At 39.9% G+C, this 461,633-nt stretch overlaps 1 protein-coding gene across 1 annotated transcript; it reads right to left on the bottom strand.

Annotated features, from left to right (window-relative positions):
• Positions 1-45,840: 45,840 nt before the first annotated feature.
• Positions 45,841-448,778, bottom strand: dnah6 (dynein, axonemal, heavy chain 6). The gene is made up of 78 exons (XM_063047640.1): positions 448,721-448,778; positions 442,369-442,617; positions 431,577-431,762; positions 429,850-430,100; positions 424,149-424,416; positions 414,646-414,780; positions 409,918-410,059; positions 400,092-400,099; positions 396,676-396,752; positions 396,447-396,586; positions 395,763-395,908; positions 394,827-395,027; positions 382,388-382,508; positions 373,984-374,135; positions 370,459-370,611; positions 364,947-365,198; positions 361,834-361,962; positions 355,116-355,229; positions 354,696-354,839; positions 353,465-353,677; positions 346,770-346,862; positions 344,477-344,596; positions 340,265-340,445; positions 336,747-336,843; positions 334,930-335,140; positions 334,038-334,202; positions 314,142-314,255; positions 307,115-307,240; positions 299,516-299,671; positions 297,635-297,796; positions 295,738-295,875; positions 289,542-289,709; positions 285,507-285,655; positions 279,222-279,329; positions 268,304-268,859; positions 267,004-267,126; positions 266,213-266,395; positions 258,456-258,599; positions 255,546-255,767; positions 249,077-249,224; positions 238,735-238,892; positions 228,801-228,932; positions 228,221-228,392; positions 226,596-226,742; positions 225,019-225,092; positions 221,602-221,756; positions 215,700-215,931; positions 213,752-213,904; positions 212,148-212,288; positions 201,775-202,017; positions 199,318-199,485; positions 198,501-198,736; positions 179,578-179,839; positions 177,811-177,934; positions 172,236-172,432; positions 161,684-161,887; positions 157,328-157,453; positions 144,876-145,040; positions 144,446-144,513; positions 137,305-137,485; positions 126,861-127,040; positions 125,405-125,638; positions 122,108-122,243; positions 121,504-121,679; positions 117,235-117,425; positions 101,052-101,212; positions 94,013-94,101; positions 86,050-86,196; positions 80,088-80,226; positions 79,439-79,558; positions 76,377-76,498; positions 73,568-73,697; positions 72,168-72,295; positions 67,844-68,029; positions 57,026-57,098; positions 49,741-49,892; positions 47,569-47,791; positions 45,841-46,207 (listed from the first exon to the last, which is right to left on the bottom strand). Exons 2-78 carry the CDS (start codon positions 442,609-442,611, stop codon positions 46,104-46,106), a joined length of 12,468 nt encoding a protein of 4,155 aa, XP_062903710.1. The 5' UTR covers positions 442,612-442,617; positions 448,721-448,778; the 3' UTR covers positions 45,841-46,103.
• Positions 448,779-461,633: the final 12,855 nt, after the last annotated feature.

Raw genomic sequence — 461,633 nt, 5'->3', positions numbered from 1 at the left:
CTATTGGCAGGTCAATGTGACTGATAATCTGTCACTAGTGAGTTGTGTGACTGAAATAACACAATCTGACAGAAGGAAAAATCTATAGATGCTACAGAATCCATGACAGGCCAAATAAACTGGTGTTTGAATGTGGAATGCCACTTCTACATCCATTCAATTCATGTACATATCCCAAGGTATTCATCGCAGACTCCATTATAAAAGATAATATGCAGTTCTCAAAGAGGAACTTGGAGACTAAGGCAATGTACAGTCGACATACCATAGATCAGAAAAACATTATATGACAATTGATTTTAAACCTGTTCATATGTACACATTTCCAATGAAGCAGGAGTGACTGTATTTAAAACAAAAACATCACTGACTATAACATATGTTAATAACTACTTAAATAAGACCAGAAAATACTGGGGATATTCACTAGGCCAGGCAGCATCATTTAAGTGAATAACCTTTCATCAGGTGACCCTTCTCTGCACTGAATGTCCACAGCATTTTCTGCTTTTATTTAAGATTTCCAGCATTGATGGCATTGTTTAGCTTTATTGTTAATAATTCCTGAGCCCTGAAGCCCCCTATAATTTTTTGTTCCCTTCAGTTTCTATTAGCACGTAGAATATATAGCATAGAAACATAACACTTACCTGCTCTCTATTGGTTTGTCTTTACTTCATTTATCCCAAAATGCGTATCTCACTGCTCCATTTTCCTCATGCTCAGTCTCCATGCTATTAACTTCAATTTGAATTTGTCCACATGTAGAAAGCTCCACATACTAAATAGCTTCCGCATAAAATATTGCACTACTTTATTTGAACCATTATGTGCACCTGAATTCAACACTGCCTGATACTTCCTCTTCCATTTCTGCACTGTGACGATTAAATGACTTACCTCTTCAAGAGTCATAGTATCATACAGCAAAGTACTGGGCCCTTAGTCCCAAATGGTCCATGCTAACCAAGATGCCAGCCAGGCAGCTTTTATCATTTGCTGATGCTTGTGCTATAACCTTCTAAACCTTTTCTGTCAGTGTACAGTACCTGGTCTTTACAGTAATGGTCTTTTGAAAGTTTGTTTTAATGCCTGCCTCAACCATTTCTTCTGGCAGCTCATTCAGCTTCTCTTGCCCCTCAACTCCCAATTAAATCTTTCCCCTAACCTTAAACTTGTGCCCTTAAGTCTTGATTTCCCGACCCCGGGGAAAAACTGAGCACATTCGCACATTCTATACCCCTCAGGATCTTATATACATTTAGGATCACTTGCAGTCTCTTATGTTCCAAGAGAACAAGGTTCTAAACTGATCAGCCTCTCCCTATAACTCTGTACCTTCAACTCTATTCCTTCAGACCTAACAATAGCATTGTAAATCTTTTCTGCATTATTTACAATTTTAATAAAGTCTTTTCTATAGCAGGGTGACCAAAACTAACCACAATATTCCAAGGGCAGTCTCACCAGTGTCTTATACAACCACAGGATAACATCCCAACTTCTGTACTTAGTGACGAAGGCCAGCATATTATAACTCACCTTTCACAGCAGCTTACTCTGAGGAACCTACCAAAAGCCTCATTGAAGTCCATATAGATCATATCTATTACCCTGCTCTCATTGACCTTCTTTGTTATTTCATCAAACACTTAATCAAGTTTGTAAGATTATGACCGCCCATGCTGCCTACCCCTAATCAATGCCTGACTTTCATGATGCATGTGTATCTTCTCCCTCAGAATCCTCTCCAGTGACTAACTTACCACAGATGTTAGGCTTACTGGTCTATACTTCCCCAACTCTGCAACTTATTTTAAGAAAAAAAAGAATATGCCTCTCTTACAGTGAATGAACTGAAACTGGAATATGACACGAGGGGCCATAAAGACACCATTAGTTATAACACCTAGCCATTTGCAAGTTGTAGAGGGATATTTTTTAGTCCTAACCTGTAGTAACATACCTTGAAGCTAGTTTGAGGTGCAATGACACCAGTAAGGTGTGTTATTGGAAGTTTGATTGTTTCTGTAAAAAAAAGTAGATTATTATTTGATGTTTCTATTAAAAACGCAGAAAATAAGGTGTGTACAAATAAATGTTTTGAAGAGGGCCAAATAGGCACTTAAAATGTTGATCACTGTTTCTTGTTCAGGCCACTGATCAATAAACCTATTAGTATGCCATAATTCATCTAGCTTAGCCTGATGCCTGTCAGAAGCCATACTGTTACAGGTATTAAAATGGGTTTTTCCTGCAATGTGCATTGATTCCATCAAATGACTAAATCAAACAATACCCTTGGTGTTCATTCATTTTGTAGTAAGTCTTGTTCTAGTGCTAACTAGACTTTAGCCATACAGAAGTGTCTGGAATTACATAGTCATCCACTTTTACTTACCTTTAGGTATATTTGCTCAAAACGTACATAAACCTAGCCTGATATGTTTGGTGTTGTTTAAATTTCTGGTTAACTTACTGGATTTTACATGTATTTGGAGATTCCCTTCTGTCCACCTTTTCAATAAATGTGACAGTATGTGCAAAGGAAACATTTGATATATAGCTGACTATAAATATATGCATAATTAATGCTTGTTGATCTCTGTTTACATCGGTGTTCATGCATTGTACTGGTATTAAAATAAAATAAAAGTTAAACTGTAGTCTCAGGTAGACTCAGGTAGATAAGACTGGTTGCTTTATACAATATCTGGCAAAACATTTCCAATATTTAATGAGTGCCTCATCTATTATGTAAGAAAGCATTAGAAGTAGCTGAAGATTTCATTTATATCTAGCATATCATTTTTCCTACCCTTGATTAAAATTTAGATGAGTATACATTTATGCTTGTCTGGAATTTTTCTGTAAATAAAAGTCAAGAATTAATCCACTTCAATTGTTTAGTTTTTAATTATAGGCAATTTCAACAAATAGTGCATAATAGGGAAATTTCATGGTGATTTTCATGATTAGCAGCCCAAAATCCACAAGATACACCTAAAAGTATTCAGAAAGCAAAATCTTTGCTGCCAGTGTGTTATCCATGAAAAATTTAGAATGCAGGTCAGAGTCATTGGGGATCTCATGGGACATCAATTCGGAGAGATTCAGGAAACTGTTCCATGATAAATTAGTTCATCAGTGCACAAAATACATTTCAGCTTTTCAATTCACTGTATAATGGAGCATTATGCTTCATTAACCTAACAAACAAAGACGAGTTACCCCATCGAGCCAATCCTCTAAGGCGGATTAGGTGACTCTAGCTTAATCTGAGGCTGTATGCAATTCACTTGATTTCCTGGAATAATTGATTGTCAATAGCTTATTATTTGACAGGAGAGTGATGGTAAAATGAAATATGAAGGAAAGCTACCCTACAATATCAAAAAAGAAACAAAAGGTTTTTTCAGATATATAAAGATAAAAGAAAGGCAAGAGTGGACATGAGACGGCTGGAAAATTATGCCATTACTAAAGAGAACGAGCTTGGGAAACTGAAAGGTCTGAAAGTGGGCAAGTCTCCTGCAATGGAAGGACTACACACCAGGGTTCTGAAAGTGGTTGCTGAACAGATTAGTAGTGATCATTCAAGAATTACTAGAGACAGGACTGGAAAATCACAAATATCACTCTATTCTTTATAAGAAAGAAAGGCAAAAGACAAGAAATTACAGACCAGTTGGCTTGACTTCAGTGGTTGGTAAGATTTTGGAGTCCATTATGAAGGATGAGGTTTCAGGATACTTGGAGGTGCATGATAAAATAGTCTAATGTCAACATTGTTTCCTTAAAGGGACATCTTGCCTAACAAATCTGTTGGTATTCTTTGAGGAAGTAACAAGCAGGGTAGATAGATAAAGAGAGTAGAAGACACTGTTTATTTGTATTTTCAGTAGGTCTTTGACAAGGTGCCACACACAAGGCTGCTAAACAAGATAAGAGTCCATAGGATTATAGGAAAGATACTAGCAAGGATAGAAGTTTGACTGATTAGCAGAAGGCAAAGAGTGAAAATAAAGTGGTCCTTTTCTGGTTGGCTGCTGGTGACTAAAGGTGTTCTCCACAGGTTGGTAATGGGTCTGCTATTTTTCACATTATACATTAATGACCTGGGTGACAGAATTGATAGCTTTCTGGCCAAGTTTACAGATGATACAATAGGTGAAAGTGCAGGTAGTTTTGAGTAAGTAGGGAGTCTGCAGAAAAAGACTTTAGCAGATGAGGAGAATGGCAAAGAATTAGCAGATATAGTGTAGGGAAGTGCATGGTCATGTAATTTGGTAGGAAAAAAAAAAGAGTAAACTATTTTCTAAATAGGCAGAGAATTCAGAAGTCAAAGGTGCAAAGGGACTTGGGAGCCCTAGTGGAGGATTTCCCACAGGTTAACTTGCAAATTGAATCTGTGTTAAGGAAGGCAAATAAATTAGCATTCATTTTGAGAGGACTAGAATGTAAAAGCAAGGATGTAATGCTGAGGATTTATAAGTTGTTGGTCATGATTGAAATGGGTCCAAAGGAGGTTCCTGAGAATGATCCTGGGAATGAAAGGGTTAAGATATGAAGACCGTTTGATGGCTCTGGGCCTGTACTCACTGCAGTTTAGAAGAATGAGGGGGGATCTTATTGAAACCTGCAGAATGTGGAAAGAAAGAATGGACTTGCAGAGGTTGTTTCCGGTAGTGTGGGAGTGCAGGATGATAGGGCATATACTCAGAATAAAAAATAGTCTGTCTAGAACAGAGATGAGGAGGAATTCCTTTAGCCAGTGGGTGGTGAATCTATGGAATTCATTGCCACAGATGGTTGTGGAGGACAAGACAGTGGGTGAAGTTAACATGGGAGCTGATAGGTTTTTGATTAGTAAGGGCATCAAAGGTTAGAGATAAAAGGCAGGAGAACAGGAAGTTAGGATTGAGAGGGATTAATAAATCAGCCATGATCGAATGGGGGAGCAGACCTGATGGGATGACTGGCATAATTCTGCTCCTATACCTCATGGTAGTAAAAGAAATATGATTTCACAAACATCAGAATAATGTTACATCAGGTATAAAACAAATTACAGACATAAATTTGGATTTGAGCAATGCAAACCATAGCAAAGAAACTAAAATTCCTCTGTGGATTCTTTTCCTGATTTTATAAATGTAATTGTGAAAAATGTCTATAATTTCTATACTATACTCTCTTGGAAAAACAACCAATAAAAATCAAAGAGTTCTTCCACTCTGGATATTCTGTCTTCTCCCTCCTTCTACTAGGATGAAGATCCTAAAGCCTGAAAGCACATACCTCTAGGCTCAAGGACAGTTTCCGTCCCACTCTTATAAGACTAGCGAATAGGTCTCTTTGATGATAAGATAGTTTCTTACCTTACAGCCTTAGACAAGACATCTTGCACTTTATGTCTGTTTGGGCTTTCTCTGTAACCATAACACTTTATTCTATATTTCATTCATGCCTGTTCCTTGCCCTACCTCGATGTACTGTTGTCATGAAATGATCTTTACAGAAGGCATGCAAAACAAAGTTTATCACTGTATCTCAGCCAACAATAAACCAATTACCAATACTTGAAATTGAAAATAGAGTGAAAATCAAATAAACTGCAGATGCTGGAAATCCAAAATAAAAACAGAAAATGCTGGAAATATTCAATAAGTCAGACCACATCAGATCTCCATGTTCACAATGTCTAACTGTATCCATTCACCAAATGACCAGATAACCTGGTCACTATCAAAGACATCTGCCCTTCATCCACCTTCTCTGCAGCTTAACAAGCTGCTTTTGTCTCCTACCCTGGTCTTCAACCTGAAACATTAACCCTATTTTCTTCCCACAGATACTGCTTGACATATACATCTGATTCTAGAGTATTTGAACATTCCTTTCTATTTTTTGAATATTATTAAACTTTAATAATGTCTCCATTTCTTGATGTTCCTATTTTCCTCTTCCTGGCTTTTGTGTTACAGTCAATCAGAATATCATTAAAAAAGGAACAGTCCCAACACACTTCCATCCCCCATCAGGAACCCCTTAAGGTTATCCTTTCTTCCGAGAAAACAGATCTCCTCTACTACCACCTACTTTATACTTACGAATAGCACTCTTTCTTTTGACTTCTCCTACTTTCTCCAAATCAAAGGTGAGTTCTGGGCTCCAGTTACACCTGCTGTTTTGTTGGCTAGTAGAACAGATCTCATTCCCAACTCTTCATCCACTACATGGATAACAACAATGGTGCTACCTTGTACATTTCACTACCAACTTAAGATGGCGCTGGTGCCTAATGACAACACTTTGCAGGCTGCTCACAACATTTCTAGATATACAGTACCTCTTCTGAACTACTATCACTGCAATCTGTAGCCTGTATTTTCCTTTTTAAGTAACACACTTTTAAAACATCCTAACAAACTAGTGATTCCATGATTCCTGAAGTACTCAGCAGACTTAACTCACAGGAATGCAGGTACGGCAGCTTTAAGCGGATGAAGGTACATCACCATGGCTGGAAGAGAGATCAGCAGGGCGGACTCCAAGCCAGACTAAGCTTCCTCTACCCAGTATTTTATTAGCAAATGTACATTTTCTGGAGAACAAGATAGAGGACCTAAGGGCAAGATTGCTGTATTGGAAATGAGGAAATGATGCATTCTCTGTTTGATGGAGACATGGCTCACCTCAGACATGCCAGATTCAGTGATCAGATTCGAGGGTTTCTCAATCTACCAGATAGAACGGACTGCTGGTTCGAAGAGGGAAAAAGATGGGGGTCTGTATTTCATGATAAACTCTTTGTGGTGCTTGGACTAGCAGTCTTGTCATACTCTTGTATCCCTAAACTGGAACATCTAATGATTAAGTCTTAGTTCCATTTCTAAGCCACATTTCAGGAAATCTGATCATCTGGCTATCCTTCTCCTATCTGCATACAGGAAGATGCTAAAGAGTGAAGAACCTGAGATAAGGACAATGAAGAGATGGTCACGGGATGCAAAGGAACCACTATTGCACTGCTATGAGTCAATGGACTGTATGAAGTTTTAGGACTCTGATGAGGAGTCCTAAAAGATACTCCATTGTTGTCATAAATTTATAAAGTCAGTTATGGATGAGTGTGTCCCTAAAATTCATTTTGAGTGTTTCCCAACCAGAAGCCCTGGATGAACTAAGAGATCCGCAGTCTGCTGAGGACCAGATCGGGTAACCAAGTAAGATGCAATGGGTCCAAGAACAACCTCTGGAAACCCATCTCACATGCAAAGTGCCCATCCAGGAACAAAATGGAATCACAGAAGGATGCTTGACACTGTGACAGAGCTTGAATGCCATCATCCCCTACAAGGAAAAAAATACGAGCAGCATACGTGACAACAAAGTTTCATTCCCAGATGAGCTCAATGCCTTTTATACTTATTTTGACCAACAAAACATGGAGGCACCTTCTCGAACTCCCACAGCCCCCAACAAACCTGTAGTTTCAGTCTCTGAGGTTGACGTGAGCACATCCTCCAGGAGGGTGAACCCACAGAAAGCATCTGGACCAAAAGGGGTACTTGGCCAAGTACTGAAAACTTGCTGATCAATTGGCTGAAGTGTTCATTGATATTTTATAACTCTAACTTCAGCAGTCTGAGGTAGTCACTTGTTTCAAGCAGGCTTTAAATATCCAGGTGTCCAAGGACAATGTGTGAATCTGCCTCAGTGACAATTGTCCAGAAGCATTTACATCCACAGCGATGAAGTGCTTTGAGAGGTTGGTGATGAAACTTATCAACTCCTGCCTGAGGAATGACTTGGATCTGTTCCAAGTTTCCAACTGTCACAAGAGGTTAACAGCAGATTCCATTTCACTGGCTCTCCACTTAACCCTGGAACATCTAGACAGTGAAGCTGCATACAACAGGATGTTGTTTGTTGACTACAGCTCACCATGCAATCCCGTCAAAACTAATCAAGACCCAGGCCACAATACTTCTTTATGCAACTAGATCCTCAATTTCCTCACTTGCAGGCGACATTCAGTTTGGATTGGCAACAACATCACCTCCACAGTCACGATCAACACAAGTGTACCACAAAGTTTGCTGATGACACCACTGTTATTGGCCAAATCAAAGGTAGTGATGAATCAGTATATTCTGTAGGAGGGAAATTGAAAATCTGGCTGAATGGTACCACAACAACAAATTCTCACCCAATCTCAGCAATAGAAAAGAGCTGATTATTGACTCCAGGAGGAGGAAACTGAAGAGTCATGTGCCAGTCCTCATTATGGGATTGGAGGAGGAGAGGATCAGTAAGTTTGAATTCCTTGGTGTTATCATATCAGATGATCAGTCCCAGGATCAACACTTAAGTCCCATTACAAAGACAGCATGGCAGCACATATCTTCCTTTGGAAGTTTGTGGAGATTCATCGTCTCATCTAAAATTTTGAGAAACTTCTATAGATGCAAGTGGAGAGTGGACTGGTTGCATCATAGCCTGGTATAGAAACAACAGTGCTCTGGAACGGAAAACCCTACTGGATACTGCTCAGTCCATCACGGTGCCCCACCTTTGAGCACATCTACGTACATGGAGCACTGCCACGGGAAAGCTGCATCTATCTTCAAGGAAGCCCCACTATCCAGGACATGCTCTGTTCTCACTGCTGCCATCAGGAAGGAGGTACGAGAGCCTCATGACCCACACCACCTGATTCAGGAATAATTACTGCCCCTCAACCAACAGGACCTTGAATCAGAGAGGATAACTTTACTCAACTTCATTCACCCCATCACTGAACAGTTCCTACAACCTATAGACTCACTCTCAAGGACTCTTCATCCCATTTTCTTAATATTTATTGCTTTTTTTTTCTTTTTGTATTTACACAGTTTGTTATTATTTGCACATTGGTTGTTCATCAATCTTGTCTGTGTTTTTTCATTGACTTTTTTGTGTTTCTTTGTATTTACTATGAATGCCCACAAGATAAAGTAACATATATGTACTTCAAACTTCCACCTTGCTCTCAAATTCATTTGGTCCATCTCTGACACCTCTCTTGCCTTTCTTGACTTCTCTGCCTGTCAAGAAACAGACTATCCACTTATGCTTATTACATATCTGGTTCCTACAGCTACCTAGACTACACATCCTCCCACCATGTCTCTTGCAAGGACCTATTTCTTTATTCTCAGTTTCTCCATCTCCAATGTGTTTGTTCTCAAAATGAGGCCTTACACTCCAGAATATCATGCAATGTCTTCCTTTTTCAGGAAATGGGGCTTCACCCCTACTGTATTTGACGGAGCTCTCAACTGCATCTCCTCTATTTTCAGTCTATGCAGCCAGCACATTATTCCTCAAAATAACTACAGGTATGTTACCAGCCACACCTTCCCCTCCTTACTACTTTCAGCTTTCTGCAGGGACCACTCCTTGACTCCCTACTCTATTCATTTCTCCTCCGCTCCTTTCCCCCTCCCCAGGCACTTTCCCCTGTCCCTACACCTTCTCCCTCACTGCCATAAAGGGCCCTAAACAGCTCTTCAAAGTGAGCCAAACATTCACCAGCATCCTCACTGCATTCAGTATGGCTGTTGTGGACTCCTCTGTAACAGTGAGAGCGAGCACAGACTAGGCAACCACTTTGCCGAGCACCTGCACTCCACCCACCATACATTTCTGAAGCTCCCAGATACTAGCCATTTAAATACCCCTGCCAAAGGGTTTTGGCCCGAAACATTGACTGTACTTTTTTCCATAGATGCTGCCTGGCCTGCTGAGTTCCTTCAGCATTTTGTGTGTGTTGGTCAGATTTCCAGCATCTGCAGATTTTCTCTTGTTTGTCATTCAAGTACTACCCTCCCCATTCCTACACCATGATGTCTGTCCTTGGCCTCCATTGCCAGAGTGAGGCCAAAGGTAATCCAGAGGAACTTGACCTCATATTCTACCTATAGCCCAATAGCAAGACACTTCCAATTTCAGGTAAACTGTTGTTTCTCTGTTCCTTTTCTCTCACTTCCTAATCTACCTATTTCATCCTACAACCATCTCAGACCCTTCACGCTGCTTCTTCCACTACTCCACCTTATTGTTCCTACATAGAACATAGAATAGTACAGCACAGTACAGACCCTTCGGCCCACAATGTTGTGCCGACCCTCAAACCCTGCCTTCCATATAATCACCCACCTTAAATTCCTCCACATACCTGTCTAGTAGTCTCTTAAATTTTGCTAGTGTATCTGCTTCCACCACTGACTCAGGCAGTGCATTCCATGCATCAACCACTCTCTGAGTAAAAAACCTTCCTCTAATATCCCCCCACCCCTTACCTTAAAGCCATGTCCTCTTGTATTGAGCAGTGGTGTCCTGGGGAAGAGGCGCTGGCTATCCACTCTATCTATTCCTCTGATTATCTTGTACACCTCTATCATGTCTCCATCCTCCTTCTCTCCAAAGAGTAAAGCCCTAGCTCCTTTAATCTCTGATCGTAACGCATACTTTCTAAACCAGGCAGCATCCTGGTAAATCTCCTCTGTACCCTTTCCAATGCTTCCACATCCTTCCTATAGTGAGGGGACCAGAAATGGACACAGTACTCCCAAGTGTGGCCTAACCAGAGTTTTATAGAGCTACATCATTACATCGTGACTCTTAAACTCTATCCCACGACTTATGAAAGCTAACACCCGATAAGCTTTCTTAACTACCCTATCCACCTGTGAGGCAACTTTCAGGGATCTGTGGACATGTACCCCCAGACCCTCTGCTCCTCCACACTACCAAGTATCCTGCCATTTACTTTGTACTCTGCCTTGGAGTTTGTCCTTCCAAAGTGTACCACCTCACACTTCTCCGGGTTGAACTCCATCTGCCACTTCTCAGCCCACTTCTACATCCTATCAATGTCTCTCTGCAATCTTTGACAATCCTCTACACTATCTACAACAACACCAACCTTTGTGTTGTCTGCAAACTTGCCAACCCACCCTTCTACCCCCACATCCAGGTCGTTCCTATTTCCCCCTATGCTCTACCTATCAGATTCCATTATCTGCATAACATTGTCACCTGCAACTATCATCTTCAAACCACTGTCACTATTCCTACTCTTCCCTCACATCCATCTGCCTATCGTCCCTCCTCAATTGGATCCACCTATGCTAGCTAGCTCTTGATCCACAACTTTCCCTTCCCTCTTTCTACTGACTGCCTCCCCTCTATCTTTCAGTCCAGGTGAAGAACCTTGAACTAAATGTCAACTGTCCATTTCCTTTCATAAATGCTGCCTAGTCTGCTGAGTCCCTTCAGAATCTTATTGCTTTTACTACAAATTCCAGCACCTGCATTCTCTTGTGTCTCTATTCATAAACCCCGACTCTTACACAAAAGTTTGCTCCAGTGTCTACAAGCTAACATTAAATAGTCAAGTATACTCATTCCTATTTAGCTTGTTAATTGGTCCAACAGATTGCTGATGTTATCATTGTTGGTCAAATAGCTCTTAAGATTAGAAAATCATTTTGAGAGAATTATTTTGGTTAACTATTTTTCATTTGATGTATGAAGCAACCCATGTCCCGACAGGGTATCTTTTTTCCTCCATTGCTGATATATCACATTGGCATTGATTACACTGACTACTTTGTTACCAACAGGTTGTTCTACCAGCTTTAAACCAATGGATGGAAATGTATTTGATGTTTCCATGCTAATTAAATATCATCAACTGAGGTATTCAATGACATAGACCATGCAAATTAAGGTCTCATGCTTTATCTGAATCCAGTTTGAATTAGTGTTGAACGCACATTAAATCTGTGATGTCAATTTTCAGCACATTTTGCACATTAGCTAATAGGCAATTTAGTATTTAAAACCATAACACATATACCACATAATCAAATCTAACTAAGAGCATTTGTCATTGAGTTTGCAGTGCTGGTATTGATCTTTCCATTTACACATGAAAAATAGGGCAATAACAGTGACAGCAGTATAAATGAAGACACAAACACAAAATTAAACGAACTGCAAAAGGAACTCTCATTTTCAGGTACCTCCCAACCACTGTAGGTAGGTGATCTAAATATTTCAGTGGGACACAAATGGTTATCAGACTGGAAACATGGATTGAAAATTAAGAAAAAAAAACTGGATATACTGGAAATTGGTCTTTGGGATTTAGCATCAATTTCAATTCCAGGGAACTACTTCCATGTTTGTATCAGAACTGGTTAAGTCTGTATTGGCAATATATTTTTTTCCTCTCTGTTTGAAGCTGACTGATTTGCTGGAAATTTCCAGCATTCTCCTTTTGAGTTCATCTCTCTCCACAGATCCGACTTAGATATCACAGCTTTTTACTGTTACTATATTTGGTTTCTCTCTAATCTATCAACCAATGGATCCATAAACAGTGGAATTATCACTGCAATCATGGCCTCACTGAATGAAAGGTATACTTTATCCCACCCATCCCTCATTCTCTCTGCAACTTAAAAGTAACTATTTTTTACTTTCCTAGTTATACTGAAAGATGTTTGAATTGAAAATATTAACTTCATTTCTTTACCCTGACCTGGAATGTGTTCCAAATATATTCTATTTTTATTTCAGATTCGATTCCCATCTTCTTTAGTTTATTGATTTTCTCTAAACTTAATTCTCCGGCTGGTTAAAGTAGTGACATGATTTATGTGACAAGTCACCAGACAGTAATTTAGTTTAACATTTCATCAACAGGACAACATTTCTCATCACTGCACTTCAAACTTCACTTGGATATGTTGTACTCAACACTCTGGATAAGGATGTAAATTCTCTTGACTGAAGGATTCCAATTGGTAACAACTCCTTGAAGAGAAAGGCCTTGAAGTACCAGCCCTTAGTGCAGGAGTGTAAAGACAAGGGATGGCAGACATGGTTGTTCCTTGTGGAGATCAGCTGCAGAGGTTTCCCAGCCAAATCAGCATGGTGGCTGTTGTCAGCTCAGGGCCTGGACGAAAGGAGAAAAAAACAAGCAGCTCATAGGATGGGGGAAGAGGCAGAATGAGCCTCTTGTTGGATTTGGAGTAGGCGAGAGGAGGGAAGCTGGAGGCCAGGAGCAGGTGGGCAATGATTGGCCACCACTGCCGGCCCACCAACTGGAGGGTGTCGTGGTTAAGGGTCGAAACATTCTGTGAAGGTTGGGAACCACCTGATGACATCTGCTCCTGGCTGAAGGCTATGGTTACTTTATAAGGTATCTGGAGAACGCACCCTAACAGGTGTATGTAACACGCCTGAATTCTAAAACTCCAGATGTTTTTTCCCCCTTCACTTTCCACGAGTCCCATCTCTCCTTAGTATTTTTCTCGCTGTTTTTTAATTTACCAGTTTGTCCTTAACAGAAGTCTTAGCTTTATTCTTTATGTCCCCATGACTATGAAATCCCTCTGAAAAATTTACTTCCTTGAGATGGTGATCTCGTGTAGCACAGCTCAATGGATACGATTAAATATTCCATTTCAGCCTGATACAACTGAGAATCACAACAGCTTCCACAGTTAATAGAGATATCTTAATGCGACTGAATAATTTATCGCTGCTTAAAACTGATGGAAACAATGCTGATTGTGGCCATACTTCACACCGGTCTTCTTGTAGGAAACGTAGCTGCCAGTCAGAGATATAGGTATGTTTAAGAAAATGGGTTTTCAACTCTCAATACCAACCATTTTGCTGGCAAAGTACAGTCTCTAGCAAATAAAATTGAAGATCTCAGAGCTAGGACTCTGTATCAGAGGGACAGTAGGGCCACTTGCATTCTTTGTTTCACGGAATCCGGGTTAACCTCTTCCATACCAGACGCAGTGATTCAGATTGATGGGCTCACTATACATCATCAGGATAGGACAGCCGAGTCCCTCTAAAGCAGAGATTGGATTAGATTAGATTCAACTTCATTGTCATTGTGCCAAGTACAGATACAAAACCAATGAAATGCAATTAGCATCTGACCAGAAATGCAAAGAATAGTGTTATTTACAAAATAACTGCGAATAAAAAGTAAGTGCTACAGCACACAAATATAAAAGTACTGAGACAGTACAATATGGGTGCAATATTGCTTAGCGCTGTGATGTGAGGTTCAGCAGGGTCACAGCCTCAGGGAAGAAGCTCTTCCTGTGTCTGCTGGTGCAGGAGCGGAGGCTCCTGTAGAGCCTCCTGATGGGAGGAGAGTAAAAAGTCCATGGGTTAGGGTGAGATGCATCCTTGATAATGCCTTTCGCCCTACCCAGGCAGCGTTTATGGTAGATGTTCTCAATGGTGGGCAATTGGGTGCTGATAATCCGCTGGACAGTTTTCACAACATGCTGGAGTGCTTTGCGGTCCGATACAGGACAATTGCCATACCACACTGAGATGCGGTTGGTGAGTATGCTCTGAATGGTACAGCGGTAAAAGTCTGTCAGTATCCTGGGACAGAGGTGAGCTTTCTTGATGCTCTGCATGAAATAAAGGCGCTGTTGCGTCTTTTTGATCAGGATGGAGGAGTTCAGGGACCAGGTGAGATCCTCATAAATGTGGACACCAAGGAATTTGAAGCTTGATACGTGCTCCACTACAGCTCCGTTGATGTAGATGGGGATGTGAGTGTGGCTCTTAGCATGCCTGAAGTCCACAATGATCTCCTTGGTCTTCTGGGTGTTAAAGGCCAGGTTGTTGTCGGCACACCACGCAGCCAGGTGCTGGACCTCATCCATGTAGGCCGTCTCGTTATCCCCTCTGATCAGGCCAACCACCGTGGTGTCGTCTGCGAACCTGATTATGGAGTTAGAACCATGACAGGAACACAGTCATTGGTGAAAGGGGAGTACAGAAGAGGGCTCAGCACACAGCCTTGAGGCACGCCGGTGTTCAGGGTGAGAGTGGAGGAGGCGAGGTTGTCTAACTTAACTGATTGGGGTCTGTTAGTCAGAAAGGTGGAGGTGTATGCACAAATGTGCCAGTGATATCACAATTGTGGTCAGCAGACCTGGAATATCTCACAATTAAGTTCCATCCATTTTACCTGACGAGGGAGATTTCAGCGATCATTTTGGTAGCAGAGTATATTCCACCTCAGGCCAATGTCAACCAGGCTCTAGGTGATCTGAGCAATGGGATCAACATGCACAAAACAGCACACTTTGAGCCTTCAATATCATCTTGAGTAATTTTAACCAGGCAAGCTTGAAAAAGTCACTAAATAATTACCATCAACAGATCACTTGTAGAACCAGAGGAAACAACACACTAGATCACTGTTACACCACCATCAAGAATGCCTATGGTGCTATTCCACGTCCTCACTTCGGAAAGTCTGATCACCTGGCTGTACCTTTACTCCCTGAGTATAGGCAGAGACTGAAGTCCGCAGTTCCAGTAGTGAGGACCAAAAAGGTATGGACAAGGGAGGCACAGGAGCGCTTACAGGACTGCTTTGAATTGGTGGACTGGACTGTATTCAGGGATTCATCTTCGAATCTGGATGAGTTGTTACCGACTTCATTAAAGCCTGTGTGGATGAGTGTGTGCCTATGAAAAGTTGCTGTTTATTCCCAGACCAAAAGCTGTGGATGAAACAAGAGATTTGTCATATGCTGAGGGTCAGATCTGTGGCATTTAAATCTGGTGACCCAGGTCCATACAAGAAAACCAGGTATGGCTTTCAGAGGGCTATCTCAAGGGCAAAGAAACAATTCCGAACAAGGTTAGAGGCAATATCAGATGCACATCAACTCTGACAGGGTTTGGAAGACATTACTTCCTACAAAGCAAAACCGAATAGCATGAATGGCAGTGATGTTTCACCACCAGATGAGCTCAAATCCTTCTATGCCTGCTTTGAAAGGGAGAATATAATGACAGCTGCATCCAGTAACCCTGTGATCTCTATCTCAGAGGTCGATGTAAGGCAGTCATGAAGGAGGGTGAACCCTCACAAGGCAGCAGACCCCGATACAGTACCTGGTGAGGCTGTGAAAACTTGTGCCAAACAGCTGGTGGGAGTTTTCAGCTCCACCTTGGGTACTACCCTCTGTAATACCCAAGACATGTTCAAGGAGCGGTGCTTCAGAAAGACGATGCCTGTTATTAAGGAGCCCCATCAGCCAGGATATGCCCTCTTTCCATTGTTACCATAAGATATAGGAGCAGAAGTAGGCCATTCAGCCTATTGAGTCTGCTCTACCATCCAATCATGAGCTGATCCAATTCTTCCCGTCATCCCCACTCCCCTGCCTTCTCCCCGTACTCTTTGATGCCCTGGCTAATCAAGAACCTATCTCTGCCTTAAATGCAACCAATTACTTGGCCTCCACGGCCGCTTGTGGCAACAAATTCCACAGATTTACCACCCTCCGTCAAAAGTAATTTCTGTGCATCCCTGTTCTAAATGGACATCCTTCAATCCTGAAGTCATGCCCTCTTGTCCTATATTCCCCTACCATGGGAAATAACTTTGCCATATCTAATCTGTTCAAGCCTTTTAACATTTAGAATGTTTCTATGAGATCCCCCCTCATTCTCCTGAACTCCAGGGAATACAGCCCAAGAGCTGCCAGACACTCCTCATACGGAAACCCTTTCATTACCCTCAGGTAAGAGGTACAGAAGCCTGAAGGCACACATTCGATGATTTAGGAACAGCTTCTTCCCCTTTGCCATCCGATCTCTGAATGGACATCGAACCCATGAACATTACCTCACTACTTTTCAATATATATTTCTTTTTTTATGCTATTTTTAATCTATGTAATATACACATATATAGTCACTGTAATTAATTTACTTTTTTTTCTTTCTATATTACCACGTATTGCATTGAACTGCTGCTAAGTTAACAAATTTCACGACACATGCCGGTGCTAATAAACCTGATTCTGACTCTGATCTGAACCAGACCTGTTACTGGGCATTTGTCCTGTTACATCTTTTACTGCCTTCTGGTGCAATAAACCTATATGCCTGACTGTGGACCTTTTGTCCCATCCTCTTGGTCTACCTGCAGCCCTTCCTCTGTCCTTAATCTTCACTTGATTTGTTATCTCTAAGTACTGTTGACCATCTATTTTTTTTCTCATACAATTATTATCCAAACAAGCAGCACTCACTTCTATGGCAGCACTTCCATTTGGCAAGCTAATCTTTATTGCAGATCTATCTGATATGCCCTCATTTCTTTGGGAGATCTTTCCTCCTAAATCTTCAGCCAAAATGTCTCACAATTGCATGTTGTTCATCACATCTTCCTACAAGCTACCCAAACTGACTGATAGATGACGCAATAGCCTCTGCTCTACACACCGTCCTTACACATCTGTAGAAGAAGGATGTTCACGTGAGCATGCTGTTCTTGGACTACAGTAGACTTAATGTTCCAGCCTGCCAACTTTCTCCTCTTATCCAGTATCTCCCCACTTACATTGAATTGAATTGAATTGACTTTATTTCTTACGTCCTTCACATACATGAGTAAAAATCTTTATGTTACATCTCCATCTAAGTGTGCATTGTACAATCATAGTAATTTATAATAAGTAGAACAGTCAATGTAACATAGAAATACACTCAAATCAGCATGAGTTAATCAGTCTGATGGCCTAGTGGAAGAAGCTGTCCTGTAGCCTGTTGAATCTGGCTTTTATGCTGCGGTACTGTTTCTCAGAAGGTAGCAGCTGGAAGAGATTGTGGTTGGGGTGACTCGGATCACCAATGATCCTTCGGGCCCTTTTTTCACACCTGTCTTTGTAACTGTCCTGAATCATGGGAAGTTCACAACTACAGCTACGCAGGGCTGTCTGCACCACTCTGCAGAGTCCTGCAATTAAGGGACATACAGTTCCCATACCTGGCAGTGATGCAGCCAGTCAGGATGCTCTCAATTGTTCCCCTGTAGAAAGTTCTTAGGATTTGGGGGCCCATACTAAACTTCCTCAACCATCTGAGGTGAAAGAAGTGCCGTTATGCCTTCTTCACCACACAGCTGGTGTGTACAGACCACATGAGGTCCTTGGTGATGTGGCTGCCGAGGAACTTAAAGCTGTTCACCCTCTCAACCCCAGATCCATTGATGTCAATAGGGGTTAAGCCCATCTCCTTTCCTCCTGTAATCCACAACCAGCTCATTTGTTTTTGCAACATTGAGGGAAAGGTTGTTTTCTTGACACCACTGGGTCAGAGAGATGATCTCTTCCCTATAGGATCCAGGATCCTGCACAAGGCAGGGTGAAGGCCGAGGTCTCTGAGCTTCCTGTCGAGCCTGGATGGAATTATGGTGTTGAATGCTGAACTGTAGTCCAAGAACAGCATGCTCACGTGAGCATCCCTCTTCTCCAGATGTGTAAGGACGATGTGCAGAGCAGAGGCTATTACATCATCTATCAGTCAGTTGTGTCAGTAGGCGAATTGTAGGGGGTCCGGTCTGGGTGGCAGCAAGCTGCAGATGTAGTCCTTGACCAGCCTCTCAAAGCATTTGCTTATAATTGAGGTGAGTGCCACAGGATGCCAAGTCATTCAGACAGGTTACTTGGTGTTTTTTGGTACAGGGACAATGGTGGATAATTTAAAGCAGGAGGGCACTCTACACTGGGAGAGGGAGAGATTAAAAGTGTCCGTAAACACACCTGCCAGTTGTGCTGCTCACATCCTGAGTACTTGCCCTGGGATGCTGTCCGGTCCTGCAGCCTTGTGACTGTCCACTCATTGGAAACATCTGCGTACCTCAGTCTCAGACATGACCAGGTTGCAGGTTGTAGCGGTGGATCCATGCTCACTGTGATCATCTATGGAGAAGATATAACCTGTACAAAAAGGACAGGTTACATCTGAACCCAAGTGAGACCAATATCTTTGTAGGCAGGTTTGTTAGAGCTTTTGGGGTGGGTTTAAGCTAATTTGGCAGGGGGTTGGCAACGGGAGTGTTAGGACTGAGGATGGAGCAATTGGTTTGCAAGTCAATGCATCGTGTAGTGAGACTGTGAGGAAGGGCAGGCAGGTGCTAGGGCGAAATTGCCGTCAGTTGGATGCACTGAAATGTAACATGGGCAAAAAATCGAAAAGGTTGATAAATAAAGGACCAGTGTTCTATTTGAATGCACACAGTACATGGAATAACGTAGATGATCTTGTAGCACATTTGGAGATTGACAGGAATGACATTGTGGACGTTGGCCTTGAGTTCTTTAAGTGTTCTCTTGAATTTCCTGTACTTCATAAGTACCTCATGTGTTCCCACCTGTCTATACCTGTTTAGCGCCTCCTATTTTTTCTTATCTAGGGCCTCAATATCTCTTGAAAACAAGGTTCCCTCAACCTGTTATCTTTACCTTTTATTCTGATAGGAAGAAATAAGCTTTGTACTCTCAAAATTTCACTTTTGAAGGCCTCCCACTTACCAAGTGCACCTTTGCCAGAAAACAGCCTGTTCCAATCCACACTTGCCAGATCCTTTCTGGTACAATCAAAATTGGCCTCTTTTCAATTTAGAACCTGATCCGATGGAAGTGACCTATCTTTTTCCATATTTACTTTGAAACTAATAGCATTATGATCACTAGATGCAAAACATTCCCTGATACAAACTTCTGTCACCTGGCCTGTCTCATTCCCTAATAGCAGATTAAGTATTGCACACCCTCTCTTTGAGACTTCTATGTACTGATTAAGGAAACTTTCCTGAACACATTTGACAAAGTCTATCCCATCTAATCCTTTTACAGTATGGGAGTCCCAGTCAATATGTGGAAAGTTAAAATCACTTTATGTTTCTTGCAACAGTCTGCGATCTCACAGGGTACCCCTCAATAACAAGTATAGCATTTTGGATACTGTTGGGGGTTGGGGGTTGAAATGAGCTACCGGGGGAGCTGCAGCAAACAGAATTCTGGCACTGCATCCGACACTGTGGTTCAGAATGGAAGAGGACAAGGAAGGAATGCAGTGGTGATAGGAGATTCCATAGTTGCAGGAGTAGACAGAAGAATCTGTGTACATGATAGAGGAACCCCGATGGTATGTTGCCTCCCAGGTGCCAGGTCAGGGACATCCTGGATAGTGTTCACAACATTCAAAAGCAGGAAGGTGAGCAGCTAGGCATTTTGGTATATATTGGCACCAATGACAGAAGAGGGAAAAGAAAGGAGGACCTAAAGAGAGAATTTACAGAGCTAGGTAGAACACTGAATGAAAGGACTTCCAGAGTAATAATCTTTGGTCTGCTGCCCGTGCCACGCACTTTTGAAGGCAAGAATAGGATAAATGTGTGGCTGAGGAACTAGTGCAGGGTGAAGGGGGTTCCGATCTATGGATCATTGGAACCTCTTTTGGGGAAGATATGACCTGCACAAAAGGGATAGGTAACACTTGAACCCGAGGGGGACAATATCTTCGCGGGCAGGTTTGCTTGAGCTGCGAGGAGGGAGGGGGAGTGGAATTTAAACTAATTTGGCTGGGGGATGGGAACCAGAGTGATAGGGCTGGGGATAGGGGCATTAGTTTACAAGCAGAGGTAGTGTAAAGTAAGACTATCAGGAAGGACAGGTGAATGACATGGCAAAATTCCTGTCAGTGGAATGGGTTGCAGTGTATAATGCGGGCAAAATTGAAAAGGGTGACAAATACAGGACTGAAGGTGTATTATTTGAATGTATTATTTTGAAGGTATATTAAAATAAGGAGATGATTTTGAACCACAGTTAGAGATTGGCAGGTATGGCATGTGGGTATTACAGAGTAATGGCTGGGAGCTTAATATCCAAGAGTATCCTATTGAAAGGACAAGGCCAGTAGGCAGAGGAGGAGTGGCTCTGTTGATAAAAAATTAAATCAAATAATTAAAAAGAGGTGACATAGGATCGGAAGATAAAGAATCCCTTTGGGTAGAGTTAAGAAACTGCAAGGGTAAGAAGACCCTGATGGGAATTATTTACAGACCTCCAAACTGTATCCAAGATGTGGTCTACAAATTACAGCAGAAGATGGAAAAGACATGTTAAAACGGTAGTGTTACATTAGTCACGGGGATTTCAATATATGGATAAATTGGGTAAGAAGGAATTTGTGGAAAAGCTCTGAAATGCCTTTTTGGAGCAGCTTGTAGTTAAGGCCACTAGGGTATCAGCCTTTAGGAGAAAATGATCATAATATGATAGAATTCACCTTAAATTTGAGAGGGAGAAGCTAAAGTCTGATGTATCACTACTACAGAGGAGTAAGAGGAATTATAGAGGCATGATTGGAAGGGGACACTATCAGGGATGACAGTAGAGCAGCAATCACTGGAATTTCTGGGAGCAATTCAGAGATGCAGGATAGATATATCCCAAAGAAGAGGAAGTATTCTCAAGGCAGGATGACACAACTGTCGCTGACAAGGAAGTCAAAGCCAACATAAAAGCAAAAGCAAGGGCATATAGTTGAACAAAAATTAGTATGAAGTTAGGGGACTTGGAAATATTTAAAAACCAACAGAAGGCAACAAAAAACTCAAAGAAGGAAAAGATGGAAGTTGAGAGTAAACTAGCCAATAATATAAAAAATAATACTAAATGTTTTTCAGATATATAAAGAGTGAAAGAGAGGTGAGAGTAGACATTGCACTATCAGAAAATGATGTCAGAGAGATAATAGTGGAGACATATATAGTGGACAAACTGAATAAGTATTCTGCATCAATATTCACTGTGGAAGACACCAGAAGCATGCCAGAGTTCAAGAGTGTCAAGTAGCAAAAGTGAGCGTAGTTGCTATAAAAAGGGAGATGGTGCTTGGGAAACTGAAAGCTTTGAAGGTAAATAAGTCGCTTGGACCTGACAAATATACCCAGGGTTCTAAAAGAGGTCAGAATCAGAATCAGAATCGGGTGTATTATCACCAGCATGTGACATGAGGTTTGTTAACTGAGCAGCAGCAGTTCAATGCTATACATAATATAGAAGAAAAAAAAGCACAAAAGAAAATAATAAATAAATAAATAAATAACAGTATACGTATATTGAATACATTAAAAATTGTGCAAAAAACAGAAATATTATATATTAAAAAAGTGAGATAGTATCCAAGAGTTCAATGTCCATTTAGGAATTCGGATAGCAAAGGGGAAGAAGCTGTTCCCAAATTGCTGACTGTGTGCCTTAGGCTTCTGTACCTCCTACCTAATGTAACAGTGAGAAAAGGGCATGCCCTGGGTGCTGCAGGTCCTTAATAATGGACGCTGCCTTTCTGAGACACCACTCCTTGAAGATGTCCTGGGTACTTTATGAGCCAGTACCCAAGATGGAGCCGACTAAATTTACAACTCTCTACAGCTTCTTTCGTTCCTGTGCAGTAGCCACCACCACTCCCCTCCCCATACCAGATAGTAATGCAGCCTGTCAGAAAGTTTTTGGGTATATTTGTTGACATACCAAACCTCTTCAAACTCCTAGTTAAGTATAGACACTATCTTGCCTTCTTTATAACTGCATCGATATGTTGGGACCAGGTTAGATCCTCAGAGATCTTGACACCCAGCAACCTGAAACTACTCACTCTCTCCACTTCTGATCCCTCTATGAAGATTGGTATGTGTTCCTTCACCTTACCTTTCTGGAAGTCCACAATCAGCTCTTTCGTCTTACTAATGCTAAGTGCCAGGTTGTTGCTGCGACACCACTCCTCTAGTTGTCATATCTCACTCCCGTACACCCTCTTGTCACCACTTGAGATTCTACCAACAATGTTTATATCATCAGCAAATTTATAGATGGTATTTGAGCTATGCCTACCCACACAGTCATGGGTGTATAGAGAGTAGAGCAGTGGGCTAAGCACACACCTTTGAGGTGCACCAGTGTTGAGCGTCAGCAAGGAGGAGATGTTATCACCAGTCCCCACAGACCATGATGTTCCAGTTAGGAAGTCAAGGATCCAATTGCAGAGGGAGGTACAGAGGACGAGGTTCTGCAACTTCTCAATCAGGATTGTGGGAATGATGGCATTAAATGCTGAGCTGTAGTCTGCTCCTATACCTTATGATCTTATGAAGTGAACAACATCCTGACATAGGTGTTTGTGTTGTCCAGATGGTCTAAAGCTGTGTGGAGAGCCATTGAGATTGTATCTGCTGTTGACATATTGTGGCAATAGGCAGATTGCAATGGATCCAGGTCCTTATTGAGGCAGGAGTTCATTCTAGTCATGACCAACCTCTCAAAGCATTTCATCACTGTAGATGTGAGTGCTACGGGGCAATAGTCATTAAAGCAACTCACATTCTTCTTAGGCACTGGTATAATTGTTGTCTTTTTGAAGCAAGTGGGAACTTCCGCTCATAGCAGTAAGAGGTTGAAAATGTCCTTGAATGCTTTTGCCAGTTGGTTGGCACAGGTTTTCAGAGCCTTACCAGGTACTCCATCAGAACTTTCCACCTTGCGAGGGTTCACTCTCTTTAAAGACAGCTTAACATTGGCCTCTGAGATGGAGATCACAGGGTCATCAGGTGCAGCAGGGATCTTCACAGCTGTAGTTGTGTTCTCTCTTTCAAAGTGAGCATGGAAGTCATTGAGTGAAGTATCGCTGCTGTTCATGCTAGTGGGTTTCACTTTGTAGGAAGTAATGACTTGCAAACACTTCCAGAGTTGTCGTGCATCTGATGTCCCCTCCAACCTCATTCGAAATTGTCTCTTTGCCCTTGAAGTAGCCCTCTGCAAATCATACCTGGTTTTCTGCTACAGGCCTGGGTCGCCAGACTTGAATGCCACAGATCTAGCTTACAGCAGACAACATACCTCTTGGTTCATCCACAGCTTTTAGTTTGGGAATGTAGTCTTTGTAGGCACACACTCATCCACACAGGTTTTAATAAGGTACCTGAAGGCATTAGTAATAATCAAGAATGGAGGGAAGCAGAAGGAAGGAAATTTTAGGCCAGTTACTCTGCCCTCACTGGTTGGAAAGATGTTGAGTCGATTGTTAAGGATGTGGTTTCGGAGTACTTGGAGGCACATAACAAAATCAACCAAAATTAGCATGGTTTCCTTAACAGAACTTCTTGTCTGACAAATCTGTTGGAATTCTTTGAAGAAATAAGAAGCAGCATAGACAAAGGAGAATCGGTGGATGCTGTGTACTTGGATTTGCAAAAAAACTTTGACAAGATGCCGCACATGAGGCTGCTAAACGAGGTAATACCCCAGGGCATTTCAGGAAAGATATTAGCATAGATAGAATATTGGCTGATTGGTAGGAGGTAAAGAGTGCGAATAAAAGTATTAGATTAGATTAGATTATGAGGACACTCGGTCCTCGTTTATTGTCATTTAGAAATGCATGCATGCATTAAGAAATGATACAATTTTTTTTGATATTTTTTCGTATTGGCTGGAATACAGTGTCAAGAAGTGTATGGTCATGCACTTTGTCAGAAGAAATAAAAGCATAGAGTGCTTCTACATGGGGGAGAAAATTCAAAAATCTGAGGTGCAAAGGGATTTGGGAGGCCTCCTACAGGATTCCCTGAAGGTTAATTTGCAGGTTAAATCAATGGTGAGGAAGGTGAGTGCAAATTTAGCTTTCATTTCAGGGGAACTAGAATATAGAGGCAAGGATAGAATGCTGAGGCAGTATAAGGCACAGGTAAGGCCTCACTTGGAGTATTATGAGCAGTTTTAGCCCCCTTATTTAAGAAAGGATGTGCTGAAGTTGGAGAGAGTTCAGAGGAGGCTCACAAGAATGATTCTGGGAATGAAACAGATATTGTATAAGCAGCAATTAGAGCTATGGGCATATACTCACCGGAATTCAGAAGAATAAGAGGGGAATCTCTTTGAAGCTGATTGAATGTTGAAAGGCCTAAGTAGAGTGGATGTGAAGAGGTGGGGGAGTCTAGGACCAGAGGGAACAGCTTCAAAATAAAGGGATGTCAATTTAGTATAAAGATGAGGAGGGATTTCTTCAGATAGTGGGTGGTGAATCTGTGGAATTCGTTGCCACAGGCAGCTGTGGAGGACAGGTCACTGGGTGCATTTAAGGCAGAAGTTGATATATTTTTGATTAGTCAGGGCATCAAAGGCTACAGGGAGAAGGGAGGAGAATGGGGTTGAGAGGGATATGGATCAGCCATGATGAAATGGTGGGGAAGATTTGATGGGCTGAATGGCCTAATTCTGCTCCTATATCGTATGGTTTTTTGGTCTCTCTATAGGTTTGTTCCTCTAAATCCCATGGATTGTTGGGCTATCTATAATATAGACACATTAATGTTGTCATACATTTCTTATTCCTCAATTTCACCCATAAAGCCTCACTAAATGAGTTCTTTCGCCTGTCCAGACTGAGCACTGCTTTGACATTTTCACTGACTAGAAATACCACCCTCCCCTTTCATCCCCCTACAAATACAAAATTGTCGTAAAAGTAACCTTTGCTCATTCCTTTGTGGCGACCTTCTTTTCAGTCCAATTGAGGCCCCTTCCTCACCCCCTTTTTCCAGTCCATTGATGCAGTGTACTGCTTTCTGCTCTCAAACACAACTCACAAGTTTTATTACCTGTGCTGTTAATTTCCACCCTTCTCTCTCTTTTTCCTGGTCAATCTTTGATCTTTCCTATCCTTTCCTTGACATCTTTAACTCTATATAGAGAGTTAAGTTAATGGTAAGTCTTCAGATCAAGCCCCCAGACTTCCACAGCTAACTCGCTTGGTCCTCTCACCCTGCTAGGGGCTCTTCTCTCTTTCCCAGTCTCTCTAGATTATGAATATTTTAAATATTTTTTTTAATCTTTTTATTGAGTAAGTATACAAAAAAGGTAAGCCATATAAACATTAATACAATGTTAAAGTATAATAAAATTCCAAAAGGTATCAATACCAAAAAAAAATACTACAAACAATGTAATTTAAACATAAGAAACCAAGATAACATAATAGTATACTAAATTTTATATATATCAATGGAAAAAAAGAAAAAAAAAACCCCAAAAAAAAACCCACCGTGCAACTAACTAAAAGCAAGGCAAAGCAATGGGCTAACTTGAAACCAAACAGAGTTAAACTTAAAATCACGTCCTCAATCCCGACCTCCATTAAAAACAGTGAAAAAAAAACAAGAAGGGTAAATATTACATTAAATGAAAATATCGAATAAAAGGTCCCCAAATCTGTTCAAATTTAAATGAAGAATCATAAAGGTTACTTCTAATTTTCTCCAAATTCAAACATAAAATCGTCTGAGAAAACCAAAAAAAGGTAGTTGGAGCATTAAGCTCTTTCCAATGTTGTAAAATACATCTTTTCGCCATTAAAGTAAGAAATGCAATCATTCTACGGGCTGAAGGGGAAAGATTACTAGAAATTTTAGGTAGTCCAAAGATAGCAGTAATAGGGTGAGGAGAGATATCTATATTTAATACCTTAGAAATAATATTAAAAATATCTCTCCAAAAAGTTTCCAAAGTAGGGCAAGACCAAAACATATGAGTTAAAGAGGCTATCTGCCCCAAACATCTATCACAGAAAGGATTAATATGGGAGTAAAAACGCGCTAACTTATCTTTGGACATATGTGCTCTATGAACCACTTTAAATTGAATTAGGGAATGTTTAGCACAAATAGAGGAAGTATTAACTAATTGTAAAATCTGCCCCCAATCATCCACAGAAATGGTAAGCCCCAATTCCTGTTCCCAATCTACCCTAATCTTATCAAATGGAGCTTTCCTAAGTTTCATAATAATATTATAAATCATAGCCGATGCACCTTTCTGACATGGATTGAGGTTAATTATCGAATCTAAAATATATGTAGGAGGAAGCATTGGAAAGGAAGAAAGTATAGTACTTAGGAAATTTCTAACTTGTAAATATCTAAAAAAATGTATTCTTGATAAGTTATATTTATTAGATAATTGTTCAAAAGACATAAGGGAACCATCTAAAAATAAATCCAAAAACCGTAAAATACCCTTAGTCTTCCAAGTTTGAAAAGCACGATCCGTAAAAGAGGGAGGAAAAAATATGTTACCTAAAATAGGAATCGCTAACCCGAATTGATTAAGATCAAAAAATTTTCTGAATTGAAACCAAATGCGCAAAGCATATTTAACTATCGGGTTAGAGACTTGCTTAAGGCGTTTCGAATCAAAAGGGAGAGAGGAGCCTAAAATAGAGCCAAGTGTATAACCCTGAACAGATTGTAATTCCAATGCTACCCATTTAGGAATAGATAGTATGTCCTGGTCAAGTAACCAAAATTTCATATGTCGAATATTAATAGCCCAATAATAGAATCTAAAGTTAGGTAATGCTAAACCTCCATCTCTCTTAGCTTTCTGTAAATGTATTTTACCCAGTCTCGGATTCTTATTCTGCCAAATAAATGAAGAAATTTTAGAGTCAACTTTATCAAAGAAAGATTTTGGAACGAAAATTGGTAATGCCTGAAACACATATAAAAATTTTGGCAAAAAAAACATCTTAACTGCATTAATACGACCAATCAAAGTTAAGTATAAGGGAAACCATTTAGATGAAAGTTGAGTAATATGGTCTATTAATGGTAAAAAGTTAGTCTTAAATAAATCTTTGTATTTACAAGTAATTTTAATCCCAAGATATGAAAAATAATTATTAATCAATTTAAATGGAAATTTATAATATAAGGGAAGATGTTTATTAATCGGAAAAAGTTCACTCTTACTAAGATTTAATTTATAACCTGAGAAAAAACCAAATTGTGCTAATAACTCTAAAACAGCAGGAATGGATTTCTCAGGATTAGAAATATATAAAAGTAAATCATCAGCATAGAGTGATAATTTATGGGACTTTAATCCCCGAGTTATCCCAGTAATATTTGAAGATTCTCGAATAGCAATTGCAAGAGGTTCTAATGCAATATCAAATAATAGGGGACTAAGAGGACAGCCTTGTCGAGTACCACGAAAGAGAGGAAAAAAAGGTGAGTTTAAAGAGTTAGTACGAACCGAGGCTACAGGGGAATGATATAACAGTTTAATCCAGGATATAAATTTCAAGCTAAAATTAAACATTTCAAGCACCTTAAATAAATAAGGCCATTCTACTCTATCAAAAGCTTTCTCGGCATCTAAAGAAATAACACACTCAGGAACATTTTGTGAGGGAGTATAAACGATATTTAACAATGTACGAATATTATAAAAAGAGTAACGACCTTTAATAAAACCCGTTTGGTCTTCCGAAATAATAGAAGGAAGTACTTTTTCTAGTCTATTTGCTAATAACTTAGAAAAAACTTTAGAATCAACATTAATAAAGATATTGGTCTATAAGATGCACATTGAGCAGGGTCTTTATCCTTCTTTAGTATTAGAGAAATTGATGCTCTATTAAAAGATTCAGGAAGTTTACCAAGTTTCAGAGAAGCCTCAAAAACCCTACAGAGCCAAGGAATCAATAAAGAAGCAAAACATTTATAAAATTCAACGGTAAACCCATCCGGGCCAGGAGCTTTCCCCAGATTCATAGAAAAAAATAACATTCTTAATCTCATCCATTGTAATGGAAGTATCTAATAAAGAAGACATATCCTGTGAAATCTGAGGGAAGTCTAACTTATCTAAAAAATCATTCATATATTTAGAATCTCGAGGAGACTCTGATTGATATAAAGAAGAATAAAAATCACAAAAGGTTTGATTAATCCCCACATGATCCAGTATCAATCGATCATTTTGGTTATCAATCTGATTGATTTGAGATTTAACATAATTAGATTTCAATTGATTAGCCAGCAGCTTGCCAATTTTGTCACTGTGAACATAAAAGTCACTTCTTGTTTTCTTTAATTGGTTTACAATCGAGGACGAGAGTAGTAAACTGTGTTCCATTTGAAGTTCAGTTCTTTGTTTGTATAACTCCTCAGAAGGAGCCATAACATATTTCTTATCAATTTCTTTAATCTTGTCCACAATTGCCATCTCCTCCTGCTTCTGTTTCTTCCTCAAAGCAGCAGAATACGAAATAATCTGACCCCGAATATAGGCTTTAAAAGTGTCCCAAAGAGTGTTAACCGAAATATCTTCTGTATGGTTAATTGTAAAAAAAAGCTCAATCTGTTCATTCATAAAATTAACAAAGTCCGAGTCCTGAAGCAACAGCGAATTAAAACGCCATTGTCTATTATTTGGTATATTGGCCATAATTTTAATAGAAAGCTTAAGTGGAGCATGATCCAAAATGGTTATAGAATCATAATCACATTTAATCACTGAAGGAATAAGACGGGAATCAATAAAAAAAATAATCAATTCTTGAATAGGAATGATGAACATGTGAAAAGAAGGAAAAATCTTTTTCCTGAGAATGCAGAAAACGCCAAATGTCCGTCGACCCAGAATCAGAAAGGAAAAAATTAATCAAATTTGCAGATTTATTAGGTAAAGTCCGTAAAGGAGCCGAACGGTCCAAAGCTGGAGACAAACAGGTATTAAGATCTCCGCCCCAGATCAATGAAAACTCGTTCAAATTCGGAAACTGATTAAACAATGATTTATAAAATTCCGGACAGTCCATATTAGGAGCATAAACATTAACCAAAACTACTTTTTTATTAAATAGTAAACCACTAACCAATAAAAATCTACCATTCAGATCAGAAATAATATCCTGTTGTATAAAAGTAACTGAGGAATCAATAAAAATAGAGACGCCTCGAATCTTAGCATTGGAGTTCGAATGGAATTGTTGTCCCTTCCAGAATTTGAAAAAACGTAGTCTGTCCCCCCTCCGTACATGGGTCTCTTGTAAAAATAAAATTTGTGCTTTAAGTCTCCGGAACACTTTAAAAACTTTTTTCCTTTTAATAGGATCATTAAGACCGTTAGTATTCCAGGAGACAAAATTAATAATAGACTCCATAAATCCTAAAGTCAACTCACAACAAGGAGGATTGACGATAGGCGCGACCCACAAACCCGGAGAGGAGACAGAACATACAAGAGATACCGGGAAAAAGGACGCAACCAGTACTTCAATAATGTATATAGCCCAAAGAGAAACAAACTAAAACGTGAAGCCCCTCCCACCACCCCCCACCCCAAGACCGCAAGGCAAAATCTAAAGCAGACCCGCCCGAAAGAAGCAAGCGCTAAAACTACCCCCATGACTTCCGGTATACGCTCCCTAAAAAAAAAGGTATAAATATGAAAAAGATCAGCTAATTGTAAAACAGTAAAAAAGTAAAATAAAGGTAGCTCAATTAAAATACACACACAACAGAACAAAAGCCAGAAAATATATATTAAAAAAAAACCACAATAAACCCCAAACTCATGAGTAAACACAGCAACAAGAAAAAATAAGATTATTAACATAAAGTGGTTATAAAAAGCAAAACAGAATAAAATTTTTTAAAAAACTACAAAATTTAAGGCCACACAGGAAATACGTAAGATGAGAAAAAGGAAGTAACCACCCAGAATCCCCTGGGAAAAGAAAGAAATGACACAGTTAAAAAGAAAGTTTAGCAACCATATTAAGAAATCAAAAATAAACTTTTCTGCCCAAATAGGGCACGAAAAAGTTAAAACCAACCAATTCACAGCCTCTGATCAACGGAGATAATTAAAAAAAATAGCAATTAAGATGTTGAAGATGAAAGTTGATCCAGATAACTCTGGGCATCCGATGGAGAATCAAAAAAACGAAGGACTCCATCTGACATACGAATCCTTAGACGTGCAGGGTACAGCAACGCTGGTCTTAAATCCATCTTATAGAATTCCGACATCACAGATCTGTAGCGAACCCGTTGGTCCCAGATTGGTTTACTGAAATCTTCCACGAATCGGAACCTAAGATCCGAAAAATCGATGAAACCCTTAGATCGAGCAAATCGAAACAGTCTCTCCTTGTCTTGAAAGTAATGAAAACGTAAGATAACATGCCTAGGTCTATCTGACCTAGACGAGTATGATGGGATTCTGTGAACACGATCCAGTAGCGGTAGTTGGTCAGGAAATACAGTAGGGAATGCATCTTTTAAAAGTTGAGAAAAATACTTCATGGGGTTGTTAGATTCTACAGCTTCCCGCACCCCAATCATTCGTAAATTCTGCCGTCGCATTCTAGATTCCAAGTCAGAGTTTTTAAAAGTCAGAAAGTCAAGTTTCTTCTTCATTACATTAATTGTTTCCTCGATTTTCCCCATCTTAAGCTCACTTTGTTGTGCGGATTTTTGAAGATCAGTTATAGCCGACTGATGTTCCGCAATAAATGTTTGCATCTTATCAATTGAATCGGCAATTTTCTGGAGATTAGTTGAGATTTCCGTATGAATCAGGTCTTTAACAGAGTCTGCAATTTCCGTACGAATCATCTCCCTAACAGAGGTTGAAATTTCCCTCTGAATTAACTCCGATATAGCCTTCAAAGTCACCGGTGATTCAGTCGGGGGGAGATCCGTAGCTTTCGGTTTAACCGGAGGTTTACCATCCTTGCCGTTTTTCCCGTTCTTAGACATAGCAGATCTAAGTATCATCCAGTTGTCGGAGAATTCAGTTTAATTCAAAGTATTGTAAGAGTTGATGCCTTAATAGTTAATTAAAGTATAGCTGACCATAGAGAAAAAAAACTCAGAGGTAATGGAGCGAGTCAAGAACGCGACTTCACTCCATGAGCGCTACCGGAAGTCCTTAAATATTTTGAAATAATTTAAATTCCTACAAAATGAACCTTGTGATTAAATCAGAAAATGCAATATCACTCTGCTCAACTGTATTCCTGTCCATTTATTGCCACTCAGGCTAGATCTTTCTTATATCTTGCCCTTAATTTGCACCCTACAGGCCTCATTGCCAACCCCACCAACTTCTTTGAAATGCTCCCTCAAATTATAGCCCAGGTAATATCTTCTGTTAAACTGGTAATGCTACACTTCTAGAAAAATGGCCTTGGTCTGCACAATATGTATGAGGCCTATTTTACTCTTTGGGTCTCCTGTGGAGTGGAATTTCATGGCTTTTGGAGGCGAAGCACAGTGCATGGAGTTAGTGTGAGTCAATCAAGCTGAGCAAGAACTGTCATTGATCATTTCAATGCATGTGCTCTGCCTCTTATTTAGACACAGGCATTCTATGTGCAAATGAAAATGTAGTCTGGGATCATCAGTAACACAAGAAAGGTTGACACAACAGTATAACGATAGTTGTATTTACTATATTAAGCAGTTAAGAGCTGTAATCTCTTGTTACAAGTTGCAAGTTCTATAAAAATAGAAATTGATATAAATCCTTCAGCAGAGAAGCTATATCAAATGACAGCACAGAAATAGACAATTCATTCCAAAGAGTCTTTGGCAGTAAACATGCTCTAAAATCAATCAAATCAAGTTTAACTATCATTCAACCATACATAGATACAGCAGAATGTATATCCAGGGCCAAGCTGCAAAACCTACACAGTACATTCTAAATAGCAAGCAAACAAAAACATAGTCATGCAAATAAAACACATACGTAGTCCAATACCCCAAGTGACATGTCCGGCATATTGATGGTACAAACTTCCAGCAGTGTGCAGACACTCACAATCCAGCCCATCATTCCTTCTGGAGGGCAGCAACGATGGGAGAGGCCAGCCATCAGCTGAGCAAAGCTGCACTGACACTGGCATCTCCTCACCTGGACTGCAGCAGAAGGCACGACTATGGCTTGAGACCTGGTCCACGCTACAACCCAGGCTATGCAGCTCCCACATCACCTGACTCACCACGAAACAAGGAGAACAGGCTTGCAGCATCTTACATTATCAATGTCCAACTGGGTCTTGTAATCACAAGAGAACCACCCAAGGCAATCACCCATGGTTATACTGCACACCACCTTCATGCACCAGCTCTGATGCCTTTAAGTAGTAGACAGCTCCTCCAAATCCAATCCATCTTCTCCACCAATATGCTAGCTGGCTACTCCAATCAATGAGCAGCTCACCAATGCAGTACACCTGCTATACCCAAAGTTCTTGGATTCCAGTACAGTCTTGCAATCATAAAAAAAACACATTTAACAAAGAAAAAGACATCGTTGGATAGCTCCAAGAGGCTGCTACATCTGTATGTATTGCTATCCTACTGGAGATCTCTAGATAATTTTCCTGTTATTTGTTTCTTAATGGTATTCTCAGTAATGGATGTAAATGCATGCTGCAGGGTGAGAGGAAACAAGATTAGATGAAAAGGATCAACAAATTGGAAGGGGAGAAAAAGATGTTGGGATATGAAGGCAGAGAAAAAGAAGTTAGTTGTTCTTACTCTTTTCACAAAACATAACCGATTGCAAGTGGTGTGGCAAAAGGGAGGTGCCTGGATTTAGGTGGCAGAACTATAACTTTTTTCAGCTGTGTAATAATAGTGCTGAAAAGCAGAAGACTAGCAACTTAGCAAAGGTATCTAAGGGTGGCGTGGTAGCATAGTGGTTAATGTAACGCTATTATAGTGCAGAGACCCGAGTCCAATTCCCATCACTGTCTTTAAAGAGTTTGCACGTTCTCCCCATGAGTGTGAGTTTCTCCAAATATTCTGGTTTCCATAGGCGGCCTTAGCGATGTTTCACACGTTTCAACTGAAACAGGCCCCGCCCTCCCAGGAGCCCCCGACTGACATGCAAAAATTTAATGCACAGCTCCCTGACGCCACAATATTCTTCTGCTATTGCCAGCCAAACCACCAGTGGGCACTTGCTGACTGATATCTGAGAAAATACATTAAAATATTTACTTCACTTGTAAACATTGCTCCTAGCAAAGAAGGCTACTTTTCAATGAGAGGAAAATGAAAGGCTCATATCCTAGTGGTGCTGAAAAACGGAAAATATTAGACAACAAAGCAAAACGTCTAAATAGTCTCCCAAAAGTTACAACTTTCTTTGGTCCAGCATCTGTAAAAGGCCCGCCAACTGCAGTTGCTGCTGCACCATCATCACAGCATGGGGCTGCAGTGCCAAGTGACAGTGTAAGCGGTACAGGAGATGTTGATAATCAGAGAAATGAAAATGAGAAGAACAATTCTACTCAAACAGATGGTGATAATGATGACCAAACTCTGTTTGATGAACAAGCACCACAGCATGATGACAGTCCTACAACTGAGACAGGGGAGAGAGATGCCGCCACCAGCACACCAGACAGAGAAAAAGCCCCACTAACATTCACAGAGACTGATCTGGCACGTTGGCCAACGCATATTACCAGTGACCAACGGATCGACATTGTTAGGAGAGGTCCCATTCAGTTAGAGGACATTAACTTCCCATGGAGCCAACCACGCCATCGTTTTACCAAGGACAGATACCTTATGAAGATGAAAAGAGGAGAAACCATTTGTAGGTCATGGTTAGTGTACTCAGAATCATCTGATTCAATCTTCTGTTTCTGCTGTACCCTACTTGGCAAGTGAAATCACAGTCTCACTTGCTGAGGTTTCAGAGTGTGGGAGCGACTCACTCTCATACTCCAGGATCATGAGCAGTCAAATGCACACCATGCCAACATGGATAGCTGGCGCGAGCTGGAAACACGCTTATGAACGCACAGTGTTGTTGACAGCACATACCAAGAAATGCAAATGCTGGAAAAAAAACACTGGAATGATGTCATGAAGAGGTTCATTGCCATAGTCTGTCACCTTGCAGAATGAAACCTTGCTTTCCATGGCCACAATTCCATCCTGCATGAACCAAATAATGGGAACTTCCTTGGTCTGGTGGAGCTGCTTGCCAAATTCAACCCAGTGATGAGCGAACATGTCAGACGAGCAGAGGAAAAAGAGATTGCTGACCACTACATGGGGAAAACCATACAAAATGAGTTAATCACACTCACTGGAGACAAGACACTGGAAGCGATAACAGAGAGAGTAAAACAATCACGTTACTACTCGGTGATAATGGACTGCACCACTGACGCTGCACACATAGAGCAGCTCTCTGTGACACTGCGCATTGTCACATGCCAAGTAAATGTCGGAGCTACTGTTAGTGAGCATTTTGTCGGTTTCCTACCAGTGCTTGACACCACAGGTGCAGGTGTAACTGACGTTTTCTTATCGCATATGGAGAAGTTAGGATTAGATATCTCAAAATGCAGGGGGCAGGCATATGATAACGGGAGCAATATGCGGGGGAAAAATAGCGTGATGCAGAAGAGGGTGCTAGATATTAACAAAAAAGCACTGTTCATGCCATGCGCCAGCCACAGCCTAAACTTGGTCATTAACGATGCTGCAAAATCAACGGTGGAGTCTGTGAGCTTCTTTGGGGTGCTGCAATGTCTATACACACTATTCAGCTCATCGACACAGAGATGGGAGCTTTTCAAGGAGAATGGGTCACAGATGACCCTCAAGGCCGTATCCAACACGCGATGGGAGTGCCGTGTGGAAAGTGTGAAAGTCCTGTGCTACCAGCTTCCCGATGTTGACAATGCGCTCCTGTCACTGATTGAACATGCCACACAGAAAGGTGACAGTGAAACCACATCTGCAGCCAGAGGCCTAGAACAGGAGATCATGTCATGGAAATTCCTGCTGACTGTTATCATCTGGTACAACGTATTACATGAGGTGAATCGTGTCAGCAAGCTGCTCCGGAGCCCACAAGTGGGAATCGATGTGCTACAGCGCGAGGTGGAATAGGTTCTGAAATTCCTCAAGGAATACAGAGAGAACGGCCTTTCATCCGCCCAAACAGATGTCAGAGACATAGCTGAAGAGATAGGGATGCCAATGGTCTTTCCTTCTGCACAAATCAGAAAACCAAAACACCAGTTCCAGTGCGAGTCCCAAAGTGCAGATCCTTCCCTAACAGTGGCACCCGAGGAACGATACAAGAGAGAAGTTTTCCTTCCACGAATGGACTCTGCCATCACAGGCATTAGTGAGCGCTTCAAGCTGATGGAGTCATTTTACAGTCTGTTTGGCTTCATTTATGGAAGAGAGGAAATGAAAAAGCCACCCAATGTCGCACACTGAAAAACAGCTGTGTAAACATGGAGAGGACACTTGGTGATGTGGATGCTGAGGACCTTTTGTGCGAGGTGTCCACTGCTGTCAGTGCCGTGCCTGCAAAAGAAATCACTGGCCTGCAGGTTCTGAGCTACATTTACAGCAACAATCTGGTTGAACTGTATCCTAAACAGCATGAATTCTGCAGATCCTGGAAATTCAAGCAACACACATCAAAGTTGCTGGTGAACGCAGCAGGCCAGGCAGCATCTCTAGGAAGAGGTACATTCTTTCTCTCACTCTCCTTTTTCTCCCTCTGTCCCTCTGACTATACCCCTTGCCCATTCTCTGGGTTCCCCCCCCCTTGTCTTTCTCCCCGGACCTCCTGTCCCATGATCCTCTCGTATCCCTTTTGCCTGTCACCTGTCCAGCTCTTGGCTCCATCCCTCCCCCTCCTGTCTTCTCCTATCATTTTTGATCTCCCCCTCCCCCCTCCAAATTTCAAATCTCTTACTAACTCTTCCTTCAATTAGTCCTGACGAAGGGTCTCGGCCTGAAACGTCGAATGTACCTCTTCCCAGAGTTGCTGCCTGGCCTGCTGCGTTCACCAGCAACTTTGAACTGTATCCTAACCTCACCATTGCTCTAAGACTCATGCTGACAGTGTCTGTGACTGTAGCGAGTGGAGAGAGTAGTTTTTCGAGGCTAAAGCTCACCAAAACGCATCTGAGGACAACCATGCTCCAGAAGCACCTGTCAGCTCTTGCTCAGATATCAATTGAGCATGAAATAACAAGATCGCTGGACAAAGATGCGCTCATTAAAGCATTCTCAGCACTCAAGCGCAGGAGGGTGGTGAAGTTCTAGTGGTAAGTCTTTTAACACATTTTTAGCAGAAATAAAGTTTATAATTAAGATAATAAAATAAACCATGTATTTCACTCAAAGTTGGTATAGGCGATTAGGTGGCGTTTCCACAAATCGTAATTTCTCTCTACCGCTTGCGGGCGGTCTCTCTCTCTCACTCTCCTTCTGTTCGCTCTCCAAGCCTTACGTGAGCTGTCCGTGGTGCTGAAAGAGCACGCGACGCAGTTTGTTGTAAACTTCCAGTAGTTAACTTTCAAACACTGTTCATTGAATAAATAAAGTGTGATTTTTCGTTAAATATGACATTGCTTTTGTTATTAATTTAATTAGAGGGAAATTGTTTACGCTGTTCTTATGTCAGCTGATACCTAACACATCGTGCCATTCAATGCAGACTAGTTGCTGAAAAGAGTGAGGCTTCTCACTCCAAACCAAAAAATGTCACTGTTTCAGTTTTTAACTAAGGGAATTGTTTGGATTATGTTGAGCTGTCTGTCCATTATGCTGAAAGTGCATATAATGCATCAACATTTAAATCCCAAATTATACCATTATTGATGCAAACCAAATTGAATATTCGCTTTTTTTCTTTCTTTTTCTTTGGAAAGCAAAGGTAGGGCCCCATATTAACTCTTGAAATGGGCCCCCAGATGCTTAAGGCTGCCTGTGCTGGTTTCCTCTCATATTTCAAAGACATATGGGTTAGTAGCTTAACTGGTCACTTGGGTGTAATTGGGCAGTGCAGGCTCACAAGGATGGAAGGGCTAGTTACTGTGCCCTACCTCTAAAGGTCCACAGTTACCTCAAAGGAAATATCTCATCTCTTACCAAATAGCTCTACCCAAAATGATTGGTACAACTATGATAGAAAGAAGTTTGCTTCCACAAAACCATCATCAGTAAGAAATATCCAGTTAGGTAATTTCTAAAACACTTTATCACCACTCACCTCAAGTCATATCAAGTCATATCAATGGCTTAACATGAAAATTCAATTTCAATTCTAATTATTCTGTTCACCTCCAGTTCATTATTTTCAGATCTGAGATAACTCTATGCACTTGCATGCTGTTCCTAACTGATCTGTCAGTAGATCTGAAAATCAGGGAGTGCATCAAAAGAATCCCAACTTTGATCACAATAGGAGTGTAATAATCTTGCACGAAAGTGACTAAAGTACACTTACATCACTATCCTTCTTGCCTTTTCTTTTGTTTTAGCATTAGTTTCCTCCACTTGTCCTTTTTCAGATCAGAAGACTCTGCCATTTACTCGGTGCTCTTTATATCTCAAAGATATCTCAAATATTTCACATTAAATAAATTATTTTGAACTGCAAAAACTGTGGCAGGAGAAAAGCTATTTTGCAGATAGTAATACCTAGGAAGAGCAATGGAATGACACAAAGAGTTCATCTAGTTTTGCTGCAGCAGATTGATAGAAGAATAATACTAAAACAATAACCCAGCTAAGATTGCACAGAGCTGCGATGTCCATTGATGTTATGGCTCAGACTTCAAGTTTGTAGTGATAATTTTGGGGACAGCATGGTAAGTTAGGTGTCAGGGATTACCATGAGATTTAGGGACAGGAATGAGGGTGAGTAGAGGGTGGGGCAGAGGAGTAAATGAAGAGTCTGGGCAGGAGTTTGAGTCTGGGTCAGAGCACTTCAGACTGAATATCAGCGATCCCAAAGGTCACGACAGCAGGCACTAAGGAGATCAGCAAACTACAGGTCAGCGAGTCCCGGTCCTGGATTGGAGGTGCACTGAGTGCTGAGTATGGGCAGGAGTCACAAGGGTCGGTGAAACGCAGGTCACTGGAGTTGGAGGTCTGTGTGAGTTTGAAAGTCAAGGCCTGAAGATCAAGGTCATCTTCAGCGAGTTCTGGTGTGAAGTCTGAAGTTAACGGTGAGTCTAAGAGATGGGGCCAAGGATTTGAAGCCCAGAGGTAGTCTGACCTGGGGTGAAAGCCTATCTGTGTGTGAGTGGGTGGCTGGGTGGGATGGTGAGAAAGGGGCTGGTTTTGCTATTGTTGTCTTGCTTTGTTGTTGTTTCTCCTTGTGTTGTTCTGCTGAACATTGTGGTCATACTATGTTGGCACTGGAATGTGTGGCACCCTTGTGGGCTGTTGCCCAGCAAATCATTTGGTGTATTGGTTGATAACGCAAATAACACATTTCACTGTATGTTTCGATGTTTCAATGTACGTGATTAATAAATCTGAATCTTACTGTAAAGATATCAACAATATTTCTTATACTTACTTTACAAATTTTAGAACATTCTATCAGATCCATACCCTGCATTTTACTTACATTCCAGGTATATGCTACCTGTTGACATTTCTGTAGCTTTTATTACTTTAAATGAACCATAGAAAAGTATCCAAATGTCCATTCTTATTGCAAAGTGAAAGTGATTCAGATGACTACTTCATTTTAAATGCTCATTCTTTCAGTCTTGTTTGCCCGTGTTTGAGTAGATGCTGAAGGCCAGTCCATTTACCCCATTCTATCAGGCTGCTATGTCTGTAAGTGAAGATGCATGCAAATACCAAAAGATTGAACCCAGCTCACATTAATGGACCTGAAGTGAATTCAACTATTTGTGTAAATGGATAATATCAAGCTGCTCAGCGTGAGGTAATCTGTCCAGAAGGAAGCCACTTAAACTAAAATTGACTGAAGCTACATTCCATTGCATAAAGCTGAACAAATATTGATCAGTAGAATATATATTGAAAATATAATAACAATAATAGTGGATCCTGGACAATTTGAATTTAAATTGAATTGAGTTAACTGCAAATTAGATATTGATTTCTACAGGAATCATGCTCTCATTAACAGTTATTTGCATAAAATAAATGTCTCCAGTTATATTTTACCTAGTACTCTAGCTCTGAACTTTAGTGAACAAAAATCATTTTTATTCAATGTAAGCTGGTAAAGACTCATACAAAAACATAATCAGTATGATAGCACCTATCCTTTTGGTGCCAGACAACTCCTTAAAGTTGCAAAATGACATCGAATGATGTATGTTCATGCTTAACATGAAGCAGCCTGAACATCATCCGATTAAAGAGATATTGATGTGTGTAATTAACATTTGCCAGAAGAATTGAGACTGAAACATGGCTAGTGCAATATGACATATAGCAAGGAATCTCATTCCTAGATTTGTTATTCTCCTTCTTGTATAATTTTTAGACGGTTCATTTCAGTGAGCTGAAATATGCCACAAGCTGAAGTGACAGTCCAACAAAACTAATGAAAGTGTTGACAAGAGCTACTAACCAACTTAATATTGCATTGAGAAATAGCAATGAGATACCAGCATGTGAAATCTCCAATTATTTTTGTCCATTAACAGTACATCAGAATAAAAAAATATATATCGTATCAGATTTTCTATGAAATATTCAACTTGGGCAACAATTATCCGGGATGCCAATTTCCTCTGAAATGAAGAAATGTGAAGTGGTACATTAAAATGTCATGCTCCTGGTCGAATTATACTCAGTTGAGTAAAATGCACATCTAACTGGGTTCCAGAATGATGTCTCAACAGAAATGTATGTTTCATGGTTGGTGAATATCATATGTGATTATAATTGCTTCTGTTGCTGCTTAAGCGCACTGAACTGTTGATCTCCAGTGTATCTCCTGGTGCTTTGACAGATAACAGAGGCCACATCAAAGATAGCCAACATATCTGCACAAATAAGTAAGATAGTGAGAATCAAAAACACTTCTCTAGTCAATTTCACTGGCTAATTCTGGGAGCTGTCAGTATTGATTGAGAACATATGAAGTCTCGTGCATCAGGTCAAAAATTTCCCAGAAAATCTCCCATTGGTTACACTTCCTACATGTAATGGAATCAGTTTTCTTTCCTTTTGGATAACATTAGAAAAAGAAAAAGCATCAGGAGTAATAATGGCACAAAATGTCCTCTGGGTGAGGAAATGCCCATCACCAAATATGTCTTGGTTGAAACTCACTTTTGGCTCAGCTGGCCATTTCCTGAGGAATAAAGCTGCAAGACTGGGTCTGTAACATGGGTAGAATGAACCAACAGAGATGTTTACCAAACTGACTTCATTTGTCCAAATCTATCCATCTACACATCTGTCCATGACAATATTATAGGAGTGGCCAATTCACAAACTTGAAAGACAGTCTCCATCGTGTTTCATGACACTAAAATTGTGCTAAAGAGGATAGATTCAGAACAGATCGGGCAACTAAAACTGGGAATTCTTCATTTTGTGTGTGCGTGTGTGTCATCATCAGCAGCATAGTTGTATTGCACCACAATCTGTAGCATCGTTGCTTAGCATATGCTTCACTCTACATTTCAATCTGGATTCAATAATTGGTATGGAGCGGCATGTTGGGAGCTGTATGAGGCAAGTCCAAAGGTGAGATGCCACCCTTGTGAAGCTGTAATGCAAGATTACGTAGCATCATGTGTTGCAGTCTTAAGTGACCACAACACCTCCAGAACAGCTCAACGCTCTTCAATCTTACCATTTTGAGGTGCAAGCAATGGTAGACAACTAAACAGCTAAGGAAGAAGGATATTCTAATAATAACCCAATCTCCAATCTGTGTGCAGAAGTCAAGGCTGAAGTATTGCAATCTCCTTCAGCCAAAACCGAATTTTTCACTTCCTCTTCAGGTCTCCACAAAAGTCAGACTTCAACCTATTGTAATATAATGAATATTGTATTATAATGAATAAAATTACTGGATGCATACTTGCATTTCTGTGCACTTCAATTCTAATTGTGCCTCTAGCCATGCAGTTCTCGCCATTCAAAACACAGACATTAATGTAACAATGAAGAAATTTCCTCAAATATGTTATGTATTAAATTTTGTAAATCATAGAATGAATGTCTGAACAATTCAAATAGGTTTTCAAAGATCGCAGCATGCAGAGTGTCTGAACATGGTAAACATTCTAGGTCTGTTAATTTCTCATGTTTATTGATAGCAGCTGGATTCTTCCTTAGTTTCAGGTGCCACTAACATGAGAATGTCTATTAATGACTGAATGTCTGTTGGTCACTTTGAGAACTAGGTTGATGGATTCTTTTATAGTGTCTGTCAGATCGGCTTGAAGATTTTTTTCCATTCAGGCTTATCATTTATATGTAAGATTAATGCCCTTCTGTAAGTCCAAGAAATGTTATGTCCAGAACAATGGTGGACTGATGGATAAGGAATGAAGACCATTAAAATGTCTAATTAATTTAAAAGGGTTTGATCAACATTGTGTTAATGAAACATTGTAGTGTTTGAATGAAAGAAACCAGGCTGAGTTAATGGCATGAGAACAACAGATCAAAGAAGTTTGTTGGTCTCTGTGTGTCTCTCTATGACAATTGGAACTTATACTTATTGGGATACCATTCCCTGGGTGATTTGGACTTCACCTAGACTGGAAATTGCAATTGGTGCCTAGGACCCAAGGTGGTTTCACGAGTGGGGCGGAATTCGGAGTTCTCCCAACAACAGCAGCAATCAAGTTGTGACTAAGAATCATGAGACTTGAATTCTTTGTGACTTGCTATGTAGTATTTTGTGTGGTTAATTTGTGCTTTCTATTTTATGATAATAAATTAAGTTTTACTTTGTTGTGCTTGTATGTTTATTACCATATCTCTTGGACACTCAGATTGTTTGGGTCTGATCAACCCAGCCCATTCCAATTGCCCACTCAATCAAATCCAGTTAATTTACACCCCAGAGATAGAAGGTGCTGTCAACTGCATGACTTGGTGAGATTTACTCCCCAGTGATCTGCTCACATATGCTCAATCTGTTTTTTTTTCTAGATCTGCTGGGCCTTATTTCATCTTTCTTCACAAAAAAATAATAGACCAAGGAGATGAATTCAAGAGATGAAGGGAGAGTGATTGCCCTTGGCATTGGAACAACATCGATTAAATATGACACTAAGGAACTCTGGTTAAACTGAAGTCAATGGCCTTCAAGGGAAAATAAAGTGCCCAATGGCTGTAGTCATTCTGTGCACATTGAAAGATGATTATGGTTGTTGAATTGCAGTCATGCCAGCCCAAGTATATTGCTCCAGGAGTTCTTCAGGTTTTGAGTCCAACTCCTTTAGCAAATTTATTAATGACCTTCCATTGTTTCTCCATCTGCTGCAATAGTAGAGCTCTAACAACAACAGGCAAGAAGCTCAACACTTGCTCAGAGAAAGTCGCCCAGTTGATAAGTACCCTATCCATGATACTAAACTTGTCATTGTAGTACACTGTGTACTATCTAGCAAATACACACCTGTTATTTGTAAGGGCTATTCGAACAGCACCTCCAAAATTTATTACTGTTACTACCAGCAGGTGGTCAGCAAATGCATAGGAATACAATCTTCAGAAGACTTACCAAATAGAACTCATCAGCATATCTTGTAAATTTCAGTTTTCTCCCACTTAACAAAGACATATGTTTGCTAGTTCAACTGTCTTCTGCTAATTAATTCCAACTGTATTGTATTAAATTTTGTAAAACATTGAATGAATGTCTAAACAATTCAAATGACAATTTAACTTTTTATGAGCTCGCAGCATGTAGAGATTTTGTACAAGGTAAACACCAAGTTTGTTAATGTCTAATGTTTGTTGATAGCAGCTGGATTCTTTCTTAGTCTCAGGCACCATTAGCATGAGAATGTCTGAGAATGACTAAACATCTGTTGGTCTCTTTGAGATCTGGCAAAAGGGACCAAAGTATTCGGGCTCTCACGACCAGACTATGTAACAGTTTCTTCCCCAAAGTCATCAGACTCCTCAATACCCAGAGCCTGGACTGACACCTCTATTTATTTATAATTATAAACCTACTGCCCTCTACTGTGCATATTGTCTTGTTTATTAATTATTGTAATGCCTGCACCGTTTTGTGCACTTTATGCAGTTCTGGGTAGGTCTGTAGTCTAGTGTAGTTTTGTGTTGTTTTTTACTTAGTTCAGTGTAGTTTTTGTATTGTTCATGTAGCACCATGGTCTTGAAAAACATTGCCTTGTTTTTACTGTGTACTGTACCAACAGTTATGGTCGAAGTGACAATAAAAAGTGACTTGACTTGACTTGACTTGGTTGATGGATGCTCTCTTAGTGTCTGTCAAATTGGCTTGACAGATCCTTTTTTGCATTTGGGCTTATCACTTGTATGTAATATTAATGTTCTTTATAAATCAAAGGAATGTTCTGTCCAAAACATTGGTGGACTGATGGATTAGGAATGACCATCAAAGTGTTAAAGTCTCTGATTGATCTATAAGGGTATAGGGAACACTGTGTTAATGAACACATATTTTGCTTGAATGAAAGAATCCAGATATAATTAATGTAAGAACAGAGTTTGTCAGTCTCTGTTTGTCTGTCTATGCTTGTGGAACTCGTATATATTGGGGTACCTTCTCTGGTTCATTGGACTTCAACTAAGAACCAGAAATTGTGACCGGTGTCTGGGATTCACGAGTGTGTTGAAATTCGGAGTTGCCCTGACAATTATGACAATCGAGTGGTGACTAAGAATCATGAGCCCTGAAATCATTGTGTTACATTTTGTGTGGTTTATTTGTGCTTTCTATTTTATGATAATAAATTAAGGTTCAGTTACTTTGTTGTGCTTGTACACTTACTACCACATCTCCTGGACATTTGAATAATTTGGGTCTGATTAACCCATCCCATTACACCAATATAGGTGAGTGACAGGAGAGTGAAAGAAGAGTTGATGGCCATGAGAGAAAGAAAATCTTACAGAGAAAATAAATAAGGATTTCTAGGACTGTTCTTACTGTTCTCAAAGACTCAAAGGACCAAATTGCTTCTTCCAAATGAATATAAAATATGAGCAGTAATGTAATATTGAGTCAATTCACAACCTTCAGCTTTCTCAAAGTCAATTAGAAAAATTTAAGCAACACACATCAAAGTTCACCAGCAACTTTGATGTGTGTTGCTTGAATTTCCAGCATCTGCAGATTTCCTCATGTTTGCGTAGAAAAAGTGAATAAATGTTGGTCTTGCTAATACTGTGAATATGCTTAAAATGAGAAAAGTCAGAACTAATCTAGGAGAAGGTTAGAATCACAGAATTTCACAACACTAGAAACACAAAAACTGTATGAGTTTTTGAGTTCTCTACTCAACATCCTAAATAGATACTCAGCACTTATGTCCAGAAAATGCTATCATGTTCTAAGGATATTTTCTCATTGTCTAGCATGAGAAATATTAAATTTCCAGCTGTGATCATGCTGTATGGGTTCAAGAACTGCTCCTTTACAATACACTGGTAATGGGGTCATAGTGACTTGCTATGGGGTCATAATGCACTAAAGTGGCTTGAAAATGATAGTTTGACGTTGGTTTCCATTTGTACTGAGTGTTGCCTCAATTACACTCAATTTGTTTCTGGAAGCTATACATTAAAGATTGATTTTTGTTTCTGATATCCCAATTGTTCAGATTTATTGTTCATATTATTTATGAATAATAGCAGGAAGATGAGTGAAGAGTCTTTAGAAATACTATGATAACTGAGCTTACAAGTTACAATCTGCAGAGACTGATTAAAAACCATACGAGATAGCTTGCAAATTGGGAAAATCTTAGCAATAATCCAACAGCTCCCCAGAAGGGAAGTATCATGAGGAGCTAGTTATGAGGAAGGGTCTTGACCTGAAACAGGAACTGTCTATTTCCCTCCATGGATGCTGCCTGACTGGCTGAGTTCCTTTAGCACTTTGTGTGTTGCTATCAATTTCAAATAGTTATATACTTAACAAATTGCTTCAGAATATCAAATTTATTTGATTAAAAGAAATATATTGAAATTTCTCTACAGAGTTTCTCAATATTTTACTCAATACTTCTAAGCATCAAAATACATATCAAGAAACATGACTTGTCTTCATCTCAATGTAATTGAAAAATTTAGACAGGTTGGTCCTTAAATACATGGGTACTATGATATAACAAAAAATTAAAATATGAAAACTCCACTACGCACAAAGTAAAAGCTTAAGTGTAAAATAAGAGCTGAAAGTCATTTAAGATCTATCCAAATTCTCATGCGGTTGAAATCTCAGTGGAAGACTTTATCCTATCAGATTATAACATTTTCCAAACTTATTTCCATGGAAATAAATACTTAAATATATGCTCTAGTTTGCACAAATGTCAAAGATTTAGTCACTCAGCTGACAAAGTAATGCAGATCCTTTTGAAATCCAATAGTCGCTGTCTTTTTTTGATGGCAATAGCACAGTTACAACAAAGTTTGTAGAATGACCTGCAATCAGAGAAGAAGAATGTATCCTTTCTTATGATGATTATCAATCACCAAAATCCTAAAATATGACACTGCATTTTTTCCACTGATTTCAAGAATGTCAGGCGCAATCAACAAGACAGGCTTGTTGAATACCGTTTCAAGCTATCAACTGCTATTGGACTATAACTTTGAAATTATTTATGGAGAAGGGTGTGAAAACTCAATCATTTGAAGCAATTGCTGAAGATGCTCAAAAATCTAAAAAAAAAAGATAGTACTGCAAACACTCATCAAATCTGTGATGAAAGTATGTTTGGATTGGTGCTTGAAGAATTTTATCATCAACTATTTCAAAGAAAAGTAGATGGCTATGGAAATACTCAAGAGGGGTAAGTCACTGGGGCTGGCCAGGCTAATAACCTTCAATCAGACTTGGTTGATGTATATGGTTAAACAGATTAGAAGACCTAAAGGTCAGAAGGAGAAAAAGAAGTGGGAAACATTGGCCTGATGATGATTAAGTGAGAGAAGTGATAATACTGCAAGTCGCTAAAGCATTAATCCCTGCGATATGAGGATAAAATATATAACGAATTAACAGAGGTTATTATTTGCTAATTCAAACAAAATAGCAGACTAGGGAAGCCATGAACAATCCAGAAAAATAAGGATCCTAGTAGAGGAAAAGGCAGACTTTCAATCACTCTGCCTTTCTCTTTTATCCCACATCTGCAATGCATCTTACCCAAATACTAATCCACAAGTCCCTCTAGTTTCCTAAGCATTGGATTAAAAGTTATTCCAAAGAAATGTGATCATAAAGTATTAAAATTGATTAAGCTACTTGGGCTGACCAGCTAATGAATTAAAAGCTGGTAGTACATTGGGTGGGAATTGCAATGAGATATCTCTCAAATGCACCAGCCGCTGGATGAAGCAAGTAAATGTGAATTTGAGAAGAACCCACAGTGATCCAATTCAATCTCAGCTGTTCCTGTCATTCATTTTTTCTTCTCAATGGCATATAATGAGTGTAGTTGATGGGGTAAGGAAGTAAAGAGGAACAACATCCAATAGTCAGTACTTGCTTGCTGCTTTTTGCCAGTGTTGGCTGTAACAAAGCTACCGTATCATCTGTCTCCTTAACAGTACAGTCAGAAATTCTTAACCTGCTATTAACTGCTTGGTCACTCGACTAACTCCACCCTACTGACTTCTCCCCTCTACCAGAAGACAAATAGTAATTGAGATTCTCTCAAAATAAATTCCTCCGGAAAACCATTGGATTGGGTTTGAATGTGTCTTGGAGGTGACCTTGGAGTTAGGTTTGAAACATCAACTGATACTAGATTCTATTTGCAGGAACAGGAGGAGATTACCTGTTGTTGAAAGAGTTCCTGCTCTGGCAGCTGTCTTGTAGAGTGGTGCCTGATACAGCGATGGACTTGGTTCATAATTCTGTGAAGGCTCAAAGTGTAAAACCGGCAAAACAGAATGCATCACTTTAGGTAAGGAATCTTCTATCACCATTTGTTTATCATCCCAACGAAAAGCATCCATGTACATTCCATGAACTAGAACTCCATCTTTAGGGGAAGGCAACTTGTGGAAAGAGAAATCATAGATGTAGAGTAGATACCAGAATGAATATAATTAAATATATCATTATACATATTTAACTGATTTGTACTTATTTTACAAATTATATTTATAGATCTGGGGAAACCTTTCCTGTGGACCATTTGCCAATCAATAAATTTATTCCCTCTTTAGTCCTTTTAGCAGTCCACCTCTGACACCCACTTGTCAAATATTTGCATATCCATTTCCCTTCACATAGCACCTTCCTTTGCAACCACAGGAGATGCAATACCTGCCATTATACTTCCTTCCTTCCTACGATTCATGTTCCCAACTGAAATAGTGAGCTGCATGTTGTTCAACCTAACTGTACAATGCAGCTTTCTTCCTTTTGAGAAACTTTCTTTCTTTCTTTTTAAATCTTTTTATTGAGTAAGTATACAAAAAAGGTAAGCCATATAAACATTAATACAATGTTAAAGTACAATAAAATTCCAAAAGATAACAATACCAAAAAGAAAATACTACAAACAATGTAATTTAAGCATAAGAAACCAAGATAACATAATAGTATACTTGAGAAACTTAATGTAGATCAGACTGCAGAATGCTTCTCTTCAGTTTGCAAATGTCAGTCAGTCCATCATCCTGCCACTAATGATTTTAATTCTCTGTTTTTCAACAGGTCAGACACTTCTCTGCCAAATCTCCAATGCTGTTCTATTGAAGCTAAATGCCCTTTTTCAAATTGACACTTCTACACTCAGCAGTGAATTTGACAATTTCAGACCACATTTCAGGAAATCTGATCTTTTGGCTGTCCTCCTCCTACCTGCATACAGGCAGAGGCTAAAAAGGTACCGGAGGTAAGGACAACAAAGTGGTCACGGGAGGCAGAGGAGTGGCTCACTTTCAAGGACTGTACAGCTCATGCTCTCAGTATCGTTTTTTCCCTATCTATCTATCTATCTATCTATCTATCTATTTATTTATTTATTTTTGCTTCATTTTTGTATTTGTATAGTTTGTCTTCTTTCGCACATTAGTTTTGCTTGTCAGTCTTTATTTTGTTCATGTCTTTTTGATTAACTACTGTATTTTGTTCTACTGTGAATGGCTGCAAGAAAATGAATCTCAGGGTAGTATTTGTTGATGTACATACGTTGATAATAAATTAACTTTGAATTTACCATTGAACATATTACTGATGATTTCATCTACTGCTAATAATTCTACCACTCACATTCGCCCCTTCTTTAGACCTACATTTGTTATTTTTACATATTCCATTACCATCCTCTTTTCCCCTGATATATCATTATGTTTATTATTTAATTAATCCTTCCTTCTACTTTTAAACCCTTTTTTTTAAGTTGAGAAGCAAATGTGTCTTCATGTCAGGAATAAGGCTACAGATATATGTTCCAAAAACAAAGACATCTGAAAAAATTTTTAAGACCTTCCAATATATAGAATTTTGCAAAAATACTTTTGCTGCGGGGTGTGCTTATAAGCAAATATTTATTATCCACAGACGACAGAAAATCAGATAATGAGCTGAAGTTGGATTCCTTCATGCAAAAGTAATTTAGAGAAAACATTGAGAAGAGTCATCATGAGAGCGTCCCAAGAGATTATGAATATCCAGGTGCACAACTTGATTTTCTTCTCTGTAGAATACAGAACAGCACAGCATACGAATGGACCAAATGACACACCATCCTGATTTGAAAATATAATGTTGTTCTTCCATTTTTACCTGATCAAGGTCCTGGAGCACCCTTCCCAATAGTTTTGAGGGAGCACCTTCACCAGTAAGTCTGCAATGGTTCAAGGAGGGGTCTCACCACGACCTTCTCAGATATATAATTATGAATGGGCACCAAATGCCAGGTCCCAAAAGGTAAATAAATATTATCAAATGAAAATTACAATATTGTAACCTTTTTCAAATGAAATTTTGAAATTACCAAGTCATCCATTGAGAGAGTGTCTCCATATTTCAAAGCTCTGACAGCTTCAGCAACTTCTATTGCATCTCGGTAGGCAGGAAGGATGTTGTAACGAAAGCTAAGTCCATCAATCGGTAGGTTGTATTTCCTGGCGTGGTTCTGAAGTGTGCCTGAAACAGAAGAAAGGTAAATTTGTACAGGGTTGAGGGTGGGGGATGGAATTTGCTAAGACCAACACTTCTTTGAAGATTTGAAGATCTTAGAAGATTAGAGCACTTGTTACAGTTCTCTGATGGACGTAGAGACTTAATTTGTATGAGTGAAAGAAGTATTTGTGAGGCATGAGGAGAATGATGAAACACAAGGGTTCTGTTTTATTTTGGTTTAATTACTGCCAGGAATAGCAGTAGAGTTCCTGTAGTTATGACTTGTCCATGAAATGTTATGGCTACCATCATTTTGAAAGGGATTTTATTTTTCCTGTCACCCTATTTAATGATGCCAATATATTTTATTCTTATGGAAGAAATTGAATTTCCACATCCTGAAATTCTGATATACCCTGTTATTGCACTCAATAATTTGCTGACATTTGATTTATTCCCAATGAAATGCCTGAAAGTCTAAAGATGTAAAAATAAAGATTAGCTTTATTTGTTACATGTATATGAAAACATCAAAACATGCAGTGAAATGCATTGTTCTCTGACAACAATCAACACAGTCCAAGGATTGTGCTGGGGGTGCCTGAAAGTGTTGCCACACTTCTGACGCCAACATAGTATGCCCACAGTTCACTAACCCTAACAGTATGTCTTTGGAATGTGGAGGAAACCAAGGCACCTGGAAGAATCTCACCTGGCTACGGGAAGAATGTACAAATGCCTTACAGATAGCGGCAGGAATCAAACCCCAATCAGTGATCACTGGCACTGTAAAGCAACTGCACAAACTGATAGTCTACCGAGTCACCATGAGAATCAGAGAGCTTCAGATGGTTCATTATAGGAGGTGAGAGAGAAACTTCTCTCAGACTCTGTTTTACTTTAAAGGTCTCCAGTTGTAAAATATATTTTTTCACATCACACCAAAAGGGCAAGGGCTCGTGAAAGAGAAAAAACATTTGCTGAAGAAAGATTTTCCCATCTCAATACTGGCAGTCGATAGCCTATGGGAAAGTAGAATAGGGAAGATGATTAGAGAGCAATACTCTAAAATGATGAAAGTTGATACAGAGGTATTTTAATTACTTTGCAGTGGAAACTTTTAGTATGGTAGACCAGAACAAATTACAAGACATTTAAAACAAAAATTTCAGAACATATAATTGACAAACAAATTTAACACAGAAGACAATGATGCATTATATTTTTAGAAGGAAAATATGTGATGCTGAGGCTTTATAAGACACTGGTGAGGACTTGAGTATTGTGAACAGTTTTGGGCCCTTCATCTTAGAAAAGATATGCTGGCATTGGAGAAGGTCTAGTGGAGGTTCACAAGGATGATTCCAGGAATGAAAGGGTTATCATACAAAGAACGTTTGATGGCTCCAGGTCTGTACTCGCTGGAATTCAGAAGGATGAGGGGTGATCTCATTGAAACCTTTTGAATGTTGAAAGTTCTAGACAGAGTAGATGTGGAAAGGATGTTTCCCATGGTGGGAGAGTCTAGGACAAGAGGGCTCAACCTCAAGATAGAGGGGCATCCTTTCAAAACAGATGTGGAGGAATTTCTTTAGCCAAAGGGTGGTGAATTTGTGGAATTTATTGCCACATGCAGCTGTGGAGGCCAGGTCATTGGGTGTATTTAAGGCAGAGATTGATAGGTTCTTGATTGGACATGGCATCAAAGGTTACGGGGAGAAGGCTGGGAACTGGGGTTGAGGAGGAGAAAAAAAAGGATCAGCCATGATTGAGTGGTGGAGCAGACTCGATGCGCCAGATGGCCTAATTCTAATCCTGCGTCTTATGGTCTAAAATAATTAATATTTGTAAAGAGCTCAAAAAAGGAGCAGTAATAATAGCAACAATGGGATCTTGGGAGAAGTAAACTGACATTCTAAAAAAGTGTGGTGAATATTTCCAACATTGTTTGGTGATGCAGGTTAAAAGGGTAACTAAAAAATGCAAACCAAACACTGGAATTTACTTTCACAGGAGTAACAATGAAAAGCAGAAAAGCTATTATAAGCAACACACACAAAATGCTGGGACAAGTCAAGCAGTATCTAGTGAGAAGAATAAAAAATTGACACTTTGGTCAAAGATTCTCTATCGATAATGCTATAATAAAACAAAAATTGCAGAACAGTTTTTGACCAGATTAGAAATGCTTGATTTATGCATAGTCCGTCCATATGAATGAGCATTAGGGAGAAAGGTGCCAGCTGTTATAGGACTGCCGGCATCTTCAGTCATGTAGAAACTCAGTTCAGCAACATTCCTGACTTGTAAACTGTTCAGATCACCAGCATTCCCCAGGAACAGAACCCTGTTGTAACCAGGGGAGGACCTGTATTGAACTTTGATGAGAACAAAGTTCTGACATTACAAAACAAGATGGTGGAGATGGTGTTGGGAAGGAATTAAAAGGGCAGAACCAGGAAAATGAGATTCTGGTGTTTAAATCCAAGATTCTTTTGGAGGTCAGGAACAAGGCATACACTAAAACTTATTGCTTCATGATAGTTTTATTAAGAGTTGACAGAATGAGGAGAAAAGGAATAGGGCAGTGACAGCGGGCCTCACTACTTGAAGAAGAGAGACACTGATGATGGTGCCTCGCATAAAACAGCTACTTTTACCCCCAAAGATAAGATTGCATTAAAGTCAGAGGAGGACGTTAATAAGCTTGTCGACTATACAATTGTCAAATAAAGTTTAATACAGATAAATGAGTCACTAATACCAGTCACCAATCCCACTCTACAGAACTGTTCAGACCATCTCTGGCACACAGGAGGTATAGATTCATTAGACCAAATTACCTCCGGCCAGTACTAATTTACTTTTTAACTAATAAGGTTTGCAATGCATTTTAGATATATTTTCATTAATATTATATGTAGCCCCCTAGTAAGCCTCAGGCTCGCTCAGCTCACTTTCGTCCGGGGTAGCAGCCTTCAGCCCCGCCAAACTGGGTAATCAAGTTTGTGTGGATACTGTGTGATGTACCCCACCCCGCCAAATAACAGATAAAACACCATATGCGATTAAATTATTACACTTTATAGATCTTACTGGAACTACATAATTAATAGAGATAAAATATAAAAGGAAAGTAAAAGGTGCCAAACTTATCAAAGTTCAAACACTTCATGCACAACAATTGGAGCTCAATTAACGGAGTCTTCTTTCCACCATTCAATCCCCTCTGACCTCCTCGACCCGCCACCTGGGACTAACCACGGTGGTCAAGCAGAAGCTCCACATGAGCCTCTCTTCATCTCCTCTCCCTGTCGAAGACCCTGGGCCTCGGACTACCGCTCGGGGTCCGTTCCACTGCCCATCTTACAGCATCACGTCTCCTCTCTCTGTCCCCATCGTGCCTTCTGCCTCAAAGCCCGTGCAAAAAATAGCATATAGTAACACAAGGAAGAATAACATCTATCCCAATTGGTTAGCAAATGAATACAATTCTCTTATCAGTAATTATAACCCAAACAAGCTGTGAGAGAGAAGCACTTTCTCAGCAGTTAACATAACAAAGAAGCTATTTTATTCTAACATGACAAGGAAGCCATTTTTATTAGCCTTAGCAGTAACATAAAAAAAGAAACCCCTTACACTCTCCCCCCACCAATTTTAGGCATGGCCTTATGACTTCTAAATAACTCGCCAACCATTCCTGCAGACACAAAAACCCAATCCAGGTACAAACAGTCACATTGCTCCCCAAACAGTAGACCTTACGCCCTGTTCCACGAGCGCTACATAGGCCAACCTATCTGGGAGTTTCCTAATCCTCCGAGATCTCCGTACCCCCTCACCTAAACCCTTCAGGCTCGGACACTACTGGGGATACCTCGTGACTGTTTGCCAAATCCTCTCTCAATCTCTCACTCATGCCCCACTGCAACTCGGAGCCCCCTGTCCTGTGTCCAGGGCCCCGCTTCTTTTCCTTCAGGGTCCTGCTGTAACCCAGGCTGCCCACAGATAGCCCTCCCCACTAAACCTGACTCAGTGGGAGAAGGGCCAAAAATCTCTTCCTCAATGAAGGGAAGTTAGCGAAAGGCAGCATGTACCACACATTCTGCACATCATCCTTCATATATAATTATTGAATGCTTCTGCACAAAGTGTATCTAAGTATGCAAACTCAGAAAGTGACATCAATAAACACTGATGTCACAAGCTTCCTAATTATCATGTAGATTGAAGTGAATCTCTTGTAAATGAACTGCTGTTCAGATTTTTTTTTAGCATGAACAAATTCAGAAAGAAAACATGCAGATCGTTTTAAGTCAAAACGTCTGGCTAAGTATTGCATTTCATGCTCTCATAAGCACAAGTTATATATAAATTGGCAAAGCAATTGTTATCTCTGAATTGGAAATGTTAGAAAAATCTTTTTGAAATGATTGTTTAATCAGAATTAATGCCAAAAGGTTCATTAGAACTAATGGCCTAGAATGTAATTAGAATCGGAAGAACCATCTGTGGCAAGTGCATTAAAAATTGAATACAAGTGGCCCCCGTTTTTTGAATGTTTGCTTTACAACAGCTCGCTGTTACGAAAGACTTACATTAGTACCTGTTTTCACTAACCAAAGAGGATTTTTGCTTTTACAAAAAAAAAGCTGCCCGCTTTATACGTGTGTTTACCCTGAGAAAGACTACCGTGACCATGAAGCCTTGTGTGGGCAGTTGTGTGCGCATGCATGTACGTGCCGATTTTTTTTCTCCAAATTGACTTTGGCTCACTGTCTTCCCAATTTTGATAAGTGAAACTACACCGTACATACATTATTTCTACTTTATATAGGCTGTGTATTTATCATATCATTCCTGCTTTTACTACATGTTCATGTTATTTTAGGTTTTATGTATTATTTGTAATGATTTGGTAGGTTATTTTCTGGGTCTGGGAACGCTCAAAAATTTTTCCCATATAAATTAATGGTAATTGCTTCTTTGCTTTACAACATTTTGGCTTACAAACAGTTTCATAGGAACGCTCTACCTTCGATAGCGGGGGAAACCTGTATCACCTCTATTGATTAGTTGCACGTGAAGTTAGAGAAGTCATATCAGACTCTGCCCTATTAGCAGTGCACCTATACATAGAATTTTACAACATCAGTAAAAATTATTTAAATATGCACAAATTCTGTGTAAATTAAGTGATCATGTTAAACTTCTGGTGTTTACCACCATATGGGTGAATGTACATTTAAATGTATACCTTCTTAGGAGAGGCATGCACTTAAGTACCCAAAATGTGCTGTTCCGTGAAACATTTCCTTCTATCAATGGATTGGCCGGACAAAATTTAAACTGTGCTATCAGTGGATTATAACTTAGAGTTCCAAAAAGCTGAAAAGCTTTTAAAAAATATATACATCTTCATAAGGCTCTACTTGGTGGAGAGGCTGGAAAGTAACAACAGCAGAAGTAAAGCTTGGATGATAAACATGAACTTTATGAATTGTAGGCCTTCACCCTCGAAGACAAAACTAATGGAAGTTTGACCCTTTTTCGATTAAAATTTAAAATATTTATCATAATACAATACATCTGGTATTTTTACTTCGGTCAATTCATCTCCCTGAATGCATTGAACTATGAGTTTAAAACTTTGATGCACTTCTGACAATATAATTTGGCTCTGAAAAACTTCACAGTGTTGAAGTAACTACTGGGTGATATCATTTACTTAAACACAAGAGATTTTGAAGATGCTGGAAATCTTGAGCAATATGTACAAAATGCTAGAAGAATTCAGCAAGTCAGGCAGCATCCATGGAGGGAGAAATTGATATCCATGCAGTCAGGTTGAAGGCTACCCAGATAGAATATGAGATATTGTTCCTCCAATCTGAACGTGGCCTCGTCATAGCAGTAGAGGAGACTAAGGACAGACAGGTTAGAATGGAATTGGAAAGTCGAAGTGAAATGGGTGACCTGCCTTTTGTGACAGATGGAGCAAAGATGTTTGATGAAACAGTTCCCCAATCTACATAGGTATCACTAATGTGGAGGAAGTGCACTGGGAGTACTGGATAAGACATATCACCTCACAGGTGAAATGTCACCTCACCTGGAAGGACAATTTGGAGCCCTGAATAGTGGTGAGGGAGGAGGTGTAGGGGCAGGTGTAGCACTTGTAAAGCTTGCAGGAATAAGTGCCAGGAGCGAGATTAGTGGTGAGGATGAGTGAGCAAGGGAGTCATGTAGATTAGATTATGAGGACACGCAGTCCTCGTTTATTGTCATTTAGTAATGCATGCATTAAGAAATGATACAATGTCTTTCTAGAATGCTATCACAGAAACACATGACAAACCAAGACTGAAAAACTGACAAAAACCACATAATTATAACATATAGTTACAACAGTGCAAAGCAATACTGTAATTTGATAAGAACAAACCATGGGCACGGTAAAAGTCTCAAAGTCTCTCGAAAGTCCCATTATCTTACGCAGACAGTAAACCTCCAGCGCCACAAACTTGCCGATGCAGCATCCCAGAAGCATCTGACCACAGTCCGACTCCAAGTCCGTCCGAAAACTCCGAGCCTCCGATCAGCTCTCCGACACCGAGCACCGAGCACCATCTCTGCCGAGCTCTTCAACCCTGGCCCTGGCAACAGGCAATAGGCAAGGCCAAGGATTTGGGGCCTTCCCCTCCGGAGATTCTCGATCACACAAGTAGTAGCAGCAGCGAAGCAGGCATTTCAGAAGTTACTGCAGATTTTCCTCCGTGCTTCTCACGTCTATCTCCATCAAATCAGGATTGTGCATGGCATCCTACTTCACAGATACGATATCATTCGGAACGGCCACGCGCGCTGTTTAATTTAATTAGTCTTTGTCTTGTGTATTTCAAGATAGGCTATCTTTATACTTTCTTAAAGAATCAAAATTCCTGGAGTGTGAATTTTGGAATAAATCATCCCTCCTTATTTAATTCTAAATACAAATAATTCCTCTTAATTTATTCCTTGATTCAAATCTCCCCTTACTTTAAACAAGAGCTGGATCAAGTAACAACCAATGCATGCTTACAGAAAAATAAATATCCAAACTAATGAAAAATAAATTAATGAATATGTTTGCAGAAAGCTTTATCTGATCATACCTGTCAGAAATCCCTGCGGGAAGAAGAATCCTGAAATCCAGAAAGACTTTGGTTGACCATGTTTGATCCAAGTCTATGAGTAAAACAAAGATTGTTAATTTTTATTTATTTTGAGATGCAGCATAGAATAGGCCCTTCCTGTCCAAAGAGCTGCACCTAGCCTAATCACAGGGTAACTTACAATGACCAATTAACCTACTAGCCAGTACATCTTTAGACTGTGAGATGAAACCGGAGCACCCAGAGGAAACCCACATGTTCAAAGAGAGGAGGTACAAACTCTTTACAGAGGGCGTTGGAACTGAACTCCAACATTCCAGGTTGTGATAGCGTCAAGCTAACTGCTACGCTGTGACGCCCCAATGAGGAAATCACTTCTATATAATAAAGGATATTATGATTCACATTACATTATTAAATTATATATATATATATATATATATATATATATATATATAAACAAACAATACTCTGCATTTAATAGCGTCAATTAGTTTTCCAACTTTAAATTTAACTTTTTTTATTTAATTTAACATAAAAGACATTTATGTCAAAAGAGAAGATAAAATCAACTTCACAGCATTTGAATATAAATTGTTTTTTTTTCATTTTAAGCACTTTGGTTCATATATTCTTTCCAATCAAGCAAACAGTTTTGTGAGCTATACTCAGATATTTTGAGCTAGCTATTTCAATCTTACCAAAATCAATCTGGGTGTCTCCCTCGTAATATTTTAATTCTACCTTTTAAATGAAACAAAATGGTTTCAAATGTTACAGTTTGCTGCCCACAAATAGTTTATTCAGAGAAATACTTGATTTTGCAACACACAATCATACTTGTGGTAACTAAGCCTAAATAATAGGATAGTTCTGATGAAGAGCCCCAGTCATGAAATGTTGACTATTTCTCCGTCACAAATTCTGCCCAACACGATTAACCTTTTCCAGCATTTTCAACCAAGAAAGCAGTCAGAGGTAACAACTCCTTTTTTCTGTCATCAATAGTAAATTAAAACTTAAACAGATAATCGTATGCTTGAAATCTGGAATTAAAGCTGAAAATGCTGGAAAAACTCAGCAGGTCAGGCAGCATCCGTGGAAAGAGTAGTTCATGTTTATCAGTAAACAAGAGAAAATCTGCAGATGTAGAAAATCTAAGCAACACACACAAAATGCTAAAGGAACTCAGCAGGCCAGGCAGCATCTATGGAAAACAGTGAACAGTCGTTGATTCATCAGAACTGGAGAAAAAAGATGAGAAGTCAAAGTAAGAAGGTGGGGGGAGGGGAGTGTGAGGGGATCCAGGAGTGCCCCTATTAACTGTTTGAAGAGAGACAGAGAGAGAGTTATTTATCATCGATGGTTTATTTTAAGAAGAGAGAGAGAGAGAGAGAGAGAGAGAGAGAGAGAGAGAGAGAGAGAGGATGATTGATGGTTGGACTGTCACTTTAAGGCACAGGGAGTAACTTTGGATTTCTACTGAGTTGGGTTTGGAGACAGCACTGAGCAGCTCGAAAGTTTCTGTGGTGACCAACAGCACATTATTGATGTTACTTCCAAGGACTTGTTGCCTGCTCGCATTCCTTTACAGACAAAGGAAGGAGGGACTCTTTGAATGACAGGTGATGCTCAGCCTGGTGAGATAAATAGGAGGTCAGATGATACAGACCTCAGACACATGATCGGGACACTGAATGAGCATTGTTGTGCCCGCAGAGAAAGTGGGTTTTGGAGGATCGATCAGGCCGATTGATCCAAGTGCTCTGCCAATGAAAATTCAAAGGCAAGACCGGTGGGGAGTTGTCCATGTGTCCGACCCTGGCCTGGGTAGACAGCTCAACCACACCGAAATACAGTCCCCTTTGTTGTTAAGTCACAGTCAGTGACTTGTGAAGGATTTCGGAGGACGACGAGAAAATCGACTGCAACAGCTCGCCTGAAGACTCAACTCACTCTCTCTCTCTCTCTCTCTCCATTGCTATTCAACTAAATTCCATGAACTGAACTGAACTGAACTAAACTTTGCTCAACATCGTAAGACTGTATCTTTTTACCCCTAGACTTAAAGAAGCTTGGTTTTCATACATATTTTTCCACACTTACTGATTTACTTACTTATATATATAATTCTTGCTAACCTGTTTGATTTATCTTCACTTGGTTTACTGTATTGTGCAGTTATTAATAAATATTATTAGTTATTAGCAATACTAGACTCCAAAGTGGTTTCTATTTCTGCTGGTTCCTTTATTCCTGTCACGGGGTACATGACAGGAGGAAGAAATACAAGGTAGTGATAGGTGAAATTGGGAGTCAGAGGGGTGATGTAAAGAGCTGGGAAGTGAATTAGTGAAAGAGTTAAAGGACTGCAGAAGGGGTAATATGATATAGCAAAGTTATTTCCCATGGTAGGGGATTCTAGGACAAGAGGGCATGACTTCAGAATAGAAGGATGTCCTTTTAGAACTGAGATGCAGAGAAATTACTTTAGTTAGAAGATGGTAAATCTGTGGAATTTGTGTTGCCACGAGCAGCTGTGGAGGACAAGTCATTTGGTGTATTTAGGGCAGAGATAGATAAGTTCTTGATTAGCCAGGGCATCAAAGGGTGTGGGGTGAAAGCAGGGGAGTGGGGATGGTGAATCTGTGGAGTTCATTGTCATGGACAGCTGTGGAGGCCAAATGATTGGGTATATTTAATAACAAAGTTAATAGGTTCTTGGTTAGTCAAGGTGTCAAAGGTCATAGGGAGAAGATAGGGGAATGGGATTGCGAGGGATAATAAATCAGCCATGATGGAGAGGCAGAGAAGACTCGATGGGCCAAGTGGCCTAACTCTGCTCCTATGTCTTATGATCTTATGGTTTTATATCCACCTGAGATGTCAAATGAGGCTCTGCTTAAGGTCTCTGCTGAAGCTGGTGAGATGAAAGGAGCAAGCTGTGTGAAATTTCTCCAATCTTTGGAGACAATAAGTAAAAGGATTTTGAATATTAATTTTGTATTCCCAACATAAATAATTCCATCTTAATTGACTTTTTCAGGAAATGAGATGTGTAACATCACAGTAGGGTGAAAGCCATAGTTCTGTGGGGTGGAATTTAACATTAACTTCACCTCTTGATAGTTGACAACATCAAAGACTGCTGATAAGATTTCAATCTTACAGTAGGTTTGCATCCGCAGGAAATGAGGACAGAATCCTGTTTCAACATGTACTGTAATAATTTCCATGCTTTCTTGATAGCTGGAGCTTAATGCATGCACACCAATACTTCAGCAATCTTTAACCCTGTTCCCATTTTCATTAATCACCATGAAGAAACCCATGCAGCAATTTTATAAGTCGTCAGTTATGTTTCGTCAATTCAAAGACATAATTCAGAAATATTTTAGGTATATTTGACTGAAGCAAAGTTATTTATCAATTTTTTTTTCACAAATTAACTAGTCACTTTTGGGGGTAAAATACCACAAAAATATGGAACCAAATTGTGGGGCTAATAGTGGAGAATTGAATTAATCTAAACTGCACAAGACTTGTCAAAATGTGCTGAGTGGTGTCTAAAGCATGTCCAAAGCAAATGATACTACATGCATTGTGGTATCAGTATAGTAATGGGAAATGGGTTTGTGCTTCTGCAATTCTCTAATGTTATCATTAGTGAGATAGCAAAGAGCAATCAGACAGGAATGGTAAATGGGTAAATTGCTGTATTGTTGTCACATGCACTGAGGGAAAGTAAAAAGCTTTATTTTGCAGGCCATTCGTATAGACCATTTCATCACTTCAGTGTATTTTAGTAGTATAAGGGAAAATCAATAAGAGAACGCCAAGTAAAATGTTGTAGTTACAGTGCAGGTAGACAGTAAAGTGCAAAGCCATGGTCAAGATAGATTATGAGACCAAGAGGTAATTTTATCATACTATGGGACCTCTCAATCTCCATAGAATCATAGTCATTGAACATAGAACATAGAAATCTACAGCACGTTACAGGCCCTTTGGCCCACAATGTTGTGCTGACCATGCAATCTACTCTAGAAACTGCCTAGAATTTCCCAACCACATTTTTCTAAGCTCCATGTACCTATCTAAGACTCTCTTAAAAGACCTTATTTTATCTGCCTCCACCACCGTTGCTGGTAGTGCATTCCACGCACCCACCACTCTGTGTGTGAAAAGCTTACCTCTAACATCTGCTCTGTACCTACTTCTCAACACCTTAAAACTATACGCCCTCATGTTAGCCATTTCAGCCCTGAGAAAAAACCTCTGGCTATCTACATGGTCAATGCCTCTCATCACCTTATACATCCCTATCAAGTCACTTCTCATCCTCCGTTGCTCGAAGCAGAAAAAGCCAAGTTCACTCAAACTATTTTCATAAGTTATGCTCTCCAATCCAGGCAACGTCCTTGTAAATCTCCTCTTCGCTCTTTCCATAGTATCCATATCCTTCCTGTAGTGAGGTAACCAAACCAGAACTGAACACAATATCTCACAGCTTTTGAACTCAATCCCATAGCTGGTGATGGCCAACACATCATTTGCTTTCTTAACAACACTGTCAACTTGCACAGCAGCTTTGAGTGTCCTTTGGACACGAACCCCAAGATCTCTCTGATCCTCTACACTGCCAAAAGTCTTACTATTAATATTATATTCTGTCTTCAAATTTGACTTACCAAAATGAAGCACTTCAGAAGTATCTGGGTTGAACTTCATCTGCCACTTCTCAGCCCAGTTCTGCATCCTGTTGATGTCCCACTGTAACCTCTGACAACCCTCCAGACTATCCACAACAACCTCAACTTTTGTGACATCAGCAAACTTACTAACCCACCCTTCTACTTCCTCCTCCAGGTCATTTATAAAAATCACAAAGTTGAGGGGTCCCAAAACAGATCCTTGTGAAATACAACTGGTCACCAACCTCCATGCAGAATACAAGCCACTTACAATCACTCTTTGCCTTCTGTGGGCAAGCCATTTCTGGTTCCACAAAGCAAGGTTTCCTTGGATCCCATGCGTCCTTACTTTCTGAATGAGCCTTGCATGGCGAACCTTATCAAAAGCCTTAATGGAATCTATATACACTATATCCACTGCTCTACCTTCATCAATCTGTTTTGTTATATCCTCAAAGAATTCAATCAGGTTTGTAAGGCACAACCTGTCCTTGACAAAGCCATGCTGACTATCCTTAATCAGATTATGTCTCTCCAGATGCTTATAAATCCTGCATCTCAGGATTTTCTCCAACAACTTGCCCACTACTGAAGTAAGGCTCACTGGTCTATAATTTCCTGGGTTATTTCTACTCCCTTTTTTGAACAAGGGAGCAACATTTGCAACCCTCCAATCCTCTGGAACCTCTCCCGTCCCCATTGATGATGCAAAGATCATCGCCAGAAGCTCAGTAATTTCATCCCTCGCTCCCCACAGTAGCCTGGGGTATATCTCATCTGGACCTGGCAATTTATCTAACTAAATGCTTTTCAAAAGCTCTAGCACATCTTCTTTCCTATGTCTATATGTTCAAGCATTTCAGTCCACTGTAAGTCATCCCCACAATTGTCGAAGTCCTTTTCCCTGGTGAGTGCTGAAGCAAAATATTCATTAAGTACCTCCGCTACCTCCGCACTTAATTGGTCCTATTCTGACACAGCTCATTCTCCTGCTCTTCACATACTTGTAGAATGCCTTGGGGATTTCCTTAATCCTGCTCACCAAGGCCTTCAGTGGCCCCTTCTAGCTCTCCTAATTTCATTCTTAAACTCCTTCCTGGCAATCTTGTAATTTTCTAGAGCTCTAACAGTACCTACTTTCTTGAACCTTTTGTAAGCTTTTCTTTTCTTCTTAACTAGATTTTCTACATTCTTTGTTCACCATGTTTCTCTTACCCTACCATCCTATCCTTGCCTCAAAAGAACATACCTATGTGAAACACCATGCAAATGTTCCCTGAACATTTCCCTTATTTCTGCTGTGCATTTCCCTGAGAACATCTGCTCCCAAGTTCCTGCCTAATAGCATCATATTTCCCCCTACCCCAATTAAATGTTTTCCCAAATGATCTGTTCCTATCTCTCTCCAGTGCTCATAGAGTAATACAGCACAGAAACATGTCGTTCAGCCCTATTGGTTCATGCTGATCATAGCATCTTCCGTGCAAGTTTCTGTTTCCTGTGTTTGGCCCATATCCCTCCAAACCCTTCGCCTTCATTTATCTATCGAATTGCTTCTTAAGTATTGCAATTGTCCCTGCCTTGATCACTTCCTCTAGCAACTCATTCCAAGCATCCATTATCCTCTGTGTAAAGAAATTCTCTCTCAAGTATTGTTCAAACCTCTCCTCTATTACCTTGTTTTTATGCCGTCCAGTTTTATATTCCCCAGCATTGGAGAAAAGGCTATTATCAGCCACCTTACCATATACTGTACATCTATGAGATCACCCCTTAAACTCCTATCCTCCAAGGTAGAAAGACCTAGTGTGACCAAACTCTCCCTATAACTCAGGTTTTCTAGTCCTAGCCGCATCTCCATAAGTCTCTTCTGCACCGTGCACAGCTTGACAATGTCTGTCCTATAACAGGATGACCAAAATGTACACATTACTCTAAGTGCAGTCTCACCAACAACTTAGAAACTCCAATATAATATCCCTACTCCTAACCTGCCCTGACTGAAGAAGGCCAGCACGCTAAACACTTTCTTCACCATCCTGTCTACTTGCTCAGCCACTTTCAGCAACTGTGTGTTTGTACTCTCAGCTCCCTCTGTTCCACAAAACTAGTTAGTGCTCTGCCATTCACTGCATAGAGATATCCCGCTTTGAATGTTCAAAATGAATTACCTAACACACTTATCCATTTGCTATTCCTCAGCCTATCTCCCTAACTTCTCAAGATTTCTTTGAAAATCGGTGTAATCTGATTCACCATCAACAAGACCCGCTAATTTAGTAGCATCAGCAAACTTCTTAATCATGCAAGGTACAATCACATTCAAAACATTTTATAAATAATTAATAGTAGAAGTCCAATACTGACTCCTGAGGCATCCCACTAGTCACAGGCCTCCAGTGAGAGAATTGACCTTCAACCATCACCCTCCGCTACCTATCATCAAGCAATTCTGAAACCACTTCTTTCACCTGAATTCCATATGAGTTAACCTTCCTGATCATCTGCCAAATGGGATATTGACCATATAAGCAACATCCATTGCCCTACTTTTATCTATCCTCTTCGAAAACTCCATAGTTTTCATCAGACATGACCTCCTAGCATAAAACCGTACTGACTGTTCCTTGACTAACCAAGTGGTGGTAGATTTTGTCCCTCAGAATTCCAAATTCCCTCTAGTAATTTCCCCACACATTAAGTTAGATTCACTGCCCTGTATCCACGTTCTAGTATTCTGGACCTTCGCTAGTAGCTAACAACAAAGCAAATATCTCTATATGGACCTCCGTAATTCCTTCCCTAGCTTCTGCAATGTCTAGTGGTGTATTTGGTTCGGCTAGGAAACTTGCCCACCCCAAGGTGCTTTAAAGCTGTAAATAACACCTTCCTTACAATATGCGCCTGGTCTAGGACCTCACCACTTATTACTCTCACTACTTTGGCATCTATGATATTCTTGTTAGTAAATGCCAAGGAGAAACAGACATTAAAAATCTCAGCCATCTCCTGTGTCTCCACATACAGGCAGCTCTGGTGGTTTTTATGAAGAACTAACAGCAAGATAGAAGCTGTCCTTGAACCTAGTAATATGAGCTTACAGGCTTTTGCACCTTCCACATAATTTGAAGGTTCAAAAGAGAGAATATCAGGGGTAAGAGAGGCCTTTTTATTATGTTTTCTATTTTACCAGGCTGCAAAAAGTATAGTCAGAGTTGATGGAGGGAAGACTTGTCTTCATCATGTGCTCAGCTGTGTCCATTCTCTCTGGAGTTCTTAAGATCTCAGCCAGAGCAGTTGTCATAGCAACCTATGATGCCTCCAGACAGCAAAGTGTTCCATGGAGAAATTAGTAAATAGATGCATTACATTGAGAAGAAGTCATGCATCTCTACTGCTAGCCCACATTACTATGAAGTGTATCTGAAGAAGAGAGATCAAGGAGACTAATCCCTTTCCCTATTTACTATCCAGTGAGTCTTACTGGCAAATGTAAATCTTCTCCATAAATACTCATAGTTAAATGGCCTACCAACATTCTCTTAAAAGATTCCAAAATGAAGTCACTGTTCAGCTACAATCTTGGGAGATGACTGATACTGTGAAACAGGAACAGTAAGTCTACTTTCAAAGAAGACTAAAAGAATATTGGCAGAAAATTAACCTACAAGGCTTTATTGTAGAGGAATGTCTGGTCAAGATGACCTCTGCATACAATGCTCCTTCAGTCAACATCTTCTGGATAGATCCTGAAACAACATACTTCACTTCTTTTATGTCTTTTACATTTTTTTTTGTCTTGGATGTGATTCTGGAGCTGTTGGATCCTGTGATTTACTGTTTGAGGATCATCTTGGTGTTCCAAAGCTCTGCAGTCTCCAAGAGGATTCTGGAAGGCAGAGGCAGTGTGCACAAACCTCATGGCAGGCAGGCCATGGGACAGGGTGTGAGCCGATGTTTGACTCCATTTCACCGATTAAAACAAGATTGAAACGTTGAGGTGAATACAAAAGTTTGGTGTTCGTTTGGGTGCTTCAGTGCCCTTCAGTCTCCAAGGGGATTCTGGGAGACAGAGGCAGAGTGCATGAACCTTGTTGTGGGCAGGCTGTGGGATGGGACATAAACCAATGTTTGACTCTATTTCACTGATTAAAGCTTCCATTGCACGCCAATTAAGGTGACAAGGCAGATTGAACCATTGAGGCAAATGCAAAAGGTGAGCGCTAGCTGTCTGTCTTTTGAGGGGAGAGCCTGCTGCTGTACCTGAAAATGTTACCTAGGTTTTCTGCGTTCTGGATATAGACTTGGACTATAGATTTTTTTCAGTCTTATAGTTTTTTATATTCTGTGTTTTTCACCCAATCTTTCTTTTTTTTGTGAGTGGAGGGGGAAATTGGGGGTTGATGTGCCTGCCCTGAGTTTTTTGTGCGGGGAGGAGGAATTTGGGGAGGGGGAGTTGATGATCGTGCTGTCTTTCTTTTCTTTCTTGGTTTCATAGCTACCCGGAGAAGAATTTCAGAGTTGTATACATTGATAATAAATGAACCTTTGAACCTTTGCTCCTAAAGAGAATCCCAAATTTTTAATGCAGATTAAAAGTCCTAGAAGAGTCCTCAAAACATCCTGAATTACTGATCACAACCAAAATGATCACCAAAGCTTTACACATGCGTTTGTTGAACTTTAAACAATCCTTTTTTGGACAAAGGGAAAAAGTGGTTTATTAAATCTTATCTTTGGTGTAAACAAAGTACCTACACAACTTCATCTGTCTAATACAGATAAATGTAATACCATGCAATAGAAATATGGATTCAGACTCTTAACTCTACCCAAGGGCAAAATGTTAGCATCAATAGATCCACATTATTTTCAATGGCAGCTAATTTACAAATCAGTTTATCTACAACATTTAAACCTAAAACTAAGTGTGAGTTATTGATCAATGCTTTACGACATTATGTAAAACTAACTTTTTACTGCCTCTTTCTAGACCATCTAAAATGCTTACTAGTCCTCTCACATGTATGTTATTTATAGATAAGGACTTCTAAATTCAGGAGGACAGGTCAGGCAGCATCTGTGGAAAGAGAAACAGTTAACATTTGAAGTCAAAGACATCCTTCATCGGACTGAGAAATAGAGAAATCAAGTTAGTCTAAGTAGCAGAGAAGGTCAAAGCGGAAAAATGGGTGGAACAAAGGATATGTTTGTAACAGAGGAAAATGAAGAAGCCATTGAATGGATGGTTAAGCTCCTTTCTCTGTGTAATATATTGGTAATCTTGTAAAGGCTGGGTGGTGTTATACAGTTTGGTCTACAATGAAAGGCAGAGAAGAATGGCAAGCATGAAAAGCCAATCCTCATACAAACAGATAGAAAGAAACTGAAGTGAAAAAGTCAATACTGAATCCTGCAGGCAACAATATTCCAGTTGATGCTTCCCCAGAGAGAGAAGTCAGAGTGGAAGTAAGATCTGAAGTAAAATAGCATCTATCCTGGAAATTCAGTGAGAACTTCTAGGGACTGCACATAGGTACTCCACAAATCTAATTCTCCAATCCAGAGGAGACCACACATGAATATCAAATGAAATACACTAGATTGGAGAAAGAGCAAGTGAACGCTGATTAACTGCAAAGATTTTTTTATCGAAAAGATAGGTAAATTAACAATGCAGTACACCCATAATGCTCTGGAGTAGGTTTTGAACCCACCTTTTTACTTAAAAACAAATATACTGAATTAAGGCTCTTATACAATTATTTTCTAGACCAGATAAAATATGACAATGGAACTATTCACTGGCCCATCTATCTCATCTGGATACTACAATAGAATAACCAAAGTATTACTATGAAATGATTTCAATCCAGAATTTTAAAGAGTTATTTAATAATTTAATGCACAGAAAGTTATAATTGATTCTTAGTTGAAACAAGTGCTTAATTATCACAAAAAAATCACAAAGTATAACGTATTACACATTGGTTCTACAAGTCTTACCTAATCCTTGAAATGCCATAACATCAGTCATTTCTTATGTACAAAAACAAACTATAAATGGAATCAGTTTTTCACAATCACAACTAAAAAGAATTTAGTATATTACATTGTGTCTCACCGCTATAAACTCTGTTCTCAATATAAAGTCCTTCACCCACGATCCCAAGGCTTTGAGCGATGGATAAGCTGCATTAGCCCACAAGGATGGAACTTGATTGTTCAGGAAGCTGGTGTACACCTTTTCTACCTCTTCAGACATTACCACAAATCCAGCAATAGCCTTATTTAATATAACCAAAGAGTCCTGGATAGATAGGGAAAAGCAATCATCAAAGAATGCAGTGGATATTTTTAATCTGGTTTCAACAATCTAGCTAAAATGGCAATAATTCAAGACTTGCAGGAGGTACACTTTGCCTGTCCAGCATGATATATGCCAGCATCTAGTGCAGCAGGCAATAACATGCTTCAGCTGTGCTCTTGTCACCGCTTCTGGCGTAGCTTTAAGGATGCAACAAGGAGTCCCAATGTCCAGTGCGAACTTATTTGGCTACCACTGGAAGAAATATGAGCTTAGGGATATCCCATCCATTTCATTTAATCTAGGAATGCCTTTCTGTATCCATGGCATTTAACAAAGCAACATAAATCCTGAGCAGGATAAATTGGGCACAAAGCAAAAGTGAGAAACAATACAATACATGAGAAATCTCAAAAGATTGGAAAATAGCTGGCTTTACCATGTAAAGAGGTATAACATCAGTACCTCAACATCACTAATTAAAACCAGATACTTCATAGAAGGGTCATCTAATAGATAACCCCAATGGACCACACAAGGATACATCAGGAGAGAGGACATGAAACCTGGTTAATGAAGTACGTTTGCAGAAGTATCTTTAAGGATGACGGGTGGGTAGAAAATCAGGTTATTAAGAGAACCACCCAGAAATTTAAATTCAGGGGAGGTCAAGAAGAAAGATTTGAAGGAGTAACACAACATTTTAGGGTTATTAGACATTAGAGGGTAATGGGCAAGACAGTGAAAGGATTTTTTTTGTGAGAATTTTAAAACGGAGACATTACTTAACCGAAAGTTGAAGTAGAACAACAAGGTGGTGAAAATCAAGAAATCTGGGTCTTAATGCAACCTAACCAACCATTGTTAAAACAATTATGCTGCAATAAAAAGGAAAGTTTCAAAAAACAATGGAACATTGTAACTATCTGCCCATCTCTCAATTGCTTGCCCTCTTCATGACACTAGCCCTTCCGTTTTCGTCCTCTCATTTTCTGCTCCTTTTGGTTGCAAAACTCCTAGTTTTGCAACCAATTTTGGCTCAAAATTTGAAACTTCTTTACCGTCTTTTTGTTAGGGACGTTGAACAGCTATCTGTAGCTTGCCAAAAATATGACAATAACGGCTAAGAATAATGGCAACAAAGGCTCGGCAAAGTGTAAGATTGCCCAGCATCTTATACTTCCATTTCACCTTTTTAGCATTGACTTTTGTTTTGAAATTTTCAGCTAAATATAGGATTTGTAACAGATATTAAGTAACATTGTTAACTGCACTGGTAGTAGTTAGAAAGCATGTGACCAAGCTATTTGACTATAGGAACATAATCATCTGCCCTGTGTAAATCACAAAGCTGAACTTCTTTAAGGGGCAAGGGAGTTTAAGGCAAGGTTGATCCCGCACATGTAAACGTATCAATGCCTACCTATGGCTTCCTTTGTTTTTCTCTCTATAGAGCTGCTACTGATATTCAAAACAGAGTCATAGAATGACAGAGGATACAGCACAGAAATGGGCCCTTTGGTCCAATGAATCCATACCAAACATCAAATGATTTTTAAACTAATCCTACCCAAGCTTGTTTTGTTCTACCCACATGTGTAACTACATCTCAGATTCTACCATTCATTATACTTTAAGGACAATTTACAGAGATCAGGTAATCAACTTACACAATTTTGGGATGTGGAAGGAAACGACAACATTGAAGAATGTCAAGAGAACACAAGCTCCACCCTTTGATTCAGCATTGAAATTATTTTAGACATGTTATCAGCAATAATCATCTCATTTTCATCATATAACATGCAAACTAATAGTGACCTAGAAGATTCCAATCATTCAAAAAGAAAGGAATATTGCAGCATAAAATATTAATCAACAACATTCATAGGCTAAAATGAAGATTGTATCTCATAGATTATGAATGGTTACCCAGTGAGTTATAGTATTGACTTTACAAAGATGATACCTAATTTTATAAATCAATGAGTAAAATCTATTTCAATTTTGATTGGTTACATCTGAATTGTATCTTTTATTTTACAAAGTTGTGTTCTATGTAGATGACAAAAACATCCAAAACAAATATTTGGAAGGAAGAAATTTAAAGTTTTTGAAATAAAAATAGACATCATTGTACCAATGATATTTAATAATACCCTGAGGAACAGTGCCCTATTCTTCAGTTTTTGATGGTGAATTTAAATGTTTAGCAAGTCTGTATTCCCTCTCTTACTTTCCTATCTAAGTTTTTATTTATTTGTATTTAAACAATGTAATTTGAGCTACCTTCCCCACCTCCTTTAACAGCTTATTCCCAATAACTACCACCCACCCTTCAGATCTCCAGAATTTCTCTTCTCTCAACTTAAACCTGTGTCCTTTTGTTCTAGGCTCCCCCGCTTCAAGAAAGAGAGTCTAATCATCCATCCCATTAATGTCCCTCATAATTTTATAAACCCTGTAGGGTCATTCCTCAGCCTTCTAAGTTCCAAAGTTGGAAAGCCCAGCCTATCATATCTCAGAGTATAACTATAACTCTCCATTCTGGAAAAATCATGGTGAAACTTTTCTGCACTTTTTCTATTGCTTACCCATTTTAAGGTAACCTGAACTGCACACAATACTCCAAGTGTAGTCTAACCATTGTTTTATACAGCAGCAATAGGACATCCCAACTGTTACTTCCAGTGCTTAGCCTAGGAAGGTCAACAGACTAAATGTTTTCTTCATGACCATATCCACCTCAAGCATACCCACACAGACTTTTGTGGTGTGGTTTTGTGGAGTCCACATCCTTCCAATATAAAATGGGCATCATATCCATCAGCAGATGTTTATTGGAGTCAATAGTAATAAACTAGTAAAAGTAATAAATAGGAATAAATAGTCAATAGTAATAAATAGTAATAATAATTCTTAGATGCACTGCAGCAAAGCAGCATCTTTGAAAGTATAGGTGCAACAGTGAAAGCCCAGACTGTAATCATGAAGTCTCAGCTTACTGTTACGGAAGCTCATACAGCTACCATCATGGTTCTGGACACTACTACTTCAAGGGAATTCCAGAGTATCTGATAGATATTCTGACATTATCCTTGGAGAATACTAGCAGCTCTACGAAGTGTGAATAGGCTCCTACTGTTCTGTGAATAGACTCTTTCTGATCAAGGTAGCAACATCCGTACCTCTATCTTTAGCATGAATGAACTGGCATTTGCCTATCATCAGTTAGCATGGAAAATAAGTTCATCAATTTTAGATGAGCATAGTGTTTGTTGAAAGGAATCTCTTATTTCAAATGCTGATCGACCCATTCTCTGGCATACAACATTATAATCCAGTTCCCAATGCCTAAGTGATGTGTGTGAGTTTCCACACATAAGGACGTACCTAACCACTTAATGTTCCTCTCAAACAACTTTGAGTTGTGAATAAAGCAGTAAACGGCATCAATGATTGGCTGAGGTTACTTTGCTGTTCTATGTCTTTCACTATGCTTTCATACTCCGTTATAACTTCCTAAATGCCATAACTGTCAGGAAGTGTAGAGAAGACTTGACCCAAAAGCAGAGCAGCAAAAATGATTTAGCAGTAAACAATACTTTACTAATAAACTGCAACATAATAAGGCATGAGAGACCACAAAACAAGAGAGAACAGATACTTTACGCAAGGCAACAAGGTAACTGAAGGCTAAGAGCAACTGGTTGAGGCTAGCTGATTGAATGGGTATTCAAAGGACTGTGGATGAGAGCTGGGTTTAAATAGGCTGCAGGTGATGAGTTGGAAATGAGTGGTAGGTGATGCCTGTAAGCTGGGTAGAGGCTGGGAGGTTCCTGCCTGTGCAGACCTGACAGTAACTGAAATATTAGAATTAGCAAAAATACTGCTTTTATGCGTTCTTCATATTAAATAAGCATTTTTCTTTCAGTGTTAGCAATATTTGATGCTGCCCGTTTGACAATATACATAGCCATAACAAATTTCGTAAAATTAATGAAGACTCCAACAACTAATTTAAGGTAAGGATACTAAGTCAAATTTAATTCAGTCATCATGTCCATAGCAAAAAGCTGCAAGCCAATTTCACACTATAATTTGCAAGTGAGAAAGTGACAGTACTGAAAGCATTACTCACTTTTAGTACGGCCAGGAGACTATTAAAGCGATCAACTTCTTGTCCTAGTACGGTGGTTAATGAATTCAAGCGTCCTTTCTGATCTCTAACAAATAGTAATTCAGTTGCACCTTCAAGGTCAAGATTAACTGAAATAAACATTTGGAGAAAAAGCAGTATAAATTTGTCATTAGACTTGGAGACAATTTTGAATTTCTTTGTGAAATCTTGAATTTCACAAATTGACATTATCTTTCTCCCCTCTCCTCTATTTGCACTTATCTCCTTCAGGTTAAACACTCAACATTTTAGGAACAGTTTCTTCCCCTTTTATTGTATGATAATTTGTTATTTGTTACCACTAACAACAAATCTCATGACCAATGTCAGTGTAAATAAATCTAATTCTGATGAACAAGTCTCCACTAACCTCTCTCCTGATACCACTACGGTCACTTGTGTTATGCATTCATTGTTGGTCTCTACCTAATGCAGGACAATCCCTTTGTTCTTCCTACACCACCTCCACACCTGTCTTTTCCTCTGCTATTTAAAATCTGTTTGATCTCTAATTTTTACTGGCTCTTTTGAAAGCTCTGTTTATCTGAGATGTTACCTTTCTTTCCCTCTTTAGATGCTGCTTAACCTGCCTAATATTTCAAGAATTTTCTGTTTTTATCTTGAATTTATTCTTATTTGGGTCCATCCACCAAATCTGCGTATAGTAGTCCAAACACACTCTCACAAAGGCAATGTACAGTCTCAATAAAACTTTATTTTGTAGCCAATCTCATCATTTTGGTCAATTTGCCTCTTAATTGCTTACTGTACCTCAGATTATTCTGGTAGATCTACATTACATTTGGCATTTCACAAAAGAGTACATCTAAATCCATTATTACACCACTGTTTTCTAGCTTCTCACTTTTTAAACAAAAAATATTCTGTTATTCTTTTATTCACACCGAAATGCTTAATGTCACATTTTCCTATGATATACATTACCTGACACTTCTGCCCACACATAATTTTAATCTTCCTATATAATGTTAAAGGCTCACGAATCCTCCTCACAGCTCGGTTTCCCACTGGCTTTGTATTATCACTGTTCTTAAATACATTACACTATGTTTTCTTTTTAGTCAGTAATAAGGATTGTGAGTGATTAAATGCCAATGACTGATACCGGTGACGTCTACTGTTAATTATCTACCAATCTAAAAATGACCCATTCAGACCTACTCTCAATTTTATGTTCTGCTAGTCTTCCATCCTTGCTGATATGTTACCCTTGAACCAATAAACAGGTAAATAGGATTACAGCAGATTTGTACAACAGGTGGCATTAGTATTGTGGAGTGAACAGCCTGTTTCGAATAGCTAACAGGTTAGCTGGGATATAAAATATTAAATGAGTTTACCTGGAAGTTTTGAGAGAATAGAATCTGCTAATTCATTGACAACTTCATCACTGCTTTTGCCAGCTCCACGTGCAATGACATTGGGCTGTACTTCAAGAACTGTCAGTATCATCTTGTTGGTTTCCTTGCGCTGGAATAAGTGGTGAACAGACATTAAAATAATTTTTGAACACTTCCACTCAAAACTGCTTTAAGTTCTAGAAAAGAAAGCTTAACATAACTTTAATGAATTGTTTCACAGAAAAAAATCAATAACACAATTTATTTGAAGATAGTAAATTTAAACAATTAAAAATTCTACTATACAATTATTTAGTATTTATTCCAGTGCTACCATCTCTCTCGCTATCCATCCCATAGGATGATAATGGTTCCTTTCAGTCAGCTACCCCACTCCTCAGAAAGGAACAGCATTTGCGTGAATGGATTTTAGGTGAGTAGGGGGTTGCACAGGTCCAGACCCACCCTCTCGACATCTCCTCCTGGATCCAGTGGCATGGTGGGGTCCAAGACGGCTGGGAGAAATTCTGTTGCAGTGAATGGCCAGACCAAGCTTCAATGCAAGGGATGTCCTTTCCGCACTTCACAGCATGTGTTTGCTAGATGGTCGTTGACCTTACAAGAGGGTCCATCCACCCTTTGAAAGGTCTTGTTTTTCATCCTGCAGGGTGTCTAGCCACCCTTACCAGGCAAGCCTGGTAGGGGAGCCAGTTTAGTCACCAACCCACCCGACCATGCGACAGGTAGTACTGGGTTACATGGTACCAGTAGACTCAGACGATACATCAGAACTAAATAACCTAATCCAATTTAAATAATATTTGACTTTTCATTTTCATATTTTTCTTTATTTGTGTATTATATTTCTTTTTCACCAGAAATTGCTTGATGTTCAAAAGCTACTTATCCTAGTATAGTCCATTTTCGAGCAAACTATTGTCTGTCACAGGTTTTGTAATCATTCTTCATTTTAACACCACCTGTTACCAATTCATTGACTGAAGACTATCACTTATAATTATGAATCCTTAGAAAATATATCAAAACTTTATATATTTTACACACATTTCTACAAATATAGTGTATTCTGTTTCACCTCATGCATTAAAGCCTCACATCATACCATGTTATACCACCACCAGAAGGACTATAGTCATTCAAGATTGTCTAATGTCATCTCCAGTATACATGTGTAAAGGAGAATAAAATAATTGCTACTGTGGATCCGATGCAACACAAAAAATAACAATAAACATATATCTGTAAGATGGATTACATACATAGATATATAGGCATAGGAATGTCTATACATAAGGCAACTCTGACAGGAAGTGATAAAGTAGTGGTGGTAGGAAGTATCAGGAGGGTGTGGGGTTAGTGGATAAAGGTACTGATCAGCCTCACTACTTGGGAAAAGTAACTGTTTTTGAGCCTGGTGCTCCTGGTGTGGATGCTACATAGCCTCTTCCCTGATGGAAGTGGGATAAGCAGTCCATGAGCAGGGTGAGTGGGGTCCTTCATGATGTGACTACCCTTTCCCGGCACCTTTCTGTATTTATGTTCTTGATGGCTCCCAATTAAAGTGACACTATGCAATAGTGGATAGAATAACTACCTTATGAATGGGTATCAGCACGTTACTTTGACTGGTGCAGTCCTTTTATCATTGCATATTCATTTTACATTATGAAATAATACTGAGATTATTTCATTGCATAGAAGTTTGGCTAACTAGCAGAAGGCAAAAAGTGGGAATAAAGGGGGCCTTTTCTGGTTGGCTGGCAGTGACTAGTGGCATTCCACGGTGGTGGGTGTTGGGTCCGCTATGTTATATGTTAAGGATCTGGATGATGGAATTGATGGATTGTGGCCAAGTTTGTGGCTGGTAGAAGCATAAATGGAGGGACAGGAAGTGTTGAGTAAGCAGGGAGTCTGCAGAAGGACTTGGACAGATTAGGAAATGGGCAAAGAAGTGGCAGATGGAATACAATGTCTGAAAATGTATGGCTATGCACTTTGGTAGAAGGAATAAAGGCATAGACTATTTTCTAAATGGGGAGAAGATTCAAATATCAAAGGTGCAAAGGTAGTCCTAGTACAAGATATTGTAAAGGCTAACTTACTATTTGAGTCAGTAGTAAGTTAGACAAATAAAATATTAGCATTAATTTAGAGAAGACTAGAATATAAAAGCTAGAATGTAATGCTTTGTTTTATAAGGCATTGGTCAGACCACATGTGGAGTACTGTGAGCAGTTTTGAGCTGCTTACTTAAAAGATGTGCTTGTATTGAAGAGGATTCAGAAGAGGTTCATGAGAATGATACTGCATATGAAAGGGTTAACATATGAGGAGTATTTGATGGTTCTGGGTCTTTACTCACTGGAATTTCGAACAATGAGGGGGGCATCTCATTGAAATCTATTGAATATTGAAAGACATAGATAGAGTGGACATGGAGAGGACATTTCCTATAGTGGGAGAGTCTAGGACTAGATGGTATGGCCTCAGAATGGAAGGACATCTCTTTAGAACAGAGATGAGGAATTCCCTTAGCCAGAGGCTAGTGAATCTGTGGAATTCATTGCCACAGATGGTTGTGGAAGACAAGTCATTGGGTATATCTAAAACGGAGGTTGATGGGTTCTTGATTAGTAAGTGTGTCAAAAATTACAGGGAGTAGGCAGGAGAATGGGGTTGAGATAGAATATAAACCAGCCATGACCGAATGGTGAAGCAGACACGATGGGCCAAATGGCCTAATTCTGCTCCTATGTCTTATGGTCTTATTGTTTTATTTGATACTAACCTGGAAAGCTAAATTAGCATTTTCATGCATTCCAAATATTTCTGGGTCATCAATAAAGGGAAGGCCTTCAATGTACTCTTTTAGTGCCAGCAAGCTGTCTACATCAGGACTGTAGTAAATTCCTGAAAGACAGAAATTTGAAGAATTGTATTCTGTCAAAATAGATAGTTCTACAGCTACAAGTAACTAAGATTGTCATTGTATACCAGTAAAATACTGAGATGCTTCAGAATTTCTTCAATGATGAAGCAATGTAAACACTATTCAGGAGTTTGCACAGCAGTGATATGTGCCTACAAAGATATAGATAAAATCTGATCTGGATTTCTCCTATTTTCACCTTAAATTCAAAACCTCCAGTATAATCAAGTGGCATAATCAAGATGACACAATCTATAATTAAGTTTTTAATGTGAAATGAAAAAAATAATAAGAACATTTCATGAAATTTGGATAGGAAGTTAATTATTATGAACAAGAATGTAAAAAGGCAAGCAAAACAGTTTCAATATCCCTCATGTTTTGAAATAACTGAAGAATCACAGACTATATGGAAAAGTGGTCAAACAATTATTAAGTAATTATGGCCTTGTAAGCTATGAAAACTCACTTAGACTTCATAAAATACATAATAACCTTTATTCTGTCACAGTTTCTACATTCACCAGGCAACAGAATATTTTGAAAAAGATGTTCAGTCCACTCCTTTCACCTGATGACTTGTATTGTTATTATGTACTATGGACTGTCATAAAAACCCACCATCTTTAGTAATATCCTTTAGAAAAGGAAATCCACCATGTTTAACTAGTATGATATTTGTGCTAAATGTAAAAGTTATTGTCAACAACCATAGCTATATGAGGTCTCTATGAGGTAAGATTAGTGACCAAATGCATTCTCTGTTGTTACAATGTTTAAGATGTAACTTCTCTGAAGGTAATTGCCTCTGTGGAAGTAAGGTGCGGGAAGAATACTATCCTTCAGCATACAAGGATATTTTATTAAATAAAGGAGTATGTTTGTATTGCTGATTATTTTCAAGCTTCTTAGGGTTGAAAAGTACTGTGATATACTGTAGTGCCAGAACTGCTAAATGACACATTGCTAAATTGCTAAGTGCCAGAACTGCTTAGAAAAATAGAGGACTATGCGGCAGGGAAATTCTAGGCATCTCTAGAGTAGGTTACATAGTCAGCACAACATTGTGGGCTGAAGGGCCTGTAATGTGCTGCAAATTTCTAGGGTCTATGTTCTGTGATACTGTGATTTTGAATACTGAATGCTTGGCGTAATATGGTGACACATAGATATGTGCCAAGAGACACCAAGCAAAACAGTTCAAATACACATTGGAGTGGGTGACCCTGTCAGAGCAATTGGATTTCCAGGCAGGTAACTTTTTAAAGCATGCTGATTATGCAAGAAATTAGTCAACAAATAAATTAGGTCTCATGAAAGTAAAGATGTTATTGCACTTTATTAGTCACAAGGGAAGAGACTTGTACTGTTTTGTAAAGCATTCAAATGAAATCCTGGAAAATCTATTAGATGCCACACATGCACACTGCAACGTGGCTAGAAATAAAAAAGAAGATTGATGCTGGTTTGCTACACATAACAAAGTGAAGAAAGAATCATTTTATATTTCTTAGCGATCTGTTAAACCATAATCAATTTTCTGTAGATTTCAAGGGTTTTTGGGGTCCAAAATGAATGTTGGATTCCTTTTGAAGAATGGTTTTTCCCCTTCTTTAGACCCAGTTGTTCAGCTTTGATAATAGATCATGCTGAATTCTGGGTTCTTTCACTACATTCCTGCTGCTAGATCCACAGGATCAGAATTTATGCTCCATTATATTGAAGGAAAATGTTTAAGAGGAACAATTATAATGTGAATTCAGCATTCAGTTATTTTCTTATGCACTACCACTGTTGAAATCTAAAGAGAAACAGTTCAGTTTTAAAATTAACATATTTATGATATCAAAAATGCACAACTATGATCAAGTTGGTAACAAAACAATTTTTTATTCACTTAAGGGACATAGACATTGCAGATTGAATCTACATTTCAATTGCCCATTCCTAATCATCCTTGAGAAGGTGGTGGTAAGCTGCCTTTCTGAATTGCAATAGTCAAATTACTGCAGGAAGGGAATTCTAGAATGTTAATCCAGTGACAATAAAGGAAAAATGATATATTTCCAAGTCAGGATAGTGTGTGGCTTGAAGGGCATTTCCAGCTGATTGTATTCCCATGCAAATGCTGCCCTGTGTCCTTCTAGGCACTAGAGGTTGTGTGTTTGGCAGATGCTGACTAGGAAGTGTTATTAGTTACTACAGTGTATTCTATAAATGCAACAAACAGCTGCCACTGTGTGTCGGTGGCTGAGTGAGTGAAAGGTTTCAGATGGGGTGCCTACCAAGCGGCTGCTATGTCCTGCATCGTGTCAAGCTTCTTGAGTGTTGTTAAAGATGAAGTCATTCAGGCAAGTGGAGAGCATTCCACTCCTGACTTGAGCCTTGTAGATAGTGGACAGGCTTTGGAGAGCTAGTTAAACCCAGTTAAATTTCTAGTCAATGGTAACCCCTCCAAGATATTGATAATGGAAATTTGGTGTCGGTAATGTTATTGAATATCAAAGGCTAGATTTTCTGTTTTTGGATATTGCCATTTCATGACAGTTGGCATCAATATTACTTGATACAAGCCAACTTAAGCTTGGAGATTGTCCAAGTTATGCTGCAACTGGTTGTGGTTGCTTCATTATCAGAGGATTCATAAACTGTGCTGAGCATTGTGGAATCATCAGCGAATATTCCTACTTCTGACCTTTCAATTGAAGTAATTAATGAGGCAGCTGATGATAGACAGCCATAGGACATTACCCTGAAGAACTCTTGCAAAGATGTCCTGTGGCTGACATGATTGGTATCCATCACCACACTAATCAGCCAACAAGTCAAAATAATTTAATCTGAAGTAAAATAAAATAAATAATAACAAAAAGTTATTATAATTTCTATAGATACATTATTAGTTCTAAATGTTCACTTACCTGATAATGAATACTTATAGTCAGCTACTAAAATATTGGGTGAGAAGAATCGCTTTAAGATGGTACGCAGGCAGCGTTGGTCCCAAGCATCTGTAACTCGACCTCCATAAGTGATCTCACCTAAATAGGGGAATTAAAGCAATTAGACATTCGATGTTAGAACTTTCATGCAAATTAAAAAACAAAATAACTCCTCATGGTAGAAGATCAATTATCTTCTACCATGCATGAATATTCTGGATGCAAAAAAAACACATCTTATTGTATAATTCATGTGGTCATGCAAATTAATGTAAAATTCTAAATCAAAATAGCATACTGGAACAGATGTTGGAAATCTAAAATAAAAACAGAAAATCTGGAAAACATTAAGGTCAAGAGGCATCTCTGAAGTGTGAAACAGAATTAACATCAAGTTGAAGCCTTCTCATCAGAACCTTAAACAAGCTCTGATGATGGGCTACTTTGTAATGCAACAATAATTGATTTCTCCCTCCATATTTGTTACTAGATATTTTTAAACAATTTTTTGTTTGTTTATCTATCACAGAAGACAATTGACAAACTCTATATGAATGAAAATACTTAATCTCATATTCATAAACTATTGATGAAATTAGAATGATAACAGAAACGTTCAATGGCTTACCAGTAATATAAACAACAGCATCCCATGGTACTCTTCCTCCTTGACAATAGAGGTTTAAATTGAGGAGAGCACATTCACGGTCACTATCGCTGAACTCATAACAGATGTTCCAACCCAATGGACCAAATTTCTTCCTTTCCTACAATACATCAGACTTTCATGTCAGGTAGTCTATCTAATAATGAAAGTCTAAAACAAACTACAGATGATGAAAATTTAAATAAAAGCAGAAAATGCTGGAAATATTCAGCAGGCCAGGCAGCATCTGTAGAAACAGAAACACTTCAGGTCAAAGATCTTTCATCAGAACTGAGAAGGAGAGAGAACAAGTTTATCTAGGTGCCAGAGAAAATGGAGCACCTGGACATAGCAAGCTGCTATGACCCCCACCTTGAGTCTGGCTGCATAGCTTTCCCCCTCCTGGAGAGGGAAACACTGCAACTTACTTTACATCCAACAGGAGATGCAGAAAGGGCCTGCTGGATGCAGGTTACCTCTCAGCACATAAAGTTGGTACTGGCAACACTTACTGTACCATCCAGGGTAAGTACATATCAACACTAAATGTCTGGAACACTTGCTGTACTTGGCTACCAGTTGTCTGACAAACAGCTTCTTAACATCATGCTGAAGGGGATTAGTTTCTGCATGAATTCCAGTGGAGGGAAATGTTTGCTCCAGGTTTAAAGTACAGCAACATACAGTCAAGCAGATTTCTCTTCTAAAGCACAATGGATATGCACCTGTTACTTCTTGGACTGAAGGGCTAAGAGTGCTATATTAAAGCAGTACTCTTCAGGGCAGTGCTAAGCAGGGTATTTGGGTAACTGCAAACAACTGAGGCTTTATTATTAAATAACTTCAATGCCAAATTTTTCTGTATTTATTGTGATTGATTGCATCTTAATTTTAAATTTAAACAAATCTATGGTACAGTTGTGGCCATTGTTTGTTTTGTAACTCCAAAACATAAAACTAATTGAAAGAAAACATGGAGTTGGGAATGAGAGTCTTAGTTTTGTTTTTACTTTTAGCACACATGTGATGTGGTGGCATGATGATGTATACCATTCATGTATTTTGACTTGTAACTCGTGATTCAGGCCGTAAGATTTAAACACTGTGGAGGATTTCTTACTCTTGTGCAATAATGTCTTTCCTGACAAGGGGGGGGGGTCATTCTGATTGGCAGGTGAGAGTTGTTGCTGTGAAACAATCTCAGGTTCTGGGGCCTTCTGCATAGTGGTTGTGAGAGTAGACTCTAGTTCTTCAAGAAGTGGTTTTGACAGCTCTGGACACCCTTCTTCTGCAACATGTTACTCTGCTTTCCTCAATTGATCAATGTGTCATCTCCAAATTACATCAGACACAATCTCCACTTTGTAGAAGAGTGATCCAGTTTTGTCCTTAATCTTGCCAAGTAACCACTTTTGATCTTCTCTGTAGTGCATTGTCCAGGAAGAAAACATGGAATTTCCTTTCTAAGGAGCCTTAAATCGTCTCATCTGTTTGTCCTGCATACTTCTCTGAGATTGGGTTTAAGGAGATCCAAGTGTCAGCACAAGGGACGACCCTTGTCTGGTGAGTTTTTGGTTGTAGTGCCTAACCCCGGTTAATTAAACCCAAAGTTGTAATGTTAGAAAGTTCAACCTGCAGAGCAATGTAAACAAGGTTTACCAATTAAAAAAAGAATCTGAAAAAAAAATGCTATGCAAGGGCAGGGTAGGGCTGGACACAGGACAGACAAGGAGAGAAACGTAGCAACAATTAGAAGCTGAAGACATGAACTGTTAAGAGTGGAATTAGTAGTGAGTATCTTTACCCTACTAACTTGACACCCTCAGGGTGAAACCCCTGGAGGAAAGACAACAGCAATAAAAGATTTATTGAAGCTACAGCTATAACATGCATCAGCATTAATGAGACAATATCAGCAGAGACAGGTGTCCAAAATCCCGACCGTGCATTCAGGAATTAGTTCTACAAAATCATACCAAGACACTTGGTCAAGTTTTGGTACAAGTTTGTGAATTGACTTACTGTGGATGATAAACTATTTCATTCCAACGGATCCAAGAAACAAGATGGCAAGCCACCCAAGATGAAGAACCAGCGCAGGAATGAAATGTGTAATAACGCAGAGGATTTAATATGGTTCAATGTATAAGTTTATTTTCATTTGAAGAATTTGAATTTCGTTCTCTGCAAGAACTGATTATTTTTGCAAAGACTTTATAGTCATAGTCATACTTTATTGATCCCGGGGGAAATTGGTTTTCGTTACAGTTGCACCATAAATAATAAATAGTAATAGAACCATAAATAGTTAAATAGTAGTATGTAAATTATGCCAGTAAATTATGAAATAAATCTAGGACCAGCCCATTGGCTCAGGGTGTCTGACCCTCCAAGGGAGGAGTTGTAAAGTTTGATGGCCACAGGCAGGAATGTCTTCCTGTGATGCTCTGTGCTGCATCTCGGTGGAATGAGTCTTTGGCTGAATGTACTCCTGTGCCCACCCAGTACATTATGTAGTGGATGGGAGACATTGACCAAGATGGCATGCAACTTAGACAGCATCCTCTTTTCAGACACCACCGTGAGAGAGCCCAGTTCCATCCCCACAACATCACTGGCCTTACGAATGAGTTTGTTGATTCTGTTGGTGTCTGCCACCCTCAGCCCGCTGTCCCAGCACACAACAGCAAACATGATAGCACTGGCCACCACAGACTCGTAGAACATCCTCAGCATCGTCTGGCAGATGTTAAAGGACCTCAGTCTCCTCAGGAAATAGAGACGGCTCTGACCCTTCTTGTAGACAGCCTCAGTGTTCTTTGACCAGTAAAATAAGTAACTGAATGAGATTTTCTTTGTTTAAGAATTGTGATGTTGGAGAATTGTCGTGAAAGGAGTTAAACCGTGTATATATAACTTTTGAATTTGAATTTAAACTTGCAGATATATTGCCTGGAACTGAAACTGAAGTTAACTATAATACTTAAGAACAGGAATTATATTTGGTTTTCTAACTAACTTGGTATAAATAAAAAGGAAAGTTTAGTCTGTAAACTTTTAAATGGGGAATAATACTAGATATAATTAGTTAAAGAAATTGGAGTAACAATGGTTATTCTTGTGGATATCATTGATTCTAACTAAACAGAAACTTGGCTTTTGTTGATATTTAAAATTTGGAACCTAAACGGAATGTTTGAATTTTGAATTGTTCTTGCTCATGTAAATATTTTATTCTGATAAAAAAAACCTTATCTCCAGAAGTGTGTGGTTCCTATCCACTGCTTCCTTTGAATACCTAGAACCTTCTGATAGCCCATTAGCACGTAGTGTAATTTGATCTTCCCAAAAGAGTGTGACTAGTCAAACACGATAAGAGTGGTGCTACACAGGTGTTACAAGTGCACTGCATTGCAAAATACAAGGAGGAAATTGGTGAGCTTCAGATTCAGTGTTACTGTGGTGTGTCCTGCTGACAATGCTCGCAGTGCATTCTTTAGATTCTGGACAAAACTATTCATCAAGCCATTTGTAGCTGGGTGGTATAGTGCAGATGTAATACAAGGGGTGATTGATGAGTTTGTGGCCTAAGGTAGAAGGAGTCAATTTTAGAAAACCTAGCACATTTATTTTTCTTACATTTACACACTTAGTCCAGCAGTTGTGGAGCATACAGATCCCTTCTTTGTAGAAGTCGGCATCTTGTACCTCCAGAAAGTGGTCCACAGCAGGGGTTTAGTTAGAATCAGTGATATTCAGCAGAATAACCATTGGTACTCCAATTTCTCCAACTAATTATATCTAGTGTTACTCCCCATTTAAAGTTCGTGGCCTAAGGTAGAAGGAGATGAGTTACTAACTTCAAACTTTCTACAGTTTCTTCTCCTTCTACCCAAGGCCACAACCTTATCAATCACCCCTGCTGTGGACCACCTGGAGGTCCAAGACGCTCTTGTTACATGCACGTGCAGTTCAACTCTTTGAGTGATAATGCAGAAAGTTTGAAGTTAATAACTCATCTCCTTCTATCTCAGACCACGAACTTATCAATCACCCCTGTGGACCACTTCTGCAAAGAAGGGATCCGTATACTCCACGACCGCTGGACTAAGTGTGTACATGTAGGAGGGGACTATGTTGAAAAATAAATGTGCTAAGTTTTCTAAAATTGACTCCTTCTACTTTAGGCCACAAACTTATCAATCACCCCTCTTATGTCTTATTCCATTCACTTTCAGGAATGACTGAAACTGTTCCACAACAAACTGCAATTCATTGACACTGACTAAGTGTTCAGGAACACCAGCCCTTGAGAAAAGGCATCTCAACACATCAACAATGTGTGAGACTATAGTGGAGACTATTGGGAATACATCTGGCCGCTTTGTAACTGCATCCACTACTCCCAAGAAATTTTGTGCACATGAATGATCTGGAAAAAATCACATGAATCCTCTGCCAGGGTAATGCAGGTCATTCCCAGGGATGGAGTGGTGCTTCTCTTGACATCTTCTGGACGTGTTGGCATCCTGAAGAGTGCATGATGAGCTGTTTGATCTGCTGATCTATTCCAGGGCACCAGACAAAGCTTCAAGGTAACACTTTCATTTTGACCATGCCTAGATGACTGGCATGTAGCTCCTCCAACACTTCAGCTCTTAGCTCAGGTGGTACAACAACTCTCAATCCCCACATAAGGCAACCTCTGTCAAGGGCAAGTTCATCCCATCACTAGTAAAAATGGGTGAACTAGAGTTTCTACTGCACATTCCAGCTATTTTGTGCTGCCATGTCAACCTGAGACAATGTGGGGTCTTTTCTGGTTTCCCTTTGGATTATCTCTTCTGTAATAGGGAGACTTAGGATTTGCATTAGGGAGAATATGTGAACAGAAGTGCCACCTTTTGTAAGTTTTTAAGGTACTTCCTTTTCCATGATTAGCCATCCTCTTGAATTCATCTTGTAATTGTATCCTCCAAGAAACAGCCTATCTCTGCATTCATGCTGCTGCTGTTAGTGGAACACTCTTCTGTGGATTGAAAATGGACATTAGTGGTTGATGATGAGGGTAAAATCTCTCTTATGCAAGTGCTAGTTGAAACATTTTACGCCCCAAACCAGATCCAAGACCTGTATGTCAATCTGTGCATATTTTTTCTCTGCAATGATAAGGGAATGTGATGCAAAGGTTATGGGCTGTTCACTTTCTTCACTCATAACATGTTACATAACTGCACCTGTACTATAAGGCAAGGCATCACAGGCAAGCTTTACTGGACAATGTAGATCATAATGTGTGAGTACAGTGTCTGATGTCACCTTTTAAAACCACCTGACACTGCTTTGTCCATTGCAATTTCTTTCAGATCTGTAGTAATGAGTTCAAGGGGTGAAGCCCAGATTTGGCAGGGGTAAGTACTTGGGGATCAATGGAGAGGTACAAGTGTAAAAGAGTCACATGCCCACAACTATATCTTGGATTTTTTTAATATTTAAATTTAATATGCAATCAGCCATAATCAACAAGTGTATTTGATACAAAGGTTATTTAATAATACAGCTTTGATTGCTTGAAATTACCCATATACTGCCTTTCACTGCATTAGCACTGCCCTTCAGAGTATTGATTCACTATATGTACTTCCTCACTGTACTTTAGGAGAGGCATCTGCTTGGGCGCATGTTGCTGTGCTTGAAATGTTGTGCAAATGCATGACGTCCACTGGAACTCTTGCAGAAATGAATCAGCTATGATGCTTTATACAAGAAGAGAGATGCCATGGTCAGCAGCTTATCCAGCTGGAATTCACCTTGCAGCTTCCATATGATTTCACAAGTGTAGAACAAATAAAATGCAGGTTGAGGCCCATATACCCAACAGCATATTAACATATTTCTTCCCTGAAGGCAAGTATAAGCTGGCAATCAATTAAACTGGACTTACCTGAATCACAGCATGGAAGAAACAAATACCGACAATAAGTCTCCTCCACTTTCTTCCCAATACATGCTCCTCAAAGAAAGTAGAAGTAATCTCTGTGAAAGCTCGCCGGATGTTCGCACGAAGTCCTTTTGGTGGTTCATTGGTGACCTGAAGAATCCAGCAATTTAAGTTACTCACCCTCTTTAACTTAGCCACCAATTTGTTAGTTAACTATCCCAAAATCATTAGAACCTGCTGAAAGTTAAGCTTTAAACTGAATAAACTAAGAAACTAATAAATAATTTTAATATATTAAAATTAATTAATATTACAAGAGAGGTTTTTCTTGTCAGTGAGGCACAGCTTAAAACACATGTTGATGATTCTTTAACTCAAGCAGAAAACAGTCAAAGGTAAAACTAGAATAATGACCCAATTTTTTTCCTCAAAAATAGCTAGCTACATATTACAATTATGCCACTTGCCTATTTTCCTTGAGATTTTGTTTTACAATGTATTTTTCTTGAAAATGGTATTCACTTTTGGAGTGCTAAACACTGCATCTCTCTAAAAAAGATTGTGATATTGGCTACAGTAAAGTCGTGGTTTGCTGCTAACACCCACTGAACAGATATATCCCTTCAATGTACGTTCACCATGGCAGACAAATAACAGCAAGGCGAATGATGGTTGCAATAGAGGAGTTTGGGGCTGCGGTGGTGAGGAAGGTAGAAGCACACATGCTACTCGTACATAGCTCTGTAAATACTAGCTCTAAGGGAATTTGATAAAAAGAGAGCCAATGGAGTTCAGATTCGTAATTCCCTTCAAGTGGTAGATAAGCTGGATCTCCCCCTACCCCACCCACTTTCAAATCTCTTACTATCTCTTCTTTCAGTTCGTCCTGACGAAGGGTCTTGGCCCGAAACGTCAACTGTACTTCTTCCTATAGATGCTGCCTGGCCTGCTGCATTCCACCAGCATTTTGTGTGTGTCACTTAACAATGTTACCTCTGATTCTCACATTTCTTCTGTCAGCCTTCTCTTTCCAGACAGTGTTGGGACAAGATATTCCATGTTGTCATCTTCAAACCCAACCACCTAACTCAATGGTTACTCTCCATAACTTCCACCCATTCAATAGGTTTCCACCACCAAATATATCCTCACCATATCTTCTGTAGAGATCACTTTCTCCATGACTCCTTTATTTGTTCCTCATCTCCACCAACCACTTTCTGATAGTTCTTTCCCATTCAATTGCAGGATTTGCAACATTCTGATTATGGAATCCCAACCAGCTCAGCCTAATATTAATTCCCCACCCTCCATCCTGTGCTGAGCTGTAGGATCTAGCTCCTGATATTATTGGGAATCTATTATGTTATTAAGTAGCTGTACCATCTGCTTGCATGCATCTTCATCCTCTTTCTTCTGCTGGTCCTCTCTCCTCCCTTTGAGACTCCTGACTCTTTAGCAGCTCATCTGCAACTGGGTTTTCTGTGGACAGAGACTGCACCCTTCTGTGCTGAGGGTATGGGGCATACAGGGTGATAACTACAAATTTTCCATTCTTATTGATGTTAACTGTATCATGTTCCCAGGTGAAATAAACAACAGAATCTCATTCTGAGCAGGCAATAAGCCATGTACAGTATTTGTCCTGGTATTGCTGTGGTTCTTAATGAAGTGATGTACCATGGGAAGGGGACATGAACTGGGGAGTCAGCCACAATGTTAATGGTAGCCCTTGTCTCTCTTTGGGCAATACTACCCACTGAATATATCTGCCACAGTGGACTCCTGAAGGCTGCAGAAATCCTTAGGAAATTTGCATACGACTGTGAGAATATTCTTATAATGATCAATAACTCTTTGGCCAGTTGCGAGCCAAAGCCCATTTCATCCATGAAGGAATTCTGAATTTCAGTAAAGTACTTGACGCATTTAGTGCACCCTGGACTGTGGATAAAAAAAATCACACTGCTGGCATGTTCCTGCAATGCCTTATCTCAAAAACTCAAATTTCTTGTATTTTCCTCGTGACAAAGGAGTCCTTTAGGCCAGTTGGTCCATGATAGCTCTCCCACCAGTCACATAACCAAACTACCCAGTGCTCAAAATAGTGACTGACAGCTAAACCCCTTCAGAAAAGAGACTGAATCAACTAAGTAAATTAATATTTAATTGTAGATTGTGATAGTATAATTTTTCTAAAGTGAAGGTATTTATAGATAGCTAATACCACAAGGTTTTGGACTCTAGAATGGATACACTTAATATCATTATACTGTATGAAGCAGCAAACTGAGATGTGTATCAGAGATTGACTGCAGCTAGTAGTCATAGTCATACTTTATTGATCCCGGGGGAAATTGGTTTTCGTCACAGTTGCACCATAAATAATAAATAGTAGTAGTAATACTACTATTAGTAAATAGTAAATAGTAATAGTCATGGAAATAATAAGTAGTAATAGAAAAATAGTAATAAATAGTTAAATAGTAATATGTAAATTATGCCAGTAAATTATGAAATAAGTCCAGGACCAGCCTATCGGCTCAGGGTGTCTGACCCTCTAAGGGAGGAGTTGTAAAGTTTGATGACCACAGGCAGGAATGACTTCCTATGACGCTCTGTGCTGCATCTCTGGCTGAATGTACTCCTGTGCCCACCCAGTACATTATGTAGTGGATGGGAGACATTGACCAAGATGGCATGCAACTTAGACAGCATCCTCTTTTCAGACACCACCATGAGAGAGTCCAGTTCCATCCCCACAACATCACTGGCCTCACGAATGAGTTTGTTGATTCTGTTGGTGTCTGCTACCCTCAGCCTGCTGCCCCAGCACACAACAGCAAACATGATCGCACTGGCCACCACAGCCTCATAGAACATCCTCAGCATCGTCTGGCAGATGTTAAAGGACCTCAGTCTCCTCAGGAAATAGAGACAGCTCTGACCTTTCTTGTAGACAGCCTCAGTGTTCTTAGACCAGTCCAGTTTATTGTCAACTCATATCCCCAGGTATTTGTAATCCTGCACCATGTCCACACTGACCCTCTGGATGGAAACAGGGGTCACCGGTACCTTAGCTCTCCTCAGGTCCACCATCAGCTCCTTAATCTTTTTCAGATTAACCTGCAGATAATTCTGCTCACCCCATGTGACAAAGTTTCCTACCGTAGCCCTGTACTCAACCTCATCTCCCTTGCTGATGCATCCAACTGTGGCAGAGTCATCCGAAAACTTCTGATGATGACAAGACTCTGTGCAGTAGTTGAAGTCCAAGGTGTAAATGGTGAAGAGAAAGGGAGACAAGACAGTTCCCTGTGGAGCCCCAGTGCTGCTGATCACTCTGTCAGACACACAGTGTTGCAAGCACACGGACTGTGGTCTGCCAGTCAGGTAATCAAGAATCCATGATACCAGGGAAGCATCCACCTGCATCGCTATCAGCTACTCCCCCAGCAGAGCAGGGCGGATGGTGTTGAACGCACTGGAGAAGTCAAAAAACATGACCCTCACAGTGATCCTCCCATGAGCAGCCAAGAAGTTGACAGTGAAGAAAAACAGAAAAAACATAGAAAAACTCAGCAGGCAAGGCAATATCTGTGACAAGACAAAAAGGGTGGACAGTGACTTTGATCTCCACAGTGAGAGCAGTCCAAGCCTAGTGCATATCATCATGCAGAATTTCACATCACTCAGTGATGTCTGCTTTGTAAAACCTAAGCCTCAAAGCACTCAAGATAGGATATAATATCTACGAAACCTCCTTCGAGATAGGCTCGTCATAATCGTACATTCTGAGCCTCCAGCCCTAAGTGATTATTGACTACAAGAGGAGGAAATCAGAGATCCATGAGCCAGTCCTCATCAGGGGATCAGAGGTAGAAAGGATCATTAACTTTAAATTCCTTGGGGTTATCATTTCAGAGAATATGTCTTGGGTTTAGCACATAAGTGCCATTATAAATAAAGCATGGCAGCAGCTCTACTTTCTTAGAAGCATGTGAAGATTTGGCATCTCATCTAAAACGTTAACAAACTTCTATAGATGCATGATGGAGTGTATATTGACTGGTTGCATCACACCTGCAATGGAAACACCAATGTCCTTAAATGGAAAATCCAACAAAATTAGTTGATGCAGTCCAGTCCATCACAGGTAAAGCCCTCCCCACCAATAAGCACATCCCCAAGGAGTGCGGTCACAGGAAAGCAGCATCCATCATCAAAGACCCCCACTATCCACACAATGCTCTCCTCTCACTGCTGCCATCAGGAAGGAGGTACAGGAGCGTCAGGACCCACACTGAACTGTTCCCATAACCAATGGACTCACTTCAAGGACTCTCTAATCATGTTTTGATATTTATTGTTTTTTTAATTTATCATTATTATTTTGTTTTTCTTTCATTTTGTATTTGCACAATTTGTTCTTTTGCACATTGGCTGTTTGTCCATCTTGTTGTGTGCCATTTTTCATTGATTTTATTGTGGTTCTTTGTATTTACTGTGAATGCCTGCAGGGTAGTATGTGGTGACATATGTACTTTAATAATAAATTTACTTTGAACTTTGAAGTCCATGGTCCTCTCTGTGACAACTAGCCTGAACTCACACTTCTAGCAACATGACTACTGAGACAGTCATTAAACTAATCCCCAAAATTAGCAAAAACACTAATTGTTTTTGTTTCAATACCATTGGAGTACCTTAGAAAGTAAGTCAGCAATCTATTATGAAGCTTAGAGCTGCTATGTGTAGTTTCCTATGACAAAAAGATCTTCTCTTTAAATGGAGATCACAGCAGACTGTTAAATGGTGGCTGTTTCCTGCATTTGAGACCTCCACAGCCTGCAATACGATAACTAATTTCATATGAGAAGCTCCTAACTCTAGACCAGCAACCACCATTTTGCTCGAAGGCATGGAGGAGTTTGTGAGTTGGGTTTGATGAGGGAAGCCAAAGTTTCTCAGTGGTTTGTCAATATATGGAGTAGATGCTACCAGTACCCAATCATGGCACAGAGTCATCATGCTGCCCAGGTAGCAACGAGTGGTTGCACCTTTTGCCCCAACTCATCCAATATCAGTCCACCCAGGTGGTCATTGCATATGGCTTTAGTGGCACATTCTACAATGGCCATGTGGTACTGAAATCACCTTAACTGTTTCATTGCTGCAGGAGATCTTGCAGAAGGTTCATCCCTCGGTTAGGTCCCGAGACGAGCAATGTTCAGCAGGAGGGAGGAACTGAGCCAGCTTACTGCTACAACAATAATTTGTTACGCTTTAGTGCTGATTCCACCAGCACCTTTGTTCCTGAGCACTAGACAAGGCCTTTTTGTCTTGTCTCTGCTCAATCCACTGTAGAGTCTGAAATAAAGAGTTAAAATGGCTAGAACTTCCATTTCAGATTCCAATGAACCTAAATATCATTCAGATCCTTTAGCCTGTCTCATCAGTTCCAGCTCACAGTTTGCTATAGTGGTCACTGCAAGCAAAATATCGATCACTGGCCCAGAGTTCGAAGCTTCTCTAATAACACTGGGCACTGTCAGTTCTGATCATTTTAGGCATAAATTAGAGCTTTCATTTGCAGAAAATAGACAAATTCAACTGAAATACACACTTACTAAGTTTCAAAATACAACATTTAGAAAATAAAGCAGCACACACAAAATGCTGGAGGAGCTCAGCAGGCCAGGCAGCCTAAACCGTCAACTGTACTCTTTTCCATAGCTGCTGCCTGGTCTTCTGAATTCTTCCAGCATTTTGTGTGTGTTACATGGATTTCCAGATGTTCTCTTGTTTGTGATTTAGAAAATACATTGTTTTAAATGTATTAATTGTACATAACTGTCATAATTTTTTTGCAGTGTTGAATTATTATTCCCACAATCTAATTGCACTATCTAAGATTAACGATACAAAGATTGGTAGAAGGAGAGAGCTTGGAATGATGTGAAATTAATGCTGGGTTACAGGTAGCTGAACATCATAGCACATATACTCCAGGGTCATCTGGCAGAGAAAAGAAAGCTCAGCACTGCAGCTTAGACATCCGCAGATGAGGTCCATCCATGGAAATAATTTTGTCTTCTCAGTGGGCCAGAGAACAGATGGTGCTAACCACATGCCAGACTTATAGAAGGTTCGGAAAGAGTGCCTAAAACATACATGATGATTCACTATATTTTATATTTGAACTGTGGTGAAATGCACCATCTAGTGGACCTAAAGACTATTTGTGAATTTTCAAGCAGATGCTGCTTAACTCAATACTTGGCATACCAGAAGACAAAAAATATCTTTTACTATTATCACAGGAAATAAACCAACATAAAATCTGTCCCAGTAATATTGATTATGTATTTCATTTTTAGTCACGGTTGTGATATGTTAGAAGTATTCAACATCACTTACAATCTTTACAAACTATAGATGGGGACTATGGTCAAAGATTTATGAGGATAGGACAGCACTGCCAAGGTCATGCTAACACTCAAGTCATATTGCTGGAGTTCTGCATGTCAAGATCCAGCAAGACTGGTCCTCCATATCTGGATCAAGTAAACATGCTGCTGGCATTCCAGCATAGAATCAACAATTCTGGTCCATTATCTGATCTAATAGCTAATGTTTAATCTTAAGATTGTGGTTCTAGAGACTAGTAGACAAATGTTAAATAACTACCCTGTTATGTCACCCCTGATTTGGTTTGCTACTTCATTTCTAACTACTAGATCTCATTGCTTAATTGTAAGTTTACAGCTGTTGTTGATTACTTATTATTGCATTATTAAGTAATTAACCTTCAACATTAGTCAGCAATCATATAATTGCTTGTATATTCATTCATTCTTTGACAAGTCAACCTTTCATGAGAACACTGAGAAATATTGTCTTTTTACTCAGCTCCTTGAGTGCTGCAACACATTGGTGAATAATAAATCCACCTTCAAACTACAACTACATCAGGACTGGAGTTTATCTACCTGCCCAGCTTAGGAAAATGAGGAAACTCTTGTGTAAGTGCAGAATATTCTCCTTAAACCACCATCATGACAATATAATTTTCACTGAAATCTGCACATTTATCCTGTCATCTTACTTCACACAGAGGACAATTAGGTTGGGTAGGAGCAACCGTACCCTCAGTGAAATCGATAATATATTCATGAGCAGCCATTAAAGATAATTTACTGAAACATTCCAGAGCAGAAGTTCACTGTTGATCACACCTGCTAAATATACATATATTGTATAGTTTGCTTGCATTTGACACTCCGCTTTTGAAATGTTGTTTCATTACCATCAATGGAACCAATTTTTAAAAGTAGAGCACAAAGAACAGTTGCTATGATATATATGCATGTTGTACACTTGGCCAAGTACAAAACCTACTCCATAGTATTCTCACTGCTCAATTGCCCTGAGCATTGACAGACCAACAGGGTGTAGCAGCATACTGACTGAAAACCTGCACTGTCAACCCAAGTTCCGAGCCATTAAGCCAGAGTCACGTATTGGAATTCCACCAAGATAGCTGAGAATATAAAGTCAAGTTATAAAAATTAGCATCTGTGAAAGTACAGAATGCTGGAAACATCAATATAGTTCAATAATGTACACTTAAGGGAAGGAATTTTTCCATCTTCACCCAGTCTGGCCCTACTTGTGTCTCTAGACCCACCAACATGGTTGCATCATGAGTGTTCCCTCAGTAGAGATGGGCAATAACTGCTGACATTGTCAGCAATATCCACATCCTGAGAACAAACAGAAAAGAATAGAATGCCAAACTTAAGCTGCATGCATTCTGTGAATTAACGGAATTAGCCAGAATTATTAGAAAATATACAGTATAAAATAACACATTTGTCATTGAATATCTTCATAAAGAATGTGGCTCTACCCTGGAAATTTAGTTTTATAACAATATTTATCTGAAATCTTCAGAATGTATTACCTTGACTGAGTTCTGTAAAACTGTTACAGGAAAGGTATTAGTTGGCATGGAGCTCAGGAACAGTCTGAAATTCTCATGAATAACAGCATCTAGAATAAATCAAGCAGTTTTTTTATCAGTTTTTTAAAATATTGGTGCAAATAATGAGAGATTACGGAATATGTTAACCCCCTACAAGCACTGTAAACCAGTGGGGAATGCATTTACCTTTCTGGACATCTTCCATTGTTACAAAGTTCTGACTGCTAAGTATTATTATAAAATAACTAAGAACTTAAGACATTGCAAACTCTTGAATATCCAGTAGAGATGGGTTGGTCCAGTTGTCTATCATAATTTTCAGTAATAACTATACACCAGTGACCATGGAGTCGACTGGATCAAATCATTCAGACAGACAGACTGTGTTTAAGAAAGTATCATGGCTTCAGGAAGCAAGGTTCTATAGAAAACTCTCCTACTGGCTCAAATCAAACATTCAATTGAGTGGGTAGATTTGAAAGATACCTAAAGATCTTTAATTAGCTGACACCAACAAACCAAGGTTAGAGACTGCAACTCGAATGTGAATAATTGCAGAAAATAGTAGTTTAAAGACAGCTATACAACTACCTTGGATAAGAAGAGAAAGTAAGTTCAAAATGAGAATCCACTAATAGAGACACCTTAACTGTGGGAGCAGGTGTACCAAGCAAGGATCAGGCAATGATCCACAGGCCAACATAGATGGCCTCAAGGATACTGCTTAGCCCACTGCTCTATTCTCTCTACACTTATGACTGTGTTGCTAGGTACAATTCAAATGCCATCTATATATTTACCAATTACACCATTGTTATTGGCAGAATCTCAGATGGTGACGAGGAAGCTAACAGGAGCAAATTAGTTTGGTCGAGTGATGTCACAATAATGATGTTGCACTCAACATCAGCAACACCAAGGAACTGATTGTTGACTTCAGGAAGGGGAAATCAGGAGAACACACACCAGTCCTCATTGAGGGGTTAGTGGTGGAAAGGTTGAGTAGTTTCAAGTCCCTGCGCATCAACGTCTCAGAGGATCTGTCTTGGGCCCACCATATTGATGCAATCATTACAAAGATACACCAGTATTTATACTTCATTAGGAATTTGAGGAAATTTGGTAGGTCACCAAGGCTCTGGCAAATTTCTACAGATATACTGTAGAGAACATTCTAATTGGTGGCAGCCCCAACTAGTATGGAGGTTCCCAATGCACAGGATCATAGGAGGCTTCAGAGGGTTGTAGACTCAGTCAGCTACAAGCCCCTCCACCGTTGAGGAAAATCTCAAAAGGCAGAGTCTCAAGAAGGTGGCATCTATCATTAAGGATTCCCACTATCTGGGACATGCTCTCTTCTCACTACCACCTAGGAGGAGGAATGGAATTCTGAAGACCCACTCTATGGGAACAGCTTCTTCCTCTCCATCATTAAACTGAAGCCATTAACATTACCACTATTTCTCTTTAGCACTATTTATTTACATATTTCATTGTAACTCATAGTAATTTGTTAGGCCTGCAGTGTACTGCAGCCTTAAAGCAACAAATTTCACAACTAATATCAGTGACAATAAACCTCATTGTGATCCTAATTCTATATTTGACAATAATTTACCCAGTGGGGAAATGTAAAGCTTGGGTTGGAAAGAAAGCCAAGTTGTTAATGTAGTTGACAGATGTCTATACTCCACGTTAAAAAAATAGCTCAAAGAATGTTGTGTACCACAGAGCTGAGGAATGTGGTGAAGCAGCAAGACAGTGTATAGGAACACAGTATCTCTAGATGTAAGTTTGGAGAGTAGATTCCAGTAGGAAAGGATGAAGGCATTCTTAGAGAGTCATGGATTCTTTGAGAGTCCGGCTACACCTGTTACCTGACCTGCTCAGATTATCCAGAATTTTTTTAAGCATGTAGTACATGAGGATATCAATGAAAGTAATGATTACAGAAGCACCTGTGGAGACAAGCAAGGTTGAAAAACAGACAAACAGAGCAGAGCAGTGATTTGGTCAGAGGTGACAAGCATGAAGTTTCCCGAAAAAAAAGGCTGTGCTGAAGTCAATGCTTATGTCAAAGTCATAGTAGTCAACTATGAATTCAACAAATTCAAGTCAACTCACATATGTCAGAGGCAGGCAGTTCAACGGAAAATTCAATGATCCACCTGAACGTTTTAGAAACCATAGAAACCACAGAAAAACTACAGCACAGAAACAGGCCTTTTGGCCCTTCTTGGCTGTGCCAAACTATTTTCTGCCTAGTCCCACTGACCTGCACACGGACCATATCCCTCCATACACCTCCCATCCATGTATCTGTCCAATTTATTCTTAAATGTTTAAAAAGAACCCGCATTTACCACCTCGTCTGGCAGCTCATTCCATACTCCCACCACTCTCTGTGTGAAGAAGCCCCCGCTAATGTTCCCTTTAAACTTTTCCCCCCTCATCCTTAACCCATGTCCTCTGTTTTTTTTTCTCCCCTTGCCTCAGTGGAAAAAGCCTGCTTGCATTCACTCTATCTGTACGCATCATAATTTTATACCCTCTATCAAATCTCCCCTCATTCTTCTACGCTCCACGGAATAAAGTCCTAACCTATTCAACCTTTCTCTGGAACTGAGTTTCTCAAGTCCTGGCAACATCCTTGTAAACCTTCTCTGCACTCGTTGAACCTTATTAATATCCTTCCTGTAATTTGGTGACCAAAACTGAACACAATACTCCAGATTCGGCCTCACCAATGCCTTATACAACCTCATCATAACATTCCAGCTCTTATACTCAATACTTTGATTGATAAAGGCCATTGTACCAAAAGCTCTCTTTACGACCCTATCTACCTGTGACGCCACTTTTAGAGAATTTTGTATCTGTATTCCCAGATCCCTCTGTTCTACTGCACTCCTCAGTGCCTTACCATTTATCCTGTATGTTCTACCTTGGTTTGTCCTTCCAAAGTGCAATACCTCACACTTGTCTGTATTAAACTCCATCTGCCATTTTTCAGCCCATTTTTCCAGCTAGTCCCAGTCCCTCTTCAGGCTCTGAAAACCTTCCTCACTGCCTACGACACCTCCAATCTTTGTATCATCAGCAAATTTGCTGATCCACTTTACCACATTATCATCCAGAACATTGATATAGATGACAAATAACAATGGACCCAGCACTGATCCCTGTGGCACACCACTAGTCACAGGCCTCCACTCGGAGAAGCAATTCTCTACTACCACTCTTTGGCTTCTTCCATTGAGACAATGTCTAATCCAATTTACCACCTCTCCATGTACCCCTAGCAACTGAATTTTCCTAACTAACCCCCCATGCGAGAGCTTGTCAAAGGCCTTACTGAAGTCCATGTAGACAACATCCACTGCCTTCCCTTCATCCACTTTCCTGGTAACCTCCTCGAAAAACTCCAATAGATTGGTCAAACATGACCTACCACGCACAAAGCCATGTTGACTCTCCCTAATAAGTCCCAGTCTATCCAAATGCTTGTAGATTCTGTCTCTTAGTACTCCCTCCAATAACTTACCCACTACCAACGTCAAATTTACTGGTCTATAATTTCCCGGATTACTTTTCGATCCTTTTTTAAACAACGGAACAACATGAGCCACTCTCCAATCCTCCAGCACCTCATCCGTAGACACCGACATTTTAAATGCAGCTGCCAGGGCCCCTGCAATTTCAACACTAGTCTCCTTCAAGGTCCAACGGAATACCCTGTCAGGTCTTGTGGATTTATCCACTTTAATTTGCCTCAAGATAGCAAGCACCTCCTCCTTTTCAATCTGTACAATTTCCATGATCTCGCAAACAACAGGAATACTGCAGATGCTGGAAATTCAAGCAACACACATCAAAGTTGCTGGTGAACACAACAGGCCAGGCAGCATCTCTAGGAAGAGGTACAGTCGACGTTTCAGGCCGAGACCCTTCGTCAGGATTAACTGAAGGAAGAGTTAGTAAGAGATTTGAAAGTGGGAGGAGGAGGGGGAGATCCAAAATGATAGAAGAAGACAGGAGGGGGAGGGATGGAGCCAAGAGCTGGACAGGTGATTGGCAAAGGGGATATGAGAGGATCATGCGACAGGAGGTCCGGGGAGAAAGACAAGGGTGGGGGGGGAACCAGAGGATGGGCAAGGGGTATAGTCAGAGGGACAGAGGGAGGAAAAGGAGAGTGAGAGAAAGAATGTGTGTATAAAAATAATAACAGATGGGGTACGAGGGGGAGGTGGGGCATTAGCGGAAGTTAGAGAAGTCAATGTTCATGCCATCAGGTTGGAGGCTACCCAGACGGAATATAAGGTGTTGTTCCTCCAACCTGAGTGTGGCTTCATCTTGACAGTAGAGGAGGCCGTGGATAGACATGTCAGAATGGGAATGGGATGTGGAATTAAAATGTGTGGCCACTGGAAGATCCTGCATTCTCTGTCCGCCAGATAGATTGCCAAAGAACAACCTGTCCCAATCCACGCTTTTTAGATCCTGTCTCATTTCTTCAAATTTGGCCTTCTTCCAGTTCAGAACCTCAACCCTAGGACCAGATCTATCCTTGTCCATCATCAAGTTGAAACTAATGGTATTATGATCACTGGAACCAAAGTGCTCCCCAACACACACTTCTGTCACTTGTCCTAACTCGTTTCCTAACAGGAGATCCAATATTGTATCCCCTCTAGTTGGTACCTCTATATATTGATTTAGAAAACTTTCCTGAACACATTTTACAAACTCTAAACCATCTAGACCCCTAACAGTATGGGAGTCCCAATCAATATAGGGAAAATTAAAATCCCCCACCACCACAACTTTATGTTTCCTGCAGTTGCCTGCTATCTCTATACAGATTTGCTCCTCCTGTCTGCAGATTTTGACAGAACTAGTTTACAGATATTCTAGAGAAACAGTTAAATTATTATAAAAACCCTCAAACAAGGTGAAAAGCAATTGGTTCAGTCAGATGTGTTACACTGAGAAGATATCTATTGGGTATGGAAAAGCCAATGCAGATAAGAAGATGATCTGGCATGAGTCAATAGAAGATCTCATGGTCTGCAAGACCCATGCAAAAAATCAGAATTGCTGAACAACCTAGATCAAGTGCATATTAGGCTGCATATTTTTCAAGGAAACCATACCACCCAGAGGAAACCCATGGAGATACAGAAATGATATAACCATATAACCATATAACAATTACAGCACGGAAACAGGCCATCTCGGCTGAACTCTTACTCTCACCTAGTCCCACCGGCCTGCACTCAGCCCATAACCCTCCATTCCTTTCCTGTCCATATATCTATCCAATTTAACTTTAAACGACAGCATTGAACCTGCTTCAACCACTTCTGCTGGAAGCTCACAGCTACTACTCTCTGAGTAAAGAAGTTCCCCCTCATGTTACCCCTAAACTTTTGGCCTTTAACTCTCAACTCATGTCCTCTTGTTTGAATCTCCCCCACTCTCAATGGAAAAAGCCTATCCACGTCAACTCTATCAATCCCCTTCATAATTTTAAACACCTCTATCAAGTCCCCCTTCAACCTTCTACGCTCCAAAGAATAAAGACCTAACTTGTTCAACCTTTCTCTGTAACTTAGGAGATGAAACCCAGATAACATCTTAATAAACCTCCTCTGTACTCTCTCAATTTTATTGACACCTTTCCTATAATTCAGTGACCAGAACTGTACACAATACTCCAAATTTGGCCTTACCAATGCCCTATATGATTTCAACATTACATCCCAACTCCTATACTCAATGCTCTCATTAATAAAGGTCAGCATACCAAAAGCTTTCTTCACCACCCTATCCACATGAGATTCCACCTTCAGGGAACTATGCACCATTATTCCTAGATCCCTCTGTTCTACAGCATTCTTCAATGCCCGACCATTTACCATGTATGTCCTATTTTGATTAGTCCTACCAAAATGTAGCACGTCACATTTTTCAGCATTAAACTCCATCTGCCATCTTTCAGCCCACTTTTCTAACTGTCCTAAATCTCTCTGCAAGTTTTGAAAACCTACCTCATCATCCACAACGCCACCTATCTTATTATCATTTGCATACTTACTAATCCAATTTACCACCCCATCATCCAGATCATTAATATATATGACAAACAACACTGGACCCAGTACAGATCCCTGAGGCACACCGCTACACACCACCCTCCATTCTGACACACAGTTATCCACCACTACTCTCTGGCGTCTCCCATCTAGCCATTGCTGAATCCATTTTACTACTTCCATATTAATGCCTAACGATTGAACCTTCCTAACTAACCTTCCCTGTGGAACCTTTTCAAAGGCCTTACTGAAGTCCACATAGACAACATCCACCGCTTTACCCTCATCAACTTTCTCAGTAACCTCATCAAAAAATTCAATAAGATTTGTTAAACATGACCTTCCACGCACAAATCCATGTTGACTGTTCCTAATCAGACTCTGTCTATCCAGATAATTATATATACCATCTCTAAGAATACTTTACATCAATTTACCCACCACTGACGTCAAACTCACAGTCTGATAATTGCCAGGTTTACTCTTAGAACCCTTTTTCAAGGGTTATCCAGAGGTCAGGATTGAATATGGGTCACTGAAGCTACACAGCTACACCACTGTACTAAATTGAACATATTTCTTTCTCCTTTTATAATTAACCTTGCTGCTTCTTCTTAAATCCTTTAAAGAACAGTTAGTAAAAATAAAGCTTTTTAACAATGGAAATCTTGCTGAAAAAATCATTCCAATCAAAATCTAAGTATCTATGAACGGGTTCTTGAATGGTAATTGTTAACACAACTTTTGTTAGTCATGCACTTTATGGAAAATTATCCTGTTTGAAACAAAAAATACCTTTAAAATACAACAGCAAAAATTCAACAGTGTCAAAGACTTAGAAAAAAATGAACAAATATCCACAGATTTGTTTTAAACTGGGATATATGCCCTGTGTTTTCTCAATGCAATTCATGTATACTCACTTGGTTCTGTGAATGACTTAACTATTTCCTCCATAGCTAACATCCAAGAGACTGCAAGATGACAATTTTGAAGAAAAACCCAGTTTCCTGTCTTTAGTGCTTCTTTAATCAGTTTTTCGGCAATAGGTCCTTGTCCTTGTCCAAGGGAAATAGAGTCCACCCTGCATCAGAAAAGAAAGCAAGAACCCACATATTCTTGTCATGCATAAGCAACAGACTTATTGTAAGATGATATGTATAATTGATATACTACTAAAACTCTCATGCTCTGTCTGTCTGTTTGTGACCTCCAATTAGCGCAAACGGTGCATTACAGCGGCACTTTTTTTGGCTAAATCAAATTAAAATGCGCTAACTTACAAAATGCAAGCAAAGTTCATGGTTATATATTTGTAGAAAATTGCTCATTCGCCAAAAATCAACAGGCTCGCTTTCACCTGAGAGCCTATCCGCCATTATGGAAATCGGGACGTGACAGCCCGACGCATGTGCACGGCCAGTCTCAGCAGCAACACCTATCAGAGCAAAAGGGCAGGGCAGCTCTATTTTGAGGGGTCACAGTCTGCTAATCACCATCAGCATGTGCAGGATTGGGACAGATCTAACTGTCAGCCATCAATAAGAGATAATTAAATCTTACTGTAATGACGTACTTTCAGACACCCATAAAACCTGCTGCAGTCAAAGGACAGTGGTGACTATATCACATCCACTTAGGAGAGTGCCAACCACATCATCAAGAATAATCAGCATCCTTTGGTGTTACTGCTTCGTATCTTCTATCCAACATTAGGATAAAAAAAAATGGTCAGCTTAATTATGCCGTGTGGAAAGGGAAGGGGGACATTATGGGCAAGGGACGACGCCAAACGTCGTCGGGAAGCAGCAAGGAGAGGGAGAGAACAAAAATCGGATGAGGCCAGGGCCGCATGACTCCAGGATCAAAGAGTCAGGACAGAAAAAGATGAGAGAAGAAGAGAGAGGATGAGAGGCATGCACGTCTCCAGGATCAGAGACAAACAACAAACAGCAGAAGAGATAAAGAGATGGGGGATGAAAGGACTGCACATCTCCAGAATGACAACAAGAGGCACAAGGGTGGCAGATAAACCAGAAATGATGCCATCAAAGGTGTTCTCCATTTAATGAGGAGGGACCATATTTGCTTTGCTATGCATCCTTCTTCTTTAATAAACTGAGGTTTTCCACTTCGGTTTCCAAAGCAAAGCAATACCAATAGCATTCAAGAAAATTTAATGTTCATTCTGGTCACATCAGACTGCACTACCCTTCTCTCAAAGGGTGCCCCAACAGGTCACCCCATTGTCTAGTTCATATATAATGATGACAGGATTGTTATAGGATGGTCAAGATTGGGAGGTTAGAAAAATAAATAGTTTGAGGGACTTTATATTTCCAGCATTCTGGTTCTAAACTTCTCAGTTTCATCATCAGCACAAGATAAAACTGAGGACTGTTTCTAGTTTTATGTTGCTGGTCTCCATCACTTTCCACTAGCTCACTAAATTCACAAAATCATCAAAAGGTTTCAGCATGGAAGCAGGATATTTAGTTCAGCGGTCCCCAACCACTGAGCCACGGATCGGTACCGGGCCTCAAAGCATGTGCTACCGGGCCGCGAGGAAGCAATATGATTTAGCGATATGAGTTAGCTGCACCTTTCCTCATTCCCTGTCACCCACTGTTGAGCCATCACGCATGCGAGGTCATCACCCGCACGTCATCCATGTCAGTGCGGGAAGGAGATCAACTCCTCGAGCTTGCAAATGACGACGGGCTGGGAAGTATGTTTGACATAACATCTCTGCCGGCATTCTGGATCAAAGTCAAGGCTGAATATCCTGAGATAGCCACGAAAGCACTGAAAACGTTGCTTCCATTTCCAACATATCTATGCAATGAAAACCAAATTGCGGAATAGACTGGACATAAGGAACCTCCTTCGAGTATCACTGTCTCCCATCACCCCTCGATAGGACCGTGTTGTTGCAGGAAAACAAGCCCAGGGCTCCCACTGATTCAGCGATATTGGTGTGTTGCAATGATTTTATATGTTCATATGGGAAAAATGTGCTGCGTGTTTAATATCTAAACGTTACTTAAAATGTTATGATGCTATTGACTTATATAACGATATAACAATTACAGCACGGAAGCAGGCCATCTCTCCCCTTCTTGTCCGTGCCGAACGCTACTCTCACCTACTCTAATTTTAACGCTACTCTAATTTTCCTTTGAATGATAATATCGAACCTGCCTCTACCACTTCTACTGGAAGTTCATTCAACACTTACTTCAAGCTCCCCTGATAATTGACTTATCACTATATTCATGCGAGGAAAATATGCGCTGTGCGTTTAATATTAAATTCGTTAGGTAAACCCTTTTAGAAAGGAAATTGAGTGTAGTAGCCACTTATCACCGATATCTGGTCGTGAATAAGACCCCCCCCCAAACATAATCGCCAAAAACGATTTGTAGAAAAAAAATCGCATACGCATGCCAAATTACGCATGCGCACTGGTTCCCGCGCAAGGCTTCATGGTCATTGTAGTCTTTCCTGGGGAAAACCCAGCGTATTTGACTGCTACTCTTGTCCGTTGGCAACCCTACCACCACCCACCACCCACCCCCCACCCCCGGTCAGCTGGTCGGCAAGAATTTTCTCAATATGAAACCGGTCCGCAGTGCGAAAAAGGTTGGGGACCCCTGATTTAGTTCATCAAGCCTGTGCTGGCTCTATGCAAAAGCAAACAAGGTAGTCCTCTTCACCTACTCACTCTCTATAGCCCTGCAAAGCGGAAACAAATCTTGTTCTGACACTGAACACATCTCTGACCCCAACTCATCCCTCCAGATAAACGTTTTTTGTTATTAGAACCATTATAGATCAGAACTGTGCTGAAGATAACAGGGAAATAATTTCTTTCCGTGGTACAGTCATGATTGTGTTGTTTCCTGCTCTTCTGCTGAAGTAAAACAGATACATCTCTCTTCTTATTTCCATTTCCTTTCATTATCTGTTTTGCTTTCATTTGTTCAAAGTTCAAAGTAAATTTATTATCAAAGCACTTAAGTGTCACCATATATTACCATGAGATTCATCTTTGGAGTTGGATGTGACCAATATTCATTATAAGCCCAGTAACTCTCATAGAGTCAAAGTCAGAGTCAATTGGTCCATGCTGACTAAGATTAACATCTACCCATATTTGGCCCATATCCCCCTAAACCTTTCCTATGCATATACCTGCCCAAGTACCTTTTAAATATTGTTAATGCTCCTGCCTCAACTTCTTTCTCTGCTTGTTCATTCCATATACTGGCTACCCTATGGGTGAAAAAGATCCCCCTCTCCCCAGTTCCTATTAAATCTCTCCCTTCTCACCTTAAACCTATCCCTCTAAATCCTGATTCCCCAATTCTGGGGGGAAAGAAAACTATGTGCATTGACACTATCTATGCCCTCTCATGATGTTAAACACTGCTATAAGATCACTATCATTCTCCTACTCTCCACTGCAAAATGTCCTATTCTGCTTAACATCTCTCCACAACTCAATTTCTTGAGTCCCAACAACATCCTCATAAACCACTTCACTCTGTCCAGCTTAATAACATTTTTCCTAGGGTGACAAAAACTGACTACAATATACCAAAGTCTTCTACAAGTGCAATGTAACATCTCAACTTCTGTACACAGTGCCATAGACCATAAGATATAGGAACAGAATAGGCCATTTGGCCCATCGAGTCTTGACTGCCATTTCATCATGGCTGATCCAATTTTCCTCTCAGCCCCAGTCTTCTGCCTTCTCCCCGTATCCTTCATGCCCCGACCATTCAAGAATCTATCAACCTCTGCCTTAAATATACATAAAGACTTGGCCTCCACAGTTGCCTGGCAAAGAATTCCACAGATTCATCACTCCCTGACTATAGAAATTCCTCCTCATCTCCATTCTAAAAGGATACTCCTCTGTTCTGAAGCTGTGTTCTCTGGTCTTAGACTCTCCCACCATAGGAAATATCCTCTCCACATCCACTTTATCGAGGCCATTCAATATTCGATAGATTTCAATGAGGTCATTCCTCATTCTTCTAAATTCTAGAGAATACAGACTCAGAGCCATCAAATGCTTTTCATATGACAAGCTATTCAATCCTGGAATAATTTTTGTGAACCTCCCTTGAACTCTCTCCAATTTCAGCACATCCATTCTAATATAAGGGGCCCAAAACTGCTCACAATACTACAAGTGAGGCCTCAAGAGTGCTTTATAAAGTTTCAACATTACATCTTTGTTTTTATACTCTAGTCCTCTTGAAATGAGTGCTAACATTATATTTGCCTTCCTCACTGCAACCTGCAAATTAACCTTTAGGGAATCCTACGCAATGATTTTCAAGTCCCTTTGCACTTCTTATATTGTATTTTCTCTCCATTTAGAAAATAGCCAACTTACTCATTTCCTTTTCCAAAGTGCATGACCATACACTTTCTCACATCACATTATATTCCATCCGCCACTTATTTGCCTATTCTCCTAATCTGTCTAAGTCCTTTTGGAGCCTCTCTACTTTCTCCATCTATCTTCATATCATCTGCAAACTTTGCATCAAAGCCATCAATTCCATCATCCAAATCATTCACATATAACTTAAAAAGAATCGGTCCCAACTTAGACCACTAGTCACCGGCAACCAACCAGAAAAGGCTCCAAACATGAGGAATTCTGCAGATGCTGGAAATTCAAGCAACACACATCAAAGTTGCTGGTGAACACAGCAGGCCAGGCAGCATCTCTAGGAAGAGGTACAGTCAACGTTTCAGGCCGACTCTTTGAGAAGGGTCTTGGCCTGAAATGTCGACTGTGCCTCTTCCTAGAGATGCTGCCTGGCCTGCTGCGTTCAGCAGCAACTTTGATGTGTGTTGCAGAAAAGACTCCCCTCATTTCCACTCTTTGCCTGCTGCCAGTCAGCCAATGTTCTATCCATGCTAGAATCTTTCCTGTAATACCATGGGCTCATAGCTTGTTAAGCAGTCTCATGGGTAACACCTTAACAAAGGTCTTCTAAAAATCCAAATACATACCATCAACCAATTCTCCTTTGTCTATCCTGCTTGTTATTTCTTCAAACAATTCCAAGAGATATGTCAGGCGCCATCTTTCCTTGAGGATACTATGCTGACTATGGCCTATTTTATCATGTGCCTCCAACTACCCTGATAAAACATTTTTAATGATCAACTCCAACATCTTCCCAATCACTGAGCCCTTTAACTGGCCTATAGTTTCCTTTCTTCTGCCTCTCTCCTTTCTTAAATAGCGGAGTGACATTTGCAATTTTCCAGTCTTCTGGAACCATTCCAGAATTTAGTGATTCTTGAAAGATCATTACTAATGCCTGCACAATCTCTTCACCCACCTCTTTCAGAACTTTGGGGTGTATGCCATCTTGTCCAGGTGACTTATCTACCTTCAGACATTTCAGTTTCCCAAGATCCTTCTCTATCCTTCTCTCTAGAAATGGCAACTTCACACATCTCATGACCCCCTTCTCCCCGTGAAAACTTATGAAAGATCTATCTCATTGTGACCTTGCACTCGCTGTCTACCTGCAATGCACTTTCTCTGTGCTGCAACACTTTGTGCTGCAACACTTTATCCTGCACTCTGTTGCTGTTTTATCCTGTATTACCTTAATGTGCTGTTGTAGTGAATTGATAAATACAAGATATTCCACAGATGGTGGAAATCCAGGGTAACAAGTATTAAATTCTGGAGTTCCTCCAGCAACTTTGTGTGTATAGTCAATTGATCTGCATGGATAATATGCAAGACAACGTTTTCACTGTATCTTTGCAGACATGACAATAATAAACCAATTTATTTACCAACTTCTTCCATTACGCCTTGACACCACTGATACTTTTTAGAATTTCAATGACACTTCACAAAAAGTGCAATCTCTGCCCAAAACCTCAAAGATCTTAGGTGAAATACTGATTTACTCACCTTTCGATTTCATATGCTGTAAATGCTATTGACAGTGTGATCTCATCTATTATAAAAGGAAAACTAAGAGGGAGCAATAATTTTGTGAAATTGGCCCCTTAATTTTGAAATTTGTTCTTAATTATCCGATTGTCCATTAGTTTAAATTTCCAACCCACACACAATTCTGGCCTTTATGTCTTGGTTTGTACAATGTTTTAGTGAAGCTCAGTGTAAGAAAAAGGAACCAGCTTTTGATTAGACAGCCATCTAGAGTCAAAAATGAGTTCAACAACTTTTGAAAATGACCATCTATTTGTTAGGGAAGAGCAGCCTTAATTGGAAAGCATAGTTAATTACCCTACAGACTTCAAACTATTTTCAAATGTAACTATAAGCAGTAATCAGATTTAAATTACAAAGCAGCTACACAAGCAAACACTGCAAAGACTAATAGCTCATAGCAGAAGGCCAATTAATGTTTCTGCAACAGACAAAACAACCTTGTATCTCTTTTCACTCGTATAAAGATACTCAGATAAATAATATGACATTTATCAATACAATAGCGCATCAGAATCAGTCTTTAAAAGAAAGACATTCTGAGTATTATATTATTGTAAGACTAGAGGACACAATGGAGAAATAGAACTGTAACTGGACTACATTGAAACCCCAAGACAAGATCAAAGAAGGTTCCAGACTCACTATTATGCCATTCAGTATGTTAAAACAGTCATGGTATACAGACCAAAAGACCATAAAACATAGGAGCAGAATTAAGCTATTCGGCCCATCGAGGCTCTACCATCATTTCATCAAGGCTGATTAATTGTCCCTCTTAACCCCATTGTCCTGCCTTCTCCCCATAACCTTTGATGTTCTGATTAATCAGGAATTTATCAACCTCCACTTTAAGTATAGCCAATGTCTTAGCCTCCGCAGCCATTTGTGGTGATGAATTCTACAGATTTAGCATCCTCTGGCTAAAGAAATTCCTCCCCATCTCGGTTCTAAATGGATATACCTCTATTCTGAGGCTGTGCCCTCTAGTCCTAGACTCACCTACTGTCTGAAAAATCCTCTTTACCATCCACTAAACATCCACTTTATCTAGACATTTCAATATTTGATAGGTTTCAATGAGATCCCCCTCATTCTTCTATACTCCAGTAAGTACAGGTCCAGAGACATCAAACACTGCTCATACGTTAACTCTTTCACTCCTGGAGCCATTCTCATGAACCTCCTCTGGCAACACTCCAATGCTAGCATATCTTTTCTCAGATTAAAAGAAACTGCTCATAATACTCTAAGTACAGTCTGACCAATGCCTTATAAAGCCTCAGTATCTCATCTTTAATCTTTAGGGAATCCTGTAGAAGGACCTTCAAGTCCTTCTGCAACTCTGATTTCTGAATTTCCTCCCACTTTAAAAGTTAGTCTATGCCTTTATAGCTTCTACCAAAATGCATAATCATATACTTCCCTACATTATATTTCATCTGCCATTTGTTTGCCCATTCTCCCAATTTGCCTAAGTCCTTCTTTAAACTCCCTTCCTCCTCAACACTGCCTGTCTCTTCACCACCTTTGTATCATCTGTAAATTTGGCCACAAAGCTATCAATTACATCTTCCAAATCATTGACATTTACATGAAAAGAAGTGGTCCCTATACTGACCTCTGTCGAACACCACTAGTCACCAGCAGCCAACCAGAATAGGCCTCTTTTATTCCCACTCTTTTCTCCCTCCATGCTAATATCTTTTCCTGTAACAATGTGAGCTCTTGTTAAGCAGCCTTGTCAAAGGTCTCCTGAAAATCCAAGTAAACAATATCCACTGACACTCCTTTCTCTATCTTGTCTGCTATTTCCTCAAAGAATTCCAACAGGTTTGTCAGGCAAGATTTCCCCAAAGGGAAACATGCTGACTTTGGCCTACTTTATCATGCACATCCAAGTACCCTGAAACCTCATCCTCAGTAATGAACTCCAACATCTTTCCAACACTAAAGTTAGGCTAACTAGCCTTTACTTTCCTTCCTCGCTCCCTTCTTAAATAGTGGATGTAACATTTGCAATTTTCCAGTCCTGCGAAACCATTCTGAAATCTAATGCTTCCACAATCTCTTCAGCAACCTCTTTCAGAACCCCAGGGTGTAGTCCATCGGGTCTAGGTGACTTATCTACCTCCAGACCTCTCAGTTTCCCAAGGACCATCTCCCCTTATATTTTATTTATTTTTATTATTAGAGCTCTATTGTCATTGCTGAGGACAACAGATTTGCAGTGATACTCCATTCAGTGCAAAACAGCATACTGTCAGTTCAATTACTAAAACCACAATGACTACATTTAAAATAACATCTAAGTTAAAACTGAATTTAAAACAAATAACGCTAAAATTAAAAGAAACAGTTACTGCTCCATTCAGGTTTTGCCCATGCCCATGTTAAAAATACATTGATTCAATATAAAATAGCATCAAGAATTAAAGCTGAAATTTAAAAAAAGGGAGTTCTGAAATCAAAAGAAGGTAGCTTCCCCATTTAAACCTAAATATTGCACTTAGAGATTGTCCATAGTATCTATAGACTATGGGTGGGTGTGGGGGCAATATTCAGATGCAAGCAGCCCTGGGGAAAATGCTGTTTTTCATTCTGGATGTCTATGCAAAGATGTTTCTGTATTTCCTACTGGATGGTAGGAGATTGAACAGGCGATTACTGGGGTGGGATGAGTCCCTCACCATGTTACAAGTGTGCTATAAACAGTGTTCATTGTAGATGGCTTCCATATCTGGTAGCTGTGCCATGATGTTCTGTGCAGTCCCTATCATTCATGGAAGTGTTTTCTAGTCTATCCTGATGCAGTTAGTGCACCATACTTTCATGGAGTGGATCCGTATTCTCTTAATGGCACATTGGTAAAAGTTTACCAAGAGCTTTTGGGACAGATTTGCTCTCTTTGAACTCCTAAGATAGTCCAGGTGCTTCTGAGCCTTCCCCATTATCAGAGAGGTGCCGTTGGTCCAGGAGAGCTCCTCTGTGATGTTCACTCTCAAGAATTTAAAACTAGAGACCTTTTCCACTGCTTCACAGCTTGTAGGCAGAGGAGCTTGTTCATACTTTCTTGATTTCCTGGTTGATAATCATTTCATTGTTTTTTATATTGAGTGAAAAATTATGGGTATTGCACCATTCAGAATTTCTGCACATCCTCTCTGTATGCTGTTTCATTGTTATTTGCAATTATTCCAATCACTGTGATGCCATCTGTACATTTGATGATCAAGTTGGTGGTATAGGTAGGGGCACAGTCACGGGTAAAAAGAGCATAAAGGAGTGGGCTCAGTACACATGCCTGCAGTACGCTGGTGCTCAGGGTCAGGGAGGTTGATGCGCACCTGTCTAGTCTGACTGTCCGGGTGCAATTGGTAAGAAAATCCAGAATTCAGTTGCGAATTGATGTTACTGAGTCCCAGATTGTGTAGTTTAATGGTCAACTCATTGCGGACTATGGTGTTGAGGGCAGAACTGTAATCAATAAAAAGCATTCTGGCTTGGGTAGAAACATAGGAACATAGAAAACCTACAGCACATCACAGGCCCTTCGGCCCACAAAGTTGTGCCAAACATGTCCCTACCTTAGAAATTACTGGGGTTACCCATAGCCCTCTATTTTTCTAAGCTCCATGTACCTATCAAAAAGTCTCTTAAAAGACCCTATCGTATCCGCCTCCATCACTATTACCAGCAGCCCATTCCACGCACTCACCACTCCTGTGTAAAAAACTTACCCCTGACATCTCCACTGTACCTACTCCCCAGCACCTTAAACCTATGCCCTCTTGTAGCAGCCATTTCAGCCCTGCGAAAAGGCCCCTGACTATCCACACGATCAATGCCTCTCATCATCTTATACACCTCTATCGGGACACCCCTCATCCTCTGTCATTCCAAGGAGAAAAGGCCGAGTTCACTCAACCTGTTTTCATGAGGCATGTTCCCCAATCCAGGCAACATCCTTGAAAATCTCCTCTGCACCCTCTCTATGGTTTCCACATCCTTTCTGTAATGAAGTGACCAGAACTGAGCACAGTACTCCAAGTTGGGTCTGACCAGGGTGCTATATAGCTGGACCATTACCTCTTGGTTCCTAAATTCAATTTCACAATTGATGAAGGCCAATACACCGTATGGCTTCTTAACTACAGAGTCAACCTGCACAGCAGCTTTGAGTGTCCTATGGACTCGGACCTCAAGGTCCCTCTGATCCTCCACACTGCCAAGAGTCTTACCATTAATACTATATTCTGCCATCGTATTTGACCTACCAAAATGAACCATCTCACACTCATCTGGGTTGAACTCCATCTGCCACTTCTCAGCCCAGTTTTGCATCCTATCAATGTCCCGCGGTAACCTCTGACAGCCCTCCACACTATCCACAACACCCCCAACCTTTGTGTCATCAGCAGACTTACTAACCCATCCCTCCACTTCTTCATCCAGGTCATTTATAAAAATCACGAAGAGTAGGGGTCCTAGAACAGATCCTTGAGGCACACCACTGGTAACCGACCTCCATGCAGAATATGACCCGTCTACAACCACTCTTTGCCTTCTGTGGCCAAGCCAGTTCTGGATCCACAAGGCAACGTCCCCTCAGATCCCATGCCTCCTTACTTTATCAATAAGCCTTGCATGGGATACCTTAACAAGTGCCTTGCTGAAATCCATATACACTACATCTACTGCTCTTCCTTCATCAATGTGTTTAGTCACATACTCAAGAAATTCAATCAGGCTCGTGAGGCATAGCCTGCCCTTGACGACACCATGCTGACTATTCCTAATCATATTATACCTCTCCAAATGTTCATAAATCCTGCCTGTCAGGATCTTCTCCATCAACTTACCAACCACTGAAGTAAGACTCCCTGGTCTATAATTTTCTGGGCTATCTCTACTCCCTTTCTTGAATAAGGGAACATCCGCAACCCTTCAATCCTCCAGAACCTCTCTTGTCCCCATTGATGATACAAAGATCATCGCCAGAGGCTCAGTAATCTCCTCCCTTGCTTCCCACAGTAGCCTGGGGTACATCTCGTCCAGTCCCGGCGACTTACCCAACTTGATGCTTTCCAAAATCTCCAGAACATCCTCTTTCTTAATATCTACATGCTCAAGCTTTTCAGTCCACTGAAAGTTATCACTACAATCACCAATATCCTTTTCCATAGTGAATACTTAAGTAAAGTATTCATTAAGGACCTCTGCTATTTCCTTTGGTTCCATACACACTTTCCCACTGTCACACTTGATAGGTCCTATTCTTTCATGTCTTATCCCCTTGTTCTTCACATACTTGTAGAATGCCTTGGGGTTTTCCTTAATCCTGCTCGCCAAGGCCTTCTCATGGCCCTTTCTGGCTCTCCAAATTTCATTCTTAAGCTCCTTCCTGTTAGCCTTATAATCTTCTGGATCTCTAACATTACCTAGCTTTTTGAACCTTTCATAAGCTTTTCTTTTCTTCCTGACTAGATTTACTACAGCCTTTGTACACGACAGTTCCTGTACCCTACCATAACTTTCCTGTCTCATTCGAACATACCTATGCAGAACTCCATACAAATATCCCCTGAACAATTGCCACATTTCTTCCATACCTTTCCCTGAGAACATCTGTTCCCAATTTAAGCTTCCACATTCCTGCCTGATAGCCTCATAATTCTCCTTATTCCAATTAAATGCTTGTCTAACTTGTCTGTTCCTATCTCTCTCCAACGCTATTGTAAAGGAGATAGAATTATGATCACCATCTCCAAAATGCTCTCCCACTGAGAGATCTAACACCTGACCAGGTTCATTTCCCAATACCAATTCAAGTACATTCTCTCCTCTTGTAGGCTTATCTACATATTGTGTCAAGAAAGCTTCCTGAACACACCTAACAAACTCCACCCCATCTAAACCCCTTGCTCTAGGGAGATGCCAAACAATATTTGGGAAAATAAAATCTCCCACTATGACAACTCTGCTATTATTATTACACCTTTCCAGGACCTGTTTCCTTATCTGCTCCTCGATATCCCTGTTACTATTGGGTGGCCTATAAAAAACAGCCAGTAGAGTTATTTTCCCCTTCCTGTTCCTAATCTCCACCCACAGAAACTCCGTAGACAATCCCTCCATGACACCCACCTTTTCTGCAGCTGTGACCCTATCTCTGATCAGCAGTGCCATTCCCCCATCTCTTTTGCCTCCCTCCCTGTCCTTTCTGAAACATCTAAAGCCCGGCACTTGAAGTAACCATTCCTGTCCCTGAGCCATTCAAGTCTCTGTAATGGCCACCACATCATAGCTCCAAGTACTGATCCACGCTCTATGCTCATCCGCTTTGTTCACAATACTCCTTGCGTTAAAATAGACACACCTCAAACCGTCGGTTTGAGCGCATCCCTGCTCTATCACCTGCCTATCCTCCCTCACACATTGTCTCCAAGCTTTCTCTATTTGTGAGCCAACCTCCTCTTCCCCAGTCTCTTCAGTTCGGTTCCCACTCCCTAACAACTCTAGTTTAAACTCTCCCCAGTAACCTTAGCAAAGCTCCCCGCCAGGATATTGGTCGCCCTGGGATTCAAGTGCAACCCGTCCTTTTTGTACAGGTCACACCTGCCCCAAAAGAGGTCCCAGTGATCCAGAAATCTGAATCCCTGCCCCCTGCTCCAATCCCTCAGCCACGCATTTATCCTCCACCTCATTCTATTACTATACTCACTGTCACGTGGTACAGGCAGCAATCCCAAGATTACCACCTTTGCAGTCCTGCTTCTCAACTTCCTTCCTAACTCCCTGTAGTCTGTTTTCAGGACCTCTTCCCTTTTCTTACCTATGTCATTGGTACCAATATGTACCACGACCTCTGGCTGTTCTCCATCCCACTGCAGGATATCGTAAACGTGATCTAAAACATCCTGGACCCTGGAACCTGGGAGGCAAACTACCATCCGAGTTTCTTTCCTGTATCCATGGATTCGCCTGTCTAACACCCGAACTACAGAGTCCCCTATCACTACGGCCTTTCTCTTCCTTTCCCTACCCTTCTGAGCCACAGGGCCGGACTCTGTGCCAGAGGCACGGCCACTGTTGCAAACCCCAGGTAGGCTATCCCCCCTAACAGTACTCAAACAAGAGTACTTATTGTTCAGGGGGACAGCCACAGGGGTACTCTCTAGTACCTGACTCGTCCCCTTCCCTCTCCTGACTGTTACACACTTGTCTGTCTCCCATGGCCCCGGTGTGACCACCTGCCTATAACTCCTTTCTATCACCCCCTCGCTCTCCCTGACCAGACGAAGGTCATCGAGCTGCAACTCCAGTTCCCTAACATGATCGCTTAGGAGCTGCAACTCAACACACCGGGTGCAGATATGGCCATCCGGGAGGCTGGGAGACTCCAGGACTTCCCACATCTGACACCGAGCACAGAACACCAGAACACATTAGGGTGTCCTAATGCTCCAGGTATCCCAGTACGACATTGAGACTGATGGTGATGGCGTCCGCAGTTGATCTGTTTTCCTTTTACAGCAAACTAGTGCTGGTCCAGAGTAGCAGAGATTGCATTCTTAATGTGGGACATAACCAGTCTCTCCAGGTACTTGGCAGCTATGGGGGTGAGTGCATCCGGTCTGTAGTCATTGAGACATGTTACTGCTGACTGCTTTGGGATTGGTATGATGTTTGATGTTTTGAAGCATGCAGGGACCACAGCAAGGGACAGGGGGTGATTATAGAATTCGGTAAAAACCTCTGACAGCTGGTCAGTGCAGTCCTTTAGAATTCACTCAGGCACGTCGTCTGGTCCAGCTGCTCTGCGTGTGTTAAATCTGTGGGGAGTAGGTCTCCCTTCATGTGTGATCAGTGTCAGTGCTGTGTCCTCAGGTGTCAAGGCCTTCAACACTGGTTCATTGTTGCTCCTGTCAAACCGAGCAAAGTTGTTGTTTGGCTCCTCAGCGGGTGTGGTGTTGCTCTTTGCAGGGCAGGAGATCGTTCCTTTACAGTCGGTGATGGACCTGATGCCTTTCCACATGCATTGGGGTTTGGCGGCATTCTTGAAGTGTGCGTCTATCGTTTGTATTTGTATTTGGTGGACTTAATGACTCTTTTAAGGTTTGACCTGGTTTCACTGTATGCTGCAGTATTACTGGATCAGTCAGCAGCATCCCAAGCCCTGAGCAGGTTCTGGACTTTGTTGTTCATCCACGACTTCTGATTTGGGAATATACAGATGTTTTTATTGTTGGTGATATTGTCCACACTGTATATGATATAGATCATGATGTGGTGCTGTATTCCTTTAAGTCAATTCCAGAATTAATCATTGCTTGGCATGCAAACAGATTCCAATCTGAGCACTCACAGTAGCCCTGAACCCATGAGACAGCCCTCTCAGGCCATACTGTCACTAACTTGGTAATTGATGCCATATCACTGGTCATTAAGGCTGGGGTTAGGAATAAAGACAGGTGGTCGGATAGTCCCATGTAAGGTCATGGATGAACCCTATATGCGCCGGCAAAATTAGTGTAAATCTGGTACCTCATGGAGCAATTCACGTTGTGGCAAAATTTAGGCAATACTGTCTTAAGGATAGCTCGATTGAATTTACCAGCCACGATGAAGGCATCATCACGATAGGCAAGCACTGCCTATCATGCCAACATTTTACAGTTGTGCTAATATTAACTAAGTGTTGGTTTGTGGTGGAATGTACACTGCTGTAATGCAAACAATTGTCAATGCTCTCAGCAGATGGAAAAGCATGAGATATTCCAGGTTGGGACAGTGTTCATACACCAGGCATTGTTGACATAAATGCATAAGCCATCACCTGATTTCTTGTTGGAATCTTGTGTTCTGTTGGATCAATAGCTGCATCGGGTATGTTTTGATCCAGCTAGATTTCAGTGAAAGTTATTATGCAGCATTCGAATAAAGTCCTTTGCATGGTAAGTCTCAGTCTGATTTCATCCATTTTATTAGCGATTGATTGAGTTCCAAAATGCAACGTTTCAATTTTTCAGCTTAACTCTGATATAAACTCCAAAATATTGAAGTAAACAGTACAGCTGTAACTATTGAAATGGAATTTAATCACTTGAGTGTTCATAGGTAATGAACTCAATGTACTTCGTGTTTAGCAAGATTCTTCAATCATATTCTCCTGCCTCATATCTGTACCCAATAAAGGATTGTAACATCCATAACTCCATTAAACTCATTCAAAATCACAGGACTATTTCCATTTTTTATTTTCTCTTGATCAAACTGTTATTCAACTTGGCCATCCTCAATCACTTTGTATTATTACCCCATTTATCTTCTAATCTCTCCTTCCTTTCAGACCTTTCCTTTAATTATTTTACCTCTGTTTATTCCCCTTGTTTAATCCCAGAATTCACATAATTTCAATAACATGTCATTGGTGTGAAACTGCTTCTCTTTCCTAGAATTTTATGTTTTTTCTTCAGTTATCTTGACTTATTTGCATTCAGTGGTGCATCATTTGGACCATCTGAAAGCATGGTATGATTGGTTGAGATGTGATCTGAAGAAGTGTTGGATGAAAACCTTAAATGATCTAGTAACACTACACTATGGATCATCATCTTGTGGTATCTCAGTCATGAAGTATATTACCAGATTGTCTAGCAGAAGCTGCTATTAACTTTATTTTAGCTCCAAACTTTAATATTTGACATTAGCTGAATATCACATTGGTCTTCAGCTAAGTGTAATTCTGGATGAAGCACTAAGCCACAAAATCACTTGCAGTTCCTGAAGATAGGGATATTGGTATTCCCAGTCTGGTCTGTCGTCTAAGAGTGAGAGCTGAAGAGACAAGTTTTGGGGCAATACTAGGCATCAGGTGGAGAGATTTGATTGCACTGGTATCAAATGAAATGATTGACAGTACATTCATGCTGAGTGCCCTAACACTGACCATTCAAATTCTGTACTTGTTTTCAATAGAGACCTCCGATAAAACAAAAAGGACCATTTTTTCTGCTTTATTACTTCCACCAACTGACAATGGTTAACCATTAAAAACTATAGACATTAAACATAGGCCAAAAAAATATGGAACTCACCTGTCAGCATAGCCCTTTTCATTTGCAAATCTCAGAAATGCTCCCATAGGATCTGAACCAGTACTTAATATAAATATGAGTGGAGTGTTGTTGGACATATTCTGATAAAGAGTAGCTAAATCAACAGGAGGATTTTCTACAAACTCCTGCCCAAGAGTTTCTATGACAAAATCTGTGATTGCAAAGACTACCTAGAAAAAATGAAAAACAATATACTTAATAGCAATTCTTACAGATTTTCTGATTTCAGGTTCAATTTTCTAGCTAAGATGCTATTTTATAACATTGGGATAGAATATGTTTCAGTACATCCTGGTAATGTGTATATGAAGTTGCAAAAGTTATTTGATAAATTATTACATCGTACATTTGAATTATAGAATCAAAAATGAAATTCACATCTGAATGCAAAGCTGAGAGAGAAAGCAGAGAGCATGGTTTGCTGGACTGAAGGAAAGTATTCTCAGGTATGAGAATTACTGTTTTGTTTGACATACGTTAATGAACTGGATTTGGATACATGGGACATTATTTCAAAGTTCACTAATGATACATAATTATCTTTGTGCACTTGAAAGTGTGGAGAATAACAATAGAACTCAAGAAAACAGAGCCAATGTAATGAAGTAGACAAACATAATGCAGATAACATTTAACATGGAGAATTGTGAAGTGATTCATCTAGGTAAGCGTTTATGAAATGCCTAATACATTCCTTTTGCGTACCCAAATGTATTTTCATAACAAGGAGGTACTGAGGAACCGTAGTCTGTCATAATACAGGAAAGATGACAGTAAATTTGGACACATCGAAGCCCTACAACCTGTGAATTAATGAGTACTATTGTTGTTGTTATGACTACCTAAGAGAAGATCTAACTTTGATTTAGCTTCTTAACTGAAGGAATACAGTGTTGGGAAATGTACAATAATGCATTTCAGTAAAGGAAGCAATAGTACAGACTATTATCTAAGTGGGGAGAAGGTTCTAACCTCAGAGGTCCAGAGGGAGTTAGGAGTCCTTGTGCAAGACTCCAAGAAGGTTAATTTACAGGTCGAGTTTGTGGTAAAGAAGGCAAATGCAATGTTGGCATTTATTTCAAAAGGAATAGAATATAAAAGCAAGGAGATAATGCTGTGCCTTTATAAGACACTAGTCAGGCCACACTTAGAGTATTGTCAACAGTTTTGGACTCTGTATCTCAGAAAGAATGTGTTGTCATTGGAGAAAGTCCAGAGGAGGTTCACGAAGATGATTCCAGGAATGAAGGAGTTAATATATGAGGAGCCTTTGGCAGCTTTGGGCCTGTACTCACGGGAATTTTGAAGAATGCAGGGGGATCTCATTGAAACCTACCAAATGTTGAAAGGGTGGATATGGAGAGGATGTTTCCTATAGTAAGGGTATCCAGAACTAGAGGACACAGCCTCAAAATTGAAGGGCAATCTTTTAGAACGGAGGCAAAGAGGAAATTCTTTAGCCAGAAAGTAGTGAATCTGTGGAACGCTCTGCCACAGACTGCAGTGGAGGCCAAGTCCGTGGGTGTATTTAAGGTGGAAGTTGATCATTATCTGATCGGTCGGGGCATCAAAGAATGGGGCGAGAAGGCAAGTGTATGGGGCTGAGTAGGATCCGTGATCAGCCATGATGGAATGGTGGAGCAGACTTGATTGGCTGAATGGCCTAATTCTGCTCCTATGTCTTATGGTCTTATGAAGGAGGTAACTTCAATAGTGCAGTAGTTCTTTAATTCATGACATGAAGTGTCAATCTAGAACTGTGTGTTCACATCTTTGAAGTGGGACTTGAATTCAGAACTATTTGGCTCAGAGATACCCATGCTATTAATTGAGTTACAGCTTTCACTGCAGTCCCTCCAATGCAAATATATCCTTCCTAAAATAAGAAGACTACCAGGTCCATACACAATACTCTAGCCATGTCACTAAATCAGGCAAGGATACCTTTGCCCTTCTGAACACCAATGCTTTTCAATCCTTCTCCATTAAAACAAATGTTTTAATGTTTTAAGACAGGTTAGGCAACATCCATGGAAGGTGAAACAGAATTAAACTTTCAGGTCAAAGACCCTTAAACAGAACTAATCTGAGTGTTTCCAGAAACTTCTGTGTTTATGTGATGCTTTTCATGTTGCCAGAACATTCCACAGAGTGTTCTGGCCAGTAAGCTGCAACTGGGAAGCATAGCAGTCAAGTTACATAAAGAACTGTAGTAAACGTGATTTTCATTGCGGTAAAAGCATTGACCAGGAAAATACCATTACTTTCATTTGAATACTGTACTCAGGAGATCTTTACATTCATCCCAAAGGGAAACTGGGATGTGTTTTATTATTCACATGGGGAAAGACATTTCTGGGTTTATGCCACTTCCTTAATATAGTGCTGAGATCTCAGCCTAGTCTATATGCTCAATTCTAACATATGGTGTTTGAACCGACCACATTACTCTAGTTCTAATACCAAAGAAAGACAAAGGCCTCATAGGATATAAAATATTGCTACAGCATATTGAGATCTTCAAAATAGTCCTTAATTATACTTTTTCAGGTCCCTTTCAATTGAATCTGCCTCCACCACTACCGCTGGCAGAATCTAACCTCCTGTTGCATAAAATTATTTGCCCATGTTATTTTTAATCGTTTTCTAATCACCATTCTTCTAGGTCTTCTAGAAAACCAATTTCCCCCTGGATTAATAAAGTACGACTACTAGGTCACCTAGTTATTTAGCCTTATGTTAGTGGGAACAGCTCCAATTGAAGAAAAACAGTTGGAGTAGAGTCAGAGTATAAATGAGAGTGCAGAAAATCAAGGGGGATCCAAAAATACCAGAGTTTTTTCTGGAAAGGATGCTGTAGAAAATTTCATCCAGAACCTGTACAACATAACAACTCCATCCACTCAGTACGAACATAGAAACATAGAAATCTACAGCACTTCACAGGCCCTTTGGCCCACAATGTTATACTGACCATGTAACCTGCTCCTGAAACTGCCTAGAATTTCCCTAGTGCATAGCCCTCTATTTTTCTAGGCTCCATGTACCTACCTAAGAGGCTCTTAAAAGACCCTATTGTATCCACTCCCACCACCACTGCTGGCAGTGCATTCCAGGCACCCACCACGCTCTGTGTGAAAAACTTACCACTGACAACCCCTCAGTACCTAGTTCCAAGCTCCTTAAAACTATGCCCCCTCATGTTAGCAATTTCAGCCCTGGGAAAAAGCCTCTGACTATCTACACAATCAATGCCTCTCATCATCTTATACACCTCTATCAGGTCACCTCTCATCTTCCATTGCTCCAAGAAGAAAAGGCCAAGTTCACTCAACCATAGGTTAATTATAAGGAGGAGAAGTCCATGGAGTATGATTCGCTCACTGGATTTACTTATTGCTGCAAAGCCTAGATGCTGGCAAGTTACCTATTCCAGAGGTACAAATGGACAAAAAAAGCATCCACCAGAATTTCTTCATTGCTTCTGAGGATGAGGTAAGTAGGCCCTCTCAGATTATCATGATTACGAATCCCAGATGCAGAGGTTACTGCATTTATTTCCGTCAGCTTTCCATTTTAACATCTGTGTTGCAAACCCACTGACAAAAATTGCAGAAAATACAGTATCCTTTCTTCCAATTACTCAAATATAATTGTCAGGTTTCTGCTTAGTTAAAGTTCCATCAGTGTTTTGGGAAAGCAGCTTTAAAAATACACAGACTACATACTTATCCTGATGTTTGCACTTTGGGACAATTAGACAAAATTCATTAGAAGCAGCCCATATATTTGAAAGAGATGCTTATTAGTGGAGTAAGTAATCAGTATCTCTTACAATGTTTTGAATCACATTTAAACTAAGACAGCCCTTAGCAATTGAACAAAATGTGCATTTAAACTGTAGCATTACATTTTTTTGTTTTAGATCAATTCTGTACATATATATAAATAAAAGGAAACATTAGCAAAATGTTGACATTTAAAAATATAGTCTGAGAAGCTTTGGCACTTCTTTGCTCATCACCTTCCAGATCAGGAATCTTATAGACAGATACAGAATAAAGAGATCTTATTTTCAATCATGTGCCACGTGAATTAGTGGCAACTTAACAATAATAATACCTACTGAATACCATGGACTGTAGAAGGTGATGCAAAGACCCTGATTTGTCTTTTATTTTGTATTAATTGCATAACAAAGGCCTTACTTGGCTATGTTGAGCATTATCAGTCACATTAGTAGCATACCTTTTCTTCCATAAAACATTTAACTAAAATAAGCTTCTGAAACATTGTCAGTCTTTCATTCCAATATCCCGTGACAACATACTCATCATTTTCTTTCTGAGAATCTGACGGATAGGGTGGTAATCTTGACACATATCCTCCCCAAGATGAAGGATTGATACTAAGATCAAGACGTCCTAGAAAAATAATTTATAAATGTAATTGAATATCTGGCTTGATCAGATTTTGAAAATGAGCCATTATATATTCATGATTAAGTTAAAAAAATGTACGTTAGAATAGAATAAATATTTTCTAAAGATTTAAAACAGGTACTCCTGCAAATCACTCCAATCCTGATGGCTGAATTGGTTTACCATGTAAAGACAGAGGAACATATCCACAGTCTGAAAACTGTGATACAGCAACAGTGTATAATGAACAAGTGAAGGAGAAACTACAGTGATCTTGTATACACACAATCATGGCTTCAGTCCACGTGTAAACTGAAATTCAACTTCAACAATGATTGGCTGACGAGGATGATGATGATGTTTATAGTTAATAATATTTTCAAATCTTGCAATTATTTTGCAGAGTAGAAAATAAAATATTTATGATTTACCTAATTTGATGGTTATGGGAGTTGCAACTATTTCTATTGTGATTCCTTTAAAACCAGGTAAAGTCTCTTCAAGGTCACAACATATATGCCATGTTGCAGTTGTCAGCCAATGTTCTGATGGTTTTTGGGGATATTCCTAAAAAAAATAGAAAAATAAAGTTCAAAAATTCAAAGTTCAAAGTACATTTTTTTATCAAAGCGTGTATACCATATACAGCCTTGAGGTTCATCTTTTTACAGGCAGCTACAAAAACAAGCAACACAATAGAATCCACAAAAAATACCCCATACAAAAGCCGTTACACATCCAAAGTGCAAAAAAATGAACAAATCGTGTAAATAAAAAAATAAACAAATAATATGCAGAACATGAACCACAGAGTCACTGAAACTAGAATTCAATATCGCATTGGTAATTTTAATGAAACAGTGTTTTGTTAACATCCGCAGGGCTTATACATTCTGCCGCTTTTCTTCTGAGTACTGGGGATGCATAGCATGAAAGATGCTACAACATGGAGAAGTAATAGGGAACATTTCTCTGTTGGCACACACTGTGACACAGCACACAGCTGGTGGAGGGATTGAATACTTACTGTGTAGAGAAAAGGCCAATCAAGAAGATTTCTTTGACTTGGAGAATCTTGAATGTTATTTGAGGGCATTCAACCAAGCCAATTACAGAATATCTTATCACTCCCCTGGGCTGTATGACCTATAATATAAAAAGGCTCCAGAGCATCACAGTGGGTGATGCAGTATATCCGAACTCTAATCTGCTTTTGCAGCCTCAGTATGTCTATGGTTAATCTATTTGTGTTTACCAGGAATGTTGTTGAATGAAAGGCAGTGGACTTTAACAAGACCTTTGACAAAGTCCCATGTGGAAAGCTGATCCTGGAGGTTCAGTCGCTTGGCATTCAGGATTGAGAAGTAAATTGAATTCGCTATTGGCTTGCTGAGTGAAGCCAGAGAATGGCAGTAGATAGTTGCCTCTCTGACTGGATGCCTGTGAGTAGTGGTGTGCTACAGGGATAGGTGCTGGGTCCTTTACCCAATTTCCCTTGGGATCAATAAAGTATGTCTATCTATCTATCTATCTATCTTTGTTGTTTGTCATCCATATCAATGATCTGAATGATAATGTGGTAAACTAGATTAGAAAGTTTATGGATGACACCAAGATTGAGAGTGTAGTGCACAGTGAAGAAGGCTACCAACGCTTGCAGCTTGATCTGGACCAGCTGGAAAAAGGGGCTGTAAAATGGTGTATGGAATCTAATGCAGACAAGCATGAAGTTTGGAGTTTGGGAGGACAGGCCAGGGTAGGACTTACACAGTGAATACTTGGGCACCGGGGAATATGGTAGAACAGAGGGAACTGGGAATACAGATCCATAATTTTCTGAAAGTAGCATCATAAGTAGATAGGGTTGTAAAGAGAGCTTTTGGTACATTGACCTTCATAAATGAAAGCATTGAGTGCAGGAATTGGTATGTTACGTTGAAGTTGTATAAGACATTGGCGTTTCCTAATTTGGAGAACTATGTTCAGTTCTGGTCACCTACTTACAGGAAAGATATCAATAAGGTTGAAAGAGTGCAGTGAAAATTGACAAGGCTGTTACCGGGACTTGAGGACATGAGTTATAGCTGAATAGGTTAGAAATTTATTTCCTGAAGAAGAATGAGGGGAGATTTGATAGTGGCATACAAAACTAGGGGGGGGGGTATAGATAGGGTTAATGCAAGCAGGCCTTTTCCATCGAGGTTGTTGAAACTAGAACTAGAGGTCATAGTTTAAGGGTGGAAGGTGAAATGCTTAAGGGCAACCTAAGGGGGATCTTCTTCTTCAGAGGATGGTGTGAGTACAGAACAAGATGCCAGAAAAATGGTGGAAGTGGGTTCAATTTCAACTTCTAAGAGAAGTTTGGAGAAGTACATGCATAGAAGGGGTATGAAGGGCTATAGTCCAGTTGTGGCTTGATAGGACTAGACAGATTAACATTTCATAATGGACTAGATGGGCTAAAGGGCCTGTTACTGCACTGTAGTGCTCTATGACTCTATGACATGGTGACAAAACCCATGGAATGTTGACCCACCATCAACGTTTCAGAAAATATTGTTGATTAGAATTTGTGTGAGAAGAATGTTACTCTCCAGCTGTCAGCCTTTATTTACTTTTTTCTCTGTACAGGTATGGCACGTTTCACATTATGATGAATTGCAAGTAGAACTGGACATAGTACAATCATCAGACAACCTCCTCACTTCTCACTTACTGAGGCATAGAAAATCTCTGATGAAGCTGCTGATGATGGTCAGGCCCAGAAGACTGCGCTAAGAAACACTTGCAATGCTGTCCAGAGACTGGGATGATTGAACTTCAACAACCACAACCGTCATCATTTGTGTGAAGAATGAGTGAAATGTTTTTGTCCCGATGCCCATGGACATCTGCTTTACCATAAGTTCTTGATTGCACATTCAAATAAAAGCTGCCTTGATGTCAAGGGCAAACAGTTTCACCTCACCTCTGGGATTTAACTTTGTAGTCCATTTTTGCATCAAGGCTGGAATAAAGTCAGAAGCCAGGGATCCTATAGAAAGTTGTTATGAAGTGCCATTTAGTATTCCGCCTGACTGGCGATTGGTCTGATGATCCTTCATACACTGTTTGGGTGCTAATTAGTTGAATAGAATGTGTCCTGGTTTTGTTTTGAACAAGACATGGCAGAGTAATATTCTACATCAGAATGTAGATGCTAGTATAGTAACTCCACAAGAATAAGTTAGCTAGAGACAAAACTAGTTCAGGAGAACATCATTCATAATAAAGGTTCTTTGTTTCTTGCAGTATTGCTCAACCGTTTGTCTCAATATCTCTAAGAGTGAATCAAATAGGCTGAAGTCTAGCTCCCTTGCCGATGGTAATCTCAAGAGGAACAAAGATACATTCCTGTCTAACTAATAACCAAAAGTAAGAAAAATGATTTTAAAAACCCATAGTCAAAGTGCTACAAATACAGGAAACTAAAGTAGTGGCTCATTGATGTAGGCATGTAATCCTCATATTGGGTTGCCTTTTCATAAATAGTCCATTATTAGCATTATCTGGATATACTTATAGATGGCAATTAAAAACAGTTGCACATACAACACAAGCATAACATTACAGTTAGTCAAGTTTAGAAACCAAGAGTAATGTATTGAACAAAATTCATCTAAGTCAGTATTTCAAACTATATAATTATTTCTTGCTCAAATTAATCAAGCTTTATTTCTAGACCGTACCTTTTCCAAGCTTCCGACTCCTCTGAGGAAAAAGTTCCATTCAAAATCTGAAATTTCATTATCCTGCCGAAGGATCTCAGTACAGAGTAGGAAACTATAGACAAGTTTGTGTTGTTCAAATAAGCCTCTGGAAACATTGGTATATATGGCAAATAATGTTCTGTTTAATAGAATCTTCAAACGTTTCTTCAGGTTGTAGGTTTTGTCAGATGATTCAATGGTCATATTAAATAACTATCAACAGAAAAATAAGAATATAATAATCATTCATTACTACTGAATTCAATCTGAATATTCGAATCACATCTGAGGAATCAAAACAATCTCTTTCTGTTCTGCCAGATGCATATAGTGGTACATGCACACAATCATATAGTTTTATCTACTAGTATCTGTTGAATTAGTCAATCTCTTCCAGAGTGAAGAGTAAATGATCCACAACTGGCAAGTTTTCCACATGGTGTTTGGTAAATACACTCATGACTTTGAATTACAAAAATGAAACAAAAACTCAAACATCTAGGTTTTACATCTACTAAATAAAATTCAGTATTACTCTGGACAGCAAAATATTTCAAGGAGTGTGAAATAACTTATCCCCAATTTCTCTACGAATGTTATATTGGAAGGGTTGGCATCTGAGATAAGCCATTAAAATTTTTGGAACAAAATGATACTATTCAATATTTTTTCAATATGATGTTTATAATGAATTGGGTAATAAAAGTTGTTCATTTCCAATAGATTTTTGTAATTATTTTTATATCTCTTCTGCTTTTAATAATCCATGAGACAGTTTACAAAGTAGTCAAGAGGGCAAACAAGGAAGTATCCCAGTTCTTTAGTATCTGAAGTTATAACAGTGTGAAATATTTAAAGAGTAGTCTTGGTTGATCTTACCTACTTTGTTCCTTCCATTTCCTTGGGAAACTACTCAATCTACTTAGCATTTCCAGAGGGATAAAAATTTTAGTCAAAGAAACAACATACACAAAACTAGTCAGTGCAACCACTTAATTTCAGAAATCATTGTAAGAAATTGGTTTTGTAAACAATTGGTTTTATAAGTTTCATTGTCACCTGACTCCGCTGCAGAATAGCCACAAGTAAATGAAATACATCTCTGAAATATAATTTACGTGTGACCTTATGCAGCAAACAACTGAACGATACCAATAAACTAATCATAGTCAAACTATTCCCATTCCCCGTCAATGGTCTCTCAAGCAATGGAATCGCTGTATGCAGTCAGGCATGGGAAATTTTATCTTGACTCAGCCAACTGTACAAAGAGCATTCTTGCTCTTGTGAAAGACTGCTATCTGATTTATTTTGAACAAGGAAACATCTAAAAAATTTTCTCAAGTACTTTCCATGTCAAAACTAAAATCTGCAATGAATCCATAAATGAATCTCAAAACATATTTTGCAAACATTACCAAATAAAAATGCAAACCTGTTTGAAGTATTTTAAAGAAAACTGGTACATTGGATCTATTTCAGACAAACTGGCAACAACAAAATACATAACAGATCCACGAGCAGCCACAGGACGATATTTCTCACGAGCAGAATTAATTTTCTGTTCAGTGGCCTCAGCTTCTTCCAATCGGACTTTAATAGCACCTGAAGTAACCTGTATAAAGGCACAATTAAGTCAATTCCTTGAAATAAAATTACATCCTAATTTCAATTACTGTATATCAATGTTTCTTTTGTTGTCCCCTAAGTTGTAGCAATTTTCTGAGTTCATGCCTTAAGGAACTGAACCGTCTGCTTTCATGTTAATATGGGGGAGGGGGGAGAGAATGCGGATAAGCTCCCACTACCTATTAACTACTCCCAAAGGAGTGCATCTCCAATAGCCTCTGACAACCAAATCAAGCTCCTGGCCTTCGTGTGTTGCTCAGGCACTAAACCCAGCAGAAATGTTTCAACTGACAAGAGAAGGAGCAAAGCTGAGTTACTAGTGCCTTAAAACTAGTCACTTTGTGTAGATGGGCTCATCAGTCATGATTGGCAGCTCATCTAGGAGAAGAAACACTCTGATCTCCAACCTCTGCTGCCTTGTGGTTATACCAACTCATGGTGCAAGAGTAAATTTTGAGGAAAAATCCAGAACTGGAATCCCTAGGGCAGTACTATGTTGAGTTTAATGCTGACTGGCAATGCCTGTAGCACCACTGATGCTAAACTGATTTGGTTTCTGCCATTCATTTGGATTCATCTGCTATGTGGTGAGGAGCAGCCTGCTGCATGGGCGACAGATTGCACTCCATATAGTACTGTCCTGGCTGTGTTCTGGCTTGCATAGTGACTGTATATAGACAGCTAGGATGCAATTTTTTTTTAGATTAGATTATGAGGACACTCAGTTCTCATTTATTGTCATTTAGAAATGCATGCATTAAAAAATGATACAACATTCCTCCAGAATGATATCACAAGAAAACACAGGACAAACCAAGACTAAAACTTACAAAACCACATAACTATGACATATAGTTGCAAAAGTGCAAAACAATACATAATTTGATAAAGAGCAGACTATGGGCACAGTAAAAAAAAGTCTCAAAGTCCTCATCATCTCACGCAGGCGGCAGAAGGGAGAAACTCTCCCTGCCATGAACCTCCAAGCACCTCAAACTTGCCAATGCAGCACCATTGGAAGCACCCGACCACAGCGGACTCTGAGTCTGTCTGAAAACTTCAAGCCTCCGACCAGCCCCTCCGACACAGCCTCTCCGAGCACCATCCTCTGCCGACCGCTTTGCCCCGCCCCGGCCGCCGAGCAACAAGCAAAGCCGAGGACTCGGGCCCTTTCTCTCTGGAGATTCTGGACCACACAGTAGCAGCATCGGCGAAGTAGGCATTCCAGAAGTTTCACCAGCTGTTCCTCCGTGCTCTCATGTCTGTCTCCATCAAATCAGGATTGTGCACGGCACCCTACTTGACAAATAACAGACATCACCACCGGAGTGGCCTCTGCGAGCTGTGTCGCGCCACCATCTTCTCCTCCCGACAAGTTCCATGGTCCAATGGAGGACTCATCTCTCTTTCTTTCTCTCTCTCCATGGCTATGTTCCTAATGGAAAATATTATTTGCTAACTTTATTCTGTCAAGAAATTAGCCCATAGGTTTCAGGCATTAAAATTACTGCTATTGCCATTTCAACAGTTTCTGATTTAAGATTCCAATGGATATCGTACACACATGCTAACACACATGCTTTCTCACTTTCTGAAGGCCAATAACCTTATTATCAATCATGTGATTTTCTCACAATTGCAGGAACTTCCTCTTGAATTTAACTTCAGGCAATATATTTAAGTGCATTACCCTTGATTATCAATTTTTCCTTCAATTCCCGACCCTCTCAATCCTACAATCTCTTCCCCATATCACAAATTTGCCTTTTCCCTTGTTGATTTCCTATCCTGTCACGAGTAAGCAAAGATGGAAGCAATTTTTCTGTCTGTGCTTGTAAGTATGAGATGGTAGGTAACGTTAAGGAAGATCTAAGCAGTTCAGTAACTATATTAAGAGAAAAAAGGTAGCTCAGGAGCAAGTAGGTCCCCTTAGAAACTAGCAGGCCACTTATTCCTTGAGTCGCAGGAGATGGGTCAGAATTTTAATGAATATTTCTCATTGTTATTTACTGAAGAGAAAATTGTGGTTGCTCAAGAGATAAGGAAAACCAGTGGAGGTATTGTTGTATTGTTTTGTCATAATCCCACTTTAAAAGGAAGTCTCCTTGCACACCATGATTTTGCAACAGAAACACGCCTGGAAATTAATTTGTACCTATTTAGACATGGTAGAGGGTTAAATCTCTAAAGTCGATCAGTAGAGAAATTATGGAGAAAACTCATGAAGCACATTTCTCTCACAAGCAAACTTTATAAGTGTAAGTGCTAGTCTTGCTTATGGACTGCCATTATTCAACTTGATCCTCAAACTTCAATGTAATGTCTTATGTCTAACAAATAGTGGGATTGCAGCTAAGTTATAGTATGTGCGGTGTTACATTAGAATCAGAATCAGGTTTATTATTACTGACGTATGTCATGAAATTTGTTGTTTTGCAGCAGCAGTACAGTGCAACACATAAATTAATTTCTATAAGTTACAAAAATAGTGAGATAGTGTTCATGAGATCATGAGCTGTCAGAAATCAGATAGTGAAGGGGGAAAACCTATTCCTAAAATGTTGATTGTGTGCTTTCAAGCACTTGTACCTACTTTCTGATTGTGGAAATGATAGAAGGCATGTCCTGGATGCTGAAGTTCCTTTATGATGGATGCTGCCTTCTTGAGACATTGTCCTGTGAAAATGTCCTCAATGGTGGGGAAACTGGTGCCCATGATAGAGCTGGCTGAATCTACAATTCTCTGCAGCTTTTTCTGATTATGTGCATTGGCACCTCCATACCAGATGGAGATGCAACCAGTCAGAATGCTCTCCGTAGTGTATCTGTAGAAATTTGGTGACGTACCAAATGTCCTCAAACTTTCAATGAAATGTAACCACTGGCAGCCTTTCTTCAAAATTGCAAAAATATGTTGGGTCCAGGATAGATCTTCAGAGATGCTGACACCCAGGAGCTTGAAGCTGCTCACCCTTTTCCATTGATAATCCCTTGATGAGGACTGGTGTGTGTTCCCCAACTTCCCCTTCCAGAAGTCCACAACCAATTCCTTGGTCTTACTGATGTAGAATGCAAGATTGTTGTTGCTGAACCAGCCAACCTGTCCCACTTCGGTATGACTCTGTGTCACAATTTGAGATTCTGCAGACAACAGTTGAGTCATTGGTGAATTTACAGATGGTGTCTGAGCTGTGTCTAGTTGCACAAATATGAAGTGTACAGAGGGTACAGCAGCGGGCTAAGCACACATCCCTGAGGTGCGCCTATGCTGATTTTCAGTGAGGAGGAGATTTTATTTCCAAAATGCACTGACTCTGGTCTCCCAATGAGGAAGTCAAAGATCCATTTGCAGAGGGAGGTATTGATGCCCAGTTTTGAAGTTTGTCGATTAGTACTGAGAGGAAGATGGTGTTGAATGCTGAGTTGTAATCACTAAATAGCAGCCTGACTTTGGTATTGCTGTTGTCCAGGTGGTCCAAGTCCAAGTGAAGAGCCAGTGAGATTGCATGCATTGTAGACCTATTATGGTGGTAGGCAAATTGCAGTGGGTCTAGGCCCATGCTTAGGCAGGAGTTGATTCCTGCTATGCTCATCCTCTCAGAGCACTTCAGCCCAGTCTGGTGGCTGTATTTTTTTTAGAGGGAAACTGAACTCACTATCTGGGTAGTCTACAGTCTGGAGTTTTCCAATTTTGAAGATCAATAGATTATGACAATATGTAGCAATTCGATTGATTATATATTTCACTCTTAAAATGTCCCCTATTGTTACAGCCTTGTCTCATTAATTTAGGATTCGAAAATTAAAAAGGGATTTTTTTTGAATGGCAAGGGATTGATGAATATTGATCTTCAAAATGATCTCAGTTTGATTGTACACAAATTACTAAAAGGCACCATGCAGGCAACAGAAGTAATTAGAAAGCCAAATGCTATATTGCCTTATTATAAGAGGATTATATATATTATTAGATAGAGCTTAGAAAAATAGAGGGCTATAGGTAAGCCTAGCAATTTCCAAGGTAGGGACATGTTCAGAATAACTTTGTGGGCTGAAGGGCCTGTATTGTGCTGTAGGTTTTCTATGTTTCTATGTTTCTATGATTCAAGTACAGAAACAAAGATGTCTAACTGTAAATATACATGGCCTTATTGTTTACTTTCTATAAGATCATAAGATGTAGAAGCAAAAGTAGATCATTCAGCCCATCGAGTCTACTCTGCTATTCCATCATGGATGATAAATTACCCCTCTCAACCCCATTCTCCTGCCCTCTCCCCGTAATCTTTGATGCCTTCATTAATCAAGAACCTATCAACCTCTGCTTTAAATATATCCAAGTCCTAGACTCATCCATTACAGGAACCACCCTCTCCATGTCCATTCTATCAAGGATTTTCAATATTCCACAGATTTCAGTGAGATCCCTCTCTCATTCTTCTAAACTCCAGTGAGTGCAGGCCTAGAGCCATCAAACATTCCTTATAAATTAACCCTTTCATTTTTGTGAAAATCCTCTGGAGCCTCTCCAATGTCAGTACTTCTTTCCCCAAACTACTCACCATATACTAAGCAACACACATCAAAGTTGCTGGTGAACGCAGCAGGCCAGGCAGCATCTCAAGGAAGAGGTACAGTCAACGTTTCAGGTCGAGACCTTTCATCAGGACTAACTGAAGGAAGAGTGAGTAAGAGATTTGAAAGTGGGAGGGGGAGGGGGAGATCCAAATTGATAGGAGAAGACAGGAGGGGGAGGGATGGAGCCAAGAACTGAACAGGTGATTGGCAAAGGGGATATGGGAGGATCATGGGACAGGAGGCCTAGGGAGAAAGACAAGGCGGGGGGGCCCAGAGGAGGGGCAAGGGGTGTAGTCAGAGGGACAGAGGGAGAAAAAGGAGAGTGAGAAAAGAATGTGTGTATAAAAATAAATAATGGATGGGGTACGAGGGGGAGGTGGGGCATTAGCGGAAGTTTGAGAAGTCAATGTTCATGCCATCAGGTTGGAGGCTACCCAGACGGAATATAAGGTGTTGTTCCTCCAACCTGAGTGTGGCTTCATCTTTACAGTAGAGGAGGCCGTGGATAGACATGTCAGAATGGGAATGGGATGTGGAATTAAAATGTGTGGCCACTGGGAGATCCTGCTTTCTCTGGCGGACAGAGCGTAGGTGTTTTAGCAAAGCGGTCTCCCAATCTGTGTCGGGTCTCGCCAATGTATAGAAGGCCATGTTGGGAGCACCAGACGCAGTATATCACCCCAGCCGACTCACAGGTGAAGTGTCGTCTCACCTGGAAGGACTGTCTGGGGCCCTGAATGGTGATAAGGGAGGAAGTGTAAGGGCATGTGTAGCACTTGTTCCACTTACACGGATAAGTGCCAGGAGGGAGATCAGTGGGGAGGGATGGGGAGGACGAATGGACAAGGGAGTCGCGTAGGGAGCGATCCCATGCGGAAAGCGGGGGGGGGGGGAGGAAAAGATGTGCTTAGTGGTGGGATCCCATTGGAGGTGGCGGAAGTTACGGAGAATAATATGTTGGACCCGGAGGCTGGTGGGGTGGTAGGTGCGGACCAGGGAAACCCTATTCCTAGTGGGGTGGCGGGAGGATGGAGTGAGAGCAGATGTGCGTGAAATGGGGGAGATGTGTTTGAGAGCAGTGTTGATGGTGGAGAAAGGGAAGCCCCTTTCTTTAAAAAAGGAGGACATCTCCCTTGTCCTGATATGAAAAGCCTCATCCTGAGAGCAGATGCAGCGGAGACGGAGGAATTGCGAGAAGGGGATTGCATTTTTGCAAGAGACAGGGTGAGAAGAGGAATAGTCCAGATAGCTGTGAGAGTCAGTAGGCTTATAGTAGACATCAGTGGATAAGCTGTCTCCAGAGATAGAGATAGAAAGATCTAGAAAGTGGAGGGAGGTGTCGGAAATGGACCAGGTAAACTTGATGGCAGGGTGAAAGTTGGAGGCAAAGTTAATAAAGTCAACGAGCTCAGCATGCGTGCAGGAAGCAGCGCCAATGCAGTCGTCGATGTAGCGAAGGAAAAGTGGGGGACAGATACCAGAATAGGTATGGAACATAGATTGTTCCACAAAGCCAACAAAAAGGCAGGCATAGCTAGGACCCATACGGGTGCCCATAGCTACACCTTTAGTTTGGAGGAAGTGGGAGGAGCCAAAGGAGAAATTATTAAGATTAAGGACTAATTCCGCACTCCATCCTCCCGCCTCCCCACTAGGAATAGGGTTCCCCTGGTCCTCACCTACCACCCCACCAGCCTCCGGGTCCAACATATTATTCTCCGTAACTTCCGCCTCCTCCAACGGGATCCCACAACTAAGCACATCTTTCCCTCCCTGCTCTCTCTGCTTTCTGCAGGGATCGCTCCCTACGCGACTCCCTTGTCCATTCGTCCTCCCCATCCCTCCCCACTGATCTCCCTCCTGGCACTTATCCGTGTAAGTGGAACAAGTGCTACACATGCCCTTACACTTCCTCCCTTATCACCATTCAGGGCCCCAGACAGTCCTTCCAGGTGAGACGACACTTCACCTGTGAGTTGGCTGGGGTGATATACTGCATCCGGTGCTCCCGATGTGGCCTTCTATACATTGGCGAGACCCGACGCAGACTGGGAGACCGCTTTGCTGAACACCTACGCTCTGTCTGCCAGAGAAAGCAGGATCTCCCAGTGGCCACACATTTTAATTCCACATCCCATTCCCATTCTGACATGTCTATCCACGGCCTCCTCTACTGTACAGATGAAGCCACACTCAGGTTGGAGGAACAAAACCTTATATTCCGTCTGGGTAGACTCCAACCTGATGACATGAACATTGACTTCTCAAACTTCCGCTAATGCCCCACCTCCCCCTCGTACCCCATCCATTATTTATTTTTATACACACATTCTTTCTCTCACTCTCCTTTTTCTCCCTCTGTCCCTCTGACTATACCCCTTGCCCATCCTCTGGGTTCCCCCCTACTTGTCTTTCTCCCTGGGCCTCCTGTCCCATGATCCTCTCATATCCCCTTTGCCAATCACCTGTCCAGCTCTTGGCTCCATCCCTCCCCCTCCTGTCTTTTCCTATCATTTTGGATCTCCCTCTCCCCCTCCCACTTTCAAATCTCTTACTAACTCTTCTTTCAGTTAGTCCTGACGAAGGGTCTCGGCCTGAAACATCGACTGTACCTCTTCCTAGAGATGCTGCCTGACCTGCTGCGTTCACCAGCAACTTTGATGTGTGTTGCTAGAATTTCCAGCATCTGCAGAATTCCTGTTGTTTGCACCATATACTAAGTGAGGCCTGACCATTGCTTTATAAAGTCTCAGCATTACATCTTTGCTTTTATATTCTAGTCCTCTCGAAATGACTACTAGCATTTGAAATGGATTTACCTTCCTTACACCCAACTCAACCTGCAAATCAAACTTTAGGGAATCCTGCACTAGGACCCCAAGTCCAAGTATTGAGTACAAGAGATGGGATGTTATATTGAAGCTGTAAGCACATTGGTGATGTGTAAATGGTATTGTGTGCATTTTTGGTCACCTAACTACAGAAAAGGTGTACATAAGATTGAAAGAGTATAGAGAACATTTACAAGGATGCTGCCAGGATTAGATGACCTGAGTTATTAGGAAAGATTGAATAGGTTACGATTTTATTCCTTGGAATGTAGAAGACTGATGAGAGATTTAGATAGACAGATAGATTTTGAGGGGTATAGATTAGGTAAATGCAAGCAGGCTTTATGCACTGAGGTTGGGTGGGTCTACGACTAGAGGTCATGGGTCAAGGGTGAAATGTGAAATGTTTAAGAGGAACATGAAGGGAAACTTCTTCACTCAGAGGGTTACGAGAGTGTGGAACCAGCTGCCAGTGCAAGTGGTGCATGCGAGCTCGATTTCAATGTTTTAGGGAAGTTTGGATAGGTACATGGATGGAAGGGAAAGAGGTCAAACATCAAATAATCAAACATACAAACTGTATCCAAGGTGGTATACCTGTTGTAAGGGGATGGCCACAGGGGTACTCTGCACTAGATGTTTGACCTCTTTCTCTTTCCTGAACTCTTGAGTTTCAACTGATTCCATGTGCCTTAATCTTCTTGATCAGTTTACCATGAGGGACCGTATCAACTGCTCTAGTAAATCCCATTTATTCAACATCCACTGCCCTTCTCTCATCAATCAACTTTGTTACCTCCTTAAAATCTCCGTCAAGTTTATAAGATATGACCTGTCTGCTCAAAACCATGCTGACTATCTCTTGTAAATCTATGCTTTTCCAGATCCTATCCCTAATAATCTTCTGCAATAACCCCCTTACCACAGAGGTGGAGATTCACAGCCTAGAATTTACTTGCTAGTCCCTACTGCTGTTTTAAAACAGAAGTCGTAGAGGATTAGCTATTCTTCAGTCCACTGGGACTATACCTGTGTCTGAAGAGGAAATGAAGATCTCTGTAAAGGTCCCAGCAATCTCTTCTCTTGTCCATCTCAATAACCTGGAATGGATCTCACCAACTCTGGGGACTTACTTATCCACCTTAATATTCCTCAAGAAAGCCAGCATCTCTTCCTTGATATCAGCATGTCTTAGAATATCAGAATACTCCTCTGTGATCTCACTATCCTCCACATCCTTCTCCTTGGTGCAAAATACTCATTAGAAATAGTAAGAAAGAGCTTATTAGGAGGGACAAAGTATCAGAAAAACTGATAAAGGAGACGTTAATAAAGTTCAATGACCTGCAATCAGGAGCTTTAAACAAAATGGCAGCAGAGAAAGAAGAGCTGTTCTTGAAGTTTTTTCAACAAATTCAGTTAGTATTGGAAAATAGTATGGGATTGGAAAAATTCCGATATAATTTGCTTGTTTAAAATGATAGGAAGACAAAAATCAGGAAGCTATAATTTACTTCAACATTTTTATTACATCTAACCAAGGAAGCAATTACTTGTATTTAGAAACATTGATTGTAATCAAACAACACAAACATGATTTTATAAAAGAAAAATCGTGTTTAACAAATGTACAAGAACTGTTCTATGTCGAGTTATTCAAGGACATAACAAGCAGAGTCAATGGAAAATAATCTACACATGTCTAATATTTGAATTTCCTGAAGGCACTTGATAAAGTGTCACATATAAAATACTGGTGCAGAAAATAAGACCTCATGAATTAAGGAAAGTGTATTTACATGGGCTGAATTTTAGTTCTCTCATTGAATACACAGTCAGTAATAGCAGGTTTTTTTTTCAAATGGAGAGATGTAATTAGTGTTAATTACCCTTAATTATTTTCTATCTAATGATTTGAAGGACAGAGCAGAATGTAAGCTTGCTGATGACAAAAATGTAAATGGGATTGCATGCTACAAAAGCTTGACAAATGGAGTTTAATGTAGAAAAAGTAAGTTCATGTACTTCTGTAGGAAGAATAAAGGCTAAGATATAACAAATAGCACCAGCTAAAAATCTGAGATTGGGGAACTCACAATAGTATACCAATTATTGTCTTAATGCAGGCATTATTAAATGACAATAAAAGAGGACTGCGCGTCCTCATAATCTAATCTAATTTGTCGGGGCTGGTGGAAGGGAGGTTGTATTCTTTGCAATGCATAAAACTGTCTATTTATATAAAATAAGCAAACAAGAATACATCACAGGGACTAATAATGGCCACTCACAAAACAGTCAAGTTGTTTCATGTCTCATTGCTTCAAAAATGGACAGCCTCCACCTATATATTTGTTGACCTTTGGTCTTTGAAAACTAATAAACATGATTAAAATATATAATGTGTTAATAAATTAACCAGCTGTTTACACATGTCTATGCTTTGAGTGAAACTCGTAAAATTAAGGGAAATTAGTCCTGCTATCAATTTGATTAGCCTTGTGAAACACAACATTGGGCACAAATCAATGTGAAAAAACTCCATTTAGCAAAGAAAATTAAGTAATGAGCGTGTATATAAAAATAATAGGCATGTTGGGAATGGCAATGTGTACTCCTACTGAGAAAATTAATTACATGATTAAATATGAAACACATGAAGCTATTAGTAAAACAAATCTGGAATTTGATTAATTTAGCAAAATTTCCAAACCTTTTTCAAATCAGAACCTTAAGTTGTAAGAAGATCCTCAAAGATTTTTCAGTAGAAGGCAAATTAATACTTCAAGTTTCAATAATAGTGCCCTCTGCATTGATAAAACATTTCATAAAATAAATTACCTTTGACTCTTGAAGCGTGCTTATTAATTCTTCATTATCCAGAATGTTACCTTCTGAAGTAAAAAGCATCTTCAAGATTCTATCTTCAATAGCTTTCAACTGATTTTTATCAGAGTTGATTTGAACAATTAACTGATTCCTCTGCTCTTCAAGTTCAGGTTTCTCAATTCTTACAACATCACTATAAAAGGGCACACCAGTAGAATCATATAATGACAGGTCATACAAAGCAACAAAAAGTTAAGTTTTGGAAGAATACAATGGGTTAACAGCATCTGGCAGTCTTGCTTGACATTTCTACTCAAGAACCTGTCTCAGGGCTTAGCACAGAGCAATCTGATTTTAATATAAATTACTTGGCAGGCTGTAAGAAGTCAATCATATCAAATGGGGCCAAATTCATCATAAGCTATTTATTACAATGATTTGCGAAATGATGATTACTTGTCACTTTTACATAGAAAAATGACGCAGTTCCCAAGAACTAATGAATAATATTAAAGAGTTTTCTACCAACAATTTTTGTTCACATTTTTTTCACATCTCAACTGCAGGGTGCTCTGAAGTGTGAGGGTGGCAGATGTCACTATATAGAATAGGGGAAGAAAACTGATGAGGTCTTGCAGCATGTATTTAGGGTGATAGATGGAAAATTAAAAACCTCTGAGATTATAATCTTTGGATTACTCCCAGTGCCATTTGGATCCTCGTTATAGTAACTGGAAGATAGGTCATTTTGCTGTATTCCTCCAACCTGAATACAGACGGAGCTTAAAGAGCAAGGCTCCAGAGATCAAGACAGCTAAGAAGTGGTTGCAGGAGCAGAGAAAGGGTTACAGGATTGCCTTGAGTCAGTGGACTAGGCCATGTTCAAGAACTCATCTGTGGACCTGAATGACTACCCCAGGGTCATTACAGAATTTATTAAAATAGCTTTGGATGAGTGTGTCCCCAAAAAATCATTTAGGGTTTTCCCCAATCAGAAGACCTGGATGAACAATGAAATTCAGAATCTGCTGAGAGCCAGAGCAGAGTCATTCAAGTCTGGAGATCAAGAATGCTACAAGAGGTGCAAGGAGAAACACCAGAGGGAGGCAGTGGGCAGGCAAGGACATAAGGTGAGAGAGAAAAAAGGGAATGGAGAATGGTGAAGGTGGCGGGGGTGGGGGAGGGGGGGCATTACCAGAAGTTTGAGAAATTGTTGCTCATGCCATCAGGTTGGAAGCTACCCAGATAGAATATAAGGTGTTGCTCCTCCAACCTGAGTGTGGCCTTATCGCAACAGTAGAGGAGGCCATGGATAGACATATCAGAATGGGAATGGAAGGTGGAATTCAAATGGGCAGCCACTGGGAGGTCCACTATTTTTGGTGGACGGAGCATAGGTGTTCGGCGAAGCGGTCTCCCAATAAAGTGTCACCTAAAGTAAAAGACAGAGACATGTCTGTGAAGATCTTTGCAGAACGTTCAGTGAGGAAAAAAACTAACTGCTAATGGAATGCAGTTGAACAGCAACTGTGGGCTGTACATATATCCCGAAGAAGGGTCTTGGCCTGAAATGTTTACTGTTTATTCCTTTCCATAGATGCTGCCTGATCTGCTGAGTTTCTCCAGCATTTCGTGTGTGTTATTGTGACATCCAACATCTGCAGAATTTGTCATCTGTAGATTGTGTTTCCTTCTAGTGGGTGCTGATTGTCTCCCTGGCCTTCATCCATATCTTTTGTTTATTTATTAATTGAGATACAGTGCAGAATAGGCTCTTCCAGCCGCGATACTCAGCAATCCCCGATTTAACCCTCGTCTAATCATGGGACAATTAACCTACTAACCGGTAGGTCTTTAGACTGTGGTACTAAACCAAAGTGCCTGGAGAAAACCCATGCATTCCACAAGAAATTCATAAAACTCCTTACAAATGATGTCAGAATTGAACTTTGAACTCCAACACCCTGATCTGTAATAACATCACACTAACTGCTATGGCACTGTGGTGCTATCCGTGTAAGTGATGTGCCTGGTTGATCTGCAGTTCACACACCAATCAGGAACACCACTGAGACAGACTGTCCACACATAGTTATACAATTTTTCACTTTTGCAAGACATGGACTGTAAGCAGTGGAAGCTAAATGGCAAAAATAAGCCACCATCTTCTTTCATATAGTAATGATGCTTGCTATTATTAAAGTGGCTGTTACCAAGTCTGAGGTCAATAATCATAGAAAATGATGACTGATACCTCAGTTTCTGTTATGGGAAGTAAAGGTCACTTAGCCTGTGGATGCTGTAACGTGGGTGCAACTGTCTTGTGCAAAGACTTGAAATGAACCATTCATTATAGAGTCTGCATTCATCCTGTAGGATCTGAACAACAACAACAATAGAAAACAGTAACCACACCCATAGTATTTTCCAAAAACCAGAATATCTACCACCAAAAAGAACAAGGGCTGCTGGAGCATGAGAACACCCGGCACCTACAAGTCCCACTCCAAGTCAAGCAGAATACTGACTTGGATGTATATTGCCATTACTTTATTGCTACTGGGTTTAAATCGGAATCAGGTTTATTATCATTGGCACATTTGATGTGAAAGTTGTTGTTTTGCAACAGCAGTATGTGTAAAAACATGAAAATACTATAAACTATAAAACATAAATATTGCAAAAAAAAACAATAATAAGATAGTGTGTGTGCTTTCATTGACTGTTTAGAAATCTCATCCCAGAGGGAAGCTGTTTCTGAATCATTATGTATGGGTCGTCAGGCCCTTGTTGCTCCTGCCTGATTGTTTATTTGTTTGTTTATTTATTTATTTATCTGGAGATACGGCACAGAAAAGGCCCTTCTGGCCCACTGAGCAGTGCCACCCAACTACCGATTTAACACTAGCCTAATCAAAGGACAATTTACTATGACTAATTAACCTCCTAACCGGTACGTCTTTGGAATCTGGGAGGAAACTGGGCCAGTCAAAGGAAACCTGCCCAGTGCAAACTCCTTACAGACAGTGCCAGAATTGAACTCCAAACTCCAGAATGCCCTAAACGATAATAGTGTTGCACTAACCATTACACTACCATGGTGTCCTACTGGTGCTTTAAGATTGTAGTAATGAAAAGAAGGGATGTCCCAGATGGTAAGGGTTCTTAGCAATGCTTCTTGAAGATATTGTTGATAGTGGTGAGTGTTATGTTGTGATGGAACTGACTGAGTCCACAACCTTTTGAAGCCTCTTGTGATCTCTTCATTGGAGCCACTTTAGCTGGCTGTGATACAATCAGTCAGAATTCTTTCCACTGCACATCTATAGAAATTTTCAAAAGCGTTTGGAGACATAACAAACATCCTCAAACTTCTAATGAAGTAGTTTCTGTTGTGCCTTTTTTGTGATCGCATCATCGTGTTGGGTCCAGGTTAGATCCTCTAAGATGTTGACACCCAGGAACTTGAAACTGCCCACCCTTTCCACTGTTGACCTGCGATGATGAATGGTGCACATTTTCCCAACTTTCCCCTCCTAAAGTCCACAATCAATTCCTCGGTCTTGCTAACGTTAAGTCAGAGATCGTTGTTACAACACCATTCAACTGACCCATCTATCTTACTCAATGCCATCTGATGATTTACCAACAATAGTGCTGTCATCTGCAAATTTATAGATGGTGTTTACGTTGCACTTTGCCATATTTGTGAATGTAGAGAGAGTAGCACAGGTGTGTCAGCTCATTGTTTGCATTGCTAAGGATTGTCAGCAAGGAGAATTATCATCACCAATCTGTACTGACTATGGTCTCTCAATCCTAATATCCCTCACCCTGGAGCACTGTGGAAGTAATTTCAACAAAACAAAAACAAGTGACTCACTTGCAATATATCAAAGGTAACTACAAATGGGCCTTACCAACAATACCTATGGCCTAAAAATGAATAAATTCTAAAGAAAAGATAGTTAAAGCTTTAAAATCACAGCAATGGGAACAACTTGAAGTGAACTTATATCTCAGGTTGTTGAAAATGAGAGAGTATTAACTAGAGTACTGATGGTGTAATTTAGCACTGAAGGTTTGGATCAATATTGCAAATTGACTGACTTCATGCTCTGCACTTGTCCAAACAGTCTCAGTTGCACATGAACAAAGCAATGCAAGACTAGTGTAGCCCATGCCAGGAATATGTCTTGCCTGTTAGTTGCTTCCTTAAAATCAATTTGGTATTTGAAGCACCAAGCAATGGATGCTGCAGAGCCAAATTTTACAGACTGGATTTTCAGTGAAATACTCCTGTAGTCTCAGCACTTGGCAATGCAGAGAAAAACCTAAGGAAATGATGTGCCTTGGGTGTTTAATGAAATTCTTGAGAATTCAGAAGAGTTTATTTATGACCTTATCAACTGGAAAATTCATGAAGAGATTTTCCACATAGCCACAACATCTTCAGTAGGATAGCACAGAGCAAATTAGCAGATCCATGGAATTGGATAGCATGGTGCCTTTAATTGAGTATTTCACAGTTCAGTTTTGATTTTAACTGGAGCAGATACGGCCTGAGATTATTTCCGTTTGAAAATGTGCCAAGTGAAATTAGCCTCTCTGCTAATCAAGCTGGTGCACTTGATGTTAATCCCAGCATCAGGTTGTCACCAACTAATAACGTGATTCAATTATACACTGCCAACAAAATTGGAGGAAATTGGTGCAGTCTCAGTAGAATGAGCAGCACACTGCAATGGTTTGCTGCCTCTTCAAAACTTTAAACAAACATTATGCTGTCTTGGTAGCTTAATGTATAACACTAGGCTGTTCAAACACCTTTTATAGTTCACAGATCGTGGTAAAAATCATGATGGAAGCTAATTCTATGGCTAGTTCAATTGTGACTCCACTATTTGCACTTCATTACTGGAGGAAGCTTTTGTCAGTCACTGCTGCATCAGAGGCAACCTGGCCACGCCACCTGGGAAGAAATTACTTCATTAGCCTTGAATTCAGGGAACGAAGAGTTTGTATTTTAAACTCTGGGATTTTCTAGCATGTCCCACGATCCAGCCAAAAACTCCTTCAGGATCTCCCTTGATAACCTGCAAAACCACAATATGCACCCGACTATGAATCCCATGAAGAATTTCCTCATTGTGGATGCCATCTCTTGGGAATTATATAATCTTCATGCTGTCAGCTATATGCAGCATCTGGCAATTAGAGGGATGGATCCTGAGAATAAGGATTGCCATCTGCTTCCTGGTGACTCACATCAGTGCACATTCCAACTATAGCAACCGAGCAAAGACAACATGAAAACTATGTAAGATTCTGATTGTATTAGAAAACCCCTTAGGTTCTTGCCTGCAATAGTCCAAGATGGCATGAAAGATGGTTAACTCAAGCAGATGCAAAGACATAACCATTGTATACTTGCAACATACATCAAAGTTGCTGGTGAACGCAGCAGGCCAAGCAGCATCTATAGGAAGAGGCGCAGTCGACGTTTCAGGCCGAGACCCTTCGTCAGGACTAACTTCGTCAGGACCATTGTATACTTTATGTGTTCTAACTTTGCCTTTCAAAGACAGCAGGTGCTGTTGAAGAAGAGAAGAAAGGAGATTCAAAGACTGAGAGTATGAGGTGGAGCTTGAATATAAGTATTAGAGCAGCAACAGGAAAGAAAAAGCCACTAATGGAACCGATGTCCATGTTTAACATCTGGAGCTGCATCTCCCAACTGAAAGAGAAGTTGGGCAATGGCCACGAGAGGTACACAGTACCTATACAGGGAAGAGTGCAAAACCAAAATCTACAATGTAAACCAAGTGACTATCTCCACAATACAACTGGTAACATCCACTCATCACACCAATAATTATGTCAGTGAGCACAGATGGCACATAAAGCCCCTGAATTTCCACATGAAATGAAAGAATGAATTTCTGACAAATGTATTTAAATTGTGTATTTAGTAATGAATGCCCTTCCATTTAAAGGACTCAAACCTCTAAAAACAATGCATTTTTGTGACTTCTATTCTGCATATCCTGAGATCCAATGTTTCTTTTAGCATTGCTTCAGTAATCAGAGACTCTCAGCTCTGGAGGAGATCATTATAATGGACTTGCTTGTTTCTGGCCATTCTGGAAGCAGAGGACCTTTCTCTCTGGCAAAGATTTGTACATCTTCATTGAATGAACATAGGAGCAGACCTTCTCCTCTGTTGCAGCAAAATGTATATTACACCATTGTTTCAGAGGAGGTTTATTGGAATGATCCCAGGAATGAAAGGGCTCATCTATGAGTGTTTGATAGCTCTGGTCCAGTATTCATTGGAGATTAGAATAATGATAGGGAATCTCATTGAAATCTACTGAAAGACCTAGATAGAGTGGACGTGGAGAGGTGGTTTCCAACAACGGGAGAGTCTTACACCAAAGGGTCCCTTTAGAAAAGAGATGGGGAGGATTTCTTTAGTCAGAGAGTGATGAATCTGTGGGATTTATTGCCACAGATGTCTGTGGAAGGCAAATCATTAGGTATCTTTAAAATGGAGGATGACAGATTCTTAGTTAATAAGGATGTCAAGGGTATGGGCAGAAGGCAGGAGAATGGAGATAAAAGGGAAAATAAATCAGCCACAATCGAATGGCAGAACAGCCTCAACAGGCCAAACAGCCTAATAGCCTAATTCTGCTTCTATGAGCATTATGTCTTCAAAGGTAAAATCCTTATTACTATGGAATGAAAAGTTGAAAATTGCACAAAATTGAGGGAGCTCCTACTTTAGTAATTGTTTTTTGGCATAAGCCATACTAACACCGTCTCTAACACTACCTGGATTTTTGGTCAAATTTGTCATTTTTGCGTACAAAGGACATGATTGGCTGCTAACGCATATTTTAGTACATCAATAATTGCATATCAGAACTTTGCATAACAGTATGACTGAATTAGTTCACACTCAACTAGATAAGCAACTCCAAGTAACTGTATACAATTGTACTTTCGTTGTTCAACTTCTAATAATCACTTTTTGTTCTCATGGCATGGTGAAATCTATAAAATTACTGAGTCTACATGATAGAAAATAGATTCAGAGAATGTTTTAATAATGGAAAAGTATTACATCATATAAAGCAAGGAATCGTACCTCAGCAGCTGATCTTCTAAACCAGATTTGGTCACAGTGAAATTGATGATCGTCACCTTTATACATACCTGAAGCAATAAAAAGGATAACCATGTTAAATATATAATGACAGATTTCATTTCCATTATTTCTTAAATTTGTTGCTCAGGTATCATTTTTTTTAAGTTATGAAACATAATAATGTCTGAACGATAATTATGTAGAATGAATACATGATTCTGTATAGTACATGTATAGATACAGCAAGTATCTTTACTTGCTTAAGTCATCATCTTGCTCACCTGAGAAGTTTAGCACAAATAAGAAACAAAAGCCTATAAATGCTTAAAACAATACTGAAAATCATCATCTTTAATTATATATATTTAATCATTGTCCAGCAGAGGTCACTGCCCATAGCAAAAATAGTCAAAGAAAAAAAAATAAATACCTCTGGCAGATAGTGTGGATTGGACATTTTAGTTGTCATATAAAATTTGAAGTTTTTGTCATATTCAATGTCTGTATCTCCCAAACGCATAAGTAGCCTACCACCTGACATAAATGTTTGATTTAGAAGAATAGGTTCCAAGGCTGGGTCCAAACTTTCTTTCAGCTGTGATATAAAAACAAAACATGGAGTTAACAAACAAATAAATGATAGCTGTTATAATCTAATGATAGAGAAACACAGATACCAGCTGATATCCAAAGGTGTAACTCAGAAGAAGTTAGACCCAGACTTGCAAAGCCAAATCAGTTAGTTCCTCCACACTGAACCCAGTAGTGGTCAGAACATGCTGGGATTTTCCAGCGTGATGCTGGGATTTTCCAGCGTGATGCTGGGAAAATGTCTCCGGGGTCCCATGCTGAGTCAAAATTCAGGAGAGGATTCATGACTACATTGATTAAATGGGGATTGTCAGGAAAAAGACTTAGAAGAAAAACTAGAAGTCAGCTTTTATTTTTATTTCAGTTTAATGCTACTAAGTACACATGTTTGTGTGTACCTCATCAACTATTTTATTTTAGAAATAATTAATTACTTATTTCTCAACTTTAACAGTTTCTAATGTCTGAATGTCAAAGGTACTTAGAGATGACTAAAAATAATAGATTTTATTATCAGCTTAGATATGGGCAGGGCTTCACCAACTTCAAATGGTCTGAGTGGCACAGCTTCTTTAGTGCATTGCTATTGGCCCTATTACCACTCAAGCTACAGGGCCTGCTAGATCTAGATGAGGTAAGTAAGGGCACAGTATGTCAGATTACAGATGGGGCTAATGACAGACGGGGAATTGAGTGGAAGATGATAAGGGGAAGGGAAAATTTGGAGTTGGGCTTTGCGAGACAACCAAGAGCTGTCCTTACGGGATGAGGCTGAAGAGCACAGCACCAGAGGTAAGAACAACAAAGAGATGGTTATGGGTGGCAGAAGAGCGGGTATGAGATTGCTGGTACCGGACCATGTTCAAGGACTCAACAGAAGATCTGAATGAATATGCCACATTCGTCACAGACGTTATGAAGAAAGTTGTAAATGAGTGTGTCCCCACAAAATAATTCAGAGTCTTTCCCAACCAGAAGTCCTACAAGAGTTCAGCAATCTACTGAGGGCTAGATTGGTGGCGTTCAGGATGAGTGACCAGGAGTGTACAAGAGATCTTGATATGACTTTTGAAAAGCGACCTCACATGCAAAGTGGCAATTTTAGACCAAATTTGAATCACAAAAGGATGCTCAACAGCTCTGGCAGCTATTTGAAAGTCATCACCTTCTTCAAAACAAAATCAAGCCGCATAAATGACAACAACATGCCGCTCTCAAATGAGTTCAATGCCTTTATGCTCGCAGAACCAACAGAACATGGAGGCATCTCACAAACCGACAAAGCCCCCGAAGACCCCGTGATTTCAGTCTTTGAGGCCGACATAAGTGCATACTTCGGGAGGGTGAACCTACAGAAATCATTTGGCCTGATGGTGTACCTGGCTGAGTATTGAAGACCTGTGCTAACCAGCTGGTGGGCATGTTTACTGATATATTTTCAACCTCTTACTTAAGCAGGCTGAGTTAGTTACCTGCTTCAAGCAAACTTTTTCATACCAGTGCCCAAAAAGAACATGGTAACCTGCCTCAGTGACTAACATCCAGTAGCACTTACGTCCATTGTGATGAAGTGCTTTGAGAAATTAGTTATCAACTCCTGCCTGAGGGGTAACATGGATCTACTCCAGTTTGCCTGCTGTCACAACAGGTCAACAGCAGAAGCAATATGGCTTTTCATCTCGCTCCAGACCATCTGGACAATGTAGATGCAGACATAAGGATGCTCTTCATTGACTACAGCTTAGCATTCAACACCATCATCACCTCAAAACTAATCTATAAGCTCCAAGACCTAGGCTTCAATACCTCCATGTGCAAATGGATCCTTGATTTTCTCACTTGCAGATCAAGTTTGTTCAGATTGGCAACAACAACTCCTCCACAATCACCACGAGCACAGGTACACCACAAGACTGTGTGCTTAGCCCCCTGTTCTACTTGCTTTATACCTATGGCTGTGTAGATAAGTACAACTCCAATGCCATATCTAAGTTTGCTGATGACACCACTGGTTGTTGGCCAAGGTGGTGACAAATCGGCAGGTGGTGACAAATCGGCAGGTAGGAGGGAGATTAGAAATCTGGTTGAATAGTGTCTCAACAGCAACCTCTCACTCAATGTCAGCAAAACTAAAGAGCTGAGAAAGAAATTTGAGGTCCATGAGCCAGTCCTCATTGGGGAAATAAGAGGTGGAGAGGGTCAGTAAATTTGAATTCCTTGGTGTCATTATATCAGATAATCTGTCCAGGGACAAGCTTGTAAGTGCCCACACAAAGAATGCATAACAACACTGCTACTTTCTTCGAAGTTTGTGCAGATTTGGAATGTCTTCTTAAACTTTTACAAACTTTTATAAATGCACAGAAGAAATTGTCCTGACTTGTTGCATCATGGCTTGGTATGGAAACACGAATGCCCAAGAATGGAAAAGCCTACAAAGAGGGGTCAGTGGTCGATACAGGCAGCCCAGTCCATCACAGACAAATCCCTCCCCACCTTTGTGTACACGTACAAGGAACACTACTACAAGAAAGCAGCATCCATTATCAATAAACCACAACATCCAGGCATGCCCTCTTCTTGCTGCTGCCATCAGAAAGGAGGTACAGGAGCCTTAGGTCTCACACCACTGAGTTCAAGAACACTTATTACCCTTCAACCAGAAAGCTCCTAAACCAGCATGGATAACTTTATTTACCCCAACTCTGAACTGATTCCACAACCAATGGACTAACTTTCAAGTACTCTACAATTTTTGTTCCCAGTATTTTCTTTAATCTGCAGAGTCTGTCAGACTTTGCGTGTAGTTTTTCAGTGACTATTGTATTTCTTTGCTTTATTGTGATTACCTGCAAGAAAATTAGTTCAGGGAATTAGGTATTAAGTTGAAGGACAGGACCTTCAGGATTGCGATTTCAGGATTGCTAACCATGCCATCTGCTAGTGATACCAAAAATAGGAAGATAATACAGTTTAGCATGTGGCTAAGGAGATGTTGCAGGAGGGAGAGCTTCAGATTTTTTGGATCATTGGGCTCTCTTCCAGGGAAGATGGGACCTGTACAGACAAAATAGTTTGCACATGAACTGAAGGAAAACTGATGTCCTTGTGAGAAGGTGTGTTGGTGCTGCATGGGGTTTGGGGAGCAGCGGGGTTTAAAGTAGGGTGTCAGCAGAGATGGGAACCAGAGCGCTAGTGCAGATATAGAATGGCTGAAGGAGAAAATGTTGTTAAGCCTACATACAAAGTTAGCAATCAAAAGGTTGAGTGTGGTGATCCTAATATTCTGAGTTGAGCATATTTTAATGCAAGGCATATTGTAGAAAAGGCAGATGAGCTGAGGACATGGATCAACACCTGGAATTATGACATTGTAGCCAATAGTGAGACTTTGTTGCAGGAGGGGCAGGACTGGCAGCTCAATGTTCCAGGGTTCCATTGTTTTAGACATGATAGAGTGGGAGGGATTAAATGGTGAGGGATGGCATAAGAGTCAAGGAAAATGTCACAGCTCTGTTTAGACAGAACAGACTAGAGGGCTCGATTCCTGAGCTACATGGATGGAACTGAGGAATAAGAAAGGGATGACCACATCACAGGGATTAAATTATAGGTAAGACAATGGTCCGCAGGATTTAGAAGAGCAAATTTGTAGAGCTCGCAGACTGGTGCAAGGAACATGGGGTTATGACAGCTGGTGATTTTAACTTTCCACATATTGACTGGGACTCCCATACCGTAAAAGGGCTGGATGGGATAAGATTTGTCAATTGTATTCAGGAAAATTTCCTATATCAGTATATAGAGGTCTCAACCAGAGAGAGAGTAGGGAACAAGCAGGGCAGATGGCAGAAGCTTGTGTAGGAGAACACTTTGCACCCAGTGATGATAATGCCATTAGTTTCAAGAAAATTATGGAGAAGGATAGGTCTGGTCTTCCAGTTGAGTTTCTAAATTGGAGAAAGGCCAATTTTTATGGTATCAGAAATGACCTGGCAAGTGTGGATTGGAAAAGGCGTGCACTTAGTAAGTGAGAGCCTTCAAAAGTGAAATTTTGAGAGTACTCAGTTTATACATTCCTGTCAGAATAAAAGGTAAGGATAACAGGTTTAGGAAACTTTAGTTTTCAAGAGATTTTGAGGCCCTGGTTAAGAAAAAGAAGGAAGTGCATAGCAGGTATAGTCCGCAGGAAGGAGCAAATTAGGTACATGTGGAGTGAAAGATATGCAAGAAAACACTTAAGAAGGAAATCAGGAAGGCTAAAATAAGGCATGAGGTTGCTTTAGCAGACAAGGTGAAGGATAATCCCAAGGGCTTCTACAGATATAGTAAGAGCAAAAGGATAGAAAGGAAAAGTGATCCTCTGGAAGATCACAATGGTTAGTTATGCATGCACCCAAAAGAGATGAGGGGAGATCTTAAATAGATTTCTTGCATCTGTATTTACTCGGGAGATGGACACAGATTCTAAAGAAGTTAGACAATGCAGTACTGAGGTTATGCACCAGATAGAGATTATAGAGGAGGAGGTTTTTGCTTTCTTGAGGCAAATTAGGACAGAGAAATCACAAGGTCCTGACAACGTGTTCCCTTGGATCCTGTCGGAAGCAAGGACCGTAGCAGAGGTATTTAAAACATCTTTAGCCAGGGGTGAGGAACTGGAGGACTGGAAGATAGCTTATGTTGTTCCGTTGTTTAAGAAAGGCTCTAAGAATAAGCCCAGAAATTATAGGCCAGTGAACCTGACATCAGTAATAGATAAGTTATTGAAAGGTATTCTAAGATATATAAGTATTTGGATAGATAGGGATTGATGAGGGAAAGTCAATATGGCTTTGTACATGGTAGGTTATGTCTAACTAATATTATAGAGTCATTTGAAGAAGTTACCAGGAAAGCTGATGAAGGCAAGGCAGTGGATGTTGTCTACATGAACCTTAGTAAGGCTTTTGATAAGTTCCCACATGGGAGGTCGGTCAAGGAGGTTCAGGTTGCTTGGCATTCAAGATAAGATGAGAACATAAGATATAGGAACAGAATTAGGCCATTCAGCCCATCGAGCCTAGTCCGCCATTCCATCATTGCTAATCTCGCATCCCACTCAACTCCATACATGATGCCTTCTTGCCATATCCTTTGATGCCCTGACCAATAAGGAAACGATCAACTTCTGCCTTAAATATACCCACGGACTTGACCTCCACCCCAGTCTGTGGTAGAGCATGCCATAGATTCACTACCATCTCGCTCAAAAAAATTCCTCCTTATCTCTATTCCAAAAGGTTGCCCCTCAATTTTGAGGCTGTGCCCTCTAGTTCTGGATACCCCCACCATAGGAAACATGCTCTATACATCCACACTATCTAGTCCTTCCAACATTCAGTAGGTATCAATGAGATTCCCACCAACCCCGGCCCCCCACCCTGCATTTTTCTAAATTTCAGTGAATACAGGCTGTCAAACGCTCCTCATATGTTAACACCTTCATTCCCAGAATCATCTAACAACACATCCTTTCTGAAATATGGGGCCCAAAACTGTTGACAATACTCCAAGTGCAGCCGGTCAGTGTCTTATAAAGCCTCAGTATTATCTCCTTGCTTTTATATGCTAAGCCCCTTGAAATAAATGCCAATGTTGCATTTGCCTTCTCTACCACAGACACCGTGTAAATTAACCTTCTGAGAATATTGTACAAGGACTCCCATGCCCTTCTGCAACTCTGATGTTTGAATCTTCTCACCATTTAGATAATAGTCCACTCTATTGTTCCTTTTACCAAAATGCATTATCATACATTTCTCAACACAGTATTCCGTCTGCCACTTTTTTGCCTATTCTTCCCAATTTGTCTCAGTCCTGTTGCAATCGTATTGCTTCCTCAGCACTACCTACCCCTCCACCTCCACCTATCTTTGTAACATCTGCAAACTTTGCCAAAAAGCCATCAATTCCATAATCCAAGTCATTGACAAACAAGGTGAAAAGTAGTGGTCCTAATATTGACCCCTGAGGAACACCAATAGTCACAGGCAGCCAACCAGAATAGGCCCATCTTATTCCCACTTGCTGACTCCTGCCTCTCAGCCATCCCTTTTTCTACGCCGGTATCTTTCCTGTAATGCCACAGGATTTTATGTGGTAAATGAATTAAACACTGGCTTCGTGGTAGAAGCCAGAAGCCAGAGAGGTAGCAGATGGTTGCCTCTCTGTCTGGAGACCTCTATATAGTGTTATACTACAGGGATCTGTGCTGGGTTGATCATTGTTTGTCACCCAATTCAATGATCTGGATGATAATGTGGTAGAACTGGAAAAGCAAATTTGCAGGTAACACCAAGAGTGGGGGTGTAGTAGTCAGTGAAGACTATCAAAGCTTACAGTGAGATCTGGAGCAGCTGGAAAAATGGGCTGAAAAATGGCAGATGAAATTTAATGCAGATAAGTGTGAGGTGTTATACTTTGGGAGGACAAACCAGATTAGGACTTACACAGTGAGCAGGAGGGCACTGAGGAGTACAGTAGATCAGAGGGATCTGGGAATACAGATCAATGATTCCTTGAAAGTGCATTACAGGTAGATAGGATTGTAAAGGTACATGTACCTTTTGGCACATTGACTTTCATAAATTAGAGTATTGAGTACAGAAGTTGGGATGTTATGTTGAAGTTGCATAAGATGTTGACAAGGACTAATTTGGAGTACTGTGTGCAAGTTTGGTCATGTACCTCTGAGAAAGATGTCAATAAGATTGAAGGAATGCAGAGAAAATTTACAAGGACGTTGAGTACTTGAGCTATAGGGAAAGGTTGAATAGGTTAGAACTTTATTCCCTAGAGTAGAAGTCTTTAGGGGAGATTTCATAGAGGTATATACAATTATGAGGTGTATAGATAGAGTAAATGCAAGCAGGCTTTTTCCACTGAGCTTGGGTGAAACTAGAACAAAAGATCATGGGTTAGGGGTGATACATGGATGGGAAGGTCATAGAAGGTTATGGTCCAGATGCAGGTCAAAGGGACTAGGCAGATCCATCTAGTTTGGCTCGAATAGATGGGCAGAAGGGACTGTTTCTGCGCAGTAGTGTTCTACGACTCTTATGTAGGCCTTGCTTTCTGGAATGCACAATTATGTTAATCCCTAATAAGCATCAGAAGGGGAGTTCAAGCATAAGCATTATTTGAATTGAGTGAGTTGTGCATTTTTGATTGATTCTCACTAATCAGAAAACTGTTGGTACTGTTGATGGTGAGAAGCGTGGTCCTAAACTATAGAATCAGCTGGAAAACTGGGCACGCTAATAACAAATAAAATTTAATCCTGGTAAGTGTAGGATGATGTATTTTGGGAAAGATAATAAGGGCTATATGCCCAAAGAAATGATATAGGTGTACAAGTCCAAAGATCCCACAAGGCAGCATGCTCATTACCATTGAGGTAAAGATGCTGAAATCTTGAGCTAAACACCTTTGAGCAAACTGCTGTAGAAACTCAGTGACTCAAGCAGCATCAGTAGAAGCAAAAGAATTGATGATCCTTGTCTTGTCCTTCCCTCTTATCTCTTTATACTAGCTATCTTCCTTCTATACTCCCAGTCCTGATTCAAGGTCTTAACCCAAGAAAGTCGGCAATCCTTTTGTCCCCACAGATGCTGTTTAACTCACCGAGTTCCTCAGCAGCTTGTTTTAAGGCACACAGACTGTCTGTTCTCATTAGCTAAGGCATTTTGTATTACAGTAGGGTGTACAGTACAATTTTACAAAATAATGGCTAGGCCACCGCTGAAACATTGTGTGATCACAACACACTAATTGACGACACAGTCAATCACTGAATGATGACAATGCAGTATATGATTGTACTGGTGCAGAAAAGATTCACCAGGACATTGTTGTCAATGGAATTTGCAGTTCCGAGGAGAAACAAATTAGGCTAGGACCCCTTGCAATGAGGATGAATGGGGTAGTCTGGTTGATAGAGGCTTACAAAGTTATGTGAGTTATACATAAGGTTGACAATAAGATATTTTCCCCATGGTGGTGTTTGCAAAACCAAAATTAAGGTGAAGACCTAAGGAAGAAGTTTTTGAGTTTTTATGCCTGGATGATGATAGCAACGTGGTACACACTACCTCATAAGCTGATCGATGTGGATATTCCCACCACATATAAAAGCATTTGGATGAGCACTTGAATCACCAAGATATAACACGCTGCAAGACTAAGTGCCAGTAAATAGGATTATTATGGAGAGAACTTGAAGGTCAGCATGGATATGGTAGCTAAAGGCCCTGCTTCTGTTCTCTAGAATTTTGTGTGAGCACATTATTTACCAGCCATGTTACATGTGTGTTTAGTATTTGGAAAACAGGTCTATTTCCACCTTTAATATCTTTATTTTTCCATTTCAGGGTTCTCTTGAAGACCCTGACCTGGAGTTACACGCAGGCTTCAGTTCTTTGCGGAAATGGGACCCGTTCTTAAGGGTTCCATGACTGGGCATTATTCGATATGCCAAGAGTTTGGCCTGAGAGTGTCGATCGTGTTTGGAAGCTTGAGGTCTCGGGGCTCTTCAGACGGGCGGATCGAGAGTTGGTGTCTCGGCAGGAGACTCGTGTGTTATCGGGGAGGCCGGAAAATCTTTTGCTGTGGGCCCGAAGACCTGAGGTCTTTGCGATCTTCAGACACAGAGCTCGGAAAAAGTGACGAAGTGGACTTTTAACATCGTAAATCAGTGGGTTGTTGTTATGTCTCATGCTCGCTGTGAAAATGGGGGACACCTCCCTATCTCATGCCAGGGAGAGAGAGAACCTGTGGTTTGTCAAATGTTAGATGAAATGCGAAGTCCTTGGGGTAACTTTGGTCTGTGTCTTTGCTATTGCTTAACACACGTTTGGGCTTGGTGACGGTACCAATGTGCCTTTTTTTGCTGGTGGGGGGGAATCATTGCTTGCTGCTGCTTATGCGTGGGAGGGGGGAGCTGGGGGAGGGGGACTTTGGGGTTCTCACGTTTAACTGTCATTCATTCTTTGGGGCACTTCTCTGTTTTCGTGGATGTTTGTGAAGAAAAAGCATTTCAGGATGTAACACACATCAAAGTTGCTGGTGAACGCAGCAGGCCAGGCAGCATCTCTAGGAAGAGGTACAGTCGACGTTTCGGGCCAAGACCCTTCATCAGGACTAACTGAAGGAAGAGCTAGTAAGAGATTTGAAAGTGGGAGGGGGAGGGGGAGATCCAAAATGATGGGAGAAGACAGGAGCGGGAGGGATGGAGCCAAGAGCTGGACAGGTGATTGGCAAAAGGGATATGAGAGGATCATGGGACAGGAGGCCCAGGGAGAAGGAAAAGGGGGAGGGGGGAAAAAACCCCAGAGGATGGGCAAGGGGTATAGTCAGAGGGACAAAGGGAGAAAAAGGAGAGAGAGAAAGAATGTGTGTATATAAATAAATAACGGATGGAGTACGAGGGGGAAGTGGGGCATTAGCGGAAGTTTGAGAAGTCAATGTTCATGCCATCAGGTTAGAGGCTACCCAGACGGAATATAAGGTGTTGTTCCTCCAACCTGAGTGTGGCTTCATCTTTACAGTAGAGGAAGCCGTAGATAGACATATCAGAATGGGAATGGGATGTGGAATTAAAATGTGTGGCCACTGGGAGATCCTGCTTTCTCTAGCGGACAGAGCGTAGGTGTTCAGCAAAATGATCTCCCAGTCTGCGTCGGGTCTTGCCAATATATAGAAGGTCACATCGGGAGCACTGGATGCAGTATATCACCCCAGCCGACTCACAGGTGAAGTGTCGCCTCACCTGGAAGGACTGTCTGGGGCCCTGAATGGTGGTAAGGGAGGAAATGTAAGGGCACGTGTGGCACTTGTTCCGCTTACAAGGATAAGTGCCAGGAGGGAGATCAGTGGGGAGGGATGGGGGGGACAAATGGACAAGGGAGTCGCGTAGGGAGTTAGCCCTGCGGAAAGTGGAGGGGGGGAGGAAAGAGGTGCTTAGTGGTGGGATCCTGTTGGAGGTGGTGGATCCGGAAGCTGGTGGGGTGGTAGGTGAGGACCAGGGGAACCCTATTCCTAGTGGGGTGGCGGGAGGATGGAGTGAGAACAGATGTGTGTGAAATGGGGGAGATGCGTTTGAGAGCAGAGTTGATGGTGGAGGAAGGGAAGCCCCTTTCTTTAAAAAAGGAGGACATTTCCCTCGTCCTAGAATGAAAAGCCTCATCCTGAGAGCAGATGCAGCGGAGACGGAGGAATTGCGAGAAGGGGATGGCATTTTTGCAAGAGACAGGGTGAGAAGAGGAATAGTCCAGACAGCTGTGAGAGTCAGTAGGCTTACAGTAGACATCAGTAGACATCAGTAGATAAGCTGTCTCCAGAGATAGAGACAGAAAGATCTAGAAAGGGGAGGGAGGTGTCGGAAATGGACCAGGTAAACTTGAGGGCAGGGTGAAAGTTTCAAATCTCTTACTAGCTCTTCCTTCAGTTAGTCCTGACGAAGGGTCTCGGCCCAAAACGTCGACTGTCCCTCTTCCTAGAGTTGCTGCCTGGCCTGCTGCGTTCACCAGCAACTTTGATGTGTGTTGCTTGAATTTCCAGCATCTGCAGAATTCCGCATGTTTGCGTTTTTAATTTCAGGATGTATATTGTATTACATTTCTCTGACATTAAATTCGACCTTTAAACCTTTGAACATGCAGATCTTTTAACTTTCTGACCTTGTTCATTAATGGATACAGCTCTGCATTTCTTGACACACATTGTATATGTGAATATGCGTTTGTAAGCATACAATTTATAATGTAAAGTCAAATACTGAACCTTTAGAAATATAATTTTGTTTGTGAGATTGTTGGGGATTTCCTGTGGCACAGCTAGAGATTGACAGGATAACACACTTTTTGAAAGGGTAGAGATTGAACAATGTGACAGATCAGGCTTATGTCCTGATTCCAGCTTATACGGCCTCTGCTCTGTTCCTGGACTCATTGTCACTGAGTCTGGATGCATTCTATAATGAATTGAATTAGCTCTTCAACTATACACATGCCATAAATGGCACACCAACAGTGGTTAAATTCATATAAATATCATCATCCCTCAGAAGAAAGACATAGAACATAGAAGAATATAGCACTGGAACTGGTCCTTCAGCCTAAAATGTTATGGGAAACTAATTAAACTGGTAATTAAATGCTTAACTAAACTAGACAACTTGTTTTGTTAAAAAAAACTATCATTTTCATTGTTTTAATTAACTTGTGCCAGTGAATTATATATCTAAGCATTTTAAAACTCTTTTTTTAAACATGTTTAAGGGACTTTACAAACCATAAATTGTTTGGTGGCCAGCCATTAAGACATGCCTATGCACTGGGCCTTAGGTCAAGCTACCCAAGATATACTAACTGCTTGCAGCCAACTCTGTTGCACATAAAAGCTATGATGTTAAGTCTTCAAAGCAGTCAGATGCCAATCTAATATGAGATAATGTTTATCTCTGTTTTCCTGAGGTAAGAAATTCTTCACTTTTAATAAACAGTTTTAAATCCAATAGTATATGTTTTCCTGGGTGAGAGCTATGTTGGTTTTTATTTGGATTGCAGTATTAAGTGACAGCATTTAAATAATCAAAGCAACACACAAAAAATGATGGTAGAACTTTTCATTAATCATAAACAGCATGCTGAGCTTATTGACTTCATTAACAGTTCCGCCAGCATTTTGTGTGTTGCTTGAACTTCCAGCATCTGCAGATTTCCTTGTGTTTGCGTATTTAAATAATTACCTTGCTTGGAAAATAAGTATTAATGTCTTACCTGTCCATCACCTCACTCTGGTTCCCATCCTCCTCCCTTTTATTCTATGATCTACCCTCCTCTCCTATTAGATTCCTTCTTTAGCCTTTTAGCTCTTCCACCTATCATCTCCCAACTTCTTATTTTATCCCCCTTTTCACCCACCCACATTCCCCCCTCACCTAGTTTCACCTATCACCTGTCACCTTGTATTCTTCCCCTTCCCCCCAGCTTCTTACTCTGGCTTCTGCCCTTCCTTCCCTGTAATAATGAGAAGTCTCAACCTGAACCATCAACTGTTTACTCCTCTCTATAGATGCTGCCTGACATGCTGAATTCCTCCAGCATTTTGTGTTAATGCTGGATGTGTAATGACCATTTTTACAAGCGTTTTTCAATGCATCTTGTTGTTTGTGTACTGTTCAATAATGTTCTGCCTGTTGAGCTGCTTATTTGAGTGAAAGGAAAAATGAGTATAACAGAATACAGTTACCTCTTCCAAAAGTATAGGCATGCCAAGCCGAATAGCATTTTCTAATGTGCGCAGGAGTCCAGAGTCTGTCAGTTTAATTATCTTCAAGCCATTCTTAGCCTCCATATTCCTTATCCAACGATTTGCCTGTAAACAATTTAAAATCAATTATCAACAATATCATGTACACATTTAAATATAAACATTGCTATGTCAATTTCCAGCATTTGTTCACCATAGAATGTTGAAACTATATTGTCGCCCTGCATTACAATGCAGGGTTGCATTCCAAGAAAAGCATCCTTATCACAATTTTCTGTACTGTAAGCTCCCTTCTCCCCCAACAAATCTCAAATTTTATGTGAAGTTGCATTCCGATGGGAGGTTTCTCTCTCACAGTATTGTCCTGGTGGGTGTTCAGTTCACAGACCTTGTCGGCAGAAGAAAATTGGTTATGGTTTTAATTAACTGAAAAAAATTGTAACATTATTCTCCAAAATGTCAGTGTACAAGTACCAGCAGCTTGCAGTTATTGTCCTTGGTAAATTAACTTAACTCTGTATGTTTATGTGTATTTTTTCTACATAAATTTCATAATAGCATACTTTTATTCTGACTTCATTTTTATGATTTTTCATTGCCTGAACTTCTGTAAAGAGAAAGGTGACTAAAAAAAATAAACTGCACCAAAGCCCAGTTGGCACAGGTTTTAGAATTTCAGCTTGGAGCTTAATAATATTCCTAAGTTTGCTACCGCAATGTATTTTGTGGCTGATCAATTTTTATTCACACCAAGCTGGAATTAATTGTTGGCATCCGTGCATTAAATCAGATGCTCTGTAAGATCTGGCTCAACATGAGAGTAAGCAAATTGCCAAAAGCAACAGCTAAATTGCTTTTTGAAAGAGGAACAGAAAGCCAGCGGAAGACTACATTTTCTTATGTACTCTTATCTGAAAAAAATAAACCAATGAATATGTATGTTAACTTACAAAAAATATACAGCTTTCCATCAAAGTCACTTTGTTTACAATCTACTTCCAGATTGTGCCATAGACAGTGGGAAATGTATCCTCTGTCAAACAGGGAAATAACAGAAAATTCTAAAAGGATATAGAAACTAATTTGCTTTTAAAAAGGCCAAGAAATAATGATGCATGGAATTCCTACCCCTCCTTTCAAAGGTAATCATAATATATGAGTTTTTAAGCAGTAACAAATGTGCCATTTTTTCCCTACCCCAATAGTGGATGAGATTTTCATGAACCTGTGCTATGTGAAGACATGCCAACAAATCTTTGAAGGGAGGCAGTCCCCACTTACTGGACTGGAAATCGTGACACAGACTCTTCGCAAGAAATTCACCAACACAGATCTGCCTTCTTACAGAAGATGGCACTCAACCATTCACTGTAACAGCAGATTGTTGGGCAGTCTTCTCATTATATGAGTCAACCACTCAGAACGCCAATGATCATTAAGTTAGATGCCAAGGAGTCATTGACAAACAATAGAACAGAACTCATTGAAGATGATAACATGTTCATATCTAAACCTCTCTCAAATCTTATTTCCTTCTTATTGCACAATCTCTTCTGCCTTAGAATATGTTTCTCCTCTCCCAAAGCACTGTGTCTTTCTCCCATCAAATATTCTGAAATATACTGAAGTACCTCTCATTTTTTTGAAACTCAACAGAATGCAGGCTCTATCTACACAATTTCATCTCAAACAGGAGATCCACCATCTGAGCAAACCAAATTACAAAACTTCATTCTTGGGAAATGTATACTTTCCAGAGTAGGCAATGAAAAGGTTAGAAATGATCTAAGTACTGTCTCCCAAACATTTTCAATGGTGGACCAAGAAAGCTTTGTTAATGCGAGGCAAGTGGACAACCCTATTTCACAAATATTGGTCTAGAATTGTTTAGTGCCTTCAAAACAGCAATGGGCCATGTATTAACAGATTTGTTGTATAAAGACTTTATGTGACAATGTTCTACAATGCATGTGACCCAATGCAAAATATCTTCAATGCCAAGCTCTTTTCCTCTGATTCATGTTTTATCTTGTGTCTATATTTTTTCTAAAAGCATAAATAAGTGTATCTAAGAATGTGATACTGAAATTGTAACCACTTTAAAATTACTTCCGTAATTTAAACTTCAGTGTCTGTACTTAGGAGTTTGGGGAGATTTGGTATGTCACCATCTACTTGCAAATTGCTAAAAAAAGTATGCCAGAGAGCATTCTGACAAGTTGCATCTCAGCCTGGAATGGAGGCTCCAATGCATAGAATCATAAGAGGCTGCAGAGGGCTGTAGACAGAGTCAACACCATCAAAGGCACAACCCTCCCTACAGTCGAATACATCTTCAAAATCTGGTGCCTCAAGAAAGGGGTATCTATCATTAAGGACCCTCACCATTCAGGACATGCTGGCTTCTCATTTCTACCATCAGGCAGAAGATTGAGGAGCCTGAGGACCCACACTTAATGATTTACAAACAGTTTCTTCCTCTCCACCATCAGATTTCTGAAAGCTCCATAAGCCCATGGACACTCCCCGAATATTCCTTTATTGTACTATTTATGTATTTTTTTATAATTTATAGATTTTTATGTCCTTGCACTGAACTGCTACTCAGAATAAGAAATTTCATGTCATATGTCAGTGATAAATCAGATTCTGACTCTGATTCTGAAATGGTGGATCCTAAATGACATGACAACTCGATTTTCTTTTGTTAGATCTTCCATTCCCACTGTGTATTCCCAGTCTTTTTTCCCACTAAAATAGTAGTCTGAATCCAACAGGGAGAACCAATTACATGCAGTTTCTGAGAAGTTATGCTAGGAAATCTGCCTTCAGAACCTATTGGCGACTGGACCCAATGCAAATGCAACAACATTATTCATTTCAGTGACAAGGAAAGAGGCGCTTCTCATTTTGCTGAATTAACTGGGTTAACAAATGAGCTTAATTGTTTCATAGGATTTAGTGCTACAATTTTAAAATATCTAATGACATGATTAATATACAATAATTTTCTGAAGTTTCTAAATGGTGGTGAATAGCAGACATGTTCTGACACATGCTTCACAATTCACAGTTTGCTTCAGAAACAAAGTTACTGCTGAAATGTTCCCTCTAGATATATGCAGGCTTAACAGATAAGAGAGTGGCAAGTACAAATTGCTCAATGCTTCCAGGATTATCAGAGCTAATACTTCAATGGCAGTTTTATTTGGGAATTGCATCATATTAAAGGTATTCAGCCTGTATGCAAATACTCATCGCTTAACCAACGAAGTAAATCTGTAATTAGACATACTAAATAATTGATACATTGGTAAAGGAGGGTCACTCAACATTTAGTCCATTGTGTAATACTGGCCCAGAATTTTCCATCAGTGACATGCTGTTCATGCTTGCTGCTGGACCCTAACAATAAAATGCACTTATTCAATTGATGATGAACTTGCAGAAAAATACTAACAGTGAAGCCTTGTGCAAGGAAAATGCCATTATCTAGGTGCCAGAACAAGGCCCACCCACAAAACAACCGAACTTTTAAAAAACTGACAACTCGCTAAGACCTCATTTAGCTAACTGTCAACTCTGTCAAGAGTTTTACACACCTATTTTCTATAAAATCTTTAAAAATTCACAAAGAATTAAAAGGTTTTAAAATAGTAAAATAAAATATATAATCAAATTAAAAATAAAACCTTTAAATCAGCCCAATTGATTAAAATCACAACTGCAACACAATTCTGGACAACAAATCATTTTGGTTTTAAGAATGGAAACGTCATCTGGACCTCAGTTCCACATGCAGATATCCCAGCCTAAAGGATATGAAATTGCTGCAACTTTGTATTTCTTCATTGGACTTAGGAGTAGTAGTTCAGCACTGCAATACATTCAGCAAAACTCCCACAGACATATTGAATGCAATTACAGGACTTCAGTATTTGAAAAGAAAAACACAAAGTTGCAGACAAGTTTGCACTGAAACATTAGCAAATACATGGGGATTGTTGAAATTTATTTTCAAATCTAGGTCAAAATGTTTTATGGAATACACTCTAGTTTTCCATATATTTTATTGAAAAAATTACAATACTGCTGAAAATAACGACATCATTAGTAGTGCAGAAAAAAACAACTTTCCTTACTTACAAGGTATCTCTAATTGCAAATCAACATATCCTTTCAACTACTGATTCAACGCAAAGAAATTAAGTTAGGATTTTAATTACTAGTTCATTCCAAAAATAGCTTTTTTAAAGTGTTGCCACCGTAAAGCTCATGTGAACTCCATGAAAAATGTGTCCTATGCTACTTAAGGTGCAGCTTATGCATTCTAACCTGATCCTGTGGATCAATCATCAAGGGCCATCGGTGACCCCGGTTCACAAGGATGCCATTCTCAGTAGAAATGTTATCTCGTGGTAGACCATCTGCGTTCCATTGGCGAATCTCATAGGGATCACCTAAGATGCTAGTGAGACTGAAATCTGCACTGATGGGGATTCTGAGTTCTGTGCAGCCTTTAATCCAGTGATCTATTAGCTATAAAAAATCAACAACTTGATTAATAAACTGTTCCCAAATGCTGGATTTAGTTTATAATGAACAGATGTGCATAAATTTTAAATATGCCACAATTATTGACATGAAAAATAAACTGCATCAGATCTAAATTCACCTAGTGCATTGTTAAGGCCTATTATAAGAAAAACCACATTCCAATACAGAATTTTACAAATTTTGCTGCAAAGAAAAAGCAAAAGTTTAACTAACAAAAAAGTTGTGCTATTCAGCACAGTACACTGACTTGGCTCTAGATGTTACAGTAAGTTATGCTTAATCATTTAGAATACACCTACTAAGGAGGTAGAAAACCTATGGTCAGTTATTACATTAATTCTAACATCAACAGACACCGTAAGTTTAGAAAATTGGAAGATGAATAAATTAATTGGTTCCATTGTAAACTTCTGCTGCATTTCTTCGTTGTTAAGCTTCTTCCATCCCATCTATTCTCTAACATGATGTGAAACAATATTTTTTTTCAAGTGTAATGCCATGGTTAAGATTGCTACACCTATGCTGTAAAGTTTTTTTTTGGCAGTGTGTCCTGTTAGAAAGTGTGTTTTGGCTTCAGGTAAAGATAAGGAGCCATGTTGTCTAACTTAGGAATGTTGTGTCAGCCAGTCAGGGTAGTCTTGGTATGTGTTGTAACTTTCTGCCCAGTGAGATGCATGATACTTTCGAGAGTGCCAGATGGGAGCAGATTTCTGAAGGGCAGTAATCTAGTTTGGGTTTTTTTTGGGGGGGGGGCGCTGCGGGGTGGTGCACAATGGAAGATACCGCAGAATGCCATTAGAAGGAGAGATCCCATTGTAAGAAGTATTTTGTGCAGATGAGTGGCTCCAAGGAAGAAGGGCCAATACTTCTGAGAGAGGCAGTTCATTCGAGATGATCTTCGGTAAATTCCGACTGTGGCAGGTGCCTTCATGCAGACGATAGGTTCAGCACGTGAGTAAAATGATATACCCGACTACTACAGAAATGAGCTCCAATATTTATGTGCATATTGGACTGGTTTAACTGTAATGGGCCCTTTGCTCTTTCTTTTCCTGTTAATTGTTCAATAAAATTAAAAATTGGTAAATATACTTCCTTTATAATTTTATGGTAGTGTTCAATCTATCATTTCTTGGTGACCGAATATAGTGTGTGAGCAGTATTTACACAGCATTCACTACAATCAATGTCCCTTAATTGGAGCATCTCAACTATGCTGTTTAGTTGAATCCCAAATCATACTGACCTTAGATGTGTGTTACTTATCCACCTGCAGCTCAATGGAGTAACACGCAAATTTTGTGGCTGCCTTTAATTCCTCCTTTTCCCCAGTTTAAACTTTGAATTTTTAACTTTTATTTGTCGGATCTTGGAGGGGAATAGATGCCATTATGTCACAGTCTTTAAGAAGTGGAAAGCAGCTTTCTGAATCCAGCAATGGAAAGGGAAAAATTTCGAAAGAAAAATCAAAAGATATGCCTGTCTGGGCTGAGCGTTTAGAATGTGCGTTGATGGCTCTCAACAAGAAAATAGATAATAACACTTCTGAAATGAAATTGTTCCAACAGAGTTTTCAGTTTGTAGAGTAAAATATTATTTCCTTGAATACTGAGCTTAAAGAGTCGAAGCGTCAGATAGAGGATATTTCAGCTTGCTTGGAACAGGCTCAATGCAGGATTATCAATCTGGAAGCAAGGTCTCGTCGGAATAACATTCGAATTGTTGGACTGAAAGAAGGATCTGAGAGTGGGAATTTATTGGACTATTTTGCTAATTTGTTTCAATCGCTATCTCTGGATATTCTACCTCAACCTCCCATTATTGAAAGAGCACATAGAATTTTCACTTCAAAATCTCAAGATTCAGATAAATCACAGGCAATTTTGGTCAGCTTTCTTCGTTTTAAAGTTAAAGACCAAATCATAAAATGTGCAAGGAAACAGAGAGTTTTTAAATTTAACGGTTCCGAGATTCGTTTTTATGAAGACTATCTATGGGGAGTTATGGAACAGTGGATCAAATTTGTTCCAGCTATGTAGATAGCCCATGCTAAGGGATTATTCCCATCACTTCACTATCCAGCCCGATTAAAGTTATTTCCTAAAGATTCGACTCCATGTGCTTTTTTGGATCCCCAAGCGGCATTGGACTATGTTAATTCTATTTTGGAGGTGGCCGAGGTCTGAATGGTATTAGGTCTGCTGAATAACTTTCCAAAAGAAAACAGGCTTTGAAGATTTCTTATATGTTGAAGATATCCTTTGATCGATGGACTATTTAAAGAAGATGTAAACTTCTTGATTTGACTGATGGATGACTTTTCCGAAGTTTGTTTGGTATACTGAGTGAATTAACACAGCGGACAGATTGTTAACTGGTTTGATTATCTGTTTTTATTTTTCCTTTTCTTCATTAATTAAGTGATAGTTTTTATAGTTTATATAGTGCTTAGTAAACAGATAATTAGTTTTAATTTTTCTATCAGAAACAGTGTTTTTTCATCGGGCAGTAAACCAACGGATTAATGGTGCCGATTTTTTCGTTAGAGATTACATTGTCTAGGTTTAATTTGATTGCTTTGATGTCTCTGGAGATTGTTTTTTGCATTCCCTTGTTTATTTTTAATGATTAAGTATAAACATTCTTTTTTTTCTCTGTAGGGCTTTCTTATCTTAGGGCTGTGTGTTTTTTTGTAAAGGGGAGGGGGGGAATTAAGAAAAACTTTAAAAATCACCATTTAAATTGAGCAGCTTGCGGAGTTCTGTTTCTTTTTACTTGTTCTATGGGGATGCATTCCGGCTTATTTCTTCTTTTTGTCGGATTTCTATCTTTTCGGATGGTGGGAGGATGGGGGGTAGTTTTGAATTATAGGTCTTATTGTAGGATTAATTTCATTTTTTTCGGGGGGTTTTTTCTCCTTGTATTTTTTCCCATTACGGTGTTCCAGAGCATGCGTGTTTTCTTTATGGTTATACTCATCATTGCCATTTTTGATTAGCCCCCGTTGGTATGCATGTATTTTCGTGTTTAAAAAAAATATTTTATAGCAGTTGAACAGATAAATGTTATTAGTTGGAACGTACGTGGTTGGAATTACCCTATTAAGTGAAAGAAGACTATTAAAATTATTTATAGATTCCAGTCCGATATAATTTTTGCTCAAGAAACGCCTATCAGAACGAGCAATCAAAATAGATCTTTTAAAATGTGGAAGGGCCTTCAATATCATGCCACTTGTCAAAATAAAACGAAAGGGGTATCTATTTTTATTAAATCTAATATTTTATTTATCCAAAAAGATATCGTGTCAGATATTAATGGTAGATTTTTAATTGTCAAAGGAACAATTTGTAATAGGAAAATTGTCCGGGTTAAACTATATGGACCTAATGTAGATGATCCTTCTTTTTTTAAAAATGTATTTGGTTTATTGCCAGATTTAAATGAATATATGTTGTTCATGGGTGATGATTTTAACTGTTGTTTAAATCCTTTGATTGACAAGAGTTCAACCAATCAGCAGCTTCCGAGTTGTTCAGCATCACTTATTAACTCATTTTTAATTGATTATGGTTTGATTGAAATCTGGAGAAATTTACATCCTAATGATAGAGATTATTCTTTTTATTCACACGTTCATAAAAAATATTCAAGATTTGAATATTTTATAGCTGATTTCCGATTTTTGTCCGAAGTCCAGAAATGTAAATATGATGCTATTGCTGTTTCGGGTCATGCAACTTTAAGCTTAACTTTTGAATTGAATGACGTCGGTATTGTAAATTTGCCTTGGCATTTTCCAGAAAATTTATTACAAAATTCGGACTTTGTCAAATTTATTGAGACTCAGATAAAAGATTTTTTTCTTTTTAATAATACGGGAGATGTGTCGAAATTGATTATATGGGATACACTTAAAGTATATTTGTGAGGTCAGATAATCTCCTATTTGGCTAAGCTTAAGAAACAGATTAAAACAGAGTTAGATAAGATTTCAAAACAAATTATAGACTTGGATAATATTTATGCAAATATTAAATATTAAGTATTATTATTATTTATTATTATTATTAAATATTATTAAATATTCTAAGGAGAGACTCTCCTAACATTGATTTATTTAAACAAAGGGTCGAACTTCAATCACAGTATAATTTACTATTAACTTATCCTATTGAAAGAAATTTGCTTCAATTAAAAAGTCAGTTTTATATGTTTGGAGATAAAAACAGTAAGGTATTAGCATCCCAATTAAAGGCAGCTGGAGCTAAAAGACAAATTTTAAAAATTTGTAAGGGAGATGGCAGTAATTATGATGCTTGTAATTATGAAGACATTGATAAAATTTTTCAAGACTTTTACAGTGAACTCTATAATCTGTTTCCAGCTGATCCTTATAAAATGAATGCCTTTTTACAAAAGATTGATTTTCCTAGAATATCTGTTGAAGATCAACAAACTCTTGTTACTCCTATTACTGAAAAAGAAATTCAGAAAGCTATTCTTTCAATGCAATCTGGTAAAGCTCCTGAATTGGATGGTTTTTCTGTAGGATTTTATAAAAAATTTGAAGAATTGTTTTCTCCATATATGTTGGAAATGCTCAAAGATATTATTTTGTTCAGAGAGTTACCTCCCACATTTTATGAAGCTTCTATTTCTTTAATTCTTAAGAAATATAAAGACCCGACTGATTGGGTTTCATATAGACCTGTTTCACTATTAAATGTGGATGTTAAAATTCTTTCAAAAATAATGGCTAATCTAGCTAAAATTATTTCTCAAGACCAAGCAGGTTTTATAAAAGGCCGATACTATTTCTCTAATACTCAGAGACTGTTAAATGTCATATACTCAACCCTTTCTAAGACCTCCCAATGTGTTGTTTCTCTTGATGCTGTAAAGGCATTTGATAAAGTTGAATGGAAATGCTTATTTAACGTTTTAGAGAAATTCAACTTTGGTATTAATGTTAATAAGTGGATTGGAATGATGTATAAAAGCCCTACTGCCACTGTTATTACTAATAATTGCAGATCTCCTTTTTTAAAAATTTTTGCGAGGTACGAGACAAGAATGTCCGTTAAGTCCCCTGTTATTTAACTTGATATTGGAACCTTTGGCTATTGCACTTCGTGAAGCTAAAGATATTCAAGGAATTTCCATAAATGGGACTATTCATAAGATCTCCCTTTATGCTGATGATCTCTTAGTTTATGTTTCGAATCCTGAAGAATCCATTCCTAGTTTATTGAAATTATTAAATGAATTTGGAAAGTTTTCAGGATACAAATTAAACCTTAATAAAAGTAAATTATTTCCTTTAAATGATTCTGCGTCTATATATGATGACATTTCTTTTAAAGTTACGTACTCTTTCAAATATTTAGATATTATCATCACTAAAAATTATGGAGACCTATATAGAGCTAATTTGGTTCCCTTAGTGGATTTTATGAAACAATTATTTTGTAGATAGAATCCACTTACACTTTTGTTAGCTGGCCGAATTCATGCAGTTAAAATGATGATTTTACCAAAATTTTTATATGTATTTCAAAATATTCCTTTTTTTTTCTAAAATGTTTTTTGATCAGGTTGATTCTATTACTTCATTTTTGTTTGGAATAATAAAAGACCAAGAATTGGAAAATATCATTTACAAAAATCAAAAAAGGATAGAGGTCTTGCTCTGCTTAATTTAAGAATGTATTATTGGGTGGTTAATATACGTTATGTGTGTTCTTGGTTATATTGGACTGATAAAAATGAACAACCACCTTGATTTGGAATTGAAAGCTGTGAAACAATTTTACTTAACTTCGTTATTAGGAGCCTCTTTACCTGTACAAATAGCCAAAATTTCTATTCTAAATTTATATCCTATGATTAAGCAGTCATTACGAATTTGGTACCAGTTTCGTAATATTTTTAATCTTAAAAAATTTAACCTTCTTAGTTTAATTTATCAAAACTATTTATTTAAACCTTCACTTCATGATCCTACCTTTTCTCTTTGGAGGAATGAAGGAAGTTTATTCCTTCATGGATCTGTTTCAAGAAGGCCGATTGATGTCTTTTGAGAAATTAGTAACTAAATATTCTCTCTTGTACTCACATTTCTTGCAATATCTTCAGGTCAGACATTTCTTACAAAAATATTTAAGTAATTTTCCACATATCGAAGATTCTGACCTGTTAGACATTGTTTTTAAAATGAATCCTTTAGTGAAAGGTTCTATTGGGAAAATTTATAATTTACTATAACAACAGTAAAATTATGCTTTACTTAAGATTAAGCAAGATTGGGAAAGAGAGCTTAACATGACCTTGATAACAGAGGATTGGCTGCGAATTTTGAAGTTGGTTAACTCTTCTTCGATTTCTGCCAGTCACTCTCTAATTCAATTTAAAAATTTACATTGTTATTATTTGTCAAAGGAGAGACTGTCTAAAATATTTCCTAACGTTGATAGTCAGTGTGATAGGTGTAAAACTAAGACAGCTATATTGACACATATGTTTTGGTCGTGTCCTGTATTGAAACAGTTTTGGAAATCTATTTGCTCTATCATTTCTAAAGCTTTAAAAATTAATTTACAACCTAATAAATTGACAGTTTTGTTCGGTATAATTCCTCAATATATTCACGATATTTCTATGTCAGACCAACATGTAAATGCATTTGTCACATTATTGGCCAGAAGGGCTATTTTATTGAAATGGAAACACGTCTTAGTTTGGAGAAAATTAGAAGTCGAACTTTTGATCCTCGATTTGACTTTGAGAAAAGGTGGGGTTCTTTTGCCCGCTACTATCATTTGATTTGAGTTAATTAAGATGGTCCCCTTCTGATTCTTGTGTAATTGGATTTGGTTGGCAGATTGATGTTTTTCTTTTATGGAAGCTTGTATGGCGTACAGCTCCGGGGTTGTGCTCCCAATGGGTTTTTTTTCTATCTTTTTTTTGGTTAGTAGTTTTTTTTGTTTTAGTTAGTAGGGTTCTTTTTCCTTCTTTCTTTTTTCCAAAAAAATAGTTTTAACATTTTAATTGCTGGTGAACACAGCAGGCCAGAAAAAGAATGTGTGTATATAAATAAATAATGGATGGGGTACCGGGAGGAGGTGGGGCATTAGCGGAAGTTTGAGAAGTCAATGTGCATGCCATCAGGTTGGAGGCTACTCAGACGGAATATAAGGTGCTGTTCCTCCAACCTGAGTGTGGCTTCATCTTTACAGTAGAGGAGGCCGTGGATAGACATATCAGAATGGGAATGGGACATGGAATTAAAATGTGTCGCCACTGGGAGATCCTGCTTTCTCTGGTGACAGAGCGTGATGGCATGAATATTGACTTCTCAAACTTCCGCTAATGCCCCACCTCCCCCTTCGTACCCCATCCGTTATTATTTATTTATATACACACATTCTTTTTCTCCCTCTCCTTTTTCTCCCTCGGTCCCTCTCACTATACCTCTTGCCCATCCTCTAGGCTTTTTCCCCCCCCTCCCCCTTTCTTTCTCCCTAGGCGCTCTGTCCCATGATCCTCCCATATACCTTTTGCCAATCAACTGTCCAGTTCTTGGCTCCATCCCTCTCCCTCCTGTCTTTTCCTATCACTTCAGATCTCCCCCTCCCCCTCCCACTTTCAAATCTCTTGCTAGCTCTTCTTTCAGTTCGTCCTGAGGAAGGGTCCCGGCCCGAAACGTCGACTGCACCTCTTCCTATACGTGCTGCCTGGCCTGCTGTGTTCACCAGCAATTTTTATGAGTGTTGCTTGAAATTCCAGCATCTGCAGATTTCCTCGTGTTTGCAGTTTTAACATTTTGTTTTTTACTTATTATTATTGGTATACTGTTTAGCTTGGTTAATCAGTTATTAGATAGTTTAACTCTTATTGTACATATTGATATGTTGATTTGATTAATGTATTTTTTGTTGATTTTCAATAATAATTAATAAAAAGCTTTAAATACTTATGGAAGGTGGCCTTCTTACCACTAGGTCACATGTCTGTTAACAGAGTTAGCTAACGAGGCAAGTTTGCATACGAGCCCCAGTGAGGGAGTTGCACAAGCTACTATGACCATCAATCATAAATTCTTTAACCAAAAAAGAAAAGAAATGGCAGCGGCTCTGTATATATTCTGTCTTCTTCCTATGGGGAAATACTTGAGATCCAGTAAGTACATTACTAGTTAACAAATGAACATCTCAACTTGACTAAAACTTGCTAAGGTCAAAGAAATTTTCATTGTGCAGAATTTCTATTGAAAAAATAATTAAATTAACAACAGATAAGAACTAACAAAGTTAGCAACATTTATCTTTGAAAGCACATCTGATAAGTAACTCATTATGCAGCATAAACTGATTAAAATTTTCACTTCTATTTCATACAAGGTGATTCAAAAACAATGTAGCTTGGATTTTGCTATCAGGAGTCAACAAATGTCAACGGCCCTTCGTTCTACTTGTCATAGACTTCCTGTAAATCTTTTTAAATAGTTTGGAAAGAAAGTTAATCATAAAGATCTCTGCAAAGGATTCTGAACTTTTGAAGCCCCAAAGCCAAGTTGATTGCTGAATTTGAAGTGAAATTCACAGTATATAGATTAAGATATAGAACATCACCTGAAACATTTAATTCAAATTCACATGATGTACAGTGGCTGAAATAAAGGGAAGATAAGAAAGATGGGAATAACAAAGACAGGCTCTGCTAAATGATCCTATAGAGGGCCTCAAATATAGAGTCTTCTGAAGATTATGAAAGATGAGGTAAATAATTAAAAGGATTGAAAGATTACTGCATGCATGTACTGGGTGATGGGGCTCCTTAATGATGGAAGCTGCTTTTTTGCTCCCTGAAGATGTCCTGGTTGCTGGGGAGGCTGGTGCCTATGATGGAGCTGACTTCACAACTTTCTTCAGCTTATTTTGTTCCTGTGCAGTGACACCCCCCTCCCACATACCAGACAGTGATGCAGCCTGCTAGAATGCTCTCCACAGTACATCTGTAGCAATTTGCAAGTGTCTTTGGTGACATATCAAATCTCCTCAAACTCCTAATGAAATATAGCTGCTGTCATGCCTTTTTTGTAACTGCATTGATATGCTGGGCCCAGGATAAACCCTCAGAGATGTTAACACGTGGGAACTTGAAAGTGCTCACCCTTTCCACTTCTGATCCTTCAATGTGGTGTGTGTTCTCTTGTCTTACCCTTTCTGAAGTCTGCAATCAATTCTTTGGCCTTACTGATTTGAGTGCAAGGTTGTTACTGCAACACCACTCAACCAGTTGGTATACCACTCTCCTGTTTGCCTTCTCATCCCAATCTGAAATTCTGCCAACAATAGTTGCTTCGCCACAGATTTATAGATAGCATTTGAGTTGTGCTTAATCACACATTCATGGGTGTAGGAAGAGTAAAGCAGTAAAGTTTGAAGTTAATAACTCATCTCCTTCTACCTTAGGCCATGAACGTATGAATCACCCCTGATGAGTTATTAACCTCAAATTTTCTGCATAATCACTCAAAGAGTTGAATTGCATGTGCATGTAACGAGAGCCATATAACTCATCTCCTTCTACCCTAGGCCACAAACTTATCAATTGCCCCTTCTGTGGACACTTTCTGGATGTCCAAGATCCTTATGCTCCACGACCACTGGACTAAATGTGTAAATGTAGGAGGGGACTATGTTGAAAAATAAATGTGCTAGGTTTTCTAAGATTGACTCCTTCTACCTTAGGCCACAAACTTATTAATCACCCCTCGTAGCACAAATCAAATGATCCAGTATCTATAAGGTTGCCTTCTTGCCATCACAGAGAAAGCACAACAGCACTCCTACTTTCTTAGAAGTTTGTGTAGATTTGGCATGAGACCAAAACTTTGACAAACCTCTATTGATGCACAGTGGAGAGTATCTTCATTGGTTGCTTCACAGCCTGGTGTGAAAACGCCAAAGTCTGAGAACAGAAACAGCCACAGAGAGCAGTGGATACATCCCTGTCCATCACAGGCAAAGCCCTCCACTCCCACTGCATACATTTACATGGAGCGCTGCCACAAGCAAACGGCATTGGTTAGCAAAAATTTTCACCATACAGTCCATGCCTTTTGCATGTTTGTCAGTCTTTGTTTACATATAGTTTTTCACAAATTCTATTGTATTTCTTTATTTTCCTGTAAATGTTTGCAAGAAAATTAATCTCAAGGTAGTATATTGGGACATATACATACTTCGATAATAAATTTACTTTGACTCTGAAGCCCTCCTCCTCTCTGTATGAAATATATGAATATAAAATGATATTGCCATACCATATGTCGGTAATGAGCAGTAAAGGCTCCATAATATGCAACACATGCTGATGCAATGAAGACATTTCCAATTACATTTGATATTTCCTCTTCAAACATAATTATGCCCTCTTGCCAGCGAACTTGTTCATCTCCAAGAGCAGCTGTAAGTTTTCCAGCACGCACTAATCGAGCCTGAGTTAAGGCCATTGTTCGAGCTAGAGAGAAGGAAAGAAAACATACAAGTCAAACAGAGAGGCAGATGAACATATTGAATACAATGAATTATGCCACATAAAGAACATATTTACTGAATATACTTGGAAAAGTATGAAAATCAAAAGAGAAGATGCTGAAAATTGGAAATTAAAACATACAATGTTGCAAAATTACAAGTCAGAAGCATCTGAGGAACGAGAAAGAAAGTTAATGATTTCTTTCAGCCTGAAATATTAAATCTACTTTTCTGTCAACAGATCTCTGGAGGTCCAACAGTTCTCTGGCCTGCTGAGTGTTACCAGCATTTTCTCTTTCTGTTTTGAAAAGTGCCAATAATTCTTTTGTACACATGCGATTGATGGTTTTATCAAGTGGTGCTTAAAAATACTTGTTCAGTTTGAGCTTTTCTCAAACTGGACAGTCCAAATTATTTCTCAAATTGCACAACTCAAACATTCCCTACAGACTTGGTTCAAACATGGAGAAAGATGCTAGAATTCCACAGGTGAGGTAAGAGTGATTGCCCTTAACATCAAAGTGATATTCAACCCAGCACAGCAGTTAAGAACCCAGGTAAGAATGCAATCAAGGAAATTAAAGTATTCCACTGACTAAAATAATAACCAGTACATATAAAAATGAGATTGTTTATTGGCGGCGGATCACTTCAGCCAAAGTGTATTTCTGCAGGACCTCACAGGAATCATCTAAATATACAACTTCAGATGCCTTATTATGACTTCTTCCATCATCAATTCACAAATGGGATATTTGCTGAACGTTCACTTCCATTCACGATTGCACAAATAATGAGGTATTTATCCATATGTGCAGCATGACATGGACAACATTCAAAGTTCTTCTGATAAGATATTTTGGGAAAAGCAACTCCATTTGTTTCTCATGCTGTCTTCTATTTCCGATATTCACGATGTCCATCACTGGCGCACAATGATTATAGCATAAACCATTTACAGGATGTATCACATCAACTCACCAAGCAGTTTCTTTAATCAGAATTGACAGAACCTTAAAAACAAAAGAACAAGGGTACCACGTATCTATGAACATGATTCCAAGACCCTTTTTAGTTTACAACTATTCCATGTCACAAATCTGGTTTTGTGGGTATATTTCTTCTTCTACTTCACTGGGTCAAAATTCTGCAGCTTGCTATCAAGTACCGTTCTGGATGCACTTTCAACATTGGACTAAAGAGGTTCAAGAAAGCTCAGATTAAATTTTCCAAGGACAATTAAACACATTAACTAGGATAAAAATTCAATGCTTTAGTTCCTCAATATATAATGTGGTATTTTGGATGAAATATTAAATCATCCTCATCCCTGCCCTCATAGCAATATATATGTGATCCCCTTACCATTATTTGAAGTACAAATAACTACAATACATTGTCAAAAATTTTAACCCTTATCTGGGACCTCTGTGTGTCTGTTGGCTGCTGTGTATTATAACGCTAACTTTCTTTACAAGTATTCTATTGATTGTAAAGTGCTTTGACATGTTCAGAGGGCAATAAAAATGCTATAGAGAATGATTAAGTTATTTATTTCATTCTGTCAAAAGTGTCCTCCAATTTCAGACCACCTTTCAGCCTTTGCTCTCTTTGTCCTCGAGCCTGGGTTGGCATGGTAGGGCAACATAGTAACGCCGTGGTTAGTGTAGTATTTTAGAACATCACTGATCAGTGATCGTGTTTTAATTCTCGCAGCTGTCTGTGAGAAGTTTGTACATTCCCCTGCTATCAACATCCTGGGGGTTACCATTGACAGGAAACTGAACTGGTCTAGCCATATAAACACTATGGCTACCAGAGCAGATCAAAGGCTAGGAACTCTGCGGCGTGTAACTCACTCCTGGCTCCCCAAAGCCTGTCCACCATCTACAAGGCTCAGGTCAGGAGTGTAATGGAATACTCGCCAATCGTCTGGATGAGTACAGCTCCATCAACACTCAAGAAGCTTGATACCATCCAGTACAAGGCAGACCGCTTGACTGGTACCCCTTCCACAAGCATCCAATCCCTCCACCATCGACAAACAGTGGCAGCAGTGCGTACTATCTACAAGATGCACTGCAACAACACACCGAAGTTCCTAAGGCAGCACCTTCCAGACCCACGACCAATACCATCTAGAAGGATGAGAACAGCAGATACCTGGGAACACCACCACTTGGAATTCCTCCTCCAGGTCACTTACCATCCTGACTTGGAAACATATCACCGTTCTTTCATTGTTGCTGGGTCAAAATCATGGAATTCCCTCCCTAATAGCACTGTGGGTGTACCTACACCTCAGGGACTGCAGCAGTTCAAGAAGGCAGCTCATCACCACCACCTCAAGGGCAACTAGGGATGGGCAATAAATGCTGGCTTAGTTGGCAATGCCCACATCCCGTAAATGAATAAATAAATAAATAGATAAATATTTTCTCTGAAACCACATGGGTTTCCTTCAGGTGCTCTGGTTTCATCTCTCATTCTAAAGATGTTCAGGTTAGGGTTAGTAAGCTGTGAGCATGCTTTGTTGGCACTGAAAGCATGGTGATACTTGAGACTTGCCTCAGCACATCGTCAGACGGTGTTGGCCATTTATGCAAATAGCACATTTAACTACAATGAGCGCCACGGCAGCCTAGCGGTTAGCATGACGCTATTCCAGCTCTGGGCATCAGCGTTTGGAATTCAGTTCCAGTGTCCTCTGTAAGCAGTCTCTGTACATCCTTCCCACGGAATGTGTTGGTTTTGACCACAGCCTAAAGATATATCAGGTTTGTGAACTGGTCATTGTAAATGGTGCGGTGATTCAGTAAGGGTTAAATTGGGGTTGTCAAGAGTTACTAGGGTGGTGCAGTTCGAAGGTCTGGAAGGGCTACGGTGTGCTGTATCTCTAAATAAATATATGTTTTGATGTACAAATGACAAATAAAGCTAATATTTATCCCTTTAGCTAGGTGACACTTCATCCCCACTTGCAGACCTGTTGAAGGGCCCAACTCCACCTAATTCATCCAAGAAAGGAGTCCAACTCAGATCTCTCTCCCAGGTCTCCTCTTCAGCCTTATGTTAATTTTGCTCACTGTCTCATTAAATCTCAAAGAGTGTTTCATATCTACTGTTACATCCACTACCTCGTGGGATGGTCTAAGCACTCCACCTCAAGCTCAAGTTCTGTTACCTGCAATTTTGGGAACAGTATCACTGCAGGATCAATTATTGTCACCCATGCCATTTTTAATTCATTCTTCCACCTAGGAGTCCTACTATGACTCTAGTTTATAGCCATTAATCCTTGTTACATTCTAATTTTAATCAGGCCCCATCTTGTAGCCTTGGCCCTAACATGGAGAGCTATTGCACATTATATCATATGGTTGCAAGCTTTGTCTTCTTTTACAAGGCAAACTTCTAGCCTTGGCATATTGCCCATCCAAGCCTAGGGCTTTACTTCTGAGGTTCTTGCTCAAACAAAAACATTTGCAATCACTGGCTCCTCCCAGCCGAGTATTTCACTCTTATTTGCAAGCACTAAGAAGTTTTCTGATGCAAAATAATTAGGAGAGACAGTACACAGATATCAAAACAATAATCTTTACCTGGCTGGTATAGAAATCAGTAACTTTTCCTGAGACTGATCTAACCAACAACCCTCCTGTTTAATAGTTAAAGTTAAAATCTTTTTTACTCCTAATGTCTAAGGGATAAGAAAACTATTGTATTCATGTTATACCTTACATACCCTCAGTAAACCTTAAAACTCTTCATGGTCAGTGAGATAATTTTGAAAGTCTTGAGTTATGGATAAAGAAAGTATTTGAGCTCATATTCCACTTGTGTTCTCCATTACAAATCCAGCAGTTTCTTAAAAATTGTATTAACATACAGGCAACCTGATAGATTTGCAGGGGGCTGGTGGCTGGGGACATTGTGATTGCAGAAAAGTGGAGTCTGAGATAGCAATGACTCAAACCATTGTTAACTGTTCTGTATCAACCTGTTTTAATTACAAACAATGCAAGATATTTCCTTACATCTACCTTACTTATATCTTCAAACACCTTAGCCTGTACTCATAATTCACAAATGACAAGATTGCTTTAGCTTTATTTTCTATATTCCATAATTTATAAAGTGAATTCTGGTTAAGTGAGATATATCAGGACAAGTTCATTTCCACCCAATTAAGAGACTGCCCTAATTAGACAAAGTTTCAAGCAAATTGTTAAAAAGGTGTAAAGAAGAAAAACTACAATTTAACTAAGTAACAAATTAAACACTTAAATGAAATACAAAACAAGTTAGAACACTACCAAAACCTCTACAGTATGATAAAGCTGTGTATTGGTTCCTAATAGTTACTGATGGAGGAGTGCATTTAGTGTATGCTGTTGTGTTCTTTTGAATGACTGTAAATGAATAAAAATACTGCAGACACCTAGTCCAGACAATGGACTGTCTTCATACAATACTTTTGAGGATTGCATCCTCCAAATCTTCATTTTCATTGTAACATTCAAGATGATTGTTAATACCTTCAAACTCTTCATAGTTCCTAATTTGTTGAATTACTGAAATCATTTCATTTTCACTCCTGGATGGTTCTGGCATCTCCAAACCTGAATGCTTGAAACCACAATGAACAAAAGGCTTCTGCATTGTCTTACTGCTTATTTCTTACCAACTATCAGTGACAAAAGTCGCTGCATTTTGAATACTGATGCTATTTAAAAAATGTTTACACTAAGCAGAATGTAGTGTCTAACAGTTACAACAGGTACATGCAACTAACGCTAGCTAGAAACTGTACAGCAACAGTTTCCTGTCCCAATTAAGCGTCATAGTGTTCCCAATACAGCTGTTTTCTTGATTATTTTTGTTCCTTAAGAGTTATCCCAAATAAGCGGCTGCCTCCATTAACTGATGGCCTAATTATTATGACTAGAGTCCACTGTATTGCTTTATAAATTCCATGTTTAAACCAATGCAACCATATGTTATGCTGAAGACATGTTTCAACAAGATCAGCTGTAAAACTAGAGTTAAGCTAGCATAGTTATGCTTAAAGTAAATTTTATTATCAGAGTACATATATGTCACCACATACAACCCTGAAATTAATTTTCCTGCGGGCATACTCAGCAAATCTATAGTAACTATAGCAGGATCAATATTATTCATCCTTATGGTATCCAATCATATTTTCTACAATATGCCACAAAATGAAATTGCCAGCTGTATTCAGGTAATAATAAATGTGTGGGTACAACCCAATTGACCTAAAGCTTTCTCTGTTATTAATCTTGTATGATAAGTTTAATTGAATCTTATTGTGGAATAATTAAAAATGTATCTCACCTAGTTCCTCTTTTTCTCCAACAGTATGATCATATTGATTTTGAAGATCCTCCAGCTTCAAGTCAAGTTGTCGTAGCTTGACTTGTTTTTCTTTAAGGGTTCCCAATGTAGCATCAAGTTCAGCCTATTAATTACAATGTGTTGGACATCAAATCAATAATTAATGTAAGAATATTTTGAAGATAACTTTCAAAATTGACATCTCTTTGTACCTACAACTTGTTTAAAGGATGTACTAACCAGAGAGAAATCAAGAATCACATCAGGCTCTGGGAGAACACTCTGTTGACTAGGAAGAGATGTTGGGGATCATGATACAAAGAAAGATCGTGTAATTGACACCCAGTCAGTATCAACAGAGATAGCCTTACCACCCTGTGAACTATCTCATTGTAAACATACCACTGTGAGCAAATTGAAGGATAGAACAAGAAAATGTGAGGTTCATCAAGCTTTGGACAATATCTAAAATCAGGTAGTGCATTTTGAAAGTTGCAAAAGTAAACTAATGAGTTGAATACTTAAAGATTTTGAAAGTAAACAAAATAATTATCAAGTCTTGTTTGAAACTACCACATAATTCTTTGAGTTGTCTGAACAAATCAGAATTAATAAAGAAACATGGCTGTTAGAAGACTAGCCAATGACTTTGCCGAATAACTATACAATCTTATTAAACATGGTTCACCACATAGTTCAGTTCTTAACTCTTTCACAGCTTCCAAAACTCAGAACCAGAATCAGATTTAATATCAGTGGTATACATCATGAAATCTGTTGTTTTATGACAGCAGTATATTGCAAAACATAATAATAAAAAATCTATAATTTGCAATAAGAAATATATTCATAAATTAAAACAAGTAAGTAAAGCAAAAAAAGAGAGAGAGAAAAGAAAACAAACAATTGCCTGTACTCAAATATTACTTGCTCCAGATGAAGCTGGTCAGGGTTTGATGCTGGCTCTGGCTGCTCTTCTCCAATGGCTGGACTCCAGGGCAACTAATGCTGATCAACCCATGAGGCACTTTTTAATATATTTCTTTGTATGCTTCCTAGCCTGGTTTGCTACTACCAGTTACATGGCTATCTGCTTTTCTGTCATTTTAACTTTTTCAAATTCCTTTTGGCACCATAACGTAATTAATCTACAACCTGAAACCCAGTTCTGTCATTATCAGGGTGTCCATTTACACCTCTGTACAGGATATCTGTTTATGGTGGAATACCCTTGTATGTTTGTTCTGTGCTCAGCCTTAGCTCATTAAGGCTGTGTGGTCCCAACCTCACGTTTTCATATTGATGCTAACCACATGCCCAGGTGTCAATCACATGGCCTTGCTTCACTATATTTACTTTGTTCTGCTCTCACAACACAGGGCAGCAAAAGGAAAGTTCCTAAATTTGGAATGTGGTTGAGGAAAGTGCAATTCCAGTGAAGCATAACACACACCAGCAGCATTACCATTGTTTTGGACCTTAGTCTGCCACTAATTTCCCATACTAGCATATTTTTTTCTTTTTTTGAGGGTTTTAATTCTATATGTACTGTAATATACCAAAGGAATATCAAGTGCATAGATTTGTTAAGCCCCCACAGTCACTGCCCAGCTTGTTTAGATGGCACTAGAAATAGACCATCAGCAGAGAAGATTTGGTTTGAACTCAGTTATGGGCTCAAAAAAAATGGGTGGAATTAAAATCTGTTCTATTACTTTCATTTTTAAATTATGTCTTGTTATAGTTTTAAGTAAAGTTCTAACTCACCTGAGCTGCTGCAAGTTTTATCCGTTTTGGTTCAACCTCTTTAGAAACTCGGGAATACAGATCCATGGCTCTCACCCACATGCACATGGACTTACAAGCTTTAGACACTTTCTCTACTTTCTCAGGTACAAAATCTGGATGGTTAATATATTTCTGAAGTCGTTGCAGAATCTGTGGTTTAATGTTGTCTTTGTCATATTCCATGAGCTTCTTCAGGAAATTTGAATCACCAAGAACTTGCTTAGCTGAAGCCCAGTCAGTTCTATAACACAAAAAAAAGAAATCGAAGGAAATAGTTTCAAAAGTGAATGAACAAACTCAAGAACAAATTTAACACCTATAAACTTAGTCTCTTGCAAATTGCTCTTGAAAATTTTACATATTATTAGGAATACAATCTCCAGGAACCATCAATCATTAGCAAATGACAGGGGAAGCATATTTCAATATAATTCACTATTTTTCGTGAGGAACTTCTTTTGTGCAGTGCTAGGGACAATATGACAGAACGTAAGATACGCAACACCACACTACATATAGTTATACACAATATAACATACTCACAATAGATAATAAATACTAGATGTTAATGCATGTGATTTAAAATACAAATACACATAAAAACAACAAACTGACGACTTTTACTGTCAGAGATGCGATGCATACTATATACTCAAAATTGGGTGTTGAGGAGGCGAATGGAGGAAGATACAAAACTAGATAAGCCTCTTCTGGTGCAGATGGGCAGGGACCTTTAGCAGCATCCAGATGGCATGAAAGTGTAGTATGTTTGAAGTGTATATGTAGTGTCCTCTGCTATTTGTTCAGCCTTCTTTACTGTCCGTCCCTTATGGATGCTGCTGAGTGATTCTTGTTCCTGGTCAATGATTTTACTTCATATTCTGACAATTCTGTTGAGTGGGCTGAGGCTGATAGTGCTCATTGCTTCGAACCATGCCGAAATGTTGTAGATTAATATTGATTCAATGATGCTTTATAGTGAATGAGGTCAATGAGGTCAGGAGATGGGGGAGATCTTAAACAGTTTTTTTTGCATCAGTATTTACTCAGGAAACTGGCATAGTGTATTTGGACATAAATATACAATATGTACGTAAATATACAAGTATTTGGACAGCCAAGGGCTGATTCAGGATAGTCAGCATGGCTTTGTGCGTGGTAGATCGTGTTTAACGAATCTTGTAGAGTTTTTTGAGGAAGTTACCAGGAAAGTAGAAGAAGGAAAGACTGTGGATGTTGTCTACATGGACTTTAGTAAGGTCTTTGACCAGGTCCCACATGGGAGATTAGTTCAGAAGGTTCAGACACTAGGTATCCATGGAGAGGTTGTAAACTGGATTCGAAATTGGCTGTGTGGGAGAAGACAGAGAGTGGTAGTGGATGATCGCTTCTCAGACTGGAGGCCTGTGACTAGTGGTGTGCCTCGGGGATCTGTGCTGGGACCATTGTTGTTTGTTGTCTATATCAATAATCTAGTGTGGTAATGTGGCAAATTTGATCAGCAAGTTTGCTGATGGCACTAAGATTGGAGGTGCTGTGGACAGGGAGGAAGGCTTTCAAAGCTTGCAGAGAGATCTGGACCAACTGGAAAAATGGGCCAGAAAATGGCAGATGGAATTTAATGCAGACAAGTGTGAGGTGTTGCATTTTGGAAGGACAAATCAAAGTAGGACATACACAGTAAATGGTAGGGCACTGAGGAGTGCGGAGGAACAAAGGGATCTGGGAGTTCAGATACATAGTTCCCTGAAAGTGGTGTCACAGGTAGACAGGGTTGTAAAGAAGGTCTTCGGCACCCTGGCATTCATAAATCGAAGTATTGAGTATAGGACTTAGGATGTTATGGTGAAGTTGTATAAGACATTGGTGAGGTCCAATTTGGAGTATTGTGTACAGTTCTGGTCACCTAACTATAGGAAAGATATCAGTAAGATTGAAAGAGTGCAGAGAAGGTACTAGGATGTTACCGGATCTTCAGGAGTTGAGTTACGGGGAGAGATTGAACAGGTTAGGACTTTATTCCTTGGAGCATAGAAGAATGAAGGGGGATTTGATAGAGGTTTACAAAATTATGAGGGGTATAGACAGAGTAAATGTGAGTAGGCTCTTTCCACTTAGATTAGGAGAGATAAATACAAGAGGACATGGCTTTAGGGTGAAAGGGGAAAGGCTTAGGGGGAACATTGGGGGAACTTCTTCACTCAGAGAGTGGTGGGAGTGTGGAACGAGCTGCCATCTGATGTGGTAAATGTGGGCTCACTCTTAAGTTTTAAGAATAAATTGGATGGATACATGAATGGGAGAGGTCTGGAGGGTTATGGACTGGGTAGAGGTCAATGGGCCTAGTTGAATAAAGTTTTGGCACAGACTAGAAGGGCTGAATGGCCTGTTTTCAGTGCTGTAGTGTTCTATGGTTCTACAGTTCTACATCAAGTGTGAAGTATCAAGGACAAGTAAAGAGCACAGTATAAAGAGATCTTCAGGTGTACAGCCACAGTCATCAGCAAATCCTATTTGCACACAGCTGCATCAGTTCACTCTGAAGTCCCCTATTACTAATTATCACTATTAAATAGCTCTCCTGATATTTGAGACATTCATAATGCAGCTTTGTTCATTTGAACTGAAATTTGTCAAAAATTAGAAAGGACAGACCATAAGATCATAAGGTATAGGAGCAGAATTAGGCCATTTGGCCCATTGAGTCTGCTCTGCCATTTCATCATGACTGATCCATTTTTCCTCTCATCCCCAATCTCCTGCATTGGCCCCTGTATCCCTTTGTGCCCTGACAAATCAAGAATCTATCAACCTCTGCCTTAAATATGCATAAAAACTTGGCCTCCACAGCTGCCTGTGGCAAAGAATTCCACCGATTCACTACTCTCTGGCTAAAGAAATTCCTCCTCACCTCCGTTCTAAAAGGACACCCATCTATTTTGAGGCTGTGTCCTCTGGACTTAGACACTCTCACCATAGAAAACATTCTTTTCACATCCACTCTATCAAGGACTTTCACCATTCAACAGATTTCAATGAGGTCACCCCTCAACAAGTAACCAATGTCTAGTTTCTAACTGAATATCTACAGGTAAATTTTGCCCAGCAGATGCGATATTTTCAGGCATAATACAAATAACAAAATGGATACTGGTCCTTTTCATAATATTAATATCATGGACTATAATAGAATTCTAATATTAATATCATAGAATCACACACCATATTGGATAGTTGGCTTGAATAAATGTGTTGATCAACACCAGCACACCTCAAGGATCTGTGCTTAACCCACTCCTCTACTCTTTCTACATTCAGGACTGTGTGACTTAACTCAAATACTTCTATACATTCGCCAATGACATCACTGTTGTTGGCAAAATCTCAGATGGTGACAATGAAGCGTAAGGGATGAGATAGATCAGCTGGTTGTGTGATGTCACAACAACAGCCTTGAAATCAATGTCAGCAAGACAAAAAATATTAATTGTGGACTTCGAGAAGTCGGGAGAACACACACCAATCGGGTCATTGGTGGAAAGGGTGGACAGTGTCAAGTTCCTGGACGTTAACATCTCAGAGGATCTAACCTGGGCCCAACATATTGATGCAATTACAAGTGCCAATGGTTGTACTTAATTAGAATTTTGAGGAGATTTGGTATGTCACCAAAGACTCTAGCAAATTTCTGCAGATGTATCATGGACACTGTTCTGACTGGTTGCATCGTCATCTGGTATGGAGGCACTTATGCTCAGGATTGTAAGAGGGTTCAGAGGTTTATAGACTCAGCCAGTTCCAATACAGGCACAAGCCTCTCCGTCACTGAGGACATCTTCAAAAGGTGGTTCCTCAAGAAGGCAGTATTCCTTATTGAGGACCCTTGCCATCAGGGACATATCCTTTGTTCAATACTACCATCCGGGAGGAGGTACAGGATCCTGATGACCTCACTCAACATTGTAGGAACAACTACTTTCCCTCTGCCATCAGATTTCTGAATGGTCCAAGAACCATGAAAACTAACTTTCTATTTCTCTATTGCACTATTTACCTAAGATGCACTATACTATTGACCTAAGATGACGCGGATAAGTCGCGACGCTTTGCTTGCGGCTCTGATGGGAATAAGCAAATATACCCGTTTAGGACTACTACAGCGGAAATCCGGTTATAGCCATGCGTAATTAAGTAAGCAGCATCATATTAAGATAACTAAAAAATCTATTGATATTCAAAATTGATGGATTCCAGACTGCAAACTTAGGTTATGAGTACAATTCCCCTTTAAGAAACATAATCACGGAAGCTGAGCCTATCTACAGGTACAATTGAAACACTGATGCCTTAGATCCCCAAACCAAATATGCTGCTGGTGAAAGTACAGTCTCTGGAAAAGAAAACTGAAGACCTCAGAGCAAAATTGGTATACCAAAAGGACATCAGAGACTGTTGTGTACTTTGCATCATATAAACGTGACTACCTCCTGTCATTTTGGGCACAGCAGTGAAGACTTTTTTTTCAAAGGTAGAAGAGGCAGAGTCTGCTTTATGATTAACTTATCATGGTGCACAGATGTGGTGGCTATGTCTCAGTCTTGCTCACTGACCTGGAACGACTAGTGGTCAAATATCGTCCATTTTATCTGCCAAGGTAGTTTTCTTCCATCATCCTGGTAGTGGTATATATTCTACCTCTGGCCAATGTCAGGCAGACACTGGAGGGAGCTCCATAATCAGCAAACACAAAACAACGCACCATGATGGTTTCATTGCAGGGGATTTCAACCAGGCCAGCTTGAAGAAATCTCTGAACAACTATCACCATCATATCACCCATAGAACCAGAGCAGCCAACACACTTGACCACTGTTATACCATCATCAACTAATTCCAGTGTAAGAGTCTTTCATGATCGTGACATCCGAACAGACACCAAAATGTTAGTGTACAAAGCAGTGGTAATCCCAACACTCCTGCATGCATCAGAAACCTGGACAACATACCGACGACATCTGAAGGCACTTGAAAATTGCCATCAACACTCTTCGAAACATCTTAAATATCAGCTGGGAAGATAGAAGGACCAACGATAGTGTGCTAAATGAAGCAAAAACAACAAGCACTTCATCGAGAACCAACTAAGATGGAGCGGTCATGTTGTTCGGATGAAAGATGAACGTCTGCCGAAACAAATCTTCTACTCCCAGCTTAAAGAAGGCAAACATAAAAGAGGCAGACAACAGAAGAGATTCAAAGACATCTTAAAAGCCAACATGAAGAAATGTAACATCGACATCAACAATTGGGAAACCAATGCCAAGGACAGGAAACCCTGGCAAGCCATCATCCGAGAAGGAACAGCAACTTTCAAAGCCAACAGATGTGCAGAATTAGAAGAAAAGAGAAGAAAATAGAAAGAGAGGCAGCAACAACCAAAGCCTGATCTGCCATCTGGAAATACCTGTCCTGAATGCAGAAGAACTTTCAGAGACAAGATTGGACTCATAAGCCACTTGAGAGCCCATAAGTCGATCAACAGAACGAAGACCATCATCCTTGACCTCGAGGTGTAGCCATGACCACTATCAGAATGGGTTATCATGCCATCCCACACCTACACTTTGAAAAATCTGATCACGTGGCCATACATCTACTCCCAGCATATAGGCAGTGGTGATGACCAATAAGGTATAGTCAAGAAAGGTGGAGGAGTACTTATAGGACTGCTTTGAGTCCATGGGCTGGACAATCTTAGAATCTGAATAAATACGTCATATTTGTCACTGACTTCATCAAGATATGTGTAGATTAGCATGTACCTTCGAAAACATACCAGGCATACCCAAACCAAATGCTATGGATGAACCAAGAGATTCATAGTCTGCAAACAGCTCGATCTGTGGCATTCAAGATCAGTGATCCAGAACTATATAATAAGTCAAAGTGTGACATATGGAAGGCTACTTTGAGAGTGAAAAAATAATACTAATTGAGGTTGAGACAGAATCGGATGCACATCACCTGTGGGAGGTTTTGCAAGCCATTACTTCATACAAAGTGAAGGAATGGCTGTGATGCTTTACTCCCAAGTCAGCTCAATGCCTTTTATGCATGCTTAGAAAGGGAGAATAAAACTACACCCGTGCAAATCCCTGCAGGATCTGGTGACTCTGTGATCTCTGCCTTGGAAGCCAACATCAGAACATCTTTCAGAGGGTGAACTCTCGCATTGTGTCAGAAACTGATAGTGCACCTGGTAGGACACTGAAAACCTGTGCCAACCAACTGGTAGGAGTATTCAAGGCCATCTTCAAACTCTCACTGCTGCAGCTGGAGATTCCCAGCTTCTTCAAAAGGGCAATAAATGTACCACTGACCAAGCAGAGCAGGATGAGCTGCCTCAACAATTATTGCCCAGTGGCACTCATATCTGTTGTGATGATGTGCTTTAAGAGGTCCGTCATGGCTAGAATCAACTCCTGCCTAAGCAAGGACTTGGACCCACTGCAATTTGTCTATTGCCACAATAGGTCTACAGCAGGTAAAATCTCACTGGCTCTCCACTCGGCCTTGGATCCCTTGGACAATAGCAATACATGTCAGGTTGCTGTTTATTGATTACAACTCAGTATTCAACACAATTATATTCTCAGTTCTAATCAACAACCTCCAAAACCTGGGCCACTGTAATTCCCTCTGTGACTGGGTCCTTGACTTCATCACCAAGAGACCACAGTCTGTACAGATCAGAAATAACATCTCCTCCTCACTGACAATCAACACTGCTGCACCTCAAGGATGTGTAATTAGCCCACTGCTTTAGAAACATAGAAACATAGAAAATAGGTGCAGGAGTAGGCCATTCAGCCCTTCGAGCCTGCACCGCCATTCAGTGTGATCATGGCTGATCATCCACCTATGAACCCTGTACTTGCCTTCTCTCCATACCCCCTGATCCTTTTAGTCACAAGGGCCATATCTAACTCCCTCTTAAGTATAGCCAATGAACTGGCCTCAACTGTTTCCTGTGGCAGAGAATTCCACAGATTCACCACTCTCTGTGTGAAGAAGTTTTTCCTAATCTCGGTCCTAAAAGGCTTCCCCTTGATCCTTAAACTGTGACCCCTCATTCTGGACTTCCCCAACATCGGGAACAATCTTTGTACATCTAGCCTGTCCAATACCTTTAGGATTTTATACGTTTCAATAAGATTTCCCTTCAATCTTCTAAATTCCAGCGAGTATAAGCCTAGTCAATCCAGTCTTTCTTCATAGGAAAGTCCTGCCATCCCAGGAATCAATCTGGTGAACCTTCTTTGTACTCCCTGTATGACATGGATGTCTTTTCTCAGATTAGGGGACCAAAACTGCACACAATACTCCAGGTGTGGTCTCACCAAGGCCTTGTACAACTATAGTAGTACCTCCCTGGTCCTGTACTCGAATCCTCTTGCTATGAATGCCAGCATACCATCTGCCTTTTTCACCACCTGCTGTACCTGCATGCCCACTTTCAATGACTGGTGTACAATGACACCCAGGTCTCGTTGCACCTCCCCTTTTCCTAATTGGCCACCATTCAGATAATAATCTGTATTCCTGTTTTTGCCACCAAAGTGGATAACTTCACATTTATCCACATTAAATTGTATCTGCCATGAATTTGCCCACTCACCCAACCTATCCAAGTCACTCTGCATCCTCTTAGCATCCCCCTCACAGCTAACACTGCCACCTAGCTTCATGTCATCTGCAAATTTGGAGATGCTGCATTTAATTCCCTCATCTAAGTCATTAATATATATTGTAAACAACTGGGGTCCTAACACTGAGCCTTGCGGTACCCCACTAGTCACCGCCTGCCATTCTGAAAAGGTCCTGTTTATTCCCACTCTTTGCTTCCTGTCTGCTAACCAATTCTCTATCCACATCAATACCATACCCCTAATACCGTGTGCTTTAAGTTTGCACACTAATCTCCTGTGTGGGACCTTGTCAAAAGCCTTTTGAAAATCCAAATATACCACATCCACTGGTTCTCCCCTATCCACTCTACTAGTTACATCCTCAAAAAATTCTATGAGATTCGTCAGACGTGATTTTCCTTCCACAAATCCATGCTGACTTTGTCCGATCATTTCTCCGCTTTCCAAATGTGCTGTTATCACATCTTTGATAACTGACTCTAGCATTTTCCCCACCACTGATGTCAGGCTAACCGGTCTATAATTCCCTGGTTTCTCTCTCCCTCCTTTTTTAAAAAGCGGGGTTATATTAGCCACCCTCCAATCCTCAGGAACTAGTCCAGAATCTAAAGAGCTTTGAAAAATTATCACTAATGCATCCACTATTTCTTGGGCTAGGCTACTTCCTTAAGCACTCTGGGATGCAGACCATCTGGCCCTGGGCATTTATCTGCCTTTAATCCCTTCAATTTACCTAACACCACTTCCCTACTAACATGCATTTCCCTCAGTTCCTCCATCTCACTAGACCCCCTGTCCGCTACTATTTCCGGAAGATTAATTATGTCCTCCTTAGTGAAGACAGAACCAAAGTAGTTATTCAATTGGTCTGCCATGTCCTTGTTCCCCATGATCAATTCACCTGTTTCTGACTGTAAGGGAGCTGCATTTGTCTTAACCAATCTTTTTCTTTTCACATATCTATAAAAGCTTTTACAGTCACTTTTTATGTTCCCTGCCAGTTTTCTCTCATAATCTTTTTTTCCCTTTCCTAATTAAGCCATTTGTCCTCCTCTGCTGGACTCTGAATTTCTCCCAGTCTTCAGGTGAGCCGCTTTTTCTGGCTAATTTGTATGTTTCTTCTCTGGAATTGATACTATCCCTAATTTCCCTTGTCAGCCATGGGTGCACTACCTTCTCTGGTTTATTCTTTTGCCAAACTGGGATGAACAATTGTTGTAGCTCATCCATGCAATCTTTAAATGCTTGCCATTGCATATCCACTGTCAACCCTTTAAGTATCATTTGCCAGTCTATCTTAGCTAACTCACGTCTCATACCTTCAAAGTTACCCTTCCTTAAGTTCAGAACCTTTGTTTCTGAATTAACTATGTCACTCTCCATCTTAATGATGAATTCCACCATATTATGGTCACTCTTACCCAAGGGGCCTCTCATGACAAGATTGCTAATTAATCCATCCTCATTGCTCAATACCCAGTCTAGAATGGCCTGCTCTCTAGTTGGTTCCTCGACATGTTGGTTCAGAAAACCATCCTGCATACATTTCAAGAAATCCTCTTCCTCAGCACCCTTACCAATTTGGTTCACCCAATCTATATGTAGTTTGAAGTCACCCAGTATAACTGCTGCTCCTTTATTGCACGCATTTCTAATTTCCTGTTTAATGCTATTCCCAACCTCACTACTACTGTTAGGTGGCCTATACACAAATCCCACCAGCGTTTTCTGCCCCTTAGTGTTATGCAGCTCTACCCATATCGATTCCACATCTTCCCGGCTTATGTCCTTCCTTTCTATTGCGTTAATCTCCTCTCTAACCAGCAATGCCACCCCACCTCCTTTTTTTCCATGTCTATCCCTCCTGAATACTGAATATCCCTAAATGTTGAGCTCCCATGCTTGGTCACCCTGGAGCCATGTCTCTGTGATCCCAACTATATCATATTCATTAATAATAATCTGCACTTTCAATTCATCCACCTTGTTACGAATGCTCCTTGCATTGACACACAAAGCCTTCAAGCTTGCTTTTACAACACTCTTAGCTCTTATACAATTATGTTGAAAAGTGGCCCTTTTTGATTTTTGCCCTGGATTTGCTGGCCTGCCACTTTTACTTTTCACCTTACTACTTTTTGCTTCTACCCTCATTATACACTCCTCTGTCTCTCTGCACTTGTTCCCATCCCCCTGCCACATCAGTTTAAATCCTCCTGAACAACGGTAGCAAATGCTCCCCCTAGGACATTGGTCCCAGTCCAGCCTAGGTGCAGGCCGTCCTGTTTGTACCGGTCCCACCTCCTCCAGAACTGGTTCCAATGCCCCAGAAATTTGAATCCCTCCCCCTTGCACCATTTTTCAAGCCACGTAGAATTTGTCAACTCTATCACAGGCACAAGCCTCCCCACCATCAAAGACATTTTGAAAAGGCAGTGCTTCAAGAAGTGGCATCCATCATTAAAGACCCTCACTAGCCAGGACATGTGCTCTTCTCATTATTATCCTCAAGGAGGAGATAACAGAGCCTGAACACCCAACTCAATATTTTAAGAACAGCTTCTTCTGTTTTTCCTTCAAATTTCTGAATGGTCTATAAATCCATGAATGCTATCTTTCACTATTTGTTTGTTTATTTATTTATTTAAAACATTTTTTATTACAAACAAAAAAACAACAAAAAAAGCACATCCACAAAAACCACGACCTTAACAAAATCTAATTAAATATTGAGCAGCAAAAGGGAGAAAAATATAAAGGCAAAAGTAAACATACACAGCAGAGGTGCACCTCCAATACAGTCCAATACAGGGCCCCATATCCTTTCAAAGATGTCCTCTCTGTCCTCAATACATAGTCTCAGTCTCTCCAAATGCAAAGTATTTGCCAGTTCTCTCAGCCACAGATCGTACGTGGGCACAGAGTCCATTTTCCACATTTGCAGTATTAACTTCTTAGCAATCACCATGCCAAACAATACAGCCTTTTTTTCATACTTATTGGCTGAAGATAGGGAGCTTGCTGCTTCAGAGATGGCTATAAGTGGGTCTGGTTCCCACTGCTTCCCATAAGCCTCAGAGAAACAGTGAAAAATACTTTTCCAGTATGCATAAAGCTTACAACATGACCAGAATGAACGTGACAAGTTACTGTTCACAAATTTACATCTATTACAAACTGGTGAAACGTCAGGGTAGAAAACTGTGCAACTTTTCTTTGGAATAATGAAGTCTATGTATTGTTTTAAACTGTATAAATCTGTGTCTGACGTTGATTGAACAATCATGTATACTCTTTAAACACTCATCCCAGACCTCCTCTGTCAGTTCTATACACAATTCATCCACCCATGCCTGTTTAAGACCTTCAGTATTCACCCGAGCTCCATTATGTAGGATCTGATAAAAATAGGATACCACACTACGAGTAACAGGACCAAATTTATTTATTGCCTACAGGGACTCATGTTTGTCTAAAACTTCGAAGTTAGGTATATATTTCCTAACATAATCTCGAATTTGTAAATATCTAAAAAAAATAGATGCAGGGATATCGTAAACTGCTTGTTACTGCACAAATGAGGCAAAGTTTCCTTTAATATATAGGTCGCCTACACTACAGATGCCTCTCTGTTCCCAGGTAGAAAAAGCAGTATCATTCAGGCCAGGCAAAAAGGAATGATTGTCACAAATCGAAGTATTAATATAAGTTTTTGGGGCCTTAATGTGTAGTTGAATCTGCTTCCAAATTCTTATAGTGCTGCTGACCACAAAGCTGTTACTAAAATGTGACTTATTAACTGCAGTGGGGCTATTAAAGAGAGCCGGTAAGGAAGTCTTTTTACAAAGCACTTGCTCTGTGAGTAACCATGCTGGGCATGAGTCTGAGGTAGAGGGTGGGCCCTTTTTCCACCATGCGAGAATGGATAGGTGGGCAGTCCAGTACTACATTTTAACATCTTGTAGGGCAAAACCACCTGCTTCCTTGGGCTTTGACCAGTGCTTTTTAGTAATTCTAATGGCTTTATAATTCCAAATGAAGGGAATAATAATTGAATCCAATTGCTTAAAATATGACAGAGGAATAAAACAAGGAATTGACTGGAAAAGATGAAGAAATCGTGGCATCCTGATTGCATTAACCCTCCCCACCAAAGAAATTGGAAGGGCTTTCCAAAAGTCAATATTGCGTTTAACCTGCTCAATTTTGTTTCGCCAATTCACTTGCGAAAGGTCATCTTGTAATAGTCACACCAAGATAGGAAAAACTATCATAAGTTATTTTAAAGGGAATGGACTGTAAATACGCTGTATTAACAACTACAGTGACTGGCATTAGTTCACTCTTATCCCAATTAATAGAGAAACCTGAGAAACTACCAAAGTTATTAATTAGAGTCAGAAGGACAGGTATTGATGTTTGTGGGCTGGAGCTATATAAAAGGACATCGTCAGCATATAATGAAAGGTGATGTTTATTTTTTATTGTAGCAACATTTTGTGTACTGCTGTCACAAAACAACACATTTCATGATATAGGCCAGTGATAATAAACCTGATTCTGATTACTACAACTTAAGTACTATATGTGTTCAGTCCAACTTAGACCCACAATCCTATTTTCCTCTGTGAATTAATCACCTTTAGTGTACATCCACATGTTTAGAACATAGAACAGTACAACACAGGAACAGACCTTTCAGCCCACAATGTTGTGCCAAAACAATTAAATTAGTAATCAAATGGCCAGCTAAACTGATCTCTTCAGCCTACTGGATGGCCATATCCCTCCATTTTCCTCACATTCATGTGCCTATCTAAACTTCTCTTAAAAAGTCCCTAATGTATCCTGCTCTACCACCATCCCATGGCAGTGCATTCCAGGCACTAGCCACTCTATGTGTTAAAAAAACTTGCGCCTCACATCTCCTTTGAAATTATCCCCCTCTCACCTTGAATGCATGCCGTCTGGTATTATACATTTCAACCCTGGGGAAATGCTGCTGTCTATCTACTTTATCTATGCCTCTCATAATACTATAAACCTCTATCAGTTCTCTCCACAGACTCCACTGCTCCAGAGAAAACAACCTAAATTTATCCAGCCTCTTGTAAAAGCACATGCCCTGTAATCCAGGCAGCATTCTAGTAAATATTTTCTGCACCTTCTCCAAAGTCTTGACGCCTTTCCCATAATGGGGCAACCAGTACTGTATGCAATACTCCAGATGCAGCCCAAGCAGAGTTTTATAAAGCTGCCACATAATTTCCTCAATTATTTCTGGTTTTTGAAATTCCTTTGGAATGTGTTTGTTACACTTTCTCGTTCTCCATTCTTTGGAGTTTAAGGAGTGAACTTGTTTAAATATCCAAGATCCAAAGGGAGAAAATTTATAGGGTAGATGTGGAAATAACTTCATTCTTGAGAGAGTCACAAACAAATAGATCCAGCTGCAAAATTTCAGGAAATTTGTCTTTGATGGAGTGAAATAGGCTGTTAGGACGCTGGAGCAGGGATCCAATCACAGACCTAATACTGTGCACACAGTGATATTAATTGAGTAACAAATCCCAAGGTGCAAACAAAGTCAGCATCAAAGTTCAGGCAGAGATCAAAACACCCAAAGAAATCCAAAAACCAGCATCGGGAAACAGGCAGAGTCGATATTCAGACTGACAGAGTATGAATGCTGGAAAGGCTCAGGAAAATTCACTGGCACAATTTGGCAACAAACAAGTGAAAACACAGGACTAAAATACACTGAGCAATAAACAGAGAGGCAGATGACAGGTGGAGCACAATGAGACAGAAGTGACAGCAAAACAGGTAATAATGAGAAACAGGTGAGAGGCAGAGTACTCAGTAATACAGGGGCTGGAGTAGAGCAGGAGCAGGGACAGGAGCACATGGAGCATGAAAACAAACAACCAAGAGCACATATAATACGCACATCAAAGTTGCTGGTGAACGCAGCAGGCCAGGCAGCATCTCTAGGGAGAGGCAGAGTCGATGTTTCAGTCCGAGACCCTTCGTCAGGACTAACTGAAGGAAGAGCTAGTAAGAGATTTGAAAGTGGGAGGGGGAGGGGGAGGGGGAGGGGGAGATCCAAAATGATAGGAGAAGACAGGAATACAAAACCACAGACTGACAGCTAGAGGGAAAACACACAAAAAGACAAAGTTCAACTGGAGGTACTGACATAGGTATTTGAAAGATAATTGAATGTTACGAGGAACTGGCAAAGAAGAGGAGTTGAAGCCAACATATGGTAGATCTGTCATGATGATACCGACTGATGGGGCATGCTTGAGGGTCTACTCCTACTCCTACTTTTTGTGTTCTTGTTTGACATTTTAAATCCAAAAAGGTAAATATTCTTCACATTCTCATATCCTTTATTAAAAGTCTATAGCTATTACAGCACTATATCACCTGAAAATGTTGGTGGAGGACTCGTGATGGTAATACCATTGAATCTTAGAGACAGATGGCTAGTGCCTGGCACATGTATGGTCCAAACGATACTTGCCATTTGTCAACTCATATCTGAAACTTGCTACATACTGATGTAAGCTGTTTCAGTGGCTGACAAGTTGCAAATGGAATTGAACATGGTGCAGTCAGAGATACAGTTATATAGCACAGAAACAGGCCCTTCAGCCCAAGTAATCCACACCAACTAAGATGGTGAAGTGAAGTGTCCCATTTGCCTGTGTTTGACCCATAAGCCTCTAAACTATCCTATTCATGTACTAGTCCAAACGCCTATTAAACATTGTAATTGTGCTCATTCTACAACTCCTCTGTCAGCTCTTTCCATACCCACTATCCTCTGTGAGAAATGCTTGCATCTTAGGCCTTCTTTAAATCTTTCACCCTTCACTTAAAACGTGTGCCCTCTAGATTTGGACTGCCCCACCCTGGGAAGAAGAGTGTGACTATCCTGTTTATCTATGTCCTTCATGAATGTAGAAAGCTCTAGAAGATCACCTCCCTTCTGCTCCAAGCAAAACAATCCCAGTCCATCCACAACTCCTACAGCTATATCCACCTTCTTTAGAGTGACCATTAACTCCATCTGCTGGTCAGTTTTCCCCATTGAGTATAGCTTCTCCAGGATTCTTTGGTGCCAAACTCCATTAAATGCTACCTTGATGTCAAGTCCAACCATTTATACCTCACCAATGGAGTTCAATTCTTTTCTCCCACATTTGCTGGGATGATGTTTGGAACTTAATGTTCCTGCCAAAATCAAAACAGGGCAGGTTATAGGTGAAGCAACACACACAAAATGCTGGAGGAACTCAGCAGGCCTGGTAGCAGCTATGCAAAAAAGCAGTCAATGTTTCAGGCCGAGAGCCTTCAGCAGGACCGGAGAAAAAAATATGAGGAGTAGATTTAAAAGGTGGGGGGAAGAGAAAGAGAAACACAGGGTGATGGATGAAATTGAGAAGGAGAGGGATGAAATGAGCTGGGAAGTTGATTGGTGAAAGAGGTACAGGGCTGGAGGAGCACCAGAGGAAGCGACGGGCAAGCAAGGAGATAAGGTGAGAGAATAGAGAAGGGGGGAGGTTGGGGGCTTCTGTGTTAGTGGAAGTCCGAGAAATTGATGTTCATGCCATCAGATTGGAGGCTATCCATATGGAATATAAAGTGTTGTTCTCCAACCTGAGTGTAGCCTCACTGTGACAGTTATCCTAATTTCTGTAGACAAGAATACTTGGAGAATTTTGCACATTGTCAGGTGGATTGTAACAGTAAGGATTGATTTAACTAGAGGCATGGCTATTTCTGGAGCAAACACTTAGCACTTTAGCTGAAATGTTGTCAGTCAGTTAACCTCCACTGTACCCAGTGGTCTCAACCATATCTTGATATCATGTGAAAGTGGCCTCCGTAATTGTGGAAACTGTTGGGGATTGGTTTATATCCTTGGCATTTCTGACTAGACACTAAGCCAGTTCAGAGGGCAGTTGAGATATTATTGTGGGTCTGGAAGCCTCCTTCAAGCCTGTGAACTAGAGCTTCTAGACCATGCAGCGATTTAACCAGTCGGGATGCTCACTTTCATACATCTGTAGAAATTTCCCAGTCTTTGGAGACATACCAAATCTCCTCAAACTTCACTGAAGATCATAATCAAAGAAGATTTGTTTTAATAACAGCTTAATGATGGGAGTTGAATTCAAGTCTCCGATGCCAGCCCTCATCTCTGGATTACTAGTCCTGTAATTTAACTTCAATACTTTCTTACATCTAAGCCAAAAAATAACTGACCCACTCAGAATAGCATTCAATTAGCACAGCATTTTGATCCTTTGTTTTCAAACAATAAAATTAGCAATCAACACTCTCCTCTGAAACAAATCTTCTACTCCATAACCAATAGACCGCAATCAGTAAGGATAAGCAGCAACACCATCATAATTATACAAAACACTGATAGTCCACAAGTTTGTACCCTCAACCCCTTAGTCTACTCCCATTACACTCATGAATGCTCTAACAGGTTTATAGATGATATCACTTTAGTGGGTTATATTTCAAATAACGAGGAGTCAAGATACAGAAGTTGATAAAAAGCTTAGTAATATGGTGTCATGACAACAACTTTCCCTCAGTGTCAGAAAAATAAATGAGCTGGTCCTTGACTTCAGGAAGGGGGGGCAATACTCATGTTCCTGACTTCATCAACAATGCTGAGGTTGAGAAGGTTCAGAACTTCAAGCTCATAAGAGCAAACATTACCAATATCCTGTCCAGGTTCAACTATGCTAATGCCATGGCCAAGAAAGCTAACCAACTCCTCTACTTTCTCGGAAGCTGATGAAATGTGGCATGACCTTATTGACCCTTACCAAATTTTAGCAATAGAAAGCATCCAATCCAGATGAATGACATTCAAACATTGATTTGATCAGACACTTCCAGACTGCAGATCCCGCCGTCTTCAACTCTGGTTCCAATGGCCATCGACACCTCCAGACCACAGATATCAATGTTGCCAACTCCAGCTCCAATGACCCCAGGTGGCTCCAGAATGCAGAGCTCACTGTCAACCCCAGCCAGTTACCCTCTACTATCATCTTCCTCCATCTCCAACTTGTCCTCACCCTCAACAATTTCTCTCTCAGCTCCTTCCGCTTGCTCCAAACACAAGGTGTAGCCATGGGCACCTGCATGTACACCAGCTATGCTTGCCTTTTTGCTGGCCACATGGAGTAATCCATATTCCAAGCCTTCCCTGATAATGCTCTCCAACTCATTCTGTGCTACATTGATGGCCTCATTGGTGCTGCTTTCATGCACCTATGCTGAGCTCATCAATTTTATCAACTTTATCTTCAAATTCCACCCTGCTCTCAAATTCATTTGGTCGATTTCTGACACTTCTCCCCCCCTCCTTGATCACTCTGTCTCCATCACTGGAAACAGACTATCTTGACTATAACTCTGCCCACACAGTCTTTGGTAACAATGCCATTCCCTTTTCTCAGTTCTTTCATCTCTGGCGCATCTGTTCCCAAGATGTGGCTTTCCTTTCCAGGACGTCAGAGTTGTCCTACTTCTTCAAAGAATGGTATTTAACTTCATCCACTATTCATGTTGCCCTCAACCACATCTCCTCCATTTCCTGGACATCTGCTCTCACTGCACCTTCCTGCCACCTTAACAGGGATAGAGTTTCTCTCAACCTCACCTACCACCCCATAAGCCTCCACATCCAAAACAAAGTTCTCCACAATATCCTTCATCTTCAATGGGATTCTACTACAGACATATCTTTACATCCTTCCCCAACTTCCCCCACTCTCCACTTTCCTCAGGGATTCCATTGTTCATTTGAGCCTTCCCGCTAATCTCCCCCCAGTATTTACCACTGCAAACAGCAGAAGTGTTATACCTGCGCATTCACCTCCTCCCTCACTTCAATTCAAGCCCTCAAACATTCCTTCCAGGTGAGGCAACACCTCACCCGCAATTCTGTTGGGTGGTCTTCTGTATCTGCTGCTTCCAATGTGTCCTCCTCTATGGTGATGAGACCCGATGTCCATTGGTGGATCGCTTTGTTGAACATATCAGCTCCATCTACAAAAAGTGGAATTTCCTGGAGGCTAACCATTTCATTTCCTATCCTCACTCCTGTTCTGACCTGATGGTTCATGACCTCCACAATGAGGCCATTCTCAGTTTGGAGGAGCAACACCTCATATTTGGTCTGGGTAGCCTTCATTTCTCCAACTTCCAGTAATGTCTTTCCCCTTTTCTTCATTTCCCCACTCTGGCCTCTTATCCTCATCAGCCTATCACCTCCCTTTGGTATCCCTCCTTCTTCCCTTTCTCCCATAATCTATTCTCCTCTCCTATCAGATTCCTTCTTCTCCAGCACTTTCCTTTTCCACTTATCATCTCCCATCTTACTTCATTACCCCTCCCCCACCCACCTGACTTCACCTATCACATTTTAGCTTGTTCTCCTTCCTCTCTTCCCACCTTCTTATTCTGGCATCTTTCCCTTTTCTTTCCAATCCTAATGAAGGATCTCGATCTGGAATGTCAACTGTTTATTAATTTCCATTACAATTTCCATTTGCCTGACCTGCTGAGTTCCTCCAGCATTTTTGTACATGTTATTCTGGATATCTAGCATCTGCAGGATCTTTTGTTTACTCTCTGGATGAATAACGGCTTGGTATGGCAACTGCTCAGCCTGTGACACTAAGAAACTGCAGAATGTTGTGGTCACAGCTCAGCATATCACGGACACTACCCCTTCCTCTATGCACTCTGTCCATACTTCTCACTGCCTCAGTAAAGCAACTCAGGCATTCTTACTTCTCCCTTCTCCTGTTGGGCAGAAGATACAAAAGAATGAAAGTACAGTCCACTCGGTTCAAGAACAGCTTTTACCCTGCTGTTATAAGTCTATTGAATGGCTCCCCAGTGGAATGGAAGGATTTTAGATCTGACAATCTACTTTCTTATGTTCTTGCACCTTATTGTTTATCTGCAGTGCACTTTCTCTGTAACTGTTTCATTTTATTCTGCATTCAGTTATTGTTTTACCTTGTACTACCTCAACGTACTGTGTAAGATTTGATGTGTGTGAACAGTATGCAATCAGGCTTTTCACTGTGCCTCAGTAAATGATCGTAATAAACATTCAATTTAATATTCATAGTATCTACTCACTTTGCATTAAGTAAGATGCAAATGGCTTCCATAACAGTCATAACAAGATCGGGAGGCTTGGTGAATACCCTGACTTCAGATATATCAGCTTTGTCCAAAGAGTCAAGAGCTTTGTTTGCTGCATCTAAGGCCGGCATTGCTTCATCAAGATCTCGTTGTGCATCATCAGCTATTGCCTGGGTCTCTGCAGCTTTTACCTTTGCTTTCGCTTCATCATCCTGTACCACCCTGCGAATCTATTGTGCATAGCAAAAAAAAATAGTCGTACAATAAAACCCAATCACATCAAATTTGAGCACCATTTGATTTGGATATTATTAAAACATTCAACACAGAGGCTACTATAACCGTGACATGTTCTGAAAACTATCATATTAATGTACAATAAATATTGCAAAATAGTGACTTTAAATTTTAACAACCTAAGCCAATGTAAATCAGTAAATTGTCAATCTAATTATTCTTCAAATATGTCCTACAAGATGCTGGATCAAATTCTGTCAGCTAACCTTTAACCTACCATCCATTTCCAAACCCTTTCACTCTATTATCACTTCTTTGACATTCTACCTTCTTTTGTGCAAGTCCAGATTTTACTTTCTTCTGTTAAATTTATGATTTTGTCACACACTCCCTGTGTGCCTCAAAACAACAATGTATCTAATCCTTGATTTTTATCTCACCATGAATTAAACCAATATTCTGCACCTTTCCCAAGAAAGCTGTGAAAAAGGTTAATTATAAGAAACAGCAATTCATGAACCCATAACTAACAATCATGTGCATTCTTTAAAATTATTCTCTTCATATTGCTTACCTGGTCTGCCTCTGCATGGTCCACACTTATTTTTTCCATCAAAGCATTTACATCAATTGATTTTTGTTGAAGAATTGGCTCTAGAGCTGAAAGATCAACTTTCATTTTGTCTACCAACACATTAGTCTCCAGCAATTTAGTGAGGCCATTCTTCACACGATCCCGAGCCTACATTTATATCAGAAATATTATGATTAATTCAGTAAGTGTGTTAATTCCCAGCAATCCTTCCAGAACTAGATTTCACCTGTCTCTTGTTTTCTCATTCTGCTAGTCCATCTGTAGCTTCCCGCAGTTTATTCTTTTCTTTCTTACTGCATTCCACATTTCTAAATTTCACAATACTTGCAAATTTGGGAATTTCACTCACATATAACAAAAAAAAGATAGTGGTCCTAGCAATAATCCATGATAAACATATAGTTTATTCTCCTCCAATTTGACATAACCATTTATCATTATTCTCTATTTTCTGCCCACAATTATCTTCCCATGCACACTTGTACTATAATTTTGCAAATCAGCCTTTGTACCTACTGAAAATTCAAGCAAATCATATCAATGGCATTCCCTTTATCTGTCTTCACTATCACCTTATTTAAAAAGTTCAGTTTAGTCAAACAAAATTAGCTTACTCTTCAATATCAACTCAAGCTTTTCCAAGCGCCAATTATTTATTCTTATGCTTATAAGAATAAGATACTTACAACTACAAGCACAGACCAAAAGCTGGATATTCTGCAAAGGGTGATTCATCTCATGACTCCACACATATCAGTCATGTGCGGAAATACTTCATGTGTCAGGGGAAAAAACAGGTTTATCAACACTCAAGAGGTTAACACATAAATATTTAGTCATTCCATCAGTGGTATACACTGGCTGCCAAAGATTATTTGGCAGTATCACCCACAGATTACTCTGTTGCCTAGAATGAGAACAGCAGCAAGCATAGAGGAGCCAGCAACTCATATTTAAATATGACATTACATACATGACTTGATTAAGAATAAATCATAATTCCTTCATAATTTACAAAGTAAAAGACTTAATGTTCCCACTGAAGAATTCTAGCCAAGAAGTAATTTCAGTACAGCCAGCAGTTCACCACTATCTTTTCAAGGGCAATTAGAGGTGGACAATAACTGCTAGCCTTGTCCCGATACCCATCTTGAAAAAAAATTCAAGTCAAATATTCACAGTAAAACTACACCAAGTAATTGTGTTAATGAATTGGTTAATCTGAAAAAGAATTTTAAAAGAAGACTGTGCCACCACATTTTCAAATTAGCTGTGTTATTGTTCTCTAACTGGATCCTGGTAATTCCATTGTTCATTCTGAAGCATTCCTCCCTTCCCTCATTCTTTATTCTTCTCTAGCATTCCCACTTGCCCACCATCTTCATTCTTTCCTCTGTCTCCCTCTTCTTCCTTCATGCTTCAGTTCATTTCATATAAACCTTTTCATGGTGTCCAACCTCCCCAGTACCTCATCTTGAGAGGACATCAGCCATCCAATCCCTTTAAACTGCTGTTACTTCTGATTTTTTAAAAATAATTCATCATCTTTTCTCTGTTCTGCTAACAATTCCCTATGCCCTGTCCTTTTGATTTTCTTTATATTTCTGCTTTTCCACCTTCTACGAGAAGACTCCAGGGTCACAGAACTCTCTTCCCTCTCAGCCTATTTAATCTTGATTCCCAACATGCAATGTAACAGATCAATTAGTGGAATATCTGACCTGACCAAAATTACTGCCTATAAATTTCAGAGACACAGAATCTTTTAGTGCTGCGCTATTAATTAGCTAAAAATTCATTTGTCTTTGTTGTAAACCAATGGCAAAATTATAAGCTGTTTGCACTATTGACCTCCTCAAAACAACAAGACAATAAAACACCTTGACAAGCACTGCAGAAGCTAAGCAGATGTAAACAATATTGTATAGAAAAAGATTAAGCTGCTGTCCAAATATTGTTGTCTGTAAATTCACCATCCAGGACATGCCCTCTTCTCATTGCTAACCATTGGGAAAAAAATATGGTAGTAACTATTCAGAAAGAACTTCAGATAAAGCAAGTCAGAAGCACCTCTTTCTCCTTCACATCAGATTTCAGAATGGTCCATGAACACTACCTTGCCATTCCTTGTTTTATTTTTTTGCACATTTTATTTGGTTTCATAATTTATAGTTTCACTACAAATTTCACACTATTTAAGTCAGTGATTGTGATTCTCATTAAATATTCTTATATGATGGCTACAGTATTGCATTTTACCTCTGAAGTACGTTCAAGTTACTGACTAGATGAATTTCTGTGTTAGCTGACTTTATTTTTTATAAGTTGCAAAACCTTTACTTAAATAATGTTTGATTGAAAGTGTTTTAAGGAAATTACAACTTAATTAGAAATTATCTTCTCAGTTTTGAAGAAAACAACAAAGACTCTCCTTACCGAAATAAGTTCATTCCGTTTCTCCTGTAGCTTTGCCAGGTACAAGTTAATCAGCTCAAGGTAAGATGTGGGTGTTGTGTAGTATCTTCGTCGCAACTCTGCATAATATTGCTCTGCAATATCAGTTACACTGGTGTGGACTTGTACACACATTTCAGAAAATTTATCCTTCATTTCATCGCTGCCAAGGTCGACTGTTGCAAAAAAGTTTTTAGATACAGAAAGAAGAGCTTCCCGTGGCCACTGAAGTAAAGAAATTAATTTAATTAATTGTTTACTATTAGCAAAATCAGAAATGTTCATAGAATTTGCATTATTTATTAACATGGGTGGACAAATAACACAGCATGTTTAAGCATTAGCAAACTGAAAGCAAATTGTCCAAACCACAGTATGTGTGACCAAGCAAGTGGGCAATTAAAAACACAACCCTGGGAGCTAGCTGCCTTTATGGTAAACTTTTAGCTTGCTCATGGTAAACTTATCAAAGATACTGGAAAGGATTTCTTTTCTAATATGCAATCAGTGGTCACTTTATGAAGTACCTCCTAGACCTAATAAAGTGGCTACTGAGTGTTATGTTCATGGCCTTATACTGCTGTAGGCCATCCACTTCAAGGACTGATGTGTTGTGCATTCAGAGATGCTCTTCTACACACCACTGCTGTTATGTGTGGTTATTTGAGTTACTGTCACCTTCCTGTCAGCTTGAAACAGTCTGGCCATTGTCCTCTGACCTCTCTCATTAACAAGGTGTTCTGAACTATGCTCTAGAGACTGTGTGCTTGAAAATCTCAGGAGATCAGTAGTTTCTGAGATACTCAAACTACCTTGTCTGGCACCAACAATCATTCCACAGTCAAAGTCACTCAGATCACATTTTGTCCCATTCTGATGTTTGGTCTGAACAATGACTGAACCTCTTACCCATGTCAGCATGTTTTTATGCATTGAGTTGCTGCCTTATGATTAGCAGATTATATATTTGCATTAACGAGCAGGTGTACAGGTGTACCTAAAAAAGTGGCCACTGAGAGCATGTATCTTTGTGTTCCAGTGACACCATCAAGATTCAACTGAAGAAGTTATTTAGTATTCTAGAAACTATTAAATTGATTATATTCCAGAGTTTTAAAACTATTCTTCTAGTTGTGGATGTTACCAGCAAGGGTAACTTTTAATATATTTAATTGCTCTTGAGAAATTGGTGGAGTGAACCATTACATTCTTTGAGAGAAGGTATTCCTCATCATACAAAATGTTCCAAAATATAGACCCAGCAACAATGAAACATCAGTGATGTACTTCCAGGTCAGAATAGCGTGCAAATTGAAGGTCGTGGTGTTCCTGTGTATCTTCTTGTGAGGGAGGTCAAGATTTCAGAGACAAAGTAAGTACCTGCAATGTAATTGATATTTATACTCAATGCTTTGGTGACAGAGGGAGGGAATGTTGTGCTGGAGTGCCGGATGGAATACTAATCTGGCAAGCTGCTTTGTCAAAGTTCAAAGTTCAGAGATTCATTTTTGTAAACATACTCAATAAATCCATAATAGAATCAATGAAAGACCGCACCAACTTGAGCATTCAACTAATATGCAAAAGACAACAAAACTGCAAATACTAAATGAAGAGTCCTTATAAGTCAGTCCATAGGTTATGTGAACATTTCAATGATGGAGCAAGTGAAGTTGAGTGAAGTTATCTCCTTTGGTTCAGGAGCCTGATGGTTGAGGGGTAATAGCTGTTCATGAACCTGGTGGTATGAGTCCTGAGACTCTTGGTACCTTATTCCTAATAGCAGCAGCTGGTGTCAATTTCTTGAATAAGACCATAAGACAAAGCAGCAGATTTAGGCCATACAGCCCATTAAGTCTGCTCCATCATTGAGAATCAAAATCAGAATGATGTTTAATATCACTGCCAAATGTCATGAAATTTATTGCTTTGCACCAGCAGTACATAGCAATACATAATAAAATACTATAAATTACAATAAGAAATATGTTGTGTCTGTACAACTACATATCAAATAAATAAATGCATGCACTTAGAGGTGAAGTTAACTTGTATATTTACCTTACAGAGAGAGCAACAAATCAATGCACATGGGTAAGTTATCAGTCAATAATTCGTGCTGAGGGGAGTCAATGTGCAAAAAGAAATAGATCCATACCCTACAAAATATATTCTTAAAAATTAAGTTAAATAAGAAGTGTAAGAAGAGAGCAAGAAAAACATTGCTTTGAGCAGTAGCCAACTTGGAGATCAGAAGCACGAGAAACCGTACCTCACTCAGTTTCGCTGATTAAGTAGAAAAGGCAGCAAATCTCGGCAGTTTGATGTTTTGAGCAGCGGCTAATTTGGAGACTGGAAGCCCGAAAAGACATAGTTCACACAGTTTCACTGACTGAGTAGAAAAGGCACAAGGCACACAGCAGTTTGGTGCTTTGAGCAATGGCTAATTAGCATACAGGAGTGATTGACAAGAACAAATTAAAGTAAGGCAGGAGAAAGAGGAGCAATCATTGTCGGAGCAGTCATCATATGAGTTGACAGAGTTAGAATAGGGATCTTGAGGCTTTAGCTCTTCAAGGCATCAGCAAGAAGAGGCTTGAGTGAGAGAAGCTGAAAACACTGTTGGTAGAGTTTTTCTTCTTCATATTTTACGGTTTTTCCTTCTTTATATTTGCTCAGTTAGGAGCAGTAGGAATGCCATTCGGGATAGTGGAATACTCCTCTTGTGGGATGTGGGAAGGCAGGAAGGATTGCTCCAGTGTCCCTGACAACTTCATCTGCGAGAAGTGCATCCAGCTACAGATTCTAACACTCTGCATAAGGAGTTGGAGCTGGAACTGGATGAACTCCAGATCATTCAGGAGGCTGAGGGGGTGATAGATAGGACACATAGAGAGGTATTGTAGTTACACCCAAGGTGCAGGATGCAGGACGCAGGACACAGGAATCTGAGTAACAGTCAGGAAGGGAAAGGGCATAAAGAGCCAGTGCAGAGAGTACCCCTGTGGCCATCCCCCTCACAACAGGTATACCACTTTGGATACCATGGGGGGGTGGGGGTATGATTAGCAGAGCAAAGTCACATCAGTTAGGTCTCTGGCACTGAGTATGGCTGCGTGGCTCAGAAGGGAAGGAGGGAGAAGAGGTGAGCTGTGGTGATAGGGGATTCATTAGTTCGGGAAACAGAAAGGAGGTACTGTGGATGAGAATAAGATTTCCAGATGTTATGTTGCCTCCCGAGTGCCATGGTCCGGGACATCTTGGATCAAGTCCTCAGCATCCTTAAGTGGGAGAGTGAACAGCCAGAGGTCGTGGTCCATGTAGGTAACAATGACATAGGTAGGAAGAGTGACGAGGTTCTGCAAAGTGAGTTCAGGGAGTTAAATGCTAAGTTAAAGGAAGGACCTCTGGGTTGTGATCTCAGGATTGCTACCCATGCCACGTGCCAGTGAGGCCAGAAATACTAAGATTATACAGTTTAATATGTGAATAAGGAGTTGGTGTAGCAGGGAAGACATAAGATTTTTGGGCTATCTTCCAGGGAAGGTGGAACTTGCACAGAAGAGATGGCTTGCACCTGATATGGAGGAGGACTAATATCCTAGCAGGAAGGTTTGCTAGTTCTGTATGGGGTGAGGGGAGTTAAACTAGAAGTACAGGGGGATGGAAACCAAAGTGCTAGAACAGATAGTGGAGATTATGTAAAGACAGATGTTGTTAAGACCTCAGATGAAGTCAGGATTCAAAAGGTTGAGCATGGTGTAACTAATGTCCTGAGTTGTGTATACTTCCATGCAAGAGGTATCGTAGAAAGGCAGATGAACTCTGCATGGATCAACACCCGGAATTATGATATTGCAGCCATTAGTGAGACTTGGTTGCAGGAGGAGCAGGACTGGCAGCTCAGTATTCCAGGGTTCTGCTATTTTAGATATGACAGAGTGGGAGGGATTAAAGGAGGAGGAGTGGTGTTACTAGTCAAAGAAAATATCATGGCAGTCATCAGTTAGGACAGACTGGAGAACTCATCTAGTGAGCCATATGGGTAGAACTGAGTAATAAGAAAGGTATTTAGAGGAACAAATTTGTAGAGAGATCACAGACTGTTGCAAGAGACATAATGTTATAGTGGGTGATTTTAACTGTCCACATGTTGACTGGGACTTCCAATCTGTAAAAGAACTGGATGGGATAGAGTTGGTCAAATGTGTTCAAGAAATTTTTCTTGATCATACATAGAAGTCCCAACAAGAGAGAGTGCGATACTTAATATGCTATTACGGAATGAGACAGAGTAGGTGACAGAAGTTTGTGTAGGTGAACGCTACATCTTGTGATCATAATGCCATTAGTTTCAAAGTAAATATGCAAAAAGATAGTCTGGTCCATGAGCTGAGATTAAAATTGGAGAAGTCATAGTCATAGTCATACTTTATTAATCCCGGGGGAAATTGGTTTTCGTTACAGTTGCACCATAAATAATAAATAGTAATAGAACCATAAATAGTTAAATAGTAATATGTAAATTATGCCAGTAAATTATGAAATAAATCCAGGACCAGCCTATCGGCTCAGGATGTCTGACCCTCCAAGAGAGAAGTTGTAAAGTTTGATGGCCACAAGCAGGAATGACTTCCTATGACGCTCAGTGCTACATCTTGGTGGAATGAGTCTCTGGCTGAATGTACTCCTGTGCCCACCCAGTACATTATGTAGTGGATGGGAGACATTGACCAAGATGGCATGCAACTTAGACAGCATCCTCTTTTCAGACACCACCGTCAGAGAGTCCAGTTCCATCCCCACAACATCACTGGCCTTATGAATGAGTTTGTTGATTCTGTTGGTGTCTGCTACCCTCAGCCTGCTGCCCCAGCACACAACAGCAAACATGATAGCACTGGCCACCACAGACTTGTAGAACATCCTCAGCATCATCTGGCAGATGTTAAAGGACCTCAGTCTCCTCAGGAAATAAGAGGCGGCTCTGACCCTTCTTGTAGACAGCCTCAGTGTTCTTTGACCAGTCCAGTCTATTGTCAATTCGTATCCCCAGGTATTTGTAATCCTCCACCATGTCCACACTGACCCCCTGGATGGAAACAGGGGTCACCAGTACCTTAGCTCTCCTCAGGTCTACCACCAGCTCCTTAGTCTTTTTCACATTAAGCTGCAGATAATTCTGCTCACACCATGTGACAGAGTAATTCTTATGGCATCAGAAAGGATCTGGCAAGTGTGGATCGGGTCAGGCTGTTTTCTGGCAAAGATGTACTGTAGTTGATAAATGGGAGGCTTTACAAAGTGAACTTTTAAGAGTACAAAGCTTGAAAGTGCCTGTCAGCATAAAAGGTAAAGATAACAGGTGTAGTGAACACAAGGAAATCTGCAGATGCTGGAATTTCAAGCAACACACGTAAAAGTTGCTGGTGAACACAGCAGGCCAGGCAGCATCTCTAGGAAGAGGTACAGTCGACGTTTCGGGCCGAGACCCTTCTCAACTGTACCTCTTCCTAGAGATGCTGTCTGGCCTGCTGCGTTCACCAGCAACTTTTAGGTGTAGCGAACATTGGTTTTCAAGAAATATCAAGGCCATGGTTAAGAAAGAAAAGGAGGTGCACTGCTGGTATAGGCAGATAAGAATACATAAGGTGCTTAGGGAGTATAAAAATGCAAGAGAACACTTAAGAAAGAAGTCAAGGAGGCTAAAAGAAGGCATGAGTTTGCCTTAGCAGACAAGATGAAGGAGAATCCTAAGGGATTCTACAGGTATGTTAAGCAAAAGGATTGCAAGGGACAAAGTTGGTTGTCTGGAAGATCAGAATGGTAATCCACGCGTGGAGCCAAAAGAGGTGGGGTAAATTTTAAAATGTATTTTTTGCATCTGTATTTACTTTGGAGATGGACGCAAAGTCTGTAGAAGTGAGGCAAAATGGCATCAATTTCATGGACACTATACAGATTACAGAGGAGGAGATGTCTACTGTCTTGAGGCAAATTAGAACCCTGTTGGAGGCAAGTGCAGAAATTGTCGAGTCCCTAGCAGAGATATTTAACTCATTCTTGGTGACAGGTGAGGTACAGAGGATTACAGCCAATGTTGCTCTGCTGTTCAGAAAGGCTCTGAAAATAAACCAGAAAATTATAGGCCAGTGAGAATGAGATCAGTAGTGGGAAAGTAATTGGAAGGTATTCTAAGGGACTGGATATATGTGTTTCAGATAGACATGGACCGATTAAGGATAGACAACATGACTCTGTACATTGTAGATCATGTTTAACCAATAGAGTTTTTCAAGGAAGTTACCAGGAAAATTGATGAAGGCCAGGCAGTGGAAATTGTCCACATGCTCTATAACATGACATTTGACAAGATCCCCATTGGGAGGTTTGTCAAGAAGGTTCAGTCACTTGGCATTCAAGACGAGGTAGTAAATTGGACTAGATATTGGCTTTGTGGGAGAAACCATAGGGTGGTAGTAGTTGGTTAGCTCTCTTAATGGAAGCCTATAATTACTGGAATGCTGAAGGGATTGGTGCTAAGTCCATTGTTGTTTGTCATTGTCATCTATATCAATGATCTGGATGATAATGTGTTTAACTGGTTCAGCAAATTTGTGAATGACACCAAGGATGTAATGGACAGTGAAGAAGACTATCATAGATTGCAGCAGGATCTGGACCAACTGGAAAAGTGGGCTAAAAAATGGCAGATAGAATTTAATGTAGGCAAGTGTGAGGTCTTGCACTTCGGTTAGACCAACTAAGGTAGGTCTTATACGATGAAATATTGGGCACAGAGGAGAACGGTAGAACCATGTGATCTGGGAATACAGGTTCATAATTCATTGAAAGTAGTGGCCCAGGTTGATAGAGTCGTAAAGAATGTTTTTGGCACATTGACCTTCATAAATCAAAGTATTGATTACAGGATATGGGATGTTATGTTCAAGTTGTGTGCAGTCCTGGTCACCTACCTACAGGGAAGATGTAATTAAAGTTTGAAATGCACAAAGAAAATTTACAAGGATGTTGCTGGGTCTGGAGTTCTGATAAGAACTCAACTTCCCTTTGTGATGACCACAATTAATTTCTTGGTCTTACTGGCACTGAATGCAAGGTTATTGTTATGACACCAGTCAATCAGCTGACCTAGGTCAGTCCTCTATCATGATTGATTTATTATCCCCCTCAACCCCATTCTGCTGTCTTCTCCCTGTAACCTTTGACACAATTACTAATCAAGAACCTATCAATCTCTGCTTTAAATATACCCAAAGACTTGGCCTCCACAGTTGCCTGTAGCAATAATGTCACAGATTCTCCGCCCTCCGGCTAAAGAAATTCCTCCTCATCTCTATTTCAAAGGAACATCCTTGTACTCTGAGGCTGTGCCCTCTGGTCCTAGACTATGCCACTATAGGGAACATACTCTTCAAGTCTGCATTAACTAGGCCTTTCAATATTTGATAGGTTTCAATGAGATCCCCCCTCATTCTTCTAAACTCCAGTAAGTACAGGCCCAGAGCCATCAAATGCTCCTCATACATTAACCCTTTCATTCCTAGAATCATTCTTGTGAACCTTCTCTGGACCCTCTCCAATGCCAGTACATCCTTTCTCAGATATTGGGCCCAAAATTGCTCACCATTTTCCAAGTGCGGTCTGACCAATGCCTTATAAAGCCTTAACATATCTCTTCTTTAATATTCTAGTCCTCTTGAAATTAATGCTAACATGTATTTGCCTTCCTTGCTACTGACTCAACCTGTAAGTTAACCTTTAAAGAATCCTGCACCAGGACTACCAAGTCCTTCTGATTTCTAAATTTGCTCTCTGTTTAGAAAATAGTCTATGCCTTCATTTCTTCTACCTGCACTTTCTAACTTCTATAATTGACTTAGATGAGGAAGTGGAAGTGCAGGTCAGTTAGTTTGCAGCTGACATAAAGTTTGGTAGAGTTGTGGATAATGCAGAAAGTTGCCATAGGTTACAATGGGACATGAACAGGATGCATAGCTGATCTGAGGAGTAAAAGATGGAATTCAACAAGGAAAAGTGTGAAGTGATTCACTTTGGAAGGTCAAAACTGAAGGCAGAATACAGCGCTAATGGAAGAAGTCTTAGCTGAATAGAGGAACAGAGAGAGGTTGGGGCCCAGGTGCATTAAAGTTACCACACACATTGATAGGGTTATTAAGAAGTTGTAAGGATGTTTTTATACACAGAGAATTTTAAGTTTGTGGAACACACAGCTCTGACTGTTGTAGTTGCAGATACATTAAAGGCATTTAAAAGATTTTTAGATGGGCACATGAATGAGACAAAGATGGAGGGCTATGTGAGAGGGAAGGGTTAGATTGATCTTGCAGTAGGTTAAAAGTTCAGCACAAATTGTGTGTTGTTTTGTTCTATTTTCTATGTTCTATGTTGTATGAAACTGGAAATTTAAACCATCTGCTAAGGTATTTTAATAATCTTGCAGGCTACATCCTCACACATAATATTTTTTTCAGTTGCCTTGATCTGGATCTTTCTATCAACAAACTCTGTTGTAACACCACCACAGTAATTTGCATTTCCAACAATGAGAGTGCTAATGGAATCAACACTAAAAGGGATTATTATAATAATATATGTACAGCTGTACTCTACTGGCCAGTGCTGCTATGTCTGGAACTTGTGAACTTGTGAACTTGCGCCCACCCTTCTGCTGCATGCTGTTGAGCCAGGAAGCTGCATGATTCCAGCAATGAACTGCACCAGTCTCTGCTTGTGACTGATGCTTGGTGGGCCAAGGTGATTGATACAGCCACTCAATCGGGAATTCCAGGTGGGTCCAATATAAAGAAATTACCAGGCTGTTGAACCATGCAACCAAAAAGGGGATACACAGCAGGTACTATCACATTCAACAAGTGATGGGAGAGAATTCATTTGGATGAAACGTGCTGAGAGACCTGGGCAATAACCCACAATCAACATGAGGCCCTGAGCTGCATATCTCAATGTCAAAAGGCCACATTACTTGTTCTAGCCCACCCACGCTAGCCGCTCTGCACCAATCTGTCAGATGCAGTTCTGTGGTGGGGAAGAGATGAGTGGAGCATGTGCCAGCAGAGGCTAGGTATTTGCCCAGTAATGAGAAAGGCTGGGCTGTGTATCATGTTCCCAGCATAATGCATGCATCCCAAGCAGATACCTTTTTAAAACTGCAGAGGAGAAGTTTCCTGTGAGTACTCAGACTAGAAAACCAACAGCATTATACTAAATCAGACTCCAGAGTGAAGCACTAACGTAGAAGCAGTTAGTCATATGAAACAATCCTTTGAGATGACAGTAGTAAAGGAAAAATCATTGTAAATGATTGATATTACACATGACACATGTACAGGCAGAGAGCGCAGGTTAAAATCCAGCATTTTCCTTTGTTAAGTGCCATTCTTGGGAAACCAGTCCTGTGCTGGTAAATTCTTCATGGAGTTTAAAAAATGGGGCAACAAAAATTTCACAAGTTTACCACCACTGTAAAAGTTAATTTTCTTTCTATTTAGATTTATTTTAATTGACTTAAATGTACTTAATTGATCTCAATTTTACACAAATATTTTGGTATTTGTTCTTGATATTAAAAATAAATTGTAATTTTTTTTCTATAGTACTAGAGTGATGATGTCTGTTTGTGTATTTCAAAGACAAATATTCTACTTAAATGACTGCTCTAACAGCCAGTGATGCTGCAGTTGGGACCTCACCAGCTGTCAAAGCTGTTCTGAGGCAGAGCCTGGTATTTTCAATAGGGCACAAATCTAATCTGATCAATGGATGATCATGCCCATGTTTTTACTGCTGATTGTCCAGTTAGGTACGGTGTCATAGAAATAAAAAGGGTAAGCTCCTCATGTTCTAGGACGCAAACAACAGGAATTCTGCAGATGCTGGAAATTCAAGCAACACACATAAAAGTTGCTGGTGAACGCAGCAGGCCAGGCAGCATCTCTAGGAAGAGGTGCAGTCGACGTTTCAGGCAGAGACCCTTCGTCAGGACTAACTGAAGGAAGAGTGAGTAAGGGATTTCAACTGAAGGAAGAGTGAGTAAGGGATTTCAACTGAAGGAAGAGTGAGTAAGGGATCCCTTACTCACTCTTCCTTCAGTTTGTCCTGACGAAGGGTCTCGGCCTGAAACGTCGACTGCACCTCTTCCTAGAGATGCTGCCTGCCCTGCTGTGTTCACCAACAACTTTTATGTGGGTTTCATGTTCTAGGAAACATTTATCGCCTTCAAGAAATGAAATGCCAAAATATGAATGCTGAGCATGTCCATCAAGCTTAGCAGACTTATTAATTCTGCATACCTGTACAAACCAATCAATGGTACAGCAATTAACCAAGGATGGAAACATACGACATCGAGATCGAAATGCATCACCAACAGGACTCATGCACAACACAATGTGCAGTTTCTGACGAACACGGTTGATGAAAAATTGAAATACCTGGCAGAAAACAATCCATTTAATGTATGCATTTTTCACATTATCTTAATGTTATTCGTTATAATGACAGCTTAACAATGAATTAGCAAATACCCATTTAGTTCAGATATCTTGTGAAAAATTAAGTTAATTAATTGTGTAAATTCAATGACAATTTGATAAACTATTTTAATTTAAGTTGTCTTTAAATCCATAGAAAACATCTGATACTTTCCATTGTGTGGGTGAAACAAAGGCTATACAGCAGGTGTTTTATTTTCTAAGATTAATGTTACAAGCTGATGGAAATATGCACTGTACCCTTCCCCCTGTTATGACTTGTATTGCTTGATCTTCAAATTATGGTCCTTGCTGGCTTAGGAAGAGGTTTAAGCGAACCAAAGGTAGAGAGATCATTACAGAAATGTGCAAAAGGAGAAGAAAACTAACAAACCAAATACAGTGAAATCCAAAACGTTTTCCCATATAATTGATCAGGATGCTGATACTCCTCTTCCATCGCTGGCTGGGAGCAAGAAGTTGTTGAATGATTGGTTTGAACATATGTACATTCAACATTAGAAGCAGACATAGAGGGGTCAAAGACCTAATTCCTTTGGACCTCTTAAACTAAAGAGGCCTAAAAATATTCAGAACCACAAATCATCTTCTTCATCTTCTCTATCTAAATCAGTTTCCCTTCAGCCACCCAGTAGGACCAGAGTCACCTATCTGGAGTTCTTATAATCGGGGATAAATTAAAGAAGGTAGAGATTTAAAGTGTGTAAACCTTTTTTTTCTCTGCTTGGTGCTAATTGATTCCAAAACGAATATTGAGATTGCTTCCCAGAAGAATCTCATCAAGAGTTAACTGAATTAACCAAATTATTTTGGCTTTAAAAAGGTGCTTTGTATCTGTGAGGTTAAGCAATAAAGTGTTAAATTATTATGATAAATGAAAAGATGGCAAGAGTTCTGTGTTGTATGATGCTGGGTGTTTGGTTCTAGGGAAGATGGTGACAACAGTAACTAAAGAGAACAGTAAACTGAATTTCTAATGAGTCTCTATGCTTAGTAAATTTCTCGAGTTGGGCAAGAGGTTACAGAATTTTATTCTGTGGGTGCCATTAATAGTAAGAGAATGAATCGAATGGAGGCATTCCATCATAAATTACACAGATTTGGTGGACTGCATTATAGTAGGCCTTGGACTTAGTTATAGTAAAATTGTTATATGGGCCTGTTGTTACAATAATTGATGAACTTAAGGAATGTTCCTATTCCCATTAAATTTCATAATACAGGATAAAATATAATACTCATGTTAATTCTTCTCACCAAAGCATTTAGAAACATTGCAATTCAATGCTTTCCCACAGGAGATAAGATAATTATCTTATTAATTATCTGATTATTTTCCCAATAATCAGAAACTCATCAACAAAGCGAACAACATCTATAACATCAGCATTTTAAATCCTTACTTCATCTCTGTTTCCTTCTGGTATTCCAGCATCTTTAGCTTTTGGACGTGTGGCTGCAAGGACTTGCTCAAGCTCATCCTTCTCAAACAAATTTGGGACCTCTCCTGAGTTGAGAATGTTATTAATGTCTTCGAGAAATTCTTCTACTACGATCTGTTGGAAAACAATTATATATCAGCGCAATTTAATAAGGGAAATCATGGTTATGAAACAGATTCATCAGCTGGCATATCTTCACAACGTATATCCAACATATTTTATGTTGGAAGGACTGTTCCCTCTAAGCTGCATAGGTACACAGTCATGCAGTAACAGAAATGCTCCTGCGTCTGGAATTGGACGCAGCTAGAAAAAGTTTACAAAAAGTAAAGATTGTTTGTTGTTCTGTATTTCATTATACCCTTCAATTAAAAAATAAAATCTGATTTGTATGTGATTTTTCAATTTTCATTATAAGTATTCATATTACGCATATTACAAATAAAACACATTCAAATTGCCATACAATTTTCAGGCCAAGTAAATATTTTCTGCTCAAAGCAATGGTTGATTTGCATAGCTGTAAGTGACAACAAAAGCACTCATCTGAGGTTACTTACCTAATTCTATAATGACCACTGGAAATCTAAAATTGAAGTGCTACAGTGTCTGTAATCCCTCTGTCACATTTGAAATTAAAGAAGGTAAGACTGAGCAGACACAAGGGACTACAGATGCTGGAATCTGAACCAAGACACAAAATGCTGGAGGAACTCAGATGTCACACAATATCTCTGATGGAAAGTTCAAAGTTCAAAGTTCAGAGTAAATTTATTATCAAAGTACATACTGTATATGTTACTACAGTACATACAACACAGATTCATTTTCTGTCAGGTGTACTCTGTAAATCCAAGAACCGTAATAGAATCAATGAAGACTGCACCCAACAGGGCAGATAAACAACCAATATGCAAAAGACAACAAATTGTGCAAGCACAAAAGATAATAAATAAATAAGCAATAAATATTGAGAACATGACAGGAAAAGTCCTTACAACTGAGTCCATGGGCTGTGGGAACAGTTCAGTGATGGGCCAAGTCAAGTTGAATGAAGTTATTCCCACAGATTCAAGAGCCTGATGGTTGAGGGGTAATTTCTCATTTCTCAAGCAAAAGTTAATGTGTTTTGTCACGAACCTCCCAAAACACTTCTTCACCGTCGATGTAAGTGTTATTGGATGATAGCCATTGAGGCACGTTACTATATTTTTCTTAGACACCAGCATGATTGAGGCCTGCTTGAAGCAGGTGGGCACCTGAAACTGCCGTAGTAAAAAGTTAAAGATATCATAAAACACTCCAGCCAGTTGATCAACCTCAGTCAAGCACCTCCCCCGCCCCCCGGGCCAGATGCTTTCTGTGGGTTCACCTCCTGAAGAATGGTCTCACTTTAACCTCAGAGACTGAAATCACAGGATTGTCAGAGGTTGTGGGAGTTTGTGAGAGTTCTTCTATGTTTTTATAGTCAAAGCAAGCATAGAAGGCATTGAGATCATCTGGAAGCAAAGCCTTATTGTCTTCTGTGTCACTTGATTTCACTTTGTAAAAGGTAATAACATTCAAGCCCAGCCATAGCTGTTGAGCATCCTTCATTTGTTCAAGTTTAGTCTGGAATTTGCCACTTCAACATTTTGTGTCAAGACCCTTATTTGTACAGGCTTTTTACACTGTTTTACAGTAGCATCTATTGAGACATCCTCCCAGTTCTCCCTGTATGAGATATTAATGCATATTAGCACCTAGAGGTAGCATCCAATGACAATGAACACTCATTGTTCCCATTTCTTTTCTTAACAGCTGAAGTTCTCAGACTGAAGGATGTTATGAACAAGAAACAAGATTTATAGCATATATTCAAATTGTACAAATTACTAAAGCAAGGTTACTGATTTTTTGAAAGTCATACCTGTGTGTCAGTAAAGAGAAAAACTGTATCTTTATCTTCAACACCAGCCAATTTATAAAGAGACCGAAGATCCTCATGGAATGAATCATAGTTATAACCACGGCTGAGCTCAACTTGAAAGCATTTGTAATTACAGATGTGAGCAGCCAATCGTGTGAGAGACTGTTTGCCTGTACCCCCAACACCCACCAGAAGAGCGTTTCCTCGTTCTTGGCGAATCATGCGAGCAATTCTGTAGGGTCATAATGGAAACATCTTAGGTGGCATTCTAATGATCAAGTAGTAATGTCAAACAAATGTTTTAAAAACTTTTAACAATTTGCTTTGGACCTCAGTATTTGATAATGTAGATAAACAATGGCAGATGCTTAAAGAAACAATTCATTTTATATAAACCACATTCCATTGAAAAATAACAATTCAATGAGAAAAAAAGATGATTCTAATTAAAATAAGAGTTATTGAATTATACAGAACAGAAACATGCCCTTTGGTACAATTCCTCAATGCCAACCAAAGTGTCTTCTTGAATTCATGCCCTTTGCCTGCAGTTGTCCCATATCCATCCAAGCCTCTCCTATCCATGTACCTGTCAAAATGTTGTAATTGCACCCACCTCCGCACTTCCTCCGACAGCTCGTTCCATATACCTTACATCGTTTGTGTGAAAAACCTGCCTCTCTGGCTCTCCTTTTAATTCCTCTCCTCTCACTTTAAGCCCAGGCTCTCTTGTTTTAGAGTTTCATACAGGGGAAAAGGACTATGATGATCCATCTTATCTGTACCTGCTCATGATTTTATAAGCCTCCATGAGGTCAACGTCCAGCCTCCTTCACACCAGAGAAAACAATCCCAGCCTATTAAGTTGCTCCTGATAACTCAAGCTCTTCTGTTCTAGCAATATCATTGTGAATTTTTTTTTCTGCATCCTTTATAGCTTAACAACATCCTTCCCATAATATGGTGACCAGAACTGCACAATATTTCAGGTACAGGTGTCCCCCACTTTTCGAATCTTCGCTTTACAAAACCTCACTGTTATGAAAGACCTACATTAGTACCCTGCTTTCACTTTCAGAAGGTGTTTTCACTGTTACAAAAAAAAAGCAGCGCGCGATAAAAAATCAGCGCTTGAAAAAAGCAGCACGCGCCCCGAGCAGCCGCTCTTCCCCTGGATTCGGAACTGCATTCTCACCGGCATTGCTTTAACACGTGCCTGTGAGCAGTCGTTTGCAAGATGAGTTCTATGGTATCGGAAAAGCCTAAAAGAGCTCGCAAGGGTGTTACGCTTAGCGTAAAACTAGACATAATTAAGCATTTTGATCGTGGTGAACAAAGTAAGGACAACGTGAGTTTGGCTTGTGGAAGTTGACGAACGTGATGTTGAAGAGGTTTTGGCAACCCATGACCAAGATCTGATAGATGAAGAGCTGATGCAATTGGAAGAAAAAAGGATAACAATCGAAACCGAATGCAGTAGCGAACTGAACGTGAAGCAACTGCATGAGATTTTCGCTGCAATGATAAAATACGAATTTAATTTTGAAAGGGTACGTAGGTTTAGGGGATATTTGCAAGATGGTTTGAGTCCTTACAAAGAACTGTGTGATAGAAAAATGCGCGAGGCTCAGCAATCAAGCAAGCCTTCCACATCAGCCACAGCAGACGACGAAACTCGACCTTTGACATCGAGGTGGGCAGTCATAGGAGAAGATGAGCTGCCTGCTCTAATGGAAACAGATGATGATGAGATGACACCCCAGTGTCCCACCACCCCAACCCCCAGGCCACAGACAGATACTGATTCGCACAGAATGCAGCGGTAGCTGGGAGGCACACAACACATCTTTAAAAAAAAAGCCGAAATAAACATGCTAATTAATTAGGTGCCGCCTGACACGTAATTGTCAGCCTAGATCAGAGACAACGCAATTGGAAATCGGCACTGATCTGGGCCGACAATTACGTGTCGGGCGGCACCTAATTAATTAGCATGTTTATTTCGGCTTTTTTCTTAAAGATGCGCTGTGTGCCTCCCGGCTACCGCTGCACCCCTGCATGCTTCGCAGCAATATATCGGTCGGCGGCCTGGAGGCTGGGGGCCACTGCAGCACACCAACCTGCGACGACTCAACCTAACACACCATCATCAGTGTGCTCGGTGCTGTATCAATTCCGGTAAGTGATACTACACTGTACATACATTATTTCTACTTTATATAGGCTGTGTATTTTTACGTGTTATTTGGTATGATTTGGCAGCTTCATAGCTTAAACGTTACTGGAGAGCGCTTGCGCCATGTTTTTGCCAACAGCACTTGCATGAGATTTTCTGCTGACGGCGCTTGCGTGAGATTTTCGCTACGGAGAACAGTGTAGTAATGATTGTGGAAAAATATTTCTACTTTATATAAGCTGTGTATTTATCATATCATTCCTGCTTTTACTATATGTTACTGTTGTTTTAGGTTTTATGTGTTATTTGGCATGATTTGGTAGGTTATTTTTGGGTCTGCGAATATTCACAAAATTTTCCCATATAAATAAATGGTAATTGCTTCTTTGCTTTACGACATTTCGGCTTACGAATCGTTTCATAGGAACGCTCTACCTGTGGATGGTGGGGGAAACCTGTGCAGTCACACTGTCTTGTACATCTGTAAGATGATGTCACCACTCTTGCCCTATCCTATGAAGGCAAGCTTGCCATATGTCTTCTTCATCACCTAGTCTACCTGTGTTGCCACTTTAGAGACCTATGCATTTGTACCCTTAAATTACTGTGTTATATAAAACTCCACTTGGCATTGTTACTCACTATATATATCTCAAACACGAGGAAATCTGCAGATGCTGGAAATTCAAGCAACACACATCAAAGTTGCTGGTGAACGCAGCAGGCCAGGCAGCATCTCTAGGAAGAGGTACAGTCGATGTTTTGGGCTGAGACCCTTCGTCAGGACTAACTGAAAGAAGAGCTAGTACATGGTTTTAACTGCCACACTTGGCAGAGTTAATTTCCATCTGCCATTCCTTGGCCCACTTTCCTAGTTGATCTAGGTCCTATTATAACCTTAGGGAACTTTTCTCATTGTCCACAACTCCTCGAATCTTGGTGTCATTTGCAAACTTACTAATCATGTCACCTACATTTCTCCATCAAATTGTTAATTTATACAACGGTGGACCTAGTACCAATTCCTGCAGCACACCACTCCAATATAAAAATCAACCCTATCATTCTCTCTTTCCACCAAGTCAATTTTGTACCCAATTAGATAGCTTGTCCTTCATCTCATGTGATCTAACCTTTCAGAACAGTCTACCAAGTGGGACTCCATTCAAAAGCCTTGTTAAAGTCCCAGTAAACAACACCCACCAGCTTCTTCTCATCAAGACTATTGGACACTTCTTCAAAAACTGCAGTCAAATTTGTGAGACCTGTTTCCCATGCACAGTCATGTTGATTATCCATATTGAGTCTTTAAATTTAAAATGTAGATTGGTCCCATCTCTCAGTATCTCCTCCTGTAACTTTCCCAACACTGTTGTTAGGCTCACTTGCCCAGGTTCCCAGGGTTGACCATGCAGCCCTTCTTAAATAAAGGTGCAATATTAGCCACTCTCCAGTCTCACCTATGGGTAAGAAATATGCAGAATTCTCTGCAAAGGCTTCTGCAATTTCTTTCTTCAGTTTCTACAATCTTCTCTCAGAATAAGAAGATTTATCCACATTTAAACACCTCAACACAGCCAGCACCTCCTTTTTCATGATCTCAATATGTTTCATATCTCAGGATATATCTGCTACTTAACTGCTAAGGGTATCTCATGTCCATTTTTTGCCTTCCAGTTTTCCTACTTAAGTGTGTTTTTAATTCCCTTAAGGAATTCACTTTATCCAGCTGCCTATACCTGACATATGTCTCCTTTTACCTCAGCAAAGCTTCAAAATACCCAGGGTTCTCTAATCTTGCCAGCTTTACCTTTCACTCCAACAAAAACATGTTGACCCTGACTCTCTTTACTTCAGTTTCAAAAACCTCTCACTGGCAGATATCCCTTTACCTGCTAACAGTTTCTTCCAATCAACTTTTCAAGTTCTGCCTAATGCTATCAAATTAGCCTTCCAATTGTCTTGGACTTTAACATGGTTAAGCTTTCTTTCTCTATTACTATTGAGAGTTATTTTTAATTAAATTATACAGGCATAGAATCACAGAGCTATACAATATAGAAAACATGGTCTTTGCCCGATTGATCCCTTCTGACTAAATTAATCTCATTTGCCTGCATATAGCCTACATCTCTATAAACCTTTGTTAACCATTCTTCTGTCCAAGTGTCTTTTAAATATCATAATTGTAACCTACCATTTCATTTGGTAGCTTGGTGTGAAAAAGTTCCCATCAAATTCATTTTAAATCTTTCCCCTCTCAAGGCAAAAGATTTAAACTAGCCTATCACTATCTTCTTATGTTCAAACTCCTCAAGAATTTCTCCACCTGTTTGACAACTTCAAGTGCTCTACCTACCTTAAAAATAGCAGTTAATTTAAAAACTTTTGCCAGCTGCTTTAGTTAATATGTGCTTTTCCTAACAAAGATTTAAAATATCATAAGAAAACAAATTGAAATTATATAATTTTTTAATGATTTCATCATCCTGTTGATCCTGACAAATCATTTCCTGCTAGATCTTCTGGGATAACCTAGCCTAAGATGTCCCATAACACTTGTAAACAACTGCTGCAGGTAGGGAAATCAGAGGATGCATTCATCACTGATAAATGAAGGTTTGATAAATTCAGCCTCCAGATCCAGCACATCAGCTTCCGCAACTTCCGTCATCTCCAAAGTGCTCCTTTCACTAAACATATCTTTACAACACCCCCCCCCACCTCTCCCTGCTTTCTGCTGGGATCACTCCCTCTATGATTCCTCTGTCCATTCAACCCTTCCGACTCATCTCCCTCCCAGCATTTATCCCTGCAAGAAGTGATCTAAGTTTCACACCTACCCATTCACCTCCTCCCTCACCTCTATTCAGAGCCCCAAACAGTCCTTGCAGGTAAGGTAACACATCACCTGTGAAGGTGCTGGGGTTGTCTATTGTGTCCAGTGCTCTTGATGCAGCCTTCTCTACATTGGTGAGACCCGTCATAAATTGGAACACTGCTTCATCCAGCACCTCCACTCTATCTGCCAAAAAAAACAGAACTTCCCTGTGGCCAATCATTTGAATTCCAGTTCCCATTCCTGTTCTAACATGTCGGTCCATGGCCGCCTCTTGTGCCAAGATGAGACCACCCTCAGGGTGGTCCATCTGAGTAGCATCCAACCTGATGGCATGAATATCAATTTCTCCTTCAGGTAAAAAAAGATTTTCCTTTCCCCTCCCCTCTTCCTCTGTTACCCATCCTGGCCTCTTATCTCTTCTTACCTGCCTATCATCTTCCCCTGGGTTCCCTACTCCTTCCCTTTCTCCGATGATCCACTCTCTTCTCCTATAAGATTCATTCTTCTCCAGACCTTTATCTTTCCAACCCACCTGGCTTCATCCATCACCTTCCAGCTACCCTGCCCCACCCCCCATGTTTTATTCTGGCATCTTTCCCCTTACTTTTCAGTCCTGAAAGAGGGTCTTAGCCCAAAACATCAACTACTTATTCATTTCCATAGATGATGCATGACTTGCTGAGCTCTTTAAGCATTTTCTGTGTGGTTCTAAAGGTTTGCTGAAACAGCAATCAAGCTGCTGAATCCACAGCACTCCAGATTTTGGTGTCTTTGACTAACTGCACTGACCATATATTCTGCTTAGACAGGGATGGCATTTACAAATTATGTGTATTTACATGTATATTAAAAATAACCAGCAAATGCTAAACTATATACAATACCTGGAAACATGTTCTACAGCATCTTGGAAGAAAACCAGTTTCATCTCTTTAGAATTTGTCATATTATAGTCATCCATGTATTCCCGTAGAACAGATTTTACTTTCACATAATTATTAAGATCTTCATACAGCCGGTCCGATTTGTCTGCTCCAATCTGAAAAGAATTAGTTGTGAATTTTATTCATAATATCACGTTCACTAGAAGGCTCCTCTCTGGAATGTTAACTTGATTTAACCAAATGCATAAAAATGGAATGTGAGCAATGAAGACAAACTTTTTGAAAAAGCATATAAGAAATAATACACACTTGGAGTAAGGTTGTGGAGAACAATAATACTGACATTAACAAATAAACTGAATAAAATGGGCGAGTCAATGTCAAGAACCTAACATCTCCTCCTTAATGCTAACATTCCTAGAATGTCACCATTCCTGTCCCTGGATTTTCCTTTGACCATGTCTTTCTCCTTATGAATGTAGATGAGATAATCCATTTCAGACTTGGCCTGAAGTCTTTGGCTCCTCACACAACATTTTGCACAGCTGAGTGACAACAGAGTAGAACCAGAGACTCAGGTGTAATCCTGATTTCTGGAGCTGTCCATGTGGAGCTTACACAGTTTTCCATTGACTGAAACAGGACCGTCCAGGTACTCCGGCTTTCTTTCACAAAGGTATGTGGGTTAACAACTGTAAAATAATCTCTAACATGTAACTGAGTGGTAGAATATGAGGGATTTGATGACAATGTTCGAGTTCAATTTCAGTTTATTTTCATTCAACAGAACACATACATACTGCCAAATGAAATAATGTTCTCTGGACCAAGGTGCAAAACACAGTACATATAGCTTACACACACAAAAGGTAAAGTAATGTTATCACAAATAAAGTAACAAATAATAAGGTGCACTTACAACACAAGTTAAAAAGTAAACAGCATAATTTAATTAACATTTCATACATGATAGGACCTGGGTGGCGGCAGGAAGTTTAATAGTCTTAAGGCCTGGGGAAAGAAGCTGTTACCCATCCAAACAGTTCTTGTCCTAATGCTATGGCACCTCCTGCCTAATGGTAGGGCAGTCAAAGACATTGTGGGACAGATGGGAAGGAACATTGACAATGCTAAGAGCCCTATGTATGCAGCACTTGATAAAGATAAAGATCTCTGAGTGTGGAAGAGAAATCCTGATGATCCTCTCAGCACTCCGCGCAATCCTTTGTAGGGACTTGCAGTCAAATACTTTGCAATTTCTCATATACAGACAGTGATGCAGCTGGCCTGGACATTCTCGATGGTGCTTCGGTAAAAATGATAGAATGGTGATGGGGGTGGGGAGAGGGTGAAGCCTCGATCATCTCAATCTCCTCAGGAAATGGATATGCTGCTGTGCTTTCTTGACCAAAGAGGTGGTGTTGAGGGGGCAGGCGAGATCATTCATTATGTACACTCCTAGCAACCTGGTGCTCCTAACTCTGTCCATGGAGGAGACATTTATATGCAGTGAGGAGTGGTCCTTCCATGCACTTTCCTGAAGTCCAGAATCATCTCTTTGGTCTTGTTCACATTGAGTCTCAAATTGTTGTGCTCACGCCATCCCTATCAGCTCTCTACCTGCTCTCTGTATGTCATCTTGTCACAGTTGTTGATGAGACCAGCCACTGTTGTGTCATCAGCGAACTTGATGATGTGGTTTGAACTGGATCTAGCAACGCAGTCATATGAGAGCAGCGTGAGCAGCAGTGGGAAGCGCCAGTGCTTAGCATAATAAACCTAAAGATGTTCTGCCAACACGGATTCACTGTGGCCTTTCTATCAAGAAGTACAGTTACAGAGAATAGTATTGAGACCTAAAGAGGACAGTTTATCTACCAGCCTCTGAGGGATATTAGACACCAAACAGAAGTCGATGAACAGCATCCTACATATGAGACACCATTTTCCAGGTGGGACAAGAAGGAGTAGAGTGCAGGGATTATGCATTACCAGTGGACTACCTGAGTGATAAGCAAATTGGAAAGGGTCCAATGTAGCAGAAAGAGGGAATTTAATGTGATCCATAACCAGCTGCTCAAAGCATTTCATAATTGTTGAGGTCAGTGCCACCGGTTAATTGTCGTTGAAGCAGGTTCCTGTCACCCACTTGGGGAGTGGGATGATGATGGCTGCCCTGAAGCCTGAAGGGGCAGAGGACAGTTCCAGAAAGAATCTGAAGATGCAGAGAATGTGGGGAGAATAAATTGTACCATTGAAGTAGGATTAGTGTAAGTAGGTATTTGGTGGTTGGTGTGTATTTATTAGGCCAAAAAAACTTTTTTTTCTGTATGGTATATTTCTAATTAAACATTTTCACAAGCACCTATTTTTAGTTGCTAAGAGTACACATGAAGCACTGCAATGGCATATAGAAAGCTTTTTCCATTAGATATTAATGACCTAGGCTTGTATTAACATCGAATAAATTAAAAGCTTGCTAATGTTATAAACCTCAGAAGTGAAGAGGATTGAAACAGGTTTCAGAAAGGTGTCGTAAAATGGCAGATGAGATTTGATAAGGGCTATGTAAAGTGAAGTGAATGGAGAAGTGTGAGGAGAGACAATATGAATTAATATATAATTTCAAAGGTAATATCAAACAGGAACACCTGGGATGTCTTTATTCAGTTTTTTCATACATTGAGAAAGCCATCAAAAAGCCCATATTGGATATATTTAGTTCCTCCAGCATTTTGTGGGTGTTGCTGCAGGATACTTGCCCTTATTAACAACAAAATAGTTTAAAGAACAGAAAATTAAACTAAAACTTTATAAAATAATGGTCAACCATCAGTTGGGGAGCATTATGATGAATTCCAGCATATTAGCTTTTTCTAAAGATGCTGAAATTTCAGAGAGGGTAGGGAAGAAATTTACTAGAATGGACCAGAGATAAGAGTTTTCAGTTGCCCAAAAAGATGGGAGAAAAAATAAGAATTGTTTATATTAGAAGAAATGACAGAAGGAGAATATTTGTTGGATGCATTCAAAGATCAGGGATAGTTTTGATAGAGCAAATAGGGAGAAAATCTTTCCAGATGCAGAAGGACAAAGAAACAAGGGGTAAAAATTGAAGGTGTATGTTGACAGACCCAGAAGTGATGAAAATATTTTCTGTATAAGTTAGATGCTATGGTATAGAAAGCAACACATGAGAGGCAGTAGATGCCAAATTGAAAGAGAATTTGATAAATACGTAAATGGAAAATGCAGTAGTATGGAGAGGGTAAACAAAAAAAAAAGGATTGAGTAGAAAGCTTTAGCAATAAACCAGTGCCGGTACAATAACACTGGTAACATCCCACCATCATTTTGTGTCAAGAAATTAATCAGTAAAATACATTTTATAAATATAATGACAAATGTATATTTTACCTTCAAGAAATCTCCAAAAATAATTGGCTTGGAAGTAAAATAATTTGGTTCCAGCTGAACTGCAAAGTGTTTGTCTTTAAAAGAAAAAAATATTATCTTTATAAAAATAAAAATACGTTAAAATATAAAATATTTAATATATTATCACAAAACATTTTTACTGATGAAACCATATTTTATCATGTCACAAGTAGTTGTTTGAAAGTTAAAGTTAGAAGCAACTTGGCATAAGATAAAAATAAAAAAAGTTAAGATATTGACAAGAGCTTTCAGCTCATCTGATAATTCCTGTACTTTTAATGCAGTATTTCCAATTTTGATAAAATATCATAAATCTGAATCTAACAGTCTTGCACAGTTTATCTATGTCTTGCTGAGCACTTCCAACATCTATTACGTGTTGATATTGTATGCCCTGAACACAAATCTAGGGTGCTTGCTTCCTCAATTATTTCCTGCAGTGACATTTGTACATGAGTTTTTGCACACTTAAATATTTCTAGGCCCAAACGTCTCCTTATAAAAATTATTTATTTAGTTAATGCTACTAAGTATATTTACATTTAGTTAATGCTACTAAGTATATTTACATTGTATTATTTTTTTTCTTCTGCATTGACCTTCCATTAAAATGAAAATCAAAATCAACCTCACTGTGATTCTCTTGGTTTAATTTCTGCAATAGGCAACATAATTTTGATGTAATTGTATAGAATTTATAGCATTGAAACAAGTCAGTCGGACCAGCCGACTTAGGACAATGTTTATGTTCTGTAAGAGTTTATTTACCTTAAATACTACATTTTACTCATCTAATCATCTCTATTCCATCCAGAGACTGGAATTTACTAATAATTATTTTGGACTCTGTACACTCTGTACACTCTATACACAATGACTTTTCATCTACCTGCAAGTTCCTTCAACATTTTAAAACATCTTTTAGATTATCCTTCAACATTCTCTTCTGTAGAGAAGTGTGTCAATATTACATCAGTTATAGTTATAACCTTTCTGTTCTTCCACTGTTCCTATATTTTTTTCTACTGTACTTTTGGCAATGCCTCTAGATTTCTTATAAAATTAAAATCAGAACTGTGCAGAGTAACCCAACAGCACCCTAATTTACATAACCTCTCTAGTTTCCTATTCTCGACCTCTAGAAGTGCTTTGTTTGCATTTTATGGCATTGTCACCCTTTATTAATGACTTGTAGAATCTCTGAATTTAATACATTAATTCTATAGGATTGCATGGCTTCAATTTTTCTAACCATATGTACAATCTTGAAAATGCCCATATTGAAATTAAGTTGCCATTTATTTGGTTATACTGCAAGTTTGTTAGTATCCCCTCGTAATTAAAGCTTATTTAGAATGCCATGTAACTTATTAAATGTGGTGTGCAGTCTATTTTGTAAAGCTATGTCCTGAGATTTTAAGAAAAACAGCTTCTATTCTCATGAATACTATTGCAAATTATAAAATGAATTCCAGAATATGGTTAAATCTAATAGCTGTTTCTATAACATAAAATTTGTGACATTCTGAATTTTTGAATATGTTGGAAATTCTTACTAGCCATTTCACACAGCATGTTATTAAAGTAATGTTTGTCTTCACTGTTGATTAGACGGTCATGGAAAACTCGTAGGCATTCATGGCAAAAAAGTCGGAAAATTTGTTCTTCTGTTCTCACTGTACCAGGATTACATTGAAGAATTCCTGAACAATAAAACAAAAAATGAAGCATTTGCAAGAAAATTTAATTACCAGCAATCTGCAGTCAGAGAAGAAAATGCTGGAACTGTATAGAAGGATAAAACTTTGAAAGGGAAAGTCATACTGTAGTTTGGATTGATTGATCATTACACATATATACAGAAAAAGACATACATGAACATTAGATGACTGAAAGAATCTTAACCTCGATGACTTTTGAAATGACAAGGATTCTTTTATTCTTGATTGCTAGGCCGTTTGGTCCTAGAATCTTCCACTATTGGAAACATCCTCTTCACCTCCACTTCACTTTATTTAGGCCTTTCAATTTTCGATAGGTTTCAATGAGATCACCCCTTATTTTTCCAAACACCAGTAAGTACAGCCTCAGAACCATCAAATGTTCCTCGTGTGTTAACCCTTTCATTTCCAGAATCATTCTTGTGAACCTCTTCTGGACTCTCTCCAATGCCAGCACATCCTTTCTTAGATAGAGGCCCAAAACTGTTCACAATACTCCAAGCGTGGCCTAACCAATGCCTTATCAAGCCTCTGAATTATATCCTTGCTTTTATATTCTAGTCCTCTTGAAATGAATGCTAACATTAGAATTGCCTTCCTTACTACCAGCTCAACCTGTAAATTAACCTTTGCTGAATCCTGCATGAGAAATCACAAGTCCTTTTGCACCATTGATTTCTGAATTTCCTCCACTTTTAGAAAATAGCATACATCTTTATTCTTTGGATCAAAGTGCATGACCATACATTTCCCTATATGTATTTCATGTCTTGCTTCTTTGCCAATTATCCTAATTTGTCCAAGTCCTTCTGCAGACTCCCTTTTTCCTCAAGACTGCCAACCCTTCACCTATGTTTATATCACTTATACCTCTGGGCAACATTGAAGACAAAAACATGTGCTAATTAAAAGCTCATTCCCTTGTGTTTACCATCACTCCTATTCTCTATTGCAACTTCTCTAATATCAGTTTTTCTATTCCAGTCAACCCTTCATAGAATGTTATCTCTTGTTTCAGTTGTCAAATATATTGTTCATAACTTCATTGTGTTTTCATTGAGGTTCATCACACGGTTTTCTGCTCTCCCATAAAAAATTTCAAAAGTATATAATCACTTATTTCTTTGACCATTTTCCCTTCAGTCTTGACTAAGCACTGCAATTGACGTATAAACTATAAAACAAATTTCGACAGAAGACTTTCATTTGGTGAATGTGCAAAATACTAAGTGAGGTAACATAGGGACAGTCCTTGAAATGCTATTTTTTAAATTTACAAAACCAATGCAAAGCTACAAGATGATCATATTTACCAATGGAATGACACGAGTTCATTAGAATGGGAGGAAGTAGCTCTAAAATTGCAGATGAATGGCTCATAATATTTAATACAGATGTATGAAAACACATCAATAGGACTGAAAAAATTAGTAACACAAGCACAAACCAAAGCATCCTACCTTGTATGCATTTAGATAAGTCTCTAAGATTGAAAACATAATGAGACTTGGCAGGTGTAGGCAGTAGGTCAACACTCATTCGTTGGTAGATCTCAACAGCTGCTTCCACAATACTAATGGAGCAGCGTTTCACTGCCTCAGTAAATTCAGCCAGAAATCCATTCAAAATAGCCTATATAAAAATAATTTTAAAAAGTGAATTCATAAACATATTCAGAATATTAGAAATATACAGTAGGTCATTTCCATATAAATTGCATGTAAATTAATATAAATAAATAAATCTCATAAGAATGAGAAACCAATGTCCACCCATTCATGTGGGATCTGGACTCATTGGAAGGCTTTCCTTAATTCCCTGTGAGTTAGTGTTTTTAAAACTGGTCCTTCACCCAAAAACATTCTTGTAGCAGAGCCTCCAAGTCTGAATACTAATGCTGACATGTTGTTCACCTGAGTCTGTTTTACAGCTATAAAAATAAGTCCATGTTTTCTCAGTCTCCTTTCTGACAATGAAATCTCAGAATATGTAAAATTTATAAGATTTGTTCACATCTTTCAGAAAAAAATAACTACTCACCTGAAAAATCTGTTTCAGGCTATGCTCAGATGGGTTCGGAAGGCACAGCATACTAAAATGTCTTAGAAAACGAGGTGTCACCGGATTTCGTCCACCACCAGGAGGGGCACAGGCAGCAGCTACTGTAACATCCTAATATAAAATTGTGAGTAAATTAAGGAAAGCTTTCATAACATGATGGAATTTAATGAGGCAAAGAAAATGCTTCCATTTGTGGAGGAGTCCACTACATGCCACGTGAATGTAAGGCAGTCATAAATCAAATAAGGAATTCAAAAGTATCTTCTTTCTCCTGATAGTGGTTATTATGTGGAAATATGTGAATAATCTTGAAAATAAGATTCATTAAAGGGTGGGCTAAATGACAGAAGGAATGAAAGATATATTGATATGATGAAATAAAGTGAATTGAGCAGGGCATACAGAGAGTAAATACTACAAAATTATTGTGCTAAATGGTCCAATTCAGAGCTGTGAAACTCGAATGTAATAGATAACTTATACTCTGCATAAACTACAATTCTATCATTTCTTTCCAATATTCCCAGCTAGAAAGTTCATCTGGTTAGAAACTGACCAAAAAGGTAACTTGATATAGTTCTGATATTGTTCATAGTAGCCAGCCCACCGCCATTCATTTTTAGACCTGTGATGCTTCACTGTGTTTGTCGATTTTGATACGTCATAATGATGAGTAAAAAATTGACCAACTCAAGAAATAAGACACTGTCAAGCAGCTTCCTCTGAGAAATCTCCACCTGACTACACACACTAGAATACCCTTGCTAGTAACTGGAGATTCTAAGTTACTTAATTTGTGATCCTCCAAATGTAATAAGATTGCCCAAGTCACATTAGAATAGGTGGCTTCTTCCAAGTTTTTAATATTTCATCAAATACTACATCACTATACAATCAGGAATGACCACAACTTTTAAATAGTTGCTAACACAACTCAAGACATGTATGCTGTTCCAGTTATCAAGGCAAGGGGAAGAGAAATTACATGCTTTTCAGCATATGAGGTCATGGAAAGCAATTGTGAGTGGATGAAAGGAAAGAAAATGAGAGGAGGAAGAAGAGACAGAACTGTATCTAACGACTGGGAGGGAATAAGTGCAAATGGGGAGTTTAATTAGTAGCTTCAGGATGAAATAAAATTGAAAATCAAATGTGTGAACAGAAACACCAAGTTTAATTAGAGGAGTGGGTGAGAGAAGTGAAAGAGTAGAAACAAATGGGAAAGTACAGGAGCAATGGAATTTTTTCCTCCGGAGAGAGTAGAACATCTAATGGGTAAGATTATTGCTGTGATAGAGAGGACATATTGACAAGCAGAACTGCTAGCGATAGGGTTAGGGGATCACTGAAATTGTGGCTGGGAGGGAATTGGGTGGTACAGTAGCATAGCAGTTAGTGCTATGCTATTACAGCTTGGGGCGTCAGAGCTCGGAATTCAATCGTGATGTCCTCTGTAAGGAGTCTCTGTACATCCTCCCCATGGGATGCATGGGTTTCTCCAGGTCTTCTGGTTTTCTCCCACAGTCCAAAGAACTACCAGGTAGGATAATTGGTCATTTGTAAATTGTTCAAGGACTTCCGCCTGCAGCTCAATGGAGTAACACACAAATTTTCTGGCTGCCTTTAATTGCTCCTTTTCCCCAGTTTAAACTTTGAATTTTTAACTTTTATTTGTTGGATCTTGGAGGGGAATAGTTGTCATTATGTCACAATCTTTAAGAAGTGGAAAGCAGGTTTCTGAATCCAGCAATGGAAAAGGAAAAACTTCGAAAGAAAAATCAGAAGATATGCCTGTCTGGACTGAGCGTTTAGAACGTGCGTTGATGGCTCTCGACAAGAGAATAGACGATAACACTTCTGAGATGAAGTTGTTCCAACAGAGTTTTCAGTTTGTAGAGGAAAATATTATTTCCTTGAATACTGAGCTTAAAGAGTCAAAGCATCAGATAGCGGATATTTCAACTCGCTTGGAACAGGCTCAACGCAGGATAATCGATTTGGAAGCAAGGTCTCGTCGGAATAATATTCGAATTGTTGGACTGAAGGAAGGATCTGAGAGTGGGAATTTATTAGACTATTTTGCTAACTTGTTCCAATCGCTGTTTCTGGATATTCTACCTCAGCCTCCCGCTATTGAAAGAGCACATAGAGTTTTCACTTCGAAATCTCAAGAGTCAACTAAATCACAGGCAATTCTGGTCAGTTTTCTTCATTTTAAAGTTAAAGACCAAATCATAAAATGTTCAAGGAAACAGAGATTTTTTAAATTTAACGGCTCCGAGATTCATTTTTATGAAGACTATCCACGAGAAGTTATGGAACAGCTGATAAAATTTGTTCCAGCTATGAAGATAGCCCATGCTAAGGGATCAATCCCATCACTTGGCTATCCAGGCAACATACATCAAAGTTGCTGGTGAACGCAGCAGGCCAAGCAGCATCTGTAGGAAGAGGTGCAGTCGACGTTTCAGGCCGAGACCCTTCATCAGGACTAACTGAAGGAAGAGTGAGTAAGGGATTTGAAAGTTGGAGGGGGAGGGGGAGATCCAAAATGATAGGAGAAGACAGGAGGGGGAGGGATAGAGCCGAGAGCTGGACAACTGATAGGCAAAAGGGGATACGAGAGGATCATGGGACAGGAGGTCCGGGAAGAAAGACAAGGTGGGGGGGGTGACCCAGAGGATGGGCAAGAGGTATATTCAGAGGGACAGAGGGAGAAAAAGGAGAGTGAGAGAAAGAATGTGTGCATAAAAATGAGTAACAGATGGGGTACGAGGGGGAGGTGGGGCCTTAGTGGAAGTTAGAGAAGTCGATGTTCATGCCATCAGGTTGGAGGTTGGCTATCCAGCCCAGTTAAAGTTATTTCCTAAAGATTCGACTCCGTGTGTTTTTTTGGATCTCCAAGTGGCATTAGACTATGTTAATTCTATTTTGGAGGTGGCCGAGGTCTGAATGGTATTAGGTGTCTGCTGAATAATTTTCCGAAAGAAAACAGGCTTTGAAGATTTCTGATACGTTGAAGATATCCTTTTGTTTGATGGACTATTTAAAGAAGATGTGAACTTCTTGATTTGACTGATGGATGATTTTTCCAAAGTCTGTTTGGTATACTGAGTGAATTAACACAACAAACAGATTGTTAACTGGTTTGATTATCTGTTTTTATTTTTCCTTTTCTTCATTAATTAAGTGATAGTTTTTATAGTTTATATAGACTTTTTCTTATATATATGTATATAGCGAGGAGTGCTTAGTAAATAGACAATTAGTTTTAGTTTTTCTGTCAAAAACAGTGCTTTTTCATCAGGCAGTAAGTCAAAGGGATAATGGTGCCGATTTTTTTCATTAGAGATTATATTGTTTAGGTTTAATTTTATTGCTTTGACGTCTCTGGAGATTGTTTTTGTATTCCCTAGTTTATTTTTAATGATTAAGTATAAAAATCTTTTTTCTCTTTGTAGGGCTTTCTTATCTTAGGGCCAAGTGTTTTTTTTTGTAAAGGGGAGGGGGGAATTAAGAAAAACTTTTAAAATCACTATTTAAATTGAGCAGCTCACGGAGTTATGTATCTTTTTTTCTTTTTCTATGGGGACACATTTCAGCTTATTTCTTCTTTTTGCCGGATTTTGGGATGGTGGGAGGATTTTGAATTATAGGTCTTATTGTTGGATTAATTTTATGTTTTTCAGTTTTTTTCTCTTCTCGTATTTTTTTCCTATTACAGAGTTCTGGAGCATGCGTGTTTTCTTTATGGTTATACTCATCACAGCCATTTCTGATTAGCCCGCGTGGGTATGCGTGTATTTTCCTGTTAAAAAAAACCTTATGGCAGTTAAACAGATAACGTTATTAGTTGGAATGTACGTGGCTGGAATCACCCTATTAAGCGAAACAAGACTTAAAATTATTAATAGATTCCAGCCCGATATAATTTTTGCTCAAGAAACGCATATCAGAATGGGCAATCAAAATAGATTTTTTAAAACATGAAAGGGACTTCAATATCATGCCACTTGTCAAAATAAAACAAAGGGGATATCTATTCTTATTAAATCTAATATTTTAATTATCAAAGAAGATATCATGTCGGATATTAATGGTAGATTTTTAATTGTCAAAGGAACAATTTGTAATAGAAAAATTGTCCTGGTTAATCTATATGGACCCAATGTAGATGATCCATCTTTTTTTAAAAATGCATTTGGTTTATTGCCAGATTTAAATGAATATATGTTGTTAATGGGTGGTGATTTTAACTGTTGTTTAAATCCTTTGATTGACAAGAGTTCAACCAATCAGCGACTTCCGAGTTGTTCAGCAATCTTTTTTAATTGATTATGGTTTGATCGAAATCTGGAGAAATTTACATCCTAATGATAGAGATTATTCTTTTTATTCACATGTTCATAAAAAATATTCGAGAATTGATTATTTTATAGCTGATTTCCGATTTTTATCCAAAGTCCAGAAATGTGAATATGACACTATCGCTGTTTCGAATCATGCGCTTTTAAACTTAACTTTTGAATTGAATGATGTCGGTAATATAAATTTGCCTTGGCATTTTCCAGAAAATTTGTTACTAAGTTTGGACTTTGTAATAAATTTATTGAGACTCAGATAAAAGATTTTTTTCTTTTTAATAATACAGGCAATGTGTCAAAATTGATTATATGGGATACACTTAAAGCATATTTGCGAGATCAGATAATCTCCTATTTGGCTAAGCTTAAGAAACAGATTAAAATAGAGTTAGATAAGATTTCAAATCAAATTAAAGACTTGGATAATATTTATGCAGTCTCTCCTGACATTGATTTATTTAAACAAAGGATTGAAGTTCAATCACAATATAATTTACTATTAGCTTATCCTATTGAAAGAAATTTGCTTAAATTAAAAAGTCAATTTTATATGTTTGGAGATAAAAATAATAAGCTATTAGCATCCCAATTAAAGGCAGCTGGAGCTAAAAGACAAATGTTAAAAATTCGTAAGGGAGATGGTAGTTTAGCTTGTAATTATGAAGACATTAATAAAATTTTTCAAGACTTTTACAGTGAACTCAATAAATCTCAGTTTCCAGCTGATCCTTCTAAAATGAATGCCTTTTTACAAAAGACTGATTTTCCTAGAATATCTGTTGAAGATCAACAAACTGTTGATACTCCTATTACTGAAAAGGAAATTCAGAAAGCTATTCTTTCAATGCAGTCTGGTAAAGCTCCTGGATTGGATGGTTTTTCTGTCGGATTTTATAAAAAAAAATTGAAGAATTGCTTTCTCCGTATAGGTTTGAAATGCTCAAAGATATTATTTTGTTAGGAGAGTTACCTCCCACATTTTATGAAGCTTCTATTTCTTTAATTCTTAAGAAAGATGAAGACCCTACTGACTGTGCTTCATACAGACCTATTTCACTATTAAATGTGGATGCTAAAATTCTTTCAAATATAATGGCTAATCGACTGGAGAATATTTTAGCTAAAATTATATCTCAAGACCAAACAGGTTTTATAAAAGGCCGTTACTCCTTCTCTAATACTCGGAGACTATTAAGTGTTATACTGTATACTCATCCTTTTCTAAGACTTCCCAATGTGTTGTTTCTCTTGATGCTGAAAAGGCATTTGATAGAGTTGAATGGAAACGTTTTTGAGAAATTCAACATTGGTATTAATTTTAATAAGTGGATTAGAATGGTATATAAAAGCCCTATTGCCACTGTTATTACTAATTATTACAGATCTTTTTTTCGACTTTCGCAGGGTACGAGACAAGGATGTCCGTTAAGTCCCCTGTTATTTAATTTGATGTTGGAACCTTTGGCTATTGCACTTCGTGAAGCTAAAGATATTCAAGGAATTTCCATAAATGGGACTATTCATAAGATCTCCCTTTATGCTGATGATCTCTTAGTTTATGTTTCGAATCCTGAAGAATCCATTCCTAGTTTATTGAAATTATTAAATGAATTTGGAAAGTTTTCGGGATATAAATTAATCCTTAATAAAAGCGAATTATTTCCTCTAAATGATTCTGCTTCTATATATGATGACATTCCTTTTAAAGTTACTGACTCTTTCAAATATTTAGGTATTATCATCACTAAAAATTATGAAGACCTTTACAGAGCTAATTTGGTTCCCTTAGTGGATTTTATGAAGCAAATATTTTGTAGATGGAATCCACTTACACTTTCATTAGCTGGCCAAATTCATGCAGTTAAAATAATGATTTTACCAAAGTTTTTATATGTATTTCAAAATATTCCTATTTTTTTAACTAAAAAGTTTTTTGATCAGGTTGATTCTATTATTTCATCTTTCATTTGGAATAATAAAAGACCAAGAATTGGAAAATATCATTTACAAAAATCAAAAACCATGGAGGTCTTGCTCTGCCTAATTTAAGAATGTATTATTGGGTGGTTAATATACGTTATGTGTGTTCTTGGTTTTATTTGACTGATAAAAATGATAGACCACCTTGGGTTGATTTGGAATTGAAAGCTGTGAAACAATTTTCCTTAACTTTATTATTAGGAGCCTCTTTACCTGTACAAGTAGCCAAAATTTCTATTCTAAATTTACATCCTATGATTAAGCAGTCATTACGAATTTGGTACCAGTTTTGTAAGTTTTTAATCTTAAAAAATTCAACCTTCTTAGTTTAATTTATTGAAACTATTTATTTAAACCTTCACTTCGTGATCCTACCTTTTAACTTTGGAGGAATGAAGGAGTTTATTCCTTCATGGATCTGTTTCAAGAAGGTTGATTGATGTCTTTTGAGAAATTAGTAACTAAATATTCTCTCTCACACTCACATTTCAGGTCAGTATTTTTCTTACAAGAATATTTAAGTAATTTTCCATATATACAAGATTCTCATCTGTTAGACATTATTTTAAAAATGAATCCTTTAGTGAAGGTTTCATTGGGAAAATTTATAATTTACTATTACAACAGCATAGTTATCCTTTACTTAAGATTAAGCAAGATTGGGAAAGAGAGCTTAACATAACCTTGATAACAGAGGATTGGTTGTGAATTTTGTTGGTTAATTCTTCTTTGATTTGTGCCAGTCACTCTCTAATTCAATTTAAAATTACACATTGTTACTATTTGACAAAGGAGAGACTGTCTAAAATATTTCCTAATGTGATAGTCAGTGTGATAGATGTAAAACTGAGACGGCTAAATTTACACATATGTTTTGGTCGCGTTCTGTATTGAAACAGTTTTGGAAATCTATTTTCTCTATAATTTCTAAAGCTTTAAAAATTAATTTACAACCTAATAAATTGACAGTTTTGTTTAGTATAATTCCTGATTATATTCATGGTATTTCTATATCAGACCAACATGTAATTGCATTTGTCACATTATTGGCCAGAAGGGCTATTTTATTGAAATGGAAGGATGCCTCTGCTCCCACTTTGATACAATGGTTCTCTCAGGTGATGTTATATCTTAGTTTGGAGAAAATTAGAAGTCGAACTTCTGATCCTCGATTTGACTTTGAGAAAAGGTGGGGTTCTTTTGCCCCCTACTATCATTTGATTTGAGTTAATTAAGATGGTCCCCTTCTGATTCTTGTGTAATTGGATTTGGTTGGCAGATTGATGTTTTTCTTTTATGGAAGCTTGTATGGCGTACAGCTCCGGGGTTGTGCTCCCAATGGGTTTTTATTTTCTCCAGTTTTTTTAAGGTTAGTAGGTTTTTTTTTGTTTTAGTTAGTAGGGGTTCTTTTTGCCTTCTTTCTTTTTTCAAAAAAAAAGTTTTAACATTTTGTTTTTTCTTATTATTATTGGTATACTGTTTAGCTTGGTTAATCAGTTATTTGATAGTTTAACTCTTATTGTACATATTGATATGTTGATTTGACTACTTTAATGTATTTTTTGCTGATTTTCAATAATAATTAATAAAAAGATTTAAAAATGAAATGTAAATTGTTCAATAGTTAGAGCTAAGTCAAGGTTTTGGAGGTTGCTGGTGTTGCAGCTTGAAGGCTGGAAGGGCCTATTCCATGCTGTATCTCTAAATAAAATAAATAAATGTAACATATTTGGGGTGAAAATAGATACAAACCTATTCACTGAAAGGGGCAATGCTAAAAGATAGAGGATTAGGAGACAGGATACTGATGATGAGGGTACATATGGTGAAAACCATTCTGGCTGGAGTGATTCTGAACTACCCATGTAAGTTGAAGAGATATAGAATTAAATTGAGGTATGTGAGACGTTTGCTGAGTTACAATGTGCCCACTGATTCCAGAGCCCTTTCTTGATAACATTCAATTTGTTGCTGTCTCCGGAAATGCAGATGAATCCATAATAATGTTTTCCACCAATGCCATTTTTATGGTGACCTGCACACAAATGTGTGGTTGTAAGGTAATGTTCCCTCTTGGTTTTTTAGTTCAAGTAAGTTTGCCAAACACAGTAACCCATTATGTTAGAAACATAATAATTTACATTGTACAAAATATAATTTATTCACTTTAATTGCCTTTTTTCCTGCTCTTCTCTCATTTGCCTTTCTGTATTTAATTTCCATTGGCCAGAAATGATATAAAAAGCCTTAATGTGATGTTAATTAATTAATATTATTTACTAATAAAAATGAATTTAGTATCTTTCTGCAGGAAATCTTGGCTTCTTCACACTAAAATTAACTTTGGGAAAATCAGGTAAGAAGTCAGGAACCACTTTTCATGTTTAAAAGTACCAAATTTGAGAAAAATACTTTTTTTCTTTAATCCATGGTATTAACGGGCACAAAAATATGTCAGGCAAGTGGAATCCCAACCTAATTCACTGGAAAAACAGAATTAGAGGACTGAATAACCTTGAATGACTGTCATGCTTATATTCCAAGGCATCATTATTAACTACCAAAAATAAAAGTGCAATTTTATGCCCATGAAACCTATATTAAGCAAATCAATTATTTTGACATACACAGGAGCCCCTCAGGCAGTGTCGTAAGCCCCCTCCTTTACTCTCTGTATACCCATGACTCTGTCACCACCCACAGCTTCAATCAGGTAATTAAATCTGCTGATGGTACTACATTGATTGGCCTTATCTCAAATAATAACAAGGCTGTTTACAGAGAAGTCACTACCCTGACACAGTTGTGTCAAAAAACAACCTCTCCCTCAATGTCGCAAAAACAAAGCAGCTAGTTGTGGACTACAGGAGAAATGGAGACAGGCTAACCCCGTTGACATCAATGGATCTGGAGTTGAAAGGGTGAACAGCTTTAAGTTCCTCGGCATACACATCACCGAAGATCTCATGTGGCCTGTACATACCGGCTGTGTGGTGAAAAAGCACAACAATGCCTCTTTCACCTTAGACATTTGAAGAAGTTTGGCATGAGTCTCCAAATCCTAAGGACTTTCTACAGGGGCACAACTGAGAGCATCCTAACTTGCTGCATCACAGACTGGTATGCAAACTGTACTTCACTCAATTGCAGGAGTCTGCAGAGAGTGGGGCAGACAGCCCAGCACATCTGTAGATGTGAACTTCCCACTATTCAGGATATTTTCAGAGACAGGTGCATAAAAAGGGCCCAAAGGATCACTGGGGACCTGAGTCACCCCAACCACAAACTGTTCCAGCTGCTGCCATCCCGGAAATGGTACTGCAGCATTAAAGTTAGGACCAACAGGCTCTGGGACAGCTCTTCCACCAAGCCATCAGACTGATTAATTCACACCGATACAATTGTATTTCTATGCTATATTGACTGTCCTGTTGTACATACTATTTATTACAAATTACTATAAATTGCACATTGCACATTTATTTATGTGAAGGATGTAAAAATAAATTCAATTCAATTCAATTATTGTAATATCGCTTGTCAAAAGTTAAGTTTGTTGTTTGTATCACCTGAATTTCTTTCCAAAAGAGCTTTTCTCTATCATAGAATCCACCAAAGTCTTGGTACTGTCGAAGCAGCTCAATAGGTGGCTGAGATCCATAACGGTCCAATTTGGGCATGTTAAGATCATCCACAAAAATAATAACTCTTTTATTCCCTGGAGCACCTATTTAACAAAGAAAAACAGCCAGTTAGATCTGTTTTTGCAGACCAACAAATACCAGCAAATCTTATTATGAAGCTAAATTGAAAAGTTAAGCTTCTATCTACATCTTTAAGTAAAGAAATTCCATTGTGTAGCAATTTGCCTTTTAAAGTTGTGATACATTTTCAATCTTACCCATAGAAGATTGCTTCACTGGTCATTCTGAGTTCTAACTTTTAACTTATTTCATTGATACACACTTAAATCACCTGATTTTTTCTTGTGTCTGACAGACATCAAATGACACCGTTACTCCTATAAACAATATTTATGTAAATAGAACAGAAAATGTCTATTATGACCAGATTGAAACAATCTCAATATAACAGAAGTGTATTGTGTTATTTTATTGCTTTTCATATTAATTAATTGGAGTCTTAGCTGACACGTGACTACTGACTGGACAACCTTTGGAGTGTGTGAGTGTTGCTCAAACACAAACCAAAGTCAGCTTGCTTAACGAAACTGTGAGTTTTCTCAGGAATTTTGTTGTTGAAGTGTTCATTTCGAGAGGGCATTAGCAGAAATTCTACTGGCCACACTCCATTCTTGGAAGAACTGTTATGATACACCTTCCTACTTGGTGTTGGAAGGAGACATCAAGGCAGAAGGCAGAAGCATATCCACTCCAAGATGCTGCTTACTGCCACACCAGTAAGGTCACTGGGGCAATGTGTGTTTAAGAAATTGATTTCGGGAAGGAACAAGTGGCATTTTAGGTACTGGAATATGCCTAATTGGTTTGCTTTGCATAAGTGCATGTAGTCATTGTCTATGCTCATGTGCACGTAGGAGTTCTTCTGTATAAACCAGACTTACTCCTTATCAGGAAAGATTACCACTCCTTTAATGTACAGGCCATCGTATATCATGTTTTCATGTAAAAATGCAATGTTTCAGGGAAACAATTATGATGTTTACATGCCGAGTGAAATACCTGAGTGAAGTTCCAGGATTTGCAGCGATGAAGGACTGGTGAAATAATTTCCAGTTAAGATGATATGAGACTTGGAGGGGCAGATTGCTCTGTTTCCATGCAATTATTGCCTCCTTGATGATTGAGGTCCCAAGTTTGGGAGGTACTGTTAGAGTAGCCTCGGCAAGTACCTGAAGTGCCTTTTATTGATGGTGCTCACTGCAGGCACAACGATTGGGTAATGGGGTGAACTGATTCCATGACCTACAATGACTTTCAAGGACTCTTTATAACTCATGTTTGCAGTGCTATTTTTGCTCAGCTTGTCTTCCTTTGCGCATTGATGATTGCCAGTCTTTTTTGTATAGAGCTTTTTTTAAATGCTATTGTATTTCTTTTGTTTTCCTCTAAATACCTGCAAGAAAATGAATCTCATGGTAGCATATGGTAACATACACTCAGTGACCATTTTATTAATAGCCTCCTGTACCTAATAAAGTGGCTACTGAGTGTTTGCTTGTGTTTTTCTCCTGCTGCAGCCCATCTACTTCAAGGTTTGACATGTAGTGCATTCAGAGATGTTCTTCTGCACGCCACTGTTGTAATGCATGTTTTTTTATAAAGTAATTATCACCTTCCTGTTGGTTTGAAACAGTCTGGACATTCTTCTCTGAGCTCTCTCATTAACAAGGTTTTTTCACTGATAGAACTGCCACTCATTGGATGTTTTTTTGTGTTTATCGCACCATTCTCTGTAAACTCAAGAGAATGATGCATATGAAAATCCCAGGAGTTCAGCAGTTTATGAGATACTCAAAGCACCCTGTCTTTCCACGGTCAAAATTATTTAGATCACATTTCTTCCCCATTCTGATAGTTGGTCTGAACAACAATTGAAATCCTTAACCATGTTTTCATGCTTTTATACATCGAGTTGCTGCTACATGAATAGCCGATTAGATATTTTCATTGACGAGCAGGTGTACAGGTGTACCTAATAAAATGGCAACCGAGTATAGAACATTGAATATGAAACATAGAACATGGAACAATACAGCATAGAAAAGGAAACCACAATATTGTGCTGAATTAATTAACTAGTAATCAAATGTCCAACTAAATTAATCCCTTCTGCCTTATATTGGTCACATCCTACATTCTTCCATTTTCTGAACATTCAGCTGTCTACCTAAGAGACTGTTGAATGCCTCTGCCATACTTGGTTCCACCAACATCCCAGGCAGCACATTCCAAATACCCGCCACTCTGTGTGCAAACTAGCCCTGCACATTTTCTTTGAATACACCCATTCTCACCTTAAATGCCTACCCATTGGTATTAGGCATTTCAGCCCTGAGAAAAGGATAATGGCTCTCTACCTACACCTCTCATAATATTAAAAAACTCTATCCTCGATCTCTGCTCAAACTCTGCTGCTCCAGGTTTGCCCAACTTCTCATTGTAGTACATGCTCTCTAATCCAGGCAGCATCCTGGTAAACCTCTTCTCCACCCTCTCCAAGCCTTCCTTTAATGAGGTGACCGGAACTGAATGCAGGACTCCAGATGCAGTCTAACTGGAGTTTTATAAAGCTGCGTCATAACATTCCTTCTTTTGATCTCAGTTCCTTAATTAATAAAGACAAGCATGCCAAATGCCTTCTTTACTTGTAGTCCGCCCTGTTGGGTGCAGTCTTTCATTGACTCTATTATGGTTACTGGATTTATTGAGTATGCTCACAAGAAAAGTAGTTACTTATTATTATTTTTTTTTTTCTTCCCTTCTGTTTGTACTTGCACAGTTTGTTGTCTTTTGCACCCTAGTTGACAACTCCGTGGATGTGGTTTTTCATTGGTTCTATTCTGGTTATTGGATTGATTGACTATGCTTGGAAGAAAACGATTCTCAGAGTTGTATATGGTGACATATATGTACTTTGATAATAAATTTACTTTGAACTTTTACCACTTTATGAACCTGTGTAGCCACTTTCAAGGATCAATGGACTTGGTTCCCAAGATCCTTCTGCACATGAATATTGTTAACAGACTTGCCAGTAGCAGTATATTCTCCCTTTACGAATTATCTCCTAAACTAGCATTTCACATTTGGCCAGGTTCAGCTCTATTGGCTATTTTTCTGCCCATACGTGCAACTGAACGTGCACTGTATTCTTTGGCAGTCTTCTATTCTATCCTCATTACCACCAATCTTTGTATTATCTGCAAAATTACGAACCCTCATACCTATGCTTTCATCCAGGACATTTATCACTACAGCGGAGGTCCCAATATGATCCCACAGATCCTATGCATTTTAATTTTATGGATCAGCCTTCCATGAGTGACATTATCAAATGCAATACTAAAACCCATATAGACAACATCCATAGCATTACCTTCATTTATCAACTTCATCACCTCCTCGAGAAACTCAATCAATAACGCACAGCTTGTGAAAAAAGACATGCTGACTGTCCCTAATTAGACCATGGTTTTCCAATTGCTCACAAATCCTATCCCTAATGATCCTCTCCAGTGACCACCATACCACAGATACGAGACTCACCAGTGCATGGTTTCCAGGATTAGGCTTATTTCCCTTCTTGAATAATGGAACAACATTGTTGATTGTCCTTTGTACCCAACAAAGACAGGGGACCTGTGTAGGGAAGTTCCACTCTCTTGTCTTGGAAGTCCTGGTCCAGTGTTACAAGTTGCCATCACAATTGGTTGCAGTAGATGACAATGACTTCTTCTGTGCCTTGTTATAGCCTTCGCTCTCCACAAAGTGATGAAGAACCACCTTCCTGGCTGTTGGATTTTACTGTTCACTGGAGCTGACTATACATGCTAGGACAGGCCTGCCCCTATCTCGCCAGGTAATGAGGCCCAACAGCTACCCTTACCTGGTTTAGCCCACCTGTCGAAGTGGTACACCAGAGTATGGCCGCTGTCACATACAAACAGTAACTTGGAGCCACAGATGCGAGCTGAGTGTCCAATAGGGCAAAAAGGTGAGTGAGTTGCCCCAGAATGGACACAATAAGCCCCTTCACCAAAGGCGCTACCCCTCCCAGGACAACCCATACAACCCAGAACAACATTAGGTACTTGCCAATTGGCCGGAACTTTGCCTGTGGCTAGAGAGGACATAGAAGTTGGCCAAGGGCCCAGCAATCTCATCTCCTGCCTGTGTCAAAAACTTCAACTATATCTCATCAGGCCTTGGGACTTATCCTCCTTAATGTTCTTTCAGCAATGCAACATAATGCCCTTCGTTATCTCAAAATGCCCTGGCGTGTATGCTGTTTAGTATGCTCTTCATCGTCGCTTCGGTAGCATAGCAGTTAACATGATGCCATCACAGTTCCGGATGTTGGAGTTTGGAGTTCAGTCCTGGCGCCCTCTGTAAGGAGTCTCTGTATTGTTACGTAACCGGCAACAATGAATATCAATCGAGACAGGTTATATAAAAATAACCAAACATTTATTAAATACGGATAAACGATAAGAAAAAAAAACGAACGAAAACTCTAACCGGAAGTTAACTGGTATGCAGCCGTTCACTAACCCGCCACTTGGCTCTAATTGTTAAAGCGTTAAATGCGAAAACAATTCTTAAACGATACTGTCAGATATAGTTCTTAAAGCGATAACTTCGAAAGTCCAACAGATTTACACGTTCAATTGGGAGAGACTTCTCTGGAAAAGGATTTCTTCACAGACGCAACTTTCCTGCTGGTTATGTCCACAGGATTCATGATGCCGAAAATAAACAGATTAAATCAACTGACCTTAAATTCCTTTAGAGAGAGAGAGAGAGAGAGAGCACCAGCACCTTTTTGCATGAACTCCTTGCTCTTTTTGGCAAGAGTTATCTCTGATGCAGGTAGCTACTCCTCCAATGAAGCCTCAATAAGGTTGATCCTTTATAAACTGCCAAACGATGCCGACTCCTCTCGATCCCTCGATCCTGTACTTCGATAAATTCTTCACTCTCCCTTCTAATGTTGGAATTGGGTAAATCAACACATCTAGCAAAAATTTCCAGTCCAAATAATAATGGTATCTTGCAACAGAACGCACAACTGTTTTAAAAATGAAACTGCATCACCAAAAACAAACAGGCAACAGAAACGGAGATACAGCACATTCTACCTGGAAATCTACAAACTAAAAACCCCCTACGTCACCTGGGTCGACCCTTATATAGTCATGGGTCACATGTCATCAAATGACCTCACATCAGCGGGAAAATCACATCAGGTGACCTCCAAAAGACCATTACATCATTCTCACAAAAAAACACATCTCCTTGAGCATGTAACAGTATGTTCTCCCAATAGAATGTGTGGGTTTTCTCCAGGTCCCCAAATTTCCTCCCACAGTCCAAAGATATACAGCGTAGCTTAATTGGTCATTGTGAGTTGTCCCATAGTTAGGTTAGGAATGAATCAGGGATGTCAGGGGTTACTGGATCGTGTGGATCAAAGGGCTGTAAGGGCCTACTCCATGCTGTATAAAAAAAATATAAAATAAAACATTAGTGTCCCTATTCTCCATGTCCTTTTCATTGGTAAATACAGATGCAATTTAAGACTTCACCAACATCCTCAAATTCCAAGCACATGTTCCCATCTTTATAAGACCATAAGATATAGCAGCAGAAATAGGCCATTTGGGTCTGCTCTGCCATTTCATTTTAGCTGATCTAATTTTCCTCTCAGCCTCAAACTCCTGCCTTCTCCCTATGTACCTTCATGCCCTGACCAATCAAAAATCTAACAACCTCTTCCCAACCACTGAGGTCATACTAACTGGCCAGCAGTTTCCTTTCTTCTGCCTTTCTCCCTTCTTGAAGAGTGGAGTGGCATTTGCAATTTTCCAGTCTTCCGGAACCATTCCAGAATCTAGTGATTCTTGAAAGATCATTATTACTGCCTCCATGATCTCTTTAGCCACTTTTTCAGAACTCTGGGTCATAAACCATCTGGTCCAGGTGACTTATCTACCTTCAGGCCTTTCAGTTTCCTAACAACCTTCTCTCTAGTTATGGTAACTTCACACACTTCATGCTTCCTGACACCTGGAACTTCCACCATACTGCTAGAGTCTTCCACAGCGAAGACTGATGCAAAATACTTATTCAGTTCATCCGCCATTTCATTGTCCGCCATTACTACTTCTCCAGCATCGTTTTCTAGTGGTCTGATATCCACTTTTGCCTCTCACTTACACTTTATGTATCTGAAGAAACTTTATCTTCAACAGGGCTTAACCCTAACCTAGTTATCTGCTTGATCTCAAAGACTGTATGAAAGCTCTCGGTTCTCTTTAATCCTACTTGCCAAGGACTTTTCATGGCCTCTCCTGGCTCTCCTAATTTTCTTCTGGAGGTCTTTTCTAGCTTCTTTATAATTCTCAAAGGTTCTGTTTGATTATAGCTTCCTAACCTTACAAACGCTTCCTATTTGTTGTTCCCTAAATTCACCAACCAGCTTGACATCCAAGGTTTCTGACCATGCTGTCCTTCCTTTCTCCTTACTGGAATATATCTGTCCCGTATTTTGTGCAGTTGGTCTTTAAACACCTTCCACATGCCAGTTTTGCCTCAAAACAGCTGCTCCCAATGAAATCTCCCGTGTTCCTGCCTAATACTGTCATAATTTGCCCTGCTGCAATTAAATACTCCTTCACAAGGCCCATAGTTATACTTATTCATAACTATCTTAAAACTTAAGGAATTGTGAGCACTATTCCCTAACTGTTAACATCAGTCACTTGGCCAGGCTAATCACTCAATATGAGATCCAGTATGACCCCTCTGCTTGTTGAACTATCTACACATTGATTCAAGAAACCTTACTGGTGAACCCAACAAATTTTGCCCCATCTAAATCTCTTGTGTTAAGGAGGACCCAGTCTACATTTGGGAAGTTGTTTTTATACCTTTCTTAAATCTATCTTACACTTACAAACACAAAGATCTACCTAACATTTATAAATACAAGTTTTATTTTGGTGAAGGAAGAAAATCTAGTTTTCTTGGATTACATATGTAACCGGGTGACCGTCGAATCTTATTCATTATCGTTAAGAGTGTACTTAGGCATCCATCCAGGTGATGTTAGAATAGTTGTCTGTGCCTTTAAATGGAGACGGTGATGTCATTACATACGCGCGGGATAGTGGGAAGACCGTTTTTGTTTTCGGCAGAAGAAGCTGGTGGGGCTTTGGGATTAAGTTCCTCCCAGAGCTACTGGGCTTGGTGAGGAACGATTTTCACAAGTGAGGCATTGGCACTGGACAGCGTAGCTTTTGCAAAGTTCCTTAGCGGCCAAGTAGAATTGCCACTACCATATTAGTTCTGTATTAGTTTTGTGTGACTTGCTTTATGTATTTTTATACTGTATACGCAATTCGTCAATACACAAGGGTGTGAATCGAAAGTTAAACTAAGATTGTAATGGCAAGAACTGGTTGTAAATTCGTTTGTTTTGTTTTGAGACCCTCTTCTGGCACTAAAACATCTAAAACAGATAAAGAAATTAAAACCCGAAAAAAAAAGTATTTGTCGTCTTGAGTGTGTACTTTTCCCCAGGCTACAAAATTTGGTACCAGGAGTGGGGTTAATTCCAAGCCAGTTTAGAGGGTCTCTGATTATTGTATGCAGTATAATATACAATACTTAATACAGTAGAGGTAGACCTGGACTAGGACCGCTGTTCCCCTCAGGCGGAAGGAAGGAGCGCCTGTTGCCGCATGGAGAGCGCGGTAGAGCCTCAGGAATGGGCTGGGACGTCAGCGACTGACGTCAGGACGGAGAACGGAGACTTGGATCCAGGGAACTGCGGGCCGTGAAGCCATCGAGTTTGCAGCAAAGGACGGCAGCGACTTCTTTTGCAGGCTTGTTGTGAAAACTTTAAAGACTTAAGTTTTACTATGTTACACTCAAAGGACACACCAGTTGAACTTGATTTGAATGAACAGATTAGGGAATTGTATACTGTAGTAGATATGATGAAGCCATGGCAACCATAGATAAATTAAGCAGAAGGTCCTATGTATATGTCCGAAGGGAAAGACACATTGTTCCATTTATGGGGGATGTTGAGAAAGATGTGAGGTCTGGTGATAACTTTATTGAAGAAGTACAACGTGCACTTCATACGAGAAATCAGTCTGACCAGGATCGGTATGACTTTCTTATGTCCCTGCTCAGGGGTACAGCCTTAGAGGAAGCACGTATGCGCAGTGATGCTAAGGAAGACCGGGCTGATGACTTGTTCACCTATCTCAGGGAAGCTTTTTAGAGACAAGCGTGGTGCACCCCAGCTGTGGCACAGCTTCCACAGTCGCAAGCAGCATGAGAGTGAAGATGTAAGAGAGTTTTCACATGCTCAAGCTCTTAACTTGATACTGAAGCACTCCCCTGATGCCGTGACCAATAAGAGGGTAGTGCTAAGAGGTCAATTTATAGGCGGAATCAGGGATCCTCCCCTCAGAAGGGAGCTCCACAGATTCATGCGGGACCACCCTGAGTCCTCAATGATAGAAGTTGGAGAAGAGGCTCGTCTGTGGCTTGTAGAAGATCCCCTGGGAAATACAAAGTCTGGAAAGTCAAAGTGTAGCAGTAGCCAGGCCCAATGCTCGATTCTTAAAGCTCGGGAATCTGAGTCTGTCACACTAGATGACGTCCTTAAAGTAGCCGCAGAGCAGGGCAAAGCCCTTTGTGAATTGACTCAAGCAGTAAAAGATCTCACTATGCAGAGGGATTTTACATGCGCTACTAGCAGTAGGCATAAGTTACAGCCTAGGTTCACAGAAGATGGGCAACCAATATGTTTCAACTGTCAGGTGGGAGGGCATTTGGCCAAGGATTGCCCACGGACACAGGGGGCAAGGGAAGTGGAGTCTGCATCCTCCTGCCCTCAAGAGGTTAGGAGTCGGGCAATTCAGCCGAACCTCATAGATATAGATAATGTACAGCTATCCCGTGACCAGTTGCTGCAATGTGCCATAGGAACATGTCTAGTTGTTGAGCTTGAAATTTCAGGTGTCGCTGTCCGTTGTCTGTTGGACACAGGTAGTCAAGTAAGCACCCTGACCGAGCAGTTCTTTCGAGAACACTTGAATGGAGAGGACAAGGATATGCTGTCCACTGCTGGCTGGCTTAGGCTAACAGCTGCAAATACTGGGCATGGTGAGGAACGATTTTCACGAATGAAGGCATCGGCGCTGGACAGCGTGGCTTGTGCAAAGTTCCTTACCAGCCAAGTAGAATTGCCAGTACCATATTAGTTCTGTATTAGATCTGCATTAGTTTTGTGCAGTTTGCTTTATGTATTTTTATACTGTATACACAATTCATCAATATACAAGGGTGTGGATCGAAAGTTAAACTGAGATTGTAACGGCAAGAACTGGTTGTAAATACGTTCATTTTGTTTTGAGACCCTCTTCCGGCACTTAAACATCTAAAACAGATAAAGGAATTAAAACCCAAAAAAAAAGTATTTGTCGTCCCGAGTATGTACTTTTCCCCAGGCTACAAAACATAATATCTAGAAAATTTTATTCATACATATGCATTTTTGAATATTCCAGCCCACTTGCTACATTCTAGCAGTATGGTACAATGCAATGTTAACATTTGCAACAAGAAAGCTATGAGAAGAGCCGCAGGATTACATGTGTTCCTCCCAAACAAAAAAAATCCCAAATCCTTCCAAACACAAAAATCCACTGTTCTAACATCAGTACTCCATGGCCACTTCTCCTTAAACAAATTACCTACATCCTCCTCCACTGTCCTGAAAACCTCAGTTACTAATTGCTCCCCTTAGCAATGGCTACTTTCTTACCTTCCAAACTTAATCGAGGGCTGCTGTGACTCCAGCAATGGCTCTATTCCTAATTAGGCTTTAACAATAGCATTTGTCAGTTGCTTAGCTCAAAAAAATCAGGCCTACTTGTCAATACTGAGGATACATTGAAACAAAGTATGATCTACGGAAACACAGAAGGTAACAGTACGATTTTTTTCACCATATACAGCAGGCAAAATATATAACAATAAAAATTGTATTTTGTTATTAAGTCTATCCATTGTACATTAAAATAATGGAATAACATTTTGAGACCTTGACTATACTTAAAATTTTATTCTGTTAAGTTCACCATCATTATATATATAGATTATGATTATTTTTGTAACCATGTCCTACCAATTATGTTCTTTCGTTTCTTTTCTAATTTTGATTCAATTATCTCTTGTGTCCTTGATGACGATGTCTGAGCAGAGAAGTTAATATAAACTGGAACATAACCCGCCTCATCTTGTATTTGAGTCAACAAACTTCGTGCAACCACAGACTAGAAGAAGAATATAAAATCATTAGAAAATATACATCGTCTTTTAATAACAAAACGGTACTTATTTTACCTCTGAAGCATATAACATGAAAGATACATAAATTTTTAACCAGCTGTGCAGAACCACCCTTAGAAATGCACATAGAAGGACTCTGGAGTTTTTTGCTCAAATTATAATGCTTACATTCAAATTTACTGGATTGAATATGATTAGCACTCCTTAAATAAGTGGTGGATTCATTAATTAGGACCAATTGGACCTAATTGTTTCTTTCAGTGTTATAACAGTTAACGAAGTGAGTAGACTGCACACTGTACCATACACATCGTGGTTTACAGACCAAAGGACTGGAGCCTACAAGATGGTAAGGCTAAACTAATCCTCTTTGAGTCACTTAACTTAATTTTGTCCATGGAGAACCACTAAGGAGATACGAGAAAAGTAATGAGCTACCAAAAGTGATTATAACAATTAATTTTACATGTTTTTCTAATCCCTTATTCACTGGAACTCAGCAGTACATCATCATACTGCATAATCTTAACATTAAAGAAAAACAGCACTGGGTGGTGACCTAACTTGCAAAGAAGGTCAAGAAAAATGCATACATATTATTATTAAATGAGGCTACTCATAATTGTTGCTACAAGAAATATGAAAAAACAGTTCAAAACTTGACTGGTCACAACTATCCTGTAACATCAGGTTCTCCAAGGAGATTTTGGTCAAAAGCTACAGAGCACTGATGACAACTAATAAACCCAAGCTGGGATTCTCTATTAGTGAGTCACAGAGCAGTGCTGTACAGAGATGGACCATCTGATCCATGCTGACATGTTGGAAATATGGACTCATTGCATTTCCTTACATTCGTGTGACTATCTAAATGCCTCTTGCATTCCAGATCTTAACCACTCACAACGTAATTCTCTTTTCCACTCAGATCAATTTAAAACTTCCGTTAAGCCTAAACTTAAGTTCTCCTAAAGAGCAACATCTTCCACTTGTCTGCATCACTTCCATCTGCCTTTTTTTGGCCCATCTTCTTAGCTGGCAAGTTTTGAAGTCCATCCTCGCTGTCCACTACACCCCAATCTTGATGTCATCCACAGGTTTGCTGATCCAGATTACCACATTATCATCTAAATTATTAAAGTTCGAAGTAAACTTATCTTCAAAATACATATATGTCATTGTGTACGAAGGGTGATTGATAAATTTGTGGCCTAGGTAGAAGGAGTCAATTTCAGAAAACCTAGCACATTTATTTTTCAACATAGTCCCCTCCTACATTTACACACTTAGTCCAGCGGTCATGGAGCATACAGATCTTGGACCTCCAGAAAGTGTCCACAGCAGGGGTGATTGATAAATTTGTGGCCTAAGGTAGAAGGAGATGAGTTATTAACTTCAAACTTTCTGCATAATCACTCAAAGAGTTGAACTACACGTGCATGTAATGAGAGCTGTATAACTCATCTCCTTCTACCTTAGGCTACAAACTTCTCAATCACCCCTGCTGTGGACCACTTTCTGGAGATCCAAGACGCCAACTTCTACAAAGAAGGGATCCATATGCTCCACGACCGCTGGACTAGGTGTGTAAATGTAGGAGGGGACAATGTTGAAAAATAAATGTGCTAGGTTTTTTAAAATTGATTCATCCTACCATAGGCCACGAACTTATCAATCACCCCTCGTACAACCTGTGATTCATTTTCTTGTGGGTATACTCAATAAATCAAATAACTATAGCAGAATTAATAAAAGACAAAATTGACGGGGCAGACAACCAGTGTGCAAAAGAAAACAAACTGTCCAAGTACAAAAAAAGAGAGAAAGACAGAAAAATAATAAATAAATAAACAAACAAACAAATAGATAAACAAATAAATAAATAAGCAATATTGAGAACATGAGATGAAGAATCCTTGAAAGTGGCTGTGGGAACAGTTCAGTGATGAGGCAAGTGAAGTTGAGTGAAGTTATTTCCTCTGGCTCAGCAGCCTGAAGGTTGAGGGGTAATATCTGTTCCTGAACCTGGTGTTGAGAGTCCTCGGGCTCCTGTACCTTATTCCTGATGGTAGCAATGATAAGAGAGCATGACCTGCATGGTGGGGGGTTACTTTCCTGTAACAGTGCTCCATGTGGATGTGCACAATGGAGGGGAGGGCTTTACCCTTGATGGACTTTACCATTGTAGGATTTTACACTCTAGGGCATTGGTGTTTCCATACCAGGCTGTGATGAAACCGGTCAATATACTCTCCAGCACACATCTATAGAGGTTTGTCAAAGTTTAGATAAATCTTCCCAAACTTCTAAGGAAGTAGAGGCACTGCTATGCTTTCTTCGTAATTGCATTTACATACTGAGCCCAGGACAGGTTCTCTGAAATTATAACATCGAGGAATTTAAAGTTGCTGACACTCTCTACCTCTGATCCCCTCTGAGGACTGGCTCATAGACCTTTCATTTCCTCCTACGAAAGTCAATAGTCTGCTCCTTTGTCTTGCTGACATTGAGTAAAAGGTTGTCATTCTGGCACCACTGATGAACAACAATGATAAACAGCATTGATTCCTGTGGCACCTAAGTGACAAGTGACTTGACCTATAATTTCCCAGTCAATTCTTGGAACCTTTCGTGAAAAAAAGAACAACGTTAGCTATCTTGAAACCTCAGTCATGAAAGAACACTTTAAATATCTCTGCCTGTACCCCTGAAGTCTCTGCACTAACCTCCCACAAAGTCCGAAGGGACACCGTGTCACGCCCAGGGGAATTACCCATCCTAATAAGCCTCAAGACAGCCAGCAGCTCCTCTTCTGTAATCTGTATATGGCCCAAAACGTCTACTTTTTAACCTCAGTCTATTTTCTGATTGTTTGTCTCCTGAATATATACAGATGCAAAATTAATTTAAGATTTTCTCCATCTCTTTTGACGATGTGTCAATAGCCATGCTGATCATCAAAAGGATCAACTTTGTCCCTTGCTATCCTTTTGATCTTAATATACAGTAGGTATAAAATCACTTGGGATTCTCTTTCACCTTGTATGCCAGAGCAACCACGTGTCCTCTTTTAGCCCACTTGTTTTCTCTCTAGTGTGCTCTTGCATTTCTCATACTCCTCAAGCACCATACTTGATCCCATTTGTCCATACCTGATAAGTGCTTCCTTCTTTTTCTTCACCAGGGCCTCAATATCCTTTGATATCCAAAATTTCGTAAACCTGTTAAGCTTTGCCTTTTATTCTAACAGGAACATGGAGATCCTATACTCTCAATATTTTACTTTTGAAAGCTTCCCACTTACCAACTATCACTTTACCAGAAGGCAACTATCCTGATGCCTTCAAGATCCCTTCTGGTGGCATCAAAATTGGCTTCATTCCAGTTTAGAATCCCAAAATGAGGACAAGTCCTATTCTTCTCCATAATTACCTTGAAACTAGTGGAATTATCATTACTAGATACAAAGTGTTCGTTGATACACACATCTGTCATCTGCCATGTCTCATTCCCTGAATGGAGATCCAGTATTGTGTTTTCCCCAGTTGGGATCTCTACATATTGATTAAAGAAACTTTCCTGAACACATTTGACAAATTCTTTCCCATCCATTCCCTTTACAATATGGGAGTCCCAGACAACACGTGGAAAGTTAAATTCACTTGTTATAACCTTATATTTCTTGTAACTGTCTGCTCTCTCTCGCTCTCTCTCAACAAATGTGTTCCTCTAAATCACACTGACTATTGGGGGTTGTACAACGTATTCCTTTTTTTTAGGTCATCCTTTTAATTCCTCGTTTCCACCCATATTGCCACAGTAGACAAGCCTTCCAAGTATGTCCTCTCTGAACACTGCCATGACATTTTTACTGATGTGTAATGCCACCCCTCCCCCTTTAGGAACTGCATCTCTATCATGTCTAAAACATCAAAGACCCAAAAAACAGAGCCGCCAGTCCTACCCTTCCTGCAACCAAATCTCACTAATGTCCTAATTCTACCCGAATTCCACATGTTGATCCATGTTCTAAGCTATTATACAGTACCTACAAATATCTCCCACATTGAAATAGATGCATCTCAGAACATTAACCCCACCTTGCCCATTACACAGTCGAGTTATATCTTTGCCTGTAGGCTTAGCATCTACTTTTCCCACAACCACTCCATTTGCTGTCCTAGCAGTCTGGTTCCCACCCCACTGCAATTCTAGTTTAAAGTCCCAGAGCAGCACTAGCAAACTATCCCCCAAGGATTCTGATCCCCTCCATTTTGAGTGCAAACCATCCCATTTGTACAGGTCACCACCCTGGGGTTATGTCTTTTAACTTGGTACCTAACTTCCACAGCCTCCTCTACTGTAAAGATGAAGCCACACTCAGGTTGGAGGAACAACACCTTATATTCCGTCTGGGTAGCCTCCAACCTGATGGCATGAACATCGACTTCTCTAACTTCCGCTAATGCCCCACCTCCCCCTCGTACCCCATCTGTTACTTATTTTTATACACACATTCTTTCTCTCACTCTCCTTTTTCTCCCTCTGTCCCTCTGAATATACCCCTTGCCCATCTTCTGGGTCCCCCCCGCTTGTCTTTCTTCCCAGACCTCCTGTCCCATGATCCTCTCGTATCCCTTTTGCCTATCACCTGTCCAGCTCTTGGCTCCATCCCTCCCCCTCCTGTCTTCTCCTATCATTTTGGATCTCCCCCTCCCCCTCCAACTTTCAAATCCCTTACTCACTCTTCCTTCAGTTAGTCCTGACGAAGGGTCTCGGCCTGAAATGTCAACTGCACCTCTTCCTAGAGATGCTGCCTGGCCTGCTGCGTTCACCAGCAACTTTTATGTGTGTAGCTTGAATTTCCAGCATCTGCAGAATTCCTGTTGTTTACCTAACTTCCTGAGCTCTCTTTCAAGGATCCTGTCATCCTTCCGTATATCATTGGTACTGATGTGGACCATGATTTCTGACTGTTCACCCTTCCCCCTTAAGAAAGCTTTGGACTCAATCTAAGAAGTTCTGACCCTGGCACCATCCAGGAATCTTGTTCTTGTTGACAGAATCTCCAGCTTGTTCCTCTAATCAATTAATTCCCTATCACCATTACATTCCTGTTTTCCCCACAGCTTTACAATAAGAAAATGGTCAGCTCCCAGAACACACTGCCAGTGGAAGTCCTAGAAGCAGATACAATAGCAACATTTAAGAGACAGTTAGACATACAAACAAACGTAGTGAATGGAGGGATATAGACCATCTGTATGCAAATGAAATCAGTTTAAATTGGCATCATGGTTAGCACAGACAACATGAGTCGCAGGGCCTATTCTTATGCTGTAATATTCTATGTCCTATATCCATCTATACTATTCCCATTTAGTCTTGGTCCATAGTCTTCTATACTTTGGCAATTCAAATGTTCATCTAGTTGTTTTGTCATATGTTGTAGAAGTCTAGGTCTTCACTACCTTCTTAGACAAAACATTCCAATCTCCAACCACTCCCAAACTAAAAAATCCTATCCCTTCTAAATCTGAACCATCAACAATTCTTTTCTCCCCACAGATGGCACCTGACCCACTGAGTTCCTCCTATGAATTGTTTGCCATCTAAACTTATTATCTCTTACCTTCTGGTTATAGATACCTATGGTAGGACACAAAGTTTACCATTGTCTACCCTATCTATGTTCCTCACAGTTCTGTACTCCATCAGGACCCCCTCAGTTTTCTCTGCTCCAAGAAAAAGAAAGCTGGCCTATTCAGTCCAGCCATGATGAATAGTCATGATTAAGGGTCTCAACCTGAAAAATGGACTGCCCACAGATATTGCTTAACCTGCCTAAGGAGACAGGCTGCCAAATTCCTAGTGTTGTGAGAAGTACAGTCCAACAGGAAAACAATTGAAATAACAATCAAGTTGAAGTCAAATGGGTAACAGGTAAACTCATCCAAGGCATTCTGTGTGAAAATGAGATGTAACGTAACAACTGCAATTGCACCAGAAAAGCACAACCACTTGAGAAGCATTCTTGCATGCAATGCAATCAAAAACATCGAAGGATACAATTTTTTTCTTCCCATGTTTCCCTTCAAATTCAGAGATAGGTGGCAACTGGAAATTATTTCAAGTAAATGCTGTGATAATCCATCTCTTTACAAACAATAATCTTGTGACATACATACTGAGATAAAGAATCTCATTTTATTTATCACAGGTGTTAATTATATATACAAAAAAAATCTTTCTGATTCTATTTTTAATATAATTCACATAGAAAAATGACTAGAACTGTATTTTACCTTGCCCACTCCGGTTATCCCAGTGAAAAGAACAGAGTGATGAACATCAAGAAGCTTTTCCAACAGATACCCAAATCGTACAGTGTCTGTTGTGGGAACAAGCATCTCAAAAAATGGTATTTGACTGTTGTACTTAAAACTGGGAATAATTCTGTCCCATGGATCTAGTCGGTTGTTATCAAAGTCCATGTAATAGTTCCACAGGTCACCAGAGGTTGGTAACTAAAGAAAGATAAGAAAAGCTTTTAATATGTACAGTATATATATTTCAAAATCTTTAAAATTTTGGAGAAGTGATACAGAAATTAGACTAATCTATTCCTATTCTATTCTTATTATTGATCACTCCTGTAACAATTGTGTTTTACTCATAATGCACCAAAGTTGAACCACATTCAGGTAAGTTGTTGTCCCTCTCTATGCCTTGGTGGCACATCAGGTGGCAATTGCCATTTCTTTAGTAGTTGTCTGATTTTTACAAGACCAAGTTGCAAGCTTGACACTCAACCCAGCTCAGATGAAAAGAGCGCAAGCAGCCAGCTGAATTTGAACCCAGGACCACTCGCCTCAAAGCCCGGTGAGGATGCCGCTACAGCACTGGCCGGCTATTAAGCTAACTAGGTTTCGGCTCGAAACGTTGACTTTGATATTTTTCTAGATGCTGCCTGGCCTGCTGAGCTCCTCCAGCATGTGTTGCTCAGGTTTCAATGAAATTACCTCTCTTTCATTTAAACCCCAGAGTATGCAAGCAATCTGGAAGTATGCAAAAAGTAAGGAGATATATTGTTGAAAGATCATGGAATTAAGTATTTTTTATTTATTTAGAGATACAGAGAGGAACAGGTAATCTGACTCAATGAGCCACATTGGCCAGCAACCCACCTAATCACAGGACAATTGACAATAACCAATTACCGTAACCTACTAAGCAATATGTCTTTGGAATGTGGGAGAAAACTGCAGCACCCAGAGGGAATCCACACGCCCATGGGAAGTACATACAAAGTTCTTGCAGACAGCTTCAGAATTGAACTCCAAACTCCAACGCCGTAAGCTGTAACGTTGTGCTAACTGCTACACTACCATGGCAAGCTTATGTGGTACAGGCACAGGACCTGATTAGAATTCTGGGTTAGATCAGCCATGATCATGTTGAATGGTAAGATCTGGCTTGAGGGACCAGATTTTCCATTTCTGTTCCTATAATTTATGATCTTGAGTAATTGTGCACAAAAACACTTCAGAGATTCCCAGAAAGAAATTTGACAACACCATATATTATTTAGAGACAAAAGAAACTGCACATGTTGGAACCTAGAGAAAAATCACAAGCTGTGACTGTGAGTGGAGAGAGAATTTTGCCAGTATAAAGAGATGAGAGGGAGAGGTGAGGAAGGAGCTCAGAGGTCATAAGTAGAACAAGGTGAACTTGCAGAGGACAGGTAGATAGACCCAGCTGAGGGAAGGAGAGAGGGTAATTTTGAGGTAAACGTTGTTGGATGATAGGTAGAAACAGATAAGGGAAAATGGGCAGATGGAGCTGGGTGGGACATGCGGGAGAGAAAGGTAGGAAAGAAGCTGGAGGGTGATGTGGAACCAGATAATGAAAAATACTAGGCAAATGGAAACAGATTGCAGGGGAGGAAGGAAAAGTAGATCAGGGGAGAAGAAACCCTGATGTATAGTTGTGTAGGCAGTGGACAGAAGGAAATGGGAAAGATGAACAAAAGAAAAAGAAAGCTGGGTGGACAGGGAGAAACGGGAAAGGAACAGTAAATAAATGGGTAACATAAAATAGAAAAAAAAATCAATGCTTCTACCATAGGGTCATGGACTACTGAAGTGGAATAAGAGTTTTTTTTTAATCTAGACAGCCTTTGGCTTCATTATTGCAAGGACAGACAGGTTGATGTGGGAATGAGAAGGGAGATAAAGTGACATGCAACTGGAAGTTCAAAATGACCATTACATATCATTTTAGTTCCCAGGATCCCACCAGTAGTCATCTTCCTCCTTCCCCCTTTCTGCTTTTTTGTAAACACCACTCTATCTGTGTCTCCCTGGTCTGCTCAACCCTCTCCACCCTTCCCCATCTCCTGACTATTTTTCTGTGATAGTAGGAGGTACAAGAAATTATCCCTACACCTTCAGCCAGGGACCAAAACAGCTCTTCCAACTGAGTTAGAGATTTGCATTGACCTCTTCCAACCAAATTTATACCAATCACACATATAAATATCCACCTGGGTTTCTTCTGCACTGGCCTACCTTGCCTATCTCCTCCATCTTTTACCTGCTCCTCTTCATTTCCTTATCTGATTCCACTTACCATCTTCCAACCTTGTCTCTACCTTCCAATTCACCCACTCCCAATGGGCTCCAATTGTCTATGTCCTGATAGTTGTATTGATGAAGGGTCTCAGCTCGAAACGTTGACTATTTACTCTTTTTCATAGATGCTGCCTGGCCAGTTTAGTTCCTCCAGAATTTTGTGTATATTGCTTTGGATTTCCAGTATCTGCAGATTTTCTTGCAGTTGTTTTTTTAATTGTCTATTTTCTCTTTACATGATTCCACCTATCACCCACCAGCCTCTGTCTTTAAACATATCCCCACCCTTCCTCCTCCTAGCTCTATCTGCTCATCATGCCCCACTTCACTCCATTCCATCTATTACCTACCAATTCCTGTCTTATCCATCTCTTTCAACTCTTTATACTGGCTATTTTCCCTTTACATTCTCAGTTCTGGTGCAGAGTCATGGCTTGAAATGTTGACCATCCTTTTGACTTCTCAGACGCTGCTTGACCATATGAGTAGCTGCACCAGTTAGCTTTTTACTTCATACCATTCATCAGCGATATATTGGTTATGAAAGGCAATGTATTTGTTTATTTACTTTATAGATACCTTAGCCTCAGAATGATCTTCAAATTGATGACGCACAAATGTATCAAAGTTGTCCCAGTGGTCCTCAGTTAAATTTCCTCCAATAGACCAAATATAGCAGAAAACAAATGTCTGAGTAATAACACCATTTAATTGAGAAGCATCCTTTAAAACAGTAAGAAATTATTATTATTAATAATTTTCATTCAAATTCATTGTGCAAGTTATGCATTTGCACTTCCTGATAACAAAGCTGGGCAGCATCACTGACAAAGCGCATCCCTTCCCGATAAGCTTATGCATTCTATGTGTGTTTCGAACAGAAGGAGATTGAAATGTCACTACCAGTACCTATACCCTCAATGCACATGAACCTACAGTCACTGTTGCTGATGTCAGGTCAGTTTTCCAGAGAGAGAGACTACAGAAAGCAACTGACCTGATGTCCCCAACCATATCATTAGATCCTGTGCAGATCAGCTTGCAGAGGTATTTCCAAATATCTTTAATGTTTCCCTATTGGTTCCCATCTGTTCAGTAGCTCTGACATCACCATTATGTTGTGCTTTGAGAGGCTGGTCATGGTACGAATCAGCTCCAGCCTGCCAGACAACCTCAACCTACTGCAATTTGCCTACCATATGGCAGATATGATCTCCTTGAACTTACTGTCATCTCTGGAGAGTAGAGATACCTACGTTGCACAATTGTTTATTGACTACATCTTCAATACCTCATCTCCAAATTCCTAGATCTGGGACTCAACACATTTCTTTACAAATGGATCCTTGACTTCCTAACCAATAGGCCATAATCAATGAAGATGGGCAGCAATACCTCTGCCGTTACTATTCTGAACACTAGTGCCCCACAAGGCAGTATCTTCAGCTCCCTACTGTACTCGCTATGCATTCATGACTATATCACCAGATTCTTATCTAATTCCACCTACCAGACTGCAGATGATAAACCACAATGGGCCAAACCTCCAACAACACTGAGTCAATATGGAAAAAAAAAGTAGAGCCCAGTGCAATGGTGTCATGACAACAACCTTCCCCTCAATGTCAGCAAAACTGAAGAACTGGTCATTGACTTCAAGGACGGCGGGGGTGGGGCGGTGGGGGGGGGTGGGTGTCGATGAAATGGTCCTGTTTGCATCAATGTATTTGAGGTCAAGGAAGTTGAAAGCTTCAAATTCTTAAGATTAAACATACCTAGTCCAACCACTCAGATAGGACAGCCAAAAAAGCTTGCCAGTACGTCTACTTCCTCAATGAGGCTAAATAAATTTGGTACGCCATTTTTGAACATCAACAATTTTTATCAATGCACCATAGATAGCATCCCATTGAATGCATCACAGCTTGGATGGCATCTGCTCTACCCATGACCACAAGAAATTGCAGAGAGATGTACACACAACTCAGCATACCAGCCTCTGCTCTGTAGACTCTGTCTACACATATTGCTGCACTTTGTAACTGCAACACTTTACTCTGCATTCTATTATTGCTTTCAATTGTACTACCTCAATGCATTGATGTGCTGAAATGATCTATATGGATGGCATGCAAAAAAAGTCTTTCACATGACAATAGAATTTATCAATTTACTTATTCTTAGTTTATTTTGTATAGTTGGCTAAATATCATAATTAACATATAATATACCCCCTCATATGAAGTAATTTACTCAACTCAAAAATATTATTCATTTCACCAAATTGTAACCTTTTTTTATAATTTTGAACAATTCATATCTCCTCAGAGTCTGCACTCTCTAAATTGACATAACCCCAGTACTCTGCTCATGGAAGTATCTATGAATTAGCTATCCATTAGTGATTCTTCTCTAAATTTTTCCAAGGGTTTTATTATCTTTAGATTGGAAAATAAAACTGAATATGGTATTCTAAATAAATTTTAACAAAATACTCTATAAAGATGAAGAGAAACTTGGATTGTCATCAATATTTTTAAATGAGATGCATCACTGCTTTCCTGCTTAATTAAAGTCAATTGATAGTGTGGGCACGTGGCCAAGTGGTTAAGGCATTGGACTAGCGACCTGAAGGTCGTGAGTTCGAGCTCCAGCCGAGGCAACATGTTGTGTCCTTGAGCAAGGCACTTAATCACATATTGCTCTGCAACGACACTGGTGCCAAGCTGTATGGGTCCTTCCCTTGGACAACATTGCAGCATGGGCAACTGCTGGTCTTCCATACAAACTTGCCCAGGCCTGCGCCCTGGAGAGTGAAGACTTTCCAGGTGCAGATCCATGGTCTCACAAGACTAACAGATGCCTTAAAGTCAATCGGTGTGATGATAAACACAACCCATAGCTTTAACTCCAGTGTTCAAAGTGACACTTCATACATCCATGTAGAAGTGGCATGGGGGAACCAAGGAATTATGGATACAGTTAATACAGGCAAAATGTACTTCCAGTTTCAAATTGTTCCTTAAAAATGTCACAAATGTCACAAGAGAAGCAGGAGTTTGGAGATAATCGAGGGATGATGACTTCAGCTATGAGAAAATGTGATTAAAAGTTATCAAAGTGGTCATTAGAGGTGTACTATACCATACTTGTAGATTCAATGCAGAGATTATCTAATATTCTAAAGAAAAGTGAGCACTGAGCTACATTCACCTGTATTTTTAATGTGCACATCATTATAGTCTCACGCTCAGCATGCCTGAATATCAGAAGTAGACATTACAATTTTAATGGTGTGAAAATGAAATATTAATCAATCACATGGTAAAGGTTCACAAACACTAGCGCATAAATCTCTGTAACTTCCGCCATCTCCAACAGGATCCCACCAACAAGCACATCTTTCCCTCCGCCCCCCCCCCCACTTTCTGCAAACTGCAGAGATCACTCCCTATGTGATTCCCTCCTCGATTCATCCCTCCCCACTGATCTCCTTCCTGGTATTTATCCTTGCAAGTGGAACAAGTGCCACACCTGCCCCTACACCTCCTCCCTCACTACCATTCAGGGCCCCAAACAGCCCTTCTAGGTGAGGCGACACTTCACCTGTGAGTCTCTTGGGGTTATCTACTGTATCCAGTGCTCCCAATGTAGCCTCCTGTATATCGGACAGACCTATGCGCCGTCCAACAGAAAAAGCAGGATTGGCACAACATTGTGGGCTGAAGGGCCTGTAATGTGCTGCAGATTTTATATGTTTCTATCTCCCAGTGGCCACCCATTTCATTTTTATTTCCCATATCCATTCCAACATGTCAGTCCATGGCCTCCTCTACTGCCACATGAGCCTACTCTCAGGTTGGTGGAGCAACACCTTATATTCCATCTGGGTAGTCTCCAACCTGATGGCACGATTATTTATTTATCAAACTCCAGTAACTGCCCCCCTCCCATTATCTCCTTAACTGCCCATTTCTTCCCTCTGGTGCTCCTCCCCCTTCCCTTTCTTCCCTGGTCTTCCATCCTCTCCTACCAGATTGCCCCTTCTCCATGCCTTTACCTTTTTCACCAATCAACTCTCCAGCTCTTTACTTCACTTCTCCCCCACTCCCGGTTTCACCTATCACCTGCCACTTCTTCCTCCCCTCCCCCCAATTTCTAACACTGACTTCTCACCGTTTTTTTCCAGTCCTCAGCCTGAAATGTTGACTACTTACTTTTTTGCATAGGTGCTGCCTGGCCTGCTGAGATTCTCCAGCGGTATAAGTTAGTTATTTTGAATTAATGTCAACAGACATTGAAATATGGCCATGTGCCCAATACTCATTCCTATGAATGATCTCTGATCTGGAAATGTTAACTCTATTTTCTTTTAACAGATGCTGCCTGATGCGCTTTTACAGAATTTTCAGTTATGATTTGGCAAAAAGATTATTAATTGGCTAAATTCTATATTATGTGCTGCAGGCTGAAAGAATGAAATGCCTCTGGGTCACCTAGATACAAAAAGTTGAGGTGGAGGAACAAATGACCAAAGTATGCATTATGCCATTTAGGTATTGAAAGAATGCAAATATGTATACCATATGCAACTTCGAGATTCATCTTCTTACAGGCACCCACAAAATAAAGAAAGATAATAGTATTTGCAAATAACCACGCACTACGAAGACCAACAAACATCCAAAGTGCAAAAACTAATAGAGATTTATCCAAAAAGACTACTGGCTTTAATAGCTGTGAGAAGTGGTTCAACTAACTACTGAGCAAAGGGGGATGAATACTTTTGAACTGCTGACATATCAGTTTTTGAATTTGTAGTTTTTCATGCTTTACTATTTTCATTTTTTGGCCCCCACTGTGGAAAAAGGAGCATTCGATTCACAAATAAAATTTCTTAGTTAAATTGATGAAAATCCATGGTTGTAATACTAATTTAAGTGAACAAGGGATGGGGGTTGAATATTTTTTTAAGGCACTGTGCATCCTTGCTTTTGTATTCTAGTTTTCTTGAAATGAATGCTAGCATTGCATTTGTCTTCCTTACCACTGACTTAACCTGCAAGTTCACATTTAGGGAACTCTGCTCGAGAAACCCCACATCTCTTTGCACCACTGATTTTTTTTATTTCTGCCCCATTTAGAAAATGGTCTATGCATTCATTCTTTCTTACAAAGTACGTGAAAATACACTTCCCAACACTATATTCCATCTGCCACTTCTTTGCCCATTCACCCAATCTATCCAAGTCCTTCTACAGATTTCCTGCTTCTTTAACACTACATGCTCCTCTACCTATCTTTGTTTAGTCTGCAAACTCGGCCAAAAAGCTATCAATTCCATCATCCAAATCATTGACATATAACAAGAAAAGAAGCAGTCCCAACATCAACCCTTTGGAATACTACCAATCACTGGCAGCCAACCAGAAAAGGCCCCTTTTATTCCCACTCTCTGCCTCCTGCCAGCCAGTCCATCTTCTATCCATGCTAGCATTTTTCCTGTAATACTATATGTCCTTTTCTTGTTAAGCAGTATGATGTGCAACACTTTGTCAAAAGCCTTCTAAAAATCTAAGTATACAGCATCCGCTGACTCTGCTCTGTCTATCCTGATTGTTACTTCCTCAAAGAATTCCTACAGGTTTGTCAGGCAAGATTTCCCCTTAAGGAAACCATGTTGATTTTGGTCTATTTTATCTTCTCATCTTTAATAAAGGACTCTAACATCTTCCCAACCTCTGAAGTTAGCCTATTTGGCCTATAATTTGCTTTCTTCTACCTCCCTCCTTTCTTAAAGAGTGGAGTGACATTTGCAAATTTCCAGTCCTCCAGAACCATTGCAGAATCTAGTAATTCTTAAATTATCATTACTAATGCCTTCACAATCTTTTCAGACACTTCTTTGAGAATCCTGGGTATCTAGCAGTTTTCTGGACTGCCTGAAAAACATCACTGTAGGTTGACAGCACCATCATATGTACCCTGCCATGCTCCTTTAATTACCATTGTTTACTTTCTTTTACTTATTTTGCTTTCATTGGGAAGTTCAAAGAAGCTTAGGAACTATAGTGAGCAAATACTTGAGTGTAAAGTTCATAAATATCATTCATATAGAATGATTAACGAATTTCAATTGACAACCAGTAACTCCCAGCTGACGCAGGCAAGCAGTAAAACACAATGATATCAAACACAGAATTTGGGATATTCTACTCATGCTACGTTACAGTATAAGTTTATTTTTGCCATAATAAGACCTCAAATCTAGCTTGATCTACTAGGCAATAATAATTCCCATCCTTTTGTATTCTTCTGAGTGATAGACGATTGCTACAAGCTTTTCAGAGCATGGGAGAAGAACCCAGGATCTAAAATCTCTGCAAAGTCTTCCCTATCCACTGGCAGGAGTAGTGAATCTAATCAGAGTCAGCTGCCAGTCCAACAACCCTGTATCAAGGCTCTAATTATACTCAACTATCTATGATGCCAACAATACCCTCTTCCATGCCTGATACTAGCTACTCTACTCTGAACATTGTCATGGTAACGGATTACAAGAAAAATAAAATAAATGTTCAAGGATGTTCTCAAATTCTCTAAGAAAAATATGACAATCTCACTAAATCAAGAAAGTCCTTGACCTAAATAAAATAGAGAAAGAACATCAAGCAAAGCTCTGAAAGCATTAAATCTCTTCTTCAGAAGCATCAGAATCCTTATGCAATCAATGGGCAATGTGCTAACTTCCAACACCACCCATCCTCATGTCTTATAAAGAACTTTCAACCTCACATGTAGTAATGCCTATGACCCAACATTTTTCTAATCAGCCATCTCAGAAACCTAGAACTGTAGTGAAGTTAGTCAAGAATGAACTTGTGGCATGGCCTAAGAAGACATAGAAAAAAGCTTGATTGCCTTACTGATGCACAGATACTCACTGGTTTACTTTCCCTTTCAGGGAAATAAATCATGGATTGTATTCTCAATATGCTTTGAATTTTATATCTCTAAGAATGACCCATTGACTTAACAAGTAATCACCACCAATGTAAAGCTGTTCCCTAACTGTAAGAATCTTTGGGATCTACACTCAGTAGTGACCTTATTAGGTATGCTCTGTACCTAATAAAGTGGCTAATGAACATATGCTCATAGTCTTCTGCTGTTATAGTCCATTACTTCAAGGTTTGATGTGCTTTGTGTTCAGAAATGCTCTTCTAGACACCACTGTTGTACAGATGGATAGTTGAGTCACTGTTGCCTCCTTGTCAGCTTGAAGCAGTCTGGCCATTCTCCTCTGACCTCTCTCATTAACAAGCCGATTTTGCCCACAAAACTGCCTCTCACTGGATATTGTTTTGTGCTTGCAGCTTTCTCTGTTAACTCAGGAGACTATTTTGTGTGAAAATTCCAGGATATCAGCAGTTTCTGATCAAGATGGCACCAGCGAACAATGCTATCTCGGGCGACATCTCCAGATAGTCCACAAAACTGTTTATTTCACTTCTTTTATGCTTTCTTTTTATTTTAAATGTGCTTTCAGGTACTGCGAGAGCCAACGATTTACAGTTTGAAGATTGATTGAGCGATCTGGCACTTAGCTGATTTTGCACAATTTGCTTTTTTGTTGCACGCAGAGGCATTGATGTTTTTCTTTGAACAGCTACCATGGTTTTCTTTGTTTTGTGGCTGTCTAGAGATGAATCTGAGATGTATACTGCATACATACTTTGATAATAAATGTACTTTGAACCTTGAGATAATCAAACTGCCCTGTTTGGCAGCAACAATCATTCCACAGTAAAAGTGATTTTGATCACATTTCTTCCCAATCTGATATTTGGTCTGAACAACAACTGAACCTCATGTTTGCATGCTTTTCAATATTGGGTTACTGCCATGTGGTTAGCTGATTAAATATTTGCATTAATAAGCAGGTGTACAGGTCTACCTAATAAAGTTGCCACTGAGTCTATATGTCTGTTTTTTTTCAAGTCTCCTGCTGTACATTACAAATAAAAATAAAGGTTACACCATGGGTTTAATATAATGTACATGCTAGCACATGTACAATATATTATAATTTCCCATTCTACTATAATTAGATACCAATTGGCTTAAAATGATAGATTAACTAAAACCTCCATGAGCCGATACTTCGTAATGTAAAGATTATATCTCTTACTAATAACAAAACACAAAAATAGTTCATTTTCAATCTACCTGTATATTTGTAAAAGATACAACAAATTAGCGATAATGGTTTATACACATATATTTGCTTACATCAAGTAAATCTTTACACCAATGATAAGACATATTTCACTTACCATACTGAGATCCGGACCATATTTTCCCAGAAGCAGAGATTCAAGAAGGCAGCAGAGAGTAGTGACCTTGCTAATGTCAACCTGTGGGATTCCCTGTGTGCATTTCTTGGTGACAAAGTGCAACCCATTTTCAACACAACTTTCAAAAAGTCCCATTAGGTGCTGCTTTGATTCAAGTGTTAGCTGAATAAAAGTAAATTTTTTCTTCAGTTCATAGATATTAACATTCAGCGAAATAACCAAAGTCCCCAATACCTTAAGTATCCCGAATTAACTACTACACCAAACACTTCAATATGAATTAACTAAGGAAAATGAATATTGTAAATATAGTTACAGAAGATTAAGTTATTTCAAAAAGTAGCCAAAGAACAATAACCGATAACTATACCTCCAGCTTGCCTAGGCATGCCGCTGAACGTTACCAATATCATACACTTGCAAAATATGTAACAAAAAACTAACTATCCAAAAAGTAATTTTACTGGAAAAACTACTGCACAGTGCCATCATCGTGCACTATGTCACTGAGAACCTGAAGACCAAGAGCAATCCTCAATCATGAAGCTCATCTGAAATTTTTCGATTATAAAATACCACCCCAGATTTGCTATTTTTTAAGGCCATAGCTTTGCCTCAGACAACAATGGAAGGAAATTGTAGCCCAGAGCATTGATAACCAGCAAACCTGTCATATCAGAAGACCTGTCCTATTGTACAAGGTAACATACTTAATAAATCAACTTCATTCCATAACATCTAAACCACAATTTATGAATATTATAGCTTACATTATCTGAAATGCGATTCATCCATGTGTTCACATATGGCATCCATTTGAGTTCCTCTGCATCAATATATACCATTCCACACCTGCTAACAGTGGCAGGTGAGGCCACCTTTAAGTCTTGTACCTGGAAAGCAACAAAAATATTTTGCCATAGATTAGCTAAATTCAATCCTAGTAATCAATAACAATACACCAACAATAACTGGGTTCTGCAATTTGTGAATACTTCCAAATATTTATACTGTATACTTGCATCATATTTTGTGTGACACACTTTACACAAATGAAAAGGACTCTACTAACCATTTAAAAACTACAGGTAGACTATTTCAATATAAAATGAAAGTAGTGGCTGGTAGAGTTCATCACAGAGCCACCTAGGCTATTTGCACAAAGCATGCATGATTTTTCCTTGACCACATTAGATTCTTTTCTTACTTCCCATGGCCAAGGTGTGCTTAGAGGTTTAACTCTCTGTTCTAAATTAGCCTTGATATAGGTTAGTTATGAAAGACAGGAAAGTTGATGGGCAGCTCAGAGAGGAAAGTTGTAGGGTATAAAGAAATAAAGAAAGGGGAAACGGGATTAATTGGATTGTTCTGCTGGGGTGTCACAATACCTAATAGACTAAATGTCTGCTTCATGAGTCACATTATTGTTTCAATGCCAAAGAGAATTTTCACCACGCATTTTTTCACTATCTCATCAGGGGTCCTGATGATGGATGCTGTATTCCTGCAACAGACCTCCTTTCCCACATGACCATTAGAAATTACATGTTTATAAAGCATAAACTTTATAGATCAACTTAGATTTGATAATTAAATATTTCATAAAGTTTAAAATACAATTACCAATTCACTTCAATACGTTTGAAACTAAAGCAGCAGACATTTTTACGATCAACTTCTGAACAATTGTTAAAGATAGCAGGTAAGAAATTTTGTTGTTGAAATTCTGGAAGGCCCAATATGCATAATTAATTCAAAATGCCATAGTAGCATAGTGGTTAACACGGGGGGTGGGGAGGGTAATGTTCTGAGTTCAGAGTTCAGTTCTGATACCGTATGTAAGGAGTTTGTATATCCTCCCCATGCACACATGGGCTTCCTCCTGGTGCTCCAGGTTCATCCCACATTCCAAAGACACACTGGTTAGTAGATTAATTGTTCATTGTAAATTGTTGTGATTAGTCTTGGGTTAAATAGGTGGGTTACCGAGCATTGTGGATCATTGAGCCAACGGGCCAGTTCAGTGCTGTATCTCTAAATAAAATAATTAACCATTTTAGAATTACCTACCTCAAACATCATATGAATATAAGGAGTGAGTTTAATCCGTTCACTGTTTGCGAGACACAGCATTTTGTTATCATCAAGTACTGTATTCATATTCTCAATCCACAGTGCATCAACTGGCCCATCACAGATAATCCACTTGTGCTCCTGAGTGTCATCATTTACTGCTGCACGAACACTGAGTGCCATAAGGCCATCTTTCCATTCCATTGTAGTGTTGTTTACCTCTCCATACAATTCTCCCATTGTGATTGATTTGGGATTGAGTATATATGTTTTTACAGGCTGATAGTTTGGGTTTGTCTCACCAGCTTTATGCAGGGTTCCTAGAGTATCAGCCAGAATCTGATAAACCGTTGTTTTGCCACTTCCAGTAGGCCCAACCAGCATAACGCCATGCCGTACAATCATGGTCTCATATAATTGTATCACCTTTACAATCATTGCTGGGACAGCCTGCAGGCCCCGATTAAGCATCACATCAACAGTTGTTTGTTGGAATGAACCGTAATCATGATCTGGAATAACAACTCCTGGAAATAAGTCTGAAAGGATTCCACTGAAGGAAAAGAAGAAAAAAATATCATTATAATCCATTCCAATCTGATCATATGAAGGTATTTTATTCAATAAATCTAAGATGCATTTGTGTGGAAACTGGATCTCAATCTGCAGCTTTTTGTTATACACCAGTAATGGAGATAGGAGCAGAAGACACACCTGAGTGTAAGTTGATGTTTTCCCCAGTGTGCTATTTATCAGAAAATAGATCAATGCTCTCAAGGCTTTGATGGTACTTAGTCAGGGTAGTCCTCAACTAGGGATGTTTCTCCTAACCACAAACATAGTCATAGTCCCCAATTCATACAAACTGATTTTATCTGTATTAGAAACCTTCTTAATACATTTTAGCCAATAATCAGCTGAGTGTCCAGAAAATTTATGTCTTGATATCTTGAAAAACAATCTGCAGAATATATAATACTTCAGTGAGTGATTTCCTGAACTTGTAGCATGAATATGGGTTGAAATCAACTATGTCTATTTCCTAATGAAGGGTACGATGTTTAACAAATTGCAATTTTGGCAGAAAGTACATTTTGCTCAGCTCTGACGGTGAGGGGTCCTCTTGGAATACCATTTATCAATACTGGCTAGACTAGAACACCCTAAGACCAGAAGAAATAGGAGCAGAATCAGGCCATTCAGCCCATTGAGTCTGCTCCACCATTTCATCATGGCTGATCTATATTCCTTCTCAACCCAATTCTCCTGCCTTCTCCCTGCAAACCTTTCAACACTGACTAACAAAGAGCCTATCACCAGGCCTCCACAGCCACTTGTGGCAATGAGTTCCACAATTCACCACCCACAGGCTTAAGAAATTTCTACTCATCTCAGTTCTAAATGGATGTCCCTCTATTCCAAGGCTGTGCCCTGTGGTCCTAGATTCCCCACCACAGGAAACATCCTCTCCACATCTACTCTATCAAGACCTTTCAACATTCAATAGCTTTTAATAAGATCCTCCCCTCATTCTTCAAAATTACAGCAAGTACAGGCCCAGAGCCATCAAATGCTCCTCATACAATAACTCTTTCATTCCTGGAATCATTATCATGAACCTTCACTGACCCTCACCAATGCCAATGGATCCCTTCTTAAATAAGGGGCCCAAAACTGCGCACAATACTTCAAGTGAGGCCTCACCAGTGGCTCAGCATTACAGCCTTGCTTTCATATTGTAGTTCTCTCAACATGAATGCTAACATTACATTTGCCTTTCTTATCACTGTCTCAACCTGTAAGTTAACCTTAATGGGAATCCTGCATGAGGACTCCCAAGTCACTGTGCACCTTGGATTTTTGAATTTTCTGCCTATTTAGAAAATAGTCTCTGCTTTTGTTCCTTCAACCAAAGTGCATGACAATACACTTCCCAACATAGTATTCTACTGTCATTACTTTGCTCATTCTCCTAATATGTCTAATTTCTTCTGCAGCCTCCCTGCTTCTTCAACACTACCTGTCCCTCCACCTATCTTCGTATTGTCCACAAAATTAGTCATAAAGCCAACAATTCTGCTATCCAAATCATTGGCATATAACATAAAAAGAAGCATTCCCAACACTGACACTAAACACTACTGGTCAGCAGCAGCCAACCAGAAAAGTCTCCTTTTATTTCCACTCTTTGCCTCCTGCCAATCAGCCAATCCGTTATCCATATTAATATCTTTCCTGTATTAACAATAGACAGTAGGCGTAGGAGTAGGTCATTCAGCCCTTCAAGCCAGGACCACCGTTCACTGTGATCATGGCTGATCATCCACTATCAGTACCCTTTTCCTGCCTTCTCCCCATATCCCTTCACTCCGTTATCTTCAAGAGCTCTATCTAACTCTTTCTTGAAAGAATCCAGAGAATTGGCCTCCACTGCCTTCTGAGGCAGAGCATTCCACAGAACCACATCCCTCTGTGTGAAAAAGTTTTTCCTCAACTCCGTTCTAAATTGCCTACACCTTATTCTTAAACTGTGTCCTCTGGTTCTGGACTCCCCCAACGTCGGGAACATGTTTCCTGCCTCTAGCGTGTCCAATCCCTTAATATTCTTATATGTTTCAATCAGATCCCCTCTCATCCTTCTAAATTCCAGTGTATACAACCCCAGTCACTCCAATCTTTCAGCATGTGACAGTCCCGCCATCCCAGGAATTAACCTCGTGAACCTACGCTGCACTCCCTCAATAGCTAGAATGTCCTTCCTCGAATTTGGAGACCAAAACTGTGCACAATATTCCAGATGTGGTCTCACCAGGGCCCTGTACAACTGCAGAAAGACCTCTCTGCTCCTATACTAAACATAGGTTCTTTTTTAGTTAAGCAGCCTCACGTGCAGCACCTTGTCAAAGGCCTTCTGAAAATCCACGTACACAACATCTACCAACTCTCCTTTGTCTATCCTGCTTATTATTTCCTCAAAGAATTCCAAGAGATTTCTTAGGTAAGATTTCTCTTCAGGAAACCATGTAGACTTTGGTCTATTTTATCATGTGCCTCCAAGTACCCTGAGACCTCATCCTTAGACATTATTGAAGGATTGGCAAATAAGAGTAATGCACATTCAATAGCTAGCGAGATACTTGAGGGACCAATACTTCAAGCTAGTAAAGTACACAAGCATCTTTGAGAAATTCCTCCTTAAACCCCAACTGAGGTTGACACTAAACCATTGAACCAACTGAGGATTTCAAAGACTTAGGACATGTCTGTTGAATTGTGATGTAAAAATGATCCCATGTGCAGAAAAGTGGAACACAGCAGTGTGATCTGATCAAGTGGAACTGCTGTGTGCCGCTTTTCTACAATGTGCAGTGCTGTGTTCCACTTTTCTGCACATGGGATCATTTTTACATTGGTTCTTTCACATAATATTGCTCATTTCTTAATGGAGCATCCTAGATAAGTTATATTTATTAAATTTCTCTGCCGCTCATAGGAGTCCTTTCCTCGAAGATAGCCACAATGCTGTTGCACAAGCATGTAGTTGGGGATAACATTCATAGGTTAGTAATCAACTTCTCTTTAGGAAAAGAGAGAGGGTCAGATGCAATCAATGCTGCAACAAATTGGCTGCTTAATACAAGTATGAATATTATAGAATTATTCAATTCACTAGGGATAAGTGGAAAGTTTCATGTACTGTATTAAAACAATCAATAAGTAGTTTAAACATATTAACATGAAATTCATGTTATTAGCAATCTTTTTAGGTGAGCCATGACTATGTGTGCAGCAATAACAGCAGCTGCACAACAGTGTGATTTATTACTGTGATATTAAGTATATAATTTGTACTAAATGAAAATAAATTTTAATGGTGGTGTGTCTTGAAAATACATTAAAATAAATGAAAGAAAGACAAGTACTGTGTAAAAGTCTGAGGTACATATATATAGTGAAGGTACTCAGACCATTGCACAGTTCTGTAGCAGTTTCATGTATTGCATGTCCTGCTGCTGCAACAAAAACATATTCATGACATATGTGAGTGATGATTAACCTGATTCTGATATAGGTCTCTATTATGGACTGAGAATGGGAAGTGAGCAGGGAGAGGGGAAGGAACAGGAGGCACCAGAGAGACATTCTGTAATGATCAATAAACCAATTTTTTGGGATCAGATTACCTTGCCAGGAGTCTGCACCTAAGTCACCCCTGCCCCTGGCACTCCTTCTCTGCCACCTGACCCACACCTCTCCCTCACCATTCCTATCATCCTCTGCTCCCGCCAGATTTACATACTTGCTCTCTGCTCCATGTTGACAAACTGTGCATGCAAAAATTTTAGGCACCCTAGCTATATATGTGTGCCTAAGACTTTTGCAGAGTACTGTATATACAATCAAATCATTACAAATAATGGTTAAAGAAAACATTCTTATGCTTTTCAAGTTTAATTGCTTCTTTTGTGAATCAGCATGTCCTAGAGGAATTATCCCTTTGTGGCTACAGTCCAGCTGCAAAAATAGTGCTTTCTTTCCTTTAGAGTAACACAAATACACGTAATAACATATGGGAAGGTTCACCCCTTCATGGCTTCAAACTGCTGCATAAGGCAAATTGAAGATGAAGTCAAGAACTCAAAGATTGCCAGATCTATGGGGCATAGGTGAGCATACTTCTGAAAGGCCATGGTGAAAGGTGATGCTGAAATCATGATTGGCTGCAGACTGTAAACAAGGTAATTCAGGAGACTGGATAGAAAATGGTTCAAAACTCAAATTCTTACTCTCTGCAGCAATCCTCAAAAACAGAAGAAAAACCCCAAGAAATAAATGACAGAAAAGACGTAAGAGCCCCAAATACCCTCTTCTGTGTGGGTTGTGGGGAGTGGTGAGGTGGCTTATCCTGCCTGTCGAAAGTTGCTTTGTTGTGAATAGTTAGTTTAGAAACTGCAGCTGCTTTTCCTCTTGGTTAGCAATAGGTGTCCAGTTTCAAATATCCCGGGTATAAAATAATACGTGGAAAAGGGCTTGCTCTCTCTTCCTTTGTTTAAGGCCAGCAGTACACATAACCATTGCAAAGGCATGCTCTGCAAGGACTTTTAGCGAAGTATATTTGTTGAATATTCAGCTTTGTTGTTTCTGTAACTTGGAGAAAATGAATGATTCGTCGAATTTTTACTGTTGTAAATAAATGATTAACATTTTTTTTAGCAGTCAGTGTTTTCTGTCTCACTCGCCAGCCTCATGAACCTAATTCAATGTTACATTTTGTGCTGCGAGCAGGGCCTTGTTATTTGAGCAGAAATACATTTCTTTGAAAGGTTAATTAAAAGAGAGGAACCCTCATATGAGAGATGCAGAGTACCAAGATGGACAGATAATAAGACTTTGGAAGTCTTGCTAATCTCCTATGGGTTATGGAATGCCAGTAAATTGGTCAGACCAGTTAGATTTCACAAGGGTTGAAATGCGACACCACATTGTTTCCATACTTAAATCGTTGGGTTTTCTCAAGAGAAAGGACAGCCGATGGGATGGTTTCTGGCTGTTTGCAGTGATTGTAAGATATCAGCATAAACCAACAGCGAGTCATAAGAATGAATTGGAAAATCTGTTAGTGTTGTATTATTCTGAAAGAATCATTATTGATGGCCCAGACTCGAGCTGCAAAGTTAGAGGGTGAGAATATAGAGATAGCTTGTCAACTAATAAAGCTACAGCACTTAGATGCTGTGCATCAAGCAGGTTGGCAGCCCAACCCTGTTAAGGTACAAGCCATGATAAGGTGGGGTGATGATCCTACAGTGGGGTTGGTTAATGGAGATGTCAGGCTGGATGATAAAATTGATGAAGAGAGGGTAGTATGGGCCCCTCAGTTTAATCCTCAAAATGATCACCCTCTCCAATGTACCCCAAACAGTATGGGCCAGGCCAGTGATCATGCGTTCCTACACACAACATGAGTGGCATTGGCCTGCAATTTCTTCCTCTCAGGAGAGGGAGGAGGATCAGGAATATGTAAGGGATGGTGTAATGGACCTCTTCAAGACAACAGAGATCAGAGAATTTTCCACTAAGGAATTAGCAAGTTTAGGGGATAGGAACAGACAAAAGGCTGGGAAGCCTTTTGGTTATTGAGGTTATGGGATGAGGAGGGTACAGGAGTGATCCTATCTAACAGAATTATGGGTTCTTTAGGGAGCCTATCCTCTCAACATGTGATCAATAATGCCCTGAGAATGATGCATGCTTCCCCAGAGCATAATGTATCACTCTAGGTTCAGTAATGACTACGATTAAATTTCGGTATCCCACTGTTTCTGAATGGCACTTAAAACACCAAACAGAATGGAGCACTGTAGAGGAGGGTACTAAAGTTCTATGCCAGTTGGACCTTATCACAGAATTATACAGCGAGTGTTAACCTGCCTGAGGATATTGAATTAACTTCTGGAATGATAGGACATATGGTTACAGTCCTTCAGTTAGTCCTGACGAAGGGTCTTGGCCTGAAACGTCGACTGCACCTCTTCCTAGAGATGCTGCCTGGCCTGCTGCGTTCACCAGCAACTTTTATGTGTGTTGCTTGAATTTCCAGCATCTGCAGAATTCCTGTTGTTAATGTTCAGCAGCAGTTGGTATCGGGGAGTGGTTAGCACATTTGCACCTCATCCTCACAGGGAGAGGTCATTTGACCTGCATACTCTTCCCTGCAAATAGAGTGTGTATAATTTGAATGCGGAGAAATGTGAAGTGTAACCACACGTCAGTTTGCTTTTGTGTGTGTGAGGACTTTGCCTTAAGAGACTCTGTGAATGTGTTGAGCCCTGCCCAGTTGCATTATCCTTTTAATTTGTTTTCTGATAAGTGTGCTATTTCTCTGTGAGAAATTAATGTCTGTTAATGCAGTTTTTCTAGTTCCATATGAAATTTTAAGGAAGAGGCGCACAGCCTGGGTTTTACTCATTAAGGTTTTTTTGGTCAGTTGCTTGATTTCTTGTTTTCTTAATCTGTTACGTGTTTACTATGTCTTAATCTGTTACTTTGTGTCTTGTTTCCCAAGTAATTGGCTTTAGGGATGACTCCAATTTCATACTGACCATATGAAATTTGAGTTGATAGGGTAGAAATCTGGGCAACTTTATTCCAGATATGAGATGCCCACATTTCAGAAAGAATTGAGTTTCTGGGGGAATCTTGGTAGTTCTGTTGTTTTTTGTGTTTTCTAAATACCCAGTGACTAATCAGAAGCAAGTGCATTTGTGTCTCTCTGAGTTACAGAATGGTAATATGGTGGATGCTGATTTGTGGTAGGAGATCCTGTGATACATTCCTGGTGATATATAAGAAATAGGAGCAGGAGTAGGCATTCTGGCCCATCGTGCCTGCCCCACCATTCAATAAGAACATGGCTGATCTGTCCGTAAACTCAGCTCTATCTACCTGCTTTTTCCCCATAACCTTTAATTCCCCAACTATGTAAAAATCCATCTAACTGTATGTTAACTATATTTAGTAAAGAAGCCTCAACTGCTTCCCTGGGCAGAAAATTCCACAGATTCACTACCCTCTGGGAAAAACGGTTTCTCCTCATCTCCATCCTAAATCTTCTCCCATGAATCTTGAGGCAATGTCCCCTAGTTCTTGTCTCACCTACCAATGGAAACAACTTTTCTATTTCTATCTTATCTATCCCTTTCAAAATTTTGTATGTTTCTATAAAATCCCCTCTCATTCTTCTGAGTTCCAGAGAATATAGTCCCAGGCGACTCAATCTCTCCTCATAGGTTGACCCCTTCATCTCTGGAATCAACCTGGTGAATCTCCTTTGCACTGCCTCCAAAGCCAGTATATCCTTCCTCAAGTATGGAGACCAGAACTGCACACAGTACTCCAGGTGCGGCCTCACCAGTACCCTGTGTAATTGCAGCATGACTTCCCTGCTCTTGAATTCAATCCCTCTAGCAATGAAGGCCAACATTCCGTTTGCCTTCTTAATAACCTGTTGTACCTGCAAGCCAACTTATTGTGATTCATGAACAAGCACTCCCAAGTCCCTCTGCACAACAGCATGCTGCAATCTTTCACCAATTAAATCATAATCTGCTCTTCTATTATTCCTTCCAAAGTGGATGACCTCGCATTTGCCAATGTTGTATTCCATCTGCCAGACCTTGGCCAACTCACTTAACCTATCTATATCCCTCTGCAGACTCTCCACATCCTCTGTACAATTTGCTTTTCCACTCAGTTTAGTGTCATCAGCAAATTTTGCTATGCTACACCCAGTCCCCTCTTCCAAATCATCAATGCAAATGGTAAACAGCTGCGGGCCCAGCACCGATCCCCGCGGCACCCCACTCACCACCAACTGTCAACTGGAGAAACACCTATTTATACCAACTCTCTGCCTTCTATCGGTTAACCAATCCACTATCCATGCCAATACACTTCCTCCGACTCCATGCATCCGTATCTTATTGATAAGTCTCTTGTGCGGCACCTTATTGAACACCTTCTGGAAATCCAAGTATACGACATTCACCTGTTCCCCTCTATCCACTGCACTCATTATGTCCTCAAAGAACTCCAGTAAGTTTGTCAAACAGGACCTGGTCTTTCTGAATCCATGCTGTGTCTGTCTAATGGAACTACTCCTTTCTAAATGTTTCACTATTTCTTCCTTAATGACAACTTCAAGCATTTTCCCGACTACAGATGTTAAGCTAACTGGCCTATAGTTGCCCGACTTTTGCTTATATCCTTCTTTAAAAAGTGGCATGACATTTGCTGTCTTCCAGTCCGCCGGGACCTGCCCAGAGTCTAGAGAATTTTGGTAAATGATTAACAACGTGTCTACTATACCTCTGCCAATTCCCTCAGCACCCTGGGATGGATCCCATCAGGACCAGGGAACTTATCTGCCTTCAGGCCCTCTAGTTTGCTCATCACTATCTCTTTAGTCTATCTCTATCTCTTAAGACTATGTCTTAAAATCTGACAGTGATTTTATCGAGGTCCTCACCTCCCATTTCATCCATAACATCATTCTTTGGCATACTAGATGTGTCCTCACTGTGAAGAATGACACAGAATAGTCGTTCAGTGCCTCAGCCATTTCCTTATCACCCAATATCAATTTCCCCTTCTCTTCTTCCAAGCGACCTACGTTGACTTTAGCCACCCTCTTCCGCTTTATATACCTGTATTTATAAAAACTTTTGCTATCTGTTTTAATATTTTGTGTTACTTTACTTTCATACTCTATCTTCCCTTTCCTTAGTTCTTGTTTAGTTGTCCTTTATTGCTTTTTAAAGTTTTCCCAATCCTCCAGTCTCCCACTACTCTTTGCGACTTTGTACACAAGCTTTTAATTTGATACTATCTTTTATTTCCTAAGTTATCCAAGGCTGGCTCTCTCCACACTTACTGACCTTACTTTTGACTTTGCGTTTGAATTTCCACACTGGACCAACGAATCAGATTGCTGAATTTGTATGAGGACTCCTTACTACATCATGAAAGTAATGCCACTGATATTGATTGCTTTGACAAAGAAAAAGACCGATAGGGGAATTTATCTGGCTTCTTGGGTTTTGGCATTCTGTTTTGGAATAGCTGGGAGGGTATAGTCTATTCCAGCTATTCCCATGTGGAGTAAGTGCTTTAATGCTGATATTTCCCTATGTACCATTTGTTTAATAGGAAAGTCCTGACTCTTAATGATTTCCCCACCTGACAGAGTGCAGGTGTAGGTGATATGTTGAGTACAAGTACAAGGTGCAAGGTGCAAGTGTGAGCAGGAATAGTATTCTGAGACAGCTGTGTCTATGCCAAACAGTGTTGTGAAGCTGGGCACTTGCTGGATGCTGAATGACACTTCCTGGATGCTGAATGACACTTCCTGGATATGCAGTCCCTAGGCCTACCCTGGTACCCACAAGGGGATGTGGTTGATATGTGGTGCCATACGTATACTACTCCAGTGCCCTGGATAGACAGCTTGTCCATGCTGGTCAATAAGAGGGCTACTACAAAGGAAGGAAGGTTTGGATAGACAGTCTTTCTCAGCATGGTGTGGCCAGACTGTCCTGGGAACCTTAGACTACCTCCTCACGAAGGAAGGTGGCATGTATTGTTATTGGTCAAGAATGTTGTACCTACATTCCTGATGGATCAGGTTAACATCACTCACCTCATTGATCATATTTGAGAATCAGTGTATAAGATCAAGTGGGGCACCAGCTCATTAGCTATTACATATTGGGGAAGAGCTGGTGGCTTTTTGGGGCACAGGGAGGCTGGTGGACTCTATATTTGCCATGTTTCTGCTCCTATAGGTGAGTGATTTGATTACATGTAACATTTCCCTAATATTGAACGATGCTGATGTGCGTTATCATTCTGTTCATGCAGAACAGAAAGTAGATGAAGTCTATTATTCCTTTACACCTGGAGAACTGTGAACTATCCACGGGTAGAAATCTTACTCACAAGTGCATCATCCCACTCATGAGGGCACAAGCAGCTTGAGGTGGTACCTTCTCAGCTCTTTTAGACCTGCTGCCATGTAGTGGAAAGCACTAAATAATTCAGCACATTCTAAACAAAGGAACAAAGATCTTATATGACTTCAGTCAGTGTCTCCACAGTATTCTACATCAGGACGTGCCTTGTGATGAGAATATTAATGAGAATGGCAGCTGTGGTATCCTGACTCTGTTTAACTATCAAGGGCAATGCCAAAAATGAATAAGATCTAATTTTTAGGCACTTATTAATGTAACTCTACAAGCAAAACACAAAGAATACACTGAATTAGTACTGCTAAATGTTAATGACATTGTGTCACATTCCAAAAAAAGTCATTTAAGAGGACAGTAAATAATATATTTAAAGATCTAATAATTACGCAAAAAGTAGTGCATCATCTGTCAGAAACTTTGGTAGATTAGAGTCTCTTAATGCTCTGATCAGCACAACATCCTCATTCAAATCTGGATTCTCTCTCTTCAATGACCTAAATAGAAAATAATGTAGTTAGAACATTAAATTATCATATGTCTTCAAATGTTGTATAAACAAAAGCAGCATTTTGTGCAAATCATTATTTATTCTAATAAAATATTAACACATATACAGTTAAATATTACTGTTCAGGTCATTATAGGGAACGTCTTTCCATATCAACTAAACGAAGACAAAGATTTCATTTATTGTGCTGACTTCAAATAGTTCCAATCATGAGCATGTGTGTGATTTGAGACTAAACTCAGGAAAACATGACAATTAAATTCTGTTAATTAACATATTTTAAATGAATGAATGAATGAATGAAATTTATTTCGGTCAGTACAAACATAACAAAAAGCATCATTTTCAATGATGATTTCATAGGACAAAATTACAACAACAAAATAGATATTCTTTAAAACAGACTGAAAGGGTGTAGGCTGAAGCTACACCTTATTACGCCTACCCTTCTTACTTATACAACAACACATTAGGCGTCAATCATCACATCAAAACAAAAAAATTTCATAATCTTTTAACCCAAAATCCAATTCCAAGTACCATTTATTTATATAACTCCCATTCATAGTAAATCATGTATTTTATATTTGTTCATTAAATATTTTGCTGTGTAATCTTTATCGATAGTTATTTTGCATCCATTATCAGCTTGCTGTGTTTTGAACTTCTTATTCTTTACTCCATCACCTCATCTATCCACTACCAAGGTATCTTTTATTTTTGGGCTGGATTTCCATAACAATATACCTATTATTTAACTATGTTCCTTGCCTTCTTTTTCACCAGGAATATTGAACTATTCCAGATAATGATAGCATCAACCTTCCCTGTTGCCCGCAATTGAATACGTAAATTAGTGAGATTCAGCCAGACAGCCAAGAAACATTTTCTATGGGAAGGCATCTCTGCAAAATTTGGTGACGTGGGAAGTCCAAGCCATTGAATCCTATCATGAAGACCTTACTGGAATGCACTGAAGAAAGAAGTCTGAATCCTGAACCAAGAAAGAGAAGGTGAAAGTTAAAGACATAGAGAGGCCCAACAAGGGGAAGGCTCTCATGATATTAGTCATAAGTACTGGGGACAATGGTTGAATAAGATTATTTAGGATAGGGTTAGGATCATCTGGTAGAGTTCAGTAAAATAGATTGTACAAAAGGTTGAAAAGAAGATCAAAGTAGAAGGTTCGTTAGAAGGATTTGGAGGTGGGCATTAGGAGAGATGAGAGTGGGGGTTTCTGTAACAGTAAAGCCATAATAAGTATGTGTCAATTAAAACACCACTATGACAATTTCCTAGCATCAGATCTAGCTGCTCTTATTGAATTTGGAATTATTATTGATCTCTAGAATGGTGATGTCACTGACTCTCCAGAGGACAGGCGACTCCTTTGTTGCAGATTATCTGCCATATGTGGTACAAATGTTACTTGCCATTTGTCAAATTTGACTGTCTGGAGGGAAGGTAATTAATTAAGTGGCTAATAAGGTAATTAAGTCAAGTCAAGTCACTTTTTATTGTCACTTCGACTATAACTGCTGGTAGAGTACACAGCAAAAACGAGACAATGTTTTTCGGGACCATGGTGCTACATGAACAATACAAAAACTACACTGAACTGCATAAAACAACACAAAACTACGCTAGACTACAGACCTACCCAGGACTGCATAAAATGCACAAAACAGTGCAGGCATTACAATAAATAATAAACAGGACAATAGGCACAGTAGAGGGCAGTAGGTTGGTGTCAGTCCAGGCTCTGGGTATTGAGGAGTCTGATGGCTTGGGGGAAAAAACTGTTTCATAGTCTGGTTGTGACAGCCCGAGTACTTCGGTGCCTTTTGCCAGATGGCAGGAGGGAGAAGCGTTTCTGTGAGGGGTGGATGGTGTCCTTCATAATACTGTTTGCTTTACGGATGCACCGTGTGGTGTAAATGTCTGTAATGGCGAGAAGAGAGACCCCAATGATCTTCTCAGCTGACCTCACTATCCACTGCAGGGTCTTGCGATCCGAGATGGTGCAATTTCCGAACCTAACAATGATACAGCTGCTCAGGATGCTCTCAATACAACCTCTGTAGAATGTGGTGAGGAAGTGGGGGTGGGAGATTTACTTTTCTCAGTCTTCACAGAAAGTAGAGATGCTGCTGGGCTTTCTTTGCTATGGAGCTGGTGTTGAGGGACCAGGTGAGATTCTCCGCCTGGTGAACACCAAGAAATCTGATGCTCTTAAGGATCTATACGGAGGAGTCGTCAATGTTCAGCGGAGAGTGGTCGTTCCATGTCCGTAATAAAGTGGTGGTTAGACTTAGAATACAGTCCTGAGGAATAATGGTAGTCCTTTGTGCTAGATATAATCCAATCTCTGGTGACTTTATAGACCTATCACAACTCTCCCCTATTCACTAACTCTCACAAACTCCCACTAACTCCATAGCTGCAAAACAAACAGAATATATTGAAAGCACTCAGCAGGTCAGCCTGCATCTATGAAAGGGGAAACAATTGCCCAAAATGGGAAAGAAGTTGTACAAGAGGTGGGGAGAAGTGTAAAGAATACCTTGACAGCGTGAAGCCATGGTTGCAGGTGTAGTGGTCAATGGTTAATATAGAAGGTAGAAAATGAGAACAAAGACAAAGAATTGTAAAATGTTGCAAAACGCTGGGAAACCAGAATGCCAGAATGGAGACTTACAGTGACAGACAGTTCTTCATTTTTAACTCTCCAACCCACTCTCTATCTAACCTACTTGTCTGTGGCCTTCTGTGTTATCACAGGGCATTGGCTCAGTTTTTCTTTCTTCCTTTCTCCATGAATAAAGCAATACCCACTAGGTATATCTTATATCCCTTCACCTAAGGAGGAGTTGAGGCCAAATTCAGATCAGCTATAATTTTATGGAATAGAGAAACAGACTTGAAAGTCACCCTGCTCCATTCATGACAACAAATAGGTTAGGAGGTGTTACAGTATTAGCATTGATTCAACCTGCTAAACCTTTCATCATAAGTCAATCCTTTCCTTCCTGGTGTTAATCTAATGAATCTCTTCTGAACTACTGTCATTGCTGATATGAAACTGATCAAGAGTAGTATCTCTTTGCCCAGTGAGAATTTCAAGCAGCGCACTGTGGTATTACAGCATTCATGAAGATGATAAGCCTGCTCCCCTGCAGCAGAGACCAAAATTCTGATTGAATTTATGTGAGATTACCCAGTAACAATAAGACACTTAGTGGTCCATCAACTGAAGTTCTTGAACTAACTCCTCACCCTGAAGCTGAGGCTATAGCATGGTGGGATTGTTACCCCTTGTATCCTTCCCATAAATTAATTTAGATGATAATTCTCAGGGCAAACATAAATGTACACTTTTTCTGATAAGGCTCCAAATTATATATTCGAAGTCTCGCATCTTACTGCAGCTCACGAGTGCCAGGTATCTACCCTGATATACAAGCCCCTCCAACCCATCTTGTTCATCATTTGTAATGCTAAGGAGATCGTGCTATTGAATGCCAGGCACAAACATATTTTGTGCTTGTCTTTTACATCATCTTCCTTGGCAATTTACTCCTGATTTTTCTACTCATTTTTCATCTCAGATGGCTCTGGTACTTGGGGGTAAAAGGATGAAACATGAAGCAAAACCTGAGAGGAATGCAAACAAAACCTGTGATCAAGACACCTTTGTGGCAAAGGAACAGCACACTGTCGATAAATGTGTTTAAAAGTAATCAGTACCAAGGGGAAGGATTAATAATCAGGATTCATTTTTGATTTGTGTATGAGAAAAATTTTGTCCAGTCTGTGATTGGGCATCTCCTCCTCCTGGTAAGGTGCTGATTACAGAGGACCACGCCCTCCCAGCTAGATGGCCTGCATGTGCAAAAGTGTGGATGAAAATATGAGTGTCTCACCGCAGTAATATAAATGAGTGTGACTTAATGAAATTGATAGATCATGTATTCCAGTCAAGATGATGTCAGCGTACCACGCTCCCTCAGTCAACGTCTTCCAGACACCACACGAAAAGGCCTTTTTTCACTTCTTTTATGTCTGATTATCTCCTAACATATGTTTCTGGGACTGCTAGAGCCTGCGATTTATAGTTTGCAGATCGATTGAGTAATCCGGTGCTTTGCTGTCTCCAAGAAGATTCTAGAAAGCGAGCGCATACTCAGACGGCTTCAAGACGAAGAACCTTTGAACCAGAGCACAAGCCGAACTTCGACTTCATTTCATGATCAACGCATCCATTAAGCGCAAATTAAAGCATCAAAGAAGATTGAGACATTGAGGCGGATACAAAAGGTGAGCAAGAGATTAGTGCCAACTGCTTTCTTCTTGACCGCAGCCAAGAAGGAGTCTATGAACAGCTTATTGCTGTGTGGGTCGTTGTGGCAGGTGGGAAGGGCTCTCTGCCTTACTTTATTTCCCTTTATTTCGATGAATGTTGGTGATAATCAGAGGATGATATTGTGGTTCTGCATTTATCGAATGGACTATTGCATTTACTTACTGTGGCCTTTTTCGGACTTACGGTTTTTATTTTCTGTATGTTTTATATCCCATTCCTATTCTGTTTTGTTGTGCAAGCTGAGGGTGTTTGGGAGTTGATGTTCTATTGAGTTCTGTTCGACTTTTTATGCGGAGGAGGGTTTATTTTGGGGGGGATCAATGTTTCTGTTCAGTTTGTGCAGGGGGAGGGGGTTTCGGGATGCCACGCTATATATACACTCTATCAGGTACATACTGCTGCAAATGTTTGTTGATGATGGAGGGACTGGATGCTCGTGGAAGGGGTACCAATCAAGTGGGCTGCCTTGAACCGGATGGTGTCCAGCTTCTTGAGTGTTGCTGGAGCTACACTCATCCAGACGAATGGCAAGTATTCCATTACATTCCCGACCTGAGGCTTGTAGATAGTGGACAGGATTTGGGGAGTCAGGAGGTGAGTTACATGTCACAGGATTCCTAGCCTTTGACCTGTTCTGATAGCCATGGTGTTTATATGACTAGACCAGTTCAGTTTACTGTCAATGGTAACCCCCAGGATGTTGATAGTAGGGGATTCAGTGATGGTGATGCCACTGAATGTCAAGGGGCAATAGTTAAAGCCTCTTTTGTTGGAGATGGTCATTGCCTGGCATTTGTGTGGCTCGAATATTATTTGCTACTTGTCAGCCCAAGCCTGGATATTGTTAAGGTCCTGCTGCATTTGGGTATGAACTGCTTCACTATCTGAAGAGTCACAAATAATGCAGAACACTGTGCAGTCATCTGCGAACATCCCCACTTCTGATCTTTTGACGGAAGGAAGATCTTGATGAAGGCGCTGAAGATGGTTGGTCCTAGGACACTTCCCTGAGGAACTCCTGCAGTGATGTCCTAAGGATGAGATGATTGATCTCCAACCACCACAACCATCTTCCTTTGTGTCAGGTATGATTCCAACCAGTGGAGGGATTCCCCCTGAATTCCCATTGACTCCATTTTAGCTAGATGCCCTAGCACATAAATTTTGACAGTATGATTATTTACTTTTACCCCTGAACTCTGTTTAATATTCAGTTTTATAACTATTCTACCTTTCATTTCGGGATTCTCTGGGTTCTGGACCAAGTCCAAACATGATATTTTATATCATATCTAGCTATCTTTTCTTTGAAATATTCACAGATTCCTCTCTTTTTAAATCCATGTTGACTAATCTGTACATTACAATTTTAAATGTTCTAGATTACAACCTCGTGTAAAGATTCAGTTCCTGCGCTATCATCCTGCTTAAATATAGAGATCACATTGGCATTACCTACTCACCTGGTATCAATACTTGCTTTAATGATTTTTTAATTGTAAACTAAAGTGGCTCTGTTATCTTTTCTCTAACTTAACATTAATTATCCTGTTCAATTTTAAGATTAGTATCATACCATTGCTCTTTAATTTTTGTGAACAAATTAAGGATTATTCTGAAATGCCCTGAGTTAAAAATTCAACTACACTCATCAAATTGTTTCCACACTTTATGGAAACTTACTGATTTTTTGGCAGTTAGTTTATCAGCAAGCTGATTGAAAATTCGCAGTTTACAGGTACAGGTTGAAAAACTTTCTTCTTAAGTACACAGAGGACACATATGAACTTGCTTCCTTACCCAGCCATGACAAGAACGGATTTGACTGCCCTCATGCCAAAATCATAATGATCTTGCTGGGAGAGCTGCTCACTACATAGTTTGTACATCTGGGTCATCTTTCTGGCCAAAATTTTGCTGGATTCAAAACCTTCTGAGTACAAAATAACCTAAAACGAACAAAAATAATTTTAAAAAAAATAAAAAGGCAAGGATTTGCCTAGTGATTTGTATTCATAATTTTAATTTATCAAATCAAGGGTTAGCTAGACAAGAATCCAAATTTACTCAAGATTTTAAGCAATGTAGCAGAGTAAATAGCATAGAAATGAGCACACATTGCAAATGGAATCTATGTTTTACTGTTCCCTTGAATACATAACAATATCACCCATCCATAGACTTATTCTTTATATATGCAAGTCAGATATGATGGCATGGAAACAGCACTGGCAGGAACAACTGAATGAAAGAATATCTATTACTTATATAATTCTAAAGAGTCTATTTTTAGGTTAGAAAAAAACTACTACTGAAACAAACAAGCTCTGACAGAAATAGACAAATACCTAAGACATAAGGATTTCTTATTTAGCAACATTATTTAATTCTGGGAAGAGTTTTGTCCAACTAGTATACGTATGAATCTGTTTGTTTGAGAATAATTAAATAGCAGCACATCATAATTTTGTCCAGAAAGTCAATAGGATCAGAGAGACAATTTTTGTGTTTGCTTTCTTGAAAGTAAACACAAAAAAAATTTATGGAACTAGAGGAGAATAAGTCTGATGAACTGACAGAAATCAGCAATAATGAGAAAAAGGATTGGAAAAAATACGGGGACTGAATGCTGATAAATCTCAGAACCTGATAAATTGCATCCTAAAGTTTCGAAAAAAGTGGATATGGAGAAAGTGGATGAACTGATTGTCATCTCACCATATTCCATAGATTCTACAATAGTTCCCACAGTTTTATTCCCACTATTTACAAGGGGTGATTGATAAGTTCATGGCCTAAGGTAGAAAGAGTCAATTATAGAAAACCTAGTACATTTATTTTTCAACATAATCCCTCCTACATTTACACACTTAAGCCTGATTTATACTTCTGCATCAACACCTCTCCGTAAGTACTGCGTCGCCGCAAACCCTACGCAAAGCCGACGCGGAACCCTACGAGAGAGCCTGCGTTGCTGCGACGCGCACCTCTCCCAAAATGTAACTGCGCGTCATGACAACGCAGACTGCAACAGCTGCGATTGGTCCGCTTGGTAGCATCGCATTTCCTCCTACTCTGCAATAGCTTCCCATTGGGCGACTGAAGGGCAGGGAAGGAACTCTGGCTGCAATGCTTTCCATAAAGCTTTACAGATCTCTGAAAATATGGAGGACACATTTCACTTTTATGAAAAAAGACGCTCGCTTCTTGTTTATCCCGAGAAAGACTACCATGACCATGAAGCCTTGCGCAGGCAAGTGTGTGTGTGCATGCACAATGTGCACGAATAGCAGAGTGATGCAGACAGACCAACACACAAGTATAAATGCTCACAATGCGCATAAGTCACTTGCGTAGGTTACGGTGTCCAGTTAACGCAGAAGTATAATTCAGGCTTAAGTCCAGCAGTCGTGGATTTGGACCTCCAGAAAGTGCCCACAACAGGGGTAATTGATAACTTCATGGCCTAAGGTAGAAGGAGATGAGTTATACAGCTCTCGTTACATGCACATGCAGTTCAACTCTTTGAGTGATTATGCAGAAAGTTTGAGGTTAATAACTCATCAGTTAATAACTTATCAGGGGTCATTGATAGGTTCGTGGCCTAAGGTAGAATAAGATGAATTATTAACTTCAAACTTTCTATATAATCACTCAAAGAGTTGAACTGCATGTGCATGTAACAAGAGCTGTATAACTCATCTCCTTCTACCTTAGGCCACGAAGTTATCAATCACCCCTGCCGTGGGCACTTTCTGGAGGTCCAAGATCTGTATGCTCCACGACAACTGGACTAAGTGTGTAAATGTAGGAGGGGACTATGTTGAAAAATAAATGTGCTAGGTTTTCTAAAATTGACTCCTTCTACCTTGGGCCATGAACTTATCAATCACCCCTCGTAGAACAAGATGGAGAGAGAACCACACAGCACTTAGTTTGACAGCAGTGGTAGGAAAAGTTCTACAATTGGTTAGTTATTAAACACACAAGATCGCAGTTGATATACTGATATAGATTGTGACTGGTCTACATTCAAAATCACAGTAGGAACCGACAGGTAACTTTCAGATTTAGAATCTGTGAAACAGGGATCTATGCAAGGGCTTCAGTTATTCAATTTATAGCAATAATTTGCCTGACCGGCTGAATGCAATCTATCGATGTTTTCTGATAATACAAATCTGCTGTTAGCATAACATTGTTATAGTGTCAGCAATCACCAGTTGGGGCTTAATTCTCGCCACTGTCCATCAGAAGTTTGTATGTTCTCCCCATGAACCCATAGATTTTCTTCAAATGCTCCACTTTCCTCCCACATTGCATGGTTAGAGTTAGTGAGTTGTAGGCATGCTACGTTGGCACGGAAGCATGGCAACACGTGGGGGCTTTCCAGCACAATCTGCACTAATTTGATTTGACGCCAACAACACATTTCACTTTATATTTTTTATGCACATACGAAAAAGTTAAGATAGTCTCTATATCTGTTTCATTATGTGAGTTCTGAGGAGGATATAGAAGCGCTTTGGGGTATTTGGATGGGCTAAGTTAATGGGAAGTTTATGCCTTTTCATCACTGAGTCCCATGACCAATAGCAGCACCGTGAGAGGGCTGCACTTGAAATTAATTTGATGGTTTAAAACTAATATCTGTGTCAAAATGGTAGCTGTCATTTACTGCTTGGTCTGCAACATGAGATTATCACATTGGTCGAATCACAGACAAGAGAAAATCTGCAGATGCTCTAAGTCCAAACAAATCGCATAAAATGCTGGAGGAACTCAACAAACCAGGCAGCACCATCTCAGCTGAAACATCAACTGTGCTCTTTTTCTTCAATGCTGCCTGGCCTTTTGAGCTCCTCCAGCATTTTGTGAGTGTTGTTTATCATATTGGTCATGTGTTTACTGTATATAAGTAGGGAGTGTAACTGAGTCAGTAATCAGTCAGTTTCTTGAGCTCTCACCCACTTTATTGGAGATCTTAGAGCTGTAAGAGCACTTTCAGATCTATACAATAAATATTATCAATAAATACAGACCCTATCCCATTTTCTTACACAGTGCCAATTCTTACCACCTTCCTGATCTCTCTGCTTTTGTTGCCACAGGGTTGAGTAATATGATTTCAAAACTAATTGCATGCCAATCATCAAATCACCAGCTTTCGGTCCTACTTCTAGCTTCTTTTGGGAAACTATGAATGCTTTTTAATTTGGACATGATCTAATCTATTAGTTCCATTTTCAGTTTAAGGAACTATCTAAAGAATGAAGAGCTCTGAAAATAGTGCAAGTTTCTCTCCTTCTCTCTCCAACTGTTACACACTGTTCACTTGTCTTAGAGCAAAGATTTTGAAATATATCCTCTTGCTTTATTTTAAATTATTAAACAAAGAATTGAACAAAACTGTTCAAAGTTTATTAATTTTTTATTTCACTTAGACATATACCATGGAATAGGCCCCTCTGGTCCTTTGAACAGCATTGGCACAGCAACCTCTGACAACCACGAATTTAACCTTAACCTAATCACAGGACAATTTACTATGACCTAATAACCAACTAACTGGTATGTCTTTGGCCTGTAGGAGAAAATCCATGCATACCACAGGGAGGATGTAGAGAATCCTTACAGAGGAACCCAAAATTGAACTCCAAGCTCCGCCGCCTCGAGCTGTAATAGCATCATTTTAACTGCTACTTTATAATGCTGTAGCACCACACTATTAAAAATGTTCATTAGTTTGACTAATGGTATTAATCCTATCTTTAGCAAAATAAACCAACAAAATTATTGTAAGAGACATGAACAAAAGCTCAATGGTTTGATTACCTCAGCAATCAGGGCATAGTTTGGAACCATCATTGCAATTGGTCTAAAAAGAGCCTTCAGATTGTCTGGAAGTTCTGTTCTTCCAGCATAACCAGGGTTCATAGTGATGAATGCGGCACAAGACATAACCAGCTTGATTTCTCTGCCTTCAAACATGAAACGAGAGAGCTACAGAAAAGAGGCAAAAATTATTATGTTTCCTGATTTACTTTTCTTTTGAAGGTTCAGCACATTCATTGGCATTTGTCCAAAATTTTAACGATTTAGATCAATAAAGAAAGGAAAACATATAAAGTAAAGCTCTCAATTGTTTAATTATTTCACCAATAAATGTAAAGTTCTGAAAAGTTCCATTCTTCATTTAAATGACAACTTATGTGTAGTTAAATTGCCTCACTAGCATGTTAATCATTCTACATTACTGAAGCTTGATAAATATTATTAATAGGCTGTTGTAATATTGTGTAGATCACTATCAAGGGCAATTACTTCCTCAGTCTATGTTCAGAAATGAAACACACAAGCCTCATCCCACCTCACTTCATTTCAGAAAATCTTAGGAAAGTAATAAGACAAGTAGACTTGCTCAGACCTCATCTGCTCTTCTGTTCTAGTTCCCAAAAACACTAAACTCCCTGATCTTAAAAAAAAATGTATCTACCTTCTCTTAAATGTCCCATTAGGCATGATCTAGCCTCCAGAACTTCCTAGGATGGAGAATTCCAGAGATATATTGCTTTCTGCAAAACATGGTAACTTCAGTATTAAATAAACATCCTAATCATATACCCATGTCCCCTCATCTGGGATTCTCCCTCTGGTATAAGTGTCTCAACATCATCACTGCCAAGCCATCTAAGGATTGTATATGTTTCAATGAGATCATCTACCATTCTTCTTAACTCAGACTTGTTTAAGATCCAAGATTGTTTAATATCATTTCCAGTACACAAGTGAAATAATTGTTACTCCAGATCCGATGCAGCACAAAAAAAGACATTGGGAGAAAGAACTGTCACGTACCCCGTGACGGGGATAAAGAACCAGCAGAAATAGAAACCACTTTGGAGTCTCATTTTGCTAACAACTAATAATATTTATTAGTAACTATGCAATACAGTAATATAAATGTAAATAAATCAAACAGGTTAGCAATGATTATATATAAAAGTAAGTGTGGAATATATATGTATGAAAAACCAAGCTTCTTTAAGTCTAGGGGTAAAAAGATACAGTCTTACGATGTTGAGTAAAGTTCAGTTCAGTTCAGTTTGTGGTATCTAGTTGAGCAGTGATGGGGGATGGGGGGAGAGAGAGAGAGAGAGTGAGTGAGTGAGTTGAGTCTTCAGTTGAGCTGATGCCATCGATTTTCTCGTTGTCCTCCGAAATCCTTTACAAGTCACCGACTGTGACTTTAACCAGGGGGATCGGTCTTCTGTGGTGGAGCTATCACCCAGGTGAGGGTGGACACATAGACAACTCCCCACCAGTCAACCCCTTCTTCACCGATGGAATAGCAAGTTAGATCGATCCGCCTGATCGATCCTCCAAAACCCACTTTCTCTGCAGGGACAACAATGCTCATTCAGTGTCCAGATCATGTGTCCATTAAATAACACCACCTTCGGTCACCATAGCAACCTTCGAGCTGCTCGGTGCTGTCTCCAACTCTAAACTCAGTAAAAATCCAAAGTTACTTCCAATGCCTTAGTGACAGTCCAACCGTTAATCTTCGTCTCTCTCTCTCTTTTCAAAAGCAACATATCTGTGGTAAGTATCTCTGTCTCTCTCTCCTTTCCAAACAAACCTTCAATGATAAATGTCTCTCTCTGTCTCTCTTCAATCAGTTAATAGGGGCACTCCAGGATCCCCCCACAGAACACAATAAAAAAACACAACAACTACTGTATAAATATATAAAAGAGCTTATATACAGAGATTGATTGTATGTCCGTGAAGTTACACTAGGCACAGGAGTGCCTGTACGAAAGGTGACTCTGGCAGGAAATTATAAAGTAGTGGTGGTGGGATGGAGATATTTATTAGCCTTTCTGCTTGGAGAAAGTCACTGTTTTCATGACCGGTGGTCCTGGTGTGGATGCTACATGGCCTCCTCCCTGTTAGGAGTGGGACAAACAGTCTATGGGCTGGATGGGTGGGATCCTTCATGATATTGCTGGCCTTCTTCTGGTACCTTTCTGTATATATGTCCTTGATGGCAGGTAGACTGGTACTGGTGATGCGTTGGACTATTTTGGCTACCCGTTTTAGAGCCTTCCTGTCTGCTGCCTTGAAATTTCCAAACCATGCAGTAAAGCAGTATGTTAGGATGCTTTCTACTGCACATTTGTAGAAGGTTGTGAGTATTGATGTGCAATACTCTCTTCAGCCTCCTCAGAAAGTAGAAGCATTGGTGAGCTTTCCTGATATTGTATCATGTTTTTGGAGCATGAGAGGATGTACTTAATGTGCAGTCCTTGGAGTTTGAAACTGCTCGCAATTTCCACTGTTGTGCCACCCACGTAAATGGAGTTGCGAGTGGTACAAGATCTCCTGAAGTCAACAACCATTTCCTTTGACTTGCTGACATTGAGGAAGAGGTTATTTGCCTGCCACCAGACCTTAACTCTTCCACCTCCTCTCTGTAGGCCATCTGCTATTGGTAATGAGTCCTGCCACTGTCATGTCATCAGTGAACTTGACAATGTGATTACTCGGGTGTCTAGTGTGTGAGCAGAGAGTACGGCTATGGGCTCAGCATAAAACCCTGAGGGACACCCATATTGAGGATGATAGGGAGGAAGGAGTGCTTATGCATCCTGACTATCTGAGGTCTGTTGGTTAGGAAATCCAACACCCAGTTGCACTGGTGTATTTAAACCAAGGAGTAAGAGTTTCTTCACCAGGGTCTATGGGGTAATAGTTTGAATGCCGAACTGAAATCCAGAAACAGCATTTTGACACAAGTGTCCTTGTTTTCTAGGTGTGTCAGAACCAGGTGCATGACAGATGCTATGGCGTCTGTTGCAGAGCAGTTCAGTCAGTAAGCATATTGGTGATTGTTCAGTATGGTGGGAATGGAGTTTTTGATGAGTGTCATTATCAGCCATTTGTACCAAACAGTACTGATCTAAATTATTTTATTGCTCTTAATAGGGCACTCTTTCATTCCAGGAATTAGCCTAATTTTATAGATAAAGGGAATAAAATTCAACTTTGACAGGTCACTGAAAGTGATAGGTACTGGTCAATCAGCTTTTATTTTTATAGTGACCCTACCTTTGGGATGCAATAATACAGTGGTTAGGCAGTCAAAGTTCTGGACAATTAGTCCAATGACATGAGTTCAAATCCGGCACTACAGCTGGGGAATTTAAATACCGGTAACAAACTAATACAGGAAATCTAGTAATGGAAACCATAAAGCTTCTGGATTGTTATTAAAGGCAATCTGGTTCACTGAAGAAATCATTTTTGCCTTAATTATCAGTTCAAGTGAGCTGGACAAAGATAAAGATTGGGTAAAGTCTCCATGATTTGAGGACTTTGAAAGGCTATTTCCCTTCCAATAGATTCTCAAATATCCTTAGTCAAGACAGCATATGCAATTAATAGAGGGCAAAGTTCTCTAGCATTCACAAAATATCAACTCAAACTCACAAGACCAGCTTTTGCTACACTGATAGAGAATATTTACATAAAGAATCAGAAATCATAATGGACAACGTGTAATCCATTGCAGCAGTGTTAATCTTAGCAGTAAATTACAATCAAGTTACATTTGTACTTGAAGCTTTATTTGAAGTTTCTCCGTCCCTGTAAAATGCTAAATATGATCATTTACAATAATTCATTTTCCAAATACTATTATTTTCTTAGGGAAAAAATCCGACGTTTTCCATTTTGTTTTAATACTTCATGATTTACCATATAGATTACTTCCAGAACATTTTGCACTTCTCTTCAATTTACTTAGCTCCAGAGAATGCAGTTTTCAAATTTCTGATCATTGTGTTCACCTTTTTATAATCCTAATAAACCTTAGTGCACTTTTTCATAATCTTCCCTGTATTGTGCTTCCTCAAACTGAAGATTCCACTTTAAACGTGATCTAAATGTCATGGTCATCTTGCACATCAATTTTCTAGTTGTGGATAAAAAATCCTTCATAATAAAGCTAAATAAAAATGGTCATTTTTCCAGCCTATCTGAAAAGTTAATTGGAGATGCATATATAATATGTCTATAGATATAGATATATGTATGGTAGATACAGTGTATTTAATTCAAAAGATGATTTTGTTTTTAACCTCTTTCCTCTGCTGTAATGTAGTTAAGATCAGATTATCAATTTACTTTCTTATAACCCCAGAGAAGGAAGCCAGTCAATTTATTGGATCTATGTTGGACCTCTTTTGTCCCATTTCATGTGTCCTTACCACCCTGTATTCCTGCAACTTATTCTATTTTATGTATTTTTTAAGTAACACAGTGCAGATTTGGCCCTTCGAGTCGTAGCACCCCAGTAACCCTCAATAATCCTAATTAATGCTAACCAAATCACAGGACAATTTACAATGACCAGTTTATCTACTCGGTATGTCTTTGGACTGTGGGAGGAAACCAGAGCACCTGGAGTAAACCCACACATCCCACAGGGAGAACATAAAGAGACTCCTTACAGAATGGTCCAGAATTAAACTCTAAATTCCAGAATGCCCTGAGCTGTAATGTGTTCAATTCCTCTTTGATTGTTTATTTTCATTAAAATATACTAAGGGGTAATTACAGTGGGTAATTAAGCTATGGGCATATTTTTTGCAATGTGTGAGGAACTAGAGTACCCTACGGAAACTTAGGTGGTCATGCAGAAAATGTACTGATTTCAGGCAAACAACATCCAAGATCAGGGTCCCTGGAACTGTGATGAAGTACTACCAAGCACAAAACCTTAGATCCTTTTTATTATACAAAAAGATATTCAACCATTATAAACCCATTTAATATAATTTACATGCTGAATATTAGTCCATAAGACCATAAGATATAGGAGCAGAATTAGGCCATTCGGCCTATCAAGTCTGCTCCACCATTCCATCATGGCTGATTTATTATCTCTCTCAAACCTATTCTCCTGCCTTCTCCCCGCATCCCTTTGAGCCCTGACTAATCATGAATCTATCAAGCTCTGCTTTAAATATACTCAATAACATAGCCTCTACAGCCATCTGTGGCTATAAATTCCACAGATTCATCACCCACTGCCTAAAGAAATTCCTCCTCATCTCTGTTCTGAAAGACATCCCTTTATTTTGAGGCAGTGCTCGTTAGTCCTAGCCCACCCTATTGTAGGAAACATCCCCTTCACTCTATCTCGGTGTTTTAATATTTGATAGACATCAATGAGATCCTCCCTCATTCTTCTAAACTCCAATGATTACAGGCCAAGAAACATCAAACGCTCCTCATATCTGGAATCTTTCATTTCTGGAATCATTTTCATGAACTCCTTTGGATCCTCTCCAATGCCAGCACATCTTTTCTTAGATAATAAGGAGCCCATATTTGTTCACAATTCTCCTAAGTGCAGTCAGAGCTAGCTCTATAAAGCCTCAGCATTACATCTTTGCTTTTATATTCTAGTCCTCTTGAAATGAATGTTAACTTTGCATTTGCTTCCTTATCACGAACTGAACCTTCATGGTAACACTTAGGGAATCTTGCATGAACACCCCCAAGTTCCTTTGCACTAAGAGTGGTCCACAAGTCTTCCAGGTCCCTTTGCACCTCTGATTTCTGAATTTTTTCTGTGTTAAGAAAATAATCCACACCTTTATCCATCTACCAAAATGTATGACTATACACTTCCTTACACAATATTCCTTCTGCCCCTTCCTTGTCCATTCTCCTAATCCATCTAAGTCTTTCTACATTCTCCCTGCTTCTTCAACGCCTATCTTTCTGTCATCTACAAATTATTATGGAATGTATTTTCATGTTGTTCAGCTATAATATTATTGTGAGATACAAATCCATGCTGAAAATACTGTTGTACTGCTTCTTTGAAGTCTCCATGTTTCCTCTGTAAAATAACAATTCATTAAGAGACAAACACCAATAGAAATTCACTCCTATTTTCTTAGACAAAATAGTCATTTGATAATTAAGTTACATTGTATCAAAACAATGACGCTACCTTTGCCGCTTTAGCAGTTCGGATCGTGATAAGCTGCTGTGCAATCACAGAGAGTACTTCAATATCAATCCGATTGAACTCATCAAAGCAACACCAGGCTCCAGACTGGGCTAAACCACTGAAGAATCGTCCCATCATCTAAAGAACAATATAAACTTAATTTTCATACATATAATTTAAAACAGAAATGCCATAGTTAATGTCATCAATTGTCTCTGAATTTCAATGCATGCGGATTTTTCCAGCTCAAAGCAAGGGAAAGCAATAAAAACAAGTGTGAGTTTAATAGCTTGCAGCTAGCTCTGCTACAAAATACCCCAAAAATGTGAGAGACCTTTACTATTTAAGCATTTAGACTGTATTTAGACTGTATCAACGGTGTACTCAACTAAGTGCTTAGAAAACTATTAAAATAACTTTGTGCACTATATATTCCTCAGGGACAATGGAAAATATTTGGAATATTGAAATAATTTAAGTTTTGTTGAGAAGATATATGTATTTCATCTTCTATTTTAATCATATGATAATAAACCTTAATTTATTATTTTGTAATAGATTTTAGAAGTTAACTAATAAAATAATGTTTCTTGGATAATCAGGACAGCTGGTACATAGGAATCCATGTCTCACAAATATAATTATTTTCTTGAAGGAGTGCCAAAGAGGATTGATGATAGCAGAGCTTTGAATGCTGTCTACATGGACTTTAGCAAGGCCTTTGAAGCTAGGTCCACTATTGTTTGTCCTCCACATTAATAGTTTGGATGAGAGTAGTGTTGCATGGTTAGTAAATTTGCAGATTCCACCAAAATTGAAGAAAGTTATTTAAGATTACAACACAATCTAAATCAGTTGAGAAAGTGCACTAGAGAATGGCAGGTGGAATTTAGTTCAAATAACAGTGAGGTATGCAGTTATGCAAGTAAAGCTAGGGTGGATTGACATAGTGGATGGTAAGGCCCTGAAAAGTGTTGCGTAACCTGGGGTTAACTTGCATAGCTCCCTGAAAATGCAGACATGGGTCCACAGGCTGGTTAAGCAGACATTTGGTATGCTTGCATTCATTGGCCAGGGATTGTGTACAGGAGTTTGGACATTGTCTTACAATGGTGAGAGCACATTTAGGGTATTTTGTGCAATACTGGTCACCCAGCTACAGAAAGGATGTCATTAACCTGGAATGATGTAAAAAAGATTCATGAGTATGTTACTGGGACTGGAGGTCCTCAGTTAGAAAGTAAAATTCAATGAACTGGGACTTGTTTTCTCTGGTGTGTAGGACGCTGAAGGATGACCTTATAGAATATAAAATAATGAAGGATCTTTTTAAAGGGGTAAAGAAGTCTAAAACTCGAACGCATAGATTTCAGGTGAGAGCAGAAAGATTTAAAAGGGATCTAAGGGACATCTTTTTTTCACACAGAGGTATATGGAATTATCTGCCAGAAGAAGCTGTAGATGCAAGTGCGTTTATAATGTTTAAAAGACATTTAGACAGGTGTATAGATATAGGAATAGTTTTGAGGTAAGTGTGCCAAATGCAGGCAAATGAGACTAGCTAAGGTAGACAGACAACTTGGTCAGCATGGATGAGTTGAGCCAAATGGCCTGTTTCCATGCTGTATAACACAATGATTCTATGACTAGCTCACAGGTACTGGGTACATTAAAGTATTTTAACAGTGTCACTGCAGAGATTTCTGGATATATGTAATGGTCTTTTTCTCAAGGTCCGCAATAAATACCACTGCTTGACTGCAGATCACAAATTCTGGGCTGAGGAAATTTCCACTGCTGAATATAGAGAAAAGAAATCCTTTTTTTAAATGGAGAATCTGTCTTCTTATTCAATAAAATAATTGACATAATTGAACTTTGATGAACATTAATTCACCTTATAATCTAATCCTTCAGAACAATTGAAGACCACACATTGGATGGCCAGAGCCTTAGCAAGGTCTTTGGTTGTTTCTGTTTTACCAGTACCAGCGGGACCCGCTGGAGCTCCTCCTAGATCTAACTGCAGAGCTCCCATGAGGCACAGATAACAACGATCCTAGGATACCAAAGACAATACGTTCAGTTACATTTATGAATACATTATACATATTACAAAATATAGAATGAGTGTGTTAAGTGTGTTGTGTAAAATAAGGTTCATGGGTTCAGTGACTGGGGGCAGAAGACACTCACTAATGGTAAGTTAACTGGGACAAGAGACTGCTGCTGAGCACTTTGTAGCTAGTATCAATTGCATGTATTTGTGTGGCCATTAGATGCTACACCTTGCTTACTGCAAACAGTGTTTAAATGCCATCAAGTGCATGCGTTTGTCTTCAAAAAGCAGTAATTTTTGTCACTGATAGTTGGAGAGAAATAATTCAAAACTGTTTTACTCACTGTGGTTTTAAACATTCAGGCTTGGAGATGCCAGAAATGGCCAGGAGTGAAAATGAAACAATTTCACTACTTCAACAAGTTCGGACTATGAAGAATTTAAAGGCATTGACAAATGTTGACCAAAGTGCTGATCTGTACAGCACTTTGGTCAACGTGGGTTGTTTTTAAACGTGCTATATAAATAAATTTGACTTGACTTGACATATTGAATGTTACAATCAAAATGAAGATTTGAAGGATGCAGTCGTCAAAAGCATTGTACGAAGGCAGTTCATCATCTGCACTAGGTATCTGTGCTGATTTTGTTCATATTCAGTCATACAAAAGAACACAGCAGCAAACACTGGATGAATGATTGTGTCGATAACAACAGTATTAGGAACTAATACACAGTTTGAAAGTACAGTAGTATAAGTAGTGTTATAATTTGTTCTTTACTTTATCTAAATACATAATTTGTTACTCAGTGAAATAATAATTTGTCTTGTTTATACCTTTTTAACTATTTCCATGAAACTTCAAACAATTGAGGCAGCTGCTTAACTGGGCAAAAATATACTGCTCCCAATATGTCTCAATTAACCAGTATCCACTGTAGTTATCTAACATATGTGTTCAGGTCCTCTCTCACTACAGCACACTTTCACTGTTCCCACTGTACCGGTCGCAACTCCAGTCCATTGGTGAGCCCAGCAAAGTAAAAAAAAAGACAGCTACTCCCAGTGCACCAGATTTATACTCTACTAGTGTTGTGATGTCATCAGCACTAAATGGCAGCTGCAATGCTCCTTAAATAGCAAAGACAGGAGATCAGCTTTCTATGAACAGGTAAGAATGACACTTACTGCAACAGAGGATTTTTTGAAAAATACTTGGACAATCATTCACCTGAATGAGTTGTAGTAAGGATAAACAAATACTTCATACAGTTTTCTAATTTTCCCCTTCTACTAGTAATTCTTTTATTCAAAGATGTAATTAACTTGAGACAACATTTCCCAATCAGTGCAAAGAAAATGGACAAAGTAAATCATCTACCAAATCACACCAAGGAATGTCAAACTTGGTAATTAAACTGTTGACCCACTGAATGAAATTGCAGCATAAAGCAAGAGAAGACCTTTTTATATTTTCCAGAATGCTAGGTCTACAGAAAAAAATGACATAAGTTCCATATGAAAGTTTTTATCAAATGATAGATTCAATGTTTTGCTCCATAATTGGTCGCAGGACAGATAAGGTGACAAAAAAACTGACATGTCTGTCACTGATAGTGATTTTTCATTCCAGCAGAGATATCCATTCATTAATATTTCTATTGCTTACTTTCTATTTTAAATACCATGTAACTATCTTCTTATCCAAATATACCTACAGTAAGTGGCGTAATCACCAGCCGAGGAGATGCTCCAAGGTACTCATAGCCATATGTGTAGTTAGATAAAGCCATCATAGCTACACAGTTGTCTGCATCAAGATCCCAGTAATAGCGCAACTGTCTCTGCCACTCAAAGTTATTCACATTATCCACCTGTACACATGAAACAACAAACATTATTAATAGAACTATAAACCTCTCAAACAAACTATATGAAAAATCTTATACAAATATACACTGCCATTTCTAACTGTTTTAGTTGCACATTTCAAATGATGTTTACGTAAAACTAGTTCATAGCAGTTATTTTAATAGCTTACCAGACCATAATAATTGATTTTGATTAGCTTTAAATTCATTGGTGGGATTTAGTAAAATAATGCCTACCAAATATTTGCCCAGATTTAACAGTGCAGATTTCATCGGGTGTGTACACATCAGAAGTGAAGTACTTCATTATTTCCGCCACCCACCATATTTTTCAGAGTAACACACATAAAAAATGCTGGTGAACGCAGCAGGCCAGGCAGCATCTATAGGAAGAGGTACAGTCGACGTTATGGGCCGAGTCCCTTCGTCAGGATTGTCCCGACGAAGGGTCTCGGCCCGTAACGTCAACTGTACCTCCTCCTATAGATGCTGCCTGGCCTGCAGTGTGCACCAGCATTTTTTATGTGTGTTGCTTGAATTTCCAGCATCTGCAGATTTCCTCGTGTTTGGATATTTTTCAGAGTATTTATTTTATATTTCCTCTTCTAAACCTGTTTTAGGGGTAACCCTCCACCCATAAAATCTTCCAACCTTTTTTCTTTATTTGCCACTGTCGGAAAGGTGATTGTATGTTCTCCTATGACTACTTGAGTTTCCTCTGTGGGCTCTGGTTTCCTCCCAGGTTCAAAAGACATAGGGGTTAGGGTTTGTAAACTGTGGACATGCTATGCTGGCGCTGCAAGCATGCTGATACTTGTGTGCTGCCCCCAAAAAGTCCGTGCATGTGCTGACCATTGACGCAAAGTGACACAGTTCAATAAACATGACAAACAACGCTAATTTTACATCTTGAAATGTGTTTGATATTTTATAATTCTGTAATTCCTACTGCCAATTCAGTTTGATCTGAAACATTTTTCCAATAAATTTAATTGGATTAAATGCATTTTCATTTGACCAAAATAGCAAATATGTAATCCAACACTCTTATTTTGGACTGCTTTTTTATTTTCAAATATGATCTGTATTTTATTCTGCTCACTAATTTTCTAATCTAAGTTAGAGGACTTGGCTTGAGCATTTTTATTGTTTTTTAATCTTATTGATTTGTTGAGATACAGTGTGGAATAGGCCTTTCCAACGTGATCGAGGCACGACTGCGCAGGCATGTGGACGTCAGTGAGTTAGACTGGCGGGAAGGATTTAAAAGAAGACAGCTTTATAGAGCAGGTATCAGATTAGAGGGAGACAGAGTAGGAGGGCTTTGGTGCAATGGGGCTTAGGCAAAAACAGGTTGAGGTGAGGTAAGTTACTTGTGAGAATTAGGAAGTATGTCTGTGAGGCCAGTGTTCTGTACTGGGTGTCAGATGTGGGATGTCCGGGAGACTCCCAGCCTCCCAAATGGCCACATCTGCGCCTGGTGCGTCGAGCTGCAGCTCCTTAGGGACTGGGTTAGGGAACTGGAGATGTAGCTCAATGACCTTTGTCTGGTCAGGGAAAGTGAGGAGGTGAAAAGAGGAGCTATAGGCGAATAGTCACACCGGGGCCTCGGGAGACAGATAAGTGGATAACAGTCAGGAGAGGGAAGGGGAAGAGTCAGGTACTAGAGAGTACCCCTATGGCTGTCCCCCTTAACAATAAGCACTCCTGCTTGAGTACTGTTGGGGGGGTGGCCTACCTGGGGAAAGCAACAGTGCCACATCTCTGGCACAGAGTCCGGCCCCGTGGCTCAGAAGAGTAGGGAAAGGAAGAGGATGGCAGCAGTGATAGGGGACTCTATAGTTATGGGGGTCAGACAGGCAATTCTGTGGACGCAGGAAAGAAACACAGATGGTATTTTTCCTCCCAGGTGCCAGGGTCCGGGATGTTTCTGATCATGTCCACGATATCCTGAAGTGGGAAGGTGAACAGCCAGAGGTCGTGGTAAATATTGGTACCAACGACATAGGTAGGAAAAGGGAGGAGGTCCTGAAAACAGGCTACAGGTAGTTAGGAAGAAAGTTGAGAAGCAGGACCTCAAATGTAGTAATCTCGGGATTACTGCCTGTGCCACACGACAGTGAGTACAGGAATAGAGTGAGATGGAGGATAAATGCGTGGCTGAGGGATTGGAGTAGGGGGCAGGGATTCAGATTTCCAGATTATTGGGATCTCTTTTGGGGCGGGTGTGACCTGTACAAAAAGGACAGGTTGCACTTGAATCCAAGGGGGACCAATATCCTGACAGGGAGGTTTGCAAAATCTACTGGGGAGAGTTTAAAGTAGAATTGCTGAGGGGTGGGAACCGAACTGAAGAGATGGAGGAAGGGGTGATTGGCTCACAAATAGAAAACACTTGTAGGTAGTGCGAGAGGGAGGATAGGCAGGTAATAGAGAAGGGATGTGCTCAGACTGATGGCTTGTGATGTGTCTATTTTAATGCAAGCAGCATCATGAACAAATCAGATGAGCTTAAGAGTGTGGATCAGTACTTGGAGCTATGATGTTGTGGCAATTACAGAAACCTGAATGGCTCAGGGGCAGGAATAGATATTTAGAGTGCCAGGCTTTAGATGTTTCAGAAATGACAGAGAGGGGGGCAAAAGAGGTGGGGGCGTGGCACTGCTGATCAGAGATAGTGTCACGGCTGCAGAAAAGGAGGAAGTCATGGATGGATTGTCAACTGAGTCTCTGCGAGTGTAAGTCAGAAACAGGAAGGGGCCAATAACTCTACTGGGTGTTTTTTATAGACCACCCAATAGTAACAGGGATATCGACGAGCAGATAGGGAGACAGATTCTGGAAAGGTGTAATAATAACAGGGTTGTCACAGTGGGAGATTTTAATTTTCCCAATATTGATTGGTATCTTCCTAGAGCCAGGGGTTTGGATGAGGTGGAGTTTGTTAGGTTTGTTCAGGAAGGTTTCCTGACACAATATGTAGATAAGCCTATACACAATATGTATAGGAGAGGCTGTACTTGATCTAATATTGGGAAATGAACCTGGTCAGATGTCAGATCTCTCAGTGGGAGAGCATTTTGGAGATAGTGATCATAATTCTATCTCCTTTACCATAGCATTGAAGAGGAATAGGAACAGACAAGTTAGGAAAGCGTTTAATTGGAGTAAGGGGAAATATGAAGCTATCAGGCAGGAACTTGGAAGCATAAATTGGGAATAGATGTTCTCAGGGAAATGTACGGTAGAAATGTGACAAATGTTCAGGGGATATTTGTGTGACATTCTGCATAGGTACGTTCCAATGAGACAGGGAAAGGATGGTAGGGTACAGGAACTGTGGTTTTCAAAGGCAATTGAAAATCTAGTCAAGAAAAAAAGAAAAGCTTACGAAAGGTTCAAGAAACAAGGTAATGATAGAGATCTAGAAAATTACAAGGCTAGCAGGAAGGAGCTTAAAAATGAAATTAAGAGAGCCAGAAAGGACCATGAGAAGGCCTTGGCTAGCAGGATTAAGGAAAACCCCAAGGCATTCTACAAGTAGATGAAGAGCAAGACGATAAGACGCGAGAGAAAAGGACCAATCAAGTGAGTCAGTGGAAAAGTGTGTATGGAACTGGAGGAGATAGCAGAGATAATTAATGAATACTTTGCTTCAGTATTCACTACAGAAAAGGACCTTGGCGATTGTAGGGATGACTTACAATGGACTGAAAAGCTTGAGTATATAGACATTAACAAAGAGGATGTGCTGGATCTTTTGGAAAGCATCAAGTTGGATAAGTCACTGCGACTGGACGAAATGTACCCCAGGCTACCGTGGGAGGCAAAGGAGGAGAATGTTGATCCTCTGGCAATGATCTTTGCATCATCAATGGCGATGGGAGAGGTTTCTAGAGGATTGGAGTGTTGCAGATGTTGTTCCCTTATTCAAGAAAGGAAGTAGAGATAGCCCGGGAAATTACATTACAGTGACTCTTAATTCAGTGGTTGGAAAGTTGATGGAGAAGATCCTGAGAGGCAGGATTTATGAACACTGGAGGCATAATATGATCAGGAATAGTCAGAATGGCTTTGTCAAAGGCAGGTCATGCCTTATGAGCCTGATTGAATTTTTTGAGGATGTGACTAAAAACATTGATGAAGGTAGAGCAGTAGATGTAGTGTATATAGATTTCAGCAAGGAATTTGATAAGGTACCCCAAGCAAAGCTTATTGAGAAAGTAAGGAGGCATGGGATCCAAGGGACCTTGCTTTGTGGATCCAGAATTGGCTTGCCCACTGAAGGCAAAGAGTGGTTGTAGACGGGTCATATTCTGCATGGAGGTTGGTGACCAGTGGTGTGCCTCAGGGATCTACTCTGGGACACCTACTCTTCGTGATTTTTATAATTGACCTGGATGAGGAAGTGGAGGGATGGGTTAGTAAATTTGCTGATGACACAAAGGTTGAGGTGTTGTGGATAGTGTGGAGGGCTGTCAGAGGTTAGAACAGGACATTGATAGGATGCAAAACTGGGCTGAGAAGTGGCAGATGGAGTTCAACCCAGATAAGTGTGAGGTGGTTCATTTTGGTAGGTCAAATATGATGGCAGAATATAATATTAATGCTAAGATTCTTGGCAGTGTGGAGAATCAGAGGGGTCTTGGAGTCCAAGTCCAGAGGACACTCAAATCTGCTGCGCAGGTTGACGCTGTGGTTAAGAAGGCATACGGTGCATTGGCCTTCATCAATCGTGGGATTGAGTTTAAAAGCCGAAAGGTAACATTGCAGCTTTCTAGGACCCTGGTCAGACCCCACTTGGAGTACTGTGCTCAGTTCTGGTCACCTCACTACAGGAAGGATGTGGAAGCTGTAGAAAGCATGCAGAGGAGATCTACAAGGATGTTGCCTGGATTCGAGAGAATGCCCTATGAAAACAGGTTGAGTAAACTCGACCTTTTCTCCTTGGACCGACGGAGAATGAGAGGTGACCTGATAGAGGTGTATAAGATGATGAGAGGCATTGATCGTGTGGATAGTCAGAGGCTTTTTTCCAGGGCTGAAATGGCTAAAACAAGAGGGCACAGTTTTAAGGTGCTTGGAAGTAGGTACAGAGGAGATATCAAAGGTAAGTTTTTTACGCAGAGAGTGGTGAGTGCATGGAATGGGCTGCTGGTGGCGGTGCTGGAGGCAGATACGATAGAGTCTTTTAAGACACTCCTGGATAGGTACGTAGAAAATAGAGGCCTATGGGTAACCATAGGTAATTTCTAAAGTATGTACATGTTCGGCACAGCATCATGGGTTGAAGCGCCTGTATCGTGCTGTAGGTTTTCTATGTTTCTAACCCTTCGAGCCGTGCCACCCCACAATCCCTCAATTTAATCCTAACTTAATTTACAATTTACAATGATCAATTAACCTTCCAATTGGTACATCTTTGGATTGTGGGAGGAAACTGGAGAACCCCAAGGAATCCCACATGGTCACAGGGAGCACGTACAAACTCCTTGAAGGCAGCGGTGGGAATTGAGCCAGGGTCACTGGTACTATTAAGTGTTGTACTAACCACTACACTACCATGCCACCCTAATTTCTTAGGAGCAAAATAGCAATTCACTTTTTCAGTTAAATATGTAACAAGAAACAGTTTTGCATGCATTTACAAGGTGCACCACACCTTCATCGCAGCATCTTTCCTTATCCCAATCATCTCAGTAAGTTTATAGTTCCCCAGAATTCGTAACTCTATTATTTCTATAAACCACTTCAAATCAATATTCTCTCTAAATTGATTTTCTGCTTGCTTTATAGGTAGAACTAAATTTTGAATATTAGACATTGGAGCAGAATTGGGCCACTTGGCCCAATGAGTATGTTCCACCATTCCAACGTGACTGATTTATTAGCCCTCTCAACCCCATTCTCCTGCATTCTCCCTGTAACTAAGAACTTATCAACTTCTGCTTTAAATATACTCAATGAGTTGGCCTCCACAGCCATCTGTTGCAATGAATTCCATAGATTCACCACCCTCTGGCTAAAGAAATTCCTTCTCATCTCTATTCTAAATGGATGTCCCTCTATTCTGAGGCTATGCCCTCTGGTCCTGGACTCACCCACTACAGGAAACAACATCTCCACATCCATTCAGTTTAAGCTTTTCAATACTGAACAAGTTGCTACTACTTCTCAGTTTAACCCAAATAGATTCTGTGTACATCAAAGAATTTGATCTAGAAATTCCTGAGAACATGGAAATGATACATTAAACCAGAATTCCCTGAGAAGCGATCTGATTTTTGTGCATGAAAGTATATTTGAAATATCAGCAGCAAGTCAAATGAACCCTCACTTCTACTACAGCAATGAATATGATCATCAGTAATAGGAGAGAAGAAATTTCTCAATTCTATTAGTTATACAACCCCTTATTTCACTGTAGATCAAACATGCCTGTTTTTTTTCTCTGATTCATAACATTTGCTCAGTTTTTCTCTCTATCCGTAAGACCGAACATGCTTAGTATTTGCTTTGCCTCTGCATTTTGCAGCTTTTACATTATTTGTTCATGTTATTTCTTACCTAACTATCCTCATTACACTATAGGCCAAATTTCTTCAACAACAGCTTAACCCTATTGCTATCTCAACCTTACCCTAGTAGGAATATCGCTTTCATTCTACCCCTCACTCTCCACCCACTCTCTTTCCGAAAACGGATATTTTCTCTATTCACCAGTTCTGATGAGAGGTCTTTAATCCGAAATATTAACTCTATTTTTCTTTCCATAGAAAGTGCCTAGCCTTCTGACCATCATTTTCTGTTTTTATTTCAGAATGTCAGCATTTGCAGTTATTTGATTTCCAACAATGACAATAGATCTAACCAGTTCAATTGTTTCTGTAAAATGCTCCTTTCTTCCTAGTTCCATTATTTGCAAACTAATGTCCAATGCAAGTACATCTATCCTTAAATAAGAGGAGCACATATGCATACATTAGTCTAGGCATTGCTTTGCCAACATCTTTTCCAATTACAACATTATCTTCCTACCTTTGTGCTCCATGCCTTATAAAAAGGGCTAACATTTCATTTGCCTACCTGCTAGTTTTTTGCATATCATATACAGAGGAATCTAGCAAATCTGTAGCCTCTTTCCATTTTAAAAACTATTCTGCTTTCTATTCTTCCTACTAAAGCAAACAAGCACTGATTTCCCACATTATATTCAATCTGCTAAACATTTGCTCCCCCTCTTATCCTGCTTGCTCACACCCCAATATATTATGCATGACAGGACAGACAAACAAAATCATATACAAGGACCTTTCCTCCATCAGTTCCACCATGACAGTTACTACTGTAGCTGGACTAATGAAAAGTTCAAAATATGCAGCAATACTACTTTCAACAATCAGGTGCAGATCAAAACAATAAATCTCTTTTGGCAGATCAAAATACCTTTTCTTTAACTAGTTCACTGACAATGTCTCTTGCATGAACATCAATGGTTATGAGAGCAGTTACAATGCTCCGGTGGAGAGTTAGCAGCTTCCCTCGTACCAATGCAGCCAGAGCATTGAGTCTCTATAAATATAAGTTATGTGATTATTAGACATCCAATATGAACAACAGTATTTATATATTGCTACAAAATCGTTGATACTCTTTATTCCATAACATCCTTATGAGCCATTCAGAACAAAATAGATTCAGAATAATGCATGGATAGCAGGATGCACATAAAAAAATCAGTAATACCAAATTTTAATAAATTTAGTGGTACTATTAATGCGAACGGTAATTATCATTCATCCATACGTGAATATAGCCAGATAAACTAGTGTTCCTCTGGGACCAAGGTGAAAAACACATTACCAACAGAACACACTGCAAAGAGGGCAAAAATAGCACATATAGTTATGACTGCACAAAAACATAGTCACAATATATATATGTATGTATATGTGTGTATGTATACATATATACACACACACATACATATACATACACATATAGAGGGCTGTGTGTGTGTGTGTGTGTGTATACACAAATATATAGTCCAAGTCCATGAGTGGCATGATTGTTGATTGACGGTAAATTGTCCTGGTCCAGCTTGTTCTTCACCTGAGCAAACACTTGAGAGCAGCACTGAATGAACACTGCCAAGTGAACACCAGAGAGTAACAATGAGCGAACACAGGAGAGCAGTATCAGTGGGAGAGGCCAGCTCCCAACTCAGAATGAATTCTAGTGTGCCTATAGAGGACTCTGCTCTCTTCCACATAGCCTCCAGTGTCTCCTCCTCTGAGTGAAGGCAACAGACTAGTCCTCACTCCAACCAGGACAACACAGCTCCACTGCCTTCAGTCTTGACAATGAACCAAAGTTCAAAGTAAGTTTATTCTCAATGTGCATACATGTCACCAGGTACAACACTGAGATTCATTTTCTTGTGAGCCTACTAAATAAATCCATAGACTAATAACTGCAACAGAATCAATGAAAGACCGCACCAACTTGGGCATTCAACCAATGTAAAAAAGACAACCAACAGTGCAAATAAAAAATAAATAAGTAATAATAAAAAATAAATACAGAGAACATGTGATGAAGAGTCCTTGAAAGTGAGTCTATTGGTTCTGGGAACATTTCAATGAAGGGCAGGTGAAGTTGAGTGGAGTTATCCCCTTTGGTTTTGGAGCCTGAAATTGAGGGGTAATACCTGTTCCTAAAATGGATAGTGTGAGTTCTGAGGCTCCTGTACCTTCTTCCTGGTCGCAGCAGCGGACAGAGCGCATGTCCTGTGTGATGGGGGTCCCTTATGATGGTGCTGCTTTGCTGCGACAGTGTTTCATGCACAAACCCCATTTCCAGAAAAGTTGGGAAATTTTCCAAAATGCAATAAAAACAAAAATCTGTGATATGTTAATTTATGTGAACCTTTATTTAACTGACGAAAGTACAAAGAAAAGATTTTCAATAGTTTTACTGACCAACTTAATTGTATTTTTTAAATATACACAAATTTAGAATTTGATGGCTGCAACACACTCAACAAAAGTTGGGATAGAGTTAAAATAAGATTGAAAAGTGCACAGAATATTCAAGTAACACCGGTTTGGAAGACTCCACATTAAGCAGGCTAATTGGTAGTAGGTGAGGTATCATGACTGGGTATAAAAGTAGCGTCCATCAAAGGCTCAGTCTTTGCAAGCAAGGATGGGTCGTGGCTCACCCCTTTGTGCCAAAATTCGTGAGAGAATCGTTAGTCAGTTCAAAAGGAACATTTCTCAACGCAAGATTGCAGAGAATTTAGGTCTTTCAACATCTACAGTACATAATATTGTGAAAAGATTCAGAGAATTCAGAGACATCTCAGTGCGTAAAGGGCAAGGTAGGAAACCACTGTTGAATGAGCGTGATCTTCAAGCCCTCAGGCGGCACTGCCTAAGAAACCATCATGCTACTGTGACAATTATAGTCACCTGGGCTCGGGAGTACGTCAGAAAACCATTGTCACTCAACACAGTCCGTCGCTGCATCCAGAAATGCAAATTGAAACTGTATTACGCAAGGAGGAAGCCATACATCAACTCTATGTAGAAACGCCAGCGAGTTCTCTGGGCCCGAGCTCATCTCAGATGGACCGAAAGACTGTGGAACCGTGTGCTGTGGTCAGATGAGTCCACATTTCAGCTAGTTTTCAGAAAAAACAGGCGTCGAGTTCTCCGTGCCAAAGATGAAAACGACCATCCAAATTGTTGTCAGTGAAAGATGCAAAAGGCAGCATCTGTGATGGTATGGGGGTGCATCAGTGCCCACGGCATGGGTGAGTTGCATGTATGTGAAGGTACCATTGACTCTGAGGCGTATATTAGGATTTTAGAGAGACATATGTTGCCATCAAGGCGACGTCTCTCCCCGGGACGTCCAAGCTTATTTCAGCAGGACAATGCCAGACCACATTCTGCACGGGCTACAACAGCGTGGCTTTGTAGACACAGAGTGCATGTGTTTGACTGACCTGCTGCCAGTCCAAATCTATCTCCTATTGAAAATGTATGGCTCATCATGAAGAGGAGAATCAGACAACGGAGACCACGGACTGTTGAGCAGCTGAAGTCTTATATCAAGCAAGAATGGACAAAATTTCCAGCTGCAGATCTACTACAATTAGTATCCTCAGTTCCAAAACGATTAAAAAGTGTTATTAAAAGGAAAGGTGATGTAACACAATGGTAAACATGACTCCGTCCCAACTTTTGCTGAGTGTGTTGCAGCCATCAAATTCTAAATTTGTGTATGTTTACAAAATACAATTAAGTTGGTCAGTAAAACTATTGAAAATCTTTTCTTTGTACTTTTGTCAGTTAAATAAAGGTTCACATGAATTAACATATCACAGATTTTTGTTTTTATTGCATTTTGGAAAATATCCCAACTTTTCTGGAAATGGGGTTTGTAGATGTGCTCAGTGGTGGGGAGGTCTTTACCCATGATGGACTGGGCCGTACTCACTACTTTTTGTAGGTTTTTCCGTTCAAGGGTATTGGTGTTTCCATACCAGGCTGTGATGCAGCCAGACAATACACTCTCCACTACAAATCTATAGAAGTCTGTCAAAGTTTTAGGTGTCATGTCGAATCTTTGCAAACTCCTAAGTAGAGGCATTGCTGTGCTTTCTTCATAATTGCACTTACGTATTGGTCCCAGGACAAGTCGTCCAAAATAATAACACTGAAGAATTTAAAGTTGCTGACTCCCTCCACCACTGATCCTCAAATGAGGACTGGCTCTTGGACCTCTGGTTTCCTTCTCCAAAAGTCAATAATCATCCTCTTGGTATTGCCGACACTGAGTAAGAGGTTGTTGCAAAGTCACCACTCAGCCGGATTTTCAGTCTCCCTCCTATATGCTGATTCATCACTACCTTTGATTCAGCCTGTGACAGTGGTGTTTGCAGCAAACTTGAATATGGCATTGGAGCTATGCTTAGCTAGTGTAAAGTGAGTCAACTGGACTTATAGTATTCTATGTTATGAATGACCAACAGGATTTTGCATTACAATAAAAACATCCAAGACAATGATTCGCACCATGCACCATCCCAACACAACAAGTCCAGGAGACAACACAAGAATAGGAGGCAGTAAGTATAGCTCCATCACTTTGGAGCAACTCACTGATGTGACAGGCCTGCAGTACTTGATGTTCTCAGCATCTAGCAGTGACTTGTGATCATAAAAAAAGAATCAGAATCAGAACCAGGTTTATTTTCACCGGCATATGTCGTGAAACTTGTTAACTTAGCAGCAGCAGTTCAATGCAATACATAATATAGAAGAAAAATAATAATAATAAATAAGTAAATCAATTACCATATACATATAATGAATAGATTAAAAATAGTGTATAAAGCAGAAACAACATATATTAAAAAAGTGAGGCAGTGTTCACGGTTCAATGTCCATTTAGGAATCGGATGGCAGAGGGGAAGAAGCTGCTCCTGAATCGCTGAATGTGTGCCTTCAGGTTTCTGTATCTCTTTCCTGATAGTAACAGTGAGAAAAGGGCATGCACTTGGTGCTGGAGGTCCTTAATAATGGATGCTGCCTTTCTGAGACACCACTCCTTGAAGTTGTCCTGGGTACTTTGCAGGCTAATATCCAAGATGGAGCTGACTGAATTTACAACCCTCTGCAGCTTCTTTCGGTCCTGTGCAGTAGTAGCCTGCCACGCCCCCCCCCCCCCATACCAGACAGTGATGCAGCCTATCAGAATGCTCTCCACGGTACATCTATAGAAGTTTTTGAGTGTTTTTGTTGACATACTCTTCAAACTCCTAATGAAGTATAGTCGGGGTCTTGCCTTCTTTAGAACTGCATCAATATGTTGGGACCAGGTTAGGTCCTCAGAGATCTTGGCACCCAGGAACTTGAAACTGCTCACTCTCTCCACTTCTGTTCCCTCTATGAGGATTGGTATGTGTTTCTTCGTCTTACCCTTCCAGTAATCCACAATCAGATTTTTCATCTTACTGACGTTTAGTGCAAGGTCGTTGTACGCCCTTTCATCTCCATCTGAGATTCTACCAACAATGGTTGTATCATCAGCAAATTTATAGATGGTATTTGAGCTATGCCTAGCCACATAGTCATGGCTATAGAGAGAGTAGAACAGTGGGCTCACACACCCTTGAGGTGCACCAGCGTGGATCGTCAACGAGGAGGAGATACTATCACCAATTTGCACAGATTGTGGTCTTCCGATTAGGTAGTCAAGGATCAAATTTCAGAGGGAGGTACAGAGGCCCAGGTTCGGTAACTTCTCAATCAGGATTGTGGGAATGATGGTGTTAAATGCTGAGCGATAGTCAATGAACAGCATCCTGACATAGATGTTTGTATTGTTCAGGTGGTCTAAGACCATGAGAAGAGCCAGTGAGATTGCATCTGCTGTTGACCTATTGTGGCGATAGGTGAATTGCAATGGGTTCAGGTCCTTACTGAGGCAGGAGTTCAGTTTGGTCATGACCAATCTCAAAGCATTTCATCACTGTAGATGTGAGAGCTACTGGGTGATAGTCATTAAGGCAGCTCACATTATTCTTCTTAGGCACTGGTCTAATTGTTGCCTTTTTGAAGCGAGTAGGAACTTCTGCCCATAGCATTGAGAGATTGAAAATGTCCTTGAACACTCCTGCCAGTTGGTTGCAGCAAGGTTTCAGAGCCTTACCAGGTACTCCATCGGGACCTTCAGCCTTGCGAGGGTTCACCCTCTTTAAAGACAACCTAACTTCAGCCTGTGAGACAGAGATCACAGGGTCACCGTGTGCTCCAGGGATCTTCATAGCTGTGGCTATATTCTCCCTTTTAGAGCAGGCATAGAAGGCGTTGAGTTCATCTGGTAGTGAAGCATTGCTGCCATTCATACCATTGGGTTTCGTTTTGTAGGAAGTAATGCCTTGCAAGCCCTGCCAGAGTTGCCATATATCCGATGTCACCTCCAACCTCATTCAAAATTGTCTCTTCACCCTTGAAATAGCCCTCCGCAAATCATACCTACTTTTCTGGAACAGTCCTGGGTTGCCAGTCTTGAATGCCACCGATCTAGCCTTCACCAGACGACATACCTCCTGGTTCATCCACGGCTTTTGGTTTGGGAATGTACAGCAAGTCCTCCTGAAGTGAGGGCGTGGAATAGTTCAGTAGGCATTCTTGATGGTGGTGTAACAATGGTCCACTGCATTGTTTCATCTGGTATTACAAGTGAGCTGTTGATAGTAATTGCTTCGTGATTTTTTCAGACTGGCCTTGGTAAAATCTCCCAAAATGATGCTGAAGGCGTTAGGATGTGCTGTTTCATGCATGTTGATCCTAGATCACCTAAACCTGATTGACATTGGCCTGAGGTGGAACGTATACTGCTGTCAAAATAATACTCATCCAGATCCGAAGATGCCATCCATTTTACCTCCCGTGATAGGTAAAATGGATGGCAGTTAATTGATAGATATTTTAGGTCTGGTGCGCAGAATTGGGATAGCAGTGATATATTTGTGCACCAAGAAGAGTTGATCATGAGGCATACTCCTCCACCCCTGCTTTTGAGAGACTCTATAGATCTATCCTGACGGTGTATAGTAAACCTGTCAATCTGAATCAATGCATCCGGTACAGAAGGGGTTAACCAGGATTCCATTAAACAAAGGACACATACGGTCCTTATGTCCCTCTGACTCAGCACCCTAGCTCTGAGATCATCGATTTTATTCACCAGAGACTGCACGTTTGCCAGCAAGATAGTCGGTATTGGGAGTTTAAAACCCAATTTCCTTAAATGCACTTCTATCCCTGACTTGCAGCCACATTTCCTGTGTGGAATCTGGTGAGGTGTATGTCCCCACTTGGCATTGTCTCTGTCAATTTCAAGCAGCGATAGTTCGAGATAGTTCGTTTACTTGCATTCAGATATCTTTGTTGACCGTTCGGACCTTGGAGTTGTGCTTTTTAGCTGTAACAGGCTGAAACGAGAATATTTAATCGTATCCATTGAGATCTGCTGCCACATGTCGCCTCAAGGCGCCCCAGAAAAGACGTAAAGGATGAACAATATTACTGATACCCTTTATTCCACAACATCCTTAAGACCCATTCAAACCAGAATAGATTCATAATAATGCAAAGATAGCAAGATGCAAATATAATATCAAAAATACCAAAGTTCATAAATATAATGACACTATTAATGCAAACAGTAAAAAGATTTTTTGAAATGTATTCAAGTGCAAATACATATCTATTTCTTTAGAATAATGCGGCAATTCCACTTTCCACTAATGTTTCAAAGCTTTTTAACTTGCATCACTTTCAACAAAAGAATTTGGAAATGTAATTTTTTTTACAAATGCATCTCTGCACAACAAATTTTAAACAGGTATACCCATGCTGACCAAATAGAAAATTATCGACTAGGTCAAAGTTACCTCAAAGTTAGTCTTTTCAAAGTCAATCATGGCTGTAATATGATCCTGGATATCACCTTCTAGACAATGGTGCAAATCACGACACCACATAAGCTGTGAAATGGTCAATATAACCTGTCAGGGCAGAAACAAGGTTAAAAGAAGTGAAAATAGATGATCCTTTCTGCATTCCACACATTTACAACAAAAAAAGCCCTGAAAAAAACTGAAGTGATAGACCTTCAGTATTCACTGAAAGCTAATTACTTCACTCTTTTTTTCTATAAAACAGCTCTGAGATTTGGCAAGATGGTGGCACGACTGGTCACAGCAGCTTCTATGGGATCAACAACAGGTGCTACCATTATACTTACACATACATCTAATGATCACAAGATCCTGGTTTATGTTAAGAACTCAAACGACTGCAAGTCTACATCATCAGTGAGTCGCTCACTAGCGAAGATAATGAAGGAGCTGCACAAAGTGCTGCTGCCTGAGTCAATGGAGATAACAGTCAAATAACGAGTGGCCATCATGGCCGTTTTTCTTATGATCATAAGACCCCTTTGGACATTGTTAATCTGGTATGCTGCAAGTTCGATTTGATTTATTGGATGCAAGCAGGGGCAGATGGAGGGGTTCTAGTCCTCGGTCGTAGCAAAGACTAGGCCTGAAGCCATGGTGGCACCTGTTTGCAGCTGCCTCAAGTGAGGGGACAAAACTGTTGCACTTCACCGGGGCCAGTGTGGCATGGTGTCCAGTCGGAGTCAGAGCTGCCCTCAGTTTCACTTGGCAGAAGACAAGTTCTGTTGTGGCCGACTGCAGATTTTTTAGTGGTACTCAATGCACTCAGGCTAGAAGTTGCGAAGTCGCTTGGATTGCAGCCACCGGAGCAGAGGCGTCCAAGCCATCGTGTCTATTGAGCAGTTGAGGCCACTGAAGATTTGAAATGGACTGAGGAGTCTTTTTCTGTAGATCAGTGCCAAAAATAGCCAAGTTAAATCCACTGTGATTCAATATTGTAAAACAATGAAACGTGAGAATTTCTGGGGGGGGGGGGGAGAGAGAGAATACTTTTTATAGGCACTGCATAGATGCATATTCTGTGTCCTTGTATTTTTACTGATATTCAATATGGACTTGTTGATTTATATACATCAACCGGTGGCGCGGGGAGGTGGGGGGGAGGGGGTTCTCGGGACTCTTATTATATTGTTACGTACCCCGTAACTGGGTTGCCAAACCAGCAGAAATGGATCACTCAGTTGGAGTCTGGATTACTAGAACTAAGAAAGTTTTATTAAAGAAACAAGCAACACAGTACTCTAATCAAAAGGATAATAAATGCAACAGTTCAGCAATGATAAACACACATGTACACAGAATTAAGATAACAGGATCAATCAAGCTCTATCGTTGTCTAGGGGTAAATGACCAGTTTCAAAGTGACGCAAAGTTCAGTTCAATTTAGTTCAGTTCAGTTCGCAGACAGTGGGGGGAAGGAGAGAGAGAGCAAAACGAATGAATATTCAAACGGCTTCCACACACAGACCTTCGCAGTCAGCTTTCGTGCGAGCCCTTTGTGATGTCATCTGAGGTCACTGACCGTGACCCCTCCGTTTCCAGATACGATCATTTCTCTGCGGTGAACCCGGCACCCAGGCAAGGGTGGACACACACCAGGTTCCCGCCGATCGTGTCTTTCCACCCTGTGCGTCTATGGCTTGTCCCGCGACCAGCCGTCCAAAACTTCCCACCGACTTGTGGGAGACGCACCGCTTCCAGGGTCTCGTTACCTCGGGGTGTCGTGTATGTCCTGCCTTAGCGAACCTGTCCCTTTTTATCCCCCTGCTGGGGTATCGCCTGTTCATCACTTCAAACAGTTCAGGGTTCAAAGGGGGAGCCGATCTTGACAGCTCTCCTTCCGTTACTCTCTCCTGTCCCTTCATTAACATCTCCAAATGCTGCTCCATTGTTTTCCTTATCTCTCTGTCTCCTGAAGACAGGTGGCAGACCAACTGCTGATCCCACTGGTGCCAGCACAGGACAGCTAACATCTTAATCTACGTGTATTCTTGTCACAATATGATTGTGATCTTGTGTGTGACTGCTGGGAATGTGACTTTGCACCTTCTGCGAATCTTTTGGGGTTGCCTATTGTATCCATTCCTTGTTTGGCTGACTCATTTGACTGTATTCATAAGTATTCGTATCTGGTTAAATGACAATTAAACTTGAATTGAAAACTAAGTCAATTTAGTGACCTCTTACTGCATTGTAAACAAGGCCAAGATGGCACCAAGCTGCAAAGCCCATTGATGTCAAGGCCAGACTTCGCTGTTTTTTCATGTATTGTTTTAGTGACAATGTGGGGAGTTCCAGGTTAGGGATCAGGGACATGGATGAGGAAGAATGAAGAATTGGGGCAGGGGCAGGAGCTGGAGCTCAGCAGTTGAGGGTCAGTGGGTCTCATCAATGTAGAGGAGGACACATTGGGAGCAACAGATACAATAGACAACCACAAAGGATTTGCAGAAGATGCGTTGTCTCACCTGGAAGGGCTGTTTGGGGTCCTGAATAGAGATGAGGGAGGAGATGAATAGGCACGTGTAGCACTTCTTTTTCTTGTTGGGTGTCTACTGTCTGCAATGATTTTTCATGCTGGCGCTTTTGTCCTGGACACATATAATTCCTGCAGTGATGGTAGACTGCAGGAAAGACCTTTGGAGCTGGCCTGGCAGATTACTGTAGTGTTTGTATATTGTGAGAGGACACTACACCAGACCAGACAGTAATGTCAGGTGTGAGGATGCATTCTATAATGTCTGGATTGTTGCTGCTTGTATTGGTCTGCTGAACATTGTGGGCATGCGAAGTTGCCAACACTTCCAGGTTACCCTCAGCACATCCTTGGGTGTGTTGGTTGTTAACACAAACAAGGCATTCCACTGTATATTTCAATGTAAATGTGATAAATAAATCTGAATCGATAAATAAATCTGAATATGAATCTCAATTTGATTCTCAAATCAATGTTTGACTTAGAGTCAAAGAAAACTACAGCACAGAAATGGTCTGAGCTGCACCATTTAGAGTGCTTGGTCCCATTAACCTGCTCCTGGACTATAGCCCTCCATACCCCTCCTATCTACGTACCTATCCAAACTTCTCTTAAATGTTGAAATCGAAATCGCATCTATCACTCGCGCTGACAGCTTGTTGCACACTCTTACCACCTTCCAAGTGAAGACATTTCCCCTGGTGTTCCCGTTAAACTTTTCACCTTTCACCCTTAACCCATGATCTCTCGTTGTAGTCCCACTCAACCTCAGTAGAAAAGCCATCTTGTATTTTCCCCAATCTATACTCCTCATAATTCTGTATACCTCTATCAAATCTCCCTACAACCTTCTACGTTCTAGGGAACAAATTCTAACGTATTCAATCTTTCCTTATAACTCAGGTCCTCCAGATCCAGACACATCCTTGAAAAATTTCTGTGTACTCTTACAATCTTACTTACATCATTCCTGTAGGTAAGTGACCAAAATTGCACACAATACTCCAAATTAGGCCTCACCAACATCTTATACAACTTTATCCTAACATCCCAACTCTGGTACTCAATACGTTGATCTATGAAGGCCAACATGCCAAAAGCTTTCTTTATGATCCTAACTATATGTGATGCCACCTTCAATGAATTATGGATTGGTATTCCAAGATCACTTTGTACTATCACACTCCTCAGTGCCCCATCACTCACTGTGTAAGACCTACACTAGTTGGTTCTCCCAAAGTGCAACACATGCCTGCATTAAATTCCATCTGCTATTTTTCAGCCCATTTTTTCCATTTGGTCCAGATCTGGATAGTCTTTCTCGCTGTCCACTACACCCCCAAATTTGTTGACACAGTTAATTATGTTATACCCAGATCTTTGATATAAATGACAAACAACAATGGACCTAGCACTAATCTGCACGGTTCTCCACCAGTCACATGCCACCAGTCAGAGAGGCAGCCATTAACTAATTTGAATCCCAAGCCAATGAACCTTCTTGACCAATCTCACATGTGGGACCATTACAAATGCCTTGCTGAAGTCCATGTAGAGAACATCCACTGCCTTGCCTTCATCAACTTTTGCTGATGAAGGTAAGGCAGTGGCTCCCTTGAAAAACTCCACAAGATTGGTTAGACATGACCTACTATCCATAAAGTCATGCTGACTATCCCTAATCAGACCATGCCTATCCAAATACTCATATTTCTGGTCCCTTAGAATAACTTTCCACCAAGAGGACCACAATCTTGTCAAAAGGTTTGGGGGCTTGCGTGCCTCAATGACCCAAAGAGTTATCTTAGCTATATAGTCAGGGCCTTGTGCTTTGGCTCTTGCCAAACAGGTCATATGGTAGAGGCCAGATTAAGAGCATTTCACCGGTCTTCCAGGTTTGGGGGTTCAGCTCAGGGCTAACAACCCTGACTGGTCAAAAAAATTGTTTTGAAAATAGCAACGAAGAACCTTTCTTTATCTTTGTGCGACTGTATGGAAGGACAGAGATGAAAGACCTTCATTGCTGCCCAAAACACCAGTGACATAACAGACAATAAGTAGAATACCTTCTAATAACCTTTCCATTATTGATGTCAGGCCTATAATTTTCTGATTTATTCTTGGAGCCTTTCTTAAACAACAGAACATTAGGTATCCTCCAGTCTTCCAGTACCTCACCTGTCACCAAGGATAACTTAAATACTTCCGCTAGGGCCACTGCAATTACCTCCCACAGGATCCGAGGGAACACCTTGTCAGGCCCTAGGGATTTATCCTCCTTAATTTGCCTCAAGACGGTAAACACCTCCTCCTCTGTAATTTGTATAGGGTCCATGAACTCGCTGCTGCTTTGCCTCATTTCCATAGACTCTATGTCTGTCTCCCAAGTAAATACAGATGCAAAAAATCGATTAATATTCTGATCTTCCAGAGGACCAATTTTGTCCCTTGAAATCTTTTTGCTCTTAACATATCTGTAGAAGCTGTTAGAATTCTCCTTCACTTTGTCTGCTAGAGCAATGTCATGCCCTCTTTTAGCCCACCTGACTTCATTCTTAAGTGTTATTTATTTGTGGTTCAACAGCAAAGGAATTCAATCAAAAACATTATTAATGACACGTTTTTGGAAGTAAATTGCGGTAAACTATCACTGCAAACAAAGAGGCAAGTGAGAACAAAGTGAACTTGAGAGATGTGCCCTGCTGCTGCACTGCAAAATTGATGCTCTTGGAGTTGGAGCCATGCTGATGGAAGTGGACAATTTGGAGGGGAAAAGACGGGGAGGTTCAATACCCATCCAATTTACCCAGTGCAAGGGTGGATCGCTCTAAATACCAAGCTAATTTGGTGAGGTCGAGAATGGCTTCAACTGTGAAATCCAGGTCTGAAGCAAATCACTGGGCGGTGTGTTCTAGGCTCGAAGTGATTGGTCACGTCAAGGCCGGGGTCCTAATGCCAGGTACAGTACACTGTTTGTACTATTTAAATGCCAGCCTAGACAGACTGGAAAGGCAAGGTGTCAAGAGTCAGGTGAGTTTGGATCACTCTAAGTGCCGAGCCAATTTGGAGAGGTTGAAAACGGGTTCTCCAGCAGCAAAATCTAGGCCCGGAGTGATTTGCTGCAGTGAGGCCAGGTCCTATTGCAAGGTTCGAACAATTTAGATGCCGGCCCTGATAGACTGGGGGCTCCTCTCTCCATGATGCTACGGCTGTGAGACTGTCCCCAGCTCTGTGCTTTGTGGCTATGCAGCGACTTGCCCTGCCAATATGCTGAACTGAATACTGAGATTTTGGGCAAGCAGAAGAAGTGCTACACTTGCCTATTCACCTTCTCCCTCAACTGAGCTGCTCCAGGGTATTGGATCTAAGGACTTAATTTGTCATGGTCCGGTATGTTGACTCCTCATTCCAGTTATTTCCTTTTCCCCATGGTCCATCGGATGCCTTGATTAAGGCACCTGTTTCCCATCTGAGCCAGCAGCATAAAGGCTCCGACTTACAGCTACTCGGGGCTGGACCGTCACCTGAGCAAGTGCAGTTGTGCCTGATTAGGGTCCCCGTTCATTGTGGACTCTAAGTGGCTCCGGTGCCCACGGTTGCTTTGTGGATTTGGTCGTTTTTGTGTCCAGCTAAGTTGCCGGCCGTTTGCCACCACTCCAAGCCAAAGGTATGAATTCTGCCATTTCCATGGCTAGCTGAGATTTGCTGGCCAGGGGCCGTTTCTCTGAGCCGAAATTCGAATGGACTGTCGTGGTTTGGATTTCGTCGTCTCATATCCAGCTAAGTAGGGAGGCCGTTTGCTGCTACTCGAATGGGCTGTCGTTGTTTTGTCATTCCGTGTCCGAGTCCAAGTCAGAGTCCCGGCTCCTTGTCCGAGTCCAAGTCGAAGTCTAGGCTCTGTGTTCCAGTCCAGAACAGTCCAAGTCAAGGCTCCAAGTCCGAGTCAAACTCCCAAGGCTCCGAGTCCGAGTCTAGTCCCAAGGCTCCAAGTCCAGTCAAGTTCCAAGGCTTCGAGTCCCAAGTCAAGTCCAAGTCCTGGTCCCGAGTTCCTAGTCAAGTCCAAGTCTGTCTCCGTGCCTGTGTCCTACACTTGGGTCCACCTCCAATCGCTTCAGCCACCTCCGTGCAACATAATTTGGCTCAGAATGTTGTTGTTGTTGCTCGCTTCTATTGTTTGCAGGATTTGTTTTACTTTTTCCTCTTTCTCTGGGGGCACTAGAAGTTAGTCTTTTTTAATAGGGTTCTTTCAGGTTCCTTGCTTTGCAACTGCCTGACAAGCAAACAAATCTCAAGGTTGTATAATTTACACGTCCATTTATAATAAATGCACTTTGAATCTTGGATCTTTGAATCAATATCTCTCAACAACCAAGCTTCTCTAAACCTGTTACCTTTATCTTTTATTCTGACAGTCACGTACAAGCTTTGCACTCTCAATATTTCACTTTTGAAGGCATTCCAATTACCAGGTATGCCTTTGCCAGAAAACCACCTGTTTCAATCCACACTTGCCAGATCCTATCTGATAAGATGAAAATTGGCCTTTCTCCAATTTAAAATCTCAATCCAAGGACCAAACCTATCTTTTTCCATAATTACCTTGAAACTGATGGCATTATTATCACAAGATGTAAAGTGTTCCCCTACACAAACTTCTGTCACCTGCCCTTTCTCATTTCTTAATAGGAGACCAAGTATCGCACACTCTTTCATTGGGATTTCCATGTATTGATTAGATTAGATTAGATTAGATTATGAGAACACTCAGTCCTCTTCTATTGTCATTTGGAAATGCATACATGCATTAAGAAATGATACAATGTTTCTCTGGAGTGATATCACAGAAAACAGGACAAACCAAAGACTAACACTGATAGAACCAAATAATTATAACATATAGTTACAGCAGTGCAAAGCAATACCATAATTTGATGAAGAACAAACAATGGGCACAGTAAAAAAAAGTTTCAAAGTCCCCAAGTCGATCGACTCCGGAGTCCCCAATAGCAGGCAGCAAAAGGGAGAAACTCCCTGCCATAAACCTCAGGCACCGTCAACTTGCCGATGCCTTGGAAGCATCCAACCACAGCCGACACTGAGTCCCTCCATTTGAAAACTTTGAGCCTCCGACCAGCTCCTCCAATACAGTCTCCCGAGCGCCATCCTCTGCTGAGCGCCTTCGACCTAGCCCCGGCCGCTGAAACAAGCAAAGCCGAGAATTCGGGGCCTTCTGCTCCGGAGATTCCGGTTACCACACAGTAGCAGTGGCAGCGAAGTGGGCATTTCAGAAGTTTTCCAGATGTTCCTCCGTACTCTCACGTCCGTCTCCATCAAATCAGAATTGTGCACGGTCCCCTACTTGACAGATTACAGATATCATTCACCGGAGAGGCCGCGTGCGCTGCCGTCGCACCGCCATCTTCTCCTCCTCGTTTAAGGATGGGAGTTACAGTCAAGATGTGGAAAGTTAAAATCACCTACTATTAATAAAGGTGGGAGGAGAAGATGGCAGCGCGACGCAGCGCACGTAGCTCTCCAATGAAATGATAGCGTATCTGTTAAATAGGGGCCATAGACAATTCTGATTTGATGAAGACAGACGTGAGAAGCAGAGGAACATCTCAAGAAATTCTGAAATGCCTGGTTTCGCTGCCGTTATTACTGTGCGATCGAGAATCTCCGGAGGGAAGGCCCCAAAATCCCCGGCTTTGCCTGCTGCTGGCGACCGAAGCTGAGGTCGAAGCATTCAAATAGAGATGGTGCTCAGTACTCGGTGTTGGAGGGCTGATCAGAGCTCGAAGTTTTCGGACGACTCAGAGTCGGACTGTGGTCGGGCATGGCAGGGAGAGTTTTCTTCCTTCTCCCATCTGCGTGAGATGTGGGACTTCCGAGAGACTTTGAACTTTTTTACTGTGCCATGGACTGTTCTTCATCAAGTTATGGTATTGTTGCACTGTTGTAACTATATGTTACAATTATGTGGTTTTGTCAGTTTTTCAGTGTTGGTCTATCCTGTGTTTCTGTGATATCACACCAGAGGAATATTGTATCATTTCTTAATGCATGCATTACTAAATTACAATAAAAGAGGACTGCATGTTCTCATAATCTAATCTAATCTATCACTGTGTTATTATGTCTGTACATAATAAAGAATTTCAGTTCTCAGTGTGCGATGGAGGCAGTTCACCTAGAACTGGAAGTGATGTGGGAGAAGGGGATGCTTTTGGTGGGCTGAAGGTCCTGAGTAAAATGCGGTTGAGCTGAAGCCATTCTGTAAATCTGTAAATAAAATAGTTCTAGTGTTTTAACCTACGCAAGTTTGTCTTTGTTAAAGAACGAACATAACATGGTGTCAGAAGTCAGCATGAGATCTAAATACGAAGCATAACCAAATACCGTGAGCAATTAAGAAAGAGATACTAGGTTCCAACGGAGAGAAGGTGCCGCCCAGAAAGCACATTGAGTCTTGAAGCTACCGAGGTTTACTGGATTCACTAAGTGAATACCGGGTGAGAGCCAGAAAATTCTGTATTGGATACCAGTTTACCGGCAATCTAGCTGATATTTGGAAACACTTTAAACAGCAATTCAATATATATTTTATGGCGAACAGAGCCTGTGGGGCAGAGGAAAAATTGAAAGCATCTATCTTTCCACATGAAATTGGTAAAGATGCTTTGGACATATACAACAGCTTTCAAATTGCGGAGATAGCCTTTACATTGATGACAGAATTTGATGAGTATTTTGTCCAAAGTAAAAACGTCACATTTGAGAGATACAAGTTTTTCTCCTGTGAACAAAAACAAAGTGTCTGCTTTGACCAATACTTAGCTGAACTTCACACATTGAGTAAGTCATGTGAATTTGGAGATTTGAGAGGCTCACAAGTTAAAGACAGAATAGCCTGCAGAATCCCAGATAATGGACTTAGAGAAAGCCTGCTTCGTGAAAATGATTGACACTAGAAAGGCTGTAAATATGTGTGAGGCAGCAGAGACCACGTGACCACAAGCTAAAAACCTACCAAAGTGCATGACCATGACCAAGTACATTTTCCAACATGGTATTTCATTTGCCACATCTTTGTCCATTCTCCTAATCTGTCTAAATCCTTCTGCTGCCTACCTGTTTCCTCAACACTACCAGCCCCTCCACCAATCTTCATATCATCTGCAAACTTGGCAACAAAGCCAACTATTCCATTATCTAAATCATTGTTTTGCAGCATAAAAAGTTGTTCCAACACCAACCCCTGCAGAACACCACTAGTTACTGGCAGTCAACTCGAAAAGGATCCTTTTATTCCCACTTTCTGCCTCCTACCAATCAACCAATACTCTAACCATGCCAGTAACTTTCCTGTGCCATGGGCTCTTAAGTTGGTAATGAGCCGCATATGTGGCACTTTCTCAAAGGCCTTCTGAAAGTTCAAATATACAACAACCACTGCATCCCCTTTATCTATCCTACCTGTAATCTCCTCTAATAATTCCAAAAGGTTCATCCATTAAGGAAGCCATGCTGATTTTGTCCTATCTTGCCCTGTGTCACCAAGTACTCCATAACCTCATCCTTAACAATTGACTCCAACATTTCCCACCCACTGAGGTCAGGCTAACTGGTCTATAAATTTCCTTTCTCCTGCCTTCCGTCTTTCTTAAAGAGTGGAGTGACACTTGCAATTTTCCAGTCCTCTGGCATCATGCCAAGAATCCAATGATTTTTGAAAGATCATTGCAAATGACTCCACAATTCCGACTGCTACCTCTTTCAGAACTCTACGTTGCAGTTCATCTGGTCCGGGTGACTTATGTACCCTTAGGTCTTTCAGCTTTTTGAGCACCTTCTCCCTTGTAATAGCAACAGCACATCTCTTCCTTCACACACTACAACATCTGGCACACTCCTGGTGACTTCCACTGTGAAAACCAATGCAAAATACTAATTTAGTTCATCTGCCATCTCCTTGAACCCAGTTATTATTTCTCTGGCCTCATCTTCTAGCAGTCCTATATCCACTCTCATCTTTGTTTTATTTTTTCCATACTCAAAAAAGCTTTTACTAACCACTATGATATTGTTTGCTAACTCGCTTTCATATTTCATCTTTTCCCTTCTAGTGATTCAAATATAGGTGGAGCAGTGGGTAGTGTTGAGGAAACAGAGAGCCTGCAGAGAGACTTACATAGCTAAGGGGAATGGGCAAAGAAGTGGCAAATGACTTACAATGTTGGAAAGTGTATGGTCATGCATTTTGGTGGAAGAAATAAATGGGCAGATTATTATTTAGATGGAGAGAGACATCAAAATGCAGAGATGCAAAGGTACTTGGGAGTCCTTGTGCAGGAAACTCTAAAGGTTAACCTCCAGTGGTGAAGGCAGTGAATGCAATTTTGGCATTCATTTCTAGAGGTATAGAATATAAGAGCAAGGATGTGCTGTTGAGGCTCTATAAAGCATTTGTGAGACCACATTTGGAGTATTGTGTGCAGTTTTGGACTCCTTATTTTCGAAAGGATATACTGACATTGGAGATGGTTCAGAGGCGATTCCCTTGTCAGCCATGGTCGTACTATATTGCCATTTGAGTATTTCTTCATTTTTGGAATATATCTATCCTGCACTTTCCTCATTTTCCCCAGAAATTCATGCCATTGCTGCTCTGCTGACATTCTTGTCAGCATCTTCTTCCAATTTACTTTGGCCAACTCTTCTCTCATACCGCTGTCATTTCAGTTGCTCCATTGAAATACTGCTATGTCAGACTTTACTATCTCCCTTTCAAATTTCAAGTTGAACCCAGTCATATTGTGATCACTGGCTCCTAAGGGCTCTTTTACCTTAAGCTTCCTAATCACATCCAGTTCATTACATAACACCTAATCCAGTATAGCTGACCCCCTAGTACGCTCAACGACAAACTACTAAAAAGCCATCTCATAGGAATTCAACAAACTCACTCTCTTGAGATCCATTATCAACCTAATTTTCCCAATCAAGCTGAATGTTAAAATCTCCCATGACTATCATAGCATTGCCCTTTTGACACACGTTTTCTATTTCCTGTTGTAATCTGTGGTCCCTATCCCAGCTATTGTCGGAAGGGCTGTATATAACTGCCATCAGGGACCTTTTACCCTTGAATGCGCACAACTCACTAACCCAACCATATGCCCTTGAAATTCATGTATTGTTGCCAAAAACCAACAAATTCCATGTTACATAAGTCAATCATAATAAATCTGATCCTGAGTTATATATCTCTGTCCAGCAGAACAGAGATAAGGACAATGGTGCACTTTGGTACCTATCATCCTGAACTGGAGTCATATATTATTTAAACAAGAAATTAGCCAATTGATACTTCATCATAAAATTAGCTGACCTTGAAACACTTGTTCTAGTGGTGCTCGAAAGTTTGAGCCCTGTAGAATTGTCTCTGTTTCTGCATAAATATGATCTAAAATGTGATCAGATCTTCATGTTGTCATAAAACTAGATAAAGAAAACCCAATTAAATAACTAACACAAAAACATTATATTTGTTCATTTATTTACTGAGAAAAATGATCCAATATTACATGTATTTGTTGGAAAAGCTATGTGAACCTCTGCGGTAATGTCTTCTACAAAAGCTATTTGGAGTTGGGTGTTCCAATTAATGAGATGAGATTGGAGGTTTGGGTTGTAGAGCTGCCCTGCCCTATAAAGAAAACACATTGGTGAAGATAGAGCAGCAGATGTAGTGTATATGGATTTCAATAAGGCATTACATAAGGTTCCCCATGCAAGGCTCATTCAGAAATTAATGAGGCATGGGATCCAAGGAGACATTGCTTTGTGGATCCAGAACTGGCTTAAGTACAAAAGGCAACGGGTAGTGGTAGATAGTTTGTATTCTGCATGGAAGACCGTGATTAGTGGTGTTCTGCAGGGATCTGTTCTGGGACCCCTCTTCTTTGTGATTTTTATAAATGACCTGGATGAGGAAGTTGAAGGGTGGGATGGGTTAGTATGTTTGTTAATGACACAGAAGTTGGAGGTGTTGTGGATAGTCTGGAGGGTTGTCAGAGGTTACAACATGACATTGATAGGATGCAGAACTGGGCTGAGAAGTGGTAGATGGAGTTCAGCCTGGATAAGTGTGAAGTGGTTTATCTTGGTAGGTCAAATTTGAAGAAAAAATATAATATTAATGGTAAGACTCATGGAGTGTGGAGGATCAGTGAGATCTTGAGGTCCATGTCCACAAGACACTCAAAGCTGCTGCGCAGGTTGACAGTGTATGGTATTTTGGCCTTTGTCAACCATGGGATTGAGTTCAAAACCTTTGAGGAATGTTGCAGCTCTATAAGACCTTGGTTAGACCCGGCTTGGAGTACTGTGTTCAATTCTGGTCATCTCACTACAGGAAGGATGTGGATGACATACAGAGAGTGCAGAGGAGATTTACAAGGATGTTGCCTGGATTGGAGAGCATGCCTTATGAAAATAGATGGAGTGAATTTGGCCTTTTCTTCTTGGAGCGACAGAGGATGAGAGGTGACCTGATAGAAGTGTATAAGATGATGAGAAGCATTGATTGTGTGGAAAGCCAGAGGCTTTTTCACAGGGTTGAAAAGACTAACGTGAGAGGGTATAGTTTTAAGGTGCTTGGAAGTAGCTACAAAGGGGATTTCAGAGGTAAGGTTTACACACAAAGAATGGTGGGTGCGTGGAATGCACTGCCAGTGAAGGTGGTAGAGGTGGATACAACAGGGTCTTTTAAGAGACACTTAGATAGGTACACGGAGCTTAGAAAAATAGAGGGTTATGTGGTAGGGAGATTGTAGGCACTTTCTAGAGCAGGTTACATGGTCAACACAACATTGTGGGCAAAGGGACTGTAATGTGCTATAGATTTCTCTCTTCTTAGTCTTCTCAAGAAGATCTATCTATGTGCACTATGTCTCGATCAAAACAACTTTCAGAGAACCTTAGAAAAAGAATTGTAGAGGTGCATGAAACTGGACAAGGCTACCAAAGTATTCTTAAAGATCTGAGTGTTCAAAAGTCTACTGCAATAAATTGTCTACAAATGAAGGAAATTCAGTATTGTTGCTACTCTGCTCGGAATGGGCATCCTGCAAAGATCACACAATGAGTACAATGTGTAATGCTGAAAGAGGTGAAACAACCCAAGAGTAGCAGCAAAAGACATGCAGAGATCTCTAGAACTTGCTAAAGTTTCTGTTCATGTGTCCACTATAAGAACAACACTGAGCAGGAATGGTGTTCATGGAAGGACGTCACAGAGGAAACCATTGCTCTCCAGACAAAACATTGCTGCACATCTCAAGTTTGAAAAAGACCACCTGGATATCCTACAATGCTTCTGGGACAACGGTTTGTGGACAGATAAGACAAAAGTTGAACTTTTTGCAGAAATACTCATTTCTATTATTTAGAGGGAAAAGGGCACTGCACATCAACACCAAAACCTCATCCCAACTGTGAAGCATGGTGAAAGGAGCATCATGGTTTCAGGTTGATTTGGGGCGTCAGGTCCTGGACAGCTTGCAATCGTTGAGGGAACAATGAATTCAAAATTGTATCAAGACATTTTACAGGAGAATGTCAGGGTAGCAGTCCATCAGCTAAAGCATAATAGAAGTTGGATAATGCAACAATGGTCGAAAAGACTAGAGTAAATCAACAACCGATTGGTTTAAAAAGAAGAAAGTTGGTGTTTTGGATTGGCCGAGTCAAAGTCCTGACGTTAATCCTATAGAAATGTTGTGGAAAGACCTGAAGCAAGCAGTTCACACAAGGAAGCCCACCAACATCCCAGAGTTGAAGCCAATTTTGTACGGAGGAATCGCCTAAAATTACTCCAAGCCAATGTGCAGGACTGATCAACAGTCACTGGAAACATTAGGTTGAAGTTATTGTTGTACAAGGGTGTCACACCAGTTACTGAAAGCAAAGGTTCATATACTTTTTCCAATAAATACATGTAATAATAGATCATTTTTCTCAATAAATAAATGAACAAGTATAATGTTTTTGTGCTATTATTTAACTGGGTTCACTGTCTAGTTTTAGGACTTGTGTGAAGATCTGATCACATTCTAGATCATATTTGTGCAGATACAAAGGAAATTCTACAGGGTTCACAAAATTTCTAGCACCACTGTAATCCTGCTGACAAATGCTGATGTAATTCTGCAGATGATGGAAATCCAGAACAACAAGCAGAAAATGCTGGAGGAACTCAGCAGGTCAGGCAGCATCTTTGGAAATGAATAAACAGTCAACCATGGGAGAAAGGGAAGAAGAAGGGGCACCAGGGAGAGAAAACAGACAGCTGAGGAGAAGAAGTAAGAGGCCAGACTGGGGAATAGAAGAAGAGAGAAGGTGGTACTGGAAGGTGAAAATATTACTGGAAGGGGAAATCAATGTTTATGCCATCAGATTGGAGGCTACCTGGACAGCATATGAGGTATTTACCCTCCATCCTGATAGTGGCCTCTTCATAGCAAGAGAGGAGGCCATAGGCTGACATGTCAGAACAGGAGTCGGCACAGGTATTAAAATAGTTAGCCACCAGGAAATTCTGCTTTTGATGGATAGAGTGGAGGTGCTTAACAAAGCAGTCCCCCAATTTACGTTGGGTCTCACCAATTTATTTATTATATATTGAGATGCAGCACAGAGTAGCCTTTCTGGCCCTTTGAGCCTCGCTGCCCAGCAATTCCCCAATTTCATCCCAGCCCTATCATGGGACAATTCTCATTGACCAATTAACCTACCAACCAGTACATCTTTGGATGAGGGTAGGAAACCAGAGAACCCGGAGGAAATCCATGTGGTCACGGGGAGAATGTACAAACTCCTTATAGGCAGCAGTGGGAATTGAACCCAGGTCTCCTGCACTGTAAAGCACTGTGCTATCAGTGATAGAGTAGGCTGCATCAGGACGACTGGATACAATAGATGGCCTGAACATAATCGCAGGTGAAATGTTGACTGTTTGGGGCTACAAATGGAGGTACAGGAGGAGGTAAATGGGCAAGTGTAGCATATCTGTCATTTGCAGGAGTACGTGCCAGGAGAGAGATTAGTGGGGAGGAACAAATGGACAAGGGAATCACAGAGGGAATGATCCCTATAGAAAGCAGAGAGCTGGGGGGGAGATAAAGATACCCGTCCACCTACCTGGCTTCGCCTATCACATTCTAGCTGGTCCTCCTGCCCCTCCCCCCACCTTTTTATTTTAGTGTGTTATGTACCCCATAACTGGGTTGCCAAACCAGCAGAAATGGACCACTTAGTTGGAGTCTGGATTACTGGAACTAAGAAAGTTTTATTAAAGAAATAAGTAACACAGTACTCTAAACATAAGGATATAAATGCAACGGGTTAGCAATGATAAAACATACATGTACACAGAACTAGGATAATAGGATCAATCAAGCTCTATCGCAGTCTAGGGGAAAAATGATCAGTCTCAAGTGACACAGAGTTCAGTTCGCAGTAATCGCTGTTGTGCCATTGGGGGGAGGGAGAGAGAGCGAATGATGATATTCAAATCGGATTCAACAGATCTTTGATATTCCTCGCAGTTAGGTTTCCGGCGAGCCCTTTGTAATGTCTTCTGAGGTCACCGACTGTGACCCCTCCGCTCCGGATACGATCGTTCTTCCGCTGTGAACCCGGCACCCAGGCAAGGGCGGACACACACACCAGGTTCCCGCCGATCGTACCTTCTCACCCTGTGCATCTATGGTTGGTCTCGCGACCAGACCTCCAAAATTCTCACCAACCTGTGGGGGCACACCGCTTTTCCAAGGTCTCGTTATCTCGTGGTGTCGTGGTGTGTGTTGCCTTAGTGAACCTGTTCCTTTTATCCCCCTGCTGGATTGCCTGTCCATCAAACTTCAAACAGTTCAGGTTCAAAGCAACCGGTCTCTGACAATACTCGGAACTGTGTCTCCTTTCGTTAATCTCTCTCATCTCCCATTAACATTTCTGAATGTTCCCCCATTGTCTTACTTATCGGCCTCAATCTTCTGATAACTTGGTATTTTGTCACATAGTGTCTTTCTCCTTCCCTTCCAGTCCTGAAGAAAAGTCTCAGCCTGAAACATCGCCTGTTTATTTATTTCCATAGATGCTGCCTGACCTGCTGAGTTCCTCCAGCATTTTGTGTTTGCTGTAATGTAAGAAATTAGGAGAGAAAAAGCAGGTCCCTATAAGTTTGTGATAGGATGTAGTTACCGCTGGATTACTCCTAGTGCCACATGCTAGTGAGGGCAGAAATAGAAAGATAGCAAGATAGCACAGAAGAATGTGAGGTTGACGAGTTGCTGCAGGGGTCAGGGGTTCAAGCTCTTGGATCAGTGAAATCTCTTCTGGAGTAGGGATGAGATGTACGACCGAGACTGAATGCCCTTGAACTTGTGACTGATATCCTGCCTAGGAGATTTGTTTGTGCTACTTGGACAGGTTTTAAACCAGATTGGCATGGTGATGGGCCATGAGTGGTAGAGTGACTGATGAGGAATCAGGGAATAATATAGTAGCCAACATGAGGAAGTTTAGATATCAGATTAAACAGGAGTACAGTAAAGGGAGCTGAAAGATGACTGATTTAAACTGCATTGATTTCAACACGATAGACTCAACGGGTATTGCAGATAGACTCAGGGCATGGATTGTTTCTGAGGACTGGAATATCATAGCCATAACAGAAATAGTACTGAGGAAAGGACAGGACTGGCAGCTCACTGTTCCAGGAGAGAGATGTTAAAGGTGTGACAGAGGTGTAAATAAGAGAGGAGTGGGAATTGTTCTAAACATAATAGTGTACTATTAAATAGGGATTTTAATTTCTCAGTGATTGTCTGGGCCAACTATAGTGTAAAAACTTGAACCAAGTAAGATTTGTGAAATGTGTCTAAGAAAGCTTCTTTTAATAATTATATAGAGGGACCATCTATAGCGGGTGCAGCACTGGACCTCCTCCTGAGGATTGAGGTAGGGCAATTGGCAGAAATGTCTGTCACTGAGCACTTTTGGTTCTAGTGACCATAATTTAACTGTTTTTAAATGGTTCTGGAAAAGGATACAACCAGTTCACAGGATAAAGTCCTGAACAGCAGCAAAGAAAATTTTGGAGCCATTATGTGGGATCTTACAGAAGTTGGTTTGGTTGGGCAAGATTTGTTCTCAGAAAGGAGCACCTACCACATGAGAGGATTTAAATGTGTGACATCAAGCTTTCAGGGCCTATATGTTCCTGTTAGGGTGAAGGAAAAGGCTGGCAGGTTTTCAGAACCCTGGTTGATGAGACAATTTGAGGCTCTGGTTAAGAATAGGAAGGAGAATAAAAGCATTTGGAACTTAGTGAATCTCTTGAATATAATAAGTGTAGAAGTGCACGTAAGAGACAAGATAGGAAGGCAAAAAAGTGCATATAAGACATATGTGGCAGGCAAGGTGAGGCAGAATCCCAACAGATGATATAGGTAATCTGGGAATAAAAGGGTGGCTAGGGAAGAATAGTTCCCCTTAAAGATCAGAATGTCTGTTTGTGTGTGGAATTCAAACTACATGTCTAGCTGATCAAAATCACCTGTAATTTTTCATAACCTACTACGTACACTGTCTACAGCACCATCTTTTTTAATATTATCCACATATTTATTGACCTGGATTAATCAGAATCGTTTATCTGGTTGCATCACTGCCTGTATGAAGGCACCAATATGCAGGATCAAAAGAGTCTACAGACAGTTGTAGTCTCAGCTGGCTCCAACACAGGCATAACCTCCCTCACCATCAAGGACTTCTTCAAGAATCAGTGCCTCAAGAAGGTGACATCCATTGTTATGGATTTTCACCATCTGGGTCATGCTTTCTCATTTTACCATTACAGAGGTGAAGAGACTGATGACCCACACTCAATGTTTCAGGAACATCTTCTTCCCATCTGAATAGTCTACAAAGTCATGAACACTACTATGTTAGATGAAATAAGGTGGGAATAATTATGTACAGAACATGAGCACAAAGACAGACTCGTTGAGATCAAAGGCTTGCTTTTATCTTGTATATTTCTTTGTAATGATGCTGAGAGGGACCTGATGGAGCTTTTTAAAATTATGAGATGCATAGATAGGGTAGACAGTCAGAATAGTTTCACCACAGTAGAAATGACCACAGGACGTGCTTTTAAGGTTAGAGGGGAAGGGTTTAGTGGAAATGTGGGAGGCAGATTTTTTACACTGAGAGTGAAATGCCTGAAATGGGTTACTGGGGGTAGTAAGGAAGCAATGGAGTTTAAGAGGCTTTTAGATAGACAGACAAACTTGAAAGAAATGGGGCAATATGGATGATACACTGGAGGAGCCCACAGTATAAATTAGCATCAAGATTGGCATATCATGGGCCAAGTAGCCTGTCCAGTCCTGTATTCTTTTATATTCTATGTTCTATGTATCTATACAGATGATGTACCCTTGAAATAAGTAGTTAGATGTTGGAAGTATTTTCCTATTCTATGTAAGCAGGTTCTATTCAGTACCTGCAATGTGGCTGCTTTATAATTCAATCAATGCCATCAATAAGATGATGGCTGGTTTCTTTTATAAATTGTGGAGTAAAATTATCCACTCTGACTTGCCATGTATTCACCAAAACCTTCTGCAGGCCAGTCTCCATTTCCAACAATTGCATCACAATCTTATAAAACAATGTAAGTGATATAATGTCATCCTTCATCCTCACTCCCTTCCACCTCAAATAAAGGATGAACAAAAGCTTTAAGTATCAACTTGAAATTGCATAATACAGATGGGTCTATATATACCGGCATGTCATGTAATCCAAAGCAATATTTAAACAAACTCTGGGTTGATCAATGTCGTGCACATTACCCAATACAAATCTGAAAAGCTATGTCCTCTTCTCAAAGAAGCTTTGATATTTGGCTAAAACTGATGACATTCTAACTTTTGATATATTGCTGGGTTCCACAAACAAATTAAAAAAGTAGCTTTGAAAAGCCAGATATAAGTGATTGAAAATCCGGCATTTACTGATATTTGCAAGTTACATCTATTAAGACAGAAGAAGTATGTACTATACTGTACCTTTATAATACTCAGGACAAGAATTTTTACTGTTGTTTGGCAGCCTGACTGGCGCCTTTACACTATAGGTACCTGGAGCTAAAGGTTGAAAAGGCACCAGGCAATGCAACACATGGAAAATTACAGGGGAATTACCCCGGAACAATTTATTAACACAATCTAATACCTCCCTAAAAACAAGGTTAAAGTTAAAGAGAACAAGTTTTTATATACCTGAGAAGGATGTCCAGACACCACCCATTCCACTCTGGGTTGAGTTTGATAATCAGCGATTGCAACTTTGCACAAACGACGGAGTGATGAGAACATCGCTTCTTCTACCTTTCCAAGCCAATCCTCTACATTACCTCTGGCTTTAAGTCCTTTCCCCAAACCAACCTTCAGGGCAAAAAAAAGAAGATAGCCTTGTAGGGAAATCACCAGGTGTATTAGAATAATATATCAGCCAGGACTCTTTCCAAAGAAACCCTCAATTAAAGATCACATAAGTCAACGGATTTATTATGCATCTTAAATTATTTTAAACTAACTTGTGTTTTTCAATGCAAACAACAGGAATTCTGCAGATGCTGCAAATTCAAGCAACGCACATCAAAGTTGCTGGTGAATGCAGCAGGTCAGGCAGCATCTCTAGGAAGAGGTACAATCAACGTTTCGGGCCGACTGTACCTCTTCCTAGAGATGGCTGCCTAGCCTGCTGCGTTCACCAGCAACTTTGATGTGTGTTGCTTGTGCTTTTCAATGGTTTTGATATTTTTAATTTGATTTTTTGACACTCATTTTTATTGCTTCCATTTTAAATATCCCATGACAATCAATTTTCCCTGGTGAAGAGGGTACCTATGCAACGGATTTTTGTAATAAGTTAAACCATCATCCGACATACTCATTTTCCCACATCTCTGTTCCTTCATGGCTACATAAATAAGAATGAAGGTTAAACATGTAGTGAAGCAAGGATACAATCTCATATATCTTATCATACAGAGGCAACAGAAGATATGTTATAAATAAAGATTTAATGCAAATTCACGAGTTTGTTGAAACTGAATATATATAAGCTGTCTCCTACAGTGTCAGTTAATACCAACAAAAATGCTCTTACTTTTTCTCCTTCGGGAGAAATCATAGCCAAGATATCATTAGTGTACACCTTCTCAGGTTCTCCCTCAGCTGGTTTTTCCTCAGCCTGGGCTAGTGCAAACTCCAGTCTTGAAATTGCATCAAAACACTTGTGCAGATGTGGCTGGACAGCTTGTGGATTGCGTGTCTGTGCTAGAATCTCCAATAGTTCATCATTAGACAGAAAGTAAAACCTATGATCAGATTCAAACAAAGGATAATATAATTCCTTTAAACCCAATATTAGAAGAACATTTTATGAAGACTTTTATAACAAATGGTAAAACACTCATTGCTCGTGCATCCTCAGTTGAGGGATAGTGAATGTTCCAGCAGATTGGTGGTGGATACTTATTTCTAATTTGTGTGTGTAGGAGACACATTTTTAGGAGTTACAGGTCTATTTGCTTGACTTTAGTAATAATAAAAAACAAAGGAATCATCAACCTGAAAAAAAATCCAAAAAGGATGGAATGTAAAAGAAACTTTTTTTGCCTAACAATTTTAATGCATGATAACCACCAAGGCACAACATCCAGGTGAAGATCTGCACACATTGAAGTGGAGGGAAATATACTGGAAAAACAATAAAAATAAGATCAAAGAGTTAAGTTTTGAAGAGGTTTTTGAAGGAAGGGGAAGAAACAAAATGAGCAAAAAGAAACACTAACATATCTGCCAAGATGAGTTCCAGCAGGAGTGAAGTTTTCACAGCACTTTATTAATATTAGCAATACAAGGGCAAAAAGCTAACTAAATGTCTTCTGTTAATGTCTTGTCTGGGAATTATATGATAGAGCCTTGCCTGGTCAATGATTTTTTTTCCCATTTAATTTCTGTGGATTCTAAAGTGACTGCTGATTCTGGTATAATATTGGTGCACAAAGCCACTACTCGGCCGGTTAATGCCTGACAGGAGACATGAGAGGTTGCTGAACTGTTGTACTCTCCTCATGCTGCTTTGCTTGGTTTCTTATCAGAGATAATTGAAGTGTCTTCCAGGATGCTTCTCTGCCAGTCTGAGCAGTCTTGGATCAATGATTCCAATGGTTTTGGGATCTGTAGTACATATGTTTTGAGGAAAATCTGAGGATGCCCTTGAAGCATTATATTCATGTCATCTTGAACATTACTTGACATAAGGCGGCTCAAAGCACAATGAATTTTTTGCAAGTCGTATGGAAAATATGCAGCATCGATCAGTACTGGTCGAATGTGATCAGTCTCAATATTGAAAATGCTGGCTGAGGGGACATGATGACATTTGTTCACCTATGGATTTGAATGATGTTGAGGGTTCCTCCAGTACATAATGAAGTTTTCATATCTCTGATAAATATTGCAGGGTGAGACAATAAGCCTTGACAATGAGTCAATTCTGAGATCTTAATCTTTAAACACTATTTTCAGTAGGTGGACAAAGGTTGTACAGATGTGGGGGATTTCAATATTGTTCTCTGCCCTCATGCAGATTTAAAGTACGCCGATTGTCACCTTGCTGAGCAAGCAGAGAAACTATTGCAGAACTGCCCACTGAACTAGAAAAAAGGTAGAACTTGATTAAAGAATAAACTGTTGAGGGTGGGGAAGCAGGAACAAAAGAAATATGCATTCAGCAGCAACTCCCAAAAGAGAAAAATCAATGGGGAAAAAGAACTATTTTGTATCATCTCCTGCCTGATCATAATTAATGATAATGATAATAAGAAAGAAAATACTTCATAGTCAAAGCATTTGAGAAAGAAAATTTGTATTTGTTTAAGCAACTGCAGTAAAATCAACAGGTAAAAGGAGACAAACCTGGGGAAGATCACTCGTTTAGACTCAAGGTAGGCCTCCAGACACTTCAGAATCTGCTCTAATAATGCATTGTTATTCCGGAGGGCTTCCAAAGTACCTATAAAAATAGAAATGACAATAACATTTTACATGATAAAGTAACATATAAAATTAAGGCACATAAACAGAGGTCAGAAGCTGCAGGGATTACTTCAGCAAAACAGATAGCAACTGTAAAGGCAACAGACTTGCACTCTCCCTATCTTCAATCTAAGTAAAATTTTGTTACAAATCATCATGTGGGTACCCGTGACTGTATTCATTTGATTAAATAAAACAAGATTGCATTAGGAACACTACAACACATATTGCACATTGCAGGATAGAATTGGCAGTACTTCAAATGAAGAGAGTGAAAATGTAAAGATTACTTGGGGAACTACACAAATCTGAGAACATCCCATGGATTTTATTTCCTGCATGATCATAATTCACCAGTCTTATGTACTTAGTGATATCTTGATGCATTAACTTCTTTAAAAATTTAACTGAATCAAAATATATTTAATTAATACTACACATTAGGTTCATTCTTATTTATTGCACACATAAAAATTGTGTAAAGGAACATTGAAACCCAAAAAAGAAAAGTGATCCAGTTGGGATATCGGCTTAATGAATTCAAAACAATGATTTTTTTCCAGAGCTATTATTCCTGACCTCTGTCAGTTTTACATACTGCCTGGAAAACATCGTGAACACCGGACGCAGTATATCACCCCAGCCGACTCACAGGTGAAGTGTTGCCTCACCTGGAAGGACTGTTTGGGGCCCTGAATGGACGCAGACTGGGAGACCGCTTTGCTGAACACCTAATACTGCGTCCGATGCTCCCGATGTGGCCTTTTATATATTGGCGAGACCCGACGCAGGCTGGGAGACCGATTTGCTGAACACCTATGCTCTATCCGCCAGAGAAAGCAGGATCTCCCAGTGGCCACACATTTTAATTCCACATCCCATTCCCATTCTGACATGTCTATCCACGGCCTCCTCTACTGTAAAGATGAAGCCACACTCAGGTTGGAGGAACAACACCTTATATTCCGTCTGGGTAGCCACCAACCTGATGGCATGAACATCGACTTCTCTAACTTCCGCTAATGCCCCACCTCCCCCTCGTACCCCATCTGTTACTTATTTTTATACACACATTCTTTCTCTCACTCTCCTTTTTCTCCCTCTGTCCCTCTGAATATACCCCTTGCCCATCCTCTGGGTCCCCCCCGCCTTGTCTTTCTTCCCGGACCTCCTGTCCCATGATCCTCTCGTATCCCTTTTGCCAATCACCTGTCCAGCTCTTGGCTCCATCCCTCCCCTTCCTGTCTTCTCCTATCCATTTTGGATCTCCCCCTCCAACTTTCAAATCCCTTACTCACTCTTCCTTCAGTTAGTCCTGACGAAGGGTCTCGGCCTGAAACGTCGACTGCACCTCTTCCTAGAGATGCTGCCTGGCCTGCTGCGTTCACCAGCAACTTTTATGTGTGTTGCTTGAATTTCCAGCATCTGCAGAATTCCTTTTGTTTTCCTCTACATCCAGACACTTTGCTTGAATCACTCCTTTTTGAGTTCTTCCTTGGTTAATGACTCATTTGCTCTCTCCTTGTCTTTCACTCAGTATCTTATCACATATATTAACACCTTTCCACACTAATTCCTCTCATTCAGTTACACACTTATTCACTCCTTGACACTCAAGATCATGCATACAATCATTCTTTTGCAATCATACATACAATTAGTAACTCCCCATTTCCCCAACAGAAGACTGATTAACCTTATTTCAGAAGCATGTTAAGATTTTAGAGTCCATGATATTAAGAATGAGGTTGGAAGTACATGATAAAGTAGGTATTAATCAGCAAAGTTTCTTAAAGGAGAGATCTTGCCTGACAAATTTGTTAGAATTTGTTGAGGAAGCAACATCCAGGATAGACAAAGGAGAGTCAGTGGATATTAAAAACACAATTACAAGGAAATCTGCAGATGCTGGAAATTGAAGCAACACACACAAAAAATGCTGGTGAACGCAGCAGGCCAGGCAGCATCTATAGGAAGAGCTACAGTTGACATTTCGGGCCGAGACCCTTCCCGAAACGTCGACTGTACCTCTTCCTATAGATGCTGCTTGGCCTGCTGTGTTCACCAGCAATTTTTTTGTGTGTGTTGTCAGTGGATATTGTTTACTTGGATTTTCTGAAGACATTCGACAAGGTGCCATACATGAAGTTGGTAAACGAGACAAGAGCTCATGGCATCACAGGAAAGGTATTAGCACGGATAGAAGATTAGCTGACTGGCAGGAGGCAAATAATGGAAATAGAAGGAACCTTTTCAGGTTGGCTGCTGGTGACGAGTGGTGTTCCCCAGGGGTCAGTGTTGGGTACCCTTCTTCTCACATATAGGTTAACGATCTGGATAAAGTTTGAGGGTGATACCAAGATAGGTGGAGGTGCAAGTAGTGTTGAAGAAGCAGGGAGTCTGCTGAAGGACCAGGACATATTGGGAGAATGGACAAGGAAGTGGCAGATGGAATACAGCATAGGCAAGTGTATGGTCATGCACTTTGATAAAAAGAACAAAAGTATAGATTATTTTTTAAAAAGGGAGGAAATTCAGAAACCAGAGGTGCAAAGGGATTTGGGATCCATGTACAGGATCCCCTATAGGATAACCTGCAGAATGAGTCAGCAGCAAGGAAGGCAAGTGCAATAACAGCATTAATTTTAAGATAGCTAAAATAAAAAAAAGGGTAATCCTGAGACAATGGTTAGACCACACCTAGAGTAGTACGAGCAATTTTGAATTTCATATGTAAGGAAAGATGTGCTGGCATTGGAGAGGGTCCAGAGGAAGTTCATGGGAATGATCCTGGGGATGACAATGTTTGATCACTCTGGGATGTGCTCGCTGGAGTTTAGAAGGGTGACGGGGGAATTTCACTGAAAACTACCAAATATTAAAAGGCCTAAATAGAGTAGATGTGGATGTGGAGAGGATGTTTCCAGTAGAAGGAGAGCCCAGCACCAGAGAGCTCATCCTCAGAATAATGGGACATACATTAGAACAGAGATAAGGCAGAATTTATTTCGGCAAAGGGTGGTGAACCTGTGGAAATTATGATCACAGACTTTGTGAAGGCCATATCATTGGGTATACTTAAAACAGAAGTTAATAGGTTCTTGACTAGTAAGGAGTTAAGGAAAGAAGCTATGATAGTGGGGCTGAGAGAGAATAATAAATCAAACTTGATCGAATACTAGAGCAGACTTGATGGACTGAATGGTCTCATTCCACTCCTATATCTTATGGTCTTAAATATAATTCATCAATGCACTAAACAAATATTTCAGATAAAGGAACCTACATTTTAATCTTCAAATAAATCAGTTTATGCAAGAAAAATACCCACTCTATATATAAAACAATACTAGAAATACATTCTAGACAAGCCTTTAGTATTTTCAGAATTCATATACCAGATTGAGTAGCTGCCCTCAGAGCATTGGGTAGGCTGTTTACTCTTCTCATAATTTCCTTCCAGGATTTATCCACTTGAGTGAACATTCTAGCCTCTGTTGGCAGCTGACGTTGAATGTCTGGAGCAGAGAAAATACTTTCCAGATACAACCAATTTCGCTGACACGTCAGCCATTGATCCTGTAATGAAATAAAAGTGTTACATTACTGTTACTTTAGCAATTGATATCATCCAACAAGCTTGCTGATTGGCAACTTAGAAGGGCCTTTGTGATATGACCCAATCCATGCATCAGAAATTCTGCTACACTCCCATTGGAAAGGAAAGCAAGCAACACACACAAAATGCTGAAGGAACTCACAAGCCAGGCTGCATCAATGGAAAAGAGTAAACAGTTGACATTTTGGGCCAAGACCTTTCATCAGGACTGGAGAAAAAAGATGAGAAGTCAGCGTAAGAAGGTGGGGGGAGGGGAGGAAGAAATACTTTACACTTTATTGTCGCCAAACAATTGATACTAGAACGTACAATCATCATAGCGATATTTGATTCTGCGCTTCCCGCTCCCTGGATTACAAATCGATAGTAAATATTAAAAATTTAAATTATAAATCATAAATAGAAAATAGAAAAATGGAAAGTAAGGTACTGCAAAAAAACCGAGATGCAGGTCCAGATATTTGGAGGGTACGGCCCAGATCCGGGTCAGGATCCGTTCAGCAGTCTTATCACAGTTGGAAAGAAGCAGTTCCCAAATCTAGTCGTATGAGTCTTCAAGCTCCTGAGCCTTCTCCCAGAGGGAAGAGGGATGAAAAGTGTGTTGGCTGGGTGGGTCGTGTCCTTGATTATCCTGGCAGCACTGCTCCAACAGTGTGCGGTGTAAAGTGAGTCCAAGGACGGAAGATTGGTTTGTGTGATGTACTTCATCATGTTCACAATCTTCTGCAGCTTCTTCCGGTCTTGGACAGGACATCTTCCATACCAGGTTGTAATGCACCCTAGAAGAATGCTTTCTACGGTGCATCTATAAAAATTAGTGAGGATTTTAGGGGACAGGCCAAATTTCTTTAGTTTTCTCAGGAAGTAAAGGCACTGGTGGGCCTTCTTGGCCCACAGGAAGGTACAAGAAATAAAAGATGATAGATGAAACCAGGAAGGGGGAGGGGTGAAGTAAAGAGCTGGAAAGTTGATTGGAGAAAGAGATAAAAGGGTGGAGAAGGGGGAATCTAATAGTAGAGGGCAGAAGGCTATGGAAGAAAGGGATGGAGGGAGGAGAACCAGAGGGAGGTGATGGGCAGGTAAGGAAATAAGGTGAGAGATGGAAATGGGAATGAGGAATAGTGAAGGAGAGGGAGAGCCATTACCAGAAGTTTGAGAAATCGATGTCATGCCATCAGATCAGAGGCTACCCAAAGGGAAGATAAGATGTTCCTCCTCCAACCTGAGAGTGATCTCATCGCGGCAGTAGAGGAGGCCATGGACTGACATGTCAGAATGGGAATGGAAAATGGAATTAAAATGGGTGGCCACTGGGAGATCCTGCTTTTTCTGGCAGATGGTGTGCAGATACTTGGCGAAGTGGTCACCCAATCTATGTTGGGTCACACTGATATACAGGAGTCGCATAGGAAGTAATCCCTGCATAAAAGCAGAAAGTGGGGGGGAAGGCAAAGATGTGCTTGGTGGTGGGATCCCATTGGAGATGATGGAAATTACAGAGAATTATCTGCAGAGCACGCAGGCTTGTGGGGTGGTAGGTGAGGATAAGAGGAATCCTATCCTGACGGTGTGAGGGTAGACATGCCTGAAATGAAGAGATGCGGTTGAGGGCGGCATTACACTTTACTTTAACTTAATAAAAGTTTAACATCAAATGATTAATCCAAGTGAATTATTTTAATTACTTACAACAAAAAAAGGTGGTGACATATCAATGGATAGAAATATTAGGAAAATAGTGTTAGGGGAATCTCTTTGTTTAAACCAAATACAATCCACCTTGTATAATATTTTGCACAGACAAGTCAGTTACAGCATGGCTTGAATTCTGGTGTATACAGCACTGAAAGATATGTGGAAAGTTTCAATTCTTGGTTAATGCTCCTTCCACTTTGATGGATATCTCAGTCATTTATCATCCAGGTATGACTCTGCTTTTGTTTCCTTTGATTGGTTACAGTGGGCTCTCAATAAAATTCAATTAAAAAAGCTGATTTTTCTGGTAGTTATAGAACTTATAATATAGAACAACACAGCACAGTACAAGCTCTTTGACCCATGATGTTGTGCCAGTCTTCTAACCTACTCTACGATAAATCTAACCCTTCATTCTCCATAGCCCTCTATTTAGCTTTCATCCAAGAGCTTATCTAAGAGTCTCGTAAATATCTCTTATGTACAGTATCTGCCTCTACCATCACCTGACAGTGCACTCCACCTTTCTCTGTGTAAAAAAGCTACCTCTGACATCCTCCCCTATACTTTCCTCCAAACTCCTTAAAGTTATGTCCTCCCATATTCACACTAGGAAAAAGTCTCTGCTTATCCACTCTATCTTGCCTCTTAGCAACTTGTATACCTCTATCAAAGTTAAGCTCAAATTCAGATTTAATTGTCATTCAATTAGCCCAAGTTTCTGAGTGGATAGCCTGAAGATAGATGATGTATGGGATGGTTTCTTGGAGCTATATTTCTGCAAGAACAAGTACATGGAAATTCCAAATCTTGCACTGGTACAGCCAGAAACAAAGATAATCTAATTTGTTTTCCATAGAGTGAAAACTGAAGAGCAGCACCAACTGGAGATCTAGTCCACAAAAACCAACCCACAATCCAAAATGGATTCCAGCTTAGCCTCACAGTCATAACTAAAAAGCGAACAGAGCAGAGGGCTAAACACACAGCCTCGTGGTACACCTGTGCTGATGACGTTGATTATGAAGGAGATGTTGTTGCCAAACTGCTTGGGGTCTGCAAGTGAGGTTGCACAGGGGGTATTGAGGCCTAGGTCTTGGAGCTGATTGATAAGTTTTGAGGGGATGCTAGTATTAAATGCAGAGCTGTAGTCAATGAAGAACATCCTGTTGTATGCATCTTCTCCATCCAGATTTTCCAGGGTTGAGTGAAGAACCAATAAGGTTGCATCTGCTGTTGACCTGTGACAGTAGGTAAATTGGAGCAGATCCAAATCACTCCTCGGGCAGGACTTGATATGTTTCATTACTAACCTCTCAAAGCCCTTCATCACAATGGATGTAAGTGTTACTAGACAATAGTTATTGAGGCAGATTGCCATGTTCTTCTTGTGCACTGGTATAACTGAAGTCTGCTTGAAACAGGTGGGTACCTCAGATTTCCAAAGTGAGAGGTTAAAGATATCAGTGACACTGGCCACTAGTCTTGATTTTAATTGCTAAGGTACTAAACCTTGGAGCTTCTTCCCTAAATCTTTCTTGTTTTCTGCCTCTCTTTCCACATTTGCAGAACTCTTAAAATGCTTCGGCAATCTTTTTTGTTCTGCTGGCCTACTCTAACAATGAAAGGAATGGTGTAAGTGTTAGTTTGCTCACATTCTGGAGAAGCATGTTAGACTAGCTTGTTACATTGAAGATACTTTATACATATAATTGTTGGAATGCAGGTTCAGTTGCTCTGGTTATACCTACAGCAAAGGTTCACAGCATTACAAAATGGAGGGAGACCAAAGGTCAATTTAATCTATTCCAGGTGTATGTAAGAACAATCCAGCTACTCTTACTCAGCTGCCTTTTCCCCATAGCCTTACCAGGGAGATTAAAGGAAATCGACATGTCTTTGGTCAAGCATGAGCTTGCTTTGGAAGATACATATTGTTGAATAAAAATAATAAAAGAGTCAGATCCTTTAGACACTTTCCGCTATGCTGATATGAAAAGTTTAGTGCTCCCAAATGCATAAAAAACATAGATTAAAAAAGATAAGTTGTGTAGAAGATGTGGTATGAAGCGCTATCTTAACTTATTATAACAGTGAGTAATTCAGAGTGTTTCATTAAGAATTCAATGTGCAATTAAACATATTACAAAATTGCAGATTTTTTTTAAGAATAGAAGTTTCAAAATACTATTTCACAAACCTATTAGTATGGACCAATTTTTAATCCTATAAATGCAGAATCATCAGAAAAATCAAAACCCTTCTTGATCTACCCAACAAAAGATGTTAAACTCACCAAAGTTTCACTGAAGAGTGATAGAAGCCTTTGCCACTCATCAATGCGGCTTTTAATAGGACCAACATAACGTGATGAGGCTATAGTTGATATATTGATAATGCTGTCATCTAGCAAAGCCTGTAGTCAAAATATTTTACAGAAATTAGTCAACTACAAGTGAAATTAAGTGTAGAATCCTTATAATTATTGAACTTTGAACAGTGAATGTCAGTAGACTATGACCTTCTAGCTATCTGTTATTCATTAAATTCAACAACCGGAGCATTATCTTGTTACATTTCTCATATTTTTGTTTTTTTCTTAGTACTGTATTTCTTTCTTTGTAATGTAATATTTAATTTGTTTCTGTGTATTGCAATAAATCTTGTCTATTCTTTTCCCACACAGTTGATAATAGTCTTTATAAAGATAAGCGTTTGTTGTTGCATTATTTTTATTTGCAGTTTCTCTTCTTTTGCACTTTTGTGTTTGTCAGTCTTTTCCTGTTTATGTGTAGATCTTTTTAAAGTTCTATTGTATTGTTCCGGAAAATGTCTGCAAGAAAATTAATCTAAAGATAGTATATGGAAACAAATGTACGCTGATAGTTACTTTGAACTTTGAAACATTCTCAGTAAGATATACAATAAGAAAAGTTAAAGCTACATGATAGTTTTAATAGGATTATTTTAATTAGATTAACTGAAAAATTTTACTCATGTATGTTTGGTGGCAATTTTATGCAGAAATTACAGAAAAGTGTAAAAAGCTTTGCAAGACAGCATTTCTTACATCATCACACTTAAGTACAGCTAATTTATTGTAGTAATTATCTTATGAAAAGTTAATTGCCTAATAAATCTTACAGAGTTTTTCAAAGAAGTTACCAGGAAAAGTGATGAAAGCAAGGCAATGGATGTTGTGCATATGGACTTTAGCTAGACCTTTCACAAGGACTTGCATGGGAGGTTGGCCAAGAAGGTTCAATCATTTGCATTCAGGATAAGATAATAAATTGGATCAGACGTTGGCTTTGTGAGAGAAGCCAGAGAATGGTATTAGACAGTTGCCTCTCTGACTGGAAGCCTGTGACTAGTGGTGTGCTGCACAGACTGGCGTTGGGTCTGTTGTTGTTTGTCAACTCTGTGACAATCTGGATGACAATGTAGTAAACTAAGTCAGCACATTTATGGATGGCACCAAAATTGGGGGCATAGTAGACAGGGAGCAAGACTGTCACAGTTTGCAGCAGGAACTGGACCAGTTGGAAAAATGGAGTGAAAAATAGCAGATGGAATTTACTGCAAACAGGCGTGAGGTGTTACACTTTGGGAGGATGAACCATGATAGGACTTACACTGCGAATGGTAGGGCATTGGGGAGATCAGAACGATCTGGGAATAGAGATCCATAATAGAGTGGTGTCACATGTTAATAGGGTGTAAAGAGAGCTTTTGGCACATTGGCCTTCATAAATCAAAGTACTGAGTACTGGGGTTGGGATGTTACGTTGAAGTTGTACAAGACATTAGTGAAGCCTAATTTGGAGTAAAGTTTGCAGTTCTGGTCACCTAGCTACAGGAAAGATATCAACAAGTTTTGAAAGAGTGCAGAAAAAATGTACAGGTATGCTGCCAAGACTTGAGAACCTGACTTATAGGGAAAAGTTGAATAGATTATGACTTCATTCCCTACAGTGTAGGAGAATGAGAGATGATTTGATAGAGGTATACAAAATTATGAGGGGTATATATTAGGTAAATGCAAGTAGGCTTTTGCCACTGCACTGAGGTTTGGTGAGATTAGAACTAGAAGCTATGGGTTAAGAGTGAAAGGTGAAATAGTTAATGGGAACATAGGGAGAACATGCAGGCTTGATTTCAACATTTAAGAGGAATTTGGATAGGAACATAGATGGGAGGGCTATGGTTCAGGTGCAGGTTGATGGGACTAGTCAGAATGATAGTTCACCACAGTCTAGATGGGCTGATCAGTTTGTTTCTGTACTATAGTTATCTATGACACTATAACTAAGTTCATATAATCAGTGTTCAGCTGAAATCTCAAATTTCTTCCTATAATTTCACAGACATAGATCTAAACACTAGATCTCTCCCTTAAATACATATAAAGTACATTGCCACACTTGTCCAAATTGTCCTAGGCAGCATATGAAGAAAACAGAAGGAGGAAACTCCTCCAGGGCACATAGCCCCTCTAAGTAGTATCTCGCTGAAGAGTACAGAGTTCATTTGGCAGCTGAAAACAAAAGGCACATTATTGATGTAGTCAACCGGATAATCAGACCTACTTGAATTTCATCAGTCCCTCCAAGAATGAAAATATCTTTAGCATCCCGATGAGGAAGAACAGTAAATTCTGTAATTTTCCAGGCATCTTCTACCTAAAGACAAAGCATTTGTACAACAATATCATCCAAACCAATTTAAATAATAATAACATGACATTATAGGCATCATAGTAGATAAAATTATGCATTTATAAATGCAATTTACTTATGCATTCAATGAATTAAATAGCAGTACTGTACTATATATGTAGATGAAATCATTCACTGTTTTGGCTTTGAATGCTCCAGTACAAATTTCCTCTTAGTAGAACAGACCTACAGTTTGAAAATACATATATATCTGATAGCAGATAAAGTTATTCTGCCAAATTATATTTTCTGGCTCATGGCAGCTCCACAGGAAATGTTGAATACAAGCTAGGATTTGGACAATAAGTTAAATCAAACATGATTCAGTCTATTAACCCGCTAATACCTGAATTTAATTTAATTTATAACCAGAAATACTAATTCTTATAACACAAGAGACTATTTAGCCCACTGGGTTTGTATTTGTTCCTGGGAGCAATCAGTCAGACCTACTTCTATTTCTTTACTTCGCTGTATACCTGCAACCTATTCATTCTCACACACGCCCATCAACACTCATTTGGTTCTTTCTCCCATGAACCTATACTAAATTGTAACTTAAAAAGCCAAATAGCCTATCAGCATTTCTCTCAGATGAGGGGAGAATCTGCTTAGCTCAGGATTAATGTAAATGGCTGATGGTTGGCAGAGACTTGGATTAGGCTGGATGTCCTGGTTCCATGTCGTTTCATGTTGTTCCACGGCTTTATAATATGCCTGATTTGGAGAAAGTGTTTTAATTAAAACATTCTCATGTCAATAGAGAATCTCTTTTCAACAGAATAAGCTTTTACTCATAAACCATACTCCCAATACTTATCACTACTCCCCAAAATTTAGCCACAGACTCAACTGACGTTGTGGTCAATGATTTATCAAACCAGCGTTGGGGAAGGAAGGACTGGGTGGCACAGTTTCCTCAATGAAAAAAATTGCAATCCACGGTCATTACTTCAGCCAAATCTTAATGAGTGTGCTAGAATTTCTAAGAAATGTATTGATACAACTCTTGCTGAGTTTGGTTGGATATTCCACGCACTCATAAAAGTAAGGCTCAGATATGGAAGTATGTCTAGGACATAATGTCACAAATCCCAATGCACTATAAGTTATTTTATATTATGCTTGTAGTGCAACATAAAAAGAGTTCTAATTAAAAATCTTTTGAATTACTATAATTAATTTCATACCTTTTAAGGACCCCAGAGCATCAGGGACATTTATAATCATGGGGACATAGAACCATGCAACACAAAAATACACCCCTCAGCCCAACTTGTCCACACTGATCAAGATGCCTATCTAAGCTAGTTCCATTTGCCCATGCATGATCTATATTCCTCTAAACATTTCCTCTCCATGTACCTGCCCAAATGCCCTTTGAATGTTTTTACTGTACCTGCCTCATCCACTTCCTCTGGCAGTTCATTTCATATATGTGCCACCCTCTGTGTGAAAAAGCTGCTGCTCAGTTTCCTATTAAATCTTTTCTCTTTTACCTTCAGCCTATGCCCACCAGTTTCTGATTCTCCATCTCTGGGAAAAAGACTGTGAATTTACCTTACGCCACATTGATTTTATGCACATGCATAAGATCACCCCTCAGTTTTCTAGGCTCCAAAGTCTTAGCATGCCCAACCTCTCCTTATAACCTTAACTACGTCTTGGCAACATCTTTGTCAATCTTTTCTGCACACTTACCAGCTGAATGGGATCTTTCCTTTAGTGAGGTAACAAAACTGTACACAATACACTAGGTGTGATCTCACCATCATCTTGTACAATTGCAATATAACATTCCAACTTATTTTCTCAGTGCCCTGGCTGATGAAGCCCAGCATTCCAAAAGCCTTCTTCACCATCCGGTCTACCTCTAATGCTTCTTTCAGGGAACTACATATGTACTGGTAACCCTAAGTCCTTCCGTTCTACAACACTCCTTAGATCCTGCCATTCATTGTGAAAGACCTAACCTGTTTAAAATCCTAAAATGCAACATCTTGCACATGTCTGAATGAAACTCAGTTTGCCATTCCTATGCCTTGTTACCCAGTTTATCATGATCCCTATGTAATTCTTGATAACCTTCTTCACTCTGTAATGCCACATATTTTAGTATCACCTGCAAACTTACTAATCATGATTTGTACATTCTCATTCAAATTAGTGATATACTGTAGATGACCAACAACAATAGGCCTAGCGTTGATCCATGAGGCACAGAACTAGTCAGAGGCCTCCTGTCCGATAAACAACTTGGGCCACAGGTCCCAAAGTGATTCCCCACTTGCAACTCAGCTACTTGTCTCATGTAAGGTTGAGCTCTGCCCTCTCCCTTGTACAGTCCTCTATATTTTGCCTGTGGAAACTTTCCTGAACATATTTAACAAATACTGCCCCATCTTGGCTCTTGGCACAATGGCAGTACCAACCTATATTAGAAAAGTTAAAATCCCATATAATGATAACCCTTTTACTCATGTAGTCATCCGCAATCTCCCTACATAATTGTTCGGCTAATTCCCAATAACTATCTGGTGGCTAATAGAACACTAAGCTGCTTCACTCTTAAGTCATGTTTCTGCAATGGCAATAATCTTCCAGTACCATCTATCCATCCATGCCCTGAATTCAGCCACCTTTTCTGACAGACGTCCTGCAGGTACCTTAAAGTTATTGTAGCCAGGTCTGGTAATGAGGACAAGCTCCCACTACCTATTTAATGCTCCAATGGCATGCACATCAAATAGCCTTTGACAACCAAGTCCAGCTCCTGGCCTTCATATGTGGTCTAGCTCCTAAGTCCAGCGGAACCATTTCTACTGACAGGAGAAGGGGCAAAGGCAGGCTACTGGTGCCTTAAAACCAGTCACTTTAGCAGATGGGACTTGGCAGCCGTGGTTGACCAGCTCATCTAGGAGAAGGAGAATTCTGATCCCGAATTTCAGCCGCCTTGCAGCTATACCCACACATGGGAAGGCTTCAGGAGTAAACTCTGAAGGAAAAATCTGGAGCTGGAGCCCCTAATGTAGTCCTTTGTTCAACACTGACTGGCAACTCCTGTGATGCTGCTGGTACTAAACTGTATCGGTCTCTGCCATTCCTTTGGGTTCATCAGATGCATGGAGAGGGGGATCTTGCTACATGGGCAACAGCTTGCTCTCCATATCATACTACTCAGGCTTGTGTATCTACACAGCTAGGAGGCAACACCCATGGTTGACCCTGACCGCTGGAGGCCTACATTGAAATAAATGCAGTTTAATCCAATAGCCTTTGCTCAATCCCAGCCATGCTCCTACCAGTACAAGAGTATAGGAGTGAGATAGATCAGCTGGTTGAATGGTGTCAGAACAACAAGCTTGCTTTCAATGTCAGTAAGGCCAATAAATTAATTATATACTTTAGGAAGGGGAAACTGGGGGAGCACAGAGCAGTTAGCACTGAAGGGTCAGTATTGAAGAATGATGCTGAGCAGCTTCAAGTTCCAGAGTGTCAACATCTCTGCAGGTCTCTTCTGGACCTAACATATTCTTAAAATTCAACAGGCGATAAACCAATGCCTATATTTTATTCAGAGTTTGAGGAGATTTGGCAAAAACTAAAGATTCTAGCACATTTCTACAGGTGTACTGTGGAGAGCATTCTGATTGATTGCATCACCATCTGGTACAGATGCACCAATGCATAAGATCAGAAAAAGCCTCAGAGAATAGTAAACTCAGCCAACTTTGTCATGGGCATAGCCTACGCACCATCGAGGACATCTTCAATAGGCGATGATGCTCAAAAAGGTAGCAGCCATCATGAGGGACCCTCACTATCAAGGGCATGTCCTCTTCTCATTGCTACCATCAGTGAGGAGGTACAGGAGCCTAAAGACGCACTCAGCATTTTAGGAACAGCTTTATCCCCACTGTAATCAGATTTCTGAACAGTCCATGAGCCTATGAACACTACCTCACTATATTGCTATCTTTCTGCAATTATGAAAATATTTATTCTTATGTTACTTTAGAGCAATTTTCACGTACTGCACTACACCACTGCTGCAAAACCACACATGTCAGTGATAATACACCTGATTCAGTTTCTGATTCTGATCTATTTTGCCTACAGAACTTGCTGCTGTTGACTTCTGTATCGACTTCCAGGCTCTCATCTGCCTCACTACAGTTTCAAATTTCACCGCCCTGCCTGAGGCCTGTGTGTCACGGCTGACTTGCCAACTATATCATTTAAACCCTCCTTAGTATCTCTGTCAAACCTTCCCACTAGGATATTGTTTTTCCTCTATTGAAAGTGAAGTGTGTCCCTCTTGTGTCACATCTGGTCCAGAGAGGTATCAATGGTCCAAAAATGTGAATATCTGCTGCTGCACCAACTCTTCAGCCACACATTCATCTGGCCTAACATTCTACTTCTGCCTTACTAGCATATGGCATTAGAGATAACCTAGATATTTAAAAACTGTAAAAGAATGGGCTCTTGTATTTTGACAAGAGACATAGCCTCAAATCAGGCTTGCCTTCTCAGAGAGAGCCTGGGTGCCTGCAGTAAGGTCTCATTACTAATCTATTGGAGGCCTATGTGTCATAGCAGATTTAGTAAGAGTGCCTTGCCATGTCCTGGCTTGGCAAGCCAAGCAGTAGGTACTGCAGATATCAAATCCATGTAGTAGGTAGGGTTCAGCCCAAACTGTCCTATCAGTCACATTAAAGTAAAATTAAGATATTTTTCATCAGTTCACTCATATTACTTCTATAGCTATTGAATTTTGTTCATAATCTAGTACAATCATGTACTGTAAATGCACTTTCATGAGATATTGATTTCTTAGTAACAGTACCAGGAATCATGCAACAAATCACACTTCCTCAAGTGGCTTTGCCAATGAAATGGATATCCTCAAGAAGGATTTTTTTGCCCTTGAAGGAAGCAGGGTAGGTAGCTGTATTAGAGTATAAAGGGTCAAATTAAAAGATAAAAGTACACAAATACTGACCTGCCTTCTCTTTGTTAATAAGAGCTTATGGAATAAAGTCATCAAGATATTTGAAATATAATAATGAGAATGTTAGGTAAATTCACAGCTGAAGAAGCTCTCGCCCACACTCACCTTTCCATAACATAAACTGCCTTTTAAATATTGAGATTTTACATACTTTACAAATGGTCAATCAGCCAGTGAGAGCAGCATCCAAGTGCCAGTTTTATCCTGTGATAGCTTCCATTCTCCACACATTATCTTTCTTTTTCACAATTAGCAAAGTATTCCATCTTATGGATTATATGCACCTCCATTTCTTCACTACCATGGTTTAGGTAATCCCAGTGATTAGTGTCTTAGGGCTAATGAGCATAAAGGGTGATAAGGGTGGAGATGCAATGGCGCCAGAGAATAGCTTCTTCAAGCTCATCTGCGGAAAAGCTCAATTTCTACCTTTAATGTCTCTTTTTTTCCTCTTTTCAAGGTGGATGGGGGTTCTGTTAGTGCCCTCGACATGTAGCTGCACTCAACTGTGGTTCTTTACAGCGATGGGACCTATTCCTTGGGCTCATCGATGGCCGGTTTTTGATATCCCAAGGACACAGCCGAGAAGATGAGCATGTCTTTGGGGTTCTGAGGCTCTGTGGCCCTGCAGACGAGCCGATTCCTTGTTGATGTCATGGGAGTATACGGAATATCAGGAACAGTGGATCAGCGGTCGGAGGTCTTGCTATTCAGCAAATCGCACTCTCTCTCTCTCGATAGGGGAGAGTTTTCTGCCTATTCTCAAGTTGGAGAACTCGGAAAAAACAATGCAGCGGACTGTAACACCAGAATCAGCGAGATGTTTTGTTTTTGCCTTTCCTCTTGCTGAATGACATCTCTCTGCCCCTTTATTACAGACAGAGGAAGACTGTGGCATGTCAAATTGTCAGGTGAGTGATTAGTTTTTGTTGTACTGCAGATCATAGTCTCTCTTGGGGGCTTTCCTATTGCTTGCTTGGAGGGTGGTGGGTGCTGATATTTTTGCTAAAATAAAAGAGTGAGGGGGAAGGTTGATGCTTTGCTGCTGCTTGTGCGTAGGGGGAGAAGGAGGCTTTGGGGTTCTAATGATTTTACTATCTCTCATTCTTTGGGATACTCTTCTGTTTTCTTGGATGTCGGTGAGGAGCAAGAAATTCAGGCTGTATATTGTATACATTATTTGACATTAAATGGAACTATTGAACTATAAATTATTTGAAAAATATAATTAAACTAAGGTAATACAAGAATTTGGAAAAAAACCCGATAGCCTGTTTGTTTGAGATGATGACTGAAAGGATTGTGCTGAAAAAGAAAGTATCACTTTGCAAAACATGGAGGTCCATCCATACTTACTGGCAGTACATGGCACAACAGCTAATCTGAGGACCAGGTTATGCATTATATGCCAAGTTAATCCAGCAATTACCATTTACTAAACCATGTAGTAATTCATATCACATGGCAGAAAAGGTTTGAGGAGCCTTATGGTTGACTCCTGCTCTTAATTTCTTATGTTCATATCTTCTTATTCAAAAGATACAGTTCTCACCTTTTTCAATATTGTCTCCAAAGCAGCTTCACCAGAGGCCTGGCCTGACACATTCTGTATTTCCTCAGCATGTTCAAAAGCATTAAGCTCTATTAGTTGTGCTAGAGTTACTGGTTCAAGAACATCAACCAATTTAGCACCAATAATGTTTTCCATTAACTCCCAGTGTCTATGTTTCAGGAAGGGGTTCCTTAAGTTAGTGATTACAGGAAGCTGCAATGTGAAAATACAGTAAAATGTTTTTTTTGACAGAATTACATAAAAAAGTAAAAAAAATAAAGAGTCAAACCGAACTCACCTATCTATACCAATGTTTGTCTCTCTCACTTAAGCCTTGGCCCACCCATGCAATATAACCCCATCATCATGGCCATTTATTCCTTGCACATTGACATATTTATCAAACATCTTAAATGTAGAAATGTTATAGGCTTCATCCCCATAAACTGGACTTTACGGATGTCTTGCTAGGGGTCTCAGTCTGCAGCAGGACTAACCCCATGCATGACCTTAGAGTTGATTCCACAAAACGATAATGAAGAATCTCAGCAAAACTGTGTTCTGCTCTAGTTTACATTTAGATTATGTTTTGATCTGAATTCAATTATTTTATGGTGGGAAACAAAACGAAAAGGAAGACTAGTTTTATTTTTGTTCTGTTTATTTTACTTAGAGCTACAGTACAACACAGTAACTGGTCCTTCTGGCCCAATGAACCCGCACCACGCAATTACTCCCATGTGACCAATTAACCTACTAAGCTGTATATCTTTGGAAAGTGGGAGAAAACTATGTGGTCATAGAGAGAATGTACAAACTCTTTACAAAGATTATTGGAATTGAACTCAGGTCGCTGGTGCTGTAATAGCGTTATGCTAACTGCTATATTATTCTGCCACCCTGTTAATTCTCTTTATTTGGTTTTAATTTTATGTTTTAATTTGCTTGTGTTTTGTGTATTTGATTACATATTTATTTACCTCAGTTTTGCTATGAATCTCAGATTCACAGCAAAATTACCAAAATCAATTTTGATTTACAACTAACCCTGTTCTGGCCCAGCTGAACTATCAGAGGCCAGTCAGTAATTTGCATCTTCTACATCAAGACAACATAAGTGCAGATGTGAGATTGCCTCCAGATATGGGGACCAGGCAGGAATGATCACCTCAGATTTTCACAAGTGTAATTTTAATGTACATTTTTATGTGCAGATCCTTTAAACCGTTACCTTTTGTCTCATCTGGTCCACATTATCTTTCAGTTTTGCCACCACAGTATTTTGTGAAAGACCTTTCTCCAGTTGATTCACAATCTTGCTGTACTTGTTTACTTCACTACTTAATTGCTCTGCATCTATAGTTTCAAATCCAAACTGTGAGAAAGAAAGAACAGAAACCAGGAATTTAAGCATTTCTTTTTAACTGTTAGGATAACCGTAGCCAAATGACATTCATTTTCCCACATGTGTGTTCTAAGCATGTACATCAATATACATTAGTGCATTTAGCAATCATATTTTTATAATTATCTGGCTTGATTAAATATTTAGGATTTTATAGATCATTAGTATTTTCAACAAAAAAAAGCTTAATATTTTCACAATCTTCTGTTTTATATTAAAGCAGCAACCTTAACCAAGAAAAACTACCTGCAAACATTCTTCTGCGTGACGATCCCAGTCATTTAGAGACTTCCAGAGAAGAATTTTCAGTTTTATATCAGCATGGACTTCTTCCAGCAGATCAAATTTGGTTATTTCTACCTATTTAAAACAAAATATTGCATATATTAGTCAGGTAAAAGGAAGTAATAAATTATAACATTCATATTAATGGAAGCAGAGTCACCACAGCATTTAACGAATGTTTGAATTGTCTAGTTATTGAAGGCTCTGGTTCAGGTGCTGGATGATGGGATTAATATGAATGGGACTCCATTGGAGGCTAAATGATCTGTTTCCATGTCAGGCATCTCTATGTTTCAATGACTCACACAAAGACCATGACAAAATTGTGTGTCAGCAGTGAGCCAATTTTACAGATATAGAGCATCTTTCTTCTTAATTCCATATCTCACAAAATCATTGTAATTAACATTAACAATGAAACAACTATAAACTACTGGACTATTTCAATGCATTGCCTTGAGTAATCTGCTAAATGACATTAGTCATGTAGTTTAATACACAGATTTTAAAATCACTTTTAATTGAATTCTCACTAGAATACCAGAATAATCTGGAGAACTTTGACCATCGTATGCGCTATGTGGGAAATCAGGGACACTTCTAGTGTCCATATACAGGAAGTATGTCCAGCTGAATCTCCAGATTCACAACACTTCACAGCTGGAGTTGTGGATGAATTTATTTATGGGTATATTTGCAATGCCAAGGACATATGGGTAAGAAATATTGTGAATTGGCCATCCTATAATTATAGGCTGCATGAGTGATATCCAGGTGGATCAGTAGGTGCAACAAGCAATACAAGAGCTCCTGTGGTCAACCTCCTCTAAAACAAATTTAGTACTGACGATACTGTTGGAGAAATGGGAGATGCCGCTCATGGGAAAGCAACAACAGTCAGGTTCATGATACCACAGATGTTCTGCTGCACAAGAGTAGAGGAAAGAGATTAAGAAAGCTACCATGACAAGAGACTCAAATGTAAAGAGAGTGGACATTTCTTTAGCTGCAATTAAAATTGTGAGATGGTATGTTGCCTCCCCTATACCAGGATCATAAATGTCTCAGAGCTGCTTCAGGATGTTCTAAAAGAGGGTAAAAAGAAAAAAAGTCAAAGTTCAAAGTTCAAAATAATTTTTTGTTAATATGTCACTATATACAACCCTGAGATTTGTTTTCTTGTGGGCATACTCAGTAAATCCAAGAAACATAACAGAATCAATGACAGGCCACAACCAACAAGACAGACAAGCAACCAATGTGCAAGAAACAACAAAATGTGTAAATATTAAAGAAAAAAGAAATAATATTAATTAATAAATATGCAATAAGTATTAAGAATATGAGAAAGTGAGTCCATGGTTTGTGGGAACGATTCAGTGATGGGACAAGTGATTCTCACTGGTTCAAGAGTCTGATGGTTGAGGGGTAATAACTGTTCCTGAATCTGGTGGTGAGGGTACTGAGGCTCTTGTACTTTTTTTCCTAATGGCATCAGTAAAAAGAGAGCATGGTCTGGGTGGTGGGGGTCCTTAATCATGGATGCTGCTTTCCTGCAACAGTGCTCCGTCTAGGTGTGCTCAACAGCACGGAGGGCTTACCCGTGCTGGACTGGGTCGTATCCACTATTTTTTGTAGGATTTTCCATTCAAATACTTTGGTATTTCCGTGCTAGGCCATGATGTAACCAGTCAATATATTCTCCACCACATATCTATAGTAGCTTATCAAAGTTTTAGATGTTATGCCAAATCTTCAAAAACTTCAAAGGAGGTAGAGGGGCTGCCTTGCTTTCTTCATAATAGCACTTGCATGCTAGATCCAGGACAGGTCCTCAGAAATGATGACACTGAGGAATTTAAAGGTGATGTCCCTCTCCACCTCTGATCCCCCAATGAAAGGTGGCTCATGGACTTCTGGTTTCCTCCTCCTGAAGTCCATAGTTAGTTCCGTAGTCTTGCTGACATTGAAAATTGAGTAATGTTGTTGCAATGGGACAACTCAGTCATATTTTCAATCTCCCCTCTATATGCTGATTTTGATCTTTGATGGTGCACGTTGGTACTAATGACATAGGAAAAAAGAGGAATGAGTTCCTGCAACACGAACATTGAATCATAAATTAGAAGAGTCTGTAATTTCTTGATTATTTCCAATGCAATGTGCTAGTGAGTTTAGGAATAGAAAAATGGGTCAGATGAATGTATACTTAAAGAGATGCTGTAGGACAGAAGCCTTTATATTTCTGGATCTCTGAGACTGCCGTGGATATATACAGGTTGGGTGGCTTGCACCTGAACTAAAATGGGAAGAAACATCTTTACATAAACTTTGGTCTATTTCCCTGCCAAACTGGTTCAAATCTTGGTGCTATTATGGAGAGTTTAAACAAATTTGGCATGGAAATGGAACACAGAGCATATGTAAAATTGAGGGAATAATGCAGCCAAATATTGAATAGAATCTAAATCAGTCTAATATACAAAGCAAACAGGGGCATGGGATTGTAAGGGGAACAGTGTAAGGCAAAATTGCATTTATTTTAAAGCAGGGAATTTGACTAGTTAGGCAGATGAATGGTATACAGAACAAGAAAATATAGTATTTGTTGCTATCATGGAGAAATAGCTGAAGGAAAGGCAGGACTGGCAACTCAACATTCTTTGGTGATATATACAGTAATGAGGGAGGTACAATGTAATATTAATCAAAGAGTCCCTTACAGCAATACTGAGGGAGGATATCCTCTTCTAATTATGCCAAATGGATAGAATTTAGGAACAAAAAGAAATGATCACTTTGTTGGAGATGTTCTACTGGGCTCCTGACAGTTAACATGAGATAGAGGAGCAGACATGTAAACAAACCCCAGAGAAAGGTAAAATAATTGGATTATTGTAGTAGAGGATTTTAAACCCTATTATCAATTGGAATCATTTCAGTGTAAAAGGCTAGAGGGTGGGATTTTTCAAATATATCCAGGAGAGCTTTTTGAACCATTATGCAGATAATTCAACTAAAGAGGGGCAGTATTGGAACCAGTAAGTGGAGATCAGCAGAGTAGCATTTCTGAGACAGTGACCATAACTCTGTAACTTTTAACACATTTATGGAAGCACAGTGGGAAAATTAAGGTATTGGATTGGAGATAGAAGATTTCAATATCATAAGACAAACATAAATGGACTAAGGGCAGCTATTTTCAGGCAAATCTATAAATGAGAAGTGGAGAGCATTTAAATTTGAGTCATACAGCACAGAAACAGGTCCCTTGGTCCATCATGACCAGACCACCCTTTAGAGTCAGAGTTGTACAACATAGAAACAGACTCTTCAACCCACTGCATCAACACTGACCATCATGCCTACCTACACTCATCCCACTTCTCTGCATTAATTCCATACCTCTCAATGGGCTACTCATTCAAGTACTTGTAAAGATGCCTCTTCAAATTGTTACTGTTCCCACCTCCAGCACCTTCTCTGGCAATTCATTCCAAATACCAACAACACTTTATGTGAAAGATTTACACCTTAAATCAGCCATGATGGAATGGTGAAGCAGACTCAATGGGCTGAATGGCCTAATTCGGCTCCCCTGTCTTATGTCTTATGGTCTAAATCCCTTTTAAATTTCCTCCCTCTTACCCTAAACCTATGCCCTGCAATTTTAGATACCCTATCATTGCTACTCATAACTTTACATTCTTCATTTATGTTACTTCTCAGCCTCCTTCACTTCAGGGAAAGGTGACCCAATCTATCCAATCTCTCCTGATAACTCAAACTCTCCAATCCAGGCAACATCCTGATGAACCTTTTCATGTCCTTTCTATAGTGTGATGACCAGATCTGCAGGCAGTACTCCAAGTGCAGTCTAGCAAACATTTTGTACAACTGAAACATGATACCCCAGCTCTCCTACCAGTTCCTCAGCCAATGAAGACAAGCATGTCATACACCTTCCTCACCAAAATCTATCTACTCTGGACTTTCATCCCAAGATCTCTTTGTTGATAAATGCTCTGAAGAAATCTGCTGTTTATTCTATATGCCCTACCAGAATTTGACTTCCCAAAATGCATCACTTTGCACTTGTGATACACACACTTAGAGCAAGAAAATCACCCATGAAGGATTAAGGTCCATTTGGGACCAAAGTGGCAATGTACATATGCAACTCGAGGACATTGATGGGGTCTTAAATAAATGCTTCTCTTCAGTATTAAAGGAAAAAGACACAGTAGCTGGAAAACCCAGAGAGGATGACACTCATATTCCTGAAGATGTTAGCTTTAGAAGGTGATAATGATATCTGTCAAGGTGACATTTGATTCTTAGAGGCATTAAAGGTAACAAAATTCCCAAGATCTTGTATCCCAGGTTACTATAGGAGGCAAGGGAGGAGATTTCTGGGATGCCTGCAGAGACGCTTAAATTCTTACTGGTCAAAGGTGAGATGCCAGATAACTGGAGTCGAACAAATTTGGTACCTTTATTCAATAAAAGTAGCAGCGATAAGCCTGATAATTACAGGCCATGAGTCTAACTTCAATGGTGGGGAAATTATTGGAAAAATCCTGATAGACAAGATTAACCTGTGTTTGTAAAGCTAGTGTTAAATTTGACAGTCAGCAAGGCTTTGTTAGTGGGAGAGTCTGTCTCACTAACATGATTGAATACTTCAAAAATGTTTGATAAGGACAGTGCAGCTAACATAGACTATATGGACTTCAGTAAGCTATGTGACAAGGTAACACCGAGGAGAATCGACCAAGAGATAACCTATGCAATCCGAGGCAAGTTTTTGTGAGCTGAAGTCAGTGACCAGTGGTGTACCATAGGAATCTGTGTAGGACTGTTAATATTTGTCATACATTTTAACAGTTTGTCTATGAATGTAGGAGATATGAATGGTTACATTGCAGCTGACACAGAAATTGGTGGTGCTGTTGATAATGAGTAGAATTGTCTTAGACAGGAAGATACTAATCAGTTAGTAAAATAGGCAAAGCAAAGGCAGATGGAATTTAGTTCTAACAGGTGTGAAGTGATGGATAGGTGGTATTAGGAAGGGTGGAGGAACAGAGGGACCATGGTGTATATGACCAAGGGACCCTGAAGGTACCAACTCAGCTGGATAAAGAAGTGAAGACATACAGAATACAAGTCTTTGTTAGCAAGCCGATTATGATGCAGCTTTATACAGCATTGGTTAGACCACAGATAGAGCATTGTGTGTAGTTCTGACCACCACACTGTAAGAAGGACTTGATTGCACTACAAAGTGTGCAAAGGAAATTCACAAAAATATTGCCAGGGATGGGGTGTTTCAGATATGCAGAGAGACTAGATAAGCTGGGTTTATTTTTCCTTGAACAACTGATTCATTGAAAACTATTATGCACAGAACATCATTTAATAAAAGCAAATTCCTACAAAAACATTCATGAAAATATTACGCAAACAACAGGAATTCTGCAGATGCTGGAAATTCAAGCAACATACATCAAAGTTGCTGGTGAACGCAGCAGGCCAAGCAGCATCTATAGGAAGAGGTGCAGTCGACGTTTCAGGCCAAGAACGTCGACTGCACCTCTTCCTATAGATGCTGCTTGGCCTGCTGCGTTCACCAGCAACTTTGATGTATGTTGCATGAAAATATTACATTCTGTTTCATGGTGAAAGCTACTGATCTCTAGTGGTCCTCCTGCTTGCAACACTCAATAAGCCTGTTATTTTTCACTTTATGAGAAAAGCATATATACCTAACCCAATATACATAGAATCCTGATTCCAGCATTGAACACAACATAGTAGCATCCTCCAATATAATAAAAATCCTTCCTGAATATTAAATTATTTTTTAAGTCTAAAAAATCAGAAGTTAAAACTATAATATACAAAGTTAATTGTCAGGATTAGAGTTTATTGAATCAATGCATGCTCATTTGTGTTTCATTCTTTGTATGAATGCAATTGTTCCCTAAAGCAACTAATCAAGATGCTTTTCATCACTTTAATATTGATCAGAAAGATCTGTAGAATAATTTGTTGACACAAGTCATTTTGTTTGTGTTAACTCAGTTGCTGTGTCAGTGGAAACAAAGCCCTCTTCAGTGCATTCTCTGAATAAACACCTCAGCCCTTCTCCTAATTACCTCAGCGTTAAATGCTTCTGCAACTTATTCTTTGATTATTAATTGGTATCTGCCTCAAATAATTCTCTAAAAGAATTATCAAAACTTCTACCTGTCGTGTACTAACTGTGTTTCAACTGTCTTCCCCTTGCTGATTCTATAATCAGAAGAACCTGCATTTTTCCATTCACAAAAGTAAACATTTCTTTATTTTAGACATCTCTATCAAGTTTGCAGAACCTTTTGTGATTCTATGGGAAAAGGTGCAAGAACAGAAAACACAAGGGACTATGATGATGGAAGCTGGAACAACATAAAATCAGCTGGAGGAACTCAACATTGCAGGACCTTCCTCTCCATTCTCCATCCTGATGCAAGGTTTCAATCCAAAACATCAACATTTTCTTTCCTCCTACTGATGCTGCTCAGCTCACTGAGTTATGTCAGTTGATAGCGTGTTGCTCCACACTTTTCAACACTATTCTCTTCATGCTATAATGACTACCATGAAGTCACAGCATATAACCAAAACCAGTCACCTTAAAGTTCTTCTGATAGGATTTATACTCAAATGCACGTTTTTGAAGTTCATCCATGACTCTCTGATGTTCATCCAGAATGGTCTGCACGTTTTCTCTGTCAGAATTGATATCTAGAATCTGAGGATCCTATAACACATATGGCAAAGAAAATAGATTAATAGAATTAAAGGCACTATATAAAATTAATACAAGAAACTGCAGTTAATAAATAAGATGATACATGGTATAATAATCTGAAGAGTTCTTCCTTAGTTTTGTTCTATTGATTTGTTATCCACAAAACAACTTCCAAATCCTAGAAGAGTGTTTATTCAGTTACTGGCAAATCCTGAAACAACTTCTGAATAAAGAGGAGGATATGTAAACAACATTTAAGAGAGATGTTACAGCTAAGACCAGGGTAAAACATTTTTTGAGGGATGATGCAGATGAGAACAAATGAGAAGTATTTTGCACTTATGCAATTCCTGTGCTTCACCAGCCATGAAGAAGAAAGGAAACTTAGAAGAGGTTATTACGAAATAAATATCGCAGAAAAGATGCATTAATGGAAAGGTGCATGGCAGGCCCATGAATGTTTAACATGAGGGCCTGGTGCTGCAATATTTAATATTGCTTGAGATCCATTGTGTTGTACATTTGTGAACAGCCCTTTACATTCAGAAAGAAATTAATTTCATATATATCAACACAGGAGGAGGGGGAGATCACATGTTAATTCCAGGTCCACTCAGGATGAAAGGGAGGTATCTTAGAGGTGTGATGCTCAAGACTGAGCAGGAACGGGCGGGATGCAGGCAGTAGAGGAGGGAGTCAGGAGTGGGGTGGGGGGTCAACCACAAGATAAACAGTCAAGGACCAGTAATGATTATGGAGTGCCTGTGATAAATTGGACTGGAGGCAGTGCTGGCAGTGTAGAAGTCAGAAAAGGATCAGCTGACAGGGTATCAGCCATTGGAGATCTGTAGGGGGAGCTAGCAATCTGCGATTGGTTCACATGTTAGCATTAAGAATTGGTAGAGTTTGGAGTCACTGACAGTTCGGCATATTTAGGGGCTTGATATCAGGGATTAAGATGGAGAGTGGCATTTGGCAGTCAGGATATGTTTACGATGAACAGGGATTTGAAATAAGTAAATAAATTTATACATTTGATAAAGTGGTGTTCGGTGAATTGACAGAAACATTTCAGAAGTAATTAGTGACCTAGTTAGAAAGCTCCTTCTATGTAACACTGAGACTAGTCTCAAAAGGAACAATGTTTGCAACGGACCTGCAGCACTTTGCGGTGGCTCTGTTTGTCCATTGATTGACTACCTTGCTACTTGAAAGTTTCAATGTTCGTTAGTGCAAATAAAGTTCAGCAGGGGTTTCTGTGAATTTAATGTCTTTTACTGCCAAAGGGTGAGCTCTATTTTACTTTTCCCCATATTTAGGTAAAGGAGATATCTGTTTTTAGTAAATTATAACGAGCAAAGTAAGGTCTCATGACACATTTGGAAATACTGAATTGTGATCAACTGATGAAGCTTGTTGGGAAAATAAATGGTCCATTCGTCCCCCCCATCCATTCCCACCGATCTCCCTCCCAGCACTTATCCTTGTAAGCAGAACAAGTGCGACACCTGCACTTACACTTCCTCCCTCACCACCATTCAGGGCCCCAGACAGTCCTTCCAGGTGAGGTGACGCTTCAGCTGTACGTTTGCTGGTGTGATATACTGTGTCCAATGCTCCCGGTGTGGCCTTCTATATATTGGTGAGACCCAACGCAGATTGGGAGACTGCTTCGCTGAAGACCTACGCTCTGTCCACCAGAGGAAGCAGGATCTCCCAGTGGCCACACATTTTAATTCCACGTCCCATTCCCATTCCGATATGTTAATCCATGGCCTCTTCTACTGTCGAGATGAAGCCACACTCAGGTTGGAAGAACAACACTTATATTCTGTCTGGGTAGCCTCCAACCTGATGGCATGAACATTGATTTCTCTAACTTCTGTTAATACCCCTCCTCCCCTTCTTAACCCATCCCTAATTTCTTTTACTCTCTCTTTCCCTCTCACAATAACTCCTTGCCTGTTCTCCATCTTCCTCTGGTGCTCCCCTCCCCACTTTCTTTCTTCCAAGGCCTTCCGTTCTATGATACTCCCCCTTCTCCAGCCTTGTATCCCTTTTGCCAATCAACTTCCCAGCTCTTAGCTTCATCCCTCCCCCTCCTGTCTCCTCCTATCATTTCGGGTCTCCCCCCTCCCCCTCTCAAATCTCTTACTATCTCTTTTTTCCGTTAGTCCTGATGAAGGATCTCGACCCGAAATGTCGACTGTACTTCTTCCTGGCCTGCTGCGTTCCACCAGCATTTTGTGTGTGTTGCTTGAATTTCCAGCATCTGCAGATTTTCTCATGTTTGGTTTAAAGCAAACTTGTTGGCAACTCATAAACAGGTCCCTTCTATCTCCCCAAAAATATTCAGACAGAAACAAATATGAATACAAATATCATCAACTGAGCCGGTACCCTAATAAACTTAGTACTGAGTTCAGGTAATGTAGCAATTATGCTATTGCACCTATAATCTGGAGCTCTGCACATGCTGATTCTTTATTAGAGTCTGGGCATCTGTGGTGGTCTAGGAATCAAAGCTATAATGGCTAAAAAAAGAATGTCCTTACCCTACATAAGGACAGTACTTGATGAAACCTGGGCCATATCAGCAATATCAATATCCAGGAAAAGAATAAAACTAAGACTTTCCCAAATTTATGTTGTTTTCTCCTTCACATATTTATCCAATTCTCTTCTTAAAATTAGAGATAACCTATGTTAGAAGTTGGGGCTGCTCTCATTAAAGCAGAGAATTTCAATGTAAATTTCCTATAAATAAATACAAATTATTTCAGTGGCTGAAGGAAATACAAGGGACTGCTGATGCTGGACTCAAGAGCAACACACATTTGCCAGTGGGTAAAGGGTTGAAAATAAAAGGATACATGGAGCACGGTTCAAGCATTGCCAGCGACTTTACAAAATATTTAATGAACTTAGAGGATTTGGAATACCACAGAGACATGGTTTGTAATTAGCAATTGTTAATCATGTTATTGACTTACCTGCACTTGTAGCCATACTTCTCTGACTTCATCGTTCAGCACTTCAATATCTTTATCCAAACAGTGACATAATTTGGATACATTACTTTCTCTTTCATTTATAGCTCTATCAATTACAGTACGAACTGAGGATATTGAAGGTTTCAGAGTTGCAAATACAGCAAGATCCTCAGGAGCTGTGCCAATCTTGTACTTTTCAATGAGCTGATACATCATGACAACAATACTTGATTCTTCTTCCAAGACTTCAATCTAAAAAAATATAAAATTATCACCAAGAGTTATGGATTGTTAAATCTATGGGCCAGTTCCATTTCCACTTTTTTTGAACATTAGAAAGTTTTTGACAAAAGCAGGCCATTTGTAATCTCAACCACCCCTCCCCCCACCAGTATATCCAGTTAAGATCATGTTGTGATATTTAAACTATCCCAAATCCACTTAATCAATCTTTCTGCTGCAGTTGACATTTTCAGCAAACATTAACAAAACCAAGTTGCTGTGGGGAATCGCAGCATGCAAATAAGCCAGTAAATTCCAAGCTCACAGATAGACTTGTGTCACAGGCTGAATTTGATATATTTCAGAAAAATCCAAGAAATGAAAAATGATGTAGCAGTTAGATCTGTAGCAAATGCTGACACTGAAGATCCCTGTACTTTCTGTGTGTTTAACTTCCACCTGCCATGTGAAAACATTGGCCAGGTTCATACTGTTAACTTTGGATTAAAGATAACTGATGAGAGAGTTTATTAAGGTGTATAAAATTACAAACAGTCAGAACAGATATTACCTATAATACCTAGTATTAAGTAAAATCTTAGGGCTTTGGATTACATTAAAGGATTAGAGCAAAGTTGAGTAAAAGTTGCTTTATTTAACAAATTGCAGGTAGATGGAACTTACTGCCTGAAATAATGGTAGAGGAAGAGACCTTCAATATAAGAGAAAGTCTATTTTGGTTAAAGTAGTTGTGATGGGCTCTAAATTCTTTCTTCACCGTAAATTTCAATAATTCTACTTTTATTATACTATAAACATGCCAAATGCAATGATCTGTCTATGTAGAATGAAGTTAATACTAATGACATTGCTGCAATTTCTTACCACCTGGAAATATCAAAATTTTGCCTTGCATGCTCAGCTCCAGATAAAATCATAGTGTCACAGAGATATACAGCACGGAAACAGGTTGTTCATCCCAACCAGTTCCTGCTGACCAAGATATCCCATCCAAGCTAGTCCCATTTCCCAATATTTAGCCCATAACTTTCTAAACCTTTCCATTCCATGAACCTGTCCAATTAAAAGTTATCATTATACCTGCCTTAGACACTTTCTCTGAAGCTCATTCCATATTGGCATCACACTTCGTGTAAGTTACTCCACAAGTTCCAATTAAATCACTGCCCCCCCCCCCACATTGAACCTATGCCCTCTAGTTTATGATACTCCAACCCTGAGAAAAAGTGTAATTCACTATATCTACAAATGTTTGTAAATGATTTTATACACCCCTATAAGATCACTTCTTAGTCTATACTCCTAGGAATAAAATCCTAGACTGTCAACCTCTCTCTGTAATTCACAGTGCCCTTCGTCCTGACAACATATTTATAAATCTATTCTGCACTCTTTCCAGTTTAATAACATCTTTCCTATAGCAGAGCAACCAAAATTGCCCCATGTGTGGCCTCATCAGTGACCTGCACAACAGTGCCATATCCTCATACTGTATCTTATGAAGGCAAGCTTTACAAGTGATTCCACATTGTGAACCATGAACTTGTACTCCAAGGTCCCTCTGTTCTACACAATCACAAGGCCTCTGCCATTCACTGTGACTGGATTTGACTTTCTGAAATGCAATACTTCACACTAATCCAAATTAACTCTATTTGAGATTCTTGTTAAACTTGTTTGCTTCCACCATCAAAGCAGGTAGCCAGTTCTAGATAACCATCTCCTTTTAGGTAAAAACTTTTTTTTATCAATCATATCTATTCTTATTCCTAAAGCTATATTTCTATACTGATAACTGATTCATCTGCTAAAGGAAATACAGTCAGCCCTCCTTATCCGTGAGGGATTGGTTCTGGGACGCCTCGCGGATACCAAAAAAACGCGGATGCTCAAGTCCCTTATCCAACCTGTCTCAATGCAGTGGACCTCAGTACCCAGCAGAACCCTGGACCTTATTTAACCTGGCTCAGTGCGGTGGACATTAGGACCCAGCAGCGGAGCTCTGAATCCGCAGTTTTTCTGTTCACAAAAATAATCACGATCACTATTGAAAAAAGAGTGGAAATAATAACGCGATCGGAAATAGGTGAAACGCCATCGGTCATTTGAAATGCGTTAGGCTACAGTCGGTCAACGATTGGAACAATTTTAAAATTGAGAAAGGCCCTGCCCCGATGAAAGCTACAATTATTACTGAGCAACGCAGTGGTTTAATTATTGGGTTTTTGATTCTCCACATCAACCCACCACAGATGGAGAGCGCGCTCGGTAGCGCTCTGTCACTGGATCGCACTCCGGAACTTCCGTTCCCGAGCCTGGCGCTGAAACATACGTTTCTTAAGTATTTTATATGCATAGAAAGGTAAAATATATACTACATACTAAGACAAACGTTTGACTAACTGACGCTAAATAATACTGGATGTACCTTTTCCGACTTAGTAAGAGAACTTCTGTTTCTTGTTCGATCCCGATCCACGATAACCTACGTACATCCTCCCGTATACTTTAAATCATCTCTAGATTACTTATAATACCTAATACAATGTAAATACTATGTAAAATAGTTGTTATACTGTATTGTTTAGGGAATAATGCCAAGAAAAAAAAGTCTGTACATGCTTGAACAGCAAGTACTGGAAGAGCACTTCTGGGTTTTCTGAATTCGCGGTTGGTTGAATTCGCGCATGCGGATCTCGCAGATAAGGACGGCCGACTGTACTGTATCTATTCTTTGCTTACATAGAATGAGATGTGATTCAGAGCACAGAAAGATGCTGTTTAGCCAACTAGTCCACACTAGTGTTTGTGCTGTCTCAAGCATCCTGTGTCTCAGCATCTGTGTTCATCAGCATCACACTCTGTTCTCTTCTCCCTCACATATTTATCCAGCCCGCACTTAAATGTATCTACACTATGGAGGCAAGTTTCACATTCTCACTACTCTTTACTCTTAGATAAAGACAATTCATCTGAGTTCCCCATTGTGGCCAACCTTTTACATTCCATGCGTCAATTTTTTCACTCACAAGTCCAGATGCGCCATACAACTCTTGTACCCCCATTCAATTCTTGTAAAAATATGTTAATATAGAACTCGTGCATGAAAAAATTGACGCATGGAATGTAAAAGGTTGGCCACCCCTGACCTATGCTGATTGCCTCTAGATAAGTTCTTCTGTACAAGTGGAAACATTTTCTCTGCATCCATTCTAACAGAAATTTTCACCATTTTAAAGACCTCTTTGAGTTTAAACCTCAGCTTTCTTAAGGCAAGAAAGACCCAGTCTGCTTAGCATAGACTTTTATACAAATTTACATCTCAGCTTTTCCTGCTCTGCAAGAAATGGGTTCAATCTTGCTACTCATCTCACACAACTAAATTAACTAGGCCTTATGAGTCTTTTTCAATGCCCTTACATCACTTTGTATGCAGTTCTAAAACATGAAAACTCTACATTTATTGTCTACACTTCATCCAATAAAGGAAAGTTGCCATATGATTTTTATTGCCTTGTGTGTTTGATTGCTGTTTTTGGAAGTCAGTGGGCATCACCACTAATCCATTTTTATAGAGTCATAGCTCCACAGCACAGATACAGTCCTTGCAGCCCAACCACTCCATGCTGACAAATGTTTCTCCTTTCACCTTAAACCTCCGGTCTCTAGTTTTACATTCCTTTATGCTGGGGAGAAAAAAAAAATTGACCATTCACCTTATCTATTCTCCTCATGATTTTATATACCTCTATATAGTCACCCCTCAGCTTCCTTGGCTCCAGGGAAAGAAATGTCCCAATCTATTTAATTTCTCCTCATAGCTTAGGCTCTTCAGTCCTGTTAAAATCCTCATGAATCTGCCTCTTTTTAAGCTTAACAATATCTTTCCTATAACTAGACAGCCAGAACTGCACACAATACTCCATTAGTTCTCACAAACAACTTATACAGTTGAAATGTGATATCTTAACATCTGTACTTGGTACTCTAATGGATGAAGGCCTTCTTCGCTAACCTGTCTACCTGTGTCTCCACTTTCAGGAAAAAATGTAACTGTACCTCTACGTCTTTCTGTCCTGCAATACTCTCCAGGGAATTATTATTTACAGTCTAAGTCATGGTTTAACTTACCAAAGACAACAATTTGCACTTTTCCAAGTTAAATTAGACTGCCGATCTTTGGCCCACTTCCCTAGCTGATCTAGATCCTATTGTAGTGTTTGATAATCCTCTTCACAATCCACTACATCATCAATTTTGGGGTCATCTATAAATTTACTCACTAGAGCAACTATATACTTGTCCAAATTCTTAATGCTGGTGACAAGCAATAGTACACCCAGCACTGATCCCTTCAACACACCACTGATCACAGGCATCCAATATGAAATAAAATATCTATTATCACCCACTAACACCTTCTACCAAGGCACACACGTAAAAGTTGCTGGTGAACACAGCAGGCCAGGTAGCATTTCTAGGAAGAGGTACAGTCGATGTTTCGGGCTGAGACCCTTCGTCAGGACTAACTGAAAGCAGAGCTAGTAAGAGATTTGAAAGTGGGAGGGGGAGATCCAAAATGATAGGAGAAGACAGGAGAGGGAGGGATGGAGCCAAGAGCTGGACAGTTGATTGGCAAAAGACATATGAGAGGATCATGGGACGGGAGGCCTAGGGAGAAAGAAAGGGGGAGGGGTAAAACCCAGAGGATGGGCAAGGAGTACAGTGAGAGGGACAAAGGGAGAAAAAGGAGAGGGTGTGTTTTCTCCTGACAAGGGGTCTCGGCCCAAAACGTCGACTGTACCTCTTCCTAGAGATGCTGCCTGGCCTGCTGCATTCACCAGCAACTTTTATGTGTGTTGTTTGAGTATTCACAAATGTATATATTTGCAAAATCACAAAACTGAAAATGCAACTATTAAATTAGATATGTATGTTCAGCACAATAGTTCATTTAAAGAAGCAAGTTCAAAATGCATTCTTTCCACATCAGGTGGGTGATCATTTTCTTTCTCCACAAATTGCACTGAATAGGAAAACAGTTCTTCAAAAACAAACTCAGTATTGACGTACAAAGTGAATCATACCCACTATCTTTAATTTATGCAGAATATGTCTTTTTAGTGTTGCTAACAAATTTGGAATGGTAAAATCCCAAGCCCTACTTCATACTGTTGTTGCAAAAAACAATAAACTAAAACCTTCCTCTTCATGGTGATAACTATGACTGTTATTTTAAAGTATTTATTATGAATATATTTCCACATACCCTCTCTTGCATCTCATCAAGGAATAGCAAACTGTTTACATACTCCATAGTAGCAGTTGGAACAATTTCAAGTTTAAATTCAGCATCTTGCAGTTCACGAATAATAGCATCTGTTTTCTGCTTGGCAATAACTGGAAGTATATCATTAATAGCCTAATCAGAAAAAAATCAAATAAAAATATTAGCAGGAGTATTACAATTCCTCTTGACTTTGTTTTAAGTTTTGTGCTGTTCGCCCATTACAAGTAATCACGATTATTTAAGACACTTCACAAATAAGTGTTAAACTTTCCAGTTAAATGTTAACCGTTAATTTTGTTTAGAAATAGCATTGTATTTATCTCTTATTCCAGTACCAGATCTGAACTAGTACACAATAAAAACATCCCAATTGTTTGAGAATTTTAAAAGTTACAAGGAAGCTGAATTCTTCAATTGTGACCACATAATTTTTTTAATTTACAAATTACTGATTTTTTTCAATGTGTACTAACTCAAAATGGCATAGGGTTATACCAAAGAACAGAATGCAAGTTATACTAATTAATAAACATTTTATTAATCATTGTAATTATTACACATTTCCTGCCATTCTTTTCAAAAGTTTTATGATCACTGTGTAATAGAAAAGCACTGTAAAGTTGCTATTCTTTAAATACATGTATCAATAGAGTTGCAACATGGCTACAATTGACAAGACTATGTAACTGATGTGATGGACATTTACATTGACAATTTCCATTATAAAGGTAGATATGGCAATATATGGCAATGGAAACAGAATCATGCATTGTATAGTTGTCCCACGTGCAATAATCTTTCCTTAACCGAAGACCTTCATAATTGCTTAATCACAAGAGAATTAAGATTGTTTTAATTTTCACTTTATAAATGTATATACTAATTAAATAAATTATGCTAAGTGACATTGTGTTAATGTTAAACTCTATATAGACATTTTATAAATAGATTATTTGCTGAAGGTAACATTGATGCAGGTACTATCTGAAATATCTAAGATCAACTACAATCCTCAGGGATTCCATGTGACTGATATAAACTAGAGAACTAGACTATTCTTTGTGTGATATTAGCTATTATCGATAAGTCCATTTTGCTTATAATCACATGAGATGAGCTAGTATAAAATATCGAGGAGCATCTGAGGTATTAAATTAAAGTGAACAAAGATTAAAGCTCACGGAAGAACATCACAATAAAAACTTAAAGTCAGTAGTTCAAATGTGAGATCTCCTTCTCACTTCACATCTTGGCTTTGTTAGCTGAAAGTATTATTTCATCTAACCTCTCAAAAACTTAAGAACTCTACATATATAATTCCTGGCACAGAAATGACCCCAGTCTTACAACATACACAAAATGCTGGAGGAACTCAGCCAGCAAGGCAGCATCAATGGAAAAATGTAGAGTCAACGTTTCGAGCTGAAACCCTTCGTCAGGACTGGAGAAAAAAAGCTGAACAGTAGATTTTAAAGGTGAGGGGAGGGGACAGGGAAACACCAGGTGAGAAGTGAAACCTGGAGGGGGAGGGATGAAATAAAGAGTTGGGAAGTTGATTAGTGAAAGAGACAGAAGGCCATGGAAGAAAGAATAGGGGGAGGAGCATCAAAGGGAGGCAATGGACAGACAAGGGGATAAGGTGAGGGAGAGTAAAGAGGACAGGAAATGATGAAGGGGGTGGGCATGGGAGGCTTTACTGAAAGTTTGAGTAATTGATATTCATGCCATCAGGTTGGAGGCTACCCAAATGGAATATAAGGTGTTGTTCCTCCAACCTAAGTGTGGACTCATCATGACAGTGGAGGAGGCCATGGATAGACATAGAATGGGAAAGGGAAGTGGTATTAAAATGGGTGGCCACTAGGAGATCCCGCTTTTTCTGGCAGACAAAGCGTAGGTGCTCAGCGATGCAGTCACCCAATCTAAAGCGGGTCTCACCTATATACAGGAGGCCATAACGGGAGCACCGAACACAGCATATGACCCCAACAGACTCACAGGTGAAGTGTCGCCTCACCTGGAAGGACTGTTTAGGGTCCTGAATGGTAGTGAGGGAGGAGGTTTAGAATAAGTGGCAGGAGGGAGATCAGTGGGGAGGGATGAATGGACAAGGGAGTCATGTAGGGAGCGATCCCTGTGGAAAACAGTGAGTGAGGCGGGAGGGAAAGACATGTTTGGTGGTGGGATCCCATTGGAGATGGCAGAAGTTTTGGAAAATTATGTGCTGGATACAGAGGCCATTGGGGTGGTAGGTGAGAACAAGAGGAACCCTATCCCTGGTAGGGTGGCAGGAGGATGGGGCAAGAGCAGATGTGCATGAAATAGAAGAGATGAAGTTGAGGTCAGTGTTGATGGTGGAGGAGGGAAGCTCCTTTCTTTGAAAAAAGGAGACATCGCCTTTGTTCTGGAGTGAAAAGCCTCATTCTAAAAGAAAAGGGAATGGCGTTTTTATAAGTAGCAGGGTGGGCTGAGGTATAGTCCAGGTAGCTGTGACAGTCCATGGAATAAGTGCTACATCTCCTCTCTCACTACCATTCAGGACCCAAAACAGTCCTTCCAGTGTAGCCTCCTGTATATCAGTGAGACCCATCATCGGGGAGACCCATCATAGATTGGGAAACCACTTCGCCAAGCATCTACTCTCTGTCCACCAGAAAAAGTGGGATCTCCCAGTGGCCACTGATTTTAATTCCACTTCCCATTCCAATATGTCCACCCCTGGCCTCTTCCACTGTCACGATGAGGCCACACTTAGGTTGAAGGAACAACACTTTATATTCTGCTTGGGTAGCCTCCAATCTGATAGCATGAACATCAATTTCTCATACTTCCAGTAATGCCTCCCAACCCCCCAACAACTTCACCATTTCCCATCTCCCCTACCCTCCCTCACCTTATCTTCTTGCCCTCCCAGTGCCTCCCTCTGGTGCTCTTCCCCCCATTTTTCTTTCTTCCATGGCCTTCTGCCTCTTTCACTAATCAGCTCTTTACTTCATACCTCCCCACCAAGATTCATCTATCACCTGGTGTTTCTCTAACAACCCTCCCCCCCCACACCTTTTAAATTTACTCCTCAGCTATTTTTCTCCAGTCCTGCCGAAAGGTTGCCGAAGGCCTGAAACATCAGCTGTACTTTTTTCCATTGATGCTGCCCGGCCTGCTGAGTTCCTCCAGTATTTTGTGTGTGTTGTTTGGATTTCCAGCATCTGCAGATTTTCAATTGTTTATGACTCCGGTCTTGCTGGCTGAAAGTATTATTTCATCTAATCTCATGAAAAGTTAAAAAACTCTCTCTCTCTATGTATATATATATAAGCAAATTGAAAGGAAGGAAGGATCTAATGGTCCTACATTTTGGTGAAAGGATGTTTGTTCACATTACCTACTAATCACTTTGATTCACTTTTACTCAAATGCTGCAGCAGAAAACCTAAATCTGCATGATTCACCAAATGCATATCATTAAGAGACATTAAATAAATGATGATAAAGGCCAGTGTTTACCTCCAGACACAGCAGAGGTGATGGAATTAATTTCTCCTTCAGAGAGGTGTTGTTGATTAGCAACAATCCTAATTTTTTATTCTGCTTAATGCTGACAGCATCCTCATGTTGTTTGTGGTATTTCTCCAGCCAACTCACAAAGAAATAGATATCTGAATTAAAGGTAAACACTATATTTTATGTTCCAACATTAACAAATAACACAAATAAAATTTGAATTAAGGAAACTTTTAACATAAAACATTTGTATACATGTTACCAATCTGCAGATTCAAATTCAGATAGGAAAAATCCCATAACGTGCAGAAGTTAGATTAATTTTTTATTCTTTTCTTCATTACAGAATAGGTTTAAAGAGGAAATTAATATTTAGTGGTTTTGATAAAGTACATGGGAGAAACTGTTTCCTCTGCCAGAATTCACAGTATTGTATTTAGCAAGAAAAAAGTTGTTAAGCTCTTAAATACACACCCTACAAGAATGCAACAGGCAGATTAAGTGTGACTTTAGAAAAGGAATTGGATAAACACTTGAAAGGGAAAAGATATCAGTCTATGAGAAAGAACTAAGTTAAAATTGTTGAGGATTTTAAAACATAGAGGTTCTGAGGAATGTTTGGGGCGCTGATTAGGAACTCATTCACAACTCACTTAAAGTTTATATCCAGTATAGAAAGCAATTGCATTATAGTTTGTTCTAATTGTATTGGTGAGAACATACCTGGAAAATGTGGATATCATTTGTCATCATTTATCTTAATTGATCTTTTCTTCCTCTGCAAAGAAGGTTATACCTTAAAGAGCAGAACTGGAATAGAAGTTTGCCAGACTGAAATGCTAATAGGGCAGATAAGGTTGATGTTTCCCTTGACTGGGATGTTTTGAACTATTTCAAATGAAAGAAGTCAGCTATCTGGGACCAAGGTGAGATGAAATTTCTAAACCTTAAGAATAGTGAACCTTTGAAATTCTGTACACTAGAGGGCCATGGAAATTCAGATACCAAGCATTGTCAAGACAGAAGTCGAAACATTGTTGGACTTTAAAGAAATTAAGAAAAAGTGGCATCAAACTAAAACTCAGCCATGATCTAATTTTAAAATGGAGTAGTCACAAGGAGCCAAATGATTATCCTGCTTCTATTACTTTTTTTTGGGAGGGGGTGGAGAGAGAGAGGGAGAGGGAGCAGCATACACCTGCACAACACCAAAACATATGAAGAATTTTTTAAAATACTCATAAATGATTAATTTACAGAAAATATAAAGGTAAAAGCAGGCATGCTGAAATAAACATCAAAATTCAGAAAAATCACCCAGCCTTCATAATTTCCAAAGACTGAAAATCATGAAGTTTCAGGCTTAATCAAAGCTACTTTGTAGAGCAGCACAGTGGCACAACTAGAAGAGTTGCTACTTCACAGCTACAGTGAAGTATATTCACAGACTTCTAGTGCTGTCAGTATTGAGTTTGCTTGTTCTCCCTGTGATCACTCACTTTGAATTGAATTGAATGATCTTTATTGTAATTATACATAGGTACAATGAAACTCTGTTTGGCTTCCCCTCAGGCAATTAAATAAAGCGGTAGATAAAAACAAGACAGTAATAGAAAAACAGTATTAAATAGATAAGTAGCAGAAAATAAGTTGCAACAGCACCAGAATATCACAGTAATGCACAAAGTGCCGTTAGGGCAAGTATATGAGTCCTTAATTTGGTCACTACAGTTTCCTCATATATGCCAACAACAAGAAGGTGCTTGGGAAGCTGAAATGGACTACACCCCAGGGTTCTGAAAGAGATAGCTGAAGAGATTGTGGGGGGATTAGTAATGATCTTTCAAGGATCACTAGATTCTGGAAGACTGGAAAATTGTAAATGTCACTCAACTCTTTAAGAAGGAAGGGAGCAAAAGAAAGGAAATTATAGACCAGTTTGCCTGACTTCGGTGGTTGGGAAGATGTTGGGGTCTGTTATTAAGGATGAGGTTTCGGTGTACTTGGAGGCACATGATGTTCAATTTTCAGAAGGCCTTTGACAAGGTGCCACACATTTGTCTGCTTAACAAGATGGTACTACAGGAAAAATACTAGAATGGATTAAAGATTGGCTGACTGGCAGGAAGTAAAGAATGGGAATAAAGAGGGCCTTTTCTGGTTGTCCGCCAGTGACCAGTGGTGTTCCACAGGGGTGGTGTTAGGACTGCTTTATGTTATACGTCAGTGATTTGGATGACAGAATCAATGGCTTTGTGGCCAAGTCTGCAGACGATACGAAGGTAGGCGGAGGGACAGGGAGTGTTGGCGCAGCAGGGAGTCTGCAAAAGGATAAGACACATTAGAAAAATGGGCAAAGAAATGGCAGATGGAATAAAATGTAGGAAAGTTTATGGTCATGCAATTTGGTGGAAGGAATAAAGACATGGACTATTTTCTAAACAGGGAGAAAATTCAAAAATCAGAGGTGCAAAGAAACTGGAGGACTACTGGACCACTCTTAGTTTGATTTCTACCCTTTGACTTTTTAGGCATGGATGACCCTACCAAAAGCCAAAACATAAAGCCCTGACTCCAGCCAACATAGCTCTCCAGGTCGCTGAGGCATGCAAGCTCCTGCATGGTCAACTGTATCACATCTGCTCTCTGTAATTGGTCAATTTCTTCTTTTACCTTTGGGCCTACTGCACATGGTACTGGACAAACCTTGTAAAATTTTGGCTGGTTGAAAATCTGCTGATGCTTTTGTAATAAAGAATTCATTGCAGGGTTCCTTCCAATGCAGGACATCACTGATGGCATCTTTATAATCAAATTTCTGCCCTGCAGGTTAAGTTATTGCTCCCCCCTGGCGATATGCATGGGTGAGTGAAACAGGTCCCCATGGTGAACCAGTTTTGCCGTAAACACTCCATGCATGTCCACATTATCTTCAGCATTGCTGAGGAACATCGAGTTCAGTAGTTGTAATTTTGGAATCTGGCGCAAGGATAAATTGCTTACCAAAGTGAGGGCTGACCTACATCCAGTTCAAATTTCATGGGCAAATTCTCCACTGTAACTGTAACCAAGTAAGGAGACTGGTTTTGCTGGCCCATGTCATGGATTTGGAAAAGAGTGCCCACTTCTTCACTCCAGCCATCTCTTTGCGTGGAGTTGATGGTTGAATTCTGCCATTTTCTCATGACGTGTTGCTTAGCGAAGCATGCCTTCACGGGATGTCCTAACTTCTGACAGAACAGTTATACTGTCTTTTAATACTTGCAATTGGATTATTGGGCATGACTTTCCCTACAGTGATGGCATCACTAAGGAGGCTTAATTGATCTCTGTGGAGACTGAAGCCTGTGGGTCGGTATCCACTGTCAGACATTGGCATATGGACTTCTGGAAGGGTAAAATGAGAGAACACAAACCAATCCTCATAAAGGGATCAGAAGTGGAGAGAGTGAGCAATTTCAAGCTCCTGGATGCCAAGCTCTCTGAGGATTTAATCTGGTCCCAATCTATTGATGCAGCTATAAGGAAGGCAAGACGGCAACTATATTTCATTAGGAGTTTGAGGAGATTTGGTTTGTCACGAAAAACATTTGCAGATGTACTGTGGAAAGTCTTCTGACAGGCTGCATCACTGTCTGGTATGATGGGGGGGCTGCTACTGCACATGATTGAAGTAAGTTGCAGAAAGTTGTAAAATTAGTCAGCTGCATCACAGGTACTCTGTAGTCTCTAAGACATCTTCAAGGAGCGGTACCTCAGGAAGGCAGCATCCATCATTAAGGACCTCATCACCCAGAACATGCCCTCTTCTCATCGTTACCATCAGGAAAAAGGTACAGAAGCCTGAAGGCAGACACACAGTGATTCAGGAACAGCTTCTTCCCCTCTGCCATCCAATTTCTAAATGGACACTGAACCCACAAATACAGCCTCATTTTTTTTATATTATTTCTGTTTTTGTGCTATTTTTAATTTAACTACATAATATACATAAAATTACTTACTGTAATTGATTTACTTATTTATTTTCTTCTATAATATCTTGTATTGCATTGTAATGCTGCCACTAAGTTAGCAAATTTCATGACATAAGCCGGTGATATTAAACCTGATTCTGATTCTGATGTTCAGGAAGGGGATCTTGCACCAACAGTACAGTTTGAATCAGTGGTAATGGGAGTGGCTGAATCTGTGGATCATGCTTTGTCCTAGGACAGATAGTGCTTTTCGGTCAGGAGGCTCTCCTGTTTTCTCCTATATTGGATTCCAACGAACAAAGCTTGGATAAGCATTGCTTCTTCAAATTTGCTCAGGGGAATTTCTTTGTACTTACATTCCTGTGCTGCTAACAAAGCAAAATCAAATCGAGTTTAATTATCATTCAACCATTCATGGATACAGCCAAATGAAACAGTGTTCCTCTGGGGCCAAGGTGCAAAACATACACAGCATATTCAAAATAGCTAGCAAAAAAAAAATATATAGTCCAAGATCCTGACCGACATGTCCTGCAAATTGATGGTACAATTCCTGGCAATCCAACATGTCATTCCACCAATAGGACACTGGAGAAAAGCACTCATGGGAGAGACTAGGGTTAATCTTGTGATGAAATCATCTACGTTTTTGTCAAGGGTCTGTCAGCAGTTGTGAGAACCTGAAGAATGCTGTTAAGACATTGTTCTGAAACCTCCAAACATTGACCAAAGCCTCAAATGTGTTCTGTCAGTTCAGTTTCATTCTGTGTACAGAGCATTGGAGTATTTTCTGCCCGAATGTGGTGCAACTTGAGTTTTACTGCTTCCTCCAGCTTTGCCATTGGTGTTAAAAGTAATAGAATTGGATGTTTTCCAGGAAGATTTTATTCCATTGCAGTCAGGTTCCACTGGTCAGTTTTTCCATAGCTGCAGCCCAAAATTCTTGTTTTGATCCTCGTTGCCAAAATGAAATGTATGCGTGAAACAATAAATACAATGAAGTAGCATAATCAAATGTTTCTACTGGGTCATGTTAGCACAGCACACAATGGGCAACTTACAGCACAGGAGCTATGAATCGGGCCCACAGAGATGAAAGCCTGTGCCCAAAAGAGAATGCCTCCCACAGGTAAGAGGCCCAATCAATTCACCACGCAATCGGTTGGTTGCATGCGCACTCACCACAATTTTGTCAACGATCTGAAATGGTACAATGTGGATTTCCAGATGGCATTCAACAAGATTCTATAGGATAACCTTTCATAAAAAATGCAAGTAGATAAAACTGGAATGAGCCTATTGTCTTAAATAAAAAATTAGTTGTGAAATTAAAAGCAATGGATAACAGATATGTTCAAAAATTTCAAGATTGGCACTCAAGTATTTGTGGGGCCATTAATTTTTACAACACTTACAGATGACCAGGATGTTAAGTTATTTGGCCATAGATCCAAGTTTGCTGATGGCTCTAAATTAGCTGGCATTGTTCATTGTGTCGATGAGAGCAGAAAGGTGAAGTATAAAGATAGCATAAGTGAATAGAAAAACCTAAGCTGATGAAATTCAACATAATGGAATATGAAACAATGCATTTTGAATTTAGTAAGATGGATGGATCATACTCGAAGTTCAGGAAACAAAAACCTGGTAATAACTAAAGGTTTGTGAACAGGCACAAAATTGGGGCTTATAGACTGATTGGTTTGTCACTCAAAGAAACAGGAATATCTTAACACTTCTATTGTGCTTTGGGTAGATCCTTTCCAGAAGGATACTGCATCTAAGGAAAGATATGTTGGTTTTGGAACATGAGAGCAAGGTTCCATAAATATTCCTTCTAGCATTCAACTGAAAATAACAAGGCTGAAATATTTTTCAGCAACTTCAGCTAGTAGCACTGAGTAAATCATTCAATTCATCGATCAGAGCTCGAAGTTTTCGGACATCTCAGAGTCGGACTGTGGTCGGGCATGGCAGGGAGAGTTTTCTTCCTTCTCCCGTCTGCATGAGATGTAGGATGTTCGAGAGACTTTGAACTTTTTTACTGTGCCATGACTTGTTCTTCATCAAGTTATGGTATTGTTGCACTGTTGTAACTATATGCTATAATTATGTGGTTTTTGTTAGTTTTTCAGTCTTGGACTGTCCTGTGTTTCTGTGATATCACACTGGAGGAATATTTTATCATTTCTTAATGCATGCATTACTAAATGACAATAAAAGAGGACTGTGTGTCCTCACAATCTAATCTAATTCATCCTTCTCCTGTGATCACCAGAATTACTGGAGTTGGTAGTTAGTCAATTCTTCCTATGTGTTATCAAGAAAAGGCTGATTGCATTATATACAGCACAAGCTACAGTCCTTGACAATATCCAGTGATAGTGTTGAAGATTTATGTATGCTCTGAAACAAATTGTAATTACATTCATGCTGTCTGGTGTAACCACCTCATCGAAAATTGCCCAGTTATGATATAATCAAAATGTTGATGATGGAGCATTCAGTAATGGCAAAACAATTGAATGTTCTGGTAGGATGATTACACTCTCTTGTTGGAGATGGTCGTTAACTAGTATTTTAGTGGTATGATTGCTACTTCCTAATTATCAGCCCATTACTGTATATTGTCTAGGAACCTCTACAACAAAGTCCTAATCTTAAACTTTTAACAATACCCCCCCCCCAGATGATTGGTGGATCACTGGCAGCTCTAAATAGCCTCTGACAAGTTACACTCATGACGGACCAGGTAGGCGACAGCTGTCCAGCAGAACGACCAATCCCAGACAATCTAGGGGAGGGCTGCCAGCGGGCCAGGGCAGCAAGGTCTTTGCCAGGCCTGCTGCTTCAATCTAAACGCCACAGGCTAGGCAGGATGTTCCTCTGAGCCATATATGAATTCATTTAGTGGAAACATTTCTACATGATCACTGTCGACTTCAGTATCACAAGGACTCCTTGGTGCCACACTCAGCAAAGTCTGCTATACTCATTGAGACAGCACAGAAACGTAGTCTTCCATACCCCTCACAACTATGTAGTATCTAAATTTCTCTTGAAGGTTGAAATAGAACACGTATCTACTACTTTCCTGGCAGCTCATTCCACACTCTCACCACCCTTTGAGTGAAGTAGTTTCCCCTCAGGTTCCCCTTAAACACTTCACCTTTCACCCTTAACCCATGACTTCTAGTTCTAGTCTCAGCCAACCTAAGTGATAAAAGCCTGCTTGCATTTACCCTTTCTATACCCGTCATAATTTTGCACAGCTTTAAGTTCCTCAGTATACACATCACCAAGGACCTCACGTGGTCTGTACGTACTGGCTAGTTGGTGAAAAAAGCACAACAGCGCCTCTTTCACCTCAGATGGTTGAAGAAGTTTGGCATGAGTCCCCAAATCCTAAGGTCTTTATATTGAGAGCAGCCTGACTGGCTGCATCACTGCCTGGTATGGGAACTGTACTCAATTGCAGGACTCTGCAGAGAGTGGTACAGACAGCCCAGCGCATCTGTAGATGTGAACTTCACACTACTCAAGACATTTTCAGAGACAGGTGCATAAAAAGGGCCTGAAGGATCATTGGGGACCCAAGTCACCCCAACCACAAACTAATCCAGCTGCCAACATCCAGGAAACGGAACTGCAGCATAAAAGCCAGGACCAACAGGCTCCGGGACAGCTTCTTCCACCAGGCCATCAGATTGACTAATTTGCCCTGATGCAATTATAGTTCTATGCTATTTTGACTGTCCTGTTGTACATACTATTTATTACAAGTTACTATAAGTTGCACATTGCACATTCAGACAGAGATATAGCGTTAAGATTTTTACTCCTCGTGTATGTGAAGGATGTAAGAAATAAAAGTCGATTCAATTTAGTTCAATTCAATGTGCCAAAACCTCTCATTATGACCTTATCTACCTGTGACTTCACTTTCAAGGAATTATGGATCTGTATTCCCGGCTCCTTCTATTCTACCACACTCCTACTACGCTCACCATGTAAGTCCTACCCTGGTTTCTCCTCTCAAAGTATAATACCTCACATTTGTCTGCATTAAATTTCATCTGCCATTTTTCACCCCATTTTTCCAGCTGGTCCAGATCCCACTGCAATCTTTGATAGACATCCCCACTATCCAGTATATCCCCAAGTGATTAAAGAATACCAAGGAAAAAAGCAGCCACACACTTGACAGTTTGTTTGACAGCCCTGTGCAAAATCTACAGAAATTCTCAATCCTTCCTCAAGTAGTTACCCAAATTCTATGTGTTTTTTTTCATAAGAATTCTGAGAAGCAGGTACAATTAAAACATCTCTGAAAGCCCCTGTGCTTCACAACACTCTAGTACAATTTCAAATTTAAAAGACCAAATTAGGTTTATATCAGAATTAGCCAAAAAGGGCACAGATAAACATACCATGATCCTCCTCCTTAATAGCTTTCAAATCGAGACTTTCATTTTCCTGATAGCATAACCGAAATGTTTCAAACATTTCTGCAAATGTAAATGCTGCACGATATCCCTCCTCAATACACTCCTGAAAAAGAAAATTATAAAATAAATATTTATGAAATCGTAACAAAACGGAGGGATGTTAAAGGCTGATTTATACCTGCATAGTAGCCTACGCAAGTGGCCTACGCTGTTGTGAGCATTTATACTTGTGCATTGCTGTGTCTGCATCGCTCTGCAATTCACCGCCAAAACTCTAGTTGGCGGTGGGGTTTCTATGCCACTGTGTTGAGTTTCTTCGTGTTGAAACTCAACATAAAGAAACTCAAACTTCAAACAATGGCGCCTGACACTGAAGGAGGGTGAATTTTCTGTGCTTGCCCAGCCACTGAGAGACATGGACGAGGAAATGCATTTCAAATATTTTCCGATGTCAGCAGGTAGATTTGACAATTTGATTCATCGTCTCCAACCATTTATTTCACATCAGTGTACATACAGTATACTCAGAGACTGGCAATCACCATTCGAGTTTTAGCTTCAGGTGGAAGTCAACAGGCTGTAGCAGCTAGCTACAAACTGGCGTCAAGCACAGGGTCCTCCATAATTTCACAGGTCTGTAAGGCTTTATGGAAAGCATTGCAGTCAGAGTTCCTTCCCTGCTCTTCAGTTGCCCAATGGGAAGCTTTTGCAGCGTAGGAGGAAATGCAATGCTACCAAGCAGACCAATCACAGTTGTTATGGTCTGCATCGCCGCAATGCGTAGTTACATTTTTGGGGAGGTGCGCATCAGGCTACGGCATAAAGTACAGCATAGGGTATGGTGTAGGGTACGCGGCTACGCCGTACCTACGGCGTCAATTTGACGCAGAAGTATAAATTGGCCTTGGGAATGTAAGTATCTATAAAAATGTTCTCATTATTTGGCTTTCTTTACTTGCATTGCAAACATTGTGCAAACATTTTTCTGTTGTTTTAATAATCCATAATTGCAAATCTTATAGAGTTTGTCTAAACCAGCCTTGGGATGTCTAAAATGTTGCTGTTGAATTGCACACTCCTTTCTCACTTGGTATAGTGGACAATGATTTTATTGTGCAATAAGTCAGTAAGATCTTTAAATTTTTAAATAGCATTTGTATGACTCTTTCTGCAAATTTATCCTTAAGTTGAAGTAGGGAAGCAATGTGGCTTCTTTGTCAAGCAAAGCTCCAAACTAACCATGAAAAAGAGTCAGGACCAGAAGAAAGGCAGCAAGATGATTATTAGGTATTGTTTAAGTTTCCTCAAATATCTTTTCCTGGGTCTTCTACACTATCTATAATGCATCAGTCTTTGTATCATCTAACTCACTAATTTACCAACCAACCTACCATCCACATTTTCATCCAAGTCAATTATATCATAAACAACAGTGATCCCAATACCGATCTCTGTGGAAGTCACTGACCTCCAGTTAGAATAACTTCACTGACCAGTGACCTTTGTCTATGGGCAAACCATTTCCAAATTCAAGAAGCCAATTCACTGTGGATCCCATGCATCTAAATCTTCTAAATAGTTAATTACTGCCTGTTATGCTGCTGGCATTTAGGGCATTAATGAAGATCCTCCATCTGTGTCTGCCCTTGCCCATTTTCTCCATTGTGCCCCAGGTATAGTTCATTTCTGCCTCTGCGGTAAGAAGCCAAGTTGTCTTTGATCTCCTGCGCTTCCTCTGCCCTTCAAGGGTCCAATGAAGTGCTGTGTTGTTGATCGAATTGGCCTCTCTTCTCATCACATGCCCAATCCATCTCCAGCGTTTCCTCATGATGATTGTGGCCATGTCCTCTTGGTGACACTGAAGTAAGCCATGATTGGAGATCTTCCTTGGCCGGAAAATGTGAAGGATCTCCCAGAAGCTCATGGAGTGGATTGACAATAATTTGGCGGTTCCCTGTCATGCACCAGCATTCTGACCCACTCTGGAGTGTGGACAGAACACAGCTCTGGAACAGCTTCACCTTGGTGTTGACACTGTATTTTGCTGATCCACATATGTTGCTCATTGATCCAAAGAAGTTTCTAGCTTTGCCGTGTCTGCACTGAATGCAATCCTTGACCCTACCATCCTGCCGAATGATGCTGCCCGGGCAGGTGAATGTGCTGGAGCTGGGTAACCCAACGCCATATGCCTTGACAGGAGTAAGAGACTCTAAATTGATGGTCATAGTCTCAGTCCTTTTCTGGCTGACACTGAGTCCAACCAATCCTTCAAAGGTATACGGGTACCGAATTTTCTCTTGCATGTGCTGGTTTCAAAGTGATAGTAACGTGAGTCAAGGTCTTCTAAAGTAGAGAAGACCAGTATAAGTAGAGACAAGTCCACCTAATGCCTCTCTTCTCATCTTTTATTTGCCTCATAACCCAGTCAATCACCAAGTTCAATAATATCACTGATATAGTCATAGTCATACTTTATTGATCTCGGGGGAAATTGGTTTTCGTTACAGTTACACCATAAATAATTAAATAGTAATATGTAAATAATGCCAGGAAATGTCCAGGACCAGCCTATTGGCTCAGGGTGTCTGACCCTCCAAGGGAGGAGTTGTAAAGTTTGATGGCCACAGGCAGGAATAACTTCCTATGACGCTCTGTGTTGCATCTCGGTGGAATGAGTCTCTGGCTGAATGTACTCCTATGCCCCACCAGTACATTATGTAGTGGGTGAAAGATATTCTCCAAGATGGCATGCAACTTGGACAGCATCCTCTTTTCAGACACCACCGTCAGAGAGACCAGTTCCATCCCCACAACATCACTGGCCTTACGAATGAGTTTGTTGATTCTGTTGGTGTCTGCTACCCTCAGCCTGCTGCCCCAGCACACAACAGCAAACATGATTGCACTGGTCACCACAGACTCATAGAACATCCTCAGTATCATCCGACAGATGTTAAAGGACCTCAGTCTCCTCAGGAAATAGAGACGGCTCTGACCCTTCTTGTAGACAGCCTCAGTGTTCTTTGACCAGTCCAGTTTATTGTCAATTCGTATCCCCAAGTATTTGTAATCCTCCACCATGTCCATACTGACCCCCTGGATGGAAACAGGGGTCACCGGTACCTTAGCTCTCCTCAGGTCTACCACCAGTTCCTTAGTCTTTTTCACATTAAGCTGCAGATAATTCTGCTCATACCATGTGACAAAGTTTCCTACTGTAGCCCTGTACTCAGCCTCAGCTCCCTTGCTGATGCATCCAACTATGGCAGAGTCATCAGAAAACTTCTGATGACAAGACTCTGTGCAGTAGCTGAAGTCCAAGGTGTAAATAGTAAAGAGAAAGGGAGACAAGACAGTTCCCTGTGGAGCCCCAGTGCTGCTGATCACTCTGTCGGACACACAGTGTTGCAAGCACACGTACTGTGGTCTGCCAGTCAGGTAATCAAGAATCCATGATACCAGGGAAGCATCCATCTGCATCGCTGTCAGCTTCTCCCCCAGCAGAGCAGGGCAGATGGTGTTGAACGCACTGGAGAAGTCAAAAAACATGACCCTCACAGTGCTCGCTGGCTTGTCCATGTGGGTGTAGACACGGTTCAGCAGGTAGACGATGGCATCCTCAACTCCTAGTCGGGGCTGGTAGGCGAACTGGAGGGGATCTAAGTGTGGCCTAACCATAGGCTGGAGCAGCTCCAGAACGGGTCTCTCCAAGGTCTTCATGATGTGGGAGGTCAGTGCCACCGGTCTGTAGTCATTGAGGCCACTGGGGCGCAGCGTCTTCAGCACAGGGACGAGGCAGGACACTTCCACAGCACAGGAACCCTCCGGAGCCTCAGGCTTAGGTTGAAGACATGGTGAAGTACTCCACATAGCTGAGGGGAACAGGCTTTGAGCACCCTGGTACTGATACCATCCGGTACTGCAGCCTTGCTTGGGTTGAGATGTTTCAGCTGTCTTCTCACCTGTTCAGCTGTGAAGCCCACCGTGGTGGTTTCCTGTGGGGAAGTGGTATAGTCATGAGAGCAGGGTGGGGGACTGTGAGGAGGGGTAGGAGGGGAGAGTGGAATATGTGTTGGTTGGGAGCCGCAACAGATGACTTGTGGGGGATGGGCGGGGGCCACAATGTCAAATCTGTTAAAGAACAGGTTAAGTTCGTTGGTCCTGTCTACACTGCCTTCAGCTCCTCTGTTGCTAGTTTGCCGGAACCGAGTGATGGTCCTCATCCCCCTTCAGACCTCTCTCATGTTGTTCTGCTGGAGTTTCCACTCAAGCTTCCTCCTATACCTGTCTTTACCCTCCTGATCCTGGCTTTCAGGTCCCTCTGTATTGCCCTCAGTTCCTCCCTATTTCCGTCTCTAAACGTCCTCTTTTTAGCGTTCAGGATGTCATTAATGTCCTTTGTTACCCATGGCTTGTTATTTGAATAATAAATGACAGTCCTTGTCGGAACATTGCAGTCCACACAGAAGTTGATGTAATCAGTGATGCATTCTGTGAGCGCATCAATATCCTCTCCATGTGGCTCACAGAGTGCCTGCCAGTCTGTCACCTCAAAACAACCCTGCAGCACCTTAAAAGCCTCCTCCAACCATTTCCTCACTGTCCTCGAGGTTGCAGGTTTACTCTTCACCAGAGGCACATAGCAAGGTTTTAGATGCACCAGGTTGTGATCAGACCTTCCCAATGGGGGGAGGGGAGAGGAGCGGTATGCATCCTTAACATTAGCATACATCAAATCCAGAGTCCTCTCCCCTCTGGTTGTACAGCTCACATACTGCGTGAAGTTGGGCAGTGTTCTAGCCATGGTAACATGATTGAAGTCACCTGAGATGGTAATGAGGGCAGTCGGGTGCTGGGTTTGTAATCTGGCTATGACAGTGTAAATGATGTTACACGCTGACGTTGGGTTGGCAGAGGGAGGGATGTACACAACAACCACAATTGCATGTGAGATTTCCCTTGGCAAATAATATGGCCGGAGTCCAACAGCAAAAAAGTTCAATATCCAGGCTACAAACACGTTCCTTGATCGTAATATGACCAGGATTTCACCATCTGTTGTTTACCAGAACAGCAAGCCCCCCTCCTTTACGCTTACCGCTCTCAGTGCAATTCCAGTCAGCCTGAACGGTATGGAAGCCCTCTATGGAAACGTTTTGATCGGGTATGTCCTCGTGCAGCCATGTTTCAGTAAAGCACATAACACTGCTCTCCCGAAATGTTCTCTGACTCCTGACAAGTGCCGTCAACTCGTCCATTTTATTGCCTAGCGATCTCACATTGCCCATAATGAGAGAGGGGAGACACGGCTTATAACTTCTCTTCTCCATAAGCCTCTGTTGTCTCGACCCGGTCCTCTTTCCTCGCCTTTTTGATCCCCCTCTGCATCCTCTGTGTGTTTTCCTCCAGATTTCAGCAGGGGTGTCCGCCGCTCTGTTCACTAAACCGGCCGGCATAAGCGCAATCAGCTGGTCCCTGGAATAAACAATGCGACCATACTGCTGCCACGCTAATGCGACGTGTCTGAATGTAACTATTTCCTAAAAACCCAAATAAAACTCTCTCCACCAGCATGTTAGAGAGGGTGCAGCTTCAATGTGTTACCGTGTAAAAAAAATACAACAAATAACCTGAGTTACAAAAGTTTAAAAAGTAAGAAAAGTAAGAAAACTAGACAGAGCGACTGTAACAGGCTGCATGCACGACCGGCACATGTGCACATATCCTTGCCTCGCTGATATCCTTGACATCACACAGCCTTGCCTCCAAGAGGACCACAACCTTGTTGTATGGTTTGGAGGCGTGCCTCAATGACCCAGAGAGCTATGTTGACTAGAGTCAGGGCCTTGTGCTTTGAGTTTTAGTAGGGTCACCCATGCCAAACAGGTCAAAGGGTAGAGTCAGACTAAGAGTGGTCCACCGGTCCTCCAGGTTCTAGGGTTCAGCTCAGGCCTAACAACCTTGACTGGTCAAAAAAAAGTTACAAACATCGCAATGAATAATCCTTTATCTGTGTGTGACGGTATTCCTGAGACTCAACCTAGAATTTGCATGACTGAAAGCAGTGAAAACCGAAAGGAAGCTACTCACATGATGAAGGAAGCCCTGAACACCATCAAGACCAAGACCAAAATTGGCTTTTGGAACGTATGAACCAGGCACAACACTGGCAAGTTAGCACAAATAACTGCAGAAATATACCATTACGAAAACTGTACATATGCTGGGCATCAGTGAAAGCAGATATACAGGACCTGGTAGACTGAAGGCAGCAACTCTGTAACAGTTTTATACCCAGGAAAGGAAGATGGAAATCAATCAAAAGTAGGCTGACAAGAGTCAGGCTGAAAGGGAAGCAAGTGAATATGACTGATCCAGTGCTATGCTCCAACTAACAATAGTGACATTGAAGAAAAGAATGTTTTCTACAAACAGCTGCAATTGGAAGTAGAGTTAACAACATGCCATGACATAATCATCATCATGGGAGATCGAAACGCCAGAGTGGGAAATAACAACTCACACTTCACAAGAGTCATGGGCACACATGAATGTGGAATGATGAATAACAGTGTTATTCATGACTGGAGGAATTCTGTGCCATGAACAATCTGGTCATAGGAGGGACCCTCTTTCCACATCGTGAAATCCACAAACTGCCATGGTGCTCACCCAATGGAAGCAACAAGAACCAGATTGACCATTTAATGATCGATAGTATGTGAAGATGATCATTTCAGGATGTAAAGAAGAGAGGAGCCCATACAGGAAGTGATCACTACCTTGTTGTAGCAGTGATGAAACTCAAGCTGAAAAGCACTGGGACCAGAAAACATGAACAAAGACGTTTTGATGTTGAAAAGCTCAAGGGCACCAGTGTGAGATCTGACTTCACTATTCAGCTAAAGAACAGATTCCAGACCTTACAAGATCTTGACGAGGATGCATCAGTAGACAGGAAGGACAAAATGTGAAAACAGATTGCCTCGGTCTTCAAGGAAAACAGCGAGGCTTGTCTAGGATACAGAGGTGAAAAGAAAAACCAAGAATGGATACAGGAGCAAACATGGACAGCCTTAAAAGAAAAACAGAAAATTAAGAAGAAAGTGTTAGACACAAAGTTAACATGAATTAAGGTGAAACTTCAACTGGCATATAGTGAAGCTAACAAGAAAGTGAAGAGTCTTGTAAGAAAGGATAAGAGAGTCTACATGGAAGTTCTTGCAAAGGAGGCTGAACCAGCAGCTAATCCAGGTGATCATGGAAATAGATAGAGGATTTCAAAATTGGTATGCAGAAATTTGCAGTGGTCCCATCAGAGATAAGAAGAGTCTGCTTTTGGCAACTGAAAAAGAGCAAGAAGCATGGTGTACAAAGTATTTTAGAGAATTACAGAGAAGACCATCACTGATTGAAGAACCTGACATACAAGAGGCAGCAGAGGACCCCAATATCAACACAGATCCACCCAAGAAAGAAGAGATTTTTGCTGCGATTAAATCATTAAAGAACAGCAAAGCTCAAGCACGGGACATTTTGAAAATTGAACTGTTCAAAGTTGAACCAAAAGTTGCAGCAGCCATCCTGCAACCACTGTTTACTATAATCTGGGAACGAGGCAAGTACTCACAAACTGGATAAAGGGAGTTACTGTTCAGATCCCTAAGAAAGGAGTACTAAGTGATTGCAACAACTGGCAGGGCATCACACTTTTGTCAGTAATATTTTTGTCAAAGTTATTGTCCAACAAAGTACAGATGCTGTCGATGTGTGCTTGAGGAAAGAGCAAGCTGGCTTCAGGAGATACAGAGGCTATCGACTAGATCTTCACACTGCGTAACAGCATTGAAGAATGCACAGAGTGTCAGAGACAACTCTATGTGAATCTCTTGGACTTTGAAAAGGTTTTTAATAGCATACACAGGGAAAGCCTCTGGCAAATTCTCAGATCATATGAAGTCCCTTCCAAAATTGTCCAGCCTATCTGGAGTTTTATCCTAATTTCACCTGCACAGCTGGGGGTTGCAATTTGAGCTTTGACATCAAAGGCAAGACAGGCAAGACTGTGTAAAACCTATGAATGAGTGACCATATTGACATTGCCAAACACTTTAATAAAATCCATGGAGATAACATTCATAGCTCTAATGTTATCAATCACTTTCATCATCTCCTTAAAAACTCAGTCAAGACTTTGCCCACACAAAACTATGTTGACTGTCCCTAGTTTAGCCATGGTTCTCCAAATGCTCATAAATCTATCCCTAAGAATATCCTCCAGTAGCTTTGCTACCATTGATGTGAAACTCACTCATCTATAGTTAACAGCACTATCCCCATTTCCCTTCTTATATAACAGACAGAAGCTTGCTACCCACCACTCCCCTAGAACTCCCCCTATTGCTTGAATGAACACACGGATCTTGGACAAGGACCCAGAAATCTAATCTCTTACGTCTCCCAATAACATGAGGTATAACCCTTCAGGCCCTAAGGACTTATCCACCTTGACAACCTTCAATAGACTCAACATGATCTCTTCCTTATTCTAAAAATGCCCTAGCATTTTAGGAGGCTTTGCTCTGATCTCACCTCCAGTTACTTACTTTTGGTAAATTCTGACACAATTTACTCATTTAGGACTTCATCCACATCCTCTTTTTCTAAGCACATATTCCCTTCTTAATCCTTAGTTATCCTCTTCTCAATGTTGGTGTAGAATGTATTGAGATTCTCTTTAATCCTAGTTGCAAAGGACTTTTCATTGGCCACCCCTTTCTCTCTTGATTCCCTTTTGAGCTCTTTACTAGCTCTTATATAATCCTCGAAGGTCCTGTTTGATTTCAGCTTCCTCATCCTTAGATGTGCTTCTTTTTACTTCTGGACTAAATTCACAACCTCTTTCATAGTCCAAGGATCCCTTCCTTACCATCCTTGTCCTTCCTTCTTGGTACAACATATCTGTCCTGTACACTGCGTAGTTAATTTTTAAACACCTTCCACACGTCCAATGTGGACTCACATGAAAACAGATGTGCCCAATTAGGTAAAGAGCTTCACAGACAAATTTGGGCAGGTGGTTGTCAGTCAGCTTGTCTTTAAAATTCAAGCTGATGCAGGTATTTTGAAGGTGTAACCCATGGAAGGAAAATGGGATATTGTGGAAATACTGTTTTGATAACAAACATTAATCTTTTTACTTAGGGACTAAAGTTCCTGCCTAATAATTATTTGTTCTGCTCCAATGTAATGCTTATCCACAATATCCATACATATTCCTTGTCAGAAAGTCCACACTTGTACTTATCTATAACTTTCAATATACTCTTTCAAAACATAGATGTAATAAGTATAAGTACAGGTCTTATCGCAAAGTCCATATTTATTCTTCCAAACAACTTTTCCAAAAGACACTGAACTTATTTTATATTATCATCAAGATTAGTTTACCAATCATGGAGTCAAAATTTTAAAATACGTAATAGTTATGGTTAGTATCAAGAATTATGTTAAATAATTTCTTCATTTTTTCTTTATTAATTTTATTCTTGAACTACTTATGAAAAAGCCAAAGTATTTTTAACTTTGATTGCATTATATTAGCAAGAAAAATTGCAATTAATATTATTATCCAAATAACAAAGTATAATTATATAGCAGTTTCATTTTAATAACTGAATCAGAGAACTATACAGAATAATTATCTCTTTAAACAAAGAGTACAATGTTGTTTCACCATAGTTGTCATTAGTATTATAAAGTTAACTGGTATTTCTACTCCAGATCATACAAATGCATTTGAATAGATTATGTTCCAATTTCATAGCACATCTCTGGAAAGTCTACCACTAACAGGAGAAAGTCCACCATTACCCAGCAGTTATGTGCCTTGATAAAGTTCTACTGGCACTTGATCACACCATCCATGTACTGATCCTCCATCCTGCTTTGAAATTAATATAATGGCATCATTGATTAAAATTACCCAGATCTTGTCAGTGATGTAGTGATAGGTTTTACCATTAATCTCTCCAGGTTTCCATCCTAATATAACACAATTTTCTCTATTCTGTCTCCCGCCCTTCCTCTGTAATTTAAAACTTTTTAAAAGTTTTTTAAAAAATCTTTAACTGTTTTCTGTTCTGATGAAAAGACATCAACCTGCAATGTTAACTCTGTTTCCCCCTTCTTAGATGCTATATGATCTGCTGAGTATTTCCAGTATCTTCTCTTTTATTTCAGGTTACTGGCTCCTGCAATGTTTACATCTAGATGTAAAGGTCTTTGGTCATTTTTATGCCATATTTAGTGGACCAACTGCCTCAAATATTCATATGCAATTGATAGTCAGTTTCAATACCTGTGTTGCAGTTGACTGTTGGCAGTTCTAGATATCCTAGATTGTTACCCACTATTGTGGTTTCAATCAAGCCGTTGGGCTGGTATGCATTGTGGTTCAATCGATAATCTCCAGCCCAATGACTGAATGCACAAACACATTTGTTATCAAAAGAGTATTTCCACAGTATCCCCTTTGTCTTCCATGGGTCACACCTTCAAAATGCCTGCATTAGCTTATGTTTTAAAGCTGATTGACAACCAGCTGCCCAAATTTGCCTGCGAAGCTCCCTACCTAATCCAATCAAAACACCTGATATTACTGACCTCCCAATTATCTGAAACCTGATTGTTTCTCTGACTATCATTGGTGCAACCCTTGACCATTGACTTCATTCACTGACTATTGACCACCAATGATCAAAATCCTGTCAGAACTAAACCTTCTGGTCCTTTGCTCAAACTCCAAGTTAAATAGTAGTCTGGCCTATCAGATAACCTTGAATGATTTACAAGGATGTTGCCTGGATTGGGGAGCATGCCTTATGAGAATATGTTGAGTGAACTTGGCCTTTTCTCCTTGGAGTGACAGAGGATGAGAGATGACCTGATAGAGGTGTATAAGATGATGAGAGGCATTGATCATGTGGATAGTCAGAGGCTTTTTCCCAGGGCTGAAATGGTTGCCAGAAGAGGACACAGGTTTAAAGTGCTGGGGAGTAGGTACAGAGGAGATGTCAGGGGTAAGGTTTTTACTCAGAGAGTAGTCAGTGAGTGGAATGGGCTGCCAGCAACGGTGGTGGAGGTGGATATGATAGGGTCTTTTAAGAGACTTTTGGATAGGTACATGGAGCTTAGAAAAATAGAGGGCTATAGGTAAGCCTAGTAATTTCTAAGGTAGGGACATGTTCGGCACAACTTTGTGGGCTGAAGGGCCTGTATTGTACTATAGGTTTTCTATGCTTCTATGATTTTCAAGTCAAGAGCTGCTATCCAGCTTTGGTTCTCTTAGTCAACTGATCTATTCTCTAAGCCACATACTTAATATAGCTTCAACTCCAGAAAAGCAAGATTTCTTTTGAGCTCCTCAATGGCAAAGTGAGTTCAGTAAAGCCCTTTAACAATGTGAGACATTTTCATAAACGTAAATTTCCATGTGCCTTCTATCTATTGAATTTCCCCCTGGCAGGCTTTTTGCTGTCTTTTTGGTCTATTGCAAGTCAAATGTCTGTTGCACCTTCGTATTTCTGTTGTAGGAATCTAAGGCTAAAAACATTGGATTATATCATTCCCTCTTGATAGATTTCTTAGAGAAAGTGCTAGTTTCTGTTTATGTTTCTAGGTGACAAAAAGTAAGGTAACATTGATATTAACTTAATAGATAAATGCCAACAAAATATTAGATTTATATTATTCCATCTGAAAGTCCAAATTTGATTACAAAAATGTCAAACAGCATAGCAAGTTAGGCAATATAATTTGTTAATATTATTTATTTTTCTGCAGAGGATGGTAATCTATATTGAACAACCTGCCAGAGGAAGTGGTAGAGGTGGGTATAACAACAACATTCAAAAGACATTTGGACAGGTTCATGGATAGAAAAACTTTAGAGGAATATGGGCCAAATGCAGATAAATAGGACTAGCCCTAGATGGCACTGTTGGGATGTGCTGAAAGGCTTGTTTGCAGGTTATATAACATATGACTCTAAATACTAGTCCCCATTACTCTTGGTTATGGTCTTTACCAATAAAAGTATACCAACTGAGAAAGGCTATTCCAAATTATCTACCAAACTTGCTAAAACGGGTTAGTAGTAAGTGTGTCAGTGACAATTCAAACTTGCAATTATCCTTCTTCCACATGAGAATATATCTGGTACACAACAGTATAGTGAATACAATGATCCTGCAATGAATGGGATATTCAGGGTTTGTAATCAAAGTATTAAATCCTTAATAGGTTTGAAATTCAAGAATTAATAGATGTACTTTAAATCACACTTGCTACACTAAACTTGGAGATTTTAATGGTTAACATATATTGATTAACAGTGAATGCATAAAATAGATCATACCATTATCTTCTGGATGGTTTCTATCATGTATTTGTCATCTTCAAGGATGTCTGCCAGGTTTGGTCCCTCACCACAAGTTTTTTCTTCAACTTTTTTATTGATAATTGGACTGGTAAAGGCATTAAAGTATGAGTCAGACACAAGATTGGTTATGGAGAGGACAACTGCCTGCATTTGTAGGACAATATCTGAAATCCCAACCTGACAAACAAAACACATGAATCAAAGTCAAATAAACATGACACGAGATGCATTTAATTTATTCCTATTTATACTTCAGAAAATTTCTGGAATATATTTATTTATATTAATTTGAGCGTATTGTTCCTTTTTTCCTTTGTGCAAAACTGATTTCTGAGCTCATAAAATTTTTAGCTTGAAGGGCAGAAAGATGCACAGTAGCATCACTGGTTAAATCTTTAGTTGGAAGGATGGCATCGTGGTTAGCACAATGCTTTACAACACCAGTTGTAAGACTGGGGTTCAATTCCCACTGGTGAAGTGTTTGAACGTTCTCCCCATGACGATGTGGGTTTTGTCCTAGTGCTCCATTTTACACCCATATTCCAAAGACATATTGGTAAGGTTAGTAAGTTGTGGTAGGTGTGCCATGTTGGTGCCAGAAGCTAGCACTTGTTGGCTGCCTCTAGCACATTCCAAGTGTGTTGGTCAAGGACAAAAAATGGCACATTTCATTGCATGTTTCATTGTTTTGATGTACATGTGACAAATAAAACTAATTGAATAAGCTAATCTTTAATCTTTAACAGTTTGAGTTAAATACTGGCCACTGTACTTCATAATGTTGTGGGATAACATCTTAAGACATTTGAAATAATAATTCATTATGAAGATAATACCATGTTTCTCAGGTTCACAACAAAGTAAACAAACAAATGTAATTACTTAGCTGGAAGTTAACTATTATTGACAAACCTCAAATTCCCCCAAGGCAGGCCGAAGCAGCAACTCATTATAAAGTAAAATCATGTCTACAATAAACATTGGTGTTAAAGCAAGTTCTTCCTCTTGAAGAGCTTTCGCCTTGAGATCTTCCTCATCTAAATCTTCATCCTCATCATCTTCTCCAAGGACATTACTCATGTAAATACTAGATGCAGTAACCTGTGCAAGTGATTGACAGAGATAATAATATTTTTAACATTAAAATACTGTGAAATCAATCCATCGTCCAAAGTTCCAAATAGTCATCCGGCAATTACAGTGTATACATGCTTGAGCATTTTAATCTTGGCTGCAGCTTCTTTAATGGAGACACAAGAGACTGCAGATGCTAAGATGTTGAGCAAAAAAATACAATGCTAGAGGAACTCAGTGGGTTCTTTAGTTGACTTTCTCCAGAATCTTGATTTTTACTTCAGCTTTATTTTAGCACTTAAGTTTATAGAGCAATGACAGCACGAGGAAACATGGTAGCTACCGAGTGTAGCCCCCCAAACTGATATGGATTATCGCACAGTTTCATAAAAGCCAAGATAACATGTTACCAAGAACATGCATAGATTTTTAAAATGTATTTCTGCCATTCCTCAAGGAAAATGTGACAAATATCCTAAATATCTACCTTCTTTTCCAATTCACTTTCTTTGTCCTGCTCACTTGTGCTCCAAATTCTAATTAGTTCTTCCTCTGGAATATGCTTCAGCTTCTCTGCTAGTTGATTATATAAAATTGTAATGGACTTTACTGCAAGGACGTGCAATGTGTTGACTATGAGATAATCTGTAAGCCGGATGAAGCTAAAAAGGAATCAAATATATTAGGTAGTTGAGATTTATCTTGAACAGTTTGTGTTGATTAAAATGAAGTTTTATGTCTTCGCACTAACCAGGTTAACCTCCTGCAGTGAGATCTCTTGTTTGCTTGTCCTGTATAGTTTATTTTGTCGGATGATTCCGTAAGAATCTCAAAGGCAATATTGGAATGCAAAATATCAGTCTCAGCAATTTCTGTAAGTCAAAACAATATTTCTTATGTAATCAAAACAGTCATGCAGTACAGTTAAGGAAACCAATAAATATTTGTCTCAAAATTAGATTATGGCTCCTTGTGTAAGTTCTCCCAAAAAGGCTAATTATATTATTAATAAAGACTTGATGTCAGTAGATACGGAGCATTGTTTGTAGATAAAGTCCAAATTTAATAACTGGGAGATATTTAATGGCTAGCTGGTCAGAATTCAGGACCAAGATGTTCCTATGAGGAAGAAATACAAGGAAGAAAAGTTTTGGGGACCTTGGATGACCAGAAGTGTTGTCTAGTAGGCAGCTGTCAATCCCAGGGAATCATGAGTTTACATCTCTGGTGGACTGTGGCCTCTCCAGCACGCAAACCTGGGCAGGAAGATTTGAAAAACCATCTGGTGCCCATGCAGCAGGTCCCCCTCTCCACATCACTGTTGTAGTCCAAGGGAAGGGCAAGCGCCGATACAGACTGGCAGAGTGTCGATGTAGAGGTTGCCAGAGAGTAGCTGTAAACAACATCAAACCACCTTAGGTACCCCGGCTCCAGATTTCTTCCTTGGGGTTTACTTCTGAACCCTTTCCCATGGGTGGGTATGACCGCAAGGCAGCTGAGGTTTAAAATCAGAGCTTTCCTTCTCCTAGGAGGGCTGCCATCCAAGAATGATGAGCCCCACCTGCCTGAAGAAGTGTTGTAACTTTAGTCAAAAAGGAAAGAGATGCATATAAGATGTTTAGGAAGCTGAAATTGGGTTGGACATTTGAGGAATATAAAAGAAGCAGAAGTATATTTAAACAGGAATTCAGGAGGGATAAAAGAACCAGGTAATGTCATTTGCAAGTAGAATTGAAGAAAATCCCAAGGCATTTCATACATACATTAAAAACAATAAGATAATAAGGGGGAGGTAGAACCACCAAAGGACAAAGGATATAATTTACACCTGGAGCCAGAGGAAGTGGGTGAGCTACTAAATGAATAATTTGCATTGGTATTCACCAAGGAGAAGGACATGGGATAGCAAGATCAGCGAGAGGATTGCTGATATTCTAGAGTATGTTGATACCAATAAGGAAGAAGGTGGTGTTGGGGCTCTTGAAGAACATTAGGTGATTAAGTTCCCTGGCTCTGGTGGGGTCTATCCAAGGTTATTGAGAGAAGTAAGACAGGAGACTGCCAAGGTGTGGACAGAAATCTGAGTACAGGTACCCTCTTTAATAACAGGTAAGGTTCCCAAGCACTGGGGACCAATCAATGCTGTTTCTCTGCTTAAAAAGGGCTATAGTGACAAACCAGGAAATTATAGGCGAGTGAGCCTTACATCAGTGGTAGGGAAGATATTAGAAAAAATTCTTAGGGATGGGATCTACTTACATCGGGAAAAGTATCGGGACAGCGGGTAGTGTATGCTAATGTAGGACAAGAGAGCATTGGCAATGAGCAGTAAATCTCAATGTCTGTACCAGTGTTTTTGAATGTTTGCATGATTAAATCTTTATGTGTGAGTATATCTTTAAAATGTATCTACAGGTTAACTTAAGTGGCAGTTACTTTTGTTGAGAGCTGGAAACTACTACCCCTTTGTAGTTCTGAATATTGCTTAGATGATTTGTTTGAGCTTGTAAACCAAGTTTTAGAGTCATAGAGATATGCAGCTTGGAAATAGGCCTTTTGGCCCAACTGGTCCATGCTGACCAAGATTCCCATCTAATCTATTTCCATTTGTTAGAGTTTGGCCCATATTCCTCTAAACCTTTCACATCCATGTACCTGTCCTTTTAAATATTGTTAATGTATCTGCATTAACCATGTTCTCTCGTGGTTCATTCCATATAGACACCATCCTTGGTGTAGAAAGTCATTCCCCAGCTTTCTGTTGATTACAAATGTCACTCAACATTTTAAGAAGGGAAGAAGGCAAAAGAAAGGACATATGGGGCAATTAGCCTATCCTTAGCAGTTGGGAAAGTGTTGGAGTCTATTATTAAGGATGAGGTTTCGAGGTACTTGGAGACTAATGACAAAATAAGTCAAAGTCAGCATGGTTTCTATAAAGGGAAATCTTGCCTGATAAATCTGTTAGAGTTCTTCAAGGAAGTAACAAGCAGGGTAGACAAAGGAGAGGCAGTTGATGTCATTTACTTGAATTTTCAGAAGGCGTTTGATAAGGTGCCACACATGAGGCTGCTTAACAAGATAAAATCCAATGGTGTTACAGGAAAGACACTGGCATGGATTGCGTAATGGCTGACAGGCAGGAGATAGTGAGTGGGAATAAAAGGGGCCTTTTCTAGTTGGCTGCCAGTGACTAGTGATGCTCCTCAGGGGTCAGTATTGGGACTGCTGCTTTTCGCATTGTTTATCAATGACTTAGATAATGGAATTGATGGCTTTGTGGCAAAGTCTGCAGTTGATACAAAGATGGGTGGAGGGGTAGGTAGTGCTGGGGAAGCAATGCAATTGCAACAGAACTTAGAAAAATTGGAAGAATCAGCAAAAAAAAGTGGCAGATAGAATGCAGTGTTGGGAAATGTATGATCACGCATTTTGGTAAAAGGAACAATAGTGCGGAGTATTATCTAAATGGGGAGAAGATTCAAACCTCAGAGGTGCAGAGGGCCTTAGGAGTCCTCATGCAAGACTTCCAGAAGGTTAATTTGCAGGTTGAGGTTGCGGTAAAGAAGGCAAATGCAATGTTGGCATTTATTTCAAGGGGAATAGAATATAAAAGCAAGGAGATAATGCTGAGCCTTTATAAGATACTAGTCAAGGCACACTTAGAGTCAACAGCTTTGGGCCCCATATCTCAGAAAGGATAGGTTGTCATTGGAGAGAGTCCAGAGGTGGTTCACAAGGATGATTCTCAGAAATAAAGGGGTTAACATATGAGGAGTGTTTAGCAGCTTTGGGTCTGTACTCACTGGAATTTAGAAGAAAGCAGGGGGATCTCATTGAGACAAACTGAATGTTGAAAGGACTAGATAGGGTGGATGTGGAGAGGATGTTTCCTATGGTGGGGTATCCAGAACTAGAGGGCTTAGCCTCAAAATTGAGGGGAAAACCCTTTAGAACAGAGGTAAGAAGTAATTTTTTTTAGCCAGAGAGTAGTAAATCTGTGGAATGCTCTGCCACAGACTGCAGTGGAGGCCAAGTCCATGCGTATATTTAAGGCGGAGGTTGATCGTTTCCTGATTGGTCAGGGCATCAAAGGATATGGTGAGAAGGCAGGTGTATGGGGTTGAATGGGACCCTGAACAGCCATGATGGAATGGCGGAGCAGACTCGATGGGCTGAATAATATGACATCTAGATTTCAGGAGGACATCAAATCCAAAAAATCAAGACCATAAGGTATCCAGGCAGAATTAGGACATTCAGCCTAACGAGGCTCTCTGCCATCTCATCACAGCTGATTTATCATCCCTCTCAAACCTATTCTCCAACCTTCACCCTATAACAGTTAATGCCCTAACTAATCATATCTAGCTCCACTTTAAATATACTCAGCTGTCTGTGGCTGTTTGTCTCCAGAACGAGGGGTCACAGTTTGAGGATAAAGAGGAAGCCTTTTAGGACCGAGATTAGGAAAAACTTCTTCACACAGAGAGTGGTGAATCTGTGGAATTCGCTGCCACAGGAAACAGTTGAGGCCAGTTCATTGGCTATATTTAAGAGGGAGTTAGATATGGCCCTTGTGGCTACGGGGATCAGGGGGTATGGAGGGAAGGCTGGGGCGGGGTTCTGTGTTGGATGATCAGCCATGATCATAATAAATGGCGGTGCAGGCTCGAAGGGCCGAATGGCCTACTCCTGCACCTATTTTCTATGTTTCTATGTTTCTATGATATCCATAGAGTCACACTACCTTAACTACAGAAATTCCTCCTCATCTCTGTTCTAAAGGAAAGTCTGAAGCTGTGCCCTCTGGTCCAAAGCACCTTCACTATAGGAAACATCATATTTAGGTACTCATTGTCTTCGCTTTTCAATATTCAATAGGTTTCAATAAGATCTCCCCTCATTCTTTTTATCTCCAACAAGTACTGACCCAGATCAGTTACAGTTTCGGGGAGTGGCAAAATGGATAATGTGTCTAACTATGGATCAGAAGATTGTGGGTTCAACTCCGATCTGGCTCATTGACTTCCTTTTCCTATTTCCGAGGATAGGTTGAGTGGGCTAGGTCTTTTCTCTTTGGAAAGGAGGAGGATGTGAGATGACTTGATAGAGATGTACAAGATGATAAGAAGCATAGATAAAGTCAACAGCCAGAGACGTCCTCCCAAGGTGGAAATGGATAATATGAGGGGGCATAACTTTAAGGTTTTTGGAGGAAAGTGGGGCCAATATCAGAGGTAGGTTTTTTACACAGAAGGTGGTAGGTGCCAGGGTGGTAGTAGAGGCAGATATATTAGGGACATTTCAAAGACAGCTAGGTAACGTAGATAAATGTAAAATGGAGGGAAGGGTTAGATATAACACAAGAGATTCTGCAGATGCTAGAAATCCAGAGTAACGCATACAAAATGTTGAAGGTACTCAGCAGGTCAAGGAGCATCTATGGAAAGGAATAAACAGTTGACATTTCAGGTCAAGACCCATCATCAGGTCTGGAAAGGAAGGCGGAAGAAGCCAGGATAAGAAGGTGGGGTGAGGGGAAGGAATGCAAGTTAGAAGGTGAAGCCAGGTGGGTGGGCGAGGGGTGTTGAAGTGAGAAGTAGGGAGGTAATAGGTGCAAAATGCTATAGAAGAAGGAAACTGGTAAGATAGGAGAGTGGACCATGGAAGAAAGGGAGTAAAGAGGGGTACCAGTGAGAGGTGTTTGGGAGGTGAGGAGAAGAGAAGAGGTAAGAGGGAGTTTGGAAAAAGAGGGAATAGGGAGGGGGAAACATTATCAGAGGTTTGAGAAATCAATGTTCATACCATCAGGCTGGAGGCTACCCAGATGGAATATGAGAAGGTGCTCCTCCAACCTCATCATGGCAGTACGGATTTAAAAGAGACTTCCTCTTCCGTGAATAAGAAACAGCCCCCCTGTATATATTTTTGATTTGGCCCTAATGTGTCCCACATTGCATTCTTCAATATAGCTTGTATTTGAGAAGTTATGGGAGCTTTCATTTTGAAAACTTAGAAAATGTGGGTCTTTTTGCAACAAAACTCTTTTGGATTATATAGGAACAGTTAACCACAAAAGCTATATTTTTTTGTACTGTCCCAACATACACTTGTTAAAATAACATAACAATTATAAATGCTCAATATTGTTTCAGCTCTCATTTCTCTCGTTACATTACACTGTTCTTTCTGTGGCCTGCCTTGCAAATCTATAATGACTAAACATCCTCTCCAAGGAATAACTCAGCAAACAAATGACAAAATTTGCTTAGGATTTTTATGAATTGATGTGTTTGCATCTTATTTGAATCTCACAGGCAGGGCTGGACAGGTAAGGACTGATAAGATAACTGCAGTTTATTCTAATACAAGAAGCTGATAGGTAAGGCAGAAGACTTGGGGTGTACAAATGGAATATTATAGTCATAACCGAAACATGGTTGAGGAAAGCGCAGGAATCTGGGTTTAAACATGTTACAGGGATGTACGTAAAAGAGGAGGTACATTGATTTGGGACAACAACATAGCAGTACTTGGGAAGGATATTACAAGATCATCCAGTGAGGCTATATGAGTGGAACTTAGCAATAAGAAGGGGGTGATCACTTTGCCGAGGTTATATTATGGGCTTCCCAGTAGCACACGAGCATTCAAGGAGCAAATACCTAGGAGGTCACAGGTACCTGTAAGAATTACAGACTTGATGGGTAGATGCAGGCAAATGGGTCAGCATGGGCAATTGGGCTAAATGGCCTTTTTTCAGGCTGTATAACTTTATGACAGAGGGGGCCATGAACCAACATGTCAGAATGGGAATGGGAATTGGAATTAAAATGGTTGTCTACCAGGAAATCCTGCATGTTGCAGATGGAAGTTAGAGAAATCTATGCTCGTGCTGTCAGGTTGGAGACTACCCAGACGGAATATGATTTGGACTATGCGATTAATGGATTTGTGGCTAAATTTGCTGATGAAACAAAGATAAGTGGAGGAGCGGGTAGTGTTGAGGAAACAGAGAGCCTGCAGAGCGACTGAGATAGTTTAGGGGAATGGCAAAGAAGTGGCAAATGAAATACAATGTTGGAAAGTGTATGGTCATGCTCTTCGGTGGAAGAAATAAACGGGCAGATTATTATTTAGATGGGGAGAGATTTCAAAATGCAGAGATGCAAAGGGACTTGGGGGTTGTTGTGCAGGATACCCTAAAGGTTAACCTCCAGGTTGAGTCGGTTGTGAAGAAGGTGAAAGCAATGTTGGCATTCATTTCCAGAGATATAGAATATAAGAGCAGGGATGTGATGTTGAGGCTCTATAAGGCACTTGTGAGACTACGCTTGGAGTATTGTGTGCAGTTTTGGGTTCCTTATTTTAGAAAGGATATACTGACATTGGAGAGGGTTCAGAGGAGAGTCACGAGAATGATTCCAGGAATGAAAGGGTTACCACATGAGGAACATCTAGCTGTATTCCCTGGAGTTCAGGAGAATGAGGGAGGATCTCACAGAAACATTCCAAATATTAAAAGGCCTGAACAGATTAGATATGGCAAGAGAGCGCAACTTCAGGATTAAAGGACGTCCATTTAGAACAGAGATGCAGAGAAATTACTTTAGACAGAGGGTGGTAAATCTGTGGAATTTGTTGCCATGAGCGGCTGCAGAGACCAAGTCATTAGGTGCTTTTAGGGCAGAGATAGATAGGTTCTTGATTAGCCAAGGCATCAAAAAGTATGGGGAGAAGGCAGGGGAGTGGGGATGACTGTAAGAATTGGATCAGCCCATGACTGAGTGGCAGAGCAGACTCAATTGGCTGAATGGCCTACTTCAGCTCCTATATCTTATGGTCTTATGGTCTAACCTGAGGGTGGTCACAGTGTGAGAGTAGAGGAGGCCATGGACTCACAAGTTGGAATAGGAAAAGGAATTGGAATTGAAATGGTTGAACATTGCTTGTTACAGATGAACTGAAGTGCTGGACAAAGTGGTCCTCCAATCTCTATCACGTCTCACACCGAGTTGCCTCATCCAGAAGAACTGTTTGGGGCCCTGAATGAAGGTGAGGGAGAAGGCCAATGGGTAGGTGTAGCACTTCTTCTGTTTACAGGGTTTAGTGCCAGGAGGGAGATTAGTGGAGAGGGATGAGTGGACAAGGGAATCACATAGAGTGCAATCGTTGCAGAAAGCAGATAGTAGTGGGGAGGTAAAGATATGTTTGAGTGTAGGATCTTGCTGAAGATGGTAGAAGTTGGACAGAATCAAGTGCTGGATCCAGAGACTTATGAGGTGGCAGGTAAGCATAGGAGGCAACGATTCACCTGCAAATCTGATGGGGCTGTTTACTGTATTCAGTGCTCCCAATGCAGCCTCCTCTACATCAGTGAAACCTGACATAGTTTGGGAGACCACTTTGTCACGCCCCTTTGTTCCATCTGCAACAAGAAATGGCCAACTATTTAAATTCCAATCCTCATTGCCATTCCAACATGGCGTCCTCTACAGTCACAATGAGGCCACTCTCGGTCTGGAGGAGCAATAACTCTCATTCCATCTGGGTGGCCGCTAACCTGATGACATGAACATGGATTTCTATAACTTCCAGTAATTTTTCCCCACTCTGGCTCCCCTCTTCTCTTCTCCTCACTTGTCTGTCACTTCTCCCTGGTGCCCTTCCTCCTTCCTTTCTCCCATGGTCCACTATCTTCTCATATCAGATTACTTCTTCAGCCCGTTACCTTTTCCACCTATCATCTCCCAGTTTCTCATTTCATCTCCTCCCCCCATATACCTGGCTTCACCTATCACCTTCAAGCTTGTACACCTTCCCCTGCCCCACCTTCTTATTCTGGTGTCTTCCCCCTTCCTTTCCAGTTGTGGTGAAGAGTCTCGACCCAACATTGACTGCTTGTTCTTTTCCATAAATGCCGTCTAACCTGCTGTTTTCCTCTTGCATTTTGTAAAGGCTATATTGATTTTAGAGTAGGTTAAAGGGTCAGCACAATATCTTGGGCTGAATGGCCTGTACTGTGCTGCATTTTTCTATGTTCTATATTCTATCGAGGAGCCTGGAAACAGAAACTATCAGACCAGCCATTTTGATTATGATCTTTCTGGATTAATCTCAATTTCCAGTACTTGGGTCATGGTTGAATATACCAAGATGATTCAAGAGAATCTGTAGTCATTTCTTAAATGCCGCCAGCAACTTTCACACGCCCTCAGAAAATGTATCCCAGTTACTTACCACTCTCTGGATAAGAATAAAACCCCATCAGATCTCATATAATCTTTTATCCATTAACTTAAATCTGCGTCCTTTAGTTTTCTCTTCCTCTGATATGAAGTAAGTTTTCTTACAGTCTACCATATCTAATAACTATTATCTCATATACCTCGAGCACAATTCCTCTTAACCTCCTCTGCTCCTGGGTAAACAACAGGAATTCTGCAGATGCTGGAAATTCAAGCAACACACATCAAAGTTGCTGGTGAACGCAGCAGGCCAGGCAGCATCTATAGGAAGAGGCGCAGTCGACGTTTCAGGCCGAGACCCTTCGTCAGGACTAACTGAAGGAAGAGTGAGTAAGGGATTTGAAAGCTGGAGGGGGAGGGGGAGATGCAAAATGATAGGAGAAGACAGGAGGGGGAGGGATGGAGCCGAGAGCTGGACAGGTGATAGGCAGAAGGGGATACGAGAGGATCATGGTACAGGAGGTCCGGGAAGAAAGACGGGGGGGGGGTGGTGACCCAGAGGATGGGCAAGGGGTATATTCAGAGGGACAGAGGGAGAAAAAGGAGAGTGAGAGAAAGAATGTGTGCATAAAAAAGAGTAACAGATGGGGTACGAGGGGGAGGTGGGGCCTAGCGGAAGTTAGAGAAGTCAATGTTCATGCCATCAGGTTGGAGGCTACCCATACGGAATATAAGGTGTTGTTCCTCCAACCTGAGTGTGGCTTCATCTTTACAGTAGAGGAGGCCGTGGATAGACATGTCAGAATGGGAATGGGATGTGGAATTAAAATGTGTGGCCACTGGGAGATCCTGCTTTCTCTGGCGGACAGAGCGTAGATGTTCAGCAAAGCGGTCTCCCAGTCTGCGTCGGGTCTCACCAATATATAAAAGGCCACATCGGGAGAACCGGACGCAGAATATCACCCCAGTCGACTCACAGGTGAAGTGATGCCTCACCTGGAAGGACTGTTTGGGGCCCTGAATGGTGGTAAGGGAGGAAGTGTAAGGGCATGTGTAGCACTTGTTCCGCTTACACGGATAAGTGCCAGGAGGGAGATCAGTGGGGAGGGATGGGGGGGACGAATGGACAAGGGAGTTGTGTAGGGAGCGATCCCTGCGGAATGCAGAGAGAGGGGGGGAGGGAAAGATATGCTTAGTGGTGGGATCCCGTTGGAGGTGGCGGAAGTTACGGAGAATAATATGTTGGACCCGGAGGCTGGTGGGGTGGTAGGTGAGGACCAGGGGAACCCTATTCCTAGTGGGGTGGTGGGAGGATGGAGTGAGAGCAGATGTACGTGAAATGGGGGAGATGCATTTAAGAGCAGAGTTGATAGTGGAGGAAGGGAAGCCCCTTTCTTTAAAAAATGAAGACATCTCCCTCGTCCTAGAATGAAAAGCCTCATCCTGAGAGCAGATGCGGCGGAGACGGAGGAATTGCGAGAAGGGGATGGCGTTTTTGCAAGAGACAGGGTGAGAAGAGGAATAGTCCAGATAGCTGTGAGAGTCAGTAGGCTTATAGTAGACATCAGTGGATAAGCTGTCTCCAGAGACAGAGACAGAAAGATCTAGAAAGGGGAGGGAGGTGTCGGAAATGGACCAGGTAAACTTGAGGGCAGGGTGAAAGTTGGAGGCAAAGTTAATAAAGTCAACGAGTTCTGCATGCGTGCAGGAAGCAGCGCCAATGCAGTCGTCGATGTAGCGAAGGAAAAGTGGGGGACAGATACCAGAATAGGCACGGAACATAGATTGTTCCACAAACCCAACAAAAAGGCAGGCATAGCTAGAACCCATACGGGTGCCCATAGCTACACCTTTAGTTTGGAGGAAATGGGAGGAGCAAAAGGAGAAATTATTAAGAGTAAGGACTAATTCTGCTAGACGGAGCAGAGTCACTCTGCTCCGTCTAGCAGAATTAGTCCTTACTCTTAATAATTTCTCCTTTTGCTCCTCCCATTTCCTCCAAACTAAAGGTGTAAATGGGAGGAGCAAAAGGAGAAATTATTAAGAGTAAGGACTAATTCTGCTAGACGGAGCAGAGTCACTCTGCTCCGTCTAGCAGAATTAGTCCTTACTCTTAATAATTTCTCCTTTTGCTCCTCCCATTTCCTCCAAACTAAAGGTGTAAATGGGAGGAGCAAAAGGAGAAATTATTAAGAGTAAGGACTAATTCTGCTAGACGGAGCAGAGTCACTCTGCTCCGTCTAGCAGAATTAGTCCTTACTCTTAATAATTTCTCCTTTTGCTCCTCCCATTTCCTCCAAACTAAAGGTGTAGCTATGGGCACCCGTATGGGTTCTAGCTATGCCTGCCTTTTTGTTGGGTTTGTGGAACAATCTATGTTCCGTGCCTATTCTGGTATCTGTCCCCCACTTTTCCTTCGCTACATCGACGACTGCATTGGCGCTGCTTCCTGCACGCATGCAGAACTCGTTGACTTTATTAACTTTGCCTCCAACTTTCACCCTGCCCTCAAGTTTACCTGGTCCATTTCCGACACCTCCCTCCCCTTTCTAGATCTTTCTGTCTCTGTCTCTGGAGACAGCTTATCCACTGATGTCTACTATAAGCCTACTGACTCTCACAGCTATCTGGACTATTCCTCTTCTCACCCTGTCTCTTGCAAAAACGCCACCCCCTTCTCGCAATTCCTCCGTCTCCGCCGCATCTGCTCTCAGGATGAGGCTTTTCATTCTAGGACGAGGGAGATGTCTTCATTTTTTAAAGAAAGGGGCTTCCCTTCCTCCACTATCAACTCTGCTCTTAAACGCATCTCCCCCATTTCACGTACATCTGCTCTCACTCCATCCTCCCACCACCCCACTAGGAATAGGGTTCCCCTGGTCCTCACCTACCACCCCACCAGCCTCCGGGTCCAACATATTATTCTCCGTAACTTCCGCCACCTCCAACGGGATCCCACCACTAAGCATATCTTTCCCTCCCCCCTCTCTCTGCATTCCGCAGGGATCGCTCCCTACACAACTCCCTTGTCCATTCGTCCCCCCCATCCCTCCCCACTGATCTCCCTCCTGGCACTTATCCGTGTAAGCGGAACAAGTGCTACACATGCCCTTACACTTCCTCCCTTACCACCATTCAGGGCCCCAAACAGTCCTTCCAGGTGAGGCATCACTTCACCTGTGAGTCGACTGGGGTGATATTCTGCGTCCGGTGCTCCCGATGTGGCCTTTTATATATTGGTGAGACCCGACGCAGACTGGGAGACCGCTTTGCTGAACATCTACGTTCTGTCCGCCAGAGAAAGCAGGATCTCCCAGTGGCCACACATTTTAATTCCACATCCCATTCCCATTCTGACATGTCTATCCACGGCCTCCTCTACTGTAAAGATGAAGCCACACTCAGGTTGGAGGAACAACACCTTATATTCCGTATGGGTAGCCTCCAACCTGATGGCATGAACATTGACTTCTCTAACTTCCGCTAGGCCCCACCTCCCCCTCGTACCCCATCTGTTACTCTTTTTTATGCACACATTCTTTCTCTCACTCTCCTTTTTCTCCCTCTGTCCCTCTGAATATACCCCTTGCCCATCCTCTGGGTCACCACCCCCCCCCGTCTTTCTTCCCGGACCTCCTGTCCCATGATCCTCTCGTATCCCCTTCTGCCTATCACCTGTCCAGCTCTCGGCTCCATCCCTCCCCCTCCTGTCTTCTCCTATCATTTTGCATCTCCCCCTCCCCCTCCAGCTTTCAAATCCCTTACTCACTCTTCCTTCAGTTAGTCCTGACGAAGGGTCTCGGCCTGAAACGTCGACTGCGCCTCTTCCTATAGATGCTGCCTGGCCTGCTGCGTTCACCAGCAACTTTGATGTGTGCTGCTCCTGGGTAAATTGTTTTTGCCTCTCCAGTCTCTTCTCATAAAGTAAATGCTCCAAACCACATAAAATTCTGGCAAAACTCCTCTGCAACCCCTCCAATGAATTCAAATCTTTCATATTATGTGGTGACTGCAGCAAAGGTCTGACTAATATTTTATGAAGATGTAGCATAATCCCCCTTCTCTTGTATTCAATATCCCACTGATGAAGGTCATACTATATGCCTGCTTAACCACGTTATCTACTTATGCTGTCACTTCAGGGATCTTTGAACTTATAAATTAAGGTCCTTCTGTTCCTCAGTATCCCTTTGCACTTTACCATGCATATGTTCTAGCCCCAAAATGCATCAGTTCACATTTATCAGGATTAAACTCCATCTGCCACTTCTCAGCTAATTTCACTAGTGCATTGATTTCATCCTGTAACCTATGACCACCTGCCATACTATCAACAACAACACCATTTTTGACCTTACTGATCATGTCTACCTACATCCACATTCAAATTATTCACATATATTAAAAACAGGAAGATACCAAGATTTTTGAAGAACATCACAAGTCACTGGCATCCAATCACAAAATTAACCTTTTGCCATCATTTTTTGTGTCCTGTTGCCAAGCCAATGTTGGATACTTTTTTTCCTTGACCTGGATCCCTTGGGTCCTAACCTTTTGGATTGGTGTCCCAAGGAAAACCTTTCTGAAATCCAGGGCATTATTGTCTAAAGCCCGAAAGATTCCATGTAAGCCATATCTACTGCACTGTCCTCTTCAAAACATTGTTTTTTAATATTAAGAGGTTCAGTTTCAGGCTGGCAAAGTGTGCAGTGGAGGTAAATGATTCACTCTGAACTTACTTAGTGACAAATTAGGCACAAGCTTGCTAATGTTAAATACATGTTTAGCTACACATATACGTATGCTTAGGTGAGTACCTGCACTCTGAATCTCAGACAAATAGTCATCTGGTATATATCCAGCTTCTAATAGAGCCGTGCAACAAGCAATCTTGACAGTCTGCTGTGCAATTTTCCTGAATTGGGCCAGCTTCTCGGAACCCTGCCAAATGAAAATAGTTGAGAAATCCAAATTCATTGGTATGGATAATCAAATATAACATTCATACTATGTAGGTATGGCTCAAACCTTTCAACACCATGAGTGAAAAATGGTCCATTTCTTGTATGACATACAAGTATTGTAACTGTTAGTAGAGATACCTGGAATTAGGCTATGTATTAAGTGCACAGGGTTCAATGAACAACTGCAGGTTTCCCAGCTCTCACACTTTGGCATTCTGACATGTGATGAGGATAACCCTATCCACAGCTCAAAGGAGCCAGGCCAAGGCTACTAGTCATAGGTGAGACTACAAGAGATCACAAGCTGAGGCTTGTATATAGCAATGTATTCTCTACTGTGGAAAGGTTTGCCATTTGCTAATGCTTCATAGGGCTCTTCCCACAATATGACCAAGTAAAATCAATTGACTGATATTGATTGGCATCTTTCTTGTAGCTGCCCGAAAATTCTATGGAGTACAAAGGATTTCTGGCAGTCAGTGCATGCTTCTGCACATATAAAAACTTATGCTGAAAGAAGTATTTTCTAGACATCTGCTTCCTAGTAAACAGTCCTCTTGAGACTTAGCTACTAGTCATAGTCTTACTTTATTGATCCCGGGGGAAATTGGTTTTCGTTACAGTTGCACCATAAATAATAAATAGTAATAAAACCATAAATAGTTAAACAGTAATATGTAAATTATGCCAGTAAATTATGAAATAAGTCCAGGACCAGCCTATTGGCTCAGGGTGTCTGACCCTCCAAGGGAGGAGTTGTAAAGTTTGATGGCCACAGGCAGGAATGACTTCCTATGACGCTCTTGTGTTGCAGCTCGGTGGAATGAGTCTCTGGCTGAATGTACTCCTGTGCTCAACCAGTACATTATGTAGTGGATGGGAGACATTATCCAAGATGGCATGCAACTTGGACAGCATCCTCTTTTCAGACACCACCGTCAGAGAGACCAATTCCATCCCCACAACATCACTGGCCTTACGAATGAGTTTGTTGATTCTGTTGGTGTCTGCTACCCTCAGCCTTATGCCCCAGCAAACAACAGCAAACATGATAGCACTGGCCACCACAGACTCGTAGAACATCCTCAGCGTCGTCCAGCAAATGTTAAAGGACCTCAGTCTCCTCAGGAAATAGAGACAGCTCTGACTCTTCTTGTAGACAGCCTCAGTGTTCTTTGACCAGTCCAGTTTATTGTCAATTCGTATCCCCAAGTATTTGTAATCCTCCACCATGTCCACACTGACCCCCCTCGATGGAAACAGGGGTCACCAGTACCTTAGCTCTCCTCAGGTCTACCACCAGCTCCTTAGTCTTCTTCACATTAAGCTGCAGATAATTCTGCTCACACCATGTGACAAAGTTTCCTACCGTAGCCCTGTACTCAGCCTCATCTCCCTTGCTGATGCATCCAACTATGGCAGGGTCATCAGAAAACTTCTGAAGATGACAAGACTCTGTGCAGTAGTTGAAGTCCGAGGTCTAAATGGTGAAGAGAAAGGGAGACAAGACAGTCCCCTGTGGAGCCCCAGTGCAGCTGATCACTCTGTTGGACACACAGTGTTGTAAGCACACGTACTGTGGTCTGCCAGTCAGGTAATCAAGAATCCATGACACCAGGGAAGCATTCACATGCATCGCTGTCAGCTTCTCCCCCAGCAGAGCAGGGCAGATGGTGTTGAACGCACTGGAGAAGTCAAAAAACATGACCCTCACAGTGCTCACTGGCTTGTCCAGGTGGGCATAGACACAGTTCAGCAAGTAGACGATGGCATCTTCAACTCCTAGTCGGGGCTGGTAGGCGAACTGGAAGGGATCTCAGTGTGGCCTGACCATAGGCCGGAGCAGCTCCAGAACAAGTCTCTTCAGGGTCTTCATGATGTGGGAGGTCAATGCCACCGGTCTGTAGTCATTGAGGCAGCTGGGGCGCGGCATCTTCGGCACAGGGACGAGGCAGGATGTCTTCCACAGCACAGAAGGAGCAAAGAGAAAAGGGTTCATAACGGTAGCCTAAATCTCCTCATGTTTTTCAGGCTGCAATCACTTTACCTCAACCTCTGCAATAACACTTCAGAAAGTATTTAGTTCAGTTGTGATTGATATCTGTCAACTATTATAGCCACAAATACAATATTGAAGCAGGGCAAGGACCGAACTGCTTCTCAAACACGGGTCTTAAATTTTGTTCATCTGGTTTCATTCAACCCGTTAGTACCATGACCTTTTAATTTTGCCTGCGCATTTCAATATCATTGACAAACAGAAGTCAGTCACAAAGGACAGTCAAGGGTTTAATTTTTTTCCCGAATCTTCATGTATCTGCCACATCAGTATTCAGAGAAACAAGGACTGTATCATTCAAAGGCGTACAAAATAGACAGTGCACTAGCAGGCTTTCACTAGCACGCACAAAGCCCACAGCATTAATACTGAAAAGGGATGCTGATTGAGCATTGTTTCGGCCATGAATTCCAGCACATAGAATAATAAGATCAGAAGCATCACAGCAATTGTCTGTGTATGTCGCAACTCCAACCTCGAGTTGTTAGTTGAGTTCCTCAGCCAACACTTACACTAATCAGTGATCCCATATGCTCAACTATTCATCCATGCCTCTTCTCATTCATCTGTTTGCACAGCTCCTAGCATCTGACAATAAACCAATCCCAAGTAACAAGGCTACTAAAAATCACAAAATCCTGATCCCCTACAACTTGTTTCCAACCCTTCCTCTCCTTTGGCCTCTCTTTCCCTTCATGACCCATGACTATGGCCCCTAACCTAAATGTTTTCTTTTGTAACAAAGATCTTTTGGAGTATTGGATCAATTCCCATGCATTACAGATTTGCGCAATGATGGGCCATCAAACAAATAGTGCATATCATCTTTATTTTACACCTTTACAGCTGTCACTCATCTTCTAGGACTAAAGTTTTACTGGGGCAAGAACAACAAAATTCCAAGAAGGGAAGGGTAGATAGTTGAAAGCTTGAAAAGCACAGCTGCAGGCAATTATTTTTTAGATGTAAGAAATATGGCAGCCATTTTGAGAATAATAATATCCTATTTACACCATATGATGTTAGCCAGATAATATGTTTTAAATATTGAACTGGACATTGAGGATGATATCCTTGATCATAAAATCACAAAATCAAAACTAGACACAGAAAAAACAAGCCCTTCTGCCTATCAAGTCCAATTGACCATCAGCTCCCTTCAGTACTCCCATTTTTATTTTCATAATTTTCTCATCAACTAGTTATAGATTCTACCACTCACCTACATTTTTCCTATAGCACGTGACCATAATTTGTAACATTAGGGAATATATTCAATCGCACTGAATAATGAAGGCCAGCATCCTTATGCATTCCTTAGCATGCTATCGACTGGCACTGTATCCGTCAAAGATATTTGAACAGATGCATCAAGGTACCTCTGTTCCTCAATCCTCCATAGAATTGTTGGTAATGGTATACTCCATTCATTCATGATTATATTCTGGCTTGACTAATACTTGCAAAATGTATCACCTCATTTATCAGAATTAAACTCCTTCTGATACCCACCTATTTCCCATCACAATGATATCACCATTACCCTGTAGCCGAAAACTACCCTAAATACTATCAATAACTCCACCAATGTTAGTATTATCTGGAAATTTACTGATAATGTATACTTGCATCTATAACCAAATTATTCATGTATAGAATAAAATTGGGTGGTGTGGTGGAGATAAGTCTTTACCAAAGGAGGTGCAAGGTTCTCCTTCCCTCCACTGGCCTGCAGGTCACCCTTGGGTAAGGTGTAGCACCTGCTTAGCAACTCTGGACCCCAGATCAGGATCATGTGAAGCCATAGGAGTAGGTCTATGAGTAGATGGCGCATATCACATCCTGGTTATGCAACCACTACCGCCAGACAAACGATCTCTGAAGAGTATTGTTAATGGCTGGAGTCACACGTCTTGTAAGACACCGCCGAGAAGGCTGCAATGGCAAGCCACTTCTGTAGAAAAATTTGCCAAGAACAATCATGGTTAAAGACCATGATCACTCACGTCATATGCCACGGCACATAATTATACTGATGATGATGATAAAAAGCAAGAGACCCAACTCTAATTTCTGTGAACTCCAATAGTTATGGGCATCCAGTCAATGGATTCAAAGTTGTGCTCGATTGAAAGACAGGGGATGATGTTAGAGAAAGCCAGCACAACTTTCAATCCAAATTGTTGACTTGCCCTGGATTCCATGGGCCCAGGGCCTCACATGAGATATTGTCAAAGGCTTTAATGAAGGTTTCCCATTTAAGTCCCAGTATTAAACATTTTAGCTAATGATTCAAACTGTTCCTTCCTTTAATGTTGAACTCCACGTAATATAATGAAAAAGTGTTATCACAGACTTTCAATAATTCATTTCAGCCTCTTTGTATGTCTCTTAATCATAGCCCGCAGTAGGTAATAATGACTTGGAAATCGTGGCCATATCAAAGATTTTTAAAAAGTCATATAAAAGCATGTCAGATAGCATTTCAGATGTGTATACATTACCTCACTAAGTTGTTGAGATTGAATTGACTTGAACTCTTCCAGGGTATACGTGTGTCCTTTGTTAATTTTACAGAGAGCCATGTCACTAATGCGATAACACATATCTCTGATGTTGAGAAGTGCAGGTCTCAAGGACTTTATGAATGAGAAATACAAGTTTTGAGAATTACAAGCATACAATTAAATCAAACAGAACTAGATTTTGTTTTGCTTGGAGTTTTACATATACAGAAAGGTGCCAGAAAAAGGCCAGTAACATAATGAAAGATCCCACACAGGGATCCGGAGTAACAAATGTTTGTTTTCCTTGCTCTTGTGTACTGGAAATGACACTAAACCATCTTGAATCATAAGTATACAGTGGATTCTGGTTAATTGGGGCAGCCACTTATTTGGGCTAATTGTTAAAAAAACAAGAAGTAATTGAGGAAATAGCTGGGATTCCTTTTGTTTATTTGGGACACAATGCCACTTAATTAAGGCAGGGGACTATTTCTGAACAGTTTCTAACTAGTGTTAGTCGCATGCACATGTATAGCTGTTGGGCACTATACTGTGCTTAAAGCGAACAGATTTTAAATAGCTTCGATGACTTGTGCTTGTTTTCAAAAAGCAGTGATTTTTGTCACTGATAGTTGGTGAGAAATAATCAGTAAGACAATTCAGAACTATTTTGCATACAGCATTTTCAAGCATTCAAGCTTGGAGATAGCAGAAACGGCCAGGAATGAAAATGAAATGATTTCACCACTTCAACAAGTTAGGCACTACAAAGAATTTGAAAGATTTGACAAACATCTTGAATGTTACAATGAAAATGAAGATTTGGAGGATGCAGTTGTTGAAAGAATTGCATGAAGGCAGTCCATTATCTGCACTAGATGTCTACGCTGATTTTGTTAATTTATAGTCAATCAAAAGAACACGACAGCCTACACTGGATTAACTCCTCTTTCAATAACTATTAGGAACTAATAAACAGTTTTATAGTACTGTAGTAGTATTGATAGTGTTCCAATTAGTTCTGAGTTAAACAGTAGTTTGTCTTTTTTATACTCTTTTAACTATTTCAATGAAACTTCAGCTATTGAAACTGCCGCATAACTGGGCCAAAATGTATTGGTCCTGATGTATCCCAATTAACTGGAATCCACTGTATTTTCAATAAATAATTAAACTGGAACATGTAAATTCTATCAAGAGACATTTTCTTTTACATAATTACCAAAATATAATTATGTTCTCTGAAGTTTTATATTTGAAAATGCACTATCACATATTACTGTACTCTGTAGGGTTAGAAGCATTAAATAAGGCAGCAATAATGACTTATAATACACTAAAAATAGAAAGACATGCAAAAGTACATAAGTGCAAACCCAAAGAAGATTTTGGGAGCTCTGAAGAGGATGGCCAAAAAAATACAACTGTAGGAGTGTTGACAAAAAGCAACATGTGTGTACTGTAATTACTTCTAACGGACACTTTATTGAACCCACCAGCAAATGGCAACGTCGTATATAAGAAGAAAACCCTGCCCCAAAACGTAATAACATACAATGTAAATGGTAACATACACAGCGAACTTAACCCTTAACAGTCTGGATGAATTTTGCCTATTGAAATTAAGGAGTCCCTACACAACTCACAGCACAAAGGAGATGTGAGAAAGGATAGGATATCTTAGTGTCAGTTTTCACACTTCTATAATCTCCAAAATTTAAGTAGAAGCATTTTACTACAAAACACAAACAATTTTGTCATTTCTTAAAAATATCTAATCAGGATCTCTATATAATTCCAGTATGTATTTCTTGATATAACTCCAGATATAATGGTATAACTCCAGATGTTGTCAGGACTTGAGGACCTGAGTTATAGGGGAAGTCTATACAGGTTAGGACTTTATCCCTAGAGTATAGGAGAACGAAGGGAGATTTTATAGAGGTATAGAAATATTTGAGAATTATTTTTACTTTCTTTTTGAATCTACTTAATGTTGTGGCTTCCTTTGCCTTCTGCTTAGAGAATTCCAAACGTTCATCACTAACTAGATGAAAAATAAAACTCTCCTTATCTCAGTTCTGAATGGCATACCCTTTATCCTGTGCTTCTAACCCCCAGTCCTGATCTCCATCATAAACATTCTCTCTGCATTTAGGTATCTATGAATTCCCTTCTCATTCTTTTAAATGTCAGTGAAAATAAGATGTCATACATTTGTCTTGCCATTTCAGAAACCTGCATTGCTTTCCTTCTACAGCAAGAGTGGTCTTCCTCAGATTAAGAGAACAAATTATAAACAATATTTCAGATGGGATATCACGAAGGCCCTGGACAGCCGCATCAAGCTATTTTTCTCCTGTACTCAAATCCTCTTGCAATAAAGGCCACACACCATTTGCTTTCCTAACAGCTTACTGCACCTGAATGCTGGCTTTCAGCAAAATGGTATACAAAAACACCCAAGTGCCTTTCCCAAACAAAATATTACCTTTCTGTATGTTTCTGAATGAAATCTCACATTTATCAATGTGTCTATTCCATGTTGTATTGTTTATGCCCATTTGCCCTGTTTATTCTAAATCAGATTAAAGCCTCTTTATATCTTCTTCACAGGTTACATTCAGCCCTGCTTCACTCAAATGGTGTTGTATGTAACTCAAAAAATTTATGTAGTTCTCTCATTCAACTCACTGAGATACACTGCGGAAAGCTTAGCCCAAGCAATGATCCCTGCAGCACACCACTGATCTCTGCCAGCAACCCAGAAAACAACCAATGTTTTTAAACTCTCTTTTCCTGTCTGTAACCAATTCTCAATTCATGCCAGCAAATTACTCCTAATCCCATGTGCTTTAAATTTGCACACATGAGGAGTCGCATCAAAAGCCTTCTGAAAGTTCAAATGCACCAAACAACCAACCTCATCCACTGGTTTTCCCTTGCTTATACTACCTTAAAACAGTCCTTTCAAGCAGATGGGGCTTGTCAGCCATGATTGGTAACTCATCTAGGAGAAGGAAAACTCTGATCTAAAACCTCTGCTGCTTTGCACTCATGGGGAAGGCTTTGAGAGTAAACCCTGAGGAAAAATTTAGGGCTGGAGCCCTTAAGTCAGTCCTACACTGATTTCAATGCTGACTGGCAACTCATGTGATGCTGCTGGTGCCTAACTGTATCAGTCTCTGCTGTTCATTTGGATTCATCAGCTGTGTAAAGAGGGGGAGTCTGTTTACATGGGCAACAGCTTGCTCTCCATATTGTACAGCCCTGGCTTGGACATCATGTAGATACCTAATCACAATGTTCATGATCGAATCTGACCAATGGAGGCCCTCAATTCTACTGGTTATATCCTCATATAATCGCGTGTAGATTTCATAAACCTATGATTTGTTTGTCCAGTCTTGTTAATGTATTCCAATTGTTGTAACAGAAGAGATTGCTTTCTTTTCTACTGATGTTAGGCTTACTGGTCTAGAATTTCATTTTTTGGGAGGTTATTTGCATCTGTTCTTAAGAAGACAGATCCAAAGTATTTGCTTACCAGCTCAAGGTATGTATTTACAAGATCAAAGATACATTTCTGTTAACATGTGTAGTGTAACAAATTATGCTGATAACCAAAGGGGCAAAGCTGCTGTTTACAAAATCATGGCCAAAGATCTATACAGACACTAGAGGTACTGGGAATAAGACCATAAGAAATAGGAGCAGAATTAGGCCATTCAGCCCATTGAGTCTGCTCTGCCATTTCATCATGGCTGATCCAATTTTCCCAATCTCCTACCTCCCTGTATCCCTTCCTGCCTTGACTAATCAAGAAATCTATCAACCTCTGCCTCATATATACCCAATGACTTGGCCTCCAGAGCTGTCCATGGCAATGAATTGTACAGATTCACCACATTCTGGCTACAGGAATTCATCCTCATCTCTGTTCTAAAAGGACTTCCCTCTATTCTGAGGCTGTGTCCATTGGTCTTCGACTCTCCCACCATAGAAAATATCCTCTCCATATCCACTCTATTAAGGCCTTTCAACGTTTAATAGGTTTCAATGAAGTCACTCCTCATTCTTCTGATTTCCAGTAAATAGAAGCCTGGAGTCATCAAATACTCCTCATATGACAAGTCTTTCAATCCTGGAATCATTTTCGTGAACTTCCTTTGAACCATCTCCAATGTCAGCACAGCCTCTCTTAGATAAGGGGCCCAAACCTGCTCATAACACTCCAACTGAAGCCCTGCAGTGCTTTATAAATCCTTAACATTACACGCCTGCTTTTATATTCTAGTCCTCTTGAAATGAATGCTAACATCACATTTGCCTTCCTCACCTCAAACTCAACTTGCAAACTAACCTTTAGGAAATCCTGCACAAGGACTCCCAAGTTCCTTTGAACCTTAGATTTTTGAATTTTCTCTCCATTTATGAAATAGTCTACACTTTTATTTCTTCTACCAAAGTGCATGACCATACACTTTCTGACATTGTATTCCATCTGCCACTTCTTTGCCCATTTTCCTAATCTGTCTAAATCCTTCTATAGCCTTCCTATTTCCTCAAAAGTACCTGCTTCTCCGTTTATCTTTATATTGTCTGCAAACTTGGCCACAAAGCCATCAATTATGTCATCCCAGTCACTGTTACATAACATAAAAAAGCCGTCCCAGTACAGCCACCTGTGGAACATCACTGTTCTCCAGCAGCAACCAAAAAAGACTTGCTTTATTCCCACTCTTTGTCTTCTGCCAATCAGCCAATGTTCTATTCATGCTATCTGAAAATCCAAGTACACAACATCCACCAATTCTCTTTTGTCTATCCTGCTTGTTATTTCTTCTAAGAATTCCGACAGATTTATCAGGCAAGATTTTTCTTGAAGAAAACCATGCTGACTTTAGCTTATTTTATCATGTGCCTCCAAGTACATTGAAACTAGATCCTTAACAATTGACTCCAACATCTTCCCAACCACTGAGGTCAGACTTCTTCTACTTCTACTTCTTCTCCCCTCAGTGAATTCCTTGGGACTGAGCATGACTAGCTCCTGCTGTAGTTCTGTTGGAGTTGAGGTAAGTGATGAGGCCAATGGAACTCTGAAGAACGAGCTTAGGAGAATCAATGGCGCCTAACAGCAACTCCTTTGTTTGCATCTTCGGAAAAAGATCTATTTCCATCTTTAATATCTCTATTTTTCCCTTTCAGGGTTCTTTTGAAGACCCTGACCTGGAGTTACATGTCAACTATGTTTCTTCATGGGAATGGTGCCCGCTCTTGGGGTTTCAGGACTGGCTGTTATTCGGCATGCCAAGGGTGCAACCTAAGAGCTCAGCTCGCCTTCGAAGGGCCAAAATCTTGTGGTGCTGGAGGTGGGCAGATCGAAGGTCGGTGTCCGGGCAGGAGATGAGTGTGTTGTGGGAGATGGAAGATCTAAGGCTGTGTGCCCAGAGACCCGAGATATTTGGGCACAGAGCTCGGAAAAAGTGATGCAATGGACTTTTAACATCGTAAACCAGCCAGTTGTGTGTTATGTCTCCCCTCTCGCAGAGAAACAGAGACATCTCTTCCTCCCTTACTAGGGAGAGAGAGAGAATGTGGTATGACGAATACTGGGTGAACAAGCAGTCTTTGGAGTACTGCAAGTCTATGTCTTTGCTGTTGCTTTGCTCATGCTAGAGAGCTTGGTGACGGGTGCTGATGCTTTTTTTTGCTGGTGGGGGAGGGGGAATCATTGCTTGTTGCCGCTTACACGCAGGAATGAGGGGAGCTGGGGGGGACTTTGGGGTTCTAACATTTAAATGTCATTTATTCTTTGGGGACACTCCTCTGTTTTTTATGGACAGTTGCGAAGAAAAAGCATTTCAGGATGTATATTGTATACATGTCTCTGACATAAAATGTACCTTTGAAACTTTTGAATCTACCACAAGTAGGACAGGTGAGTGTATGTGCATTATGTGAAGTACTCCTTTAGCTATTTACAATAGGTTTCTAAGTGCTCCTGACAATTGGAATTGAGCTTCTCAATGTCAAATTGAATTACCTCTCTCCATTTTGAGTAGTCATGTGCTACAGTTTCCTCTAAATCAGTAGGAATATTAAACTTTTTCAGGTTCGTTTGTGTCCTCTGCTTGTCTGTTATTTCTTTTAGAGACAGAACTCAGAATAAGAGTGTCTCCTTTGGCAGGGTGAATCATTGCAGGTATTCCAAACATCATCATCTTGAGGTATGCACTTTCATCTTTTTCCTTTATCCTATACTTCTAATACTTCAACTCCTTAACTGTCCAAATAATGTGTCCCAGCATTAGAGAAAATCCTGCATGTCTGAGTGATATTTATGCCTAATACCAGGAAAACATTTGCAACCTGCATCAATCATTGCAGAAATATCTGACTTCCAGACTATCAAATCCTCTTTAACTGTACTTCTGATCATTATGACCAATTTTGCAGCTCTCCATAGATTTGCTTCTGACAGCATTTCTTTCAGGTATCGTCACACTTACTGAGATACTGAAAATAAAATATCAATTTTTCCTCCCACTCAGCAGAGGGAGTGGCAAGCCTTGGTTTCTGCAAAGCCTTCTTATTCTTTCTATTCTTCCTGATTCTCCTTTGATTCCTTTCAACTGTAACTATGGAATGAGCAAACTTTAAAATATGTTACCAACAGATCTCTAAATTTCCCATACATGCGAGATGGATGCAGTTAGTGATTGAGTCAAAAAATCCGAACTTGAGTCATTGGTGGTATTTCCTACATATGTGGTTTACGAAACTAGCAAGGGAGTGCACCTTATTGATGGGACACCGCCCAGTCTGGATTGCTACACAATAAGACTGAGCACCTTTCCATGTGTTCCATATTCTCTTCAGACAGAGGAGATTATTCAATGGCCATGATGCAATCCCATCCCTTGGCCAATTTTCCCTGTAACTTATTCTCTTCACATTCCCATTAATTCTGCACTAACAGCAATTTACAGTGGCCTGTAGTGTGAGGTAAATGGAGCATCCAGTGCAAACTCTACACAGATAGCACCAGAGGACATGGCTGAACCCAAGGCAATGGAGATGTGAAGAAGCAATTCTACTGTCAGCACCACTGTATTTCATTGACAGTGTAACTACCACAATCATGGAGGAGCCATGAAAAGTCCTTGGCAAGTAGGATTAAAGAGAATCCCAAGGCATTGAATACATTAAATCAAAATCAAGACAATAACTGGCAGGCTGGTGCTTCAAGGCAAAGGGTGGGTGAAGTCTAAAATGAGTTACTTTGCCAAGAATGTGGGGATCAGATGAGAGTGGAGCTTGTTAATTTGCTAGAGCATTTCAGAATAATAAATAAGGTAGTGTTGCAGAACAAAGAGGTGAATAAGTGCCTGTGCGTGATGAGATATACCCAGATAATTGAGAGTGCAAAATATGAGATTGCTGGGGCCTTGATTAATGTCCTCTGTAGCCACAGGCAAGGTTTCAGAGGACTGACAAGTAACTAACATTTCATTATTCCAAAAGGGAAATAGAGATAATTTTGGTATGTTTAAACTGGTGAGTCTGATGTTAGTAGTCAGGAAGTTACTAGAGAAGGTTCTGAAGTTTTTTTTATAAACATTTGGAAAATCATAGCCTAAATTAGGGGCAGCCAGAAAGTTGTGCAAGTCATGTCGTATTAACTTGACTGAGTTTTTCAAGGGGGTGACAAGGTGTTTGATGAGGGTAGAGCTATGGATGTTGGATTTTGGTAAGGCATTTGACAAAATCCCTCATGGAGGCTCATTCAGAAGATTAAAATGCATGGAATCCATGATAAAGTAACTGTTTGGAATCAGAATTGGCTTGGCCATAGAAGACAGAGGATAGACATTGATTGGACATCTGTGGCTAGTGATGTTCTATACAGATCTGTAATGGGAACTCTGCTGTTTGTAATAAATATAAATGACATGGATGAAAATGTAGATGAGTATGAGTAGATTAGTAATTTTCCAGAGGATACAATATTTGGTGAAATTATAGATAACATAGAAACTGGCAAAGTGTATAGTTCAGTTGCAGCTATGGACAGAGAGATGGCAGATAGAGCTTAACCTGGGCATTTGTGAAGTGTTGCACTTTGAGAGATCAAATATAGAAAGACAGTATGCTGCTAATGGCAAGACCCTTAACAGTGCTAATATGCAGAGGATAAACACAAGAGATTCTGCAAATGTTGGAAATATTGAGCACCACACACAAAATGCTGAAGGAACTCAGCAAGTCAGGCAGCGTCTATGGAAGGGAGTAAATGATCAATGCTTTGGGCTGAGACCCTTCATCAGGACTCTCACAATGTGCTGCAGATGGATAGCTCACCAAATCCATAGCTCATTGAAAGTAGCTACACAGGTTGATAGGGTAGTAAAGAAGGAATATGGTGTACTTACTTTTATTAGTCAAGTAACTGAATTAAAGAGTTAGGAAGTTATGTTGCAACTTTATAAAACTCTAGTTAGGCTAAATCTGTTTATTGTTGCCCGATTATAGAAAGGATGACAAGACTTTGGAGAGAGATCAGAAAAGGTTTACCAGGATGCTGGCTGGATTAGGGGGCATGTGCTATAAATAAGGAAAGGTTGGACCAATTTTGGTTGTTTTCTCTGGAGCGACAGAGGCTGAAGGAAGAGCATATATAGGTTTATTAGATTGTGAGAGGCATAGGTACAGTAGACAGCCAGCACCTTTTTCCCAGGGATGAAATATCTAATACCCAAGGGCATGCACTTAAGGTGAGAGCAGGTAAGTTCTAATGAAATGTACAGGGCAAGCTTTTTATACAGAAAGTGGTGGGTGCCTGGGATGGTGGTGGAAGCAGATACAACAGCAACTTTCAAAACGCACATGAATGTGCAGGAAATGGAATGATATATTCATGGTATAGGCATTTAGTTTAGTTGGGCATTTGATTACTAATTTAACTAATTCAGCACAACATTGTGGGATAAAGGGCCTGCTCCTGTGTTATACTGTCCTATGTTCTATAACCAATGCCTGTTACAATTGATTGGCACAGAGTTGAATTAATACAAATTTGGGTGCATGTGGACAATTTGTTTATTACCATGAGCTCAGCTGCTACAAAGCCAGTGGAGGATTGGGTCTGTTAAAATCCAATTTCCCTCCTCTCAGATAACTTGCAGCTTATTTCATAATACTTCTACTATTAACAACTGAGCTGTGTTTTAAAAAGAATTAACAAATTAGAGATCTCTGAGGAGGTAACTAGCAGGATAGCTAAAGGAGGGTTAGGGATATTATCATTTTGGATATCTAAATGGCATTAGCTAAGGTGCCAAATAAAGGCTTCTGTAGAAAAATGTCTTCTGAAGTACTTATCTGTGAAATAATTACATAAAATGTGAAATTACAATCTACATTTAATAAGATACAAAAGCTTAGGAAAGTATATTATTGGTAAATTAACTTGCATTAAAAAAAGTAATACTCACTGGGTTCACAATGAACAGGTTTTCTTGCAATGTTCTGCGACAGCTGTTGATTTTCTTTGAACGTACATTTTTTTGCCACACAGTGAAGGCCTTCCATTTGCGAAAAAGTGCAAAGACTGGTATCTTTGTAAGCTTTTTATGATACAAATATTCTTGTTCCCAACGGTCCAGATCTATAAAGTCAATGCCCTCACTTTTCATGTGCAGAATACCATCCTGGCTAATGGTATAATAGTCATTTATGTTGACATCCTCATAGGCAACAACACTAAAATAATAAATATTTGGTTCAACACGGTGACACTGACAATTTTTTTACTTTTGCTGATATCATATCTCCCCTTTTATTATACATCGATCAGTCCAATTCTGGAAACCTCAGATAATTTGTATGCACAATGGTTCTATCAGCACTAAAAAAAAGTCAAAAAATGTCAAAAAATGGGACTCTTCACTAAAATGCTAAAACATTAATTATTCTACAGTTTGCTGCAAGATGTTACTTATTCATCTATGCACTTTATTTAAATATTTTATTTCAGAACTATTCTATGTTCTGTATTTTAAGCATTATTCTGTCTGAATTATTTGTTGGGCCTCTAACTATACTGCCAGTTAAACAGTTCTCCTGAAAATTAAGCAAAAGTCTTTACTTTAATCCCTTTTTCAAAAAAAAGTATATAAATTAATCATTTTTTCCTTTGAAAATGACAAGCATTTGTCCGAAAAAAGAAATTACTTCCCCCATCTTCAAGCCATTTTCATCTTCAACAGCACAGAAATTCTTCTCATTCAGATAACAGACATATATATGATTTCTACATAGACAGAATACTGAGCGATGTTTGCTTTGTCCATATAATGTCTGAATGTTGCCTTACATTTTGCCAAGCCAGATTTGGATTCAAAGTGCCATAATGGCTCAGGACATACGAGATTCCTCGAATATCAAAATCAAAATTCTAATTATTTCCAGGATCTATATAAAAAGCTTTATATGGGATGAATTCGAGAAGATGCAGTAGATCTATTTTTACTAAGTCTTCAGTGGCCTCATCAATAGTCAACAAGACACTATGCAAAAGGAGGCCAGGAAATTGTCAATTTTAGTTTTCTACAACTGAAAGTAGATCTATAAACTCACCCCACAACCCAATGCCAATCTGCTCAACAGTTACACCCACTGTCTTCAAAGTTGGCCCGCAAGATGTAAAAGTCATTCAATTTCCCACCATGCCTAACTAGAAAGCTGGAGAGACAGACTGCTACAACTTAATAGCCAATAGCATTTTATTAAAGACTATAGGCAAATTTAGATCTGACTCAAAGGAGCATAGAGAAGGCATGATCTGTCAACTTTGCACCCATTTCAAGTGTATATTTACCTTCTTCTTTTGCAGTAGTTTATCAGAAACTAAAAAGAACTTCAACAACTCAGCATTAGGTGTCAAAATGAAACTTAAAAGACAACTACATCTCAAAAAATTCAGAACAATTATTAAATCTATAAATTAGCAAGTCAGAGAAATCTAACACTGAAAATCTAACTCTGAAACAGAAAATAGTTTTAAATAGACAAAAGTAGATAGAAAAGGTGGGAAGGATAATTAGCAACAGATTTAGGCATAGGGTGCAAAGAGCATGACCGGCTTTGGTGAGGGCAAAAAAAAGCACAATGGAGAGCACAGTAGAAACTGAAGGGAAGAAGATGATTTTGTATCATATTAGTGAAGCTAAGCCATTTATTTCCTCAAAAAAATCCTAACTGACCTTTGACCTGACTCCACATACGTGCCTTTGCCTCACGTATCTCAATGTGCAATGGTATGACAGGAACCAGCAGGGTCAAAACACTATAAATAGAAGTTTGAAGTTGATGAACTTTATTATGAAAAGTATTCGGAGGTGTATAGCATATAAAGGCTGGAAATAGTGTGCTGCATACTGAGTATACTGTGCTATAGGAACAGAGTTATTTTCTAAGAGTCAAGATGAGAACTTGTCTTCCAATGAACTAAAGAAACTTAAGACTTACTGAAGACTGGATAATAGGTAACAAGCCAGAAAACAAAGATACTGTTAGAGTTTAAAGGTACATTGGCTTTGGTGGTGACAGGTAGCTGTATACTTAGGCCCACATCCAGGAGATGACCCATGTATAATGCATGTGGAAAAATAATTTTTTACCTAATGTATTCTGGCTTCATTCAGATAATTAGGTATGACTGGAGTGTTTTACAAAGTGTGTTCAAACACAGAGGTTAAAAGTGTAATGAGAAGCCTATAAAGGTCAATGCATTACCACTGCTGTCACAAAGAATATAATTTGTAACTTTGCTGAAAGTTGTTGAAGATCAAGTCATTTTGAGAGATAAGAGAAATAGCCATAGAATTCAAAGTCATGCAATAAGTTCAAGGACTTTGGTCAATGTAGATGAAGGAGTCACTAATATAGAGAGTTCAGAGGTAAAGTTCTTGATCAGTAAAGAAATGCAACCACGCAAATTAAACAGCTTAAACTATTTTTTTTCACCAAATTTGTATAACAGATGCAAAAATCTTCATCAAATGACCCTTGGCCTAACTACCAACTTTCTGTCTCTCCACGGGTGACCATAAGATATAGGAGCAGAATCAGGCAATTTTGCCCATCGATCTTCTCCGCTATTTCATCTTGGCTGATCCATTTCCCTCTCAGGCCCAATCTCCTGCCTTCTCCCAGTACCCCTTCATGCTCCAACTAATCAAGAATCTATCAACTTCTCCCTTAAATATACTCAATGACTTGGCCTCCTCAGCCACCTGTGGCAACAAATTCCACAGATTCACCACTCTCTGGCTATAGAAATTCCTCCTCATTTCTGTTCTAATGGTATATCACCCTATTCTGAGCCTGTGCCCTCTAGTCCTAGACTTCCCCACGATAGGAAGCCTCTTCACATCCAATTATTGAGGCCTTTCAACATTCAATAGGTTTCAATAAGATCCCACCTCATTATTCTGAATTCCAGTGAGTATAGGTCCAGACCCATCAAACCTTCCTTATTTGATAAGCCTTTCAATCCTCGAATCACTTTTGTGAACCTCCTTTGAACTCTTTTTATGTCACTACATCCTTTCTTAGATAAGGGGCCCAAAACTGCTCATAATACTCCGTGAAACATCACCAATGCCTTATAAAGCTTCAATATTACATCCTTGCTTTTATATTCTAGTCCTCTTGAAATGAGTGCTAACATTTGCCTTCTTCACCACTGACTTAATCTGCAAATTAAGGAATCCTGCATAAAGGCTTCCAAGCCCTTTTGCACCAACGATTTCTAAATTTTATCTCCATTTAGACAATAGTCTATTCTTTTATTTCTTCTACCAAAGTTCATGACCATACACTACCTGACATTATATTCTATCTGCTACTTCTTTGCACATTCTCCTAATCTGTATAGGTCCTTCTGCAGCCTCTCTACTTCCTCAACACTACCTACCTCTTCCCCTATCTTCATATCATCACAAACTTGGCCACAAAGCCATTAATTCTGTCATCCAAATCATTGACATATAACATAAAAGAAATGGTCCCAACACAAGTCACCAGCAGTCTACCAGAAAAGACTCCCTGCTTCCTGCCAATCAGCCAATGCTCTATCCATGCTAGTATCATGAGCTCGTAGCTTGTTAAGCAGCTTCATGTGTGACACCTTGTCAAAGGCCGTCTGAAAATCCAAGTACACAATATCCACCAATTTTCCTTTGTCTAAACTGCTTGTTATTTCTTCAAAGAATTCCATCAGACTTATCAGGCAAGATTTTCCTTTAAGGTACCCATGCTGACTTTGACATATTTTATCATATGCCGCCAAGTACCCTGAAACCGCATCCTTAACAATCGACTGAACATTTTCTCAACCACTGAGGTCAGACTAACTGGCCTATAATCTTCTTTCTACTGCCACACTCCCTTCTTGTAGGGTGCAGTGATATTTGCAATTTTCCAGTCCTCCAGAACCATGACAGAATCTATTGACTGTTACATAACCTACCGAGTAGTTGCAGCACTTCTACAGACATTTCAGCCATTTTATTATTGGACCATCCTTATGGTAATGCAGCATAAATTTAATGTCTATATTAGCCAATAAAGGACCAAATGACTGCTCAATGAATAAAGCATCCTCAGCAAAACCTAACTGAAATAGTTGTTTATTTTAATTTCACCATTTGGTTTCACGAGCACATTTATTTGATTACTAATAGATCTTCTCGGGTATTTCTTATTTTAACTGAGATAATATTCTCTACTGTGCAGACAAAGGTGTCATGCCATACATTGTATCATATTGATAATTGAGATGGTGTCATGATAAAGTGGCTGAAATGTCTTTTAAAATACTGCAAGTATTCACTCTGTCATTTAAAAATATTCATTGCCTATATTCAGGCAATGTCCAAGACACATCATATCCTTGCATTAAATTCACTAATACAGTCCCTGTAGAATTTGGGGGTTCGGCACTCCCAAGTTAGAAATATTAATTTCCTACCTCTTTAATTAAGACTCAATTTATAATCAGTGCAGAGATGCCTGGTGTTATTGCTTGTAACAGTGAAGATTATTATGGATTAAGCAACAGTTTTGTACTCCTATTGTTCCTATGAGCCTGTTATAATCCTCAAATTAAGGTGGAAATTATTATAATATATCTGTTCCAGAGTGCAAATCATGAACTCTGCTCCATCCCGGCAAGTTTTCAACTGTTTCCACTCAAAGCTTTGCTATTCAGACCAAAAAAAAATCATGCAGGGCACATAATTGAATGTTAGATTATGAGATACACAGAAATGTAATGAGTCATTTATGGAAAAGTAAAAATAAGATTATCTTCCTAATGTCTCCAGAAATGTTTCAAAATTATTTTAAATACTGTGGGTTCAAAGGTTTTTAGTGCCAGATGGTTTCTGTTACAGGACAAAAAATCCTGAAGCATAGGCAAATCTCACCATGACAGCTAAGAAATAGTTTATTAAATAAATTCATAAAAGCTACTATTAGTAATGGTGACTGTGACACTATGAAATTGTTGTAAATCTCATCTGATTCAGTAACAATCGTTAGGGAAAGAAATCTGTCCCACTTAGTGGGTGATTCTGACCAGATTTCCAAAATGGTCTAATAAGCCACTCATTTTAGGGGTTACTAAGAATGAGACATAAGTGTTGAGCATGCCAGTGTTCAACCATCTAGGCTGATACTTGTTTATCATCTTTCTGACTAGAATTTTTAAGCAAAGGCTTGTTGCTAGAAAGATGCTAAGCAAAAGAACATAAAAAAGGATCATGAGTGGTTCTCCCTCCTAATTTCTTCTGCTGAAGCTGAACCAGAATGCACCCTCTGTGGGATCATTAATGCATAAAATGGGTGTATCCAGTCAAATGTCTTATTTAAAGTTCAACATTTCAACAATATATCACTCATTCCAGTTGCATTGAAGAATCAACTCACATCAAATACTCATGTCTTTTTTGAGCACTTCTGTACATTCAAAACCTCTTACTTGAGGAGAGAATGCTATTAAGTTAAAGTACTAGGAAATGAGATTTTTTACAACTTCATGCAATTGGAAAGGTGATATCAAAAATTAGCATTTGACAGATTAGTCATTTTAAGTAAAACATTAACCATGCCAAAAATTAAAGACTGTACCTCAAATTATAAAAATCATATTTAATTGAGTTTTTGGGAGCATTATAGTTCATGTATAAAAATCCCAGATGCTTATTTTTTCGAATAATGGAAACAATTTTTAATGGATCTTGAATTTTCTCCTTGATGACATCTTCTGCTGTCATATATGTCAGTTCTGGTGGTGAAATCATTCTCATGCATGAACTTGTTCTACACAGAGCAAGTGAAGGTGATGGTGGGGTTGGCAGTTTACATATGTTCATATCAATCTGAATAACATAAACAATTGGTTTAAAATTAAAATAGCACCATTCAATAACAAACAGAATATAACAGCAACTATCTCCTTTGACTTTCTAGAAATCTTGTATTAAAGGTATAGTTTTGAGAATAAAAGAAATTCCCTATAACTTAATAAATATTTCTAAGAGTTTCACTAAAAGATGCCTCTGCAAAAAAAATGAAGTATTAATACGTGTTGAGACAAGCTCATATTATGTGCAGTTCATGCCTTGCCTTCCAAAGAAATTGATTCAGAGGATTGAATTCAGTTGTACTGGACCGTTGAGCACTCTTCACAGACAAAATTAATTTCCCCTGTCAAACTTTCTGAGACTTTTTATTTATAAGTAAACTTCCTGTCAGTTGCTTTTAACATTATTTTTCCTTCACATTTGAATTGTAGTCTGTACAATTTGCCAGGGTTATATTCCTGTAATTTTTATAATTCACAACCAGGAATTTCAGTCTGCTCCACAATGAGAATTCTCTTCCTCTTTAGTTTGCAGTATTTTAAATTGTTCTATTGTAATGCATGGATGCAAAAAGGTTACATTTATATGGTTACATTTGGTTATGTCTACAAACACTGACACACACATTCAAGAGCGATACAGCACATAGGCTCTTTGGACAACTGAGTTCCTGCCAACTATCAAGCGCCCATTTACACTAATTTTGCTCTGTTCCTAGTTGGCCAAAAATGTCGACTGTTCACTCCTTTCCACTGATGCTGCCTGACTTGTTGAGTTCCTCCAGCATTTTGAGTGTGTTGCTTGGATTTCCAGCATCTCCAGATTTTCTTATGTTTGTTGCTCTGTTCTTATTTTTATTCTCTCCACATTTCCATCAATTTCTCCCAGCTGCTATTAATTTAAAGAGGCCAATTAATGTACCACATATATATAATTTTTCAAAAATATTCTTATTAATTTATTATGGAATGAATTTATCTTATCTCTTATATTTTTAATAACAAAACATATTTCAATTTTCTTGCTTTCATCATCCAGGGATTAATTTCTTACATATTCTGAAGAAAAGGAATATCTATGAAAAGAGCAGGAAAGCGTATTTCTGAAGGCCCATAAATTGTTTAATAAAATATAATTACTTTTCTTAAATCAGCTTCAAGTTACAAGTAGATGCTCAGCAGTGCAAAGGAATAAACTATGGATTGCAGTTAACTGAGTACTGATCTACCACGGTAAGCTTTGCAAAGTTGGTAAGTGTGAAATGTAGACTTTATTTTTCCAAAGGTATGGCCCAAAATTGGAAGGGGTTGTAATATATGTGTGATCTTAAGCAGCAATGGGAGAAAAATCATATAACTGCCTTTCTGCTTTATAAGAGAAGGTCATTTGTATACTTATTAGTGGAGATATTAAGGCAAAGTACATGAAAAGGAGCTTAAATGACAATTAAAAATAGAATGAAAGTGTATACTTGTACAAATTTGATCAAACCTGTTTCTTTGGCACGTCAGGTTGGAGTTCTGGCAGCCGTTGGAAAGGTTTGACTGAATCGATGGTAGGTAGTGAACCTTTTGTTAGAGCACTTGGTGGTCGCCATCCTTCTTTTATTAACTGCTCTCTATTTTTTGCATAGATGTATTCTGGTTGACTGTGATCTTGAAAGTTCTTCAATATAGGCTGCAATTACACAATCGTTGTGTTAGAATAATTTTCTTTAATGTAAGTTCATTTGCACAGATTTAATAATGAAACAGTGACATTACATAGTCGCCACTGAGATCAATAGCTTCAATCATACAGTATATATCAATGGACGAATACCATTTGTTTATTAACTGCCAAAATTCTGTTCTTATTTCTACCAAGCAACATGTTAATAATTAGCCATTTTAATCTTGTTCCCATTCCACAATTGATATGTCTCTTCTCAGTCTGCTCCACTGCTAGGATGAGGCCAAGGACAAATGCCAAGTCAGAATAAAATGCCGCTGGCGAACAATGCGACCAAGGGCAATATCCTCCAGACAGTTCACAAAAATACTTTTATTTCTCTCAAATGTGGTTCTACTACTGTTGGAGTCTGTGATCTACTGTTCAGCATCTGTGATCTATAGTCCCTATAAAAAGTACTGAACCCCCCTCAGGAAGTTTTCTTGTTTTATACTTTTATAGCATTGAATCATAGTGGATTTAATTTGTCTTTTTTGACATTGATCAACAGAAGAATACTGTGGTGTCAAAGTGAAAGCAGGTCTCTACAAAGGGATCTAAATTAATTGCAAATACAAAACACAAAATAATTAATTGCATAAGTATTTACCCCCTTTAATATGACACACCAAATCATCACTGGTGCAGCTAATTGGTTTTAGAAGTCATATACATTATTTAGTTAAATGGAGATCACCTGTGTGCAGTCAGGGTGTTTCAATTGATTGTAGTAAAAATACACCTGTATGTGGAAGGTCTAACCGCTGGTGAATCAGTATTTTGCAAAAACTGCATCATGAAGACAAAAGAACACTCCAATTGACTCTGTGAAAAGGTTATTGAAAAGTACAAGTCAGGAGATGGATACAAGAAAATTTACAAGTCACTGAATATCCCCTGGAGTATAGTTAAGTCAACCATCAAGAAATGGAAAGAATAGGGCACAGCTAGAAATCTGCCTATAGCAGGCTGTCCTTAAAAACTGAGTGACTGTGCAAGAAGGGAACTAGTGACAGAGGCCACTAAGAGACCTATGACAACTCTGCATCTTCAGTGGCTGAGATGGGAGAGAATGCACATACAATAACTGCTACCCGGGTGCTTCACTAATTGCTGCTTTATGGGAGAATGGCAAAGAAAAAGCCCACTGTTGGGGAAAAAAAAACACATGAAATCTTGGCTAGAATTGGCCAGAAGGCATGTGGGAGACTCTGAAGTCAGCTGGAAGAAGGTTTTATGGTCTGATGAAACCAAAATTGAGCTTTTTGGCCATCAGACAAAACTTGTACATCATCAAAAACACACCATCCCTACTGTGAAGCAAGTGGCTGTATCAGGCAGTGGGGATGCTTCACTGCAGCAGGCCCTGGAAAGCTTGTGAAGGTAGAGGGTAAAATGAATGCAGCAAAATACAGGGAAATCCTGCAGGAAAACCTGATGCAGTCTGCAAGAGAACTGTGACTTGGGAGAAGATTTGTATCCAGCAAGACAATGACCCCAGGCATAAAGCCAATGCTACACAGGAATGCTTTAAAAACAACCAAGTTAATGTCCTGGAGTAGCCAAGTCAGAGTCTAGACTTCAATCCAATTGAGAATTTGTAGCTGGACTTGAAAAGGACTGTTCATTCACAATCCCTATGCAATCTGACAGAGCTTGAGCAGTTTTGTAAAGAAGAGTGGGGAAAAGTTGTGTACAGACTCAATGCTGTAATTGCTGCCAAAGGTGGTTCTACTAAATACTGACTTGAAGGGATGAGTAATTACACAATTAATGATTTTGTTTTAATAATTATAATAAATTTAGATGAATTTGTAGAAATTTGTTTTCACTTTGACACAAGAATATTTTATGTTGATCAGTGTCAAAAAAGCCAGATTAAATCCACTGTATTCAATAAAACATGAAAACTTCCAAGGGGGTGAATACTTTGTACAGAGATTGTATATTTTGGTAGTGTGTTTCTGGGCTGATTGAGCGATCTGGTGTTTTGTTTTCTCAGAGTTCTGTGAGGCTTAGAGTGAAGCATGAGGCCTCGAGGCCAAGCAGCCTGGAAATGAGGTGCAAGCCCATGATTGTCTCCATTTCTCACTGATTAAAGCACAGAGGAAAATTGAAATAATTGAGGTAAGCGCAGAAGACAAGTGAGTTCAGTGCTGTCTACCAGCCTCTCGCTCACTACTCCCAGAGGAAGGTGTCTGCGTATGATGGTCTCTCTCGTTCACTCGCTGCTCCTGAAGGAAGATCCCTGCAAATGAATGAGCTCTCTCTCCCTCTGTGCTGTCAGAGAATGGCACCACAGCATAACTTAATCAATGTGGTCTGTGGATTGTACTCTGTAATTCATGTTATGATGTGTTTCTGTTTTCTGGTCACTCCTTTTTCTTTTGTTACTATTTCAGGCAATTTTTGAATCGGGGCAGTCTGCAAAATAACGAATGTTGAACTGAATAGGCCTGGACTCTCTACTTTCCTGCTTTATATTGTGTTTTTCGCTGCTTTTTTTTTTGTTGTTGTTTGTGTGATTTTTTTTGGCGCACGGGGGAGGCAGTTTATGCTTTTCTTTGCACATCTTTCATGGTCTTTCTTTGCTTCGTGACTGTGGAGAAGAAGAATCTCGGCTGTATGCTGCATACATACTTTGACAATAAATACACTTTGATAGCACTTCATATTCTGTCTACAATTCAAGGTCAAGAGCATCAAGTTCTCCAACTTCAGGTAAATTGCATCATCTATGTTCCTTTTCTCTCCCCTCCTATTCTATCCGTTTCTTCTGGCTTTCACCACAGCTTTCATAACCCTGTTACTTTCCTTCCACCACCTATTCAACCACCCACAATCTCCTGCCACAGGTTCCCATCCTCCACCGTTCTCATCTCCATCATTTGAATGCATGCTATATCTTTCCCTCCTGTCAGATTCAATAATCTCCAACCCTTTGTCACCTCTACTATCACCTCCTAGCTTCTGTTGCTTATTCCCACTTTCCCTTTCTCCATAGCTCTTACTCCACCCCTTCCATCCACCTTTTATTCTGTCTGGCTATTTCCCCTTAATATTTCAGAGCAAATAAAGGGTTAATGTTAACTGTCCATTTCCTTCCACAGATGCTGCCTGGCCTAGCAACTTCACACAACACCCTTTTTTTTTGTTCCAGTTTGTAGAAACTGCAGTTGCTTGTGTTTCCAATGTATTAATTATAATTCCTTTACAACAAGAATCTGGATTTCTGCTCTGTCACTGATCTTACATTTACAATATTCACTGCTTGTTTATAAACAATGCAATTTAATGAAATTAACTTTTCAAGATTAGTGTGACATTTGCACTGCTTTGGAAAACCATTTTGTAATGTTAGGCGTTTCCATGTGTTATTACTTCAAGATTTTTAATTGCTATAGAAAATTGGAATGAAGGATGGTCATTTGGGTCTGTTTTGCTCCTCAGTACAATCAATTGTCCTTTGCCCTATTGAAAATTTTCAGTTATTGCCCCATATCCCAGTATGTTTTTTTGTGTCTGTGTATCTAATTTAAATACAGTATATTCAATGACTTTATCTTCACTCTTCTGTAGCAGAGAATTCCATAGGTACATAACCTTCTGAGTGAAGAACTCTTTTTTCATCTTAGTCCTAAATGTTTTGCCTTGTAATCTGAGATTGTGGCCTCCTCATTCTATAACACCCAGCCACAGGAAACCTCTTTCCCAATCCAGTCTATTTACAGATTTGTGCATATTTCAATGAGATCTTCTTTCATCTTTCTAAACACTAGTGAATCTCCTAGAAGGGCTAAAAGGATGCATTAAATCACTTTGGCAGAGAATATCACAGAGAATCCAAAGATATTTTAAGTATATTTAGAGGAAAAAGTGTAAGAGGGAGAGAATTGGGCTCCTCAAAGACCAAAGTGGAGATCTTTAAGTGGAACCACCGGAAATGGGCAAGGTCCTCAAAGATTATTTCTCTTCTATTTTTGCCACAGAGAAAGACACGAAGACTTCAGATATTGAGATAGTTAATGGGGGAAACTTGGGGATAGTCAGCATTAAAGCAGCAAAAGTACTGATTGTCTTAGAATATACGAAAGTAGATAAATCTCCAAGGCCTAATCAGGTTTATTCAGAACACTGTGGAAAGCTAGAGAAGAAATGGAAGGAGGTCTGCTGAGATATATGCATCCCTGTTAGCAATAGGTGAAGTACCAGAAGACCGGAAAATGGCTAATTTTGTGCCTTTATTTAAGAAATGCTGCAAAGAAAAATTTGAGATCTTTAAACCTAACTTTGCTGGTAGGCAAATTATATAGGAGATTTTGAGGGAAAAGGTACATAAGCATTTGGAACGACGGGTTGATTAGGGACAGTCAGCACAGCTTTGTCCATGAGAGATCATGTCTCGTGAAGTTAATTGAGTCTTTTGAAGAAGTAATCGAGAATTGCTGAGGGCAAGGTGGTAGACGTAGTCTATATGGACTTTAGTAAGGCCTTCGATAAGTTTCCATATGGTTCTCTGCTTTGGAACGTTAGATCAAATGGGATCCAGGAAGACCTAGGAAGCAGAGAATGATGATGGAAGGTTGTTTTTCAGACTGAAGGCCCATGACTAACAGTGATCCTCAGGTCTCGGTGTTAGACAACTTCTATTTGTCATCTATATCAATGATTTGGATGAGAATGTACAGGTGTGATTAGTAAGTTTGCAGTTGACACTCAAATAGAATATAGAACATTATAGCACAATACAGGTCCTTTGGCCCTTGATGTCGTGCCAAACTTTCAACATATTCCAAGATCAACCTAAACTTTCTTGGCCCTTTATTTTTCATGTGTTTATCTAAGAGTTTCTTAAATGCCCTTAATGTACCTGACTCTGCCATCACCCTTGGCCACATGTTCCAAGCACTCACCCATCCGTTATAATAAAACTTACCTCTGACATCCTCCCTATACTTCCTCCAATCACCATAAAATTATTTCCCCTCATATTAGACCTTTCCACTCTGTGGAAAAAGTCTTTGGCCATCAACTCTATCTATGCTTCTCATCGTTTTGTACACCTCTATCAAGTCACCTCTTATCCTTCTTCAGAGAGAAAATATCTAGCTCATTCAACCATGTTCTCCTAAGATATGCTCTCTAATCCAGGTAGCATACTGCTTAATCTTCTCTGCACACTTCCTAAAGCTTCCACATCCTTCCTATAATGAGGTGACCAGAGCTGAACACGTGTAGACTAACTAGGGTTTTATAAGAACTCAACGTTACTTCATGGCTCTTGAATTCAACCTCTGACTAATGAAGGTCAATGCACAAAACACCACCTTAACAATCCTGTTAACTTTGACGGCAATTTTGGGGGATCTATGGATGATGACCCCAAGATCCCTCTGTTCCTCAACACTGTTAAGAATCCTGCCATTACTCCTGCATTCAGCCTTCAAATTCAACCTTCCAAAGTGAATCACTTCAAAACTTTTCTGGGTTCAACTCCATCTGCCACTTCTCAGCCCAACTCTGCATCCTGTCAATGTCCTTTTGTAATCTATAACAACCTCTACACTATCCACAACTCTTGTTCTTCACGTATGTGTAGAATCCCTTGTGTGGGCACATGGCCAAGTGGTTATGGCGTTTGACTAGCGATCTGAAGGTCGTGAGTTCGAGCCCCAGCCGAGGCAGCCTGTTGTGTCCTCGAGCAAGGTACTTCATCACAGTGCTTTGCGACGACACTGGTGCCAAGCTGTATGGGTCCTAATGCCCTTCCCTTGGACAACAACGGTGCTGTGGAGAGGGGAGACTTGCAGCATAGGCAACTACTAGTCTTCCATACAACCTTGCCCAGGCCTGTGCCCTGGAGAGTGAAGACCTTCCAGGCACAGATCCATGGTCTTGCAAGACTAACGGATGCCTTTAAGAATTCCTTGGAGCTTTTCTTAATCTTACTCATCAAGGTCCCTTCCCACGTCCCCTTCTAGCTTTCCCAAGGCCATTCTTCAGCTCCTTCCTGGTTTGTAACCCTTGTCTAAACTTTAAGCATCTTTCTTCCTCTTGACTAGATGTTCCACATCTTGTCAACCATAGTTCCTTCAACCTATGATCCTTTCCCTGCCTCAATGGCACAGACTTATCCAGAACCTCATGCAAGTGCGACATTTCTGTTGTGTATTTCTTTGAGTAGATCTGTTTCCAATTTATGCTCTCAAGTTCATGCCTAATAGTATCATAATTCCCCTCTCCTCTATTAAATACTTTCCTATACCATCTGCAAACGTATCAACATCATTGATAGACATGGTAAAAAGAGTTTTTTCCATGTTGATCTTCATCACTCACGGCACTAAAAATAGAAGTTGACATGTTATGTTGTAGTTGTACAGGATGTAAGTGAGGCTGCATTAAGGAATACTGTGATCAGTTTCATTCTTCTATTAGAAAGGTGCCATTAGGCTAGAGAGAGTGCAGAGGAGATTTGTGAGGATGTTGCCAGGCTCAAGGAACTGATTTATGGAGAGAGGATGAACAATTTGAGACTGTTTTCATGAAAGCAAACGAGGGTGATTTTATAGAGGTGTATACAATTATGAGGTGCATAGTCTGAGTGAATGTGCACAATTTTTTTCCCAGAGCTGGAGAAAATCATGAATAGGAGATGTAGATTTAAGATGAGAAGGGGGAGATATTAGAGGAATGCAAATAGCAACATTGTCACCAAGAGTGACCAGTATATGGAATGAACTGTCAGAGGAAGTGGTTACAGCAAATATATTAACAACATTTAAAAGATATTAGGATAGGTGTATTGATAGGAAAAGTTTAGAGAGATATGGGCCAAATGTGGACATATGTAAATGTATAGTTTACATGTAAGTCTTAGTCAGCATTGATCATTTTGGCCAAAGGTCTTGTTTCTATGCTATACAACACTATAACTTTAATGACCATCTTAAAATGACTATTGTTCCATTCTAGGAGTCTGGTAAATCTTCATCTGTTCAATGACAAATATTCCTTTTTGGGTAAGAAGATCAAATACTCTGCACAATACTCCAAATATGGTCTTGTCAAAGCCATATATCATTTTTGGAAGACATCCTTGCATCTATATTCAAAACCTCTTGCAATGAAAGCCAATAAACCATACTTGCTTGACCTCCATATTTATATTCAGTAACTACTGCATATGGATACCCAAATCCCTCTATACAGAAGATTTTCCAGTCTATCATTGTTTAAATAATACTCTACATTTCTATTTTCCTAATTAAGTGGATAACTTCACATTATACCATGTTAGGGATTCTAAGACATGAGGCATCCTTCGGAAATTATGTGGATAGCAGGCATCAAAACAAATGAGAGCCAGTCTCTAAAACAAAACTGTTCAAATGTAAACTACAAAAGTAATCACTTGTAAAATTAAAATGACAGTTTTGTATGTAAATAGTAATGTTTGCGGAGCACAGGCTATTGACCAACAGCAAGAGGCTGCTCAAGAGATATGATTTTCAAACTGACATGATCATGAGACAGTTACATATGCATTTGCCAGATGTATATTAGTTGCCCTACATTAAACAAGCATCAGACTAAGTTATCTTGCATCAGTATGACTGAGATCAAGGAAGTTCCAGGCCAGGCATATTTTGTCACTTACCATATCAAACATGGTCATGGGCATATGCTCTGTACATCATTACTTTGGATACTTGTGTACCCAGGAACACAACAACAAAGACAAAACTATTGTAAACTAATTTTAACTTTGGTAAGATGAAGACAACCACCTGAGATTTACAGTACAAAGAACATGATACTCTTTCAATAACGAAAAACCTGAAAAGTAGATTTGAGGCCCATATATATTGTTTATTAAAATATGATGAACAGATATAGGAAATAATCAAACAATTCCAATGGAATATCATCCTATAAACCTTTAGAATTAGACTACAAGTACAAGTCATGCAATCAATACACAGAACGCTGTTTTGGCTGTACTAGGAGTAGAGTGCACAGTACTGGTCATCAAATTCTATGGAGTATACCTAAAGCATACTTGAACTCCAAAAGGTTAAATTAATAGTTTGCATAAACCAAAATGTTATGCCCTAGAATTAGATACTTAAGGTGTGATATGACAGAAGTTTTCAAGATATTAAGAGAGACTGATAGGGTAGATGGAAGCAACTCTACTTTTGCTGGTTCAGGAGTCCAATACTGGGACCAGAAATTAATGTTAATTATCCTGAAATGTTGACTCCCTTTCTGCCTCCATTGATGTCACCTGGCCTGCTAAACAATTTTCATGTGTTTTTAGTTTAAATTTCTAGAATCCACACTACTTTGTTTTGAAGTTAGGCCATAACATGTGGCAACTGATATTCAAATTCACTTAAAATCCATTTTAACATGGGTAAGATGAGGGCAGCCATTTGAGATTTGTTTCTTAAGGAATGTCTTAGTCACACTGTAAATACAAAGAAAGATTATAATTAAAAGAAGCCAAAAAGATTCATCAAACTGTTTCCTTGCTGAAGGACAAATACTCCCAAGAGTTTAGAAACATGACAGGTCATCTCAATTGAACTGCAAGAAAATTGCTCGCTACGAGTTAATAAATAAAGATTATTCTCATGGCTGGAAAGAACAGAGCAAAGTCACAGAAAAAGGAATTGAATATTTAGGACTGACTTAAAGGGGAAATTTCTTTATTTGAAGGGTTGTGAATTTGTACAATTCATTATTTTGAAGAATTATAAACAGACATCCCACTCTGCAGAAACTCATTTCAGGGAGGTAGCACCATCAATTCGCAGGAGACTCCAGGAACTTCCACGAGAGGTGGGATGTCTACAATAGAGTAGCTCCTTAGTAAATAGCCAGCTAGTTTAAATAACGTTAGCTATGCTAATGAACGAATGACACCTATTAAACTCACCTGAACATGTCTTTTACAGTCTTAACCCACCATGAGCAATAGAAAAGTCACTGTTGCAAATACTGCTGCGAGCAACACTGTCATTATTTTTGAACCCTATTAGGCAGGGGTACACTTTAGTGTAGTCTGGGGTGAAGTACGTTTTATATATTTTTTTTGGAACACTCTGCCATGGCACGCTCTCTCGCGCTCTCTCTCTCTCGCGTACTCGCACACTCTCTCACACTCTCTCTTGCGCGCGCTCTCTCTCTCTCGTTTGCTCTCAAAAAATTTGATTTATGAGATATGCAGGAGGCTTCCAGAACTTCCAAGAGAGTTGGAATGTCTGTATAAAAGTTCACAACCATTTAAGTAAAGGAATTCTTCTGATCTTAAAAACTTTTTCACACAGAGGGTTATGGTTCTGTGGAATGCTCTGCCTCAGAAGGCAGTGGAGGCCAATTCTCTGGATTCTTTCAAAAAAGGGTTAGATAGAGCTCTTAACGATAGCAGAGTGAAGGGATATGGGGAGAAGGCAGGAAAAGAGTACTGATTGTGGATGATCAGCCATGATCACAGTGAATGGTGGTGCTGGCTTGAAGGTCTGAATGGCCTACTCCTGCACTTATTGTCTATTGATCTCAGTCCTGAATATTTAATTCTTTATTCTCTGACTATAATTCTGAGTTCTGATATCCCCAGCTATAGAAATAATCTTCCCAAATGGCCTATTTATTTATGTTTTAATTGGTTTTGATGAAATTGTCCTTCATTCTTCTGTACTCAACAAAACATAGGCCCCGTCTGCTCTGCTCTCTCTCCCTTCCTAAGACAGATCCAGCAATCAGGGCTGGATCATATGTTGAATCAGCCTGTTATCTGATTATCAGCAGGCCAGGCCACATCAATGATGTTGGCTGATTACCTCATCACATTCTCTTTATAATACTTGAAACATAGAACAGTACAGCACAGGAACAGGCCCTTTGCCGCGCAATATTAGCACCAACAATTTTGTCAATCTAATCCCATCTTCCTGCACAATGGTTCACATCCATCTACTCCCTGCCAGTTCATGCGCTCGTATAAATGCCTCTTAAATATTTCTATCACATCTGCTTGTACCAATTATTATGGTGTCAACTTATATGCACCTGCCAGCTCAATGTAAAAGACTTGCATCACAAATCTCCTTTAAAGTTTATCCTTCTCATCTTAAGACCTTTAGTATTTGACATTTCCACCCCGGGATAAAGGTTCTGACTTGCTATTCTATCTATACCTCTCATGAGGTAATGTACTTCTATCAGATTGCCCCTCAGCTTCCATAAATTATCCTCGTTTGTCCAACCTCTCCTTATAGCTAATATACTCCAATTCAGGCAGCATCCTGGAGAACATCTTCTGCACCCTCTGCAAAGCCTCGACATCCTTCAAATAATATTATGGTCAGAATAGTGCACAATACTCCAAATATGGCCTAATCAAAGCTTCTTACTGCTGCAACATGTTACAGCATGTTTAAAATTATGTAGGTAAATCTTAAAAATAATTTAGATTTACATCAATGCTGTCATGTAATATGAATTAATTTACGTATGAGTAATAGCTTTTGCATTCATGAAACATACATAGTATATTCACACCTACCAATGGTTGCAATTTGACAGGCTGCTCTCTTGCAATTCTTTTTTCCTGTGCCTTTGTCTTCTGGCTAAACTTCAAAGCAAGAGGATTTGGACTCATCTGTTTAGGTGCTGTTGATATTAGTCTTTTTTGTAGCTGCGAAGGATCAATATCCGTATTGGGAGCAGTAAATTCATCCCCAAATCTTCTTCTTTTTCTTTTGAGATTTTGTGATAAACATGCAGATGTATTTGGAATATTTAACATTCTGAACTGTGAAAATAAGTTTGAAATATTGCAAGCAGTATCACAAAATTGTAAGGTTACTATGCTTCATTTCCTTTGTCAATGAAAATAAAAAGATTTTTTTAAAAGAGGTTTTGATTAAAATACACTAAATATTTTAATTTGTATTCAACATAATTAGGAATCTGATTTTCTCACACAGGTAACATCTTCTCTTGGAAGCAGAAACAGGCAGATGTAAAGCAATAAAACAACCACTGCATTTGTAATAGGTTCACATTGTGTACACATTAAAATTACAGTAATAAATTTAAGAAAACTAAAATACAACTGTAATGGATGTTTCCCAGCATGGCAATAACCTCCTGGATCTATTGTCATGATCATTTGATATGTGTAATTAGAAGTGGCAGATATTTTCAAATTGTTTTAATGGGTATTTGAATTTAAGGACTCCACTGTTGTTTGACAAGAATCAAAACACTTCCCAATGAAAAAGAAGCAATGTGTGGTTTATGGAATCATTGAAGTTCAGACCACCAAAAGTCAATAAAGACAATGATTACATATATCAAGATGCTCTTTATCGATTACAGCTCAGCATTTAATGCTATCATCCCCTCAAAACTAACCATTAAATTTCAAGACCTGGGCCTCAATACCCCCTTGTGCAGTTGTTGTATCCTGGATTTCCTCACTTGCAGACCCCAGTCAGTTCAGGTTGGCAAAAGCATCTCCTCCACAATCTCCATCAGCACAGGAACACCACAGGGATGTGCACTTAGCCCCCTGCTCTACTCGCTCTACACTTAGACTGTGTGGCTAAGTACAGCTCCAACACCATATACAAGTTTGCTGATGACAGCACTTGCGGACCATATCAAAGGTGGTGATGAATCAGTATATTGCAGGGAGATAGAAAATTTGACTGAGTGATGTAATAGCAACAACCTCTCCCTCAATGTGAATAAGACCAAGGAATTGATTGTAGACTTCAGGAGAGGGAAACCAGAGGTCTATGAGCCAGTACTCTTTCGAGGATCAGAGCTGGAGAGGGTCAGTAACTTTAAATGCCTGGATGTCATTATCTCAGAGGACTTGTCCTGGACCCATCATATAAACATAATCACAAAGGAAGCGTGACAGTGCCTCTACTTCCTCGGGAGTCTATGGAGATTCAGTATGTCATCAAAAACCTTAGCAAATTTCTGTAGATGTTTGGTGGAAAGTGTGTTGACTGGCTGCATCATGGCCTGGTATGGGAACATCAATGTCTTTGAGTGGAAAATCCTACAAGGGATAGTGGATTTGGCCTGGTACATCACAGGTAAAGCCATCCCAATCATTGAGCACATCGGCATGAAACACTGCCATAGAAAAGCAGCATCCATTATCAAAGACCCTCACCACCCAGGCTATGTTCTTTTCTCATGCTGCCATCAGGTAGAAGGTACAAGTGCCTCAGGACTCGCGCCACCAGCTTCAAGACCAGTTACTACCCATCAACCACCAGGCTCCTGAACAAAAGGGGATAACTACACTCATTCTATTTCTGGTGTTCCCACAACTGATGGTCTTACTTTAAGGGCTCTTTATCTTGTCATTTCATGGCCTTTCATTCCATGTTATTTCATACTCGTTATTTATTGATATTTACTTATATTTGCATTTGCACAGTTTGTTGTTCATTGATCCTGTTTACAGTTACTGTTCTATAGATTTGCTAAGCATGCCCACAGGAAAAAGAATCTCAGAATTGTATGTGGTGGCATGTATGTACTCTGATAATACATTTTACTTTGAACTTCTGAAGTTTGATTAGATCAGATTTTTAGTTTTCTATGATGAACATTTCAGTTCTATTGAATGAAAAAAGTTTTAGAAAAATATGAGGAAATTTCAAACTGCCAACAGCAAGATGGGAAATAGCATGAATATTTTCAAGACTGTACTGGATGAGGAAAACCATTACAATCCATAGCAGCAATAATGGGAACAGTGGGATATCCCATTCAATCCTATCCACACTACCACCTATTCAGTCATTAATTTATACTTGCTAATCTTTGCTAGTTTACGGATAAGCAATGCCTCAGGACTTAAAACCCTCATTCCTATTTTCAAATCACCCTTTCTCTTTCACTGCCTTAAAACTACAATCCTCAAATATATCTACACTCTTCCAATTCTAGTCCCTTGGTCATTACCCATTCTAATGATTCCACAATTGGTGGTCATTACAATGCCATTTCTTAACAAAACTTCCATATTGAATGCAAGGTGTTGCCTTTGAGAGGATGCAGTTGTACATTGCAGGAGCTTGGAAAATCCGCAGCTATACATTAGCTACTTAACTATAATTAACTACTTCTCTATGTGACTGAGATCATTAGCTGCTTACGTTAGGCACCCCTGCCTACTGATTTTCAGTCATGGCAGGGTACTTTTTCCTCATTGATAGTGTAATAAAGCATGGTCCGTATGATGTTGACTATGCTCAGCTAAAACTCAAAAGAATTATACCTCAGCATGATGCTGTTGTTTGGTAATTTCATCCTGGTTATTATTATTTCCATCTGTGTGTTTTCTTTAGTATTGCAGACTTTATATCATACATTATAGGTCAACAATAATGGAAATATGCATATGGAAATACAAAATCTAGAAGGGAAAATGCTCTGATTCAATTAAGCCAGAATTAAAGAATCTGACCTATTAACTTTTCTCCCAAACTTTGCTCTTTATATTTGTGGCACATTTTAACACTCTTTAAGATTCTTCTAGAGGGCAAAATCTTTTTTGGTGACTTTTTCATGTGTACAGGACATACATGGTGCAGGTAAGCAGAATTTGGTAGGAACATTGCTTTTACAAAAATGTGGAAGGGATTTTAAAAGAAGAGAATTAAAACTATAGTGACTGGCAGTAACAAAGAAAAACAAACAAATACACCTCCACCCCCCCCCCACCAGGAAGGCCTCAAATCTCTCCATTTCTTTCAGTAGCACATGGTCTAGAGCATAGATTAAAACAGATGTCATGATATGAAAGTTTATGTTCTTAGTGAAGAAAATAATAGAAAGGAAATCATTCAATGGAAGACTAAGATTAGGAATGGCCTGGTTAATTGTGAATTGTAATCTCAGGAATTAAGTTTTGGGAGCAGAGAATAATTTCATCATTTCAGAGAATAGTTGCATCAACAATTAATTATAGAAAATTTATATTTATCTTATCTGCAGACTAGTCAATGAGTTTGATAAGAGGTAGGTTTAAGTTAGAAAGGACATAATTTGTCACTCAGTCTGTGATGGTGTGGAAGGTAACAGTTTAATGCTGGTGAAAAAGTTTATATTTGACCTCTGTAAGATTGAGGTCAGTTGGTCAGATGAAAATAGCATCACCCTTTTTGGCAAGTTTAACAAGACGCACAGTCAATATTTCAGAAACAGCTTCTTCCTCTCCACCATCAGATCTCTGAATGAACAATGAGTCCATGAAGACTCCCTCAATATCTTTTCCCTCTCTTTTTGCACTACTTATTTATTTATATATATCTACTGTAATTTATAGTTTTATTACTATGTTTTTGCAATGTACTGTTGCCACAAAACAACAAATTTCACGACATATGCTGGTGACATTAAACCTGATTCTGATTCTAATAATCTGAAGGACCCCTGGAATCTCAGAGGAATTTAGGGCTGATGGAGATCATAGAGATAAAGGGGGAGAAAAGGAGTTGTTGGAAAAGGATGAGAGGTTTAACAATCAGCTGCTGTTTAAAGAAGCAGCATTTAAGGCTTCAGCTCCTCCCCTTTCTTATTTTTACTACCGATGTCCAGTCCTATACACCTCCACCACCACCCCTCCACCAGGAAGGCCTCAAAGCTCTCAATTTCTTTCTGGATACCAGACCCAACCAGTTCCCCTCCACTGCCATTCTCCTCCGCCTAACAGAACTTGTCCTCACTCCAAATAATTTCTCCTTCAGCTCCTCCCACTTCCTTCAAACAAAAGGGGTAGCCATGGGCATTCACATGGATCCCAGCTATGCCTGCCTTATGTTGGCTACGTGGAACAATCTAGGTTCCAAGTCTATACTGGTGACTGTCCCGCACTTTTCCTACGCTATATTGGCGACTACATTGGTGGTACTTCCTTCACCCATGCTGAACTTGTTGACTTCATTCACTTTGCCTTCAACTTCCACCCTGCCGTCAAATTTACCTGGTCCATTTCCAACACCTCCCTCCCCTATCTCGATTTCACTGTCTCTAGCTCCACATATCCACTGATGTCTATTATAAACCCACTGACTCTCACAGCTACCTGGACTATACCTTGTTCCACCGTTATTTGTAAAAATACCACCCCATGTTTTCTCAATTTTTCCGTCTCTGCCGCATCTGCTCTCAGGATGAGGCTTTTCATTCTAGAACGAAGGAGATGTCCTTTTTCAAAGAAAGGGACTTCCCTTCCTCCACCATCAACGCTGCCCTCAGCCACATCTCTTCCAATTTACGTACATCTGCTCTTACCCCATCCTCCCGCCATCCTACCAGGATAGGGTTCCTCTTGTCCTCACCTACTACCCCACCAGCCTCTGCATCCAGGGCATAATTCTCCGAAACTTACGCCACCTCCAACAGGATCCCACTACTAAACATCTCCCCCACCCCCACGCTCTCCACAAGGATCACTCCCTACACGGCTCCCTTGTCTATTCGTTCCTCCCCACTGATCTCCCTCCTGGTACTTACTCTTGCAAGTTGAACAAGTGCTACACCTGCCCCTACACCTCTTCCCTCACTACCATTTAGGGCCCTAAATAGTCCTTCCAGGTGAAGCGATACTTCACCTGTGAGTCTGTTGGGGTCATATACTGTGTCCGGTTCGTCCTCCTGTATATCAGTGAGACCCTGCGTAGATTGGGAGACTGTTTCAACGAACACCTACACTCCAACCGCCAGAAAAAGTGGGATCTTCTACTGGCCACCCATTTTAATTCCACTTCCCATTCCCATTCCAAAATGTCAATCCATGGCCTCCTCTGTGATGAGGTCACACTTAGGTTAGAGGAATAACACCTTATATTCCTTTTGGGTAGCCTCCAACCTGATGGCATGAACATTGTTTTCTCTAAATTCCGGTTATACGCTCCTCCCCCTTCTTCACCATTTGCCATCCGCTTTCCCCTCTCTCACCCGATCTCCCTGCCCACCCATCTCATCCCTCTGGGGCTCCTCCCCCATTTTCTTTCTTCCATGGCCTTCTGTCTCTTCACCAATCAACTTCCCAGCTCTTTACTTCATCCTTCCCGGTTTCACCTATCACATTGTGCTTCTTTCTCCCCTCCCCCCACCTTTAAAATCTACTCCTCAGTTTTTTTTCTCCAGCCTTGCCAAAGGGTTTCGGCTCGAAGCGTCGACTGTACTCTGAGTTCCTCCAGCAGGCGCAATTAAGGCCAGAAGGTACAAGGGTAGTGCTTGAACAGAGGCTGGTGCAAGTTAAAATATGCACAGCAAAATTTTGATAGACCGCGTGTTCTTTCAAAAGCAATAGGGGATGGCTGGGAATACTTTGGATATCAAGTCTGTAAGTTTGAATACTTTGGATATCAAGTCTGTAAGTAAGAATGGCATACGATAGCATTAATGGAAGAGAATTTCAACAGGACAGGATATGGGTAAAACAAACGGGGGAGTCTAGCAATGACAGGAGATGTAAAGGTGTCCTTCATGACACCATAGGCACCTGCCCAGCAGTCATTTTTGGAGTCATACCCAAATAAACAGGCCATTAGGTCTACCGTGTGTCCAACCTAACCATGAACCACCCATCTATATTAATCCCATAATTTAGGCCTTGATCCGTAGTTCTTTTGGCGATTCAAATGCTTCCCTAATACTTAAAGTGGACAGAATGTGGCCATACCGGAGCTGCTACCAGCCCCTGTTATCTGCGTACGGAAAGACCAGGCAGTAGCTAGCGAACGGTCTCCCGGCGGGTGTGTTTTAGTGTCCCAGCCGGCGCTGGGTTTCCGTCAGCGACAATAGAATGAAGCAGCTAACCCCTGGACCACGTCAACCTCCTGCCTGTGCTGTTTACCCATGCTTGCTTGCCTTACCGAAGTCCGGCTCCCGGAGCCCACGACCGGCTCCCAATCTTTCCCGGCTCCGATTTGTTTTCTGTCGCTAGGCGACGGGGTACACTGGCAGGCACGCCGGCTCCCACAAAGCAGCGCGCCAGTGGGAGGCGGGGCTGAGAGCGGCGTGTGCGAGGGGACTTTCGTCAGGTGGGTTAGAGTCTGGGCGCCGTCAACTCTGTCTCGGTGGCGAGTCGGATAGCGGACGATGGGAGTCTGAAATAAGTTAGCATCCATTTTAGTCGGATATGGGGGCGAATTTATTCTCTGGGGATGCAGAGTCTTTGGCACTATTTTGCCGCGTAAGATTGTGGAGACTCCGTCTTAATAGAGGTGCACAATATTATTAGTCGCAGGAATGTGATGTGCAGCGCAGTTAAGAAGCAAGGGACAGTGATTTTAACTTCAGTGGTATCGAGTACAGAGGGGAGATGAGAAAAATATTTTCACCCAGAGGATGATAGGGATCTTTTCCATCCCTTCACCCAGTGAACTCACTGCCTGAAAGGAATGGAGAGACAGGTACCTTCATCGTAATTCAGATGTACGCTTAAATAATTATCAGGTGCAGGACTGTGTACCCGGTGCTGGAGATTCACGAGGTTATGGAGCTCTTTGTCGAGTGACACAGACGCGCTTCAAGGTATCTTGTATCATATATTTTGATTCTAAGAAGACTATAACAATTATCTTAAGAAGCTCAAGCAATACACACAAAATGCTGGAGGAACTCAGCAGGCCAAGCAGCATCTATGGAAAAAAGCACAGTAGACGTTTCGGGCCGAGACCCTTGGCAGGACTAGAGAAAAAAAAGAGTAGATTTAAACGTTGGGAAGGGGAGAGAGAAACACAAGGTGATAGGTGAAACCGGGGGTGGGGGGATGGAGTGAAGTACTGGGAAGTTGATTGGTGAAACAGATACAAGGCTGGAGAAGGGGGAATCTAATGGGAGAGAACAGAAGGTCATGGAAGAAGGAAAAGGTGGGAGGAGGAGCTCCAGAGGGAGGCAATGGCCAGGCAAGGAGATCAGTTGAGAAAGGGAAAAGGGGATGGGGAATGGTGAGGGAAGAGTGGTTCTGGTAACTGGAAGTTTGAGAAATTATGTCTGACGAATCTTAGAATTTTTTTGAGGATGTAACTAGTAGAGTGGATAGGGGAGAACCAGTGGATGTGGTATATTTGGATTTTCAAAAGGCTTTTGACAAGGTCCCGCGCAGGAGATTAGTGTGCAAACTTAAAAGCACACGGTATTGGGGGTATGGTATTGATGTGGATAGAGAATTGGTTGGCAGACAGGAAGCAAAGAGTGGGAATAAACGGGACCTTTTCAGAATGGCAGGCAGTGACTAGTGGGGTACCGCAAGGCTCAGTGCAGTTTGTTTACAATATAAATGACTTAGACAAGGGAATTAAATGCAGCATCTCCAAGTTTGCAGATGACACAAAGCTGGGCGGCCACGTTAGCTGTGAGGAGGATGCTAAGAGGATGCAGGGTGACTTGGATAGGTTAGGTGAGTGGGCAAATTCATGGCAGATGCAATTTAAAGTGTATAAATGTGAGGTTATCCACTTTGGTGGCAAGAACAGGAAAACATTATTATCTGATATGGTGGCCGATTAGGAAAAGGGGAGGTGCAACAAGACCTGGCTGACATTGTACACCAGTCATTGAAAGTGGGCATGCTGGTACAGCAGGTGGTGAAAAAGGCGAATGGTATGTTGGCAAACATAGCAAGAGGATTCGAGTACAGGAGCAGGGAGGTTCTACTGCAGTTGTACAAGGCCTTGGTGAGACCACACCTGGAGTATTGTGTGCAGTTCTGAGGAAAGACATTCTTGCCATAGAGGGAGTACAAAGAAGGTTCACTAGATTGATTCCTGGGATGGCAGGACTTTCATAAGAAGAAATACTGGATCGACTGGGCTTATATTCACTGGAACTTAGAAGATTGAGAGGGGATCTTATTGAAACGTATAAAGTTCTAAAGGGATTGGACAGGCTAGATGCAGTAAGATTGTTCCCGATGTTGGGGAAGTCCAGAACAAGGGGTCACAGTTTAAGGATAAAGGGGAAGCCTTTTAGGACTGAGATGAGGAAAAACTTCACACAGAGAGTGGTGAATCTGTGGAATTCTCTTCCACAGGAAGCAGTCGAGGCCAGTTCATTGGCTACATTTAAGAGGGAGTTAGATATGGCCCTTGTGACTGAAGGGATCAGTGGGTATGGAGAGAAAGCATGTACAGGGTACTGAGTTGGATGATCAGCCATGATCATACTGAATGGCGGTGCAGGCTCGAAGGCTATGTTTCTATGCCATCAGGTTGGAGGCTACCCAGATAGAATATAAGGTGGTGTTCCTCCAACCTGAGTGTGGTCACATTGCGACAGTAGAGGAGGCCATGGATTGATGTATCGGATGGGAAGTGGAATTAAAATAGGTGGCCACTGGGGGATCCCGCTTCTTCTGGTGGATGGAGCGTAGGTGCTCGACAAAACAATCTCCCAATCTACGTTGGGTCTCATCAATATACAGGAGGCTGCATTGGGCACAGTATATGACCCAACAGACTAGCAGGTGAAGTGTCGCCTTACCTGGAAGGACTTTTTGAGGCCCTGAATGGTAGTGAGGGAAGAGGTACAGGGCTGGGTGTAGCATTTGTTCTGCTTGCAATGATGATTGCCGGGAGGAAGATCAGTGAAGAGGAATGAATGGACAAGGGTGTCATGTAGGGAGCGATCCCTGCAGAACGTGGGTTTGAGGGAAAGATGTGCTTGGTGGTGGGACCCCATTGAAGATGGTGGAAGTTCTGGAGAATTATGTGCTGGACGCGGAGGCTGGTGGGGTGGTAGGTGAGAACAAGAGGAACCCTATCCCTGGTTGGGTGGCGGGATGATGGGGTAAGAACACGTGTGAAATGGAAGAGATGTGGTTGAGGGCAGCGTTGATGGTGGGGGAAGGGAAGCCTCCTTCTTTGAAAAAGGTATGCATCTCCTTTGTTCTAGAATGAAAAGCCTCATCCTGAGAGCAGATGCTGTGGAGATGGAGGAATTGAGAGAAGAGGATGGCATTTTTACAAATAACAGCTATAGTCCAGGTAGCTGTGTGAGTCCAAGAGTTTATAATTGATATTAGTAGATGAGCTATCTCCAGAGTTAAAGGCAGTGAGATCGAGAAAAGGGGGGTAGGTGTTGGAAATGTACCAACTAAATTTGAGGGCAGGGTGGAAGTTAGAGGCAAAATTGATGAAGTTGACGAGCTCAGCCTGGACGCAGGAAGCAGCTCCAATTCAGTCATTGGGTGTAGCGTAGGAAAAGTGGGGGACAGACACCAATGTAGGCTTAGAAGATAGACTGTTCAATGTAACTGCTAAAAGTAAGGGCGTTGCTGGGACCCATGAGAGTGCCCATGGTTACACCCATTTGAAGGAAGTGGGAGGAGCCAAGAGAGAAATTATTAAGAGTGTGGACAAGTTCCTCTAGACAGAAGACAGTGGTTGTGGAGGGGAACTGCTTGGGTCTGGTGTTTAGAAAGAAACGGAGCTTTGAGGCCTTCCCGATAGGGGATGGTGGTGTAGAGGGACTGGAAATCCATAGTGAAAATAAGACAATGGGGGCCAGGGAACTTGAAATCATAAAAGATCCAGATCATTTGAAGTGTCATATGTGAAAAGGCTCAATGTCAAATTTTGTTTGCCAATGTATCTGTGTCACATACCCCCTGACGGGAAAAAAGAATCAGCAGAGATGGAAAACACTTTGGAGTCCAGTATTGCTATAAACTAATAATATTTATTAGTGACTATGCAATACAGTAATATAAATGTAGATAAATCAAACAGGTTAGCAATGATTTTACATATATATATATGTAAGTATATCAGTAAGTGTGGAAATATATGTATGAAAAATTAAGCTTTAAGTCTAGGGGTAAAAAGGTACAGTCTTACGATGATGAGTAAAGTTCAGTTCAGTTCGTGTTATTGAGTTGAGTAGTGATGGAGAGAGAGGGAGAGATTTGAGTCTTCAGGTGAGCTGACGCCATCGATCTTCTCGTTGTCCTTCGAAATCCTTTAAAAGTCACCCACTGTGACTTTAACAAAGGGGACCGGTTTTCTGTGGTGGAGCTATCACCCAAGCGAGGGTGGACACATGGACAACTCCCCACCAGTTAACTCCTTTTCTCTTTCCACTGTAAGAGCGACGGTTCAATCTGCCTGATCAATCCTCCAAAACCCACTTTTCCTGCTGTCACAACAATGCTCATTTGGTGTCCAAAAAATGTGTCTGAGGTCTATCATCTGACGACCTATTTTATCTTCCCCTGCTGAGCATCAACTGTCCTTCAAATAACTCCTCCTTCCTCTCTCTGTGTAAGAAAATCACAAGCGTGCCATGTCCTTAGAGAAAGTATCAACACGCTGCCGAAAAATCGTAACATCAATTGCCTATTAAATAACCGCTCTCGGTTACCATAGCAACTTGCAAGCTGCTTGGTGCCATCTCCAACTCCAACTCAGCAGAAATCCAGAAGTTACTTCCAGTGCCTTAAAGTGACAGTCCAACAGTTGGTTTTCGTCTCTCTTTCTCTCTCTCTGTCTCTCTTTTCAAAACAAGATATCGGTGGTAAATAACTCTGTCCCTCTCTTTTCCAAAGCACAGTTAATAGGGGTAAACAAGCATAGTTCATAGGGGTAATTCAGGATCCCGTCACAGCTGTCAAAACCAACTAGGCACTTGATCATGCTACACTAGGTGGTGTTGGCTAGAAACAATTAATCTACAAATCAGTGAATAGGAATGAGGCAAGGACAGTGGAAATAAACAAAGCAAATTTATTTATTCCTGCCATGTGGTTGCAGGAATGGAGGCAGCCATTTTGTGTGACTTTTCTTGCAGCTGCCATTTTGTGAACTTCAGTGAACTCGTTCTTGAGTTTAAAAAAAACAGCATGTCGTATAGCTTGCCACGTGGGCTGAGAATGGTCCTGCACTGCCCTGGGCGTACTGGTAAGCTGGTAAACACTGGCTGGACAGTGCTGGAAAAAACTGCCAATCAAAGGTGCTTGAGAGGTTCAGTATAGCAGATATTCTGCCCCTATTAATTAGCATTCTTATCTCTACTGGATTTAAGAAATCTCCTGTATTTGTCTAAATGAATGCAGTTTCATTAGTGATATGGAGCTAAGTTCCATATGGGGCAAGGCAGTCTGTTTGATTGGGACTCCGTGTACCAGACAAACAATTGTTTCCTCTACCAATAGTACACAGTAACTGTAGTGAACACAATCTACTAAATGCAAGATCGTTATTCACCTGGGTACTCTGACAACACCTCTAAATGTATATTCTCTGCCTCTAAGGAGGATAAGGTAAGGACAAGAACAAGAAATTCAAGGAAATGGCATCAGTTTCAGACTCCCTTCCATGATGCACACTGTCTTGAAAATATATTGCCATTTCTTCATTGTCAGTAGGTTTAAAGTCATTCCACAGTGCTTTGAGGTGGAACTCAAAGTAGCTACATGGAAAGAGCAGTGCAGGTATACAATAAAGTGCAATATCATAATGAGGCCAAAAGTCCAATTTACCATACTAGGGAATGATTTAATAGTCTTATAACAGCAAGAGAAACTATCTTCGAGACTGGCGGTACATGATTTGTCTTTTGTATGTTCCATCCAATGGAAGAGGGGAGAAAGAATATCCAGGGTGGCTAGTGTTTGTGATTTTGCTGGCTATTTTACTGAGGCAATATTGCACTGCAAAACAGAATAATACTTAAATACTAAAAGGACTCTGTGTATGCATAATCTCCCAAAACCAAAAACAGCTCACAGATATCGGAGAAATCAAAAGCCCTTGGATTTCAGATACAAGATGCCCAAATGATGATTTGGATCTACAGTTTCCAACATGCACAGCAACATCCACTGAACTGATAGGTAATATATAAAATAGATTTTATTAGTCTCCTCCAGGTTCTCTGGCTTCCTCCCACATTCCAAAGATGTACGGTTTGGATCGGTATGTAAATTGTGAGCTTTCTATGTTGCCATTGAAAGTGTAGCGACACTTCTGGGCTGCTCAGCACAACCTTCATTGATTTCATTTGACACAAACAATGCATTTTATTGTATGTTTTGATGTATATGTGACAAATAAAGTTAATCTTTAATTTTCATGGAATTTGCTCATCATTACATACTGAACATAATGTACTTCAAATATCTATACTAGTTGCACTGGGGTTATTCCAATGGAGAAAATTCTGTTTCCACCAGAGAGAAACTTATGTTAGTTATTCTTTGGTTAATTCATTTTTTTGGTCCATTGGTCAATTGAAGGAGCCAAGTGTTGAGAGAGAAGAATCTATCAATTTCTCTTGAACCATTTGGCAATATGGAAAAACAGATGCATCTGTTGATGCACCCAACAGTTTTCATCCCAGGAGAAAATAGGTAAGAAATGTGCAACTGACCCAGAAAAATAGGGTTTTGCAGAAGTGTTATCCAGTCTGTTTTTACTTAGGATTTCTTTTGAACCATACTTTACTTACCTCCAGATGTGTTCAGGAAGTATTTTGTTTCCCATCTATTAATCTTCTGCACCCCTCCCCCCCCACTGTTCCTCTTTATATTCCAGATGAGGTGATAATATTCTTGTTGATGGATTCTGAAATACCATCTGGAAGCATAGAATTGTACACTTTCAGCAGGTCTGGGTCTATCCAATAACAATGCTGGTGGTAAACTGTCAGCTTAAACTCTCATCTAAAATTTCTGAGAAAGTGCTGGGAGGCAGTGCTATGTGTGGCCATCAGATTGTTCAGGCTAGTATGAAAGAATTTGCAAATTTTTCATATGTCTACCTATGGGGATATATTACCAAATAATCCCTTAAGGCTATTGATGACAGCGAACCTTTTAGAGGAAGTGCCAACATATCTTGTTCCATGAAACAGACACTGGAAGATGATCTTGGAAGATTCCAAAGCAAAGAGGGAAGCTTACTAGTAGTTAGTCAACATACTAGTCTATGCTGCTTAATGGTAACTTGCAACCTTTTAAAAATGAGGTACATTGTGCACATAGCTGGTGCCAGCAACCATGCAGAAAGTAAATCTGACCTCAAGAAGCTCAAGAGCAGCACTGTGTAGTGGGAGATGACGCCAAGGTTTTTGCATATTTCCTCAGAGGTCTTGGCAAAGACTTTGCAGAGTAACCCTAGGAAGCCACAAAGGTCTGAAAAAGCAACTTGATCAAACCTCAAGAACACTTAACCGTGTCGTTCCTAAAATTGCAGTAAGTGCACAAGGTATATGAATGTTCCTTCAAATTTTACATTTCTGAACACATCTCTAGCTTTGAACACCACTTATTTTACATAAAATCAGACTTGAACCTAATGTTCACTGTCACCACGTTTTTAATCACAATTTCAAGCCAAGCATCGACATCTCATATTATAACACTGACCCAAATAGGCAGTGCTCACTGTCAAATTTCTCTTTCATAACAAGGTACTTACTAACAACTAACAGCAAAATCTAACCTGGAGGAAGGCAGTGACACTTTCCTTAACTCCATTGAGAAGATGCTGCTGGTCATTAATATAATGGTCATTGTTGAGTTCATCAGTGATAGCTAGATTAATTTAAAATGATTATGTCCTTATACCTAATCTTCCTCCTTGTAATCCTTTTCCTCATTTTACAAATTCTGCTAACATTCAAGATGCAGATGTTTTAACAGGTATCTGTTAGCAATTACACCCCAATTATCACATTATGCTTTTGGACATTTCAGGTGTCTAAACAGTGCATCCTGGCCAGAAAATCTAAGAAATACATTCAAAGTAAATTTTATTATCAGGTCCTCCAAAACAATAATACCCAGGAATTTAAAGTTGTTAACCTTCTCCACCTCTGATCATCCAATGAGGACTGGCTTATGAACCTCTGGTTTTCTTCTGAAGTCAATAATTTGCTCCTTGGTCTTGCTGATATTGAGTGAGTGGTTGTTGTTAAAGACGCCAGCCACTCAGCCAGATTTTCAATCTCTCTCCTATATGCTGCTTCATTACTACCTTTGATTTGGCTTATAAACAATGATGTTAATAGCAAACTTGAATATGGCAGGAGTAGATTATTGTTCCACTATTCATCAAGATCATAACTTAGAGGAAATTGTATGCACTTATGTCTTTAAATTTCCTTGAAGACTCAAAATCTATGAATCACTACTTTGAATGAACTAAATACCTCAGCCTCTACAATGTTCCGTGATGGGGAATTCCAAAGCTTCACCACCCTTTGTGTGAAGAAATCTCAGACATAACCTGTCCTCATTCTGGATTGGTTTTAGACTCTTCAGCCAGGGAAACATCCTCCCTGCATTCAGACAGTCTAGCACTGTAAAAATCTTTGTTTTGAAGAGATCTTCATTCATTCCAACACAACAGAATATAGGCTTTGTCTAACACAGTTTATTTTCATGCAGCAAATTTTACATTTCTGAGAAGGAAATGTGTTATAGGGGAGTTGAGTGAATCCTTGCTGCACTACCTCTACAGCCTAGTTTATTGACTGAAATTGTACATATTTTTCCCTATTAGGCCTGGCAAGGTACTGTGTAGATGTAGTAAGACTTAATTGCTCTTGTATTCATTTCATAATAAATATTAACATACAATTTGTCTTCCTAATCACTTTTTGCACCGGAATGTTAACTTTCACTAACTTGCATATGAGCACACCCAGGTCTCTGAATATCAACACTGCCTAATCCCTCATCTCTTAAAAAATGTTGTGTATTTCTGTTTGATGAACCTATATACACATTTTCCACATTATTTCCATCTATGTGGATTTTGCCTTCTTATTCAGATTGTCTGCAAAGCCATAAAGTGTTTTAAGTCTTCCAAGCTTAATCTCATCAATTTAGCATCATCAGCAAATCTGGATTTATTGATATATTGTTCCCTCAGCCAAATCATTAATATAGATTGTTAAGAGTTGGAAAAATTTTTTAAAATGCGTATCTTGAAAATCTGAAATGAAAGAAATGAAACATTGGAATTAGGTAGCAAGTGTGGAGAAAGAAGCAGATTGGATCTTTCAAGTCAAAGACCCATTAGTGGAACTAGGAAAGAGAAAGCAATTTGGTTCTAATTTGTAAAGAAGATAGTGGTGGGATGGATGGGAAGGAAGGGATATCTCATTGAGTGAAGACACGACCAGTGAGGGGATAAGCTTTCTTTGTCATCTGATCATGGGGGAGGTTAGAGAAAGAAAATGAACAAAAACTATGAGATGGGAGCAGATAGAGAGTGAGAGGTAAACACAGAAACATGAAAGTTGCAGAAGGCAAGGAGTACGGAAAACATGCTTAAGAGATCAACCTGTGCTAAAGGAGGGAGAACAAGTGAGTCAATATCATAGATGCAAACACGAGGAAATCTGCAGGTGCTGGAAGTTCAAGCAACACACACAAAATGCTGGTGGAACACAGCAGGCCAGGCAGCATCCATAGGAAGAAGCACAGTCGACGTTTTGGGCCGAGACGAAGGGTCTCAGACTGAAAGGTCGACTGTGCTTCTTCCTATGGATGCTGCCTGGCCTGCTGTGTTCCAATATCATAGATGGATGATTTACAGCAAAAGCCAATTAACAGACGTAGTGAAATCTGAGGTTCAATCTTGAATCTCAAATTTAACACGCCCAGGAGGAAAATCAAAATGGTTAGCAAGCTAGGATGCTAAGAGACAATATCAGGCCAAAACTGCATCGCAAACTAACTGTTATTTGCAACAGGGCGTATGAAACAAAGTCAGGAGCATTGCTGACAGCAGTACATCCATTCCTGAATAGCTTAATACACTCTATGCAAGTCTTGAACAGAAAGGGAATAGAATGTTTCCACATGCCCTGACAGCCTCTAGTGTATCTCTACCCACCGTCATTGTCACAAATAAGTTTTTCAGTGACTGTCACAAACGTGAAATTTAAATTTTTGCATTTTGGCACATTGTGATTCCAAATTTATTATCCATTAAATAAGATATACAGGCAGTTTTGTTGAATATAATTCTGCAAAATTATCTCTGGTGTTTTGGATCCTGACTGCAGTGTATTCCCAACATTGCTATAACTTAAAAGCTGTTATGAAGTTATTGATATGCTTGATGTCAGGGAGAACTATAAAAATGAATGGCTGAAGTCTCAGAGCAGAGTTGTGTTGTGTTATCACCTATGAGTGATAAGTTAAGGAAAAATAAATCTGCAATGCTTTCAGCACATGAAGAAAGTACCAGAGAGAACTGCTTTAGGTTTTTGAATATTACAACCATACTTGTAACATTCCAAAAAAATTTTATTACAATCATTTTTCTACAACTGACCTTGATGTCCAAAGAATCAGAACTCTTCTTCTTGCACCATCTCTCCAGCCATGTATTCATCTTTATTTCGCTGTTTCCGTATTCACTTGCATTTGACACTGGGAGTAATCTAAAAATTATGGTGTAACACAGTAATTTGTCATACAGCTGTTCAAAACTCCCAGTGGTTCAATATGTGGCTCATGTAGTCAGGCCCTGTTTGCCAATGCTCCCTTTAAACTTACTGGGTTCAATGGGAAAAAATATATACTTTTGTGTAACAACAAGAACAAGATAGTGAATCAAAAGTGCCCTGGAATATTATCTGCTATAACATCCAATCTGCCAGCCTAGAACTACCAATGTCCCAAGTGTGCCAGATTAACTGAGTTGGACTGTACTGCCAGAGGTTCTGCTCCTTAAATTCATGGCAGATGCAATTTAATGTGGATAAATGTGAAGTTATCCACTTTGGTGGCAAAAACAGGAAAACAGATTATTATCTGAATGGTGGCCGATTAGGAAAAGGGGAGGTGCAACGAGATCTGGGTGTCATTATACACCAGTTATTGAAAGTGGGCATGCAGGTACAGCAGGCAGTGAAAAAGGCGAATGGTATGCTGGCATTTCTAGCAAGAGGATTCGAGTACAGGAGCAGGGAGGTACTACTGCAGTTGTACAAGGCCTTGGTGAGACCACACCTGGAGTACTGTGTGCAGTTTTGGTCCCCTAATCTGAGGAAAGACATTCTTGCCATAGAGGGAGTACAAAGAAGGTTCACCAGATTGATTCCTGGGATGGCAGAACTTTCATATGATGAAAGACTGGATCAACTAGGCTTATACTCGTTGGAATTCAGAAGATTGAGGGGGGATCGTATTGAAACATATAAAATCCTAAAGGGATTGGGCAGACTAGATGCAGGAAGATTGTTCCCGATGTTGGGGAAGTCCAGAACGAGGGGTCACAGTTTGAGGATAAAGGGGAAGCCTTTTAGGACCGAGATTAGGAAAAACTTCTTCACACAGAGAGTGGTGAATCTGTGGAATTCTCTGCCACAGGAAACAGTTGAGGCCAGTTCATTGGCTATATTTAAGAGGGGAGTTAGATATGGCCCCTGTGGCTAAAGGGATCACGGGGTATGGAGGGAAGGCTGGTACAGGGTTCTGAGTTGGATGATCAGCCGTGATCATACTGAATGGCAGTGCAGGCTTGAAGGGCCGAATGGCCTACTCCTGCACCTATTTTCTATGTTTCTATGTTAATTTTCTCCCTTATTCTCAACAATTCTTTTGGCAAGACTTCATCCTTCTTTCTACCTGTGCCATTGATACCAATGTGAAATATGACCTTTTGCAGACAAACAAGTGTGTGCTTTTGTCTTATTTCACTTATTTTATCATTAGGTTTGAAAGCAAAATGACTTTTATCAGTTTTAATATGGTAGCTACAACATAACTGCATTCATTTGTTTTCTTCCTTTGACAAGTTATTGGATCCTACTCACGGAACCACTGCAGCTCTCCTTCTACTAATGGGCATCAGCTGGAAGTGATCAAGATTCAGATTTTGGACAATGAACAATGGTTGAAGTCACTACAATGCATGCATGAGACTGAGTGTATTATATCCCAAAGACAAGCAGGTTGGTAGGCTACTGTAAATTGTGTCCTTAAGAATCTGTGTTTGGGGGTGGTAGTTAAAAGGTGTGTGGGAAAAATAAAATAGGATTAGTGTAGATGGTGATGAGGTATACAAAAGCGAGATAGATCAGCTGGTTAGGTGGTGTTGCTGCAACATCCTTGCACACAATGTCAGTAAGAACAAGAACTTGATTGTGAATTTCATGATGGGCAAGTTGATGGAACATACATGGGTCCTCATCAAGGGATCAGAAGTGGAAAGGGTGAGCAATTTCAATTTCTTGGCTATCAACATCTCTGAGGATCTATCCTGGGCCCAATGTAATGTAATTACAAAGACAGAGGCTATATTTCTTTGAGGAGAGTTGGTATGTCACCAAGGGCTCATAAATTTCTACAGATGTTCCTTGGAGAACATTCTAACTGATTGCATCACCATCATCTGGTATGGAAGGGCCACCGCACAGGATTGGGAAAAGCTGCAGAAAGTTGCAAATTCATCCAGTTCCATCATGGGCACTAGTGTCCCCAGCATCCAGGACATCTTCAAAAGATGATGCCTCAAAAAAAAATGGCATCCATCACTAAGAACGGTGCATCACCTCAGACGTGCCCCCTTCTCATTGCTACTATCAAGGAGGAAGTACAGAAGCCTGAAGACACATACTAAACATTTCAGGAACAGCTTCTTTCCCTCCGCTATCAGATTTCTGAAAGGACAATGAATCCATAAACACTTCCTCAGTATTCTTCCTCTCTTTTTGTAGTACTTAATTTAATTTTTATATATACTTGTAATTTATAGTTTTTATTACTATGTATTGCAATGTACTACTTCTGCAAAATAACAAATCTCACGACATATGCTGGCGATA

This window comes from Mobula hypostoma, chromosome 5 (assembly GCF_963921235.1).
Source record: "Mobula hypostoma chromosome 5, sMobHyp1.1, whole genome shotgun sequence".
Classification (NCBI taxonomy): Eukaryota; Metazoa; Chordata; class Chondrichthyes; order Myliobatiformes; family Myliobatidae; genus Mobula; species Mobula hypostoma.
The sequence above is the reverse complement of the archived record's forward strand: the minus strand, read 5'-3'. Positions and strand labels throughout refer to the sequence as shown.

Bases quoted from the DNA above. Each gene is read 5' to 3' on its own strand.
- dnah6 (XM_063047640.1), bottom strand. From the start codon at position 442,611: ATGTTAAATATTCCAAATACATCTGCATGTTTATCACAAAATCTCAAA. The intron at 334,203-334,929 runs GTAAGAGCATTT...TTTGCCCTGAAG, and splicing joins TTTCTCCCGAAGGAGAAAAA to GTTGGTTTGGGGAAAGGACT. The intron at 295,876-297,634 runs GTGAATTAATGT...ATTGTTCTTTAG, and splicing joins CTGAAGGATTAGATTATAAG to ATGATGGGACGATTCTTCAG.